General features: G+C 37.3%; 4 protein-coding genes across 9 annotated transcripts; 3 read left to right on the top strand and 1 right to left on the bottom strand.

Annotated features, from left to right (window-relative positions):
- The first annotated feature begins 25,235 nt into the window (after positions 1-25,235).
- astn1 (astrotactin 1) lies at positions 25,236-368,088 on the top strand. Of its 6 annotated transcripts, none has more exons than XM_023335800.1 (24): positions 25,236-25,637; positions 87,329-87,510; positions 107,696-107,946; positions 108,086-108,228; positions 111,409-111,558; positions 119,543-119,650; positions 121,391-121,537; positions 128,236-128,403; positions 140,214-140,298; positions 141,822-141,896; positions 145,261-145,398; positions 152,673-152,823; positions 174,855-175,021; positions 179,473-179,667; positions 193,350-193,477; positions 215,105-215,209; positions 223,907-224,095; positions 316,355-316,632; positions 317,673-317,806; positions 318,312-318,463; positions 343,330-343,465; positions 348,117-348,217; positions 354,331-354,514; positions 365,245-368,088. In XM_023335800.1, the coding sequence occupies exons 1-24, from the start codon at positions 25,328-25,330 to the stop codon at positions 365,480-365,482; spliced, it is 3,915 nt and encodes a 1,304-aa protein (XP_023191568.1). In that variant the 5' UTR covers positions 25,236-25,327; the 3' UTR covers positions 365,483-368,088. The 6 variants fall into 6 exon arrangements, with proteins under 6 accessions (XP_023191568.1, XP_005797107.1, XP_023191567.1 ...); XM_005797050.2 differs by having other exon boundaries at positions 121,388-121,537; XM_023335799.1 differs by having other exon boundaries at positions 119,543-119,692.
- Positions 368,089-368,976: 888 nt separating this feature from the next.
- pappa2 (pappalysin 2) lies at positions 368,977-435,849 on the bottom strand. Its single transcript, XM_005797124.2, has 27 exons — positions 433,790-435,849; positions 429,670-429,902; positions 428,608-428,835; positions 427,846-428,444; positions 418,396-418,544; positions 417,204-417,343; positions 415,822-415,975; positions 415,358-415,550; positions 414,380-414,513; positions 410,408-410,590; positions 409,350-409,653; positions 405,706-405,834; positions 405,519-405,604; positions 400,746-400,942; positions 398,488-398,598; positions 395,331-395,466; positions 394,993-395,167; positions 394,503-394,568; positions 394,331-394,427; positions 393,024-393,201; positions 391,462-391,675; positions 388,767-388,935; positions 388,547-388,679; positions 387,695-387,816; positions 384,708-384,779; positions 374,650-374,748; positions 368,977-369,996 (listed from the first exon to the last, which is right to left on the bottom strand). Exons 1-27 carry the CDS (start codon positions 434,745-434,747, stop codon positions 369,901-369,903), a joined length of 5,355 nt encoding a protein of 1,784 aa, XP_005797181.1. The 5' UTR covers positions 434,748-435,849; the 3' UTR covers positions 368,977-369,900.
- A 7,131-nt stretch (positions 435,850-442,980) lies between these two features.
- On the top strand, positions 442,981-456,520 carry cop1 (COP1, E3 ubiquitin ligase). The gene is made up of 20 exons (XM_005797049.3): positions 442,981-443,730; positions 443,847-443,906; positions 445,584-445,681; positions 446,000-446,064; positions 446,157-446,276; positions 449,202-449,270; positions 449,392-449,451; positions 449,568-449,647; positions 449,808-449,865; positions 449,989-450,103; positions 451,086-451,221; positions 451,378-451,521; positions 452,248-452,356; positions 452,483-452,564; positions 452,961-453,077; positions 453,664-453,781; positions 454,582-454,706; positions 454,800-454,960; positions 455,107-455,151; positions 455,545-456,520. Exons 1-20 carry the CDS (start codon positions 443,420-443,422, stop codon positions 455,560-455,562), a joined length of 2,091 nt encoding a protein of 696 aa, XP_005797106.1. The 5' UTR covers positions 442,981-443,419; the 3' UTR covers positions 455,563-456,520.
- Positions 456,521-457,977: 1,457 nt separating this feature from the next.
- xrn1 (5'-3' exoribonuclease 1) lies at positions 457,978-482,547 on the top strand. The gene is made up of 40 exons (XM_014475993.2): positions 457,978-458,221; positions 459,657-459,889; positions 460,162-460,259; positions 460,438-460,547; positions 460,627-460,737; positions 460,842-460,927; positions 461,040-461,127; positions 461,741-461,909; positions 462,140-462,207; positions 462,624-462,761; positions 462,874-463,058; positions 464,450-464,539; positions 464,687-464,843; positions 466,036-466,155; positions 466,247-466,416; positions 466,530-466,647; positions 466,863-466,958; positions 467,104-467,207; positions 467,327-467,461; positions 467,547-467,709; positions 468,037-468,150; positions 468,433-468,531; positions 468,610-468,725; positions 468,814-468,960; positions 469,172-469,261; positions 470,135-470,270; positions 470,365-470,421; positions 470,500-470,632; positions 470,718-470,787; positions 471,392-471,584; positions 471,664-471,735; positions 471,813-471,896; positions 472,099-472,179; positions 472,300-472,437; positions 472,913-473,048; positions 473,130-473,293; positions 473,385-473,498; positions 473,609-473,714; positions 478,938-479,119; positions 479,212-482,547. The coding sequence occupies exons 1-40, from the start codon at positions 458,147-458,149 to the stop codon at positions 479,551-479,553; spliced, it is 5,088 nt and encodes a 1,695-aa protein (XP_014331479.2). The 5' UTR covers positions 457,978-458,146; the 3' UTR covers positions 479,554-482,547.
- Positions 482,548-483,045: the final 498 nt, after the last annotated feature.

Genomic DNA, 483,045 nt, shown 5'->3' with positions numbered 1-483,045 from the left:
TCAAAAATATGATTGTTTTATTTATTTTTTTTCCAGTAATTCAAAAAGATTCATTACACAAAACGTGGTGCGTTTCAAGGGTTTGGTTTTTTGCTAAATTTGACCACTTAACAAATTTATTTAAAATGGCTAAATTTGTTTAATATTGTTTCTTGAACAATGTAAATATTACACAGGCCCAATAGAAAAAGGTTTAAATACAAAAATTGTTATTTGTATACTATGGTTATCACAACCGTGGGGAAAACAGCTGGCTTGACAGCATCTATCAGTCACTGCCACCCACAATTATGAAGTCAAGTCCCTGAAGGTCATGAACAACAAAGCATGCTGTTATGTGAGTGTATGTTCAAATACACAACTGTTAACTGGTTTACCTGTGAGTGAGTGTGTGTGTCGTTGTGCACAGGTACAGATGGCGGATGGATGAATATTTCCTTCCCTCTGTTTTTGTGAAAATTACGTTCACAATATAAAACTTTGCCTATATCAACAGAGCCAAGACTCTAAATGGAAAGACCTGGGGAATGTGAGCAGACAGAGAACAAGCCAGGAAAGAAGGCTAGCTGGTCGTCTAATGAAAGCAAAGATACTTCCCTCCCTTTTCTTCCTCTCTAATTCACTATCAGTACTTTAGCCAATGTTTTTCTGCTGCAAATGTGCTTTGACTTCCGGCAAATCTGAATTCGTACTGACATCGTTTCCCACTGTGCAGCACATAGTCATACTATTCCGTCTGAGTATGTCTGTCTCTTTGCCTGCGTGGGCCACTTCTCTTTGTAAAAATGTACTGTCTTTGAGCTAAGCAGCCTCCTCGGTGAGGCTGTGATGAATGAATAAGTGGTCAAAGGAAGGCTGGAGAGTGAAGAGCATGCTGAATATGATGCCCAGGGGCATCGGGAGGGAAGGAAGGAAAAAAAGAAAAATCCAGTGCCGCCTTTCTAATGGGAGCAAATGAGGTGGGCCGGATATTGTTGTGCCACAACCACACATGGTTGCAAAGGGAAGGCGCACAAAAATCACTTGACAGCTGCTGGGAGAGGCTTTGATGGATGATAGTGCTCGAGGGAGTGTTTCAGTATGAACTTGGTTAACTTAGAGCTACACGTAGCATTCATCACAGCCGAATGAGATGCTTACTGCGAGCCACGCGGCATTTAATCTAGAAAGGCACTTGAGAGACATCTTCATCTGAATAGTACCTGTTTCCAGCTATTTTAAGGCTCACATCAATGAATCTCCAAGAGTCCCTTCAAATTGGAGAATCAGCAAGAAGACTGCAGCTTTCTCATTAAGCTCAGCTGGTACTAAGGGGCTCAAAGTGTGCCATTAATATATTCCTCACAGTATCACACTGCCATCACCAGCCTGAACCGTTGATACAATAGTGGATGGGTCCATGCATTCATGTTGTATATACCAAATTATTGTCCTTGCCATTTAAATGATGGCTGAAAACAAGACTTGTCAAACCAGACAATTTTTTTTACCTACAGTCCAACTTTGATGACAACTGGAAACAGGAAAAATCAACTATGAACAGATCTGCACACAAAGAACAACAGAAAGTAGAGAATGTCAGATATTTTTAGTCCTTTTCTTGTCCATCTTTCACCTTAGTTAAAGCACAACGGGAACAGCTGGCAACGCTAGTCGGATTAGAAGCAAAAACATTACACTGTGTTACCTTATAAGCTGAGAAAGCTTACATGTGTGTTTTCATTTGGGGATTTCAGTGCGGAATCAGTCTTTCCTGTGCCTATCAATATACCTCCACCATCACCTATCCTCGAAACAAACGAGGGATTAAAACAGAGTCGTCAGGAATAGAAGGCTGTGCTTGGAAAAAGGAGCGAGGATGTGGTGACAGCTGCTCACTGCAATCCACAAAATGTGTATTTCCTTTGTTAAAGGGATTTAAAAGGTACGGCACCCACTCAGTGGGTTAGCTAAAGCTCTGTGTCTTTTCTTATTTGTTTTTACCTCTGCTGCAGCTGAATACTGCCATATGGGGGTACTTTGTGAAGCACTGAAATGGAACCCAGGTGCAACATGTTTTGGTTGCTTTTCTTCATACTCGTGTGTGCACACACATAAAGAACTTTAATTACCTGTGTCATGGAAGCTCTCCATGGCCCAGTCAGGTAGATGTAATATGGCGTCTACCTGACATGGAGCCCATACTTTATCAAAAGGTTGTTTTAGTCCGCTAAAGTTGGTACAGTCCAAAAACAATGTTATGCTATATTAAATGGGTACTGGTCAAGCACTAGGGTTAAGCAGAAGACGGCTTCCACTTATGCCTGACCTTCTGCAAGGAAAACGACATAAGTTAGCATCTATGCTGTTAGCATCTGTGCTGCAGCATTTTGTATTAGCTGCAGCTGGAGTTGTAAAAACTCCATTCACTGTCAGAAATGCCACTGTTTAGCAGCAGTTTCTGGTTTATGATTGGATAAAGTTTTGGTTATTTTTCTTGAACATCCTAGATAATTTCCTTTTTTTAATCAGAGGGTGACCGTTTGGATGAAATGGTTTAAATCTGTGACACAATGTCAAAGCAGGACAATTATCCAAACACATATCAACACTGGTTTGGGGTTGTATAAGAAACATTAATAGTAAAACTTTCTGACCTCACACATATTGACAATTTGTGGGCTATGTCACTAAAAGTGCAGTCCATGGAAGGAAACCAACCAAAACAAAAAGGCTAAACCAATTCTGCAGTCAGTTGGTCAAACTTTCAGTCAGAATTATTTCACAAGATTGTTCATGACAACAGCAAAAAAAAAAAAAAAACTACTAAAGGACGTTTGACAAAATATTGGTCATAGTATATTAACTTATGGGGATATATCTCTGAATGTGTGTGCAGCTACTCCACTAAGTGTGGATTGGAGAAAATTGTCAATTAATTCTAACTTGTATAACCAATAAAAACACCTGGACAAAATCAGTGAAGTTGTCTGCTGATTTATTATTCCATCCATCCATTCCAAATTTAATATTGTATTCATAATCACCAGCTTCTCTGATCAAGCATGGAGTCTTTTTTTTATCCTAAATGGTAGCTCATGCTGGTCTCCTAGAAACGCTCTTCTTCCTCTAACAGTGCTATAAATAGCAATGGGCTTGGCTTTATAGCACTGTGGTTAAGCGAATGAAATATGTTATGCATTAAAATTAAGTGTTGGGACCAAAGAAAGGTTACCAGACAAGCTTTTAAGATAATGTCAGGCTGAACACAAATGGTCCGTTTCCCTCTCTGCTCCAAACTGTTCTGGGTTTATTGATCAAGTGAAAGTAATCAAAACAGATTTCAATTCCTTATCAAACAATAAGAAAACACATAAGAATAAGAATCACTTCTACACTCATTTGCAATTTCTGCCCAGGAACCTGATTATTTTCTGTGAAAACTTCTGCATTTGTTGCACCTAAAAAGTCCAGTCTATTAAGACTTAAGTCATTTAGACAAAAGTGAGTAACACATGAAAGATACTGCAAAATATAAATTATGATGCGAATCCCGGTAACAAAATATGACGAAGAGAAGAATAGACAACTATTTTATTGCTGTGCTAAGAAAGTCAGAACTTCTTATAATTTGAAAAGTTCTGTGACTCTGTGAATCTCTGAGCCTCGGGCAAAGCATGGTTTCCCCCTAAGGCTGTGATTGCAAAGCCCCCTGAAGTCACCTCAGAAGTCTGAGCCTGTGGGGTGCTAATTTTTATTTATATTCTTCTTCTTCTAATCTCATTTGTAAAAACTCGTAGGCAACCAAGCAGTCTCTGGCATTTCATAAAAATATATAATTATCAAACCTCAATGCAAAATATCCCATTATTTACTGGACAAATCTTGCATTCTGTGTCTGCTCATGCTTGGACATGGATATGCTTACAAGGTCAGTGAATAATGACCTGTCTCTTGTGTGAGAACATTTTCTCCAACAGACAAGGTCCCAGTTTTCCTGCATTTAATGAAGGTAACAGGCGGTGTCCATTCCTGTCTGTCACTGTCAGCATGTACGTTAGTATCTGTGTGTGTAAGTTAGAGAGACAGAATGAATATGAAATAGGCAGAGAACATGAAGATTATCTCAACTCTTAAAAGCTGTTTCTGCTTTAAAACTATTCTGCCACAAGTATAATTCATGAATCATTTCTGTTTTCAGTTACGTATTTCTGAGATATTTTTATTCATTTATTTTGTTTTCAATTTAACAGACACTACTGCTGCTTTGCATTTTCAAGGCTTTCAACAGTGATGATCTAATCTCCATAGGTATATTTGAAAACACAGCAGAAAAAAATAAATCCACATGTATGTTGGTCCATCAAAAAAAAGAGTGTTTACATTTGTCTACTTATGAGGTCCAATTAAATTACCTTAATTTCACTGTTTTATTTTATGTTTTTTTCCCCCATATTTATAGATTAACTGGCCATAGTTACATAAATCTTAAGCAGCTTGGCTTTGCAGGTGTTCAAATTGCATAATATGCCACAGTATCGGATCAGTACGTGATAATGTAGTGTTATTTATCTAAGGCAATGTTTCTTTCTATGTCACTGAAACTCCAGCTATATATGTAATAGTGTTATAATAGTCAGTAGGTGACACAATTACAGTTTCTAGTCACTGATAAAATAAAAAATGCAATTATAATGGCTATTGACCTTTTTGCGAGTGGCTCATTTCACCCAGTTTATCCTACATTGATTGGATAAACTGTTTTTGTTTTTTCTTTATCATCACTTCCTCTTAAATTTGCTAACTTTCACATTTATCCTATCTTGCAAGTAACAAATCCCAAACCATTTAAAAAAAATTATTTACTAAAAAATTGCTGTTTGTGATATGGAAAAACTCACAATCATTTAAAAAAAAGAATTACATCTTTTGTTATATTTTTTTACCCATGGAGGTCATCGTTTTTTCCCTTGTGCAACGTATGCTGGGTTGATGTTGCAGTTGGATCCATTCTCTACTGGAATCTACAGAGTAAACACAGGAAGACTAACTTCACCTGAAATGTTGTTTATCATGTTACATCTGACCGGCGTAAATTTAGACAGTGAGTCAGCATCGCTTCCCACATGAAAAAAAAGAGTGCAGTGAGAAAGAACCAAATGCAATTTCCGAAGAACCCACATTTGTGCTTTCAACATTTCTCTCCGTAAGATTTTGAGTCATTTGTACGAGTAAAATTGATGAAGGATCTAACAGGTGGTCACTACCCTCACAAGCTGCAAACAAATGCCATGTGGACAGTTTTTATTTATGAAGTACCTAAACCCCTCTGCCAGCTAGTAACCTAAAAGATGCTTGGATAAATATCAGACAAGTAAAGCTGGATGGAAGCGTTATTGCCACTGACGCCAGTACCGAATGAGAATCTGACAATGGACGGAAGACCTAAACTGGTGTAACAGAGCATGTCAACTACTTACCAGATAACAAGGTCAAAGCAGAGGTATGTGGCATTGTTTCATTTCTGAAGCAGTACAAACACCAACTTCTTTAGCCAACTCTTTCCTCTTCCTCCATTTTGGTCCTCTTCATCTTCATTATCCCTGGTGATTTTTACATTCCCATCAATTTCAGCACACTGAAATTGATGGGAGTTCAAAAAGGAAAGGGTTAACAATGTTACTCATTGCTGTTTTGGCTGGACTGAGCTAGCACAACTGGACCTAGCATGTGTCATTTACCCAGAATGCATTGTAGCATAAACAACATGGTAATGTCCATCTGACAATATTTTTTACTTAATTTCCAATAAAGTCTATAGCTATCGTGGGTCTCTTAAAGTAAAATGGAGCTCTATGGCATAACAAAATAAAAGTCCAAAATATTACAACAAGGTGAGCTGTGAACATAAATTTATTCAATTTTGAACTGGTATCAAAATGAGAACTTTTTAAGTTTGATTTTATTAACACCAATTATCTATATGCTAAAAGTTGACAAAGTAATGGGTTACAAAAGTCAATTGTTCCCCATGAGTGTCACTATATTTCCCCTAAAGCCGGGTTTTGTTTTCCCAGATTGAGAGTATCAACTACTGCCCAGCTTCAGTCATTACAATTGGTGTTTCTGACATATTTCCCTCACTGCCTTTTCTAACATTGTTTGGACTCTCTGAAATGTAATATTGAATTAGTTTTGATTTGTGGGCAGAGTCACAAAGTCAACTTCCATTGAGTTATCTTGGCAGAGTTTGATGATCTTTCTTGGATTATAAATTCCTTTGACAGTGAGATGCTGCCAAAGAGTGAACACAGAAACAACTGCAATAGTATTTACTGGATAATGGTTGGCTAGTGTAATACAATATAATGTAATTACATATTGTTATTATGTAATCACTTACCAACTGAAATAACCTTCTTTCATTTGCCTCATAGAAGAGGACTATTAATATATCTACTTGTTTTGTGCATCAAATTAGTTTGACTTTACAGTTTCTATAGAACCTTATTTTCACCTCTGCTTCTGATTACCATTTTTTTTAATAAAGCAAACAAAAATTAAATCTAATTCAGCTTTATGCTACTGCTGTACAGAATGAAAAGACTTCAGGCTTTTCTAAAGGTATCCTATAAAAATTTAGGGGGAAAAAAGGCTTGGCTTGATGGACTGATGATGGAGATGTCCTGAAAATGCTACCTCACAGGTGTAGTGCCAGTCATCTAAACTACAAACAGCTATAAATAATTGTCAGTAAAAGTAACAATGCTGCAGATATTGATCATTATATCCCTTGCAGCCTGCATTCTCACTGTCACAAACCTGAGAGAGTTTGCTCAAGGTCTGAAATGATCTGAGTGCAGTTTGCTGATCAGAAAATGTATCTGAAATAAAAATGGAAATTAAGAGTGTATTTATGGAAGTTAATAATACTTTACATTTGTACTCCCTTGGAAGTAGCTTTTGATTCCTACTGGACTAACATGAAATATCCATCCAACTTTGTTTCTTTTCTTTTGTTTCAAACATGTTTTGCCGTCCAGTTAGTAAATCTAATTATGCCAAACTTATTCACACACCTGATAGATTGGATTTGAAGGTATTTTCATTCAGCCAAGGACATTGCTTTTAAATGTTACAAACATCTTTCAAACAAGAATAATACAACACAAACTGAGTTTCAATTAAAAAAAAAGAAATGAAAAAAGCACGTTTAAATACATTTTTAAAAACTTCATCTTAAAAATTATTTACACCCTTTAAAAAAGATCAATGGAAAACTCATCATTGGCATTACAGACTATATAAATCTAGACTGCACTTTTTCAGGTCTTTGCTGTTATTTTACTCTTACTTTGGTGAAGATCTTACTTTAAATCTATATCTGCCAGAAATATGGATTCAGCTACTCCAGTTTTGCTTGATATGCAGTATATGTACACTGATTAGCGTTTGGAGTTATGCTTACTTTAAATTAAAAAAGTTAGCAGTTTTACCTCCCTGCATCAAAGCCCTTTGAGATCACGTTGGGGAAAAAAAGATGTGCTTCTCAAACACTTTTGGGAAATAAGTAAGCTTCAAGGAGAGTTCTCATTATGTCAAAACATGCCAAACATATTTTTTCCTCTTTACTATCAGTATCTGAGTAGATTTATACTGTTAAGGAATACATTAAGCAATTCAACCTAAAGAGTTCAATGTTGTAATACAAGGAGCAAAATATGGACATTTCATATCGTAATAACAAACGACCTCTTTTTTTTTTTTTTTTTAGCTGTTTCCATTATTCCTTTGCGTTTACTTCTTTTGCCTCTTCATCGGTGACATATTACTCAAAGATCAACAGAATTTGAGCCAACTGTGTGCAGTCGCTCTGTTCTCGTCACTCTTCCCTCCTTTGTCTTTCTCTCACACCGAACTCCGGCTGCCTCAATGTCACGGCAGCGAGGCAAAGACAATTAAGGTGTATAAATATGTAAATACGGTCACGGCAGCTCAGCAGGAGGAACAGAGTAATGGCATTTTCTGCCTTCGTCTGGCTAATCCCCAAGACACCTCTGAATTAGAAACCTTAATGACAACCAATAATGCACAGATGGTCAAACTCTGGGGGCGCACCGGCCCTTCTGATGCTGCCCGGACTCCTTGAGGCATTGGACTTAACGCCAACTATGCAAACACTCACAGGCGAAAAGACACGGGGATAAATACATGGATGAGGCTTTCATGTGGGGAAGCGAGGATAAAATACAGATCGCAAACTGTGCACACGCAAACAAACACCCATACACACACACCCCCGCACACACACACACGCATTACCTAGCCAGATGTCACCTGTACCCCGTGGGGGTGATCATGGTTGTAACGAGAAGGTCAGGTCTTGGCAGGCCGTTTAAGGCCAAGCATCGCTCTGTGTCAGTGTGTTTTTCCTTGTGTGGGCGTGTGCAGGCGTGTGTGTGCGTGGAGGTTATTGTTTGGTGTCTTAGGTAATATGTCCAGCGAGGCTCTCTGGCAGATGTCGACCATTCATCTTGCAAAAGCTGACATGCAGAAACGCTCTCAGCAGGCGCGTCTCAAGAGAGGGAGCAAGACGACTAAAGTAGAGGTGGGTGTCACTGATGAGAATATGCAGGAATAGAAGTGAGAGAGAGAGAGAGCAAAAGCACACAAAGAGAGGTGTCTTGGCTGGTTTCCTAGAGTAATTAGTTCAACCTAGCTATTTGTTTTCTTCCCCTCCTCTATTAGCTGGGAAAATGTTTCTTTTGGGACTAAGCAAGTTTTTACAAAGGGCAAAACCACTTGAAAGACTTTTCTCACACTGTTTTGCCTTGCTGTGATTTCTGAGAAGTTTTCAGGCAGAGTGAAAGAAAACTAGTTCAAAGTAAAATGTAGCAATGCAGGTAGAATGTAAGGAAATTGCTGCATAGGAGACATGAAACACTTGATTCGGTGCCTTCCGAAAAGCATTCATACCCGTTTTAATCTTTCCACATTTGTTACTTTACAGCCACGATCTTCACTTGATTTTTTATTTTTATTTTGAGACCTTATATGATAGATCAAAACAAGGAAGTGTAGAATTGTGAATTGGCAAAAAAATTAATAAATAATGAATGGGTGCTGCAAATTTATATTCAGCCCACCTGAATCAGAACAAGATTCTGCTGCAAGTATGTCTACAAATGCTATGGGTTTTGTCTGTACCACCATGTACCTCTACAAACTGATATAGATAGATAGATAGATAGATAGATAGATAGATAGATAGATAGATAGATAGATAGATAGATAGATAGATAGATAGATAGATAGATAGATAGATAGATAGATAGATAGATAGATAGATAGATAGATAGATAGATAGATAGATAGATAGATAGATAGATAGATAGATAGATAGATAGATAGATAGATAGATAGATAGATAGATAGATAGATAGATAGATAGATAGATAGATAATATGCTAAACAAACTTCCTAAAACCTTTAAAAATGAACAATGTCATTCTATGATGTTATAATTTGTTCTGAACTAAACAATTGTAGCTTTGGGTGCGTAAACGGACCGTTTGATGTAATTTCTAGGCACAAAGTGCCATTTTATAACACAATCAAGTAACTATGTTATGTTCAATTGTTCTGAAAATTCTGTGTATATCAAACATGATGCAAAGGGAATTGACTTGGCTATTTAAAGCCTTGAATTTGAGCCACTATCTCTTTAAGATGTTTCTGCTCTTTCCAACACCCTGCCTTCAACACAGCAATGTTTTTCTATTAAGTTTCTAGCAACGTGTTTACCAGCGTTGGACAGAGAAGTGGCTCGTATGATGAGTTTCCACAGGTGTTTGTTAATTTGCGCCGCTTGTCTGAAGGAGCTGAGTGGGCGACTCTCAGGCGAGGGGTGTTGTATGAGGCAGGAGCTTTAAGGAGGAGCTGTGTGAAAAAGGCAGCGTTCGGAGCATTAAAGGATTTCGCAAACATGCATGAAAGAATCAAAGAATGAGGGAATGACTGGATTTACTTAAAACTCTGCAGTGCACTGAAGTTTTTTGTAAATATTAATGAAAATTATGTCAGCGTTTTCCAGAATCATTAACATGTTGCATTCTTTCTGTTTGGTGTGATCAGTGCGAGAACTTATTTTGTCAATGTGTGAGCTTTACAAAAACTAGAACAAAAAGTGAGATGCATTCCTTTTGCCTAATTTTTATGAGACCAAAGTTTTAGTTTGACCAAAGACAAGATATGGGACAGGCTGGGCATTTTACAGAAATTGTAGATGAATGGAAGAAGTGATCAGGATCAGGAGAAAAAGACTGATGTGGGATGATGGCTGAAGTCAGAAAATGTTTCCCGTTCTAAAATTCAATGAAAGAAAACCAATATTTAATTTTAAAGGATCTGCAAGTTATTTTGTTTGTAAAACCAACAGCATGTGAACTTTAAACACAACAAAGTGACACAAAAAAAGAATAATCTTCATCTCTAGCTAAAAGCCTTCCATTTAATTTCTACCTTTTAACAATGCAAAAGACAAAATACATACATGAGATGACACAAAAGTGATGCTGTGAAATGCCACAGACAAAAAGCATAAAATAAACAACAAAAAATAATGAGTCTTCAAATAATTTCACTAATATGTGACTAAGAGTAATCTACACATGCATTTTGGGGCTCAATTATGATTTTCTTTTAGAATTTAACAATGAATTCAAATTGTTTATCTGATGTAGGGTTTTATTCCCACTGCTCACAACTGTAATCTCTGCAATTATCTAATTGTTAGAAACCATTCAACAGTGGTCAACAGGTGAGAGGCGAACAGATCCCCAGTCCATCGCAGCCTAGATTTCTTTTGCTCCCTTTTCAAACATTTCCATGTTTGCAATTTCATTTTTGCAAGCTTGACTTGTACGGTGATAAATAAATTGAATCTTTGAATCTTGAAAGAGCAGATTTGTCACGAAGCTAATTATAATCACATCCCTCCAGTAATTATCGATCTCGCAGCAGTCTCCAGGTGCCTCATTTCCTCGTCCTTGTGCATCGTTTTGCATTTTCTGGAAAAGGATCTGCATGAGAGATAGATAGATAGATGGATGCATATTGAGCTCTGCAACATGTCACAGTAACTGGGGACTGAGTGAGAGATGTCTCGTTGTACATCGTGGAAGAAAACTGTTTTTAAGAATAGCGAAGGCTCACACGTGTTGATAAATTAGTAATGACTGGAAGAAAAAAAAACACTCTCCCATGACTATTTAAACATTTATCAAGTGTCATTTCATAGATCATGCAGAAAATCATGTCTGTCATATACATACGGCAAGTGCCCAGAGAATAAAGCCTTAACTTTCTACAAAATATCTGGCTGCATATAAAGCTGCATAAGCTGCATCCAGAAAACAAAGCCTCTTAAATTGGCAAGATGGATCAAAGCTTTTCTAACAACTATGAGCTAGAGAGCTGAATTAGTGCTTTTATATGCTTACACACAAGTCTGAGGTTTTAGGTCAAATTGGAGACGGAAAGACAGCATGGCGTGTACAACTTTAACAAGCTGTCCTTTTCAACTGTCATTTCACTCACTTTGAGAAGAGACTAACTCATTTAATCATCTCAATCTTCTTTAATAAGTGTGAAAAACACAAGCTCTCCCTTATTTTCAGGGAGTCATGTCAACTTCATCAAAAGATGGCAAACAGCAAACCATGTTTTTGGATCTACATTTTTGAGATGTGTAAAGGCGACGTTTTTATTACTATTAACATTATGCAGTTTCTCATTACCTTTAAGCGTTTTTTTTAAAAAAAAGTTCTAATCTGAATCCATTTTGAAGTCCTTACTGATGCAAAAGAGCATGCTCAGAATGGTAAAGAAAAAGCTAGCCTTTTTCAAATTATGGAATACGTAATTGACTCAAATAAAGCATTACAATTATGAGGTCCTTAGCGATTGCACTCATTTTTTTCTTAAGACTAGTTTGTTCACGGACCAGGGAAGAGGATGAAAAGTAATGAAACAGATCTTGGGCAGGGTGCAGCACATGTCTTTTTGTAATGCTCAAGCGGCATGTTGAAGTTGTTTTACTGATGCAGATTGTGCAAAAATCCCCATCTGTGGAAGGCTGGTCTCGGTTTTGATAGAGGAGGGAAAAGAAAAAAAAAACAATTTGCCAGGCTGCTGGCATTACAAGAAACAGGTCAAGGATGTGACCAAAGGTAAAAGTTGCTCTGTCTTAAAATCTGCATAATATTTTCTTCTATTTTTCTTTTTTTTTTCTTCATTCGAACTGTCTAAACTAAACTTTTTCATTGATTTATTTAAAATCCAGTGCTCAAATGTTGCACGGTGCACTGACACGATGATTGCCGGTGGAGATTTATCCTGCCATAATTACATAAGGTATTACATTTGTTTATAGTTTGTTAGCTACGTAATATTTGTACAATGTGATTTATTTGAATTTTAATCAATGCTTTTTATCTCATAATGGATCAGCAGAAGGTGATGAATCATTCCACTGCTGTGCAATCTGCAGCATCATTCATCGATTTGGAAACACCATTGCAATATTAGAATGCTGCAGTGTAGACATTCAATATGTATTACACACAAATGGTTATGATGTGGTTTGAAATGATAGATGGAGGAATTAGTCAATATTTTCCCATGCAACAGACAGAACCTGCTGGGCTGAATGTGGCCTTGGTCCATTTTACAGTCTTACTGTACTTTACAATAATATTCAGTACCTCATATCAGTAAATGGATCTATGGACACTACATCCTTGGTCCATCACAGGGGAATCCATTCCATTCCGTATTATAAAGAATAGGTTTTTTTTCAATGGTTGTGTTTTGTTCTGCTCCTTATTGGATCAAAAGACAAATCATAATTTTCCTTACAATTCGTTTACCGGGTGGCTTCGGACACACAATATAATAATTGCATAATAATTTTATTTGTGGATGAAATGCATCCATATCAACTTAGTCCTATGTGAGAAAGTAATTGTCTTAAATTAACTGTCTGCATAACTGTCAAACCAATGGAAATGATACATTTTTTGTATGACCTGATTGTGTAGGCTGGTATATCTTCAAATTAAAGAATTAAAGAACAGTAGATAAACAAAGTTACTGATCCCATGCAGGTACTTTGGGAAATATTCTCATGACTCAGCACTTTGGCTAGGAAGCAGGACTCTGCCCACCAGCAGGTCTTAAATCGTGATCCAAAATTCCTCTATAGCAATTTAAAAAAACTAAAACGATTCCCATTTTGCTAAAGTTAGACGACAGCTGTTGCTGCTAACCATTTATGTCTACGAGCTTTAAATTTGTTATAGATTTTTCCAATACTTATCTGCTGCTCAATTTTGTTTGATAATCCCAAAGTTGTGATCCATTGTGCTGTGCCTCTCCTCTTAAGCTCCACACCACACAAAAGACAAAACAAGTAGGAGGAATAACCAAATGTTTTACTTTTCATTGCATAATTTTCCAACAACCGTCCATAATTTAGAAGCAATTAGGTACTGCATTCTTTTAAAATTACATCCGGGTAAATTTTTAGGTATAAAAACAGACATTCCCACTCCTGCGAATGAAAGTCTGATTCCCCGTGAGAAAACATGGATATCGGGGATTGTGGCATCACTGTACCAGCAGTATATGGACATGTAAGTTAGGATGACAGGAAGCCCCTGGAGGTGATTCACACTGCTTGACAGAAGAGCCTTGGGTCTAATTTTAGCTATGAGAGGCGACCTGAACACTTGACAAGTTTACAAGCCCTGGGAGAAGAATTGGATGGTTTGTAGTCATGTTGTCATTCTTATCATTTTTGCCAAATCTGGATTCTGATCACAACACAAAACTATTTTTTGTTTTTTGTTTGACTGAACAGCTTCCCGTGAAAGCCCGCTCTGTCTTTTCAGCATCGGAAGCTTTCCGAATTTTATTTCATCTCAGCTGTGAACTCACACTGATCTTTCTGAGAGTTTGGCTATTTGTGCCTGATATGTTTGACTGAATTCTTCCTCTAATGATACAATCTTTTTATGCAAGGCATTTTCCCTCGGAACAGAAACTGGATATTTTCTGCAAAGAGCAAAACATAATTTTCAGCTGCTGGAACAACAAACGGTGTTTCTCCTTTTTCTTTTATGATGTAAATCAGATCATTGTCGGTGATATTAAACCATGGCACATACTGTACTCTGTAATGACGGTGCCTGGATGCAGGCACTGATACATTTTTTTGTTTTCTTCCAGAGAACCTTTACAAAATATAGATTACAGATAAAAACAGTTGCCATCAATCAAAAGTACAAAAATTATACAGTATAAAGGAAAACCTGAAATAGGAAAGGAATGTCTAACTATAAGTGTGCACTTAAGGGATCAATATTTATTGCTGCTGTGTAAAAGAGTATTTGGTGCAAAAAATGTTTTGTTTTTTTTTGTTTTTTTCCAGCTATAGAGTGTCATAAAACAATGAAACTGGTCAAATAGGAAAGGAAAGGTCGCCCAGCAAAAAAGAAGCCATTTCTTCAAACCCAGTATAAAAAGCCAGATTTCAGTTTTCAGCTGCACACGGGAACAAGATTATTTTAAGAGTGATTCCCTGTAATCTGATCAGTTTAATTTGTTAAGTGATAACAACTGTTGCTGCATTTTGAGAGAAACGGTTGAAACTTGCAAGCCAGAGAAATGTAAAATGCAAAGGTGAAAGCTTTTTTCCTTTTTTGTTGTAGAAAGTACTGGTGCTCTTTGCAGTATACATGGCATCATTGGGAAAGAACCTCATGTGAAAATGGTAAAGCTGGGTCCTACAGGATCAGTAAGGGAATTAAATGGATAACAGCCCTAGGCATACTGCCAAATCAGTTAAAAGTGGCTTTAGGACAACGTTTTTTTTTTTGTTTTTTTTTTTTTTGAGAGTCTGTCACAAAGTGCCTACAAATCTGATAGAGTTCCACCAGTTTTGTCAGGATAAGTGGTCCAAAATTCTAGGCAACTATAGGAAGAAGCAGGTGGAACATTATTTTATTCAGAGTAACTAAACATCTGGAGAGTTTTTTATTTAACAAATAACAAGAACGTATGTTATCATAGACGCCAGCCCCGGCAATATTAATTTGATTCATCCTTGTGTCCTTCAAATGCTGAGTGGTTTAAGTGAATAGTGTGTCCCAATTATCCACATCTGTCTTTTGCCCCGCCCCCTTTGGTACCTAGATACGCACTTCGGCTAAGCCTGCATCCAGGCAGATCTCATTGAGGTATATTAGCCAAAATTCATCGCCACCTGTGACATTGTGTATTAAAAGCCATAAATATGTCAATGTATTTTTTATTGTCTTCATTGAAAATTTAAAGGAAATAGTATGACAAGGGACACACCAGTAACAAAAAGGTTTATGATCAACAGAGCAGAAAAAAGCATAAACAACAAAAGGCTCATCGCACAAACTAACTGTGAGGAAAGTAAAAAGAAAATGTTACAAAGATGAATTTTAAATATTAAGTTAAGCTATAATCACATTTGTATAAAGCAGTGGTTCCCAGAGTGTGGGCCATTGCAGGGGGGGGGAGGGGGCACGGGAAGCGGTATGGATGAATGAAAAAAAAAAAACAGTTACACAAAAGTGTTTCACTGTAAAGACGGTTTGTAGTGTGTTTTGTTGCAACCTGAAGTGTGAAATAAACTTCAGAGGAGTTTGAAAACAAAATATGTGTATAGGTTTGTGTCTGGTTGAACGATGTGTGTGCCCAGTTGATTTTTTTTTCCTTGGGTGTGGGGGGATTTTATTTTGATTCATAGGGGGCCCAGAAAATCTTTGGGAACCACTCGTAAAAGATTGGCCGTTTTCTTGTTGCAATGTTTAAGCACTGCCTTAAATAAAGTTATTTCACTTTGAAAAATGTAAAAAAATGTAGGTGATTTTTTTGAAAGCTTCATTTGTGAATAAAAAATGTATCCAGAGGTTTAAATCATTAATATAATATTTGACTCTCCATCCCTTGTTAGAAGAACAAATGTTGCTATATCAAATCTTAAAAGTGGAATAGATTTCTTGTACAAAACACAGTTTTGGAAATCTTTCTAAAAACATCACTGAAATTGCTATTGGAAAAAAGGTGTTCTGTTATCTCAATATCTCAGTCACAAAACACACAGGAATTAGTTTTTACAATGAATTTCTTTTGGAAAAAGTAATTACAGGGAAACGTTCATACATAACTTTGAAATTAATTTCCTCAGTTTTTTGTGGTAGTGGAAAAGAAAAGTATTTGGTTCTTATTCTTTTTAGAGATATGATCTTTAAACAAATGTTTTTTTTAATCTATAGCCATTTATAATCAGAGATGGTTCATTTTGAGTAACCGCTGAATATGAAATCATACATTTAATTAGCTGAAACATAGCAGGAGGAATCACCTTTAAGACTGTTTACATTAAATGTAAGTACATTTTAATGTGTATTTTTTGGCAAAATCATCATACAATAAAAAGTTGCCATTGGAAATATAGCCGTGCTCACTGAGCAAGCTTTTTTTTTGTTCTATTAGTTTAGCCAATCCATTCTATTTTCCTTATTGAAAATTTCACCAAAAAACAAAACATTGGATTATCTAGCTTCTTAGGGTGACAGCTGTACAATCCTATTTAACAGGACTGACAGGTCAACTAGATATGTTTCCCGTCACCTCAGGCAGAAAAAAAGATTATTAAATAATCCTTTTTTTTAGTGAGTGAGTCAGAGGGCAGTCACTTTAACGTAATCTGTGTTTAATCCTATAAAACAGAGGCTAGGGCTTGTCATGGCTGGCTAAAAGGTTGTTGTGAGTACTGTTGACACACAGCAGCGGCTCACCTTTAAAGCAGATTTTCACCAAAGAATAATTCACTGCAAAGTAATGCCGGTGTCAAGAAATGAAGATGGAGGACGCGGAGTAGTGCAGAAATAGGTTCGGCAGCAGCTGCACTGCTGATGCAGCACGTATCGTTTCTGCTTAACTGTTTCAACTATGAAAATCTCCTCAAATATTTTCCTAGCAAGGGGTTTCCATATTATCTGTTTCTCATAATAACCTCTATGACCGAATGAGTCTCAGTAACCATTGCAATTATGCTCTTTACAGGCCTTGGTAGAAAAATGGTTGGGCTAGGAGAAAAAGCTTTTAGATGGAAAAATTACTGACTAGAAAGCAATCAATCAACATAAAAATGTAGAAATATATAAATAATACCAAAAAAACGCAGCAGTTTGATTGCAGTAACACAAATTCCCTCTCTGTTTAGCAGATGTAATTCTGCATCTCATGTAAAACCAGCTCTCCTGATTCTGTGGTTTTACAAAACTGCAGAGTGCAGCAATAACCAACTCATCTGCAGTGTAATCCTGAAATCAAAGTTAGAAAGATCGGCCAACTATCTTCGAAAGCCAATTGGAAAGCCAATTTCCAAACGTTCACTGTCAGTAAAGATGAAGGAATAAGCTGCAGATTTTTTTTCTCATTTGTAAGTTGGATCTGCAAAATATTTCTGGTTTTCCTGGAAGCAATCCATTTACCAGAAGCTGGAATATTCCAAGAGAAATGGCTGAAGATGACATTCTGGCCAAGGGACATTCAAAAGGTTTCAACAGTATAAAAACAGCGTCTGACTTTCTTTTTCACACTACAGCCTCAAACTTTTATAGAAATCATTCAGATTACTTAGGATTGAACAACTTAAAGTAGAAGAATAAGAACAACAGAAAAAGTAGTGGAAGGACAAGATACAGTGCCTATAAAAATGATTCACCTCCTTGGATTGAGGCCTGATTGAGACTTATCCACACCAGTTATATGCTGTGATGGCAGCCAATGGTGCATCTACTATATACTGATGTGAAAGGGATTCATATTTATGCATGTTACCTATTTTTGTGGAAATCAGTTTTCACTTTGATATTAAGTGGTTTTGTCAACAAAAAAAAAAAAGATCTTGATTGATTTGTAAAAGCAATAAAATCATAAAACATCTAAGCAGGTGAATACTTCTTATAGGCACTGCACATGATTTGAGGGATCCTCAACTGCAGACCTCAATGGCTGGTGTCCTGCAACTTCTAGATGTGACCCTCGTCCAACACACTATCTCCTCAGTGTGTGGTCAAGTTCTCCAGAGTCCTATAAAAGTCTCACTGATGTTTGTTTGGTTTTTTTGTGATGTGGTAAAATGTAAAACAAATTCTGAAAGTACGAACACTTTTGCAGGGTAGTGTAAAAAAAAAGATCGGTCATATTCCTTTAGTTGGGAATATCCTTATTAGCACAATATACTTACTTACAGCTAAGATTGGATTTGAGATGAACAGCTCACATGCAGAAAGAGCTCAAGTTCCAATACTTTTGGTTTAAATATTTTTTGGCTAGCATTCCCAAGTGAGGTTGGAAGCTGATTGCAGTTGCTCCACTTCTGTAGACAAATAAAAAATTTTATGTTACCTCCTACAAAGTTATTCTCCGTCTTGCTAACGGTAAGTGTTGCCTGGTCAGCTATCCGTCATCATCCACGAAATTCATTGACGTACATTAGATCCAGTATCCAGGAGCTTTTTCAACATTGCTACTATAATGCAACATCCCACATTCACACTGCACTAAAACAAAAATATTCCCAGTCTAAATCACAAGAGATTAACAGGTATTAATTTGATTTATCTAAATGAGACATTACACAGTTGTCGGTATGTCTAAGAGAAAAGCTACAATTGATTGTGCAATCTTTTAGAACAAAAGCAAAACAAATATGAATAAGTCTTGAGGCACATTCAATCAATGATGTTTTCCAATCGAAATGCGAAAATTCTTCAAAGTTTCCCATTTTTCTTCAGGTAGTCAAAGTTTTTCATCACAGAAAGGCTTTTTATTTGAAATAGCGCTTACTGAACTCTTTTCTTGTGAAGCGCTGTCAACCAGAAACTTAGGATATTCAACATGGTGCAACATGCTCTGAACAAAATGAGAAAACTAGAAGAGAATTTGCACTCTCATTGGCATCTGAACCATTGAAGAAAGTTACATCTTGTAGAAGTAGAAAGAAAATCCACCAAAGATGCAACATGGAACAAGAGCATTATTATGTCGTGGCTTATGACTGGCGGTGTAGCTCAGCAGAACACCTCCTTTACAAGTATTTACACCCACCTCAGTCTTCATCTTAATGCTAGGTTGTCTGTTTGCCTTGCCACAGCGTTCCAGCGGTTTTCACAGTCAACCGATTGTGTATGATCTAATTTTCCGTCTCCACAACTATGATCCATGTCTAGATGTCTGAATGGATCGTGTTTCTGCCATGTAAATGGCTGGTTCTGCATTTGCTAAAACAAGCGAAAGATGGATATAAGAAACTTAGGATTCACCTGAACTGGTGAAATCTTTACAAACTGTGGTTCATGTTCATCAAATGAATAGAGCTACATAGCTGCAGGTCTAGGGTTTGCAAAAAAAGCCCAAATATTTAGCAAGTGTTACAAGATTAAGAACTCTGCATGAAAATCTTGCTCAAATATTTCAGGAATTTTTTTTTTTTTTCCTGAGCTGACTTTTGACATTTTTAACATAAATCTGAATTATCTTCACTCCCCTTTATTTGGCTGCTGCGAGTCAAATAACAACCCCTACTACAGCTGCTATCAGATTTGCAGTGTTATGCTCAGGTCATAGTGCTCTGCACAACACATCCCCCTTTTCCCTCAGTTAAGCTGCTCTCTTCATGCTCTGCGATGATTGGCACAGCTGCTGCAGAACAATAAGACTACTGATGTGATCGGCTGAGAGTGGATTTATAAAACCGCCACACCCTTTGACTTTCGTTCAACTTTAGCCAGACCTTCTGATCTTTTAGCCCTGGAACAACAGCAGAGTTCAGGTACACCCAATTTGCTTGTGTTGAAAAAAAGACTTATGCCTTCACCCTTCTGATATATGCAGTTAAAACAAAATACCGTTTTGATGTTGAGGACAACTCTTAGCACTTCCGGTTCTGCTTTTGAATACGAAGATATTTAAGTAGATATTATTGCCGAGCATGGAGTGGAGAATGCACAGCTAACGAGGATATGAACAAAAACATGTGTGCAGAGTTATAAAAGGGCTTTACAGTCCTCTAGCAAGAAGGCTCTGCATAATCTCACCCCATTTGTCTGAAGTGCCACGTTCACATCATATGACAAGTGTTTCAAAGGGCTATAACTGTATCTTCTGCGGCGTGATTGGAACCAGCTGTTGGAGCTACAGTAGCATGACGACTTTTTTTTTTTTTTTCCCGGCTGTAATCAACTTTTCTGCCCACGCAGAGGGTGCAGGGCGAAGGAGCTGAAAAGATGAATCTGTTTGCTCCTGATCACAGGGTAAGCCATGCAGTGGGCCGAATCCTCGCTAGTTTTGGCAACGGGGAAGAGTTTGAAGATTAAACAGTGAGATCTTTCTCTTGATCAGCCCCTCGGTCTGCCCTCCCTGCACCTGCTAGTCACAGCCCCTGATGTATGTGCCGTCTCCTCTGCACTGCTCACTCTCTGCATCTCAGCTGTCACTGACTATCTTTCTTCTGCTGCCACCTCCCCCCTCCGAGTCCTCCCCTTCCCCGCAATCCTTTTCACCGCTTTTGATTATCGGCTGCGACTCAGAACTTGTGAGAGCAGACCTTTAACGGTTTTATCTTTGCCAGACTTTGCAATCGCTTTCATACATGGTTTCTTTGAGCTTGTGTTCATTGTCTTATGTCCGTCTCTCTTTCTGACTTGAAGCTCATAATTACAAAAAAATCTGCTATGCTGCTCAAAGAATAGTAAAAACCTTGCACACCATATTCCTTTAATCACGTTGTAATGAAAATGGAAACGTTATCACAATTTGCAAAAAAGTGTAGATGTTGTAGTTAAAATACATATATATTTACTAAATGAAATAATAAAACATTAGTATGTAAGCTCATAAACTGTAATTTTTTGTTGTTTTGGTTTTTTTGCAGCTCCTAGTCCAATTCTGGGATCAGATTTCCCTGAGGAGAAGAGCAGGACAAGTTCATAATCAAGGACACTGCAGACAGACAGCAGCTTCAGCCTGAAGGACAGTTTCAACACCTCAAACCATGTTTACTACCACTTATAAATAAGTAAAGAACTACAGCTAGTATAGTTCTGCCATTTCTGACAGGATACAGATACCATTGGATGAACAGGAAAACGCAAAAAACAAACAAGAACTACCTGCCACTCGGAGGGACTGGCAGGAAGTTCTCTGTTGTCTCGAAGGTTATTTCTGTAAATGAGACTTAGTCATCCAAAGCTAACATAATTAACATTACTGAACAAATGTGTTCCTATCCATACTTTTAATTTATTTTATTTTTATTTTTTCATTTTTGACCAATACAAAGTAACATCTGAATTGGATGGATCAGAATGTGTTTTCATTTTTTATTTATTGTTTTTTTTAAATAAAAAAAAAACAACAACAACAACAAGTGGAGTCTGGTAAGGAGAAACTCATGTGAAAGGACTTCAGAAGAAAATCCATTTGCATCATGGAGTACTTTTGTTTAATGCAAAACGACAACAAAAACTGTTGTGCCAGAAAGGGCTTACTGTAAAAAAAATAATAATAGTACTTTTTTATTGCTAATCTGTATTACTTGCAATGTGTTTACTTCTAACCATGTCATACAGCGGTTTGTTTTGTATATGCACCAAAATGGTATTTTTTATGCCCCCCAGCAAGACTGCTAATGATATTTTGCTGTGGCAGATGTGTTTCTTGCATCCAGTCTCTATTTCACTCCTTTCAGCAGCCAGAATGCCCTCCTGCTTTTATTATGTAATTTTCTTTTAAAATCTGAAATAAGTATAACAAAATGGATGAGGACATTATGGGTAAAAAAAAAAAAATGAAATTAGTATTACACTGTCAGGCTCCGCATGAGTTTGTCTTAAATACAGGAATCCTGCTTGACAGATTTTGTGAAGCTCCAACGCTCAATGCCTCAAACTCCTGTATACAGTTTTTATGCCTATTCAGACACTCTGATTATAACTCTGCATTCATATTCATATTGTAAAGGAAAAACACCATGCCTGAGGCAACAAATCATTATAGATTTAGGTTGTGGTGTGGAACACTGTGAGAGTAGCACCTAATATCAGATGATAGAAAGTGGAAAGAATTGCCCTTAACTTGTGTTTTTGTTGCCATACATTTGCTCATGCTATTAGAAGTAGACAAACTTCAACATCTGACCTAAAATCTAAATATATAAAATTACCCACCATAGACATAATTCCTATGAATTCTGGATTCTTGTCCAGGTGCCTGCTGTTCTCAGTTCTGAAACCCTCTGCTGTAATCGTTAGATGCCTCCATTTCTGGATGGCTCTGCCTTTTCTCTGTGGACCCCACAGAGGCTTATCTTAGCCAAGGTTCTTGGCAGAATGAGCTCCCCAGTGAAGTCGGGACAGTACGGTTGCTTTTATCGGATTAGTTTTTTATTTTTTCCCTTTCCCCCTGTTCACCTGAAAAATGTCTTCACATACAGTCAACCCAACAAAGTCAGGATTTATGGATAAAAGACACCTAAGAGATTTTTGAGCTATCCTTTTGAAACTTGAGAAACAACACGCATGCTTTAAAAAAAATCATCAGCTGCAACAAATATGAAACCCGTAATCTTTTAGTTATTGCTTTGCAAAATGGCTTATTTTTAACCAGTGTGGCTCCAATTTATCCTTGATGGAAAAGTGTAAGTATTTGCTTTTAAAAGCCACCTAGCACTTATTACAGGTTGACTGCATGTCTTGTTCCCAATTGCATTTGTAATAAATGGTAAGCAGCTAGCAAGTTTAACTCTAGAATAGAGTAAAAAGTGGTTTAGGAATAATTTTAGCTTATTTTGCACTATAGCACGCCTGGAAGAAAAATTTACTGTAGTGTAACTCTCAGGGTCAGAGGTCTGGTTTTTATATAGCTTTTGCACAAAATGTTCTAGTGCTATTTGCAGATGTTCACAAATACACTGGAATAACTATTACTGTTTAGCAAAGGTTCCCCTCATGCCTCAAACCAATATACCAGAAAAGTTTTTCTTCACCCTCGGTTGAGTGTCGAGTAGAAATTCTGGCTTTTCCAACAGAGGACAGCGCCACGGCTAAAGAAAGGGCAAAAAAACACCCAGAAGCAAACACTTACAAAAATACTGTACATTGTAAAATATTTAACAATTTTCCCCTCAACTGGCAACTTCAGGAACAATCAAAAATCCGTAAATAATAAATGCACACACAAACTAGTTCCCTTATTCTATTTACTCACACCAGCTTGGTTTTAAAATACTTACTTTAAGCAGCTAAGACTTGTCCACTTTCATTTTGTTGTACTTTTGGCTTTGACGTTGTCCTATTTTTGGACTTTTAAACAGTTTTCATGAGGACAGAGTGAAATGGAAGTTAACAGGAGACAGAGCTGCTTAAATATTAAATGGAGGGACAGTAGTGACACAGAAAATGCAATCTTCTTTTCTTACGGCTTTGTGTCCAAATCCAAATTGCAATCGTGTGGTCGACAAAGCGGTCAAGGGATTTAGAAGCAGAAAAGCTCTGAGGATGTTGGTTCCAGTGGAATTTATGTGGAGTTTGTATGTGGTTGTTGTTTCAGTCATGTATCGTGAGTTAGGAGTAGAACCAAAATGCAGACAAGAACTAGGGCTCAGCATGGAAGCAGAATACAAAATTTAGCTGAAAATTTTACAGAATGAACAGGAATTGAACAGGACAAGGATATTTAGCAGCATGACAGAAGGAACCAGCAATGCACAATGAAAAGCCAGTTAGCTTTTGTACTTACGAACTGCCGCAAGCGTGAAGAATGGTGTTGGATTCATGTGAGCTTAGTCAAGGGGACGTGGAACAGCTGTGAAGGAGAGCAAAACAGAGAGAGTGAATGAAGGCGAATAATAACACGCAGAGGTAAATGAGAAACTACATGATTTGGAAATAAAAATCGAGAGTCTAAGAGAACACACCAAAACACAGAGGAAAAACCACAAGGCATGAGAGAGAAATCACACACTCAAATTCACTAATGCAGCAAGACCCTAATAACAATAATGTACAGATAAAAATAAATTATCCATGACAAGACCTAACAATAACACAGATTTGAAATGACACGACATAGGAAGTAATGAGAAACCCAGAAGTGATTCAAAACACAAATACCAATGAAAAACCAAAACACCAATGATCATCACTCGTTCTAGTTTCACTACAGAGAATTTCCTGTTTTCAGTGCAACATGTGGTAGAAAACCTTAACCAAAAACAAATGTGATTGTTGGTGAAATCTGAAGGCAATTTTAAAAGCCTGACTTAGGAGTGTTTTCTGTATTCACATTGGAAGAATGTGCTTATACTATATATATATATATACACACATGGGTCATATATATATATATATATATATATATATATATATATATATATATATATAAGACCCATGTTAAATTGCTGAATTACTGTATATATTTTGAGCCGTTTTAAATCATGTAGACTTGACTAACATGATTTCTCTCTTAATTTTTCACACTTTTACTCTTGGACTGACTTTCATTACACGGATATCTATTTTCTTACAAAAGGGAATCATAACAGAGCAATGGTGAGCTCTAAATTGAAGTATTAACCTTTCTGGGCACAGAATGTAGCCTTCTCAACTCGCAAAAAACAGCACAACTTGTGATCTTACAGCCACTGACAGAGTACAGGGAGTTGTAGCAATCAGTTTGTGCATCTGAACCACCAATTAGGCAATTATACATGCACCAGTCTAGTATCCACCCAATAAAAGAGGTCAGGCATACTGCTAAAAATGCCAGTGGTGTTCCTTGGTTATGATATGCAAATTCATATGAGAGGGCAAATGCACAATTAGATTAAAAATGATTATGCTTTTGTTGGTGGGGCCTTAAGGGCACTTTGGGTGCATTCACAGTTAGTAATCCATGTTCAGCCATTACAGAGCTGTTTAGACGGTTTATCGATCAAATTACAATAAGGGGGTCAACAGCATTAAAACACAGTCAAACAGCCACACAGTCGATGCCCGGCTATGTATCAACAAAAACCATGTGACTGATCAGAGGCAAGAAACAGGAGGCGCTTGTTTCCTACACTGAGAGAGCCCGCTGGTGCAGCGCATCTCTCTCCAGCGTTGCGCTGAGAGACTCAAGCAGGTCGGCAAGAGAAACCGCGAGGAGGGTGAGAGAGGAGAGAGGGGGGAAAGCGACGGAGATGGCGAGTCTAAACATGGAGCCGACACCGCCGCTTCGGCTTGTGGGGCTGCTGTGGCTCCTTCTGGCCAGCCAAATCACCACGGTCCGGGGTCTGAACGGCGACGAAGACCAGAGCCAGGACACCGAGTGCAAGATGAAGAGCGTCACCGTGTCAGCGCTGCCGTTTCTGAGGGAGAACGACCTGAGCATCATGCACAGCCCGTCGGCCTCGGAGCCCAAGCTGCTATTCTCCGTGAGGAATGATTTTCCAGGGGACGTGGTGGTGGTGGACGACCTGGAAAACACCGAGCTCCCTTTCTTCGTCCTAGGTGAGTTTTGCGCGCAGCGTGGTTCATTAGCGGTTAATTGAATGGATTAAATCCCACTCAGTCTTTGTTACTACACAGAACATCTGTCTGTTAGCTCAGGCCTGGCTACATAGTGCAGTGTCCTCTTTATTTTTTTATGTGTTATAGTTGATAGAGCAGTCCACAGGAACAGAAACTATTAGCTTTTAACTCTAGCCACCTACTCGTTGTTTGCTCATTAGCGTGCAGCTGTTAATAATTAGAGCGACACTGAGCTTTTTACTGCAATAACAGGCCGAATAGCATTGTTGTGCTAGCAATATATCCACATCTTGAGTTGAATTGAATCATATTACACCACAAAGAAAAAGCAAAACTTTAGTGCTCAGTCTATTTCTTAATTTTTGTTAAAGTAATCACATGATTCTACTATAAAACGATTGTATTAAGCAGTTTAGTCAACGCGCAAGCATACTTGTAAGCAAACTTTTTTGACTTCACTGCAACTTTCTAGTGTTTGAAGTTTGACGTATTATTTGGGTAATTCCGTGTTTGTGTTTTGAGCTACCATGAGTTTTCTAAAGTTTCTTGTTAAAACGTTTGACATCCGCTGTCCATGGTTCTGAATTTCAGCTGACGGTACAGTTTGCAGCTCTGTCTCCGGATAGTACCTGCAGTAGACCCCAATCCCCAAATGAAGGATTGTGGCTTTACTGATGAACAGCCAGGTTTATTGGACGTAAACCATGAGTTTCACCGTAAAAGCTGCATGCACAAACACAAAAAGACAGTGTAAGCTACAAAAACACGCTCTTACAATCTTAACTTTCACCGCTAAAAATCTCAACTCTAATTCAAAACTATACCCTAGAGTTTGTATACAATAAAATAAATTCACAATTTCAATCGATCAGAATTAGAAACATACTTATTTACAAAATAAACATACCTTGTGCCTCTATCAATGGGGCCGCTAATAATTTCTGTCCTTAAGCTCTATAACTTATATACAGAAGTTGTCTCATCAAATCAAAAACCGGAAGTCAACCATCCACTGTACAAAACAAAACGAAGCAAAGGCAATAAGCGCTAGAGAGGTGACACAACAAACAAGGAGCCCAATCTGGGGTTATTTACTTAGGTTTGAGTTTTGTTTTATTCTGCCATTTACCTGTATACAACATATCTCACAACATAGTTTGTTTATGATGCTGATTAATAATGTGTGGGCCAAGCTTGCTGAAAGTTTTTCTTCTGCTTTATGACCGAGGGACTTTGCCTGGGGCTTTCTAAATATTAATTGCAAGTGTTCTGGAAGTGTGCTATGCAATGCTTGTGTTCAGGTTCATCAAACATATCTTTTTTTTGAGTTTAACAGGGTGTGGACTTGTTCCAGTATGCCTTGACATGTGATCTGCATCTGAGTGTTGACTTTGAGTGTTGCTGTTTTGGATGTTTCTCATTCATTTGTTTTTATGTATGATAGTACAATGTTTCAGTATGTCATCCCTATTAAAGAAGTAATAGTTTGTACTAAAAGTCTGCTGCACACTTTAATCAGTTAAATAGGTATTAAAACTATTTTTCATTAAGCCCACATTATGTATTAAACTATTTTTCTTTTTGGCTGGCATTCAGTATCTGGGGTTTTAAGTCTTTAACCTGAAGACATAAAGTGTAGAACATTCAGTTGTTTGGGGGGTTTTGGTTAATAATAATTAATACCAATTCCTAGGTAAGCTCTTTTTAGCATCTTGTCTGTTTAGCTTTACTACTTGCTAACAGCCGACTCTGTATGGAAACCTCTTGACTTTGAGCTTTACAAAAGCCCGCCAACATGTGTGAATCTAGCGAGTTCCATGAAAGACAGAGGCTGAAAGCTCAATTGAAAAAAATATGAAACATTTTGCTGCAATATTTTCAACCTTTCAGGCATCTGTTGAAAGCCTTACAGCATGTTTAAATGTAGCAACCTGAGTCCATCAGACAGGATTCGGCAAAAAAGCATTGTAATTTGAAATGGTTTCTTATACGTTTTGCTACATTGCAAAATGCACCAGTTCAATTCATGACTGGAAGTAAAAGGTGTGACCACATTGGCTCTGTATTGGTAGCCTTTCACTGGCTTCCAGTTTAGCAGTTTACAATTGTACTGGTAACTTCTAAAAGTTTGAATGGCTTGGCACCACACTGCTTTGAACACAAAAAAGCGGCACCTTCGTTGATGCCTCGCACTCTACCTCTCTGAGTTCAATATTATTTGTGTTCTGCCCTTTTGCCATTCTTGGTGTTTTGCTGTTTCTGGTGTGCAGTCATTTGTCATTATTAACATTATCATTGATCATAGATATCTACTGCATGACTTACCTTTGGAACTTGGCATCTTTGATCTCCAGCTCTTGAAGAATCATTGCTATAAGTGGCTCGTACTGGTTAGCCCTGGCAATGGCTCCGTCTCTTGCTGCCTTGTGAGGATCCAGAGATGGAGCCGTACATGACAGAATCTCCACCTTCTTAGTCGTGCTGCGGAGGCCATAGTCAGCTGTGTGCTGCAGTGATATGTGTGTTTAATACCTGATCGCTTACAAGTAGAAGCTTTCTTCTGTTGAGCGATCTCATCTCCACTCACCATTTAGATCTATTCCTATTGACTGAAACCAGGCTCAGAGACAACAGTGCTCTCTCTGAGCACCAGTCTACTCCTACCCAAGTACACCTTGAGTGTCTGGCCATGGAGGCGGTCTCTCTGCCTCCATGGCAGAGAGGCGGTCTCTGCCAATCTGAGGCGCCATGATTGGCGCCTCAGATTGGCAGCTGAGGCGCCAATCATGACCTCAGCTGCCGATCATTGTCTTTAAAATACTACAGCGGCTTTGAGCTTTGACTGTTTGTGGCGGAATATGTATATTGTTCACCAAATATAAGAAGAATTTCATCAGATCTTTCCGAATAGCTAGCTGAACTGTTGATAGGCTCTATCTATGTGGTGACTTTGTTTCATGTTTGCAGCCCCTGAAACCAGTTGGCATTAATTTTCAAAACCTTCTGGATTGCTTTGGCTTGTCTCAATCAGTGTCAGGGCCCAAACGTAGACATGATCACACACAAGACCTAATCATCTCTCATGGCCTTCTTGTATCTACTATAGAGATATGAGACGGATGTATTCCAGATCACTTTCCCATTATATTTGAATATGTGTCCACTCCTCTTGTGATGAAACCTATGCTCCCTGCACTTCTCCATCACTTCCTCCACTGCAGGATAGTTTGTTGCTGCCTGTAAATGCAGTGAATTATACTCCATTGATAGGCTGGACATTCTTCTGTGTCCAGAGGAATTTGTCATGTCTTTTCAGTACATCTGCATAACGAGTGTGAACCCCATCACTCCTCTAAAGCAGACTTCTACAAAAATCAAGCCAGATCTCTGGCTTAATAATACAGCCCGGGCCATTACACATGGAAACAGAAAAGCAGAATGCAAATGGAAGAAAGACAGACTTCATGTGTCCCTGGGGATACTGAGAGACTGTCTTTGTGAATATCAAAATGATGTTAAGCAGGCTAAATCTCAGTATTTAGTATCCACCACATGTAACCAACTGCAGGTTTTATTTAGCGCCATTCACTCTACCATTAATTTTTCTACCAAACTTTTAAAAACTGCTACAGAGTCTACCTGTGATGATTTTCTTCTTTTTGTTAGCAACATGGACTCTATCAAACAGATCATTGACTGTATATATACTGCTGTCCAATTACATGTTCCTCCAATGATCTCTGCGGTCTTTGATCAGTTCAAGCTGGTATTGCTACTACACCTCTTTGAGGTGGTTCAACAGACGAGACCTACCAACTGTCCTCTGGATGCAATTCTCTCCAAGACGCTCAAACAGACCTTTGGTGCTTGTTTCCTGATGTTTGTTAAGAGCTGTCTAAAGCTCAGGGTTTATCCCATCTGTTTTCAAGCATGCTGTGGTTAGGCCTCTTTTTTTTTCTTTTTATAAAAAAACAGCCTTTTCAAGTTAAAGTCCCATTTGACCTTTTTTTAATGTAAACTTCTGAAAAGGATTGCTTTTATTCAGCTCCAGTGTTTTCTAGAAAACTTGCCTGAGAAATTCCAATCTGGCTTCAGATATCGCCATGACACTCAAATTACAGAAAAACTTAGTTTTGTCGCTTGATGCCAAAAAAACCTGTTCTGCTGGATCTTAGAACAACTGTAGACCATCCAGTTCTCATCAGTCATTTGGTTCAGCTGTAACTACTCCCTTCAGGGAGCAGTGCTTCAGTGGTTGAAGTCCTACTTAACAGAATATTCTCCATCATGATATGGGGTCTGTCCTCCTCTGTCTCCATTCCTCTGACCTCTGGAGGGATCCCTTCTGAGGCCTGTTTCTCTTCTCACCTTACATGCTTAAAATCTGTGAAATCGCGGTTTCTTACTGTGTTTAATGTGAAAATATTTTGTTGTTTGATTTATCATAATTTAAAAAAAAAAGAAAGAAATTTTAACTTTAAATTCAGAATTTTCTGTAGATCTTTTTTTTTCCTTTTGCAGAATATCATATCACAGCTTTTAAAGTTTGTTTGCAGTTGAGCTGGAAGAGATAAGTTTGACATTTTCTAGGCTTAACTTTTGAGCACCAAAGAGCTGGGTGTTTTCTTACATATAATTGAAAATAGAAGCTGAAGAAGTTTTTTTTGTTTTTTGCATTTAACTTTGCTTGTTGGCTCACTTGAATTGCAAAAAAAAAAAAACAGAAACAAAACAAAAAGATGACAACCTTATCAAGCCTTGAAAGATGTTGCTTACTGTGTGCACACCCATCAAGAAATCATTTCAAGGTCAGGATGTTTTTCTGTCAGCAGATGTAACACCAGCTGTAGAAATTAAGCATAACTTTATTTGCTTTACAATTTGTGTTTAATAGAATGTTTCCAGTTCTGTATTTACACACAATTGAAATGGGGGAATGGTTTTAAATGATGAATATCCAGGATACTTGCCATTTTATTAAGCATTTCCACCTGAGACAACCAGATCTGAATAGTATGAAGAGTTCATTCAAAGGCCTAATTTAGACAACAGTTAAAGCGTCATGGGGTAGAGGGATCTCTTAGGGCTTGTGCAGAATATTAATGAACCTCAATTTGTGTCTGACATTTCCATGGGTTGCCTTCTGCTCCGGGACAGAAAACTTTTAATGATAATGCATTCATGGTGCAACTAGCATCCCAGCCGCCCAGCAGTGGCGCAGCTGCAGCCTTTAATTTATGTCTTTTCTTTTCCTTATTTTTGCTTGTGGCTTGATTTCCTCTGCCGCTTCACAGAACCTCCTTTGTGACTTTAGGGGTGTCTGCTTTGAATTATAAAGCACGGTGTTCATTTCAATTGTATGTGTCTTAGCGGGAAACAAAAACAGTTTAGGTCAGCATGGTGTGACTGTGTTGATAAAGGGCACTAATTAAATTCAAACCGGTACGATAAGATGCCGGCTCAATGCTGTTTGATTGGAAGCATTCAGGTCCTTGTTGTTGCTGCCGTTTGGGGATGCTGGGATTTATGTCTCACACTGGCCCTTCCTTTATTGTTGTGCCTGCCAAAGCTTCATTTTGATTAATGTTCTACATTTTTATCTAAGCATATTCTTTTGTCACCTCATGAGCCTACAAGGTGTCTAACAGAATATAACAAGTGCCAACATCTGTAAAGTCAGCCAATTTGAACAACATTGACAGAGAAAACGTAGAGGGGGTCCAGCTACACTTGTATAGCACTTTTTAATTTGATCTTGTCTTGTCATTCTTTAAATGTATTCAAGAATAACTCAGACATTAGCTTACTTTGTTGCCTGAAGTTGTTTTTTTTAAAAACCCAAAAACTGTTCACTGTAGTGCTTAAATCTGCAATCATGCCAGAAGGCCATTTACCAAGAAGCTTCAAAGTCCAGTAAATGTTTTTCCTCCCACACATGAACACAGTTTGATTCAGGGTATTTACGTAAAGGCGGGGCACACAAATGGATCCATTGATACTGTTTATGGCAGCTGCAGAGGGAAAGAGACGGAAGATCAATATGTTTTGTACTGCTTACACTGCAGTAGCAAAATATTAAACTTTTTGAAAATACAAAAAAAAAAGAGTCTTTGTATAATTTCACAGCTATACTTTAGCATAGCCGGATTTTACCCACAGCTAAAATCTGGCTGTCCATGTGAAGTTTTTTGTTAACTAGGTAGGGGTTGTAGCATTAAATTCTTGTAGCCTTTTTTGCAAATGTGCATTGGTTCATGTATTGATCTTTTAACTGTTCGATGCAGGTCTTTCGCAGAACTGGTAAAAATCAATCTGCACTGTACAGTAAGTTCAGCTTCATTTCTAGTTATGACAATGAATTTAAGAGATAAACTGCTGAAAATTAAAAAAAGAGTAATGAAATCATTGTTTTTCCCTTTTCTATCCAGAAAGGTTGACATGTACAGTTTTCATTCAAAGTCGGTCATGTATGCAGCCACACTGCAGAACGCATACTACATATATTTGGTATCAATTTAAAAACAAACCTGAGGGAAATATGCACAAATAAAATTTTTCATAGGTATTCACATTCTCATGCTAATATACCTAACAATATTTGGTATTTTGTAAAAATCTAGAAACAAGCCAAATCTTTGCCATATTTTCTCATTCTATGAAATATAAAATGCATGAAATACAAGATGCCTTGCTGTTGCCAGCTTAATGGCAGATACCTGAATGTTTCGGGTCTTAAGTAACCTTACCATTTGCTTGAAAATATAAAACTGGAATCCATCTGGAAATGCGTCCCCAAAGTATACATCTGGTATCTGGTGTTTTTGTGGCAAATAATATCTTATACCGTGGTCCAAAAGTTAGTTTGGTATCACCAGACCATAACGCAGTCTTGTGATAATTTTGAAGAATGAAATTCTGTTAATCCACATAATCTTATGTCTTTCTTTGTTTTTCAATTTCATATTAAAAATGGAAAACATTTCTTTTTTTTCTCTCTTACATTGCAAGAATGTGGCCTTGTACTGTGGATCATAAAAATCTCTAATATTTTCTTACCGAATAGTAGCTTTTAGTGTTTCAAACATAGAATTTGGTGAATGACAGAAATTAGATTTTGCCTGGAGCTGACATTAGAGGCTTCCTTTCAAGAACACTGATGCCAGGTGCTTTAGACACCGACTAAACCTGCCAATGCAATAGTCAGATCACTTCAATCAGCTCAATATAAAGTTACAGCTTATCAAGCAGTTTACTTCTCAGCAGCCTGTTCTGCTGGCAGCTGCAGTCTGGCTCATACTCGGCTAATCCTTTGCAGTTAGACTAGTCGATGACCTCAGAGACACTATTTAAGCTGGGTTTTCAGTGCTTTATGTGAAGGTGAAACTTCCAATCAGTATTTCTTGTATTGAGAGAAAGAAAATTCTTGTTTAGGAAATTTTTAATGTCTATATGTTTATATTCACCACAAACCTCTTAAAAAAATATCATTTAAAGTGTTGCTGGTTTCTCTGGTCATAGGTTGTCTAGTGCGATTTGAATTTCATGCATTTCCCTCGCTTTACGGTGGCTCGCATTTTCTTGCTAAATTGCCTCTCTGTGAAGTATCTTAGAAGCAATTTGAAAAAGGTTGATTCTGTGACTGACAGTAAATAATGGCTGCAGGATTGCAGCCACTCGTTAGTGTCAGAGAAGCCCTGCTACGTTATTAGAAATTTACCCTTTTGGTGGTGTGTCATAAATTGTGTGGGAGGTGAGGTAATAAAGTTGCCCTCTGGGAGAAACTCGTTCTGTATTTTCTGTCAGTTGTCGGTGGTTTACTCATCTTAGCCGGGAAGCTTGAGGAGAAGTGGTTCAGAACAGGTTCACATTAAAATAAGCTCTCCAGCCGCTTAAAAAAAACATTTTCTAACTACATCATTACAGACCTGACATTTACAGTATGTCTGCATTTTATTTTACTTTCTCCATTTAGAGTGCATTAAGTTATGTTTTTTCATTATTTTGAATAACAACTTGGTGTCTTACTGATATTTCGACCCTTCCCTCATAGGATGTGCATTAATGGAAGGTGTCTCTTAGACGTTGACGCATGATGATCCTAATAGAGATTACATTCCAACTGACAGCATAAAAAAGTACACGTTTTTAACCTTACAACGTCTAGTCAATCTTCTCACTAACATTTAATTTTGAACATCACCTTTACACGGCTTTATGTTGAACCCTTTGCATGCAAATATATTAATTGATTCAGAAAATTGTAATTAATCATTTGTTTGAGACTGCAGGCAAACGATCAGTTCCTGACCTATTCTGAAGCAGATTATATTTCCAAATTCAACTACAATGATGACAAGTCCTTAATGAAGGAGTAACCCAGCTTAGTCATACTGAAAGTCCTGAAGTGAACCTGAAGTTTCTATAATAAGCACCTTAAGTCTCTGTGTGTTTTTTGGATATGTTTAATATCAAAACACATGGATAATACTGTATTTTCCAGACTTTATGCCAGACTGGAGAGAAATAATTCCTGATCACTATGATCAGAGCATGAACATTGGTGCTTCAGAAACTGTCAACCAGACATCCATGCCAAACGTTTATAAAATAAACGTTTATTGAAAAGTTTATTCAACTTTTCAATAAACATTTATTGAAAAGTTTATTGCTTTTCAATAAACTCACAGAGTTTACTGGCACAGCATGTTACTTTACACATCCATGTTATCATGAACATAGACAAGGTCTTTCCAACTTAGAAATGAATGTGACTGACAGTGTGAGTTATATTTGTTTTTTTTCCTCTCCATGCATTTGCTTATAGCTGGGAAGGTATGGTGTATAGAAACAAAAAGTATTTTCAGACATAATTGTGAGCTCAACAAGCTGCTCTTTTGCTTCATTCAAAGGTCTGAAGTTTAAGACTTATTAACCCTCTTCCAATAGGATATGTCACCTTGAATTAGTAGACAATGAATCGACCTCTGACATAACTATACAACTAGCTCTACAGCTGTGATACAAACTAGGCATATTTGTCACACATGCACATGCTTGAGGCTGTTAATGCATGCATTTAAATTAAAGCAGGGTATATTGCTCTATTCCTTACTTTCCTTTTACTAACTTAGTACAAAATAATTAGGATCACTTAAGCCCACTGAAACTGATCCCTTTTTTTCACCTTTGAGTGCTTTGGGGGGATTTTTTGTGATAGAAAAACTGCATTTGACATGAAAATAATATTTTGGTTTCACAATTGTTTACCAGTAAGAATCTGAAAGAGTGGACTCTACTTGCATTTGCCCCTCCAAACGACACCACTAAATAAAATCCAGTGCAACTAATAAAAACGTTTCAATCCAGCTATTCAGTCAAAGCCTTAGAAGTTAGTTTGAGATCATTGGTGAACAAATAGCATAATGAATACCAAGAAATACACTTGACAGGCCAGGGAAAAGATTGTAGAGAAGTTTATAGCAGGATTGGGTTATAAAACCAAACCGAATGCTTTGACTCCCAAGCACTGAAAGAAGAGATGGAGAGGACCTCTCATCTCATTCTTCATCTTCAGGTGTACTGCTCTAGGCATGAAGCATTCTTGAGAGACTTCTTGTAGCATTACTGCAATAAGGAAAAAAAATGTTGGGGAGGAATCATCACCATCATCAATAATTGGTGAGGAGAGCTCTGCTGCCCTAGTCAGTAATTGTGGTTTCTATTATTGAGAAGAAATTTCAGCAGGAGATGAAGCCCTGGTGCGAAACAATGGGCTGGTGCTGGGCCCCCTGGAGCAATTAACCCAAACCCCCCATCCTCCCTCATATAGTTCTGACACAATGAATATGTTACAGAGACATCTAATCACTGTACATGTAGGGTGCCAGAGACACTTTGCTGAGTTGAGTGAGCGCACAACCCGTATATTAATTGGATTTTTGTGCTGAATAAGAGGCTTTTGCTGAACGTAGGTGAATTACATAAGCATGACACATACTTGTCTACCAGAAAATGTGAGTTTTGCTAATCTTTATTTATTTATTTTTCTTTTTTGAAAGTAGATTTGTAACCAAAACACATGGCTTTATTTGTCACAGACTTTGGAGAAACATGAAATTAAAAATAAATCAGTTTTTTAGACTAATCTATTTGTTTATTGAAATATACATATCTCAGTTAGTGTGGTTAGAACTATTACTAAGTTATGTAAATACTTATTATAACCTTTTATTCCAATATTTATATATTTAGGATTAAATAGAGCTCTGACTTTTATGTAATCTATTGGGTTAGGTATTGTGAATTAATCCTCCATGTGAAAAGAAAAACTTTGTTGCAGTTCATCAACAAATGTACCAATCGATAAATACAGCCAGATCATTTTACTAATGACTTTAGCTTAGTCTAGAGTTCCAAATTAATGGACCTTGTTATTATCACAAGTAAATTACAGCTGCAGCTTTTTTCTTGTGGAAACTGCTTTTTAAGTTGTTTGTTATATAGTCCTGCAGAGCTTCTTGGCTGCTTTTCAAAAGTTAATGTATTGGATTACTTTGATAAAGTCATATGTTCACAAGTCACTACCAGGATAACACTCTTTCATGGAGAAGAAGATAGCGGGGGGAAAAAAAGCAAAATGAATGGATGAGCTGAGATATTTGCTTAGCATGAAAACCTGTCCCAAATATCAACTTCAGCTTTACAATGGGAGAAAATCACAATTCAAACTTCATAGCATAACATTTGTTGGACATCTAGTCATGAAGGACTGAAAGCAAACTTGTGTGATAACTGTTTTATCAACATTTGTCAACTTTGCGTTGACTCAAGTTCCAGCAGGCAGAAAAAGGGCCACTTTTGAAACTCTAGGGGCTTCATGTATAAAAGAGTACGCAGGTTTCACACTAAAACATGGCGTAGGGTCAAATTTTGAAAAGTGGGTAGCAAAAAAAATTCTGAAATATTTAATCATGCGCATGCATGTGGCTGCGCAGCTTTCCTTTATACATCCCACTTTGTGGGAAATGGAGCGCAGCTGCTAGTCTGCCCTGTCGCCACCCATAAATTCATATATGAAGTAGTGTAAAAGCCTGGCAGGCTGCCACCACATGTCGCAATAACCATGACAACAGTCCTTGCTTGTATTACTACAAGTAGTTAGAATTAAAAATGATTAGATATTTAAAAGACGCCTCTCAAAGTGTCCCTTTAAGAGACCTCACTAAGGTCATCTCACAAAAAGTAATAGCACTGCATTTTACAAGAAAATAAAAACCAAATGGGGAAAAAAAGGAAATAAGAAAGACAGTGTTGATTAATCCAAGTGGAAATTGTTTGAACAGCAAAGTGTTCAGTCAGGATTTGAAGACATACGTCAGACGTCAGAGAGTCCTTTGCAGTGACTAGGGAATATAGAAGTTTATTCTAAATTGAGGAATTGTGTATTGTAACAGGCCAATGTGCCACTACATTAATTAGGCACTTTTGCTCATACAAGTCACACGTTTACAGAATGGAGATGCTTTCTATTCATAAAGGCGCATTCACAAAGCTGGCATGGCTCCACTGAGGGATGACTGTCTCGACCTGTCTGCATCTCCAGCTGCACCAGCACCGATAACGCATGGCTCCTTCTTTAACTTCTACAGAGAGCACCCAGCATGAGCACTCTGGGCAATCTGAAGGATAATAAACCATCAACATGTCCCAGCAGATCAATATAGTCTCTGAACATTTGCTCACTCCGAATCCTTCAACTGGCGATGTTCTCCAGCAGGGCCAAAGCGGTCCACGATTACGCACCACACCTTTGCACAGCTATTTATGTTCTTACACCTTCATCTATTTTTTTAAGACCTAGGTCTTCTCAGCCGAGTGTTTTAAATCACTGAGACTGAAGTTTTTGGCTAGTTTCTTGATAAGAGTGGTGCCCTGCCTTGGTCATTTGGGTTTAAATTACTAGTTTCGCAAATAATTCCCTCAAGAACTTTTTATAATTATTCATAGCCAAAATCTGACTCCAACAAAAGCGCAAGACACTTCTGCTGGGATGAAAAAAAATCTGACAAAATTAAAGTTGTATCCTACTTCTTTTCTGCTTACAAATCACTTCAGCGGTTAACGGTAAAATCTTTTGAGTGAGTGTATAGTGCAACTAAAGTAAAGCATGGCATGCTTACAAGAAATATACTTCCAGATTTTTGGGGGCTTTTTTTTGGGCTGCTTTTATTTGACACTTTTGAGGAGAAAAGTTTCATCCCAAGACACACCAGAGGTCAGTGATTGTCTCTGTGTTTGCACAGGGTAAGGAGATAGAACTATAATGTGTGAGGAGGAATTTGACCAGCGGAGAGCAAAGAGATAAACACAGATAGAGAAAGAAAACTCGAAAGAGGGAGATTGGAGAGCATGTAACTGCTTGTAAATGGTTACCATGGTGATTTGATCAGGCGCTTAGGCTAGAGCGTCAAGGGAAAGGTGGCATTTTTATTGCGACAGCAGGAAGAGACAAGAAGGACGGAAGGAAGAAGGGGGGGGCGTTTGAGGTGACACCTTTATCTTCACAATGCGCCGCTATCTCTGAGTAACGACGTTCATAAAAGAATATCAACATATCAAAAACCAAATCATCAAATGCTGTTCAGCTCAGGGACGTTTTATTTTCAGTTTAAAGATTTTTTACCCTCCCTCCTGTTCTGTCTTTCTTCTTGTGATGCAAAAAAAAGCGAGTCAACTGTTTCTTAGAAGTGATGAGGCAAAGAAGAACAAAAAGAGTGCTTATATAGAGGTTTGGCTTTTTGATTGCCAATAACGTTTCCATCAAGGGATTACTGTAGATTGCTTTAAATTAAATATGCATTATAAATGTAACCTGGAACCTTGCTCATTAAAAATAGTAAGGTATATTAAGTAGTTATTAGTAAAATGAAAGAAATTGTGTTGTTCCTATTTGGTACTTTTTCCTACAACACTAAATAGTATAAAATATTATTTCTACACTGGGCTAAAATTACTGTACATTATGCACATCAGATGATGGCACTTGGCATCTTTTAATGGGAAACCCAAGAGTTTTGGAGGGTTGATCTTGTGTATCTACTGCTTTAACCATAATGTTACCTGTGTCTGTAACATAATAGTTGGAAGCTCAGGAAAGCAGTAAGGAAATGTTCAGTTTTGTAAAGTAGTACTAGCTCTACAGTGGTTTCTTCAAATTGGCTGCATTACTTTCTTCTGTAAGAAATGAACTTGGTAAAAAGCTTAACTCTGCTGCCAACCAGTGTATAGCATTTTAAGCATCATCATCCCATCATGAGCCTGTGCAAGCTAGTTAATCTAATTTTGAAAGGCATTATTTACCACCACTAAGCTGCATTGGACATTTTACTCGGCCAGTTTTAAAAATGAGTCTTTACCTGCTTCTCCATAAGTAAAGACTGAAATAAAGTCAAACAAATCAACTTTTTTTTTTTGTCCTAATTCAGCTATTTAAACCATTTTGCCATAAGTTAGAATGCCACAAAAAACACTTGTGCTGCTGTTCGGAAAATGTGAAGCTAATGCAGGAGCAGAAGCAAACTTTAATATATATGCAGGCTCACAGAGGCCCATGGGAGAGGGTTTGGAGGTGGACAAACACTCAGAGGCTGCCTTGGAATATTTTTCATCCCTGTTTTAAGGTGAGGGTGGAGTAATTTATTGCACTCCATGAACCAATCATGGAGCCTATCTTTATTTATTTTATTTCTTTACAACTAATTGACTAAATCAGAATTTTAATGCATGCACACACAACCTCGTATATTTTATCCCTATGCAAAAGAGAATGCTAAAAAGCTTTTCTGATGTTGTCAAAGGTCAGTGTCTGTTAAAGATAATATGTACAGATGTACTGATGTGTAGTCTTGAGCACCAGACAAGCTTTCTGGTTTTCCCCCAACCATGTCCTGATTTCATCATTTTGGTAAAAGCAATACATCTTAATTTGCCACTGTCACTGCAGGCTGGCCTCGATCTGTCAGTTCCTCAACCACGGGGAAAGGTGTTGCACACAAGAAGGACATCAGTTCAAAGGCATTTCAACATTAAAGCAGGCATATCTTTTTGAGGGATGGTTACTTTTATGTGTCACTGAACTCTGCAGATGCAATTTGAATTCCTGTGATGCCATAGAATATTTTGGGTGCAACAATTTCAGTCTGAGCTTTGTTGTTATAATTGCTGTATGTCAAATCAAAAGGAAAAAAAAAGGTGGTTTGGCAAAGTAAAATAAATTGCATGTATGATAAAGACTTATGCAGAAATATATTTGATATGTTTGGGGAGTATTCTGCAATGTGAATGGGAAAAGTTTGCAGAGTTTTTCTGACTTCTTCATGCTTATAAACAGAACATATCAATAACTAAGTATCTTAGCATCCATCTATAATGGTTATGAAGTCATCAATGTGGAGCTTTAGAAACTTCTTTGTCATACTTTATTAATTATATATATATATATATATATATATATATATATATATATATATATATATATATATACACACACATACATATGAGTATTTGGTAAATATCAAGTTTTAAAAAAAAAAGTATCAGCACACTAATTTGGACTTGTTCAGTTTGTTGTGCTTTGTCATAAAAAAAGAAAAAGAATGAGATGAAAATAGGGGTTTGAAAGTTTCATTCCTCATTCACTGTGATCCACTTCAAATCCAGCAGAAAGGTTTTGAATTTTCTCCATTGCCCTTTCCTTTTGGAGAACAGAAATACCCTTTATTGTCCGTATGTGGGGAAACTCAAGTGTACCAGCAACAAAGTGACTGGCAAAATGAAAGCATACTTTTTCACAAAAAGGTAGAAATGAAAAAACAAAACAAATGATAAAAAAAAGAATAAGAGACTGTAGAGTATTGGTAAAAAAAAAAAAGGCAGTTATTTAAAACTGCACACCCAAATTCAAAGAAATTTGCAAGCAAGTAGAATAATTTTAAAAAATAAATACAAAATGCGTGTGGATGCTTGTGCATAAAAATAGAAACTATTTTCAAGAAATTTAAGTTTGTTAGCTGTAGCCAACATCAGTTATTTGTTGCCGATATTTCTAGATATAAATTAGATGGTTTTAATAGCATAGTGCCTAGGTGACATTTTTGTTCCAAACTGGCTCTATATAAATAAACTCAAACTGAAACAATTAGTTTGAGTTTATTTAGTATCAAACTAATTATTGTATCAATTATTGTTGTTGTTTGTCTTGTCTCTATGCTGCTGTAACTGCGAAATAATTTCCCTGCTGGGATGAATAAAGTAATTCTATTCTATTCTATTCTATTCTATTCTATTCTATTCTATTCTATTCTATTCTATTCTATTCTATTAATAAAATATAATTTTGAGTCCCACCAAAGCCAGCTCAAGTATCACAAATGATACAGGTACCACAGAGTACAAACTGTGACTCCACTTTCTTCATGATCCGTTTTTTTTTTACATGCATTTCTTTAGTTTCAGTTAGTTCTTGGTACTTTGCTTTCTTCTGTCTCATTTTTACAATATTCAGAGCATAGTCATAGATCACCTTCATCTACAAGTAAGAGATTTTCCGCCCTCAATTAAAAGTTTCATATATCTACACAAATCTCCCCCTGGTTGATGCTATGAGTTGTGCCAGAGATGATCTAAAGAGGAAACATGTTATCTTTTCTGGCTCCGCAGACTGGCTGACCGTGTAGTTCACTGGATTGATATTTGTAGAAACCAAATGGCATCTATCCTCTTCATTTGGCATTTCCTCACAATCTGAACTAAGAGAAACATGTTAACCTATGATCCATCAGTCAAAATCTAAAATAGGACACAGGCTTTCTCCTCTTGCCTTTTAAGTCATTAATCTGGAAGTCATAGGTGATGGACAATAATTTTAATTGGGTTACTCTGGGTCGGATGCCTTTTTCAATAAATGTTTTTTTTGTATTCTTCAAGTATGTATGATGTGTCTGATTGACCAGTTAATTCAATTTTCAATATTCCCAGGTTACAAATGTCATTATGGGTTTCTCCAAGAGATGGAGAACTAAAGTAGCTCGTTGGGTTTATTTTACTTAAAATAACATGATTAAAATTGTAACAACCTATATAGCTATAGATGTATATAAATACCATGTTACTACATTTAAGCATTTCAGCAAGATTAAACATTACTTTTCTGCTAAAATTTTTTATCATATTATGCATTATTTTGAAAGAAGAGTAAATATCATTTTAGTTTTACTCAAGGTTATCATTCATGAGTCTTTGTTTTTAAAGAGGGGGTTATGTTTTTTCATGTACATAGAGCCATTTTATACAACAAGTATGAGTAGCTGTTATGGTCAGCTGTTATGAAAATGCTATACTGTAGATGTACAAATCAACAAGAAATTCGACTTCAGGGGTGTGGAAGTGGCTCAGGGGTAAAGCTCAACCCAAGTCCCCAACGCGGCTGTCACGGGTTTGAGTCCTAGTCCGATGACTTTTGGTGCTCGTCTTCCCTCTCTTTCACAACCCACTTTCCTGTCTGGCAACTGTCAAATAAAGGCCTCTAGAGCCAAACAAAACCTTTTTAAAAAATTTAAATATTGCCTTGGCATTGCACCTGTGTCTGATGCCTTGAAATTGTCCTCTGTCATTTTATGAACGTTCTTAGCACTTTTGCCCACAACAAGAGGGTCCTGAGTTAAAGTATGTCCATGGGACCTTTATGTATAGAGTTTTCGTGGCTCCACATCGATGTGTATGTTCTCCAGGTACACTGACTTCTTCCCGCAGTCCATGAACATGCATGTTAGCACAATTGACCACAATTTAAATTGCCCGTAGGAGTCGGTGTGTAGATGTGTGGTTGTTTGTCCTGTGTGTCTGTGTTGACCTTGCATCACATTACCATAAACATTAAATTAAACTAAATTACCACATTATGAGGTGTGCATAAGTAATATTCTGCATAAGAGCTCTCTTCCATTTAAAACAGGATAATAAGATGAAAAGGTTGCTGTTTATGCAGGACTATAACTGATTGGTCAAAGGATGAGCTGTGTTTGTTCAGTATTACTTGTTGTGGGAACAGAGTCTTCATTGCCACAGTGAAGGGCTTCTGCTTTAGCTTTTGAGCCTTGCATGCAGTCTGTACCTTAATTAGGCCAGCTCAGTCATGGAGTAAAATTTATGCAGAGGTTAGCTACAAATGAGAACATTTTCGAAATATTCTGGTGAGGTTTGATTTTATTCTGGGAGGGAATAAATAAAAGTTGGCTAACAAAGCTTTAATCTCCAACTTTGATGCCCGACAAGATATTAGACATGCTGTTCTGTATTATTATTATTTATTTGGAAGCTTCTTTCTCCTGATACCGTCACAGAAGCTGCTGGAGGGAACAAACAAAATAAATTAATTTTCTTTCATATGTCTTACACTCTTCTTTTTCCTAAATTGCCTCCGCAATATTACAGTAAGGTGTGTCACCTGACCTGACAGTGTCAAAGGCAGATATAGCATCTTGAAATTTAAGCCTGGACCATTACAGGGGAATTTACTCTTTTATACAATGTCAAGACAGGCCAGAGGCTGACACTATAGCTGCTGTAGATGGCTGTGAAAGGAATAAGTACTAAGCTGGTGAAATATGTACACGGTCATGAATTTTCAGTTTGTCAGTTTGCTTTCTGCAGGGGATTCTCACCTATAAACCATGTGGATGGTAAAAATAGGAGACCCATTTGTTATAAATTGGACAATGACAGCAGTTTAGGGATAATTTTTTTCTAAATTTTACTAAGACTCTGCTGGAGCAAAGTATTCTGGCATGTAGTGGGTGAAGCTTTAAAATCTCTTACTTGTGACTTTCTGGATTTAAATATGCATCTTAGAAGTGAACTTCAGGAAATTACCTGCTTAGCAGGACATCACAAATGAATAATGCTGCTTTATCTTGTATTTTTAAAAAAAATCTAAGAACAAATACAAATCAGTTCTTTCCAAATCCATACATCCTGAGTTTGAGGTTGGAGCGTATAGATATTTTTTGTGCTTTGCAACTTGTTTGCACATTTAGACCAAAAGATGATGGATCAACATTTGAGAAGTGATAGTTTTCCATGAAAACATGTTTGAATTTATGTATTTTTTCCTCCTTTATGCAGAAATGTTGTCAAATCACAGTTTAGCTTTCAAGGCAGAACACATTAATTTAAGCGTTATTCAAAGATTTTTAAATGGAGTGTCCCTGTGTTTATTCCTGTAGATGCATGAAAGTTGGTCTTCTTGACAATCGTGTATTGTTGACGGGGGACTCAGACTGTAGCATAAAGTCTTTTTTCTTGAATGCTAAAGACTTTGCGTGTGGTTGCAGTCCATACAGTACCAATAATAGAAAAGAAGATTAAAAAGAATGAAATAGAATAGAAATACCTTGTCCCACATCGGGGAAATTCCAGTGTAATTCATAATTAATTCTGCTTGGACTTTTGAAAAAATGCTAAGCTATTACAATCACAAACTCCAGTGTTAAATATGTTCACATTTTATTCAGAATTATACACAACTTTGTATAATTTTGTTTTGGTGTGCCAAATCCAAGTTAATAAGGTGTGTTGAAGTGTGAGGTTACAATGTTGCAAAATATAGAAACATTTAAAAGGATATGTAAAAATGTCTAATGTGCCTTGAAAAACTGTGCAATGTATTTCCGTAGGCATAATCTCACTTGGTGGTTTAAAAAGAGGCTAGTCTCTAATCAGTGCCCAGTGATGTGTTTGATCATTTCAGGAGATGCAAGACATGCAGAAGTTGCTGCCACAACCTGAACTGGCCTAGTTGGATCAGCAGCTTATGGAGATTAATTTCCCCACTGCTGAAATAAAATCAATCAGCAGCCTTTAATTATTTTCTTCCTAAGCTACTCTTCTCCTTTCTTTTCACGAGCCACAGATTTCAGATTTCTGTAGTTTTGGTTCTTCTTAGAAAAAGGGAACCATTTTATTCAGCAGATTTTTACAGAAATGTGTTTTCTTTGCTACATACACTAGTTGCTTTAAACTGCAGCTTGTTGGTGATTGTTCTGGTTGTGCATTGACAAGTAAATTTCACCTAGATTCAACTGAGTTTTGATTGTTTTAAATAAAACTAGTCTCTCTAAGATTAGTTATGAGTTGGCGACTGTGTGCATGGTAGCTTGTCCTGTGTGCCTCTGTGCTAAAATGGCGATGGACCCAGGTTGTACCTGGCATCTCGCTAAGTGACTGCTGAAGATAGGCACCTGCTAAAGTATACAGTCCTTTAACTTTTTCACATTTTGTACAATTAATGAGCCAATTGATTAAAACCAATTAACTTGATTTTTAAAGATGTATCCAAACAAAGAAGTGTGTAATGATTAAAGTGAAAGGAAAATGCTTTCTTAAAAAAAAAAAAAAAACAATAATCAGAAGTCCTGGTTTGAATACCCCAATATAAAATCCAGTGAAAGCAAAGCAGTGAACAAATGTTAAGAATACCAGTAAGTAAATGTTAAGATCAGGAACATATTGTGCAGTTTAGAGACAAAGTTGAAGCAGGACTAGGGTATGAAACATAATTTAAAGCCACTCCTCTAAATTGATCACCCAGGCAAGTAGGGCAATAATCAGAGAAGTAACCAAGAGTAAATATGGTATGTGTAGTGGAAAACAAAGATCACCAACACACAACATTCTCACTGTCCTTGCTTATCCATGCAGTACCATGCTGTGGACATGCTTGACTTCAACAGGGAGAAACTGATCTGAGCTGATGGTGAATGACACTGAACACTAAGTATTCATGGAATACAAACAGTTAGAAGTTACTAAAGTCTTGAGACTAGAGTGGAGGTACACCTTCCAGCCCTAAAAACAAGAAAATAATCCAGTAAATAATCTGTGCCATTGTTCGAAACATAATGTTGAGAGATTTCCCATCCAATTTAGATAATTTTCATCTATTTTGCAAGAAGAACGGGCAAAATTTGTGCTCTTCAGACATGAGAATCGGGTGTAGTCATTTGGTTGTATAATGAAAACGAATGCAAAAAAGTTTGGGCAGTGAAAATATCATTTCAGGGCACAGTAATCACATAACAGCTTTTGCTAGCATATGCAAACATAGTTGAGCAGCCTGCATGTAGGATGGCTCCATCTCGTTGAGTTAACTTTGCAATTTGCTGTCTTCAAATAAAATAAAAATAAAAAAAGTCTCAACTTTGAGATGCCTGGCTAGTAAAGATGTGACTGGTTGTGTTTTCAGGGATTCCTTCAATAGGGTGTGACATTAAGCTCATGATTAAAGCCCTCGGGTGTGACAGATGAGGATATGGAAGAGGGAGACAATGCTGTAAGGTGGTGAATGAGAACTGACAGCAGAGACAGAAAAAAAGTGAAAGATGGTAATAAAAAGACTGCAAAATAAGTCAGGCTGGTCAGAAAAGACTGCAAGGTTTTGAAAAATGGGTCTATTTTCCAGGGGACGAGATGGGGCTGCTATACATACCTTCATCTTTGTTTATTAAATATTATCTTCTTGGAATTATGAGGAGGAGTTTTGGTGATTTTGCAGTTGAATAATTTCAGAACCTTGCAAAAACTTTAAGTTTTAAATTCTCAAATTGTCAAATGTACTTCCTTTTTCACCAAAGCGGAGACTTGAGGCCCCCCACATACTCGGGCGGACTTCATTCTGTAGAGGTCCGCTCATACAGGACTATGAAGTCTAATGCTCCTGATAAGCCTTGGCTTTGTTTTATATGTGGTAATGTAATTAGATTTGAGATGCAGCGTTTTTCAGTGCCCAAACATTAAAGCATTTCTAATTTACTACCATGGTGTCAACGGGCAGAAAACAAAGCATTAGGCAGCTGTCTTGTTTTGAAATGTGTATGTTGAGACCAATGCATTTTGTAATTAAACAATATACCAACATCCAGGCTGGTATATTGCACCACTGATGCTATTTTACTCTATGAGAATGTGCTGACATTAGGATAGAGACTACGCTTAATCAGACATTAGAAGCACCATGCTCCATAACTTTGAATTATTGTGTATCAGAAGGGCCTGAGAAAGCCAAAGAATAGGTTATTGCCAATGTACATTGGGAACTTTTTCTTCTGTGTAACTCAGAAGTAATAATATTTCTCCAGCTCCCAGCAGCTTGAGATACTTCAGAGCTTTGTGTTCAAGTTCTGTTTCTGTTCTGCCTCCCCCAATGGTTTCTGCATACCTTCAGAGCTTTTCAGAGTTTTGATTTACTCCCTCTGGACATTCTTTGGTTGACCTGGAGGATGGTATGTCTCTCCCTTTCAGATGGAAACTTGATAGGACACCTCTGGTACACTTTGACGGTGGCTGGATTTTTGGAAAACCACCAGAAACTCAATCATCTGTCTTGCGGCTTTTACCATGCCAACTTTGTTTTATTTAACAAGAGAACAAGTTGTAAGATGGCTATATGTGTTTTGTGTTTTGTGCAGTTATAACGATTGAGTTACAGGTAGAGAAAACTCAAAATGTCTCAGAAAATCACATATCATAAAAAAAAATGAATGTAATTGTAACCAAAGCTTAGATTTCTTTGATAGTTGCCTTCAGTTCATCTTCTTTGTTGGGTTTGGTGTCTCATCTTCTTCTCCACAATAGCCCACAGATTTTCTATGTTGTTCAGGTCAGGGGAGTTTGCTTTCTAATCTAATAACACCCTTGTGACTGGTACCTTTGGGAGTGTGGGCAGGTGCCAAGTCCGGCTGGAAAATGAAATCAGCATCTGCCTACAGCTTTTCAGTAGAGGGATGAAGTGCTCTAAAATGTCCTGGTAGATGGCTGAATTGACTGTGAACTTCAGAAAACACAGTGGACCAGAAAGAGCAGATGGCATGGCACCCTAAACAATCATCGACTGTTGAAACTTCACTCTGGACCTTTAGTAACATATTCTGTGCCACTTGACTCTTCCTTCAGAACCTAGGACCTTGATTTCAAAATGAAATGCAAAATTTACTTTCATCTCTGGTTCAGGAGAATCTTCAGATTTGTCATTCTCTTATGCTTGCTCTTATTTTACTTTAATTATCAATTCACAACCAGTTGTGTCTAACAGACTTTTATCCATGGTTCATGATGTTTGAAATATATATATATATTTTATATAAATACAAATCTGCAAAATGTGATGCATTTATCTATTGAAAATTCCTAAATAAAATCCAGTGCAACCAACTCCAACAGTTACTTTCTATCTGGAGTCTGTGTAATTTAATATCAGTATTAAAAACAACTTTTCTGTGAAGGCATCATAATTAGTTAAAAGAACATTAATGAATAAACAAGCTGACCAAGCGACACAACACCAAGGTCAGTTATAAAGTTGTGGAAAATATAAAAGCAGTGTTACACAACTGCAAACCTAGTAAGATACGGCCATTTACTTGTAGGGACAGGGCAGCCAAAGACATAATCAGTGAGAGCCACTGTATGAGCTACAGAGATCATCGATTTGGGTGTGAGAATTTTTCAACAGGCAAACACTTGGTGGTGTTTCAAACATCTGATGAGTACGAGGATTGTTGAACTCCTGAAAGAAAGTCAAGAGATTTTCTCATCTGTAGTTTGTAACGGACGCATCAAAAATGTCAAAGAAGGAGACTAAATTCAACTTTTTTGCTTGCACCCGTAACCTGTGTCTGGTAGGAAACTAACACCCTGAACACACAATGCTGACAGTGGAAAAACATTAGTGGCAGCAAGATGCTGTTGGAATACCTTTCCTCAGCCAGACAGAAAAGCTGGTTAGAATTGATGGGAAGATGGATGGAGCTTCATACTTTGCAGTCCTCATAGAAAACCTGTTAGAGATTGAAAAAGACTTAGAACAACCATAAACTTATAGTCAGCACTACATCGTTAAATCAGTCTTTACAGACACTATCCGTCCAAGCTCTCTGAATTTGAGGTACTTCACAAAGTAAAATTGGCAAAAATTTTAGTCAGTAGAAAACTTTAAGTTATAATTGTAATGAAAATGCATTATAGAAACTATAGTCATGGGACATGCCGAAAAGTTTGGTAAAATTCCAATAGTAGGAAAAAATTTAACACTTTACAAGTCATACATTAATGTCAAATGAATGAATGATTTATTATACTTTGGTTTACTCTATTTTTACCAATTCCTTGAAGTATCCAATAAAGTTTCTTTACTTCAGATTATAACTCAAAGCAGTTAACAGTCCTCAATTTTATGTCAGAAACTACAATTTCAAAGTTGAAGGTGCCAGTTTTTCTTACTGTTGTTAAATACCCCAACGCAGCCTTTAGTTCATGGTTGTGTTCACAATCCTGTCCAAGAAGATCATAAATGAAGCGATAATATCAGACTAGCAGAGTGTGATCAACGCAAACGAGGAATGTATTCTAGTCATGCCAAATATATGAACACAGTTCTTATGATTATGTAACAATAATCTAGCTTCCAGTGTTTGCCCTGATGTCTCAAGCTATGCATCCCACAAGACTCCTACAGGGAAATAGCCATAAGCATTGTTTAAATCCTTTAAGCCCTGCAGACTTCTCATCCTCTAGGATTTGAGGGAATAGCTCAAAGCCTTTGTTTTCTATTATGTATTAGCAAATCCGGTCTCAAAAATTAAAATATTTAGGTCCAAGAAAAATTGTTACAATGTCAAAAAATGTTCTGCCACAAGATTGAATAGAAGTACTATGTCGAGTTTGGTGTGTATGCAGATAGTCAAACGCATTGTGTAACAACATGACTAAAACATCTGATTTTCTAAGCACAAAAAGACAAGTGTACAGATAATCATGTGGAAAGGATAAAAAAAAAAGAAAAACATAAGCCTCTTTTCTCTCCTCCCATTGCAGGAAAAAAAGAAGGTTGGAAAAAACAAAAAATACTCTGTCAATTTACAGAAGATCAAAGTCTTTAATTCAAGAAGACTTGGATTAAACACATTTTATTGACTCTTAATCCAAACTATCTATGTTGCCATTTATGAATATTGATCCTAGAGTGAATGGCTACACTTGTCACAGCCTGTGTTAAGGAAGATGTGAATTCAGAACTAAACACACAGCAGATTATGGTCCAAGGACTGTAAACAACAAGAGCTAGGGCATAAACAGCAGATGTAGTCATCAAAAACTGCACATTGGTCCAAAAGTGTGAAAACTAAGAAACACACTCAGAATATTTCTGACAACTTAATATTTTTGTAAAACCTCCTTTCAAAATACTAAATCCCGTATAAAAACAATAGAACTTCCACACACACTGATTTAAGAAGACATGACATTTGATTATTCACAAACCATGCAAAAGAACACAGTAATCCCAGCTGCCCCCCAAGAGATTATCTGTCAAATTGGAGCTAAAACTACTGGCAACATGCTGCTCCAAACCCAGGTATTGGATTGGACGTTCTGAAATGTTCGGTATCTCCGAAGCTGATGAATCTCAACTACCTAAACACTATTTCTAGCTGAGCCTTTTGAAAGACTCTATTGGCTGCTGCAGCTGTAATATCTCATAATCTGAATTGAATGTTTTATTCATGTGCACCCTGACAGTTCTTGTGCAGAAGTAAGGCTAGTACAGAGAGCAGGCAAAATGTCAGTCATTAAATTTACAATAAAAAGTCAAGGCACTACTTTGAGAACAACTTTTAGATTTTTTTTCCCCCTGAGCATAATTAGTTTGAATTGCTCCAAAATAGATTAATATAAATAAATCCATCTATCCAGTCCATTAAGCCAGTTCTGTTCTTGCCACTTTTAATTTGTTAAATTGACTTCAAACCCAAGGACGTACTGAACTGTGTACCATTTCACCTCTAGTAACTGTGATATTGATTAAATGTGATGTGTTATTTTACTGTATTTTAAAACTACCAAATGTTCAGCCATGGAAAGTATATTGCATTAGTTGGAGAAACTGCAATGAAAAATCTTACTGGTGCATGGTATAAGCAAATGGCACGACCAAAAATTCAGAACAGGAATTGCTAATGAAAGCTTGTTAGTTCTTCAGAATCCCAAGGGAGATTAAATGTTTATTAATCAATATTTTGGTTTCGCATGGAGACCTATCTTTCTTTAAACATTTGAAAACAATAGTCCATGCAACAGCATCATGATCACTGTAGCAGTTTGAAGGTACTGAGATTGGTTTGAAACATAGTAAATCTAAACTGTATTGAGCTACTTGCAGTTTGGCCATAGGAGATTAATGTCTTGTCAAAAGTAAAGGCTTCAAGGTGAGAAATAGACCAGTACGGGTTAGGAGAAGTAATAGCCATCAGTGCGAACTTGATTTAAGTTCTGCGGAGTAAGTGAAAAACAAGGAGGTGTCTTAGTCTGACAGATGCTAGAAAATTTCATGTTGCAGTATAGCCTTTGAGTTAATAGTTTCTGGAAACAGTATTTTTTGAAGACTTGATCGAGCTGTTTAATATGACCTTCAAGAATTTTATCAATTGCACTTTGGTTTAAAAGCAAGGCGTAGTGTGGATATCATAAATGTACACGCAACTGACAATGAAGACACAATTCTGGATGTTGTATATAATTATTCATAGTAACTGAACATCACTTTTATATTTTATGTGAAAAATGACTGGAACTTGAATGTAATGATGGAAAAGACACAATGAAGGAAGGGATACCTGGTTTAATTGCAATTCATATTGGCATCATAATTCTAACCAAAAACATTGCCATGTTGTTTTTAGGCAAGGCCTAGTTTGAGATTTCTGTGAAGATGCCACTTGTGTAGAACTGTCAAACTATGTAAGAGGGGGTGATTTTACTCCAAACAATCGTTACGCCACAAGTTTCTTGGTATTTGACAAGGTAACTTAAGACCATGTGATAAGTCACATGGTCTTAACACTTTATTGGTATTTAAGAAGAAGAAGAATTACTTTATTCATCCCAGCAGGGAAATTATTTCACAGTTACAGCAAGAATTTTTTATACACAGATTAACACACACACGGCAGGAGCTGCGTCTGCAGGCAGCCAGCTGAGCCGGCACCATTTTTGAAGGAGGACATGCGGCAAAGGTCGTCGGGACCAGGAGTCGAGCCCATTTGGAGGTCTAAGGCCTCCAAATGTGGGGCGTGCTAACCCCCTGCGCCACCACAGCACACCCCTAAAACTTAAACTGTAACTTTTTAAAATACCCTGAGACCAGTAGCCAGTCCATGTGTCATGGTCGTCATGTCATGTTTCCCATCAATTTTCTAACCCTACTCATAAGTAAAACATCTTTTTAACTCAATTTTGATATATCAGATGAATATTTAAAGCAGAACAAAGCTGTTCCTTCCTCTTTAATAGAACAGATTAGACAGTTAGGTCTCTGATTAAGAAGTGAAAGACCAGGGCCAAATTTCAAACTTTTAGACTAAGTGAGTCTAATTGTACAAACAATTCATTGATTTGTATTCATAAACAAATATTTTGTAATTTTTTAAAATATTCTTTGAATCTTTTTGTATCTGGCTCAGTCATTTGTTCATTTTTAGAAATTTAAGCTTTGTGGAAGCACGTTATTATTATGAATGACAAAGCTTGATTTACAACGTTAAACTCTGGAATCATTTGTGAACAATAATTTAAAACGCTTAAAATCTTAATTGCCCGTCACCTTCTTTGTCATATTAATGTCTTCCCAAGGGCTCATAAAACATCCAAAATGGACCATAAATTTTCACATGGCAACTTCTTAGAAATATGAAGCACACTGCTAAAATACACCTAACACACACATTTTAATGAAAGATTTCACCTGTTGGTGGGTTGATTTCCCTCTACAGTTTAAAAAAAAAAAAAAGATGGAAAAACTGTCCTTGGGAAACAAATGCATCTACTCGTACGGGCTTTACTCAGACACCACTCTTATGTTCCTGCCAGAGTTGCACAGATAATGTTATTTGTTCAAGAGACATAGCAGAGGTAAAGTCATTTTGCAATTTTTTTTTAACCTTTGCTCATGTCTAAACACTGCAGGGGGTTTAAAGAAGTGTTACTGAAAAGGAACCATTTTGCTGTGATGGACTTTGCTGTGGATCTGTGGCTCATTGGTACAAGGTTAAGTGAGCATCTGTTGGTCTCGAAACATATGGCCATTAGGCTATGTAGGTGCCACCGTACGGTGACAGGTGGAGGCCATTACTATTTATCTTACAGGGTTGGTCCGAAGAATCCCCTGCAAAAACATCTTCTGGGAGAAAAGCTGATTGATTAACTTTCTCATCAGGATGTATCTGGAAACATCCTCCCTATTTCCAGATACTCTTTTGTGCCTGGGTTTTCTCCCTCCAATTTAAATATCAGATATATGCTCCCAACTCAGATTTTGTTCAAGTGAAACTGCCAGTACAGTTTTTTTTTTTTTTTGGCTGATTCTCTTTAAGCATTGTAATATATTTTCACAATTCATAGCATTTTATATTTTATTTTATTTTTTATTTTATCTACTACTACTCAGTGGTAGTTGTTATTGTGTCTTGTCTCTATGCTGTAACTGCGAAGTAATTTCCCTGCTGGGATGAATAAAGTACTTCTATTCTATTCTTCTAAAAATAAGAAGACAAAACAACAGCTACAATAAAAATGTTTTTCAAGGCCTTGTTTTATGAGAGGTCCACAGTTATTTTTATTGGGAGCAGAAAAGGTATTGTGCTGCTTGTGAGAAAAAAATGTCATTACAATGCAGGTTTTTACTATTTTTTAGACAAAAACTACAATTATTTAATGTTTACAATTTAATTAATATTAACATCTTATATTGGATTTGTAATGGTAATGCTAAAACAGTGTAAATCTTAACCTTATATTTGATTTCTGTTCAGTGACAGACATTTAAAGTTCACAGTGTTAAGCAGAGCAACCTTGCTGTACTCCATTTCGTCTTTCTGTTACCTGTTTAGTGTCCGCAGACACGTTCATCATTTTAAATAGCGTCTTACATATGGCCTGTTCATTGAATAAGAAAGAGATGTTTGTTTTTTTCAAAGATTTTTATTTGGCATTAGATACCTTTTATTTAATAATAATTTTATAGGAAAAAGAGTGAAGAAATAAGGGTAAAACATGCAACAAATAGCTTCAGACTGGTAGTAGAACTCAGACCAGATACGTTGAGGATTATTTTCACTGCACATGATGTGTCTGCCGTCGTAGGAGAAGATGGGATTTTATAGAGCAGTTGGCCATCGGTCAGGGATAGTCAAACTTAGAAAACATCCAATTCTGGTTAGCAGTCTATTTTTTGCTACGTGTCTTCTCTAATTCTTATCTGTCGTTAATTTTGGTACCCACGTGCAATGAGAGGTTTAGTCAGACAGGGAGGAGAGGGATTCAATTAAGTATGGCTTATCTGATACATGTTAAAAAATCAGCTTTCACAAAAGATTTCACTTGTGTGAGTTAAAAGGAGCTCTGGAAGGCAGTAAAGTAGACTTTCCAGTGTTTTCATACCTACACACATGCACAGTGTCAGCACAAATGATGTATGGCCCTGCTTCTAATCAGCATATGATTTTTGTCCTCCACTCTCCATCCTTGTTGTCATTGTTTCTGTTAGATTTACAAACCCACTCTCTTCTCATGTGCCATATGCGCTAGCAGATGCTATCGTCTCGGCCCAGAGGAAGAAGACAGATGACCTGTCTTTACAACTGAAGCTGAGAAATTGTTTGTGTTTTGTTCGTTTTCTTTTTTTTCCCTGTGTGTGGTGGAGAAGCATTCGCATTTGCATTCTGCAGAGCTGTTTTCACACAAGCTGTCTGCACTGTAACAATAGCTTTCCCTCTCTTCCTCTCATGGACCACGTGTTTTTGGGGAAGAAGAAATGTCTTTTTTTAGGTAGACTGTTAGCTGGAGCTTACTGAGGACAAATGTGCTCACAAAAAGTAAATGTTACCGTACATTGTCACCACAAACACCACTCCAGACTGCTGTGTTGGAAGCATTTTTATAGACCAGTTTATTAACAAAACATAAAAAGCATTTCTTCAAGTATCTAAGGACCTTTATCAATATTACACAATCTTCCAACATTCTTAGTGGACACTTTGCCAACATTGCAATTAGACCACACTCTGCTTTATTTACAAGACCATCACATTTAATTAATACATGTAGAATTCAGCAGCCCAAACACCCTAAAGAAAAGAAACGCCGCTTTGCTTAATTACTGCAGAAATAAAATTTTAATAAAGCTAACAGAAGAACTCGACATGCAATCAGGAAGCCATTAAGTAGATGAAGGTAATCCTACTGGACTGAAGTAAAATTAGAAATCAGCTGTGAAAAACAAGAACTGATAGAACAACAAGCCCAAGTGCTAGAAAATTGACATTTGATTAGATTTCCTTTTAATTAGTTTGATCCTCCCCCCTTTCTTTTAATTAGATTTTTCAAAGAAAAGTAAGAAACGGAAAGTAAATTCATCTGCAGGCCTTTCTGCAGATTTAACAATTTTAGATTCAGCTGTATTGTTTTCTTTAATAAAGCATAACAACACTATAATTAAATGATGCTGGCCCATCACTGAGAGCATAATAATTTATTTTCCATGGTGTGTTCATCCTTTGCTTCCCTAAAATTGGAAAACATGAATCCGAACAATTAACGAATCATGTGCAACTTGCATGGAATGCTAAAAAGAAGCTGTGGCACGGCTGTCACAGCTGTCTCTATGATGATCGCTGGCCAAGGCTGAAACAAATGTAAGTTTATATGTGCAATATGATGACAAGAAGACATGATTTAAATGGATGTGGAGCAAGCTCAGCTTTGGCTGCTCCCCCCCAAAAAACAAAAAACAGCAGAAGGCAGATGTGTTGCATGGTAAATATTATTTTGGATGAGAGTTGTGTTACTGTCCCGAAGACAACGTTTTGACAAAGGCAGTCCCAGCAAGCTCCACCTTTATGTAGTTTTCCACACTGTAAGTCTATACTTGGGGCAAGAACAACCCCTTAGAAATCAGTAAAACAAATAAAAAGGGAACTGGATGCTGATGGCACGGTGCCACTGCTTTCTCTCAGCTCTGCCAAAAACACTGAGTCATCACATGTAAATGTATGGCTCTCTGATATCTGAGGATTGCAAAATGTAGCACATGTAGTGTTTTTATATATCCTGCAGGGCATAAAAGAAATGATTAGAACTAAATGTCTCAATTAGGTGAGTAGATGTTCTTGTTTATCTAGGTTATGGATTCATTCTGTGCACCTTTATCCATAAATGTGGCTGAGAACAATACACTATAATCTTATAATTTACTGTGATGGATTTTAAAATAAAAGGCATAATTGTACTGAGAGCTCCTTATTGTGTTGAGGTTTGAACCAACGTAAACAGTGAATTATTAAGTATTCTGTGTAGAAAAATAAGTCATGCTATTATAACAGGGGTTGGCAACGTTTGATCAAATGATGAAGTTAATTCTATTTATTTATTTAAAACCAGATCATAACAAAGGTCATTTAAGGTCACCTTTCCTAAAGATTAGTACACTAAAATTTTCTCTCATACCATTTATTGAGATTTCAGTGAAAGACTTAGCTTAGTTTTTTGGGGGATCACTGTTACTAATCTATATGGTAGACCAATTCACTGTTTACAGCAAACATCAAAGTTTAAATTTAACTTTGTCCTTAATAAAGACAAATTTAAACAACTAAGATATTGCAAACAGAGAAGTAATTGTTGTTGTTCTAGTTTAAATTAAAGCATTTGGATAATATGTTTTTGTTATCAGTTCTAATTGTATTAGCAGCTTGAGGCAACTAACCAGCAGTCGTGATCTTTAAGATTAATATAAAACAGCCTTTTTGTGAAGCCCTCAAAGGTTGATAGAAAACATCAGTGAACAAACAGAAGGGACTAGGAAAACATATTGAAGAAAGAACAACAAAATGTGTTGGAATGCTCTAGTAAGAGCAAAGAGCTAAATTGACATCTGTGACAAGTCTTGGGAATTGGTGTGTGCTGGTACTGTCCATCCAGTCTGAGTTTGAACTATTGGGAAAAAAAAAAGATTTATGACTATTAGTTGAATGGGATATGATCTTCAATAGAAACTGACAAAGATCTGAGCTTGAGGATTATACATGTACAGAGTCATACTCTTCTCCAGAACATAAATTGCTCATTATGACAAGAAAGCACAAACTTAGAGCTTGCTGTTTTAAGAGCACCTAACTCCATAATGAGCAAAAAGTTCCCGTATGACATGTAAGGTCCGAGAGTAGTCGCTAGCTCACCAATAACCCAATTCCACCAGGATTCTTGTTGGAAATGTTGGCTGTCAGTTTATTTCAAGCCATCTATTTGAAGATGCTAAAGTGAAATTTTTAAGGTGTTAAAGGATTAATATTGACAGAACTGAAATTTGATCCAGGTCATTAACCGTATTAAAGAGTAAATGAGGTATTGAGCTGTTGAGCTGGCCTTGAATGAGGGAAAAAAAACAAACATTACCATGACATTACTTTTGCTGATGGGATCAGTTACAATTATTTGTAGGAAATTCTGCTGAGTCTAGTCAAACTGGAAATCACTGAAATTGCATACAGAAATAGACAAAAATCATATGGTGGACAAACAAGCGGTGATTGTGGTTAAGTTTTACCAAACCCAATGTAGAAAAATATAATATGTGGAAGCAAAACAGCAGTTAAACTTTATACAAGCATGTTTCAATAGATTGTATCATGGTGGCAGTACCTCTCTATATACTTAAACACTTCTACCATGTAAAAATGTGGTCTATAAATAGTTGCACCTCCTAAACAGAACGCTAAATTCCAAAAACGTAAATATGTGGGTCATAAGAAACAGCTGAAGTTGTAGTAACTTCCCAACATCTAAAAGCTAAAGAACAGCATGCGAGATCATTATAAAGTTTCATAAACACCACAGTGCTAAAGAGTATATAATTTTGTTCTGTGACCTTTGCTCCTTCTGTGACGTTGTCCTCAAAGCAAAGATGGTTTAAAAACCAAGAGAGTCTTCCCTTACTTTAATTAACTCTGACTGACTCTCCAGGATAAACTTGGAAGTCCCTTTTCTGGAAGTTTCAAATTTTTAAGAATTTTAGACTTTTTGCAGTAATGGCTGAAGTTTTACAGTTTGGAGTGAAATTCTAACTTTAGCTCCAAGGAGTTAAACTTGGTTTTTCATTAGTGCTGCAATACAGTAAATCCTGAATGTGAAAATACTCGAGGCTCTGGACTGATGGGTTTTTAGGAGTAAAACTTATTTCTGGCCCCAAAGAAGGTTGACAAATACATTTGCTCAGTGTCATGATTGTTGGGTCTGTGGTGTTTTATCTGGATAATTTTGTGATTTTTGTCAACTGATCCATTACATTTCTGTTGGATTTGCATTCTAACACACAATTATTATTGGATTAATGGCAATCCAAGTCATTAATTATTTGTTAATTGACAACATAGTTGTTGTAAAAAACATGTTGCAGTACCTTCCCAAATGATTACTAAATATTTTATGTGGTTTTAGAACTGTCATCTAACACTGACAATATTTGTTATGAAATTTTGAGTGAAAAGTGCACAATCCCAGACTCAATAAAATGGATGGATTTTTAAGAAATATTGCATTGTATTGTTAAATAGGTTAAAAAGTTGAGTCCATATTGCCTGTCCCAACTACCTAATACCATTATTTTCAAATATTTACTTTATTGGATCACATTAACTTTATTGGAGTTTAGTAAGGAGACTGTTTTGACATTTGCAATGGCAGTAAACAACTTTAAGAGGAAATTAACCTTACTAATATGCAATCAAATGTTGTTGAACATAAAAAAACCCATATAAATTCCAGTGGGTTCTAATCTGCATCACTTTTGGACTTAATTTAGTACGTCAGGTGCCAAGACATAATAAAAATATTTTCCATGGGAATTTATTTTACAGTGTATACCTAGAATGCCAGAAATGAAATTGTACTTCTTCATGTTAACACCAGCCCCTCTCTTATGGTTTAAACGGAGGAAACTGAATGCATATTGGGGGCTACAGAATCAAAGGCTGTCTGATTTTCATAAAGTAAACTTCTGACCCAACTTTTATGAGAGCAGCAAATAAAAAACATAACATGCCTGCCAAACACTCCTGGACAGAAATTACCAAGCAAGTGGCGATACAAAGCGGTGTACATAACACCCGCACTGTCTTTCTTTTACCCTTTCTGTTTCTTTGAGACCTTGTACAGCACAACAAAGAGGCTTGATGGTAGAAATGTTGTAATGCTGACAACAGACTAATTAAAATGTCACATATCATTTATTTTCTAGTGCACAACAACACTGCTGCAATAAATAATTCTACTTGAGACATTTAATTTATTCAAGCATTAAAAAGCTGACAGCAGACTAGGAAAACCTCCACCCTCTCACAAATTCAGTAATAAATGAACCTGTTTCAAAAGTTTTATAGTAGTTATATTTTCTTGTTATCAACTAATTTCTAATTTGCCTTTGACTTGAGGTTTTGTTGTTCTTTGTTCTCATATTTTCTACCTCCTCAGAGTTTGTAGCTTGCTGAATTTGCTGATCCCGTGTCAGCACTGTTGGCTCCCACATCTGTCTTATCACAGATGTTTGTAACCGAGATTAAAGTCTGCCACTTTTTCTTCGTGCTGCCTTTACTCTCACTGCATTAATAATTAATTGGAGCGCTGCTGCTGGTGTTGAGTTTGTGCTTCAAGTCTGTCATTGTTCCTCGCCCATCAGAGAGCCACAGCATCTACATTCAGTGTCACTTGTGAGAAGCAGATCTGCACACATGCTCCCTAAAAAGAAACTTTGGATAAATCTGAATATAATCAATATCACACTCTGCTTAATAAGATAATCTATGAAATTTGTGGCCAAAACATTTTGTTGACTATTTTTCCAGAATTACTGAATTTGTCTTTATGCTCAAGCAGTGAAATTGCTGTTAAGGCCTATTGTTTTTCAAGATGTGTTTTTTTGCAAATGAAATGCCTTTTTTGGTACCTAAACATATTCAGAAACTTACCAAACTTTGCATAAAATTCACTGCTATGGTTGTTTTTGGGATTTCTATTGATTTTAAAATGAGTCTGTCCAAATATCTCAACAGTGTCCCCTTAAGTCAATTAGGCTGACCAGTTTAATGTAAATTGGTACATAGAACGATCACTGTAAGATGAAAAAAGTATCTTGAAACCACATCCTAAAACTAAGAGGAAGTTGGAAATTTAATGAACTACTTCCTGGGAATTTTGAGTTATCAGTTTCATCTCTGAGCTTCCCAAATTCGGTCTTTAAGCACCTCTTTTCTGTTTCAGGTGTTTCTTTGCTTCAGTTTATTTTGCTTCAGCCAATACTTACTGTAAAAAGCAACATCAGCACAGATTTCCTGTCATTTTCTGAACTTTAGTAGTTGTTCTCACCTCTGGGATCAGGATTTAGATTTCAGAGCAGACCCACCTCTTTGTTATGTAGACGAAAGTATGCTAGCACCTGGATGCTGAAAGCCACATTCAATTGGGTTCAAAGAAGCTTGTCCAAAACAAGACACAGCAGTCTCTGACCTCTGAGTATACACGCTGTGTGTGTACTTGGAGCTGTAAATACTCCATTCATCGAGCAACAGCAGGAACAGGCAGTGCTGTAACAGTTTTATGTATGTCAGCTTTAAGCTGCGTACAGCGAAAGGCTCTTTGTCCACCACTGTTTTCACTCAGTCAGCTTTACCAGTTAGCCGCCGACTGAGGTTTTGGTCATTCTGTGGTTATATATTGTTCTGAATATATTATGAAAGGTTACCCTTATCTCCACTGAAAACTGCAATGCAAGAAAAAAAAATAAGCTGCATTGTAGTACCATAAACTAAACTTACATTTCCAAGGGCAAAAGAGCAATTTACTGATGTATCTGGCTCCAACAAAGGAAACAATAGACTAATAGATGCCAGATTATTATGTTTGCTCATTTTATTTCAAAGTACTGACAGGACACAACAGATTTTTTTTATCACATCATGGCCCTATTTTTCTCACTACTTAAATGAGTCCAATTAATTTATTTCATATAACCTGATATAATCTCCTGGATTTGCTTTTTCTTCCATGATTGCAGTTGTTTGCACACAGTCTAATTTTTTGCTGTCTTTGACTTAGAGCTGCACATCATTTCAGAGCAGGCAGTATGAGTCGACATATAGAGGCCAGCTCCTCCTGAGAGTTAAAGCCAGTAAATATTAGGTTAATTGCTCAAGCACATTTGCACTTGTTCCTCACGGTCGTTATTGACTTCCATTAGCATCAATTAAGATCAGCTCTCTTTTAATTAACAAGATCGTGGGAGACTGGGCTGTGATGCAGAGAGGAATCAAGTTTGGCCACCTGTCACTCAGTAGATGGAGAGAAATGTGGACTGTTGGGCAGCTGGAAAAATACTTTAGTGGTGTTAATTCACATGACTTTACCATTAGGTGCAGCTGAAAAGTGCACATTGTTTTACAACATTTGCTTTGCCAGGTGATTTTATTAGTTTTTCTATTTCTGGCGTGATGCAGATTAGATTTTCGTTTTATAGTACTTATTCAACTCAATAGTAGTTTTAACGTTCACAAGTTATGTCCTCAGTAATGTGTTTGAACATGTCAAGGATATTTCTAATATTTTGAAAAGATGTTGATTTTTAATTTCTCCAAAATAATGTGCCGAACTATTCTTACTCCTATTTTTTTGTTTGTTTGTTTTTGGGAGGACTTTTTGGCCATGGCAAAAATAAGCAGGTAGTTCGGCTGAAGCTTCAATGTAGGATTTAGCTTTGGCCTAAATAAAACTTAAACCTTCACAAAAAAATTACGATGTTTTAGACTAAAATTTATTTAGAGTTTAGGGGCCATAAAAACTTTTAATTTAGAAAGCTGTTTTTGTTTTATCCCTCATAACCTCTAAGCACCTTAGTTAAAATTTTAGGTAAGGTTTTTTATTGTCCTTTTTTATTCTTAGAAAAACCATCTGTCGGGTATCTGTTAACCACAGAGTACAAAAGTACATACCTTGTGCTTGAGGTAATTGATTCAGGAAATATCTGTTATCGTTTCACAAAGGATAGGCATTATCATAAATCATACAAATGTATTGTATTGGAGAAAGTACATTAAATACAAAATAATGGTCCAGAGACAGGGGGAAAATAATAAAAAAAAAAAAGTTAATTTTTATCAAAGTAGAACTCATAGTTCTTTGTCACATCCAGAATTAGTCTTGACATCTCATCAACCCATGGGTGGTTATTATATCTGCATCATCTGAAAAGGAAATTAGGGCTCTTGGCTTTGACATAAAGGGGAAATTTTATTATTTGAGCCTTTTTTGTCTCAGGCATCTTTTGTACTTTATAGTGAATGTGCTGAATAGTACCAATCTGCCATCAGCAACTGCAGGTGCATTAAAATTGTACCTGTCAGGCATGGCTTTAACATGCCCTCAGCTTCAAATACTAAGTTTCCCATATTGTTTGTTCAGGGAATAACTGAATTACATAACTATTTACCGACAGTCATGTTTGATCCAGCTGCCTTCTTTACAGTGATTTCAGATTACAGTTAATTTTTAGATGTGTCCATGAGGTAGCTCATAATTGAACTTGAATTCCTATTTTACTTTTAATTAAAGTGCACAGTGATATATTTAAGAAACATTTAAATGTCCATTCTTTTTTTTAAAATATATATTTTTGGTTGGCTGAGATGTTATGAAACTGAAGTGATCTAGGCTTGCATAAAATTTCCTCAAAATTTGAAAAATTATTTGTAAAATTTTTTTTTAACAACTCCTCTTATTGTAGTGAAATGTACCTTAGGGAGAGGAAGGAGACTGCATTGAAATATAAGCATTATCTTCAACAAGAGCAAAGATGCCTAATTTCTTCAAAATACTTACAAGTTGAAATAATTGTCAACATTTGATTCGTAAGAAGACATAACAAGGACTTGCAAATGATTTCAGCAATTACGATTTCCTCATTGTAAGTACACTCTAAACCAATATTATATTAAAATAAGTTCTATATTTTGTTGGCTGTAGATGGAATAAGCAGAAATTCCACCCTTGGGTGAAGGGACACAAAACTATGAGATCTATGTAGTTCTTGGGGAATCCCCGCAGAAACTGATTAAGCAAGTGGTGAATCGTAAAGAAACAGCATGGGTCTAGGACTGCTGACACAATTTTGATTCATAGCCACCTTAGCTTGCAGCTAACAAGTCCTGAAATATTGTAATGTCTTCTTGCTGCATATCTCTGGGCATTTTAATAAATCTTGCAGGATTGTGAATCCATTTGTTTTATTTTGGCTGGTTCCCAGGAGGAGTTAAGTTCAATCTGCAACATTAATGAAGCCTCAAAAGGCTTTAGTGTTTCACCTTTATTGATCTTTTCTTCTTGATTATCCTTATACAATGGGAGTGGTCTAACATGTTAGACCTTGTTTATTTTTCTTTAATAAACCATGTTCACACCAGGCTTACAACTTCAGCATTCCAGTTGAAATAAAACTTTTGTACCATTTGAGGGCAACTCATGCCACACTATGCAGTTTGTTGACAATAGAAAACACCATAGAAATTTTATTTCTCTGCTCAACACCTACAAAATGGTCATCTAATTTCACATAAAATTTACGTACCAACAAATTTCCAGACAGAATTATTATATTGGAACGACTTTTTTTTTTTATTAAACAATTTTGAACAAGTGTACAATATCACGCGGCATGTACATACATGAAGAAAGCAAGTCTTACAGGCTAAAGGCACACATATAATTATAAGACAATAAAAAATAAAAAAAATAAAAAAAGTAAAATGAAAATACAAATAAATAAAATTTATCAGACATCAAACAGAGGGATAGCAGAACAACAAAAACAAACAGAGAAGGACAAAGGGGCATTAGTTCTCAAAACATTTTAGATCATTATAGATGTTCAAAAGCTGTATTCCATGCTTGTTTTTCATCAGTTTTAAGGTTCTGAAGTGGTTGCCCATTAGAAAGTTTTTAAAGGCTGAAAAGTCAGGATTTGTATTTCCCCATTTACAGGAGTGGATGAAGAATTTGGTGAGGATCAGCAGGTTGTTAAGAATGAGGTTGGTTCTTCTGTCTCTGTGGGTATATTGGAACTACTGCTTTCGTAAGACTTCTTTTCCTTCATTACAGGAAGCCGTAGCTGCCCTATCTCTTTCACTTTTTTGTTCTCTTCGCTACACTGACCCCTTCTGGCAACCGTAGCTGCATATTTGGTTATTTCCATAGCAGCTCCTAATTTGACAATCTTTTAATCAATTTTTTGCAGTGCAAGTTTGAGTCGGAAGTAAATGTCAGAATTGTATTCTACATACAAACATACACAAACATTTAAGATGTGCACAATAGTGGGATAAGGCCCTTTAAATAACAAAAATATGTGGTATGATTAGTATTACCCTTTTTTCATTGACATTTGAACTAAATTCTATTGCTGCTGGTGCTTTATGTTGCAGTGATCGCTCATTGTCTAACTATTGTTCACCATTTTGTTAATATATTCTTGCATGCTAGTGTTTTGAAATTGGATCTAAATTCAGTGAAGCTACAGTAGATCTACATTTCATAAGTGGGAACTTTATGCAACATCATTCCAAATCCAGATGTATAATTTGCATTTAAATCTTATAGTGATATGAATTAGGAAAGAAGAAAAATTTGTGGGGTGAATCTTAAATATTTTCTGCACACATCATGACCTGTGTTCACAAGAGGCAGAAAATGCCAACAGCTAAATTGTGAGTTTGGAGCAGTTTGTGCCACCCCAACTTGTTTTTTTCTTAATTAACAAAAGCTATGTTCATGGAAGTCAATTTTCTCCTGCAATAATTAACATTCACCTTGATCCCTCTGGGAGGGTCTGGTAAAGTGCAGGTGAAGCTGACATTCAGTTCAAAGGAATATTAACATCAGGAATGCATCGAGCAGTGGGTCAGTCGAGCAAACAGATTCATTGTGCGTGTTGCTGATCAAAACCCTGACTGCTGATGAAAAGGAGGCATATTAGATCTGCCAATTAAACAATCAAAGGATTCGAGCTGAACCTGTTTTCCTCACTCTTGGATGGATTTGGAAAGATCCTTTGCATTGTGAATATGAATAAATATTTTTATAAGCAGTAAAAGTCGGTCTGTGGAAATGGCAACATTCACTGTAATAAATATATTTGGGGGAAACAGTTATTTGAGTCAAAACTTAAAATGATTTGGTTGGTTAGTAGGAATGAATATTGATGTTTTTTTTTTACATTATATTACATTAGTTATTCATGTTGTATATAACTACGAAATTGCAACTCCCTTAAAACCCGAATCTAATCTAATCGGTTTCCAAATTATATTCAAAAACTAGATTATACTGCATAAAGGTATATTTGTTGTATGACTGGTTAATCAAAAAACCATAAAGAGCAGCTCTATGGAAGCTAGCATAGCTTAGTTTGACAGGCTACCCTTTCCAATTCCGTAAATGGACTCTGGTAAATATACTTAAATTAATTATTACCACATTGATGTGTTGTATTTTCCCTTACTGACTCGGTCAACAGCTCCTGATGGTAACTCATGTTAGTGATGTTCGCACAAAATGATTTCACTACAAACCCATGTAATTATGTCTGGTTTTTAGAGTTTCTTGGTTTAAAAAGTTCATTTGTCCCTCCTCATAAAGGTAGATAACAACCGGTGCTATTTTAGCTAGCTACGACTCAATCTAATTTGAGCTAATCCCGAAGCAATGCCTGCAGACAGCAAATGACTGAGATGGGATATGCAAAGACAGAGTCCTTCCTTTTTGTCCATAAGAGTTGCTATTTTCTAGCGTATTCAATTTATTATAAGCAAGATATTTTTCACATCTCCTTGAAAAGCTGTTCTCTAGCAACCTAGACATTCAAAGCGAGTGTATTTAAATAAGCCTAGGTATCAGTGCATTTCACACGGTTTTAACTGGACCTGCTTTGTAATGTGTGGTTGTTGATGTCAGACACAAGACTCGCTGCAGATTCTTTTCTGATACAATAGCTGTAAACATGTCTCTGCAATAAAAATGTCACATGCCTGTTGACCTCTTCCTTCCCCAACTCCCTGACTGGGGCCCTGTGTGGATAGTAAAGAGGTTTCAGACTGTACAATAAAACAGTTAAGGCTGACAATACCTAGTTGACAGGAAGGTGATGGTACTTACTAAAGGTCATGGATTTCTGGTAGTAATATTTGTAACTCTAAGTTCTCACCCAGACTATCGTGAATCAGCAGATACATTGGTTTGTGGTAATCAGCCTCTTCAGCATCACATTAGTTTCCCCACTGAGTAAAGTTTGTTGTTTCGTGCTTCTTCACCAGTGAATGCCTTCAAAGAGTTGGGGTACTTCTTATATTTTTAGACTTTTTTTTTGTGTGTCTTTTTTTAAAACGGTGTACCAAAACCTTAATGATCTTTCTTCTCCTAGACATGGCTTCTATAGTTTCTAGTTCTACACTTCTCAAATGCTCTAGAGTTTTTTCATGTTTTTTTATCATCGCAAAAAAATTGTAACATTTAAGTTGCTCTGATAGGTTTAGGCTGTTGTTGGTCTTTCACTAACTTGACTCCCTTTAGAGCCTACTTTCTCTAAAGTTTTTTTTTTTTTTGTCTGGCTTTCATTTTGGCTTAAAGATGGGACTTTAGTTGCAGTGATGGAGCTAATTTGGTCAGAGATTCATTTTTGCAGCAACAGATGGAGTATTTGCATAATTTCTCAGCTCTTTGTTTTGTAGATGGATTAAAGTAATTATTGCTTTCTACCTGTTCAGAGTAGAACATTTCTCCATTTGCGGTTTGTTAAACAAAACCAAGGAGTGAACCTGCCAGGAACCTTTCCCTTGATATGTACAATTGCTCATCTTGTATAGTGCTCACATACTGGAAGCAAGTTTTTTTTCTAAATATGAGAAGTTCATACATTTATGTTGGTTGTTTTTCTTAAAGTTATAACAATGAGATCTAGAACCTCTGTGGGGAACAATTACATTACAGACCAAGTGCAGCATTCAGTGCAACAGCTGAAATTGTATTGTCCATTTCTTAGGCTTCATGAAGGTTTATTTTTATTTTTATTGTAACAATGCCACCCCAACCTCAGTTTTCTTAAAACTCAAAGCACAGTGTAATCCATGTTACTAAAATACATTAAAAAGAAACTAAAAAATGTCCCATGACCAATAAGGTTTTTTTCCCCACCTTCAAATGAACAGAACCGAACTGAACTGATGGCGAGTTGGTAGGATTTTTCTTTTCTCCTTTCTCTTCCCTTTTGATTTTTTTTTCTTTTCAAAGAGTTGGATTATAGTCCTGAAAAGACACGACAAAACGTTCAAAAAAGAAAACCATAAAGAACTCTGAAACAGTCCTGTACAAAATTTTCGAGCTGGAATCTGAGACTGCTCATAATGTACTCTGAACTGTTATTTTGAATTCTTGAACTGCACTACAAATACTTTGAACATACTGTTTATTAATATATATATGTGTTTTTTTGTTGTTGTCTATATTTGTGAAAAAGCGATTTCTGACACAGGTAGGCATGTATAGTTGTTTTAACATTTATGCTTAATGTTTGTTTTCTTAAATGACTGAAAAGCATTAAGAGTCGAGTTGTCACAGCCCTATAATGACCATCTTATGTAAAACTTATGAGGCTTCGTGGATTGACAGTGGGAGGTAACAATAGCTGACAGTCAGTGCCACCAACTGGCTAGTAGATGTAATGCATAGCACAATGTGGTCACACATAATTTTTTGCCATTAGCACACATTGGATATGTTACAGTGAAGTGTGTTCAGCAAAAATTTGCTTATTTAAGTAACAGTAGACTTCTGATTTCATTGTGTAAATTATGTAGCTCAAAGCATTACAAAGTCACATGTTCAAAGCTTAGTAAAACTATCCAATGTTATATTCTAACAAGTATAGCTCATTTGATTAATTAAAACAAGAAATAAGGATTATGTGTAAATGTAGCCCTTTTTATTTTGTTAAATCAGGGTAATAATTTGTCAGTCTCTAGAAAAATATGCTTTTCTTTGCATTCTAATTACAGTGTAGCGTTACGAGTCAATGACTTTGACGCAGTAGGGGGTATTTGTATTTAAGCGATTACTGTAGCGGTATCCCACCATGCAGCCATTGTTAATGCCATGTTTCTGGCCAGCATCATTCTAGCAGAACAGAAGGCAAACATCAAATACATGCTTGTTGGCAATTTATCCTGGGATGGAGCATTGCACATGATTTAGTTGTTTTCCTAACGTATTTAGACAAGGTGTGCCTCTACTGAAGGTGAAATACAGATTCTTACGAGACTGATTATTACGGGATTACCTCAAGTTAGTAAATGTTCAGTTTTGAGTGATCTTTGATAAGGCATTGAGATAATAAAACTCAGATTAGAATATACAGATGAAGGCAAAAGTTCAGTTAAAATGTTCCCCAAATTCAAATTTTATAGCCAATCTAGACTGATTCACAGGCCTGGTTTCAATTTTGTGAATTTGTGGATATTTCTTCCTTTTTTTCCCCCTTAAGCAATTCTCTTTTCATGTGCCTTTCTTCAAAGGAGTGTAAAACATTACATTTCAGAGATAAACATGAACACTAGAATGCCAGAGGTTTTATTCACTGAAGGCTCATGAAATGTTTATGGTGACTTTGTGGACCAAGTAAGAAAATATACTTTCTTCTCACATTTCTGTCAGACATTTTTTATTGTTGGGGCTAAAAATGTGTTTTAATCAAATGAAATTGTGGTTCAAAATACTTGTGGTGAAGTATCTTTTTTGCACACAAACATTTGTGGAAAAAACAGTTGACTGTAGCTGTAGTCTGTTATAGGTGTTTTATAGAAAACTATGTAGTTTGCTACAAATAAGGACACATGCATTCATGTCCAGATCCACCACTGTGACTTGATCTTAATGAATTTCCAGGTGACCCAGAAATTCAACACAATTTAGAGATTAAAATAACAATGTTAAGCTGAAGAAGTTTGCTTGAATAAGCTGCATCAATGGGAGGTGAACAGGGCAGCTACAGTAATGGTTACGTCACTGAGCAGCAAGCTCAGGGGAGAGGCTTGAATCCCCACCGAGGAAGTGCTTGGAGGGAAGATCACGTCTGTGATCCTCTTCAGTCTGTGCATCAATTCTCCACAGACGTCAGACACACTGAAACTCTCCAGAGTTACAGGCACAATTCAAAATCCAATATTGGGGTGAATAAACAGGCACTGGTCATTAAAGATGGTTAAGCAAGAATCACATGGTGGAGCGGGGGTTGACGTCAGGATATCAGATGTGCAGTGCGAATAGTCCGAATCCATCGTGGGTAAGCCAAAAAGAGTAATTCGAGGACATGATTAGGTCAGACACAAGAATCGTGAGTGCAGGGAAACGTGCACTGGTTTTCTGGCAAATGTGATAAATAATCTGGCTGGGAAGCAGAGACTAAAGAAGGATTCAGTAGTGCACGGCACAGGTGAAACATGGAGGGAATTAGGCATGGCGCAGATGGGCTGAATCAATCTGATTAGGAGTGAGAAACTTGGCATGAGCAGCATGGTGACTTGAATATACAGTATGTCAGAGACCTGATTCATTGCAAATTCTCTGTTACCACTATAAGTTGTTATCCAACCCCTGGAAATGTTTGTGTTTTTCTTATCTGTGCAACTCTTTTTGGATGTATTTTCAATATACAGTATTAGCCACTGTTGCAGATGAGTATCAGCACTCTGGGGTCTCTGTAGACTTTAAACTAAAATATTGAACAACTAACAATCCCTCCTTTCCATAATCATGTATTATCACTAAAGAGATGATGTAAAGTCAGCAGAAAACTGTTAGGGCCTTAATAATATTCAGAAAAGATTAAGACAATGGCTGTTGGATCTTGATTCAGTTTCTGATACTGTGCATTGAAGTTGTTTTGCTCTTGAATAAATAACCATGACTCATTCATCTCTGAATGGAGCCTGTGGGCAGCTGCAGCTCATGCCAAGGCATTATATATCTCAAACAAGATGAGAGTAAAGGTCTGGGCAGTATGATCAGCCAGTCTTGTTTGGACTGCAGTCAATGTGAGTTTCATTTTTTTTTTCCTGTTGATTTGCACATTCCTACAAGGTATACTCACCTTGAGATGTAGCCAGTGCTGTAGTTGCGCAAAAACAGCAACAGCTGAATATGATATTGTACATTTAATAAAGATGGACTTTTAAATATCTGTTCAGTTGAAAAGATGGGCTTTGATTAAAAATCAAAAGGCTGAAGTACCTGAAATCTAGGAATCTCTGTCATTAAAAAGTTGCAAGTCATTTTCAGCAACTAGTAATGAACACCCTTGACTCGCAGGGTTTCTGCTTCAAAGTCTTGATTAGTGGAAGTGCTCTCTATTAGAGACTAAGAATATGAAAAGTGGGAAACATTTTCCAATTTTCTGAGATTCTTTACCACAACATAATAGTCAGACAAATAATTTGATAGGTGACTGTAAAGAGGCACTTGCTAGCCTAATGCATTCTCATTCGTATCGGTTGTATTAATAATGAATACAAAAATGCAATTATAATGATGGTATAACATAAATGAGTTGTAGGGCTTTCCTGTTTTCTAGAGTCAGTGAACCTTGAAAACCACATAAAAAGAAATCACACTTACTGTCACAGTCATGTGTAAAAAATACTCTTCTATCAGACAAGCCAAACCAAACTGTGATCATCTTGAAGCACAAAAAACATCGGATCTTCGCTTTCATTACAGTCTGTCAGATCATGCACACTTATTAAAAATCACCTTCAATTTGCTCCAGATATTGTGATTGCAAAAAGCAAGTCTTCATGTTCTTTTTAATATGCTGATCACTCGGCTTATTCCCTTAGACAGGACAGCAAAAGGGTAGCATAGTGGGATCAGCATTAGTAAGCTGGAACGCACAAAAGAGTTGGATAATAGGGTCATTATTGACAATGAAACACGACGAGAGATGTACTCATCTAACCTGGACTACTCTCCTGTCTTAAATGATTGTAGAAACAGAGCACAAATGATAGCCATAATATTGAGCTTAAAAATGCCTTGAATGTGTGAAATGTATCTCATCTCTAGCCCACATGATTTCTCTCTTCTCTCAGCTATAGTGATGAAATGGCTAATATCAGCAGCAGTAACTGAGTTCGACCAGTGTTTCTGTCTGGGTGTAAAGGTAACCCTGCTGTTTTGTTATTCTGCAAATAAGGACATATTGCACCCTTTAGAAATAGTCTGTATGGGATTCTGATTCTTCATTTTCACTCTGACACCTCATCTTTGTTGCTGCTTCCCAAACTTCCAAGCCAGGAAATGGGATGCAACTCATTTTTGTTTGTATTAGAGTTGTCTACCAGAGATTTTTTTTCTTCTACTGACCTCTCAAAATTCCTCCTGCTGAAACCTGTATGCATTATTTGAACATGAAGAAAAAATAGAGAGTAGAAAAGCCCTGTTGTGGGCTAGTGCAGAGCTTCAATCAAAACTCTGGAAGCTCGTTGACGTAGAATGTGTGAAGTTCCTTACAAAGTTATTGAACTTCTTTCTCTGGGATTCCTTTTTTTATATTACCTGGCAGAACTACTTTTTTCTTTTTCTCCACCTCCTCCCTCTACAGCATACGAACACAGAGCCTATGGTTTGAAAGGCTCACTGTCCCCTGATTAGGTTCTGCTGGTGTGTAGGAGCAGTGAACCGGAGCCGGCTTGTGGTCGGAGGAAGCATAGTGGGGTTGCAGCGACATCCAGCCAAGTGGCTGGATGTTGATAAGTTCATTGTTGTTCCTCCTGTGTGCCCCAGATAAGCCCCAGCATGTTGCGAGTTTGCCGCAGCAAACACAACAGCGGCGGCAGCACCCCCAGAGTAAGACAGATATGGCTGGTCAGACTACAGTGTTGTGATAGATTGTCATTCCCACCTCTCAGGGTGTTTAGTGCTAATTTACTTGTCGGAGTACGCAGGCAAACAAATTGGCTGCATTCAATGCATGCTGCGTGACTCCTCAAAGAGCATGCAGTAATTATGCACAAACACAAGAGTTGAATAACTTTTTTTAAAAAGAGAGAACTCTGTACAACTGAGAAAAGCATTTAGAATCCAGCTGTGAGTGATCCAATTAGTTGTAAGAGTAAAGTCCTACTCCCTTAATATAGGGGTTTTAATAGGGTTGCAAAATCAACAAATTCTAAGGATTATTCAATCTGCAGCAGGTTTTCCTTTAAGACTGTGAAAGGTTCAGTACCATCTAATGGCATTTGCAGATTGTAATCAATTGAAAAATTTGCTTTCTTTAAACCGTTCTTTTTCTTTGAGGATCCCAAAGTAGCTGAGGTAGGAACAAACAGATAAATTATGAAAAGACTGTCCTACAAAAAAGACCATAGGTCAACTAAGATTGTTTATTTAGAGAGATATTGTTCATTTTATTTAACAAATGCACATCGATCTGAAAATATTTCCAATGGAGGCTCCAGGGAAGATCCATATTTGTAGATTATTCTAGAATTATGCAGCGGAACATTTCTTCTCAGTCTTACACTGGACACATTAATTACAGGTGACATTTTACATTAGTGTGTGGAATAAAAACGGTCAGGAACATAAAATGGTTTCTTTAAATCTTCATGACCTCAAATCAGTGGCACTGCAATGCTGTTCTAAAACACAGGTTACAATCCAAGACGAACCATGTCAAAAGCAGATCAGTGTGCTTGCATGCCATTTCTTTTATAACACAAGAACATTCTCCTTCTTTAATGAAATTTACTTATTGGGGTTTTTTAATCATCAAAAATGTGACAAAAGATAAATTTGTTATGTTATAAACAGCACACTATGAAGTCATTTTTCTTTGTTAATCTTTTAAAAAAAAATTGTTTTTTTCTCGTCACAAAATGGACACTTCATCATAACTGCATGACTAATCGTATGAAAGTCAATGCTTCTTAAAGCCTGTTTCTTTGCTTGTAGTGTTAGGAATATTGAGCCTGCATGTGTTTCTGAGTGTGTAGTGTGCAATAATCGGCAGCTTGCATTGTTATTCAATCTATACGCCATTGATGTTTTGTCTAAAGCCAGTCTTCCAGTGGATGGCCATGCCTAACTGCTTTGTGGGGGCTCCAGAGTCAGGGATTAAACAAATCACAGTATTTTTCCAAAGTCTTTGCACTTTACTGAAGTGGGATAACAAAGAGTGGAGCGTATGTAGTTCAATAGATAAAACAATACCTCAGTACAAGGCTTGCGGATTATATTCTCCTCATGGGTAGAGCATCGCGTTACCTTTTTGAAGGTCAAACATCCATCTCACGCCACATGAAAGGGTAATACGTCTGCACAGGAAATATGTTGTACGTCTCGTGAAAGCTCTGGACATTGTTGGCAATAGAAGGAAACGGTTATATCAAACTGATGGAGTAACGTAGGACTGAGTTGTAAATTACAGACACATCAATATGAGGTACTCGGCTCCAGTTCAGACACTTCATTGCAGTGATCATTTCTTTTGCTGAAGTGAAAGGAATCACTTCAGAAAATGTTCACCTTTTGTGATCCATCGTATAAGATGGTTATGAAACCACTAGGGTTAATTCGCTATTGCTCAAATGTTGTCCTGTTACAAAAGTCAAAAGTTTACTCTAGTGTTTTTGGTGGACTTGCAGTAGTCTGAGCAGCTGCAGCTGATGGGGAAAATGAATACAGCAGGTACCCTTAACTTGCATAGCTTTAACTTAGTAAATTGAATTGTTAATTTACAAAACCAGCTTAAAATTTTACCATGCTCTCCAGTGAAATCGATGGCAGTTATTACAGAGCTTTTGTCCCACAGCTTTAATTTGCTCAAAACAACTAATACTAGGTCCCATTAAATATTATTTAATTTTCAGAAGTACTCTTAATACAGATAAATCTATATTTAACAGTTTAATATGTAGTTTTATTAATACATTCTGCCACAACTGGCCCTTTGAGGTAATTCATAATCTTGATGTGGCCCAAAATAAAAATGAGTTTGACACCCGTGATCTAAATAGTGCAGTGCTAAATGTATCAATTTATAATCACTTTATTTTAAGCTTTGGAAAAAATAGGCAAGTTAAGCAACTAATGCTGCCAGTCAAGCTCTAGGTAAATGTCAAGAGTCATAGAAAAGTGTTGTAGATGAAAGAATAATGGAAATTCTTTTGAATTAAAAGCATAGACCCAAAACCTCTGCCATTTTTTTTGTTACTTTTAATCACATTTACTAATATTCAACTTACAAAAACATTTAGGATCAACTCCTTGGTTGTGACTGAAATAGACAGTTTGTTGCTCGAACAGGGTTTTTATATTGTGTAATGTTTTTCTTAGATTTAAAGAAAACTGCTCCGTCTCTTTTATAAGCATATTCTAAGAAAGACTTCAATTAATGTCATGTGTGATTTTTCCACCGATAAAAGCACCAGACACAAAAGGACAAAGAAACAGTAGCACTCTCCACACATTTGTTTCTGAAACGATTCTCAGGGTCACCGTGTAAGCCACATGCTCCATTCCGCTTGAGCAATCAAGCGCTACGATGTTTACCCACTGTAATAATCAATATGCGACATACACAGGGATGCTAACAATGATCCCTAAAGACGCATTGTGTCAAGCCAGGCTGTAGTTTTCATTTGGACAGATTTTCTTGCCATGTCTGAGATGTGTCAATTTGCAGAGGGCGTAGGATACATGTTTCCCAAGCAAGTGGTTAACTGATTTTGAGAATGACATTCTTAGATTTACTGTTTAACCCTTTATTGTTTCAGGTCAGATAATTTTCTATTGTCAATCACAGCTCTGTTCTTCTGTATAAACTCAAACAATACACACCGTAGAAGTAAAACTTCGTTAGGATAAATTTAACTTATGTGTTCCACTGTTACTGAATGTACAACACATTCCTTTCTGTCTTGAAAACCTTGATGTCAGCTCACCTTCAGAAAATTAGTACTGTTAGTGATTCTTGTTTTATTTTGGTAAAATAAGTCTTGAGACAATGTATGTAAGAGAAGTTGATGTTTTGAAGGTAATGGTTTTGATCTTTCTTGGGTTATTTTGATTACTGGCTCAGAGAGCAGAGTGGATCCACAGGTGGTTATGATTTATAGCAGACATAAGTTGAAGTGAGTGATTTCTTTCTGTTTCCATGCTGGGCAGCCAGGTGAAATATGGAGGCAAAATTGAGGAGAAGAACCAGGAATGCAATCCTTTAGATGAAAATAGATATTCTTGGCCAAGCTTGTTGTAAGGAAGATTACTTCAAAGGACACTCAAGATAAGGTTATGGGAGGTACACTGGTGGGAAAAGCAAGGAGACACTTGTTAGACAACAGATTATAACTTGAAATGTAATACACAGAGATCAATTACTGTGGTAGATTCAGGAGAAACCAGGTCCCACTGGAGAGTCTTTGAACGGCGACTTGATGAGCTAATCAGAAACAGGTGAGTTGACAGCTCAGTAGTAGAAGCTCTATTATCACAGAGAACAGCATTACAGGAACAACATGACAACACTGGGTACCTGCTGTGGATTTGTATTATAATAGTGCTGCTTTTCATAATGTCTAAACTGGAAAGTTACTCAAAAACTAACAATATATCTGCTCTGAGGGTGAAAAAAAAAACATTAAAAAAATGTACACTTGTGTATGTATAAAGGTGTTTTCTGGTAGTGAGGATTTTTGCAAACTTGCACTAGTTTGTTCATGGTACTGAATATGCGACTGGAGACAAAGACCGAACTGCTCCTAAAATAGCTATGCTGAGCAAAAAGCAGCTCTCGGTACTGATGCAAGTTGCCAACATTTAAATGATTCATTATTCAGCCATTTGTGGGGAAGTCTACACATATTTATATATATTCATGTAAATCACAGCTAGAACAAATTGTGCGACCAGAGCTCTTTGCATAATGCAGATTACAGAGGAAAATCATCACTGGTAGAAGGCTGGTGTTAATTTTGCTGGGAAAGAAAAAGTGATGACTGCAACCTATGGTGCTGCTGTCTGTACAAATAGCTACCGGTCACATTTGTTAACAGTAGATAAAATTGATCCAGTCTTCCTGTGAAGTGTGATTTTTTTTTTTTTTTTCTTTTGCAAAGAAATTATCTTAAAAAAAGAGAGACTTGTGCGAGAAACCTTACCATTGGGTAGCAATTTAAACTTAAGCATTACATGAAGAGTTTAATAAGAAAATTCCTAATAAATGAAATCTGTATTTGTGTGAGAAATACAAGATGTAGTTGCATTTTTTTTTCTTTTGTTATAATTCTGACACATGGTATTGCACTTGTAGTCCATCTGCTGTCTTTGGACTGGTTTGCTCCTAAATGTATTTAGTGCAAATCAGTGTTATATAAACAGTGCAGAAAGAAAGCAAGAAAATGGATTTTTGAGGAACAATTGAGGAGATTGCTCTGCTTTGTGAATTTTACCCTCCGCCTTTTGTATTAAACAACCTTTTGATTCAGTTGGTTATCTGCAAAACTGGCCATGTCATTGAGTCATGAGCCTCTTTCTTAAAGTGGATTTATTTAGCAACATGAATAAGAACAACTTGTTATTCATGCAATGCTGAGGTACCTGGGCTACTTGGCAAGAATGTTAAATTGCCCATGGGGAGAGCCAAGCAATCCCCTCACTGTGTTTAAGTATTCAAGGTGACTTTACTAGCAGGGTCATTTTAATCGTTTTCTCTCGGCCATTAAACTTTTTCTCTTTTCTCAAGTAGGACTACAGGGCTTTTATAATTTGTCCTTATGAAGACCGGAAAGGTAAATTGGCAGACTAGGCTTCTGGAAAATATTAAAACATCCTTTCACAAGAGGAACATTAAAAGATGAGGCAAGTATTAAAAAAAAAAAAATAAAAAATTTCAATCAATCTACAATATAAAGAAGGACTTGCTACTCTAAAGTTAAATCCCACAGTCTCTAAGCATGTGTGTGGGTGCATTTGGTATAAACAAACACATGAAAGCTGATGGTGGCTGGATGCCAATTAAACTGGGATTAAGTTATTTTCCAGCAACAACATATCTTTTACACATGGAGATTATGTTGTTTTCTTGAAACTGTTTTTCTACAAGAGAACAAATGGGTTGACCAATGAGACATTACAGAAATCGTAATTGCTGTTTGTCTCAGGATGGTAAATGACTCAAGTGTTTGTTTGGTTCATTGCACAGTGAGTGCTTTCTTTGGGAGGACTGACGTGCATGTTGAATTAAGTCAACATCGAGATGAGAGACTGCAGTGCAGGAGAGCAGCAGTCCTGTTTAATCTCTTATTACACAGAAGCAAAGATTGAATTTGCTCTGACCATAGATTGACACTAGGGATTTTTGCACGATAGTAGGACATACTTACCATTCATAACACAAATTCTTTATTTGTGTCTGAATAATTTTGCTAAACTATCAGAGATTATTTCTGATTTGAGAATGTTGCCTTGTAGTCTGAATTTTGTCCACTTAAGTGAAAAAGATTTGTAATCTATGTTGAATCTAATACATGAAAGTGGATTTTATTGGTAGTATGCAAATGATTTTTGATAATGGAAACAAAAACTAACAGGCAAAATGATGAAGCTGTTTTGAGGTATTTAATATGTGCAAAATTGTGGTTGCATGTCCTCCTTAATCTAAAACTAGAGGCAAAAACAAATCTGATCCTAAAATAGCTTTGCTGAACTGATAATGTCTCTACATTGATGTTTTTCCACATTTAGTAGAAGTGTTTCTTGAAATTAGGACGATTCCCACCCATATCAACATGTATGTTAATATAGATTTCAGCCTGAGCAAAATGATTCAGATTCTCAAAGCCCTGCGTTGTGCATACTCTGGAGGAAAAATAAATTACGTTTGCTGAAAACTGGTAGTAATTTTGAAGCTGGATAAGGTTGAGGTGCAGGACGAGTGAGCAGATGATCAGGATGCCGCAGTGCCAGATTCTTTTACTTTTCAAGTGAAACTAACTGGGTAGACCTAAAAATATCTGCTTGTTTTTGATACCAATATAGTGATAAGTCAGAAAAGTATATTTATATGGACACCATGTAGTTTTTTTGAATCTGATACATTTTAAATCTCTAAATTTTAAGTATGGCATCACTCCACTGTCTTTTATAGTCGGAGAGAGAAAGAGGTTATTTATCTAATAGTTTACAACATAGTGATAGTTTAAAAAAAAATATGTAAAATACATTTTCATAAAAGCTCCTCACTGTGGCTTTAGCGGACATTTATTTATTTATTTTATTTTGATCTTTGATCACTTCCGTATCTGTCTTGGCTGAAGAGAGGACAAATGAAACCTGATGCAAAAATGGGTGCAAATTGTTCCCATCTGTGATTTTTGAATGTGATTGTATTGCTTTAGAAACTACTCCTCCTTCTGTGATTTTTGTGGAAATATTATAAACATTTGCCAGTGGTAAGCTAACATGTTTCAAGTGAAACTGCACCCTTTAATGCAAAGGGTATAAGTTACGTTTCCTGTCAACATTGTTTTGTGTTTTATGTGTGAATCAAAGTGGGAAGATGGAGCTTGGCTGCAGTAAATCCCACCCAAAGTGGGCTTGGCATGTGAGTGGTGGAGAAATCTGGAGCCGAGGAGAAATGTTGGCCTAAAACAGTGTTAGACAGACTGGGGATGATTAACAGGCGAAAATGAACAAACTGGACCATATTCAACCACATTGTTTATTTTCAGCTACAAACATGGAGAGGGACATATTCCCACTGTCTTTTGTAATGCACTTTAGTTTTGAATAAAGTAAAATTACATGATTGAAGCAACTCTCCCAATTATTGAAACAACACCCAGAGTTCTACGTACCCAAAAGAAACTGACCCAAACCTTCTCACTGAGGTTTGGTCTTCTTCAGCTGTCTGCACTTTTTTCACCTTTAACCTCCCCCAAATTGCAAGCCTCACTCACAGCAACATGAGTGAGTGCTCTTTATTTGCTCTGCTTGCAAAGTTCTGCATATATTGAACACGTTTAAAGTTGGAATCAAACCTATTTTCACCTCATCATCAAGTTGAATCTTTTGGTGTCTTTTGTTCTGCAAAGGTGTTCATCATAAATAGATGAACTGTGTGAAATAACTTAATATTTATAACAGATTGGTCTTCTCAGAAGCAGCCCCCTTTTAGCTCTAGCTGTACACATGAGTGGACTATGTATTTGCAGAGGTAAGCAGCTACTTATTCCACTCTGTAAATTCAGCTTAAATGAACCAAACAAATCGCTAACAGAGTATGCACTCCCAGCTTTATTTTGTTTACCTCCTTGTATGGTGATGCATTACACCTCAGTGCCTTTTATTTAAACAGCTTAACAACATGTTGAAACAGTTTTGAAGGCTCCAATCTTTGGCAACAATCCATTCCATCTGCTCCTCCTCGCTCTTTTAATAGGATTCATCAGTGTGATCGCAATCGCGGAAACTCCGCAAGGTGTGTGACATTTCTCTACTGGAGCACAGCCAAGTTGGGGCAGTCTTTTTGAATCTCATCAAACAGCACCCCATGTATTTTACAGCAGCTGCTGGCAGAGCCTCCTGTGATCTCGGCTCACCTTGAAGTGGACTATTCTTCCTGTCCCCTACACTCTGTGTCCCATGCATAATCATCCGACATGAAATTTTAAAAGAACAACTTTCCAAGCTACCACAAATTACCATTTGCCGCCTGTCTTGGTTAATGTGTAGAGTCCCGCACTGGGAAGCTCGTTAGGAAATGGACCAACTTTGATTGATTGCTCTGGTTTCCATTCTCATTCATGTAGAAAATTGGCAAGGCTGAATAAAGAACACCTTAAAACAAGGACTGAAGTGTTCCTATGGGACATGAGAGAATTTGTTTGTCTGAATTACTTTGATGGCTTTTTGTTCCTGTGTTTGTCTTTTCACACCTTTCACCTAAAGCCAGAGCTTTTAAAATTCTGAAAGAAAAGATAAATGATCTGGCCATGCCTGGACTAGAACAAAAACTGCTTCCTATTAAAAAAAACCAAAAAAAAAAACCTCTATTCGGGGCTTTAAACGCATGCATCCTTACAAATTCTTCTTATTTTGTGTTCGTCTCTGTAACTGATTCTTCTCTCTATAAAGTAAGGTTTTAGTATAATTAACATTTTGGTATAATCACAATTACAAACTTAATTTGTACTTAAACTGATACAAACTGAGACATTTTCATCTTTTCAAGTTGGCACACAACTTTGCACGGCAATGCAGCTGACAAACTGTTGGCCCATTCTCTGTTTCAGTGCCTCACCTGAACATTGAATGCTGAGAATCAAAATGGTGACCTGGTAGTGAATTTTTAAAACTTTAAAACATGGTACTGAAAGGACTCTCTATGGTCCTCTTCAGTTTGAAAAGGCAAAAAGCAAAAGAATTGTTTGGAAGCTTTTTGCAGGAAACAGGAGAAGCTAATGACTGTGGATGAGCATTCTATGCTACAAAGTAGTGCCAACAAATTCAAGTAACGCTACCAGCTTTATGTACAATCTTAAAAACAAACAGTGTTTATAAAAACCTTTAAAAACATTACATCAAACATGCTGGATGTAATGCTTAATATTTCTGTTTGATACTATTTATTTTACAACTTATCAAAAGCTGTTTAATGGTAAACTAGTTAAAGTCTACGGGTAATATTAAAATATGCAACATTTATCTTTGTGTTTGTAAGAACGCTTCATATGCGCTGCACATTTTAGTGTTTAAAAACTAGCAGTAATTTATCAGGTTTAAAATTACATACAAAAACAGCTTTTTACAAACAACTGAAGATGACGAAAGTAAACTTGAACCCAGTCGGAAACCATGACAACATACACAATTGACTGGAACCATCATAAGCATAGCAACAATTGATCAGGACTGTATATGAATATATTTATTTGAACCAGGATCATTTAACTTATATGAACACTTCTATCAAGTTCTAACTTGTCTATTATTTTGCTGCATATTGATCTTATGCAGGTTTGGATTTTGGATAGAACTCCAACCAAATCTCGACTGCATTTTCCTTTACTTTGTGGGTCGGCTTTTTACTTAACCCAATCATTCTTGGTCTCCTCAGCTTTGGTTTTAACAAACTCACCTGTTTTATTATCCTCCCTTTAACATACCACAGTGAAACGAGAAGTAAGAGAGGCCAGCTTCCTCTGACACTGCATGAGGATGCGAACAGAATGACTTCGGCCATCGCTACTCTTCACCATAACACACAGAGGAAGAACACATTTCTCTGGTGCTGTTAATACCCAGTTCTAGCACACGGTTTCACGGCCATATGGTCTTTTCCTCACTTCTCTCCTGTCCCACTGGGTAAACAGGCGTCAAAAAACAGCACTGCTCTCAGATGGTTGTTTAGCTCCTGATCTCCCCTAAACAGATCTCTTTGCCTGTCTCATTAGTGTTGAACGTCTCGGTCAATATCTTCACATTAAATTCTCAGCTGCTTGTGTATGCTCATATTCAAAACTGGCATCGGCACTATAGTCTTTCTTTTCTAGTGTTTCCTGTCACCATGTGTGTCCATAGGTTTTAATAAGGCACTATTTCCATGTATAATTATAATCTATATATATATAAAATGTGGTAATGTAAAGCATTCATTAATCTAACCCATATGCTTCATTATCTAACTTGTGAGTGCCATAGAGCCAACATGCAGGCTTGTTTTGCATTCTAGTTATCCTGAGCTTTTTAAATTTTAACTGTCTGTAGACAATTTCTGTTTGTTTCTTTGAAGCAGCCGGTCTTTTTTGTAAGGAAAAAGAAGAGCAAAATATTTCAAATCAATGTCATTTTCTTATTGAACATAATACAAAATTGTTTCAAGATTTATGCAAGTAATACAGAAATATCACAGAAGTGACACCTTGATAAACTTACCTAATCACATGCAATGCGAGATGATGATCTGTCTGCACTGATGAATATTTACTCGCATTGCCCAGCAGAAAGTTTAAGCAGCTGTCACCTCAGATCTATCTGACTTGTTTTGTAGAGCAATGAACATTTAGCCAAAGATGAACAGGTGATTACAAATGAAAAATTACATATAATATCTGATTTTGTTTCTTTGTTGTTGTTGTTTTATTTATTTATTTTTATCTGTTAGCATGTAGTAGTGATGAAGACTACATGCTGATTATAAATGGGGCGATATTACAATTCACAGCACAATGCATTATGGCCCCAACCAGCATGTTGTCACACTGGGTAAAACTGGGTTTTGCCCGGGTGAGAAATAACTCAGCATGAGATTAAATATTTGCTGCATAAATCAGTATGTGCATCTGCCCTCTCAGTTAGTAGGGAAAGATGCACTTATGTTACAATGTAGAATGCAGGCGAAATCACTCCATGCAAGTTCTACAACATATGCAGGGTGAAGGGAAAAAAAAGAAGAAATTTATATTTGAAATATCATCTGGTTTAGTTACGCCTTAGATTTTAGATGGTGTTTATAATCCTTCAAACTGTAAAGGTAGCATTGTTTTCCTTGACTTATTTAAAGATGTGCTACCAATAATAATGGAAGGAGTTTTCTTTTTTCTTTTAGAGAAAGTTTGAAAAACTTCACATCATGTCACATTGCTCTGTGACTAACATCTGTACAGAAAAGAATACAAACCCATCAAATCAATTAATTTAATTTAATTAATATCTTTCTGGTTATAGTAAGTATAAAACATATTGTTCAGTTCAATGCTTCTGTAATATACAAAAAGGACTCTGGGCTTCCTGCACTAATGTCACCTCTTTGATATTCAGCACTTCAGTTTTCATTTCATGAGTTTCTACATTATCATAATTCAAATAACCATATTTCCTTTTCTGAAAAATTTCCAATATGAAGGCTGATATATGCTGACAGTATAGTATATCCTTGTATTATGAACTTGCTTCTATAGTGATGGTTTCATGATGTATTGAAACCTTGTTTCCATGGTTTCAAAAAAATAAAAAATAAAAAAATAAATCCAGGCATCCAGTGTCACACATCAGAACCAACATATGAAGTAAAGGGATAGAAAAGTTGTAGATATGGGTAAGAGCATTAAACTTTAAGCCTTGTGTTTTTCGTCACCAATGGGAAAATTGAATATTGATTTCTTCCTACCACAGTCAAAACAATTATTTATGCCCTATTTTGTTTTATGTATTTATGTGTTTATTAATACCATAACTGCTCGAAATGTCCTCCTTTAAAACGTTTTTTGTGTAATACATTATGTATTATAATTGACATTTATGAACATTCGTATAAAATATGTTTATTTCTGGGAATATATTGCTTGAACATTGAGTGATCTTCCTGTTTCACCATTTTACAGCCCAAATAAGAAACTAGAGTTATTACCTTTGGTAAATACAAACATTCTAATGGCTAGAAATCCTTTTTTCCCTAAAGAATTATTTTAAAAAATATATAAAATATTTATATTATGCTGAAAGTCTGTCCCTCATTGCTTAAAGGAGACTCTGAATTATCAGAAATATATTCTGCTATTTTTGTCAACCACCTTGTTTATTTTAAAATGTGCAGTGTTGCCACCCTCTGCACAGGTACTGTCCATTTCCGTATGCCGGGATTAAAGTTTAGGCTTTCAAAATGTCAAAGACTGTAATTTTATTGAACTTCATAGGCAATAAAACTCTTTCAGACTAAATGGCTCAGCAAATTTACATTCAGGGGAGGTTAACGAGTAATGCGGCGTAATCAGATTACTTTTGATTTACTTAAATTGCAGTAAGTGGCCACCCTGTTTTCTTTCCCTTCCCCTCCACCATTCTTCTTATTCCTTTTTGTGCTTTTCCATCTTAGCCTTCATCCCTTTTTTCTTTTCTTTTCTTTTTCCCTTCTTCTCTGCTGTGTGGCACTGAATGCAGTCCAGTACAATGGTGGTCTCATTACTCAAGCTCTCATGGCAAACTAGTCTCGAGGGAGAGCGAGCACACTTTTTAAAAAAGTGCCCTGTCACATTGAGGCACATGATTTGCATTTAGGTTAAAAACCAGCCAGGACTCCTAAATCTTATTTACAGGCAGAGGGAACTCCTTCGTCACTGCGCCGTTGGGTCATCAGTTATTGTCAGACCTAATCTTGTTAAACTCGCCATTTTAAACACACACATATCCACGCACACATGCATCGCTGTATTAGTGAAAGCAAACAAAGTGTTTTTGTTTGTAAACAGGTTATAATCTGTATGAGGGTTCTGGCCATTATCCAGCCTTTTTTTTTTTGTTGCCAATAATCAGCCTAATGGGTTGTCTGACAAAGTGGACTGATGCTCACACAGTGAGGTGAAGCACTGAATTATAGTTGTATGCATGTACTGCCCGGGCACAAAATATTAATATTAGCTTTTATCATAAATAGTTTAAGGCAGGTAAGTGCTTACATGGATGGTGACGAGAAAATAAGTTGACCATCCACAAACGAATGCATTCAGTTTGCCAGACGGTTTAAATGGGAATCACAGAAGGAAGAAGGAAAGCTTTTTTTTTTTCATTCAGGCTTGTATATTAAAAGTCCACATCAACATAACAAGCTTTATACTGCTACACTTACACACAGTAGTTTGAACATGATATTATATGCTAATATAAAAAATTTAATGAATGATTGCAGAACCATTTTATCATGCTTTTTGTGCCAGAATTTGGATGGTAATGCTCCCACTGCCAACAAAAGTAGTAACATGAAGTGATATTTGACATGCAGAACAAAATTGGGGAAAAATGCCAGCTTAATTACAACTGCTAGGATGAGGCACATGGGCAGTAGTAAAAAAACAACAAAAAACTAGGAATTGCTAAAGAGCTCGTTCTGATCTTCCCAGATTTTTTTGCAGCGTCTAAAAATTGGTTCTACAGGAGTTCAAACATAAAAAACCCCAAAATAAAATAAACGTTTGTGCAATACTATGTCCTGTCGTTCCTGAGGGATAAGCGACACTGGGACAAAGGTCTGAAATTACTGACATTTTTAGTGATGTCACTATATTATTTTTCTTTCTCTGTACTTTATGATCAAATGTAACGTGTTTACATATTTTGCATCCCACATATTACCTGAATTAATTATCATGAGATTGTTACAACATCTGAGTAGCACAGCTGTAATATCTGTAGAATATGTGCCTTTCTACATTCCAGAAATCATGTTTAAAATATTTTGTGGCTGTGTTTACTACAATACCAGATGTGTAGAAATGTGTTGCTGGAGCATTACATTCTTAAAGTAACATGATTTTAGTCCAGTGAAATGTATGTCTGAGGTATCAATATAGCTAAATTGGGATAGTCAAGTTATGCTTTTAATTCCAATCTGAAAAAAAATGGTTTTATGTCTGTTTTTAAAATTTGCTAAGGCACTCGATTACTAGTTATGTGAGTTTGGTGTGTTCATTAATCTATTCAGTATAGATCTAAAATACAAACAGGCTTGACCTGTAATGACTACAGTATGTTTACCTTTTAGGTTAAATGAAACGGATATGTTCAAGCCTTTGAGCTTTGAGCATCCATAAAGTGCAGCTGCAAATGCTGTGCTACTCGCCTCTGAAGTTTTTCACAGTGGGCTGTAAAAGCTTGTGATCAGCAGTAAAATCTTGCTTGCAGCTATAGATCCTTGGTAGTAATCAGTTTAAAAGTCTTGTGTGGCATAAGGTTAGACTGTGTTTATATATAGATCTCATTCTGAGGTTTTTCATTTTGTTGTAGATTTTGCAACATGGGAGATCTTTGGTATTTTCACACTTTGTATCAACACTCTTCTGCAGCTTTCCAGTGGCGCCTTCTATATATCTGGCAACTTTTTGGACACATATCTTTTGTTTTTCTGTTGATCAAACCCAGTCCTGATTGAAATTATGAAGAACCACAGCTGTTCTTACAACATGTAAAAGACTTTGATATCTGGCAGATGGTTCTTTAATGCACTGTGGCCCTTCAGTTCATCATTTATCTGTGCTGTCCACTGTGGTCATCAATGCTGCTTTGATATCTTTGTTATATGATGTATTATTTAGCAGCTCTATATATAAACTCAGTGATACTGTCTCTTGGAGTGGTGCTCGTTTCCACAGTAAATTGTCAGCAGTACAAATATTCACACTGTCTAAAATAAATGATGTAATAGCATTAAAGTTAACTTGAGTTAAGATCTTTGTTGTGAAAATATTAGATTTAGCCAACAATAATAAAACTAAAAGTCTGTGTTCACTAATGTTCACTGATGCCAAATATTTAATGGATAGTCACTTCAAATAAAAGTGTACAGTTTTTAGCTTTGTTCCTTATTCCACTTATTTATTCACCTTATAATGTATTTTTCTGCCTATTTCTTGTTTTTTTTTTTCAGTTTAGTAGTTTTGTAAAGATGGTGTTGCATCCTTTGATCACTCACAATTAAAATCTGATCCTAAATTTCATGGGCTCTATTGGTTTAAAAATGTCTGCAGAATAACTTTTTCTGCAAATGATGAATGTCCCATTCACACCAGATGAACAGTGTACTACCTGTTGTGGTTGATGGAGTGTAAGTGATCCCCAAATTCTCGAATATGCACAAAACTAGTTGAACATGCAGTATGCTCAGCCTCAGTGCTGGGAAGTATCAGCTGGATTTCAGTCTTTGGTCTTTTGGTGCACGCCTTCAAGTATCCTTCATGATTTTAGTTTGATGTACAAAACAAAGAAACATCCAAAAAACTCAGTCATGCATTCCTAATGTTTCTACTTCTTCAATCTGTGTGTGGTTTTTGGCATACATCACTAATATAACAAACTAGAGGTGGAGGGTATTGTCTGGGGAATCGAGGTTTGACTGAAGCACTGTGTTTCTCATGCTCCACTGCTTCCATAAACTCTCCATTTAATCATTTTTGTCTCTGAGATTTAACCTTTGTTCTTTTTTTTATACCTGAGAGAGTGGTTTTACTTCCAGACCAAATCCTGAAGCAGTCTAAACTGGGAAAGATCCATCTGGCATCAGTTTTAATTTGGTCATATTGATCATTTCTGGGCAGCGTTGTATGAGGAACTGCAATGTAGTTAGAATTATTCCTATCACAATTTCTTTGGATACTTAAAACGTTCAGATTGACTGCTACCTATCAGCTTTAATAATTTCTCTTTATCCTGTCAGTACTTTATTTTAACACTTTTATGGACTTGTTCTAATGTCTAAGCTTAGTCATTATTGTACATTTCTGAATTTTGAGCTGTAATATGATACTTAGAAAAAATCCAGATTTTGTTTTGCTTAAAAAAACTGTTATTTTTTTTGTCGTTTTGGTGCAGATCAGTTACCATTGCAACAACAGACAGATTCTCATCTGCTGCGTATTGTGTTTTGTAATTGTTAGAGATCTCTGGGAACTCAGAGGACATCCCTCTGGTGCGCTGGCGGCAGCAGTGGTTGGAAAATGGCACACTTCTTTTCCACATCCACCATCAGGACGGCAGCGTCAACCTACCCGAACCAACTGAAGACCCGGCCAACGATTCCACGAAAGAAGAGCTGCGCATACTCCACATCTCTGTGATGGTAAACATTTTTATTCAGGAAGCTCACAAGAGTATGATAATAAGAATTTTATTAGACATCTAAGTTGGAATTTTATGTTTTTACTATGCAAAATGAGACTTTAGGTTGATCTGACCAGGAACAGACATATATACTGTACAGTACTTCAAGAATATAAAACTGCAAAACTACAAAGATGTTGGGTCCTGAATAACACTTTTAGAAAGCCCAGAAATTTGTAAAACATTTCTGTATGCCATTGTTTAATTTGTCCTATTGTTCAGAAATCTCAATATGCACATTTTCTTTTAAAAATGCCTATTTGTCATCATATTTATTCTTTTTTAAAACAAATCAAATACATGTAATTAACTCAGATTATTTTTTAGCCTTTGCAATTGAACAATTTAATTTTCAGTCATAAGTATGTTGTTATTTGTCAGTCATGTTGTAAAAAAAACGTTTGAATTGGCTCACACATGAACCCTAAGGAAAAATAATTGAAACTGTTTTAAGGCCGGTCTTGTCAGGGATGACAAAACAAATATTACCAAAACAAAACAAATACCAAAACAAATATTAACTCCAAAACAAATATTAACTCCGTTTTGGGTAGGAAGAAGGGTCAGATATGTTGCTTTAATTATGCCACCACTGTTTTTGATGTGTCGTAAAATATTGTATCTGATGAAAGATATTTTACCAAATTTTATTGAACATGTATATATTTGAGCTTGTTTCAGTTATTCTGAAACTGTGTAAGTTCGACAACATTAGTAATAAATTCTAGCCTTCATATGATTTTAGGTTTTAAAAGATTGTCAAATAAAATGACTTTATTCCTCTGATGAGTGTCTGCAACATTCTGTAGGGAACTGCAGAGTATTGTGAGGCAGAAATGGAGACAAATAAGGGCAGTTTTCACAACTGAAATTGATGTAAACTTTACCTTTTTAATGTAAGGGAAACATGAGATTATTATAGAGGGACATGAATTTATGAAGTACTAAAATCCAGTAGCTGAGTGTAGATTTTTGCATGCGCCCACCGTATCAGACCTTATCAGCTCTCTTGGCAGAGTAGGAAATGAATCCTTAGAACTCTCCGTTTCCCCCCTCTTGCCCCGAGGAAATGTATATTTATTAGATCTAAGATATGCCACACCTACTCTCAGTGCCCTTTTCTTGCCCAAAGACATTACAATCATGCTGTGATGGATGATATATATTTTCAGACATTGAAAGCTTATAATATCTGCATACACAAATGATTAGTCAGCTTTGGAAGATTTTTGCCAGCGGCTACATCTGCTAACAGAAGCAGGGAGGTACGCTTCAACACCTTCAGACCTAATTTAATTCCAACTAGATTTAATTTCAGATGTAATGACAAATAACTGGCCTTGTCTTGTCCTCTAAATGCTCTACATGCACTAAGAAACGCCCATCTTCTGGACATACGAGAAAGGACAGTGAAAACATTTCTTAGTGGGAATAGGAGGCACAGTGCTTCTTATCTCATTCACTTTGCTGTAGTCACATTTGCTGTCACATTTCTTGCTCTCTGCTCTATCTGTATTTCACATCCCATCACCCTCGAGTCGGCGTCTTTGTGGTTCCTTACCTGCTAATTCGTCACCCCTAAAGCACTGTGGGGGACGGCGGCTCCAGAAAGGTGCTTCGATGAAGGTGTAATAAGGGAAAGATTAGCATGCAAAGACATACAAGCAGACTGTAAGGACAGATGGAAGCTGTGCTACCACTGGGCCGCTCAGACTGCGCTGCAGCCTGCTGCCCAGCTGGAGGCTTTGACCTATAAATCCTAAAGCCATGTCACTAGTTTGGCGTCTTGTGGATATGGAAAAAGGTCCTGGGAAGTCTGCGCAACAGACTTCCCAGGAAAGTGATTACAGTATTTTCTTTTTTATCACTATGCGACACAAGTCACTATTTGAACCAAAACCAGTGCTTTTGGACTGACATTTCCCATTTTATGCCTTTGCCACAACATAAAATTGGGCCTTTGTTCAGGAAAGCAAACTGACAGATCATCAAAATGTCAGCCATATAATTTCTCGCTATATAAAACGTCTTTGTGCTGCAGTACAGTAACTAAAGCAGGTTGATTTTCATCAAATCAATCATTCTGTCAATCTGTTAGTCTTTTCTCTATAAACCAACTTGCAATATCGAATAAATCATAAAAATGGGAAAGAAAAAAACAAATCTTATCAGTTTATAATTTTGACAGCTTATGGAAATGAAAGTAAGTTCTCTTTTGATTATATGAAACTACTGTTCTTCTGATGGCAGAAGTTCAAAAAGTTTACTAGAGGGTGTCCAGAGACTTTGAAAATATTCTGGTCTCGTTTCTTCAGCAGCGGACACAGATCCTGAAAAGAGGGTCGGGGTATTCCAATTACATTTTCACGTCCCTTCACTGTTCTCTGTCAGGTTGTCTGCTTCAAATTCTTCACAAAGTGCCCATTTATGATCACAGTAGTGTTTTTGGACCAGTTAGATTAATAAAATTTCTATACTCTAATAAATTTACTTCTATTGACTCTCTACTCTGTGATTGTTGATGCTGAGGGGTGTTTGCTTAGGTCATGATCTCTTGAACTTCATGTCATCTCTTTTTTTTTTTTCCACATTGCTGTCTGTACGAGCCCTCTAGATATTAGACTTTCTCACTGTATATGGGTGCATCATTTCCAAGAATAAGGCCCACTATTGTGGTATAATTTAACATAGGTTTAAATAAAAAAGAAATAAAATGAAAAACATGTTGCTCTCTGTTTTTACATTTTCAGACTTACTGAATTTTGGACAACCTTGCAGGATCCAGAACACAGAAATGTGGTCTCTGTGAGCATTTTTAGTAGCACTGTACCAAAAAGAAAAAGGAAAATAAAAACAGGGGGGAAAAACTCAGCTAAGCTCTTACATAGACTGGCAGAACCCAAAGTGACACATTGAAGTTACTTCTTTTGGCTGATGTATAATATTCAAAGGTGTCGAAATGAATAAAATGTCCAAACTAGAAAAATCATCATGACAATGTTTTAAACCCCTATCAAAATTGCAGTACATTATTCATCATTTCGACATTCTTGGATCAGTCAATCAGTAAATCATTGAGTAAACTTCCAAACTTACTGATGAAGTATTAAAAGCATGGAGACTATCTCTAGATCTTGAATGGGAATACAGTGGGTCTGTACAATCTGTCTGATCTGGCATCCTGGCTGTCATAACACTATTCGTAAATATCGCTTGAATCAGATGCCCAGGATTTTAAGACTCTGAGGCAAGCCAGCCTTGTCACCGGCCAAATTTGGAAGGGAGGGGGAGATTAGGTTCAATGGACTGCACAGAAGTCTAGTTCTGGGGCCAGAAAAACATTTGTAATTGACTACTTTGGACAATTTGTAATATTACTCAGTGAATTAGGTTAATAATCATTTAGTTCATTTGAATTAATGAAGCTGCAGTGCATTCCTGCGGATGAGTCCTCTTTGAGATGTTTACATGGTTCAAAACTTCTCCACTCAGAGTCGCATCAACAAGGTGACCACAGTGTCCTCCACCAGCTGCAGCCGGTCATCAATAATAGATGACTAACCTTGTGTATGTCTGTACCAACACCAGGTGAGACAGAGACAGTTCAAACACACAGTGTACTTTAACTCAAACTCTGCAGGAATCGTACATTTAAAAAAAAAAAACCTAAAACTTTTTCATACTGAGACCACAAAACCCCCCCGAAAAAACTGTATATTTTAATCTGCAATGTGTTCTTCTGCAGCATGATTGGTTTATCTACTGAGACTCATAAACTGCATTGTATCTCTGCTGTGCACATTTCTCCCTTTTTAATTTACAAATTTTAATCAGCTGCTGTTTTGCTGCAGGGTCTCAATGGATCAATCCAATCAGCACATAAAGTATGGAGGCATTCAAACCGAGTCAATTACATTATATGATTGCCTAATATTTTTAAGCTTCAGGCTAGATTTGACGTGTCCTTCCAGCCCCCCCGACTCTGTTTTAGCTCTATTGTTTTTTTTCCTTGGAGGCCATAAAATCATGTTGTTTTGTGGCAGCAACATAGTGAAAGACGAGCTGAAATGTAGTTATCTAAGTGCGAAAACTTACTAGATGAAGGAATGGAGTACCTGTTGCTGCTGTTCTTTTTAAATGTTCATTTATGGTCAAAAGCTGCATCTACACTATGAAACAAAAAATAGATACATTTAAGTGATACTTGTGGCTACAATAGCAAGTCCAATAAACATGTGGGAGATTTTCTCTTGTCATTTTTTTTTCCTGGTAGACCTGCAATGTATTAATGCACATGATTCCTGTATTCTATCTTGATATTCAGTTTGAAAGATATGATGAAAACCAAACAAGCTTAGGTTTGTAGAATCAGCTCCAACTGAAGATATACTGTAGCTCAAGTTTTCTACTTCTAGATGTCTATTAAATGACCTGGGAGCAGATGGATTACATGCATCGTGTAAAGCACTTTGATTCTTCTAATTGCTGAAATGTGCAACTTGCCTTGTGACGCCTTACGTACATCAGTTAAGTAATTACTCCGATTTTCTGTGACAGGGTTTTCAAAGATGATCAGCTTACACTTTAGTTCTGTACTCTAGTTTTCCTTGTGGATACAAAAGAAACAGGAAGAGTTTACTTTGTGGGGGGTTTTTTCCAGCAAAAACCCTGGTAATACCGGGATAGCAGATTTACAAAAGAAATCAAAGTCATACAGTCTTTTAGAGAAACAAAAACTATATTACTTGCTTTATCTGAGTTTTCGTTAGCTTGTACTAATATTATTTCTAAGAGCATGACTGAATATCATTTTTGTAAGTAATATTTTACTAAAGTCACTATATATTTCTCCTTGGTCCAAACAAATGCACTCACTATTGTGAATCGGTTTTATGTTTAAGTACATAATCCTACAACATTGTCTTTCGACCCATGTGATACATTAGTATTAATCAAAATTTGGGCCAGTATCGATATCTGATATCGATATTGCTCTTATGTCTGATAACTGATCTTTACCATATATGTTGATATGTATATTATTTTTCTCTATCCTGTAAATATGTAAAAAAAAAAAAAAACATCACTGAAGCTGACATCACTTCAAAAAAAAACTTAAGAGAACAATTTACAACTCTAAAATATGTTGGTTCTTTAAGTTGGTTCACCCACATTTTGTAAGAGAAAATAGTTATTGTGACACTACTTAGATCTTAGGATTTTGACTTTGCAACCTTTCTAAACCCTGCATTGATCGCATTGATTGTGTAAACCTTCAATCAATGTAGCCCTTCCCACTTGTAAAGCAGTAGCATCTGATGAGTGGTCTGCAGAGTGAAACAAACCAGCTTCCCATTGAGATGTAAGGAAGACTCTGTCCACTGGTTTTGTATGTAGTCCTGCTAAATCTGGTGTAGACATGTTTTTTTTTGAGGAAGATAAACAAATAATATAGAAAAAGACAGCATTCAAGTATATTGTCATTGATACTTTTATTTAATTGATAAATTACCATCTACTTTATGAGTTGTAAAAAAAAAGCTGTTTTGTTTGACTATATACTTTTAAAGTTAATTACAATAGTTAGCAGGTTAATGAGCTACTAGTTGATTTACAATAAACTGAAAAGAATGAAAATGTAGATTTTGAAATATCCATGTTTACATCATCTTTTGTAAAATAATCTGCTGCTAACTTGTTTACATTAACAACATTGCATGATGTAGTTTTAACATCACTTTAAATTTAAAAATATCCCTGAAATGTCAGCATTTGGAATATTTCTTTTCTTTGTGAGTCTCTTATATCAGCTTTGTTATCTGAGTTCATTGTTGACACAACAGAGCCATTTTTCATTTCCTTGCTATTTACAGTCGCATTGCACAAATTAAACAAGAGCAAACTATCAGCCAGAGAAACACAAAGCGCCACAACTCAGAGGAAAAGTTAGTCTGACACAAAGTGACATCAACATCAGTTCATTTCCGCTCTGAGCTGAGATTTCACCCGTGGTCTTTAAAAAAAAAACAACCAGCAAGATTATAATGAACCACACTTGCGTAGGAGCTGGATTGTTATATGCTGCTTGGGCTGTTCATGAATATTATTAAAATGTAAAAGATGCCAGACTTGTTTTCTGCTAAAAGGAAAATCAATTCTTGGTTTTTATAACCAATTTAATTTCATATATAGAACCCCCTTCAAGCCTAACTATTGAGAATTAGCAATGTTGTCCTCTTGATGTTTTCTAATATTGAAGCTGCTGTCTCACTGTGGTTACTCTCACCTCTGAGGAACAAAAGGTTCAAATCTCAAGAGCCAATTGCATTTAATCAATAAATGTTAATGGGGTTAAATAAGACATTCATGGAGTTCTTCAGTGACATAAACACATTTGTTTACCAGCACTAGAAGCACATCTGTGTTAAAATTGCAAACTTTGCACAGATTAAAATCAGGAATTGAATGCAAACTTGTTGCTCGGAGGCAAATTCATCACAAACTTCACAACTTGCTTTTTCAGGAATAGCTCAGAATTCAGGGAACCAGGGTTTGACAAAAGAATGTTTTTTATCTTGCTTGCAGAGGAAGGCTCTCTTGATTTATTCTTATTCTATTTACTTGGTCTTGGAGAACGAAACTGTCAAGTCTAAGGTAATGTCTAGATTTTGTAGTCGTATCATCGGACCCTCAACATTAAAAATCTCCCCGCCGTCATTGTCTGGTGTGGATGAAATTGACTTGCTTGACTTGCTTGATTTGATTGATTGACGTACTTTATTAAACCCACATCAGAAACATTCACGTGTTACAGCAGCAAAAATAGAAATACCAAAAACAGATAAAATTACAGTAAACGCGATATAAGGTGCTCCAGGTCTGTTGACCCTCCAATTCAGTCTTAGATAAGCCAAAGACAATGGATTGATGGAAAGAAAATTAGAAATAGTTTTTTTTTAATACTCAAATATTATTAGTGAATTGAAGAAGTTACATGTATGGTTAAAATTAGTTGTTTGTGTATATTTAACTCATTGTTTTTCAGCTAGTGAGGAGAAAAACATCCCATCTTATTATTTTGGGCACCATCTTTTTCAGGGAACGAGACTTCCTGTCTTTTCACAATTCCGCAATCACCGTGGTTGTAAATGTTAATAACAACCACATACATCAACTACTGTATATGATGTATGTAAAACCATACATCATATAGTTTTACAGAGTTCAGGTGCTATTAATGTCCTGGCATTCTAACGTACGTTTCTAACTTTTAGTAGTATTTGTGCAAACATCATGTATTGCTGAATCATCAACCAAATACATTAGTCACACGTGGACAAGTATAAAAATTAGTTTTTGATTTGTTCTGTAAGTTAGTAGTTGAAACTTTAAATGTTTGTAGCAATATCACATTCAGAACGTAAATGCACTCAGACTAGTGTGTGTTTATGTGATACTGTGACTTGTGAAGAAAGTATAATTAGGAAGTGAAATAAAAGCATACAATGAAAAATAAAGAATTGTCATATGGAAATCTAGAAATATGAAGCAAAAGTTGAATGAGAGATCGTGCTGTAAGGCATCGGTCTAATTAGCACACCACTGTGCTATTCTGTTGTTCACGATTGTATTATCATTTATAGTTTTAGCCCACGTTACAGTGGATAACAGCAAACATCAAAATGACAGCAAGAATGTTTCCTTCATTTACATGCTGCATTAGTGCAGCATGTAAATGTGGAAAAAAGGTCGTTTATTTAGTTCGACAGCTTTGTTACCAAACAGTTTTGTCTAAAGGCAACAAGAATATTCTGCAACTGTTTTATTCATTCCTGCATAATTACTCAGTTCTAATGTACCAGGAGGAAATACAGCTTAATGGCAGAGTGACTAATACTAGACCATTACTGTTACTTCACTAATCTAAATGTTTGTGATTCTGCCCATTTTTCCCTTATTTGGCGAGTGTAATTATCAGTTTTATTTCACACGAATAACTATAACTGATATTCTACTTTTCATTATATATTAATACACATTTGGTTTGTAAGCAAATTGATCCTTAGAGCAAGATAAACTACTTGCATTATATTTTCCTTGCACTGCTTGCAGAGCGTTTTTTTTCCCATTCATCTGATATATGGAGCAGCTTCACTCATTCCAGGAAAATACCCCATTTTTGGCTACAAATCGGGAATTAAATGTGACTGATTTTTGTCATCGCAATATATGCCAACAATATTGGCAATGCATGGTCTTCTAAAATTATGCACTCTCTCTCTCTGTAACTGTGTTTCTGAAGTCAACTAAATGCATTAGCAATGAATGCAGCTAAAATCTTTCCGTTGACAATGTGGAGAGTCAATTGCTAAAATCTGCATCCTGATGTGGTGATTTGATGAGTTAAAAGCCAAACCTGTGATGGATGTTTTAAAAAACGCAACCTCTCATTGGCAGGCATTACTGTCCGGGGAGTCTCTTTGATTTCCTGTCAGAATCTCTGTTACTTGTTCATTTACAGTTGCTGCTCCCCTCTTTGGTGTCGTCTCACCTCCTGTTTAAAAGTAACATGATGCGTCATTAACATGTTCCACTCTAAAAGTATTATCACATGTAATTTAGTTACATATTTCTAATATATATACTATATCAGCTTTTAAAAGACTCATGGAACTGAATTTGTTGTTTCTTTAAACATTTTGTGGGGACATCCAAGTGAGTTTTGATGAGTTTAATTTGCATATTCATTTTAAGTGTGAACAAAGTAATTTTCATGGGTGAAATTGGTATAACCAGGTATCAAAATACCACTAGTTCAGTGGACTAGGCCAAAGAATGACACTCATTTAAGTATACCAATTAGATCTACATGGACTCTTCTCTTTTGAACTTTTGTCCCTTTTATATGAGCCGGAACTACCTCCTGTGGTTTATATTCTTCAAAGTTTGCTACTCACCACCTGCTCTCTGTTCCTAATTTTCACACCACTTTCTTGATCACCCTCAAGAAAGTGAATTTAAGAAAACAGAATTTAAACCTTCTGTTTTCTGCTCCTCCAACTTACTTCGCTACTTCAGTCCCCATTCCCTCTGCTTTACTTCTCATTAGACCTGTTAAAGATCTTTAAGTATTGTGCCCTTACTCTGCAAGCTAAAGCATGCCCCTATTTGTTTATAGGAATCCTAATCTTATTAAATATATTTAAATATATTACGTGATCTGTAAATGTCTTTCAACCATTTTCAGTTTTCACAGTGACATGTGCAACCATAACACAGTTCACATTAATATCTCATCACCACAAAGAGTCTGGTTTTATGCTGTATTAGCTTCAATCAAATGCACCAAATTGAATCAAATGGTGTAAGCCAGTCCTCTCATTAATTCTTATTTTCAGTGCAGGAAACCTTGTGGAAAGTGTGTGAAATAGACTTTTGACTTTTACTTTTGTTCAATGTCAAAAATCACCAGAACATTAAAAAAAATCTAATTTATTGATGGCACACTTACAAAAAAAACGTAGACGCCACCCTTGAAATTAATCACAGTAATACCAAATCAGGAATTCAGTATTTCATATCAGCCTTCTACCAGGCTGATATGAAACTTAATCAGCCTGGTAGAAAGATCAAATTTGATGTATTCTGAGAGACAAACTTCCTCTTGCTCTCTTGTAGCTGACGTATAGTGAAGATGTTTCTGTCTTCCTGATTTTCAATGCCTAACATCCACAAACTAAGTGACAGATTGATAGCTCAGCTCTAATACAATGTCTGCTCTGTCAGATTGAGGAAGGCCATTTCTTGCCTTCTCCATTCAGGACTTACATGACAGCAGTGCAAGTCATAAGGAGCCATTACAACATCATCCCCTTCCGCTAGTAAGTGGATTATGGGGTTGGAGCGCAGGCATGCCTTGATGTGTGGTTTAGTTTTATTGGCAGTATAAAGGAACACAGTCCACTTAGTCCCCACTTTGATTTCAACTAATGTTGACATTAAACTGTTTTTTTTTCCATATTGCCTGTATTTTCCGCCTCTGCTCAAGGGTGCTAATGCGGGTTGATGGTTTTGAATTGCATTTATCACTGAGGTTTATTTGATTGAGAACCTTTTGAGGTACTTGACATTTGGCTTTCTATTCTAGTTTACTCGGGGAGGAATAACGTGGTGGACGTGCTTAATGGCAAACCTTAGCTTAATAGCTATTGATATGTTCACCTCTGAACATTGACAAATTCTAAAACTTGCGTATTAGAAATATCTGCCATCAATATGCTAATGAAAGTATTTCTCTGGCTTTAAAGTCTTCTTTTAGAAAGCATTTTACTAATGGAAGGTAATTATCAAGATTATTTTAATGATGTCATGACAATTATCATTATGTAATTTCACTAGTGCAGCAAAATTGTAAGTTACTGGTCCATTCAAGTGGATTAGAAAACTTGGGATTCAAAATTCTTACAGCCTAAAATATTAAGTCAATACATTTTGATCGAGTTGCAAAAATGTAGGAATCAAAGCTTGGCAGACTCAAAAGAAAAACTTAAATAGTTAAGTTGATGTTCTAAACTTAAAAATGCCCTGAAGTTTGTTGCCTTAGAATTTTGAGTTCTGCCAACTTTTCCTAGTTTTTTTTTTTTTTTACAGTGTTGTTAATTATATAATAATACTAGAAAATTTCTGAAGAAATTTAAACGGGGCCTTCCAAACTGGGCCCGTCGGTTAGAACACAGCATTCTGATGCTAAAAATTAGCATCAATGCTAAAGTAAGCTACAATGTACTAAATAGCATGTGGAGAGTCACAAGCATGTTGAGCAACATTGAATTATTCAATTCAGTATGTTAAAATTAGTCTATAAGCTAAAATTAGCCAAATGCTAACGTTAGCCTAAATGCTGCCATTCGACATTCAATGCAAAAGTAAAAATCTGATTTATACTTCGTGATAGTTTGTTACTAGAAAAAAAAAACGCTCATCTCTTAACACCAAATTAATAGCAAGTAGTATTATTGTTTGTAAAACATATGCTCTTTTGACATACTGCTTATTTGCTTAGACACAAGAAATTTACAGTTGGTAAATTTTGCAAAAGTAAAAATCAGATGTACCCTGCCTCTCGCCTGAAACGTTTCTGGACCAGCTGGACCAGCACCCCTTCTGACCCCAGTAGGGACAAGGGTGTACAGAAAATGGATGGATGTATGGAAAATCAGATGTTTAGTTTGTAGCAGTTGGTTACCAGAAAAACGCGCTCGTCTCTTAGCAACAGATTAACAACGAATATTGTTATTGTTCAAAAAAGATTTCTTCTGCTCTTGTGAAATACTACTTATCTTACACTACTTACTATTTAATAAGTGCAGTTAATGAATTTGGCAGAAAGGTGAAAATGTTTTTGGTTTTTTTGTCATTGGTGGTAAATATATTATAAAACAGACATTAAACACAAACGTAAAAAGCAGATTTATACTTCGTGGTAGTTTGTTACCAGAAAAAAAACACTCATCTCTTAACACGAAATTAATTATTGCTTATAAAACATAAGCTTTTTTGAAATACTGTTTATCTGCATAGACACAAGAAATGTAGTTAGTAAATTTTGCAAAAGTAAAACTCAAATGTTTACTTCGTTAAACTTGGTTAATAGAAAATGCGCTCATCTCTTAGCAACAAATTAACAACAAATATTGTTATTGTTTAAAGAAACATAAGACTTTTGCTCTTATGAAATATTATTTATTTTATGCTACTTAACAAGAACTGTGCAGTTGGTGAATTTTTCATAAAAATGAAAATGTTTTTTTTTTTTTTTTTTATTGGTAAATTTAGCAAAACTAAAAATCAGATGTTTACTCCGTGGCTCTTGGTTACCAGAAAATGCGCTCATCTCTTAGCAACAGATTAACAACAAATATTGTTATTGTTCAAAAAACATAAGATTTCCTCTGCTCTTTTGAAATACTATTAATCTTATACTACTTAACAAGAACTGTACAGTTGGTGAGTTTTTCAGAAAAGTGAAAATATTTTTTTGTTTGTGTTTGGTGTTGAGTATATTATAAAACAGACATTAAACAGAAAAGTAAAAATCTGATTTATACTTCGTGGCAGTTTACTAGAAGAAAACGGCCATCTCTTAACACCGAATTAATAAGTAATATTATTGTTTATAAAACGTGAGCTTTTGACATACTGCTTATCTGCTTAGACATAAGAAATTTACAGTTGGTAAATTTTGCAAAATTAAAAATCAGATGTTTTCATTTGTGGCACTTAGTTACCAGAAAACGCACTCATTTCTTAGCAACAGATTAACAACAAATATTGTTATTGTTAAAAAAACATAAGATTTCTTCTGCTCTTTTGAAATACTATTTACCTTACACTACTTAAGACCGGACAGATACTGTGTCCTGGACAAGCACCCAATCATACCGCTATCCATTTAAGTGAAAAGCTGACAAAAGCAGGATTTCATGAAACTTCTTATATGCTTGTTTGAAGACAAACTGATTGCTCAGTTTCTGATAAACCATTGCAGTCATGTCAGCTACAACATTATTTTAACATAATCACCTTGCCATCAACAATGACAAACAAGTGTTAAATCCAAACCTTCCAGATGTTGCCGAATAATAAAGACTCCGATCATCTTCAGGCTCTAATTTGGAATCCCTTCACACTCATGACTCTGTGAAATTGATTATTTTTCACAGATATGTATCAGTTTCAATTAGTGCAGACACTTGAATATGTCACAACACAGGTGTGGACTTCCATAATGATGTTTTTAAAGGATAGACTGTATACATTTTTAATTGTATGCTATCAAATTAAATACATTAAAATATCCCCAATGGTCATTTGGTGATCTCCTTCAAATAAACTGGAATCAATCATGCTATGTAGAGTTGGCTAGGGTTGTTCTCTTCATCTAATCCCTTTGTGACTCCTTGATGTTTAGATCAGGGCTTTGTGGGGGGCTTACCATCTGTTACTCCACTCCTTTTTTCTGTCACAGAGGGCACCTTTTAGGATTGTATCTGTACATTTGGTAGCATTTCATACTGTTGAATAAGTTGGAAACAACTAAAGTTGTTTACTGAAAGCAATGTTTAATTTGTAACATAAAAGTTGTGATTTCATGTACTTTTAAGGCAAACTACAAAATGTCTGTTTTTATTTTCATCCATAGCAAAGTTATTTTATTCTTCAGTTACTTCAAATATATTTCATTCTATAAATGAGATTAGTGTTTTTATTGTATTTTTTGCAAATGCATTGAGTACATGATCAAAATTTGGTGTGTTCTCAATAGCAGGTGTTGGTTTTGTGTTGACTGCTTACATGTTGTTGTTTAATTATACTATAAGGACAAATTTTTGCTTCAGTTTGAGCAAATCTTGTCTCACACTATTTATTTAGATAACATGCTGATGTTATCGGAAAATCAGCAATGTCCAAAATGTCGCCAAGTGCGTTGCGAACAGATCTTTGAATGGTTGCTATAAAGTTAAAAAGCTGTTTTGGGACCAAGTCTTAAGGCTTACAGGTTTCTCTTTTGGTATTGCTTTTGACACACACACAAATGTGCTTTGCTGCTTAGCCGTCCATTATGCTTTGTAACTTGTTTCAGGCATTATATTTACAAATGTGGCATTCAGATTTCTGACCTCATTTAAATAGAACAATGTTCGGATTATGATGTTTGAATGGGTTTGGTATTACAGATCAGTAATCCAGGCTTACATGTTACAGTGGGCTGTCAAGTTAATAACTAAGGTCCACATTACTTTCTCTACATCAGAAAAATGTTTGTGTTGATTCAAGGTGGTTATTAAACTCATATCCCTTGAAACTTGGAGCATATACTGTAGCTTAGAAATGTGTAGCTTTTCTACCTGTAAATATCCTGGTCGGCACCAACTTTCTCTCATCTTGTAAGCAACCTTTGAAACTAACATTGTGTTTTATGAGTTACTTATGAGTTACTTTGGTTGGATGTATAGTGCAATTGATTAATAGAAATATCCCAGAAATGCCACTGATGGAATACCTCATCAAACTATTTCACATTTGCCCTGCAGATCAATGTTCTATAAAGATATGCTACCTTTTGTAATTAGTTCTCCACTCGTCTGAAGCAGTTTGACCACTACTGACTTTTGAACCTTTGACATTTCTGCAAGTTTTGCTATATGACTCAATAATAAAAGTTGAAATAACATTTATAGAAATTAATCTCATGCAACAGTATGCTGAATGATAAATGTTTAGTGTGGCTCCAACTGCTGGCAAGTTTCAGATTCTAGCATATCATTATTTGACCTCTTGGGGACACTTAGAGGTTGGTGATAACATACCCAGCTGGTCAAATGATCCCTAAATATGGAGGGGAAATTAAATGAGATGGGATATCACAGCTAAAGTCATATACACTATTCTGAATTCTGTAAAATCTATACCCTTGATCCCAGCATACACACTCTATACAAACTACATCTACTTTTAAAAACAACCCACATTCTTTAAACATGTGACACGACTGGATGATTCTCGCTTCTTAATATGCTTTTCCATACAGCAGCCTACACGGCAAAATGAGTCATTTTGGTGATATTTCAGATTCAGTATTTTATTCAGTGAATGCAAATCAGTAGTGAAGAATTAATTGATGGAGGCTAATGTGTGTATTTCAAATGCACTTCTTTATGTGAACTATACCTCTTTTCAATAAAGCATTCTAACACAGCTTTTGATTAATGTACATATTGATTAATGCAAAGAAAAGAGTTCTATTTAATTTAATTGATCTGATCTCTGCGTGGCTTTACATATTCTCAAAATTAAGTCTTTTTAGAGAGAAAAATGCAGTTTCTTTGTGTGCTATGTTTTGGGTTTTTTTTCCACAGAGCCATTTTAGTTGGAGTGTAGTAATTGTTTTCTGTGAATGTCGATAGGGGTCATTATCGGTGACTTACAGAGAGCTGAACATTTAATTATTGCAAACCAAATGACTCGAGTCTCCTTTCTGACCAGTCTGTATGCAGATTTACTGCATAAGTGGCCCATATCATACAGTAGAGTCATTTGTTAATGTCCTTGACAGAGCAGATTAAGCAAACAACACATGCAAATAGGCCTCTCCTTTTGCAATTTTAAATGAAAATAAGTAATGGAAATTCATATTTATTCAAGCTTAGCATTTAATATGTTTGGGCAAAATGATCTCTTATGGATATTATTGATTAAAACCCAATTTTGCATGATCATATTCCATAATTTTCTTTTAAAGGGGCAGTATGTATTTTCCAGACACATAGTGCCAATCAGGTAACTGTTACCTTCAGTTGTTGCAGCACTTTTGGCCTCCTCCTCCCCCAAATATTTGCCATGGGTTTATTCAAGAAATCCCAAAAATGCATAAAAGAAGCAAAGCCACACTTCAGGTATGATTTTGATGAGGGACCAACATAATAACATGATACAAAGCTTAAAAAAAGTACATCTCACATAATACCCCCTTTAATTATCTGATTTGGTAACTTTTTAATTTAATTCCTTATAAATTAGTTTCACTTAATCCTGGTTATCATTTTCTGATCATGCTATTACTCTTTTTTTTAATCAGGCTTGTAATGGTTTGCTTAATTTTTTCTGTTGCTTTCTGAAATAATGAAAAAGTGGTATTAGATAATTTTCTTATGCATGTTAATTCATTTCTTTTTGCTAAGAAATACAGAGTCGGTGACAGCAATTCGGACACATATTTATGAAGAAATAGTCGCTGAGAGATAGTTGAACCAAGTTTTACTTTCTGTGTCTTATGTAACTTGCAATAACAATAAAAAAAAAAAGTAAATTAAACAAGCAAAAAAACACAAGTCAGAGACATGTGGCTCCTTCTAGTTTTTCTCCAGAGCCTGCACTGCGTGTATGATCAGTGGGGGGCTTTTCAGAGAATGTTATGCACAAATTAAGACATTGCAATAGCCCAGCCTAAAAGTCAGAAGTTTTAGCATTTAGCCAAAGAGAGAACTCATGTGGTTTGTTTGCTCGATAATTTCGGCATTTCTGCGGTAAGGGATTCATTCCCTTCTTTAAAAATACATCAGTCTCCAGTGGCAAATTGCTGCTGTCTGATTCTCCATACTGTCACCTTGACATTTTCATAACTCTGTTTGACATTTTCCAAATTGCACAATGTATCTCATTTTTATTCATTTAGTTGCCCTGCTGCTAGCATCAAATTAGGCATGCATAAGAGGTAAACTGCACATGCTGAACAGGTAATGTTATGCCCTTAAGACATACCTTTACTCCCATGCTTCATGTTTCTACTCCACATCATCATTTAAATAACCTTAAACATGCAAATAATGGCATTAGAAACAGAATAGGTCAATGCATTTGACGAACCGTCTTCCCTATATCCAGCAAAGACATTATCAAGCTGACAATTGTTCTTGTATTCTCCTGTGTTTCCAAAGGCGTTGCTTTTGACCTGTCTTGACTTTGATCCATATCCTGCTTCTTGACAGGATTTTTTTGACTCTAGACTCGCCGTTTCAGAGCTCTCTTTTACTCTTTCCTGCTGCTGCCTCACTCCCTCCTCAGTTTCTGTCTGATTCAGTTTCTGTCCTCTCTACTAGCCTGTCCTCGGGGCAAGCTCATCGCCCTTCATCTGTCCATCTTGTACCATCTCTCAGCCCTCTGTGGGTGTAGATGTCGCCATATCCCCTTACCCCGTGGAGTGTCTCACAAGCCATTAAGTCAGAGAGAAAAAAATCGAAATGGAAGGGCTCCTGTGACCTGACCCAATCATTTGCTATCCGTCCTCTCTACGCTACATATATGGAATGAGATAATATATACCATCGCAGATGACGTTCATATTTCCACAGTTGGCAGCACTGTTGCTTTGTAAAAATAAGGCCCAGGATTCAAATTCCAGCCTCTGGTCTTTCTGCATGGACTTTTGCAGATTCTCCCTGTGCATTTGTAAATTCTTTCTGGGTATGACAGCTTCATCCTATAGTCCAAAATTATGATGGCTAGGTTAATTGATCTTTCTAAAAAACCCTTAGGACAAAAACAAAACAAACAAAAATACATTCACACATATACTTGTCTCTGCATTGCTATATGATTGATTGCATGTACTCCCCTCTCTCGCTCAAATGACCGCTGGAATATGCATACCCATGATCCTGCAAGGATAAGCCATAGACAATAGAATAATTAAGTCAAGTCTCAAGTTTACATTATTTTCTGTTATGTCAACTAGTAACTTTGTTTTCCCTTTTGTATTTTGCTTTCTTCATAGAAACTACATTCTGTCTATCTACGATACCTTTGTAAAGGAGAGCGTCAGCTGAGATAAGGCAGCCAACAACTAAACATTCTCCCTCTCCTGTTAACTTTTAACTTCTCTTGCTTTTTAATTGGATTGTATGGATGGTATGATTCCTGGATAATTCAGCTTGTAAAACATTTTCATAAGGATTAAAGTCAATTGATTGTAGGATTGTTGAAATAATTATCTTCTGCATCCTTGAAGTGTCTGAGGAACTGTAGTGGAAATTTGTTTTAATAAGTCTTTCCTTTTATTCAAAATTACAATTAGTTTCAATCGTATTGATTTTGTTGGTGTTAGGAAAAAAGAGCTAATAAAAAAAACTTAGTTTGATATTGCACATTGTTGCTGTTGTAGTAACATCTCTTTATGAGTCATTTGTTCATGAATCTACCCCTGGTGTCAAGCTGACAAACATAAGCATGATTATGATGATCTACCCTTTCCCAACTTGTGACACTGTTGCTTTTAAGGCTGAAGGTGCTGGTTTATTATTGAGGTAATTGGTCAATGAATTTTTGGCTGCTGAAACCTTTCACTTGTTCCTGTTTTGGTAGAAATCATTTCAAAAGTTATGTTCTGTAGACTTAGACTTAGACTGACTTTATTGTCATTTTGCATGCACAGGGTGTATACAGAACGAAATTTCGTTGCATACGGCTCAGGACAGTAGTGTCTGTGTTTAAAAGTAGAATACTAAGAATCTTAACTATGATCTGGTAAAACATTTTATCCATCCATCCATCCATTTTTTGTTCACCCTTTGTCCCTAATGGGGTCGGGAGGGTTGCTGGTGCCTATCTCCAGCTACGTTCCAGGCAAGAGGCGGGGTACACCCTGGACAGGTGACCAGTCTGCCGCAGGGCGGCACAAAGACATACAGGACAAACAACCATCCAATCAATCAATCAATCAAATTTTATTTGTATAGCACATTTCAGCAGCAAGACATTTCAAAGTGCTTTACATCATTACAAACACAGAATCACAATGCAATATAGAATCAATCATTAAGTCAAGTTACATCAATAAATTTGTAATTGATTACATTTCAAATACAATTCTAAACAGGTGGGTTTTCAGTTGAGATTTAAAAGAAGTCAGTGTTTCAGGTGTTTTACAGTTTTCTGGAAGTTTGTTCCAAATCTGTGGTGCATAGATGCTGAAAGCTGCTTCTCCTCATTTGGTTCTGGTTCTGGGGATGCAGAGCAGACCAGAACCAGAAGACCTGAGAGGTCTGGAAGGTTGATACAACAACAGCAGATCTTTAATGTATTGTGGTGCTAAGCCGTTCAGTGATTTATAAACTAACAACAGTATTTTAAAGTCTATTCTTTGAGCTACAGGGAGCCAGTGGAGGGACTTTAAAACTGGTGTTATGTGCTCTATCTTCCTGGTTGTAGTGAGAACGTGAGCAGCAGCATTCTGGATCAGCTGCAGCTGTTTGATTTATTTGTTGGACAGACCTGTGAAGACGCTGTTGCAATAATCAATACGACTGAAGATGAATGCATGGATGAGTTTCTCTAGATCTGGCTGAGACATTAGTCCTTTAATCCTGGAAATGTTCTTCAGGTGATAGAAGGCCGACTTTGTGACTGTCTTTATGTGGCTCTGGAGGTTCAGGTCAGAGTCCATTACTACTCCCAGGTTTCGGGCCTGATCGCTGGTTTTCAGTTGTAATAACTGAAGCTGTGCATTGACTCTGATCGTTCCTCTTTAGGTCCAAAAATAATAACTTCAGTTTTGTTTCTGTCATCTGCATAGTTATGGTAGCTAATATTATTTCCTGTTATAACCTGAGCTATTGGGAGCATATAAATATTGAATAAAAGGGGTCCTAGGATTGAACTTTGGGGTACCCCACATGTGACCTTTGACCTCTTTGATGAAAAGTTTTCAATTGAAACAAAGAAATCCCTGTTCTTTATGTAGGATTCAAACCAGTTTAGCACTGGACCGGAGAGTCCGACCCAACTCTCCAGTCGATTCAGTAATATGTCATGGTCAACAGTGTCAAAAGCTCCACTGAGGTCCAACAGAACTAGCACTGTGGTTCTGCCACAGTCCGCATTTATATGGATGTCATTAAACACTTTTACGAGGGCGGTCTCTGTGCTGTGGTGAGCACGAAAACCAGACTGGAAGGAGTCAAAGTGGTTGGTTATAGTTAGGAAGCTAGTTAATTGTTTACACACAGCTTTTTCAATAACTTTGCTGATGAATGGGAGGTTGGAGATCGGCCTGTAATTCTGCATTAGTGATTTGTCCAGATTGTTCTTTTTTATAAGTGGTTTGATTACTGCTGTTTTCAAAGCCTGGGGGAAAACGCCTGATGAGAGCGATGAGTTTACTATTTGGATCAGATCAGCAGCAATAACAGACACACATTCACACCTAGGGAGAATTTAGAGAGACCAATTAACCTGACAGTCATGTTCCTGTGGGAGGAAGCCAGAGAACCCGGAGAAAATCCACGCATGCACAGGGAGAACATGCAAACTCCATGCAGAAAGACCCCAGCCGGGAATCGAACCCAGGACCTTCTTGCTGCAAGGCAACAGTGCTACCAACTGCGCCATTGTGCAGCCCTAAAACATTTTTTTCTTTATTCATTAAATTGTAGCTGGAATCTTTTAGTAAACCGTGGCTTCAGTTCTCTGAGTTTGACTTTGATCTATTTTTGCCTTGGCTGGATTTTCTGACTATGTTCCCACTGTTTTCTTCTCCCCTCCCCTGGTTTTCTGTCCGTGCTCCAAACTCTCCCCTTTCCTCCCATCAGGGTGGGATGATCGCCCTTCTGCTGTCCGTCCTGTGCCTCGTCCTGATCCTGTACACCCGCAGGCGCTGGTGTAAGAGACGCCGCATCCCTCAGCCCCAAAAGAGTGCCAGCGCTGAGGCGGCTAATGAGATACACTACATCCCATCAGTGCTGATGGGAGGCCAAGCACGGGAAAGTCTAAGGAACTCCAGGGGTCAGGGGCCAAACTCTGGTGGCACCCTCAGCATCCGGGAGACACCGATTTTGGACGGGTACATGCAGAGCAGGTTCAGATAGGACTATGAGGGACTTATTTTAGAATCTAGAAAAGATTCTAGAGACATGTGACTTTGGAAATCTAAAATTAGGTCAATATATTAGAGCGGTAACTGAATTCAGTCTCATCTGCAGGTACGAGTATGACATTACAGACCTGCGTCACCATTTGCAACGAGAGTGCATGAACGGCGGGGAGGAATTTGCCAGTCAAGTCACCCGTACCTTGGACTCCCTTCAGGGCTGCAATGACAAGAATAATATGGACCTCACACCGGGTTAGTAGACTGCAGAAACAACCAGAGCAGAAAAGACAGAACAGATGGGATAAGCATGGAAAAAGGTTTTAGTTCTTCTGAAACATTTTGTAACATAAATCAGATGTAAAACAAACATCTTGATGTTCTTCAAAGTGTTCTGTAATTTTCTGAAATATTCAAACCTTTTTTATATGTGACGCAAGACTTCCATTTTGATTACATAAATCAATATGGAAGTTTTTTCCAAAAATGTGACTCTTTTGTACAAGTTTATCATAAAAGATTAGCTGAAAAAAAGCACAATTTCACTCTAGCAGATGATCATACATTAAGCCAGCAAATCTGAAACTGAAGACAAAAAAACAGAGAACAATGCTGTATTTTGTTCGCTATGACATGCATGACTATTTCTAAATAACTCCCCAAAATACATTGTACTGTACTATCAGGACAATAAGCTTTTTGTTAAGCCTTTAAAAGTTGCCTTCCACAGTCTTTGTGTTGGCATTGATGGTCCTGATTGCTTTTCTTTTGCAATTTTCAGAGGTGATTCTTGCACTAACAGACACAAACACACAGTAAATTATCCCTTTACTGAGTTCCACTTATCTTTGAAGAGTGCTTTAGTTTTGTTTTATTTATCCTGGTTTTATTATTTTGTTTTTTTTAGAGTAGCAAAGTTATATGGTAAAACAAAGTAGCATTTTCTTTTGAAAAAAAAAAGTAAATATTTTAAGAGTATTTTTTACCCAACTAAGACCAAGGGCTCAGTGATATGACCTCAAAATCATGTCACTGTATATTTTCTCAGTAGTTGGTGTAAATTGTGATATCTAAAATTAGGTTCCTGATCTCTGTATTATTGTTTGACCCTATACCGAAGTGATGAACCATGACTCAGACTGTAAACCCATTTTCGGAGAAGCGGGATAAAAACAAGCCTTACAGCTATCCTCCCACATAATACAACAGTACAAGTGACTTTTAACCACTCCAACTCCAAAACAACGCTTATGCTGCAGTTTGGCTCCTCAGTGTGAAAACAGTAGATTAGCCTGGCAGCTGTGATCTGAAAGACCAACCGAAAACCAACGATGTAGGGACAATTCGCCATCCCCGTGACCAATAAACCAACCAGAGTGTGACTGCAAACAACTGATCAGAGCACAAAATATTCAACTACTAAACAGAAAAAAAAATACTAGGCAGAATCAGAATGAACATTTAGTGAAAAGTTCTTACCGCAGAGATTTTTGTACCTTAATTTTTTTCTAAAAGCTAGACAATAACTTCTCAACCATAGTCATGTTTCATTTGATGCCCTGATATCTCTTGATGTCAGCTTCACTCATGCAGCGTTCAATAGTGTCCTTGTAACTTTTATTCTCTTTTTGTGAGACTGTTAGCTCAACTGTAGCTTCTCAAAGAAAGCTTGATAGCAACAAACTGACCCAATTGTTTAAACTTTATTCCTCCTCAATTGAGAACTTTTTCCCCTTCAAAAATAAGTCCTTTGTGAAATAATATAGCTTTCCCTAACCCCTCACCACATTGTCATTCCTGCTGGGGATTTTAATTTGTTTTGTTCAGTTCAGTTTTCTTCATGAGTGAGTAAGTGAGTCCACTAACATGTCAATTTTTATCTCTGAAAATTCCAACCCCATGTGTTTTATTTTTGTTTTTTGGGTAAGAGGTACAGTACAGGCAAGGTTTTTTGTGTATGCACACAGACAAGAACAATTCAATTTATTATTTAAAGGAAATAGTGCTGCAGTGTTATATTATTACAGTATTAATGCCCAAGGATAAAAAAAAGTCTTTCACATGCAAATGTGCATTTGTTGGATCATTACTAACACAAAAATAAACAAATTTGATGCCACAAACATTCACTTTAATTAGGGAAACATGTCTTTTAATTCAGAAAAATGTCACATTTTTTGTTTAATCAGAATAACTATCTTGCACTTTTAATAACAATTAATTTGATCAGATTTCTTCTTTAACAAAAAGGTTTATTTTGTTTCACAGGTCAACAGTAATTGGTGAAATGTCAGTCGTGCAAAAGTATGCAGCTTCTGTCTTCCATGCAGCTCGTCATTTGGCTTTGAGTCGTGAAAACGCTTGTTTTGTTTTCCTCATAAACAATCCTTTTAAATTGGAAATATTCAGGAGACCTCTTTGCAAGCTGGTGAATCCATTTCAGAGCGTTTATTTTTCTCCATCAACCCAACTCCGGTAAGCCATTCCACGGCAGGTATATGCTGTGAATTGAAATAAGCTTCAAATTTACTAGCTGGACTCATTAAGTGATCAGTTACGGTGAAAGTGCTCACACACACTGCTCCTCTAAGATCCAAATAGTCCAGCCCTGCAGCTAATGGAAGCAAAGTAATCCTTTGCATTATGCATTTCAGATGGGTAACGCGTGAAACTGGAGAAAGAGACAGTACCAGCCGCTGGCTAAGTTCAGAATGTTTATACATATGAAAACTGTAGAGGTCACTGAGAAAATGACATTTGAATTCCTACTGAATAAACAAACACATGGACCTATCTGGAAAATGGCCATGACCCTTGGCATTAGAATAGTTATCATTTTATGCCTTCATGAACAAGTAAAGAAAAATGATATGAATATATTTAGTGGTGTTTGTCACCAGCAATTATTCTTCATTATTTTTGTCTAAGGCTCATTGTTACGCAGCTGGAGGCAGTATTTTTATCTGTTTCATTTTTCATCATAAGCACAAAAACATTTGCATCTCCTTTGGTAACATATACAGATCTTGTGTATCATAAATAACTTTTAATGAAGAATCATTGAGTGTGTGAGCAAAGGATTCTCTTAGTTGGAATGAAACAATCAGTTTAACATGCAATTATTGCTATATAATTCTACAAAATCACCAACTTAGTCTTTTTGCTGAAGCCTTTGTCTGAATATTTACAGAAATGTATAATTTCCTCCTCCGAGTCTTACATATGCTTCAACAGTTTTTCTAATTAGTTTTAATTTCATGCCAGCTTTTCTCACACTTCAATTTAGACTCGTTGACTTTTCACTCAGTAAACAGCTGGATGCATTTTTTTGTAGCATTACTGATTTTTTTTCTTTTTCTCTCCCTACAACTGGCATTTAAAAATGTCAAAGCCACCATTTTGAAGTGTTTATAGTTACCTTCCACTTGTTTGCAGTGAATGACAACACCAAGTTGGCCCTGATGAACAAATACAAGGACAACATTATTGCCACGAGCCCATTGGACAGCAATCACCAGCAAAACACCCTGCTACCACACAACACATCTACCAGCCAACGCAAACGTCTCTCCAGCAACACCAGAGGTGAGTCACGCCCGTGTTTTCTATAAACCAGGCCAGAAAAATGTTACAGACTGATGATGTCAAGTAAAGATCTGAATACATAGAAGTTCTGTTTATCGTTTTGAAAGAAGTACATTTTGTAATAAAGGTTACAGATTCATAAAAACAACTTTAGTAGTCAAACTAGGGTTGGAAAACGTTTTACTGAAAAGTTAATTGATTTGTTTTCTAACAAATTACGCCTCATGTTACTTTCTTTCTAAAACTTGTCTTGTTAGTGCATTTTATGCAATCTGCAATCTTTGATATATTTTAACCCTTTACTTTTTAGAGTACCAATGCATTACAAAAGCTTTTCATTTTTTGTAATGAAACATTTTGTAATGTTTTCATTACAAAACATAGTAATTTACCAATAAATAAAGAATTGCTGAAAGCCGGTGATTTTTCAAGACTGTAAATCACAAATATAAAAAAAAATGTTAAACTTGTTTGTTCTTTTGTCGAGTGACAGCACATTTTTTGTTCTTTAACTTAAAATGTAAAATGGTAAATCTTAAAGAAGTCTCCTCATTTTGCTAGACTTGTCCAGTTCACATGGGTGCTGTCATGGACTTTTTTGTAATCAGAACAATTTATTTACTATATACATATTGTTACCTTAATGTAGAATAAATTACATAAATCAAAACACGACAACGTATGTCTAGGATTTAGTACAGTGGCAAAGACATTAAATATGTACTTGAAAATACTGACTCAAAATAAATGTGTAAACATATCAAAATAAATGCTGGGTAATAATTCTGACCTTCATTGTGATGTACAAATTTAACTGTAGAAATTTAACTATATTTAATGCAATAATGTTTCTTCTTTTTTTTTTTTTGCATTCGTCAGGACAGTACTGTCCAACTCTGTCAAACATATTTTAAACTGTTACTTTTTTCAAGAAACAAACAAATGAACCAAACAAATGTTACATTCATTCAAATGGCTTTCTGTGTCCTGTAGTAGAAATTGAACATCGCTTTTCTACAAAATGTGGTACCAGTAAGTTGTCTTTCTATTGTAAAGCCCACAAAATGTGAAAGAGTTCATGCACTTAATGGGACCTCTTATAATGACTGAAGGCAAGTGATCATAGCCATTAAATATCAGTTCCTAGCCTAAAATGTTCATGTCAAATGCTGAATTCATACTTGTTTCTTGAGTTGCTCAGTAATTTCCAAATAATTTTAAGCAGTTCCAGCAGGCATGCCATATTCCAAATGTTATTCAAGGTGGGTTATCAAGGATCACAGGCACTTGTTATATACAATATTTATGCCCAAATTGATTGAAATGTTATAACTTTATAGTACTCAAAGGAGTTGATAAGTAATAACCTTGAGATCATTTTGAAAAATGTTGAAATTATAGCATATGATGATATGAGTGTCATGCCATTAAAGTGATGATTGCTCTCAAAACATTGAAGTGCTAAGGAAATGTTGCATGAATGAAGCGTGAATGTGAAACTTGCCATTTATTTTTTTTATCGTAATTTTATTGCCAATTGTGTTGTACTTGAATTGTTTTCCATCATTATTACTTTGTTGTAACATTCCATCCCTACTCATGCTCACTTCATGCTTTCCAGGCCAATAATTTGTGACCACAGCCAGGGGAACACACATTAAAGACAACACTTACATTTGAGGGATAAGTTATATAAGCCATCAATGACTTCAAGTTAGATTTTTGGGTAGCTTAACCTTTACTCGTCATTATAGTGACTTTCTCTTAACCCAAATAAATCCAAACCTTATTGATAAGCAAATGAAAAAGGTCAAAGCATCTTTAGATGGAGTTATTGAAACTGCTGTAATTGTAAGGCAGCTAGAGGTGCAGTTTGTTGCAAACTGCTCCATTCTATTTATTTCACTAGCACTTCAAATAATGTTTTATGCATCATGTCTGACAACAACATGACTATTGGGACTTTTTGGATTTAGAAACCTTTATTTTTTAAATTTTTTGTAATTTATTTATTTGGGTCCAGTTTGGCACAGAACAACGCCAGATTCAGAAGAGACAATTTGTACTAAAACACATTTCAGGTAATACTTCTTAATCAATAATAAAAGGTGAGAAAAAAAGAGTGAAAGCTTGAAAAATACAAAATAGAAAACCACAGTGGGCGCTGCTAGCCCCTCCAAATGGCCTTGTTGAAAAATTAAGCCTGCAATGCCCAGAAATCTTCCAGTGTGGTTGGAATTAACTGTAATCAACACTTGTGTTTCCTTTGCCAGTCTGTACAACTTGGTACTAAAAAGAGAAACACATTTTCAGAGACATGGTTGAAGCTGGCATTTGTGATGTATTGAATAAAGAAACATTTAGGTCCAGGCGATCTATCAACAAAATGTCAGCAAATTAGTCCTTTTCTGAACACAACCAAGAAATACAAGACCTTCACATCTTTTTTTAAGAAATAAACCACTCTTAATGTTTCATAACTTTTTGAAAATATATCTGTTTAAGTTGGTGCCTCTTGACAATATTGGATTTATAGACTTTGAAACTCCTTCTTGCTGTTGCCATGCCTTTCTTAATTACTCTCAATGTCCAGCTCTGACTAAGAAATGTGTTCCAAGCCCAAGATCAGGCCCAAGATCTAATGTGTAACAAGTAACTACACTATATTTAGAAAAGTGTTAAATTACAAATCTCATTTTCAAGTGTACAGAACTTCACATGAAAGTATGGGCTTCTAGTCAGTCTAAGCAATGCGCACATCTAATGGTAGCAAAATCTGGATATTGCTAGCATGAGAAAGCCACAAACTTAACAAGCTAACTTGCTGGGAGATCGCTTGAGTTAAGGTGCACTGCAAAAATATTCATGTCCTTACAACTGTGTCAAATTGTGTCAAATTAAAAGCAAAAATATGCACTGTAGTGTATTGTTATGAGACAGATCAACACAAAGTTGTTGATAATGTGAAGTGGAAAAGGGCCCCTTTACTCTGAAACACCTACAAAAAGGAAAAGAAAATCCTGTATAAAGGAGACAGTTGCCTTCAGAAGTTGACTTAGATCTGACTGTAAGGATGCTTTTCTTTAGCTGTGGGTGAATGCATTGCAAGAAAACCTATTAGAGGCTGCAAAGAGCTTGAAGCTACGATGGCGGTTCGCCTTTCAGCAGGACACGACCCTAAGCACACAGCCAGAGCTACAATATAGTTACAATATGGTTTAGATCAAAACTGAATTTAAAAAATTGATGTTTATAGTCTTCCAGGACTCTTAGAAGGACTGAGTTACCTTGAGCTACTGTACTTTGTAAAAAAAAAAAAAAAGCAAACATTTAGTCATTGGATATGCAACGCTTCAACAAAAGACTTGCTGTTGTATATGCAGAAAAAAGGTTGTTTACAAGGAAGCAGAGTCTATGCACACCACACTATTCCAACTTGTATTTGAAAGGTATTTTGAAAACAACGTATTCTTATCTTGACATTTCAGTTATTTGCTGTTCTGTGTTGGTCTACCACATAAAATACCAATAAAATACATTTAATTGTGTGTTTTTTGTGTCCAAGGACTTTGGATACTTTTGCAAAAGAGCGTGAATTAATGAGTGTTACTAATCCTAAGTGACCAGCTGCCTCATCTTTCTCGATACACAATTTATTGTACATTTTATCTATATAAATGTGGTGACTCATCAATATTTGTCAGTTAACTGTTGTCTAAAGAACATGCAGGGTTTTTTTTGCATGTCATCAAACCTAGCTCATTGTTACGCTTATTCTTAACATGTATTTGACCTCAACACTTTTAAAGTTCAACAGAATATGCTTATTCAGCACAAAATTAGTTACCAATAACTAACTAAGGCCATGATTATACGTGTTTTTTTGCAGCAACAAATATGTAAACGCACAGTCAAATCAAATGTGTGTAATTAAACTGATGATTACCTGAACATAATTCAGCGAAGACTAATGAGAAACTAATTGTGGGAAAAATATTTAGTATTTAGTCATGTTATAAAAAGTTAAGATACATTCTTACCACAATCCGCATAATCTTGAAAATGATGTCTTTGCAGCCAACCTCCTGCTTAAAAAAACATCCCAGAGATTCTTTGTATGTTTTTTGTAACGCATTTATTACTTTTTCTTTAGCTGTGTCTGTGAGAGCTTCAAGAAGCTCTTTATCTGTGCTGGTGGCTTTGAACCATTCAGTTGACTGACAACAAAGCTCTATCCACAAATAAAAGAAACATTTGCTTTTGATTCATTCAGTTACATTTAGCAAATTTTCACGTTGTGATAGAAGTATGCACAAATAGAATGCAATGAAGTGGGGGAAAAAACTGTTTTCATTAATTATAATTGCTGTATCAGCGATACAGTGTCGTCTTAGTGTTTGAAAGTTCAAGGTTTTGCCATCTATGGTGCTTGGCATGCACACGCCAACACACTGGCACACACACGCCCCCTTTCAGAAATTTTAGTGCTTCCAGATGCAAATTAGATGTCTCCAAAGCCAGCTGCACAGGAATGAGGTTGTCTAAGCAGGAAATTAGATCTGCTTCACGGAGTTTCGAGTTTCTGTTGCTGGGGTTTCCACTCGACAGTTTTCATCTTTCTTATAAAATATGCACACAGACGCATTGTCGTTCTCAGTGGGCATTTTCTGTTTGTGTGATAGGTGTGTTAAGCACTAAAGCTTTTTCGTTTTGTCTTAGATGCTCTGGCGCTTGTCTTTGCTCCATATGTCAACACTTTTAATGGACTCAAGAGTCACTTCTCAAAATCTCAAGGACCTAAGCTGTCAAATGGGAGAACATGAGTAGGTGATGGAGTAGGCGAGAGAAGTGTGCCCAGACTGTGAATCCCTCATTAGTATTTCATAATTATAAATAAATGCAAGGTATGTCAAATATAGGGATTTCATATGCAGTAATTTAGCCTGATCTGTGTCTTGACACAATGATGAAAATGGAATAGCTTATTCTTTTCTCCTGAGTACAATATTTTTGCAACATTATTGTAAATGTTGTCACACAAAAACATGAAAATCAAAATTATTTAACGTTTATCCATGTGTCATCCTTTTTATGTACATTTAAATAATGCAATGTGTAAAAAAAAAAGTCTTTTAAATTGAATTCTGTGAATTTTAGTATGAGCAGACATAAACAAGTGTACTTTTAGGTAAAACCGCTTTATTAAGAATAATCATAGTAACAATAAAGATAATTTGTAATAGGAAAGCAGTTTTATTAAAGCCACTTGAATAGCAGTTTAAATGTAGTGGACTGTTTTGTTTCTACACCAAACGAGAATTTTTTATGTCTGCATGTTATTCTCTTATATTCAAGAACTTTCCTCACTTCAGTTATCTCTCCATTCGCCTTTTAGTTATAGTTTTCTCTAAGTTCAGTAAATTCATCCTAATGCTTTTTTCCCTCCATTTAAAAAAAATGCAGATTTCATTTTTATTGCAGGGTTCGACAATAACTTGAAAAAATGCAGAGGACGCCGTTTCCTTCCAGCAAAAGCAGTATCTGAACTGAAAGTGTGCTATGATGAATGCTTGTTTATTAAATCGGTCGAGAGAAACACTGCTGAAACAATGGTGTCACCACAAAAGGCTTTCCTCTTGTGAAGTGAAGCTACGCTAACATCTGTGCTGGTAGATAGTCATGGCTGCCAATAATATTAATGCAGCACATTCATATCTTCAGAGCATATTGTTCTAAAAGCAACAACTTGAAAAGCTGATGAAGCTGCTGTCACGAATAAGCTGTTCAAAGTTTACCACACTGACATTGCTGCCAACTATTTCCTCCCCCAATTGTTTCGCAGACTTTCTGTTCGTCTAATCAAACGCTGTGTCTTGGTCAGGATTTTTAAGCTCGTGTCATACAGAAACAGAATTATTTTATTTGCAAATCACTTAAATCCCACCGAAGCACTAACATGTATGAAGCTTTATTGAATTTCCTTCTTAACATTGTGCAAACCAAAAGCACTTGTAAACAACTTTGGATACATGCCCTGTAAACATAACTAATGCTTCAATTAAAACACACTCAAAGTAATGTATTATTAACATTGTTAGTGCAGTGTATACTCTAAGTATAAAGCTGCCCAGTTCTATATATACATAAATATCTTCATGTTAAGTATCATGCAGTGTTAAGTGACACATAGCTTTTCACCATTCATTGCTGATGAATATATTTAGCTCAATTGCTTGAAAGCTAGTTATCCAAATCTAAACTTTTAAGTCTTAAGTGCAACATGATAAAGATTGGTGGACGAGGGATGGACAGTACTAGAGCTGTACACTACAGAAGATAAGCAACACTACATGTTGCTTATTTTCCTTTTAGCTTATTTTTTTTAAATCCAACATATTTACATAATTACAGTAGTTAACTTTGACAAATATATTAATTCATTTTCATTTTACAGCAGCATAAGTATTTCATTTTGAGTATACAGGAATTATTTTCCCTGAAATTGAGTTCTGGAAATTATGACCATCATTAATCATATGGCATACAATAAAAAAACTAATTGAAGTATAATGTTGCAAATTTTTAATCTAGTAGTTTGTTTGCTTTTACTCAACACAATCTAATTCAAAAAATACATAAGTTCCCCAGATCTCATTTTCACCTCATTCACTTTTCAGGCGAGTTTTAGATTTAAAGATGTACAGTTTTAAAATGCTGTGGCAAATGGTAGAATTGAAAACAAAATCAACAAAGTATCTTTGAGATTTAAGTTTTAGATGAGTGTAGAGCATGACATGTACTTGTCTTATTCACATACACAAGACAACATAGGACTCAGAGTTACCGTACTCATATTACTTATAATTCTGTTTTATTTAAGTTTTTCAATTAAAGCTGCAGTAGGTAACTTTTATTTTAAAAAATGTTTTATATATTTAATGAAACTGTCACTGTCGGGACAGTAGAATATGGAACAGATCATTTGTGGAAAAAAATCAAGCTCGTCTGGCTGCTCCTAGTATTCCTACTGTCATTTGCAGAAATACACTGATCTGCCAGGAGGAATGCCTTAGCATTGTCATTCATGCTTGTGTATGCGCTTCCCCCTGCACAGTGCACAGTCATTCCAGCTGAAGATGACAGGTGTGCTAATGGCAGAGAAGCAATCTAACATTACAGGAAATGCTAACAATTTATTGAGTTTTCCGCAGGCTTCACTGTGGATGGAGAGCTGTAGCGCAGCAATTGGCAAGGGGAAGGGTCCTGTAAGGTGCTCTTGTTAAAATTTTCAGTAAGTCCATGGTTTTCTCAGGACTTTAAGTATTGGTTATTAACACATCGGTTATACGAACTTGTTTTGAACATAATATAGGACCTAGTTTACACTGGCTTTGAAGCAATCTAAAAGGTGCTACCTTAAAACCTCATTTGTCTTGAAAACAATCTGATGGTTGGGCATATCATTTATGAGTGTATCAATAAAAAAAATTCCAATAGTATTCCAACATTAGGATCCTAATGATATACAGTTTTCAAGCTTTTCCTTGTATATCATTAGGATCCTAATGTCCATAAACAACACATTGTTTGGTTATATTGGATTTGTCTTTAGTAAAAATCACAGCTTTATGAAAAAATTATTGATCAGATACCAAAATTACTACTGCAGTGCGAGAACCATCTGCTTTTAATTATGATCCTTTATCTAACTTTTCATGCGATAACCGTAAATGCCATTATACTGAGACTATTGTTGGCTCGGTTTAAATGACACAATATGAAGCTCCACTCAATCACTTTTCTTTCTTTTAACAACACACAGAGCTGCACATTATTCCAACACAAAAATATTTTTTTTACTTTTGACTGCCATCCCTTACATTTCAGTCACTGAAAAGATATCTTGCGGACCGAGCTCCCACCAGTCGTCTTTTTTTTTTTTTTTCCTTTTCATTGGAGGTGTATTTTTGTTTGAATCCAACAGCGGGTTCAACTTTCTTGAACCCAGACGGGGACTCTGGGACGGAGGCAGACAGCGAGCCTCAGCTGGCCTTTTACACTGACCCAAACCGCAGTCGGCGCCGGAGTCGAGGTATGAGAAATGGTAACGCCAACAGCGCGTGGGGCTCTGGGGGTAAGGAGGACTCATACACCCACAGACAATTTATCCCACTGATGGTATTGCCACCGCCACGACGCATGACAAGTAAACTCTGTACATGTAGCCAGTGGATGGTTCTAAATTGGTGTTTACACGTAAATTCGACTCGTACCGGGATTGTGTATACATACACAGTAATGTGTAGAGTGCTTGCGAGCATGTAAAATTGATCTCACTGCATCTGCATTCAATCTTGTTGATGGAAATCAAACAAGATCATGAGATCAGAGGTTCCCATTGGGGTGGAAAATGTAATGTTTGTTGCACCTTGCAATATGAAGAGCACTCTGTGTTGAAATAATATTACGGACAAATATTATTTCTAAGGAGGACCCTGTGCAAACTCTGTCAACGTGAAGTGGTGGAGCACGCTTTATCTGTCAGCATGCCTTGTCCTTGCAACTTTGATGTACAGTAATAGGTTGTGGAAGGGAGATGGAGGAAGAAAAAACAAAACAAAACAATCCCCTCAAAATAATAGCTGCTGTCAAAAGGCGTTACAAGCCTTTACAGAGCCTCCAAGCCAATTATCCTCCCGTCATGTGCACAGGTGTCACGTACACAGTGAAGCCTCCGGAAGTGTAGCCAACATCTTTAATTAGAACAAGATGGTAGCAATGATGCCCCAACTGTGTTGTTTACATCCAGAGGAAAGACTGATTTGTGAGGCATGATGAAATTATTCCTTGTCATTTCCTGCTCACATATACAATATAAAACATTTTCCGAAAATAGCTACATTTATATGGAGACTGATTTTATTTATTTATTTTATTTTTTTAACATTTTAAAAACTGAAGAATAATCTTTGGGCAGAATGCCAGAAGATAAAAGAACAAAAAAAAGGTTCAGCAAAGTGAGATGATCCCTGCATCCCATTTCTGGATAAGTTACTTGATTACATCAACTGGTTTGGAGCAAAATACAAAAGGTCAGCGTTCCATTTGGCCTTTGTTTAAAGCCTAGCCTCAGGTAGCATCTGAAAGAACAAGCTCTGCTAAAGTAATTTAAAAGTGACAATTTAATCTTGAATTTTTGGCGTTAGTGTAAAAGTAACTGCTTTGGACAAAGTTTGAGTACCTATATTCAAGGTCATTATGTGGTTTTTGTTGTGTATATGGGCGTAGGTGGGGGTGTGTGTGTGTGGATGAATGCATACCTCCTGTGGGTATGCGGTCACGTTTACCACTTTTCTGTGTTGCACTCTGGAGTAAAGGAGATAAGGGAAGCATTTTACTCTGACAAAAAAGGGGAGCACAGGAAAGAGGGTCGGTTGCAAAGCAACCTCTAAGCTGTTTTTTTTTTTAATATTATTTTGGTGTGTGTTTCTATTTTCCTCACACATCCCAGCATGGATGTTAAAAACCCTTCAAAGGTAAACCTTAGGTCTATACCACCGAGCCCAGTCTAAAGCTCCCAAAGGCGTGATGATTTTTTTGATCCAAAGGTCCTTTTTATGGGAGCTAAGCCCATTTTTGTGCGGTGGGTAGAGGCCGGTTTGTAAAGTAACTCATGTGAGTAGCGTGTGTGTATTTGTGTGTGACTGTTTGCCTTTATGTTTATGTTACCAAAAGGTTGCCAGAAAAACACAAGTGACTGCTTCTCATATACGTTTTGTTTATTGTTCCCATCTCCTTTCTCTCTTTCCATTCCATTTGTTCCCAACAGCAGGTTCCCCGCGGAGTCCTATCAATAAGACCACCCTGACTCTGATCAGTGTCATCAGCTGCGTGATTGGCCTGGTTTACTCCTCTCACCTCGCCTGCAGCCTCTCAGTCCGAGTAATCTTACATGTGCCGGAGCACCTCATAGCTGACGGTAAGGCTTTACACCAGTCTAAGATTGTCGATGCAGCCTTTCTTAACAAACTCCCAAGGAAGCTTAAAGCCCTGGGGGGCTGAGCTGGTATTTTTCTGCCGCTCTCCAGGGAGCTCAGCTCTCTATATCTCTCAAACCAAGTGCCAGCGCTTTGTTGGGGAGCTACTGATTTGCTTTGCTCTCAAAGACAAAGGTAAATGCCAGGTCGACCACTTTTTCTTTTGGTTCCCTATGCTGTGCCACATGACTGATGTACTCGCAAAGCAAAACAGTGCATTTAGGCAAGAGGGCATTGACCATCCACAGAGATCTCCTCATCACTGTTCGGTCTTTTACTTTTTTACACAGTCCCTTGAAAGAGACACCAAAAACTTCTTCACCTTTTATACATTGTTAGATAGCTAATACTCAGTGAGATTGAAAGGAGAACACCTTTCAACATTAATTTTAAAGCCTCACAACAGATTTTCAGAGGGATTTAGGTCTATTCTTTGACTGGATCTGCACCATAAAACAAATATACTATGATCTCAACCACTGCAGCTGCATGTTTAGGTGGATGTCTTGCTGGAAGTTGAGCCTCCACCAACAAGTCTCATGTCTTGCAGGCTCCACCAGGTTTTCTGCTTGGATTTAGCTCCATCAATCTTACCACAAAATCTGACCAACTTCCTGTCTCTGTCAAAGAGAAGCATCCCCAATGCCCAATACTGCCACCAGCATGTTTCACAGTGCCGTAGGCATGTTGAGGGTGATGTGATGTACATCAGCACACATTGCCTTTTGTGACCATTATATTTTGGTCTTATATGACCAGCACACTTTCTTGCACATTCTTGCCATATACCCTAAACAGCTTGCACTTCTTGTGAACTTTATTCACCAGTGGCTTACTTTTTACCACTTAGCTTGAAATTCTGGATTTGTGGAGTGCGTGATGAATAGTTGTTCTGACCACAGATTCCTCCGCCTACGCTGTGAATCTCTAGCAGCTTCTGCAGAGATATGCCGGACACCTTGACTTTTTCTCTGATAAATAATTTCATTGTGAAGCTTGTCATGTCTTTGTGTATCTGCAGATAATAGATTGAATTGTCTTTGAGAGTTTCAAAGCTTATATGTTTTTTTCACCAATTTCTGCTTTAAACTTCTCAAAACCTTTTTCTTCTAACCTCCAGTGATTAAATTTAGACACTTTCTAATAGTAATATGTTGATTTTAAAAGGCAATAATTTTCATATAATTGTATTTAGGGATATTAACTAGTTTTAATGGAATAGACTAAAAAAAACCTAACGATATTAAAAAGAAAAGAGGTGCGAGTACTTTTGCAAAGTAATCTAGATGTAAAGTAAGACCTTCAGAAAATGAAAAAGTTTCCATATTCTGGTTCCTGTAAGCCTATTGGCATTTTTTAGCTGTCACTGGAGTGAGTTGCTGGTCAGGATATATTATAGACTGACTACGCTTGCTCATCTATCATCTGCAGGTTTGATTTGATTCGGTGTACTGCAGCTTTCCTTGTGGTATACACTTGCTTGCCAGGGGGTGTTATTAAAATTCTTGGAGGCATCCAAGGAGCGAACTTTGAAAAGGGAGATGAAAGATAGCGATTGTGCGCATTGAATTACAAAACTGGGATCGATTTAGAATGTTTCTATAAATGTCTCCACAATCTCATCAGACCTGATTTCATGTCACGGTGAATCAGACAAAAATTTGGATTCAACCACTGGGGAAAGAAGCTATTAATGCCAACAGCTGCGCAAGTTTCTGCCTTCAGATTCACTGAAGAAAACCACAGAAATGTAGAGTCACTCTTCTCTCTTCATATTTCATTTCAGAGAAATGTATCATGCCAGACTTTTTTTTTTGAGTTCACAGAACAACAACATGTACTTCTTAATACATTTTTAAAAGGTACTAGGGGATCCTTTCTTGGGTAAGGCAAGTTCAAAATGAACAACAGTGTCAGATATAGAAACCTTTATTAAGTATCTCAACCTTTTGGACTGAGGAGATACAATGGACAGGGAGAATGGTTTTGCCAACCACAAAATGAGAAAATTCAAGTTTTGAGTTGAAAAACAGACTGGACAGAAAATAAACACAAAATGGCAGGGACTCAACAAAGGGTTTTACAGATGGAAAGGAAACCTATCAACGATAGACTTAACCACCAGAATATTATAGTAGTTTTAAAAATGTAAAGCCACTTTATTTACATCAAACTTTTTAAAAAGTCATTGTTGCATAAAAAATGCTTTACCCAGATGATAATGTATTCTATAGCATGTATTCTGTATCTCTTCATGTGACAAAGCACATGAACAGATAGACTTAGACTTAGACTTGTACTTTATTGATCCTTTGGGAAGACTCCTTCAGGAAATTGAAGTTACCAGCAGCTCCCAGGCAAAAAACAAAGATAACACACAGTAAGCAAAAGTGCAAAAGAATACAAAATACAAATTAAATACTAAGGTACACACCAAATGTGAGTAACCAAAACCTTAAATTATGCAAGAAAAACCTTAAATTATGCAAGAAACAAGGAATAAGAATATAGAATATAAGAATATAAGTAAATATAAATACAACACAAAAAAAATATAAGAATTTGGCAAATAGATTGACCAGTGATATCGTATCGCACTATGTGGTTTGACCTGATAAGTATGGAGAAAAATACAAGGGGTCACTACTCCTTCCACCCTCTGTCCTGTGTCACCCCCCCCCCCCCCCCCCCACCCCCCCCCCCCCCCGCCCCCCAATGAGGAATTGTACAGTCTGAAAGCATGGGGGACAAAAGAGTTCTTAAATCTATTGGTGCGGCACTTGGGAAGCAGCAGTCTGTCACTGAACAGGCTCCTCTGGCTGCTGATGACGGCGTGTAGAGGGTGGCTGCTATCGTTCATGATGTCCAGCAGTTTGTTCAGTGTCCTCGCCTCTGCCACCGTCACCAGAGAGTCCAGCTTCATGCCGACCACAGAGCCGGCACGCCTGGTCAGTTTGTCCAGTCTGGACGTGTCCTTCTTGGATATGCTGCCTCCCCAGCACACCACGGTGTAGAAGAGGACACTGGCAATCACAGACTGGTAGAACATCCAGAGCAGTTTGCTGCAGATGTTAAAGGACTGCAGTCTCCTCATGAAGTACATCCTGCTCTGCACTTTCCCATACAGGTGGCTAGTGTGTTTTGACCAATCCAGTTTACTGTCCAGCCACAGCCCGAGGTATTTGTAGGAGTCCACGACCTCAACCTCAGTTCCCTCTAATGCGACTGGTCTCGGCTTTGGTCTGGACCTCCTAAAGTCTATAACCAGCTCCTTCGTCTTAGCGGTGTTGAGTTCCAGGTGGTTTGTGTGGCACCAGAGAGATATGAGTTTGTTCAGCAATATGGTAGCTGCCTAATTGTATTTTAAATAGCTGGACAGGCAGTAATTTAAGGTGGTGCTCCTATTAGAACAGAAATGAATAGATTCTCAGTGGATAAAAAGGTTTGATAATATATTCTACCAGCACCAGCCAGGATCTCAAGAATGAACATTGGAAATTCAGCCCCAAGAAAGGTGCTCCTGTTAGTTCTTTGGCTTTATTAAGGTAATTTGTTCAGAAAAAAACAACTAATTTACTCAGTAACATTATAATTTATTTAAGCTTTTTGCTATGAACTCTAATTAGTATTCATTATCAGAAATGATGTTACACCTTGTGTGTTCATGTTTCAGTGTTTCTGGGTTATAAATACTCCTGCCTTGTTGTGTTTTTCAACAGACCCATATGCTCCATAACAGACCAAAGCCTGACAGAAAAAAAGCAACATTTTGTTATTTATTTAGCTTTGTGCCTACTGAAGCATATTGTTACTTGTCTATTGAGCTCTTAGTATTTTATGCTTAGCAGATTTTTTAAGATTTAAATAATCTGCATGTACACAAGTTACAGCAGACTTAACATGTACACAAGTTAAGATAATTTATGAAATGCTTGAGAAACATTCTTTGACTATATTTTACATTTTTTGGGGGGGGGGATCAGTAAATCTATGACTTTATATGACTGACATAGTATCATCCTGTCTAGATTGGTGGCTCCTGACTTGTTTTCTGGTTAAATGAGTCAAAAAGTAATCAAAATAGGATTGGATCCATCTCTTCTTTTAATTACCTGTTTGGGATTTTTTTTTTGCTTTTTTTAAAAAGATATTTCTTACTAAGATGGCTTTTAAACTTATTTGAAACAAAACAAAGGTTGCATTTTAAAAATTGTAAAACAATGCACTTTCTGCTACCAATATGTTTGGCATTGTTTTACAGTACATTTGTCTTCAGGGTGTTAAAAATATGGAAGAGCAGGAGGAGAGGTGCTCACATCAGTATTGAGCCCCCTTAAGCCTCGAGCAATAGCAGCATAACTAAGTGGATCAGCCTCAGGCTGTCTCGAGAGTTATTTAAAGTACTGTGATAACAAGATATTATAATATTCCATAGAAGTGACTAGTAAATTAACATTATTATTTGTGTGTAGCAATAAGATTACAATATTTACACCATATTAAGAAGACAAAAGATTGCTTCTTGAGTTTTAGTGGTGAATGAGAAATGGTTAAAAACATACTAACTCCACATTGTCTGCTGAGGTAATACTGTAAAAGCAGTATCTATGTGTATTCCCCAGACAATCTAGGCTCTTACTTTAATGCTGACTTTTTCAAAGGATTGCCAACATTTTTAAATCCAGCATGTTCCATACATGGAACATGTTGAAAAGTAACAAAACAATGCATGTGTTTTGTACTCCATTCGTTTTAAATTTCTTTCATTTCCTATGTTATTTCAAGTATATGAGACTTGAAAACGAAATGATCATACAATATAATACAGCGTTTGACATGTAATCACAGAAAGGAACATTCTGGTTTCTTGAGAGATTTTCAGTGATTTTATTTTTGTTGCTTTTTTTCTGCTTTTTGGTTGCCAGCATCTCAGCCATTGTCCTCTGTAGATCATGTAATATGTGAGCTGCACTAATAGAATAATTTGTACTGACATAAACACAGGTTTCTTACTCATTTATTCATGCCAGTCTACTTGGTTTTAAACAGTGCATGCAACCCCACCTCTGAAAAATAAAATTTAGCAGAAAAAATTCACTTCTTCTACCTCAGACTCCATTGGAAATGAAGATGATAAATTAGCTTCCAATAATAATTTCAAATAACTCAATATCTTTCTGTCTCTTGCTATGCATATATACATTATGTCAGAATGGTTGTTTCTTTTTCCTACTGTGCTGCAAAACAATTTCCCGTTGGGGAGAATAAAGAAGATTGATTGATTGATTGATTGATTGATTGACTGACTGATTAAATGTATTTACATAAAAAATGAATGTGTTAATTAAAACATTTGTCATCTGCTTAGCAGTGTTAGTCATTTATCCATTTTATTTCTCATTCCTATTATGAAGTCTTCCAGCCAAGGCTAAAGAAAACACTGAGCCTTGCTCATTTATTAAACTTTTCATATAATTCAAGTTACAATAATTGTAGTTCAGAATTTGCAGTTATTTGCAGATTCTTTTACTGATTTTGTTTTTGCTTTTTTGATACACCTACTATGTTATTAAATTTGTAAATCTGTTTGCAGTTTGTGATGATTATTCTAATCTTATATTTATATCGTTTTTTGTTATAAGCAGAAATATCCACAGTTGTGCCCTGATTATGTGTTTTTAAGCATCTGTAAGTTTTGAACTTAACTATTAATCTGTGCTCAACAGTTGCAATAAAATTTCCTTGAAAAATGTCCAGGATAGGGTGACATCATTTCTAGTGATTTTACAGCTTTTGTTGGCCAATTATGCTGACACTAAATATACTGACACTAAATGTACGGCTACTGTAATTCATCAGCATTTATTAGCAAAAACAGAGGGCTGATTCATTGCTTTATTTCAAAGCAGATCTAATCAGACTGACGGTCAAGTCGTAAATGAGTAGTTAATGACTACTATATCAGGAGAATGAGGCTTTGTGAAGGAAAGTGCTCAAAGGTATTTGGTAATGGCACAGTTATTCAATACAACGTGTTTAAAACAAAACTGTAGGCGCATAAAAAGCATTGTGGAATTAAGGCTCCTATAAAAAATATACTTGCAATCTAATGTCTGTCTGGGTTTGGTTAATGACATTATCACAATCGCAAATAAAATGCATGTGGTTTGTGATCTCATAAAACGACAATGATGGCCATAATTTAAATGTAACCAACATCAGTCTCCCACTACAATGTGCCAGTGGACACAACCGCAGCTTGAAGAGAACCTGCAAAGCTTGGAGAGCTGGGATTTATCCTTAAATATGGTTTTAGATTTTGTTGTAGGTCTTTTCTGGTTGATACAATTGATGCAACAGCCACTCAATGTCAAAAATGTATTTGAACCTAAGACTAGATTGGGCGGCCTAATAATATAAATATATGACTTTGGAATTGTGATGATTTTATTTCTAATGGTTGCTTTTCCAAGAGGCATAAAGAAAAGATCAACAATCTCTTCTTCATCCTGTTTTGATGGGTTTATTTGTTGCATCTTTTCATTCTGTCATGAGGTCCTCACTTTTCTCTAGTCTTCCAACTTATTTTTCTACAGTGTGCCCTTGTGTTTCATACTTGTATTTGCTCCATTGTCTTCAGGTTCGAGGTTCATTCTCCTCCAGGGGAGCCAGTTGGATGCTTCAGATTGGCTCAACCCAGCCCAGATCTTGTTATACTACCAGCAGAATGCCAGTGGACCTTGGGTCAACGAGCTGTGTGGTCGACGCCTACTGGATCCTTGTGAACACCAGTGTGACCCAGAGACAGGTTAGTCCAGAGTGCGACATCAGCGTTAGCTTTGTTCTGTACCGGAAACGTTACCATAGAAACCTTGAGAATTTCTTATTGCCCTTTGTAAGTACCATCACAACCACATTTTTGTGAACATAGTGGGAATGTCGTTATATCTGAGACCAACCTGAATGTGCAGTGAGACTCACGAGAGCACGTATGTCTATGTCAGCGTTTCTCAATTCAGGTCTTCAGGCCCCCCTGCCCTGCATGTTTTAGGTGTTTCCCTTCTGCTACACACCTGGATTGAATCTATGGGTGATCAACAGGTTTCTGCAGCACTTGATGGTCATGCAATCATTTGAATCAGCTGTTCTGGAATAGAGGCACATCTAAAACATGCAGAGCAGGGGGGCCTGAGGACTGGAATTGAGAAGCACTGGTCTATGTGAACAAATAATAATTTGTTGTGCAGGAGTTTAATCACATTCTTGCTCACTCAATAGAAAGTCTGCTTCTGGAGAAAAAAAACCTTTTTGAGCAAGACAGCTTGTTTTATGTCTTCAATTTGTTGTATACAAATTTTTTTTGAATAGCATAATAATTATTGATTTGATATGTAAGGGGTGCGCTTTTTCAACACCTTTGTCTATGATACCATATATAGTGTACAATATGACAGACATTTGAATTTTGTCAGAGGCCAGTGGTTCCCATCCTTGTTTTCATTGGAGCACCCTTTTCATATCTACATAATTGAGTGTACATGGATTCACTTATATGGAGGAATGAGTAATTGCAAAACACTGAAATTAAAATTAGTTTTTCGAACAGTATCAGCTTGTTAACAGACTAGTTCATCATAACTTGACATAATTGACAAAGTGCAATAACCATGTTTTTCCTTTAGTAGCAGAGCTGTTAGTCTGTTGAAAAAAAACAACAAAAACAACTTTCTCCCCAAGCATGCAGCAAATTCAGAGAATTAAACTCACACACGGAGCTGTCAGACATTTAATCTGCCTTGTTGTCCCCCACGAGACCATTTGTGAACTCTGTGCTTTGGTTTGTAAATGTTTGTTTTGGAATACCGCATTTGTTTCTTGGTTTTATTGTAAGGAGTGAACATGTCTGCAGGGATTATCATTTAATCAAAAATGTACATGTAGTTTATGCTAAATCATGCCAGTACTTTTGTAATACTTTTATAAAACACACGGAAAAGCAGTTTTATTGGAGTAACAGTTGAATTTGATACAGTAAACATTTAAATCTAGGCCAGAGCTCTTGAGCTCCTCCTTCAGGTTCGACGTCCTGCAGCCTTTAGATGCGTCTCTACATCAACACACCTAAGTCAAATAATTAGGCCACTAGTAAGAAGTATGGATAATTTGCATACTGAGAGAATTCAATCATTTGAGTCAGGTTTGATGGACCAGGGAAACATCTAAAGGTTGCAGGACACATACTTGAACACCGGCCCTTATGTAATGAATTTGAAGAACCCTGATCTACACTTTTATTTGCTGACATAAATTTGTCAATGGTGGCAGGTCCTTTTTGAAAACCATGAAGTGATATACTTTGAATTACAATGAACTTTAAAGTAAAGTTGAAACCATACAATAATTTCCCCTTTTCAGAGTCTCTCTGCACACAAAGTTTTAAGAAGTGTTACTGTAAGTGTAATGAAGTAGCTAATGGATTCTCAAGGTAAAATCTATCCCATGTTATTTTAACCAAGGATGCTCTTATTTCACGACCGACTGCCAACAGATAAAAAGAAAATCTTAGAATACCTTTAAATGCTCATCAAGGTCAGTTTTTTCATTCAGCTGTACTACAATATGCTTTTATGCATTATAGCATTGTGCTTTTATACAGCTGTATACTGTAAAAGGTTTACAACAACTCTTAACAGTTGCAGAATATAGAAGAAAGATCCTAGAAACAGCTTTATGTGGGCTTACCATTTAGCAAGAGTGCTTCTCTTCAGCACCATTACAGTGAACAAGCTACTACTTCTAACTTCCTGTTTCTCGTTGGAATAGTTAGTGAATTACTGCCACTGTTATAAGTTCATACAGGCGAACGTGGAGTCGACTTTGCCACCAAAATAAAATGCAGTATATGCTGAAAACTGAATTCTCTTGAACAGCAAGTTACCAATATGGAAACAAACATTACTATTTTCACGGTGAATCTTTTCTGGAGACATTAGAACAAAATAAGAGTAGTTAAGTTTTTTTTTCTTTATGTTTTAACTGTATCATTTTCATCACTTTTTTGTTTTTTGGCTGTCTTTATTTACCCTTATTTTAATTGGTTGATATTTGAGCTATATTTGCTGCTAGATTCTGTTCAGTTAAAATGCAGATTTTTACAAAAGTAACAATTAAATTTCAAAAAACAACTTTTTTTTTTCCAGTGTGAAAGTTTTAAAAAACTACACTTATAAACTACAGTTAGATGACTGATAAATGAGATTGAGTGGTATAAGTAGACTTGATGGCATGCCTGAAATATGATGAATAGCATGTGAACTATGAGGAGAAGCAGCAGCATGTCAATAAGCTGTGATTGATGGGACATCAGAAGATATTTTGTGGGAAACGAAAACAACACTGAAAGTGAAAAATAAAGTGACAAGCAGTCAAGGGCAATACGCTTATAGTCTTAACAAGGGTCCAATTTATGGGCAGCAAACACAAACGTAGACACAGAAAACAATGTAATGGAAGTAAACTAGTTTCCACTCTAGTCTTTGACAAGGCCAAGCCAAATTCCTACCATTCTCCACCATGTCACAGTTCACATACAGTATTTAATAAGAGCCATGTGTAGCAAATGTACGTATATATTTATTAAAACAGAAAACTGGAACATTTGTTTCACAAACTCCTCACCTTTCTTTATGTATTTATATTCCCAGTTCAGAGGCACCAAAAAGCAAAGCCTGTAAAGCAGAATAAGAAAATATTTTATTATTAATTCAAAATATGTCTGCCTTAAAAAAATCATTCTTTGAATTCTTAAATTACCGATTGTTTATAGTAGCTACTGTGGAAGAATAGTTCACAATTTACATTCTGGTACTGTTCAGGTGCTACAGCGAGTCCTACTTTGTTAGTTATTTATGTCAGTTTAGACTTTTTTTCATCTCTATTTTTGTTAGTTCGATAAGCAACAGTTTCGAAGTGAGGTGTTGAAAATTGCACATTTTCTATTTCTGTGGAGGTGTGGAGAGTAAAATTTGGTCCTTGCAAAAAAACAAAAAACAAAACCTTTTTCTCTCGCTTATAAAAATAGTCCTGGCTTTGAGTTAAACAACAAAATCTTTACAGCAACAAAAACATTCTTTAAGCTTTTGGGTTGATGATTATTAGGACTTTTGTTATGTGCTACAAAGCCTGATTATACAGTGTTCTTTGTCATTTTTTTAGTATTGAGTGCTGTTTAACTTTAATAAATGATTTTATAGTGCAGTAAAAGTAACTACCTTTCATTAGTAATATTTAGTGTGATTGTCTCCTGGCCAGCATTGACATTCTGTTCTTTTTCTTGACAGTAACACATATTTCATCCCAAACAACCCTTTCCTTGTCCAAATATATTTCTGACTCTACATGTATAGTCTTCAATAAACTAAAGTCTTGCTCTGACTGTTGATGTTTTTTAAGAAGTAGTTTGCTGTAGTGCTTGGCTCCTGCTGGCATGTTTACTCTTTGTTTCTTTTTGAGATTCTTTGATAATTTGCTTTGTTAAATATTTTAGCATGGTTCTTGATAAGGGTAGACAAAACTCACAAATAACATTTTTGTGTTGCTTCATAAACTTGATACTTTTCTTTGGAAGCCATGCAATTTATGAACTAGTGCGCTCACTAGTTAGAAGCAGGCAAACAGTTTCTTGTTGAAGGTGAATTTTATTGTGAAAGGTCAAAAAAGTCCTATATTAGTTTGATTAGTAGGGAACCTGATGCAATACATGGAATCAGACAAGAGCATATCTAATTGTTCTTCATTGGATGGAAATTTGTTTTGGGGGAAACTGAAATTAGGATTTTTATAACAGCTTCAGGTATGTATTCACTATAAATAATAACAGACAGGCATGTTGTTTGTTCCTGACTCTGTACATTGCTTCAGTGTTTTGGCTTGAGTTGGATTTAGAAAGTCATGAAATGTGGGAAACATTACTCCAAGAAAATGTGATACGTTTCAATTTTACATGATTTCTTGGAAGGGCTTTGGTAGTGTATCACTCAGAAAATTAATATAGAAAAAGATTTTCAGCTTAGGGCGGAGGAAATGTCATTGCATTTGGAGTCTTTCCTGAATTTTTCCAGCACATAGAAACCTACACAGCCCTCACTTCTTCACATCATACATGAATCAGATACATAGTCTGTTTGGGAATACTCCAGTTTTGCAATTCTCCTGTGAGAATGGACAAAATATGAAGTTTAGTCTGAATAATTAGAAGGCTGCTGTAATTTAGCTCTAATAATCACTTAGTGATCACTTACACATAAAGTCACAATGAGCATCTGGGTGCATTTTAATGAAGAAACCTTGAGTGCTTTCATTAATAGATACTACCCGCAGCACCGACAGACCATTTGCTGCAGCCAGCTCCCAGCACACTCCTCTACATTACAAACACTTGCTAAGCAGTTTTCCAAGCACTATGCTCGGTAGCCCCATTTGTTGACATTATTTCCAGCCTAAAATGAGTTTGGCAATGCCTATTTAGATATCCACAAAACATTGTTTGTTTAGCTTATGAAACAGACACAAAACTGTTTTTTTAATGCAAATTTGAATTCAGTGAACACAGTTCTATATTTTTACCCATTTTTTGTCACATCCCCAAAACCTCAGTAGACCTATTTGTAATGTTTAAACTTAAATTGTAGATTGTCCCCTTTACATTGTTTAAAACAGTGGTTCCCAAAGTGTGGGGCACGCCGGCTAGAGGGAGCGCAGTGCCATTGCAGGGGGGCGCAGGAAGCGGTATGGATGAATAAAGAAAAAACTGTTACACTGAAGTATTTCACTATAAAGATGGTTTGTAGTTTGTTTTGTTGCAACCTGAAGTGTGAAATAAACTTGAGTGGAGTTTGAAAACTAAATATGTGTATAGGTTTATGTTTGGTTGAACGATGTGTGTGCCCAGTTGATTTTTTTTTTTCTTTCTTTTTTGGGGGGGATTTTATTGTAATCCATATGGGGGCCCAGAAAATCTTTGCGAACCACTGGGGGGCCCAGAAGAAAATCTTTGGGAACCACTGGTTTAAAACATGCATGGAAATATGTAAAAGCATGTGGAGGCTTCAAGAAGATTGTACAGATGGCTTAAATGGAGTCCTTCTTTTGCTGCTGGAGATACAGATGAAAACAGAGATGGGTTGTGACATATCAGTGCTACTCGTGCACAACATTAAAAGAGGCAGCAGATGCTTCAGTGCATGCTCTCTCCCTTCTTGCAGAACTCTAAACCTGGGTGCTTTGGGCATTGATGTTCACAGGCTCTTTACACCATATTTCTTTACTCTCTGTCTGCTCTGGAGCCCATGTGACATGTAAAAAAGTACACATGGACACTTTGTGTCTTTGGAGACAAGTGTTATCACATCATCCTATTCTGACTAAATTAATGTGACTGCATAATGGATCAATTTGCGTACATCTGCTTGATGAGCTGAATAATTTTGTGCCCAAGTGACACAACGGCTAATGAAGAAGCGCAGACTTGTGACACAATTGTTGGTTCCCACATGAGTGTGTGTGTTCAAGGATTTTTTATCTGCGCATTTTTCCAGGCTTGACTGACCTAAATATGACATGCACTTTATAAGGTGGAACATAGAATAAAAAAATAAGAGAAAAAAAGTGTTAATCCCAAAGTGTGGCTATGTTTCTTTTTTTTTTTTAGCCGCAGCACCACAATTCTCATTGTTGTATTGCTAAAATTGCCACTGGTATTAAACTTTATTCTCAAGCTTATGTCCAGCTCTATTGCATTTTTGTCCAATTTTAAAATGACTATTTGGTAGTATGATATTATAAACTTTGTGTAAAATAGATTAAGATCCTTCTTAAGCACTGTAGATTATTACAGATCAGTGACCTTTATCAGCTTGGTTTTCTAAAATAACTCCCAGTAACAGACTTTTTGAAAGTCTGAAACATTCTGTTAGTTGCATTTGACAAAAAATATATACTCTAATGGTAGTCACAGTGTCGAGGTTTTAGTTGTATTTGGCTCAGCATTAGACTGGTTTTCTCCTAGGACTTTTTCTGTATGTGCAAAAACATTTCTTTTTCTCTAACACTCTGACCTGTGGGGTTCCACAAATTTTAATTATTGTCCCATTACTGTTATTCTTTTTTGTTAGCATTTGGACTTGTAAGCAGTCTTTTCTACAACAAATAAAAATAAAAACTTCAACTTTTGCACTTAAATTATGACAATATAATCCTAGCCACACTTTCCTAATGCAAAGACTGGATGACCTTTAAAAAAGTATCTGGTTGTGTATACGCTTAGTTTTTAATAAAGTTAGGAAAGGTTTCTTCGACATATCTCTTAAAGTAAAGGCTCAGATTTTTAGTTTATGGTTAATATGTACGATTGTTTTATATACTGTAAGGGATTGCAATACTGAAAGGTTTTCTGGATGGCTTTGTGTACTGATTTCAATTCCCTGGTAACTGATATTAAGAAGACAAGTGTTAAGGTGAGACAGTTGTTGCAAATTTAAATAAAGCTCTAAAGATGGAAACATTATTGGTCATGCATCTGATCCTTTGCTGAACCTGAGCTTCTTCCCTTTTATCTGAGGCAGTAATCTGAGATGCAAGACTGATTATCAGGTGGCATTGGGGAACACACTTATTTTGTTATTGCTCAATCTCCTCTTAATGCACTTTGAAACACAAACAAATCCATTTCATGCACAGAAATGTATTTCCAAATCAATCCAATGCAATGGAGTTATATAGACAATTTCAACTTTGAATAAACAGTTTGATTGTGCTTACAAAACAGAGCTGGGCCATTCAGTTTAAAATTCTTTGTCTTGCTTACCAGCCTTTGTAAATCATCTCTTTCATAACTGTAAGCTATTCATTATGCTGCTGCCAGACTAACACAATCTAGAAAGTGTTCTGAAATTACTCTCATTTTATATTCTTCACTCTGGCTCCCAGATTTAAAGGATCCATTTAAATCCTAAAGGGATCCTAAACCCACTCAGCTACATAGTTTTGAAAGACCCGGCTCTATAACATCTATCCTGCTTTCAAAGTAAAGCCACCGCTGCCCATAGTCTTTAACTGCAGGCTTGGAATCTATTAAGTCGTTTTTACAAAATTAAAAATTAGAATGCGCCTTTTTTGCCTATGACACTTGACTATTACAATATAGCTTTGTTTAACTTACTATGTGTACACGGTTAAGACTAATTTAAAAACTGCTTTGCTTAATCAAACTTTTTTTGGATACTTTTAGAGATTCTCTTCCTGCATTAAACTGCAACAGTGTGTTGCTTCAAAGTGCTGTACAAATAAATGTTACTTGTTTTTTTACTTGCTTCTTTATGCCCATTTACCAGAGTAGCGTAAAGGTAATTTTATTTATATAGCACATTTTCAGCAACAAGGCAATACAAAGTGCTTTACAGGAATTAAAAGGAAATACAAACAAAATAACAAACCAAAGGAAAGAACAAAAGAAGAAAAATAATCTAATGTTGATCTAAAGTATGTAAACTAGGTGCTCCTGTTCAGGGTTACTAAGTATCTTCTGGTCTAATTCTATTTCTGGGTTGGGAGAACAGGAGTCTAAAAATAGTCTAACAATGTTGATCCAAAAGTCTCCTCTGGGCTTCAGGTCTCTGCATCTAAATAGTGAGTACTCTACAGTTCCTGACAAAATAAACTAAAGAGTGACTAATCTAATTCCTTTTCTGGGTTAAAAGTGAATACTCCACAGTTTCTAAAAAATGAGCTAAATTCTAAGTTTGTTCTAAATCCTTTTCTGGGTTAAAAGTAAGTAGTCACAGTTTCTAAAATATTTTCAATTTTTTTTCCAAGTATACGTTTAAAGAAATAGACTATCAATTTGCAAGAACATTAAACCTATTAAAATACCCAGATGATATTTAAAACTGATTTTTTTTCTTGTCAAGAAAGATGCAATGAAATCAACTTGTAACCATTAATCACATGTCAAGGTTCCCAAATCTTCACCTGAATTTAAAATATCTTTTCATGCTCACTTACTGTGCAAGAGACATTAATAAAAACTGTAGAAGATGCAACCACCTGATGGGGGAAGAAAGTAGTAGAATTATGAAAACAGTAAACGGAAAATAAACCATTATAAGAATAACTCAAAAGAGAAACATTCAACCCTAGAGCTTACATAATAATGTTTGTCATAAAGTCCAGAATAATTTGAAACAAATTTAATGATGTTTCAACTGGATATGAACTTCATTTGTTTTTGTTTGAAAATGAACGTATAGAACCCGTCACTTGAAATGGAGAGTCCTCTACTTACCCCCCACTGTGTATCCTGCTGTGGTAATTCCTGATGTAGCAAATACATAAAAAGGTAGAGAAAGACAGCAGGTATATGCTGTCATAGTGAGAGGAAAATAACACTGGAAGAAAAAAAAAAAGATTCCTAAAAGTGCAGAAAGTGTACTGCTCCGCTTGCTGTTTGTAGATGGAGCTCCTGTGATGCCAGGCTTCTTACATCATGCTTTAAAGTTTATTTGCAGACTCATCTTGAATGGGACTTTTTTTCCCCCTATTCACCTACCAAAAGTTCTAACAGCAAAGTACAGGAGCAAAAAAGTTATTCTTTTGAGCACAACTGTTCCCTATTAAACACCAATGTTGAATAAAAAAAGGCTGAACAATGAACTGTCTTGCTTTTTATTCACTAGCATAAGTAGCAGAAACACTAAAAGTGAATTCCTGGCATAAACTGACAGTTGACCTTTCCATTAGCATGGGTATATAAAACCCCAGGCCCTGCTTCTCACGTGCCTCCCATTGAGCAAGAAAATATCATGTTAAAACATGTTACCCTGGATAACCTTTCTAAACCAGGAATGAGACTCCATCAATCATACTACATTAAGTCAGTGTCTTTCTCCCGGGAGCTGACAGCGCAACAATAAGGTGATGCTATTCTCTGTTAACAGGTTTCACTTATCAGCACAAAACCAACACAGAGCATGAATATTTTGTTTGTCCCCTCTGGAGAGGTATTGAATGGTCAAGATTTTTTTTCTCTCTCTCTCTCTCTCTCTCTCTCTCTCTCTCTTTTAACAAGCATCATTTGATCTCTATGTCCAGTCCAGCAATTCCACATGGGGTCATGAATGAAGGGATTCAGCAGCAGTTGCCAGCGACTCGCTGGGTTTATGTTTTTGAGCATCAGTCATGTGCAGTGGTGCATGACATCCTAATACAATTCCACTGAAATGGTGTCCAAGGCCTCACAAGTAAGTAGATTCCTTAGAAAAATAACTCAAGTAGCATTTAGCTTCTATGCTAATTAGCTTAGGAACAAACACTCTTAAACCGTCATTGTACAAAAAGTAAAGTTTAAATCACACTGAAAGCTTTACTATTTACTGCAACTTTTTGGCCTCAATGATTAACTGAACACATTTTAATATTGGTTCCTTAAATGTTAGAAAAACTGTTTCTTGAAGCAGTTTTTTATTTGGACCAACAATATTATAAACCCCAATGAGACTCTGCTTGTGCTCTCTCCTTCAACCAGACATGTACACACCAAGTACATGCAAATAAAAGGTCCTTCTTTCATTTACTCAAACCATCACAGCTGACCGGTGGTGTAATTTTCTGGTGTTTTATAAGTTTAGTCATCGCAAAGATGTGTTTAGATCTTTTTGGATGCAGCAAGAGTCGTGCCAGACATCAATGTGTCGTCAACACCATTGTAATAACTTCATTGCACCACTGTCAGCAGAGACCAGTGTGGAAAGTCTTCATTTCAGTACTTCATAACTATGCCACTGCAGTATGTGCTGGTCCCAGGTGTTACATACAGTATACTGCTATTCCTTCACTTTCTACCTAGAACTACTATATCTGTGCCACTGTGATAATCAGCCATTGCCACTAAAGTGTTGTGCATTCTCCTCAATACACATAGGAGCTTCTCATACTATACTGTATATCATGCATAATGGGGAACAAACAGGATTCTTAATTCTTCCCAGAAGACCTCTGAATGTCCATGTTCTGATTTATTTACATTTTTACTCTGTTGTTGCATGAGTAAATGAATTAATGTCCAAAAAATTGTTTAATTGTTGGCTATTAGTATGTAAAGCTGCTTTTCAGTATCAGTGATATTTGGTAGATCACTGCTGTTTTTGAGATTTTCACAATACCTCTGGTAATGTGAAAAAAGGGGGAGGGAAAGAAGCAGCATCACTTAGCTGCCACTTTGTCATTTAGCAGATGGTAAATGACAAAGTGGCAAATGAAAATATATCCAGAATCGTATCCTACATTTTGGAAGCTTTTTAAAAGCATGCTCTCATGTCTTGCGCTGACACTTTTCAGTCAAACTCAAATGATGCTAATGAAAGCAACATTTCCGCTAATGTGTATTACACACAAGTAGATGATAGGAAAGGATAAAAACAAAGTGCTGTGCAAGGCATTGCTTCGAGCCAATTGCAAACATAACCTAGTGATACAACTTTGATCCATTGCCCTACATTGCAACATATAGGATTTTTTAATATGCTGCATGTGCCTCTTCAACGCAACAAGTGTGTACGATGCTATTTAAAGTCGCATAGAGTGGAGGAAACTTGTTTACTAACTGAGCAGGCAGAATAAATGTTGCTGCCAAAACTGTTTGGCTAAAAATATTATATTCCCCAGTTCATAAAAAGTCCTTAATAATCCAAGTCATTGTAATGACCTTAGAGCTTCACTTGGATCTTGGCGAAATAAAACCTTCTTTCGTGTGTGTGCACAGTACAGGGAACACACAAACAAACAGGGCCTTGCTATTTGAGTTCACTATTCTCAGAACAACTCCAATGACGGACTTTGACCCCGTAGCAGAAACGGTTGCTTGGAACCTTACAAAATGAGATGTGCAACAGTTACACAACAAATCAAGTCAGTAAAACACTTTGCATATAGCTGCAGTCCCCATCATAGAACTTGTCAGCCCTGTCCTGATAAACATGCAGCTTTAACTATACTAGTTCGACTGCACTGAGGCTTCTAGCCTGAAACCTCAGTAAAGGTGTTAGGGTGGTTCTTTTGAACATTGTCTGCTCTGTTCTGCCTTTTTTTAAATCTCAACTGTGGGTTTATTCAAGCTAACACATAGCTTGCCCGAATATCGTGCACTATTGCCAGAGACTGGGCTTCATGTGGTGTGCCGAGGGTCCAGTTGCATTGTGTACAAGCAGAGGAGGAAACCATAAGTTGCTTTTAAGTGTGGCTACCATCTGGGATTTTATTTCTGGTTGAACTGCATGCTCATGTTATTTGCTACAGGCTATTTTTCAGCACCTTGAGAGCAGCCGCATTGTACAGAAAGATTTGATTGCACATGCTCCTGCAAGAAAACTGCAAAGCATTTTGTTTTTTTTAACAATGTTGACTACCTCATTAAGAATAAGAGATGGTCATGAGTGTTCTAGTTGCCTCAAGAGGATCATATTTGGAGTAAAACAAAAGAGGAGCAGTGGGAATTTTTTTTGGTGATTTGAAAAGGGCTTGACTATAATGAACACAATGATTGAAGAACCGCCTTTGTGTTTTTAGGAGAATGCCTTTGCCTTGACGGCTACATGAAGGACCCGGTCCACAAACATCTTTGCATCCGCAGTGAGTGGGGGCCCAATCAGGGGTAAGTTATGATAATTGCCTCATGATGATTTGTGATTGCTCATTACCATGTCAGGGTGGAACATTGGGACAACAAAGGAATCATACTCCCCATCAAACCAAGAGTTATTATGTTGCTTTGATAAATCAAAACAAAGTGCGATGTGACCACATGCCGTACGATGTCAGGAGTGGGAAACAGAACTCCAGGTTCACCAAAGCATTTTGCTCCGGACGCACACCTAAACATTTGATGAACATCCCAGGCAAGGCTTGAATTTCTATTATATAAGGAAAAGTTGTCTGTTGCAGTTCAATAAGCAAAACTATTGAACAGCATTATTAATTACTGCTTATTGGAATGTCACATATTAGAAGAAAGAAAATGCATACAGTGCACTCTAATTTTTTTCTATTTGATTTTTTTTATGAGAAAGCACAGAACCTATAGAGACTTGCATTGTAACACTAACTTGTAAAGATAAAATCACTTGTGGCTTAAACTCCACAGGATACCTTTTAAGAAATGTAATAGACTAACTAAATACCCCATTAGGCTCACTTTCTTTTTTTTTAATAATGTGGATTGCCACTGAGTTCTGGAGCCACTTAAAATCTCTCTGTAGGGTAAATGTGGCAATGAAAAGAATAGCTTGTGCTAATTTCTTACACTGCGATGACTTCCAGCAGGCAGACCAGACATTTTCGTTTGTGTTCTGACTATATTCATGCCACAGTTTGTATTATTTTATACATTTTTTCTTTTTTGCTAATTTCCTTCAGCTCACCCAACTGTGCATCTCTGCTTCTTGTTCCTCTGGTCTTTTTCCTGTGTCCCTGTCACTGTGTAACAGAGTGGGCACCCATGGGTGACTTAAATGTTTAATGATCGTAGCCCATGGCATGGAAGCCGCTCCCCCTCCTTACTGATGTTCTTTTTGCTTACAGTGGTGAAGGAGTTTGCTCCAAACGACATCGGGCCCCTGTCACTTCCCTTTCTTGCGCTTTCACTTTGCAGACTGTTAAGTCCCAGAGCTGCCACTCCCCATTAATCTCTATCATTCTCCCTCTCTCACTTCTGCCTCTTGGCATCTGTCTCATTCCCACAATGTTTTTCTCACTCTCACCGCTTGTCCCTTTTTATTTTTTTTCGCCCCAGCTTCTGCTGCTTCCATCTACATCTGTATCTCCCGCTTTTACTGTGCGTCTTCCTTCCTCTGTCTCATTCTGTCATCGCCTCTTATCCACTCCCCTGGTAAATAGATATGAGCCAAAGTCACATTTTATGTCAGCTGCTGCAAAACACATTTTCAGTCTGCTGATTTACACAGAAGACACTGTGGTGCTGCGAGTGAATTGTGAAGGAATGTTGCTCTGGTAGACAGAGAAGCAGGGCTTGAGATTTTGGAAAGTTTGGACAAGAAGGATGGGTATTCTAAAAAAATAAAAAGAATTTGCACTTCTCCAACTTTGATTCTAATAATCAGTTTTGCTCTCTCCTCTCTTTGTTGTCTTTGTGTCTGATCTATTTTTTCCTCCTGCAAGTCCCTGGCCTTACACCATCTTCCAGCGTGGTTTTGATCTTGTGATGGGAGAACAACCCTCTGATCGCATTTTCAGGTAAGAAGAACTTCACAAAACTTACTTCTATCTGACTACATTATACATTCTGCTTTGCTGCCATCAAATAACATGTATCGCTATATATCTATGACTGTTTCTCTATTGATGATTGTTATGAGCCTGCAGGTTCATGCAGCCTGTGAATTTAAAAACAGCTCTAATTACCATGGAAAACCAGAAAAAATTGATTAAACTTTTTTTAACCTTTTGCAATATTATTTATTTTTATTTTTTTGCAGATCAGCAATAAAAACAGAACATTCTTTTTTTGTTGCATGACAACAAAATCTTTTCAGCTCATTTAGACCACTCTCACTGATAGCACTGTTTGTCAGGAACAGGTAGAAGAACATGGCCCAAAGATCCAAAGTTGAATTAAAAGGTTTGTCTTCCCTGTTGGCATATCATCCAGAGTTAGCCGAAGGTTTTAAAATGTCCACAACCAGCTGGTCATCCTAATTTGACCAATTTGGATCTTTAGCTCATTTTATCAAAATATCCAGAACTTTACCTTTACTTGAAGTCAAGTTTTGATGAGCTGTGCATCCACAATTTTGTTTGCTTAAGCATATATTATTATTTACCAAAATTATTGTTACAGGAAGCAAAATGAGGCAGAACAAATACTGAAGATAAATGCTGAGAGCAAGCATTCAGACACACAACACTTGCCTTCCACTCAGTAATAACCACAGGGAGTTCCTCTAAGGATTGAAAACATGTTTTCCTCCCAACATGTTTCCTCATGAGGACTCTTAGTGTTTTCCACCTCCAGTTTCTGTTGGAGCGAAGCAAATACGTCGTACGGCAGTGCACAAGTCCCAAGTTGTCCATTATAAAGCAGGGCTCGTTAGGTGGCAGCTAATTTATCCTGTGGTCACCCTTGTACGTCATCCTGCATCACAGGGAACCTCGGCTCCACCGTCAAGCACGGTCCCAAAGGAGCAAGTGAAATAAGATGTGGCAACTGTTTCCTGAGGAATAACATGAAAATAATACTACTTTTAGAAAACGTAGTTCCAACAACAAACTCCTGAAATTAAGCCTTATTTAAATAAAAATAACAGCTGCACTTTGATCCTCTTAAAATCTTAACTTTGAAACAAGATGATTAATTATGTAACTTTATGTAATTAAATGTTTCGTTTCTGCAGTGGTTTAATCACTCTGGGTTCGCACTGAGTGGTAGTTCACACAATCCTCTGATTTCCCTGCCCTTTTCAGATGCTAAGCTTGCATTTTTATTAAATGCAAATTGACCAATTGAAATTTTTGAAATGCAGGTATTCAGCATAAAAATGATTATTTTGTGGGAAAAAAACTGTCTTTTGTAACACAAGTCGGCATGCATTATTCATCAAGGCTAATACAACATTTCAGGTTAATCAGCTCACAATGTTTAACTTAAACTTTAAAATACTGTGTTATACCTGCTATGAATGGAAAGGTTGATGATACCATTGTTGCACAAAAAAAAATTATTTGATGTTTTTGTTCCAGGCATGTGTTTTTTACAGATTCATTGTTGTTTTGGTGTCTCAGGGGGAAACTCTTGAGTGGCCCCATTTTACCAGGGTTTTGTTCTCTCTGTTAAGGGACCATTTTATGCAGTAAATTATGATTTTGCTTAAAGGCAAATTAAATAACTCCGAATCTACTTCAGTTTGTAACATGAAATGATTCATGAAATTAAGACATTAATCTTTAAAAATCTGCTTTTTTTAATGCAACATGTTGTTTTTGGTTTCACAAAGAATGAATTTTGGTGGCTTTTAAAATTTACATAGAATATCCCCGTGTGTATGTCAACCATTGGTAATGTGTAGGAATGATTTTGCATTTGGCCAGGGTTTCCATATTGATGTCTATGGTAAACACAAAGCAAAAATCTTAGACCTTAAGTGGTTGGTTACTTGGATGCCTGTGACAAGGTGGCAATGATTATGTCATGAAAATGGTGCGGTGAAGGTGGTGAGGCAGACGCAGCGGACCCAGGTAAGATGAATATGATGATTTAATGGATAAAGTCCAGAACAACACAGTCCAAACAACGAGCAGCAGGCACAAGGACACACTGACAACGAATAGGCTAGACATTGACGAGGACCCGACGAGGAACAAGGAACACAGGTGGAGTTAAATACACGGGAGGGCAATCACAGAAACGAGACACACCTGGGAACAATCAAGGGGAGGACAGGACAACGAAGAGACTTAAGGACACAGAAAACTCTAAATAAACACAGAAAAACACAGATCCTGACAGATTACAGCTGAAGAGCCAAAAACCCGTGAAGGAAATCTGTCAATATTTTTCAAACTTCCTTTTCTTTCTGTGGAGAAATTCTGTTTTTTTGGACAAAAGCCACATTCTCCTATTCACACTTGGTGACTCTCCAAATCTTCCAGAATGATTCTTATTGATATTGGCTAAAAATATACAGAACGACTTACTGGTCTGATATAATAACAAATTCCGATTTTAGCAGTGTTTCAGCTCTTACACAGAATAATTTAATTGCATATCCACAAGAAAGTAATACATTTTCAGATCTATTTTTCTTGCCATTAGTTTGGAAGCTATGTGCTTGAATTTTTTCCAGAAATATCATCACCCTGTAGGTAAAAATGTATCCATTCATTTTTTTTACAAATATTTTGTTTTTCTTTGTTTTGAAACCTAACAATGGAAACACAATTTTAGCACTTTCAAAAATAACAACAAATTTTCTATAGTAGATTATCAAGTTTTCTCTGAAAAGGTCATGTAACATTTGACATGCACCATGGAAAGTCAAAGGAGTCTGTCAACTCTGCTCTCGCCAGATTGTGGTCGGTTGGTTTGGTGACAGCAATTTGCCAGTTGTGTTTCCCCACAAAGAGAAGAAAGGGTTAATTGAACTATAGGTGTGAAGTTGTGAATTGTTATGCATGGAGGATTTTGTGGAGCTCAGCATAGCTGCCCTTTCCATTTGCATTTTCTCAAGAGAAGTGTGCTGTGTTCAATGTTAAGGAGGAAAGCTTTGATTGTGCTTTGGGCGCAGGAAAGTAAAGATTATTTGTGGGCATCAAGGATTCATCACCTGATCTTTTATGACACTGTAGGTTTGTCTGTGTGAGACCAGCTGACCAGTCCTATGATAAGACTATTTGTATTATCCAAGCAAAAAGAGAGGTGAGGAGCAGGCTATAAAAATGAGTTTTATTTAGCTTGACTGAGGGCAAAAAATTGTCTCTTCAGATTGCAAAGGTTGCAGACTCACAAGGTGTACATGCTTAAGCAACATTTTATTTCACTTTGCCTTCATGTCATTCTTTTCACTTTTAAAAAGCCCACTTCTGTGACTGTGTCTTCTTCTAGATTTACATACACCCTGGGAGAAGGAATGTGGCTTCCTCTGAGCAAAAGCTTTGTCATCCCTCCTGCTGAGCTCGCCATCAACCCGTCAGCCAAATGCAAGACAGACATGACAGTAATGGAGGATGCGGTAGACGTAAGGTGAGAGACATTTAAAGATGCCACTTTTCTTAAGTATAGCTTTAGGAACAGACAAAAGAAGCTTCAATGGGAAGAACAATTGTGTCATTAAGCATCATGATCTTATTGCTAATTACACTATAACAAAAAGTTTGTCATCACCACACTCAAATGTAACAAAGACATTTGCTGACTTTAAGTGATGACATATATTATCATACTTTTATGTCACCCTGCATAAAGTAAAGTAAATGTCAACTCTGACAGCTACCCTTTTCAGGAGACTTGCGCTGCTCTGTATTCTAACTTCATCTGCACTTGTTTTTTTTTATTAACTATTGTTTCTGTGAGTTTTAATCATCGCATTGTTGTTGATGAAGAGGTCTTAGTGGTCATGATTCACAGGGTAATAAAATTCTGAGTTCAAACACAAAATCAATTATGGAGAAGCAGCAGGGGGAAAAAAAAGGAAAATAAAACTAAGAACTGGCTGGTGATTTGAAGCCAGAAGCAGTGTTTCGATTGTTAAATGGTTCATAACTCCGAAGACAATCCGCTCTGCATGCAACGACTGCGTCTGTGTCTAGACTGCAAAGAGAGCAGTAACTGAGCCAAAACAAAGCTGCAGTGTTAAATTGGACCCAGCCGACATCAGGGAAGCAGCAGAATTATTTAGCCACTTTGCTTTTCTACCAGTGGGTGGGTAAGTTGACCCAAGAAATGTTCATATCAGGACGCCAATGTAACCAGAGCTCTTAATCAGGTTCTGTAAATTTAGGCTTGAGTCGATAACATGTTCTCTGTTTTTACAAACATTTTTGCTCCTCTCCACTTCTGTGTTATCTTCCCAGTGCTGGGAGGAAATAGAAGAATGTGTAGATATTTGAAAACTAGACATTAAATAAAAACACAATATATAATGACCTTTTTATCCCGGTTTATAGTGTGAGACATAGAGTTGACATACTGTACATATCAATACAATACAATAAACCATATTAGGTTTCATTGGAAAAATTACAAGTTGTGCTACAATGTGTATGCCCTGCAGATAATTGACACAGGGTGCACTTTAAAGGAAAGTCGGACTAAATATAGAACTATGTAGCGTAGACATCATCTCTTAGCTATGGATGTGGGAAGGTTTAACCCACTCAGTGTTCATAATAACCCTCTTATCTACTGTGGGATTAACTAGGCCACATTTTTTACATTGGTCCACACAGAATTAATGGACTAGTCATAACTCCAGCAAGTATATGCAACTATAGTCTAGTAATAAATTTGGTAATGCATCATTAACTTGCATTGTTTATTACTTGAGCAGAATCCAATTCTTTTCACTAGTCTGCAGGTTTGCATTGCCACTTCATTAAAACAGATCCATTTTTTATCATATAACTACTCTGAAGTATTCTGTAAACTGGGACACACAGAATATTTTTCAAATTAAAGACGTAATAAAGAATCACCTCCATAAAGGTTGATTGTACTGTGGATTTTCACATTTCCACACCTGCATCTGGTTATAGGCGTCTTTTCACGTTGCACTCTGACTACATGGGTTTTAAAACCACCAGCAGGCATAATTTTGGCTGGATATTTGACAACACTTCTCAGTAAAATTAGCAGAAATACTTTTAAATAATCTAACTCTCCTCTCAGACCCAACTTTTATACATTGTTTACAAAATCCAACCAGCTTGAGTTTAGGTCCTTTGCAAATCCATTCCAGAAGCTTAATATTAACATTCTTTATCAATCCTCAAACCAGTTTCGATAATTTTTAAATTCAAACTCCCAATTTCCAATGTTCAACAATCTGAATGCCACCCTCAGATGAAAAAAAATGCTAAAGTTGTTTATGAACAACTCAAGAGCATAACGTAGCTGCTGCACTTTTGTCACCTGATTGTGCACCATTTGTCTCCCATTCCGCATCACATAAATGCTATATTTAATTGAAAGTTGGGAACTGGAACGATCATTGGGTTGCAGTAAACTCAACCAATTTGAGATCATTTTGGCTTTGTGCCATGATGCATTATAATTATTTAGTTTCCTGTGTAATCGTTTGGTCCTTCCATCTGTATTCATCTTGAAATTCTATTGATTAATATAATTTGATTTCATCTCATATTTTTCCTGATTTAAATTGTAAATGTTTTGTGAATGGTACATTTAAAACTATGTGATAATGCTGTATGCTTTGTAGATATTTCAACAGTGAGCTGGACTGTTGGCAGGCAAATTAAAAGAGAAAAATATGAACTGTCCTTTTTTTTTAACCGAGTAGTTACAATATGAACTGCTCTATTAAAAAAGGAAGAGCTGAACATTACTGGGGAAAAGGGCACAGCTTTATTTAAATAAATATGTCACTCACTGAGTCTGAATTATTTTCACACACAATGATTTTTCTTTATATAGTCTTGGAGTCATTGAACTTGTCTCATTAAGCTGAACCCAGTGACTTTGTGGCAATTCATAAAGTTGTGTCTTTTAAGTGCTGCACAGTGAAACATAAACAAGAAATAGCTTCATTATACAGAGAAAATACATGTATTGATGGGCATACATCACCAGCATGATACAAATGATTTCTGAGATATGTGCATAGAAATTTCATCTGCATACTCCAGCTGTGTGTTACTAATTCAAACTGGTGTCCAAACCAGAGATGGTTAGGAGTAAGCCACAACTCAAGATATGAAATGAAGGAGTTTGTATTTGTAGTTTGAAACTATCAGAAGTCAAACATAACGGTGATATGAGGGCAGGGACATCTGTGACTGCGATGTGGAATAGCTGCTTCCCCCACATACAGGTATTAAAACTGCTGAATAAAATAACGAGATGTCAAACATCTATGTTATGGTTGTTATGTTCTGAATTGTGCTTGATCGTTTATCTGGTCACCTCCGTAGCCCCACCGTTTCATTTTATAAACACAGTTTCAGATAAAATTTGAGTAGCACTCATGCACTTCATACACAATCACCAACTTCTGTTTGCAAAGGATATGTGAATCAACTGCTTTCGACTGAATTGTGTCATTTTGCTTCCAAAACAGTCTGATTTATTCAAGCCATTCAGTCGTCCATCCATCTTATCTGGCACTTATCTGAGATCACTTTCCCAAGGTAGCTGGCCCAAAAACAAGACACGCCTACGCAAACATGCATCATTGGTGATATCTGATACTGATATCAGCCAGTTCCAACTTCTATGTGGAAAATAAAATACAAGAAAATATTTTTAAAAAGTCAGTGATTCGATTTTTTCGACATGTCATGCAACATGTGTGAAAAAGCAGTTGCTGTAAAATATAATGCAATTATTAAAACAAAGAAAAATGCATGCAGAATAGACAAACCAGAAATGCATCTAAAAGTTGCAAAACAGTGACTTTTGAGGAGTAGATTTGAAAAATTCTTCTAGCAGGGGAGGGTAGACCCACATTCATTTTCATGCGGTCTTAATCTGGCTCACATAAATTATTAAATATTTAACAAATATTTGCAAAAAAAAAAAAAAACGTTTTCTAAGTAAGCAAATAGAGCAATGTGGTTAAAAAGTGATAGTGCTGAGTTAACAAATGTGTGCAAAGTTTGGCACCTGGTAATAACTTCAGCATAGATGAACTCTAGTTACAAATAATAGGGGGAAAAACAGCATGTAGTTTAATGCCCTAAATGTAAGAAGATTTATCACAAGAAAATGTCCAATATTTTAGATTTTTTTCCCCTAATTTGTAGCCCATTGTGCCTCCTGTAGGCTCTCACAGAAAGATAACATGTTCTTCTGTGAAGCCCTCATCAAGATAACATGAACAAAATGCAGATCATCATCCAACAATTTCAAACAGTGCAACCCAGCATTGGCTCACTTCTGCTGCTCTGTCGGCAGTCTGTGTCTAACCAGACTTAAGAGGTGCTACAATTGGGGAAAAAAATCTTACAGCTTTTTCATTGAAACATACGGTGCAGCTTTTCCAATCTTTCTTTTTGGTCCAGTACTTCCAGATCTGACTTTTTTTCCCCCTATTTTTACACAAGATCTAACAAATTCCTGTGATAAATATAAAAAATATGGCTCAAAATTCTGACAATCAACAAAATTTTACCTTTAACCTTTGGTAGTCTTATTCTGCCCGTTTAATATTATTATTACTGGTATTAATATATTTCTTACATATGTCTTCGCTGTGGGGAAGTCTGAATAAAGAAACTGTGGAGTGTAAAGGCATAAAGTACTGAAAGAAAAAATATAAATATATGATTTTTATAATGTACAGCCCTATTGACGTGCGTCAATAGTTGTTGATTCAAGTTTTGTTATGTACGATCTATTCTCTGTTCATGTTGCTTAAATTCATGTTGGACACTTTCTGTATGTAGCCATATTATCTGTACACAAGTTTGTACTTTATTTCTGTATGACAATGTGTTACATCAAACACATAAATGATTCACAGTTCAACTAAATTCACAGTGTGGGAAGCTTAGAAAGTATATAAATATGCATTTTTATCTTATTTTATCACACCTACAAATCATTTTTGTTGTCTAAACATTCCTTTTGTGAATATTTATGATGTCAAGATTTTTAAGCTCTCTGTTGGGAAATTGCAGTGAGGATGCGTTGTGTTTACACACTTTCATCTGTTTTTCTTTTTTTTTTTTAACATGCTATTTTGATTTGGCAGCTTTCTACAAGTCGCTGTGTAAATAGCTCATCTCCTTCTGATCTGTGATCTAATGAATGCTCTCCTCAGCGATCCCTCAGGGGCTTCACAAAAACACTGTTAACACCTTCTTGAAACATGCTGATTCACTGTTCTTCTGAGCTGCGTTCCCATGTGTTTGATTGTCATTTGTAACTTTGTTGCTTCCTGGCAGAGAGATAAGTGACAACAAACGCTGATCTTTTTCCATTGTTTAGCTGGTGTCACACAAGTTCAAGCAATTTGGGAAACGGAAAAAAAAACAAAACATTGTGAAGTATTCTTTACACTTTTTTGATGATGTATTAGCTTGAAACTAGTTTTTTTAAATACAGCATCTGTAAAATAACTTCAACATCTCCCAGTATCAAGACATCAACAATTTAAAGAAAAAAAATTACATTTGGACTTTTGAAGCAAAATTTCTCTGTGGTGTAATTCTTAAAGACATGGTTGTTTTGTGGTTTATTTCTTTCATGTTCTATTCGATATTCTGATTATTATTTTACAAGATACTGTTAAATTATTTAAACTCTGTGGCTAAATTACACAAGGGGAGATGTACCGTGAAATATTTATCAACAACATATTTTTTCTGGATTTTTTTGCATATTTCTCACCGTTAAATATTTTAGATTATTAAGTTGATTTAAATATCAGCCAAAGATAACTTGCACAAATACATAAACATTTTTCAATTGATGATTTCATTTATTCTATCCAAACAAATATAAACCTATGCGAACAAATAATCAATTCCTATCCAAGTCATTATCTAACCACATCTTCTGTTTAACTAGTCACAGCCAAGCTTGATTCAGACCTTTTGAATAAAGAAAATCACTTAAGCAGAACCTGGAATTAATAATTGACAAAAAAACAACTATAGTATGCTTTTCTATTTTTACAAAATTTACTTTTAAGGTAAGTTGAATTGAAGTGACAAAAAAAAAAGTCTGGCAAGAAGCTTTAATCAGACTTTTGGTTTTAGGTTTTTGTTATCACTGTTCATACTGATAATGCTCTGAGAATAGGAATATTATCTTCAGACGACATACCAATTCATTGTGAGGGTATTTTACCAAATAATAAATGTTGCCTTACTTCGTCATCATTTAAACTTTTAATCAATGATTTATGTCGGCAGCTGTGGTAAATTGTGTTGTACTCTCTGTGGAGGTCCCCTGGCTATTATCAGGGTTCCTCAGTAATTTAGTATTCACACTTGCTGTTGGTTTCATCATCTGCCGATGTTCCTTTCAACAGGTCCCCACAGTATAAATGACAGCAGTGCAACAGGTAATTAAAACAGAGAAATTGGTTTTGTAAGATAACATCAATTTGAGTTTGAAAGGGAAGAAATCCAATAGCCCCCCCCCCCCCCCCCCCCCCCCCTCCCCCCCCCCAATTGTCAACATATAAATAAAACCTACTTCTTTGCAAAAATATTTCAGTCTATTTTATTCTTTATTAACAATGTCAAATACTTAACTTGTCCATCTAATTGGGTCAGTCAGTTATTAATTTTATAAATAGTTTTTGATAAAAAAAATTATTCATATTAAATAAAAGCTCCCAGAAAGGTTAAGGTAACAAATTCATTTAGTGTTAGCTCTAATACTGTCTACTTTGAATACTGCAATTTTTTAAAAGATGGTTTTGCAAAGCACTTTCCATGGATGAATATTGAAACATTGCTTTGACATTGATTCATTAGTGTGGTATTATTTTTTTGGCGCATTATGAAACAATTAAAAAATATTTTATCCTCATTATTAATAAAATTACGATGCATTTTCTTGACAATAGTGTTGTGAGATTGGAGATAATTGGATGAATCAACACCGATGACACTAATGTCAGATCTTCTTACATTTATATAAATTTTATTTAATCAAATTGAGTGTTAAACCAGGTTTGATCCCATCACAGTTTACTTATCAATTGTATTATCGAACTGCACCTAATTATTGATAATCTTAAAGGTTCTTATCAGATCCGGTGGGAAACGTATTTCACTAACAGGAATGTTCTAATTTTTTTTTTCTGTTCTTTTATGTTACCTTACAAAAATAATCTCACAAAACGTGCAGTTATAACCAACAGAGTGTTTTTTTTCCGTATTTCCAAAAGACGTCTAACTCAAAGAGGTAATAATTTCCCACCTGATGACATAAAAATGGCTGAGCAAGATGAAAAACATTGCCCTTGTACCATTAGTCTCCTTCTGTTCAGATGGATAATGGGAGTTCATTTTATGTAGTCGTTGATCAGATATTGCTCTGGTGTAGTGCTTTAATTTGTACTATAAAATAAAGAGCATTGGTTTATTTGGATTAATCTATCACTTTGAATCCCAATAGACAAAATGTGGCAAAGTTTAGTTTAAGTTTTTTAATAAATTCTCAAGCAAACATATTTTGCTTTTTAAAACAACTCTATGCAGGGGTGAATACAGAAACATTTCAGTGCCCTTTCATGTGCAACAGATTGCAGGCTCAATTACTGACAATAATACCCCACATAACAAACATTACCTCTGCTTTCTCCCTCCTTGTTGTTTCTGCAGAGAGGAGCTGATGATCAGCTCGTCGTTCGACTCTTTGGAGGTCCTCCTGGACTCTTTCGGACCCGTCAGAGATTGCTCGAAAGACAACGGCGGCTGCAGCCGCAACTTTCGCTGCATATCTGACCGAAAGCTTGATTCCACCGGCTGTGTGGTGAGTCATCTTTCTTTATAAATCTCTACCTTTAGGCGGCTGTAGATTCCGCCACAGAAAAAAAATGACCTTTCCCCAGAGAAAAGAATCCAATTCAAAGTATTACAGAGTGGTATACAATCTACGCACTCCATCTTATGACTGATGCAGCACAAGAGGATAAAATTGCCTTAACCTCCAGCAGATCCAAACCTTGAGGAGTTTTGATCTTTTGCCAACGTACCTGGCCACTTTTCTAAAGGTTATAAACCAGATCCCCTTTTTTTTCATTAATATCCTGTTTTGGTCATCATTGTTTAAGTCTGTTTGCTTGCATAAATATTCATGGACATATCCACGGCGACCCACATCAAGGACACACAGTGAAGCGGCATTCTCTAGCATTTCTGAATAGACTATTTGACTCTCCCCCGTCGTCTCTCATGCCTCTTAGGCCGGCAGCACATTCATTACCTCCAGGTGGTGCTTAGCAACCAGGAAATGTAGCAGCCAGGTTTGTTTTCTTCTCCATCTGCTGGGGACCCTACTGCTTGCGTTTTTGTCATTGTAGAATCTTATTGCCTTCTGCTGGTGTTTTGCTTCCCTTAAATCCCTCACCCCTCACCCCACTTCCTATCGATGAGCTGTCAGACACCGTCCCCGCAACAATTTAATTTCTTTTCGAGTGCTTTGATGCACTTCAGTCGAGGCTTTAAGGTGGTCTGGAAAGATGGTGTTGATGTGATCCTGTATGCCTCTCTCTCTCACTCGCGATGCATCTCAAACATGGTGGAGCAGCTGGTGGGAAATTTTAATGGGGGGATATGGAATTTAAAGTCTGGAGCATAGACCCACGTTTATTCCGCACTTCTGCAGTGATATTACAATATCAATATCACCTATAACAAATATTTGAGTGCATTTGTTAATGAATATCAATCTCTTCCATCATCTTACTTTTATTTTGAAGTCATAGATTTACAGTAAGTGAACTCCAGGCAGTGAATATGAAGGTAAAAATCCCATTTCAAAGTATTTGATTAGCTCTTTAAGCTTTAAAACTTCTTTTTCTACTGCCCTTTCCAGATATCTTTCCTCTCGAAATGTGGTACCTTTTAATCTGACAGGCAAATTTTATATTCATAAATTAAAATGGAGAGAGAAAAAAAGTGATAATGCATAATAAAAGTATGTATCTTTTTACATGAGAGACTATATTCTGCAACTGCAAAGACATAGTATTTAGAGATCATAATGAGGACTAAAATATCTGTAAGTCTGCCTGAAGATCATGGTCAAAAGATTATGGTTCTTGTCATACTCTGAGGTGTGATTTTTGTGCTCACTCCTATTGGTACCTGAACAGCAGAGCAAGTAAAACAAATCCACAATTTTTTAAGACTAAGTGAGCAAACTTAAGCTTTTACACCCACAGTTTTTTATAGTGGAATAATGTATCTCATCATCTGATTATTTTTGGGGTGAAAAGCATTCACTGAAGTAAAACTGTCAGATTGCAAAATTATCTTATGTAGGTCATGCAAGTATGCTACAAATATAAACATCTCTTGAATGCATCTGAACAATATAAGCACGTTTTTAAATCTTCACAAGAAGACAGGACACATTCTACTTTCTTCCCTGATCTGCTTTGCTCTGCATCAGAGAAATTTGTTGGTATTTTCTGTTTTTCTTCTCCTGCGAAGATGATCTCGAGCTTTATGCAGATGCTAACTTTCTCACTAAATCTGCATCAATCAAATCGGTTTTGTTTTCTAAAATGACAAGCAAATGACTGGCTGTGATTCACATTAGCATGTTTTTTTTGGTGAGCTTTCCATGAAATGCATGCATAATGAATCGTTTAAATGTAAGCAAACTGCGTCAACAGAGAAACGGAGCGAGATTGTTCTCAGGGTGAATCTATTTCAGGAGCAGATCTGTCTAGGTATCTAGTTTCAGAATATGAAACCGAGTCAAATTCAGATTTTCAAATTTTAGCTCTTGCAAAAATATTGTAATGTATCTGCCCCTGATGTTTCTAACTGCTACCATACAAATAGCAATTCTAAAACTGTAGCAAAATGACATGTAGACCCTAATTGCTTTTGTTTTGAGTACTTCACTTTATTTGTTCCTAAAACTTGGGAGGATGTTCATATTTGCAAATATTAACTGAACTGGGTTTTCTGTGTTGTTGTTCATAAAAAGAGAAAGCATGCCATTAGTTAAACCAAAAAATATTCATACCCCAGAAGGCTTGAGATTTAAACACATTTTAATCAAATCAAAATGTTTGTGTCTGACAAAAAAACGTGATGTGCATATTTTAAAAGATAATAAAACCATATGATATGAGTAACAACTTTCTGTTTTCATTTACATTTTAATAAGAAACAATGCCATGTCAAAAATATTCATGATTCTTTATAGTGTATTAAAAAAGTAATTACTTTTGAAGACTTCTTATAACAGCTGATTAGATTCAAAATTCTTGGAATGAAATTAAAAACACATTTTCCATATTGCATTACAATGCTCATAACTCTATTTTGACTTTTAGCAGTTTATCTGTTTTATCTGTAAATTAACAAAGTATTTCTCATAGTATATTTTTCAAACCACAGGAATGTTTTTCTGCTTTTTGATATCTTAGCGCTGCAGTTACATTGAATGAAAATGGCTTAGTAAATCACCTTTTTTTCCCCTGATGCTTTTCAGAAGTCACAACCTGCTCCTATGGGAAAGAGTCAATCTCCTGGTTGTTTCCTGCAGAGTCAGCCAGGAGATTGACTCCTGCATAATTTCTGCTATTAGAAATTATTCAGGAAGACAGACTTTTTGTGTTTGAAAAGTTATTTTTATTTATGTGTTAAGCAATATATCCATTTATGCTTTGTATATCCTAACTGATTTTGTCCTTTTTATATATACATTTTCACTTAGGAAGAGCAAAGGGAGGAATCGACACCATAGCTGTTAATGGTTAAAAAATATGCAGCATCTTTATATGTATACATTCCAGATATAAATATAGCCTGTGACGTTAATTTAATCTAATAATAACCAGTGATAGTCTGTATTTAGTGTCAACTTTCCATCAGAGCTTTAACACTCATGAAAGGGCAATTTAACAACAATTCTGAATGGAATAAAATAGAGTAAAAAAAAAAACTGCGTTAAATTTAACTAATTTGGTTAGATTAATATTTCCTGTGTAATCTTCATAAATTAATCTAATCATTCTTATTATACATTTTTGTTGATCAAATAAATATTCTTCCTAATTCATTTTAGTGACCACTGGCCGATCGAAACCGGCCTTCATATCTTAATTGTTTGATCGAGAAGTCTATATAAAACAAAAATCCTTAAGTTAGATATATCTCTAACAGAGAGTTGGTGGTGCCATGTGCATTTTTGTAAAAACATTTTTCTTAGCATTATAATGTTCCCCAAAGGTTGGAGTTTATACCTTTTTTTTAAAGCATGAATTGTTTTACAACAATCAAAGTGCTATGCACACATTCACCAGGGGTGGCACAAATTTGTCTGCCTCTGTCTTAGTCCAGCTGCAAACACATTTGGAGGTTGACTTGGGTTTAAATGCATCAGAGAGATATGGTCAAAGAAATCCTGTATAGTACAGCGCCACTGAACTTAAATGTCGGCAGTTCAATATCCATCCAATTTCCATCTTATACAAGGAGATGACTGAGTGGATATTTTTAGCCAAGCCTTTGAAGTCTTGGAGGCACTTGAATCTGTTTTGCCTGGTTGAGACACTTTTTCATGCTTTTCCCTGGTGTGGGAAAGCATAAAACAGTCCTCACATTTTTGTTGTGACATTATTCCTTAATGCATAATTACAGGGTGACTTTTAAAAACATTTCACATTTGCCATCCATCTATCTAAGAGACAGCTTCTTTATGTTGCAGTGTGTTGCAAATCCATGCCAAAAGCATCAGGGGGGGAAAAAAAATCCATTTTCTTTCCTCTGAAATTAGTCTCACAAGGATCCAAAGAAAAGTGGTGAAAAGATTTCTTTCCAGCGCTTTGAGGTGTCAAGAAGCTTTTCTTTTGTATCTTGTTAATTATTTACTGTCCTGTAATATGTGTGCATTTGGGTCTGTAATATATCTGAAACCTTTGCAAAAAATAACACTAGGGAGTCTGTGTACTTATTCCCGATGTCTCTGTTTTCACCTCAAAATCATTTTGAATGTTCACTGAGCTCAACTAGAAGCCTGACTGATTCAAAATTTAGACTTGGACAACACTTCAACATTTACACTCAAGCCAAGACCTCTTGAGAAAGAGGCTAGCTTGTATATTCAACAAGATGTAATCAGCCATTTTTGTGGCTTTTAAATATATATATATATATATATATATATATATATATATATATTTCTGCATCAATAAAGCTCAAGGCATTGTTGCTTGGGGACAAAAAGGAAACTGTTGTTCAATTATCTATTTTCTTTAGACATCATTTATTACCTTCCATCTGAAAGATATGTTTTAATGTTTGAATGTGAATTTATATACATACAAAGTTGAATTATTTAAAATTTTTCAGGAATTTTTTTTGAAAAGCTAAAGCAAAGAAAAACAACGAGACAATCTCAAGCCGGTTGTTGTTGGTTGCTGAATTTAAGCCTCTTCCCTCAACTAAATAAACTAAACTAATTAACATATAATTAACAACATAAATGTGACGCACCTTGCCAAAAGCAGGAACAAGGCATGATTCAAGTCCTGTTGTATAAAAAGGCACTTAATGTGCAACATGTAGACATTTCTTAACATACATGACAGACATCTAATGGTACATCTTGGAACAAGAGTCTTATCTTCCACTTATCCAGGATCGGGGAGTGATACAACATTTACACACAGATTCTTTTGAAAGTCTCCTTACCCTGAAGTTTTTTATACAACTTTGCTCTCTTGTAATGCCCTGCACCCATATCAAAGGTTATTCTTGCAATCAGCAAGTAAATACAATATAAGTAAGGACTTATGTTTTATGAAGATGTATAACCAGCTTCTCTGGGGGAGTCCCAAAGCATTCCTTGGTAAGCAGAGAAACATATTCTGTCCAGCGTTTATTTAGGAATGGTATAATTCTAATAAAATTCAGAGTTCATAGGCAACTCCTGGACAACAGCTCAAAGACAGAAGCTCTCAGGCGTTTTGAAAAATTGGACACAAACTAAAACCCTGTAAAAAAAATAGATTTCTTACTAGGTAAGCCAGACAAAAGCTCAGTTTTGTCTGTATGCCCACCCAGCCATACTGTCAATAGGTGGGGTTATGGCTAAGCAATGTAAATTACCAGTCTTTGGTAACAACACCCCCAGGTAGCTTATCAAGTTTGGGGAATTTGGCAACTTTAAGGACTGTTTCCTCTTTGAACTTGTCTGCAGAGTGCCAACATTCCAATGCCCATATTTCCTACAACATTTTTTAAAATTATTTTTATGTGTTGACATCAGAAAGTTTGTGATTCCACACTTTCTGGCTCTAATTAACTCAAAATGCTCCTAGAGAAACTTGTGCCTGGTTGTATCTTTGCCAGTCACAAATCCTGGGAACTCCCAAGTCTAACTAATTCAAAATAGATTAACAAAACTGCCTCAAAGTAAAGTTTGTGGAAAGAAAAACACAGCTTAAGTTGTACCCGGTGACTTTATATAAACTGCTCAGTAATTCAAGTCTTCTAAGGGAAACACAGATTAGTGACAATCCAATGCCTAAACTTGTGTCAAACAACACAATTCATGGAATGGAGTTTAAGGTTATATTTTTTTCTGGTTAAACAGAAAAAAGTAATGTGCCTGTGAAATCTACTTTGACACCAGATTTAAATCTACGCTGTTAATACCTTTTATTTTTGGGGCAGGGTGAGGAGGGTTTAGGGAATTGGTTAATGTCATTCCTGCCTAGAAGTGGGCCACTCAGCTTTCAGGGCTGTCCAGTCAGGTGGAGTAGCATTGGCACTTCTGAGTGATGCCCACCCAGGGGATAGAGAGCTGCTTGAGTGAGTTCCTCCTCTTCAGAGTGCAGTTGTTCTGCTACTGAGGAGGTGGTTTTGGGGTTACCAATTTGTAGGCTTGGCCTGCACTAGGAGACATGGTACCAGGATTGGGTAAGGGCGTTTGGTACCCTGCTTCTCTCCTTATGCCTCTTTGGCCTCCTGATCTTTTGTTATTGACCAGCTGCTGTGTCAGGCATATGTGGGGATGGCTGGTGTCTGTTTGGAGAGGCTGCTGCTGCCTCTGGGAGCCAAGGCTACCCCCTTGCTGCTCTTGGATGCCAAAATTAGTTACAAATTAGAAGCACTTACGTCAGCACTAACATCCTCACGCTTATGCACACGTACAATATGAAGGTTAAAGACCTTTTTTTCTGTAAGTCAGCTACTTAATTAATCAAAAAATAATTTGGGGCTCTTGAGGGAGTTACTTGGGGGCTCTCATAGAATGGGCATAGAGCATTTAATTTGTGTTCCCTGGCAGTCCTGAAGTGTAGAAAAATAAAAAATAATGTCACAAAAGAAATACAATAACTTAGCTGATATTGTAGAACTTTCACAATACAAACAGATGTTTGTGGGTATACTTTAATTGTTTGTGGTTTGATAATTTTCTTGTTTTATTTATATCCTACGCCTCTTGACACATTCACTCAATTCATCTGTGCTCATTATTGTTAGAAAGGTGTTACCAAATGAGTTTATTCCTCTGTGTTTAGATTCTTAGCTTATTTGTGTATGTTGTTTCTGTACATTTAATTCTATTTCTCATTATTCTCAGACATTTTCTTTTTTAATTTGAAGATTATTTGGGACTTAGTTCAGCTCCCTCTGTGTTAATTAATCTTCTCCGTAATGGCGTTTTCACACCTGGTAGTCCAGTAGACTTGGCTTGATCGGGGACCAAAATTGCAATGTTTGTTACATTTTCAGCTGGTATTGGTGTGCATTCACACTGCACTGTGTTAAACCATCCAAAGACTTTGAAGCACTTTATTCTTCACAAATTGTAAACAAAAATGGAGTAGGGACAGATTTTAGCGGTCGTAGGACAAACAAACTAGCGTTCGATTAACGTTCGATTCCTTGCTTTCTCCCTGCCACAGATGTATATTTCCTCTGATTAGTTAATCTGGTTCTTTTGTCCTTCAGGATTTCAGCTCCTGGTTTTTCATTATGCATTGCTGAATTTTTCCGTTCACCACCTGATCTCTCTGCAGTTCTCATTCTCCAGGTCTTATTATTTCATTTAAGCCATCCATTAAACTATGGTTTTTCTCTGCATTTGGGTCCGTACTAGCCTCAAACATGACCGAAATACTGTTAATTGTACACTCCTCATTCCAATAAACACACACTACACAAAATAGGACGATACACAAGCTTCATAGGCTGGTTTTACTAACTGCATTTATACAAGTAAAACATGTTTTTATATGGTTTCGCATACTAAGCAAGATCAGACTCTGTGTGACAGCAGCATAAGCAGAACAGAGGTAGTGTAATTTTTCTTTTCTAGTAACAACCTCAAACCAAAACCATATTATTCACGACTCTTTAGAAGGTCAATCATTGCCGAGGTTGTCTGAGCTCCACTTTCCACTATACTGCAATGCACATTTACTCTACATCACCATTTCCACACAGCAGTATTTGCACTGAATTATCGTAATAGTAAAATGTTTCTCTGTTTAGTTTCTTTTGTATATTTTATGTTGCACATCCTCATTATCCCGTTTAAGGCTTATTGATTTCAGCCACATTCCTCTGAGTTTGCCTTCATTTGCTAAACTTGTCCGGAAGTCAGCTCCTGGCTTGCCGTTGCTGTAAATCAAATGCTAATTACTCAGAGATTGCAAGAACAGATTGAATAGAAGACACAGCACAAATCCCCCCTCACTCTGTTGTTTATGCAAAGCTAGCCTTGAATGTAAGCAGATGTATATCATGGATGAGATGGAGGGATCAGGTAATGTCTGAAAGATGATTTTTCAACAGTAACTTATAAGGCACCAACCAGAGTTGGAGATGTGTCTATAGCATTTGAATATCTTTTGGCATATTAAGTCCCTGTCCTTATCATAGTTTGAGGATTTATTGGTGTTGTCTTTGAGTAAAATGCATCATTATTTTCTCATTTACTTATACAACACCAAGTGAGCAAAACCGTTGCTCTTCACCCACAGACACACATCCCACTCCTGTCCAACACCGCATTGAGCACACTTTCAGCCTCCGTTGCATACATTAGCGTGGGCTTTACTAATTATCCTGTGACTGTTGAGCTTATAAATGAGCTTCTCATCTGTCTAATCAGGGCGGTAAACTGGCTGCGCCCCAGCAATGTGATTCCACCCTAATCAATTAACACCTTGTCTGATTCGGTGCCGCCGGTAGCTGTCCTGTCTGTGTTTTAATATCTTCTCTTGTGAGAGATTCGGCTGATGGCGGCAGTGAGAGTGGACCCTGATGTATTGCACTCCTGGGGAGAAGCAGCGTGTGACGCCTGTGGAAGTGAGAGTGTAATAATCATGGGATGATTGTGAGATTAATTAGTTTCGTCTTGTCACTTGTCTCCCCTGCAAAATGGTGGAAAACAAGGATGATGTTGACAGAACAGATTGCCACCAAGATGGAAGATGGAGAATATGAGTCCACCGTCCAAGATCCTTGAATAAAGTTTGTGTATAAGAGCCTGTGTTTAACATAACATGCAAACCCACATCATTGCTAGCAATAGCATGTTTTATTAGTATCTTTGTGTTTTGTGTTCATTTTATGACAATGTAGTTTCAAGATTAACACAATGAATAGTGTTTGGGTTATGAAGAAAATATGATGCTCCACAGAAGACTGAGAATAAGTTTAGCTCTAACCAGGGTTTTTCGAGGTGTAGGACCAGCTTTCAGCTGGGAATTTCTTTTTGCTTCAATAAAGGTCAGATTTACGAAGTATAAGGTTAACAATTGTCCTGTCATCAATGTTTCCCACCTGAACAGGGACTTTGCGCAGCTCCTCTTGTGTTGTCATGGACCTTCTAGCTGCTTCTCTGATTAGTGCTCTACCCACTCAGTGTGTCAGTTTAGGGGAATGGTCGTCTCTTGGTAGCTTTGCAGTTATGTTATTCTTTTCCTGTTCATGGAAGATGGATTGGACAGTGATATTTGAGCTGTTGGAAGTAATCGCGTGTGAACGCTATGGTACAGACTGATTTAGACAGCCATGAAAGCAGAATAACATGTCCAATCAAATTCATTGTTTTCTCACAGATGGTTGCTTAATCCTGAGAGCATAAAGCCTTTTTTTCTCTCTTTTACTGCAGAGCCATCTCAAGCATCAGTAACTGGCCCTCCTCACATGCAAAGTCAGTTCAAACAGTCACAGATCTATGATCCCCTTTTTCATGTGAATAGTGCCAAAATGATTTGCCCACAGAGGGAAAAGGTACAAACAAAAGCTACAGGGAGGGGTTATCTTTTTATGCTTCATTTACACAAGATAATAGGATCCCCATCCTTGTATGTAATCCCTCAGTGAGATTTGTGTGTTCCAGATTATAACAAATTAAATTGCAGAGTTAGCATTGAGATGCTCAAAGTGAACTTGTTTTGTTCATAGATGTGCCTTTCAGTTCACTTGATTCATTTTTCTAGTCTGCAGAAGAAATAAAACACAGTTTTACTTCTTTGGGGTGTTTGACCTTAACTGTGCAGCCAGATGTATAAACAGATTTTGAGACAGGGAGGTTCTGTTTAAACTCTGCTTCTAAGACAAGTCTCTCTGTGCTACTCTAGATTTAACTTGGATGCTGCTACAGTTGGGAGACCATTTGTGGCTCAGCTTACAATTTATGTGAAAATTCTGCCAACATCAGGTCTGTAGGGCCTTTTTATTCATCCTCTCTCAAGTAGTTAGTGTTTACTGGTAGTTCTGGTAGCAGAGCTGACAGAATTCAGGCAGGCTAAAAGTACATAAAACTAAAAGGAGCTAATTTATGTCAAATAAAATAGTATTTTGCAAAACTGTCTTATGCAACCAACTTGTTGCCTTTGAATGACTCTTGATGAAGTTCCCAGGCAAAACCAAAGTTACCAACCTAACTGTCAAAAAATATTGAGACAATTTAATTCCAACAGATGCTATTTGTAGGATATTGAAGACTTTTGTTTTTGCTATTTGATTTTTACAAAACAAACTATTGTGCAAATTACAATTATCTGAATATTTTAGGGTACATATTTTTAAAATGTATATTTGCAGAGATTAACTTTTTACTCCTACTTTTTACTTATTTCTATTTGTGAGGAAAGCATGTGGGTGTGTTTGTTGGGGTGTGCATGCTCATGCATTGCATATGTTAGGGGAGTTTGACTGAAGACATTGTCCAAAGTGTTGTTTCAACCCATTGATAATGATAAGAGAGAGCATTAAATGACAATAAGCAGTGCTAAAGCACATTGTTAGGTTTATTAGCATACCGCAGCAGCATAGATGCATTTTGAGCATCTGACAAGACAATACCAAGGGAATACATACGAGATGACAGAAATGACTAAGCCACTCTAAGATTTTTAATGTAATGCATTCTCTCACAAATAATGCTTCTCATCCCTCTTAGTTTCCAGCTCCCAACATCTATCTTCATTCTGTAATTGTGCAGGTGGTGGTAGACAGAAGGGCCCTGACTAAAATAACATCAGTAATGGACAATGTCTCCTACCCCATATATGAAGTTGTTACTGAACTGTAGAGCTCCTTCAGTGACAGACTGCTGCATCCTAAATGCCCAAAGGAGCGTTATTGCAGATACTTCCTCCCAGCAGCTGTCAGACTCTATAACCATCACTGCTCCCAACAAAATCAATGTTTACTTCCCTGCTGACATTTGCACGGTCATTTGCACTGTTTTTGCTAATTTTTGATAACATTTCTGCTGTTATTTTACCTATATTTAATGTTGCTGTTACACCTCATTATTCCCTCTGGAAAAATAAAGGTTATTACTTCTTCTTCTAATTGGTACACCTGATACGATTTTGGTGTGATGAATTTATGTATCTTATATTTCCAGCTTAATAATTGTAGCTTGGATTACTGGCTGTCAGCCTACCTGCATTTGGTTCTGTCCTCAACCACCTTTATGTGACACACTCAACTTCATTGGAAATCAAACAAAAAGATTAAGTCTAACATTCAGCTACATACAATCTAATTCAGTTCTACTAATCCCTAGGTTATTGCATTTGAATTTTAACCAATGTAATTGATCTAATCCTTTATTTTCTCACCTAATAAATTAAGACTGAATCCAGCATCGAAGTAGGTAGGCTACATAACTGCATAAGTAATGTGTGTTTGTATGACCTTCATCCATTTGTATTATTTATGTGCCTATATGTGTGATTTTACCCTCTGTATACAACAGCTTTAACACATGATTGAGAAAACCAGATCTCATGCATAACAAAGAGCCCGCTGCACCCCAGACAGTCTCAAAAAGACACTGCAAACACCAGCTATGTTTTGTTTCCTGTTAACATTGTACCACCGTTTCAATCCAGTCTTTAGGGACTCTTAAGGGCCAAGTATGTTCAGCCCGAACTCAAATAGTCGACTTGTGGTTACATTGTTGCAGGATGTTTGTTTTTGCACACACACACTTCAAGGGCAACAAGACACACTGTGCCGAGCTCTTGTGAAACCCCTTCCGCTGCAGTGTACGTCGGGGTGCGTGGTCATATGTGTAGTTTACAACAGTAAGAGGAGAGACAGAGAGTAATGAGAATTATGAATTCACAAGTTTGGAGGAGGAAATAATAATTGACGAGCTGTAAAATCTCATTTTAATTTTTATGTGCATCAGTGTTTTGGTCCAACAGATGTGGGAGACGACATTGCTGTCAAAGCACTTTTTCACATTAACAAACATAGCGAAAAAATTGTGACCAATCACATAATAGTTTTGCGTGCAGAACAGGGTGAAAAGTTCTCCAGGCAGTTGTGACAACAAGGGTTGGACAACATTAGTATAACAAAAAAGCGATATGATTTTTGTCACACGGCTGTGAAGATGAGAGTCGACGTTAGCCTGACCATGCTGGACACTTTGGGGTCATTCCTTGTTTGTGCTCCAGATAAAATTGTGCTTCTAATGATGAAAACTCTCATTTTACCTCTTTTGCACTATTGTTTAGTTACTTTTACTAACCCACTAACTTTGAGCCAGTAGAGCATCTGTGGTGTTCTAAAAAATAAATAAATAACAAACTGTGCCCTTTTCTAAAATTCACTTTTCATGGAACAAAACACTTTTCTTAAAATGACAACCTTATGTTTGTCACAATTGTACAAAGAACAACCATTGCAAAGGTCTTCACTTCACAAAAAGTTTTTTTTTCTTTTTATAAGTGAGGTTAATCTTCTTTCCACTTGTAGGAAACATTTTTTTCTTTTTGTATATATAACCCATAATGAGGAACACCATTGGCTGGCTGCTTTTTTTGTTGCTCTGTGATGGCCATCAGCAAGGCTCCCACAGTAACCTTACATGATTCAAGTTCAAAATGGACACAAAATTTAACATTTCATAGAACTAAATGATGACAAGATGCACATTATGCCTCTCTGAACAGCACAGTTCTTTTTAATGATTCTGAACTGCACCGGACTTGGTACTGCTGGCTAAAGCACTCTGTCGTTTCATTTTGTGTTGCTGAACCACCCCTTCGGCAGCAGAAACCAATCTTGACTGGGATCACACTTTGGGATACTAAGCATTGTTGAGGGGAGTCAATACTTGGCAAATGTACAACTAGAGCTCAGCTCTAAAGTAGACCAGAGGAGCACATTAGATTGCCACTACTGATGTTTTCTCTCCTCGGGTCACAGGATTTTCCTGGGTGTTGTGTGTTTAAACATAGATGGTTCATCAAGTACTTTTCCCCCGTTTGGCTTGAATTTGATTTTTTTTTTTATATATATTTTGTCATTAACACAACTTATTTATGTAGTGTTTTACCCATAAAAACGTGCTTGTCTTAAACCAATGTTCAATACTATGGAATCCCAATGTTGCTCCCAAGTGTTTGAGAGGGATTATTATATTGTTGCATTTTAAAATTACAAAAATTAAATGCAACAAAGAATTGAAGAGAATATGTGATTAAAAAAGGAGGATGTTCAATTAAACATGCTGTTTTTACTTAAAATTTAACAAGGGTGATGATTCATCCTCTGATAGGAACTAAGAAACATATTTGATCAATCATTTAGTGGAGCATAATTTTGTAGAATTGGCACCACACTAGACACTGTGGCAATTAAGTCAATCTCATTATCAGAATCAGTACTTCTGCGGTTGCTGCCTCAATTAGGCACAGCCAGCTGTGAGACTGCTTTTCTTGGTTTTCAGGACACAACAGCCATGCAAGATCTTTAATAGCGAGGTGCGATCTCCAGTTGTTTTCAGGTTTGTGACCCCGGATAATTCTGTCTAAAAGTCTGGTCCCACATAAACCATGAAACACTAGGGAAAAAAATAACACTGTCTCATTAGTGTAGCAGACTGTAAAAGTGGAAATTCAGAAGTTATTTTCTGAAAAATAACTTTTTGTTTAGTTCCATACCTGGCTTACTTTTAAACCTTTGCAAAAGAATGTTTAGTGCCAATTCAGCCAGTAATGACAATTCTACGTGTTTTGGCTTTAGGTTTGTGGAATCTGAGCTGTAAAATTCAGGTGCACGAAAGCATCTAGGATAAGGGACTATGAACAAAAATGGCAAAAATAAACTTAAATTTGCCGTCCATCTCTTTGATTTGCTTACCCTTCCTCAGAAGAGTGGAATTACAAACGTAGCTCTCTAAGATGACCTTTGACAACGCACATTGTCTAATCTCACAGTATATATATATTCTTGAGACACGTTTCTCTGTGAAAAAAAAAACATTAAAGAGCAGAGCACATTTCCCCACTCGGCTAGATACATCTTTAAAGGTTATGAAAAAAAATATCTAGCAGTTCTTAATTGGATATATCAGTCAGCATACCTTTAAGTTCCCTCTTTAGTTCTATAACTAGAAAATTTCACTATAACATTTCCAGGAGGATGCAGTAGCATGTTTCTAAATCTACCAAATCACACAATTACAGACATTATTAAACAAAAGATTCAAATCAACACCTTAAACCTTTAAATTATGTTTTACCCATGGAATAAACAAAGCAGGAGGGGAAAAAATAGTGCAAACTTCCAAAAGCTTCCTGACATAAAAGTAACATTTTGCAATGATGGAAAGAGCCAGGGAGGAATATACTGTATACATGGGAGGGAGCTCGTTGGGACAAGAAAAGGGTGAGAGTAATTAACCAAATTTCTGGACTGAGATAACCAAAGGTTACACAGAAACTAACGGAGAGACAACAAAGCACCAAACAAAACGTATCCCAACAAGAGAATGTCACAAAAAACAAAGCTGAAATGTGACAATCAAACAAGAATGTCAAAGACCAGGAACTGATTAGAACAATGTTCACAAAAAAAGAACCAGACTACCAAAATAAAAAAATAACTAAGGTACACAAAGAGAGAGAAACTATAGACAAAAAATCTAAACTGAACATAAATTGCAAGAACTAAAATATAGAACAAAATTTTACAAAATCACCACAGGTTTTTCTCACTAAACGTCAGTATTCCTAGCAGTGCTGCTTCAGGATTGATTATTACAAATGTAACAAATTGTTTTTTTTTCTTTTATGCCCATTATAATAATCAAACTGTAAACATGTCCTATTGAAGCTTGGGTGTGTTCTAATTTTCCTACGTTTTCTGCTGTTTGTGGGAGTTGAACCTCTGTTGTTTGAGTTGGTGCATCTTTAGGTGTGTTTATTTTTATAAGTAGTGTGTATTTTCCCCATTGGTGTCCAGTTTTCTTTGTTGTCTTCATTAGGTGAGGAAGATGAAAATGGATAGGTTCATGGCACCATTGTACAGTTTTAAAATGGTGCCATTCTATAAAATAGTTCTTACAGTTTTTGTAAAAACTTTCTGGTGCAGAAATCATACAGAAATGTATGATATTTCCAATTATAGATTCAGATTTGTTGTTAATTTTAGCACTTCATATCCATGTTAAATTAGTCAACATAATAGAGATCCATGTTTTTGTTGCAATTTAGAAAGTTTCCTGCTGTTGTTAAAATGAAATGAAGACCAGGAAAGCGAGAGCAATTTTAAAAAGTTGCAAGATTTTTGTAAAACTATTTAACCAGTTTTAAGTTTCTTCTGTGACTTGCTTGTCTTAATTAAAAACCCTTCAAGCATGCTGGACTTTAATAATCCAATATGCCTTGGTGATGATTTCCCCTTTCAGTATACGCCAACTATTCACATATTCAAGAGTGCTTTTTTAGACAAGCACAAACATGCTATTTTAACTTTAAAATCTTTTTTCTTCCTCAATTCAGGAAAACATTGTCTTTACATTATGTGAAACAATTCAGTATAATAAACCTAATATTTCTACAGCTATTTTGCTATAAATGTTACAGAGCTCGTCTGTGTTACATTGCTGATCTCTCACATTTCATGGTCATATTTTTCAGTCAAAGTCAGTGAGAGGACAGTATAATGGATACATTAATTGGTCATTTGTCCTCACAAGATACTTAAGTTACATTATAAAAATCATTTTCCACATTTATTTTAAAAAAAAGATTTGTAAAGAAAATTGTAATCCAGGCATATATTGAAGCAAGTATGTTTTATCTAAGCTACTGTAATTTCACATTTCTGCACCAACTTTTCTTACCAACATTTCCTATCCATCCATGACTAATTTGGTTAATTGATGAATGGATAACATTGCCTCTAGATCCCTATAGAACATGCCCATGTAGCTCCAAAACTAATCTCAGTTTTTTTATGATCATCACCATGTGAGTGGTGGAGTAAGAGTGCAGATAGATCTGCAATCTGAAAGCTTTGCTTCTTGGCTCGACTCTATCTTCAATGTGAAAGACTGGAGCAATGCTGCATTACTGCAGACAATGCCTTTGTTTTACCATCTCCTGCTCGACCATACCATCACTCGCGAACAAGAACCCACAGACACTTTTACTGCTCTGCCTGCCAGAGACACTGACTCCCAGCCTAGAGGGAGCAGTCTTTTTCCAATTGCAAATTGGAAAAATTGACCCAACTCTTATTCTGACTGCTTCATGCTAAGGTGCAAACTGCTCCACTACTTGTCAATGGTTGTTGTTGTTGTGAGAAGATCTCTACACAATGGCATAATCTGAAAAAGACAAAGACTAGACCTGGATTTTCCAAATCTATACCCCTGTTTTCACAACTATGCCTTGACATCCTGTCCACAAACACCACAAATGAGATCTGTGGCAAGCGGCAATCCAGCGTGCGCTAGGAACAAGCTCAACATTTGTTGTTGTCTTTGTGGACTGTTGACGTGGATCCAAATGCAAACAGGACAAACGCATGATGAAATTAGAATTTAATGAAGAAATTGAGGGACTGGCAGCACCTGAGGAAATTACAGAGGGACCAAGGCGGAAGCAATGGCAAACTCCAACAGTGAGACAAAGGGTGTTCAGCCAATTTAGAACCAGCTCAGGTTGGTGTCTCTCTTTGGTGCAGTTCATTTGCATAGATGTGAACACAGTTTTTACAGTAGAGTGCAGACCAAATCAACTGTACCGAGAACGTTTAGAGGAGGTGCTCTCAGTGCAGTTTCAAATGAATTCTGGAGTGGTTCGTTTATGGTGATCCGACTCAGCTACCAGGTGTATGGTGCAAGCTTGAGCCAAAGGCTTTCCCTTGGCCAGGTTTGCATTGCATTAGGGGATGTAGTAGATAAACACACTAAACAATGGTGGCAACTCTTTTTGTAAAGCATAAAGTCCCATGCAGCTGTGAAGACTTTAAGAGGTATTTTTGAAACATTTTGTTAACTTTAAAGAAATCTTCCTTCAATAATTTGGCACACTTCTTCAATTTTGCACAACGTAGTATATAAAAACAAATGAATTATATAAAGAAAAACACCGTATTTTCATCTTGGATTTACTTTTGGTTCTTCCTCTCCTGACGCATCTGACCAATAAGCACAATGAACATTTTCACAAGACTTAAATTAGCAGGTTATGGTTTGCTTGGAGTTTTCACTGTTTGAAATAAACTGAGCCACCCAAAAAAAAAAAATAAAGTTACAACTTAACAAACTCATCTACTGACTCAGACCAAAGTAAACACAGTAGGTGTGAAAACAGCTGAGGAAATGAAGGAGCTTAAGTACTGAGGAGGAGAAAATGACTGACACGGTAACCAAGTGAGCACAATCAGCAGCCTGTGGAAATGTTGGTGAAGAATCTAAGCAGGAAAGTGAGAGAAGAATGAATAATGGGCATGGGAAAAAACTGAATGGTGAAAGGTAAAGACTAACACTAACTCTAGAGACTAAGGCAAAATGCACAGAATAGAACACAAGAAAAAAACAACTAGAATTTAACCTAAATGAGTTTTATGGAAAATCTCTGACAATAACACTAAAATGAACAAAATGCAAATACAAGTGTGAAGCAAAATACAAGACAGCTGTGAATCATTAGTTATTTTTGTTAGACTAGATAGCCACTATGTGTAATTTGAAATGTACTATATTTCTACTTTTGTTTAATCTCCATTTGTTATGAAATGTGTTTGCAGTTCTTTGAAATGCAATCTTAATCTTAGAAACATGTCTACTTCAGAAGTGGCATCACCGGTGATTTACCACAATGCAAATATGGAGAGTGGGCGAAACAGCTTGCATATAGATAAAACACCCATACAAATGAGAACAAAACCAGATTTATTTATTTGCTTTTTAAATATTTAACCTAAACCTTTTGTGACTTACTGACTAAAGCCTCTTAGGTATTTACATCCGCTCTTTCTGGAAGAATATTGCCTTTCAGTTTTAGTCTTTGCTCGTACCTATCAGCTATCAGCTGAATTTGAAAACTGCAAAGATTATCCAACTCCTCTCAAAGGGATTTGTTGCTGTTTGGCAATAGCATAGAGCTGATTCCCTTAAGCCTAAAAAGCACTGCAGGAATTTATCTCCATTAAGCAACGGGATTAAAAGCCATGGTGGTTCAAGGGGTTTTCAAGAGAAGGCTTTGTACTGGTAGCTTGTTCCACAGAATAACAGACAGCACTTTTACTCACTGTCTGCTTATTAAATGATCCAAGAGTAATGGTGTCGGTGTTGTTTGTGTCAGTGGATGGTTAATATGCTGTCCCAAATACTTGCAAATCTACATTCTGCCAATTTCACGAAACCTTCCTCCATTTTTCTATTATTTTGTTCACTAATGTTTCATCTGTAATTCTGAAATGGATGAAAGAGCAGAGAAAACAACAAAAAAATTTTTTTAATGATTTTGTTTAGTAAAGCCTGCTTTTATATCACTATATTACTTTGATACCAAACCTTTCCATCACTGTTGGCCACCTAAAGATATAGCAAACAAATTTAATGTATATGTTTTATTCATGAGAGGCATTTCACTTTATTGAACAATGTAAGAACTACAAAGGCTTCTTGCCATGAATGAATGACTTGATGATTTGAGGCTGAAATGCAGATATTGCAGCTTGTTGTTAAAAGAGACTATACACCAGTCTGCAAGCTGTTCTTTACAGCAGACCTCAAAAGCCTTATATGATGCTACTAGTGTGGTTAGAAGTACTATGTGTTACAACACACAAAAATTAGACCAGATTTACTTGTTTTAAGTTTAGTATTTATTTTTTAAGGGTTTTTGAATGACTTGTTAATTTCCTGTTCTGTAACTTATAGCAACCAGTGGATTATTGACCCTAATTCTTAGAATAACATTGTTTTATAGTGCAAAATCTTAAAATACAAAATTACATTTTAGTCAAATTCTCATTTATCCAAACAGCCAAGCAATGATGTTTAACTGATAATATTTTCAGTGATTTTGTAAATTAAACAAGATGTGTGCAGAAGATTACCTGTGATCGAGCCAGGATTACAGATGAAATTAGTAAAAATCTCAATTAATAGCAATCCACAGGTTATCCACCTGTGATTATTAGCTATTGGATAAATGGATAATAACCCAGAGCTACTGCTGCCCCTGCATGTCAGAACCTTGTTACGAATAAATCACCTGAGATGGCAAGCAGCAGGCCAGTGTCTCGTCAATATATTCAACACATGTAAGAAACATATCCACAAATCTACCAACTACTGTACAGGAGTTCCAGTAATTTTAAAACTGTTCCACAGATATATTTGAAGATTCAACATCTCATATGCTCTTTACATCACCAACAATAAAGTATTGGCCATGACGTTCTCTTGCTTAGTGACAAAATCAATAACAGTTTATTAATAGAAGAGCACTAATTTAGCTTGCAGCCTCATTCTGCGCAGACATGTCTTCAAATATTTCACACTGAACATAAATCATCCTAATTTCCATTTGTTTTAATACAAAAAATACACGACAATGATCTAGTGACTACAACTGTCACATATCATATTGTGGAGCATTCCTGTAGTTTAATTTTAATTTACAAACTGAATTATAAAACTTATTTGCTTGTGGAGAACAGTTTCCCAATACTGATGCAAGATGATTTGCCTTTTACAATACTTTCTTAAAAGTGCATACAGAAAACCCTGAGCTTAATTATTTTCTGTGTAATTCATTCAAACAGATTTGATATTTATTCATTATGCCCTCCATCATAATATCTGACTTGCACTTTGATGCCATGTGAGGTTACAGAATATTGTTATTTGAGTTCCAGTTTAGTCAAAGTGATTGCCTTTTTTTAAAGGATGTATTCGGACCTAAGTGCTGAATTAGAGATGCTACATGCGCTGCACATGGGCTCCATTACTGCAAGATCTGTGTTCATGGTATACAAATGTTGCAGTAGTGATCTTTTTCTGTGCTGTGAATTCAGACGTCATGATATCACTAATGATTTTATACTTGTGTCCACATGACACCAGTGTATGACACTTGGCCTTTCTTTTGGGTAAATCAGCCCATATTTGTATCCATAGAGCCTTGAACTTGGCCAGATAAAAATGAGATTTGACAAAAAGTAACTTGCTCTGTCGTGCCAACGCCTCACACTGGGGTGTGTATTCACATTATACACCAGCTGCATACAATTTTAGGCACAACCTTCCTAGTACTGGATTGGACACCCTTTTGACCTCAGAACTGCCTTAATTCTGCATTACATTGATTTGTCAAGGCTTTTTAAACATTTCTCAGAGGTCTTGATCCATGTTGACATGATGATGGTATGCAGTTGCTGCATATTTGGCAGCTGCACATTCATGATTCAAATCTCCCTTTCCACCACATCATAAATGTGCTTCACTGGCCTTCACTGAACACAGTGCCATGTATAAGAAACCAGTTAGAGATGATTTAATCTTTGCTGCATGGTGCATTATCATTTTTGAAGTAGCCATCAGAATGTGGAAACATGTCTGAAAGGACAGACGTGGTTGTTAACTATACTGACAGTAACTGTGGCTTTTAAACAGTGTTAAACTGCTACTGTAGGGCCCCTGGTGCGCCAAGACAATGACAAGACATGATGTTGTTCCATGTAAAAGCTCTTTGAAGTTAACAACCATATGTGATTTTTTGGAGTTTTCTTTGTTGTTGATTTTATAAATTATGCTACAACAATGATAATCACTTAGTTGTCAAAAGAGTATTCAGTTTAGTTTCATTGTAAGAGCCTGCATCTAAATATTCTGTACCAACTTCTCATATTTCAACATCTGAAGTTGCAATTTTTGCTGTTAGTTTCTCTGACTTTTTTTCCTGTGTTTTGCATATTATGGTGAGCCACTTGCATTGCCTTAAACTTAAGGCACACTTAAGTTGCAACCTCTTCCTGCGCTTGGTGTGAAAAGAACAGATTACACTGCACCTTGACATAAATGCAAATTAGACAAGATTTTGCAGCAGACCTGTGAGCTTCATTAAGCCAAATGAGGCACCTGAACTTTGTTCTGAATTCAGTAGGACTACTGTAGATAACAAAATGAGCCAGCACAGATACGTTGTTGCTTGAAGGAATTCTATTGCCGAGTCTCCATTGTGAACGCAGTGGTACCTTGTTAAAGTGTACTTCATCAAAGTTGCCTTTGAAGTATTAGCTGACAGAAACTATTATGTGCAGTCGACTTGACAGGTCTATAAAAAAACATCATGGGAAATTCTGAACAAAGCTGTGGAAGACAGGAAAGCCGGGGTGAATTCAGGTCTTGGAGCTCTTTTATAAATTCACCCCGATGCCGATTGTTTTTTAAACAAGGAAATGTCAAATAACATTTCTAATTTCTGAGTTTAAAAAAAAGTTCGTTTTCATTAGAGAGAATAGTCTAAGTGTACGAAAGAATCCATCTCTCTCCTTTTGTCATTACAAGTACAAATACTGTGCAAATTTGTTTTTGTTTTCCTGATAAACCAGAGTAATTTTCAAATGAGATGGCTCTTGATTACAAAGTATAATTAATTACAGTGAGAAATAAAAGTCTGAATTCTGCGTTTTTGCTAAAATTGAGCCATAGTGAACAATTATTCATATTTTGTCATTAAAATAAGCTCATTTAAAAAATAACATATGATCATTATATTCCAAAACAAAATTTTGGATGTGTTGCTATCATTACTGACGTACTTTCAGCAAATATCAAATGTAAATCAGTTTGTTGTGTTATTCGTTTATTCTGCATGGAGAGGTATTAAAACAGCCTTTCAGTTTACTATACGTCTGCCAATAATCTAACACCAAGGGCCTAGTCTTTAAAGGACTGGATGTGTTTTAAAACAGGTGTGCCACTCCGTTATCGCCATTGGAGCTGGAGAGCATGTGCTCGAATGACACAGGGATTTAAAAATATTAACCTGAGCCATTTCCTAACACTTATTTCTTTTACAGTGCCCTCCAGGGCTTAGTCCAATGAAAGATGGGACCGGGTGCTATGACCACCATATTGGCATCGACTGCTCTGACGGCTTCAACGGTGGATGTGAGCAGCTGTGCCTCCAACAGCTGGCCCCTCTAGAGGATGACCCAACCCTCTACAACATCCAGATGTTCTGTGGGTAAGCAACAACACAAGTCAGCGGTTTATATATGTAATTACTCTTAATTAATTTGTTTCATAAACCTGTCATCTAAAGTCCTGTCATCACTAATGAGACAGGGTGTCATACAAATCTTTATCCTTCCTTTCATAAACTCAGGAAAACATTTCAATTCATTTCAGTTCAATTGTTACAAATTTTAACATTGTCAATACGTAACAATGAAATATTGAAATGGTTTTCTAGCCACGGGCTTATTTGTAAACCCAGTCCTTGGCTGGACCTTTGGGGTTTGAATGTTAAAACAAACTCCCTCTTCAAAAAAAACTACTTAAATATAGTTAGAAACGCTCTAAAAACACTTTGTTTTAATAAATGTGCAGATTTATTATTGTATGAAGTACAATTCACATAGTGACTTTGAAGATAATAAAAATTTTAATACAGTCAAGTAGAAAAATGTGAACACTATCTAAAGGGGTGTGTGAAAATATTATATAACCAGCTGTAAGTACTGAATTATTCTAAAAGAAAATACCAGCCCAAAAGAAAGCTTCAAATCTAGTCTAAAATTTAAAGATTGGCTCCTGGACCCACATGCCACAAGAGAAAAGATAACTGAAAGTTCTGCTTCCTTAAAAAACTTGTGTAAAATGTTTTACTTCTAGACAGAGTGGAATATAGAACTGTACATTGAGCTTAATCAAAACTTTGTTAAAGCTTTTTATGCAAAGCTGAAAAAAAACCCCATTAAGTTATTAGAAAAAAAACAAAACAAACCAATCAGCTGCAGTGACAGCTGATTGGTGTCACTGCACCAATCAGCTGGGAACATTTAAAGAATTGTTTGGACATTATGCTAGCTATAAAAATATAAATCTCATTATTTTATTTCTGAGAAAGTAAGTTCAACAGATAAAAAGTTATTTGTTACATTTTAAAGCCAAAACATGGTGATAAAGGCCTTTGTGTTATTGTAACAAAACTGTGTCAAAGTACTTGGCTGTTTTACGAATGTTTACATAAAGACACTTGTCATTACTAAGTAAATGGCATAAACCATGTTGGGACTGTGCCTTTTGTTATCATTACATGTTTAACTCTCAGTAAATACTGAGAAATAAGAAACTATGAGGATATACAGTATGTGATCCTTCAGTATGGTTGTTTCAGTGCTTTGATGTTCTGTTATCTTTTTTTTTCTTACATTTTCTTTTTCAATTGGAGGTCTTTTGTTATTTTCTTAGGATTCCTTCACAGACAGAAATTATCTCAGAAAAATACAATTTACAACCATTAAACCTAACACTAGATATCCTTGCAATAAACATTTAATGTAGATTATTTAAAAACAAGAGTTTAATTAAGGTAATTAAGTCTGGTTGAGGTGGTTGAAGAAGATAAGTTGGCACTTTATACAAAAATAATACATCTTGTGAGTACTACTGTAATTTTTGAAGTGAATGTATTTCATACATAAAGATGCAAATCAAACTGTCACTTCTGAAGGGATATATTTCTGAACAGTGTTTGAGATAAAATGTCACCTTTACTAGAGTGCTGCAACAAAACTGAGATGCTTTGTCTTCCATTTTCACCATCAATACAATTAGGTAGCTTCCATCTGTTGTATTTACTTAAGGTTCATAATTCAGAAATTGATTATGAACAGCACAGACTGAATAAGGTTCCCTCAACTTGTAACATTAGTTGTCACTTCAAAATGCAGTTTCATCTCCACTAAATGTTACTTTTGTTGTGCTTAACTAAGATAGTATTTAGTTGAGGGAAAATATATTTATGATGTGCTACAGCAGATCTTTTCTCCCCTCTACAGCCATGTGATTATCAGACAGAGGACTGTTAGGGAGGAAAGAGAGGTAGCATCTAAAAGAAATGTATGGTTGGTATAAGAAAATCATTCGTCATGATGTGTTGGTGAAAGGTTTTTGGAACAGATGAGTGGCTATGAAGGGCAAGCTCAAGCTGTAATTCCTTATACCTGACATTTTGAGATATAGAGAGTCAGTCACCTTGTAGTGACAGCAAACTAAAATCAGTCTGGCTTTACTTTTTTCTCTCATATCGACTTCGGGGAAATAATATAATATTGATGTCTATTTTATTAAACTGAGCTTAGGTATTCAGTGTCTACTGTTGTGTCATGAGCCGTGAGGGTTGATATTTTTCAGCTGATCAACAACAGTAGAACAAATGTGAGCGGCATTTTGAGTTATTTACAAATTCAGAAAGTGTAAATTCTAAGTTTTTTGATGATGTCAAACACATAAATATAAAAAAGGAAGATGATATTGCAATGAAAACATTGCAATAAATAGGATATCAACTTGCATATTTTTGCAAAAAAAAATAAATAAAATGAAAATCACTATTTTCTACAAGATGCAAGTGTTTTTTTCCCCCTCTTTTCTTCTATTTCTACTTTTCCCGTGGCCTGTCACATATGTTAAGAGATATCTACACTGTGTACATTAGTACAACCAATCAAAACATGACCACCCACATAAACCGACAAGCCAGGGAAGACATGCATTATTCAGAGAAGCAGACACAAGTCCCATGGTAACTTCTGAGGGGCTTCAAAGATCCACAGTTCTTCTGGAAGAATCTATCTAGAGAGCAACTAGTTGTGCTTTCCACAAATGTGCCACAAACCATAGAGAAGACACTTCAAATATGTAAAAAAAAAAAAAAAGAGCTCTGGTCACTTGAGACAAGAATGAACTTTTCACATCATCCTGAACACACAACATCACTTCAGCCATGGTGGAGAAGGCATCATGCTATGGGGATATGATTCCTTTTGTGTTTATCCTCAGTCAAATTGATAACTGCAAGTGTCTTAAAATGTCCAGGTCAAAACAACAGAACACAGGTGATCCAGAAAGCTACTCACATTCTCACTAAAACTAGGAAAAAATGCTTTAAGCAGGGACATGGAAGCTGGCCAGAACTGATGCTGGAGGATTATACAATTGGAGGCTACAAAAAGACATGGTGGAGGATTACTTTACAGCAGGACAATGGCTCATAACATACAACCAGAATTGATGCAATGGATTAGGTTAATTAATGTCTGTACATATTTAGAATGGCCCAGTCAAAGTTCAGATCCAAAAGATGGTCTGTGGAATGACTTGAAAATTGATGCTCACAGATGTGCTGTTTCCAATCAGCCAGAGGTTAAGCAATTTTGCTAAATTTTTGCAAAGGATTTATTCATTTAACTTTTAGATTTTTACTTGTAAAAGAAACATAAATATCTCAGTTGTTCACCACCTTCTGCTAGTCTTGTCAGTATCCTCAGTTGTTTTGGGAGTTTTTGGGTTTGTATTTGTGTTAATTTGTTGCTCTGTGTTCCTTAGTTTCTTATTTTTGTTAAATCAGTCATTTCTCTGTTCAGGCTACTGTTGCTTTCATTTTCCTAGCTCCCCTGTTTGCTCTCTCTCGCCCCCTGGTGTCATTCTTTCTCCGTCTTTCTGTCTGCTCTCCCCTCACACTTGCAGTCTGTTAACTAATCAGCCCACTTCTGTTGTTGCTGCCTTCACTCTCTCAGTATTTAAGCACTTTTCTCTTACTTGATTCTCACTGGTTCCTCTGTCATACTTCCTGGAATTTATTTTCATGCTCTGTGGATCCGCAAGCCTGCTGTGTTTTTGTTCATGTGTTGTTTGTAAGTTGATTATTTTGGTGTTTTGAGAGCTCCTATGTTTTATCTGCACTTTGGTCCAACTCCTGCACTCAACATGACAGTTCTATATAATAATATCCCAATAAAACACAATGTTGTTTTGAGTTGGACACAACAAAAAAACATGAAAATGTCATGTGGTATGAAAATCTTTGCAAGGCTCAGTAAAACAAGTTTCAGATTTTTTTTTTCATATCTACACACATAAGCCGCCAGCATTTCTCATTAACTTCCCTTTAACATTCGAAAGCCAGAAGCTATTGTCATCTCTCACTTAAATGTCATGCTGCAGAGCAGACACAGTATTTAACACTAATGTTACATCAGGGGGTGATTCAGACTGCTGTTTCATTTAATTCGTTGCAACAGCATTTGGTTCTCGTCTGTTCTCATAAAGAGGGTAATACTCAACTTCTTGTGGGTGCTTGGGAATAGCTTTTTCTTCAAATTCAATATTTAGTTGAAAACTTTTTCCATATAGTAAACATGATTATTCCCTCTTCACCCTTCCTCTCCCCTAATTTTAGATGCTTTATTCTTTCTGTGGTTCATTTTATGGCAGGTCTTGTTCGAAGATATGTGGAAACAACATCAGTTAGATATCAAATGTAGATTATTTGAGGATCCTTTGAGACTTTTAGAGACATGAGTTTCAGATTAAATAAATTTTCAATACTTTACTATAAAAATTGGTAGGAAAAATAACGATCTCTTAAAAAAATGATAACCCTTTTCTGCAATCCTGAAATCATTCCAGGTGCATCGAGGACTATAAGCGCGGTCCTGATGGGAGGTCATGCTTGCCTCTGTCTGAGTCCTGTATTGAGGGTGTGGACTGCGGCGAAGCGACAGACATTCCTGCCAACCAGACCGTCTTTGGAGACCTCTTCTATGGTTACAACAACCACACCCAGGAAAGCACCTCTGGTCAGATACTGAAGGCCACGTTCAGGTAAACACAAAAGCTGTTTGTGAAATGTGGTCTGTGGTAGACTGCCTGCCATTTGTGCCTCAGCAGGGAAACAGTCGGGGGGGGGTTAGGGTTTAGGTTCCCACAGTGCTGACATCTTTCTGATGGATTGCTTTTAAATAACAAACTCTCTACGGTGGCTGGGATAATATAGGTTGCTGTGGCAGCTGTATATGAAAGATAAAATAAGGATAAAATAAACTTTGCTGTCCTATAAGGAATGTAATTTCGGGCTATGTGCCACTGCATAAGAAAATAGCTAAGGAAATTAGACAGAGTGAAATATAGCAGCATTTCTCAAATAAAAGGAAAAGAAACATCAAATCTAACACACACATTATGAAACTGTTGAACTTCATACAGTTCAAAAGTTGCATACGAGTCACTGTATATAAAACAAAATAATGCATATTTCAATTTGTGATGTTTTTGTGCTAGCTGATTGGTTTTCATTTTAAATTGAGTCTAAGCCAGTATTTTATTGTTTTGTTGTCAGGTCTGTGTGTCTGTACCTCTCTGCCATTTTCCTCTATTTCTGTGATGGGAGGCAGAAAGCTAACAGAGGTATTTATAATAGTGGCTACCAGATTGCAACAAGAGATGCTCCAGTCTAAAATTTCTGGAGTCTAATCTGGACAGCTATGCTTTTTATTTAAAAAAATTTTGTTCTTGTCCTCTTCTCAGCTAAAACTAAATAAAACATCAAATCCTACCAGCTGTACAGCTAGGAGTTGTGCACCTACTTTCAGTTGTCTTTTTGTTTGTGAAATAATACTACACCTCAGAACAAGCCTTTTATGCATTTATTCACATTATCCTGCAGAGCTGCTGGATTTATATGCAGACTTCAGAGGTAAAGGTGGGATTGAGGGGCAGAATGGACTTCAGAACATTACAGAAGTTTGAAAAAATAGCTTTCGCGCCACTGGAGTCCAAATGGTGTGGAAATAGTCTTAAACATCACTACTTTCAGCACAAAAGTTTTTCCATAACAAGATTATGTCCTATGAAAGGTCATTCTTTATGAGCAGGCTTGTAATCATGTGTTAACCTGAACAATAGTGAAAAGTCACACAAAGCAGTTTAGTCAATAATGATTTCCTATTTTAATCAGTCAAGCACATATCACAGGACCAATTTTAATTAGCTTTTAGCAACTTTCATTACCGATTAGTATTGCTGGCTGTAAGCAGCTTCTCTGTCATTTGTTCCTTTTGTTTCAAACTGCCGTCATTTCTAAATTCTTCATCTAACATGAGTTTGTATAAATAAATAATGGAGAACAGGAAGCCAGGCTAACAGATCAGTCTCTGGCCTTAGCTGACGGTTCATTGCCAGTACAGATCTGATACTGAAATTAGAGTGGATTGCCTTCATCTCTAACCCCAGTTTGTTACTGAAAAAACTTGTCAGCTCTTAAAATCTTAAATCTCAGAGAAATGTTTGATATTCCACAGTCCAGTGGTTGTCCTGGATTCTTAATGCCTTCCTGCCTGTGGTTCACTATAAGGCGACGTAGAATTGAAACGGTTGTAGAGTGCTGACTGTCTGTTTTAAGATTCTGAACAGCAGCTGAACTCAGTGTGACTCATTCTGTCACTAACATCAGACTCAGGATGTATAAAGAATGATTTTAGATCCTGATGTTTGGGTCCTCAGGAGGGAGAGCCTTGGCCACAAGACAGATACTGGACTGACACACAGCATCACAAAAAATAAAAATCACCGACTTTATCACCAAGTTGAAATGTGCCAGTTGAAACATCCCTTAACAGCAATTTGTTTCATCTTTGGACTACATGCCAAAAATGTCGATCTCAGTAGGGTATTTAGTACAAGCTCTTTGCAAAATACGTTCAGAGAGTAATGCCTGCAGACTATATCAGTCAATAAAATCTGAGTAGTTCAGAGATACCTACGATACCCATTGCGCCTAAGCTTTGAGCCGGTGATTTTAAACTTTACTAATGATCAAATAAAAGTGTGCCTTTGTGGCAGACTCCTAAAATTCCTCCTTTTCAATACAACGCCTTTCAAAAGTATTCATATCCCTTGAACTTTTCCAGATTTTGTCATGTTGTTGTGAGGAACTTCAATGTTTTTGTATTGGGATTTTATATGTAAGGCCAACACAAAATAGTGCATAAGTATTTAGCAGAAGGTAGATAACTCATTGTTGTTGTTTTTTTTTTGTTTGTTTTATTTATAAAGAAAAATCTGAAGTGTGAAAATGGTCTTCAGATCTCATCTTATTACTAAATAAAGTCCACTTAAGTTTAATTTCAACTCATTGCTGTGAGGGCCGCTGAAACTTGCCTGAGAATATTGGCGAGCAAACAGTGTGAAGAAGACCAAAGAACACAGCAGACAGGTCTGGGAGAAAGTTGTGGAAATGTTCACAGCAAAGTTGAATTACAAAGTAAAATCACATTCCTGCTGAAATTAAATTTTCCCAAGAAGAAAGATGAGCAAATACTTTCAGTGTGACGTTGTGAAAATGACTCGTGGTTGTATTTGTAGAGGAAGATCGTTTTGAAAAGTGTTCACTGAGAGAGGATGTACACATCCCACACTTTTTTACATTTTTATTTGTAAAGGTTTTATTAACTGGTCTGAAAGAATTTTTTAAAATAGTGATATGTTTGAAAGGAGCACCAAATCACAGGGTTTTTAAAACATGTTTTTAGGATAAATTTGTGATGAATAAAGCATTTGGACATTTCTCTGGAAACAGAACATACTTTTTTATACCTGGGAAATAAAGCAGATCCAGCACAACACCTTTTAACACAGGTTTGCAATACGTATCATATGAACCATGTTGGCGAGTGATTTTTACATCGCCGACAGTGGTGTTGGTTTCCCAGGGGCTGCAGATCAGCCTTTGAGATTCTCTCGGGGTGGAATGCGTTTCAGGTTGCACATTAGCAAAATGGTTTCACAGGATGTGGAAACATATCAGATCGAATCGGTATCTGTAAAAGTAGTTTCACGTTGGGGCAAAGATTCTTTGACAGATTTTCCCTGATCTCTTCTTCAAAAATTGAGAATACTGATAAGAATTTGCCCTCGTCCAACAACTGTGCAACATAAAATTCAGGAAAGTACTCACATGAGAAAATAGTGGAAAAAAATAATCACCTCACTTTTTATCTTGAGGCTTCATGTTAAACACCCATGCAAGTTGAACTGCGCATCCTTTCTAATTTGTACAGGGTTTGATTTGACGTGGAAAGTATTTTGAGGGTGGTTAATTATCTCTGTCTGCATGCTGTAATCATCTCCACTGAACTCAGGAAGCCAGAAGGTCAGCAAAGGCATTTGTGGCCCAGGAATTTAATTTGGGCTGTGCATGGATTTTGCCGCCGGAGGCAACACACCCACTTAGGGATCCACCACCAGAGTCTCTGAGAGAGAGGGCTGGGTGAGGCAGGAAAGTTAATATCATCAATAATCTAAATCTCTAATGCTCTGATCTTATTTGAAAGAGCCTTCTGAATGGAAAGCGTGATCCGAGCCAGACTTCGACAAACACCAAATGCTTCCTGTGCGGATGAGGTGCTGGAAGAGGAATGGAGACTCTATCGGGAGACATGGTTAATGGAAGACCTAATTATAAGAGATTGCAGCAAACGAATTAAGGCTGACCAGGAGCCAGTGTGCTGAAATTAAATTTTACTGAGCTAGATATACACTTGTGTGTAAAATGGACAACAGTTACGTAACGTGAGCATTGCAGCTGCACACCAGAGATCCATTTGAGGTTTGACGTTTGTTAAAACTTCAGTTTATATTTTGAAATCAAACCCTGCACATTACATTTTCACAAAAAAAATTTCAATTTCCCTTTAAAGAAGTTAAATATTATTATTAAAGGTAACCTGGGAGAATGATTTTCTCATAAAACTGGATTAAAAATGTGACATTACAAATATATATTTTAAGCCATTTTGAACTGAATTATCTATTAAATATATGCACAGTTGCTCTCACTTATTGAATCAGATGCCATTGTAGTAAACATTAAATAGTGAATGGAACATGGAGTCAGTAATAAAAGGTGCTGTAGATGACTGAAGGAAAGTATGTTGGTTCAAATTGTAAACGTGTTCGTCGCCTCTAGAGATTTTTCCAGCATATAGAAAACATAAAAGAGTAACCTCACATGTGCTCATAAATTGAGGTTGACGGCTTTAAACAGCTGTGCCGCTTGGTTTGACAAGCAAGGTAGATGTATGACCTGAATTTTTTTATCAATAAGATTCGTTTGGTCACATCTTAACCCAGATTTATAACTACATAGTCTAGATTTCTAACATTTGCTGCTAGAAACAAAGTGATTTGTTAATTTTGCCCTGAGTGGATTGGTGGACTGTCCAGGCTGCCCCCCGCCTCTCGTACAATGATGACTGGAAAATGGCACAAGCATACCTCAGCAGCTGGTGTTGATGATGGATGGATGGATGTTAATTTTGCTTTCAAAAAGAATTGAATCCGTGGCTATTATATGTATTTCAGGGTATCAATGTACATTATATGTTTTTCAAATCACCAAAGTTAATTGCTTTACGTATAATTTCTTACTTTGGAAATACAAAGTACTTTAAAGGAAGAAATAAATGCAGGTTTTTTTTTTTTTTTTTAGAAAACCTCACTAAATATTTTTGCTGGGAAAAAAGAAGAAAGCTTTAATTTGTAGTGCTTTTGAAACCAGAATGTGTATTTCAAAATTCACTAACAGTAACTTGTTTGCAGAAAATGGAATTAGTTTCTTATTACGAGTTATTGAGGCTGCAACATTTCTTGAAAAAGGGGGAATAAAACAAAAAAGAAATCAAATTAGAATCCCACCACCTTGCTGCTTCCTGCTGAGGTTAGAGGCATGATCCCGCCATTAGACAGAAGAGCTAGACAATGTGGTTCCTGCTGAGAAGACTGAAGTGTTGCTTATGTCAATTAATCCTAATAGCAGTGCTCTCCTAAAATATGACAACCAACACACCATGTTTTTGATGTGTTCAAATTTCATTTGGATGAGCTACAAAAAATAAAAACCTCACATTCTCTTTATGCTCTTATAAAAAGACTAAAATACTAAATAAAAGATCTATTTTTGCATCTTAGAATGGCATACATCATACTTTTTAGAAGTTTTCTTTTTAAGTTATTGACCATAGTTATATTTATTTACCAAAATAATAATAAAAAAAAGCAACACAAAAATAAAAGAAAGAGGGAAAAAAAGCCAGTCGAGAAGCCAAAGTTGTAAAGAAGTTTGAAATGTCAAATTTGAGAAAAAGTCTACAGCTTGTATTTTTATTTTTATTTTGAAGATTTTATTGAAATCAGTGGAAAATGTGAGGAATACTGTTGTCTGGAAGCAGTAGCTTGAAAGCTTTAACACACTATGCATGTTTTTTGCATGTCGGATTTTTGTAGCTAAAACACTCACTCCATCCGTTTTCTGTCTTGGCATTTGGTGACCAGACATCAGTTAAATTTGTCCGCTTTAAAAAAGTTTTCTTTCTTAAATCTACAAAACTATATTCCTTTGTACACTGATGGGTCAGACGAACGTCAGCATATGCTTACTGCACGTGCTGACATATAGACTTTTATGTAAGAAACGTCTTTCCAAAATTGCTTTGAAAACGGCATAAAGATGGAAAATATAACCACATTTTTATTATTGTGTGAAACGAGAAATCTTGTAGCATTTTTTGTGCGTTTTGAAAATCATATGACAATCTCACAAAAATGGCCTGTTGAGTTTGGATTCAAGACAATAAAGTTTGTAACTTGGATGGTTTAAAAACTCAAAGTTCGACTTGGCATCAAATTAACAAACTTGAGTCTCATGAACAATCATTATGTAATTCTCTACCGAGAACAAAATCCATTTCATTTATCAACCAGATGCTTTGACTTATTAGTCTAACAATATGTCAATTTTGGCTTTAGGTTTAGAATAATGACAAAGCTGATCTCTGTGAACGAACTGCAAGAAATTATTTCAAAGTTAAATACATTTCACTAACCCATAACATCTTATTAAAAAAAGTCACAGTTCATAGTTTTTAAATGTTAAATAATATTTTCTGAAACATTTAAATATAAGTCTAAAGACAACAGTGGATTTAATTTTATAACCTACAGTAATGCGATCTTATAGACAGACTAATTTCCGCAACACTAACTAGAGTATACATTTCATTGCTTCAGTGAATTCTTCATTGACTTTTGCATTCACTGTGTTTTCACTGTATTTTCCCATTAAAAGATATGCCATCTAGATTGTACAATATTTGCCTATATTATATGTCAAGTTAAATGGCTTTTAAGAGAAGCTTATTGAAAAGTTTATTTTTCTTTTTTTGCAGCCACTATATATAATACAAATGCAAGGCTGCAGACGGGTATTAACTTTTCATTAGTTACAAGAAAGCAAGTGAAACAGCATTCACACACATTCTGATTAGAAACCCTGTTTGTCCTTGAGAACTGGAAGCAGAAACGGAGGGAGAGAAAGAAAGTCTTTATGTGATCTTCACTGGCATCTCTTCAAAAGCCCCTACCCCACTGAGCAAGAGTGGCACAAAGCATCTGCCTCCCATCATTCACAAAAGAAGTCAACATTTTATACTGTTAAACCCTGGATGGAGGTTTCCCATTTCTTATGGTTTTCTTTCACTTCTAAAATATCACAATATTTACTTTTCTGGGTTTGTTCCATAGTCTCGATTGCTTTTTTTTTTTGTTGTTGTTTACGCTCCTTTTTCGTTTTGGTTCTGTACACTCTCCTACCTTTTCTTTTCTTCACCCCAACTCCTTTTCAAACAAAATCCCATTCCCATCTGCAGAAAGCTGCAAAAAATGTAAACAGTCAAAGTCAGTGTTTTTGCTTGTAATGTTTTATTTATTTGGGACATAGCCCTCTCTCTTTGTCTGCGCGTCTGTGTGGATGGAAGTACTAGGATGTGTGTGTGTAGCAGTGGATCAGCTCTGTGCCCCTAGTGTGCTTTTCTCTTTGATTGTCCGGAGCATCAAATGTGAGATGGGTGAGGATTGACGGAGAAGCAGCAAGTGGTGTGAGCAGGTGGCTGTTGACATGACACCAACAAAGACAAAATAGCCAGAATGTTGAACTATGCACATAAATGCATAGTCACAAACACACACACGCAGTCACAGTTCTTTCAGCACCATCCCTCCAGAGCATTGGCACTCGCGCACACAGAGCTGGTTTGATTCTCCCTCCCCAGGAAGTAGGCCTTATGGTCCATCTTTGAAGCGCACCAGCCCTGGAAATGCTTCTCATGTTTGTTCTGTCTTTGCTAAGGGAAATATATCCCAACCTCCCTTTGCAGAAAGGTTGCTGTTTTCATAAAAAAAGGGTTATTTATTTGATTTTCTGACATTGGCGAGCAGAATGGTGAGGTGGGGAAGTGGGGGCACAGGATGACTTTGGTTACAAAGCAACCGGAGAGGCAACTCAGCCATTCCCCCTGAAAGAAGGTCCTACCAGGGTGACATCTCGGGAGTGGCGGACTCGATGTGATTCCGGCTTCAAATTACAGAACGCTTTGACAGGGTTTCTGTCTTCCTGTCTCAGTGGGAGCCGGTGGACTCCCCGTAATGAGATGTTAAAAAGCTAACCTCCTCTCATTACTCCTAACTGTCCTCCCCTTCCTCTCCTCTCTATTCCTCTCTCTCTCGACAAGCTCAGAGCAGGTTTTAATGAATATTTTAGTGCCCCTTGTTCTCATTCTGCTTGCTGCTTGGGATCAATGATTAAGTCAATGCTCCTACCTGACACAGCTCCCCAACCCCCAAACTATTTTGCGAGAGCATTCTTTTTATTACTCCAAAATCTTTTTTTAGCTTGCAGCACCACACCCTGCATATCACCCTCGAGGAATTCCTTCATTTACTCTCACTTAATCAAAACATAAAATGTGTTTGCTGTAGACTAATAGAGGTGGAGGGGGGTTAGCTAGTAGCTTTAATTGTCTCTTATTGAGCTTCGTTGTCGAGGGAATCACTGTAAGAAAAGCACACAATAGCGACAGGACGACTGATATGAATCTAAACCATCTAAGTGCTTTGTCAAATTTTACATTCAAATAATTTATCAAACAGGTGCCCGCTTTTCTGCCGGTCCTGTTTAGAAAGAAAAAAAAAAGCTCCACTGCCTTCTGGCAGTTTTGCAAAAAACAAAAAAAAGAAAAAGTTCTGTGAACATCCAAAAGAGAAATGAATGATGACATCTTCACAGTGCCAGATGGTTGTTAAATGTTACATGTCATCCTCTAACAAAATTAACAGTGAAAATTGTCAGACATGAATGCACTGAATGGAACCAAGCTCATGTCCCACTTAGCATGCTACTAAGAGGAAAAAAAAAATCACCATCTTCAGCAAAACAACCCAGATCCAGTCATTACAGTCCCTTTTTATGTGCTTTGTTAAAATGACAGCTGAAATCATGCAGAAATACTTTCAGCAGGAAGTGACAGGTGTTTGACTCCAGCGTGATCAAATCCCAGCCAGCCTTGTTTGTGATTGCTTTGGGCTGCAAATTTAGCAACACATAACTTATATTTCAGTGCAAGCTGATGAGTCATACAGCATAGTACAGGAAAAAAACGTACGTTTAGACAGCTAAACTAACTAGCGTCATCTTCCACCTTTCCTTGTCACATGTGGGCACAGTTTTCTAAGGTATATTCAAGAAGATTTTCTTGGAGTCGTGGTTGGTTTCAGTGCCTCTTCTTTACACCTCAGTGTTTCCACTTAAAGTGCCGAGGTAAAGGTGGAGTGCTGTGAATATCTTCCGGATGCACTGTAAGTCAGTATCTGTGAAGAACATTTGAACATTTACAGTTTCACCTTTTGAACAGAGTTTTAGAGTGAAGCCACTGTAAAAGCATCAGGTATAGTAGTGTTATTGTGAAAATTTCTTTTATATTTTTGTCAGGAGAGCATATTTTTTTCCTTTTCTTCTCATACCCTCTCTGCCACATTTGTGAGCAAAAAGCAGACTCGGAAGGAACAAGTCAAACTGTGCTTTTTGGTGTCAAACGGCACAATTTACATAAACAGTGCCAACTAGGAAGTGCTTGTTTTCTTCACTGAACCACTAAAACAATACAGATTCACTGATTGATAGGGATTCAAAAAGATGATGCCTTAAAATGGATCAAAGTATAAGAATTTCCCTACATTTTACTAATGCTAAATGGCTAAAATTACCCATAATTTTTCACAAGTATACATTGATTAAATACTAAATACTTTTTCTTGATTTAATTGCCATTCATTGTAGCCTACTTCTACTAAGTGCCAATAAACTAAATAAAAGAATGTAATAGGCAAGGTCTTTTTAATGCAACACTGAGATATTAAGTCATAAAATTACACTCATGTATTTGCACTACATTTTATGATTGAATGTGGTTCAAATATTAATTTGGAAGAGTCAACTGCATAAAATATGAGAGGCCATGACTGATGACAAAAACCAAAATAACTATTTGAGACCTTTGCTACCAGATTTTATTTATTGGAGTCAGATAACCACATTTCCATGTAGCACATAAGGAGTAATCAGTAGATTATTAAAATTACTTAAATCATCTGTTTTAAATGGGTTTTAAATGCCTCAAGGTAGTGTGATTTGATAGATCCTACTTACATCCTTAAAGTTACACACAAAATGACAACTGGAAAAGAAGGTTTCAGCAAAGGGACAAAATGGCCAGCGTTCATTTGGTAATCTTTTTCCAAATAGACATACATGTATCTCACTACATAATGTGAAATTATTCCCTTTTGATTTGCTCCAATACTGATGAATTTTTACATAATGATTTGACAAAATCTGGCTTTTGGCTTAAGCAAAGGATTTCTTTAAACTAACTTAAAATGTGAGATATCAAGGACTTGGAGTTGTTTATTAACCACTAAACCCACCTCATATGGGCGATAGCCAGTCTCCACTAGCTACAGTCTCCTCAGGCAAACACTGGGGCTTCAGTAGACGTTTATGGAATCGAGCACACCAGCAGAGTCATCTGTGACGCTGAGCTGATAAATAAAGCTTACAATAGTTTACTGCGTTTGTTTCTGGATATGCCACTTCCCTGTTTCTCTGTAATTTTACATTTATTTCAGTCAAGATGTTTGGGCTGCATGAAAAGGAGTCTGGCTGATCAACACACAGCTTTGTTTCTCTAATTACCATTTCTCCCTCAGCTACACCATGTCTATAAAATCTCAAAGGCATTTTAATGTTACATTGCACACGGCCCTTCTACCAGCGTTTCACTTCAGCCTGTGGGTTCTGTTGTTCCAAAGCTGTGACTTTCCCAAAGGCATCACTTTGTGCTTTGTAAATATTTGTGTGCGCTGTTTTTGCAGCTCAGCCCCCGTCAAACACTGCATGAATCAAGCGAAGCATTATATGGAGTACATATTAACAACAGAAGTAGGTGGAGTGTGAAGCTGAAAAATCTTTCATGCATTTTAATTGCCCACTCATGTATGTTCAAAGACATAATACTATCGTCACTTGGAGTACCTACAATTAACATACACTTAGTATAAAATGCAAAGGAAACTATTTCTCTGAAATTTTGTCTTGGATTATTATGTACTGTACATAAATCATGAACACCAACCTTAAATGAGGCAAGAGACATCTCCAGTACTCCATGTACTCGTTGGGTAATTTTGGTTGGTCAACCAGTGATGGGAAGGTTCACAACTTTTCCATGTTTTCTGCATTTGTGCAGAATGGGTTTCACATGGCTTTGTAAATGGTTCCAGACTGATAGATGTCAATGATTTTGTTTCAAAATGCAAAATCCGTGTGCACATCTGTATTTGATTGTGGTACCGACTTGCAAATTGGTTTAAACTGTTTACAGTTTCCTTACAAAATGTCCAATTAAGAAGAGGCACACAATCTTAAGGCTGTACTTTTATAAGCAGCTTGGGTCAAATTAATATGCAAGACTGATTACCTCCAATTACAAATCAGCAAAAAGTTATTACACCGCTCTTGCCCTTTAGCTTTACAAGGCAGTTTAATGTCTTATAAGCCATGGCTTCAGGTTTATGGCTGTAATGGTCTGTATTCGGTCTCACTACTCTCATTAAGCTGGTTTCCAATGGCAACAGTCACTTTTTTTTCCACTGCAGAAAAACCTCTGATGAACCTCTCCTACATCAAACGGTAGTCAGATAAAGTTATTCACTCTCTGGTCAACTTTGTGGCACACTTATCGGCTACGAATTATTATGTACAAACTTAACTGTGATCATGTAAATCATGTTACAGCAAGCATGGCACATCTTCTTTCCTAAGATGTATTGTATTTTACACAGTCTTAGCCTCCCTCACCCTATAGTGAATAGAAAGAACATCCTTATTCATGCAGCATTGAACTGAAATATTCAATAAAACATTACTTGTAAAAAATGTACAGTACGAGGTTCCAAAGGGCATTTGTAAGTTGTGAGCCTGGAGTGAAGATAATGACTGCAGTTTCCTAGAGGAGAAAAGAAGAAGATATTTCCTCATTAGCTGTGGTCTTGTGACGGCTGAAGGACTTAAGCCACTGATTTATTGAAGTTGTTATGTTTTGAAACCTTGTTGTGACCCTAAGCGGCACCGTAAGTGGGGGTGATGAAATGGGCCCCGTTAGGGAGTTCAACCAGGAGTCATTCGCTGCAAAAGAAAATAGACATAGTGAGTGAAGACACTCTTAATACTTTTTACTGTAGCAGTACAAATAAACTTTCCTATGTGGATTTCTTTTTCTTTGTTTTTCCACTATTCCAACCCTATTCCTACATCCAGGCATGGAGCCAGTAAAAATAACTAAAATAGGACACTGATGTTGTTGTTGTAGACTTTGGTTTTTGTTTGTTTTCTGGTGTCTAGTTAAAGTCTTTTTGAATTTTAATCCATTTAGGAGCTTGCATGTCAGTTACCTTAGACATAAAAAATGCTACACTTGCATCTGTCACTACTAGTGGCGTGTTAGATCTATGAACATGGGAGGAGCATACAGCAGCGCCAGCATCTCCGTCAGACATGTATGGATGTTATGGGCTTTTTTTAAAGGTCTCAAGTATTTTGCCCACATAGTATTTATCTTTTAATGCTTAGATTATTGCTAGTCCTTGTAAATAGGGTTTGACCTGTGTTAACTTTATTGCCTTCAAAATTCATCTTCCTATTAGAGCTAAATAATGCTTTGACTTGAACTCTATCTATATTGTCTTCATGAAATTGTTCTTCAGTATCTTGCAGACTTATCAATTAATCTTACATTTAAGTCCTTTTCAGTTGCTGCCTCCAAACGCTACAGAGGTTAAAGATGATACTGGACCTGTCTTTTATCTGGTTTAATCACTTGCATACAGTGTTTACTTTTTTACTGGTTGGGGTTTTATTCACTGCTTTTATACATTATCTAACCAATCCTATTTTGTTGCATTTTTTTATTATTGTACATGTATATCACTTTGATGCAAATTAGGTTGTTTTTTTTCACATGTGCTCTATTGAATGAAAATGGAATATGAAAAGTCAGTGGAGAAAGTTGCATCTGAAAGTGGGTCACTGGAGGGTCATGAATACTCATTACATGAAGCAACGGTGTTGCTAAGCTGGCCACACGACTCTAATCTCTTCACTAACCCAAGAAAATGGTTTACAATAGTTGAGACAGCGTAAACCTAACATCTTGGTAAATAACGCATCAGTCAGTTAAAGGGGCTGATCAGGATGGATTATGTAAAATCAACTTTTTTGAGCTTTATATTATGTTATAACGTTGTTCTCTCAAATACATAAAATATTCATAACACCCTTTTAAAATAAGCAAGATAAGGCTTTAGTTACATTGGTGAGTTCTAAATTATTTTAAGTTGATCTGAAACACCAACAAGTATTTGGGATTAACATATAGTAATTTAAAAAAGTACTCCAAGTTTAAAAGAGAACAGAAGTATACTCAAACATAAAGGGGAAATAAAATAGCACCAGTAAGTTTATCATCCTTTAATAGCAAACAAATTAATATTTCACACTTTTTTTTTCAGTGTTGACATTTTTGATTGTATAATCCTCTACATGCCTCAAAGTGTCTAACACCGTTGACACTCAGGCAGCACCACTGGCAGCTGACTGAACAAATAATATATACAGTCTGTCACCCAGTCTGTGGAGCAAGATTGGGCTTCACACATCTTTGCACATGTATTCATATAATGCATATCATTTGTCCGTCTGCACTGACAGAACCAGTCACTTCCATGTTTTAGACATAACTAATTAGATTTTTTTTAATCAGTGCTACCTTGGCCACCTGGTTATCATGTGTCAAAATGCCTCTAAAGCAGATTAAAGGACATAACATTTTTTCCCCAGAAATACTGTATTTAACCTTCTTTGCTACTAATGTGCACACGACAAAAGTGTTTGTATATAGTATAGATGTTCTTTCTCTGCCCCCATCTCATCTATCCCATAACCACTCTTGTATCAATGTCTTACCATGCTCCTCTTCCAGTACCCTCTTTTCTTCTTTGTCATCTTGGTCCACTGAAAAAGAAAAAAAAAAGTAACCTCCTGTTGTCGGTCTTTTCACCAGGCAGAAGAACTTTGCCCGAGGCATTGAGCAGCAGCTCCCAGATGGCATGGTGGTGGCATCGGTGCCAACGGAGGTCCAGTGCCACGAGGAGCTGTCAGACCCTGTGCCTGACCCAGAATACCTGACGGGTATGAAACCATATTCCATAGTTTCCTCTCTTGGCTCACGCCTGCACTGCAGTGTTTTATCACTGGCTGCTCCAAATCCAAATATGTCAAAAGTTATCTGCATTTGAGAGCTTAATAATCAGTGTGACTAGATGTTTAAGATCCCAAGGTGTTTGAACAACTATGGTGACATTTAGGCCGTCATTTACAATGCGATGATTGGTCACTGAGTTGAACAGCAAGTTATGAAGGAAGCTGACAACTTTCTAAAGGTCAACCACACAACTCTGTAAGTTCAGGTGGTTCCCAGACAAAAGTTTACAATTTGCTTTACAGCAGGTATATAATTTTTAACCACAATAAGGATAAAAATTATGCTGCTTTTTAATAAAAACACATTTTCTTAATTTAACATAGGCCAACTTTATGACTTTTAAGGAACCGTAATATTTTCAGCAGCTAATAACAGGTGGGTATGTTTTTGTTTTTTTTTTATTACAGGTTTAGTGTAAATTGTACAGGTTGCAAGACGAATGTGACCATAAGATTATCAGCTGTGGACAGCTACTGAAAATGACAAAACGCCAAACAAAAATGTTTGGAGGGGGAGGAACACTTTAATGAATTGGTTTATGAATGAACTATATTATTTTGTTTCCTTTTTTTTTGTAATGTTGTAACTTTACTAAACTGTACTAAATTTAATATGAAAAAAAAACCCAAAACATTTGAATGAATGATTACATTTCTAAAATTTTAATTAGTAGATTCAATAAAAACATAAAACCATTCCTTGGCTTGCCATGCATTTCCAGAATACCATAATTTTGTATGAATCATAAGGATATCTCATGTTTTCTGTTGAGCATAAACTTACAGTCTAAATTTACCATGATGGTTTTATTTAGAGAATTTAGTTTGAACAATATATTCTTTTAATTTGTTTTTCCTGCGACATTTCAGTTAAAGAGCAAATTAAGTCTTTAAAGAAGAAATCTCATAAATAAAGGGAGTATATTCTTCAGGACTCCATACATGTACAATCATTTTGTCTTCATTCACCAGGAGACTTAAACTTAATGAAAGTGATTCAGCATTTTTCGTGGGAGTGATTTATTCGGACCAGCTGCTAGATTTGCTTTCTACACCCGATTAAGTGGCTGTAAAGTGCCTCAGTTTAGAAATCCCTGAGTCCAGAGTACAATTTGTAGTTTTTCAAATAACAGCAGAGATGCAGTTCTTGTCAGAGTAGCAATTTAAAGCCACATCATTTGAGATTGTCTGAACTGTGATGGACAATCAAATAAGACGGGACAGCGTCAGCTCAAACTGCTTTTCTTGGACAAATTTGAGGATATTAAAGCCGCCTAATCTAAATGGATCTGCCTTTGTCATGCCCCTGAGCCCTCATTTTCCTCATCTTCCGCACTCGGTCCCTAGCTCTGCCTGCTCAGTTCAAACCTTTTTATCCATCCATCGCCCCTGGGTGTGAAGTGCACACAGAACAGAGCCCAGCACAGCAGCACTTCTCCTCTAGTGACTCTTTTCTGGGCTTTGGATGTAACAGCCGTGGGCCTCACTCAAAAGTAATATCATGAATTGAGATATATTTCCAGCCCATCCAGCAGTGCAGCACAGTAGCAAGCAGCATACTTTTGGGTCACTGTGATTTTTTTTTTTTTACTCTTCTATTAAATTATGGTAGAAGAAAACAGATTATTGATGTTACAGTGAGGGTGTCAAACTCCAGTCTTTGAGGGGCCGATGTCCTGCAACTTTTAGACGTGTCCATGGTCCAACACTGCTGAATAAAATGACTAAATTACCTCCACAGCTTGCATTCCAGGTCTACAATGATTTCATTATGTGATTCTGGCATGTTGAAGCCAAGATGCATCTAAACGTTGCACTTCAGTTTGACACTTGAGTATGTGGAAACTATAGTGCAGAGCTGTCCAAATCCAGTCCTCAAGAGCCTGTATCCTGCATGTTTTAGATGCTTCCCTGGTTCAGTGCACCTGAATCAAATAAAGGGCTCCTTAACAGGCCTCCATAGAAAATGGTAAGACACTGAGAATGTAATCGAATCATTAATCCAGCTTTGTTCCAGAAGGGACACATCTAAAACATGCAGGACACCAACTTTCATTGGTGTGGCATTGGTATTGGTCTAACGGAAAATTTAACAAAAAGAAAGATGACTTATTATGAACACAGATGAGGTTTTTCACTTCTTGAAACTGGTTAAACCTGGTTTCACAATTACGTACATACTTTAGCTGAATTGAAATTTTATATTGCCTTAGTCAGCAACAAATAACTGATCAGCGCGTCAAAGGGACAGGTAGGTTAGAGACAGTGCAGTCTTACCTCGTACTGCAAACAGCCTGAGAAGGCAGCAGTTACCACTTTCTCTTGCATCTCATTACAAGAATGTAGAACCATAACTTTTTGCCTTTGACCTTATTTTTGTCATTAAAACCTTTAACTGAACCAAGCATAAAACAGACTTCCATGCTTACTTTTAGCCACACCACCAAAGGAGAACCTTTGTATTTTATTTATCAAGCACAATTTTAATCTAAACCAAACGTAAAATGGTTGAAAAATGCCATTCCTTAAACATTTGTTGTATTGAAGCAACTTCCCTCTAAACCTGAAAAGTACAAAATGTTTGATGGTAGGGAGCGCTATTCTGTTCCTGGAAAAAGTTGGGTGCAAAAGGCCAAAACTGCAAAGGAACAAAGTTGTGAATCAACACAACACAAAAAGCCAGAATGCCACACAATAACCTTAGTTTGTCTTTGTTTTGTGTTGGCAACACATGCTTATAATTGAGTTAGTGCTACTGCCCATCAGTCTTATCATACCCTTAAGGGACATACGATGCATATAAAGTTCTACGCCCCACTTACCTACTGGTCTTTGGAAACAGATGGCCCTTCATAAGCTCATTGAATTCTTTCTTTAAAATACTTGCTATCTCCCAGCTCATTGACAGTGAACTGTGCAAGCAGCAGTGGAAAAACTTATTTCATCTTCACAATCTTGGCTAGGAAAGTGGTTGCACCATCCACATAAAGTCACCTGGGGCATCTTCTCACTTTACCGCACCTGTTCTCTTGGCCTTCCCATATCCACAGCGTGCACAAACACAATCCTCCCCAGTCCTATCTGGCTGGCTTCCTTCCACCACCACTCCTCTCCTGGCAAGCCATCAGCATTATCACCAAGCCTGAAGTTAATTGCAAGGCTCAGGTAATTGTCTGTGGTGTATACAGACGCGCAGAGGTGGTGCCAGCAGGATGAGCGTCTGTTGAGCCGCGATGAGCACATGGCACCTCTCTGTCCCTTGCTGATTCATCCAGGTTTTGTTGCTTTGGTCAGAGTATTTGTCACAATGTCAGCACTCCTTGTTCCTCCCCACTACAGTCCACACAGGGGTGAAATCATTCATCTTTCTTTTCATCTCTCCACTTGCAAGTCATTCATCACAAGGCCAGAGACCTCCGTCAATTATTCCAATGGGAGGGAGACTAAGAAAAGAGAGTCTTTTGAAAGGCAAATACATCTTGATTTAATTGGAAAACAGGTAATCCCAGCACAGCGGCGCAGATTTCCCCAAAGATGGAACTTGAGAGATAACTGACCAGAGGAGAGAGATAATACACTGAAAATTTAGGAGAAAAACAGACAATGGAGAGTAGGAAGGGAAATTAAAGGTTTATTGTTTGAAAGACTGGTTGAAAAGAATAAAAACCTGAAGGAGAATCTGTGGGAAGTTTTTTGGGTGAGCTTTCAGGAAAAAAAAAAACAGAACAGTCCTGACAAAGGAATCCATTGGTGGAGGTTAAAAGGGCAGCACAGGAGGCTTAATCCGTTGGCATCCCTTCCTGGTAGCCCCTTATAATGCCACGTTCATTATTTACATCTTGAGCTGATCTCTGCCTCTGATTGATTGTTTTAAAGTCCTAGTGTGAGGAGATTCAGAAAAGGAAGGCTAAAGGTAAAACTGTCGTCCCTCACTGTAACCATTCCATTTCGCTTTTTGACGTAGAATAAGACTGATACTTTTGGAGAAATGACTGCCATAAACTTTTAGGTGCTTCCAATCAAAGTTTTATGCAGCTGTTTTCGCAAGTCTTCATGTTTTTTTGTTGTTTTGCCATTCTTGCAGGATTCCCCAGTCCATTCAGTGTGGTAAAAGAATGGATTTCTTTTAACTCGTTTTTTTAAGATGTCAAATATTTTAGTATGTATTCTTTCAGTCTCATGTTATTTATTCCCCACACAGTGGCACAATGCAGGGATTTTGTTTTTTCCCAGTAGTGGGTAGATTTAAATTTTCTGAAGTCTTTTCATGAGTGCTGTGAAAAAATTTAGTTTTTTAAAACTATTTTTAACAGTTGGTCCAAACAGGAGCCAGACAGGTATACAGTGTAGTATGAAATGATGATTTCATAGGTCTTTTTCTTTATTACTTATCTTGACCACTGATCAAACTAATTATAAGACAACTATATTGAAACATGTATAGAATGTTTTTATGGGGTTTTTTCACCAAGGAAAGTATAGCACATAAGTGTGTTTGCGGCAAATAGTTGGCTGTAATTTGTTTTCAGTGCCTGGTACAACTCTTAATTTTGACCTGTAATAAATAAAATGCCACAGCTGCATAAAAATTGCAACACTCCAGAATATTACCAGCACCTTGTGGCTGATTAAAACTTGAAGACAAAAATCCAATTCTCTGAAGTAAGGCTCCCTTGTGTAAGAAATTTATCTTGCATTCTTGCTGATTATATCACACCAGCATTCTTCCAGTGGCACGTTTTGGTTTTTTCTTTCTTGAGATGTGCAACGTTCACTGATACGTTATTTGTGTGTGTGTGGATATGTGTGCAAGGAAAAAAGAAAAGGCAGACTTTCAGATTCTTCATGCTTTTCTGTCATACCGCACCATGAAATATGATTTCTCGCCATCGACGTTTATTTAAAAAAAAAATCCCTGATAGCCTTTCACAAAGCATTTTGTGGGTTGAATATAGGTGCGCCCCATCCTCCACAATAAAAAAGGCACTTGAGCTAAAATGTATGAAATCACTGTTGGGTGAACTTCAGACTTTTTTTCTATTAGAATTTGACTTGACATTTATGCTGAAAGGTTAAGACACAAAGTTAAATGCCAATTGTTCCAAACTCAGCTCCTATCCATTAATAATACATGGTTATTGGTCCAGAATGCAATTTAAGCTAATGAATATCACCGTAATCAGTGTATTTTAATATTTAGAGTCTTGATTGGATATAAATTGATCAACCAATCATTTTGGAAGCATGCTAAGCTTCTTTTTTTATTTATTCTTCTTTCTGCCAGAGCAGACTGAGTTTTTCCCATCAAGGTCATCTTTTGAATTACTGTATTCTCCTCATCTTGTCATTTTCAACTTGCTCTCCCCCTGGGTTCTGCCTGTGGCCTCTGTGCACACTCCCCGCGCTTCCAGCCTTTAGATATGTCAGCACTGAGATGGCACATAATCTATATTTTATAAGGCCTTGATATAATTGGTGGCAGTGAGGGAAGGTCATGCCTTCAGGGGCCTTCTTCTTTCCCCCATTGGTTTCCAAGACGAACTGCTCAAACAACAGCCCTCTAGTCAGGAATGTAGGTTGGAACTGAAGAGGCAGATTAGGCAGTCGGTACAGTGCCACTGTTTTAAAGCAAGTGGAGATTCAGAGAGTGCCGAAGTGTAGAAATTATTCAGCATGTATTTACTTTGAAACTTGTACGTGGGTTTTGATTTATGCAGCACTGAGACACGTTCTTGAGTTGGTTCTTAAGCACAACAGCCGTCTGGTTCATTGGACTGATCTTCGGTGTCAGATTTGTGGGAATAACTCCTGCATGGAGTTTGCTTTGGTTCGACGAAGAGATCTTATAGTGAAATGTTTCAAGTCAACTTAAATATAATCGCGTTTTGTCTCATAAGCAAGAGGAACTTCAGATGATGAAATGTTAAATTTATTAGCTTGTTTTAAGTGTGAAATTTTGCATTTTTTATATTTCTTTTTTGGATTATGCATAAGGGCTATGCTCATCAGTTTTACTCTTACTACCTCTTATTTCAGGCCATTTTCTTCTCCCAGTGCTATATGCAGGAATAAGCTGTCCCATCATCTGTCTCTTGAGTCCCTCAACTTCAACTTTATAGCAGCTTTAATGAAATTTATTGACATAGATCTAGTAAAATAGCATTACCAAAGCCTTGAAAGCTAATAAAACCATGTAATCCAAAACAGAAATAAACTGATCATTTTTGATATCTAAATGGAAGTTTTTATATGGCCACTGTTTTTTATTATTTATGTTTTATACTAAATTACTTTAAGCTCACTTTTTTGTTCCAGTATTTTTTGCAGGTACAAAAAATGCAATGTCGATATTGATTTAATGCACATTCACAGTAGTATTTCATGCAAGTCTCATAAATTTTAATGTTGAATATGAATTAAGATGAAGTAAAAACTCGCCTTAGTGTTAAAATTGCAAAATAAAGATGAGATGATGTGAATGCAGGCTCAATCACTGGCAATTTCATTTTCTGTTCCACTTTGGCTTTGGACTCTAATTAGCTGTTCAGCTAATTAAAGCAGCAGTTAAAGCTAACTAAAAATATTAAAAATGTATTTTTTAGTTAGTTCCTGCTATTAAGCTCTTGTCAGGAGATGAACCCATATGCAAACCATGACCACAATTCATTGTATAATGGCTAGATTTAAAAATAATAAATCTCAAAACAAAATGTAGTCTAATTTAAAAACAAAAGAATAGCTTATGCGGGTATCATGAACCAAGCATGACTTCAGGTTTAGGTTGTATATATGTATATATGGATATATGTAAATTATATGTGGCATCTCAACATTAAATTTTTTTTAACATAACTTATAAAATATTTGCAGTTTGGTTTAGCTTCCATACCAGATGTGTAGAAAGATGAATCTGGTGCTTTATTAGCTCAAAGCTATTTAGCTTTGTATGTTCATGTGACATATTACATTTGACTTGCACCATAAACTGTCTTCATCTCAAACATATCAACCAAAACAATGCTGGGAAAGCCAGAAATGAGGGTTGATTACTTTTAAATTTCTTTCTCGTATGTGTTGAAGCTTAGAAACTAATCCTAATTATATATGAACATGTACTAATGTTCTGTAAAATATTTGCTTTTCATTCCTAACAAAAAAGCAAACAAAGTATATTTGCATACACAATTATAAAACATATATGTACATTTTTATGTCTGGTGTCTTGTAAAGATTGATCTCTGTATCTTGATGTTACTGTTTTTTTCCCAATAAACTAAACTATTAAACACAAAGAAACACACAAAAAGCATCATGTCAGGTTTTAAATATTCAGTAACAGTTTAAGTTTGTCAAGTTTAAGTTTAACTTATAACTCTTAGGTATATATACATTTAACTAACTTTGTGTTTATTTCCTAAGATGGAGTAGCTTTCAACAAATAAACAATTTCCCCTTGTGGATCAATAAAATATATTCTATTCTATTCTATTAAGAATCCAACAAACATAATCCAACTACAAATTTAACAAGATTTCAACCATTTTAGAAATGTTTAATGACAATATTTTTCTGTAAATTATGTTTATCATTATAACTTAATCACGTAGTACTAACACTTTTAAAATATCACAGTAAACCTTTAACTTTCAACTGGTTTGGGAAAAATGCTTGTTTTCAGATATATATATTTTTTACATTCACTTACAATACTCAAGTTCCTCCTAGTATTTCCACATGATCAGGATGCTTCAGCGGCAGCAATATTAATTTATGCTGCTTGGAGAACAGATGATAAAATACATCTAAGATCCTGCGCCCCACAAGCCTATTTATCAGCGGTTCCTGGTCCAAGCTGCTCATCCTCAGAGGTTGGCGAAGGGCATCTACAGCCCATCATTTCACCAGCTTTGTCATCGCCCCCCTTCCGGGCTCTCCACTCTTCTCCCTCCTGGGAGACAAAATAAACAGCTAATGCTGACATGTTGGCTCCTATACCTTTGTCCTTTTGTTCAATGACATCAATCAGGCTCAGCCAATTGCAATCTATTGCGAGATTTTGTAGACATTCTTATTTTGCTCACATTTCACACTTGAAGACGCATGTAAATGACAACAAGCGAGCAGCCACACGTCGACTCGCCCTGAGCATTGACCCGGTGATGTCCCTGCACTTTAGCAGAGCTCCTCAAACTAAAAGGCTAAACCCTTGTAGCCCTTCCTGTCACATCACTTTCTGGTATTGAATAGTTTTCAGCTTTGTCATTGTCCATGACTCTCATTTCCTAAGTGCTTTCCTCTCTTCCTCCTTTCTCTTTTGAGTGTCAGCTTGTATTGAACTCATTGAATGTCAACCGAGTCTGACATGACTCGAGGCTCTCAAATGCATGACATATAGTAAAACTTTGATGTAATATACACAAAGAAAGCCATTTAAGGAAAGAGCGTGCAACACTGCCTTGATTTTTAAGAATTCACTGCTGTGTCAAATAATTGTCTGTTCATAAAACAAATGCTAGAAAGAAGAGTATAGATAATATTAACAGTATTTAAGAAAAAATGGGATGTATTATGTTTGTTTGACTTTTGGGTACATTATTATTATTATTATTATTATTATTATTATTGCTAGAAAGATCCTAAATCCCTGTTTTACTATTTGTGTTCATGTGTTGCCCCTTTATCATACTTGCCGTTTTCAGCTTAGATGCTATTTGCATTAAGGAGGTTTGAATCTGGCGTCTTATCGGCTTTTCCTTTCCATGAGTTGTGTCTAAAAGCCTTGCAGTGTAAATCCCCACACTGTTCACAGAGCCACTTCTGTTTTCAGCCAGAACTGAAGATAACTATTCAGGCTCAATTATTATTCAATGCTCAGTCCATACCGCCAATAGTAATCACATTTCGGAAGGGTTTTAATTTATTTCTCCACAATGATTAATTGCATGGAATCGCTATATCCACTTCCTGTGTTCAACGTCAGTTAATCGGCTGACAGCATTGGATGAGATAATTGATACAGTCGGGGGGGCATGCTATCAAAGGAGGGGGGAGGCTCAGGCTGCAGGTTCCTGGTGAGAGTCCCTGCCTGGTTTGTGGCCTCCTGAAGTCAGGGTGACCAGAAGGTTTGTTTTAGACCAAATAAAACTTGGGGGGTTGGAGTCTAACCTTGGGTGGATAAATGAGGATTCCTTTGATCAAGTGCAGCACAAGCGTCTCTGTCAGAGGCTGTGGAGTTTGGGTTGTTTGTCTTTAGAGGTAGTTTAAGGTCGACTGGACCCCATCACTTACTGGGCCTTTTTTTCTCTTTATACCTGACCTGATCAAAGCTCCTTTATAATGTGCTACACTAGATTTAATTGTTCAACTTTGTCTCGAGTGCATGCAATTGTTGCACTCGAGATCTGTTTTTACCCTGCATCCATTTGTATGGAGTTCTTTATTACCATCAGGTGCTATGTAATGCTAACTTAAACGTCTGAGTCTGACGTTTTTCAGAAAAATAATTAATTGAACATTGTGCTGAACCACGTGCTATTTTTTCTGGACATTATTCTGCATAAACATCAAATGTCTGGTGTGATTTCAGATTGTTTAGGGATTCTACAGTGAAACAATTAAAAGGATCACTATAGAAAAACACTCATATGAAAACCTACTTAACGAAATTAAGTAAGTTTGCATATTATAAGTATTTTCTCCTTGAAAAAGACTTTGCAGTAGGTAATATTCAATTACTTGATTGAATTTTAACTGAGCTAATAGCTAAAGAAAGTCTTCAGAGATGGATTGATTTTGATGATCGCCTCTTGGTTTTTATTTATTTCACTCACTTTTAGTGAAATTCTTTAAATTAGTTCCAAAAGCTCTAAATGAGAACAAACCGTCTCTGTAAGCCGTCTCTGTTTAAGTTGTGTTTATTTTTAGATGGGGGAGATCAAAGTGGACATCTCTGCCCCCTTAATTCCAGCAGAACGGGGCTTTCGAGGCTGACAGAGAGGCAATGATTCATAGTTCAGCCCAGAGTCCCTCTCTCCCCAAGTCCCTCATAATTAAAGTTGAAGCATATGGCATTGTGGCCACGTAAGCACAGAGGTACCTGCTAAACTTGTCTGGCATCCTATTCCAAATCGCCAGCAATGGTCGTCCGTTAACTCATCCCTTAGTGAAGCTAAAATTAAAGATGTGTCACCTTGAGCTGTCATAAACCACATCTGGCAAGCCATCATCATGTCATCTTGACTTATTGATAACCTATTTGTGTGGTTTTCTAGAGGTTAGGTTTGATTTGTCTAGTTTATCATGTTGGCATTTTTAAGCACGAACAGTGAAGTAGATGCAATCTTTCAGTCAAACAAAGAGTGTGTTTGAAATGAGACAACCAAATCAAAGAAATACAGTTGGAGAAAAAGGAATTTAGTTTACAATTAATTCAAACGATTGTTAAATTACTTAAACCCTTCTCAATAATCAATCTCAATCTTAATCTCAATAATAGAGAAAAGTCCCTATTTGGATTATACCACTAAACTGAACATGTCCACTGGGATTTTAAGCAATGTTAAAAAAATAAATAAAACTCAGTTTCATTTTCTTTATTTTTAGAGCCATAAGGCTTAGTCAGTGATGAATAAATGATGGCACTTTGTAATCTAAGATGTCAGGTTCAAGTTTAACTTACCTTTTTGTTACTTAATAGTGCATTACACCTTGTAATTATGTGCATTTCAAAGTTTTTGTCAGTATATTGGGTGTACAAATCAAATCAAACAGCTTTGGAAAATAAATGAAGATAAGTCATATAAATAATAAAATTTGTAAAGACATTTGAATAGCAAAGTCTTATATTTCAGGCACTACATCACTACAAGATGTTTTCTTCAATCTTCGGTAGACTTTTGTAGATTTTTCTATGTGCGTAAAAAAGTGTTAGATTAGTGGACATCTGTAAAAAATAAGTCATAAAATTGATACATTTAGAAACCTTATGAAGATAACGGGAAAGATTTCTAAGTTAGAGCAGAAATTGCCTTTTTTCAACTGAATGCACATCCAAAACTACAGAAGCAAAAAAAAAAGTTAAAGTAACAAATATTTCTAGAACATTCAATTATTTAAATCAGTTGAAACACTAACAAATTAGGACAAATCTATCTTGCAACTATGCACAGAGAAGAAGATGGCACAGGGAGGTAAAAAAAACAAAAAAACTTAAGAGAATGACATGCGCCTGCAATAAAATATAAATTTATCTTAAGGCGTGTTATACATCGGTGCCAGTAATCAAGAAAGGCTGCAGCTGGAGTGAATCACCTCCTTTGTTTTTTCTTCAGTGATGACTGGTTCCTTTATTCACTGGCAACAGTCGAAGGTCTTAAACAGGTACTTTTTTTTTTCCATCAGAGCACCTTAGTCACAGAAAACATAGCTTTTATAAGCAAGGCTCTCAGGAGAAAAGTCTTTGTGAATAAATATTGCACAACTTTAAAATATGGGGCCCCTTTTGCTGTAGGCTGACAAAAAGAAGAGCTTGCTCCGTTGCATTACATAATCATGAATATACGAGTGCTCCAGTTGTGGATCCAGCCAATTTTTTCAAATGAAAGTTGCATGAACTTCACTGCAGTCTCTTCAATCATGCAGCAAATCGACAGCTGACAGGGAGCTTTATGTAAGTAAGATCATGAAGACTCTGCCTATAATGTAACATAAAGATCATTTTAAATACACATCTGTGGTTGCAATGTGTAGTTGTTAATTGAATATAAAGGAGTATTAGGACTATAAAAATGTATCACTATGTCCTATTTTTGATCAAACTTGAACTTCATAAAATTAGGGTAAAAAAATCTCTGACAGTTTAAAGTAATTTAAAGATAGGCATTTGTGCAGTTTCTCTATTTTTTTTCTGAGCAGTTTCTGCAGGGCTTTGATGTCCTAAATTTAAAGTCTCTGCCTGGATATTTTTGCTTATTTTAATTGTACACAGATCTTTAAATGTCCTGTGAGTAAATATATTTGCCCATTTATTCATAACAACTGGAGCTTTCAATGTCTAGCCAGTTATTTTTGCAATTTACCATCTATTAATAGTGCCCCACTGGTTAATTTCACTCCCTGGTACGGCAGGGAGTGAAATTACCGTAATAACCCAATACTGGAGTCTCCCCTTACAGAAACCATTGGAAATTTTTCAGATAGCGCAAAGTGTGGCACAATTATAGCACTGCAAATTTGGCTGGATTGCAGGCGCTCCGTTTAGGATTTAAAGGTTTAATATGCTACTTTAATATATGTTAACTCTTGGGCTGCTAGTGTTGCATCAAAAACGCTCTGAAACTGATATCTGGCTTGATGAAAATAGCTACAATGTTACATCTGGAACAGTATGCTGAGGTACTGTACTAATGTTTGCATATTTTTCCTGGCTTAACAAGAATTTACCTTGCAGATGTTTCCATTTGATTCCACTTAATTTTATAAGGACAAAACTTACAGAACCATTTTTTTTCATGTTTAATAGATTTATTGTTTTACTTTGGACATCTTAAAATATCATGACCAGTGTTTCGGCTGCTCTTTGTGCAGTTCTCTCCGGCAGTGATGGCTCTCTGTGTGTAACTGAGCTCCTCTGGCTGGGAAGTACATGTGAAACATTATGGAAGTCGCTGCCGTGTCACTGGAAACGCTACTGGTGAAAGGAATGAACTCAGATTCTACGTAGAAAACCTCCCATTCAGTTGACAAAGTAAAATGTCTGAACAATTTAGTGGTTTTGCAAGCTATGGACAAGAAAATAGACCGACATTGTTAAAAATTTATCGTGCAAAATGTGGCAGCGTGTATTGCTAGAGGTGTAGCTGATGAAATGTGAAACAGTAGACCTTAACAGCTATTGCGGGCTGAGATTTTAAACATTTAAAAGACGCCTTGATCACGACCCTCAAAAACTGACTGGGATCAGATGAGGACACGCTTACTTAGAGCTGAATTATGAATAATTTGCCATAATCTGAGGTTGGAAGGTGTGATTTTTATTCTCAGTATTGGCATGTTCCACTTTGACATTAATAGGGAGCTATTTCTTTTACATTTCTGAAAATTATTAGGATTTTTTATTTTTTTATGTAAATGAGTTATGCCAGTATATAAAAGGAGTTTTATTTTATTTTTGAACATGCTGAATTATGTAATAAAGTGAAAGTGAAATTAATGTCTTTTTTATTATTATTGTTCAACTCAAATGCTAAAAAATCTAAAAATGAGTGCTCTACTCACAACCAGAAAAATAAAACAATGGCCTTTGGTTGACCCTTATTTGACCATAACCCTTTTTTTGTTTTGATTATTATGAAACCTCTACATACAGCCCTTACTTAAAATAATATGAGCAATTGAGGAAATCCTTCAATTTATTAATTTTTTTCCCAATAATCTTTTCTTTGTGGATAATCACCCAAAGATTACCTCTGGGGTTGTGACCTAACCTTTACTGTTAATTTCTGTTCATCTTTCAGAGATGCATTTTGTTTATCGTTTTAGTTTTAATTTGATTCGATTTGTCAAAAGAAGAGCAGAGCAGTGGTACATAGGTGGTTTCCTTGCTCGATTAAAGTATGGGTTTACTAGATAAGTCTCGTTGTTAACCCCTCATATTTCTGCTTTCCCTCTTCTTCTTAAGTTAATCATTCATTCCCAGACTTATCCGGGAGTGAAATGGAGCACAGACGTGGCTAGTTAATGGAGTTCTACGAGCCGTAAGATTACTTTCTTACCTGAGCTCATTCTCATGAATCTTTTTTTTTTTTTTTTTTTTCGGAGGGGATCGACTAAAATAACAAGCCACTTCCCACCAAACCTGCAGACAGAACTATTTAGACAAGCTGTGGTTTCCTTCGCCTCCGTGTTGTCACTGTCAAGATTCGGCAAGCCGTGCATTTGTCTAGTATTCTGTGCCCGGCTTCCCAATGGGACAGAGTCACAAATGTTAACAAGAAAACTCAATTTACATTCCCCAAGCAGTTTATTTTGAACAGCCGCAGTAAGACTGAGACTTAAGTTTCCTGCTCTTTTCTCCCTGTGGAAATCACAAGTAATATTGACTTTTTTTTTTTCTTTTCTTAGATTTTTTTTCCTGCACAGTCGCCTTTAATATGTAAACGCTGCTATCCTGCTTATCATCCCCACATAAATGTAGGTGTCATAATTCTATATTTGACACTGTTGAATGGATCCCCTATGATTTGTAAATGTTTCACATTGAAATGGACGCACTTATCAGCTAAAGTTTGGTAATGTAAGCAAGTAGATTTTTATAATTATAAAACGGAAAATTAATCTCCATAACTAATTATTTAAAAAATGTTTCCACGTTTTAAAAATGCAATTATTTTCTTCAAACCTGGGCCAATAAAGGGCAGACTAAATTTATCAAAGTTTATTACAATCACTGTTGACCTTTATTTAGGAATTATTGAGTCAAATTCTTCTATTAAGTCTTTATCAAGTCTGTTGACGTTGTTTTCCTTCTGGTAGCCTTGTTCACTGAGAGACTTCTTGCTTCAAATAGATGCTTTATTTTAAACTGCAGCTCCATGAATAGCGATTAAATGTCAAGGTTTCAGCCTTGGTTTATAAGTCTAGTGAAATGTTGAGAATGAGGCTTTTCCCTAATTGCACAGTAAAGTTTAAAAACTGATAAAGTGCTAAGATATGTGACAATTCAGATGTGCCGAACAACTGAAGGAATTCATCCTCTCCACATCTTGCTGGTTTTTTCTTTTGTTTTTTTTTTGTTTTTTTTCTTAATCCTATTTTGGTTCAGATGAAAACAAATAGCAGACATCTGCAAGATCAAACAGGAAAAACTCTTCTTGAGAACTGAGCTGTGATCCTCAAGGCTGGATTCACTTCCCAGCAGACTTACTTCTCAGAGAGCTAAAATATTGATTTGAATTTGTTTTGATTTATGTAACTGCTACACTGTATGCATGCAAAGACCGACTCTGTCCCATCAATATGAGGATAAAACTCAGACCAACCTTCCTCATTGTTTAGATTTACAGCGTACTCGTTTTCCATAAACTATCTCTAAGGAAATTATTTCAGTAAATAATAAAAATTACCTTTGTAACGGGAATATTTGAGGATATAGTAGTTCCTCGACCACACTCCCTTTTTTATGAAGAACTTCTTTTGTTGATGCAAAAACCAGTTGGCTGCAATTCCATTGATTGGCTCTGACCAGTGGCAGTTCCTGCTACAAACAGCTTTTCCCTCTATTTATTAAATGCATGAAAGCTGAAAACTCTTTACTTTTAAGTGCATCAGCAAAGGACACGTTCTTTAACTTGTAATGATGCACAACATTTTCATAGAAAAAACATCCGGTACGGTTTAGTACATGCACATGCCAAACAAATAGTGTTGTTTTAATCCTGAACACATGCCTAATGTGGGTGTGTGTGTTTTGGGAACTAAATGTGCAATGCAACATTCTGAAGAAGTGGAACATTAAGTGATCGCAGCACAAAATGGAGGACTCGCAGCTACCGCTAAACTTTGACATTTGGGAACTTCACTGTTTCTCACACAGCTACATTGGAGAAGGAAAGGTGGATGACTCCAAAACTGTGTACACAAAAACACATTTTCATCAGTAATTGCTTCTGCTTTCAACTGAATGAATCAACTAATCAAACAATATTGAGCTGAACGTAAATGTCACAGATACTAGCTAAAGTCCAAATGTAGCATTCGATCCAAAACGCTTCACACACAATGTTTATCTTACTTTACTAATGATTATGTTGGCCAATTATAAATGTACTATGTTCATACTTTCAATTTCCTACTCTAATAATATTAATAAACTAAGTATAATGTATGTAAAATTGGTAAATATATATATATACTGTATATATCTGAATAGAAAATTAAGGAGAATCTGAAAGAAATTTGGCTATTTGCATGATGGCAGATGTGAGGAAACTAAGAGCAGGCTTATGAGAAAATACAAAGAAAAATATCAAAAAGTAGAAGTAACACACCAGCTGTTATTCATAGAAGAAAACTAAGAGGAACAATTTCTTGATATTTCTGTAATATTAATCGATATTTGTTTTTCAGACATATATTTTGTGTCACCGGTAGCATTTGCTTTGCTTGCCTCTGCATGTCAAGTTTTCAGCTTTTGGCCACACAAAGGTGAAAATTTTATCAGAAGTGTTTTTGCTACTTCAAAATGTTGTTAAACTAGGATGCGTGACACATTTGCAGCTACAGGCTAAACACTGAAGCCCCCTCAACTCTTATGACTAAAAGGAATAAGCAACATTATAATGATTGGTGTGTCTATCCACAGTTTGTTAAACAGAATCTAGAAGCAAGAATTATACACTATTTAAACAGATTTTGAAAATCATATTACATATTTTATTTACCTTCTGTGATCCATACTGTTTTCAGTCTGTGAAAAGGTTTAAACTAACTTGTAGCAGATAAGACTGTATTACAAATACTATAAATTACATTTTACATTTATTGTTTACATTTAAGTTCTTTAAAAAAAATTAACTGTATCCTGGAAAATTAAAACATGTAATATTTAACTTAGCTTAACCTTGTTGTTTAAAGTATTTGCTGGCTTTTGATGGCATGTTTAACACATTATTGCCATATTCAGTCCCCCAGCTGTTGAAAAAACCCTAAAGCAATGACCTGTTTGACACTCGCTCATTACTTTAATTACGCAACAAGTCAAAGAACTTAACAGAATAATGTGATTGTGCAAAACTGTCTGAAACTAATAAAAATAGCGGAGACTCCCAAAACATTTCCAACTGGAATGTTGTGGTGTGAAAACAGAGAAGATGCTGAAGTGATGCTATGGTGATGTTGTATGACAACCATATTTGTTCTGTCCAGTTAAGAGGAAAATAATACTTATTCATTTGTTGCCTGTTATCATTTTCTTCACACGGTTCACACTGCTACGCCTTGCATTTCGACAAAAGGAATCAGTTGTCACACAGGACACAGCCCTAAAAACGCTGCTTCTGTCTGAGGCTCGGCCAGCAGCTGTACAGGGAGAGAAAGTGAACTTGGGATGTTTGCAAAGTGAAGTTCAGTCAAATTAATCATTCTGTCAGACAATGAGAGCAGAGTACCCCAGGGCTAAAAGGGAGACAAGGCCTTTCAGCAAGAAGAAGAATATGCTGTGCTACTGTATGTGTTTGGGGCTTGTTATTCATTTTCACTAAAGGAGGCGGGGATGGGAAGCTTATGTAGTGGTGTGCTTTCAGTTTCTGTACACTGGCGAATAGATCTACCAGGCTGGGGAGCCATTTCCCATAAGAGGGGATAAATGTATGTACCTGAAGGTGAGGACAATGCAGGAGCATCACATTTAGAGCCTTATTCATCAAGTTCATAGGTGGTGTCAGGCCTCTGCCAAATCTTGCATTTCCAGAGCGGTGTTACGGAGAAACTGTTACGCGCTTCCCATGTATGTTCACATCTGATTTGTGTCCGTTAGGAGCATGCGTGTCCTCCAGAGAGAGCCACACCAGATCTGGCTCCTCAGCAGCAGTGTTAACAGAATTTGTCCAACTTTCATTTGACTTAGAACGGTAATCTAAACCTTTACATAAGTGTCTGAGATAATTACACACTCTTTCCGAGGTTTGTGCTAATAACTGGTTCTGTAATTATAAGCTTGTCCCCAGGAGTCAATCATTTCTTGAATGGTTACATATCAGGTCTTTGTCCTAATGAGGTCCTTTCAGTCATGCAGTTCAAACTCAAGCTTATAAGAAGTTCAACATTAAAATCTCTGTCACAGTTGATGTATTAGGAATATAAAATTAGATTTTACAACTCTTTTAATTAAATACTTCTAAACAAAGTTCTCCAAAATTAACAAGGCCCACTAAAGCCTTTTACTTTATTTCTATCTTGTTAAAAAATGATTAAATATACTTTTCAAAATCCAAAAATAAAAATGTACCACTACTCAGATGTCTTTAAATAAACGCCATAAAGTAAACCATTAATTGTATTATTCTCTAAATATGTAGTTATGTTTTTAAATGTGGTTTGTTTCAAATACCATATATAATTAAATAAAATGATTAATAAAATTAAAATTTGTGAGTTATTACCAAATAGACAATATTTTTCTAAGTCTTTTGGGTACATGTATTGTCATTGTTTTTTATTATTTATTTAGCTTTAATATACTCTCTGCGATTTTGTAAGAAAAAATATGAACTTGGACACATTTGACTTTTTTATATATATGCAAATTCTTGAGTCCAACACTTTTAAGAAGCATGACCTCCCCGATGTATTCTATGAAAAGGATTCTTTCATTTTCTTAAGGGACCTGAAATCTGCAAAAACTATAACCAAAGGAGTGAATAAATATTTTAAAATATTATCATTGTACAGATAGTTGCATAAAAAAATAAGGAAATCAACAACAAAACATGTTGCTGTTTTTTTTCTCTCTTTCTCTGTACTTTCTGTGATCTTCATAACTCAAATATATAACTAAAATATATATATAAATATATAGAAACTTTTTCATCTTTCTGGTCATCTATTCAGCAAATTTAATTTCCCAAAAATAAACATTAATACTTCCTTTCTCATTCTGCCGGCGACTGATGCATCTTCATTTTTGTGACACGCGCACAAACCACCACCCATCACTGGAAATGGCAGACATCTTCCTTTCTTTATTCATCATCATTCGTTTCTCTCTCACTTTTTCACATGGCCCATGTATCTTTAAAGCTCTGCTTTTCAGTATGCCTCACACATCGATTTATCTCACTCACTCACACCCAGAAAAAAAAGAAATCTCTAAAATGCACATACACACAAAGTTCTTATCTTTTGCTTCCTTTCATCTATTTTCCCCTTCCCTTCTTCCGTTTCTGTGGTTGGAGGATTGCTGTCTCCACCACCAGCATCATTCAGATCCCTTCTGGATGTGATTGTGAACACGGTGGGGGCAGTCAGAGTGATATATGGCCGTAATCCCACTGCTGCAGCATGACACGGCTGTCAGTTGCCATGGGAGACTACATGATTTATACTCTGCTGCTGTGCTTATGGTTTGATAAAAGTGATGTTAAGGGCCTGTTCCTGCAGCTGACAGCATCATTATTCGCTAAGCCATACAATAAATGTTGCATTGAAATATATATATTTTTTAAATATATTTTCAGCATTCTCCACAAGTTTGGTATTTTATAATAACTACTCTTAATGTTTGATAAGGGTCTATGTTCTATGTATTTACTTTGAATTATTTGTCATTAAACACTTTTAGTTCCCTTCTGCTGCTGTTTCTGCTGTGTGGCATTGCGGGGTGTGTTTCATACGCCGTTGACTTTGATTTTATAAGGTCGTTGGTCAAAGTGGCACAATGCTTGTATAATATTTGAAGATTGAGCAGTGCATCCAAATGAAAAAACATTTATACATGGGTCACCTCTTTGCGCTGACGAGATAGGCATTATTGATTTCAGCAGGGAAAATATTGTCAAATAAGACCAAATCAATACAGATAATATACAGGGTTGTAAAAGAACACCGTGTAAAGGCAACATCAAATATAAGATAACACTATTTCTGAGTGTTGTGAAGTGTTTTTATTCTTTGTAAATTTAGTACCTACAATACAGTGAGCCCTTTACAATATTTTTTAATAAGCTTCTAAATCAGTTTTTTTTATACATCCTGAACTATCTACTGAAGCTAAAGGGGAACTATGATCCAAAATTCACTTTTTGGCCCATTTTTGCACTTTCATTTGAGTCTTTACTGCTTCTAGGAAAACCATGCAGCCATTTTCTGGCAATAGGTTAATGGTTTTTGGTGTCTGGACAATGAGCCGTTTCAAAAGTCGACTTATGATGACGTGACAATCAGTTGGTTTTATGACTGTATGCGCTTTACAATGGCTGCTGGAAAAGACAAGTATTTTCCAGGAAGTATTTTCTGTCAATTTCGCTTTCAGAAACTGTTGCTGCATCCTTGATTAGTGTGCAGAAGTCTTTGTCTAGCCTACAGACCATCCTAACTTATTTAAAAGGAAGCATAGTAGCTCTCTTTATAAAAGTATAGCAGTATGTTTTTGTATTATAAGTAAGTTTTGTCGACAATGACCTAAAAATGACATATTTTTGTACTGTTCCAAATCATGTAAAATTTTATTTTTCAAAAAATTTCAAAAAAGACTGCAGCTCACCCTTTAAAACGTACATAGCTTGCAGTAGAATATATCCACGCTTTTGCTCGTTTTGCTTTGTTTTTGGTCTTTACCATCTCATCAGAGAGTTATGCGCAGCAGCTCTTATGCTGCCAACTCCTCCACATGATTATGGATCATTAATTTTTGCCGTCTGCTGTTTTATTCAGACCGGGTAACGCAATGTCAGTTTTAGTCTTTTTAGACTTTTGTCTTAGTGGGGACGCTACAAAAACAATGACACAAAAGATAAAAAACAATAAATTGAAAGCCAAAACCCAAATGGGATTTAATGAAACTCCTCCAGTGCAGTGAGATGAAAATTTAAAAGCCAGATTATTTGTGGAATAACGGCAAGAGATGCCTCACACACTGCTGCACTATTTTTACACTTCTTTTTTTTTTTTTTTACACTCCAAGCATGTGGCTTTCTAGATAATCTTACAGAGCATTCAGCCAAGAGAACCATGGTAACACAGGAGCTGTAGCTCGGGTGAGAATCTGTTGACAAAAAACGATTAGGTAAGCACAGATTTTATGGAAGATTCACAAGAATAAAGTCACTGTTGAAAGAAAGTTATGAGAAGTCCATTTTACAGATTACCACAAGACATAGGGACAAACTTGGCAGAAAGTATGAGATCAGGTGAAGCCTAAATTGAAAAATTTTGAACTATGTGCAGAGCACTTCAACAAGGAATCTGGTCAGTCATTAGGGAAATGAAAAAGAGGTTTTAAATCATTTGAAAACTTGACATTAAATAAAATCCCAATAAAACTAAAGTTGATGGTTTTAACTTGACAAAATTGGAAAAAGTTCAAAGGGTACGACTGTTTATGTGAGTGTAATTTAAATGCATTTATACATTGATCTTTCATTTATATATAAATTTACAACATTACGTCTAATCAGTCGTCTGTATCGTTATTTCTCAATAGATTTTGCTATAATCTTATAAATTTTTGTTTCTTGAGTTAAATTCCTGATGGCGTTCCCCTATGATCCAACTCTTAAGTTATCGCGTGTTTATGTCTCATGTCATCTTTTAAAGTAAACATAAAATGTGGGTCCAACCTTTGATCTAACACTGAAGTCTGCAACCTCCACCACTACTACCAAACAGAAAATAAAACATTAATCCTGAGCTGAAGGTTTGAAAATTATTCCCCCCTCAACCCTACCGGCTGAATTTACTCATGGGGAAGAACACCACCTTAAAGCCTGCAACTGTATAGCTCTGAGGGAACTGTATCTATGTTAATGTTTGTTCTCTGTTGCTCTTTTTTCAATCCTACAGGTATGGTGAACTACAGTGAGGTGTCTGGCTATCCCCTTGTCCAGCATTGGAGTCTGCGCTCTGTGTTGTACCATGTCAAACTCAACCAGTGGGTCCTGTCTCAAGGTAGATCACTCAGTTTGGTTATTACTAAGCTCATGTCACACTGTTTATTTTGCCATGTAGATGAGCATTCTGAGATTGAGAAAAATAACATTTTATGTAACATTAAGTTCTGTTTCATCCATAAATTATGTATCTGCAATGCTCTATTTACAATTTACGAGTGTTTTCAGTTGGTTAAACAGTTGCGCACTATATATTGTGCATAATTATATAGCATGCGTTTGGCATGCTGATGTGAGGAACTCTCTGTTGGTATAGACACAACATTTGGATAGTGCAGCATGATATTAAACACCATTACATTTGATTGCTACTGTGCCATTTAGATAGCATTGATTTAAATTAAAATCTTGCCATTGATTTTAGCTGGAGATCAAATTGCATGTGTTACAGTATCAAATGGACCTACAGGCAGTGGTAGAGTGTTGTTTATTCATAGTATCTAAATATTGTAATACATTTAAAGGCAGAATGAGATGGAGGAAATAACATAAATGTTATTACTGTACTTAAATGCTAAAGGAAAATGTTCTTTAGTCTGCACAGACGAATACAGTTATAAATTATTGAACACATCATAACTAAAAAGGAATGTCAAGGTTAGCCTCTGAACACAAAAGCTTGGCTCTTTTATTTTTCATTTTAATGACGGAACTCATACACCACTTTCTTTTGATCACACATGGCATTTCTGGACTGTTTTTAAAATGAATTCTTCACAGCTAAATGAAAAAATGCACATAAACTCTTGAGATCTAAATGTAGGTCCAGCAAACTATTACATTACCTGTTCTGAGCAACATAATTATAATACACAACGATAAAATACGTGGTCACAGTTTACAACATTTAAACATTTCTTAGCCTTGCTTTTGTCCCTAAATATTCAATGTAGCTGTGAAATCACTTATCACAGTTATTGTGGAAACAGGCTGCGGGTAAATGTATGTTAATAAAAGAAAATACTGTATGCGTCAGTGTAAAAGAAAACCACAATATTCTCATTGCGCACAGTCAAACAGGAGGGACATGAAGCTGCAAGCACATCATCAGTTTACTCTTGCAGCTACAATTGCAGCTCCTTACCTGACTGTGTAATAAGTCTTAATACCTTTTAATATCTGACTTGTCTAGAGGCAAAAGAGTAATGTGTCTAACCAAAATGAAAATTAAACTACATAAACATGTTCTTTCTCTGAGGAAGCCTGCTCTGAATAGCAAAGATTCACATAAAAAAGGTGCTTTTTATGATGTGCTGAACCCGGGGCTTGGTAATGGGGTGCTAAAGTTTAAAAGTAAGGTTATTGCCTCACAAGAAAAGCAAATAGAAACACACAACAGGCTGTGCCTGGGGAAATGGGTGCTTCAAACAGCTTTATACACTGTATAATAGAAGGGAGCTGTGGAAGTGTCAGACTGGGATGAGTGATGATTAAAGTGGGATGGGATTTGCCATCTCCTGTGTCAAAAATAAATTCACCCTTAAAGACTTTTTTTTTTCCAGATCAGTTGTCATTACTGGCATTAAAGCGATTTCCCACAGAACACTGAAGTTTATCTTCTTTATTCAAGTTTCCCTTTGCACTTCCCTGCTGCTTTGATTATGCAGTGTGTCTCTCTATAAAGAAAAGCACAAACAATCAATGTGGTTTTGCTCTGGATTTACGTTTGTATGGGCTCAGCTGTTTCCTTAAATTAACTCTTCTTTTAAATAAATGCAGTATAGTCATTGGTATTTTCATGTTTCATGTCACAAAACAGAAGATGTGCTCTCACTGGCCATTCATCTATTAAAAACAAGTCAACCTGGTGATATCTTGCACGTATGTGAGCTTTTAAAAATCCACCTGGCATCAGAGAACCAAAGATTTGTAGTAGTCGATGCATTTCACATAAGTGTAAGAAAAGTTAAGCACATCACATATCACACCTCTTTATTTTTTTATTTTAAATCTTAAACTATACTCAGCTGATTTGTTGTTTCTTGGAGCACTTTAGCGATACTCATCCAGTGAGCTCTTAGAAGTAGAAAGCATGTACATCAAATATTCATCTCAGATGTGAGTTGACACGATGCTGAGACTAGCTGATTAGAGACGTAGCAGCATAACAGTGTAACACCAGCTACCACAACCACACTCTCAAGGCAGAAATATAGTGAGAAAAGAATGAACTTTAAGTCAATTTTTTTATTTCACAAATTTGAAATAAATTGTGAAATAAAACTTTTGAGAGGAGGGCGCTCAGTGACTTGGCAGTTAACTGTTTTTTTTGTTTTTTTATGGATCTTTCCACAAAACTACAGAAAATCATGACACAGATTCCCTGAAATGTCTCCCCAAATGGTATAAACAATTAGGGACGCAGTTAATTTCATATGACTATAAAAACATTAGTGTTCTTGTAGCAGAAAGTCTATTTAAATAAAACTAGAAAAAAACAACATAAAGTTGTTAAAAAAGGAAAAATACTGTACAGTATTTCATGTCAAAATGAAAATTGAGTGTTGACTTGAATGACGTGTACTTTGAAAGGCAATTATAAACAATTGTACATTCATTATTTTCTTGTTTTTTCACTGTATCTGATCACCTGCCATGTATTTTAAAGCTTTTTCTCTGTAAGATCGAATCATCCCGTCAGTAAAGATTGTCACTATGACTGGGATTTAGTAAAGTAGTTTAGTAAGTTCTTTTAGCAGCTGAAATGTCAGGTATGACAATTTTCTTACACGTCTCTTTCTGCTAAACTTGTTTTATGAAGAAAAAATTTACGACTTGTGATAATATGTGATCTTCTGAAATATTGCATTCAGTCATTCAGACTGACTGTAAATATCTTTCAATAATCCTAATTTTCCATGAGTTTAATGTGGAAAATTAAACTTGAAATCCCTCATAAATAGTTTCTCACCTGATGAGTGCAGCCACTCCTCTTTAAATACAGCCATGACACCTCTAATGCATTTCCAGTGGTGTTGCTCTGGTTTGAAAGTGGCTGTGATGTCTGCTGAGGATACACTTTCTATTTTCTCCTCCCTCAGAAGCGACTCAAAAGCCTCCATCCTTTCTTCCTCTTTTAAGTCCCATTTCCCACTTTAGCTCATCATATTTCAACAGGCACTGGAGGGGTGAGCCCACTGATTTTTACATCTGATAGCAAAGCCCCCATCTCTCATCCTCACTATGCTCTCTGTCTCTCACTTCAGCAGCCTCCTAATTTAATTTTGGAGGAGAAGTTAGAGCGAGTGAAGCGTGAGCTGTGAGATATTAATACTGCTTCCCCTGAAAATCACAATGATAAACTGCTATTGCAGTTTTGCTTTCCAATATTTGCTGAGCAAGAATTTCACTGAGCATATGGACGTTCTGTTATAGTCTGATCAATGTAGCGTTTGAAACATATCTCCGCATGCCTTTTATGTCCTTGTTCCACCCCCCTCGTTGAGTTCACTCATCTCTAATCAGATGATAGCACACTCTTAGCTTGTGAAAACACACATTTCTTGATTAGTTATTTTGCAATTAGTTCATATACATTCAAACTAAATCAATCAGTTCTTTTGATTGATTTTGCTGTCATTTTCAAACTCTTTAAAAAATGTTTTTACTCATTTTGATTCTATAATAAAAACTAGGTCCAATATTGGGCAATATGCCTGGGAGCTGAACTTGTTTTTTTTTTTGTTTTGTTTTGTTTTGTTTTTTCCAACCCTGGTCCTGAAGGTACATTTCCCTGCATATTTTAGATGATTTCTTGCTTCAGCTCACCTGATTTCTATTGATGGCAGATAAACAGGCTTTTCCAGAATTGTAGTAAAGTGTGTCAAAGGAGTCAAACATCCAAAACATGCAGCCCTGCAAAACATGCAGGGCACTTTTCCTAACCCTGGAGAACCAGGGAGACACTGAGCTACACCATTGTCCAGTTTGATGGAGGGAGATTAGAAAGATTAGGATACTGTAAGGTCAGGACTACATGACCTCAAACTGTCATCACGGTTTCAACCCGGCCACGATTAAGTGAGTCAAAGAAGAAGAACCTCTTAGAACATGTGATATCCTGTTTTCAGCAGGGAGGGATAAAGTGATGTAAACCAACTAGCGTTATGAAGATTGTTATGGTGTTCAATCTTGTTTGTGGAAAAAATTGTTTGGGATTTTATAGGCAGAAGTCAGAATGTAGTTTCTAGCCCTGATGGATGTGCAGGTAGATTCTTGTGGTATGATACCTTGAAAAAAAAATACTGTTTTACACTAGTATGATTTTTGAAACATATTAAGACAAAAACAAGAATAAGATTTAAATGTTTTAATTTGAAGTGGCAAAAACATGAAATATTTCTATTATTTATAAAGTTTTGTTAAAATTAGAATGTTTTGTTGACCCTTTATATTATATATTGTACTTTCCTTGCGCAGAATTAGTGCTTACTGTCTTTACTGCTCAGAATGTCATCCTTACTTTGCCATTCTGTTCTCTAGAGAGCAACACGGAGCGTATAAGAGGCTTAAGTTTGCTGTTTAATTAGTCGGGCTATCTGCTTGGGTAGAGCTTAGCATATGTGCTGCTTGTAGTTTGCCAGTTGCTGTTAGCTTTATAAGATTGATCTGTGGTGCAACTTAAATTTTTACCCCGAAAATATTCAAAATTATATGCATTTCTCTTTCCTTTAAGCCGGAATAAACTGCTTAAAGCCTTTTATTCAGTTGTCCAGCAGAGTGCAGTCACTGGTGGGGGAGTGGAAACACTGTGTAATTCACAATCAAAATAATCTTCTAACACTCTGGCTCTTTTGTATCCATATCAGTAAAAGCTCTGTGTAAACCAGAGAAATGGTATGACAGACAATTTTAGCAGTTAAAAAGATGTTACTTTTTAAAGCACTTGTACGTTTTGATGTCACTAACTACTCAATGATTATTGATAATCCATATTCATAATGGAATTCAAATATTTTGATAACTTTTAGCACCTGATACAGACTTTCAAATTGATGAGTTGGTATCTCATTCAAATATATATGTATACTTTACCCAAGAGGGCTCGTCTGCGTTAAAAAAATATCCATTTCTTTTTATGTGATATTTTTTGTTAGTTTTTTGACCCACATGCAAGGCACTCCCAGGAGACTAGAGAAATTTTTAAAAGATGTATTGATACAATAGATATGGAGCAATGAAGGCGTTTAAGGCTTGGAACTGCTGAGCGATGAGGACTGGAGCCAGTGAAGTGGAGAGAAGTGCGTTGGAGGGCGGACAGGTCCAATTGTGGAGGAAGGTGATGATGATGAAGAAGAGCCTTAAAGACTGTCAGCCGAGGAAATGAAGATCCTGAGTTTTATAAGGTTGAAGAATAAATACTTGGACTTTAAGAGGCCTTCATATCAATTTTCATACTTGCACTATAAATGGCCCTCAAAGTCCAGATAAAATAATTAGCTAATAATAATAATAATAATAATAATAATAATAATAATAATAATAATAATAATAATAATCTAAAAGTATGAATATCGTCATCTAATTTTATTATTAAAGTTTTTTTAAACTAAGTTGTAAAAAAACAACTTCTTTTTATTTTCCTTCAAAAGAGGTGTTTGGAATCAACATTCAACATCCAAATAAGTTATATTCAATTTGATAAGAACAAGTTAAGGTGTCTGCCTCTATCTCCTAACATTTTTCACAGAAAACAAAATTACTTTATCCTTTAGCTTCAAAAGTTTTGAGCTAAACTGGCTTTTAGTCCTATGGATGCCTAACTCAGACAAAGGCAAACTAAAATTGAGAAACTGAAGCTGTTGATTATGAAGTTGACAATTGCTGTTTTAACTTAAGATGTACAATTTAACTTGCATTCCTAAAGTTGTTCTTTTCAGCTGCTCAGCATTTATTATGGATATTGTGTGTTCGGTTTGTATTATTCTTTCAAAAAACATATGTTAGATTTTAAATTATGGTTTGCAAAGTGTTTATATCTGAACCCTCGGTCTTCATAAGGGTCATTAAAAGTAAACTGTGCACCTCTCCTAAAATAGACTGTGGCCTATTTTAGGGCTAATAGCTCTAGCCAGGAGAGAACTAATGTGCAAAAAAGAATCTTGCCACAAATTAAATTTCCTGTATCCTATTAAAAACTTGATGATACTACAGGTAGATAAAAACATCTGAACTGCATTGAACCAGATCCATATCATTTGATTTATGTTCTGTATGAGATTGAATGGAATATATATATTTTTTAGATTTGGATACATGTTCCAAAACCAGGTTGTGATACACATAGTGCTTCTGAAACAGCTTCAGCTTTGAACAGATTCAAACGTATGACATTTTACTTATTTTTCCATCTTCTTCTAAATGTGAACCCGAGCTTGTCCATATCCATGAGTGGACAGTGCGGATAATCCTCACTCTTTGGTTGAAAGAGTTCATGAATAGTAAGCAGATGACTCAGATGTCCACTTAAATCCATGTAAGACGCTTGGTGTCAAACACCTGACATCAGCTTCCACATCACCGCTCTGATAATAAATACCTCTTTGCAGTTGCTGAACTGAGACAAACTGGATTAAATGGGAAAATTCATCCCTCATCTAATGACATCAAAGGAATACATTAAAACGTACTTGGAGTTAAAAAAAACAAAAACTGTTGCTCATGTCTTCATCCGTTTACCTGTATTAACAGTAACTGAGTATTGAAAGATGTGATGTTGAAGTAGTTGACTATTAAAACTTTAAATAAAATCAAGTAATTATTTGACTTATATTTTTCATTTGCCAAACAGCACTAAAGAAGATGAAAGCCTATCTTCAGATCCATCTTTTTATTACCTATGGATCCGTTGAAGTGTGATTTCACGTGTGCAAGACCCCGGCCCCATCTCCTTGCTGTAGGGCAAAATAGCTACTCGCCGACAATCACTACCATTGGTTTTAGCTGTTAAGTTATCAATATGACACACTAAATCTTAAATGTACACCTGATGTATAAAAGAAAAAGGATGAGGACTGGAACACAGTGCTTTGCTACTAATTACAACAACTAGATAATGGGTTCAGGAAAAAGTTTTAGAAAAAAAAGTGGCAAGGGAGAGAGAAGTAGTTCAGTTATTCTTGTTTGATTTTGACCTGAGCATGTAGATTTGACGTGGAATTCACTGTGTTTTGGTTCAGTTAAAAAATATATTTTTTAAAAAGTGACCTAAACACCAACTCTGACAGATCATCAGTAGATCAGGTGTTTAGATTGGCTAATCAACCACCAGTGTAAGATTAGCAGTGGTAGCTAATCTACCACAGCGATCACATATTAAATAAACACCAGGCATAAAAACATAATACTGTTACGGACTGGGTGTTTTGTTTTGTTCTTTGTGTGTTAAATGAGTGTTTGTTGGTGTTGAATGTTGTCAGTTATGATGAGATAAATGTGGTTTTGAGTTGTTCTTCAATGCTTTATCTGTGTTATTTTCCCTTTGCAATGGTGCATTGCACTAAATTAATAATACCCACATCTCCAGGTTTCATTTAGTTAACAAAATTGTTCTACCGCAGCAATTTTACATACTATGGTTAGTATGTAAAAGAATAGCCTTTTTGCTCTCCAGCGCTGTGCGCATGTGCAAAATTTCCAGCTGTAAACAATAACATGCAAGATGTCATACAGACATATCCTTGCAGGGTCTTGGTGTCCATCTCCAGTGGCCATTGGGCGACAGGCAGGGTAGACCCTGGACAGGTCGCCGGTCCATCGCATTGCATTAAAAAAAAAGAAAAACATTAAAAAAATAAAACACAAATAGGTAAAAACACAGCACAGACCCATCAAATGAAATGGGTGCAGTAGAGTACAGGAGCATTAGAACAGCTTTTGGCACAAGGCTGTGGAGCAGTTTGGTTCTGCTTTTCATGCTACACTACTGTCTGACAGCATGAACAGTTAAACCAAATGTCAAAGGTTAATGTAGAGGTTGTGAGAAATATCTGAAAATGTTCAGTGCCCTGTTCCTTCTGTGGCTCTGAAACAAATCCTGGGGAGAGTGCAGGTGTGAACAGAGTGAATCTAAGTGATCTCCAAGGTTCCCTCACTGTCCACTGCAGGGCTCTGCTGTTTGTCATTTTGCAGCTGCTTTGTCACAGTCACAGCTGATAGATGGGTTTGTTGGTTTAAGTGCAGTCTTTAATAGATCTGTTTCATGGTCTTAGCGGTGTTCTTCAAGTAGGCGATATTATTACAGATTAGTTCCTCGATGATCTAGATGCCGTTCTTCTAGCTTTATCATAGTAAGTCAGAATGATGTAAGTTACTATTAATTTAGCTGCAACATATATTCTCAATCAGGACAGGTGACTTCTTTTGGCTTAATACTTGACTGTTTGGCCCCAAAGCCCAGAGGCTTTTGCATCCAACCTTGGTGGAAATGTGTCATTGTGTGAAACATTTATGTCACACAACTATCTGTGGCAAGATATTTTGCTTCTGATTTTTCTGTTTTACTGTATCCTATTGAAGTTGTTAAATAATTATTTCATTTTAGCCTGTAAGATTTACCATTATTAATAAAAAAAAAATTCTAATCAGTATTTCGAAATACAAAATCTGACCTGGTTCTATATTTTCAATAAGTACAAACCAACTATAAATGTAACTACATTAACCGCTGCTGAACATCTGCTTTCCATCTTTCCAGCTTTCAGCTCTGCCATCCATTCTCTAGACGGGGCGACGCAGAGGAGCGACTTTGTCTCGATCCTGAGGGAGTTTGGGAACCATTATGTGCAGGAGGCCGTTTATGGCTTCCAGGAGTCCTGTACCATCTGGTACCCCAACAAACAAGTCCAGAGACAGCTGTGGCTGGAGTACCAGGACATCAGCAAAGGTAGGACAATTAAGTTTGTGTTGGTATGTGATTTAAAAGGAATAGAAAAGCTAGTGCTAAGCTCTTGTTTTGTGATTAAACAGGGAGTTGGCCTTGTATGTTGCATGATATTTTCATCTGAAAATATCCGAAACTATGCTACGCCAGCTGAAATCTCTTGGCTCCTTTAGGTAATTGAGGTTTTCGCTACCATATTGCCTCTAGAACTCTTTCAGTATTCACCGTATGTGTGACTTAACAACTTTTCTAAATGACAAAACTGTTGTCATTTAGACAAAACTTTTACTACCAAACAATGTATTTAAGTTTTTTTTATGTATCAACTATTTTAGATTAAAAAGACAAACCAAACAAAAAAAAACCTGTGGTTTTGATCACACTTCGTAGCCAAGCACACAACTTATCTTTAATGATCAGAGTCCACGTTTCTTGTCTACTATGATGCTTGAAGTTCTGTTAACTGTGGCTCGTTTAACGTAACGATTTATCTATGTTCAGTAGGCGGCAGCTCCAGGCCTGTCAGCACTTCTTTTATCTGACATGATCAAAACATGTTTTTGTGGTGTGCTGTCTACTCTAGATACAGTTTGCGACACACAACAGTTATGCCACAACGTGGTCATTGATCAGTGTTGCTTTGAGGTAATTTCTGCATTATTACATCTGAAGAAGCCATACTAAAGGGCACTGGGTTTGAAGTTTTTTTCCAATCAAAGAATCAATGTCTCCGCTTTCCTTGTATTGTGAGTACATGTCAGCCATATGATGTATCCTTCTGTTGGTTGTTGTTCTTTTGAGGGTTTTTTTTTCTTTATACTAACTCACTTATGAGCAGAGACAGTTATAGCCATTTTTACCTCATTGATGTCAGCGGATTTCTTGTTGTATCAGTTTTACTCCTCTAGCTTTCTTTGTCTAAAAAGAGTCTTTATGTCACTGCCTATTTATCTTCAACTGCTCACAATAACATTTGAGTAAGTCTAACCATTCTAATAGCCTCATTTAAAAATAATAATCATACTAATTGTAAAAAAAAAGTGTACAGTTCCCTTCTCAGTTAGATATAACTTTAGTTTTCTCTCTCTCTTAAATATTCCTAAACTGTGTTTGACAGATTCTCATTAGCTTGTCATATCTAGTGATTTCAGTTGAACAATAAGGTTGAACATACAATAGTGACAACTAAACCTCATAAAATCTTACTTAAAGTTTTTTAAAAAAAAAAAAAACATTTGTCAAAAGAAGGAGTTGTAATCTCTGCCAACAAGCTGTCTGTTCTACACAAACAGAGACACTTTACCTTTGACTTCAAGAATTAATATTCTTATGAACAGATTAGCACCATTAATGATGAGATTAATGATAGAATTAATGATTGGACATTGGATAAAAATAATCGTGTTCAGTTCTCTTTTTGACCTATGATATATACAACTCTATTGCCTAAGGGAGGCTCAATACACCAGGCTAAATAATTGCTGGCATCAAAGTGTGAATTCAGAACTGGAAATAACAAACATAGCATTTCAGAAGGTCATTTGCAGCATTAACAATGTGCCTGCCTATATTGCAATCATAACATTGTGCAGCGCTTAGACAGACGTTGAAGCATTGTTAAAACATTCGTTGTAAATCCCTCTGTAGCACGAACCAAAATTGTGACACACAAAGGTGCTGAAGTCGCTACCCAAACAGTTTCCTTCAAAATAAAAGGAGTATATTCAAATTTAGGTTTTGAATAGAATGCACTTGTCTAGGATCTCTAAATTGTGATGTGTGGGTGAAGGAGAAAACACCAGCTGAAAAACATGCACTCATTGGTTTCCAGCAACTTATTTACAAGGCTGTTTTCTTTAGAGAATCAATGCCTTTCGAATTGAGGTAAGTTAAAAGTAGATGCTCTCACCCTGCTAAGTAAAACAAGTTTTAAAAAAGCAATAAACAAAGAATAATTTGTTTTTAATCTTTTGTATTTAGTAGGTCAAATGTTAAAAGAACATAAAACATCAGATTTTGTCTATGCGATACTGCGAGTCTGCTAGTCTAAGATTTTGGCAGAAATCTGTCGAAAATCCCCCTTTGTCCTGTCAAGTGGTAGCATAGCGATTACACTGAGCTGTGAAGATGCGAAGTGGCTTAATCAAAGTGGATAAGTGTTTCAGCTTGGCTCAGAACCATCTGTTTTGAGGAAAACAAAATTGATTCCATTGGCAAAATCTTGAAATCAGAGTCATCCTTCTTAATCTCTTCTCCTCATCTTGGAAATATCTTGCCCTTTTGCAGGGAGTAATGAGCTCACAGGAGAGTTTGATGATCCATGTCCCCAGCCTTTGCTCCAAATACAAGATGTGCCTGACTGCAGCTTCCTGCCTCCATATTCAGGGGGCAGCCAGGCTGATCTTCGTCTGATTCTTTTCTGATTGGGTCACCGACATGACCAGTCCCTTTTTGGAGTGGGCCTGCTTGTCAATTTTGTGTTCAACATAACAAGAAAAAGAGGATTTCCCAACTTTGAACCATGTATGTGTTTGACCTGAGGTTGTCGACCTCAAATCATTTTAAATTCATGGTTAAAAGTGACATTTGCAAGAATCATTATTAGAAATAACAATGGTTTATAATTTAGTCTATGCATTGGAGATTGGTTGGTGGGGGCAAAAAAACCCCAAATAAACTGTATTCTGTAAATTTAAATAAAGATTTAAATCTGTTGTTTCCTAATGAGCCATAAACCAGAAAACCACGCACCGGAAAACCACACACTACAATTCCTGTAGAAGTCATGTTTGTGTAGACACAACCATAGCTCATTAACCACGGTCAGGTAGTAGGCGTGTGTGTGAGTGTGTGTCCTCGTCTACTTTTGGTCATGATGCCTTGTCCTGGTGATTAATGGCACTTTGTTCTTTGCTCTGGGGTTTGATGTAAGTTTCCTATTGTCAGACACATGACCTCAATTACCACGCCAGAGATCAGACAGGAATAGCATGAAAGCCGCTGCTGCTCCCTACATGTTTTGACAATTTATTACATTGAGAAACTGCACTTAAAGTGAAAGTTGTTTCTGTTGTAGGCAGCTGCTGTTTAGATGTTCAGTTATTGTAATCTGTTCGGAAAGTTCTTTGGTACTACGTCGTTCTCATCAAAACCCTGCCTTGTCTTCAGATGACCCAGAATTACAGTTCCGGGTTGTTGTTCTGATTCCCTTATACAAATAAACTGTATTCTGTCAATTTAAATATAGATTTAAATCTGTTGTTTAAATCATGCTGCCTGACATTATTAAATGTCAGGCAGCATGATCAACAAAACAGGAAAACATAATGTATTAAAAAATAAAAAAATAAAACAATTTTCTTCATTCCTGTGCTACAGAACAAGAACCTGAAATAATGGAAATTACTGCTTCTTTTCATTAAAGTTAGTAAGTAGTTTAACTTACATCTTTATCAAAACTTTCACATACGTAAGTACAGGTTTTGGGACTTTTTAAATTATTGAATTGTGGTAGTTGTGGCTTTACATGCTGCAGTCCAAATCATTGATATTTTAGGCTTCTGCTTGAGTGACATGTTTGGATTTGAGCTCCTAATGCCAGAGGCCGATTCTTGTTTCAGCAGTTGATGCTCTGCATCTGCATCAGTATCTTCATTTTATTCACCCCTGTCCACCTCCAGCCACAGGTCCTCGTCACAGATGGAGCAGTGAGAACTCGCCTGCTAGGAATGTCAATCCGGAGCAACTTACAAAACAGTGCAGCCAACATTGTTTCCCAGGCTCCCAAAATTTTCCTGGTCTAATTATAACTTTCGATACACACGTGCCTGACAGAAAGTGCAAATTTTGTTAGCTCTATTACAGCAGAGGACACAGAAAGGATAGGAGAGACAACAGAACAGCCGCTGTAGGTGACAGTGGATCGGAGTGCGAGCCAGAGGTAGGCTGTATCTGCGGTTTGAGGGATGTTCCTCAGGTGACAGACCTGATACTGTTTGTTTATATCAACGTGATGGAGAAGCTGCCTGATCCAGAGCGGAGGGACAGATTGAGGCTGCATGTTTTCCTCTTTCTGCCTGCAGCTCACAGAGCATTTTATACTTTACTAGAGCTGCTCAATGAACTTAAAGTCAGAAGTTGTAGCAACAGCCGAACCATTTTGTGTTTGGGAAGGGAACGCTGTTCCCCACTACTGCAAGCACAATTAGGAAGAAAAGGTTTTATGTCTGTTAAATATGTAGATTTCTGTTTCTGTTTTTCTTTACAAACAGGGCTTTAAAAAAATACTCACCATAATTTTATGGATGAAGGGGCCGAGCTCTGGGCCCTTCATCCAACTGACCCACTTGTTCCCCCCGTCTGCAGGTGTGCAGTAGTGGGGGTGTGAAACGTGATGGGGAAATAAAATAATGACTAAGTGGAATTCACAGATGATATGGACAAATAATTTTGAGTTTCCCAAGCAGCAAACACATTTCCAGATCATTTGATTAAATGGAAAGTTCAAGAGAAGGGGAAAAGGACAATGTTGATGTTTTGTTGCTTTTGATGGAGTCTTGTTTGAAATAGTGAATGTTTATTGGGATCAAGAGTGTGGAATCCAACGCTTTCTGCTGCATTAGGACAAGATGTTTTAGTTTTGCCAAGAGGTCACTTTCTTGTTTCCCTTGGGTTGTCTCGTTGATGAACAAAATGAGACACATTCCAGACCGAACTACTTTGCAGTAAAATAAAAATATGGGTACTTACAGTATTCTAACCAATCTCAATTTTATTTGAACAATAGTGGTTGCACATATATAGATCTTCTATGTATTGTTTTTCTCTTTCAAAGTATAATTATTTAATTTAATGTATAACTGCATATGTGAAATAAAAGACAGATTTTTGCCTTTTTAATTGCGTCTTGATAGACTATTGAAAATAAAGGCAAATAAGCAACAGGGTGATAATAGGCATAGTACTTAAAGTTTTGAAAGGGTGATTTTCTCACTTGTAAGATAGAGACCAGTCATTAAGGGTTACGTGGGTAGATAAAAGTCTACCAAGAAATTTCTGCAGACTTCTTGAAAGTACCACTTAATAGGGCAACTCAGTTTTCCAAACTTTTTGGATGTGAATATGATTAGCCTAATTTACTTTGCCTCTTCCCATGCTTACTGAGTGACTTGTCGTTGAACATTTGCAGAGACCACGCTTGCCTCAGAACAGCTCCAAATACTTTGGAGATATGTCAGAACTCTCCAGCAGGAGTTTAAACTGGAACATTTCTCGCGAGCAGATAGTGACAATATAAAGCTTGCCTAATTGTTAAATGTCAGAGATAATAAAAGAAAAAAAAAACAATGCTGATACACATTGTTCAACAAGCAAAAAAGTTTGAAGTAAACAGAGCAGTCAGCACTGCCTCTCAGAGTTGAAGCTCCCAGTTTTGTTGTTGTACTCCCTACTTATATTAACTAAATCAGCATGGCCTCCTTCCACCCCCTCAGTGCCCTTCCCCACTGAGCCAGGTGTCAGCTCTTAACCAACCTCCTGTACAGCTTTGCATGCTGGTGTGTGGTGTAACGATCATCCTGCCAGAAGCCAGGTAAAAATAGACGCCTTATTTATTCTATTAGGGCCTGTCACTTTAATGCAAAGCACTCAACAAAGTTTTGCTTCAGGAAAAGAGAGAGTAGCACAAAAAGAAGGGCCGTGGGGAACGTGTTGAAGATGAGCTGAAAAGACGTGGCAGAAATTATATGGTGGCGGTCCTGACCTGTGAGACCCTTCACACGCAACTCGAACACCTCGGAATAACACCACCCGCCCTGCCGAGGTGCAGCGGTGAATTACGATGTTAATTCCTGACGGCATGCTCGGTTATAAATATTTCACCATGGTAGCCTTTGGTTTAGTACGTTTAGAGTATAAATTCGGTTAATTGTAAAACTGTCAGAGAAATGCGATATTAAAGAATGTTCTGATTATATAGCACTCTGCTTGTATGGAGCGTAACGTATTGCAGCACTCCTCCTCCCCACCCATAGCTGGAAGAAGACTCACGCTTTTTCTGGGTTTATAAGAAAGACAAATGTTGGTGATTGAAAATATTTCTGAGATGAAAACAGACCTCTACTGGGAAACTAAAGGATTGCCACCCGTCACTCATATTAACGTAACTTTTACAAAATCAATACAAAACTGCATAGTCCATCTCTACCTGAAACTAAGAAATTAATGTGTTTACCTTTTTTTCTGTTAACCTGGACTGTTCTTTTTAATTTAGTTGCGTTTAGTATTTTAAACAGAAATCACAGTCCATTGTGAGAGCTTAAATTAAAATTTGGGCAGCAGCCTTGAACAAGGATTTTCACCTTATGAAACTATTGATTTGTGGTCGTTCAGACTTTTGTAAACAGAAATGCTTACACATAAATATTAAAGGTTTCTAAAGGATTCTAGTTGAAGCTTTTCAGAATTTTTTAATGTGGAAGAATTGGAAAAGACAGAAAAGAATTGCACAAAGAATCCATTTTTAATTGTGTCCCATGTTTAATAGAAATCTACAAACTAAGAATTGCACCCAATATTAGATTTTTCATTCTAACATAACTGCATTTCCCAGATGGACAAAAATCTCGATTGAAGCTTTTTTTTTATCTGCAAATCTATTTTGCAAGTAGTGTCTAATACACTGAAGTGACACAATATGTTATGTATTATGTATAAATCTCCTATTTCTGTTTGCTGATTCGTGTTTCCAATGAAAAAAAGAGTTAGAAAATGTAAAACATTAGCCTTAGGCAATAAAGTTTGACATAAATATTCTACATATTCAGGCCCAGACCCAGAAACTGGCTGAAACCTCTCACTTTTATGCCAAGCCCGAATTGCTTCACTATAATAATTTTTATACATTGGAGCAAAACCCTTTTTTTTATTTATATAATTATATTCTTTATTGAACTGCTAATATGTTATCTTAATATCCCTTGACCAAAAAAAAAGGTCACTTTCTATAGTAATGTTGCTGTAATTTGTTTAAGGGAACATGGAACTTAAAATATTTTGACCCTGTTATATATTGACAGCTTGGGCTGTACTCCGTCTCTCGCCCTTAGAATGACCCTCAACACTGCTGTGAGTGTGAACAAGATTAAGTAGGTTTAAAAAATGGATGGATGAATGGATAGTATTGATTGCTTGTTGTATATGGTTCTACATTGGACTATTTTCTAATAGTGACTTCTTTTTTCTAAAGAAGACAAACTTACTACTTTTCAGAATTGTTGTAACAATGTAGCTGTGCTGACCTGAGATAGATATTGTAATGTGAGTTGGACAAAAACCCAGCTGTTTGAAACTGCGGGACACCTTAGAGTTACAGCGGAGGAGAATAGGGTGAATAACTCTCATCCCTCCTGATATTTATATATTTAGATCTTTTACTAGCAACGCTAATTCATATTCTTCACTTTCTGTGACCTAAACTCACCCCTGCATTGCACAATTAGAAAATCAGCATAACCCCTAGATATCATAAAGCAAAAAAGAAAATAAAAACATACACTGCAACATTACACCCCATATAATCCGGTTTTAGGAGTAGAGCTGATGACTACTTCAAACAGAAACATTTAAAAACATCTATAGTGATAAATGAAGCAGGGAGCCACCAAACTGTGAAATAACATCAGTACCTCAGTAATGAAGGAAAGATTGAAGAGTGGCAACCATACTTACTTTGCTTTGTTTTTTGTTTACAGATTGGAGTAAAATGTTCCTCCTTTCTACCAATAATAGTGAAATCTAAATATAATTTTATTTTAAGGGTTCCTTGCTCAAGCTACCTTTCTTAAATGATGAAAACACATTTTGTTTCTTTCTTATGTGTAATGGGGTTGTAAGACTTCCTGCTGGGCTAGTAAAATGAGTTGTGTGTCTCTAGTGTCAACTGTGGAAAGCAATCAGGGGAAACAGAACTAAGATAGTTCAAACACTAATCCATATAATTAGTGTCACAAAAGTTTTAAACACAATAATAAATTGTGTGTTTTAAAAAGTCCACATTTAATATCTTGTAAGGTATTTGTGTGCGTGTAATTTTTGGCTTTGTGAATTTATTCAAATTTGTTGTGTGGAAATGCTTTTTTACCACCTTTAATGTTGCTAATTAGTTTATTTCTGCTACCTGCCAGTAAAGTAATGAGCTATGGAAAAAATAGCACAATAAAATTTTCTAGTAAGCAGATTACTAGCTTTGATTTATAAATTCAGATAACAGTTTTTGTCGTGAGATCCCCCTTAAAAGTCAGCAAAACGCTGTTGGATAAATAGCTTGTTAGACTTGAAGCTGAAGTGGTGCACGGGAAGGGGTAAATCGAAAAGTTGTTAGGTGATTGTTGGAGAGCTGGAAAGAAAGGAGACTTCCAAAAGGGAGGGAACAAAAGACTGGAGAGACCTGCAAAAAGAGCTGAGGAGAGCAGATTATAAATAGCGGAAAATGGGTGTGACATGGAGGAGAACCAACAGCGAAGGAGCTGTGGAGAGGAGGTGAACACAAGAGAAGTTGTTATACAAAGGCAACAGAGAAGATCTGGGGAGGTGTGGGTGAAGGTGTTGGAGGAGATGTCATCTGTCTGCCTGAAGAGAAGACAGGGTGATAAATGTCCTCTGCTTGTTCAATCGCAGACAGACATGCAGCAGATGTCTGCTAACTCAGAAAATTCTGTCCTGAAATGTATCCACTTTGATGGCTGCTTAAAAAAACCCCAACAAAAAACAAAAAGCCTTCCTAGCGCATTTAGTTATCTATTTAGATTCAAAAGTTTTTATTGTTTTTTGGCCCACGTGGCCATTTGGAAAAAATGTGTGTTTCCCTCCTTGTGCAATTCTGCTGCAAAAAGATAGAGAGAAATCTCATCCAGCTCATCACGTTTAACGAAGGGGAACTGCAGCAGCAGCTTAACTTGAAGGCGAAGATGAGAAACAGATTGTTTGAATGCTGTTCCAGGAAGTGGAACCAAGAATAGTGTTGTTCATTTGCAACAGCAGTATATGAAAGTAGAAAATGCAACGTGTTCTTTTGTTTGTTTTTACTTTTAGAATTTACAAAATAGGCTTTACATTACAATTTACAATTTGATGTGTGGTGTGTATGTTAACCTTGCAAAATGATGACAAAAGAACGTTAACATGTAAATAAAAACGTGTATTGGGAAAAGCAAAATCTGACCAAAGTACAAGCTGTACAACATTGCAGCAACCAAGTGATGTCATTTTTCAAATTGTATCGTCTATCTACATTACCTAGAGAAAAAAAAAGATTTTTCCACATTTTGTAATGTTCATTTTCATTAGGTAGAACAACACAAAGTGGTGCAGAATTTTAAAGTTTAAGAGGAAAAATTGTATATTTCTTTTAAAGAAGGAAAATGTGTTGCATTTCTTTTCATGCTCCATTGATAATTAATTTGCAGAATCAGTTTCTATGGCAATAGTAGCCTCAAATCTTTTCAAGGTATGCCTCTACCAGACACATCTACAGAGAAACAGCTGTTCACTTTGTTGTTGGAAAGCTAACCCTGATCCCGTCCCCACAATGAAACATTGATTCAGCTGCAAAAAGATTTTGGACTGCGTTTTTTTTCTAGGTAATTTGGACAATCCAAAGCACTAAATTATATTCTGAGATACAGTATTTTTGAAAGGAAATAAGTTGGAAATGTAGCAAGACAGTTAAAATAACAAAAACAAAGTAGAATCAAGTATCCATAAATAAATTCTACATGATTTTATTGACAAAATTATATTAAACAACCTGTAAAACCGGTTTAAAATGCTTGTTAATTTCCCTAAAGCCCACCCAGTGTGACTGAGCTTAAGTTATTTTGAGACAAGGCAAAACTTCAGTGGAAGTGCAACAATAGGAGAGATACCCCAGATCCCATAAACTTAATACTATCGTTGAAGAAAAAAGTAGTTTTCTAAAGTATTGACTCAGGAATGTGGGCACAAATCCATCCGTCCAGTGTCTAAAGTCACTAATCCTCTCACGGATAAGTGATGGTGGTGCCTATCTGCAGTGGTTATAGGACAAGACACGGGGTGCAGCACGAACAGTTCGACAGGTCATCACAGCGACATGCAGGACAAACAACAATGTACTCACACACTCATACCTAAGGGCAATTTGGAGAGACTAATTCAGCTAGAAGTCATATTTTTAGGCTGTGGCCAGGAAGCTGGAGTACTAAGTGAGAACCCACATGTACATGGGAAAAAGATGGAGAAGTCATGCAGACCTTAGGCCAGGATTTAAAGCCAGGATCCTCTTGCTGCAAAGAATCGAAGCAAACAGCTGCAACTCCATGCAGCCCTGAATACAAATCATCCCATCCTTTTTTTTGTAGAACATTTCAAAAACAACATATTCTTTTCTATCCACTTCCAAATTGTGAAATACTTTCTGTAGGTTTGTTTCATACAACCCCGTAAAAAAGATCATGGGCTTAGTATCTCAAAATGGGGAAAAGTTCATATGTCGCAAACAGATGTTACCTTCCGGTATCAGACCAATGCTTAGGCATGGGTGCACTATTCTGGACCTGTTCACACACTAACCTACCCTGATGTTTAACCATTAAACAACCCAAACACACACATGGATAATTAGTCCTGATTAAAAATGCAGTCAGCCTAACAGAAAGCGTCAACCTGCATGCCAGCAGGATGCTCTTTCAATTAATTAATTAACAGCTGCAGAAGCTAATAACAACGCTGTAAGAGCCAGTGTGAAGTCAGAGAAACAGCAATTCATTTACATTCTTCACAGATTTTTCCTGCACCTGCAATTACAGCTCTTTGAGATAAAGATAATGCCACGCATGTAGTTTCATTTGGGAACGGATGGTGCACAGGGCTACATCCTCACAGACCTCGGTGACTTAGAGTCTTAGAGTTTTTTTTATTATTATTTGGTATTTTTATATTTGGAGACTTGATTGGAACATTGGATTAAAAATTAATTACATACATAATTTTCTAGGCATTTTTGGCCTACAAAAACAGTGTTTTTGGTAGACGAAATCAAAGGCAGGTTGTCATTTTGGCAATGTAGTCCCAAGCTCAGCCTTCTTTTTTTAATGTTGTGTTTTGTTGTTGCTCTCGCCGTTTAATTATAAAAACAACCATTTTCCATTTCATTGATATGACTTATTATTCTTAGTTTGTTATTGAAAAAGTTGTTGCATCTTGTACTTTTTAAATAAAATGTAAACAGCAATTCTGAAAACACACAACAAATTCTGATTTGGATTTACTACAGTCATATTCAACAAATTAGAATACATGCCCAGATGAGTTTTATTTTTTAGATTAATAGTACCTTTTGAAAATAATTTTCCAGCTGGTATGAAACTTACTTTTAAAAGCCCACGTTTCTGTTTAATTTTTTTTTTTTTATTGATTTGATAGTCTTATTTTAAATGTTTTCATTTAGCTCTTAGCAGAAAATCATGACAAAGAGAAATAAAAGTGTTAAAACATCAGTCTTTGTTTAATCTGTATAATGTTTTTCACTCAGTGATGGAGGTACTGAAAGAGACTTTTCAATAATATTCTCCCTCATCAAATGAGTCTGTACAATCTAGTTTTTTAGAATTTAATATAAGCACCAAACATACATCTATTCATAAAGTCCTTAATTAAGCTTCCTTAGACAATTAAAAATGTATTATTAATTATTATTATTATCGCGCTGTTTTTCGACTATGTGTTGGCTCGACGGTTCTGTAGCCTTTTTTTGGGATGTCTGTAACCTTCAAGGTTACAGACATCCCCATCCTTCAATTTCTGTCAGCCATTAGAGAATTTAATTTCCAACTTAATTAGTCTGAGGCTATAAAGCCCCATTTGCAACAAATCTCAATGCAATATGTAGTCATTTTTACATCAGAACCTGCATTAGGATCTTTAATAATGTGAGCTACAATAGGTTTTCTGTCGGATCAAATCGCACCGACCTTGCTCTGCACATGAATTGTTGAACTTATCTGATCGTAACTCTGTCGCTGGTTCATAATTGTTCCTTTTTGATCCCCTTTAATAGATACTGTGCACTGCAATCTGGGAACTCTCCACAAGAGCTCCAGTTCTAGAAATACTCTGACCAAGTCATTTAGTCATTACAATTTCTTCTTATTAATTTCACTTCAATCCTCACAATTGCCCATTTTTGTTCCTGCTTCAAAATCTTCCGCTGTGAGGACAAAAGTGTTCACCAGCTTCCTAATATTTCCCACACACTACTCTAATGATGATTGAAGGTTTTCATAAGCTGTCAAGCATGACGACATTGGGAATTAGAGGCATGAATAATCTCAGAATAACTGACTGAAAGACAAAAAGAATGAAATATAGCAAGACGTACAGAATTTAATATATAAGATATGATTGCTTCACCATTTATCTACAGTCTAAAATACTCAATACTATATATGATATCCTCAAAAGAATATTGTAGGCAGTTCTGCTCATGTGCTGACAGAGAGACTTTAAATAAATCCTCCTCACACATGCACACAAAAGAAGTACGGGCATATTATAATCTGCTATCAATGGGGCATGGGTGTTTTTTTCACTTGTTCAGCAAAACAGCAGGTTTAGAAGAGTATAATTCAATAGAAACATAATATATTAAATATAGGAAAGCTTTATCTTGTAAGAGTCGGGTTATTGATAGAGATAACTTGGGCCCAGAAACTGTCTTCTCTAAATCATCGTCTCAGTGACCTCAACATTTGCATTGCCGATAAATTGCATTTAAAAAAAAAGTCTCTCAATACTGACGTTCTATAAAAGTTGTGATATTTTATCAAGATTTAATGCCCAGTGTTTTTGATTTGGATCCTTTTAGGTTTCTTGTTGTTTTTCATGCATACGGCAAATGCAATAAAACATCCAGTAGAATTACCATGAGTGATAAGGAGTGACATTTGCTGTGGTACCGTCAGTCAAGGCGGTTGTGATCCGTTATGTATCTGCGCCCTTCGAGTGATGCTTTGAATTTTCCAATCATGCCTTACATGATCCTTTTCACTCTTGCCACTTGAATACCTCGCTCTTCTTCGCAGAAATTTAATTCAGCTCCCAGCCAGTCAAGGTCATCCCACAGATGAGATTTAAGCATTTTATTCTCCTTGGTGGGAACGCGGGGGGGAAGAGGAAGGAGAGGGAGCAGCAGAAGGTTAGCCAGACTTTGCTAGGCTCTCTTCTACCGTTTGTTTTGCCAGAAATGAACATCATGACACATTGACTCTCATTTTCATTTTTATGTGTTTTTGCGGTTTTTTTGTCCTTCTGTTTTGTTTTTCTCTGCTTGTTTACCTTCCACTTTTCAAAACAATTCCATGCGATACATTTTGTATTTCACACGCACACACTTTATTTGGTCTTTTTATAATCTGTTCTCCACTTTATTTTTTGTTTTTTATTTAATGTTTTGTTCATGCCATGCTCATCAGCAGATCCACATGAAAATAGTTTTTTATACATTTTTAAAAGTGCGAAACTAAGCTTTTTTTTGACATTTTTCACAAAAAATTTTTTTTTACTGAAATCGTCGCCAGATTTACAGTATATTGTGCTATTAATTCAAATTACACATTGTGTGCCTTTATATGTATACTATTCCATGGCTAATGTTCTTTGTTCAAAATAATTTAACATAGTGTTCATCTATTAAAATGTTGAGGGTTTTTAAAAATATATATTTGTGTGTCTTTACAGTAATTTGCGATATTTCTGAAACATTATGCAAGAAAGGCCTTTAAAATTAGTGCACAATAAGTTTTATTCATACATTCCCTACCCATGATGGTCAACCATATACCTTTGTGATTAAGATGATTTACAGGATATAAAAATGTACACATATTTTTGGTTTGTGAGTGCATTTGTTGTATTTCTCTTCAAGTATTAATTGTTTGGGATTTGAGCATTTCTAATTTGGCTATATGCCACATGTCAATATACATAAAAAAATTAAACAATATTTTGGATTAGATATATAAATGATATGGCAAATAAATTACTAAGTGCCCACCAAATATCAATTTATTAATACTTTATGTATGTTCACTCATAACTTATTCTAATTTGAACCAGTGGAGGTTCTTGAATGAAAGGTGCTTTTGACATGCAAAAATGTCAATAAAGCTAATTTAACAAAAAAAAAAAAAACAGACGAATGTTTTATTTTATTCAAAGCTATCACAAAGATTAGGAATAAAAAAATAAAAGGTTATTAAAACTGGACTTGTGTTTGGTATGATTTTGATTAGGTTTGAACAGTCTAAACATGTAACATTTTAAATCGCAGATCTCTTGTGGGTAACACTGATACATCTTAAAGTAACAACTTGTTGCTAGATTGACCTTGTAGCACTTGCATATGGTGCATTAACGTCGGAAACATATTTAAATTTTACGATTCTGACCTGCGTGCCACTAGTCAGGTACAACCATTCTACAAATTATTAAATTTTGTTACCAGCTAATATTATGTTGTATTGCTAGTTTTAATCTGACCACAGATTTAAACATCCAAAGTTTTCACCACCAACGAAGTCTTTCTGAAATGTTCCTTACATCGACACATAACACACCAATGTAACATTGATACAAGGTTCTTACCTTGTATCAAGGTACAAGCGACTGCGCTAACCCGTAATAAATACAGTGGAAAGGTTCAATCTGTTGCTTTTTAGTCTGAGAAAATTAAACTTCAACAAACCAGTGAACACTACATGGAGGAATCAGCACATATATCCAGATTTCTGAATGTGAGTTTCATACAAAGCACTTGCCCTGCCCTTCCCCCATCTGCACTAGTCAATCTGATTCTAACGACCACCATCTTGCTCTAGCACCATCAAATTTGTTAACACTGATGAGGAATTGGACCATTTGTCCTGCCAACATGGCCCATCTGTTGCTCTGACTCCGTTTCCCATGTATAAGCCTCCTCTCAGCGCCTGTCTGAGTTTTGCGGTGGTTAATCATATATAATTACTGTTGATGATCTCGAGGAAAAGACATTCGTGGTGTTTTTATTGGACTTGCGACAACTGGAAACACAGGTTATTTCATCCTCGGTTCGGCTTTATTGAGTTTGTACACAAACAAAAATCATTCGTCATAATGAGAGTGACTTTTATGGGATATTGATGAGGAAATTCAGTGTTATTGTTAAATTGGCTTTTTGTTCAAATAACATTAATTTCTCGAGGGATTTGTGTAGGCTGGACTCCGCCATGTTCTTTTTATTAACAAGAGATTGAATAAACCCTCTGTGTGTACTAAGTGGGTAGTGTATGCGTTCAGTAACAAAAGTGTGTGTGCGTGTGCCTGTCACTGTCTCTGTGTGCATAGGTTTCCTTTGAAGGCATTTTCTCAAAATAAAAAATCTAGCTGGTCTATGATTTAATGAGGACATGTGACAGAAATATCTTGTCTACAGAGAGATGGGAAGCTGGAAGGAGTTGGAGAGAAAGAGAGAGAGATATCAAGGACATTTGGAAGAATATCTATAAAGTCAGATGGGAAGTCTTAGTGGCAAATCCACAATCACACCCCAGTGTCTTCACAAATGTCTAAAAGCAGCAGCTTTGCCAGCTCTGTAATCTGCTGCCTGTCTTGAGCTATTTTAATTACCAATCAAGGCACTGTGCAGAGATATGTGTGTTTTGATGCTCCAGGATTCATCTTTCTTTTGCAGGATTAGTACTAGTCTGGCAATTGTACCTCAGTTTCATGCTCCTTTTAGGTTTTTCTTATAAAAAAACAATCCCATTTGAGAAATCAGTGCTATATTAGTGCTATATATTGTTTTGCAATGGTCAAAAAGGAATTTAAAGATTATGGTAACTAAAAAAAAAGACTGTTGTGAAATGATCTCTTAGCAATACACACAATGTTGATTACTTCAGATTACAGGTAATTATTTGTACTTTAAAACCTTCTTTCCAAAACCTAAACCTCACACTTTCTTATCTTAACATCTATATTGTTTATTCTGAAAGCACATTTTATTAGGATGGCTCCTTAGCTAAAACCAAGTAGATGATGATATTTTAATGAAAAATTATAATAAAATAAGAACTTAAAAACTTAGAAACAGCCAGTAAATACCTTGTTTGTGCATCTTTCTGTTGTTGAAACTGAGTCAGTTGAACGTTAATGATAAAAACAATATTCTACCAAGCTATCATCACCTCTCCCGATTATAGCAGTGTATGTGTTGTGTTTGCTGCTGTACTGCTATTTTTTTGACTGTACATGCATATAGGACACAATGACAAAAAACCCACACTTTTCTACTGTTGCTGGGTCATTTTACCAATATTTTCTTTCCGTAGATTTTGATCTCCTAACCACCTGCGAATGAAAACTTCCAAGTGATGAAAATGTGTTTAACTGCCATCAAATGGAGACACTCTTAACTTTTTGACATGTCAAGGCGAGAAAATCTTCATCACTGCAGTCGGAGCTTCTTCATAACATATTTATGTTTGGGTGACCTTACTTGGTATTCTGGACATCTGACATTTCGACACCACAAGAGTGTTATTTACCTGAGGCAGCATATATACCAGACATACCAGATATGTCAAATACAAGCCAGTGTATCCGAATACACAAGTGTAGTTGGGTATAAGGGCCAAAGTATAGACAATGTGTAAAAAAGATGGATTTGAAGCAAAGTATGAAATCATCTCTAAGTTGGCTTCATCATTTATTTACAGCAGAAATTATTTGGGAAGGACATTTAGATGAGTTTACGGATTAACTGGGAAATCATAACCCCCACTTTAAGTTTTTTTAAATTAAACTGAAAATCATAAAAGATATGACCAACATTGTATGGAAAAATCTCTATGTGTCACTCGATGTAGTGTAATCACATACTCAGTGGACAGCTCACATCAGTGTCGAAATGCAACTGGCAGCAGCAATTCATTAGACTGGATTCCATGTCCTGTTTGTGGATTTCAGGGATTGTTTGTAAGACGGGGTGCCAGGAGGAGCTGTCCTCCATCTGGTCCAAAATCTGTGGATGGAGTGTGTGTAAACATGACTGTCAAAAGGTTTTTGATAGAGGATCCTAACAAATAGAGCTTGTGCAAGGACTAGTTATAGAACAAATCCCTGGAAATTTCAATTTAAAACAGTGAACAGTTGCACAAATGCATCTTTAAGCTAATCCATCAACTCTCTTACTCTAAATAAATTACATACTTTTAATCTAATTTGCATACTGTAATTTGATTTTCTTCCCCTCATAATCAGCATACTTGGTGTGCTTCACAGTAGAATATATTGCCAAGTCTGGGCTCTTTTCACACATTCTTGCTATTCTGCACTTCCAGTCTGGCAGTGTGATTAAACTCCAATCTGTCAGCTTTTTTCAGCACATTTGAAAAAATCAAGTTACTGGCAGCCTTCAGCTTTCCGACTTGCACTCCGCAGCCAGTCTTCTCTTGTGCTTTTAAAAGACAACATTGTAGGTAGAGCCAGAATTAGGCTTTATTCCAGGCGAAAGTGTAGGTCAAGTGCTAGCCACTTTCAATCAATGATAAAATCAATCCAAAAAATGCTTTCCAACTTCCGATTTTATTGACCTTTATGGCTTTAAAATTTCACTTTACTTTTCACTTACACAGTGTGCATGCATGCATGGGTGTCCCACTGTTTGTGAGGCAAAAAGATGTTGTGAATACGTTGATCTAATGAAGAGTCCGTGGGATTTTACGGGGGCAGATGCATGTTTTTCAGATGCTAAAACCATGTTCAGATACACTTAAAGCAGAGATGGCCTTCTGCATGAGTTTAATAAAACAAAAATTAACCTGGACTTGAACATAACATTTGATAAATTTATGAGCAGCTGTTTGGGTGTAATTTCCAGAGATGTGCCGCTCAGGATTTATTTAGTCTCTGATGCCAGTCAAACATTAAAGTTGCGTTTGCCAATATTGATTATCTGTGCAATACTTCATTAAAATGTGCTTAAAATGCAACAAAATTTAATCAGCAATAGAGATTTTGAATGAGGTCATCTTTGTTTTTCTTGACAGGAACAGACATTTTGTCCAGACTGAAGTTTCTATCAGATAGATGTTTTTATTTCTAAACATACATCTAATTTGAAACATCCAGCTGCACTGTTTAATCAACTCGTGTCTCGCTCCCACAGATGATATTTTTTTGGAGAACAGTTTGCTTACTGATGATGTTTGCTGTTTTAAAACTACGGGTGGCAGGCTTGATACCCAAGCCAAAAGTCTGAGAAAACAGCTTACTTTCCTCCCAGTGTTAGTCTATAAAAAGCAGTGTGGCAGAAACAGGATAATACTGTGCACACTAGAAAGCTTTACTTGGATACTACAACTATATTTAGTTGGTATTAATTAAAATATGTTTGCGTTTTATCTGCTGTGTACTGACCCAAAAAGGGATCAAGAAGTCTCACTTTTTACAATATAATTTCCTGTAATCCAAGATGACGCCCAGCATAGAAGGTGACACTGAAATTCTGTTTAAACAGAGGTTTTCTATAATAGCATTGGTTATAGTTTTATTGAAGGATTTTTAGCAAAAGCTGTATAACTTGAGTTTAAAAAAAAATTTCTTGGTAGTTGCACTTTTTTCTTTCAGGTATGTTGCATCAAAACAGTGTTAAAATTTTTTTACTGATTGTTATTGCTGTTGTCAGCCTTATGAATATTGCTTGAATAAGCAACTTAATAAAAAAAAGCTGACTGTCAATAAAAAGAGATCAAACCCTGACCAGTAAAGAACCACTGATATAGAACACATAAGTGTAATTATCAATAAATTACATAATTTGTCTTTGTCAACAATAATTGTCACTTTTCTTTTTCAAAGAAAATGAGTTCATGTTATAGATTTTTTTTTCCATACCTGGAAACTTTGGTATTATCACTCAAGTTGTCATGCCGTGCATAATTTTTATTACTCTGAAATCTTTGCAGTACTAGAACTGCATATTGTCAAAATGCACAGAAAAAAACAATTCTCCTGCTACATGAATGAAGCACTTTAGTGTTTCCTCCTCTTACCTAAATGGAAATCAGTGTAAAGGAGGAGTTATGCAGCCTATATAATCTCTCTTTCACTGTCAATGCCATTGCAAGACATCAGGAAAGAGACGCAAATGTTTAATACTTGTTCTGCTACCTGGTTTCAGATAGAAAAACCCCTATTATTCACATGTGTGCTTGTATGGATGTTTTTCTTTCATTTTAAACAAATAACCAGAACAGAATGTTGCTTATTAATGACCAACCTTGATAGAGTTGAGAAGGACCATTAGGATCAAAGCCCAAAACAAATGTTTTTTTTTTTTTTTAGAAAATGCTTTGAGTTCTTGTCACGGACAGTATATTATGTGTACTCTAAGTTCTTTTTTTATTGTTGTTAACAACACCTAGGCTTTTTTCCAACACCTGAGGATTTGACTAATACCTGAAACAATCATTTCCTTCCCATATGCTGTTGTCAAGCAGTGGAAAACAAGATTACAGCTAATTTCACAAACCTTCTACACAACTCGGTAACAGGAGCTTCTCCTAATCCTCTCAGATTTGATGCCGATAGCAAACATGCTGCAGCTATCTGCTGCTCATGTGTTGTGGTGTTCAGAGAATAAGGCTGATGAAGTAAATCATTTTATATAGCTAATTACAAGTTAGCTCACTGTCCTGTTGCAGTTAATTATGAAGAGAAATTAGGCTTTTATTGCTTCTATTTACACAGGTTGTCATTGAGCAACCTAGTAGATTCTACTATTTCTACTAATCATGTTACAAATTAATATAAAATGCTTTCTTTGATGTTGACAATCTTATTTTCTTTGTCACACAAGTCAGATGTAGCTCAATGACCCTCTTACCCGTCCTGTGAGAGTTGTTGGCCACTTTCACAAAACATTTCCACTATAAACCTACAGAAATGAGCCACCACTGCGCTCCCAATGGACACTCATAAAAAGTCTCATATAGTTGTTAGTTTACAACAAATATACTGTGATGACATGAGGTGCTGTATTACAAATAAAATCTGTCTCAAGTCTCCTCCAATCATTTTGTTCAAAACAATAACGGCTGACGAATGCGGTGTAGCGATCCTATTGTTGGCAGGGAAAATGTTTCAAATTTAAATTCTGTCCCTAACCTTCTTACTCTTCTCATCGGTAATTATTTCTGAGACTTGTTTACACTTGTTAATCCTTCTGTTGACCCACAAAGCCAGATTGCCTTTGTACAAGTCAGCCGATTAGGGCCTATGTCTTCCTCGCTTGGTGAGTCAGGGGCCTTGCAGAGGCATGCTGACGTCTACTCTCCCCTCGCCGAATTGGAAATCCTTTCGCAAAGCACGAGGCGATGCGAAAAAGGCACCTTAATCCCGCCGTGAGATGTTTTGTGAAAGTGGCTTTTTGTCTTTTGAGAGTTCACCGACTTGTCCAAAATGTTATATGCTTTAGCTGTTAGGTAAAATTTGATCAACCTTCCTAAAGCTTGAATCAAGAACTGACTTGTACAGTCCTTTGTGAAAGTATGCGATAGATCAACATTAAAACAAAATAATGTTCAGGTGTATAGTGCAAGGGGAAAAAAGGCTGAGATAAAGTACTAAATATCTGAACATAGCACTGTTCAATCTAGAATTGTCCAAAAATGGATGACAAAATGTAAATGGCATTCAACAAATCTGCTAAGACAACAACATTTATCAAAACTAACACGTGAGATATTAATCAGACAAGGGGCTGAGGGGCCCAGAGTAACTTTGGAGGAGCTGCAGAGACTCTGGAGCAGTAGTCATGCAATGAAAAAATATTGCCTTTATGGACAAGAAGACAGGTATTTGAAAATGATAACTGCAGGAATTTTGTTCAAAGTTTACCACAAACCATGTAGGAGGCACGGCAAATATGTAGGAAGATGCAGCTAAATAATGGCTAATCCTTTGAAAAACCTGTTACAGGCTCCAAAAGACTGGAGGTTTTTCTTTTTTCATGATCAAACATTAACGTACACCCTCCTACTCAGCTTAGGCTATTTTGCAAAGAATTGGCAAAACATGTTGTTTCTAAATATTCAAAGCTAGAAGAGACATACCTCAAAAGGCTCACAGCTGTAATTGCAGTGGTAGCAGGTTTGTAATAAGTGACTCGGTATGGCAGAATAAAATTTCATGCCATGGTGAACCCAGTGGTCATTTTCAGTGTTTTGTTTTTAGCATTGTTCTATTTTCAGCAGACATCCATTGTTTCTGTCCAAATCGTCAACATAACAGCCCAGAGTGTGCCTTTTCTCAAAGATCTGATTGGAGAGAACAAGAGTTGACTTGTTGTATAATGGGTTTTTTTTATGTGGTTGTGTCGTCTCCCATATATGACTTCTTGAGCCTCGCTCAATCCACTGGATTGTTTACACCATCCAGCTTGGCTTGTGTACCTGTGGTTTTTCTCATCTCACACTGTTATTTTGGAAGCTCACTGAGGTTTTGTGAGGACAGACACATTCTTGTCTGTCCTTTGCTATGGATTTGAAGCTGAGTTGTTTGTTTCTGATTTTCTAGCTGACGTAGTAAAGTCAAGGACAAAGCAGTCACAGGTTTGAAGTAGTTATGTTTAGGTTTATTTTTCTTTCTACTTACTGTTCGATGATACTGATCACAGCTAGTTTGTGTTCAAGCAAGTGAGAATGAGTGTTAAAGGGTAAATATAAAGGTTTTCCTCTGTTGGACACATACTTGTACTCTATTTTATAATGTATTGGAGTTTGTTGGCTTTCTTATTAAAATACTTTGGTGTTGAGATTTTTCTGCACTGTACACAAAAAAGTCCAACCAAATCTTGTTGAAGATGCATAGAAAAGACAACACTAGCTTCCATCTACGTAAATATGATGTAGGTTTGATTGAAAAGCGAAAAATAAAACCCAACAACAAGATCTTGATTAATGTTACCCTGGTTGAATGAGCCAACCAGGCCTGAAATTCAAAAAGTCTCTTTTTGCTGAGCGATTTCCCTAAAAGGGAAAGAAAATACCATGTTTTTCTTGAGTTTTGTTGACAAGGCCAATGAATACCCCTTTGTCTGATTTACAGTGCAATGTGTTATACATTAAAGTTTGGACGTATCAGTTTGACAGATGGGATCTGTGATTGAATTGCCCTGTTTTCAGGTTTTAACATGATTTCTGTACACATCAATAAGGTACATATCCGTAATGAAGCAGATCTTGATTCATGCCAATTAGTCCCAACACTTCTCTCTCATCAAGGAACTCCATCTGCTGCGTTTACTCTGATGGTCTACTGCCAAAGGTCCTTCATTTGCTTGTTCAATTAACTTTATGCTGCTTTTTCAGGAGAAAAAGAAATATCCAGTACATACACATATCGACATGCTTATTTATAATGCCTTCAGCAAAGAGGGGAAAAAATATATACTTTGACTCTTTATTGGCTCTTATAAAATTAAACCCTTGACGTTTCTGAAATATCAAATTCTTATTTGTATTAGTTTTCTCAATATTTATTTAGAGGCGGTAAATGGCGCCCAACCGCTTATAAATAAGACTTTCCTTAGATTGTACATGTGTGGACGGCTCCTGTTCACACTCTGCTGTTACCACTCAGGCCCTTTCACTGACATTAACAAACTATGAATAGATTTAATACTTTTGCTGAATTGTCAAAGCTTTCACCCTGTTCTTGGAAACATGCTAATTAAGCTCACTGGGAAGTTTTGGGGTTGTTTTTTTTGCCTACGTTTGGAGCAAAGACTGGGACTTCACTTCAAGTTTCTAAGTATTTTTAATTACCGCTCACATGGAAACGGCTTCACGCTCCAGCTGAGTTTTTGTTGCCCGAGATGGAGATGGTCACGGGTGAGAAATTGCTGAAGGTATAGAATGCGGGATAATGGATGAGTCACATGGAAAATGGGATGAGATAGTAGATTATGATGATGTGTGTTTCTGCAGCTTTGTGTAAATGTGCCTGCCTCCGTACTCGTGTGGCAGATTCGACTGATTCTTGTGGGCCTTGGAGGAAATGAGGAGTGATGACAGTGCCGCTCGGGGAGATTTGTTTATGTTTGTATGCATGTGTGTTAGAGAACCATGTGCGTGTGGCTGATTTTAAACCGTCTTCACCTCTTTTGAGAACTCTTCACTCAAAAGGTCTTGCTTCCTTGCTCAGATGTTTTTTTGTCATGGATTTAAAAGATTTTAATCTTAGACTGAGTCAAACTTAGCCGCTGCGTTTTTTGCTGCTGCTGCAAGTCGATTGTTTCCTGTTTCCACAATAAAAACATCAAAATTCGTCTCCTCCTCTTGCATTATTAAATAAAGCAGGGGAATCAGTCTTCTGCCCTGGGGAACGAGCAGCTGAGTTTCTGCTTCTGTGATACAAGTAAGAAAACTTCCAACCTCGGAGCTGGCGCAGACTATGTAGCCGGTACATGCTTGAGCTTGTGAGCGAGTTTGCATATGTGACTGCACGCCTGTGACAGTTGGGAGATTTCACATGTTTCACAGCACACACAAATAAAGCCAGTTTCATCCCATCCCTTGACGAGTTGTAAAGTAAGCTGAGCACGACACCATCAGGTTTTGTGATTCTGTACCAGATGGAAGGGAAAAGGTAGCCCTTCGTGTCCGACACGCACATTCAGCAAAGGCATCCAAATGTATTCATAAACCGAGCGCGAGTTTCTCCTTAGTTGTGAGGGTGGAAGGATGGATCAGTCCAACAGAGATGCAGAACATTTGCTGACTTTGTTTGATCCTTTTCTTAATCTACCTTGGCATTTCCATTGGCATACCTTAGGAGGAGGGATGTAAAATTAACATACGTAAAGCTGGGAATTATGCATAAGTAGGAATGGAAGCTTTTGTTAAAGTAACAGGAGATAAACTCCTAAATCAATACTTTATTGGCACCTTTCATTGAAACTGAATTTGCTGAAGTCATTACAGATCCACAGTTGGTGATTCTCCATGTGAAAAAGGCTTAAAAGAAACTAAACTTTTATTGGCATAGAATTATCTGGATTTTAATTTAAATATTGAATTTTAAAAAATCATTGTGGCACAGCTATTAAAAATCATAAGACATTTATATGAATATTGTTAACCTTTTCTTTATCATTTAAAACTTATTGTAAGTTCAACTGAGTTTCATCCTGGACTTTCTGTTTCTCTGGGGTATTACAATGGCATAACACATTGGCCCATTTTTTTTTCATCTGGGCAGAACCAGTGAAAATTAACCTGGGGTGCAGTTTTCCGAGTTTCTTTTTATTATAAGATATAACATTGAAATTGTAGGTTATTTTGCTATATACTTGAGTGTATTGAATTCTGTTGCCATTCCAGAATCCTAGAAAGCTACTGACTCAATTCCTGCTTTTAAAAAACCGCTAGTGGTAATCCAGTATCTGCAGTTGTTCAAGGCCAGATTGTACCGGCGTTGTTCCACAGTGTAAAGTTGAAAACGACCAACTTTACCCACAAACACTAGTAACGCATGAAATCCAAGTTACAAAAAGTCTACAACTGATGACTTGTTCACAGAAAACTAACATGTGATGCAATGTGTCTATGTGAATATACAGTGACTACTTCTTTATACCATAGGGTCAGTAGTACCAGAGAATAAAACCACAGTTACAGTCACATGTCTCTGCTGAACAAGTTATGTCACATGTCAGTAAATGCTAGTGGACTATTCTGTTTTTGTTTTATACTGCATTAAAATATTCCTTTATTTGAATCAAAACTGAATCCTGAGGACTGATGATTACTAGGAATGTCTAAGCCAAAGCCATGGATTGAACAAGCACGTTAGGTATTATCCATCATGTTTTTTAAAAAAAGGAAACTATTCTACAGAAGCTCTGAATCAGAACAAAAAGCCTCTTTTATTATCTTAGTACTCATCTGAAAAAAGATGAGTTTATTGCTCTTTTTTTACATAACAGATATTTTGATTATTCAATAAAAGCTTATAATTATGAGCATTGATGCAAATATACAGAAAATACCACTTTCTGCTCTTTGCATTCGATTTCTCTAGTTTGTTTTGTCTACCCTTCTTCCTCCTTTATTCCGTCTTCTGTTTACACTGCTGGCCAATCAGACTTTAACAGAGCAGTTAGGATGTGAAAGATCTGCTGATATTTATAGTTAATCCCATCACAGCTGATATATTTCCAGTCGATCAGTAAAGATTCCACGCTGAGTTTAAACAGACTTCCTGATGCACCATCTTACAGGAAATATGAAATTCATTTATGTAAAAAAATAATTAAATAACTGATCTAAGAGAACATCTGCTCGATTGCATTTTGCTTAACACTGTAGCAGCACTTTTTCCAGCTCTTTGATTATACTGAAATGCTAAAGTGAAGCATAAAGTGCTCATTCAGATCATTTGTTGTGAAAAACTCGATTTAGTGGACGACTTTGCTTACGAATAAATGTGCGGCAACGCACACACAGTGCATTACAAAAGTATTCTCATCCCTTGACATTTTTTTTTACACTCCCATCTGTTTAAAACACAAACTATTTTGTATTTTTTCTAGATTTTATGAAAACAACACAAAGTCGTGCATAAGTGTGATTGAGAAGGACACTGACACATGGTTTAAATTTTTACAAATAACATTCTTGCGATTCATAATTTGCATCCTTTCCCTCTACTCCAATACCTCTAAAAAAAAATTGTACATCCATTTGGCCTCAGAAGTCACTACTAAATAAGGTTTATCTGTGTGTGATTTAATGTTTGTATGAATGAAACTCATTGATAATCTCAAAGGTTTTCTTGAAAAGAATATTAATGGATAAACGGCTTTATTAAACAGATTAGGAAAGATGAGAAGTTTAAAACATTCATTGGTCGTTAATGAACATCCTAAAAATCATTCTTCGATCCAACTTCCATAAACGTACAAAACAACTGCAAACACACCAATATCTGGTCGCCCAACTAAACTGTCAGACCAGGCAAAGAGAGCATTAAGCAGAGAAACAGCCACATGGTTGGAGGCAGCTGGAGAAATACCCCAGACACTTGCAGCCGTATTTGGTTGGACAAAATATTGACACAAACGACCTGAATACAAATGTACGCCCCACTTTTCCGATTATTTGAAACCCATTTTTCTTCCTCTTCACAATTATACATGGCTTACACTGAGGTTTAAGGTTGTAAGACAATAAAATGGGACAAATTTCCATATTTTGAAGTGTTTTGGAAGTCGCTTTCTGTGGATAGATATTAAAACCAACACTTTGAAAATGTGCTTATTTTTCTCTTAACCTCGTTTAAGTTTGCATAATAAATTAATGATTCTTTATTACATTTGTTAGGCCCACAAAGTAGAAACTTTTAACATAATGCTGTTTGAGCAAAGCAACCATTGTGCTTTCAATTCCTTATTTGTAGCTTTCTGCATCATATTTACCATACGAGCCAAAAGCGTGAATGTGTTGGCAGCTGATCAGTTAGATCTGTTACAGTTACAGTCTGTTTGCTTATGAGGAGTTGTGACAAATCATTCTACACCATATGAGCGGCGCAGCTTGCCACTCTTCATATCGTCATAACAAACTGGAGTTTGTGAGCTGAAGTGGGAAATCACCTGGGTGCTTTGCATAACGGCCGGGCAAAAATTGATATCTGAAGATTACGTTGAGGAGATAAGTTTGCTCAGGCCGGCACTAACGCCTTTCTCGTTCAGATTTATCAGCAGTCTGTGGAGGGTAGCGGGTTTCTCTCCCTCATATTGGGGCGGGGGGAAAAACATTTTGATTAACATAATTTGGCAAACTCGAGGTCCTGTGCTTTGGGCTTATTTTCTAGGTAACTTGTATGCATAATTCTGTTAGTTCATCTTTACCAGGGACATATATGCTGGCAGGAAAAAAGAAATCCCAAAGCTTCCCAGCAGGAAGCTCCGAGCACCATGGTAAGAATCTCTTTGACTGCTTCCATTTTCATCATCATGTCTTTGTTCCTGCAGCTGCGCCAGAGCTTCCATGGAGCTTCTGCGCTGCCTTACAGTAACTCCCACCCATATTTCTTTTTCATCAAAGGAAACGCATCCCCAACTGAGACCCAAATTCCATTACGTTTGTGTGATTAAGATAGGGGCCTTTTAGTTATTCATTGGTCTTTTGATGAAAACACTAAATAAAACCACCTAAACTAATCTTCACCGCATGCCAGCATTGAAGACAAGAACAAAAGCCTAACATGCACATGCAGACGTAGACGGAAAAACCCTCAGTATATGAAATGTCACTTCCATTTGAGGTACCAATTAATTTGTTGATGAAAATCCATTCATTTATATGATTTCTCATTTAGTAGGCCGGATCAACCAAACCACTCTTTGTTATTTTTCATCTACATGTTGCACGGACTGAATTAAATCTGGATTCAATTCGGCCGCTTCCAATATCACAGCCTTAGGTCACCATACACACACATCCACACGAGTGGTTCTTCTTACTGTGGTGCTGTGCTGCTAAATTGCCCCCTACAGGCCAAAGGCACTGAAGCACATTTAAGTACCTGCAGTTTGAGTTTGTATTTTTGCAGTGGAGCCTGGAGGGGGGCAGCCAAAATCCATTTCAATTGATTTATGAATATTAAATACTGGAGTAGCCTGAGAACTCCTCATTGTTCTGTTTTGTCCTTCTGTGTGCTTCATAAGCTGTATCAGTCATCCTGTTTCATTTTTATATATGTATATATTTTAGGGTTTTTTTTCTTTTGGGGTTCAACTTCTGCTTCACACAACATCTGCTTCTGGCATTATACTGATTGTTTCTGACAGTTTCTGGCTCATCATTTCAATGTGAAATATTGCAGCAAAAGTGTATTATGTTGAAAAATTTAAGATTTAGTTTTTGTCAAACAGGAAAAAAGAAATACAGAGCATTAAAAATGCTTAAGGTGGATTTTAAATCCTAAAAAAGTACACAGGTTGGGAATAAGTGGACATTAAAGCTGCAGTATGTAACTTTATTTATGTTTTTACATATTTGTTGGGGCTGTCACCATGTCGTGACAGCATGGTATGAGACAGATAATCTGTGAAAAAATTGAGCTCCTCTCGGTGCTAGCTAGAAACAGCCAATCAGAGCCTAGAGGCGGGTCTTAGCTCTGTCAGTCACAACCTCGTGTGGCGCTCCTCAACCCCAGGCCCTCTTGCTGTCTGATGCCACTACAGTTTTTCCCCAACAGCAGATCTTGTTGTGAACGCTCAGGTTAGTTAGCATAGCCACTTATGACAGCAGACTGTAAGTTGTTTCTTTGCCATTAGCACATTTACATAACAGCGAGTAAATGTTGTGGAGTGACAGCGCTAAGACCTTCCTCCTGGCTCTGATTGGTTCTTTTTGGTTGGAAGCGATGCTGTTCTTCAAATGGCAATGCTAGCTTAGGGGGGCAGTGGAGGAGATAGATCTTTTCATAGATTGTCTGTTTCATAACATACTCTCACGAAATGGTAATGTTTTAACAAATATGTAAAAAAAAAATTCTTTCTAAAAGTTAAACACTGCACCTTTTAATGATGATTTAATAGAACTAGGTGATAATACACAGTGCATTGAAGCTTGTCTCATAGGGTTGCAGGAAGGACAGGGGGTCAGCAATGCCTCTCACAGCAGAATAATGAACTCTGCCACAAAGCAATATATATATATATATATATATATATATATATATATATATATATATATATATATATATATATATATACAGTATATATATATGGGCTGCGCAATGGTTTGAGCAGCCCAGCAATAAGTTTACAGTGTTCACTTGGCCTACAAAACCCAGATCTTTATCCCAGCATGCATCTGTGAGATGTGCTTAACAAGCAAGTTCAATCCATGGAGGGCCTGCCTCGCAGCTTCAGCTGGTCAGGGCTGCCTTGGCAGAGAAAATGAGACCAACATGCTATGGGGCAGGTGGTTATAATCTAATCCCTAATCTATGGATAACTCTGTTAAGAAACAATTTGAAAAGTGTTTTAAAACTATATTATTATTTTGTTTTCTTATCATTTATATTATTCTTTAAAATCACTGCATTAACTAGACAGTTGCAACAACATGAGCTGAGATCATGTTATTAGCTCCCAAAGTAAGGACGCCTGTAAGTAAAACTTCTGTTTCACTTACAGGTGTCCTTACTTTAGCGTTCGGAGCTAATAACATGAAACAGAATTTACAGAGAAGATTCTGGATCTGCTTCGAACTTTAGCGGCTGGATGTTGTGCAGCTGAAAGGAACTGGAAGAATTCAGTCAACCTGGTATTATTAAACAGAGAACTTGTAAAATGTTGTTTCCGGCCAACCTAGAATCCCCACTCCCACCCAAACTTCCCACCCACTGGGTGTGACCAGCAATGAGCCTCGATACAAATTTCTCTGTGTTGTTTCCGCTGTGCTGCACAGCAGGCTGTCAAATTTCAAAATGAGCCAAAGTGAAGGGGGAAATGCAGGCTGCATTTTTGGGGGGAAAAATGATGAACGCAGCAAGAAGGCACAGTGTAAAGCCCATCGGTTTTGGCCGTCTTAAAAACAATTACCTGAACAGTTGGAATGCACTGCATGACTGAGCACCTCGCTCTAGAAAAATATAAGACCAACATGGAACAAAATTAAAGAAAACACACAATGCTTTTTCAATAAGATGAATTTTATTCTATTATTTGTTGCTGTCCCACCAGAAATCATTGCATTTTTGTTTCCAGCACCTTTCTTTATGCATATTACATAAAAAAAAATTTTTATCAACATGACATTCTGAGATGCTCTGGTTTTGGAGACGATATGAGCCGTTGTTACTATGCATCCGCTAAGTTTTATCACAATATTAGTTTAATTTGAGGATTTGATGTAGTCAAGGACATTTACTTTAACTTTATATATTGTATTGAGACATGATTATATTCAGTAGTCTGAATTCTACATGTGGCAAAAAGATAAACAGTGCTGCCAACTTTGCTCTCTCTCTAAAAAAAACAAGATGTCAATGTTAGAATGTGTAACACATTAAAATTAGTTTTCTGAATCATCACAGGGAATGCTGCCGTTCATCTCTTTTTGAATCTGCTGCTGACAAACTGGGAAAGACTCCCCCACCATATGCTGTGGAGCAAAAACCGGCTGCTTGCAAACAGGATCTGATGCAATGGTTTTCTCTCAGACAAACAGACATGCATGAAACATCCCATCAAGTTGTCATTTCACTGAAAAACCCACTTTCAACATCACAGAAAGAACTCTTATTTGACCCTTACTCTGCCATGACAGATACCAAGCTTTATTTTTATGTAACATCTTACATATTTAATGATTGTGTGTAACAGTAAAAATGAAATGGTGACATAAACAGTAATGTACCAGCTTAATTTGACAGATGAACACTTCCTTCTATAAATATTAGTTCAAAATTATCAGCTTTTTTTTAAAAATAAATGCATCTTTTAATGCAACCTAAGAATAATTCTCGATTTAATTCAAAACACGTGTATTAAGTGAAGAATAGAAAAGTCCCGTGTAGGAACATATTTTTTGGTTGATTATTTGTTATTAAATTACTGCATGAAAAGAGGGGCTTGCCTACCATAACTTCAATTTAAATCAATTCTGAACTAAATTTTTTGTAAAAACACATTTTTACCAGGGGAGCTAATATTTGTTGCAGCCAGAAAAAAATAATCTACATTTAAAAAATAACAGTTTAATATACAAATTCTAAAATACATGGTCTGGGCCCCATATAGACCTAAAAATGCTGCTGCCTTCCATGGGTTTTTCGTGACTGTATATTCTTGATGTGGTATGTCAAATCTGTTGTTCCCTTGAATGTTTTTTTTTCTGATAAACATTAAAGAGACCCTGTGGCACCTTGTGGCCACATGACTTATGACAATCTAAAATGTTTTCTGCCAAGCCCTGCTGTCTGTCCACATGTTTTCAATCTCTTTTAGATAAGACTTCGCCACACTGAATTCTAACAAGCTGTCTGGCCTTGGACTGAATGCTCAAACTCTGAGCTCTAAGATGGTGGATGAAATGTATTTTTTCTATATCTGTGTGTGTGGGAGGGCGTGCGGGCGTGTGCGTGTGAAAAAACGGCGACAGTTTTTTGAAAGTATGTTGTTTGATTTAGTTTGACATTTGTCATTGACTCAAACATGGGGCTTATACTTTTACTTCCACCCTCTGGCTGTGATCGGCTTAAAAAAAAAAAAAGTCAAAGCACCCCATTTGTAGCTGAACAGAGGAATGGATTTGTTGTACTCAGACTAACACAAAAAAATTCTTGTTTGCACATAAGAGTCAGAGGACAACTTCTTTGTCCCCCAGGGAGATTTGGTACTGAACTGAGCTCTTTCACATTTTTGTGCACAATTTTGCTTCATTGCTTTTGACTCTCACCAACCTTTAGTGTGGGAAACAACTGCTACCTACTGAATATCTAATCTAACCTAAACCATGATTTTAACCCTTTGGAGTCTTGGGTCTAAATGGCCGTTTTGGTCTAATTTTGAATTTACCCTTATATTTCCACCATAAAAACTATTTACCTTACCTTGTTTGGTATCATTATTTTCAGAACATCCTAAACTTTGTGATTTTACAGTGTTTGTTTCATTTTGACAAAATTTATTATCACATTGGAGCAAAAAACACACACAGAAACATGACGTCATGCCCGCCACAGGGCGGGCGTCGACCTTAAAAGGTTTTAATGTCTTGTTTTTTTTTGCTTGTTTGTTGTGTACAGATGTGCTACTAGGTTGCAAATTCACTCAGTAACTGCATTTTTAGTGTGAATGCAGTTACTGAGTGAAGACCAGTTAAAGTTAGCCTTGTTTAGTAGCAGTATGTTTAGACTGAGCTGTAAAGATGTCAATGGTATTTACATAGAAACGTTTATTTAGAGCATTCTATCCAGGCTGGGATAGAGGGAGAGAGAGATATCAGGAAGGCTGAAAGAAAAGTTAGGCTGTTTTTTTTTTATTTTGAACTTTTAACCTGTATCTCGCTGCATTTGGAAAACTTGACAGCCCTTCAGAAATCTCAGGGCTAAGGTAAGAGTATACTACCTCCAGAGAATACAATTGTTGTTTTTGTAAGTTCTGTAGAAGCTGCTTTCTCAAACATGCTGAATTTTTTCTATTTTCTAGAATGTCCAATCTTTAAAGATGATTCGATTTAAATAAGACAACATAAACTTCAGTCTGCATTTGTAATTTTCCATCAATTTGTTTCTCTTTTTACTTCAAGTCTTCTACCTTTTACTGAAGACCTCTGTGGAGATTAACAAAACTGGGTGTAGACACTTTGTGCAGCGCGTTGGTGCAATAGTTAGCACCTTGTGGGTTCAAATCCTGCCCTCGGCTATTTCTACTTGGAGTTTGCACATTCTCCCCATACATAGAAGAGTATCTTCAGATACCCCAGCTTCTTCCCACCGGCCGAAGTGTGACTGTTTCTTTAAGTTTTCCTTAGGAGTGAGTGTGTTCTATGACTGTTGTTCTTTCTTTCCTTTATAAAACAGTGACCGTAGACAATGGATAAATACCAAATTAAGTATTTCTGTCATAGCTAACTTACCAAATTTAATGTGCAAAAAGAAAAAAAAAATCACACACACAAAGTAACTCGAGACAAAATTAATTTTTTAAAATAAATACGATGAATATGTACTATATGTCTAATATGTGGTGCAGTAAGTGAGGAATTTAAATTTAACTGCAACAAACAAATCCCAGTATGAAGCATGCGCATGCTTGGGAAGTTCACAAAGTCCAGATCCGAAATCCATGTCAGTAAACTGACTTCTTTGACAGCCAAGGTCTGTCTGTTTGATATTTCCAAAGGTTTCTGTGCAAAATCAACAAGCAATGCATACATATTTAATGGGTTTCTTCCCCACCTCTGGAATTATGATGAGTGCTCGAGGTCCGCGGGGTTCAGTTCCGCTTTAAAGATCAAACCTTTCCATGTCTGCACAGTCTGAGAAACTTCCACACACGCAAACCTCACAGGAGCAAAGGTATTATGAAAGATGGCATGACCTGCATGTACAATTCCTTCAAAAACAGGAAATGTTGCCACTCACTATTTGCACGGTGGACTTCAACTTTATTTTTGACTTAAGCATAGAAAAAGTTGATAAATGTTAATTTGTGAAACAAACATAAATATTGATTTGATAGTTAACACTAAATTAAAATAAAGTCATGGTTTTCTGAAAGGTTCTGTTTTTGATTCTTTAGTTATGTATAGGGAGGGAAAGTCACACCTCACACATATGAATCACGCCTGTAGGTGTTGTGGAGAGCAGCAGTCTGACCAGTTGCCCATTTCCTAATTTAATTTATTTTGTTCATATGTGTGATACATACAGTACATGGGATATTTTGTTACATGTGTGGGAAGTTTTGTTCAAAGGAGTGCACAGTGTTGTTTTTCATGTGCTGGCTGAAAATAAGTTTTTAACTTTGCTCTGAGAATACCGACAGGCAATAAACATTAGCCTTGCTAAATTATAAGAAGTTCAAAAAACGTCCTGGCCTGATCCTTTTTAATTTTTTCTTTCCTTTCTCTGCGGGAAGCAACTGCAGAACATTTATGCCAGAGCGGAGTGAGTCATTGATGGTCAACTATTTTTACCTCTATTAAATTCTGTGCTCTGACATCGAATTCTTGTAAAGACACCCTATTTTTTTGTTTTGTTTTGGTTTTTCAAAGCTTTGCTTTTGTATTTGCAGGAATGCTGTTGCTACAGGCTTTAAATAACTTACCCTCCAATATCTAAAGTGTTCTCCATTTTCTTACCTGTTCTCCCACTGCGATTGAATAATCTGTTTTGGAGCAAGACATCAGTAAAGGGATATGCTAAGATTTCATCCTCCAATCCACATTCATTCTCAGAATTGTTTTTGTATGCTTAACTGTTGAGTATATGGGGAAGGTTTTTGGCTTTTCTCTTCTAATTTTCTGTCTAGTTCTTAATCTTACCTACATACAGTAAATCATGGGGCAATTGTGAGATTGGTATTTATTTAACAGCATAGATATCAAAAATGGAAGAAAAAAAACATGTATTCTCAGAGGCTCCATGTCTTAATCCATAAACTGTGAATCATTTAAATAGCCAAAAGAGAAGCTTTTGTGGATGTTACAACCTTTCTGTGATTTTTTTTTTCATGAAAATCAGCACAGCAAATGTTGGTGGAGGATCATTTGTTGACCACAGAAAAAGAAAATGTTGACTTTTCAAATCAGTTTCCAAAGCATTTTATCTGAATCTCAGCCAGAGCTGTTAAATCCAGACATTCAAGTTAAATTATTTACCAAGCTGCTAAGAATTGAAGTTTCTCCTAGAAATCAAAATAGAGCTCCTCTATGTAAATGAAATCATTCCACACATCATCTGTGTAAACGCTACTTCACTTGGCTTTGTATTTAAGAAAAGGCTGTGTTCTTTTGAGAAAAATGAGTAGCTAATATAATTACAGTGAGCGCAAAGGTGTCCAATAAAAACCCACAGCATTAATAAAGAGTTGAGAAGAAAATTTCAATGAGTTCTCATTATGAGATTACACAACACAGTTTTTACTTTAAATTCTCCTTTCAGTTTTTTGGGGACATAAACTTACGTTACTGATAACAGTTCCACGTCAAGCATTGCAACAGCATCTTAAAGATCTTTCTGTCTCACCTTGCTTCCCATTTTTCTCCCTTGTTACAGACTAGTGGAGTTTGATCTGACACTCTTCATCCGTTTGCCGCGAGGATCTAAAATTTGACACCATTTCTTTATTCCCCTGCGTGGCCCTTTTTGACATTTGCTCCTGTTTCTTGTTCTACTTTTCATGATCAATGACAGCTTAGGAGGAAATTGTGATGAACTGTACATGGTACAAATTGCACCATGTGTGCCAAAGATTTTGAACGCTGACAATTGGCCTGCTCACTTTAAATCTGTTGGCAGCATGTACATGTTCTGTGGTTCTGATGAAAAGAGGCCATGTTGTGTAGCACAAGACGCAATGTAACATTCATATTTCCATTCAAGTTGTTTTTTTGTTGTTAACCATTTGTGAGAATATATTTGCTGTTTGAGTGAAAAATGAGGACTGAATGCTGCAGAGGCCAATGTTTTCTGGTTGCTATAGCATAACAGAAACGACAGGAACTGTGAACTAGGCTAAGAAGGTTTAGGAAAAGCTAAAATTACACAAACAAGCCTGTCATAAAATAACAGTAATAAGCCTGTAATAAAAAATAATTTAAAACAGAGCTCTGCAAAGTCATAGCTGTCTGTTCTCATTGGAATTTGAAGCTGTGGTTTATGGTCAACTTGCAAATAAACTGATCTCTAAATCTAAAGTACTTTGTAGAAGTATTCATATTCCTGACCCACATATTTTGTGGGATTACAATCACAAACTTAAGTTTACTTGATTGGAATTGCATGTTATACAAGAGCACAAAGTTGCAGATAATTAAGTGAAAGGAAAATTAGGTAAAATATTAACATTTTTAGAAATAAAAATTAGAAAAATTTTGAGTGTACTTACTCTTAGCCCCCGTCATTCTGGCCCCCTTTAATAAAATCTAATGCAACAAAATACCGAAACTCTGATTGCGATTTGCCAAAAACCAGGAGACAGTACGAGAAACAGAGTGTGTTTCGGTAAGATGAGACCAATACTGCACTTTTTGCTCTACAAGCAAAATTACTTGAGTGGTGGAAAACAAAATCTGCATATTACCCTAGACACATCACAGTTACCTTAATACTTTGTGGTCACAACATCAAGCAGTGGTTATTCTTTGACATCTACAGCCGTAAATCTAGTCAGAACAAGGATGAAGCTGCATACATAGTAATGAAAGTCTGCAAAAACTTGATACTGAAGCAAAAGTTCACCTTTCACAAGGACAGTGGCCCTACATATACAACCAGACCTACATTGGAATGATTCAGATCAAAATATTTAAAGACTCAAAGCACAGACTTAAATTGATTTGTGAATCTGTGTTATGTGGATTCAAACTGGCTGAGCTTGAGATGTATCCCAAAGAAAAATGGGCCAAAATGTCTGTCCTACTTAGTACAAAGGCCAAATGCACTTTTAATATCATATGTGGCAATAAGTTTAAAATCACAAATATTTATTCTTCCATATTTCACAGATATGCAAGTAAATAAAAGGGTCACTGGAAATATTGTTTTTGTCAATATCTCAACTTGTGTTGCTTAAATATTTTATGAAGAGACCTAAACTTACAATTCTAAAATCATGACTTTTTTTTCAAAGCATACATTTATTTCTGACCAAAAATAAGCAATATTGTTTCATGTATGCAACCCTACATCCACAACAGCCAATTTAAGTTAGCGAGTCATTTGTCAGTGTAAAATGGAAACTTACACCTAGACCTCATCAGCCATGTATTGCCCATTAAGTTGTCTGATTAATTGCCTTCTCACACCAATGAGCCTGCTTCTGAACAGAACACAGCTAGAGGGCCGCAGATCGGACAAATGCTGGAGGAGGATAGATGGGAATGTTAATGAGCAGAGCACCAGCCAGACTTGGTACCTACCTGGTTATGATGGGAATGAAAATAAGATGGAAAACACAGCAAATAAAGACATTACCTAATCTACTGAGTACGCTAAATACTAATTAGTCGGCCTTGGATTTGTAAATACTGTATATGCTTCCTAGGGGAATGACTAGTAGTTTGGTGCATTTAAGTTATTCTGTAGTTAAGGCTTAGCCAAATGTATTAATCCCCCCGGAAGTAGAGAAAAATCATTCTGCAATTATTCCTCCCACACTGGACCTATAACATCGTCCTTCCAGTCTGGATGTTCTCATCAGTTGCTCTTTGAGTTTCACTTTTCTATCATTTCTTTTCATTGAAATGCACAATAACGGTCTTAAGTTTCCAAGCACTAGCTGCTAAATTAGCCTCCGCACTTACCTTTGCTCCGCAATGGTGAACTTTTAAGTTTTTAAACGATGTACATTGTAATAAGATTTGCATGAGTAACTGGGTAACCGGAGGTAGAGCTGCTGTTTATTGACCTTTGAAAAAGCAGTGGGAATGATTGTCTGCCTTGGATCTTGAATAATTAAGCTAAATGACCAGGTATCTAAATGAGACCTGATTAATATTTAATGCGTCTCTGTGTGTCGAAAGGTTAGATGAATGGAACGGATGTTCATACTTTATTTTTGTCCAAGTATTTTTTTTTTTTTTTTTTACAGTTTGTACGAGCAAAAAACTTTGATCCAATCTTTTGTTTGATCCCCTGTTGGTGTGTCTTGCATAAAAGAAAATATAATCTGCGTACAAATAAACTAATCCTTAGGAAACTGCCATGACAAAAAAGATTTAATATAATCTCTGTCTCTGACTGCTATGATTTGTTCAATGGTCTTCGTCCTTTTTTTTTGTTCTCTAAAAATAATCTATAGACTTCAAGAAAAATAAACAGTCATGCTATATTTTATGTTTGGTTATGAGAGAACAAAACCAAACATAATATATTTATATTTTTAACATGTCCTACTTTGTGTTGATCAGTTAAATAAAATCTGAATAGATTTTACGTTAAAGTTTAGTTGTAATGTGAAAAAGATTCAGAGGAAGTGAATACTTTTGCACGGTTCTGAACTCAAAATCCAAACTTCATTAGTCACTTCTAACTTTCTGAAGATCTTGATAAATTGTATGAAAACTCTGCCTCATGTTTAATTTTTGTATTTTTTTTAAAGAGGATGTGAATTTGTGTGATTAAAAATCTTTCCATTAGGGCCTCGATCCTCTGGGTGCTGTAATTAGGTTAATTGGCTCTAAATTACCAACAATTTGAGTCTTGCTGAAGGACTTTTACCGTCAAATATGCAGATCTCAATACACCTCTGCTTTTTCTGCTCTGTTCGTGCATCTAGGTACAGACGATTCCCTCTAAAGCTTTCATTTCATATTTTCCTCTAAATTACATCCTTCCTCCTCTCATCCCATCCGCCCTGCCTCCTTATCTGCATATCCCAGGTGTGTTGGCTCTTTTGATAGCTGTGCTCTCTCTTTTTTTCCCTGGTTCCATACCATATGTCAACATTTTGTTTTAATGGTATTCTGTCAGCTATTAATGTTTCAAGAAGGCATTCATCCTGGAACTGACTTTCCCTCCTACTCTCCATCGTTTGTTTTTTTTCCTTTCTTTTCTTCTTTAATCCTTTTGCATTGCGCTCTTTTTAAATCCCTTTCAGTTTTTCTCCTGTTGTTCCTCTCGGTGTGTACCTCTTCTCCATATGCTAATATTTCTCCAAGTGGCCACAACTCTGGGAATTTGGAGGACTGTCTGACTGCGTGTGATGAGAATCCACTGGCTGCTCCTATTCACAGTTGGGGGGGGGGGAATATCCCAACACCATGGATTCAAACCAAACAATCTCTTTCATTTTTTTCTCGCTCATCCTTTCTCCACTCTGACACCAAATCTGTCAGAGTTCCACTGGCCTCCACATCCACACTCAGTCCACCTTTTCTGGTCCTTTCGGTGATTGCATCTGTATGCCATAGGCGTGAGCCAGGATGTGAGGGTGTGTGGAGAAAAAAAAAAGGTAGAGGATTATGTTGTTCCTCACCCGTGCGTGTATGCAGGTTCACAGGAGAGGGGAGGTTTGACAATTCAAAAAAACAAACGCATTAAATTGAGGGGGGGTGGAGGGATGAGAGAAAATAGAAAGTGCACTTAGAGAACTTCTGGTAAACAAGAAAAGAACGGATTGAGGGAGATTGGAAAAAATGATAAAGCTGAAAAGTGGACATAAATTAGGTTTAGTCCAGAGTGTAAAAGTGGAGACAGAGAAAAATCCAGACAGTTGCAAGTTGAGTGTAGGAAGAATGGGACTGAAAATGAATTTAATTTTTTTTTTCTTGTGCAAATGGATCAATGCAGAAACATTGCAAGCAATTGTGGTTTTCAAGGTGATCAACTTTCTTCTCAGTTTCACACAAGAATGCTAAACTAAATGTATAACATAATGTAGGATCTCGTATTAAGAAACAACAATTATTACACTGATAATTGTTGTAATTTATGCCATTTATTCATTTTTATTTTAATTGTGATTAATAGACACACACACTGGCAGTCTGTTAAAAATGTGAACCAGCTGTTTCATAGATTCACCTCAGTTCCAAGTCAAGAGATAAAATGAAATGAAATTTTGACTTAATCCATGGATTATACTAGACTTTTTTGGTTTCTTTTTTTTTTTTTACAGAAAGTGATTTTGTGAATATTTGATTTAAAGATCCTCCCACAATTAAATAATAAATCAGTTTGTCATACTTAATGCCAAGTGACTGCTCTGTCATTGTAGAAACGTAAGCTCACATTTTCACTTGCATCTGCATAACAGCACTTTAAACTGTAGAAACAGTATGATGTAAAGTACTCAGGTTTTGACACAGGAGCGGCAGTCTGCTCTCAGTGACACAAAACACACATGATATGCTGCAGTGGGAATCTGATGTGTAACATAAGCCTCTTTAGTTTGTTTAATAAAAGGACAAGCTGTGTTCAGGAAGGGCAACCTCAAATGACCTTTGCTCTGATCTGGTGCTACATGGAAAATACAATTATCTTGCTCTTCTAGGGGCTTCTAGAGGTACTGTTAGAAGAGTGCAGCATCCCCTTAGTATAACTGATATTACAGATTCTGTAAAGATGTGGATTAACCCATTAGTTTGGCACCAACTTTCAGAATCCACAACAGAACAATGGTGCCTAATTCCTGTTGATAGGACATGCAGCAACAGCTGAAAATTCTTCAAATTTTTTTTTTCTTTTCTTTTTTGGTTCACACGTGTCCCATGGTGGAAGATCGCCCTGAGCAGCAGGCCTCGTTGTCCGTGTCAAAAAACAAGTAATTAAAAGAAAAAACAGGGAAGTTGGGGTTTTCAGAGTAAGGAGCAGTAGTACAAAAATCAAAAGTAGGACAGTGACAATTTCAGAGAAATTGATTAACATTTAAACAGACGTTAGCAGTGGGGGCTGGCGATGTGTAAAAGTGCGTGGGCATGGGTGGGTGGTTGATTACGAGGGTTGGGGGCTGCGCTGAATATTTCTCACAAAATGTCTTCCAACAGCTGGCACTGAGCCACACCCAAAGGCTGTTGATAGACAGAAATAGATGAGTACCCACACAGAGAGAAAAGTGACAGAGACTGAAGCAGCAGGACAGAGATCCAGCAGCACTAAGGGAGGCAGAGAGCAAAAGACAGTTGTTGGAGACAGACAGAGAAAAGAGGCGAGACAATGACTGACACTGAGTGAAAGGTAGCGCTTAAGGCTGAGCTCTGTTAACACATCCACAGGCTGTACTCTCACACTACAAGGGGAACAGATAAAGGCTCTAACTGGCTTGATTGCACGCAGTGTTTCATAGCACTGTTGATATGCGTGTGTATGTGTGTGTTTATTACTTTTCTCTTGCTCAGGGATATTTTGTTATATTTTTCCTCGGTGGTACCCCTGGGGTGTGTCCTTGCATTAATCAGGAAGATGCAGCTGCTGCTGTGCGTATATGGCAACAGCAAGGCCACAAGTTCTCCATCAGTGATTCTATGTTTTTAAATGCTGTATTAAAAAGAAAAAAGAAGAGTAGAACTTCATGGAACATGACATGGTTACAAAATATTATACATATATGGCTATTAGTTTATAATAGCTGTAGGTGTAGCTGAATCAAATCCCACATATGGAATCTAGTTATTGTCCTACAACTCAAAAACATATTACTTCCTGCCTTAACAAGGGATTGCTCTTGTTTCACTCAGGTCGTTGTGTGAAAATAACACATTCTCTGACACCCAAAGACCAGTGACCTTCTTTAATATTGCTTTTCCAGCAGCGTTTCATTTATTATTTCACAAATAAATATGTTTTAGTTTGGCTTTTAATCTAAATGTCCTGCTATTTAAAATGGTCGGGGGGTTTTTAACCGTATAAATCTAATCTAAGAGGAATGGATTTCACATAAAACTTTACATGAACAGAATGAAACAGAAATTTTGTCAATATTAATTAAAAAAATGTTGAGTCTTGAATTTTTTTAGTAGATGACAAGTTTTTTTACAGCTAAGCTGCTGTAAAAAATGCATCATAATGGTAGGATGCATTACATCCTACCATTATGAATAAATTAAGAAATACACCAGTTTCTTTCAAGGCAAAAACAAAATAGCAGTTAAAAGTTTTAAATAACAGTGTTTATTTAAAACGTGTAACCTGCAGACGCTTACAAGTTATTTTTTCTAAAATGTAATGGTGATGTAGCAACCGCAATCACTTTATCAAAGTAGTTTAAGTGATAATATTTAGTTTTTGCCAACTAACCTAGGGGGCTGGGTGTTATCCAGAGCAATACAGCATTTTATTATTCATTCCTTTGCACTTCGAAATAATGGCTTAAGCAGACAAGCATAATGTTCTATATGAGAGCTTAAAAATACTATGAAGCTGTGGTGTGTTTATTTAAAGTTATCTTACCTTGAAAATTTCAATCTGGCCCGGCGCCTAGTCAAATTTCACCACTTCTTTTAAAGGTTGTTTTTTTTTTTCTAAAATTTATTTTCCCTGGCTTATGATGCAATTGATTAATTTTTTTTAATATATATATGTTTCTAATATGTTTCTGATATGATGTGTGCATCCATATATGTAACACTAGAATCTATGTCCAAAAGCTACAGGCCATTTTGTTTCTCATGGTCTGTAAATGCATAGTTTTCTCCTGAGAATAGTTGTTATTGAAATGTTGTTTGCTTTCACACATCAGAAGAAATGACTTCCAGACCTGTTTTTTTTTTCCTTTGTGAAACAATATACCAATTAAATCCCATCTGACTGAAAGAAAGCGTCACACTAATAAGATCGGTCCAGCAGGAATGTAGACTAGACAAAATGCATGGAAACTGGACCCTGATTTGGACTAAAAAGCATCATTTTTCTAAGGCTAAATAACTAAAAGTCATATCTGTTCACTTTCTGTGTTTTCTGAAGAAGTTTTGCTGACTGCGTTGACCTCAGCTTGTCTTTTCCAGTGTGATTCGCCGGGTAACTGAGCTCAGGTTACCATCTGCAGCTCATTTCAGTAAATTTATTGCCTGTTTGGCAGTGAATGTGGGTGCTGGCCACGTGGATGATTAGATGGAAGAAAGTCATTCATCTTTCTATTTTGCTGCCTTGTATGTCATCATATTCCATTTGTCAGTCTCCTTGTGGATTCCTGTTGACCTGTGGAGAGTGTGTTTAACGCTCCCAAGCAAATTCTGCACCGAATCAGGAAAGCAACTGCACTGTCTCAGAAAATGGCTTAAAAAATTGACAAAGAAAGAAAATGTTTTATTACCTTAACACTGATGAACATGTGATTTCAAATAGTCCCAACCTACAAATACAGTGCAGTTATACAAGAAAAAATAGATAAATATTGTATGTGTGATATCCCAAAATTAACTGTTGGATGCTTTAGACCAGATGTGTCAAACTCGAGGCCTTTGGGCCAAATCCAGCCCGTCATAGATTTTATGTGGCCCTCTAGATTCTAGACTAAACACAAGTGTGCTTAAATATTACATCATCAATCAAATCAATGCAGTTTTTACCTGTTTACTGCCAAATTCAATCAATCAGTCGCTCCATTTTCTTCAGAATTATTATGGAAACTCAACCAATTTCAAAATCCCTGCACCTTTTGCACCAATACATAATTGGGAGTTTATTGCAGATGTTTCTCCAAAATTGTCAAAAACTTTCTGATTTGTACTAAACAGCTGCCTCATCCTTAACTGATGTCAGATTATACTCTATAATCAATACAGAGAGTAATAAAATGTCGCATTTATCATCATTTGTGATATTTGCGCAAATATTTGCACAAATATTTGCACAAATATCACAGATATTTCCAAATTAGTACCACAAACACAAAATCCTGGAGGGACTGGAAAGATGTTCAATAATATTATTTAATTTTAAGAATTTATTTATATTTTAAGAGTTTGTGGACAGATTCTGTCAATACATTCTGGCACAACTGACCCTTTAAGAGCATTCATGATCTTCATTTGGCCCAAAACCAAAATGAGTTTGATACCCCTGCTTTAGACAACCTGTACATTTTGGTACAGATACAATATTTTGTTGTTCCATTATATAACGACTACACACAATAGACATTGATGTAATATTTGTTTAGCATATTCAAGTCTAAATTCAGTTTAAAATACATCTTAATTATTTTTTTGGCATTGAACTGTTCTTTGTCTTGCTGAAAAAGGCCACAGCCCTTACATTAATGAGTGTAAGTTAACAATTTCACAAAGTTTAACTATTTGTTGTAGGTTCAACCCAGACAAACTGAATTAATACATGTTGATATTTTAGCAAATGAACATTTACAGTGATCAAGCTCTCACCTTTAGTGGTAATCAATAATCTAATTTCCCTGTTGTCAGTCTTGCTCAAACCTTTGCACAGTTTCTTTCATCAACTTTGAGAGTAAAAAGGTGCTGCCTAATATAACCCACAAATGGGTTCAGTAATATAGACAAAGTCAGTGTTTTTCCCTTACCCTGTAAGTGGTCATAATCTGATCAGTGTATATAGTCTCAAACACCAGGTTGTAGGAAACTTTAAAAGACTTTGCACTTTGGTTCTTCCATTTTTTAAGGTTCTCTTTTCCAATATAAATCCTTAAAGTGTTATCTTTAGAAAGCTTCTCTCTTAGCTCATCAGTCTTAAAAGCTACTCAAATCTGAAATGCAACATCATTCACAGGCTTTTAAAGGCTATTCAAAGCCTATCCCTTTTATGATCGGACAGCATCGTGTATGCCTTACACTGAAATGGCCTTCCTTCATTCAGCGCTATAGCTCTAGATGGTTTTATCCTTTCAAATCATTATCATTGGGTGGAGGAAACATTGGTTCCTTCATCGTATGGATTCGGCTCTCTGATTAAATGAGCTTTCATCATCTCTCACACACATGCCCTCATCTGAGACACCCCTCCCTCCTGCGCCTGTCTGCAGTCAGATCATCTTCCCAATGAAGTCATCCGGTAATGATGCGAATCACATTAGATGAATGGATAGGCTTCCTAATCACATAAAGCCTGTTAATTGGATGCATATTGTCATGGCTAGCTATTATGGCTTCATAAAGTATCTGAGCTGAAGTGGGTGGCCCTGCTTTGAGGCTGCATGAGCAACGCTAACATAAGAGCAAATAGGCATGACAAATAAGACAGGGAGGAACCCCACAGGCGTGTTGTTGTGCTCTGCCTCTGTTGGTGTCGCTTCGCTCCTCACTCTTCGCTCTCACACATTAGCTCCCAATAATCATTTTTAATCCCAGGCTCGAAAGCACTTCCTTCCTGCCATTTCTTCCTCCCTGCCCACCTGGGGGAATTTTCATCAGCCTTTTCTGCTTAATTACCTCAAAGATGCTGTCACTCTTACCTAATTATAACTCAATTCCCTGCATCCAGTCTCAGAAGGGTGGGCTTTGAATTGAACCATTAAGAATCTTGTGTATTTCCATGACCTCTGGAGCTCCCATGTGCAATACAAACAGATGTCAGAAATTAGCATTTGCTCCGACCCTGAATGCCTCATTTAGTCACTAATAATAAGGATAAATATGACTAGATTAAGGGCATACCCTGTGTTTTTCTTCCGTCCAGTAATATGTTAAACCACTTTTATGTAAAGAGATGCAAAGGTCAGGTCAGAAACATCCAAAGCGATTTATTCATTTGGACATTCACACACTACACTACACACACATTTTGCATTACACCACTCATACAGTTGAAAATCTTTTTAGTGAGATGACAGAAGAATGGCTGGCATTACTGGATTTTTATTTATTTTATATTTTTTTGCCTTTAAAGAGCCTGTCAGCTGGCTGCAATCAGGCTATTGTCCTTTTTCAGTACTTTCGATAGACAAATCTGACCGGAGTCACAAAAAACATTAAAAAAATAGTCACTGCATTGAAAGTAAAAAGTAAAACACCATCCATCACTCATGCTTGTAGCAATGTTTTAGAATTACAGTTGGCAAGCATGACTAAAAGATGAAGCATACTATCTGAGCAGAAAGCTTGACTAATTTACCATGTAATGTAAACTTTACATTACATGAATGTTGTGGGTTTCTAGTAAGAGCAGAATAAAGAGGGATAATATTCCACACATATAAACACATTTTGTGGAAAATAATTGCTTGTGTAAAAAGATGAGATTGAACCAGTCAACATGTTGTTGAGCTACAACAGAGCTCCTGACTAAAGAATGCAAGGATCTCTTCCAAGGACCAAAATGATTTCTCTCAATCAACAGTCAGATCATTTAGTAAATTATGAAGTTGATTAAATATGCTGTTAATATGCTATTGGCAAATTAGCAGCTTTGTAAACTTTCAAGCAGAGCTTGATATATCAGTATGATTTCATGGTAAATATAAAACAGGTTTAATGAAAAGCTTGCAAAAAGTTTTTTATGTAAGTTTTATACACACTTTCATAAGTTTATAAATCAATAGAAACATGAGGCTGACCTAATGTATCTTGACGTTTCTGGGGTTTGGACAGACTTTAAAGGCTTAGGTCAAAGGTTGGAAAATTGCTGCCAGCTTCGCATTCAGATTTTGAAGCAGGTATAGGATACAAATATCTCATGTGGCTCACTTTTAAATTTTTCATGCGTTTTTAACTCAACAATACTTTTTGTTGGAAGCTGCTAGAGTTAAAGATTTGTGTTTTTTCTGTGCAACACAGATTTCTGGTTTGCTTTGAGATCTGAACTTTCAATTCCATATTTGGATTTTTTTAGGACTATGCCACATACAGGGGAGAGAATAACATTAAAAATGTACTGCAGGTTACTTGGAAGAGATGCGTTGGAACAGATATTAATCTTCATTTCTGCTTCAGAACATTTGCTCTTAACTTTTATTTAAACTTGAAAAACTGCATCAAAGTGCATGACAGTGGTTGGTGTGTTTGACTTGAGATGTTGCATTCAGCGGCTGGGAAATTGTCATTTCAGAGCCAATCAAATAAAATTTATTCAAATCTCTGGCGGACAGATTTGTACATCTTTAACCCTCTATGGCATGACTTTTTATTTTTGTGGGGAAGAAATATTTTCCTGCATTCTTTGGGAGCTTGGTGGTCCCTAATTACATGTCAATCATAAAATCGGACTCTGACACCTCCTGGAACCAGATTTGGGTTTGTTGCCTCAGGGTAACATTGGTCTAGAACACCAAGATTGTCTACACTGATTATGAGAAATGAAATACAAATCAAACAAAAACTATATTCATAAAAGAACTATTTTTTGGACAAAAATATGTCAAAAATCATGCCCCCCAAAAAATAAAATAAAGGAGCAATGTGAGGTACAGCTATGTGGTTTGTTGCCTGAGGGCAACGCCATGCCATAGAGGGTTAACTATCATAAATTGATCTGATTTTAAAAAATGTATATAAAATCTTCAGTGAAAATGCAGTGAAAATTAAGAGTTTTGGCTTCCAAAACTCACTTAATTCCATCTATTTATAATTAAACTTTACCTTTTAGCACTGTAAATGTTAAACATAAGAGTATGCATAAACTTTTCTACACGGAACTTTTCTGTACAGAATGGAAAATGATCGACTTAACATGTTTGTTTGTTTCTACACCTGTAATGCTTTAACCTCCTCCTCCATTCCTTTATCAGCATGAAGTTTGCCTGCTAATGCTCTGACCTGCAGCATCTGCAGCTCTCAGCACTCACTCCAACACATTACACCATGTACTCATGGAATTACATCCGGCTGTGAATCAACATTAAATCAATCTGCATCTGCTACCATGCACCTGCAATGCAAGGGAATGTTCACATATTGACCATATATCAAAAATCCACCCACTTAAACATAAAAGCCGTTACTGATTTCTGCACTTGGCAGTATATTAGTTTTGTTGTTTTTTTTTAATCAGATGCGTTTAGGTAGTGTCCAACGCAGTCAACATATGTTGAACAACATTTACAGCATCTTTTTGCCATCTGTGTGTGTTTAGAGGCACAGCGGAAATAAAACTCAATAAATCCGAAAATTGACTGACATAAAATCGCAATTATTGTGAGCTTAATGTGCAATGCGTGACCTGATGAACCTTCTTTCACCTTGTAATCCCTACAGTCAGCACGGATGAAATCTTGTCATATAATCTTGGAATATGCAGAAACCTATAATGGGTCAAATGCTCCAACTTTAAAAAGTGAACGTATGGTAATGAATTTCCACAATGTCTCTATGAAACACAGTACATAAAAAAATAGCCCTAGTAGAAACTGTATCCTGCCACTTTCTCTCTGATCAATTCAGTAAAGGAGCTCAATTATCTTTTGAGTTTCACTAGTAAGTTAGCCTGGTTAAAACAACTTCTCGTCCTATTTGCTGATTGGCCTGGTTGAGATTCAAGAAATTAACCTCAATGGGAGGAATCTCAGCCGGAGCAGTGAAGGGAGATGAGAATCAAATGGAATTGCTCAGGAAGGCAGTAGCTTGGCTACTAAGTACTCTTTGTTTTCTTTGTCTGTTGCTTAAGTCTTACTTTTTTTTCTCCACGTTTTGTTTTTCTCTGCAACCTCAGACGACTCTGCCTCAGTATCTTCTTCTTTTGGGGCTTGTACTGCTCATTTTCTCCCAACCCGTTAAGGGTTGGGAGAAACCTTGAGAGACCTTTTACATAAATGTTGAGCACCTTATTTTTGTTCTATATACCTCTTCAGGAAGTCTCCTTTACCTCTGTCAATCTATTTTATATAGTTTTGTTCTATATAGAATATAGAACAAAAAACTATGGTATTGGATGATATTATGCAAGATGTCTTCCTTTCCATTTAACAATGTAGCATGTAAAATATGTTGAGTCTGAGTTAAACATTTTTCGAAGTCAACTTTTTTCCACTTTGTCAGCATCACGCAAAAAGTAGCTTCGCATCAACATTGTTTTATGTTGCACACCTGCACTTAGTTTGATGTTGTTTCTGTTAGAAAACCTCTTTACCTGTTAGGTTACAGTGATCTGTGCTCAGCATTTGTTGTGCACGTGGGAAATTCCCATCTGTATCTGAGCAATTAAAGTCAAGTCAGTTGCTTTGTTTGTTTGTTTTTTTTTCTTTCCAGCAAATGTGAAAGGGAAAACATTTGATACAAATAATAGGAGGTAATACACAGAGCTCAGTTTAGTTTTCCACAGTGCAAGTAATCAGAAATATTTGTGCATGTTTTAGGGAGTGTGGAGAAATCATGCAGCGTGTCGCATTCTGAAACAGAGATCATTTAGTTTATTTACACACTCTTGGTGGGTACTAATCTGTTAGAAACAGCATGGTTCTTAGAAGGAGACACAAATAAACAAAACGTTCTGATTAGCACATCATGATTAATCATTTAAAAATCTATTCATAAAGCCAGCAGGGAAGGCTGGAACTTAGTAAAATTGTAGATAATACTGTACATTGCAATTTATGTTAGATTGAATGATGATCCATCTGGAAAGTTAAATATGCCACTATTGCATGTGTTAAATATATAGATGAGTTGTAAATGTTTACCTATTCTCCACTTGAGTCAAGTGAAACGATCCTCTCTGTATAATCAGTGTTTAAAATGTTAAAATTATATATGAAAATAACTTATTAAAACCACTGGAGCCATTCCGAGAACTAGATTTTTTCTACATGCCTTCATTCTCTACTATTGTTAGTATAAACAAGTCATTGTTAAAAAGTCAAGAAAATAAACAATAAATTTACCTAGGCAAAATGGACAGAATACTTTACTAGATACTCAGAATATCTATAAACTTGCCAGTGTTGGAAGTATGGATATATAACCTTAGAAACCAGTCAATGGTGCAGCCCCTGACCCCTGCATTAAAAAAAGCTGCAAAACTGCAGAAGGAGGCATGGAAGCAAATCCCTTTGGAAAAGAGCAGCACCAGCAGGTCCAGGGTAGAGGAGGAAACTTTTACAAGTTTGCGAAATTGTTTGAATTCTCAGAGGAATTGCGAAAATATTGTTTTCCTGTGCAGCAAATTATGGCAGAATAGATACTCTAGTGTTCTGACCATAAAATAAAATGTCTTTTAATTAATCAGTGTTGTTATACTATTCATATGTTGCTGTTCTGCATAGTAATCGTTTTTACTGCAACACAATCAGCATTAATTAGTTTATTGATTTAAAAAGTCAAAGTATAAGATAATGAACTAAAATTACATAGGTCATAGAAAACATTTTGATTTATTTTTTGACAGTTATTGAACTTTTCTAAAATGTCAACATATCTTGGAGTGACTAACAAAAATGTCTAATAAAATGTTTAATAACTCAAATAACTTTTTAACCACAAAGTTTGACTTGGTCATCACAGGTTGTATCCAACTCATAAGAGCTAGCAGTATAGTGCAAATATAAGCATAAATGTCACTGTTATGTGACCAGTGATTAAAAGAGCTAACACATATTGTGTTTTGTTACTCTGCACTCTAGCAATTTCCATATGGGTGGGTGGTGATTGATGGCATTTGAAGAGATAAGCCAAAATGAGTCTCCACTGAGAAGCTTTGCCGTAGGTTTTGTACATTACACATGGAACAATACTGTCACATCTCGAATATATTTGATATATTTTCCAGTAATGGACAAGAGTAATCTAAGAGGATTAATAATTGTAGCAATGTATGAGCCTTTTTATTAACTCATAACAAGTGAGTTCATGTTATTCCACGCTATCAGGAATGATTTGGGCATACTAGGAAAAGTGTGTGTGAGATAGGAAAGTATGTAAATGTGAACATTTAAGTATGCCCACCAGTGCAGCAGACTGTTTAGTCTTTAGACCTCCTGTGGTCAGAATAGAAGCCACCCTTTTTTCATTAGGCTGAAAAGGCCTAAATGTCATTAAAATGACAAAGAAGGCAATATGCTTTCACAGTTACTGGTAGTTCTATGAAAAACTATATAGCGGGTCAAGTAATTAGTTTGATCTGCACAGTCCAGTGGTGACAGAGAAAATGTAATATCTGTCTAGCTGCAAAATTATTTGGCATATGAATATAACTCCTTTTTTGCACTCAATATCAAATATTTGCTTTAAAATAAACAATAAAAACATGTAAATAATAATCTTTTAAGAAAGCCACCAGAAATATGGTTCATTAAGTTAGATTATAATCTTCAGGAATACTGTGATCGGTTTGTGAAATTCATCCAATAAGGAGGATTTATTACCTTTTTAATATGTGTGTTAAAAAGAATATTTCAATACAAAATAAGACATGTCTCATTTATGTGCTGACACAGGTCAATGTAGTCCACAAAAGAAGCATTTTGTTTATTATAAAAGAGTAGATGCAGCAACCCAGCGTGTGACAGATAAACATATTGCTAAAGATTTTACACTGAAGAAAAACATATTATCTACAACCATAGCGTGGCCCGTATCAGGACTCTTATTGTGGCTTGAAAATTGTATCTGGAGCTTCTCAGAGGCCCCAGAGAATAGGCCTCATTTTGCCGTGGTGACACCACTGATATGAGCGCCGCTCGCATTCATATTGCATGCAGCACTATCTCTCATTTTTATGTCACTTGCTGGGAACAAACTAATGCAAGCTGTTCAAAACAAAATAAAAATTCTAGTCCTATTGAAATAAATAAATAACAAGTCTGCTTTGGAAATACTTGTAGTGTCTCAGGCCCTGCAGAGCCACATTAGGGTCTTCCTAACCAGCTGTGCACTGGTCTCTATAGGTATTAAATATTGATAATGCTGATGTGCCCTACGTATTTACCACCACCAGGGTGGCTTTGAGATATTGGAATATGGGCAAAGAAACAGTGTGAGCTCCTTTTTTAATTAATTCCACTACTTTCAAAAGAAATGCTCTGGATAGCCGTAATTTAGCACAATTCAAAAGTAATAGTAAAATCATCCGTAGTAAAGTTGTATTTGTTGTCCCCTTATTATTGAAGGAGAATCTAACTCTATTACCAGGAAAACAATGTTGTTGTCTTTGGACTGCTTTGTCAGTTTAACCAACAAAACACTGTAAATTTCAAAACTGTAATTTTTTCTCATTAAAAAGAAAAGTATACCTAGCAATGCATTTTCAGGCAAATCGAATGTCTCCTAATATTATTGAATGGAATAGATTATAAAACAAGGGAGGGAATAAAATCTAGTTTTTGTTGGAACCAAAAAGACATTTTGACATTTCAATGCATAAAGACTGCAACACAAATACTGTCAGCCTCCCTTTTAAATTAGCAGTAAAATAAAAATAAATACTGTACAGTTGAAACAGCATCACTATACGCCAGCTTAAGTACATCGGAGCAAACCAGAACCCGGGTAGAGGTCTAATACAAAGGTATCCAGAATCTCCAAGGCTCTGAAGGGGAAAGAAAAAAAAACTTTATGAAAACTTCATGAACCCTGATGAGACTGCTGTTTGAGCTGCTGTGTTTGCTGTCGACCCAGTTTAGTTTAGCCCAGCAGTTCATCCTGGCACTGCTGTTGCTGCAGTGTTATTCACTGTCATCCAGCAACTCACTACTGGATCCATCCTCCCTCACATATCTTTAAAGGGTACACACTCCCAAGCAGTATTTATGTGTTCCAGAAGGCCGTCGTGTCAAGCTGTTCTTCTTTTGCATGAATAACAGAGCTTACATTGTCTCGCAAAAATATCCTTGGAATACGAACATTTTCACATACTGTCACAACCCCAAACTTTGGTGAATTTATTGGGATTTTATGTAACAAAATAACGTGAAGTAAAGTATAAATGTAAAGACGAAGGGAAATGCTTCTCCTAATCAGACTAAATTTTTGAATTTTGGGTCTGTATTATTTCTATCTGCTAACACCAGAATCATAAATCACTTTTCTTTTACAAAACTGTACATGTTGTTTTTTATGCTGTAAGAATTAAAAACGATGGGAGGATTTTTCTTGATCAATCCATTTCTCTAACTCAACCTAAGATTTAATATTTACAACAACCTTCAGAAATTACCTAGATAGTTAGTAGAGTTTGCCTATGTGTAATTTATTTTCAGCATATATAATGTTCTGTGAAAAACTACAATACTTTAAATTTGAAAATAATTCACAGTATGAATATTAAACCTTAAATTCTGGCATCCAGAGGTGGCAGCAGATCTTGACAATGATTTCATGCAACCCATAAATGCTCAATTAGATTCATATCTCCAGAACACAGAGACCAAATTAACTTCTCAAGCATTTTGCTGCACTCCATGGAAAGCTTTTCAAGCACTTTTTTCTGAATGCAGTCATCATTATTCTACTCAAAGACGCCAATGCCATTGAGAGTTTTATATGGCAAATGTCAAAGTAGCATCCACGACTGGACTGATGAGCAAACCAGTTTGCTTTCCTCCCAATAGTTCATCTCGATGTCCTGCATTCACTCTGCGTGAATACAACCATCCACATGTTTTAAAATAAAAGATCACCTTCCTCCCTGGGGCATATTGCAGTTGAAACATGCTCATTTTAGAAGCTTTTGGTGGTAAACATATATCGGTACATGTACCCTGACCGATCTACAAAAAGCCTGTGATGCAGCGTGTGTTCTGACAGATTTCTATTAGGACCACCGTTCTCTAACCTATATGCATTAGTGAGTCATAGTCACTCTTGGTCCTTTAGGTGGATCACCAGTTTTGCTTCCATGGACTTCCTCTAAGAAATGCATGACATCTGCACACATCTGACAAGAGCTTGAGAAATAGAGATGTACTGACCCAGCTGTCTAGAAATCACAGTTCTGTCCTTGTGTGAGACACTCGTATTATTACACTTGCCCATTTGTCTACTTTGAATACGCCACACTTGAATGACAGAGTCCCACTTTATATCGAATACATTCCACCCACTGCCAGGTGCTATTGCAGTGAGACAATGCTTTATATCAAACTAGGGAGTTGTCAAATTCATATTGCAAATAACTGGCTGCTGCTACGCTGAGGTTCAATATATCTTAAAGTTAACATTAAAGGGATCAATAAGAGGGAAAACGGATTCTTGATCTGTGAGGGCATTCAGATTTTAGTTCTCAGCAGAAAAAATATATATTAAAGGGATTATGCAACATCGCTGTTCTTTGCTGCAATACAACGCTTATGATATGCTTGATGATTATCTGTTATCCAGATATCAAACAAGCCTGGAGATATTGGTTGGCTTCCAGGACAAAGTTCATATGTGTTGAATGTTTAAATTAACAAGTGCCACTATCATTTTATACAGATCACTGCTTGGGGCCCCCATGATCATTCAAATTCACTCTCGATGCAGACATGAAAACTGCATTGGGACAAAAGAAGATACATTTATACTTGCAAAGGATTATTAATTGCAAATTTAGACAGATTAAGATTTCTTAATATGTTTTAGGATTTCAAATTGGATCACAACTTAATGTAACTTATTTGCTATTGATCTTTGCTGTTTGTCTCTGTGCTGACGTCATATTTTATGGCCACAGTAGCTGCAAGTTAACTCACAACAGTTTTGCTTGTATGATTTTAAGTACAACCAAATAAATTGTCTCCAATGGCACTGAAAATACAGTAAAATATACCAATGATGCTAATGCTAGACAAAATAAGAGTCTGAGGGGGGAAAAATATATCACTGCTATTTATTTATTTATTTTAAATAAAATTTAACAAAGTGAGACATTGTGTTTATTACAAGAAATTTAGAGATACTGTTTGCAAAATATGTCCTTGCAGTCTTGGTGGTTTAAAGGAGTGGTGATGTAACTGGAAGTGGGGACCCAAATCAATTTGTGCTTAGGGCTCCACAAATGATTTTGACAGCTCTGAAAATGTACAGCAGGACAAAAAAAAAAAGAACAAGTAATGCGTTACATCTGTCCAGAAGTAACAGTATCAGACATGATCACCCTGGACGCACAAAAAGCATTAATTCAATTATTACTTCTGTTTGGTCAAACTCTCACCGCTGAAACTGGCAATAAATCCTGCTTTTCTTCTCCTTTTTTTGTGCCACATCCTAGCAAACATGAGCACAATAAGACGCCCACTCTGCCCTCGCACAAAGACAGCGACCTGCTGTGAACACACATAATTTATTAGCAGGAATCTAATCAGCAGCTTCAAATGAGTTCCAATGGAACTCATTAAGATGGCTAATGAAGATAGACTCAGACAATAACAAACCCTGATAGAAAGGAAGGAGGATGGATGGATGAGCAGATGGACGGACGGATGGATGGATAGACAGATAAACTGTGGTGGGGTTGTTTTAATTACAATGTGCAGTATATTTTCCTTTGATCAGTTGCTTTCTTTTCTCCAAACTTAATCAAATTTCTTTTCTTTTTATCTTAATTAATTAATTCAAACAATTAGCAGATCTTACTCTTAGGTCTCGTAGCATTAATCCAAGTGTATTTCTCATTATCACCCCACATGAGATTGCCCAGAATGCTCTTTGACATTGTGGTACAATCTTGAGTTACCGTGTCAGCCGGCTTGTGAAGAAGTAGCAATGTGTGAAGCCCTGCTGTCCGTGTCATTTTCCAAGTCATCCATGGATAAAATGATTAAAAAAAAGAAAAAATCATTGCACAGTAAGCAATGAAGTTATTTTCTCACGCTCATTTGCACCTGAAGGCAACAGAAGCTTATCACATGCCCACACCGGCCAAGCAGGGAGTCCACCCCATCTAGCAATAAGCCCTCAAACTCTCCTCCTCCTCTGACTCCACTTCTACCAGCAGCACTGTAAATTGAGGGACGCTGTAATCAGCGGGGTAACTCTGTCGGTAAGTGACAGCATCGATCGTCCGGGATTGAAGAGTCAGTCTTAATATTGGCTTGGTTCAGGAGTTGGAGTAATGTTGAGGTGGGGGATGCCTCAAAAGCGCGGGGGGTGAGGGGTTCGTAAACGAGGATGGATGGAGAAGACGAATGGAGGGAAAACTGGTCTCCGCGCTCATTTGGTAACAACCTGCTTCAATCAAACGACGCCATGGTTTACAGACTTGTGATTCAACTGTTCAATCCCAGATGCAGGGCGAGAATTAAGGTTTGAAAAGTGTTGTGCGTTTACAATGAAACTGCGCTCAAAGGTTTCCAGAGTGCTTCGCCCTTGAGGGAGCCAAGTGGTTTTCCAATTCTGAGCTTATAAATACAAAACAAATCAAAAGTAGCATGCTCTTTGAGGAGCAGAGGAAGATAGAGTGTGAGGCCATTTAGAAACTAATTTTGAAATGTGCATAAACGTAAAGACAAGTGAAGGCCTAACAGACTACGGTTACATAACACAAAAAAAAAAATAAAATAGCCCAAGCTCAAGATTCACAGATTAGCGTCTTTGTTTGAGAAGAGTAGTTGTTCAAAAAGGGACGCTTCTGTGTGCAAGCATTTAATTTGCTTAATTAAACTACTATCTATTTATGAAGCACAGAGAATTTTTGCTAAATATATCATATTAAAATAAGTGGACATCAGAGCAATGCACAATATACAATTCCTGAAAATAGTCCTACAAAGTTAAGCTGATTAATGCATTATTGTCATAGTAAGATTCAGCCATCTTTGAGCAGAGAGTGATTAACTAAAATGCTTCTGTAACATAATACCTTGTATTTATAACAAAAGCTGTGTTTGAAGGCGTTGAGCATAATGTTTTACCTTCTTTAAACTTTTTGTTTTTTCAAAGTCCCTTTAAGTCGCTCCTCCACTAGACTTTAACCACATATGTCCCAGTCCGTCCCACTCGGACTCAGGGTCTACATTAACAGACCTGGTGTGACTCATCTTTGTTTTTCGTACTGACTTCAAGGATAGTGAAGTGTGTGTTCACTACCTTTGTATTCGCTGACTGACCAGTGAGTTACGTCACTGCAAACAACGGACAGGGCATCTGCAATCAGAGAGCTGCACAGTGTGGAGAAGTGCAATTATGTGTTTAATTTTAAGCAGCACTAGCAGCATAAGCATCAACTTTGGGAGTGGAATGGTTGTGATTTCGCAGAACGCAATGCAATGAAGAAACGGCGCAGCTCCGGTCAACGGTGTTAGATCTATAGTTTTGTGGCGACCGGTGTGAGACTTCGGAACTACATGATAATAGTTTGGCATGATATGCATGTTTGAAATGTTCTGCTAAACAAAGCAACATATACGGATGTTGCTTTACATCTTTCGACTACATCACCTAAATCCAGAAGGTTTAGAAAATAGATATATTTATATGTCTAGCGCAATGTATTAATTATGTTAGAGCCAGCAGGAAATTTCTATGGGACAAAAAAAAAAAATCAATTAAAACCTCAGCCTCAAGGTTCTCCATTGCCGAGTGTCTCTGCAAACATAACGCGCAGACATTCCTGCCTTTATTTACACCCATAATAGTGAGGAACAGACTGTAATACAGATGCTCCAAACTTTTGTAGAACTAAACGAGACATTAACCCGTCAGAGTCCGACTTGACATCGGAGAGGCGGCTTTAGTAAGCTGAATATATCCATTTTGCACTTCACATGCGCACACTTAGTTTCTATGTGTACACAATGTACATATGCATTTATATGAAATACAATACGATTGAAAATGTAATGTATACATTGATGATTCAATTTAAGAAGGCGGTTTTAAACAGAAATGTTATGAGGGTTTTATGGCCTGCACAGACATGGGGAAGACTGCTGACTTGACAACTTCGCAGCGAATCGTCATCGACACCCTCCATATAGAGAGCAAGCAACAAAGGCTGTTTTCCAAAGCAGCCAACTGTTTAGAGAGCGCTGTGCAGTGCCACAAGCGGATCGCATAAAGTTCATTGATGGAGTAATTCATGCAAGACGAGGCCCAACCAAGTATTGTGTGTGGGTGTGTGTGTATGTGTGTATAGAAATGTACATAATTTTCAGAAGCCTGAAATTTGTATTTAAATATCCGTTTTTGTTGGTCCACTGTGACTTTGGTAGTTGTCGGAGACACTGAATTTTTGATTTTCTTAACCAGCAAGCCATGTTCATTTAAGTAGCAAAAAATAAAAGGTTGAAATATTTTACTCTGTGTGATAACTGTCTGACAGTTTTTGAGACGACTGACAAGAAAGATTGCACTTTTTAAGCAATATTCACATTTTTTGAGCTGTAACTTTTTATAGCCTGCTTTAGAATCTCAAAACTTTCAAAAGCAGAACAAAATCTCCTCGAAAGTGGCAAAAAAAATATATATTAAGTTTACAAACCAGCATGACTTCCTCAGGAAAATGCATCTCCAGCTTCAGATCAGAGACAAAAATCCAACCTGAAAATAGCTACCTGTCGTGCACAGCAGGCTTGCTTTAATATAAGTTGGCTAATTTGTTTGTTTCTTCCAGCACGGTGGGAAGGAGTTCAGCCACTGCTACTAAGCCTTTCATGAGCAAGTACCTAAATTAGAAAAGATCCATTTTATTTATAGAGCTTCGTTTAGTGTAAGTGTTAGATGCACTTGGTTTGATTGGGCCTAATTAGAATTCAGATATTTGTTCTCGAGGAGAGTGGTTAGAGGGCTGGGGAGGCTGAATGCTGCTTCCTCAGGTTTTACAGTAGATTGGAAGCTGGAAGGTATTTGTGTCTTTGTTTTGTTACTTTTTTTCTTTTTCATTCTCCTCTGTTGTGGTTGTGAGTTATTTTCTTTGTTAGTCACAGGACTTGTCAGTTTGGGAGATTTAATCAAATTGTGCTAAAGTTAATTTCCAGGATGTAATTGTAAGGGGAAGCGTGAGCTAACAAGGTAAAAATATAAACACAGTTTTCTTGCACCAACTGAACAATAGCAAAATTAGCAAGCAAACAAATTAACCCGCACTAGAACTAGCAGTATATTGGTTAGCCCTGTGTTTTGCTACCTATCCTAGCTGCTACTGTTATACAAACAATTATCAGGTTAACGCTACACTCTGCTAAATGACTAAGGCAAGAGGCAATTTGTTGTTGTAAATATGCTGTTTATAAAACATACTTTAAAAGAAATGTTACTTCACAATTTGACACCTTGAAATTAGGCTCTATCTCTTTAAGAGGCTCCTGCTCTTTCTGACACTGTCTTCAGTATGTCATCACAACCCTGCTTGTCGTTATCCCAATAACAACCGTTCTCAGGAGCACTGAATGGAGAAGCAGTTCGTATAACGCAGTTCCACCGGGTATTTCCTAAAAAGTAAATTTGACATAAAATCACCCCTTCAAAAACTACAAAAGCAGAACAAAATCTCCTCGATTTTGTTCGAGGAGAACAACATATTACCCCTAATATAATAACTGGGTAATATGTTCGTCAACTCTGCATATCATGGCATTTGTGTAAAGCTCTAAAATCTCTCCTTTATCTATTTTTTCTGCCATAGCCTTTGCCTTGCTGTCCATTTCATTCACACACTTTCCCTGTGTTTTCACTCCTTGCTGTCTCTCTTCTCCTTTCTTGCTGTCTCTATGCTGTAATGGAAAAAGTGATTAGCACGATTAAACAGCAAGAGAGACACCCAGAGCCTTTGGGTGAATTGTTCTACCTTAATTTCTTTGTTAATTGCTTCTCTGGGGAGGCTTGAGAGTAAAAGAAGCTCGAGGGTATCCAAGTCTTTCACATTTACACACTGGCATGCTTTAGGGAGACGCTCATTTCCCCTCTCTTCCTCATCTCTTATAGTGCTTTCCTCTTCTTATTCCCTCTTGCGCTGCTTATTAACCTCCCGCTTCCTGCTCATTTTTTGTTTTGTTGGGGAAACCTGGTTCATCTACCCCTGGCTCATCTCTCCCCTTAGTTATCACTTTTCCTTTTATGCATGCCGTTCAGCTTTTTCACACTCCATTCCATTTTACCTTATAATTTTTTTTAAACACTCCCCGGTGTCATGTCTCTACATTGGTGGTCTGTCTCCTATTAACCTGTACTTTTCTTTTGTGTTTCCGTCATAAAAATTGTAGGTTGAAGCAAAGCCATGTGTAATTTATAGCACTTTACAGATAAAGTATCTTTGGATACACGAGAGAGAGTTCAGGAAAAAAAAATAAGTCAAGTTTACATGTTTCATTTCTGTTTTAACCTTGCTACAAATTATACATCCGTTTCATTGTAGTCAGGAGAAATATAACCTTGGAACAGCTTTGCCTGATATTACTTTTGCTTAATTTACTAATCCACAATGCAACTCCTTTGAAATAATGGCATGCTAATATAATTTTCAGTCAACTACATCCATTAATATTAATTAATTAATGTAGTTGACATCCATTAATTTTTTAATAATTAAAAAATGTCTACAAACATTTTTTAATTATTGGACTAGTCTAGATTGTACAATCGTATAATTTGCTCTTTTTTTCTTATTTTTACAAGATAGACTCACCACCTCATATTATCTGTCATATTTTTTCAACTCGGTTCCTAATATTGGCATTTAGCTATGACAGTAGGATAAATATCCAAACGATAAGAAACAATTTTATTCTTAAGGTCAGCTGAGTTTAAAATAACCATTGTTACTTACTGTTTTTAAGCTTATGTAGTGGAAATATCAGAACTACTACAATGACCTTCCCTTTCTATCCACTGATGCACTTTTGAGTGAAGCAATTACCCTGCAATGGCTCAGTTCAGTAATTGTGAATAGAAGGGCTGCTGGGAAACAGTAAGCATGCTCAGTCAGTTGAGGAAAAAAAAAAGTTCGTTTTCCACAATATCCTAGCCACCAAATTTCTGTGCAGCATTTCGTACGTTGAGTGGGTGGGATGGGGATTCTTTCTGACTCCATTTGGTGCTAGTCAATTTTCACACTTCAAAAGGTCTTTAACAAAAAGCGTGAACCGCAGGCCTCCCGCCCACTGATGGAAATACCCCAGAAAAAGTTGCCAGAGCCATTAGCTCTGGCATTTAAAAGAAAGCAGCCATTTGATAAGACAGAAATGCTGTCATATTAACCTTTCATGTCGTCTTCTATGAATTCTACTACATTCAAATGATCTACCTATTATGTACATAACAAATATGTGACCTTTGTTAAGTGTAGATGCTGTTGGGTTTGATGGCATTGTCCTTTACTGGTTGCAGAATGAAATTAATTTATATGTGATTAGTAAGATGTGTTAAAATACCATGACAGGCAATTATTGAATGAGTCCTTAAATCTGACCGTACAAGACATTTGGAATTTGTCAGTATTGGTCCTTGCATGATTTCTTATGTGTATATGTAATTATTATTAGCAAGGTAAAAGCTATGGGTTAAACAGACATATCTGCTCATTCAAATATTCCTAAATGTAACAGATCAGCTTTGAAGCTTGAAAGTTAATACATATTTTGCATTTCTTGCCAGATAATGAACCAAACCATAAGCCGGCTGTACATGAGTTAGTCAATTTTACTGTGAGTTCACAAGAACAGTATGCAGACAGTACGCACTGTCTACAGTGCATAATCTATTTATTGCATAGATTTATTGCAATAAATCTATGCATTATCTTAGGCTATGTAAATGCAATGCAGATATAAAATTTTAAGTATTGTAAAGATTTGTGATGCAATTGCTTGCTTCAGTCAACATCCCTCTGTCTTCTCTTACCCAACTCTTTCGGGTGTTTTTTTTTTTAACCAGTATGATCAATAATTGAATGTTAATATGGCACAGAGTATGATTGAAAACAATAACGGCTTCAGATTTTTTTTGAGTGGCCGATTACAATGATGAGATAAAATCCTGCCTTCAATCCAGAAAAATATTTATTTAATGGATAATTGACTTTAATTGATTATGAAAATTATTACCAGCTTGTAAAAATGTGAAATTGCTGAACTTGCTCAGGTACAAACTGACTACAAAATACTACATCTAGTTTGTTTCTTATTTTTGAATAATCATATACAACTATTAGACAATTTACACTGTTCTTCCAGCGTTACATTTTTTCTTAAGCCTTCCTTAATATGCTGTTGTGCTTGTACTGTAGATAACACACACTCTTATCATTTCATACCTCAGAAAAAAATACATAATATCCATAAAATGTTGATTTAGCAGTAGATATTTTGCTACATTAATTGATCTTAGTACTTGCCCCTTTCCATCTGTCACCACACACTCTTTAAGAGTTTGTGCCATTTTTTTAATTGCTGCAACTCTCAGGCTGACAGCACTTTGGTTTTTAGGCCCTACCCCTCGATATGACCCAAATAACAAAGCTTTCATCACCCACCTAGTTAACCTTTGAGGCTGATGATCTCTCATGCACCCAGAAGCTTATCTCTGGGCCCCAGTGGAACAGTCTGTTCCAGACTGCCACTGAGATGTCATTAATCTGAGAACGACTATATTTATAACGCATACAGTACATGTAGCCTAATCAATCAAAGGCTAAAGTTTGTGGAAGACTCGAATAACTGTCGGTTCATTAGATAACCGTTGCCGTTTTTAAAATTGACACCTCAGCAGGCTTAAAAAAAGTGCTGTCTTACCTGCTCCTTTTTTTAATGAAGTAAACTTTTTTGCTTATTCTGCCTGCTGCCATTACAGAAAGGTAGTGAATCTATCCAAGGAAGAATATGGCAAAGTCAATCATTTGTTTGGAATGCTATAAGCTCAGTTTTCAGTAGCTGTAAATGGTTGCCTGCAGTGATATATCTATGATGATCTATGAATATATTGATATGAAAAAATATACTTGTAATGTATATAGATGCTCTTGCAAAATATTTATACCCCCTTTCTCATTTTGTCACGTTATTGCATCAAACTTCATTTCGTTTAGTTTATGTCATACACACAAAGCCGTAAATCCTAGATGGTTTTCAAAGTAAAGAAAAATATGAAGAGCGACACACATTGATATTCTCTTATATCCTTCAACATAATACATTTAGAAACTAAATAGAATCCATCAGTGTGTAATTTAATCTCTGTACAAATACATCTTTTCAGTGAAGGGCTTAGACATTTGTTAGAATAGATTAGTGAACAAACAGAATCAAGTCAGAGCGTTCGGGAGATGTATTGCAGAGTCCATTTTTGTCCTGTGAGATGTCTAAAGCTGTGGATATAAGGTTTAGATAATGAGTGGCTCAAAGTTCATACCTAAATCAATCTGAAAGTTACTTTCAGCTTCTATCTATTCAGTCTAAATAAGCTTTAACATTTTTTAAGTTCTGTTAGTAGTTTTTTTTAACTGGATTTTGAAAGCCATGTGTCATTTTCCATCCACAACATAAATGAAATGACCACATAATTAAATTCCATCACAAAAACTGAGGTCCGATGACGTTATGGTGTGGCACAAGAAAAGGGGGGGCATGAAAACGGTTTCAAGGCACCATGGATTGATGGTATTTACTGAAATTATATTTATTGCAATCATGGTGGTATTTTTACAGGAGTTCACAATGTTGTCAAAAAACACCAAGGACAGTAGAAGAACTTTGTCTATTGACTTGAACTTATAATTATTCAGTCTTCTATAGTGTTTTATGTTGAAAAGCAGAGCACACAGTTTTTCTCTGGTGCTGAGTTTCACATTTTAGCACCATGACAACCTGACAAGGCTTCTTGGTTAAACAAATGGAAAATAAGTGAAAGCCACATCAATAAAAACTTTCTCTCCCACAGCACTTTCACCTTCAAATCTATTCCAATTGATACAGGGCACTAAAAATTTATGTGTCAAATTTCCATTTGCCTTACATATACTTTTTTGTTTTGCTTTTTGAGAGCAGTAACTTTCCTCCAAAGGCCAAAATGTACGCTATGCTTACAGAACCATGCAGTTATTACATGGCTAATTAGATCCTCATATCTTACACAAGTAAGGGTTTGGACGGTCAATGGGAAGTATGCAAGCATAAGGAAACCAAAGCTTACTCACCGACACATTTAAAAACCCATTATTTGTGAACAGCTAATCTGATTTTGAGGGGACTTAAGAAACTCCAATAATAAACCCTATTTTCCAGCTAAGCTGCAGTCTTACTAGCCCTGAAATATTTCTACTGCAAAACAGGTATTGAATTCAGTTTTCAAGCATGAGCAAGTTTTCTTCATGCACTTACCTTTTGTGTTGTTGACACATTGTGAAGAGGAAGTAAAAAACAAAGAGGACAACTGTTAAACCACCCAGAAATCATTTGATTGTTCTGAATCCACCCAGCCTGACTGAAAGTAATGACGACATGTCAACACCTTGTCACCTGCGGTCACTGCAGCATGGGATGTTCGCCTTTTATCTGAAGTCCTTGAAAGACATGCACATTCATGCAAAAACATGTAGTAATAATAATAATTAAAAAAAGCTTGACTATATAAGAGCAGGTATTCACGTATACATCACAAGAAGTACAGTTTTCAAGTACAGGTGTGTCTTCTCTGGGTCTCTCATTCAAATTCACCGACAGGAGATGTTCATTTCTCATCTTCACATACCTCCCCCAACTCACAGGACTGTAGTGAGTGGATTTTCAGGGAGTGTTGATGACAGGATAGATAGATGAAGGAAAGAAGAAGATGAAAACTGAAAAAAATCACATCTTTAAATTTCAAGCATGTATGCTCTCTTCTTTAGGAATTTTAAAAGAGCTGCTAGGATGATGCCAAGCAGTATCCAAGAGCCCAGGTGTGTCTCAATGTTAATCCTTCATGGAAAAGTACCATAATTTCAGTAATTTAACTTACAATGCTGTACTCTTAAAATAGAGTGACAAATATTGAGTATTTAGATCTATCAATCTGTTTTGACATTTAAGATCATACATAGGGATTCTCTGAAAAAAAAAGTCATAGGTCTTAAATAATATTCTATATTTAAGACCCACGATAAGACAGCTTGTGTATCTTCCCCAAATTTTTAAGACTTTGCTTTGCAAGACTTGTGTTGTCCCCTTTTCTTGTAAAATTTTTTTCTTCCTCTCATAGTCACACAAATATTCTAGGATGCAACACTGTGAAGGCCCTCTTCTTTACCCATGGCTTTTTGTGGCTGAAGCCTGGTTCACACAGCAAGATAATGATGATTTTTGATTGGATTTTCCCCTTTCAACAACCTTAAGGACTCTCAGATGACTATGATGGCTCTAAAGATAATATTATGAGATGTTCATGCTACATATGGTGTGTTAAGAGCGATCCAGTCTAACTGGAAGCATCTTGGGACAACTCTGATCTCAAATTGAGAATATGGGGACTGTATTGGCCTGATATTGCACCCTCCGAGGACAAACGAACACAACTTTTTAAATGTGATGTGTAGCCAATCAGAAAGAAAGTTGAAAGACAACAGAGGAAAAAACAAAATATAGAAGACAAAACAACTGCAAAGTCTGGTTGAGATGTCTTTTTATTTTCGAAAATAGTCCGCAAACTATTGCCATTACTTCGTCCTTGTCGGCCATGTTTGTTTACTCTAAACTCATGTTTGATCTCCAGAAGTTTTGCTAGATTTCCTGTCTGACATCTGAATGTGTGTGGGTGAAATCTGTCCTTGTGTGGGGTGTTGTAAGTACATTTTATTTGTATAATACCTTTCACAGATAAAATGTCATACTGCTTCACAGATAAAACAAGGATACACAGATAAAACACAATGACACAGAATAAAATATTAAGTTAATCAGTTAAGCACTTTTTTAAATACAAATATCTAGATAAAAGTGCATGTTTGTGTAAATTACTGATTTCTAAGGTTGACATTTTATAATGGAATAACTTTGAAATAATGTTTGTCACCTCATATGTACTCATGCTTATATTACACATAATGTTGTCATAAAAGACACACTGAAATTAGAACAGTTGTTGTTGGCATTCATGAGAAAAGAACTTCTACAGTTTATGAAACTTTCTTTTCAATAAAAAACACACAGGCTGTAGGTGCCAGAGTTCAGTCATTTGCTTTAAAACATGTCTCCAACAAAGTTAGTTCTCTTCCGTAATGAACAGAATGACAGCTGCATCATTACTACTTGGTGATCGGTGCATGTGTAGGCTTAAGATGTTTACTTCCATTCAAGTGTCTGTGTACTTGCAAATGTGACATGTCATTACCATCCCAACGTCCTTCTGTTTCGCTTTGACAAAGTGGAAAGTTTTTGACCAATCCCTACAGATGTATTAAATATATATACCTGTCCTCGAAACTTTCATTGCTGCACAGGTGTGTGCGTGGAGGGGTGAGAGTGTGTGTGTATGTGCCTGAGGATGGCACAGACAAAGAGAGAGAGGACGAGAGAGACGGACAATTGCTGGTTGATTGTGGAGGAAAAGATGTGGAAGAAAAGAGGACAGAGGCCATGAAATGATGGTACGAAAAAGAAGGAATACAAAATGAGTGAGAAAAGGTGAGATGTGGAACAGGAGTGGAGAGAGAGAGAAGATAGGAATGAAAGCCAAAAACACTATGGATTTACAAAGTGTGGCGGAGGAAGGATGATGACTAGGGTTGTAAGTCTGTGAATGGGTACGGACATTTCAGACAAGAACTGCTGCACTAAGAGGGCAGACAGATAGAGCACTTAATAGACTTTTGAAATGATGGTTGAACCTCTTGGCTCAGTTGAAAATGGTGAAAATAGACATGGAGTGTTCCATCCACACTGACATGATCACACCACTGTGTTGAGTTACTGAGGTTTACTATTAAGTCAACTTTTTTAAGTTCAGTTCTTAACATTTAAGATGCATTTGTGACAAATTGTTAATATTTTCTTTGGATAATTTCTGTATTTTCTGATAACATTGGACATGAAATGGTAAAATGTACCAACCATCAACCTTAAGATTAAAGATTAACTGACAATAACCAACAAATTATCCCAATAAATTGGGATCATTGTGCAGTATTAGCAGGTTTATAGCAATTTTCATGTGGCCGATATGCCTCACTGCCCAGGTGGCCACAAGTTGGAATGACACCAAGAGCATTGGGGGGGAAAGTTATCAGTTGTTTGATCTTTTTTATTATTATTATTGCTTACTGGCATGCCCTGTCAGTGGGGAGGAGGTACCACACGTGTTGCATCATAGAGGATTTTATTGTTGTACCATAAACCCCCTAAATTCACGGGGGTTAGTCACCACTACCTTTCTGCAAATTACGCAAATCCACATGTACATGAGAACCCTTCTACAAATTTTTACAGCTACCCATTTCAATTGTTTAAACACCAAATATATTTTAACATGCATTAATGGGCACATTAGGAAATGTCTCAGCACACCAGAAGCTAGCATCTGCAGTCTTAAGGATAATCTGATACTTTATCCAAAGTCAAACAGTCGACGTGTGGTCACATGGTTGCGGGTTGTTAGTATTTTACATACACCACGCTTCAGTATACATCACGCCCTAAACATATAGGTAAACCACATCGTCATGGAGACAGCACCACACCTTCCTGCAGACAGTCTCCTCTGTCGACAACAACTTTGCATTTTCCATCCAGGCCATTTGACAATCTTTTTTAGGCATTTTCTAAAGCATCATACAGATGTACAAAATTTCACACCATGTCTAAAAAATGTAGAAACCCACAAACATTAGACCAATTTGACAAAATATCACACAGATTTCTGTGCGAGATAGTTTGACCTGAACCTCATGTCAAGAAGGGGAGGAAGAAGCCTCCTTACAAACGAGATAACACAATTTTTGTCACATGACTATATAAATGAGAGCCCATCTAGTTGCTTCAAATGAAGCTTCTACTTATCTACTTATCTACATCAGCACCAAGAAAAAGGAATTGTGGTCCTTTGGGTGCTTTCCAAGCCAATAGTGTGATAAGTTGCACTGTGCCAAGGTATTTCAGCTTCCCAGCAGTTTTCTTTTGAATATTTTTGGAAAATAAAACATTAAGTAGGGTAATTTTTCACAAATAATTTAGTTATTATTTGTGAAAATTGTGCTAGAAGGCAGCGTCCACTGTACAACAACTGACAAATTTTAATGAGATGGGTCATTTGAAACCTTTGCCTCCAAATGGTCAAATGGTTTAAATTAATTAGAACTGCATTTGATCATCTCTTATTCAAAATCTGTTATTGAAAAGTGTTATTGCAACATCTTCATTGTTGATAGGTCCAAACTAAATATTCTTGGCCTTCTTGTAGCATGAACAATTTCTTTTAGGAGAAATGTTTTTGAAAGCATCGCATTACAATCTTGTCCTGGTGACTGCGTTGCATGTTATGATGAACAATCTCATGTCGTCTTAGTAACATTGGGTCAGGGCCAATTTCCTGAAGTAGGGCAGGTTAACGCTGACATGTCATTATCTGTCTGGTCTTCTTTACTCACTGCATGTCTGCTCCTCCATCAACCACATCCATCTACTTTCATTAGTCCAGCCTCCATCATGGCACATCTAAATGGCTCAAGTCTCCCAGTCTTCCTGTCTTCTCACCCCAATTCTTCACAATTTCTCACCCCCAAACCTTGCTCGATCCATCTCTCTTTGGTAATGCATTGCATCTAGCTCTTCCTCTCGCTCTTTCTCTCTCTTTTTACCTACCTCTCCCCTTTTCCTATCCATCTGTCCAGAGCAGTGTGTCTAAAAGGCTTGTGGTAAGTTGCTGTGCCAAGCAGAGTGCACAGATTTGGATAACCGCTGTCTGGAGATATGTCTGCGATAACGGCTGCAGTCAGTCACTCCTGGTTTGGCTACCATCCACGAGTGTGTAAATGTTTGTGTGTGTGCTCAAGATAGCTCTGGAGTGTCTTGCTCTGGTCCAAACCAACAGTCTTGAGCTGATAGCGACAATGGGGAATTTTCACACCTCCCAAAATGGACTCCTTGAAAAACTGATATTCAGCAGAGGAAAACTAAAAATTTCACCACCGATGGAGAAATACAGAAAACATGTGATGGACCTTAAAGCAATCTACTAAAACTCTTTATGTAGCAGGTCTGCCATTTTGATTTCAAACACACAATAAACTTTTTTCCTGAAGACTGCTCCTCTAAGGATTAATCCCACCCAACATGGCTTGCAGTTGTAGGACAAATTATTTAATTTCTTATCTCGATCTTGGTTAGTTGGACATATGGAGGTTGTGAGGCTTTGTGTGTGGAAAGGCTGAAGCCAATGTTAGAACCTTGTGAGCACTAGATACGTTTTACTGTGCTCTATGTAAAACCCAGGAACTCAAGGAACATGTCTGTTTTTTTTTTTATCATGTTTGTGGTTTCTAGTACTTTTTTTGATGAATGGGATCCTAAGATGTAAACTTTTACATGAACTTGCTTAGGTAGTTTACATTCTCAAAACATGGGAGAGGGTGTTAAAAAATATGTGGTGACAAAGTGTATCTTGGCAATAATGTTTCTTTCATCCTGACTACAGTCCGTCTTACCTTTATTTCTAATAAAATTAGTTATTCTTTCACAGGTAGGTTAGTTATACTTGAAATGTTTCTTTCGTTGTGTTTTTACAGGGGGTTTTTTTGGCTTTTTTTGCCACTATTTTCACTTTACAACATGTTCCAAATCATTATGCAAATTGGATTTAAGTGTCATAAAGATTAAATATTGTACTATCCACAAACTCACAAGTTCAATGGATGCAAGAATTGTGCAGGTGATATCAAAGAAGGGGTTCTATGTTAACATGTAACTCGGTCTGTTAAGATGTTTTTGATTGAAATGGCTTTTGATTTTAGTACATGTGACCATTTAATGCTGCACATTCAAAGAATGACCGTTTGTAGTTCTTTATCATCCATAAAATGTTTAGAAAGTCTGCTGTGCATAATAATTTGGAAGAGTGCATTTTGAGTTTTTTATTTTTGAAAAAACAAATACTGTTCTCATGGGGAGCTTTGTTCAGTAAAATTTGATTTATACTGTAATAGTTCATGACTTGAAAATTATACTGACCATCATTTGCATTGACCATTTAAGAAAATCTGAGAAAATATCACTTGGATAATAATTTGAAACATGGTGTAAAGCATGTTGTGACTCTTTCACAATGCTATATATGGTATATAATTTGCTGTATAATGCTATATAATTTACTTAGTTGATGTCGAATTCCTGGTGATTTGCTGCGTGTCAGGAAATAACCAGGAAGATGTTTTCTACCTTTTAAAACTTAGACAATACTCCCAATTGGCAAAGAATTCAAGTTTGCAAAATGGAAACGGTTACAGTAGGCATGATTTCTAAAGAGAGATTTGCAAACATGGGGGTGCTGAAATCCAGTCAATGTAATTATTCAACTTAGTACAAGATTTGTGTAGCTTTAAAGAACATAACCCAGTTGTCCTATCGTCACGCTGCTTAGCCACAATGCCATTTCAACTGTTGTCCTTCCTTTGTCTAGTTTTAGTAGCTACTCACAGCTTTAAGCAGACTATATCACCAGTAATCTTGGTACCACAGTTTGCATGATCTTCTACAGGCTCAGACTTTTATAGTTGTCCATTTTTCCTTTTCCTATGACAGCAATTTCAAGACCTGACAGCTCAAGTACTACATAATAATTCCTGTACCCAGTGATTAGGACATTTTAACAACCTAATGAATGACATTCACTTCATCCCAGAAGTGGATTTAATTGAAGTTAATGGGTCTGTAGTCTTCAAGCACTTGAGAAAAAATAAATATATTATGTCTATATGACCTATCTGAGAAATCCCCTGTCTTTTTAGCTGTCTTAAATCCTTCCAATCACCTCAATCAGACACTTGTGTTGGAATATTTTTAGTTTTTCAGTTTGACCTTTTTTGATTTCTATATTAAAAAAAATTAACTGAAACATCAGCCGACAATGAAAAGCTATATATATATATATATATATTATTTCCTAGTTTGTTGTCCTATAAAAACGAGTTTATATGTAATTATTTATTAATCTTTTCACATTATGTACACATATTTTGTCTCACTCAATTATGTTAAAAAAATATAAAAATCGTATAAGTATCCATCAGTATACGTAGTTCCTCTTGTGCTAGTGTTCCTCAATTTTTATCTTGGTCAGAGATGTTATGACTTATGCAGTATAAGTTGTACTGATTCCTGTTGCAATGCCTGTTTCTCCTAATAAAAATACCAATAAAAAAAACAAGTTTGAGATTTTAATGGCAATATTTTATTCTGTAACTCTTGTTTTGTACAACAGAGAATGAAAGGCTGGGAATAAAGAGACGGGAAATAGTGTGTGACAAAGGTTGCAAGCTCTATATGTATTAAACATCTTCGTTGCTGTTGCTACGACTTCTCCTCTCCTAATGAAGCCACATATCCCCACTAACAAGCTTAACAAATCTCTCAGATATCAGATACTAATTGCAGGGAGACTGTGCTCTGTCTAATTACTGATATTTCCCTGCTCCACAGATTGTACCTGCAGTATGCAGGGCATGTAGGGGTAGCGAGGGGGAGTCTTTTCTGCAGAATTATTTCCCATTTGCTTGGACAGCTGCACTACCTAAAATGTCTTCCATAGGTTATATATATTCACAAGGAACTAGTAAAGAGTGGCTGAGTAAGAGCGGCGAAGAGAGGAAGAGAACTTGACATAAAAAGAACCAAATCAAAAATAGAACTGCATAGCTGAAAAAGTAAGGAGTCACATTTAAAATTAAAGGGACATAAATTATTCAAGAAACCAACATAGACTGTCGTAGTGGTCATTATTGAAAATCTAAACGCACTTATGCACACTGCTTATGTTAGCATTTTTGCACCTCACCAGTGCTTCTTATGGGATATTCGCTCTATTTCCTGTAGACCTAATGGATGGTTGTGTGTAAAAAATCCCAGTGGATCCTTATTGTCCAAGGTCATCCTGTCTGGCACCAACGACTATGCCAAGTTCAAAGCCACTTAAATCCCCTTTATTCTTCATTTTGATGCCCACATTGGATTTTAACAAGTTGTCTTCACTATATCCAGATGCCCAAATGCAGTTATTTTCTGCCATGTGATTGGCTGATTATTTAAATTAGTTGATAGGTAAGGTGTGCTATGTATTTCTTTAGATCATTTGATTTTGGCTGGTTGGACTGGCAGAGTGAAAATGCACAAAATGTGGTATGCTTAAAGATGAAGACTGGTCACAGGGCTGTTGACTAATTTGCATCAATTGGTTACATCACTATTTTTTCACATTGATGTTGTCCCCTAAATAAGAGTAAAGGCTATTTACACCATGTACAGCACGTAAACTTGTAAAGAAGAGGCAGTTTTATTTATTTGTGTATTTTTTTGACCTAGCTTGACCGTGAATCTAGCTAAGGCTGTTGACTAGCATCCCTCCAATTACATCACAAAGTTGTGGGTTGCACCGCAAAACCTGGATCCTGTTGCCGTGGGAATTATCTGATTTAAAACCTAATGCTGTAATAGCAAGAGAGGCGACGGACTGTTCATCTTTTTGCCCATATTAGACTTGTTAAAAACAGATAGACATACAATGAGTTCGGGTTCTCAGCATGTTCAAGTAGTGAAGAAAACCATCCCACATTGACCAGTATGACAGCTGAATACAATTAAGACAAGCTGGACAAGACTTGAAATTGCTCCCACAACCAGTGGGAGCAATTTTAAACATTCTACTTGTCAATTGTAATAGCATAGTGAGTGTGTGTGTTTTTTAAGGTTTTTATGGCACTAGTGGCCTCTAGCTGATCAGGAGGAAGGGTAGAGAGAAAAGAGGAAGACATGGAGGAAATGGTTCGGGGGTCAAAGTGAGGACAACTGCGGCGAGGACGGTGGCTTCAGTGTGTGATGCGCCATGAGGCACCTGAAGCTACTTTTTACATACCTGACATGGTGGGGGTGTGTGTGTTTTATTTTAAGTCTTTATAGTCTGGTTTTATGAACGACTTCTAAAGGGGAAGTAAATGTTTTCTATTATCTAATCATAAAGCAACTTAATTTTAATTACTTTTTTCCATCAGTGTGTTAATGTGATGGAGAAACATAGTAAGGAAAGCTAACAAACTGCTTTGGCAAAGATGGAAACCTTTGCTACAGTCTCTTTCTATCCTCAAAATGCATAATTAAATAATAATTTGGATGGCTGAATGTGAATATAACCCATGGAGGTCTGTAAGTGTATAATGAGTGCATACATTCAAATATATAAATTATATTTGGTATTAATTCAGTTTATTTAAATTAATCTGTTGTCCTTAGTTTAATTGTAAATAGTTTGCAGCAAAATCAGAGAACATCGTATAAAGTGAAATGGATAAAACATATGAAAAGTCAGAAAAAAATAAATCCAGTAATGTAAATATTAAGGTAAATTGCTAGCTTTTAACTTACACAAACTTTATTTTTTTCAATCGGAACAACAGTAAATCAATTGTTCTATTTTCTGCTTTGAAACGAGTAAATAAAGTATTTCTTAAATTGAACAGTTTTGATAAAATCCAAAAGTGCTTCTACATCTTTCATAACAATATAAAAACATACACCAGGTATGATTGGCTCTCCTCCCTAACAGCTTTGAAGTTTATTTTCACAGCTGCAGCGTTTTGGATAAAACTGAGTGCAATTTTCTCTTAAGGAGACCTGTACTTTGAAAAGGTAAACGTTGCTGCCAGTGCTGTGGGCAATTTCCTGCAAAGTAAATTTATGAAGTATTGGGATCAAAATGTTCTATTTTATTTTCTATAATTTTTCTCTCTTTAGACTGTTCAAAAAGAGAAACCTCATAAATAATTACATTTACTACGATAGATCTTTTAATGCTTTATGATAAAGATTTGCTGATTTTGTCTGGAGACTGCCACATATTTCGTGATCTGTAGATCTAATAGAATAAGTCTCCATTCATTCATTTTTGTATGCCTGCTTAATTCTTGTAGGGTTGTGAGAGAGCAGCTGGTGTTTGTTTTCAGCGGTCACTGGACAAGAGGCAGGGTCCACTCTAACGAGGTCAGCAAAGTTGCACAAGACAGAAAACACTTCAAGCACACACAAAAACCTAAGACAATTGAAAGTGACCCACCAATCAAATATGCATCTTTTTAGAATGTAGGAAAAAATTATAATAGTCATTCACTAGTTACCAATATCAAGATGTTATTATGATATCCTAGTCTTTAATACATTGTATCATTTAGCAGCAGACTGTCATAATCTGTGGAATATGAAGCTTTATATGTAAACATGTTTTACTCCATTGTTTTCAGGGTATTTATGTGTGATCTGTTTTATGTTGTTGACTCGAAGCAGTCTATTGGGCTCCCTGAAATAAAAACTTTGTTTTTGCAAAGTGCCTCGAGAAAGACATTTGTTGTAAATTGGAGCTACATGGATTAACTGCATGAATTCAGTGATTATGAATTGAATGATTGTGCTTTCACTAATCAGCTTTTGACATTTGTTAGCCTTCAGTCTTAAGTTGTTCAGTCTTTCTTTTTCCAGCTGTGTTTTACATCTATGCTTTTTCATGTCATCACTGGCTGAATTTTGTAGAGTTTTTAATGTATTTCTAAGTTTCTTCTATACTCTGTTGTTTTGTTAGATCTTCTAAAATATCAAAACATCACCAAAGATAATACACTGCTCAAAAAAATAAAGGGAACACTTAAGCAGGTGTTTAACACTTAAAGCGTTCCCTTTATTTTTTTGGCCAGTATATATATTTTTAGAAATAAATCATACTATAAATGTAGTTTTAAAATGTTTGTGAAAATACTGTGATATTGTAAAACCATGTAGCTTTATCTAAGGTACATTTCATACCAACCAGCTAACTTTTGTAAGCATGGGTTACCCAAGGAAAACATGAAAACTGTCCACAGATAGATTGTTCATTGTTCAAAGCTTCCGGCACTGGTCAGTAAGCCAGTTTCCAGGATCAAAGTACACCAAGCTATGAAAAATCTGAAAAAAGTTGTTTTTAAAATGTTAGTATGTTTTGTTATACTATATAGTGAAAGTCATTCAAGTGGGTGAATGAAGCAAAGACTAATGCAACTCTCTCTCCCCCACCTGTTTGCTGAACACTCAGCTTGCTGAAAGGAATCTACTACACTGAACAAATATTTGTTTGAAATAACTTTAAAAAAAATTACACATTAAGTTGTTTTGAAGAAACTTTTTTTGTATTATCTATTCCAGGCTTGCTTGTGAGATAGCAGCATTATTACAACTGTAATCATCGGTATGTTTTCATTTAGCAGTAGTAAACTGCTGCTAAACGAAGCAGCAGTTTATATTTTTCTGTTTTTAATAATAATCTGATCACATTATAATATTTGTTCATAAATCTTTCTGTCGATCTCATGATGTCATAAAATTGTGGTACTTTTCAAGGTTACTGTGTAAAAATACTGAGAGAATTTCATACCGTCCTATCAGTTTTTTAGCTTTATTTTGGCTGTGCATTGCAACAGCTTGACATTTTCTCTAATGAAGTAACAGCGGTGAATATTCTGACGATGACACCGAACTCCATGCGTGTCAGACGACTTTCACTTGACTTTTACTCTCCATTTTCAATCTTTTCCATAGCTTGTTTGGATGTGGTGAGACTTTAGTGATTGGAGCAGTCTGACACCCTGCTGTGAAGGTCAGCGCCATGTCTGATAAAAGCAGTGTGAAGGAAACTTTTTCTGCCTCGCTTCTTTTGTAATCTGTTAGTGGGGGGAAAAAATGCCAGCTGCCAGTCTCATTTAAAGAGATAAGGGCCCAACCAAATTGCACCTGTCTGGCCACCCACAGTAGAATAACAGCAAAAATATAAATATGTAGGAGATAAAAAGAAAAGGAAAAATGGAGGAAATGTATAAAATTAAACTCACACCTCCACAGTAAGAAATCCCTGAGCAGATAGAAACAGGTGTAAAGCTCTTATATTCCATTGCTTGTGTTAACATACGTGTGGGGGTGTGTGTATTGGTGTGTGTGCGTGTGTGTGAGTGTGTGCGTGTGTGTGCGCGTGCTCAGGCTGTCCAGTCTTCACTCCAACTCCCAGTTGGCAGGGTAAAATGGATGGCCTCTGCTATAGATTTTTGGCAGACAAGTCCCCTTACAACCATCTTATATCTTATTACCAACCGCCTCGAACGCTCAAATTGATCTTTATCGGTGTGAAAAGAGAAATCCCCATGGCATGGTCGACCTTTATGGTCCTCACCTTTCATTGGTGAATGTTTTCCACCCGTGAGGGGGGGTGTATGTGAGTGTTAGGCGCTCTCAAGCCAGTGGAAACTCTCTGAAACACACCAACAAGCTTGATTGAGAGGAATTTCTAGTGCAGTAAGCATGTCCAAGGTGATAGCCTCAAGTTGTACTTGGATAGGAATGGAATGAGTTTTTTTCTTCTCTCTCTCTCTTCTCTTTTTCTTTTGAATCGAGAAGGAACCTTGATGCTGCCGCTGCACCTGTGGCATCAAGCTAATTTGCCTGCTATGAACTGCCATAAACATAAGTTGTCAAAGCCAGAGGCATTTTGTCTTTTAGGGGAATAAATGGAACTTCTGCTGGCAGGAAATTTATTTTGGTGGAATAGTGGAGAGTGAGAAATGTTTCTTTCACCTGCTGAAGTGCACGGTTATTATTGAGAGCTGGCACATCACCTCTACAAGGACTCAGTACATTGTCATTTTATAAAAAGCAGGAGAATGTCATATGAATAAAATGAGCATGGACTACAATTACATTTTTGGGCAAAAACTATTCTCTACAAAGAAGTGTGAATACTTGAATTTAAAGAGATTTTTTTTTTCCACATGGAACTAAGTTTTAAGTTTGTTCAGGACTTATTGAGAAAAGAAATGTTAAGCAGATACTCCATTTGAAGTATTTTTAAGGTGGAACGTTTCCATAGTCCTTTCATACACTAATTTTCACAAGCTGTTGTGGAAATTTATTTTAAAGTTGAATAAATTACATTGTAAAAAAGTAATTTTTTCCCCAACTAAGCCTTAAAACACATAAGCTATCAAGAATATTTTATTCTAAAATATCAGAATCACTCTTGTCCTTAATATTAAATTGAAAAAAAAATGCTACAACTCAGAACTCCTTTTTTAGATATAACAGATTGACTGGTTAATTATGTGTCTGAAACAACAGAACTACAGCAGAACACAGAATATTTATTTCCTTTTTTTTAGAGTTGGTTTTTAGAAAGTTTGAGTGGACATGATAAAACTCCTGACTCTCCTCTTTTAGTTAGTGTTTGGTTGGCTTGGAAGATAAATACAGACAGACACAGAAGGCAATTAATATAAAACATTTTCTAATGGACTTTAACATATGTTTTAAAAAAGTGAGACAAGTTATCACAGTAAAGCTTTTTTTGTGTTTTCTCTTTTTGCTTTTGGTTCCTTTTGTTTTGGACTTTTGTGTTGGTTTTACACCACAAGTGTAGAAACTGGACCGTGTATAGTTACAGTTAATATGCCCTGGTGAGCATGTGCGCAGTAATCTACAGTTAAACTTGCAAACAAATTGAGCCCTTAAGAGGAAATCAGCTGAACTAAAAATACTTAAAAACACATGTTTCACAGATGAAATTCAGATAGTAAGGTCAGAAGTTGAAACGTGAAAACATGGATCCACCCAGCCTTGTTTCAAAGGTCCCAGCTGACGGCAGTGTTTTTATGCATTTTTAATCACATTTGTGTACGTATTGTAAATTAAATTTTGATTCCTTAGTTATTTTATCCTCGCAAGTGTTGGAACTTTAGTAAAAAAAATAAAAATGATGTCACTTTTACAGATGCCTTTCCTTTTACAAGAGGTTTTTTTTTTAAATGCCACAACAAAAGAACATGATTGAGATTATCAGCATGAAAAGTATTCCCTATAATTGTACTTCTACTCCAACTATTCTGCTTCTTCACACACCTGAGAGAGAGAGAGGATTTTCCTGTTAGTTTTTTTGTTCAAGCTCTCCATGCCAATGTAATTATCTAACAGCACCTTGTTAGGTCAGTGTGTTTGCATAATGTAAGAGCGAATCACTTTGTTTTAGTTCCATGGGAAAGTGTTCGGACCCATGGTTAATGTGAAGCATAGAAAATGGAAATTATCTTTTCTTATTATGGTATTTCTGCCTCTGTCACATACAGTATAGAGATGCTGTATGTGACAGCATACAGCATCCATGCCGTTAACTACGGCATGGACGATGAATTAATTAAGTGTATGTCAATTAAAATCAAATTGACAGGTCCTTACGGGAGATGGCAATAATGGAGGAAATAAGATTATATTTCTTGAATAAAATCACAAAGAAAGAAATTCTCTTGTGAAGAATGAGAAATAAGGCTAAGAGCTCCTTTGTGACGCCACGTCAGCCTTGTAAAGTGTCAAGCAGAGCTGCTTCACTAATACAAGCTTGTTTTTCCCCAAGTCCTTCTTTTGTGTTATTCCTCCACCACCAGGACTTTTTTTTACATCATTACACCTTATTCAGTTGTCTCTCTCCTGGATCTTGGGTTCATTAAAGCCCTCCAGGTGTTCCTACATACAGAGTGCAACAGAAACATACATGAGACCACCATCAGCTAAGAGACATTTTTGCTACACTACATTACACTAGTCTTTAGTTGCAGGCAAGCTCACAGTGCTCTGAATTATAGCCTCCAACGATTCTCAGATCTATGAGGAAAAAAGGAGCCAGTGGTGTAATATTTGATGATGGAGCATGCAGGAGGAAAAAGTAATAAATCACTCCTGGCTCTTAACATCTCTCAGCAAACCCACAGCGCTGTAGGCTGACAGCAGATGGGGGAGATGAGGAGAGATACTGAAGAAAAAGGCAAAGAGACAAGAAGTGGATGAGGCTAGATGGAGAAACAAGGTAGAAATTAAACCCCACACTTCTTTCACAGTGCAGCTTTTGCAGTTTCAAATAACTCCATTTAGCTCAAAAAGTTTTTTGGCAGTTCCCCTGAATTGGTAGACTGGGGTGGTGGTGGTCCCCCCATTCAAAAAGGGGGACTGGAGGGTGTGCTCCAATTATAGGGGGGGGCACATTCTTAAGCCTCCCTGGCAAGGTCTACTCAGGGGTCCTGGAGAGGACGGTCCATCGGATAGTCGAACCTCGGATTCAGGAAGAGCAGTGTGGTTTTCGTCCTGGTCGTGGAACACTGGACCAGCTCTACACCCTCGGCAGGGTCCTGGAGGGTGCATGGGAGTTCGCCCAACCAGTCTACATGTGTTTTGTGGACTTGAAGAAGGCGTTCGACCGTGTCCCTCGGGGAGCCTTGTGTGGGGTCCTTCAGGAGTATGGGGTATCGGGCCCTTTGATACGGGCTGTCAGGTCCCTGTATGACCGGCAGTAAGTCGGGCTCATTTCCGGTGAGAGTTGGACTCCACCAGGGCTGCCCTTTGTCACCGATTCTGTTCATCACTTTCATGGACAGAATTTCTAGGCGCAGCCAAGGTGTTGAGGGGATCCGATTTGGTGGCCTTAGGATCTCATCTCTGCTTTTTGCAGACGATGTGGTCCTTCTGGCTTCATCAGGTCGTGATCTGCAGCTCTCGCTGGAGCGGTTCGCAGCCGAGTGTGAAGCGGCCGGGATGGGGATCAGTGCCTCCAAATCCGAGGCCATGGTCTTGAGCCAGAAAAGGGTAGAGTGCCTTCTCCGGGTCAGGGGGGGTGTCCTGCCCCAAGTGGAGGAGTTCAAGTATCTCGGGATCTTGTTCACAAATGGAGGAAGAAGGGAGCGGGAGATCGACAGGCGGATTGGCGCAGCGTCTGCCGTCAAGCGGGCGCTGTACCGGTCCATCGTGGTGAAGAGAGAGCCGAGTCAAAAAGCGAGGCTCTCAATTTACCGGTCAATCTACATTCCCACCCTCATCTATGGTCATGAGCTTTGGGTCATGACCGAAAGAATGAGATCGCGGATACAAGCGGCCGAAATGGGTTTTCTCCGTAGGGTGGCTGGGCTCTCCCTTAGAGATAGGGTGAGAAGCTCAGTCATCCGGGAGGGACTCAGAGTAGAGCCGCTGCTCCTTCACATTTGATTAAACTTAAAATATAAAATAAAGTTAGTGTCTGAGAGAAAATAAAACACTGATTTTTTCAACAAGGATTTCACAATTAGGATATGCATTTAAAGAAAATGTATTGAATATAGTGTGATGCAGGCCTAAAACACACTGAATGTCGACATACTCTTGATCAAAGCATGTTTTTTCAGTTTTGCAAATGGTTCCAATTATCAGCAGTACTATTGATGTTTGATTTTAGGATGTGAAATAACAGAGTGCTCTGGTGGCGCAGGGGTTAAGCACAATCCACATATGGAGGTTTTAGTCCTAGACACGGACGTCACATGTTCGAATCCCAGCCTGATGACCTTTGCCCACATGTCTTCCTCCATCTCTCATTACTCACTTTCCTGTGAATTCACTATCAAACAAAGGCTACTAGAGCCAACAAAAGCTTTAAAAAAAGAATGAGAACAAAGGATGAAATGTAACATCTGACACAATGGCTACATTTCCATGCTCACTGTAGGCCATGAAAAACCCAGAGGAAGTATGTGTGAAAGGGGTGAAAGCAGGCAGAATAAGTGAAAGCGATGAACACGCAGATAGCCGCGCTGAAAGACAGACGGACAGACAGTGTTGCCGGGTCCCCTCCCGGCCCATGAAGGAGATGTCACTAATGGGACTGTCAGGCCGCGGTCAGCAGCCCTAATCAGCACTTAGAAAAACAGCTTCTACTAACAGCACTCCATGCGCCACATACTGCTTTAGACATAAAGCTTTCATCAAGGCTTAGTGAACCTCGTCAGATACTGTTTCAGATAACTTCTGTGCGTGTGTTTAAATGTCGGGTTATGTTGGCGGTTTGGATGAGCAGACTGAAGGGCTTTGCCCTGCTGAAAGGGCCTCTGTGGAGCTGCAGACATGTTGTCACATTAAAGAAATATTGAACTTCAGGAGAGATTTACTTTGGCTGGTTTTCTGCCTATGATGTAATCCAATATATTTTCTGTCTTCTTTTTCTGTTAATCCATGTCTGGTAGTGAGAAGGTTTTTTTTTTTACATGCCAAAATGAATCTTAAAAATCTTCCCACACTTATTGGAAGAATCTTTTCCATCCATTTCTATCTTGTTCTCATTGAAATATCAACTTTTCCAGTCAAACTGAATTTTGGGATCTTTTTATGTGTCTGAACTATCTGTAAACTTAAACAGGTAAAAGCACATCAATTCTAACAATCTTATTTTCATGAGTAATCCACAAACCACCCAGTTTTATTCTAGCATGATCTTTTAAGCCTGCAGTATCAAATTTCTAGTGACAACAGAATCGCTACACATTTCCCTGTGTGTCTCAAGCAAAGACCTGAAAGAAGTTTTGAATTCATGCCAACATAAAAAAAAATGTAAGTACTTTAATAATTAATGGTTGTTTTACCCCAGGCCAGATCAGTCTCGGACGCAGCAGATGGTCTGCTGTAATGATGCCATTACATCATTAAGTGTTCCTTCAGACGATGAAATGTTGTCAGGCATCTCTTGCACATCTCTGCATGGGTCAACTTTTATTTATGCTTTAACTGTTTTGGTTGTTGCGCCTAATTTTAATTTCTTTTTAATCATCCTTAAGCTTGGTGTTCTGCGGGATTCTGTTCTTGGCCCATTTGTCAAAAGTGTGTCGTTCTTGCTTTCATCCATTAATGGTTGTTAAACAAGATACTAAAATATCTAATACTGAGATGGATTTCAAGCTTCTGTTTCTCAGGTTATTGTAATTCTGCTGTTACTTTCTGCACTAAAACTAAAAAGTACTAAAAAATGCAGCTGCTAGGCTGGAACCCCAAATTTTCCCATGATGCACCTGCTCTGATCTCTTTACATTGACACCATTCAATACAGAATTCACCTTAAAGTTCTTGTTTTCTTTTAAAACACTGGAGAAACACTGTTTGTTTGATTTTATGTTTATGTTTCTCTTTCAATTTGATGTTTTATTTTTGTGTCCATTTTTAATTCTCAATAAGTTCATTAAACCAATAAGATGGATGTGTGTTTTGCTGGCCAAAAGGTCAGCAACATGGGTCATGATAGCTGCAAAAAGCAACGAAAAATTATAAACAATACACTGAAATAGTCAATCAAGCAGAACTCCAGACAGAGTTGAGTTGAGACCACTTAATTAAATACACAACCACTGTTGAACAGATTCACGTTGTCAAACTTTTTAGTTGGACAGCAACTCTTCCAGTGAGATGAGCAAGTGTGGCAGAAAATCCGAATGCTCATCTATGTTATTTTGCACCTTATTACTTTATATAGCAAATAGGCAATATGGTGGGGATCACAGTATAACAGTTTCCTGTTACCTGCCAACTCTCCTTAAATCATTTACAATCCACCACATATATTACAGACTCATCTAGATGCGTCCTCTATAAGATACTGGCACTTGTAGATCAAAAATAGAAACGAAGGCCTGCAAAACTGATCCAAATTCTCTCCTTCCATCTTTATGGAACAGCACAGATCATCAGCGAGCCGGAGCGTCGTTGCTCACTTGGAGTGTTTCGCCATCAGTTCAGGTGGCACTGCAGTGGGCTCAGAAGATCACTTAACTTATCTGGCCTGCAGCATACACCCCGGACCTCCTGACGCTGTGCTACACATCAGTCAGCAGCGTTCAGACACAGAACCTCTGCCAAGTGCTGTGCACCCTCGTGAGCAGTCTTGATGGAAGCGATTGAAAACACTCTACAGCTAAACTGGGGCGGTAATATTGCAATGTGCCAGGGGCTGGAGAATCCTTATACTCTGTTGCACTTTAAGCTGCATCCATTTCCATCCTTCTTTTTTCTGATCGCTTCTTTTATTCTCAGCAGAATGGACCTGGAAAGTAATTGCTTTACACCGTCATATTTAAAAATTGTGAACATAATTTAGATGCCTGACGTGTCACTAAAATTTGAAAATAAATTAGATGCACTGAATTTTTTTGAATATCCTTTCATGTCTGCTTCTCTTTGTAAAAATATGAATAAAGAAAATATTAAAGGGGCAGTATGATGTAAAATTGCCTTTTTTATTTATATATCATGCTGTAATGTTATTTCCTCATCAAAAACATACCTTGAGTTTTGCGCAAAATGCTTAGTGGCACAAAGTGCTGCCTTCGAGGATGAAGCTCTTCCCCGGAGCTGCAGTTTCCAGGCTTCTGAGATTCTGGAACTGCACCTCTGCTGTTCTCATTATACGAGCTACTTTAACGCTAGTTAATAGAGGAACGATGTTGTGATGACGTCCTGAAGGCAGAGTGTTGGAAGGAGCAAGACTGTCCAATTTCAAGGCTTTAAATTACAAAGTCAATTTTCTTTTAAGTCATATTTGATATAGCATTTCTATAACAACATAAGGTAACTGGATTTGCTATAAAATGATTCTACGTGGCTGGAAAACAGACAATGTTGCCCCGTCAACAGATCTCCTATTTTCACTCATTCTGTATACCCAAATCCTCATTGAAAGGAAAAAGATGATTTCCACTTTCATTGTTAGCACAGTAGTTTGGTGCATTGAAGGATACAACAAAGCACTTTGAGGGGGTCAGGTGTACAGCTTAGGGTTAGCTTAGGGTTAGCTAAGTAGTTCAGTCTAATGAAGCATGGATTTAGGTATTTTCCAGATCTCGATAAGATTGAAAAAATTAATTGCACTGATTTTATTTCATATCTTACTGTCCAAAAGTTCAAATTGTTCATCTATTATTTCCATCTACACACACATCCATCCATTTGCCTGTTAAATCATCCAAAAGCACTCTCATGCCCAGAAAGTTGGGACAGGGAAAGTCTGAAAATGTGTGGTGAATGGTAGCCGTGGTAACTGTCACTACTTCAGATTGGTGCCTTCAGGTTAATTACTACCTGTTGGGTCTCTAAAGCGGATCTAAATGTATAATTTAGCTTGAAGTGGGGAATCCGAACAATAAAATCCAAGTGGCTGCACTCCTTTCTTTTAGATGAATGTTTTTTGATATAATATTTCCATCCTGATTCTTGGGCTACTGCAGTTCATTGTTGCCTTTGGAGAGGTTGATTGTGTTGCTGTCGCAAATTTCGCCGAGGAGTTTAAGTGTTGTTGCACCACAAAGCATTTAGACCATGCTTACACCCACTTTACACGTACCCATTCCTTTCCATCTCAGCCGTTTTAAGCCACCGCTTTCTCACCTACACAAAAACATCCAAATTGTGTTTCCTGCACCTCTCCCTCCCTCCTGAACAAGCACATTGACAAACAAACGCTGTTCCATCGCCACCTCCTTCCCTCTCAAAGCCTCCAAGCAGAAACAATCCCGGTGAATTTAAGTCTGGCCCTTCATCCGCCCAGAAAGTTGCACAGCTTTTTTTATATATATATTCACAATTTGCTCCAGCTGGAAGCTGGCAGAGTGTCACCCCGCTGCTGTGAATTATCGGGTACAAGCTGCGTTTGGTTTCCTACGAAAAGTGTCGTTGCACGAACATGCATTTATGCACACAAACGGAGTGCAACTGCACGGCACATCTAAGAAGATATGCCTGTCACACAGATTTGCTTAGGCATGCTGCTGTATTCTATTTTGTAGTTTGGGGAGTTAAGAACGTATCACACAGACCGACAAACAGCAGAGGCACATTGTTTGTCTTGTGTCTCTTTCAGTTTGCTCTGTGCTGCCTCTAATTCTGTTTATCGTCTCTCTTCATACTTACAATTGGAACGATCTGTCCAAAGCTTTTCTCTTTTTTTTTTCGTTTTTTTTTTTATATGCAGCTTTCCATCTCACTGCTTTCCCATTTACTAAGCCAGTGCCTGCCCTAATTTCCAACATTCTCAGATCAGTGGGAGCTCATGATTATGCTCCATAACCATGTAATGTTCATCTCAGCCAGGCACGTTTAGAAGGTTAGGCATGATTTGCCCTCCTTTTTTTGTCTGCTAAATAATGGAGCGTGTACGTCGGTGTCCCCTCTCTCCCCTCTTTGTGGCTGCATGAGTGATCCACTAGCACCATCTAGTGGCTGCATGTCGACGCATTTCTCATTGACTGAGCTCATTGGGGTTACATTTATGGTACTCCCAAAAGGACGGAGGAGAGCAGAGTTCACCCGGGGAAAAAAGAAGGAGCTTCGGCGGTGTCAAGCGAGGCCTTTAGTTTAAAAAACCGGCATTAAAAAATGAGCTTGATGGTGTCAAGGGCTGAAGTCACGGCGCTTTGATCTGAAAGATGAATAGTGATTTAAGGAGTCGATGTTTCACAAAGAGGCCTGATGAAATGCAGTATAACGAGGCTCTGCGAGGCTGCAACAGGCAGGAAATGAGGGCTTTTGCTCCAAGAAGCGGTAATATATTCGCACAAACAACAAGTGAGGATTACGTGCTTAAACGTCTCTTTATCCTCTTCCTTCCATGTGTTTCTCTTCTCTCCTCTTCTCTCATACAAATTTATGGGAACTTGAAAGCATATTTTTGTAAACAGAAGGACTGACTTGAGTCACTGAGTGGCGGATGAGCAGGAGATGGATCTCATCGCCGAGTGTGGGTGGAATGGGTGGATAGAGTGGTATTATAGGAATATGAATAGCTCCGAGCTCCATCTGTTGTGTACCATAGAGCTGATGAGTCATTTGGCCTGATAGAACTTGGGTCAAAAGAGCCCCGAATTCCCAACTTTATACCCACACAGATAAACAAAAACCTGCTCACGATGTGAGTTAGTTCTGTGGGTTTGGTTTGCTGACACTTATCAAGTATGAGATGGTCTTAAAGGTCATGTTTACCACTTCTGTCGGGATAAACCTACATTTCTGTACTACCATCAACAAACTGTGATTAGGCATGAATTAGTTAAAGTTATTGCTGCTGGCAAGCCACAGCTCTCAGTTCACGTTTAAACTTGTAAGGTCAACAAAATCTCAAACTTTTTCAACATGCTGATAAAATCTAATTGGTCACAACATCTAACAGATTATCTGTAGTCAGTGTTTAACCGATTACAGATAAATGGTTAACACAGATTGCGTGAGCAATTAGTTTGGAGATTTAACTTTTTTTTCCCTTTAATTATGCTTATCAGATGGATGCACAGTGGTGCAGTTGTAAACACTGTTGCTTTGCTTCAAGAAGGTTGCCGGTTTGATTCCTGGTCTTTCTGCATGAAATTGAATGAAAGGTTGGGCTGGCTTCCTCTCAAAGTCCAAAAACCTTTCTGTTGGTTGGTTGGTCTCTCTAAATTGCCCTGAGGTATTATGTGTGTATTTACATGGTTGTTTGTCCTGTGTATCACTGTGTTACTCTACAAGGACAAGCAGGCTGAGGCAAAAGACTGATGACTGTGTATTTGTAGTAAAGCCCTTTAAAATGAAAATATAAACCATAATGCATTACTGAGATTTTCTTTTTTAATAAAAGCAACAATAGGCCAAGTGCTGTTGGGCATCCTTTATTTTACTGCCTTGAAACTGGCAAGTGAATGTTTGAGAGGCTAATAGAAATATTAAAATTGTTGTGCAGCACACAGAAAAGGAATGAGATTAGCTACTGGTTAGCAAACATTGACTGTATTACTAAAAGGTCAAACTAGGAGAACTATATTGAGGTGTTGTTTTTTCCTTTCCATTTCCTTTTGTCACGTTTTTGGTGAGACATTGACTTTGTCAGTCCTTTAAATGCATTTATTTTCCTTTTTGTGGGCTATTGTCTTATCATTTCTCTTCAAACCAATATACAGCTTGTCCAAAGCTTTAAAAAAGCACACGTCAGCTCTTGTAGTGTTGAAGCTGACAGCTGTTTAGTTGCTTTGATTCATGTGTGAATGCAGCTTCCAGTTTAAAGAGACCTGAAGCTCTTCTGAAAGACATCAAACAAAGAAGAGAGACTTTCTAGAATGCAAAAAGCAGAGAATGTTGTGAAAAAATGTCTCTATTGTATTTAAGTCGAGCCCATATTTAGACTAAACCATTTAAGCTATTCAGAGGCATACTTACCTTGTCCTGTTGCACTACCAACAGGACAATGAGTGGTTGAGTTTAACATTGCCAATTGATGGATTTCCTTCAAGATTATTTAAATCAAATTCAGTGGTACAGGTCCTGAATCAACAATGCAATCCCAGCAATGCAAGAAAAGCTATTTAAAATTTCAGAGAAAAAAAAGCAGATTTTATTTTTCTGAAATGCATTCTATTTTGTTACGTCGCCTTCTTATAATTCATCTATGAACTATACTTACCTTAACTGAGGCACCTTCAGTGCTTTTAGATGTTCTGGGTTTTTCTGTGACCTTGATTATTTCATTTATTACTGTTGAGAATAAATAAATTCTGTGTTTTCCTTCTATCTCTTTTAGCTAGTTGCTATACTAAACCTGAAAGAAATGACATGTTAGGAAATGCAAATGACACACAAGGGAACGCCCTCTTTGGGGTGTAGCTTAGATAAAGGCTAACAAAGGAGATCACAAACTCTTCTTGGGTGCCATTTTGTCTGTTACCTCCTAAAGGTAGCATGAGAAATGGACCAGCTGTGTTTTGGTATTAATAAATGGAATTCATGAATTCAACTCACTGACTCTTTTTCAACCTCATACGTCAAGAACTTAGCATGGAGAACGGATGATTCTCCACATTACACAGTTTTAACAACTGGACAGTCATATTTTCACATGCGGGCAGATTGTTATTCCATCAAGAAATGAAGTAATTTAAAATAATTATGTATTCGCTCGGGTTATCTTTAATATTTAAATTTGTATGACTGTCTGAAGCATAAAAATACAAAATCTGTAAGGAGGCAAGTAATTTTTTTTCTCAGGAATGTGATCTTCATAAAGGTGTGAAAAATAAGAATTGAATCAATTCTGCCAATTTCAAAAATGAACTTTCATTTTGATATCAGCAGGTTTCCTTCCTGAGGCTAATATCTAAGTTATACAAGCTAAGTCGCTCCTATACAAATATCGGTGTAAAGGAACTGGTAGTCCTGCCAATACTTCATGCACCTACGCCACACAATACCAGGTTTAACCTTCACTTTCAGGCACAAGTAGAGTTATGTTTTTCCCTGTTGGCGATGAGCTCATCCCTGCATTTAAAGGTCAGGCATGCATTTTCTCATAATCATTCCACTCTCTAGCTTTTGTGGTAGTAGCAGTCATTGTTGAGACGAAGACCATTGAGAGGTGCCCATATTTCAGGTAATGAATCTAGATAATGTTTCATTTTCGACAAGCTTTATCACCCAATTTATAATTCATAAAGCAGTCACAGTGTGTAAGGAGAAACTTTAATGCTCTTTTTGTGCCTATCTCTTCAAACTATTTTACTCCACTGATTCCCTAAGGGATACATGACTGAGCCTAAATATAATCTACATTTCTAGCATAGCTGGAAATGATTTTTCTCTGTGTTGGTGAGTTTTAATGTGCAAAACAACGGCTTGAAAAAGAAACTCTACTTGTTCCCTGGTTGTTTACAATCCACATTGGTGTCCTGTTGATCCCAAGTTCAATTTGACTTTATTCAAGCCTCTAGCAGAAACTCTAGAGGTCTAAATAAACTCTGTCAAAATCCAAAAACGTGAAGAGAATTAATGTTGTAACACCAATAAAGACTTCTCAGTTAATTAGTTAGAAAGTTATAAATTGCTTGTGATTTTTTAAAAATTTAAACATCTATAAACAAATACATATTTTTCCAAACTTTTTATGCCTTTTTAAAAAAAGTTTTATCCTTTGAGGGATCCCTGTTTTATTCATTTAGTGTCAGCAACAAACTTCTTGATTGAATGGATATAAATACACATTAAAAGTATGAATAATTCAGAGCTTATCTGTGCCTTATTATTTTCTCATTGCGGCCCAAAGTTGGAACACCTCATGACCAAAACCTGAAATCAAAGCTTCAGCACAAACGAAAAAACTTGAGATACTTTTTGGCTGATGTTTTCCCTTTTTAAACAGCCTATTGATTGCATCAAATAGAGCTGGCATTGGATTAATAAAACAAATTGTTTGTTATTTCTGGGAGCAACATCCTTACTAAGTTCTTCTGTGGTAAAAAAAAAAAAAAAAGAATACTAAATAGCATTTATATAGGTACTTTATATATCAGATATAAAGCTGAGCTCAATTTTCCATTTGTAGCTAAGTGAATTTGACCAAAGCGCAACTTAAAAACACAACTTTTTTATGTCTTGTCACAATGAAAGAATTCAACATTTAGTGTTTTTTTTATGTGATCAACACAAAAAACCAATGTGGTAATTCATTCTGTTGTATCTTGAGGAATTGTGATGGTAGCGTCATGGTGCTTTTCTCAGCAAGAATAGAAAAGTTAGACATTGCAATCAATGTAACATTTTTCTTCCACTTCACATCTTTACACTATTTTTGCATTACTATGTCACATAAAAACCCTTTAAACCATGGATTTTTGTCGGTGCAGTGTGAGAAGTTTAAAATAACGCAGTAGAAGCTTTTCTAAAAGGCACTAATCTTTGCTTTTCTTCTTTAGTTTCTAATTTCTCAAGTTGCTCAGAGGTGAAGCAAACTTAATGTGATTATTTGCTATGTATGTCGAGTCAACGGGTGTCGCCGAGCCAAGCCGCTCATCCATTTTAATATCCTCCAGCAGTCTGAGTTGACAGTGAGCACTGCTGAACCAAACCAAAACTAAACTGAACTAATCATTGCCAATTTTCCTTGCCCTACAAGGCTCTCGCCTGGTCTAATAAAACTGCCACATTTAATTTCCGTCTGCCAAAAAGGTGGCAAGTAAAGATGGAATGATGAGAACTGATTAGTAGGAAGTGAGCCAGCTTGACAGGGATGGATTAAAGTTTGGTCGGTCAGAGGTGCAAGGGCGCAGACATTCATGGTAATGTTCAAGTCTTTGGATGCAAAGGGTTATTAACGTTGTAGCTCTCACAAAACATTTTTTTATGTCAATGTATCAGCTGTTTACATTTTTAAACGGTTTAACTTTTTGTTAAACGTAACAAAAAGTTCAAAACAGGTTTTCTAAAATATTGCAAAGGTTTTTTTCTTTAACTTCAGTCAGATCTTTTTACCTTCCCTTTGATTGGCACAGCCCTCCATTTCTCAAAAGCAAAACTATATATATATATATATATATATATATATATATATATATATATATATATATATATATATATATATATATATATATATATACAGTATCTTCTAAATGAAATGACTCTTCTTGCAGAATATTACTGGATACAAGATGTTTTGATAATATCCCAGATGGATATTTTTCTCTCTCTATGCTATATTTGACAGAGCTAATGTGGTTTTTCTTAGGTTGGTATATATTTGTAGGATGTTATGTTTTTCTGCCAATCCCCAGAAACATTCATTTCCCCTCACGGTTCCACAGCTGGGTGTGATTGTTCGTTCATTTTTGTATCAGCAGCTTCTTTCAATGTCCCGACTGTTTACTCCTTCATTTCCATTTCCTGTGTCTTTTACTGATTTCACACAGACTGATCTGTTTCGTCAGGGTTGGCTTTGCTCTCGGTTCTTGTTCTCAAGGCTGGATATGCTTACTTGAGTTTTTCACTTAAAGTTTCTCACCTGATAACTTTGAAGGCAGCAGAAAAAACTTATGACCATGTAGTATGGCAAAGCACAGTTCTTGGTTGTTAGGTTTGCTCTGTTCCAACCCATCCATCTATCTGTTGGATATATCCAGTTATTTTCTTAGGGGGGCTGGTCCCTATCTCCAACAGTGATTGGTCGAGAGACGAGGTACACCCTGGACAGATCACCAGTCTGTCACAGAGCAACATGGAGACACACAAGACATACAACACCACACACACACACACACACACACACACACACCCATAAGGATAATTTAGAGAGATCCATTTCCCTGATCGTCAAGTTTTTGGACTGTGGCAGGAGGCCAGAATTCAGAAAGAACAATCAAACTCCATGCAGAAAAACCTCTGAGATTTTAATTCAGAATGCTTCCAACTTTAGCTTATTTTTTTGTTTGTTTATTTGTTTGTTGGATTTGAAACAAAGATGAAGCAGCTCTGCTCTTTTCTACATTAATAGTTAATAATTTGCTATATAAGTGGTCATTACTGGTTCATATTGAAATATTTTATGTGAATGATGCCAATACATCTATAGTAACAAAGAATCCCTAAAAGACTTGACCGTATTATTTTGACTCACACATTGAATATAAGTTGTATTTGGTTTGTTGTTTTTCTGAAAAGAAATTTAGTTTCAGCTGTTGAAATACTTGATATTCAACAAAGTATTTAAACAGTTCTTTTTGTGTACAAGCACGCTGTGTACACAAGCATGACTGACTGTGGTAAGACCCTCCTCCTGGCTCTGATTGGTTGTTTCTGGGAACGATGTATTTCTGCAAATGGCACTAGGACCACTGAGAGAACATGGAGAAGCTCAGTTATTTTCACAGATCATCTGGCTCCTATTCTATCAGGACATAGTGACAGTTCTGACAAATAATACAAATCATATTTTTTATTAAAGTTATTTAATGCCATTTTAAAGGGTGTCATCCAAGGAAGAAGCTGGTGCTAAGAAAAAAAGTCACACCTTCAAACATGACTGAACATTTCAGCTGCTCACATGGACAAATGAAATGGAGAAAGGCCTTTTTGGAGACTTCAGCAAACAAACATTTGTCCATAGTCAAGCATTATTCTTAAGGTCTTTGTTACTACTATTGACATTGCACAAAGTGGATGAAATAATGGTAGAAGAGAAAATACCTTGAAATTCCTCTTAAAATCAAGTTCGAAGGATCTCAGTAACAGACAACGAACCAGATATAATCAAGGATTTCTATCAGTTTAACCCTGAGTGGATTAGAGCAAATTTACCATAATTCATATTTGTGTATCGTAAGTAACAAATCCTTGAAGTTTATATTGCATAATCATTCCACAGCAAAACACAGCGGTTGCAATAATTCATAGCCAGTCCCACCTTGATATGACTCTTATTTTAATGAATTCATGTAAAACTAAAAAGACTCCATAAAATACCTCCCTTCCCTCTATATAAACGAGAAAATGTCTCTCACTTTATTTGGTTCACCTCTGTATTTTCTTGGCTTCCTGTTTTTAAATCGGGCACATTTCAAATTATTCAATCTCATTGTGGGCTTAACTGTAAAAGTGAAAATGTAAGTGAAATATAGGTCTCTGTTAATGGATTGTTAAAAACAAAAAGAGGAAGCATCAGCTGTATGTATTATCGTTGGCAGAGAAACTGTGATTAGAACGGTTCTTGACAAATTATTACAATTGCTGCATCATTTATGGAATATCCTCAGTTGTATGCATAAATTTCCTTGATGTCTTCATCTTCTTTTTTTCAATTTTGGATGTCAAATTAAGGTTTCCTGCATTAAAGTGGGCTGAAAGGAAATTGATTAAAGTTTCTAGAGAACAAAGTCCCTATTAATCTAATTTTCATCTTATCTGTTGGAGAAGAGCTAAATTTAATGTTGCTTTTTCTAATGTGTTATAAATTGGAAGGCAAAGCCAGGGTTTTTGCTTTGCTGGCTTATGTTTTATCTTTGACGTTATTGCTGGTGTATTTTTGTGTGTGTGTGTGTGTCAAACTCTAAACTCAGAGCTAGAGGAAAGGAAAAGAAATAAAATCAATAAAGCAGTCACATCTAGCGCAGTGTAAACATTTCATTGTTCAGCACAGACACAACACAAAGCTCCAATTATTTACACCCCTACTCATGTATTCTGTCTATGATGCAGAAAGAATGAAACACTCCAAAAGAAAGATATGGGAATTTAGGAATATATATAAATGCTTTGTAGTTTCGCCACAGTGCTACAAAAAAAATATTCCCTCAGTTCTGCTGTATTTTATTCCCCTAGCCCCCAACTTTTCTTCTCAACCTTCTGCATGAAAATTCTGCCCTTAATCTATATCACCTTGTTGTTTGCACATTCAGGTAACTCCCCTTCAGAGGAGTCCGAGGAGCGGGACAAGGAGCCCAGGACGTTGACTTACCCAGCATACATTGCCAGCCTTCTGGACACGGGCGCTAAGCGCATGGCAGCCGGTGTCAGGATGGACTGCAACAGCCAGGGCCAGTGCCCACGCTCTTGCCACCTCTGCCACATGAGTCCCAGGGCGGCACAGGGGCGGCAGCAGTCTGAACCCGTCCTCCTGAAGATCACCAAAGCTGCTCCCATCTACGAATTAGTGTCCAACAACGAGACCTATCAGGTTTGTGGAATGTTTTTTTTTTCTTCAGATTTTTCACAGAGACATATGTTCAAAAGACCTATTTTGCACAACTTTTATTTTTCCACTAAGTTCAAATTTATTCTCTCCAGAAATTGATTTGTGTTTCCAGAGTCTAAGAAAATTGCCCTCACGGTCTCCTACTTCTGTCAAATTGTTGTATTTTCCACTTTGATGTGCAAAGGCTTTTCCACGCCTTTGAATCTGAGCTGGAACTTTATGCCTAAAGACAGCATTTAATAATCCGGGCATGAGGACAGCTGCATGATCATTAAAACCGCACAGAGTCCGTCAGCTGGCTCCCTGCTATGCAGCCTTCTCTATGTGGATAACAGTATGTGTGACATCCAAAACCTTAAGCCCTTATTATGAAACACAAAGAACCTACCAGGGAAGTATTTCTCTTTCAGTTTCACACCTTGCTCTTTGGAAAGCATGCCATGCCGCAGGGCCGCCATGCTGTTCTGTGACTTATTTGATTCCATCAATATTGTACGTCGAAAAAGCTTCTGCTCCTGCAGGATGAAGAGGCGGTCGATATGGGGCTGTACATGTCTAAGAGCCTTTATCGCCAAGCTCAGTCGGACAGACAGAGCTGCTATTGATGGAAACATCCGAAATTATTGGTGTAGACACTCACCAAGACAAAACACAACAGCTCCAATTTGATTGAATATTTCTATATGTTTTTTTTTTCCTTTTACTGCCCACGATAGCACAATTTATAAGAAAAGGTGTCATTTGTTCTTAAATTACTCACATATTTACACATGATTTTTAGTAAGTGCAACTGTGCTTCAAATTTGCTCCTGCAAATCACCTGCTATGCTTTTTTCAACACAAGTAAACGTTTGACTCCAAACAAGTTGTTGCTTATCTCCGTTTGGATTGCCTCACAAAGGTATTCGTACATTTTCACATTGCAACCGAAAACCTAAATTCATTTTCTTGTGATCGACCAACACAAAGTAGTTAAAGCTGTGTTTGCCTCGCTACTAATCCTGGGCTTTTCGTCCTTGTAGGCTCTCCAGGACGCAATGATGAGCATGCTGTGGTGCTCAGGCAAAGGCGACGTTATTGATGACTGGTGTCGATGTGATTCCAGCGCGTTTGGCACAGATGGACTGCCCACCTGCGCCCCGCTTCCTCAACCCATGTTAGTGAAATAACATTACCTTACCTCAGTTCAACCCATTCGGAAGGGATGTGAGAAATGCCATCTGTCATTTTACCAGCAGAAATCAATCTCCTTCCAGCGTGGACTCGAGCAATGTGCCATCAGCTTCTGTGGATACTCAATATTTAATTGCAGCCAACCATTACAGCGATCAATGGTTTATTCCTCCTGTCCGCTCAGGGTGTGCTTTTCAATTAAACAAACTGGTGTATATTGATTGGCTGCCAGGGCAACCTGTGTATACAAAATTCTTGGTGCTTCGTACAGTAATGCCGAACATCAACTCTAGCGCGAATCAGACGTTGGGAGAAAAATCCCTGACTTTCTTCTTCGACAGCAGTGTTTATGATTGTGTTTTTATTTAGCTCGTAGGTGTGTGAATCAGGAAGGATGATGTTAGCTGTCGGCTATGGTTAAAGGTCGCCATGTTGACAGGATGCTTCACGGCGGCGCCCGTTTTCCGTGTTTGTCCCTCTGTCACCAGGCTGAAGCTGTCTTACACCTATGAGCCCAGCAGCTCATTGGTCATCATGGAGTGGAACCACACAGAGCCACCAATCGGGGTACGCATCGTTGATTACCTCATCAGCCAGGAGAAGGTGACAGAGAGGACGGACCACTCTAAACTTGAGACAGGTACGTCGCATTAGAATGGCCATAAATAAAACTCACCAGTGGATTGATTGTGAGGTATATTGATATTTCCATGGATGCAGTGAGTTATTTATGGGACACAAATCATGAAATCCAGTAGAAATCGCACCATTATTCGCTTTAGCACAGGGGTCCGCAAGTTTTTCAATACAATAATCCATTTTTATTCTTACTCCTACAAAATAAAATCCATCTAGAGCCGCAAAACCTACAAAGCCAACCTTTTTATCAACCCCTGCTGCCCAAGTGTTTTGACAGAAAATTGAATTCAAAATTAAAAGTTACTTTTTAACGTGGATAACTTTGTTTTCATTGAATAAATACGCTTTAATGAAAAGATGGATATGTTTATACATCTTCACTTATGTCGATAATAAATATTATATATATATATATCGTATGTATATATATATATATATATATATATATATATATATATATATATATATATATATATATATATATATATATATATATATATATATAATACAGACCAAAAGTTTGGACACACCTTTTAATTCAATGAGTTTCCTTTATTTTCATGACTATTGACATTGTAGATTCACACTGAAGGCATCAAAACTATGAATAACACATCTGGAAATGTGCACTAAACAAAAAAGTGTAAAACAACTGAAAATAGCCCTTATATTCTAGTTTCTTCAAAGTAGCAACCTTTTGCTGTGATTACTGCTTTGCACACACTCTGCATTTTCTTGATGAGCTTCAAGAGGTCGTCACCTGGAATGGTTTTCACTTCATAGGTGTGCCCTGTCAGGTTAATAAGTGGGATTTCTTGCCTTATAAATAGTCATGAAAATAAAGAAAACCCATTTTAATTAGAAGGTGTGTCCAAACTTTTGGTCTGTACTGTATATATATACACACATGCTAAAACTAACCTCCGCTCTCTTTCTGTCTTTTCAAATGTTTCTCATTTCTCAATTATTTCATTTTCGAGTGGCTAAAGAGTGACGGGTTATAGATCTCTGCTTTAGGCCTTGTTTTAGATTGTTATTTTTAAGGCTGCCACAAGATGGTGTACATCAATAATAATAAAAAAAATAACATACTGTAAGTACAGGAGTTCAACTTTGTAACATTTTTTGAAAGCTGTTTGCACGTTTATTTTTTGTATATATTTGCTGTTAGTGTCTGGAGGAATTATCTTGATTTTTTTCTTGTTTTATTCTTTTTGGACGGTTTGAGGAATGGCAACATAACAGATCTGTGACCAACAATGAAATTCCACCTAATTTGAAACAAATGTGTTCTGATTATTACTATAAAAACAATCCAAATTTCTCTTTTAATGGGGTACATGTACTTTCTTGCTCATTTATATGGATTTAACTATTGAGGGTTTTTTTCCCCCTCGTGTTTTCACTGAAAACAGGAAGCTGTATGGCTAGCCAGTGAACCAGCAGCAGGGTGTGTAACTACCCATGACAGAGAGCAGAGATACTTGGCTGGCCCTAAATGAGCAGAAACTGGCAAAACAGGGACAGTTTATTTTAGCCGTAATGATCCTATCCATAATGCACAGTGCTGCAGTTCCCCTTGAGTACCAGAGTTTGTTGTAGCGTAATGAGAGAATAAACTGTACGTGTCAGAACAGTGAGGATTATTAATCAATAATGCTGCTTCAGAATGCAGAGAAAGGAAAATCGCATGCTGTATTAGACAAAAACCTAAGAAAATAAAGGAACGGTTTAGCAGTTAAGGTTCCAAGGATCTCTACTTCCTTTGTGATGAAAACTTAAAACAATAAAAAAAAATTCTCATGTCACATTGACATATTTGTATTATTAATAATTAAGGCAATATTTGATTAATTCAACATATTTGCACTTAAAAGCCCATAGCACAATCTCTTCTAGATTTTAAAATATTCAGGATAAACAAGGTAAATACAGTTCCATCTTCTCCTTTCTACACATCTAAAACTGTAACAAAACATAATTTGATTTCCCACTAAGGCACACTGCAACATATTGTCTTTGGACTTTAAGAAATTCTGCTATCAAAAGTTGAATGACATTACAATTCCCTTGACACTCCATGCAGATGTTCTTACTTATTTTCTTATCATTTAAGCTAATAAAACTTTAACCACTTGGGAGTAAGGAACAAAATAGGCATAACAGGAAAATTAGCTCATTGTGTGCAAGTACATAACAGACAATTTAAACCCTACATCATGATGGACACACAATATACAAAACTCGTGCGAATCACAAGCAATCGGACCTGGTATTTTGCACATATGTTTTGTTTCTTGGTGTTTAGTCTCACATTTGCAGACACGTCAACAAACATGGCAAGAAAAGAAAAAGCATGACACTAGTTTTTTTAAGTACAAAGAATTTACGTCGGATATCTCGATATATAAATCTGTATTAATATAAAATTGAAATTTGGCAGCATATGTGCGAATCACAAGCACATATGCTGCATCAAATTTAATTTTCCTTTTTGTTGCATTTTTTTATTTGTGACATTATTGGAACCTCTAATGCTAAATTGGATGGGGTGATGGTCCTTAGAATCAAGTTGTACATAAATATGTAGAGGTTATCCAATCATTTTACACAATATATTGCCCTATCAATCTAATGTCATTATTGATAAGGATTAGCCTTTCAAATGGTAATCAAAAATGTAGATTGAAGCCAGTGTGGTGAACAGTGTTCCATCCATCCATCCATCTTCTTCCGCTTATCCGAGATCGGGTCGCGGGGGTAGCAGCTTCAGAAGGGAGGCCCAGACTTCCCTCTCCCCGGCCACTTCTTCCAGCTCTTCCGGGGGAATCCCGAGGCGTTCCCAGGCCAGCCGAGAGACATAGTCTCTCCAGCGTGTCCTGGGTCTTCCCCGGGGCCTCCTCCCGGTGGGACGTGCCCGGAACACCTCACCAGGGAGGCGTCCAGGAGGCATCCTGACCAGATGCCCAAGCCACCTCAACTGGCTCCTCTCGATGTGAAGGAGTGTTAATACAGCAAAACAAAAAGTGTTGTCAGGATATTTTTACTCTCCTTGTTTGGCCAGCAAAGCTTTTTTTTACAGAAATTCTTTACAGAAAATGAGTTTCAAAATATATTTCTAATGAAAGAAATGCTCTGACGTTTATTATATACCAGCAATTTATGCCCTAGTTGTGCACAACCAGACATTTAAAAATAAACAAAAACATATTGACATAGCCAGCCGAGTTGAATTGCTGCTCTCTTTGCTATCGTGTAATTAATTTTTACTTTTAGAAAATCAGCTTTCTTTTCATTCCTTTGCTTTGTAAATTCATGCATATAGAAGGAAAGCCCAGAAACACTAAAACATTTGTCATCTAAGCGATTTGTTATGAGTTCTAGAGGGCCACTGAATCCAAAAGAGCAGAGGGAGGGGTGTTTTGATGAGTAAGTATGAAATATCATTTTAAATGCAAATAAGACCTTTAGTTTGGAACTGATTTTTTTTGTGCCCTTTGAATAAATTGTCTGTCAGCTCACTATTACTCTGCGTTTGGTTCCCTGATAATAGAAATGTTTTTCTTTCCCCCCCATCCTCTAATCTCTGTTGTCTGAATGATAAACACTGAGATGAAAGCAGCAGATGGTGTAGGTTCAAGCTGTTGTTCCCTGATATAATGTTCAATTCAAGTTAAGAGCAATCCTTTCTGGGCCATAAAGAGTATTTTGTGTGCAAAATGATTTGCATTGACCAATGTTAATGTGTTCTACAGATCATGAATGTTTGACCTCTAAATGTCTAGCCTGCAGAATGTTTTACAAATGACTGCAAAGGTGAACTTGGTGGCTTTCAGATAATAAAAACAAAACAAAACAAAAACGATTCTCAAGAGTGAGTACAGAAAAAGTCAAAGAATATTTTCCATTCAGCCAATCATGGGCTGGTCTACCTAACTTCAGCTCCCTTAGCATTAAAATGTAAACCATTTTGCTGATTAACACATTGAAGTTACATCTTTAGTCCAAAATCAATGACTGTGATTACCTAATAACAGGAAAAAAACAAAAACATAAAGGGGTGCTGTGGTGGCACGGGGGTAGAGCACAACCCACATATGGAGGCTTTAGTCCTCGGCACGGCCATCACAGGTTCAATTCCCGGCCTGATGACCTTTGCCTCATGTCTCCCCTCTCTCTCATTACCCACTTTCCTGTCTGACCACTCTCAAATAAAGGCCAGTAGAGCCAACAAAACAAAGACATAAATTAATTTTTAGGATACATTCAAATTACGTAATATAATTTCTTCTCTGTTCTCTGAAAGCATCAAAGATTCATGTGAAATCCTTAGAAAAATTTAGTTAAGTGACTTGGGTAAAAACACTATTACTATCGCCCCGAAATGTTTCCATCATATACAAATATATGATGTCCCCTAAGCACCTAAGAAGATTTTGCCATCTCTGTGAAAAACAAAAAACTAAATTTCCATTCCTTTTGTCTGGATGGGATTGGTGAAGTAGTATATTCCTTTAGATGTTGGGTGATCAACCAGCACCACAGCATGTTATGCTATTCAAATGGAAGGATGTTGACTCCTGGACCACTATCCACAAAAGTCAGGGGCAGTGTTGGGGTGCTGGTTAAAGAACAAAAGTGCATCAGTGCATTATTAGTGTGTGGACAGTTTCTGCTATAAATGTCCCCAGCTGTTACTCATGGGATCTATAATTTCAACAGGACGAAAAAACAAACTGTAGTACTTTTTTATGCAAGTCAGCTCCAAGTCATGATGCTCATCTGACTGCTATGCTGTGTTCCTAAAGCACATTGCATATGTCCTCACTAAGTTAACTGGGTCTGCAATCCTCAGGATCAGAGCTTTCTCCATTGAAAACTTAAAAAGTGCATACAACCACTACCACTGCCTAAACCGAGAAGTCAATGAGATAAACTTTATCCTGAATGGCTCGTAGTTTATGCGTTCTGTACCTTCTGTAGAACATTCTCTTCTAATAATGTTTTATTTTCATACTTTACACAACATATAACATACCAAATAAATACTCATGTAAGTGCAATTGAGCTTTTCTACTTTAGACTTGTTTGTGTATTGGTTAAATATGCCAGATTCCAAATCTGCCATCCTGCTAAAAAAAATAATTCAGCTGTCCTGTTAGGAACAGGAACAATTTTAAATGACTTTCTAGCTATAACTCACCCTGAACATTGGCATTCTAGCATCTTAACTATCAGAGGAAATTTACAAGCAAACCGCTTGTTGAACCATTGCTTGGAATTTTTTTTTGTTGGTGATGCATTTTATCAAACTTGACATGTTTGGTGAGTTCTTAACGTAACTTCAAGGAAAGCATGACGGAGCTAAAACAGCTGACTCTTAAAGCCCTTTACGCTGTTTAAGCATTCTTTTTATAGAAATTTCTATGTGCATGTAGCTCATTGTCTCAAAGTACGTTCTGAACAGGAACGTACCTTTAAAGTCCTACTTTTTGGTCTGCAGCGATTTACTTCTTCCCCGTTTCTGGCTCCCTAGATCTTTATTTTGAAGATACATTCGGCAGTGTGGCTCATTTAAAATCGAAGATCCTTAAGTTGTTTCAGTTCTGTTTTCTGTCCGTCAATACGTTGTTATACCTTAATGAAAAGTGCTGTCCAAAATCGAAGAGAGGGAAACGATTTGAGTTGGTGCAAACAAGGCTTAAAGATCGGCTCGTTCATTTTGCTGCTCAGTGTCCAAACGCTTTCCTCTTCTAGAGAAGATGCATCTAATCTCATGAGAAAAGTTACACTCCCTAAACCATTTGAAACCAATCACCCCCTCCTTCACACCCAATAGACAGGCATATAATGCACAGGCTTGGAGAATTACACAGTTTAACAAAATAACATTCCATAGCTTCGGGGTGTTGAGGTTGTCAAAACTTTTAACAGCTCCCTCTCACTGCCATTTGGAGTCTGTGATGTGTGAAATTGCACAGCGCAGGTCTAATTGCGCTGAGCGAAAGCTGTCCACATCTGGTTTGCGTGGCTCAGCTCTATTTTCAAACCGGATAGCAAACAAAAATAAATGTACAGCAGAAAACTTTACGACAACTTTTTATTTATACATTGATTTATTTTTTTTATTCTTTTGCTAATGATTAATTGTAATTGTACGGCGCGCTCTGGCGAAGATGGCTGGGTGTGTATGGTGTATTAAGCAACAGTAAAGACAAGAAGGAGACCGAGAGACAGGAACAGCGTTCAAAAGAGATGGAAAGACTTGCAAAGCCCGCCGCACGCAACAGTTTTCATTTCAGCTGTTTTCTGTCATCTAACAAAATCGGTTTTGCATGAGCCAGCGCTCAGTTCTTTGCAGATAATCCTCTTTCGCCTTCCCTCGTATTTCTACCTTTCTATTCCACTGCTTTTCTCAACCTGATGTTCTTACCTCAAGCAAGTTATCTAGTTTTAAACCGACTCATTTTTATTTAACTGTGCCTCTCTTCTTTTAAGGTTCCTTGACAGAAGGAAAAACCTTCTTTCTTACCTTTTTTGTATACTTGTCTTCCTCAGCTGTCTATTTTTCTAAAAAAGATCTAGGTAAGGTGAATCAGCGGTCAAACCAGATACCAAATGGATGATGTATACACCCAGCTTGCACACATATAGTCGTGTCTACTTGAAGCTGCTGTACATAGCGCTCGTTAGGAGCTCTCATGCTATTAGAAACCTCCGTTTTCAGAGTAGAGGCTATACTTACGGTGAGTTTTGCAGCGTGAAAGAGTAAGAACTATGATTGATGCATCGTGGTATCTCTCTGTCGTCTTTAATGATGCTTTAACAGGCATTGTTGTAGCTGTGCGGTGCGCTGATACAGATTAAATGGAATCCCCAATGAAGATAGGTGACAGAGAAAATCCATCAGCGGGAATAGATGGACTTCTGTTTAACAATCACTCGCCAGCTTCCCTCTGGTGAATGTGATCAGCTTTGAATTTTAATGCTGGAATACCTAGAGGAAAAAGTTAAGCAATTTCTGAGATCAGTGTTATGTAGTCTTTTGATGTTTTAGAATTTTGTTAAAATAATTTTAAAAAGTTTGAATTATTACTGACCTTGAAATGTGTATGAGGCTTCTCCTCATATTGAAGGTGTTCAGATAAATATTAGTGATTCGGAATAGTGAAACATGCCATTTGTGATCCTCTTGTTTTTTTAAATTAAGATCATCATAATACAAATTTAAGCAATGGTGGGTTCTCGCCAGATACTCCGGCTTCCTCCCACAGTCCAAAAACATGACTGTCAGATGAATTTGATTATCTAAATTCTCCTTAGGTGTGTGTGTGGGGGAAGGGGGGTGCTGTTGACAGGTTGTTTGTCCTGTCTGTCTCTGTGTTGCCCTGTACCCCTGTACCTCTCGCCCATTGACAGCCGGAGACGGGCACCAACACCTGTCCCAACCCCAATGGGATAAGGGTGTAAGAAAAAAGATGGATAGATATGCTGGAAGGCTTTACAGCTCAGTAAAATGCAGCACTATATTAATTCATACATACATACATCTACCCATCATATGTTCTCCTTTTTGCCACAATTCACAACTCTAGGAGTTTGAGATGGCGAAAGTCTAGAAATTAGTTTTATGTGGGAATCTGGTAACTGTCACTCTCTCAGGTAATCCATTTGACTTCATTCTTACTTCTTTTAGATGAATGGTTTTTGATGTCATACTCGCATCTGGATTTTTGGTGCTGTTACAACTCATTGTTCTTGAAGTGGCTGATTGTGACGTTGCTGCAGATTTCGCTGAGGAGTTTAAGTGTTGTTGCACCACAAAGCATTTAAACCATGTGTACACCCACTTTACACATACCCATTCTGCTCTGTCTCTGTTAGTTTAAACCAACGCTTTCTCTTCTGCACAAAAACATCCAAATTGTGTTCCCCACACGTCTCCCTCCTGAACAAGAACATTGACAAACAAACGCTGTTTCTCTGCAACCTCATCATAATCTCCAAGCAGAAACAATCCTTAAGTCTGGCCCTTCATCCTCCGGAAAGTTGCAGTTTTTTTTATTTTATTCCAGATTCTGAAGAAATACCCATATAACAATGGGCAACTTACATAGTAGTCCAGATCCATTCATTTAACTTAACTTATCTGTCCTTCAATTAATACATCCCAATCACATTTGTTTCTTTTCTTAGAATTTGAGTTGTTTTTGCAGGTTCCTTATTTAAAGCCTAAGAATAGATAGTTCACTGGTGTTTGTGTCTAAAAATAAACAACAATGAGTAAATATGTATCCTACTAAAGACATATTAGGAATGAAGGGAGAAAACAGACTGTCTGTCAGACAGAAAAACTTCCAATATTCTTTTGAGTAAATAAAATAAATCTATGAATATCTAAATTAAGGGCTTATTACCATGTTACACATCAGCACTGGGAAAAACACAATTGGCTTTATGACAAAGCAAGGATATTGTTTCATTGTGCAGAATGAATTATTTGTTTCTGCTGCCATGACTCCTGGAAAATGTTTGATCTTCCTCGATTTTGAAAAATCATGTTTTTGTCCTGGTAATCCATAAACTTTTGTATAAATTTAATTTCCAGAAGGTCAGTCAAATTCAAGCCTCCACTTATGGGAATGAGACATCAGCAATCACCAATGATGGAAGCAAAAAAAAAGTAAATAAATGAATAAAAGAGCAAATATCTCTTCACTTTCTCTGAAGCCTCATCAAAAGCAGATGTTTCAGACAAAACATCCTGAGAGCTGCGGTGTTTCCATGCAGGGCTTATCCTTGTTGACAGCTGCACAGTTGCATTTTGTATATTCGCCTCTTGTCTGAGGTTAAGTAACGTTCGGTAAGCCTGCACAGATACAGCTGAACATCACAGAGTCCAGAACTCTGCTGGGTCTGGAGCCGACAACAGCTTGTTTGCGCAGTAATTCCTCCCTTAACAAGCTTCAGGCACACAAGGTGAGATCATAGCGAAAGCGCAGACATTCCCTCACGAATATGCAGGGTCCCCAGCAGATGTGTGGACCCATCGAGAGTTGGAAGTCTGCTTTAAGTCCGGGCACCACTGAGCTCGGCCAGTGAAAGCAAACATCCCCCTGAGCTGGATGCCGTCCAGCGACGGAAGTGCTTTCATTGCCAAATGAGGGCAAGGTTTGCTCAGGGGTCAGTGGTACTCTAAATCCTGTCAATAAACATGTTCCCCACCTGTTTATATCCCGCTCTCTTATCTATACACAGACAGCTCTGTTGGCCCAGCTCGAACCGCGTTCCTCGTCGTAGCAGACGGGTCTAATGAGCTGCCACTGCTTCACCTTTCACAGCCGTTCTTACTTTACTTTGGAGATCAAAAGTCCCTACGCTCATGTCCATGCGGCTCAAGAAATAAACACGGTAATGGTCACTTATAATTGAAATTTTTGGAGATCAGCGAAAGCAACAACAGTCTATGGTCTGTTTATTTTGGGTACTCAAATGTGATTCTTCTCTTACGACCCTAAATTTCTTTTGGAAGGTAAAGTTTAGAGGTTAACTGTAGGATTGCGCTTTAGTTTTTGACCAACACCAAAACATCATAATCAAATAACTTGAATAGCTGAACTTGCCACACTTACCACAAACAGGTTTTCTCAGTAACACCGAGGCAAACAGAAGCAAAGCAGTGAACCAGTTAACTCTATTTAAAATATGGATAGATTTTCGTTTTGGTGATTTGTGAAGCAGTGTAATCTTACTTGCGTTTTTGCAACAGTTTTGCCGTCACTCTTAGTTTTATTTCTGCACTGGATTTATGAAGCAGACCAGATATACAGGAGAGAGTTTTTGAATTTACTCCTATATTTACTTTTGCAAGGATGTCTAGGTCATGACCTTACAGCATATTCCTCAGAACCTTCTTGACATCTCAATAAAACAATAATGTAGTAGTTTGTTCAAATGAATACAGCGGATTGCTACATTCCTTTAACTATTTAATAAAATATGAAATGCTTGGATTGCTGTTAAACATGGCTCAGACTATTAAATCATTATTTACAGCCTGTAAAAGTATGCTGTAAATGTAATTACTTGTATAATAATATCAGGATAAAAAAAGAACTGCCTTGTCTTTGATTTTTATTACAAGTTGCTTTTTATGCTCTTATTATATTCTGTGTATGGAATTTTTTTTAAAGCAACACAGTTATTAAACACGCTTTACATGATTTGTTTAAATATGTAACAAACAAAAAGAGCAACATCCCTGATCTATTTTTTTGTAAACTCAACAACCCAACAGGCTGCTGTTTTCCTTAGTCCTCCCTTATTTTAAAATTAGCACCAGCTTTTTGGAAACTTATCATTTTAGCACACAAATACATTTTAGCTAAAGACTTGGCCTGTGTTTGCTTTGGCTTATTTAAATTTACAGAACTACAGGTTGTCAAACTGTGTTGGCACCAAAAGACACTGTTTACTTGTTAAAGCTAAGTACACTGCTTCTGCGTCTATTTTCAGAATTTGAGGCGCCAAAAACTCTTAGCAAACATGTAGCACCTATAACAGCTTTGTGCATTTGACCTTTGTATTTTTAGGGAACAACCCTAAGTTGAATGTGAAATGTGCACTGTGTGTATTATGTTTTGAAATGGAGTTGATTTCAGGATGAGACACCAATACGACAGGTTTTCCCATTGACCAGGGCAGGTTGATGATTTTCATCATTTTAACTTAATTGTTTCTCAGCAGTTTGTTTTAAACATAAATCATGTTTTAGCCAACCAAACAGCTAAAGCATACCTTTACCATTGCTTCCTGAAATTTCATTGGTCCATCCCATGCCTGCAGTCGATAACAAAATCGCCCTTCATCTTAAGACAAATATAAATGAACAAATCAGCACCTCAGTAAGCAAACCAGTTGTCTTATGTTGTGGCTAATACATGTACGTTTGCTGCCCGTCATCACAACAGTTCACTGCATGTCTGTCTCTATATAAATCCTTGTGTTTTCCTCAGTTAATTCCTCCAGTTCTCATCCCCACTAGCTTGATCCCAGGAAGCCATCATTCTACTGTTTACCGCTGGCCCTCGTCGACCATTGGCCCGCGTGTGGCTATTTCCGTGTCAGTGTGACATCTTTGGCTTAGAAAAGAAAAACGGTGCACTGACCTATAAAGTTGGTCACAGATTGTGATTTTATTTTATTTTTTTCTTGGATTCATTCATCTTATTGAGCTTCATGTAGAGATTCCAAGTAACCGGACTCCCAAACCTCACGGTAAAAACCTAAGCAGATGGCTGACAGATCCCTTCTCTACAGCGGGCATTGCTTGTTGAAAATCCTGTGTGCCGCTGCTCCCAGGCAAATATTTCTAGTTCATGTAGGGACTAGAAGTCGTGGGCAGCCAGAGAATGCAGAGATTTTACAGTATAATGTTTTTTTTATACACAAGCATGTTCTTCTTAAGATGCTTTCCTCTGATGTAAGCATCTGGTAATAAGAGGTAGCTACTTATTTATTTCATTAGCTAAAGAGACAACATTGTTTTATTACTGTGTTGTTAACAAAATTGCCAAATCAGTTTAGCTTCCAGGAGGACTTTTATTTTATATAACCCAGTTTCTGATTAGGAGAACTGTGTATAGTTTATGCAGAGAGCAAAGGATATAATCACTCTGGTGCTAAAATTGCAATTCTGTTGCAAAACAGAGATAGCATCTTAATTGTCTAAAACAACCACAATTATGTTCAGTATTGTTTCCATGACAGATGTTTATCATGGTAAAAACTTGATGCTTCATTCTTAAAGAATGCTTTTTCCATTAGAGACTCATGAATGACCTAATGCACAGATATGTGAATGTACTCCTTTCTTGTCCTTATAATACCTCTGCTGACTGACACGATGCAGCCGGCACAGATCATCTCTGTTTTAAATATCACTGTGAATTCAAGAGAGGAGAAATATTTTTGTTTTATGTTTGCTGAAAACTTTATTAAAAAACGGTGAGGCATTTTCAAGGATAAAATGTATGATTCAGAAGCAAACCCGCTTTGATAAATCAAACCCTCTTGCACTGTTTCTTTAAACTAATTAAAACCCTTTACATTAAAGCAGCTTGTGTCTGGTTCAGTTCTAATAGTCTGCATTATGAGCAAGATTTTTTTTCCAATGCGACAACCTCCTAGAGAGCATCAAAACGGTTTGTTTTATGTGACTTCTGCACCCTTCTTATACCAGAGGCTTATAAAGAAGGAAGAAAGATCACCTGTCTGAAGAGTATCCAGGATTCTGTGGTTGCTGCTGACAAACATTTATTTGTAAACTTTGCTTCTTGACAATTTTCGCTCTCACAGGTAAAAATAATCCGGTCCGATAGGCGATTGTTCATTTTCTAAAAGCTGCACACTATCATTTGACGGACAATTTTTCACACTCAATTTTTCTCCGCAGAAAACCGAAATCTCCGTTTTACTTTCTAACCTCTTCAGATTTAAAGTCCGCAATTATTTTTTAATTGACTGAGAAAACTAATTGTAGAAAAGCAAAAACGTGCCTTTTGTAAAGAGCACTTGCATTGCTAGGGCTGAAAAGATGGGGGCACCGTAAGACTTTACCATTGCTCCAACACGAAGAACACAATCAAAACTGTTACATAGACAGACGAAGGGAGTTTACAGAGGTTACAGGCTTTTTGTTCCAAAGATATTGTTCGTGTGAGGAGTCATTTTAGGTTTGCTAAAGAATGAAAAAAGATGAGGTGATTTGAATGAAGTGATTCCAAGATTTTGTTTGACACAAGGAAATAATACATCTGCAGCAGGTCGGCGTAAAGTGGACACGTTTGTAGACATGTAAGCATATCTTTTATATGAGAAAAGCAGCTGACTGACATCTCCATCTCTCCAGAAGCATTTAAGGAAGTTGTTTGGGTGAATTGTCCTTTTGGGAGCAGAGGTCAGTTGATTAATTAGAAAATAATGTATTTGTTACTATGTTATTGTTTACAGCGTATGACTGCTAAGTTAGACATTCTGCTCTCAAATATTGCATCCAGCTAGCTCCAAGGCGCTTTGATGTATCTGGCTACATGAGCGCTTAGCGTGCAATGTTTCTCATGGTAACCCTGTCCACCGATCAGACGCGCTTTGGTCAAAGTCTGAAATAATTGAGCGGCCCTCCTAAGATGCGGCTCACCCGGCGGTGACGCAAATACAGCTCAGAAACCTGCGTGTTAAATGTGACATCGAGAGAAAATACAAGACAGTTTGTTTTGTTTCCTCTTTTCTCTCTATCCAAAAATGACTTATTTGTATCCAGCGCTCCTGCCCATGTGGGCAATTATGATTGACTGCTAGTGGTTATAACCAGTACTGCCGTGCCAAGAAGTAGCATTCAAGACTTTATCCATGATTGAATGTTGTGACGCTGTGAAATAAAGATCAACAAGTCCAGATGGGTTTTGTTAAAGCTTTGCTGCCAGTTGGGCATATCGTGGTGTGTATGGGTTGAGGGGGCTTTTAATCAAGTGAGCAGTTTCCTTGGGACTAGCTGCAGCAGAAGTGGTTAAATTCTCAGGTTGTCTTTTGTGAAACCTGTTGTTGGAAGAAAAACAAAAGGAGAATCAAACGAGAGTTTAAGCGTTGGCATTTACTTTTATGGACAAAACATGTGTGTTGCTGCATAAACCATGTGTTCATTTGTGTGTGCGGTCCGTAAACTTCTCAGTTGCTCTTTTTCTCCCCGCTCCACCCGCTCATCCCACTCAGTTCATCAGGTTCACAACACTCCCCTGTTTGCTTTGAATGTTCGTTGCCAATAAAGTGTTAACTGGATATATTTCAGAGATAATAAATATATATTTTATTCCAGTTTGAATCACTTCCAGTCCTCAATAACCATCTGCCATAAAGCAAAGGACCTGTTGTGGTTTGTAGATGAAGCCTCCTCTTTCAGGAGGCATCACTCATTTTCTTTTATTTTTCAAAAATTTATATATTACAGCAGTGCATCCAGAAAATTGGGGTGGTTACTAGCCTAGCAACAAAAAGAAAACATTAAAAAGGTAGACAGAACATAAAGAGATCTTCTCGGGTGCAATGTGCTCCCACTGGATACAAATGATTTTATTGTTCTCCTATTGGTTGTTTTATTCTCTCTATAATTTAACGTTGATTTTTATTGTACGGCGCTTTGTGATTTTATGTCTGTAAAAAGCACTTTATAAATAAACTTTGCTCACTTACATTTACTCAACTATGAACAATCGAGCATGGGAGATCTCCATCTGGGTTTAATATTAATGATATCAGCATATCTGAGTCCTGGTTGCTCCAAGATGGAGCCTGGTAGCGGTGATAAAGGTACAGCTGTGTACAGGTTTGGACCTCCATGAATAATTTGAAGGAGTGGGTGAACTGACCTTATGCTAATCCTTTAGCCACTCACAAACACACAGAGCTGATAGTTTTTGAGTTACTTGATTTATTGCAACACTTTTGGAACAGTAACTGTTGTGGTCATCGGTTCCTGTCATCCCTGACTGCAACATGCAAGATTTCATTCAATGCCTAAAACCAACAACCCACATGCTCCAAAAAAAATACACTTTTCTAATGCCTCTTAATTCGCTCGTTGTGCAACAGAGCCCCACCAGGTGAAGCGCACACACCTCCAAATTGCTCACACGGACAGCTTGCTCAGAGACAAAGGATACGTATATGCATGTTTGGTCCTTTTTGTGACGTCAATGATGGCAAGAGGGGAATATCCAATTCTCCTCCTGTTGTAGAGCATGTCTGCTCTGACACAGTGAACTAATCAAATTTACCATACTGTTAGTGTAGCTCCCCCCAAGCGAATGTTCTCAAATTCGATCAACAAATTTTGAAATATAAGCGCAACATTTTTGGGGAACATTGTGTTACCATTTTTGGCATGGATGTATGTTTTTCTTCGCAGGTCAACATCAACTGGGTGTTTCTTTTTTTCTTTTTTTATAAGAAAGTGGTGTGGCCCTTTTTGTAGGATATATAACTGCTTGCGTCATAAACAAACAATCTTTAATCAAAACCATGCAAGAAAGAGACTCGGTGCACTGTGAATTTATTTCCATATAAAAGAACCTGATGTCTAATACAAGTCGAGATTTCACAATGCAAACATGATCATCTTTAAAGCACCTGTCCTTTCCATTAAGGAGTAGAGAAAAACAGCAGTGTCTAGGACACACGCACACACACGCAACTGACGAAAGCAGGGACGACTTCAAAAGTTATTCCATAACTCAAATCAGTCTCCTGGCAGTTGTTGATTCTTTCCAGCCAATCATACTTTAAGAATGCCAAGGGTAAACAACTCCAGCTGAATGACAAGTTCCTGAGAGTTATGGTTCTTGAGCATCTGTAAAACTGGATCTTCACAGGCTGTGTGTGGCTTTAAAATATTCCTTCCTGTGATCAGAAAAAAATATTTTTATAAAATGTGGTACAAATTGATTATTGTGTTAATGTTTTTGACTTGCATCATTGGCAGCCCTAAATAACAGAATTTGACAAATGTTCCACTCCAAACAGTCCTATTATAACCTAAATTATGCATTGTTTGAAATCTATGGACATGATTATAGTGGTGTACAAGGAAGCAAGAGATACAATCCTGTGAGAAACAGATTTCTTAGATGTTTTGCTTTTTATCACACTTAAACATCTCAGATCATAAAATATATTTTAATTAATAAACATAGCCTGAGTAAATACCACATTTATGTTAAAAATAGGATTTTGTTTATTGAGGGAAAGAAGCTTTTCAAACTGACTTGACCCGATAGGAAAAGTTAATAGCCCTCATGAATTTCTTTTACTACACCCAGTTGCAACAACATAAAAAAAAGCTAAAAGATATTAAAAAGCTACACGGCATAATCTGAATTTAAAAAAATTCAGGAACAGCTCAAGTTTTGGGACTTTAATGAATCACAGCAAGACTCTAACCAAACAGGAGGCGCTGGAAACAGTTTGTGGACTAACACGTACAAAGTTTAACTTTCTGGAAGATCTAAGTCTTATTCCAATGTAACACTTACACAGTGTTTCAGGAAAAGAAAATCATATCCTTATCTTTTGACTTTCATATCAAAAATCCCTCCAATTGTCCACCAGTTATTGGCAAAACCAATAGCCAATTGGCCAATTACTTTTTTACACAGGGCCCCATTACTTTTTTGGATTACTTTTTCCCCTTAGTTGAAATCCCCTCAAAACTGCATCATGAATATTCTTCAAATTATCTTTTTTTTTATGATTGTAAAGTATTATTCATGAAAACATTCTAGCGTAACAAAAAACAGAGGATGTCCATAACAGGGTAGATGCTTTTACTCAGCACTGTACATGTAAGCAGTAAAAAAAATTATGACACATTAGTAGTTTTGTAAAATACATCCAGCACATGGAATATTTCTTGCCATCACAATTCTTGTCCAAAACAAGCTGCCTGGTGCCTGTTTGTGTCCATAACATTCAACAGTCTCCATGTCTCCTACAGCGGCTACTTAAAGTATTTTCTCCTCACTCAGGAAGTATCAAGACAGAATTTCCTGCCTTAGGCAGATTTACTGATTTTGCTAAATAGACAGATTTACAACATTTCCCAGCTGAACCTTTAGCATCCTACCAGTGTCATCATAGGAAAGCTGGCTGGCTTGCAATCCAGAAATCAAATGCATTTTTTTCTTTTTGCTTCAGAACCTGGGAAATGCATGCTTTTACACAAAAATGTTTCGCTACATTTTCTTATCGAATGGGCATTTTCTGCCAGCTGCTCAGCTGTCTGATAGTGTACATTAGTAAAATTTCATAACCAAGTATTTTTGTTTTGTTTTTTTAATTTAAATTATGCCTCAGAAACTGTTTTGGGAATATAAGCCATCTGTTCACTAAGTTAGTCTCCTGCTGTCATTTCATATCTATCTTCATAAAATCTAAACCCTGCAGAAAGAGAATTTCATTTTACATATTGAAACTGATATTTTTTTTCTACACTTCGGCTGACAATAAATCTAGAATTTTCTTTCCGTCTTACATTTTTGGTAGAAGATGCACAATATCTGAAGGGATAAATCCATAACTCTTGTGGAATAGTTCGCAACAAGCTTATTTATTAAGTATTCAGGAGATGTGTAATGGCATTAAAAAACTATCTAAATTTTGATTGTTCTTACACTTTATTTGCTAAAGTTAGGTTAAGCTAATGCTTGTTAAGATAAATATGTGTCAGAGTGCACAGAGCATCACAGTTTGTTGCATATGGGGCTGCAGACCAGTCAGGGTTCGAAAGGTGACCCCCATCTACTACTGGAAGTAGCAGCTTTGGGAACATTAGCATCAGAAGTGGGCCATGGAGGAATGAAGGAAGGTAGCCTAATCTGAGGAATCTTGGTGTTTTCATCATGTTGAGGGTTGGGGGAACACATGGAAATTGGATATAAAACAACTGTAAAGGAAAACTGGCAGAGGCATGGGTGCGGATTTATGTTTCTGCTGGTAACTCTAATAGGTCTGACTTTGTTTGGTTAGATAAGAGGTCATAATCTGTTATTATCCATGAGAATTAACTGGTCCATTAAGGGAATAAGAATGATGCAAGTAGGACTTAATATGACGTCTTTTGAAAATCATTTTAAATTGAATTAAATTATACAAGTAATTTGAAAATGTAATGACTATCTCCCTATTTCATTAAGAATACTTAATTATTAAAGGAAATAAACAAATTCAGTGGTACGTGGGTACAAAATGGTATATTTACAATAACAAAATGGCAGTAGAAAAGAGACACAAGATGGCAACACATGGGGACAAAATGGGAGGATGGATTGTAGAATTGATCAAGAGCCATTCTATATGCCTGAAACACAATTCCTCCCTGCCTTCCCAGACTAAGGTTGCTGTGACCACTGTCTACTGCAAGTAAAACTCTGACTGATTGTGAGAACCTCACCACCCTAGGGAGGAAAATACAATAAAAGGAGCGCTCCCTTTTGAGATTCGTAGTAACCATCTCAAGCTGGTCTAGTCGACAAGAATTTGGGAGAGAAAGGTTTGCTCTGATTTACCTCCAGGATCGATTTCATCTTCGTCTGTCAACAATCAATGCAGTCCGTGTCCATTTTTTCTCCCGCTTGGGGTGAGTCATGTCCATAAATGCCATGGCAGCACACAGTGTTCACAGTGTTATTAGTCTCGTTTGACTCTCATTTATAATAAAATCTGGTCATTACAGGTCTATCTGGTTCTTTAAACAAACTTCTATGAGTTTTATTTCTTCCAAATGTTCTGCCATGAAGTCCTCTAATATATGACTCAAATGTTTTGCTGCAGATGTACAGAATACAAGTAAACCCCTTTCAAGGAGGAAAAGAAATGTAAAAAAAACCAAGAAAATTCAAACAAACATACACCAAAGACACGATCAGTTGTTTCCTTTATTGCCCCTTTTCCACTTGTACTGTCCCAGCACTGTTCAACTTAGTTTTACTCGACTCTACATGGTTCCAGTCATTTTCCCTCACAGCTAAGTACCACCTCTATGTGTTTGGTTCGTCCTACCAGGGCAGCTTCAGAGTCTGAAAAGTAAAGTCATATAATCTGGACGTTGTGTCGTTTTCAATGTTGTCATTTTCAATAAAACGCCAAATGCACTCTGTCGTCTTAGGGAATTTTTACAAATGCCAGGACTGATTCTTGTAAGGGAGTCGTTTCTGTGACACAATCATTGACTCCCCCCAGTCAATCAGTGGCCGGCAGTCTTCTGACATCGTATTTTCAGCCTGATTGGTACACTTGGAATCCCAGTTGAGTTGGGACAGAAAAAGGGGCTGGTACTATGTCAACGTCACTAAAGGAGGAAGCCCATAACCAAGTCCATCCACACCGAGTTTGTACCAGTGAAAAACGGCCATTTGTGGTTTCCCCAGAAGCATGTGAATGTAGACACTTTTGTTTTGGGGGTGTCCATTTTATTGTTATTAAATAATGATTTACAACAAAATACATAATTCTATGGACAACAAAAATATGTCTAAAGTTACTTTGGGTTTTTACAGAAAAGTCTGGTGAAATATTTTTAATAAATCCCATAAATTGGACAAAAACAATGTATTCACTAGATTGCCTAGATGTTATCATGAGTTATCATTTAGTGGACACATGGCAACAATGAGCGGTAACTGTTTGGTGCTCTTTTAAGAGAAAGGGCATTGATTAAAGTTATTGATAGCCAGCCAATATTAGTTTTCCTTTCTGTCAACACAGTGATCATACAGTAGGAAACAACTAAGTGCATAAAAAATCAAATCACTAACCCCGCCCTATGCTGCATCTTTATTGCTCTTTGCAGCTGCTGGGAGTAAATCTAACCCCCAATGAAGGGATTCTACCATTTTGGTCAAAGTTTATACAACTGAGCATTTAAAATATATACATTTACAGGGAGGCATGAACCTTTCCTAGCTATCACTGGTTAACAGCCAGTGTCGTAAAATCACACAAGTCAAACATGCTTGCTTAGGGAAAGCTTTTGCACAATGAAAACTGTAGTAAAGCCCATGTCTTGAGACATATCCAAATGAATGAAACTCATTTATATAAAAATTTGACTTTTATTGCGTATATCCCAAACACCACGTACGGAAGAAAATACACTTTATCTTTGCTGGGGTTGCTAGGTAACAGTGCACTGCCTGTGACAATCAGGAGGTTTTTGAAGCTACTTGTTTTCCAGACACACAAAAAAATAACTTGTTGCCTCAAAATGACTGTTTTTTTAAGTTCTTGGGCTGCTTTTACAAGCAGTTGAGTCCCAAATAGAAATATAAAAATGTACTAAATCTCAATTTTACATAATATGTCCAATTTAAGACCTGAAAGGCAGTTTACTTTTCAGAAGGGCAACCACCAACAAAATATAACCAGAAGAATTAAGATCAACTCCTGTTCATGTTAGAGTTAAAAGTGTACTAATTTCTGCCCCATAAATGCCAATATGTGACACAGTAATAAATCACAGCTCACCTGCTGATGTTGCATTTTCTCTACCATAACAGCATTCTGTTGGCCATGTTTGTCCATCGCAAGCTGCTCTCACTCAGACACTGAAATAAATTCTTAGCATGTTTCCACATTGGTATATTCCAATGAGGGTTAAAATACACCTTCATACCCACAGAGAGGATATTCCATCAGGCTTTCCAATTAATATACTAAGTGGTTCAAAGCTTCACAATGCCACTTTTCATTTAAATAAATCTCCAGCCATGTTTATGGCTTTCACTCCTCTGACAGTCCTCCGTACTGAGTAAACACCCTCCTCTGGCAGCTTGGACACACTTTTTTTATTAACCGACTCTCCCACTCTTTATGTTTCCATGGCTCTTGTTAACCAGATGGTGACACGAGAGGATGACCACCGCGAAGCGCCCATCACTCACCGCATATACTACATGACTGCTTGAACCCTCGGATGCTTGTATGCATATCCTGTTTAAGAAAAACCGACCACCTCAGTCCATACACACACACACACACATACACCGCAGAGATGTATAAATACACAGAGACAAGCATTGCTTGTGCAGAGCATACTCAGGGATGGCCACCTCAGAACCACCTTCACTTTGCACACCTTTCATACTCGTAGGTTTGGTTTTTCCTCTATGCAGTGAAATCCACTCCGTGGGGGCCAGTTGGCCTTCTGATGTATGTACGGGTGTCAGCAAGGGATACAAAGCTAGCTGTGTGTGTCAAAAGCAGCATCTATAAACCCCTGAAAAGAAGGTAATAGAGATGCTGGCAAATGTAGATTTTTAGCACAAGTGGTTTCACAAATGGCTTTTAAAGAATTCTTTAAGACCGTTATTAATTAAATTTAAGTCTTGTATAACAACAGAAATGTACAAAATAACATTGTATATTTCATGTAGCAGTAGAAAGAAGCTTTTTAGCACGGATTGGGGGTTGGCAACAGAGGTTAGCCCATGGCAAAGACAAATGTCACTTGTCACATTTATTTGCTATGTCAATGTATATAATAAAATAATAATAGCTACTGTAGCAGGGGCACAACTACATACATCCTTTCTGAGGTGTATGCGAACATGTCCCCGACCCCACCCAATGACGTAAACTTGTACAACTCATCTATAATTAAAGTATCAATAATAATAAATGTACATATATGTGAATAAATTGCTGCCTACAGGACAATTAAAAAGAATGAAACAAAAAACTGCAATATTTCATAATTTAATATATTTGAGCCAGAGAGCCACTTCTGTTAGCCTGTGTCTAGAACCGCCTGTAGGCTGCAGGTCTGAGGCATTTTGTTAGCATATTTTCTATCATTCTTATAGCTTGATAGGAAGCCTTATGAAAACTGATAACCTACGTTAATAAAATGGTGAAATAATATTGACCACAAAACACTGTATTTATAAAAGATATCAACATTTTTTCTACACAATCCTAACAAACGTTTTTAATGTTGAAAAAGTAAACGGTTTTTCTTCACAATATTTATTTATTTACTATTAATCTATTTTTATGACCGAGACCAAATGCGGTCAAGACCGAGAAAATATATGGTCTACAACACTGCATAGAAGCATTTACCTGATTTTTATTGATAGAACTAGATTTGAGCAATTTCCTTTGGGTCGTTGACAAAATTGTACTAAAACAATTTTAGTACAATTGTTTTAGTACAAACTTCACTGTTTCTAAGAGTATTTCCCCTGAATCCGTGCAACTTTATGAGTCTCTGTTGAGATTGATATGTAGTGATGCAAAATCTTTTTTTTAAATGCAGCAGTTATTCAAAAAATTGTTTCTTTTATCTTCAATTTTTAAGATAATAGTGTGCGATAAAAATTATCTTACACCTTGAACTTCTAACTTCTTTTTTTTACATTTTGTTACATTTCAACCACAAACTTCAAGTCTAGTCTCTATAGAATTAGGGCAAGAAAGAAATTATAAAAAAAGGTCACAAGAAATCTTGTGTACCCCAAGCCATGTAGAAAGCACAGAAAATACATGAAAATCTTTTGCCTACATGCAAAACACAGTATCTCGGGAAAAACACTACACATAGACCTAAACACTTTATCCACATGGTGAAGCTTGGTGGTGATCATTACTGTCCATACAGTATGAGTGAAACTGAGTATTTGGCAAAGAAAAAAGTGACACATATTTCAGTCTCTAGCTGTCCAAACCCAGCAGACACACTTCTGTTTTGGTGGATCTCTAAAGTATTGTAATTTTTTTTGTTTTTCTTCCACTTAAAAATGATGCGCTTTTTAATCTTTATCTCAGAAAATACCAACATAAACCATCCATCCATCCATTTTGTAATACCCTTGTCCCTAGTGGGGTCGGGAGGTACTGGTGCCTACCTCCAGCTAACGTTCCGGGCGAGAGGCGGGGTCACCCTGGACAGGTCGCCAGTCAGGGCAACACAGAGACAGACAGGACACACAACCACACACACACACACTCACCCATAGGGAGAATTTAGAAAGACCAATTTACCTAACAGTCATGTTTTTGAACTGTGGGAGGAAGCCGGAGTACCCGGAGAGAACCCACGCATGCACAGGGAGAACATGCAAACTCCGTGCAGAAAGACCCCGGGCCGGGAATCGAACCCAGGACCTTCTCACTGCTGCGCCCACTGTGCAGCCCCAACATGAACCTTGTAGTTGTAATATGAGTTCAAAATTAGTTAAAGGAGTATAAATATTTCCACTGTGTATTAGTGTTTAATATTATTTAGTGTTTAAAACACCAAAATAAATACATAAATGTCAATTAATTAATGACAAATTGAGGATTAGAACGATTTATGCATTTATTCATAGGGGGAATATAAACAGGTATGCAGAGTGAAGTAGTATTTTAATTTGTAAATAACAGCTATTCAAGTCCAAGTAAATGAGAGCACAGGAAGAGCTGAGCTCTGCAGCAATCCCCCTTCCTAGCTTTCCAACACTGGTTAAACAGTGTTGGAAAGCTGCTGTTAAGCGTGGAGGGAAACAACATTTTGCAGTACAGTGCTATAACAGATCAGCAGGAAAGGTATTTGGTTACAGCAGTGGCTGTAATACGATTACACAGTGCTGGACAGAGTGTAAGTAAAGCTCAGCTGTGCTTTTGAGGTTAAACGTCGCAGATGTTTAACCTCAAAACTCCCCGACTTTCAAATCTGAAGTCGGGGAGTGTCTGCGGAGCATGAAACTGCCTTTTTGTTAATTGCATAGCATTCAGAGTGGCGGGTGAGGTTTTAGGAAAAATAGAGCATTTAAAAACACATTAGCACTAAAATGCAGTGACTGCATTTTGTGGACAGAGATAGGTTGAACATGTCTGGATATAGAAATAAATGGCAGAAACTTTCAGTAAAATATTGAAATATTTTATATTTTTCCCCACACATAGTTACATGACTACAGGAGTAGTAGCCATAGCAGAAGCAGAGATTTTATTTTTAACTCCTGAATGGGTCAGTGGAAGTGGGATCCACCATCTGCTTGGACACCAGTGTGCAACAATAAACTGAAAGTGTGTGAATGGGAGGTACGAGTTAAACCCAATAAAGAGAGATCCTCAACGCCATGTTCCTTTTGGGGGTTTTTTTCTGGGACACAGATCATTGCAGATCTCAGATTTACAATGACCGTGTCTGGATCGGGTTATTTGGTGCATAAAGTCTTCATGTAAAGCGGGCCTGAGTTCCTTTGAAGAAAGAAGCTGCAGTAACAGTGGACTTCTTCTCCCCTCATAAAATAAATCAAAGTCAGTCACCTTGGTCATCTACACCTTTACACAATGAAACAGTGTTATGCTTTCCAGGAATATGCCTTACTGGTACACACTGCACATGAAGGGCTTATATAATGCTAATTTTTGTGTGTATTTTTCATAATATCCATATTTCCATTTTGAGATTATTGAGGTTGCAAAATCCACAGAGTATTTATATTCTTTATTTGTTCACTTGGTATGTGACATGTCCAGTTATGACATAATTGAACGGTAAGAGATTAGAGGAGTGTAAGAAAATGTTGTCGTTTTGACAAAAAATGAAAGGATTTAGATTGGGATGAATGCCTTTCCTGTTTAATTGTCAATATCAAAGCATGGTTCCCCTGTCTTTACAATGTCTTTAACTATGACTATAACTATGATTCTGCCTGAACATGAACACGTTTTTTAGTCTTTAAATCTGGACCACGAAAATCCAACATAGCTGCACTATAAGATGTTAAGAGAAAGTATTTTCCTCACTACATATTTCTTCCTACTTTTTAAAATATTTTTGTCACCCTCAAATATTTTAGCTCATCAAACAAAATGAATAAAGATAGCCTGTGTAGATGCACAGCAGTTTTCAAATGATTATTCCTCTATTTCCAGCCACACTGAGCCATTATTCAAAATCTAAAAAGAAAAGTAGGACATACGTAATTCCTCCATAGGAAATGGAAAATAAAAACTAATTGCGGGTAATTGCAAATGTCTGGTGTCAGTAGTTGCTGTCTAAGGTGGTGGGGCTATAACTTCGTCTCATAGACAGGTTGATTTGAAAAGCTATGTTTTCCGTAGTAAATTAAACTGTCTTTTGTATTTACTTCAATTATCTTTGTCTAATGATCTGAAACACTGACTCGCCACAAAAAGTAGAATCAGAGCAGGTAAAAAAGCTTTTCACAACATTGTTTATTAATATTGTAGCAAAAGGTGCTAAACCACAGTCTAAGCAGCAGTCTTTCCAAAAAGGCATTAACCCATTCATTCTCTGTTCTACAGAAACCCTCTTGAGCTTTGTGGATGACATCCTGTCTGGGGCCAGGTCTCCGTGTGTGATGCTGGGGGACATCCCAAACCTGCTGTCTTCCTCCATCAGTCTGATCATTCGCTGCCTGGAACCTGATGCAACATACATGTGAGTTGACACTCCATGCTCAACGCCTGAAGAAAAGTACACACTTGCTTTTCAAAGTGTCATAAATTGCCATTGATGGAAGCTTAAAGTGCAATTCACAAATGAAGTGCTGCAGTGTCTCAGAAATGCTCTGGTTAAGTTGATCAGGCCTTACTGATGTCTTTATTGCCATTATTTGCTGTGGATATAAACCCACAGGACTACAAAAATCATTTCATTTGGTAATAAAAACAATTTTGACTACAAAATTGCTTTAGCAGACAGAAGTTAGCTTTAGCCAGTACAATAAATGAACTTGTTTCTCTGTGTTTGCCACTAATCTTAGCTTTAAGTAAGAAAGGAAGTACAGATATTTAAATACTTTCACTTTGCCTTATTTACCAGCTTGGTTTCTTTAATATGTGAAAAATGTAAAATGGGGAGTTTTGAAAAGTCTTCGCTTTTTAAAAAGTATCATTTACTAAAAAAAGAAAAGTTCCCATCTTAATTAACAGTATAAAATTTAAATAATTAATTTTTGAATTGGTCCACATGAGAAAAAGTGAAGATTGCTTTTTGTTAGAGGCTGGCTATATTGAAGCAAATCCAGGTGACACAGTATCCCCAGTATTGTATTGTAAAGCCTCTTTAACTGCATTATGATAATCTAATTCTGAAAAATGGAAATAGAAGCAGATTGTAGCCTCAACCATTTACTTAGTGCCCAGTAGAGTCCTCAGTTAGTCCTCAAGGGATGCCATCTCGCATGTTTTAGATCATTCCCTGTTTCAGCACACTTGAAGTAAATGGACTTTGGAAAACTTGATGACATGCTGAGAAGGTAATTCAGCCATTTGAGTCAGCTATGTTGGCACAGGAACCCATGAAACACAGGGAAGCAGTCTAACATTTAAAACATTTTCCTCTAAAAATCACTGGTTCCACAATTATTAGCATCCTCTTTAAGCCAATAAGACATCGTTTGGTCTTCCATAACTTTTTACTAGATTTGAGAGAGGCAATTTATTGACCATTCTTGCTTCCACAATCTCTCTAGCTCACCATGAGTCCTGCATCTGCTTTTATACTTTCATCTCTATAGTTTATCCTACAGAGTTTCTTTATGAAATTTAGGTCTGGGGACTGAGATAACCAGGGAAGAAAGATTTATTTTATATCTGGTAAACTATCTTTGCCTTGACTTGATCACTATGTTTTCATCATTACCTTGTTAAGTTTTCCCAGGGTTTGGTTAGCTCAGTAGATATTAATGTAACATTTCAAAGAATTATTGCTGCTAAAGCTGTCCAATAAGGTTTGTTTCAGAGGAGAAACAGAAGCACATCATCACATTTTCTTCCTCATGCTCAAAAATAAGCATAAGGTGCACTTCAATATTTGTTCCATGTTTACGTTTGTAATGGTAGGACAGAAATGGTTCTGACATGACACGTAGATGCAGATGCAATTTAAAAGGTTGTGGTGCAGACTTGGTGACCTAATGTTGCCCCTCCTGACTGCAGTGACCTTTGAACCTTTTTATTCCCTTCCATCCCATTGTGGTTATTGTGTGGGTGACAAAATAAACTGAATTGTTTATTTATAAAAAATAAAAACATTTGATTAGATAGGAGGTGAAATTTGAGTGAGATGATGAATCTGCTTTAAAAGACAAATTTGTCTAATTTTTAACACACCTTTATCAGTGGTGTCAACAGTTGCAGAGGAGACTCTATGTCAATACAGCACCACTGAATATCTAGAGGTTTCTTAATAAAAAGTTCCACATTATGACACATCATTTCTAGGAAACTTCAGCATCTTTCATGTAACTTGCCAGAAAAGCATGTGTGTCACCACTCTAGCTTCTTTAATGCCCTCCATAGATCAGCCTATACATTGACTGTAGAGATGATGACTCACTAAAGGTTGCAGAAAAAGTACCATTTGTATGTGAAGAAGTCAAAAATGCTGGCTCATTAATTGCAGCAGTTTGACTGCTTTGTTATGTTTCTCTTCGCAATTTGACGCCTTGAAATTGGACCTCCTGTCTTTTTAAGAAGCTCTTGCTCTTTCTGACACAGCAATGCTTCTCCAATATGTTGTTTACAACGTTTCTTAGGAGCATTGCACTGAGAAGCAGATTTTTTTTATCTATTTATTTTTATTTATTTATTTATTTTGGAAATAGGTGGCCCTTTGTGAGTGCACGTGTTTAAGCACCCCTGAATGGCTGCTAGGGAAAATCAAAGGATTCCTCAAACATGCACTACAGATGGTGAACCCAGACCATTTCTCTGTCCTCATCATTTCTGGCTGACATCTTGGTCACTGTTGCATGTTATCAGTACTCTCTGACCTAGAAATGGCATGAGACGAAGTCTACAACCCACAAAAGTTGCTCAGGCAGTGGAGCTCAGCCAGCATTACACATCATTGCAAGTTGTAACAAGGTTTGCTGTCAGTCAGCACAGGGTCCGGAGCACAGAGACACCAGCAGACAGGCCAGTATACCAGGAGATGTAGAGGCCGCAGTAGGAGGGGAACAACCCAGCAGGACCACCTCTTCTTTCTTTGTCCAAGGAGGAACAGGGGGAGCACTGCCAGAGCCCTGCAATATGACCTCCAACAGGCCACTAATGTGTGCGTTTCTGCTCAAATAGTCAGAAACAGACTCCATGAGGGTGGCACGACGGCCCTACGTCAATGAGCGGGGCCTGTGCTTACAAGCCAACGCTGTGCGGAACGACTGGCATTTGTCAGAGAACCCCAAGATTGGCCAATTCACCACTGGTGGCTCTTTCTCTTCACAGAAGAGAGTAGGTTCACACTGAGCTCATGTGACAGACGTGACAGTCTGGAGACGTTGTGGAGAACGTTATGCTGCCTGCAACATCCTTCAGCATGACTGGTTTGGCGGTGGTCCAGTAATGGTGTGGGGAGGCTTTTCTTTGGAAGGCCCCATGGCCCTCCACGTGCTACCCAGAGATGCCCTGACTGACATTAGGTACCGGGCTGAGATCCTCAGACCTTTTTGTGAGACCCATAATGTAGTGGAGTGAGCCGTGGATTCCTTCTGCTGCAGGACAATGCTGGGTTTCATTTGGCTGAAGTGTCAGCAGGTCCTACATGATGAAGGCATTGATGCTGTAGACTGGCCTGCTCATTCCCAGAGACATTAACCCAATAGAGTGCTTCTGGGACGTAATGTTTTCTTCCATCCAACAACTCCACTTTGTCCGTTGCCTCATCAGGACCATGTCCAGTTGTTGTAGGGAAGTCATAAAGGCCACACACGCTACTGAGCCCCATTCTGACTTGTCTTGAGGAATTTCCATTGACGCTGAATCAGTCAGTGATGTGATTTTTCCACTTTTGAGTACGATTCTAAATCCAGATCATTATTGGAATAACAATTCAGATTTATATTGGTCATTTTTATGTTGTTTTGTTCTCAGCGCAATCCACTATGTAATAAATGAAGATTTGCATCTGAAATATTACGTTAATTGCGATGTAAGATACGTTAGCATTGACTTTATTTTTGGTTTTTAACTATTTAACAAGATAATAAAAGTACAAGAAAGGGGAACTTGAGGAAAAAGTTCTGAAAACTACTATTTTTTTTCCCAAATGGCTCTTTATTCTTCCTACATATGTTTGTCAGCAGAGTAAAAAAAAGCTTTAACATGTGATGCCGTGATCAAGACCGGATACTTAGATTCTCTCTCAAGTATGTTCACACTTATCTCACACAATCCTTGCCAGAAAGGAAGCCACACACACTGCAGCAAAGGGGAGCAATACACACTGGGGAATAGCAAAAGGGGATAAGAGGTTTAGCCAAAAGATCTTAAATCAAACTTTGAGGTTACGAAAGAAAACAGGGGAGAAAAAAAAAAGCACAAAGGTGAAACACGGAGAGAAACATTTTGAACATGAAAAGTAATTCGAAGAGAAGGGGCAAGAGGCCAACAGGGAGAGCACACAGTTTGGATGTATATGGGCTGAATTAGCCGCTACACATGCTCTTATTTTCAACATCCGCAAGTATCCTGCTCTTTTATCCTGGCTGACAGCTCATTCATCTCTCCAAGACTATTACTCTTATCCCTCTCAGGCTGCTGCAGACTCTTTATATTTCTTATACAAACGGAACCTGAAAAAAGCTTGAACCAAGCTGGTGCCTGGTTCAACAAAATTATAACGTGAAGAGAAATACGTGCAATGCTTTTATGAAAGCTGAAAGCTTCAAGAGAAGATCCTCTGTCTTTGTTGAACGGATGTTTAATCAGTCAAATTATAAAAGAAATGTGTAGTTTTTGTTTTCAGTCTTCTACTGTGCAAGTTACGTTTTTACCACAAGGTGGCGATATTCAATCAGGAAACACTCCAGTGAAAGAGCAAGCTGCGACGGAACCATACAGGCTGCTATCCTCAAAATGTGGCTCTTATTAGATTACCAGCTGGCACTGTCTGTCAGTGAACCCCAAGAAACCATGTTGTTGTTGTTGTTAACAGAATAAAATGAAAAGAACAAGAGAAGTCTACACTGTAAATCCCGTAAGACAGGATTTGTTCTGTAGAAAACGTCCAAACCCATAAAGCAAAACAGATGATTGCACGCGTACTTCCGTATCTCCGTGCACCTATTTTGTTTGTATGTCTTCAGGTTCCGTCTGTGGGCTGTAGACAACACAGGACGGCGTTCCAGTCCAAGTGAGGTCACCATCAAGACTCCGTGTCCGACTGTGGATGATGTCAAAGCGCAGGGTGAGAAATGAGGCCGAATGGGTTCACCACCAGCTCGCCGAGACTAATTTGTTTTTCATGTGAATTATTGTGCAATTAAGCTTTTTTTTATTTTCTTTTTTACAGTGTGTCAAAGTTAGGATCTGTGTAACATATTGTTTATCCAGAATATCCAGTGCTTTGTAAAAAAAAAAAAATATTCTCACCTCTGGGGCTTTTTCACATTTTGACTCGAATCGTCAAAATTTTATTTACCTTATCTTAATTTTACATGATGAAGCAAAAAGAAGCCTGTGGTTGTAAAACGGAAGGAAAGGACTTTTCTGGTTTTCACAGCTTTTACAATATAAATCTCAGGCAGTGTGATATATATTTGTCTTCAATCCCACTTGAGTCAATACTTCACAGAACACAGAAGAGCTTACTAAAGGTAATGCAGTAAAATATCAAGATCTACTGCAGGTAAAGATGCAAAATATATTTGGGGCATAAATTTACCAGCATTGCACACCTAACTATGAAAAATAAATCTAGCTCAGACAATTTAGATTCATCAGTTTTCAAATCTTGCCAATGTTCTCAATTCCATAGAGGTCTGGCCTTTAATTGAGTCATTGTAACATCGGAATATAATTTGATATAAACCAGAGAGGCTCCAATGGATATCTTAAAGAATTTTTTGGATGAGTCGAAAGTCTGTATGTGTAACAAAAATAATCAATCTCGCCACAGAATTATTTGGTAAACAAAAATATCAAGAGCTCAGCCATGGACATTTTTTTTTACATTTCATGTGGCTCTGAGTGAGCACTCTGTTGCTTTTTGTTGTGTCATAGACATATCAAGAATCCCGCTCGCAGCTTGGTAAGACGATCTTAGTGCAATTATTTTTGTTGTTCAAAATGCTTATGCTTGCTTTCATAATGCAGTTTCTAATTGGAAACCATCAGAGCTGCAGTCCCCTGGCAAATTAAACACTTTGTTCTTGTACAGGGCGAAGGGCGAATGAAGACAAATTATGTCCATTTATCTTTGAATTACCGATTTTCACTGCCCGCTTTCCCTTTTGTAGCACAGTTTGAGAGAGACAGCAGGCTCGAGTCGTGGCACTAGCAGCTATCACAGCACTACCGGTGACAGCTGCCATAAGGTGCCACGGGCTGCCGCGACCTGACTCAGGCTGCAGAGATCTGCTACTGGCACCTGGGACGGGTGCCACGGCCCAGCAGCACAGGGTGCCAGACGATCAGTCACACACATCTAGAGACGCCCACGCATCTGCACAGACGTTTCCTTCTGTGCAGTCCCATCCTGTTTAGGATGGGGATGCTCAGAATGCGCAGACTATTACGTTCTGTTGTAGCTCAATCATTTTTATCTCTGTGCATGACCCACGTCTTTTTACAAGTTTCTGGGACGCGACCAAAACCTGAGTTTGGGACGAGTGTACACTTGGCTTTACACTTAACCTAATCGATTAGATTTGGTTAAGTGTACAAACACTTTTTTTAATGTCGAAAATCATGAAATGTTACAAGCCATACATGTCACACAAATGGAACAGACACGGAGTTACATTCACCGTCTAGCGCTGGGCTACACTTAGCAAACCTTAGGAACCAAGTGAAGGAGATTGTAGCGCGAATTTAGCTTTTCTCCGCAACCCCAAAGAGTAGTCTAATCAGTTTCAGTCTGTTTACGAATAACTGGCGACAGACACACACAAGCATGGTTGTAAGCTGCAGCGTGTGTGTTTAACCAAATAATAGAGATAAAGTTGCGGGTCCATAAAGTCCATAAAAGTTCATACAATATGAGTATTATGTTTATGCAGTCATGTTTGTACAATACACTTCCATAGTAAATAAAATGATTTTCAATTAGTTTCTTTTGCACCACAGAGTTAATATACGTATAAACATGTTTTCACTGAGGCTCTTTAAATGTGTATATTAGAAATTTTAAACTGACATTTGTGACTGTATCCAAAATAGACCAAGGGCATATTTGTTTACTGCGAGGGGATGCAAAAATTAAAAGGAAATGCGATACTTTTGTGAGGAAAAATCGATGTTTTCTTTCTTTTCTTTTTCTTTTTTTTTTTTTTTTATTAATTCATTCATATTCAATGTGACACAGAAGCTGCGGTACATGTCACCGAATCCGTGATGGATGCATGCATTTGGCTTTTTTTGGTTCAAAACAAAATAATTAATTTTCAGTCTAACACAAAAGTCGTGGCATACGTCAAGGAAGCAAGAAGTTGCCTTTATTAAGCTGTAGCTGGTCGTGGCACCCCGTGCCGGGTTGCGGCAGACCACTGGCTGGTCTGGCACCGTGTGCTGCTGGGGCGTGGCACCCGTCCCAGGTGCCAGTAGCAGATCGCTGCAGCCTGTGTCACCTAAGGCAGCGGTCACCGGAAGTGCTGCGGCAACCCTTGGCAGGTGCCAGTATTAGCGACTGTCAAACAAGGTCGCTGAGCAGCCCCCCAATGCTCACCCATGCCGCCGGGCCTGAGCAACAGGTGATCTACAATCATTACCAACACCATGTGATCCAGCCCTACGGCTATCCACAACATCCAGTATGAGGTCGCGGCACCTAAGGCAGCGGTCACCGGAAGTGGCGTGGCAGCCCGTGGCAGGTGCCAGTATGAGGTCTCGGCAGCCAGTGGCACCCATGGCAGCTGTCACCGAAAGTGCTACGGTAGCTACCGGTACCATGATTTGAGCTCTGCCCTGCTGCAGTATGGAGGGGTTATTTTCTTTTCACCTAAGCTTTGAATGTAGAGGAAGTAACAATTAGCAAGCTGTTCCGAAAGTGAAAGCAGAAAGTTTCCAGAAGTGGTGATTTTTGTTTTTTTTTAAACAGACATCTGGTGGTATTCTTGTGATTATGAGAAAGCGGTATGGATAATGAAAGAATCAGTGCTTAGGGGCCACCGATTGAGAGCTCAATGTTAATTTTTCTTCTGGAAAACGAACCTCTTCAGCACAGCCGACACTAAGGCTGACTTTTTTACCTTCTTCAACCAATGGTTGCTGTTCTCCTACACCACTTGTTGCAGACTTTAAAGGGATCCACTTAAGACTGCCTTACAGCTATGACTTTCTTTTCGCAACTCTTCTATAAAGTCTTGGCTGCTTCTCTAATTGAGGTGGTATTTGACTCAGCTGGTTAGTTTAAGTGGGAAGTCATGCTTTGGTAGATTTGTAGTTGTGCTATGCTCTTTGTGTGTGTGGATAGATGATTGAACAACGCTCTGTGGCTTTATGCATTACAGAATAAAGCCGCTTCAGACTGCCTCCCTCCCTAGTGTGTCTTTTCAATACTGGTTGTTCTCTTATATTCATATCTCATAGCAGCTTTGTTTCTAGATTAAATTGCACACATATAAACCCCGATCTCACAAATATGTTCTACATTCAGTTGACATATCACATAAATGTCCAGTAAGACATATTTAAGTTTAAAGCTGCAATGGGACATAATTTTGTCCATCTTTAAGGTGCATGAACCCTTATCCAGGGCTCTTCAACCTTTATTGTAATGAGCATGAAAATAGTGTGACCAAATGGATCACTAAATAGTTCTAAAAAGTTATGTTATTAGATGAATTAATTCCTGCCTGTTTGGAGCTATTTCTCAGTGTCTCACAAAGTAGATGTCATGTGAGTTCATAGAGTGAGTCATAAAGTCACAGGCAGATAGTTTTTCCTCTCTGGATCAAGACTGTTTATGGTCACCGTATCCTACAATTCCGTGAGGATATTGACTGTAAAAAAATATATATATATCATCCCATCTTAGAAATTAAAGAGCTGGAATCCTTGCCTGCCCTCTGCAGCAATAACGGCTTCATAGCGAAGATGTTTTTGTGGATCCGGCTGCTGATTTTAATCAGCTATTACAAAAATGCGCTACTCATTGAAGTGTGATCCTACTGGGCTTACGCTGTTAATTTTAATGCCTGGAGAAGTATAAATGGTGTGAAACGTAATACTTCCAGTGTACTGGGTGACTTTATTGCCATCCAGAAGAGGGGATAAGTTGCTAGCCTGACAGGCCATGAAAAGCTCAAAAATCTGTTCGAGTTGCAAAAAGCCTTTCCAACTTCAACTTGAACAATGATTTATGCTTTTTCAAATGGTGTTCTTAGTGGAAGTTGCACGTTAAAATAGTCTGCTGCATATCTGAAGATCTAAAAGTTGGCTTGAAGTATGAAAAGGAAAGAGCTTCACAGCAACACTAATGAAACACAGAAACAAAATCCAGACAGGCTTTTGAAAACTAAACATAATTGTGGGTGTTCGCAATGATCTCTGCTACTCCAGGGATCACAAACTGGAATAAACACTATTTGAGAACTTAAACTTTATTGTTTTTTCTTTTTGCCATTGAGTTGCTAACAATGCTTAACATTAACTGTTTAAAACAGAACAAAACATTACTAAATCTTTAAAGTTTACATCAAAGTCATGTAATCAGAAACCAAGTTTCCTTCCACATATGGTGTTTTCAAAGTCTGGAAAATGGGGGATGAATATTACTCATCTTAGTCCATTTTCAGTGTTTAAGTGTCTAAAAGTACCTTCATTACTGCTTTAAGGAAAATAAACTAATTAGAAGCATAGTAGTTTCTGTTATGAAAAAACAGATTGCTGAGAATAGGCTACAAGGCCAATGGCAATGGTCTTGCAGTTGTCTGCAATGGTTCAGAAAATGTGTTGACATATGACAAGAAAGATAAAGATTAGGATGTGACAATAGGACAAGTATGTGAATATTTCAGCATTTCGAAGGGCTGTTACTCAAAACACCAAAACAGAGTAAAGATTTTACCTGTCTTTGGGTTTTCTTGAAGACTCTGATTGCTGTCTAAAATATTGCATGACTTGTAATGCAACATATTGAGTGACCCAGAGCTACAAAACTACTCAAAACTTCCAAAGACTACATTCCTTTAAGGCTAAATGGAAACAAGTCTAAAGTTGTTTTATAATCAGCCCCTATGCCGGGTTTCCCCCAGAAATCTTGCTAACCCCAGTGGTGGGGGCGCTAGGGCAGTCATCCAGTGGTCCACCATGTTTTTGAGATAACTGTTTAAAGTTGACAGGAAATTTTAAAATATCACTAGTTTATTATGTGTAATTAGAAGACATTAGTAATATCTAAACACTAACTAAACATTCTTAAACATTTAAAAATCCTCAAATAAATAAACAAGCAATGCTAAGCCTGGTGGGGACGCAAGTACATCCTGGTGGCCCACCAGGCTTATAATACACAGAGGGAAACTCTGTCGATGTTATTACTGTCATCATTAATTTAATAAAAGAAAACGTACAAACTCTATAACTCTTTTTTACATTGTTCAGTATAGACATTTGCCTATACTGAGACTCACCCCTGATACAAACACATTATTATCAAAGATGATGTGTTTTATACAGTTGAAACCAAATGGTTCAATACACTGTTGGTTGCTTTGCACAGTTTTTCAACTCTGCCTGCAATTTGCTTATGAGTCTGAGGTTAGGGCTTTGGGATAATCTGACAAGCATGACTCTCTTCTTGACATGTTGGGTGATTTGTTTTTTGCTTTTCTCGTCACTTGTTGCAGACTTTAAAGGGATCCGCTTAAGACTTTCTTACAGCTATGACTTTCTTTTTGCAACTCTTCTATAAAGTCTTGGCTGCTTCTCTAATTAAGGTGGTATTTGACTCAGCTGGTTAGTTTAAGTGGGAAGCCATATTTTGGTAGATTTGCAGTTGTGCTATGCTCTTTGTGTTTGGATACATGATCAGATAGACAAAAAACGACTAGTTTTGAGGGGTTGCCTTAAAGCAGATCCACAGGTGTGCCTCCGTTTGATTGAAATATTGTGTTTTAACATTACCATGACATCTTCGTCTTGCCTATCCATAATTGTTTATAAGTATAGTAATCTTAGCTTAGGTAAACTATTTAGAATGTTCTCTCATCATTTTAATGTTTAGGGGAAAATAAATCATTTGATTTCATTCATTTGAATCTAATACTGACAGTTTAAAGTCTTGATTAGACATCCCACATGTTGATGACAAAGTAAGTTAGAGTTCGTTTTGACTTCAGATTGTATGTGTTCCTTTAGAAATTGCGGACAAGATCTACAATCTGTTCAACGGCTACACAAGCGGGAAAGAGCAGCAGACCGCCTACAACACTCTCATGGACCTGGGCGCTCCCACACTCCACCGCGTGCTTTACCACTACAACCAGCGCTACGAGAGCTTTGGAGAATTCACCTGGAGGTGTGAGGATGAGCTGGGACCGAGGTACTGCTGCTCTCTTCTTACCTTTTTTCCTGAGTCATGATTCTCTTTATTTGCCTGCTGTACAAAAACTTAAGAAGTTTTTTATAAAGAAGTAACCCATTCATTTGTTTTGTTTCTTTTCATGCTGGATAGCTATTGTACATGTATAGGAAAAGTAACTGAAAAACAAAGCCCATTGTTCCATCCATCCATCCACCCACCCACCTGACAACTTAGCTTCTAGGATCATCAAGACACTCAAACCTTTCCACTACAATAAGGTGGCAGCCCATTGTGGGGCCCCCATGTTACGTTTCTTAAATGCCCTCTTCTCTGACACAAAACAGATCAGACATACTGCATTCCCACCAGTAAATTGGTCATCAACTTCAACTTGATCGCTGATATGCGAGTAGAACAGAAACCATACAAAGTGGTGTGGATCTGTCTTGAGCCAGACTTTTGAAGAATACCTAAAGACTGAGCCATTGTATTAATGAGTAGATTATAGTTGAAAAATCTGTTTTGTTGTTTTTTTCAGCCATGAGTTTCCCTCCCACAAACAAAACTGTCACACTGAGTGGTGCAGTTGACACTAACGATGCCTTGAACAGTAACAGCATAACTCGCCAAGGAGATTGGCCAAGAAATGTGGCAACTTGACAAGCGTCTGTGCTGGATCACAGTTTGGTGAAAGCACTGCTCTGAAGTGAGGTTTCAGTGCCGCTAATCCTTAAACAATGTAATGAGCCATTGAATCCTAGAACTGTGTAAACCTTAAACCCTGAATCACCTGATTCCAGAAGTTAAACAACCGATTGATTTTGATTAACTTTTCTCAGATTTGACATCTGCCATTGGCAGATCTGATCTAAGTCTAACTACTCTGCCCACCACAAATATTTATTTAATTTTTTTTATCCTGACAGTAGTTAACTGAGCTAACTCACAATTCAGGTAGAACATCTTCTGGATATCTGGGGGAAGGTCAGGACAACACCAGGCCTCTTGGTCACACAATAAAGTTATTTTAAGTGTAACGTTCAGATGCTGAAGGGCGCTTTCCAATGTAATCTGGATGACAAGTCCTGCTAATACATGAAGTAGGTTCTCCTAAATAATGAATTGTCACAATGTGGTGTCACATTAGAATCACTGACTTCAAAATATTATATTGAGATTTTATGAGATATGACCAATCTAAATAGCAGAAGAAAAACTACTTGTGGTATTTAAGAGTTTTCATTTCCACAAAAATACAGTAAGTCTTGCATGGATTTGTACTCAAACCTCAATTCCCTGATGCCCATAAATAAAAACAAATCCTTCCCGAACTCACCCAAGTCATAAATGGACAAAAGGCATCATATAAACCAAGCAACACACAAGACAAACCAGGGATGTTGTGGAGAGGCTAATGTAGGGTTTACGTTCTAAAACAATATCCCAAATGTTTAATATCTCACATTCACCCCGTTGTTAAGAAATGTAAGTACAACCGCAAATTAATCAAGACATCCTCATCCTGGCAAGAATAAATTCCTGTTTGTAGTTTGACACAAGCCATGTGTACAAGAAGAAGGTAATTTGACAGATGAGACCAAAAATGAACTTTCTGTCTTACATGTGAAATTAATATCTGAACACACCATCGCCAAGGAAGCTGAGTTTATGAGACAATGATTGGAGGGAAAACCTGATAATGCCAGAAAACGATTTGACATTTGACCATAAGGGGCTGGATACCAATCCTTGCCACATTTTTCAGATTTCTCATTTGTAAAAAAAAGAAAATTATCCTTTTTCTTCTGCCACACAACTGTGTGCTACTCTCTGTTGGTCTACCACATAAATTCCCAATAAAATGCCGAGAAAAGACTGATCCTAACAGCAGGAATGAGTTTAAGGGTTACTGGAACCCGGTTGTACACAACTTTGTTTTTGTTCATTACGTCTGAACACTCATCAGGGACTTTAAGAAGTGTCATAATGCTAAATATCAGCTTGCACGAGCTCCAGTGTGTGTATCAAACAAAAATCTGATTTCTTTGCTTTTTTTTTTTTTTTTGCCTTTTTTTTTCAAAATCAAGAACAAGATCCAAACAGAGCAAAAACAGAGGTAATCCTATCTGAACCGAAGCATTTCCCTTTCATTTTTCAAAGCAAGCTGTAATTCGTTCCAGCGTTATTACAAACATACCCCACCGACGGTCAGATCTCCATTACGTCAGCTCATTCTAAGCCGTGCTGTGTCCGACTTTGTTTTGATCCTCGACACTGTGCAGATATCTCTGCGTCTTCATGACCGCTGTCTGTGTAAATTGACGTTTAAGGAGGAAACTCTGTCAAACGGGCTGGAAAACAGATTCTGTGACATCACCGTTTTTACCGAAGCAGCATCCAGCCAGGACAAGCCTCAGAGCGCCTCGGTCATAAAGCACAAACAAACACTGCGAACGTGAAAGCGCCGCGTTATGCTTCCTAAACAGAGTCATGTGTTGGACATAAAATCCACTAATAAACAGACTTTGGCAGGTGAATCTGATTAGCGAAAGCTCCCCTAATTCTTTGTTTCTCTCTGCTTCTGTGGGTTCCCTCACTCTAAAATGAAAGCTTGTTTTTTTAATAGGAACCATGTTGGAAAAGGTTAATGTAGCAGAGGGAGTTTCCTCTGATGTGTTCCATTAAAATGCACTTAGATTAACAACCCCACAATTTGGTTAAAGGGAGCAGTGATTAATGTTAATACAAGCACCCCGGAGGAGTGCATTCAAGGTAAGGCCTGACAACAAACTAAGGAAGCATAAACATGTTTCAGCTCAGCCAAGTCATCAAATGTGCATTAGACTTTCCCTATTCGCTGGGAGAAACGACTTAATGCTACACATGGTTATTTTTTAACAAGCAGGCAGGCCAGATGAGAGGTTAATGGCCTCACAGTTTCACTGCGTACAAGCACCCCACGGTGTCAGTCTCTTAATGACTCTGACATTATTTCACTGCTGTGAAAAACAAATGCAGCAGATAAATGTTTGGACTCGAGTCAGGACCAAAATACTGCCAAGAGCATTTTTAGCAAATTTATTAGTCATGCAATGTTTCTGGCTTCTAAAGCATCCGCAACTGATGCGTGCCCCATTCTGAAAAAAAAAAGAAATCCTGAGATCAGCTTGAACTCTGGAAGTGAAGCTATGCAACTTCAATTCAGACATTAAAATAAAAAATATAAAAACTTTATTAATCCCATATTAAACTCGTGTTGTCCAAACCACTTCAAAGAGTTATTGCAGATGGTGATGGCTGTGGAAGGGTCTCCTGTAGTGGTCTGTATTACAGCGGTTCTGAAAAAGCCTCTGATCAGATGCAGGGTTGTCCATAATTTTCTTGATTTTTATGAAGGTTCCTTCTTTGCACACTAATCTCCTGCGGCTCCACATCAGAATCAACCTTATTTAATAGCTTGTTTAGCCATTTTGTGCCCTTGGTTCTGATGCCGCTACCCGAACAGATGATGGCAGAAGAGATTACGTTCGCCACGACAAGGTTATAAAACATGCACAACATCTTACTGCAAACATCGAAGGACCTAGATTCCTAAATTAGCAACATTTCGCCTCATGCAATACGAAACAAATCAATTTCCCAACCTTTGATGAAGCTGTGTCAAGATTTTTTTTTAGATGGATATGGTCCAAATCTACGCCACCACATCCTACAGATCTGACCTGTCTAGAAACAGAAATTTATCTGATTTCCAAATGTTGTTGTTTTTTTTTTTTTGTCGTAAGATCTAATAATCTGTTTATTTCCTTTAGTATTTTGTGTTTTTTTTAGAAATAAATGTGTGTGGAAAATAAAATATAAAGTGGAAGAGAAAGGTGCAGATATTTAAAAATTTCCGAGGCAGTTACCATCTTACTTTATCTTATCTTGTTTACAGCAATTGTTAAGAAAGGCAAACTGATGTAAATCCTCAGAAATTCTTTCGACACCCCATCATCATTTTCCCCAGCAAAGCGCCTTAGTGATAGCGTGGCAACCATTTTTACCTGGAAAGGATGAGAAGGCTAAGACAAAATAGCTTCTTTTTCCTCAGTAGACTAAGATGTTTCCTCTGTAGACTCATTGCTTATTCATTTTTAGGTCATGTCTGCTTACAGGGGAAAGAGGAGAAGATTACTAATAAACTGAATGCTCAAACACCAAGTATGATTGCCAAGAAGACGAAGGAAAACAACTCACGGTTTGACGGCAGACACGTAAGGGAGGAGATTGATGACACGCTGGGGTTCCAGCGCTCTGTTATCAGTCATCATAAAAAAAAAACACGCCTTTCAGCATCATAGGTTCGCAAATGCAAACCTCACCACGTATGATAAATTTCAAACAAGTCAAGTGGATTCAGTGAAAAGTGAATAAACAACGTAGCAGCAGGTATTAAAAAGTGATATAAAAAACTGAAGATTTCATGAAGGCGTAGAGAAGGAGGAAGTTACACAGGTACTAAAGGAGCCACCAGACAGCCAAATTATAAGATCTGAGGAGCTTTAATGATCCTTAGATCTTATAATAAGTCCAGAAACTTAAATATAACGTGAATTACTACTTGAAAAATCTGTTTCAACTCCAACTGACCTCAAAATCTAATTTGATTGCTGTCCATATAAAGGGAGATGAGGCCTGCACTAATAACAGGCTTAACTTGTCGTAACTTTGTACGTACAGTAGTTTGTATTTTTTGAAACCGCCTCGCAGTCCCAGTACGCCGCACATAACACCCACTGACCAAAGCAGAGTTACATACTTGGAGGGAAGGGGGATAAATAGTCAGCTTAGTTGATAAAACTGCCTTCTCTTTTGTTGTCCGGAGTCAGTGGAATAGTTTACCAAATGAGATTATAACGTGCTAGTTTCAAAATGTTTGCATATCTGGCAAAAAAAAGAAAATATTGGCTGTTATCTTAAACACATTTGCACTCAATAATGATTAAGACATGTGAGTAAAGCAACGGTTTTCCTAAGTGCATTAGGAAACTTATCGTTTGAGTTCAGTAGGATGTGAATCATGATGTACTGGACATATGTATAGAATGCAAATATTTGTAATTTGTTTTCATCCTGGTTTGTCATCATTTTTATGTTGAATCTGACTTTTAAAAATGTCAAATTTTGTTAATTATTAGTGGATGTTTTCCTGAAGATCTTCTTCAGCTACTTCTTTTTGCTTAGTTCTTAAATTGCCACTTTTTTTCAACCAGCAAATATTTGACGTATTACAGAGAGTAAACAGGAATACGACCTCATGCACAAAGGTATTTGAATAATACCGCTGTGTTATTCAAAGAAATCCTAAGTTTTCTGTCAGGAACAATGATAAGGAAAACAGATTTTGCATCAGCAAGTCCAAATATAGATAGCAGAGATTTAGCACAGACTGACTCAATGTACATTGCTATAAACAAACTGAGAATTATTTACAAAGGAATAAAAAATGTGGGCTGTTTCATTGTTGTTTCAGATATTTAAATATGCCAAAAGAAAAATCTAATCAAATTTCACTGACAAGACTGTTTGGCATTTTGCACAGGACAATTTTGCTGCTTCTTTTTTTTTTCTTTCCAGACGTGTTTTTAACCCAAACCATAGCATCTCTGAAGCTCCTCTGAGGGCCAGAGCTTGTCATCGCCAAGGGAGCATGTATCATTTTATAGTTGGCTGTTGACTTAGAAATACGAGATGTTTTTGGGAGGGCTGAAAGAAAATCCTCAACCCTGGTTGTTTCAGCTCGGACCAGGTCCTTGGTTGGACTCTTTGGCCTTGATAAATTGAAACATACTTGATATTTTATTGCTTATTTTCTTTCTGTTGTTGGTTTACAATCTCTCTAATCAGCTAAACTTGTGTTAATAAATGTTGTTATGGTTGGAAACGATTTAAAAAAAAATCCCAATCATAATCACAGCGGACTGTTTGCTTTGCCTTTAGACTTTTTAAAGCCAAATGAAGGACAGAAACGCCCACATAGTCAATGTGCAAGTGCCTCCTAGCTGTTAGTTCAGCTGTGATTGATTGTTTTCTACGATACAAGAGAGTCGATGAGAATGTAGAATTATTTATATACTCGACTGCCTAATAAAAATATCCCATCGTTCATATCGAGGAATACTGTTGAGGTTACTCCACCAGTACTGCATCCAGACGGGAGGTCCAGCATCCATGAAACGCGCTCGGCGTCAACGTTGCATTTGTCCAATTGGTTGTTAACAGAAATGATAAATGAACCGATCTCATGGCAGCAGCTCATAAGTCTGACAGCTACTTCCAGAAGATTAATGCAGCATGTCGCAAAGCTGACATGATCTCCAGCGGGTTTCTTGAACGCGACAATGAGTTGCTTGTACTCCGACGACCTCCACCGTTATGCAATCAAGCACCTTTAGGATGTGGTGGAACGGGAGATTCGTGCTGTTTGTACAGAGAGGACTGCACAGAGGACAGATCCCTACTCTATTATTTTCTGGAGTCAAAATTGCATGAAATTTTAGGCCTGGTTACATTTTTTTCTTTTTAGGTCCGTGCTTTATCAGCCACACAAATATTTTCCGCTTCTATACATGCACCAGGATTTATGATGACAACCGTTGCTATTTTTGAATGTTTCTGTGATTTCCTGACAAATGAAAGCATAACAAACCACAATTTTTTTTTTTGTTCATTTAAAGCAAATAATTATCTCAGTTTCCTCAGACCGCTGAAATCTGTGGTATAGTATTGGGATTATAAGAAGGGAAAATGATACGAACGACAGTTTCAACGTGGGCTCTTTTCTGCTGGCAAGCCGTCTAACCGGACGGCATCGTCAACTTCTTTATCTGCCGGGACATAAAGCTCATCTAAACCTAAAGATGTATTTGAACATTATTAAACTTCAACACTTAAAGTTGTTTATTCTGCAAAATCAGCTACGAAAGCATAATATAATCTGCTGTTGTTACTTCAAGTGACTCACTGGATCAAATATGAATTGCAGTTTTCTAACAGATACAATGAAACTTGGTAGGTTTGATTGAAGCTACCTGTGTGACTGAAACAGTGATGGAAAGGTTGCACTTTTTTTGCAGCGATAACACATTGTGAGGTTTTAATAGCAGAAGTGAAGACTCCACCCGGCAGTCAAGAGAGACAGTTGACCACGTGGATAGAGCACCACGTCAACGCAGGCATACCGAGGCAAATAGCTGTTCACACAAATCCAGCTTAGATTCAGTCACTAATCATGGTTTTGTGCTGCAAGAGGAAGCTGGAGTACCTGTAGAAACTTAAAGAAAGTCTCCAGCTGAGATCTAAACTGTTTTTTTTTTAACACTGTTACCCAACACGCCACCATGCAGTCCTCAGCAAAATGCAAAAGTGGAGGGAGAAAATAAAAAAATTTGCGGGTTATCATGCGAGTGTGAGTTTGACAAGCGGATATTAGCTTGCCACAGTGACTGGCAGACACCGGTTACAAATAAAAGCCATCTTTTCTCGCTCACTTCTGATGTCTGCTTTTATTCCACAACAGAGTTCAGATCCAGATCAAGCGTTCATCCAAACCAGAACATATCTCACGTATTATTGTACGGAGTGATGCAGTTTGAGGTTGTCGGGGGTTTTTTTTTTTTTTGTGCTTAGGCTGCCCACTTTGAACATTAGCAGCAAGCGGATACAGCAGTACCAAATGCTCGTTTTGAACTGATGCGACCGCACATTCGTCTGGATGTTTGTGTTCATCGTCCTCCAGTCGTGTCTCGGTGGATAGCATTAGAGATTATAATGCCCAGGAGTTTTCGTCTCCTTTCAGTTTGCTGTGGGCTAGTATTTGGGACTCCGTTACACCTTTCAGATCCAGGCACGTAAAAACCCACTCAGAACCATGGTTGAATGACTCCATCCGTGCCCTGCGTCTCGACCGTCTGCTGGTTGAGTAAAGGTGGGAAAAAAAGATGAGCTTCATACCTTAAAGAAGTCCAGCATTGATACCTTTCTACATATCAGAGTTGTTAAGGCTGCTAAAATGGAGTTCATGTCTTCTCTAGTCTCTGATAACATTCACCAGCCTCAGGTTCTGTTTAGCTTTTAAAGCTCTAAAGGAAACCCCGCAAATAACCGTCACTCTTTCACTGTAAAGTTTTTTCTTTCTCATTGATGCAATTTTCCTCTCTCGGACCAAACTCACTTGTTCCTGTTTCCACCAATACAGGTCTTGCTCTTTGCAAAAGCATCACTGGTTTTGACCAGCTTTAGCCAGTGTCCTTTTCTTCCCTCACAGAGGTAGTTAAAAAGCTACAGCCAACAAATCGCCCTTCAGATTTCGCTCCTGCTCATTTTCTGAAAGATGTCTTCAATAAATCAGCTGTGTTTGCTCTAAAAAAGAAATAAGCGGCTTGCTTCAGAATATGTTCCATCTTCCCTTTAGGTTGCAGGTCAACCTCTTGGCAAAAAAAAAGAGAGAATTGTAGATGAATGTCTAAACTTCCATTTCAGTCAAAGGTTTTGGAGAAGATTTTTTTGGCAATATGGTGGTGTGGAGATTTTTTTTTCAGCAAGAAGAGAAGTTTAGGGTTACCCTAACCCTTCAACTTGGGTCAAAGAATATTTATATCATTGAACTGTCTAGTCAAAGGCCAGAAGAAAGTACATTTCAGAATCTGTGCCATGACTTAAAACGTTCATGGACACGTGATCTGATCTAACTGATGATGTGATGAGTAGCAAGGAAGAATGAACAAAAGAGCTTTCACACAGCATGTCATCCTTCTTTTATTTTCAGTTAAAATATCTGAATAAACCATGTTTCGCTTTCCTTTTTATAAGTAATCACAAAATACTAAGTTTTGGTGGTAATGTGAGAAAAAGTGAAAACACTTAAGTGGAGAGAATGTGTTTTATTTTCCAAAGCGTTGTAGGTGACTGCAGTGCATATCTTCACATTGCGAGCTGCATGCGTTGCTCAGTAACTTGATGTGTTGCACGTCTGGTGGCTCTGGCGCGCCCCGCAGACTTGTGGCATGACAGAGTGGAAATGTTGCAATGTGGAATTAGTAATTTGGCTGTACAAAAAGAAGAAACTGTGCATGGAATGATTGAAATCTTCTCTCGCTGCCATTTCCTGACCTTAGACAAACACCTGACAAGAGTTCGCCATGCGGGCCAAAAAAGACTGCATCAGGTTTAATGGTTATTTATTGCGCCCAGAGTCTTGTGAGATGTCTTTATGTGAACTCTGTGTATCATGTTTCCACAGGAGATGATTTTACAGCTGGCCTGGTTTGGCCAAACGACAATTTCAAGCATTTCATAGAGTCCCCTCGGCATTAGAGCCGTTTGGTTTCACACGGCCAGCTCTTCGCTTACCATTAGAAATGTAGCTTTTCATTCATTTTCCACTATTTAGCTGCAGTTACTCCCACCCAGAGCTTGAGCCCGCCGCTGTGAGCTTAGGGTGGAAGTTGGAAAGTGTCCCCGACTGTACAGCTTGCCCAGTGAGCGGCGTCAGGGAGGAAGCAGCGGTGGTTGGAAGCTAGTCTCAGGTTGTACAAAGACAGCCATGTCTTTATAAACCAGCATCAGGGACGCAGTATGATGGATGAACCAACTTGAGTTTCAGCCTGTCGGCAGCTTAGCAGCACATGAAACCAGAAGGCTTTTGTTTTTTTTTTTTTGTATGTCCCAGTCGCTTATTAATGTCTTTACCACTAGCAAAAATTCAGCAATTTGTCTTTTTTTGAAACCGCTATTATTTTTTTAATTTACAATTTGACGATGGTGGTATCTGTTTGTCATATTCAAATTATGGCACCATATCCTGCCGGGACAGTTTGACTTGTTTTTGCGTTTGTCATTGCCGTTTGGCTAGAAATGGAAAATAAAATCCAATCTGGTGTTTCCAATGGGTTAGTAATGTGTGTACCAGGTTACGCCCAGTCATAGGTCTAATTAAACTCTACTGCTTTATCACAATGCAGTAGATCATAAAGTTTATTTCAGTAATTTAGCTTAAAAAGTCAAACTTGCATATACAGATAAAATCAGGTACTTACATTGTATAAAAAGGCAAATGCCCTCAAATTTGCATTTATTCCATTAGCTGAAGGCCAGAATAAATAAAAATAAGATTGTTTTTAAATTTTCCTTTTCAATCTCAGACATTTACATTTCCTTTTATAAACCAGAACTTGTTTGAATCAGTTTTTGTCTTTCCACAGGTTTGTAAGTCAACTTGGTTGTTGCCTGCAAACCTGCTCAAAGTCTGATCAGTAATTTTCTATGACACTTAGACTTAGGCCTTTCAAAAAACATTGACTTTGTTGTCATTAAGCCACTTTGTAACTAACCTGGTGCTGTGATTCAGGTCAGTGTCCGTTTGGAAGATTCATTTACGCTCGAGGAAAAATTTCCTGGCTGCTTTCTGGAGATTTTGCTCGGATGTTTCTACACAACCTGCGTTAGTCACGATGCCATGTGGAGAACACCCACACAGCAGGACGCTGCCGTCCCCGTTTTCCCAGTTGGGATTGTGTGCTTAGATTTGCAAGCTTTCCCATAATTCCTGTAAATACATCAATGGTTAGTGAAACCAAAAACTTTTGGTTTGTGTTGAACGAAATGATTAAATCATTTACTTTTAAGTATTTTTAGACTATCATGCATCATCTTCATGTATTTAATCATACGTGCTTTTAAAGCCTCCATGTTGTTTGGCCCAACAGGAAGGCGGGCCTCATCCTCTCCCAGCTGGACGAGCTCTCTCTGTGGTGTAAGGGCCTCCTGCAGGAGCCAAAGATCGGCCTTCGCCGGATGTCCCTCAAGTTCCTGTCCTGCCGTTACACCGACACCAAAGCCTTTGGGCTCAACTGGTCCGAGATGGGCCAGGACGTACACAAGGCCTGTGACGAACAGACACTCACTGTCATGTACAACGACTACGGAGAGCCCAAAGAGCTCTAGAGGTTTGGTTTCAAAAGGATCAGCACAGTTTCCACACAGTTTCTCAAGAAAACACAGATTTTACATACAAAAGCTGCTGAGATTCATGTCTTATTTCTAAGTGCTGCACATTATTTTAAATGAAATCTGGTCCATTTACCTTTAATGATACTCAGAAACAAAGTACTAATAACATTAGCTGTCATTAGCACTGCTCTGTAGCACCTGCCAGTCCCTGAGCTTTTGGTCAGTCTGTAAACTTTACTTCTTTATTCTAATGAAGAGTTAAAATTAAAGAAATCTATTATGATTAAATTAAAGGAATAGCAACAGATTCCTCTACAAGTTTGAACTTGGATAGATCCACACTGTGATATGTGGTTTATATTAAATCCTCCTAAGACAACAGTTTTGATCCAAATTAAAGTGTTGCTGTTGGCTAGCACCTACCAAACAATGAGATAACTTTTATTTATATTATGGCATTCCTTTTAGCTGCAAAACAGACAAGTTCATTTTTCTTAGAGCTATCACACTTGAGAAGTTAATATAGAGTAGAGTATTATACATGTGCATCTTAATACATTAGGACATCATCAAAAAGTTTCTTTATTTCAGTAATTCAATTTGAAAATTGAAACAAATGAATTCGATGTTCATTTTTATGATTATAGCTTACAGCTGATGAAATTCCCAAATTTGTTTGCTTAGCAGATTCGAAAATGACATAAGAGCAGTAAAATCAGAGTGTTAAAAGCGAAATGTAAAAATGTATGTCCATGTACCATACAGTGAATGCATTCAATAGTTGGTCAGGTGTGACATGGAGGCAGTCGGCCTTTGGCTCTGTTAAGGAAGTCCAGGTTGCTCTAATGGGCGTCTTTAAATTGTCCCATCATCTTTCTGCTTCTGCTTGGCATTGCTTCATCATCCGCTTGTTGTTATCCCCGTTGTTTTCTACACTTTTAATCACCATATTTTTTTCATCCACTCATTACTCCAATAATATGGCCTCTTGTATGCATCAGTATGTCTGATGCTGTCCTGATTTGTCGCTGTATCCAGCAGCTTCTTGCTGGGTTATTTTCAAGTCAGCAGTTTTCCCTGTTATTATGTAAGACACAATATAACTTTTTTTAAATGAAATAATAGTTCGATTTTCCCGTCTTCAGATTTCATTTGCTTTAAAGCCGCAGTATGTAACTTTTATGAAAAATGTGCTTTGTATATGTTTGTTAAAACTGTCACTATGTTGTGACAGTATAAGACAGGTAATCTGTGGTTGTACTGCTATCTGCAGATATACACCGCTCGGTCAGAAACAACCAATCAGAGCCAGGAGGAGGAGGGTCTTAGTGCTGTCAATCACTCTGATGTACATGCAGCTTTTGTAAAAGTTAGATATTGCCGCTTCAAGCTATGAAACTAATCAAAATTATTGGAAATAAATACTTAAAATATCTTTGCATTTGTGTAATAGGTGCATAATTAGGCATTCTAATGACGACTTAATCCACTGAGGTGCATCAGTATTTCTGATACTGTCCTGATTTGTCGCTGGGCAGAATTTTCTTTCTTTGGTGGGCCTCTGTATTGAACTATGCTGGTAGAAAGGTAAACAAAGTAAATGGAAAAAGTGTGAAGCTATTTTAGAGATTAAAAAAAAAATGTTTACACTGTACATAACATTATCATGAAGTTTTAGCAACAACATATATATAACTTGAATGTAGTGTTGATACTTATTTACCGTTGTAAACCATTTGTTTGAAATAACTCAAACCCAAGCCGCGTTGACTTACTTCAGTAATAACTTTAAAAAAAAATTCACACTGTATTTTCTTAATCCTTTTAATGTTCAAACAACATCAATTTTAACCAGCAGTAAAACTACACTGAAGCTTTTCTTTGACTTTGTTTCTCATTTTAATAATACGTCTGAGGGCCATGTCGATGATTGATGTCAGAAAAAGATTTTTTTTTCTTTTTAACAAATCTAATGTGTGAATACTAAAATAAATGCCTGTAGATTTTTGTATAGATAGCAATACATAATTACATCACGATTTAATCTTTTACTCCTGTATATACAATATTCTCATTGTGATATTTTACGGCATTGATGTGTGCTTTAGTCGATATCTTAACGAACCTACATATAAGCTGTGTATTGTAGTTTTTGCAAGATTAATGCACTGATTTTGTCCCTGTGAGTGATATGATTGTAGTTTGGGAACACTGACTTTTGGAGCAGTGTGGGGTGAAATTAAGGACTATTAAAAGAAAATAAAAAACATCAGAAATCTGTTTTTATCTTTGAAAATGTTTCTGATCTGCATGAAATCCTGTTTATAATATGTGTCCCATAGTGAGTTTTCATGTTGACCTTTGCTACTTTAAGCAAAAGAGGCTTCGCAACACTTACCAATGAAGTTTTTCACAGCACTAATGGTTTGTCTATCAAATCTTTAATTTGTGCTCTGCAGATATTCCTGCTCCTGTTTAACTGTCAGCTTTCTGTGACAGAATTGAGACTGGTGTTGCTAATTGTTGTTGCAGTTCTGATCTCAGTGCTCAGACTGCTGCTCAAATGTTTCATTGAAATAAAATAACCCCTGAAAAATGCGTATGATTTGTGTGCGTCATGTATAGCTATCCAGGTTCTGAGAGTTCGTTGTTGCCAGATTTTTGTACATTTAATGTCAAATTTGATTGGGTTCTACAAAGCATTTTATGATTCATTACTCCCTCCCCAATTTGCAATGCAGAGATTTTAGACAGTGGACCCCTCGTGTTTTTGGGGTTCATAGTTAAAATCCCAAAAACTATGATGACATCCTATTTTAATAGTTTACATACCAGATATAAAATGCATTAATATAACCAGTGGAAACTGGGTAACAGCCAATCAGCACTCTTGGTCTGGCTGTTTATCAAATGCCAGCCAATAGCATGTCAGCTTTCCAAATGGCATTTCAAATATGATGATGATGATGATCGCTATTCTCGACCGGCCTTTTTTCGTTGGTTTGCAGTTGTTACATTTCCAGATGCTGGATTAAGTGGTGCAGAGTGAGATGTTCAAAGAGTGAACACTGGTTTAAAAGGCAATCCTGCTTCAATTTCTGCAATTGCATCCCTCACCTGTTTGTTGTGTTCCTGTGTCTTCATGATGCCGTTTGTTCGTTCAATGTGTTGTAACAAACTTCAGAGGCCTTCACATGTCAACTTTTTTTTTTTTACTATTTAAGTGGCTTCTGTGAGCAATTAGTAAATTTTATCAAATATATATATATATATACACCTGAGACAATTATGCATGTTTTAAAGTACAAGCAAAACAAATGTAAAAGAATGTAAAGACTGTCATTCTATGCAGATTACATTTCTCAGCAGCTCACATGCATACTGTTTGGGTCAGAAGAAACCCAAAGTATTCTAATAAGTAGTGTAAAGTATTCTAATATGATTGCATGAATCACCTAAACCCCTTTATGAACAGAGATATCAGTCAAACAGGACATGATTCAGGTCTGTATAAAGTTGGAATTTATTATATTGAGTACAAAGTACAGTAAAATATCACAATATACTTTAATTGATCCTGTGTACTGATGTGTTCCCTCGTATTGGTTGGTGACTGACCAGAATGTGTCTGGATATGGATGAAGTCTGTGCTGAGTGAATGGACGGCCTTACACTTCAGTTCATCTCACCTTCACCGTATGTGCAGATTTGTTTCAGTGGTACTGATAAGAGCATAGAGAGGATAATAAATGTGTTTACAGTCAATATCTGAAATTACACAATGTTCAGTTAGACCTAATAACTGTCATAATTGAGCAACTAGACACGTCCATGCACTGCTGCTTTGGGAAACCCAGCTGCATAATACAGTAGCACAATAACATAACGTGAACAGTGATATAAATATAGCAATGACCTGTTTGGCTTATAGGTGGCCTTGTGGGATATACTGGATGATGCAGATATACGATCTATACACGTTAGTCTTTACATGCGTTTCTCCAGTAGCCTTCAGCCGTGAGGAGCGGCCCGACTCTAATCAGATCCAGAAATGTACTTGAGCTCATTCATAAGTGATTTGATCCAATTATGATGACTTTATTTCTGGAGGAGGGCTGCAGTGTGTTAGGTTCTGATCTCCAAAACAACCTTTTCTAATCTCTTACGTCTTAGCTAGGAGCAAGGAAACGTATCATGTCTGGATGTCATTCGATGTAATGACTCATTGGATGCAGCTTAGCAAGAAAATGAAATACAAATGGCATTTAGTCACAATCTTTGTATTGAGAAATGTTACACATCTGATTTATTTTTTTAACTCGTGGTGAATGTGATGCAGTTCGACTTTTAAGACAACTTCAGCTTCCTTTCACCTCTGCATCTTATTGCATGCCTCCCCCGGTTCCACCTCTTCAGTCCAAGGTTTTTACTTTGCTCTTGTTTTCTTCGGCATCTGGATCACGGCAAGTGCACTCGTCCTCGCTGCAGTCCGCTCCAAACTGGATGACCTGTCGGTAAACAAACAGAATGAACTGCTAATCGAATTCCCAGTCCTGGTTCAGAGATTCAGATCTGTAACTCTTGTTCTCTGGAAAGGTGCGTGCCTCCTTACAGATGTCTCCTGTTTTTTTGTCTTTTTGTCACACTCGAGCGTTTCAGATCAGCAAACGGATTTAAATATCAGACTAAGGTAGCCCAACTAAATCCAAATAGATGTTTTTGAATGTTTACACAAAGGGAAAAATTTTATCCAAACCAATCTTTAGTTCAGCTCAAATTGGGTTATGCAGCAAAACAGATAATCTGAGAAGTAGAGGGCAAGTCCAAATTTCAATACTTATAAAAATTGAAAGCTTTAAAATAGGCCAGTCACTGAAGCATAGGCCATTCATGCTTCAGTGGAGCAGAATTAAAACAATTCTGCCAAGAAAATGTCATAGTGGCACTATAAATTATTAACTAAATTATTATAACTAGTAAATTATTAGGCGTGCCATCATGAGTTTTGAATAGATTTTTTTTCTGTAATAAATAAATTATTTAAAAATTGCTTGTTGTATTTTCCCAGGTTGTCTGTATATTCCTGTCTGATGATATGGAGCATTAAATGTGATTTTAAAAAGAACTGAAATCGCTAAGAAATGGGGGGCAAAAACCTTTACACAGCACCATGCTTGTTTTTTTAACTACGTACAAGGTCTATGTAGTTTTCACCTATGGAATTTAAGACTTTTTAAGACTATTATGAATAAAATTCCAGACCACAACAGTGATGTACAAAAGAAATGCAGGGGACCAAATCTGTGAAATTGCTGGGGTCTTTTTATGGCTCTTGGCAAAAGCTTTGTGCTTCTCTCAGAATGAAATTGGCACATGGGTCTCTAGCTAACCACTTAGCTAGCTAGACACCCATGTGCTAGCTGCTAATGAGCCATATACTAGCAAGCAAATATTAGCAGCTTGTTACAGGTAGCCTTAATCACCTTCAGTCATGGCACAGTGAGTGAAGATGTCTGATCAGACGTCTGAACAACAAAACCCAACATAGAATATGAGATTAAATAGTCCCACCACAACAAAATTTAAGACTTGTGATTAACATATTTAATGCCAACCAACATTTTCTTAAATGAAATTAAAAAATTTTAAGGCAGTAATTTTAAATAAATGAATTTAAGGCTTTTTAAGAATGCATGGACGCCCTGTAAATAGGGGGAAAGAAAACAAAACAAGTGAAAGTGTTGTGAAATACGGAGAATAAGATTAGCCTTTAAGAGGGCCTCCCAGTTGAGTTGTTACATTTCAAGGAGCAAGGAGCAAAACTCTGAATGGCAAAACCAGACAATAAAAACCGCGTTTGCTTGGACCAACTGCGCAGCATTGTGCTGGTGCTGAAAGGTGAGCGACCTCAGCACTCGTCACCTCTCCTCATGGCTTCAAAGAGAGCTCAAACGGCCCTCAGAAGGCAGATAAAGAGCACATCAAATGATCAGACGTTGGCCGTTGAGCGGCGAGAGAGCCTTGTCGGTCGTTCAGGAGGGAGAGGAGGAGGGAGGAGTGCGCCGGCGTGGAGATGAACGGATGAACACATGTTAGGAATCAACAACAAGAGGCTGCCCACTCTCGTCTAGGAAGCGAGCCATCACCACAGGTTGCAAAATAAACTCTGGTGCCCCGTGAAGCAGTCTGTTGCAAGAAATATAAACATTTGCTCCTGGAGAAAAGGAGTGGAAGGAAGACTGGGAAAAAGGAAAGGGGAGTGGGAGGCAGAGGAAGGAAAAAAACGATGACGACGGCGCGCAGTACGAGGTGGAGGGTAATGAACGTCGCTGCTAATTGCGCCCGCTTTGCAGAGTGCGAGAGAGTTGATGGTCGGGTGGGGAGCGGTTTCACAGAGGGCTCTTAACAAGCTGCAGGAAGGCACCAGCAGTGCCATCTAAGATGAGTTGGCACTCCTGTTAAATATTTCTCTAACGGTTTCATTCTGATTCAGGGATGCCAACTTGCAGTGAGCCTAAGAGCACTCCATTTTTGAAGCTTCCTAACAACCGTTGGATGGGGTTCTGTTGCTTCATGCACACAAACAAAAGCCAAGTCCTTTGAGTGTTTCTGAGCATGTAAAAGTTACCTCCCACTGTTTACTGCAACACACTGAAAAATAGAGCACACATGACGAGAGCGCTTCAATAAGAAGAAGTCGGCCTTGCATGCAATGAGAACCAAACAAGCCTTGCTGCTTTGTCTCTTTTGGTAGACACACACACACACACACACACAGATTCCTATTAACAAGTCAAAGAACATGGAACTTGGAGCACACACAATGCCTTTTGAAAAATAAAAAAAACTGTACTTCTTGAACTTTTACACATCATTTCAGATTTCAACATCAAACTTTAGTGTGTTTTATGGAGGTTTTTACAGATAAAAATTTCTGTTCAGTTCCACTGATTTGATATTTCGTAGAACCACCTATTGCAGATTGAAACGTGTTTTGAGGCCTGGCCATTATACCGTTTTAGTACTTTAATCTAACCCTGTAACTCCGCCCATATTTTTACCGTCTTTGTCTAGGGAGACGTGTTTTCCATCTTCAAACTATTTTTCAGGACTGTCCTGTATTAAGCTTCATTGTTCCCTGCTGAAGAGAAATCTTCCCACCACACGTTACCATCATCACTGAGTTTCACAGTGTAGATTTTGTGCAATGCTAGGTTTTTTTCCACATATACTGTTATCTGTAGGCCTGATTTGTGGATTTCACAACTCATAACCGTACTGTCAGCAGATTTTCCCCTTCAAATTATGGATTTATGCAGCTCCAAAGCCTCCATGGGCAACTTCAGTGTTCCTCTAACTATTCCTCTCCTTGTCCGCCCATTTAGTTTAGGGTTATGGCCATGTTTAACTAGGTCTTTTTTGCCATACTTTTTCCATTCATAGATGATCAAACTGAACAGAGCTCAATGGGATGCTTAGAGTTCAGGACATTTTTGATAAGCTAACCCTGCTTTCAAATTCTCCACATTTTTTACTTAAATCCTTCGTTTGTTGGTCTCGTGATCTTGTTTGATCACCAAAAAGCTGGATTTTATTTCTTAATTCGCATATAATTAAACTTGTGTTTATTCAGGGGTATCAGAGTAAATGGATTTGAACGAATTTAAAATATGTACACAAAACCACCCTGTTATTTCATTCCACTGAAGCATCCATTCACCACTTTGTTGGTTTACTGCATCATTTAGGTACATTTAATTTTCTTTTGGGTTTGATGGACAGAATCATTTTCCAAGACACAGTAGTAGAAATTCTAATTCCTCATCTGTGTGTTTGAGATTTATATGAAACAAAAATGAAACAACCTGGAGTGAAACCCAGTGCATAATTTTCTTGAGTACCAGCGGAGGAAAAAAGATCATCCTGTGTTGAAACCAGTAATTTATCACACCTGCATGACTTCATAGAAACGGTGAATTTTTGCAAAGACACCCACCAACCCCCCCTCCGGTCCCAACCCCTGCTCTGTAGCGCTGCTGCAGTCATGGTCAGGATGCTGACTCTCCCGCCGACTGAGCTTACTTCCTCAAAATACGACCCCCGCTTGCTGAGCTGCTGTTTAACAGTGGCCGAGAAAACCGCAGAGCGTCAGACACCTCTAGCTGCTCCCACACTTAGAACCCTCCTCCCCTCATACTACCACCTCCCGCTCTGTACTCCAGTAAAATAAAAGCAGTTAGTGGCAGTCTGGCAACTCATTTATTATGACGGCAGCTACAGACTCGGTGAACTCCTGCTCGGCTGAGGAAGGAGCTGCCAGTGAGTCATGGCGTGCTGCGGACATGAAGGAGACAGCGGAGGTTCGGCCAACTGTAGGCCGTACGAATTAACGGTCAGGGCCCCCCGAATAAGGGAATATGTGGTTGTACAGTAGCCAAAGAGGGGGTATATTTAAAAAGAAGTATTGGGGGAGGAGGGTGGACTTCCCTAATGTCCACATGGGAGAGACGTTGTCATGAAAGCATGGAAAAATAGGAAGAAAAATGTGTTTATCCAGGGGCAGCTGAGGGAACAAATGGCTTGTGGTTTCCTGCGCTGCTTCACCTGGACTCACTCATTATTATTCATACCATTTCTCTTAGCCACCCAATAGGTGCAGTAGCCATTTAGCACAATTACTGCAATGAGATACTTTCTTTAGTGAGTAAACATCCAGTGATTTCCTAAAACGTATTATGCCAGAACCATAAAGGAAACCTTCTACAGTCAGTTCATATCTCTTAGATTCCTTATGCAGCTTTTAATGAGAGAAAAATCAGAAGCAGGGAGTTGTATATAGGTGCAAACTTGTGTTTTTACAATGTGAGCAAGTCTGCTCTGTTGTTTCTGAGCACATTAAACAGACCAAACAGCCACAGCTACTAAAAGGAGAAAGGAAACTAACATGAATCTGTGTTTATTTGCTTAGCAGAGGTCTCCTGCACCGCAGCACAGCACTCCTGCCAAAACCAACTCTTTTCTACAACTGTAAACAGGAAGAATCTGAGTCTGAATGCAGCTTAAGCATCTAAGCTTCAGAATGATTCCAGAATACTAAACTGCGTCCAAAGAATCTGATGGAAAACACATCTGACAGCGTTAAAAGGGAGGGAAATTGATACCTTTCGGGTGGAGAGCGTGGACGAGCAGCAGTCTCCTCCGTCGTACTGGCAGTAGGCCCGGTTGTTGATGGTGTCGCACCAGCCGTCCCCTCCGAAAGGCTAAACAGGAGAAAAACAAGAATCAGGAGACAATCTTCCTGCAAACTGTCATTCCCCCCTCACACAGCACAAAAAGCTGGGAGGGCAGAAGATGAAACCATGACTCAAGACTTTACAAGGAAACAGATTTTCTCAAAGTTGCTCACATCGTCATACAATTAAGTTGTTTGGGACAAAATGTCAGCAAGACAGATCAAAATAAACGCAGAGTATTTCAAGTCTGATCCAAGCTGCATAATTAGAAATATCTGAAAATCTGTTGTGAGTTTAACGGTGGCTTTAACAGGGTGGCCAATGAAAAACAAACAGTGACCTCTGTCCAGACCTGGATGTTTGTTCAACAAAAAATCTGATTTCCTAAGCAAAGTAAACCAAGTTGCAGCGATTGACGTAAATCCAATAAAAGTAGCTTTAAGTCTGGCAGTAAAACAAAAAAATCATTTTTTTCACTGCAACAGTAGATGTAGTCACAAACAATAAAGAAGTGCTGCATGTTGAAGTTGCATTACTCTACAAAATTATTTTTCTTTGATCGGTAATATTGGGTTTGATCCTACTGCATACAGATTACACAGAGTCACATAAGTGTTTATGTTTGGTACTTTACATCCTTTTCTTGCCTTTCATAAACCAAACGTTCAGGTCAACTTGGAAATCAAGGTCCCAAAGTCTAGAGGAAGAGTGAAAAAGCACAGATTCCAAGTTGCTTGAGGGCTAGTGAGAGGTTTTGAAAAGTCAGTGATATTTTGGGTTATGTCATCTACTGCTTTATCATGTCCAGACCCAGCATAGCCACTTACCTTTGGTACGGCCTCTGCCGGGATGCCAATAACCGTGGAGGATGTTGTAAAAGGAAATATAGTCACCCCTTAAATCCCAAGTATATCTCCAACATTTATCCGTCCTCTGAAGATCTTAAGGAAAGTGGTAGCATGGATGAATTATAGCTTTCAGGCCACAAAGGTCTGTATAAAATTCTTCCAGCAGAACTGCCGGGATCTCGAGTTGATATTTTTGGCTTGGCCTCCTCATATATTCTGCAGCCATCCTTCAATATCTCCTGGCCTTATTTGCCGTTCAGTAAAACAGTCAAGGCTGCTTGTTAGCAGAATTGTAGTGTAGTACCTTGGTGGATCGCTGTGTACCCTGTAAAGTCAATATCCAGGCCAGATGGTTTATATTTTGAGCTGTAAAAACACCAATGCCATATTTATTTTGTATATCTGCATTGTAAATTGTTGACTATTTGAAAATCTTATCATTTTTCATTTTTAATGTTTGAGCAGGACACATTTGGGTCGAGCTGAGATCATCAATATAATAGAGACAGAGGGGAAAGCGGATTTAATCCATTAAGGAGAAGCTCTTCGCTAAATTTTTTAGCTAATAATCGTCTTTGAGGGTTTTATTGAAGAGGAAAAAGGGCTCAGGGATAGTTGAAGATTAATGTGTGATTCGTAAAAGCCAAGCCTTAAATGGAAGGTGGTAAGAAACGGACTATTGTGAATTGCTTGGGTATTTGGTTGATATAATATACATTCAACACCAAAACTCATGCACATCTTTGGCACAGAACTTGTCTCCTCCCTGAGCGGCATGATCGGTGGACATTTCAGTGGTGTTTGTTCTTGCATATTTTACATTTGAACAGATGAATGTGGCACCTTCTGGCATCTGGGAATTGTTCCTACGGATGACTCAGACTTCTAATGATTCCTTGGCATATTTATTTAGATTTTCCTATGATGTCACTCAAGGCGGCAGCGTGTTTGAAGTGTTAGACTAACACGTTTGCCTCCATCTAACTCAAAAAGTTGGAAGTTAACCTATTAGAACCACACAAAGGTATTTACTGTATCATCTGGGTTTTTCCACATTGTTTAAATGCAGTAGTCTTAGTGTAAGTAAACACTAAGACTACTAAGAGGCACTGTGTCTTTTCCACCTTTTAGGGCAAATTATTTCATTAAATGTATATTATAAACTCCCTCAGAGGAGTTGAGTTTATCTTGGAATAAAGTATCTGTAAAGCTCTCAAACAGAACTGTTAGAACTTGATGTTTTGTCTTTATAGTCCAAGGGCCCATTTTTCAGAAGGAAATTCCAGAAACAAATAATCAGGTAGACTGTTAACTTTGTCCGGTCTCTTAAAGCTGCTGCAGGGAAGAATAAACTAAAGCTGCGGTCCCAGAGTATTTAAGAGGAGACAGTTGCCAACTGCGATGCTTAAGATTGATTAGTATGTAGCTCGATGCTTCCTGTGGTGGTCCTTTAGACAGTGAGATGTTATGTATGAAAAATCTAAAGTGCATGAAAACATTACATTGAGTATACTGATTAATGACGTGAGACCTTGAGTGCCTTCAAACTGCAGTCTGTGTGTTTGGGAAGATGCAGAATATTTTCTGATTTTAGCCAGCCTGCGTGAGCAATATCATAAATCAATTTACTCAGAGTATATTAAGTACAGGAGCCTTTTCACATCTTATTTAGCTGACCTGATACTAGCACTTTATAAATAAGCAGAGATACATTCAATATCTGTTACATTTTGTCAATGATTTCTGGTGACTGGCAGTTCGTAGATGTGCTGTGCTTGGCTTTGTCGTCAGTTGCACACATATTTAAAGTGCATGTATTTTTTTTAAGGTTTTGTTGGCTTTAGTGGCCTTTATTTGAAAGTAGTTTGACAGGAAAGAGGGTTATGAGAGAGGGGGAAGACATGCGGCAAATATTGCCAGGCCGGGAATCGAATCTGCAACTACAGGCACGAGGACTAAGGCCTATATACACGAGTTGCCCTCTGCCCCCTGCGCCACCACAGAACCCCCAAAGTGCATGTATTTTGATGATGAAAGGCTTTTAAAAACTTTTCTTTCTACAATAATTTTAAAATAAATGCAGAAGATAAAGGAAAAATATACTTTTGGTTGTGTTTAGTGAGCAGATGGGGACATTTTAAAGAGGCAACTGGTGAAGATGGAAAGAAGCTGCTGCTGAAAAGATTTCTGCAGATTTCCTGATTTGATGTAAATCCCCTACATTTCCTAAGTAAATATCTACTGCATAAATAAATCTACTTAATCGCCCTGTTTCTGACTAAATGCTAGCATTAGCAGCTAAGCACTATCCAAGTTACTACCTCAAATAATCTCTCACTAAATAGATTAGATTCTAGAAACTAGATTTTTTTTTTCGACATAAAGTTATTTGTTTGAAAGGAAGTTTTACTCTTTTTTTTTCTGGGTAAAATTTGTTCCACCTTCCTTAAACTGGATGGCAGTAATGCATCTAGTTGTTTTTTAAACTCCAGCAAACAAGAAGAATATGCGCCTTCTGAATCTCAAAGTCAAAGACGGAAGAACTTCAAAAAGTTGTCCAGAGTTGCTATGAGAGGCAGGGCATTTTATTGACGAAGCTTTGAGGCGAACTCCACAAAGTCAGACCTCTTTAATACTTACATGCAAATAAATGCATGCAATCGCTCTCTGCGGTCACAGAAGAGGATTGGTCACAGAATTTGATGCAATACCTGGAAAGTGTTTCAAGTAGTGTGGTGGAGAACAGCTGAAGTACTTCTTGTAAATTTGCAATCACTCTGGGCTCAAGGTGGTTTCAGAGAGCAGAAATAATTCCAATGACTTTGATAAACTGTTCTAATTCATCTACTACAAACTCCAACTTTTAAATCCATGGCTTGGTCTAGAACGCATCATCAGTTCAGGACAAAGAGCATTCAAGTCCTGCAGTGTCAGAGAAGCCACGTTTGAACGCAACATGAAACAGACACCAAACCAAAGCAATCGATTTCACAGGATCAACTTAAGTCCACTGACTCTGATGACTAGGTTTGATCATTTAAATTACTTTATAACTGCGCTCACACAGGAGCTATGAAATAAATGAAAACACGACAAAATAATTAAATATATTTTAAAATAAAAGTTTTCTTTAAAAGGACATTTTATTGTTTAAGTTCATTATTTAAAAAGATGGATTTAATTATTTCATTTAATTGTTTTATTGCATTTTTCTTAATGTAATGTATTGATGTATTTGATCATTTAATGTACCGTAGTAAAGAATTTAGTAGTGAATCAATGATGTTTCTAATCGTTTTATTATACATGTAGTTAATTGATTAGCTAATTAATTAAGGTGTGTGTGTGTTTTATGATATTTTTACTTCTGTAATTTTGCCACCGCCAGCCCTCCATATCACACAGGCAAGCACAGAACTGTGAAGAGTGATGCCGCTACAGGGAACTGCACGCAGCAGGCCAGCTGGTTTCTGTGCGATCTTTTCACAATAACTCCCCTCCAACCAGAGACAAAAGCAGCAGCCAACCTCACATCTAGTTTTCATAAGCAGTCCTCTTCTCAGTGCCGTTTCTTTCAAGAAGAATATGCTCTATCATCATCACCTGTCAAAAGATTGCAAAACATTAATCGGAATTCTATTGAACACTCCACCGGTGATATATTCTATATGTTTCTTCCTACCAAGAATTGCTATCATTCTTTATGCAGCAGACATTGTGTCAAGTTGCTTCCAGCAATGGAATCAAGCCATCACGTGTCATTGTCATAATAATAATAATAATAATAATAATAATAATAATAATAATAATAATAATAATAATAAATAGTTTTCCCTTTTGCTATTCCCTACATGATAAAGAGCCTATTTTTTATTATTATTTTGTCAAACTGTGTGCAGAGGTGTGTGCGCTTATGACGGAGAGAATTTTCCATCTTGAAAAAGTATTCACTTCTCTTAAACACATTTCAAAGACAATGAGTCCAGGTTTCTATATATTTGTAGAAATTAGAGATGCAGGTTACCGGTTAATAAGTTAATCTAAAGTTGACAGATTTTATCGATCGCCTAACAATTAATTGATAATAAAAAACACCCTGAGTTTTCTCAGCGAGCCATTCTACAACACAAAGGGCTTTAAAAAAAAAAGCACATCATAATATTTTAACAGTTTTTGTGTAATTTTTATTAAATATTAAACAAACTACCTTACACATTATTAAACTTAGATATTTATAACAAAACAGGATCCCATTGGGTTGCTGGATAGAAAGAAAGCTAAAAAGATTAAAATATATGAAACACTTAATGAACAGAGACATGTAGAAATATCATTTAAGTTAAAGATTAAGCTTTGCTCGCCTTTGCAACGCATCAGTAATTTTCAATGGGGGAGTTGAGACTTGAACCATGCAGCTCAGCTTGATAAGCGCAATTAAGGCGAAACTTGAGGAGCTTGTTGAGTGTTAGCACAACTACAGAACTAAACATCAAATTAAATGCTAGACTTCATGGAAACCACTTAAGAAAAATGCTGAGTGGGATTTATGTTTAGGTTATTCACTGTGTGCATGGTTGATTGTCTCTATGACGATGATCACTCTTAAACCTATTTTCTTTGTTGGTTGTAATCCCACACCTGCATTGTTTTTTTTATTACAAACTTTATTATAAAATGCACACTAACTCTTTTCTGTGCACAGGAACATTCCAGATTAACCTTAGTTAACACAATAAATCAGGGCTTATAAACCTAATTCACTCACTTGTGATCTGTGGCTTTAATTAGAAATCTTTATGATCTATAGACATGCTTTGACTGGAGGAATCTTTTCTGGGAGCCAGGATAACTTTCTTGAATCCCTCTTTGCCTCCCTTCTTTTCCGCTGCATCTACCAAGGTATAATCAGATTATTCAGGTAGGAATTTACCCAGAAAAAGGCTCTGGCAGGGAGGAAGAGCTTTTTTTCCTTTTTATTCAGGCTGTGATATCGGGTTGGAATTTTATAGTGTTTTCCCTCTATAAGCATTTCAGAATGGCTTAATTTTCCTCCGTGTCCTGTTTCAGTCATCACTTTAAACTTCCATACACTTTTTGTTCATTTAACTTTAGTAGATTTTAAGCAGCCAACTTTTTTTTGGACATCTGTGGTGTGGAACAAATCCTTAAAAGGAATTAATTTAGGGTTTTAAATTCTTTAAGTTGGAGCTTGGAAATAAAATCCACCATTATCTCCATGGATCATTAATGGATATTAGGTTGGAAAAAAGCAACGTAATTTCCGATTACTGTTGCGCTCTGGAAAGAAACACGGAAGTTTGTGTCAGTCAAATTCTTTTGGAGTTACTCTAGAGATGTTAAAAAGTGTAATCACTCTGACAGAGTAACAGTTTATACATTTTGCAATGGGAAAAAAAAAATCATTATGACACGTGGTGGTCAGGACTAGTGGAGTTCAATAAAAATCAATGCTAGCTGCACATTTTACAAAGCTTGGACTGATTTTATTTTGCTTTCAAACCATAACTCAAATAATCGGACCGAAATAATCACAGAATAATGTTGTTTTAGTCTGATTTCACAGTTTTGATCCTGGTCTCTGCTGTTGCTGTGATTAGTCACCTTCCTATCCAGATGACAGAAGCTGAATGCAAGACCAATTTAGAAAGTTGTATTGTAAATAATTGGACTTCTAGGTTGGACTTTGTTTTATTACTGAAGCAGCAACACTCCTACAGTAGGACAGCCCCTTTCAGCATCAGCAGATGTGATTTATATAAACAACCCAGCGTTGTTGCCCACAGTTGAAATGCACACTACAGACTAACATAGACGATTTTGGGATATTAGGCTCTGGGCGGGAAAAGAAAACAGTCTAGATCACACTGCCAAAATGTGCCACATATTGGAACAAAAATCTGGTTAAACAGATGACGCAAATATGTGGTTACAATTTAAAAAGGTATGTAACTGCCCTCTACTACTCCTTTGGCAGTTGCTACCTTTGTATTAAAACATGCTGTGCCATCCGTAAACAGCCTATTCAAGAAACACAACTTAAAAAAACAACAGCAGCATTTTGGTGTTATACTTATGGTGGTTACTGCAGTTAAATCTCTTTTCGCAGGGAGGAACAGGACAAAACACACATTGGCAGTCTTTTGGTGAGGTATTTACATAATCATAGTAGTCCAAAGAAAAAATGTGGCCAGAAGTAGCCAGCAAAGTACTGGGCTTCTTCTATTGTAATAAATGCTCTGAACACAGCACTACTATTTATTAAATGTATTATTCTGACTGCTTTGAGATAAGCCTTTTTTAAAAACCTTTTATAGCAACTTATTTGAATCTGAGTAAATTAGTAGAATTAAAACAAACACTTAAATACAGAGCCAAGGTTTGCCAGGTGAATCGGACAGAGTAATTCTGCTTCACTCTGTGCTTCAATATTTCCTTAGCTGTAATTGAATTCAGATGTCAGTGTCACTTTAAAGGGCTCCACGATGTGATGAAGGTGTCAGCACAGCGACTATCAACCGAGCGGCAACCAACCATCTATCCACCTCCTCTGCCAAAATGCCTCTTGTCAAATGATGCCGAAGCTGATGCATTTAATTGGCTCACCGTTACTCTCGTGTTGCACTGTTTTGCTCCAATTGTCGAGACACATTTTCAAAGACACTTCTTGGATCAAAACAAATGTTGTTGTGTTTTTTTTTTTTGTTGTTTTTCTCTCTGATACGCCCGTTTCTAAGAGGTCGAGCTTTTTCAAATTCTGGCTGCCGCACAAAGACCGATAAGAAGTCTGAGCTGACTCACACTATCAACGTGGATCCAGACACACAGCAAGAGAAGGAGAGGGAGCAATGGCATCTGGATGAGATCTGGCACAGATCGCATGCAACACATGTGGTCCGGTATAATTTACGGAGCTATAAAGGAGGAGTGGGTTTTAAGCAATTGTTTTGCCTAGCAACATTCATGGGAAGGTTGAAGGGAAAATGTAGAGCTGGCAGGTATGACGAATATTTTAATGCCGTGAGACATCAACAGTTTATGTGTTCCATTCGTAGCTTCAGCCTTCTCTGAACCCAGACGATGAATGTCAAATCAAAACTACCTGGATTTATGATTTCAGATGATTTACACTTACTGCTAAAATGTCACTGTTAAAAGGCGTGATAAGCAAATGTTACAGATTCTGTCAAAAAGAAGTCAGAGGCTTCACGTGAAACTTATGGGCAACAGAACATTCAAAATTAAAATATTTTTGTTCTTTAATACCGTTCTGATTTTAGGCTTTGATTCAGATTTCAGGGTCAAATGTCCTTATTTAATTTCAGCGCTTAACTCAGAATACTACTTATACACCTGCTGTTTCTACAGAAGGATCTGCTAACAGTGATATACGTCTGTATGTTGCATAAGCGTGATTTCTATCCTGCTCATGAAAATATTGAGAGGAAAAAAATAATGTGTCATTAAATTCATTTCACTTCTAACCCAAAAAAAAACTTTTATATTTAATAAAGTACCTATAAAAAAATGTTTTCCAACTCAAGAAGCTGAGTAGTTTGATTTATTGATAAGTTTATTTTAACAATATAGTACAAATAAAATAACAGCATAAAATTACTGATCTATATTTAAAATGACCTGTAATACATAGATTGGTGCTTCATTCCAGGAAGTGAGCAGCCTGGTGAGCTCCTTGTTCAGCAGTAGAGTGGATGGAGGTGCTTTCCTCGCTTAGTAACTTGGGCAAATGTTCACTGATGTCACTTGATATACTGAATTCAAATTGGCTTTATGTACCTTTATTCTTACAAAAATATTCCTGTAACACTATTTTTCCCCAGCAAATAGTTAATTTATTCTCAAACCCAGTTTCAACTTTACTGTGCAAGTTTTAGGAGAAAATCCCAAAATAGTGAGGACTGATAGACGGAAGGACAGCTGGGCAGATTAACAGATTAATAGACAGATGGACTAATGAATAAAGGGATTGATTGATGGAGGGGAGGTAAACTGGATGGATGGACAGGCTGGGTGAACTGAAATAGAGACGGATAGGTGGACGTGTAGAAGGACGAATGAACATGTAAAAAAGGGTGGATGGACGAACGGACAGATTGGCAAACAAAAGAAAGAGTTGGATTACTCGAAGTACTCAAGTTTTGTCACCCATTTCCCAGACTTTTGAAAAATGATTTTCCTAGAAATATCCAAACATTTCTTAGAAACCAGAGTCACACAACAGGAGGTTATCCTTTTCCCTATAGAGGAGCTCCAGCATACACAACACTGACACTACCTAAACCAAAACATAGAGATTTAAAAACATTGCGTCATGATGAATGATTAATTTAAATCTAACCTAATCCAGTAATCGATTCATTTTCTTTTATCAGATAACTCATTAGGCTTGGCAGGCAAAGGCAACATTTGGAAAGGCTAGACTCTCTGGAAGAAAGGCTCTTTGGATATATTTTAAAAGGATTTTTGCGAAGTGCAGTGCGAGGGTATCGGTTTCAGCATGAGATTTCTCTTTGTGAAATATGAACCAAGTTGCACACTGGCTCCGGTATTTTAAGTAGTGATGACAACAAGAATGGAGCGTGTTTTGCCTCATGTTTGGTATTACTGGAAGAGCCTGGCTGAGCCACAACATCTAATGAGGTTATTCCTAAAAGTGGCTTATTTGTACAAAGGAGAAAAAACTCTACATAACAGTATGAAGAGAGCAGGAAAAGGTAAACAAAGAAACTGACAATCTAACTTATTAAATAATAAATTCCACATTACTGTGGATAGATGCAAGAAAAATGAAAAGTAGTCTCTTTTTTTATTGCATTTTCGTTTTCCACTTTTCGGGTCTCTATAAATATCCCATCTCTGACAAGGAGAAGATAAAAATGCTAATTCAGGCACACTTCACTCCCGTGAATCATTGTGTTTGGCAAAACAATATCAGCCTATTCTAAAACAGATACTGTTGTGAGCTTAAAACCTCGGTGAGACTGAAATTTGGATGGAACATTGTTTTCTGTCAGTGTTGGCCTTTGTGGGCAAATGAATAGTTTAAAAGAAAAAAAAAGGATTTTGTTCGTCCAAAACCTCCTCTATTGTTGCTCTTACCTCACATGACTGGATACAGTGGATGTTTTCAGGGTCAGGATACCACTTCATCATCCCGGTGCAGATTATGCTCTAAAAAAAAAAATCCACATGCGTATAAATGTATTTGTTAAAAGGGTTCGCTATGGAGAACAACACAACATTTAATCACCAGCACATGTCCACATAATTTTCTGTCATGTTGATGCTCACAGTTACAACCAGAGGCATTAATAGGGAATGACATACAGCTAAAAACAAGGATTTACTACAGTACAAGCAGTACTATAATATCTGTATTGGAATAGCTATTGGTAGATATGGTGCCTCGCAAGCTCCTTTACACTTTTGACATTTTGTCATGTTCCTACCACAAAATGCAATATTTTTCATAATATGTTGCATTTTGATTGACTGACACAAAGTACTGTATAAATAAGATATAGAACAAACCTTTTTTAGAAATCTGAAAAGTGCAGAGTGCATACGTTTACCACCCCTTATTCAATTTTGAAGTTTTGCTGCAAAATTATAAATTGGGTTAAATTCCTGACTTGGACTGGACTGTTCTAACACATGAATGTGGTTTGATCTAAACAATCCCTCTGGCAAAAGGCTTAGGGTTATTCTGTTGGAATGTGAACCTCCACTCCCAGTATCCATTTTTCATATATTCAGTATTTTACATAAAGCATTGCTGGTTTATCGAAACAACTTGTGATCATTTTAATAACATAGAAACATTTTTAGAATTATTTATTCAAACCTATGAAGTTATGTATTCAGATAAATGTCTTGATGGCAGCACAAAGTGTTTGAATAGTTTTGCAAGGTGCTGTAAGCAAACACAGCCTTGGTTATATGACTTTAACACAGAGGAATTAACAAAGCTTGGGTACAATCTTGATTAAGATCAATGTTTTTATTATTATTGTTGTTATTATTCAACTGAATAAAGACCCCACATTTTTGCTGTGAACTTTTGTAAGGCAGAGATTTTACCTCACATGACTGGATACAGTCATGTGAGTTATTTATTTGACCCCAGTAAATTACAAGGTGGTTAGTAGACAATTGATTGACTAGTAAATATGGATAAGGAAACTGGATCCTCCCCGGAGACTTTCCTGTGCAGCCTGACATCGCAATAAAGACCAGGTTCTGAAGTTTTCAAGATAACACAATGCCTTGAAATCGCTAAGCAGCGCCAAAGATATGGCGTAAGTAATCAGACCTCAAGTGCAAGTGCAAGTATTTAACCTTGGCACAGAAGGACAAACAGGTTGGCTGGCTGACTGACCACCCAAAAGTGAGGCAAAAGCAAAGCAGTGTATGCAACAACATCAACGCAGAAGTGATTTCTCAGATATGATATTGGGTAACACGATCCTCCTTTCGAGCAAAACAAGCGCAGCAACTCAGACCCGGGACCTGACATTCCATTCTCTCGCACACTTGTATACACTGTATGTTTTGGAGATGTGTGCAGTTCCTAAAAGACTTGACGTCAACTGAAACGTTTACCCACGCTATCTCCCTATGATTTCCAGTAATACAAAAACACTTGAACTAAATCAAACAAGCATTTACACACACGAGATGGATTTTATGATGTGATTAGCCGGCACACCGGGGAATTAAAGTATTTTCAAGAAAACTCTTTAGGATTAAATCTAATATCTGATATAAAACATATTTGCATGTATCCATTTGTTCCCGTCCAATTTTTTAGCCCTGGGAGTAGTGGGGGTTGTGGAAGGAGGGTAGACCTCAAGCAGCATCTAGAGCTCTGTATGGTCAGGTACAAGGACAGATAAGGAAGTCAGGGCTAAATAATTAATTCTGGGAGAGAACTAGTTAGACATCTGCTAGTGGCTTTATAGATTTCTCTTGCAACATTAAAATAATCATCTTAAACGTAAATGCACAGTGGTTGTTGATATCAAATGCATTTTCTGTGTTGGACAAAAAGTTTATAATTTTATGTTGTGTTTGTTGTCTCTCACCTCCATTATCTATGTTGTGAACAAACTTGGTAATTGTCAGTAAAGTTAAGTTAGGGTTGAGCACAGTTTCCTCGCTGCTGCTGTTGTTCAGAGCACCAGATGTTTGCATGAATTATTCATTCTGATGAGTGTTTTGAAAGTCAGACCTGTTTGTCAGTGGATCAACTTTCATGGCATCCAGGATAAGTTGCTTGGCAGCAAGCAGGCAAAAACAACCACAGTTTAGTAATAATTATCACAAGTTTCCAAATGGTAGCAAAACCACAATCCCATAATTGCTGTTTAAACCAGTAAAAAGCTACTAGCTCTGCTGTTTTACCATCTCCAGCTTCATTAGGAAATAAAGAAAAATATACTTGGACACAAATTAGGTCAGATTTGTTTACTGATTTTTACAGCATTTTGTTCCCTCTCCTCCTCTGCTTTAAAACAAAATCATTAACCTCAAGATAAATAGAATGAAGTAAACATTGGGACAAATCTATTTCCAAATGCACTGGATGTAAATTCTGCATAGCCTAAGTCAGAAATATCACAATATGGAGATGGACCAATTCTAGCTTGAGCTACTGAGGCCATGGGAGATTAACCGAGTAAGAACAACACAGTTTGTGTTTTTAGGCTTAAAATAAAAATGTAAAAGTTTAACATATCAAAAAAAGAAAATCAAGAGCAACAATTCCTAGCTCGTATTGATTGTTACAGTGATATTGTTAGCATTTGTTTTGTGTTGGTCACGCTTCCAACATATTGAATTACCATTACCAGACATTTGTTCAGCTCAGCACTTTGCTCTTCACAATGGAGGATTGTTTACAGTGCAGGCGATTTCCAGTTAGCTTCAATAGCATCAAAATTGCACTTTATGTACACCACGCCTCCACCAAGCTGTAATTACTCAATAGCAAAGCGCACAGACCCTCTGTACGAAGAAAAGCGTAGAACAAGAGGCCAGTTTTTAACAGGCTAACAAAATTAGATTCAGTAGTAAAACTGACTCACCTGTACTGTGGTAGGCTGCATCCAGTGCTTCAAGGTGCCAGGTGTAGTACCATTGGACAGAACCACCGGGTCATTCAGAACCATGTCCAGAGCAACAACACATGTAGGGTAGCACATATTGCCTGGAAAGCATTTTTCAGGTCATGTTCTCCTCAGGTACAAAAACATATAATGCTGCCGAAAAAATTAGTAATTCTCCAAGTATGTTACCTTGACAAATTATCAGAATTCATAGAGTAAAAAATAAATTAAATAAAAATATCAATGAATCTATGCTTCAGAGAAAATTAAGTATCTCACTTAACTCAACAAGACCTACCACCCGGAGGGGGCATCGTCCCCATCGCCCTTCCTTTTGTTTTACTCTGTGGTCACTTGAAAGAGCAAACTTCAACTCAACTATTATTGCTGGCCCACTAAGAGGAGTGACTTCTTGATGCCCATGAGACTCTAAATCCAGCCTGATTTTAAATATCAGATTTTGTCAGGTCTGATTTATGATTCTGCACAAAATTTCTTGTCTCCCAGTCTATCAAAACAGTTATCTTTCCAGATGTTTCATGGATTTTCTTTTTCTTTCTCCTGATATTTATAATGGAATCTGGACGAAGTTTTTATAGCATGTACTGGATAATTACTTAAAATCTGAAACAGGAATTGTTCAGGAAACTGGAAGTACTTCAAGTGTCAGAACAAAGGTACTTGAGTATTGACAAAATGCTGTTCTAAAACAAAAAATATAGTCCGGAAACAGTGATTTTTAAGAAACCATTTGTTTGAAGGGAATTAATTTGTTTAGGCGCATTTATGTAATAATTAACACATGCAGCTTTAAGATCTGGTTTGACTCACCAATATTCATCCCCTGGTCACAGCTGTACTCAACATAGTTGAGATTGTGGGGAGCAGAGCATGAACCCTGGAGCATGGAGCACATAGTAAACTCTGCCGTCCACTTACCATCCTTAGTGCAGCGAATTTCACTCTAGAACAATCAAAGACACAAAAATACACAATTAATGCTCTACAAAGAGCAACACTTGCTTTTCATCTGACTAGACAAGTAGTTTACAATTTCTGTGGCATCCGGGCACTGCAGGGTGCAGCGGGTGTTGTAGCGCAGGCCATTGGTGCAGGTGTACATGCCCTGGAAGACATCCGGAAGAGCTGGGCAGGATATTGGCTCACAGGCATTTTCCTCCCACTGTCCGTCCTCCAAGCACTCCAATTTGAAGTACTTTCTACAGAGAGCAAGAGTAAATGTTCTTGAAATTAAATATTTACATGCACTTTATAAAAAGTCACATATATATTTTTGTTGCTGTCTGACTCGAAGTCAAACCAAAATTGTCCTGTTTTAGGTCAGTTCAGGTTTATTTGGGTTCCAAAGGGTAATTAATGTTATAGCAAGTATAGAAGAAAAAAAGAGTAGACAAAATAACTTGGAAACATACACTGAAAATCTAAAAATTAGTCTATACCAGATTGGGAGATCTGCCATGCCATGTATATCATCATCAACCAACAAACTTAACTACCACTTAGGTAGTTAGGATTACCTAAGCTATTTTAGGAGTTAAATGCCAGACCAATGAATCAGTCATTAGCTATTTTTTTCCTTTTTCCAATTCAGAAGTTTACAAACATATCCTTTGTATTTGCCAGAATTCACTTTTAAACTTTATCATTAGAGTCAAATAAACCCAGGATATTCTTGCACAAGCTTAAGACACCAGTCTGCTGACATTTTGGGCTATTCCATGTAACCAAACTTCTGTAACTGTGTCAGGTTTGTAGGTCGACTTGCTCACATAAACCTCTTCAGCTTTGACCACACAATTTCTAACTATAATCCAGCACAACTAATTACCTTCAAATTATCAGTGCTGGATTATATTCACTCTTCCAAATTAGTGAATATTAATAAGGTCCACCCACCCATCCTTGTCGTCAAAGGACTGGTTCCTAACTTCAGCGGTAATTGGGTAGTAGGTGATTAACACTTTATCAAGTACAGAGTAGGGATGTAACTAACGATTAATTTGGTAATCAATTATTCTGTCGATTATTTTGATGATCAATCAAATAAAAAGTTGGCACATACTGTGATTTACATTTTAGCCTTTTTTTATACAATATGAAAAATACATAAAAATGCAAATAGATAATTTGATTTTTTTTTTAAGTTAAGAAAATAGACGATGTTATTGCCTAAAATGCAATAGCAGCATTCCTTTACTGTCACTCAGGTTTTTCTGCTCGATTTATCAATACAATGTAGATAATTTTTTTTGGATTAACTGATGAATAATTGGATACCAAAAGGTGCTTAATAGAAGATTTTCTTTACAGAATTTGAACTAGGTGACCCAAGAGAAGTTCAGGGTAGAACATATTAACAAACAATGAGGGCTTTTTTTTTTACCTTAAATGCAAAATGTATATAATTTAAGTACAGTTTTGGCTCAATTACTGCTTTGACTGCGTTTGCCTGAGACAGACAAAGTGGGGGCTCGAACTGGCAACCCACCAGTTAAAGGATGAACCTCATGAACCATTGTCACCCAGGTCTGCCCTGAACAGGTTGCCAGTTCATCACAGGGCAACACATGACTGCCAAATATGCACAAACACTCTCTTACATAAGGGCAATTTATAGAGACCAGTTAAAGAAACAGTCATGGTTTTGGACTTAGAGAGGAAGCCAAAGAACTCAGAGAAAACCCACACATGAATGGGGTGAAAGAACCCCGGCCAGGATTTGAACACAGGCTGCAAGGCAACAGTGATACCCACTAAGCCCCATGCTGTATTGGTCTGTCACATGAAATTCCAATAAATTACACAAGAATTCAAGGCTGAAAGGGTTAAATATTTTTGCAAGGCTCTAAATTTTCAATATAAATTGAAGTTGTGTGTGAAATTCTGAGAAAAAGTTGACTGAATGAACACCACGCTGCATCGCATGTTCAAAATAGAATATGAAACGCACCATTAAATGCAGCAATAAAAGCCTGCTGAGATTCCTTGAGGTTTATTTTAACAAAGTCAAGACTGTTGGATTAAAGTTTTGGTGATTTAACAACAAAAACATGGCTGTTCCCATTTAGCAGCAAAATAGATCTCCTGTCTGCACTGTGTCAAAGCAAAAATATGTGTTATAATATCCGTTAATAATGGTTTACCTTTTAAAGTAAAAATGTAAAATGCCATTTAGGGCTGTTTAATGATTGCTCATGTTCAGTGTTACATGTTGGATTAATAAAGCATCATGGGTTGTAAAATTGTTTACGCAAGGAGTAACTCATAAAAGCACCAACCAATTAAATGATACATAAAAGAAATGGCTTTTGACATTGCTAAATAGAACTGTGATGAAAAGAAATCTATAAAATGTATAGTTTTATGGCAATTTCATGCAAGCACATCTGGTTGGATGTTTCTTATTAGGCAAGTACAGAATACTAAATTGTACCGTACCTTCAAAAAGATACCATACCTTGAACTGTTTGTTTTAAGTTTGCTCCTAGTAAATCAAAAACAATAACTGTAATATGCAGTGTGCAATGAATATTGCAAAAATAATGTTAGTGTCATTAAGCCTTAACTCTATTTAATTTTACCAAAATTCTGAAACAAAATATACAGCTTTTGAAACTGATAAATATATCTCAGACAAATTATGAAGTGTATAGAAAAAAAAAAACACGTAAGTGAAAGTGCATTCTCCCCAAACCCTGAACCGACTTCCATCTCAAGCTACCTACTTTGGTTTCTTCTTTTTGAGACTCCCAACCACGTAGAAGCCCGGGCTGCATCGGTATCGGCAGAAGGACCCGACATCGTGTCCTGAAGCCAGACAGTCCTCTGTGAGAAGTCTGGCACTGGGAATGTTAGGCGCTTCCGGACACTCAATCTTGCAGTAGGCCTCTGGGAAAGACCACAGCCCATCTTCTAAACACACCAACCTATCACTGTCACCTGGGGATGGGAGAAGAAAAGATGGAGAGAAGGAGGAGCAGGAAGAGGATAATTTCAACAAAATGGGATGTCCAAAGGAGGAAGATCTCAGAAGAAGAAGACGTGATCGTATTATTATTTCTACGTTTCCCTCTAAACCTTTGTCACAGGTTGGTAAAGTTTTTTGTGGTTTTTATATGTGTAGTCATATTATATTCATTTTCCCACTTATTTTATGACCGTATCTGTTTGTAAAGTAGACAAAAATAATTTCCTGCCTGATGCTTTCTGTCACAGGCTGAACTTCACTGATTTTAGTTTAGAAAATTACACGCAGAACTACCTTAATACTTGAAAAATAAATGTAAATACAGTACAAGTACAAGGAATTTTCTTAACCGTTACAGTCGTTGCATGTTTTCTGGGATGTTTTGCGACTATCAGAGCAGCTATTTTAACTAAGATTACAGAAAATAAGAGACTTTCATTACATTATTTGAAAAAAAAGCATAATGTTGTTGCTTAGAAAAACTGAAAAACATCATAACCATCCAAGGTGTGCTGAAAATATTGGCACTTTGTAGCACATTAATCCCCATACGTACCCTGCGCTATACATTAACAACTCAATAAAGTTCAGAAAATAAAATCAGTCATTGACTTCTGACCCAACAAAGTGTGCTAACTTCGTGTAGAATTATAATTGCTCAGGTCTGTTTCCTCGCCCTTATTAATCATGAGTGTTTTAACACATCTAAAGTTGAAATTTTTTTATGGGCTCTATAAAATGTACTCGATCTTTAACATGGCAACATATACTTCACAAACTACGTAAAAGTCATGCGGTTGTTTTGTTGATAAGAAGCTGATCTGGAAAACATTCCTGCTAAATGATGCACGATGACCTTTAAATGTGTTTACTTGAACCAAAAGCCAAAATTGTAAGTATTTTTACATATTTATGGATTGCAATATAAAGTTCTTCTGTTGACGTAAGAAATGGCTCTGAAGAGCAACATGTTCTAGTGACTTTCCAGCCATAAATTAAAAGTGTTTGTAAATGACACCTTTTTCCCTGCAGCAGACAGGTTTGGGTTTGCATATTTATTATGCTCAAGCTTTTTGGAAGCTGCAGTACAAAGTAGACAAACAAACAGTTGTCTTCAACCTAAAAATATGACATACTTGCATGATGATGAACTGCAACATCAACTCTTTTGTGTACATATTTCTGTCAGGGGTTACCCTGAATTTTAGTAATACAAGACATAATTTTAACTACAATATATCACAATAAATGTCTTGTAATATCATAAAAATAACTATTTCAGAGCTATTTATGAATTCATGCAATAAACCCTGCTGTCACCTTGTAATATGGCTGGGGGTCCACAGGTGAAGGAACATTGTTTGGCAAAGGTTGTTCCCCAAGGACAGCTGAATATAGCATGATAAACATGAGACTGATCAGGAAGGCCACAGTCCACAGGCTCACAGCTGACAACACGATCCCAGGAACCCTGAAAACACTCTAGCTCTGTGGTTCTCTGGAAGTGGAGAAAGAAAACGATGAAGAAAGAAGAAAATTGCTCTTCAGAAACAAAAAAAAAAACAACTAACGAGTAACCAAGTACAGAAAAAGCAACACAGTCTCAGGCAGAAGTTTATTCACTCATCATTCAAATGATTGTTTATCTTGGGCTTTTAAAAACCCATTTCCTTTTTAAAGGTTGGAATAATTATATAATAAATAGCTTCGATGAATTATAAAAAAGATGAATTAGGCACACTAGGGATTATACATTCAGGCTCAATTACATAAATAAACCCCCATCAATATGTTGATAAATGTTTCTTATGAAGTTGCAGAAAAATTTCAAATACATTTGAAGAGATCAAAATATTGACCACTCGTCTTTACATAAAGTGTGTTGGTTTCCCGGCACAGACTACTTTTAAGTCTGTGTAGTTGAGGTATAGTAGTAGTCTGCTTTATCTATTCCAGGTCTGATATGTGTTTGGTATCATTGCGGTTTGGAACATAAATCTGTACTAAAGTTTAATTCATCTGACTCAAGCTGTCAACTCAAAAAAAAGGAAACTGGGTAAGACGTTCCAGAAGATTCTAGGACCCTCAAAGGCTGAGGACCAGAAGATGTTTGAACACCAGTGTGACCATCCACAGTGAAGTGAGTTTAACATCAACATTGACTGATGATGAAAGAAACCCCTATTCCAAAATACACACCGTCTGTCATGAGTGATTTCTGTTGACAAGTTTTCTGCTCAGAGCAGACAAAGATTGAGTTTGAGACTAAGTAACAAGAAATATGTTTGGAGGAATCAATGTGAAGTAGCAAGAAATAATATTTTTCTTCTTATAAATTGTTTCCTTGAGAATTCCCGCTTTAATGTCAAGTAAAAAAAAAATGGTGTAAAGAATGATACAGAACAGATTTCCAGTGACAAAATTGCTTTGTAACAAATGATCCACCATAAATTGTTGAAAAGAAATAAAATATTGCAAACTAATCATTAAAAACCTTCGTCATCTGCTTCAGGCTTAGGTCAGTTCAGCATTTAGATGCAAAATAAAGTCTAGCTAATACTCGCTGATATCAAAATGGATGACTGAATATATAAGTTGGAAGTCTGGAGACATTTAAAGGATTTTACCTGATGTGGTGGAGTGCCCCTGCCACTGAGGACAGTGATGCTGTAACCACGGTGACACTTCACCGAGCAACTGGAGGCTTCCCCTCCACCTGTACACCTACAGAGACGAACACCGGTATGTTGGTAGTCCTTGTGTTTGTTGTTTTAGCTCGCTAAAGGTTCAATGTTTTACCTGATGGAGGCATGCTTCATCTGTGGAGGACTGCAGCTGTCAATCTGACAAGGCTGCCGCAGACAACTGTTGCAGAGGTGAAGGGAAGACATAGAGAGAAGTGGAGAAATGAGAAGCAGAAAAAGCACAAAACATTCTAGCCCTGCTTCTGTCTCTTTAAATTAGATCAGTCAGAAACTCCATGGTTCTGGACAACAGGTCTATAAAAAGGATATATGTATATCTACAGGGTGATATACATGCATTGTATTACATAAACCTTTCTGCTTTGGATTTTTTTTGTAGCCAGGATTCATATTCACATATCTAATGCTTGCTTTCTTTCACATATAAGAAAGCAAAATTATCTGTATTTATTGGATTTGTACATTTGAAATATTTTAGAACAGTTTTGATTTTTTTTTCCAAATAGGTGTACGAAACAACTCTTTGTGTGTGTGTTTGTGTGTTAAGTAGGTAGTAGTGGGAGAGCCCACCCTCTGATGCGCACCCGGTGAGGGCGAAGGTGCTGAAGTGGCAGGAGGTCCTCAGAGCCACCGCTCTCACTGCCACAGAGGGCGACGAGAAGAGGAGGATAACAGTGGATGTGAGGAAGAATGGCTGAGAGAGATCGTGAGTCACATTCACCACCAGTGGGTTTCGGTAGCATGAGGGGACGTGCGTGCCTGGGTAGACGGAGGGATTTCAGATGAATGTGCCGGTTTATGCTTCGGTTTGATTTTAATCCCAGGAAGACAATATAATTAAGGTTTCTCTTTGGAGACTTACACAACAGCTCAACTGTAACATGCAGCATGCAAAAAAAAAAATTAAAATAAAGATCTGCACCTAATGAGTGATTTTTGCCGTTTGCATCAGATAGGAGAATGGTGACTGTCCTCCTCCATGACTCCCCAGACCACGAACCATCCGAGGCCAAGTAAACCATAACAGAAGCAGCCACACCAGGATGGAGGAACCCCACCTGGTCCAATGGTACAACCACAACAGGATGAGAAAACCATGTAGAGATAAGTCATTAGCAATTGATTGGTTGGTTAAAATATCAGATGTGGGTCTAATGTTCATTATTTATGCAGAAATTAACGTATTTATTGGCACTGCTGGTAAAGATGAGTAAAGCCTTATTGGCAAGGCGATGAGGGATTCACAATATTAGAAAATCCTGATGGTGATAATATTGGTAAATATGTCAATGACGATATCAGGTGATGTATGCTTGTCTTTTTATTTCCTCTCCTTCTAATCTGTGCTTCCTACTCTATGTGTCCTCTAGACTTTTTGGCAATGTCATTTATGTCCCGTGTGAGCTCTTGCTGCCGTGAGATTATGTCCAACTGGCTAAATATCACTTTAGAAAGAAAAATACAACTTCAAAACTCTTAACATATATTAAGCTGGAATGTCCAGATATATTGTGCAGCCCTACTAGCAATACCTTTAAATTAAATGTAAATATGGGATGTTTGTCATTGATACTTGACTTATGTAAGTTGATAAAATTTGACACTAAGAATAAGTATGTTTTAAGTATCTGTTTTCCTGAAGTAGAAATATGACACAAGCATATACAGTATGTATAGTGTTTATGAATGGTGAATGCATCTGTATATGCATTCGCTTTAAAGCTACAGTATGTAACTTTTACAAAAAAAATACATATTTTCTTTACATATATGTTGAAACTGTCACTATGCCGTGACAGTTTGGTGTGAGCAGGTTATCACTGGATCTTTCAACACAATGAGGTTTGCCAAACAAAATCAAGTTTCCTAGCTGTGTAGATTACTTTGAGTTACAAGATAATATGGCAGAAATACTTTAAAACTGACTTTAATCCTCCTCTTTCTGAAAACACCATGGAGTTTCATCCTTTTGAAGTCAACAGACTTCGTGTGCCATCCTCAAAGGAATTCAGTAAGCGTATTACTTTCAGAAAATGTTAAGAGCCTCATAGAAAAGCAAAGGTTCTTCCAAACAAACGCAGCTAATTGAGACAGCTTCTTTTTATAGAGCTGGTGGAGAAAGATGAGAGTGAAAGGCTGAGGGATGCTCTTCAGACAGCCAGACCCGAAATTTTAGACGAGGGAGCTCCTTCAGACAGAAGGTACTTAAAGGAAAAGGAGATATTTCATGGAGAGCTGCTGGCAGACACAGGTGCTCTAATAAAGGATTTTCAAGATGGCCTTGAGCCTCCAGGGAAGTGTCTGATAAAGAGGGCCTCCATAAAAAAAGAGCAGTGGTGGAAAGAGGAGGCATTCAACAAAGTAGTGGAAATGATGAGACAATGGATAAACAGTCTCTTCTCTGGACCCTGCAGTCCAGAGAAGAGCAGACAAAGTCGTGAGAGTTCACAGTGATCCAAAACTGTGAAATGAAAGAAAAGTGATAACATGATACATGGTTTTCAGTTTGTTTGTTTTATTTTACTGTTACCTTACAAATAAGATCTCAAAGGTTTTTGCATTCATTTGCATTCAGTCTCCCAGCATCAAAGATTTGTGGAACTTTTACTGCAATAACATCTTAAACTCTTTGTATCTCTGTCAGATTTGGACAACTACAAATTCATATTTTTGCTAATTCCTTGCAAAATAGACCATATTAAATGGAGAGGATAAAAGAACATAAAATTTCAAGTTTTGTAATAGATTCTTAATTGCATTTAGATATTGACTGTGACTTTTCATTCTCACAGTTGACTAAGATTTAGGCCTTGTATACTCATAGTCAGATCTTTATAAAAATAAATATGTCCACCCCATCATTTAGAAAATAGTTTCATAAACGATTTCATCTACATGAACCAACTCAATTATGCCACATTATATCCAGCGACTGCATCTCTGTCCAACTGTTTGCTTTGTCCCCTCATGGCTTGTGGCAAACTACAAACAGGACTTCTTATGACTTCCTTCACAAATTGCAGTCTTTCCTCCTGCCTGTGATGTACTTAGAATCACAGCAAGTCATGTAGCTTCTTGTTTTCCTCATTTCCTCAGTCAGTCTGATATATGGCTGTTGATTAAGAAGGTGCTGGACTTTCAGAAAGCTTTGAGTTAGCTCTGAGGACTACTATTTAAACCGAACATCTGAGCCACTGCAAACCCCTTTAGCCAATTTCACAAGCTTGAATTTCCATCTTTTCTGTTGCTGCTTCGTCATAAAGCTAACTGATAGCTCAGCAGCTACACTAACGCCAGAGGCTCATCTAGAAAATAAGCTTTGGACTCATTAGCACAGTGAAAAACAAGGTTTGTTGAATTTAATTTCAAGGAGTTGGAATACGTCTGCAAGGGTCTGGACTGTCTGAATAAAACCTTGAGCATGATGTTCAATCAGTTTCTGTCTATATAACAAGTACCTTTTATTCATTAATGCCTTTTTAATGAGAAAAAAATCTGTATTATATTTGAAGTATTCATATTCATTAGTAATGTATTTATTATCCCCCAGCATTTAATAAAGGGATTCTAATTATAAAGACGAACTATATTATGATTAAAGATCCAGTTCTGATCCTTTTTGTAACAATTATTCTTTCATCTGTCCATATTGGAAAAACAGAGGAAACTTTTTGTTCTCTAATTAAGAAGAATGAGTTAATTATATAACACTTGGTTTTTTTTTACTATTAATACAAAGCCAGTGATTGCTACTAAAGGGATTCAGATGATTAATGTCCTCTGAGCAAAGAAATACAAGGACACAATGTAAATAGAGAATAAGTAGGGAGTTAGTCATGACTGCTAATTATCTACACATCATTAGAACCCGCGATTTACCATTGACCTGAAAAATATGCAATTATTGTTACTAAGGCATGGTATGAATCATGTAATTGTTAGAACTGTAAAAATATGTGCGTGCACAGAAGTTTGAGCCAACAATTCCTTCAGTCTATTGTAACAGTGGAAAGCTGTTAGAGGTAGATTAGCCACCCACAGTTATTCAGTGGATGGGTAATCATGTAACATGCTCATACCTTTATCCAGTAAGAGTGCTCCAGGCCGTTATTTGTGTCAGACTGGGCGGTGCATGGGAACCAGGCATCACCGTGTTTGTCGTTCACCTCCAGGTGCTGAAAACTACAAAGCTTCACACAAAAGACAGAATAAGACACAAGAGAAAATAAGCAAATTATTCACTCGCCTTAAAATGCCCTTATTCTCAATGAGTATGTTTGCAAACCTCTGCAACTGGAAGCCCGGATCTTTGTACATATATATTCATTACCCGCAGAATGTTTTCACATTTTGCCACTTTACAACCAAAAACATCAATGTTAAGCAAAGTATTCTTGAATTGTGACATTGAGAGAAAATAGACACACATTTTAACAAATATAAATTTGTACTAAAGTATTTCACTCAGAAGTGAAGTATTAAAACTATCTTAAATGAATGTTTAGACTTTGATTGATCTTAACAGAAAAAGGCCCTTTAGTATTGTTTGTTTGTTTGTTGTCCTACTGACACATTCTCTCATTTGAGCTTTGGATATCTAGTTTCTCCAGTTCTATAAGTTGTTCAAAGCTTGAGTTATTTATTCTTACCCAGATTTAAACTTCTCCCCAACTTTATCCATAGCCTGTCCGCTATATTCCTTGATCTTCATGATACAGTTTGTTCCCTCATTTCCTCTATCAAATCTATGAAACCACTGTAGAGTCCAACTGTATACAGTGGCTCTACATGATTGTGTGACGTCTGAAGCGAAATGACTCTCCTGGGTTATACTAAGGGTTGATTAAGGTTACATTTCAGGTTTATTTTTAAGAAATTTAGAAAATAATTCATCATTTTCCTTCTACCTCACCATTTTGTGCTAATTTTTAGTCACTTTATCCCATAAAGTCCCAATAAAATACATTGATTAAGTGATTAAACGTGTAAAGGTTCAATGGCATAAAGGATTTTGCAAGGCTCTGTAAATAAGCAAATACTTTTTATCAAACACAGCTAAACCAGGTTTCATTCACAATGTTACCGTCTTAATTACTGCGGGCCTACTTTTGTTTCACATTCTTGGCCAGATATTTAGCTGCAGAGCTCATATTACTAGATTTGATCCGCCATCCAAACCGGGCCCAAAATGACGTTTGTTTATATTTCATATTCAGCTGTTAATGGAATAATGTTCGTCATGTCAGTAGTCTCAGTTACAGAAATCACAGTTCAGTAGGGTTTGGCATTTTATTATAAGGTAGGATTTGATAGGTCATGCTGACTTTATTCGTAACTCTTGGATTCCTGTTCTTTATTGCATTTCTTTTCTTTTACAAACGCTGTGGTACAAAAACGTTGCCTCTTTGCCAACTCTGAGGTCAATAATCCTTTTGTGATAAAACTACCTTGGAGGTTGTTTTTGTGTGCTACTTCAACAGAACCTCTGTTAAACTTACCTAACCTCAATAATATTTTGGAGGTGCATTGTTTTATGTGTGACATTTTGGCAAAAAAACTGCAAGTTAAAAAAAAAAAGAAACTGGCCTTAAAGCCAGTATGTAACTCTTATAAAAACTATGTTTTTTCAATATTTACATAACTGTCGATACATTAAACATGGTAGTGGCAATATCATCCTTTTGGGAGGCTTTACATCAGCAGCACTAAGGAAATTATTCAGAGCTGACAGAAATATGAATTTAGCTAAATATAGGGCTAGCCAGAAGGAAAACCTGTTACTATTTCAACAAACGTCTAAATGTGGACAGGGGTTCAACTTCCATCAGGATAATAACAGTACACCCAGAGTTCGAATGGAATAGAGGACAGCAAAACACATTTCCTGTGTTGCAATGGCTCCATCATAAGTTCAACTAGGAATCTGTAGTAAGACTTGAACATTGCTATGCACTGACGCTCTGCATGTAAAGATGGATTTGTGAAAATTGACTCATTGCAGCAGATTGTAAATGCAAATTGCCTTCACAAATTGACAAACACATTTTCCTTTCAAATCACAATAACACAGTTGCTCCATAGCAACAATGAAAAACATGTCAAGCTGTTCTATATAGATTTTATTTCTACATGAGGACAACTCCTTTACAGTAAAATATCTTTTATTTTACAAATCCACTGTGTTTTCTCTTGAAAACTGATATCTAAACAAAAAGTTTGTTTTGTTTTTTATAAAAAAGGATACTCTCAGGATTATTTATTTCTGATTGCAGCTCCTCCATTGCATAAGGATTTGCACAAATCAGAAATTGAACAATTTCTGCCTTCTATTTTATACCTTGGGAAGGGATGGCTCCCCTGTGGCAGTGACTGCAGGGCAGCGTTTGGGGTCCTGGTGGGAAGCAGAGGCACTGGAAGCCCACTGATCTGTGTAGCCCAAAGGTGTGAAGTAACCACAGTCTTGCACACTTGATCCCCGCTCAAATTCTTCACACACGCCGTCGCCGTCAAAGACATAACACTGACTAGGTTCACCTTAGGGAACAGAGAAAAGAAAGCGAAGACAATTTATGGAAGAATACACAGCCTGTTCTTTTCATCTGGCAAGGTGTATGCTTCTCTCCCACTGTCGGACTATCATCCAAATCTGTTTGTCAGTGAACCAAATCTGAGCAAATCTATTTGGTATTTTCTTTGGCAACTCCACATGATAGCCACACCAACTAAACTGTGCCTCTGGTATCAACAGACTGCAAATTACGGCAAGACATGAACTTTGACTTCAGTTCTTTATCAGAGATTACAGTAACCAGTGATATTAATAAAAGGAAACTTAATCGGTGACCTAGCCTGTTATTTTAATCTTGAAGGCGCCTCAGTTGACCTTGGGTGTCTGTGGGAAAAGAAATGAAACTACTCATTAATGCTAAAAGAAACGCATTGTACTCTGAAAGGACTCACAACCAAAATGAGTCACAAGAAACTACATTCCTCTGTGTCTAAAACAGAAATCTACCTGATTTCTTTACAGAGTTTTTGAGAATTCCCTAGAGTAAACTGGACCAAGGACAGAAAAGAGGCACTAATTGAGACAGTAAAATACCAGAACCTTAGGGCAAGAGCAAAAGAGTCTGGAGGGTACCACATCTGGGCAAGGTGTCAGTGGCTAGAATATTGAGCAACATATATACTAACCACAGTAGACCAAGAATGGTGGAGAATTATGGAGATACAATTTTCAGGTCCTCCAAATTCAGACACATAAACACGTGATGGAAAACCAGTAAAATACTGTGTGTTGTTAGACACCGAAAATAGGAGACACACCTATCTAGAAATCTTAAGCAACAGAGATATTAGGGAAAACGCACACAAAAACAAAAGTCTCATTGCTACCAATGGTCACTGGAACTGTTGTTTCCTAGACAATCGATTCTAGGAAGTCCCAGAAATGGGATCAGAGATCTGTCTTAAAGAAAATTGTAGCAGCTAAGATACTGCTCAACCCTTGGAAACTTAGGCACCTTCAAGGTGCTATGAAATGAAGAGCTTAAAGGTAGCCCAAATGGACAAATGGTATGAGAGAAGCTGTAAGCTAAAACATTTTACTTCAGTGTGTCACTAAACATGTTTTTTCTTAATGTCTCACATTAAATCAGATTAAACTTTTCCTGTTACAAGTCAGCTAAGATTAATTAAATAATTTTTATTTAAAGCTTTTCTTCATTTGTGGGCAAGCAAGGCGGCCAACAAGCTTGACTCAGTTACACCAACTATGTCAGAGGGAGTAGGCCAAACTACAGTCAGAAGGGGAATACTCAAAATATCAGGGGATGAATTTGTGCATGACTAAATGTGGTGAAAAGTACTAGATAAAGTTTTACACAAGTACAGGCAATTTACCATTTTACATCTTGCCCAAGTCAAACAGGTTAGCATTTATAGCTGAGCATTTATAGTTTAGCAACTGTAGATAGTGCTGCTAAACATTAAAGAAATGTTTGCAAAGTTCAGAATAAAAAAGAAAAAACAAAGGATTCTCTAAACCCTATTGACAGAAATTAAAACCACAAAAGGATTAGTCCAATTTAATGTCAGACAGTGAGACAAAAACACTAATGTGTCTCTTAATACCCCGGGATATGTAGGCATGCAGTACAGAGAAGATACTTTGACACAAGTCAAAGAAAGCTCTCTAATCTACGAACGGATAATAGCATAGTGAGAGTTAACGCCATCAAACAAATGTGGTAAAGGAAAACCCAAACAAATATTCTTTCTATGACTAAGATGTTAAACAGAATAATTGGTTTTAAGAGTTGCAATTTGCAAAAATCTGTTGTTGCCAATTTTTTTCCCTTCCTAGTCATGTCTTTTATTGTATAACAGGAGATGTAATAGTTTCAGTCACGGCATGGCAGGGCTTGTTGTGAGACGGTGGTCGACGGGAGGGGAGGTTTGGTGGGTCTGCCTCAGCTTTTTTTTTTCTCCCCCTGACAAATAAATTCACTGGATGATGGAAATTTCAGTCCTGTAACAAGCTCTCGTAACATAAGCCCTTACAAAATACATGAATAACTACCATCCAGCTGCCAGTGGAAACAATACATGGCTTGAAATAAAAGCAATGTGCTCTTTGATCTCAGCTGATCTGTACATAGTCTTTGAAATATTTTGAAGTATTTATGAGAAAGAGCTTCTGGCAAAAGGAGAGCGTCTAGGCAAACATACCTTGATATGGAGGATACATGTTAAATCTGTTGAGAAGGGAAATGATACAAGGAAGGGGTTGATGACTTGTTTCATTCAGCCTAATGTCTGATCTTATCTGGAATGTAATCTTTCATATCTGCTTCTTTGCCAGAAACAATGACTCCAGACAAACTCAAAATATGACCTAATGTAAAAAATAAACACAACGTTTTCGGCCTTGGGGTTTCGAAGCATTCTGGCTAAATTCCCTTTTGTGTTTTGTCGTGAGGCTTCTGTTGTGGTCTGTTTGCATGCATGAGGGTGGAGACAAAGCATTTTTGTCTTGTGGTGGATTCACAGATGACAGGACCACTCTTTGTGGCATATTTGTTTGTCTTTTGACTTGTTTTGCTGCATGCTTTTGGTACTTTTTACAGCTTTTCAACCACCTGACCTGGGGTTTACACAGCCCTTAAAATTAGACTGTTATTCTGCGTATATAACAACAAAATAAGTGGTCGTTAACAAACTTTATAAGATGCAATCTTGAACACGCACCAAGTTGGTTTTTGGACAATAATATAGTCAAATCCAGAACAAACTACTTATAAGGGGTTCCAGATTTTGATATTGAATTATTGCTTAAAAACCTGTTTAAAGATAGGCATACTAAACCTTTACTGTTCATGTTTTCAATAACTAAAAACTGCTTAAAGAAATATATACATAGAAAGATTATTGATTAATATCCCTGCAATCAGCAACTTCCTAACTATGAGGTCATTACAAAAATATCAATGTCAGTCTAAATCATAGGTTTTTATAAATATTTATGTATTAAAGACATCACCTTCTGTCATACAGCTAAAACATGTAGAAGAATATTGCCTTCGGTGCGAATGATAATTGCAGAATCTGCCAAAAATCTCAAATTTTTCTCTCCAGTCACAAAGACGATACATTTGGAGTATGTCACAAACCATGTAGGTTACAAAGCTGTGACCAGATTAGTTCAATATTGAACTTTTTGACCTACAAGCAAAATACGGGTGGCAAGACAGTAATACGGCAAACTTCCCTCAATGCAGTAGGAGGAGGTTAAACTTCCGACATGACAACAGCTCTGAACATTCAGCTAGAGCTGCAATAAAATAGCTCGGATCAGTGTTGTTCACTCCTTTTTTCAGTCCTGTAACAAGCTCTCATAAAATAATGCCTTACAAAATGTATGAATAACTACCGCCCAGTTGCCAGTGGAACAAACACAAAGCTTGAAATAAAAGCAATATGCTGTTTGATCTCAGCTGATCTGTGCATAGACTGTAACATTTTGAAGTATTTATGAGATGGAGCGTCTGGCAAAAGGAGAGCATTTGGGCAGACATACCTTGATATGGAAGATAAATTTTAAATCTGTTGAGAAGGAAAATGGTACGACGGAGGGGCTGATGACTTGTTTCACTCAGCCTAATGTCTGATCTTATCAAGAATGGAGTCTTTTGTTTGTCTTAGTTTGCCAGAGAGAATTATTGTTAACAAATTCATAATACAAGATAGTGTAAAAAAAATCTTGTGACAGAACCTCCTCGAAACTTGGTTTAAACTTTTCATTTTTATATCCTGTAAATGATTCTGCCTCAGAATTTGCAGCTATTTTTCAAAGAATGACCTGAAAGCTCCGTCTGCAGATGTGAAAAGCTGATAGAGACATGCCCTGACTTTAATGTCAGACAAAAGCCTCGGTTTTTATTTCAGTTGCAACCTGGTGAGGGTAAAAAAGTTGCATAAGTTACAAAAATGTAAAAAATATTCTTTATAGATAAGACATGAAAGTTGAAAACAAAGTTATTATTTTTAGCTGTTTTATGCAACAAACTGATAAAACTCACTAGTTGATCTTTGAAAACATAAGTTTCATTTATCTGAAGTAAAGAGACACCAACACCAACATTAATAAAGAAACATGACGTTTGACTGTAGACAGAGCTGTGTGTTTTCAAGCTAACCAGTGTTTTTCTCTGATGTATCTTAGCCAACCTAATGTCAGATTGCTTTTCAAAGAAAACCATGGAAAGTTAAACCAAAATCTTGCTTATTTTACCCCTTGCCTCATCTGTTTTCCCTTATGTTGCTGTGATGTTGCATTAATGGTTTGTGGAATCCACTCAAGCCAGAAGCTTTTATGTCTTGTAAATGCAATTTGATTGGCAGGATAGCTTTTACTAAAGGCTGCTGCGTGCACAAATGAGAGATTTTTGGCAGATTAGTGACTACTCTTTCACACTGAAAGTTTATATGCTGCTTAAGTTTAATATGTACGACCGAGGTTGGCAATTTTAATGTGGGACATTGTAAAAGGGCTACACTTTCTTTGAAAGACGCAATACAACATAATGTGTTTTCTGAATTGTGTACACACCGACACAATTGAAGCCCATCTCTTTGATGCATTTCTTAGTGCAGCCATCACCATCTAACAGATTGCTGTCGTCACACTCCTCTGTCCTGCAGAGGGAGAAGCAACACCATCAACAACATTTCCAACTGTTTCTCTATTGGAAATACTCAACCGGTCACCAAAGTTCGTGCAAGTGAACAGCACAGACCCCTGTATGGCTCCGTCCCCACAGTAGGTCTGTCCAGGTGTATAGACAAGAGGTGCAGAGGGGAAGCTGAGGAGACGGCCGGTTTCCACCTGGATTGTGTACTGGTACTTCACTCCCTGCATAACAGAGCTGAAAAACATAGGAATGAGCAAATAAACTATCTATTGAAATATTGCACATTCCTGTTGAAAAATTTAGTCCTCCTTGAACTTTTTCCTCATTTTGTGATGTGACAACCACAAATTTCAATGATATTTAATGCTAAATGGTGAAGTAAGAGTTAGGATGCACCCAAAGGTTGCAGGACACCAGCCTTTTCAAATAGGAAATACTTTGAAATACTCATAAATTCCCAGCAAAACGCATTACAGTTTGTGATTGTAATATTTAAGTTCTAGGGGTGTGAATACTTTTGCATGGCGCTGGATTAATCTTCAAAACTTGTACACCTGCTATTTTCTTTAAACAAGTAAGACTTGTAACTGCACCGAGGCATGAACTGATCATATCTACAGAGCAATATATAAAATGAATGTCAATGTGTGGGTTTCAGTGCCAGATTTTGTTTTTGTATGAGAAGGCAGTAAACTTTCTTCTATTCCCAAAGAATGCTGTCTGTCCGAGTCATTTGGATTATAAAAGGTTTTGGTATCGCAGCAGTAAAAGTGAAAGTTACTGTAACCTTGCAGTGTACAGTGTCCTTAAAGCCAAACAGTACTGAGACACCAGTTCATGGTTATTGATCTGTTTTGGTGGGCAGTGCCTATAAAGAGAGTTTTGTCTGACACAAATACACTGCATCTAAAACCAACTTGAAGTCACAAACCCCAATATCTGAGGATGAGTTCTGTTTGTCATCTTTTAAAAAGTTTCCTTTATTAATAATGGATGAGAACAAAACGACTAATACTGAAACATTTACTTCACACTATTTTACACTGAATTTTATCTTTCTTCTTCTCTTTAACGCCACTTTCCCTCAGTCACTGTGATTATTTAGTTTATTCAACAAATAAAGACGGATTGTTTAAATTTGCTTTTGATTTGGGACAAACTACCAGGCTGAGGTTGTAGGAAAAATACACATAAACTAAAAAACATTTTCTCTGAGGGTGTTTGTAGCAAACAAACACTCTGAAATATAATCAGACATCATATTTGAATCATGTGAAATGATCTGCAAACTGTGCTCAGATCTTCCCAGAATGCTGTCTAAGCAGGTGATCACAAATAAGTAGTTCAAAGCAAGGTTTTTGAAGCAGGAAATCAACTTTTTTACCAAGTTTTGCAATTAACTCTAACTGCACTGAATTATGTTACACACAGAAATTCAACAACTTAGCAAATAAGTCACAAGAGTCACTTTTATCCATCTATCCAAGTCAGAAATGTGATGCAATAACCCTTAAGAAAACATGTCATTCTGGTCAATTTTAATGTGTTATTTTACTGCACTCTAATGGGGTGTTTACCAGAGATTTTTTTCCACCTTGATGTATTATTGGATTAAGACTAGATATAGACAGCATAGATTTAAATAACTTGGATTCGAATATGCAATAAAATATGTTTTGAATGTGTCGTCGAGCTAACTGCCTGCATTAATAAAGGATAAAACTCCTTCATAAATTTTAGCTGGACTCGGGACATGACTCTTTCAGTGACCTCTGATGCTTTAATTTGCAATACATGTAAAAAAAAAAAAAAAAAAAAAAAGTGATCTCAGAGCAGGAATTAAAAAAGGAAAAATACCCAGCACTCTGTCGACAGGTCTCTTTAACAACTTCCTTTCTCCCTGTATCGTTTCTAATTGCCATTGTTTTCCTCCCCTCTCTTTCCACTATCCCACACTCTCATTATTTTTCAAGCTTGTTGCTCTCCCTTCTCCTCACATCAACCTCTCTCTGCCCTCTTCAGTCCCACATAACTCAATTCCCACCGGTCCTTGCATCTTTTTGCACTTAGATGCAGCTTGTGTAACATAGGAGACGTGTTCTGTGAAAAATAAGCTGTTTTTGAAGCCATGTGCATCTAACATCTCGCCTGCCCTTTAAAACGGTGACAGCTTCTCAGAAATTCAGAACACACATTTGAAATCGACAGATCTGCAATCATGTGACACAGATGCCATATCCACACACTTATACCAGCTTTGAATGCATGGAAAAGTATTGCAGCCGAGACGTCAGATATTTTTGGGTGAAGGGTATTTCCTGAAAAAACAAAAAATAGCAAAGCTTGCGGTGGTTGTAGTTGGATTCCAGTAATCGTTTGGACACCCCGCAATATGAGACAGGATACAAACTGATTCAAGTCAGCCTGAAACTCCAGCAAGCTTTTGATTAAGTATATGGCTGTTGAAACAGATTTGGATCAGCTACACACGGCATCCCCGTGTTGGAAACATTTGTGTTCTGAGCTTTTTAAACAGAACCAGACCCAAACACTTTTAAAAGACATGTCTACAGATTAGTAGATCTGAGGACACATACACTCAGATACGTACTGGAATTTGCTTACGGCCATATCTTTTTCCTTTCTCTTCATATTTTCCCGTGAGCTACTTACATGTCAGACTATAATGTGTGCGTGAGATTATCTGCTGGCACTTCTTCCACATTTTTGCCAATATTTCATAGCTAATCATATAACCTTAGTCATTACTGGCAACAGGAGACAGAGTATTTTGGTATTTCCCGTTAAGCACCATGGCTATCTTTTGCAAAACAAGTCATTCATCCACGAGACTCTATAAATATGCTGTCTTGCAAAAGTATTCAAACCTCCCTGACCCCTTTCACATTTTGACACATTGTATCCACAAACTTCGATTTATTTCAATTGGGATTTTAATGGGACAGAAATTAAAAGTAGTGAACTGTCCTAAAGACCTAAAAAGATCTAATTTTAAATTTTTAATCAAATAAAAAATCAGATCCCTTTACTTTGATACTCCTAAATAAAATCCAAAGCAAGAAATTGCCCTTCCACATACACTCAATCAATAGTCCCTAAATAGAGTAAGCTGGGTGTAATTTAATCTCAGTATCAAACCAGCTGTTCTGAAAAGACCCAAGAAGTTTGTTGGAGAACATTAGCAAATTAATAGTGTCATGAAAAGAACAGGGACACAGCAGACAGGTCAGAGAGAAGGTCATAGAAAGGGCAATTTTCACCCTTTTTTTTCCTGTCGGTCACACAAGATCTGCTGTAATTCCAAAACTACAACACCTAGACACTTCAAACCTGGACTGGATTATTTTCAACTAATAGAAGAATATTTATAACCATGTTTGTGATTTGTGAAACCTTTTTCTGATTTGTGAAACTTCAATAAAGGTTGATTTCACCACTTTTTTGCATCTGGATCATACTAGAACTGCTCCAGCTCCAAAATTACACTATTTTGGACTGGTCTCACCCATAACAGACGAATAAATTATGCTGAAGTCTTTGGTTAGAATGAGAGGTGAGAAACGGGGAATACATACTCATGCATTTAATTTCTGATTTCAGCAGGTCGTCGTTTTTTATTCCACATATCTTTGGATACACCCAATATAGAACTTATTATAAAATAACAAACATTTCTAGTGAATCAGGTTGGGTAAACCCTGCTGGATGAGCCAACATTGAGCCGTTACCTGTCTGTGAATGTTTGCCCCATCTGAGGCGGAGGGGATTTGCTGGTAAACGGCGGCTGGCGCTGAATTCGGTACTGCACAGGCTGGCAGCCAGAGCAAAGAGAGCTGCTGGGGCCTGAAGACAACATGGCTGCATCGATTTCCATTTTCTCATCAAACGTGGAGAGTTTGACGGCCGATATTGCAGCGTTGTTGGTGTCGAGGCGCAATGTTAGGGGCATGTCACAGAAGACATGCTGTGGTCCGAGGTGAATGCTATTCCCCGCATTTGAAATCAGCTCAATGTTGGATATGGAAGGGTTGTCTGGGGTGAATGAAGAGAAGAGGGGACAAACACATCTATTTAGGTGCCATTGATTTGTCTTAAGCAACAAACTATTATTGCAGGTATGTGTAAAACTAGAAAACCCATGTGCTTGTGTGAGAATTTTTTAAAAGACTGACCACTTCCAGTAGTATAAAATATTGAAGAATAAAATAAAATTTTCTGTAAAGAAATAAAAAAGCAAGGTTTGCCCTGTTCAAATCTTAGACAATTTGGTGAGCTCCTGATTGTTAAAGTACAAGTGAACAAAAACGTTAAGAATAAAACTGCTATCTCCTACGAAAAGAAAATTACAATAAATTAAATCTGGTAATGGATTACACTTAAAATGTCAATATTCAAACCAACTACCAGCATACTTAGGTCTCATTATACAAGCAAGTTCACCCTGAAAGGAAACTACAAGATCCTAAAAGAAATTTCTAAAAACACTAAAAGATAAGTGAAATTACACACATTATGTTCATGTTTTTGAAAAACATTCAGATTTGCAAGTAAAGTCAAGATTGTTGACTTCACAGAAAAAAACGTCAAGCATGTTTGTGTAAAATCACTCTTAAATGTCATGTATTCATGTAAAATCTTTACTGCAGAAAATTTAACCTACTTGTCTTTGAGCGTATATTTTTCAACTCTGATTCATTGGTATTAATAATTCATTGACCATTAGTCACTAGACGTGGAGCCAACATACCACAGAAATTGAACATGCTAGTTATCCGCTAACACTTACTCGTGGATGTATAGGTTACCCATAGTGTGAGTCTGTGTGGAATGACAGGGTGCAGGAATCGTAGAGTTAGGGTGCAGCCCTCTGTTTCAGGGCATGGCGACGTTACGTTGGCATCGTAGAGGCTGAGCTCAGGACTCCAGGCCTGGAGACTGGGTTCACAAGCTTGTTCCACATCTGGCGGCCCTGAGGTCAGAAACATTGTAATGTAGAAACAAGCAGATGCAGCTCACAATAACTCCCAAAAAGTCTTCAAATCAATTGATGTTTTTCTAGGTTTTGTTTTGTTGCAAGCAAAACCCTTGGTTTTATTTGGATTTCAGATGATTCATGTTTTATTTGTTGGTCTATTAATCTGAAAGTTTTCACATCATTTCCAAAACACAAAAATGTTAAAGGTCAAAACTTTGACAAGCAAGTTGAAGTAGATGTGACAAGTATAAGAAGTGCTTAAGGTACATGAATATAGTGTATGCAACCTCAAAGAAGATTTCCAATAACTGTGTCCATTCTGCATCATTAAAATGCAAAAATGCTTAGAGAGAGTTTCTTTGTCAGACTTTAACCTGAACTCGTTTATGGGTTTTGTAACTGGAATTTCTCTTTGCCCCATAAAAACTGACTAGCGTGTGATTGGAATTTAAATACTAAGACATTAGAAATAGGTACTAGTATAAAACTATTTCACAAAATTAAGATCTACAGTAAATTATACAGGAAATAGACCAATATTCTTTCTATATTGACATAAAATGAGGCTACTGGCAATATGTCTTTCAGTTATATCCTGTCTGAACGTATTTACATATTTGTAGCATCAGAACTGCAAACACAGTAAACCCAAGACAACAACAGATATTTTGACTTCAAGGAAAAACAATGAAGCTTTCTTCAAAAAACACAGATGTTCATGCACATAAAATCATAAAGGTTGTACTTGTAAGTGTTTTCTGGTTTACATGAAAGCAGTCAGATGAAGTTATACAGCTTAACAGTGTTTTAATAAATATTGCGGACTGGTTAATCACGGTGTTCTTAGTTAAGATTATCCAGTTGAGAATCTCATTTCCTTTCCCAGCCTGAATGCCAGATAACATGGAGCATAAATTGTAAAATCAAAATAAATTAAAAAGAAAATCAAGTTTCTATGTAAATTTTGTAAAAAAAAAAAATAGTACAAATTGAAGTGAGAAGACATGAATTTGCAGTAGTTGGATCTGTAAACACACTTTTTGGATGTTTATGGTTTTGTGCATTTATTATCTTGTATTCTAACAGTGATAAAGCTGGTCTGACTGATTGATCAAATTAACACCTCCTATTTTTCAAAACTCCTATATCAGCATGTAAGTCAAGTCAAGTTCATTTGAGGTTTTTATCCATTTTCTTGATTTGGAAGCAGCCAAGTTCAACCAAAGCGGGTTAAATAAAATTCCTAAAGTAATTAGCTAATAATAAAACCCACTATTCCATAACCACACTAAAAGGGGCTGGTTTGAAGTAAATGAGCTTTCTGCTACCTTCGTGGTCTGCAGAATTTCCAAATTCAGAATAGGTAAACATGCGGTTTGAGAGGAATCTAACCTAAACTGGAAATAGGATCAAGTTCTTGTGAAAATGAACAACCTGAAAACTTTATTCAAAAGAAAAGTTTGGATCTAAGCAAAGATTACAATATCAAGCCAAAGAATGACTAAAAACAGTATTTCCATTTCCAAAAAAAGCTACAATGAATCTCAAAAGTATCCATACCATTACTAAAATGGCAAGAAACTGGAAGACATGAATTTCCCAGCTTTTTTCCACATTTATATTACACATATATAAGCAATCTTGGGTTTGAATGAGCTTTTATGTAACTACAGTTTTCCTGAGCTCAGCCTGCTATGTGTCCTTTTAGGGCTTTTCGTTTTTTCTTTTTTTTTTTTATTGAGAGCCCTGAGGAACTCGACTTACTTCATAAACCACAATGCTCCATCACAACAGGACACCAGGCATTAAAATAAAAGGCATAAAATGGACTCAAATGAGCCAAGAACACAGACAACACTTTGTAGGGGTTATATTTATACTATTCTCTTTTCTTACAGTTGAAACTGCAGATCATGTTAGCCATCCCAGTGGGTACTTTAAGCGACATTGTCTTTATGGGACACAGTAGAAAGGAAGTGAGGAAACCTGACAGACTGGCTGTCTCCAGTTACCTGCATGCCTCTGTTTAGTGTAAGACTTTAATTGACTCTTTATCATCATTATGATCCTGCAGCAAAAGAGGTAGCTGTAATCCCCCGCTTCTCTTTGCCGATTGTTTTCAAGGCATAAATTCCAGAAGAGGATTTCCATACATTTGGGTAGAGTTTCCATGGAAGAGAAGAAAAGTGTTATTGTGTTTGTACTTTCAGTTTTTTGGGTTTTATATTTCTTTTCTTTTTTGCTCTGCTTATTTTATTTTTCCAATCTCCCTATTGTGTCTTTTTAATTTGATTGTGTTTCCTTTTCCTTCCTTTCTCTCACCCTATTTGTCATGTTAAAAGAAACCATACCCCCTCAAAAGAAAAGATCATAATTGGGACAATAAAATCCAAGATGTGTGATAGTTAGAAGTACAGACACATTGTATTAGCTCCTTTTGTTTGAAAAGCAAACATTATCCCAGTTAGATGCTTACAGTGGCTTGCAAAAGTATTCATACTCCGTGAGGTCTCTCGTCCTGCAAGCCTTTTGAGGTATGTCGCTACCAGCTTTGCAACTCTAGCAATTTGAGCTTTGTCTATTCATCTTTTTTAATGGATTCAGTCCAACTGGAATGGAATAGTCTCTTTAAACGTTGCATTTGAAGTCTTGCTACAAATTCTTAATATGTTTTAGGTCTGGACTTTGACTGGGACGCTTTATACCAGGGGTGTCAAACTCATTTTCATTTCGGGCCACATCCAGGTCATGAATGTATGTCTGCAGCTCCTACTGAATTATCATTGCCTCTCTGCTGCTTCTTTGATTATCCCTCTTCTTGCCCCGTGTGTTAGTTTTTTTTGTGGGCAGTCATGTTTTGGTAGATTTTCAGTTGTCTCTGACCTGTAGGCTGTATTTCTCAGTCTTCAGGGAGCTGCTTATACACTAATGTTCTCTGTCAGACCTCTGTGGCCTTCTCAGAAAAGCTGTTCAAGTTCTAAGATTAAATTACACACAAATAGACTGTCTTTAATAAGTAGATGACTTCTAAACATTATTGATTGTACTATGATCTATTTAGAGGAATCGGAGTCAATTTTATCACATAAAACTGAAATACAATACTTTTTAAGTTTCTGTTTTTAACGTGGTAAAATGTGAAAAAGTTCAAGACATTTGAATCTTTTTGCAAGGTAATGCCCTTTTAGAGTCCTTGTTCTCGTTTTGGCCAAATCAAGACAGACATAGAGCAAGAGGTCTGCAGCAGAGGGTTATTATCATTTAATGATTTTATGTTTTTTCCTCTTCCAGGAGCTATTAGCCTTGCACGCACCTAGAATTTACAAGGACAAGGCTGCGTGTGATTGTGTAAGAGTGTGTGAATGTGAGGAAAAACTGACCTGCTCTACAGAAATACGAGACTGAAGCAGAAATTTAACTGGTGTTATCACATTCCTGGCTTTTTAATACCTACCTACAGTGAAAAAAACAACAGAGGAAGTGTTTACCTTGGTCAACTGTAGTTTTGAAGTGGAAAGATTAATAGAAACAACCATCAGCCTCATTAGCAACATAAACTTTCTTTTCAGCCCTGCATTGTTTTGGACGAGGAAAAATGGAAATACAATCTGTTTTGAAGAAGCTCTGGTGATTTTTCATTTACAGCATTGTTTATAATCCTACTGTGAAGTGAAGACTATTAACCTTTAATGACAACTACCAGCCCGTGAATTTGAAACACGTTCAAAAGACACGGCTCCGCTGCTCAGACACTCATGACCCAAACACATCATTTTGACTGACCCACTGCCTCTTCAGGTGTCCAGTAGCCTGACGTGTCACAGATGCGCGGTGACGAGGCCTGGAAGGCGTACTGGTGGAAGACGCCGTCTTTCTCGCAGTCTCCACAGTCGATGCCAGGCACACGAAACGAGGAGCTAAGAGGACATACACTTTTTGATTACGTGTTACATGAATATTGGGCCAACAATACAGTTGGAGTGACCTGAGCCATACAATAGTCATTTGAGTAGAAGATGAAAAAATGAATTAATTTAGTTACTAGTTGACAAGGCAAATTGAGAGTATTGTATACAGATTTTCTCCTTTATAATTAAAATATTTTTAAAAATTATCCATTTATAGTTTGTGGTGGGTAATACTTTGCTGAAAACTGACATGGGTTAAAATGGCTCTCTTGGCCCCAGATTAGTAAAAATGTAATATTTACATACACTACATTAAAAAATACAAGTTTTATTAAACTGATATTAAATCAAACTAAGCCTCTTATGTGACTAAGAATTAGCAAAGTTGCTTCTATTTGCTAAATGAAAATATAATGAGAGACATTCTTAAAATTCAAATATTAAAGTATACTGTATGTTCTTTGTTTATGATAGAATCGCCTTTCAAACTGTTATGGATATCATCTTACGGATCATGAACTTGCTTTATCATAAACATAATATAACTCAGACTTGTGTAGGTCTATAATTTCCTTTATAATATCTTGACTATCAAATATTTAGATGTAGTCTTTTAGCTTTTTCAACAATATCATATATGGAAAAAAGTGTGCTTGAGGTGTTGCCTTTAAATACATCTACAGGTGGGCCTCTATTTAACTCAAATATTCACTCATAATATTACATATCCATACAATCTAAGCTTTCCCAAATTGTTTAAATGCATAGTTATCATATCCATAAAAATTCTTTCTGAACGTGAGCAACAAGCTTGATTCAGAAATGATGATTCTATGACATAAAGTCTCCATACCTTTGAAAAAGTGACCCTCTCAATGGTGGGAGCCAGTATATGGACACAGAGTTGGTGCTTTGGCCCGTCACCATGGGGGGAAGCGGGACAGGAGCAGGGCGATTGTCCATCAGCCACTTTTGGTAGATCAAATCAAGGTAACAATGCATTCTGGCCACTTGATTGGGAGTAAAGTGGTTGGTGCAGTTGTCATCTGATGGGGGGAGATTGAAAGAGACTTAGTACATTTTTAAGAATAAAATTCAACATAGGATTCAAACACACATTTCAAATAACTAAATGTTATCATTTTTTTAAATCTTTGTTAAAAAGACAACAGGTCTAAATGACAACAGGTTCTATTTAGATGTAATAGGCTCAAAAATTACTTTGGACTGCAGGAAATGTTGCGCAAAAATGCATAACCCACATGTTATTTACGTATAAGGCGCTTTTTGTTATACGCATTTGTTCCTTCCATCTACCTGTGTAACTCATGTAATTGCTGTAAGGCGTGTTATGGTAGATGGTGAATCCACATGTATCGTTGACAGCTTCAGGGTCATGGCAGGTTTTGGATTTGGTGGTTGGTGCAGTGTCGGCACACAGATCTCCTGTCTCCATAGACGGGGCTGTCTCCTGCCAGAACACATAAAAGATTAATATGAACATGTGGTGGCAATAAATGAAAAACATAGACTTAAGCAACAAAGAATTTATAGAATGATACTATCAACAGAGTGGGTGTAACAAGTTGTGGTAAATAAGAATTACAGTTTTAATTAGGGAAGTACCGATCCATTTTTTTCACTTCCAATACCGATACAGATATTTGAGGCTTAGTATCAGTCCATACCAATCTGATACAGAGAAACAGTGCTGAATTGACTTAAAATCTTTCTTTTTTTAAACAGACAATTTATTGAATTACAACTTCATTTGTTAATGCTGCACTAGTACAGCTCATTTAAATACACCAATAGCTTCACAAGCTTAGTCAGACATGTAAAAACAACTTCAATTTGTTTAGTCTGTGCTGTTATAAGAGTAATACTCTTTTTTTTATTTGCATAAAATAAATAATAAAGGAACTGAAACTGATGTCATGCTTTATTATTCATCACACATGTCTGATCACGGTAGTCAACCTTTTGTTTTTGTCAATCAGAGCACAATGTATAGAATTACACTGACTAGATCTGCCTTTATGGATCAGGCACATTGTCACCAATACCTGATCCAGAATCTCTTTCAATGTCAAGACCGTTACAGATATTATCAGATCGGTGCATCTCTAGTTTTAAGGATTTTTTTAAAAACTGTAGTGTTCATACTAAATATATTAGTAGAAACATCTGTATAAGTGTTAAGCAATCTTTTACATATCAGTATCGGTTCGATAAGTCTGACATATATATAACCAATATTTACTTCCATCTTGTTCCCTCATAGTGGGATGTTTAGCTGAAGCAGAGAAGCAGTTTCAGTGGTTTTGTATTTTTTTCAGTGCTGCCATAACAGCAATAACAGCAATATTAATATCAGATATTGATCCCAATCAATTGTTCATATCGGTGCATGCCTACTTCTTAAATATTTTTTATGTCAAATTCCCAATGTTTTCCAGGATACACAAATTAAGGGAGGAAAGAGGAAAATTCCTTCGTTAGTTCATTTTTTCAAACAAAGAAAGTACAAAATTAAGGAATGAAGGAACACAGGAACGAGTGAAGAAAGTAAAAAAGTAATGGAGGAACAAATTAAGCAGGCTGATTATCGACTTATACAGTACATGAAATGAAAACAAATTACAGCATAGCATAGCCTATCTAGGGTCATCAGAGACAGTAGGATTGATCTGTCTTACCTGACATGGGTCATCACAGGAGTCCCGCTCACTCACCCCCTTGAAAACGTGGTACAACCCAAATATGTGCCCCATCTCATGGATCATTGTGTTCTGGTGGCCCTTTGTACCAAAGTAGGACGGGTTGAGAAACATCCCACCTATGCAAGGGATAGGAAATGTAGAACTGAAAAAGTTCTTGGAAAGCCAGTCCTTCTAACTACTCCATATTTCAAATACAACAAAATTACAAGAAAAAAGACTAATTAAAGCTTCAAGTGTGCAACATCTTATTATATACATCAACTATTTGTGGAGATGGAATAAATTTAATTTTGTGGTAATCCACAAATATATTAAACCATTTCATGAATTTAGAAATTGTTGAGGATGGGAAAATACTCATAAATTGCCATAACCGGAGAGCCAAACAAGCAAAATGATCACAGAAATGCTGATTTATGATGAGTACAGATTCCAATTGTGAACTATGTTTTGTAACTTTCATTCAACTGAGTGTCACATCATAAAACACTTAACACAATGAGTTTTTAGATCAATCGGGGATAATGCAAAACCTGAGTACTAAAATCAATAAATCAAAAAAGGTTTTAGTAAGATTCGAATTAGACCTGAAACTAAATATATTCCATCAATAAATCAACAAATCCTCTTATACCTATATTAACACAGAAATCACAGATTTTCCCAACATGCCAACAAAACCTTCTCAGATGGCCTGTTTTGTATTTCACCAACAAGTTTTGAATAGAGATTGCAGCCGTGCCAGAAATAATTTATTATATAAACTGTTTGATTAATTTGAACTTGAATGGCCAACTATTTTTATAAGGTCCCCCGATTGAGTGTCGTGTACTGCATAGTTACGGCAGGCAATGACGACAAAGAAGTATTTCTGCATAAATATGTTGTGCATATTTATGCAGAAGTGAGTGAATTAACACTTCAGTGAAAATGATGCCACTCAAGCTCATTGTGCTCATCTTTTTTCAAAGATGGTCAGAACAACATTAAGGGTTAGGGGTAATGAACATGTTTAATGAACGATTACAAAAAAGAAACAAACAAAATAAAAAACAACATTTCTAAAGCATAATTATGAAGGAGAAAAACAAATACAGACACCTGCAAAGCTGAAGAACTGCAAATGAATGCCACATTCAAGATATTTTGTTTTACTTATGTAACTGACCTTGGTGTGTAAGAGCCTCCTTCGCCCATGGCCACGTTGCTGCTCCTGCCAGCTCTTCTCGCATTGAGTTGCTGGCAAAAAACACATTGAGTGTGTCGCTACCGCTCAGGTTTAGCTCATCCTTCAGTTCTTTCACACTCATATAAGCCCTGCAGAAAGGGAAAGATCAGAAAACCCGTATAATCAGAACACAACTAAAGGATTTTGGTGAGTGACAGAAAGATATTTTGTAGCTACAATAAGACAATTATATGTACATTTTCTGTAGACATAAATAATAAAGACATGTTGGGCTACAAAATATATGGGAGGCAAAGTTTTGGAAAAGTACTTAGACTAGAATCACTGCTTATGTTGATGTTGAGGACAGTAGTGGTGGATTTAGACTCTGTACCCTTTCCTGTGTTTTTGTTATTTTTGCTATCTTGTTAAGTCGAGTTGTCATTTTCAGAAAACAAAATCAGTAGTTTTTGTAAATCAAAAATCTGAATTGAGTTTGGAGCACATCTACATTTAGATATTACTTGTTATTGTAAAATAAAAAATAAAAAATGGTGTCACCCTTGTGACCCAGGTCTTCATCTTAAAGGGCCTTTTACCTGATTAAACCCAGGTTTAATCAAAAACATAAAAAAAAAAAACATTTTGATTATTGTGCTAACTAAAAATAAGAAAAATTTTAGTTCCACTGTATAAAGACTGACTAAAACCCACAGGCAAACATGAATATAAAACAAAATACAAGTGTTTGAAATACATTTTTGCTCAAGGGGATGTTATTTGGCCTTTTGAGTTTGGATGTAGAAACTTTTGTTGTACTCTTAATGTAGGGGCGATTTATGGCAGATGATAGTTTTCATCAATCCATCAGCATATATCTCTCTTCACAGCATAACTTCAAATTATAGATGTTTTGAGTTGGGCAGCTTATTTCACACCATTGCAATCTCCTCCCTACCGCCCACTGTTCCCACATCCTTCTCTTCATGTCAGTGATAAATTACTCCAGTGGCACTTTGATGTGTGAGGCTGAATTTGTTTATCCTCAGCTGAGTGATGTCACATGTCATTTTTCTTCTTTGCTTTCATAGCTGGAAAGCTTTTGCACCTTTCACCAGAAGGCTCTAAAATTGGTCTGAGAGTCATGCAGAAAGTCTCACCAATGACCCAGTTCCTGCATACCTGAGAGATAAGGCTTTTAGCTGAGTCTCCCATGGATGTCTAGAGAGAGTACCACATGCTAAAACACAACTATTTGACTTAATGGAGGGGTGTTAATGCACATGGCTGATGTGTTGGTGCGGCACAAGGTCACATTGCTTAAAAATATGAGAAAAAAAAACATGACTGAATGTTTGTATGAGTTCTTTTTTTAATATGTAGGTGTAGATGGACCTACCATCTGCATGAAAACTGTCTGTATTGATAATGGGTGACTTTTAATAACTCATGAGATAATTCATGAGAACACTTTACTGCAGAGAAAATAAACTAGTGTGAAATAGGCATGATTAAGTTACTGCTATCAAGGATTTCAAAGGTATAATGACATTTCACAGAAAATATAAGACTGTTTTTGACTGGTATTTAAAGCCTAGAGTGATGCAGCAATGCTAGCCTGGCAAAAACCAGCTTCCTGTTCTACGCTTCGTTTTTAAGAGGGTCTGAACTCCTGGCCATAAAAAATTGATTGCTTGCTGGAGGCGTAGGCTCTGTTACAGTTTTAAATATTACCCAGCGACTAACGTTTGGCCGTGATCCATGCAGTTCTCTAGCTTGACGCTATGAAGTTTACCAGAAATTGCCATCCCCCACTGGGAATGGCCCGATTATTTAACAAGCTAATATCAACTTGTTAGACTTCTGCAGCCGTATAAAGAAAAGAATGACAAAAATTCAGATATTCTACACCTTCTTAAAATATTTATTATGTGTGTATTTTTGCTGCATCAAAATATAGATATATATTTTAAACAATTACATTCACATTTTTGTTGTAAATCAAAGCACTGGGTGGCTCAGTTGGTAGAACATGTGCACCATCTGGCTGAGGTAAAAGTGCTCAACGGGATTGTCCTGGGTTCAATGAGTTCGTCTTGGGCCTTTTTTTTATTCAAGGTTGTTATACTGCAAGAATCACGCTGAAATTGAAATAGTATCTCTGTACATAATGGTTTGTTTATGGGTATCAATCTGGAAGGAACAAAACAGTAACCAAAATATTTCAAAACTCTTCTGAAGTCTTTTTTATTGTTTTTCTGTTAATCTTTCAGCAGGAAATGTTAGTTTATATATAAAAGAGGTAAATGAATGAAATAAGGAACAATCCTCTTCTTCCCAAACACTGACAATTTAATGCTATATGAGGTGCATCGCCTCCAAACTGGACCAAAAGTGTTTCTCAGCAGCCAAGACCTTTGCACATGTAGCCCTTCTTTTAAAGCTATCTTTCCTCCAGCGTATACGGTGCACAGTAAATAAGAATGTGCTTTCTCTGGCACCTAGCCTATATAAATAAGGTTTAAGATTTAGGATGCTTCAGGGAACCTCTGCTCTCACAGTACTACTGAAGCAGATCTTAGCTGAGGCTGTGTGCAGAATCCATCACTGCATGCCACACAATTACAAAGGACAGAAAGTTGACCACTAAAGACTCAACTCCTCAGCTTCTGAGACTGAAAGGCGGTCTCAAAGGAAGAATACTGTCAAAGTCACAAAAATAAATAGGTTTTCATGAGTGAAGTGAAACCCCTAGCTATAAATATAAAAAACAAGTCAGCAAAGCACAGCCACTAAGTTAAGCATCAAAATCCATTCATTGCAGAAAAACAAGAAAAAATGTAGCGTGTTGTACCTTCTACTGTACTATATATTATATACCTAAATGTTTAACTATATCTGCATTTAAACAATGCTGTAATAAGGCAAAAACATAATATTAATAAGAAATAGACATTGTTTAAATAAACTTGTATAAAAGCTTCAACAAAAATTTCAACGCTATATTTCTACAAACTAAAAAGCTGTTCTGTCTGTCATGACATGTCCAAGATTGATTTGCATCCAGATGATTTTTTATTCCTCTTCTCCTGTGCAAAGTCCAACATCAAAAACAAATCTTCATTTTAAGTTCTACAAGATTAACTTTTTTATCTGTAAGAGCTTGGAGAAAGGTCTGGCCAGGATTCGAACCCAGTCTCCTTCCTGAAAGGCAACAGTGCAGCCGTTCACCACACATCTACCAATATTTGGTTAAATATCCTTTGGAGATTTGAATAACAATGTGGTGGTTGTAGCAATCAACAAGCTTCCAGATAAATATTGGCAGGATATCTGACCACTCTGAAATTCTTGGTGCACACTAACCTAAGCTGTCTGTCAGATGAAAGGAAATCTGTCAGGATGTTTAAGAATAATTCAGAGACCCAACAGGGTAAAGTCTACCCTGAACTGGAAGCTACTGGAACACCAGTGAAGCAGCTTTTGCTCTGACACCGACACATTCAAGGTCTACTCAAATCTGTCTACATTTACATGCCAAGAGTCATTTAAATAAAGTGCTAAGTTTAGTTGTGACACCAATTAAGTGAATGGCATCATAAACAAGGCTACGTCCAAATCGGATGAGACTTGATGCAATTGGTTGTTGGAACAGCACAACAATACCAAAATCACTTCAAACTCTACATATAATGAATAAAGCCTTGATCTGAGCTGTGCTGAAATGTGACTGGCCATTCCTAGGAGGAGCCATAATACAGTTCAGATGATCTCCATTTTTGGATAATAGCTGTGGGACTCCAACTCCCTGTGATTTGAGGGAGTCTGAAACAATTACAAATGGTAGATAGATGTCAATGACTTTATTTCTCGTCTATTCTCTGAATTTCTTTAGACTGGGTCATGTGATGTTTTGGCTTACTTCATTCAACTATTCAACTGATTTAGTACTAATTCATCTGGGGGCGTGCCGTGGTGGCGGAGGGGTTAGCGCGACCCACATTCAGAGGCAACGTGGCCTCGACGCGGCTGTCAGGGGTTCGACTCCCGGACCCGACGACGTTTACCGCATGTCTTCGCCCCTCTCCTTCCCCTTTTCCTGTCAGCCTACTTTGAAAAAGGGACACTAGAGCCCACAAAAAGACCCCTTGTGGGGTGATTAAAAAGAAAAAAAGTACAAATTCATCACAGTCAATCATTTTAATTTAAAAGGAGTGCTGTGTTTTCCTGCAATGGACTGGCGACCTGTCCAGGGTGAATCCCGCCTCTCGCCCGAAACGTTCATGGGAGGTAGGCACCAGCACCCCTCCTGACCCCACGAGGGACAAGGGCATTAGAAAATGGATGCATGGATGGATGCTGTGTTTTCACAAAAGGGCATATTCTGGATTGGATGGCTTTTTTCTCTTTACTAAACAAGATTTTCATTTGAAAATTGCCAAAGTACCACAAAAGCCAATCACTACCATGTTTTTTGGAGTTGTCAAGTTATTCAAGATCACTGGATCAAACTACATTAAACATATTATGAATATATTTGGCCAAAACATGTGCTTTAAGTAGGAAATCAAATAGGAGACTGGACTCTGGACCACTGGGATGCACATGATAAAAAATTACTTTATATTTTGTTAATGAACAGTAAAAAAAAAAAAGTGTTTAATAACTGAGCTACTCAGCATTGATGGCTGGATTCACACAGTGAATTATATATTTATAAAGGAAAACCTGTCCTATTCACTCAAGGTGAAAGTAGATAAATGTATTCAATTTGGACTAAAGGGACTGAAAATGTCAGATCTGATCTGATCTGATTGCATCTGTGATGAGGATGTTGGTCTTTGTTTTTAGTCATTGATTCAGTTTGTGCTCTGCTTATGTTGCCCCCTCCTGGGTTTAAAATCCACAGAACCATGCATGATCCCCGTCACCACACTTAATTTAGTTCGTTTTCTTTTTTAAAAAATTGGAAAAACAAATGAGGTAATGAAGATGTATGTTTTTTATTGTTTGTGCATTTTTCAAATAGAAAAAATATTTAAAAGTGCGGACGTTGATGAAGTTGTATTTGTCTGAAGAATTGTTTTATGACTTGAAATATGTAAATGTGACTGCAAGCAGAAACAGAATTAATATATAAATCAATAGAATAGAAATCTTGTTGCAAGTGAGTTGCCTTCAATGACGCTTCAATTGCTGATTGAACAATATTAGTAAATCCTGGGCATGTTTTTAACAAACATGACCACAATGACCCCTTTATCCTCAGCCCTGCCTTTTCATTCTTGCCTTATTCTCTTCTCTTCCCTTCCCATTCCCCAACCACCACCTTTCCTTTACAGTGCTGCCAGAAGCTGCAGCGTACCTGGCCATTACCGTAGAACTGGCTCACAACAACAAATCTGTGTTGTGACAGGAGCTGGCTTTTGAAACCTCTGGCACCTCCAGAAGCAACAGCAAGTTGGGTCTCACAATCAGAACAGCCGGCTAGGAGCTCAGGGGGGACGCAGGGAGGGGAGTTATCAAAAACGCAGATCCCAAACATGAAAAATGCTTTGCAGTGCTCTTCAAATGCCAGCAAAATGTCATCCTCACATTAAATCTCCCTCTGCCTGAGAAAGTTCGATTTGTGATCCAGGAGCACAAATGCACACATGCGCACCGGCATGTCGAGGGACTCGCACATACAAGCATTTCCAACCGGCTGGGTTCAGAACCTTTCAAGGAGACCTACACTACCGCTAACCTGCAGCGTTTACGACACTTTGGTCTCCTGAGTATTTGTCATTTATGTTGTTTTTAATGGAGGTTTGGGAACTTATAGACAGGAACTCAGCTGGAGCTTCACCGCTTCATTGAAGTGCACACATACTGGAACTTCTGACATTTGCGTTTCTTATCTGAACAGCAGAAGCAGTAATCCGGTAATCCAGATCTTGTGTTTTTCCTATTATTGTTTTAACATCAGGGTTTTTTGCTAAAACCTTCAAATTAAAATAAGAATGAATCAACATTTCAGAATTTTGCAGCCAAGGAACATTTGAAAGTCTGTGCATAACACCAGAGCACAGTATTGTCTGCTGTCCAACTTACTTTATTAGCGTCCATGTCCTCTTAACAGGGTAGAAACCGTAGGCTGCGATAGAGAACATCTGACCATTACAACTACCAACTGTGCTTTCCCTGTCCTTTTGCTTATATCCACCAAACGCATGACAGAGAAACATAAATTAACATTTACTTAGGACAAGCCTAAAGAACTTCCTGCATATGGCCAAGCAATGAGCCCACACACATCCAAGTTCCACCAAACCCTTAACCTGGGTCTTCCAGAACAAGTAAGCACAGTGTTCTTTTCCAGGATTTTTTTTTTACATTCACAAAGCTACAGAAATTCAAACCTGGGAAACTGCACAGTACAGCCACAGTCTCCATCTGTTGGCCAGAGGTAGCTCTCCTCACTTAAGACTTAGATTTATCTATTGGTGAAATTAAAAAAGTTGAATGCTAGGTAAACTACTAAGAAGCATGCTGTGTTTCTTTTGAGGAAAAGGACAAGATATTCCCTGATACTTCCTGCTGCTGTCAAGAGAAACAAAGAAAGGGGAAGAAGAAGCCAGAACATCTTATATCGATGTTAATCATCGAGAAAATAGATATGAATGGACCACAGAGTGCCATGCAGCTAAAGCTTTTATTGTGTGTGTTTTGTTTTTTATTTTATGTGACCCACTAATACAAAGTAGTGCATAAATGCAAAGTGCAAGGAAAATGATAAATGGTTTAATTTCTTTTTACAAATAAGAATCTAAAAAATATGGTTCGCTGAAATTTATTCTGCGTCCTTTTTTCTGATACCTACAAATAAAATCCAACACAGAAAGCCATCTTATGAGGTAATTAGTATATAGAGTCCTCGTCTGTGTGATTTAATCTGAGTAATAATCCAGATTGTTCTGGGAAGGCCTTCAAGATTTTCTAGAGAACATTAGTGAACAAATTGCATCCCAAAGAAACTAAGAACCCAGCAGACAGGTGGAGATGTAAATTCAAGTGTTAAAATGGCCTAGTCAATGTCTAGACATATCCAAGTAGGAATCAATTGACCATATATCCCATCTCACTAACCCTAAGCGATTTAACATGGTAGTATTGACAAGGACTGAAACAATGCACAACACACTCTTGTGTTTATTTCTTAAGAATTTTAAAAGTCATGTTTTTTTTTTCATTCCATTTTACACCTATGTGCTACTCTGTGTTGGTTACTCAAATAAAATCACAATAAAATACATTGAATCTTGTTGTTTGACAGAATGTGAAAATGTTAAAAGGGACCTATTTTTTCTAAGCCTTATATCAGATTATAATGTTATTCTCTCATCAAAAACATAACTGGATACTAGAGTTTTTGTTGCTTTGATATTTCATGCATGTTTGAGGAACCCTTGAATGTCCTCAAACATGGCAGCCGTTCAGGAGCTTCTTAAAAAGCCTGGCCAATTTCAAGGTGTCAAATTGCAAAGACAAATTTCTTTTAAGTTATGTTTGATATGTAGAGCATTTTTAGACAACTTTAGGTAACACAGTTATGTGATTGAATCCTTTTGAAAGCCACTGTGTTCATCCTAAACCATTTGGACAGCGAGTCTGTAAATCATATTTGCATAATATTAACTTATTAGCCTGAAGTAGTAAATCAACACCAGCTCAGTGTTTAAAAGAATTTATGAGTGTATATAATGACTGTTTGTAGATACTGGGACGTTAATTCAGCCAGAGTTTACTGAGGAAAATAACTCATTTTTTCCTCATTCAAAACACATTAGCCAACAGTACATAAGGATGTCACTTTCTGTTAACTTCAAACACTGAAGAGTAAATATGTCGCTTTTTAAAGTCTGTCGCTGGTTCCCAGAGCCACGTAGTAAACCTGTGGTTACAATTTGGATTAAGAACCTGAATCAAGGTCTTTAAAGCGCCAGGCTGGAGACCTCATGTTGAGACTCCATGCAAGCTGTTTGGATCTCTCCATGAGTCTGTCTGTCAGAGCAAATGGAAGGCAGCAGGGCTGCTGCTGGAGTTGTTTAGCAAAAATAACTGTGTACTTTGGCCTACCTTAATCCACCATTCACACTCCACAGGGTTTTCTCTACAACCACTTGAGAAGGTGAAAGTTCCAGTTTGTAAATGTATCGTGTCGAGCTGTTTACGACACAGGCAGTAAGTAAGCTAACGAAGAAGAGGAGAAACAGCGTCACAAGAAAACCTCTGCGAAAAATGTTTTTTTCTGAGTTGGATTTTTTTTTTTATCTCTAGGTAATTCCACCATAAAGTGCATATTTATTTTAATGTTCTTGTTGTCAGAATGAATTGATAAGGCGAGGGGGAGATTGTCATGGTCTATAGACTTGGTGTTCTGGTTTGAATTTTGTGTTTTGGATTCTGATGTCGTCATGTTCAATCAATATGTTCCGGTTTCAAATCTGGCTTTTTGGGTGTTTTTTATTTTTATTTTACTCCTGTTCTGTGTTCTGTCAGTTTTTGTAGTTTGTTCATGTCCTGAATTGTATTTAACTTTATTTCCTGTTTTTATATGTTGTGGAGCTCTAGTGTTTGCACATTCTGTTTAATCTAGTACTCTGCAAGGTTTCATTTTACTGATTGTTTACAGCTGGATTTCATTTAGCTGATTACATCTCCAAGTGTACAGGCTTTTTGTTTCCTCTCCTCTCCTTTCTGCCAGATTGTCTGTCTGTTTAGTTCTAACACTCGTTCATACTATCTACTGGCAAAAGTATTAATACCCTTGGAATATCAAATTCAGTATTTCCATCTCAACAGTGCTTTTTTTAAGTTGCATCTTTTTGCTGTCAATCATATTAGTTGTAGTTTGTGATTACCTTAAACATAACATTTTAATGCTCTCTTTTCTGTATCACTAAACAAAAACCATCACCTAATATACTACTGGCTATAATACAATAATGATACACTTGTAAAATATTGTGCAGCAGTTATTTGTACTGAGATTTAATTATACATAGGAGGATTTTATTTGTCGATATAGTGACTTTTACTAGATTACTAGAAACAGTAGAATAGCATTAGATTTTTTAGGAGCATTAGAGAAAAGGGGGCTGAATGCAAATGCACACAATACTTGTGATTTTTTTATTTATTTCTAAAAACCTTTGTAAACCATTTTACAAAATAAATTCCAAGGTAAGTATATTGATGTGTCTTGACAAAATGTGTAAAGTTTAAGGAGTATAACTATATCACCAAAATAGTTTACATTCTGTTGGATTTTATGATCCTTGTGTTGCTTTTAGTGATTTAGGTTTCTTCTTTGGTTTGCTTTAACTTGTCTGTTGCCTATTTGTGACAAACAGGGAATGATCACTTTCCTACAATACTTATGTTCCATCAAGCGCTCATTAACCTCACCTGTCAGGAGATTCAGGGTCAAAGCAGGTCTTAGAAACGTCCGTGACATCTGGATCACAGCAGTCTCCATCATCATATTCAAATTTTATGGTGTTGCACTCCATGTCACAAACCCCATCCTGCCTTTTCCAGTTGTAACAGTACCCTAGTCTGAGACAGTCGCCTCCATCGTGGCCGGTCCTTGGGTGGTCACACTCTGGATCGCACTGCCGGTTCCCAATCTTGCCAATTCGACAGTTGCTGAGGATGAATCTCTGTCGAAGGCTGGAGTTTTTCACGGTGTGGACGCTCAGCTCCAGGGTGATGTTGTAAGGCTGAAACGCCTCACGTAGAGCCTGATGCTGAACTTGGATCTGTTCTGGTGTCACTGTTGGATTCCCACCGTCATCTTCCGAGAGATTGACAATCCGGTAGCGAATGCGTTTGGGTGTCCGGAGCTGCCAGTTGTTGTTGTAGCCAGAGATGATGTCTGTGTTGTCGCATTGTGTCTGGCCACATGCTGGCGGGAGAAAGGATGAGACAAGTTCTTGTTCTGGTGCTGGAGTAGTGATGACAGTTGGATGCAGGGCAGTTTTGTAAGGGCTCCAAAGCCGTTCCACCTTGAAAACAAATGCAATTGTAAACATTTTGCCAAAACTTTAGTGCTTGTATGAGACAATTCTCAAATCAATTCAACACAAATTCAAATTTAGCTTTAGCTTCTTAGATCGCTGAAAAGACTTGACCGTTTGCAACTGAAATACAACAAAACAAGCTATTTACATTGGTAAAATCCGCCCACATTGCCAAAACTGGCTCATTCAAGTCAATTTGAAGTGGTGGCTTTAGTAGATCCTGATGAGAGCGAGCATAGCCCCACAGGATCACTCCTCCAATGTGGCCTCTAAAGCTTTGACCAAGATCAGATTGTTTACTCCCAAGAAACAGAGTTCTGCAGGTCTGCATGAACGGACTGTAGAGATCCCCAGACTGGAGGCTGCTTTCTCCCATCTAAGACAAATAAAGAAAAAGGAAACATTCCAAAAGTGGAGGATTATTATCTTTTAATTCCACATCACATAAATACTGAAACATTGGGTTACATATTTTTAGAGAAACACATTAGCACTACACTCTATAATCTTACTTATTAAATGTTGTTGTCTTTGCTACATACAGTTCTGGCCAGAAGATTAAGCACACTCATCATACATAAGGAAGTGCTAATTTTTGGCTTTTAGTTACTGCACAGCATTCTGGGGATGTGGACAGAGGAAATACTTTAGCTGTTCAACCTCTCTTGAGTGGCATCAACTAACTCACTTGCTGTTTGGCTACCTAACAACAACGTGTTGTGTAACTTGCATAGTTTCTCCACTTTGCCTCATAACTGCTTAAAAATAAACAACAGTGTGGAATGAAAACTGTGACTAAAACAGGAAAGTCACAGTTTCCTGTGGCTTTCCGCAGTTTGGTTGGATTTCAAATATTTAAAACAAAACACCAATCAATAATTGTTGATATCAACTGATATTAAATGATTTTGCTGTGTTTTTCAGTCATATCGCTCAACCCTACTTAACATTGTACACTGCAATAGTTTATGCAAAGAACTACTCACTGTTACATCAAAGACTAAAAACAAATAATTGGTCAAATAGAGAAAAGAACATTTCTAAGGGATCAGAAGCTTAAAGAACTTTAAAAATGTTTTTCCTTGTCCCTGATAAAGAACTAGAGAAATATTTAGTAAAGCGTAAAACTCACAATTGAAAACACAAATTTGGACTTATTATCAAATTTATATAATTCTTTCAAAATGCTCAAAACCCATATGTGACACACCTTAGCCCCATCGACATACAGGGTCATGTTGTGACCATTGTATGTGGCCATCAGGTGCGTCCAAGCATTAGCTCGGTAACGGTGGTGGCTGGAGATGGTGGTGGATTTCACAGCTCTGTCTGTGCGAAGCGTGAAGTAGAACCGCGCGTCTTTGGTGCCAGCTGGCTCCATGGTGCGAATGCCAACGGACCAGCCCTTCTCACTCAGTGAATGTGAGCAGTTGTCAAATACACCTGAGATGCAGAGAAAAGTCATCGGACTTAATAAGAATCTTCAGAAAGTAAATGGCACCATTCCCACAGGAAAAATCTGTAAACACAAACAAACCATCTTCCAGTGGATTACACTTAGGGACTGAGGGAATGAAAGTGCGCTTGCACAGTGGCAGTGATATAGTCACAGGGAAAGATAGAAAACACAGAGTCAAAGGCAGCAGGGAAGGGAGAGAAAGACAGGGATTTCTAACTAAGCCAAACCAAGGCCTTGATGTTTCCATCTGCTGTTGCAACAGTCTCAGGCACACATCTGCTCCCCAGATGTCAAACAACTGGGACAGGGAAGGGTCAGGGAACCCCTTCACCCTCCACAGTGCAGTACGTGTGCACGCATGGGTATAAACTTAAACATGTATGCATGTGTGATTGTATGAAGTGGGGAAACTGCAGTAAAATATTCCAATGAATCTGAGCTAGTTTAGAAAGCTGCCATAAATTTAATTAATTAGATGTATAAAATCCATTAAATTACAGTGTACTCAACCAAAGAGTGCTGCTATGTGGTGGTCAGTGCCACAAATGGCACTTTTAAGCAAATAGCCCTTTTAGCCTTGCATGACCAGACATCTAGGTCATCTCCTGGGAAAAATGCGTTAAACTGTTTTACAGTGTTGTGGATGTAATATCGAATAGCACACAACAGGAAGTGGGTGTTGTTTTTAAGTGGTTCATGCAACACCAGATGAGAACATTTTATTTGCAAAAACAACAGAGTTTATGGTAAATGTGTTCTTAATTTTGAGAGACATTTGCACTACCAGGCATTATCATGATTATTACACTGAGCTAAATCAGATGCTGATGTTTTAAAGCTGTATTTATTTTGGATGTGGGCCACAAATCGCTGGCGAACGTGTTAGAAAACAGTTGGCTATTTACACATTTTGCAGCTGGGGCTAATTTTTTTTGTAGCAACTCCAATATTAGCTTTGCTCCAACTCTCAAAGGAAGTCCAGGTTCTTTTGCTGCTAAATGTTCTGCTGTGTTCACCAGCTTGATCCTAACCGAGTCTGACAGCTGTTTACTTGCAAGGTCTGTAGTGTTCAGTTTGAGATGTTTGCTAAGAAGGATTGTTTCGTAATATTTATATTCAGTTCCAGTATTGGGTATATTAATCTAGTTTGTACTATCTCAATGATATGCCGTTGTTAGCAGTTTAACAATACTCTGAAATTCACCCTTGGCATCCAATAAGATGTGCAGAGAAGGCCAGCTCTGGCCGGTTTTTGGCTCGTTTCAAAATAGTTACTCACATAGAATTGTTTAAGCTTCTTAATAGTAAAGTGAAGTCTAAAGTTTTGATTTGAAATATATTTATTTTTTACGTAATTGTGCTTCAAATAAAAATAAACTAGTCTTTTTATACCTGTCACAGGTGACCTTTATCCATTTAAATATGACAACCAGCAGTATTTAGGTTTAACAGCTGAAAAAGACTGACATATCAATACTAAAATATTGTAATGGGTAAAATTAATTGGAAATGTTGGTATATTATACATTTAATGAATAAAATATAGTCAAATATATAGAAAGGTATTTCAAAGGAAATTGAATGGCAAGACATGTTCAAGTTTTATGGTTTAATTAGAACTTGAGCAAGCAAGAGAGAGCAAGACTTTCAGCAAATAACAGGAAGGCTGAAGAGAGCACAGCAAAGTTACTGCATTTTGTCTTCTGGAGCTTTGTATCTCTGTCATTCAAAATGCTGAACGTGATTTTGGAAGTCACTGAAATAAACCCCTACAGTTGCTTGTAAATATGAACCACTGTTGTACTTATGCTAGCTGCACTCACCTCGTATTGCTAACATAGCAGGCTGATTGTCTGGTCTGTAGTGTCAACACTATAACTTTTTAATCCTTGTTTTAAAATATTAGTAAAATCCTATTTTAAAACTACTGCTTTCTCACATATGCAATATCTATCATGGCATTTGTATTATTTCATGTAAGTAATGACTTCTTATGAAAGAAAAATAGATGCTGTTCTTTAAATATTGTTTTTTTTTGTTATTAAATAGAAATTAGACTGCTAAAACCATTATCTGACAAAACTTTAGAAAAAGCAGAGATCAGACATCATCCAACAAGTTCTGATTAGAGCACCTCTATTAATTATTCAGTGTTTACCCAGGTTTCTGCTGTGAATTGCTCTGTGTACAACTTATGAAGAGATCAATAAAGAAACTAGGGAGTCGAGTAAAATAACGAAACAAGCTCATCATTAAAGGCTCACCAGAAGTCAAACTGGTGTCAGTGCCATGTCTGCCAGAAACAATAGGACTTTGTTTTTCACTGTATTTGTTATATTCCTTTAGGACACTACAAAGAGAAAAGCCCGTGCCACAGTAAAATGTTGCTCTAACATAAGGAAGCAATGAGGGGAAAATAGTTGAGTAATGCAACAGCATCTTTGATCAGAGTAAATGTGAGCGGACGTAACAGTTTGTGGTCTCCCTCCCTATCAAGACAGCTGTGGTGTTGCACCCTAGCGCTTTTATCCTTTTTAATTTGGTTGATGTATGTGTTTGTCAAGCTGGGCAGCTTTTCAAATACAGCACATTCTTTATGCTGGGAAAAAAACAGATATTTTGTCGTCATGCGATCATTGGATCAGTGTATTTCTAGCTGCTGGTCAAATTCTTTTAATGTGCTCAGTAAAAGAAGGTATGGAAAGGATGTGTAGGTGAGACACAAACTGATTTTTTGAGCTTATGGGACCAAGTCATTTAACATTTCATTTGGAAATAGAACAATATGATTTCCCTTGATTAAAGTGTAAGAAAAACATACCAATCATGACTTAAGAGCCAAGGCACCTATTGAACCTATTTTTGTATACTGTTACATGCCAAATTTTCAATGCGACTTAATCAACAGTAGAATAGCATAAAAGTTAAACATTTTACTAAATTAGTATGTTTATTTTAATTTGAATGTTAAATTTAGCAGGGTGTTAATGGAAAAATTTGCTTAACATGAATAGGAGACAGTAAAATCATGACTTTATATTATTTGTCATGAGGAGAATTAGCTATTGTTTGGATCATGTTACACATTTATGTTTTAATGTTGTATAAATACAGAGATACTGTGAAACTGGGATATTTTCACATGTGGTATTCGTACAGTGAGAATGACATACCAGAAGGGGCTGAGCAACCAAAGTAGAGTTACTCAGCACCTTCAGCAGTGATCATTGAGTGCAGGGATGACCAAATTTTATGTGTTTTCATAGTTTACGAGCATAGGCACCACACAGTGCTTATGCTGTCTTCTTAGCTGAGTCTTTAGAGTTGTGATAAACTTTAACATACAAATTGCTTCTAAAATATTCCAAAACTCATTAAGAATTTCTAAACTGTTTTGTCACAGCATCTATGTGACAAAACAAAAAGCAGTGTTTCCAATCCAATGTGAACCACAGCATCAGTGCGGCTCTAATTTGCCTCCTTGTAAATTCATATTTCTTGCAATTCAACTCTGTGTCATCACTTCTAGTTGATGAGCCCATATAAAACTGGGCAGGCTCCCACAGCAGATTCAAGAGTCTGAAAATGTTTGGCAACTTATCACTATATTAAAAAGATTAACAAAGTAAAAAAAACAGTCTAATTATTTCATCAATATTTTGCACACCAAACACATGATTGTTTTCCTGGAGCAATCTGAATGGATCAGTCCACATATTTATTGTTTCTATAAACTGTTGGTAACATGCGTCTGTCACTGAACATCCAGACGCTGGATGAGGGGAGATTAATAATCATAGCGTTTTCAAAACGTTGCAGTGTTACACAGCTGATGAGCAGTGATGCAGTGATGGCTATCATTTACACCCACCTGCTATGACCGCCGGGTTGCTCTGCCCGCCTTCTGGCTTCACCCACAGCTCCAAGCCGAACTTGTCCCGCGGCAGCTCGACTCCCTCGGCCAGTTTCACCTTCAGCTGCTCCCGGTGCCCGTTAAAGTACAGAGCTGTCATCCAGGAAGGGGGCACTCTTGGCAATGTGGTTCCCCAGCTGTTATTGGGGGAGTCCGCGGCTGCATCCGCCTCCTCCACCTCCCCAGAGTAGTCCTCCGTAGCGACAGCATCCGCCACGGTCATTGTGGACGACTGATTGTCTCCATCTCGGTCATCTTGCCTCAGTCTGTGGGGGACCTGGAGCCCCCTGTGAACTGTGGAGCTCTCGGGAGGAACTTTCTCCCACCTGACGTTGTCCTCTTTCTCGTAGCGAAGCTTCTTCACGTCGACGCTGCGGGAAACCCTAAAGCGAGAAGAAACTCTCTCCTCGGTGTCTTTAACACCGGACCTCCCGGGAGGGTGTGGGGCATCTTCCCTGACATAATTTGACTCCCTTTCGTCGTTTCGAATATTATTTTCATAAAACCGGTCGAATAATGTCGGATATCCGCCCACTCTCTCTGCCAGGTCACCGGTATCACCCCTGCCTTCGTGCGCTCTCCGCGCCGGAGCGACCTCTCGCAGCTCGGTGTCAAGCCCGCACCCACCGGGACAAACCTCTCGAGCGCCTTTAACGGTGAAGGGCGCTCTTCGACTCGTGGACGTCCTCGGTAGGGCCGCTGGAGGGCGGTGTTGCGTCGGGAAGAGGACGCGCGGTTTCAGTCGGGACGGTGAGACGAAACAGGGTTCACCTGCTGCTATCCTGGACAGCTCGCTGTCTGCCCGGCGGGCCAAGGAGCGCTTGTGCCGGCTGAGAGTATCGGAGCGAACCGGGCTGAGCAGCCACGTGTTTGTGATGACGACGAGGAAAATAGGCAGTAGTCTGATCAACAACATTTTGCCTCGAGGTTATAGAGGGATTTGTTTGAAATAGTGTTTAAAACCTCTTTCCAAGAGGTCTCACAGTGGATCGTTTGTCCACATTTCCTCAGGAATTAAACAGTTGCGGGGGTTTTTTCTTTCTTTTTTGTAAGTAAAATTAATCTGCTTTAAAAAGATTTACGATAAAAAAAAAATATAGAAATAAAGTATATTGAATCAGTGCATTCCAATGCTGCCAATTAATTTAAAACGATTTAAAAATCAAAGGTCCTCTAAATACTTACAAATAGCAGCAAACTAGAAATTTGAAAGTTTAAGGTTTACAAGTTTACAATAAATCGTTCAGTAAGGTGAGCCAAGTAAAATGCTGAAACTCAATTCTGCACTTTGCATTACATAAAAAAGACCGCACTTTGCCTCCTTCCTATTCGTGTAAAGCCCGCTCTGCAAAATATGTGAAGCCTCTAATTCTCTATTTGTTTACAAGTAGTCAGGGGAAATAAACGTCTTAACAGTTCAGTGAGCCCCACAAGCAAAACCACACCATAAAGACGTCACCGGGCTGATTTAGAGTCCCAAAAAATCAACAGGATAATTTTATTGCGGAGGAAAATGTAGCTGCAGATGCTGTTTTTTTTTTTTTTTTAATCCTAGTTACACTGACAAATGATTGATTTCTATTTCATTCAAAGTTGGATCTCTCTCTCTCTTTTATTTTCTTTTTTCTTTTTAAATATGCTACTCCCTTTCTCGTTTACCTGACCATTATGCCAACGTTTTGTGCGTCCCGCTCCAACAATATGCCTGCAAGGTGAGTCCGAGTAACAAACTCCGAAAGGGGGGAGGGGGATGCAATGCCAGCCCCTATCATAGACACCCTACTTTTTGAGAAAGCGCTATTTAATTTCTAAAAGAGTGGATACCAACAAAAAAAAAAAAATTATTAGTCCAATAAATCACAGTTCGGTTTCTGCGCGTCAGCTCCTCTTTTGGTTTTGCTGTGCGTCTGTGTGCGACCCAAAGAGCGTCTAAGTGCTGCTGCACCGGTCCATGCAGTAGTAGTAATATCCTCCTTCATTCACTCCATCTCTCTCTCTCCCTCTCTCTCTTTTTCACTTACCCTTCCTCATTCGAGTCCAAAGGTTTTTATCAGGGAGCCCCTACCCGTCCTGACATCACCAGTAGGGGAAGTGTGGTGGTGGAGAAGGAGGAGGTGGTGGAGGTGGGATCGGGGGGGCGGGGGGGGGGGGGGGTTCTGCCCTCGCCTTCTCACGTAAGTTTTACAAGGGAAATCCTCTTCTCTCCTTTTCTCCTCTGCCCATGCGGCGCTAAACCGCCTCTGCATCCCTCTGATCCAGAGCGGAGACAGGAAAGAGGTTGTAAAGTTTATTTATGTAGTTATCATTCTTGTCTTTGACCTTATCCATCCACCCATCCGTCCATCATCATCCGGTGGTAGAAGTATCCAGACCTCTCAGTTGAAGCGCAGATTTCACCACCGTGCAGTCCTTCACAGTACACCGGGTGTTTTTTTGTTTTTTTTGGTTTTGTTTTGTTTTTGTGATGTAATGAGATTCTGACACTTGCTGAACATCTTGGATTTGTTTAGGACACAGAATTAAATTGATGAGGCAAGGGATGAAGGCAACAAGCCATAAGACCAGGGAAGTTTATTTATTTAGCACCATTCATAAACAAGTCACACCAACGTGCTTCACAGGGAATCAGAATAAAGACATGAAAATAAAGCATGATCATAAAAGGATCTTATAAAAGAAAGAGACCTGCTCTGAAGCTGATCTTGAATGTATATTCACCCATAAACCTACTGTTTTCTTCCTTTAGAGATAGCAAGCAGACCTGGACTCAAAGGTAGGAAAGTTTAAAATGGGGTTTATTTCAACAACAACAAAAGATTCAAAATAGGGTTAAAAAAATAAAATTGAACAAGCACCAAAAGAGACAGGATGCTCGGGAGGCAGTTTCTCTGAGTTTCGATCCCAAATCAGAATAAGTAGGAATAAACAAATCCAGTTTCACCTCCTGATGTATAAACTCTACCAGTATAATCTGCTTATTACGCTACAGTTCATCAAAAGGCACACACAGCAAATCCCATTGGTTTCCCAGTTTTCAACAAGCAATGATGACCTTGGAACTGCAAGTCTTGTCACTCTAGTCTAGTAGAGTGTTCTAGTTGAAATATGCAAAATTAGTACAATTTGCTTATGGTTTTGGTCCTAACTACCATTTGCAATATCAAGAGGCAACAATGTACTTTTCTCAATTTCATGCTTTCAAACTAAGAGGGGCATGTTTGTATGTTATAGCCACAGTTCTAATAACTGGTTAATAATTGCTTGTTCCAAGACCAATTTAATGTAGCATAGGACTAGACATGGGCCAGTATATGATGTTTAAGTTTAATGTAATAATATCCCATAATTAGGGTGAATACATAATTATATTGAACTAAAATATACAACATTCTTTAAATTGCATAACATATTAAGTATTATGTCATATGAAACATGTATTGTTATTTTGATGCATAGGTTATATTGACGCTATAGGGATAAAAGCGCAATTGTAATAATTTTTAAAGAAAATACCTTTTGTTTTTATACAGTGTAATAGTTGATTTTAGCTGGTTTATGAGTCAGTCTGTCGGCTTGATGAGTGATGTGTGGGTTCCGAATTCGTCTGTCTTGTAGCCGAAGGGAAAGTGAAACACACAGCAACAAGTGGGGCAGGGGCAAGGGTATGTTACTCCATTCTTTATAAAAACTGAAAATCTTGGGTCACTTCTTCTGACTGCTCATTCAGAGGATTTTAAACCAGTGGAACAACACAGTGAAAAGAAGTATGTGGCTTTTAAACTTGACAATTTAACATGATACATCTTGATAATGGTAATGCTCACGGGTTGATAGGATGACTTTGTTTAAAGGGTGATTTTGAAATACCGGCAAGTTAAGTGAAAGTGGTCTGTAGCTAGTAGTAGAAATTCATTCAGTGAGCAAAATAAGATCTGAATGATAAACGTATACCAGGATTTAGTGTCTTTCAATTCAATATTAGTGCTTTAATTTTGAAAAATGATAACTGATTTCCTTCACTGTCTTCATGCTATTTCACCGGCGTCTGAGTTACATAATAAACAAAAACATACGTCTTTTGTAATTCTTTTCCGTAGGTTCCTGTCTCCTTCTGAGTTAAAGCCGTTTAACACTGCCCTCACTTACGCTCGAAGTCAATAGGAAGGATTTGAATCCAAAAACCTGACTCTTAGATCTGTGACATTTAGTTATGTAGAACTTCATCCTGTTTGCATCACTCTATTTCTGTGCGCATTGTTTTCCTGTTGTTAGTCGAAGTGCAGATGGTTGAAATACTTGGCATTCTGTTTCGCTGTTTGATCAAAACCTTCTAGGGGTCCCAAAAGGTTTCCCATGATTGATCCTAGTTTTATAAAGTCACACACCTTTGAAAGGAATGAAAAATACCTTCTCAAAATGCATTTAAGCACAGAGTGGAGTAATCCGAGGCTCCCCTGTCAGCATGTAATGGATGAATGTTGTTGGAGGTGGCTCTAGTAGAGATGGAAGGGGGCTTGCAATTTTCTTTCACCCAAAACCCTCTTCTACCTTTTGTCTTTTCTTCCTGTTTGTCTGTTCTCTTAATCTAACTCTATCCCTCTCTCCTGGTTTGCCTCTCTGTGGCGGTACAACTCAGGCAGATACAACATCTGTCCTGCACATGAAAAGCTTTCTTCCAAAATATGCTACCCCAGTTAAGCAGACCTTTTTTTTTTTTTTCTTGGACGATCCAGGATGAAAATAAACCCAGCTGAGCGGAGAGTGGTAGCACAGGGTGAGATGGAGGAATAAACGGCTTTAACAGTAAAATAAAATTCACTGAAACTATCAAATAAAAGGATCTAAAGGGAACATGACATGGAGTCTGTCCATGTTAGATGTTTAATGGGGTTTCACAAAAGAATGAAATGACAGCCTTTGATCATTGGCTTTTTTTCTGCAGTTTTCATACTTGAAGAAAACCGTGAACTAAGGAGGAAAACATCTGACAGACAGTTTGCAATTTATCAGTATTTTGAGTAATGCAAACAGATAAGCTTGCTAGTTCCAACATGCTAACGCAAAAGACAGGTGTACTTACCCAGTAATGACTGCTGGATGTATTTCTGAGTTTATGTTGTTGGGACAGAAGTTAGGCAGTTTTAACCAAACACTGAGGGGGGACACTGTGGCCTAAAAGAAGAAACTGGAAGGTTTCTCATTTTTCACATAGCTCCATTTGAACACAATTAACAGACCGTGACATAACAAATATAAAATTGTCATGAACACTGATGCTATTATAGCAGTGTTCATGACATCAGTTGTGTAAGTGAGTTTAGTTAAAACTATAAGAAAAATTTCCTTAGGCCTACCTTAGATGATTGTTTACTGTTGTTTCACGCTAACTATTGCTAGCTAACATTCGTACTATGACCAAAGAATTAATCATGTATTAGATATAAACAAGCAAATATTAAGTTTAATTGTTTGTAATTAAAACTTTCAACTCTTAACTCTTTTAACTCAGTACACAGTTATTAGCTGTTAAGTCATCAACAAGGTCTGGGGTTCTGAGTTTGAATCCTGACTGGGGCTGACGTTTTTGTTTTTGAACAGAAATGCACCAATTTTGAACATACTTAAATTATGGCGCATTTGACCTTTCATTATAAATGTCTAAATGAATCATGAAGATAGACAATAAGACATATCCTCAAGTCTCAATAATTCAATTTTAGATGATCTAGAAGGCTGTTGTTTACACCTTTGACATTTATTTTGGGAATTTATTTTGACCCTTACAAATGGATTATGATCCTTGATGAAACCTAAATAACCTCTGCCTTGTGTGCGAATGTCAAATAGCCACATTCCCTTTCCAGATTCCCACATTTACTTAAACTTAAATATAGAAAAATACTTTGGTTGTACAAGTGGGTACAAAACATCCCCCTGAGGGGTGTGAATTAATAAAAGGTTGACACGAGCATGAAGTTACAAACAGCACCACTTTGCACCAAAAACAAAGTGCAGGAAATCAACCATAAAACAAAGGTACAAAATGACAAAGCAGTTATTACTTTCTTACTCAACCAGATGACGGGTTATTCTTTCTAACACACTCTTTGGTAGCCCATTTAACCCATTCTTCTGGATTGACAGCATGCTAAGTCAAACACAAACTAATGATTTTGACTATTTTTGAATAGATGAATTACTTTTTATCAGCTGGCTCCTGTATGATAAATCACAAAAGACTTTTGTGCTCTGGATTTTATTTTAAAACTTCTGCCCATGAGCCCTATTTGTTTGCAAATTCCTTCTCTGGTCATGTGAATAAGTTCATCTGGTGATCCAATACTCACTTTCTGTTCTATCCTTCTTCTATCTAGTGATAGCTAAATGACAAAAACACAGCTCCTAGAGTGTAGGTGGTTGTTGTTGTACACCCTCTGTAATGTTGCCACTTCTTTCTCCCCCCGCAGACCCTGCTTCTCTTTTTTTTTTTTTTGTCAGGCTCAATTTGCAAACAGGCCCCTGGTTGGAGATGGAGATGGAGGAGGAGGCCGCTGGCAGTTATGGCAGGGGCCCCTGAAGGGGCAAAACAGTTCCTAAAGACTGGGAGGCAGGAATTCCTCAATTCCAGCCTGCCTGACGGAGGGATCTGTCTGCTAAACGTAGCTTTGAAATCCAGCTGCAACTGTGCCGGGTGGCGGATAAATAAGAGATGGTGACAAAAAAAAAAAAATAGGGGGCTGAAGGTGAAAGTTTAGAAGAGAAAAAAAAGGAGAGAGATAGAAGGGGGTGCAGAGTCTGAATAGGTGAACTCCAATGGGGCCCCACCACCCACTGTAAGGGACCTCCGCAGATTATCCTTCATCTCAGCTTGTCCGTATGACCTCAACAACCCCGAGGCCTGTTCTCTGTCTTCCCCCTTTTCTCTCACTTTCCTTTTCACGTACACACACAGACACACACACATTTCTCTCTTACCTCTGTAATATCCAGCTCACCGAGACCGCTGACCCTCCAGCTCCACAATGTTCACATTGCCACACAAATTTATCAAACACACACGCACACACACAAGCGCAACCTGGTTTCCCACACAAAAGAGAGGGGGGACCCGGTGGCAGAAAATCCAGGCTGATGTGCAGGAAAAATGAGGAGGGGGAGAAAATAGAAGAAAAAAATTGTGCAAGAGGGTAGTCTTTTCAGTTACCATAACTATTAAATAAAAGGGAGGGAGTGGACAAATGCAATGCGGCGTACATATAGAGCTGCAGGTGTTATACTGAAGGGAATCAGAGGCAGTTTCCTGAATGTGTGGGGCATTCAAGGGATACAAATAACAAGGATAACTTGCTGTACAAGCTTGAATTTATATGGAACTTAGACTTCACTTTTTTATGTTTTTTCCTGCTTCCTAAGACTTGCCTTTGAAATTTTTTAAAAAGAAGCATCAGGAAAAATGTCTTGCACGGTGGTCCTTTTCAACAAAATCACTTTGCTTTTTCCCTGTTAATGAAAAAAAAAAAATTGTATTTTATGTCCCAACTGAGCTCCATATTGATACATATAAACTTCTTCCACAAACAAAAACATGGGAAAATCCAGGCTGCGCAGGCCGTCGTGGAGTACCCCCTTGTTTGTCCAAGTGGAGGTAATGATGGAAAAACAAGTAAGCGGGCGGGATAAACTGCACGCTTCTAAGGTTTTATTTGCAGAGCTGCAGGTGGATGCCTGAAAGACACAACCCTGTGTTTCTTGGCGCACGACTCACTGGACTTTGAGAGGGAGACCTACCACCTTGTGCTTTATCTCACAGCAGTAAAAAAAAAAGATGCCATTCTGGATTAGAAAACAAACATTTAACCTGGATGATTAGAAATACAGTATAAATATTGTTTTTTCAGAGCATTTTGGGAGTAGTTAGAGATTAGCTGATTCCATGCATATTCTGCTGGAATCATATTCTTTAGATGACTGGTTGACTTTATGACCAAATTTAACAAATGCCATCAATCTGTAAAGAATCATTAGGCCTATTCAAATTTTGTCATTAGTTAGGCTTCGCTTTATTACATTGTTGTTAAGATTTCTTTTACTTTTTTTATAATAAACTATAAAAATGCAGACAATTAAAGAAGTATGAAATTTAAAAATACATTTGATACTGATCCCAACAAGTCCAATGCTGTTTTTGATATGGTCTGTATGGCATCGTGCTCTGGGCAGCAATAGCTGAGGGCTGCCTCAAGGCAAAAAAAAAAAAAAGTTATGAAAGTTTATTGTTTCCTATTAGCATCCAAATGTTGCTGATGATGATGAAGTTGGTATCTGATTTGAAGCATATTCTTAATGTAAAGGCCTAATTTGTTGGGATTATATTTCAGTATCCCTGTTTAGGAATCCAGTTGAGATATTTTTATCATATTGCTCAGAGCTTACCTGCATAATTCTACACTGAGTGGACATTGTTTAAAACTCAAAGTTAACTTTGAAGATAAAAGTTGCTGAACTTGAAAATGCACACAAAAACAACAGCGAAGGACAACACAAAAAGTATGAAACTTACAGACAGGACTGAATCTTTAGAGACAAAGCAGTTGTAGCAGCAGCAGCAGTAGTAGCAATGCCCAGGCTAAAATAAATCCAGCATATACTCAATTTATTTTAGCCTGGGATTAATAGAGTTGAGTAACAGTGATAATAGTAATCATAAAGATTTTTTTCAAAAGCATTACTAGCAAAACAGCAGCAACGATAATGAAGATCAGCAAGAACAAATAGCTTTTTCATTCATTTCTTGGCATTAGAAAATCTGAGAATCAAACCCAACTTAACCCTGTTAACTGGTAGAAAATCTGCTGGAAAAACTGGCTTTATATGAGTTTGTCCTTATTCGCCCCATATAATTTATCTACATAGGTTTAATGCATGAGAACCAATATGTGCCACTTCACCCCGTCAAGCCTGAGCAAAATCCATGTCACCTTGGAATATATAGGTTAATAAGATCCTCAGGCAAACATAAAGAGGCAATTATTTTATTTTTATCTTTCTGGGGAAAAAGGTTCGCACCAAATTGAAAAAGTTTTGTTTGATTATTATTTTACAACGTAAGTCCGTGTAGCAATACACGCAGAACCACTGTACAAAGAGAAAACTTATTGCAGTCTTCCTGGCCACCAGGGGGCGGTAATGAAAAACTCAGACTCACAACGGCCATCTAGGTAAGTCGAAAATACTCAAGAGATCACTTTCTGCAGCTAACAGTAGCTAGCCGGGTAATCTCCTGGACAACGCAGTTGAGCTTATTTTAATGTCCGTCCCAGTACTGGTGTGTGTTTTTTTTTATAAACCACTGACTGTGTGAGACGTCGTCAATGAAAAGCGGGAGCCAGACAAAGGCGGAGAAGAATTAAACGCGCTTCATGTTTGGCCACTGTTTGCTTTTTCCCAGGATGCTAGCAAAGAAGCAAGCCAGCTAGCTTGCAGACCTACCAAAGCAACCGAAAAGGAGCGCTGTCCGAATGCTTTGAACGGCAGCGCAGAGCATTTTGGTGGAGTGTTTGTTTTCTCTCCTTTAAACGGCCTCGCAGTATGTCTGGCAGCCGGCCGCAGCAGAGCGGTGGTGGGGCAAGTTCAGTGCCTGGCACCAGCAGTAGTAGTAGTAGTAGCAGCAGCAGCAGCACTGGAGGCAGTGGAAGCAATGCCGTTACGAGCAACGGGCCCGCTACTGGGAATGTTGTGCCGTCCCGGACTCTGGGTGCAACAAACGAGGCAGGCAGCTTCGCTTCCCTAACAAGCAGACCTTCAGCGTCCTCAGGCAGCAGAAAGAAGTCCCTCCATCAGGCACCTCTATACAACGGCCTCTTGAACTCATACGAAGATAAAAGCAACGACTTTGTGTGGTTAGTTTTTATCTCAAAAGTTAGCATGAAGCTTCTGTTTGGGACTGCCATCCAAAGTAAGTCTAACATCTGAGTTTTGATAAAACTTTTCTCCGTTTTTTTTTTCTTCTTTTCAGTCCAATTTGCTTCGAAATGATAGAGGAGGCTCACATGACAAAGTGTGGACACAGTTTTTGGTAAGTGTTAAAGTTTGATTTGAGGTCGGAGGGTTTTCAGCTACTCTCCAAACATTTTAAAAATCATTTCAAATTCACTCAGACTAAATGAAGAAATGCAAGATTATCCCAATCTGTGTATCAGAGTACGTATCTATCGTTTATTAAATTTTTTTTATTAAACTCAGTGCGTCCAAAGCACAGTGCCTAATACTTAGGCAGATAAATTGATGGATCCCATTTGGTGGCAGTTTTTGATACTTTTTTTGAAATTTTTTTTGCATGTTTTTTATCAAGTAATCGCTTTAAAGATGTTTACTAGTATTCTTTCCAGCTAGCACAGAAGCATTGACAATATTACATTGTGCTCAATGCAGTATTTCAGTAGGCATATCTGGAATATTGCATTGGCAAAATGTTGGCAAATGATTATCATTTGCCAACATTTTCACTAAAATCCATTCGAGGTGTGAAAGTCCGTCCAAGTGGCCGGATGTATTCTTAGCATGCACAATGAAAATTTGTGGTGCTTGAAATGCATAAATCTACCAAATGTTGTATCCAAAAAGTTTTGACTGTCCACGATTTTATTGTAACAACTGCAGTTTTACACTGTAACGTGTATGTGAGAGCACGGTGCGGGTTTTAGGAAGATTTGGCTGCAGTCAAACTCATAGAAGCTGTTTGTGAAAAAACTCCAGGCTGGAATATCAAGTTTTTATTACCAAAGATCTTCAGCCATCACTTTTGAGCCAAGCTATTAGAAAAACCATATGGTCTGCGCAAAGCATCTCAACAATGCTTGCTGCTGGACTGCTGCATCATCTTGTATTTCTATCAAAAAAATGACCATCAGTAAGGCAGACGTATAATGAGCTCAGTGCTACCTGTTAGCCCCATCAAGCAGGCGTCTGCAGAATAGCCTGTACCGTCACTGTTAATCCAGTCAACACCAGAAGGAAAACGTTTTAAGTCACATTGGTGAGCAGTTAGGACTTGTTCAGGGATAGCTAAAGGAGGATTAGTTCACATTTCTGAGTGATAAATGTAGACTGAAAACAGCCAGATTGAAAAAAAGTCAATCTGGAGTAAGTTTATATTCCTCTTGGGAGTATAAACTTATGACTATAAACTTATTCCCAAGAGGTATGCATTCAAAAATGGCCACTGTTATGCCACAGTATGTTCCAGCCATCTACAGCAGCATGCATTATGGTTTTGGGATCACATGAGTCAAACTTATGATTCACTCATTTAAGGTTGAAGCCCTTGCAACACAAATGAAACTCAGTCATTTCAGAATCTATTTTTAAATCTGTCAAAAGTCACTTGTTTATCATAATGTTTGCCAACCTTCCCAGCTGATCCTCTTGATTCTTTGTGCCTTTTATGATGTCATCAACCCAGATGTACATAAAACAGAATGGGCAATTTATTTTACTTGGTGCAGTTTTTTGAAATGTTATGCTTTTAAAGCACGTTTTGAGGGAGTTTTACTGTATTACTGTGTTTTTCATTGCCTGTTTCCTTTTGTTAGTAGAAAAAAAATATATCCCCTGATATTATCTTTAAATTTGTTGACATTTTCTGTACTCAACAGAAACAAAATTTATAATGTGCTACATCCCTACCTGACAGATCACTGTTTTCTTGTTTGGTTTTGTTTTAATTCCCTTTTTTTCTCTCTCTTGTCTGCAGTTTCAAATGTATTCGTCAGAGCTTGGAAGACAGCAACAGATGTCCCAAGTGTAATTATATTGTTGATAATGTGGATCAGCTGTACCCTAACTTTCTTGGTAGGTATTTTGAGTTGCCATTTTTAGGAAAAGCTGTAAGTTACAATGTGTATTTGTATTGTAGTTTTAAAATTTAAGCATAACGGGGTGAGTCTGTGCAATTGTTCAATTATCATTTTGTGTATAAGGTCACCTTCATACTAAAACTTTAAAAAAAATGATAACCAAATTAGATGAAGTATGTTACATCTACTAACCAGCCCTACTTTGCATTATTGATAATTCACATCATGACTTTTTCTTTTTTAATGCTCTTACAATTGATTTCTTCTCTTTTTACCCCCCTTTCTTCTTATCATTTTATCCCACGTTTTTCAGTAAATGAACTGATCCTTAAACAGAAACAAAGGTCTGAGGAAAAAAGACTAAAGTTAGATCATCCTGTGAGTATACCGTCTTTATTTTTGTTAGTTTAATTCTCACTGCCTCTGAAATATCACTTTTCTCTTTTCCGATCGTCGCCTCTGGTCCTCAGAACTGGCCGCGGTGGCAGGTCTTCCAGGATATTCTGAGTCCTGATCAAGAAAACTTGGACCTCGCAAATGTCAATCTGATGTTGGAGCTTTTGGTTCAGAAGAAAAAGCAGCTGGAGGCAGTAAGTAAAATCTTTGAAGAGGAGGACTTTCTGAATTCATAAACAGATCAATGGGTTATAGGTGTAGCTATAAGGCCATAGCAGGAGAATATTTGTTGACTACTCGTAGAAATATTAAGTATAAGGTATATGTGAGTCTTAAAAATCTCTAAATTAATCCAGGAGTGGTTCTTTATGGGTACAGCTCCATCTGATGTATAATGGTGTCATAATGGATGTTCAGTTTTATTGAGAGACATAAAACCTGCAGAGAAGTGTTGTTTTTTTATTGTCTAAACCGGGGTGTCTCCTGTCCTAGGTCCCATCCAGCTGATTCAAATCACTACTCAGTGTGTCATAAAGTTCTACAGAAGCCTGTTAAAAAAGCATTAATTTAATTCAGGTGTGTTAACCCAGGAAAATGCCTAAAGCACACAGGATCCCGGTACTGCAGCTTACTTTGTAGACTTCTGCTTCAAACTATTAAATTGACTCTAAAGGATCTTAACACACAGAGAGAGAGACTTATGTTTGCTCAATAAAATTCAGGCATAAACATCATTGTTACACAGAATATTTTAAATTGCAACTTATGTAACTAACATGATTCAGCATTGCTACTGGAGTTGCTAAAATTACCAAGCACTGCTCACCATCTAAAACAGTGGTGTCCAAACTTTTCACAGGCCAAAATTAATAAATTGAAAGTTTTCATGGGCCATAGTATTTTTTCCCTCCTTCATTTAGAATTATTCTATTGATTAAAATTATTTAATTTTTTTGCCTGCTCAATAATAAAGAATGAAAGAAAGATGTACAGATCTAGTTCGATCTACACAATGTTTTTAGTCTTTTCCTGGCAACAAAAACAAGAAATTTACTTGGAAACTTTTGCTGCATTTAGCCAAATCTCTTTTTGTGTAAACAGTTGCTGGATGTGTGTGGCAATAAATGTTGTAATATTACTATAAAAGCCAAAGCCATGGCTAAAAAACTAAAAATACTTGGTGTTCCTAATGTTATTCATTCAAGAACACATAAATTTGTCATATAAAATCTCATCTTGAAGTGGGGCGGTGGGCCACACAAAGTGGACCACGGGTTGCACTTTGGACACCCCTGATCCAGAGAATAACCATCGAAATAATTTTTTTTTATAAAATCAGAGATAAGAAATCGGTTTAAGTAATATGGATCATGATCCATATTACTTGGTCCCGACGACTGCTGCACTGGTATTAGTTTTTTTTTATGTAGTTTGCTATAATATCTAATAAAGTGGCATGTAAAGGTGCCACTTTATTCATTGAGTAAAAATGAATAAAGCTTTTAGGTGCTCTGTGTTGAAAAGGTTGTTAAAAATTACAGTTAAAACAGTTATGTACATTTCCTTTCAAAACGGCACTGAGCCAAATTTAACTTTCAGAGCCTTTTCCAATTAGTTCTTCAGTGGCAAAATGTTTTTTCTTATGTATTTTTGGAAGAACCCCTTATGTCTTCAACATAGATTATGTTTAAAGTAGAATTTGATGGAATCAATCAAAATGTTCTCATTTGATCAAAGACCAACTTTCTTGCAGCTAACCATGATGCCCCTGTAACTAATAAGAAGAGATGGAAGAAGATTCATGAACAGGAGTCAGTTTTTGTGTAATTTGTCCAGATCTTGCCTTTTAAAGTTGTTTAGGGGTTTCTGTCGAAAAGCGGAGATGCAGCCATGTTTTTATTCACTTTTATCCAGATGGTGAATCGAGGCGAGTAACAATTCCAGCCAAAGATGAAAAGCTCTTAGTTGCTTCAAAGTTATAATATTGTTAGGCTGTGTTGTCAAAAGTCAGGAGTTTTTCAATCATGTGAGTTCTTTACTGTGTAATGTTCAACATGGTGGTTTTATCAAAAGGTCAGAGGTTGATTCTTAGTGGTGCCACTAAACCTTGGTCCAAAGCTCTTTTACATCCCCTTCTATTTTTTTTTTTCTCAATCTGTGTGAGGGGGAAAAAAGGAAAGTAGGAGTTGCAGTGCATCCTGTTGATTTATATTTGGTCACATCATCACTGTCTCACAATCAGTAAGTTTGATTTACACAAACTATGTTGTGTAAGCAGGTTTTCTAGCATTACTGGGATTTTGTTTAGATGATCATAAGAATTATAATTTAACCTTGTGATGATAACCTCTAATTGATGATGTTTTCAAACCCCAAACACTGACATCATTGTTGGGATTGTTACTGTTGTTGTTTTGAAGTGGGCTTTTCTTCTTCCATCAGACCGTAAATAATTATGAACATTCGGTGTTTAAAATTAGAGTCTGAAAAACATTGCTTGTTTGGGAGGATCTTCTTACAAAAGACTCATTTCCGTGAAAACATTGTAGTTGATTTTTTATTGTTGCAAGCCTGAATCTGAACTAGTCACAATGGGGCTGGATAGATGTCCCTCACATGAAATCAACATGGAGATGTTTGGTTTCAAAGAGACACTTTGAGAGCAAACAAGTCACCACAATCACTTCAGACAAATAGCTGTGCAACATAATGAAGCTCTGATGGCTGCATGGGATAGTTTGAAATTACAAGGCGCTTAAAAACCCCAAGAAATGTTAAATAGCATTAATGTCTAATATGTCACATAATATATGGTGTGTTTGTTTTTTGTTGTCCTATTTTGCTCATTAGTTAAAATTTAAACAAAAACAATTATATTACAAATATGATTCGTTTCACACTTAAAAACCGTCCACAAATGTAAAAATAACTTGTCAGGCAATGACAAACCATGTAATGTCTAGTTTGAACTTTTCCAAAATATTTGCTTTGCTATAAATATTAATCTAACTTTCTACGCCATTTGCCACTCTGACAAGAAAAGGTCAAAATTTGTTTATGCATCAACTGATGTGTTTCTGCTTTTACTTGATTGTGCTTTATGTCTTTACCTGCTTTAGGAATCCCAAGCAGCTCAGAGGCAGATCCTCATGGAGTTTCTTAAGGAAGCAAGAAGAAACAAGAGAGAGGTATGACTGCTCTGTAAAATATATACATATATTAAAGCTTACATGTCTACCAATAAAAAAAAAAAGATGTCACGAAATATAAAAAGTCTGAATAGTTTAGTGTTTTCGGTTTCATCAACAGCAACTAGATCAGCTACAGAAAGAGCTAAACTTCCTTGAAGAAGACATTAAGCGTGTTGAGGTAAATAAACAGAGCTTCTCTACAATCAATAATCATCCTTATTGTTTTTCAGAAACAGCCCTCTTGTCAAAATCACTAAAAAACTTGAGATAAATAATTATTTTTTGTTAATTTAGGATGTAAGTGGGATTTCCTCCCCGACGATGGAGGCAGAGTGCACAGTGCCTAATGTTGAGGCTCCTTCTCCAGCCCCCAGGTACTGCGGATATATGGATTCTGACAATATACGTACAGAAAATGAAATTATTTTACTATAAAATGTTGGTTTTATCATAACTAAAACTCTCTTGGTATAATCATGAAATTGAGTTTTTTGTATCTGTGTTATAGCCTTGATTTTCCTTTTTCTTATGTAGCAGTATCATTGAACCTCCAGATTACAACCAAACGCCAGGATTTGGTGCAACAACTCCAGTATGTAGCACATGCTCATTCTGTTAATTAGCACTGAGTTGTGAGTGGAAGCTGTGCCAGAGTCTTTTTATAACCCCAAGTTTCCTCCTGCGTAACCTCTAACTGCTGGACTGATGTGTTTAGGTGAAGCGACAGACTTGGTATAACAGCACCCTGGCATCTAGAAGAAAGAGGCTGACTGCTCATTTTGAGGATCTGGAGCAGTGCTACTTCTCCAACAAAATGTCACGCATCACAGGTATGGGAAAAATCAGCAGGTTGCAGCTAAAGAGGTTAAATACTTACAGTTAGCTATAAAATGCTTAAGGGTTGTGCCTCATTCCTGACACTGAAGAGCAAACTACATCCATGGGGTCATTTTAATGCCACATCTGTTGCTAAGTTAATATTTTATACATTTTCAAATAACAAATATAACTTTTCAGCATTGATTGTGGTGCTATAGTGTTCCACAGACACCACAAAGGCTAGATTGCCTTTAATGTTTTAGTTTAGATCCTATAGCATTTCATGGAGCCTAGTTGGTTAAAGATTTGTAGGTAAAATAAATATGGTGAAGTGAGACCATATAAAACTACAAAAAGCTTAAAGCTGATTCTAAAAACAGAATGGAGAGAAGCCTGGACTGGGGCATTCTGGGTAGTTTGTAGACAGTGGAGGGAAGACTGGTCCAGACTACCATTCAGGGCGTTGCACTTAACAATCGAAAAGTTGTTTTTAGCATGACAGTAATCAAGCTCTTCTGACAGTTGGTGCCAACCTTTTTTTCATGTTTCCATTCTGGTTCTTGACAATTCATCTTTTGGGATGAGCTTCAAGCCTTCCAGGTTGAAAAACCTCTTTACCATCACCCTAATCTTAAGATTCTGCCACAGATTCTTTAGCTTGCATTCAGAAGAAACATGTCTGGTCAAATATTTACTTTAAATCCGCCAGAAATATAACTAATATCCAGTCTGTGTGTATTATATAAAGGCCATAAACAAAATGAGACGTCAATGGAATTTATATCTATGAAGAAATCATTCACATTTTTAATTAAAAACAAAACATCCATTTTTTTTCCATATCTTGGAAATGTCATTTTAAAAATTTACCACATTTAGTGATTAGGCGGCCACAGTGTAATTGCTTAATACTTAATACACGAGTGGATTATGTATAAATACATGCAATGTATAAGTGCAATATAATATGAAGTTGGGTGTCGGTTTCTTCAGATGAGGGCAGAAACCTGAATCAGCTGGAGGATTTTATGGAGTGTTTGTCCAAATTCACTCGCTACAACACTGTGCGGCCGCTGGCCACCCTCTCCTACGCCAGTGACCTCTATAACGGCTCCAGTATTGTCTCTAGGTACAGAAAACAAAACCTTTACTACACTTTTTCATGATTTTTGTAGTGAATCTCTCAATATTTCAATTTTTACTCTGCACCAAAATGATCTGATTTCATAAAGAAATTTGACCAAATCGAACTTGGCTGTCACTGACTGCATGCTGTGTGTTTCAGTATTGAGTTTGACCGTGACTGTGACTATTTCGCCATCGCTGGTGTGACCAAAAAGATCAAGGTTTTTGAGTATGGAACTGTGATCCAGGATGCAGTGGACATCCACTATCCCGTCAATGAAATGACCTGCAATTCCAAAATCAGGTGAGTGGCACACAGGTTTTATCTTAAATTGATGTAAATATATTTTAATTTATGCGACTCTAATACTCTGTCGTGGAGTTGACCTGAATTCAAAGTCCAGATGGATAGAAGCTGTAAAACATGCTTGTCAAACAAGATGGCCGCCTTGACATCCCTCTGTACTATGGAAACACAAGGAATGTATTAATGGTGGAAAAAATCCAAAACGTTCCAAAGATTTAATTTTCAAACCCTAAAATTTGATTAACTGATAAAATTGATTAATCAATTACTATCAATTACAAGTCCCAATAAAATGCACAAGTTAAAGTGAGAAATGTGATTAGGATATAAATGCATGCTGTAGGTATTGTTTCTGTAATAAAAATAACTGGCTATCACATGATGCCCCTTTTTTTTTCTTTTTTTTTTTTTTTAGACGTAATTACTAATCAAACAGTATTGTAACCTAATTTTAAGCCCAATTGTGAGCTGTCATGTTTACTAGTAAGAGCCAAAACTAAAAGCAGATTTAATTTGTTCTAAAAACAACAAAACAAAAGGCCCCAGTACCAAATAGCATATCAGCAATTAACTGAATATCAATGTGAAAGGTGCTCTCAATCATGTTTGTGTTGTTCTGTGTTTGTGTTTTTCTTGTAAATCGTTTGAGGGTCCTAAAAAGCGCTATTTAAATTTGATGCGTTATTATTATTATTTTTATTAATATTATTCTTATTTTTGCAGCTGTATCAGCTGGAGCAGTTATCACAAGAACCTTCTGGCCAGCAGCGACTATGAGGGCACCGTCATTTTGTGGGACGGATTCACCGGCCAGCGGTCCAAAGTCTACCAGGTGTGAAACCTCCACTGCTTGCTTATGCCAAGCTGTGGGCGTCATACTTTTATTTCTACACGTCATTAGAATGGTAAATATGCACTTTTTGCCAATCTTATAAAGTTTAATGTTTTATTTTCTCAGGAACATGAAAAAAGATGCTGGAGTGTCGACTTCAATCTGATGGACCCCAAGCTTTTAGCCTCCGGTTCTGATGACGCTAAAGGTAAAAAAAAAACATTAATAATAATAGTAAGGTGGCCATCTGTTTGATTTACATCTTCTCCTGCATAAGTTTCAAACCTGGAGTCTTAATTGAGCACAATCGAGTGGCCAAAATTGTGAATTTTTAATATGGCGACCTTGAAAACGCCCCAGAAATGATCTGCTCAATCAGTGCCTGGAGGGGTTCCAGGCACGCAGACCATCTCAGGTGGTCATTGGGCGAGAGGCGGGGTACACCCGCAGGTTGCCAGTCCATCCATATTTTAGATGACAAATGGGTGAATTGAATTAAAATGGCACACCTTTCAAACTCATTTTTGTGTTGGAACAAATATTTGGACTTCCAGGAAAAAGGAATTCCTCAAGAGTTTTGTAATGTTTTGATTTTCCTCTGCAGTAAAGTTGTGGTCAACCAATCTTGACAACTCTGTGGCTAGCATCGAGGCTAAAGCTAACGTGTGCTGTGTTAAATTCAGTCCAACCTCCCGATATCACCTGGCCTTCGGCTGTGCAGGTAAGTGAATCCTGCGCCGGCTGTGGACCAGAATGAATTTTTATTCAGTTAATTTTCTGCTTTCACATGTTTGTTCTGTGCTGTCAAGTTTAAACTTGTTTCTCTTTCGATTTGATGTATTATTTTTTGTGGTTCTCACCTCCCACTACATTAATTCCTCTGTAAGAATGATACATTTCTTCTGTGGTCACACACTCCTTGGTGGTCCAGACAAACATTTATACCAGCCTCAAATGAGAGTAGAAATCATAATAAATATCCAGTTTTTTATTGAGTGTCTTTGCTTTCACTAGCATTAAAGAACAAAAACAACCGGCATGGAAAATGTGCCTCTGAGGTCCACTAAGAAAAAAGAAGAAAATCTTGACCTTGCCCAAGCAGGAGTTGAACTCCAATCAATTAAAAGAAACATATTTCAATGATGAAAAACATTTCTTGTTACAATTCAGGTCCACCGGGACATTGCACCACGTCTTTACTATGACTACAAACCTCTGAGGTTTTTGAATAGAACTTAACAACACACCACTCGCTGCCTCATGGATGTTTCTTTTTTTTACCCTCCTCATGTTATTCTCCCCAACAGATCACTGTGTGCATTACTATGATCTACGCAACACTAAGCAGCCAATCATGGTGTTTAAAGGCCACAGGAAAGCAGTGTCCTATGCCAAGTTTGTAAATGGAGAGGAGATAGTTTCTGCGTAAGTTGGAATTATCTTCAGATACATATATATGTATATATATATATATATATATATTATGTTTATTTTATTTTTACAGTAATGTCTAAGATAAATGTTTTACTCAATGTTTGGTACCTTGGTGTTTTTGGTGCTGCTAATTCCTCCAACACTATTCACAAATTAGAGACTGTGGTCATGCTTCTAGTATGTTTTTAAGTAGACATAATTAAGATTCTTTTGCTGGCATATATATTTATGGCTCACATTTTGGTTTCTTCACTGATGACATCAACCCAAAACACTGGAAAGGCTGCTAATTTCTTTAATGATGTATTTTCAGTTAATTATTAGCCTACAAATGTCGTACATTTGAACATTTACAGCCCAAGTTAATTTGAGTTCCATCTGTTGGCGTCATTAGTTTAGATCAAGCCTATAAAAACCAGCACACATTGTGTCTGAGCCCGATCGGACCCGACTAATCAGCTTTAATTATAGGGCCGAGCCCAAAGTAAACCCGACATATTTTAATTAAGATATTACCGCTTTTGTTTTTGGACCACAGTTTGAGCAAGCAGTGTAACTTCTGCCGATTTTGGCTTTAGTTTACTAACTTTAAGCTCCATTTTGTCGCTCGTTGTACCCGGTGAGTCAATTACAAATCACCTGGGAACAGTGAAATCTATTGAGTTACCAGTTGTAGAATGAGAATCAAGCCAGTAGTAAAATATTTTAGAAAACACAAATTGACGTGTTTTAACTACCAAAAATTTTCCAGTTTAGACTCGTTTCACATATTATTTTGTTGTGATCTGCAGGTCGACAGACAGTCAGCTGAAGTTATGGAATGTCAACAAACCTCACTGCCTGCGCTCCTTCAAGGGTCACATCAACGAGAAGAACTTTGTTGGCTTGGCATCCAATGGAGACTATGTTGCCTGTGGTAATGATTCAGCGATTGACTATTTCTCTACGGAGCAAAATATGTAAATTTAAGTATCACATTTTCTTTTTGTGGTTTTGTTTCCGTTACTAGGCAGCGAAAACAACTCTTTGTATCTGTACTACAAAGGACTTTCCAAGACGCTGTTAACATTCAAGTTTGACACAGTTAAGAGCGTCCTGGACAAGGACAAGAAGGAAGACGACACCAATGAGTTTGTCAGTGCCGTCTGCTGGAGGGCGCTGCCAGATGGAGTGAGTGACTGACAACATGGAAGAATCTTTTAGTTGCAGGGATTTTTGTGAAACTTGTTGTACTATTTAATCTCTTAGTGAAAATGTTTTCGAAACGTACCGAACTTGTCTCTAATAGTTTTTCTTTTGTTTGTTTGTTTTTACAGGAGTCAAATGTTCTAATTGCTGCAAACAGCCAAGGAACAATCAAGGTTTGTGTTCAGAGCGTTTTCATGCCCTGCTTTTTTACAACCTTGGGGAAATTTGAGAAGTTCAGTGGAGCTGGGTACAAGGATTTAGCATTTAATTGTGTTTGTAGACAAAGTTTCATATATTTGCCTATAATTCCCAAATAAAAGTGCAAAGCAAACCAGACGTTGACCAAAATTGAATGTATCCTCATTCTCACATTGCATTTGTTTTAGTTTTGTGTAATTGGAGATCTATTTGCCCCATCTGAAGTGTTTTGTTGTATTTTTAATATAAAATAATTAATAAAAACTTGACTTATTTCCTGTCTTTACTCTGTATTAGCATTGTACAACTTTCACAAATGTTATGTAACAAATAAAATAAGTAACTCTGCACTGCTTTTCTTCCCATAGGTGCTTGAGCTCGTCTGAAAATCTGACCATCTCTATGGACTTCAGAACTGCTTCCCTGTGTGGCGGAAGGACCAGATGGATGTAGGAAGATCTCAGGCTGCCTGCCAAGCTAAAGCAGTGAACTGATCTGCTCTTATTTTAATTTTAAATTTTAGTTTGGTTTATTTTTCTCGGGCAGCAGGACAAACTCGGGACCAGTTCGTCAGTAAAGCGGGTGATTCCTTTTTTTTGCAATAAAACAGGGACCGAATATGAGGCACAAAGCCAAAGGAGACTTTGAAGAAAGGTTTTTTTTTTTTCCCGTTTATCAGCATTATATTTACTTAAGTAAAACGCCTCTATTGTTTTAGGTCAAATCCAACTTTCTATTTTGCTTTTTAATTGAGCTTCTTTGTTCAGCAGCACATCCAGCTAAATGTTACCCGTTTGGTGCATTTTCTTTTAAGGCCAAAGCACAAAACAGAACGGCATGCAGAAATGTCTTCAGAGAAAACTTTTACCCTATTACCCATCATTGTTTAACTTTTTGTGTCTCTTGTTTTATGTAGTTTTTCTGTTTGCCAAATTGGTGAAAAAGCAGTTTTAATAAATATAACTTGAATTTCATTCACATGTTTGTCAAGAATCACAGCAAGCCTCCCCTTTATCTAAGGCGGCTTGGCTACGTGGAACTGGAATATTTGTTGTGTTCGGGCTGTTTGTTGCTTTTTTAAAAAAAAAAAAAAAATCATAACCTCGCAGAATCGGTTTTAGTTCTTTTAAAGTAGCAACAGAAACTTTCTTCACGTACTGTAGGCTTACAACCTATCACCTGAACTGAGCGGCACTGTAACTTGAGAACTGCTGTCGGTTTTTGTGGTGTGATAATCCATTAAGTCACATGGAGGGGATTGAAGAAGCACCACCAAGACCTATTTTATGACTGAATGAGAGGTGTTTTTGTATTTGTATAACTGAATAAATTATTTCAGAACAACCTCTTCTTTAATTCCTTTGCTTATTTTTATTTTAATGGTGAGTGATCACCCTGGAGCTGGTCCTTCACCCAGTTTGTGACTTAACCATAGTCCTGGCGCAACTCTCTGTCAAGAAGAGCGCGGCAGATGTCTTGCAAAGGGAGAGCATTGGCTAAACATCTGAAGTACACACTGGGTTTGTAGAAAGATTTCTTAAGATTCCTGTGATAATAGTGAGTAAACACTGAGAGTTAATGTGTGGCTTCTGAATGGACTAATCTAGTTCTCTAATCCAAACATTAGCTTTTGTAATTACGAGGAGGGTCTGCTGAGATATTGGATCTATAACTACCCAAATGAAGATTTCTATGCAATACCCCCAAAATAGTTTCACCTCTATCTGTACTCCTTGGCATTTCACACAGAGATCAGGGCTTTCGTTACCTGCTGGGAAGAAATTTATTTTGTGCCAGCTGTTGGATGTTTCTCTAAGCCAATTTCACACATAACTTGGAAAGTAGCTTGAAAATGAGCAGAGAATTAGATTTTGACTTTCTCTTCAGTTGCCCTTTAAAAGCTTTCTAATCTAAAATCTATATAGGTAAGTAAGTTTAATCAGATAGATTGCTCTTTGTTTTGGGAAATGATTTTTTTTTCCACATGCACCAGAATTGGTTTTTTTCCCATTAATATGTGCTTATAAGCAAATTCATGTTCCTTTAATTAAATTAACATTATGGATGCTCAGTGTGTAGGAAATCTTTTGTGGCCATCTCCATATAATGTTCTTTCCACCAAGAGTTATATTGTAATTGCAGCAGACCTTCCATACAGATGTGGGTTTATACAACAATCATAACAGCTGATCTCAGGCAATGACAATCTCCTTAACTGTTACACTACTGATATCAATTAGCTGGATTTCTGTTAAATTAAGTTACTCACTTTGAAAGGAGTGAGTATTTATGCAATGATTAACTTCATCTTTTATTTGACCTCATTTTAAATAAGTGACAGTGGGTCTAAACATAACCTTTCACTTTGACATTAGATAGGATTTATTTTTAGATTATTTTGAGAATGTTTTTTTTTTTTTTTTTACTAGATTTAAAAAAAACACTGGAAGCGGGTAAATAATTTTTCTGGTTATTGTTAATAAAAAATTGTAAATTAATGAAATGATTAACTTAACATCTTCAGGAAATGTTTGCATTATTAAACTCCAAGAAGTTAAAAACGGATTTAAACAACCTAGAATATAATGATAAAAGAGGTGACTTCAAGACAAAGTATATAAGTTGGATCCAACGAAAAACATAGAAGACGACATCAACATGTGATTGTAATTGCAAGGTTTTTTTGCAAGACTATTTTTTTAAAGCTGTATTTTAAGTTTCATTTCTCTGTAATCGAGGTAAGGACGAATGATCCCGGAACTTTCGTTTCCCGAGCACAGTCGGAATAGTTTAGCTGTCGGACTACGGACAACAAGCTAGTTAGCGGCCGTTGGAAACAAAACAGAGCGAGTTTTACCGATTCTTTATCAAACCTTCACTCTGTTTGGTCGGGTTCGTGCCTAAACGGCTCGTTTTCCAGTTTCGACTGTTTGCCGTGCTCATACAAAAGCTCAAAGTTTGCTAGTAAAGATGGGGGTGCCGAAATTTTACCGCTGGATTTCTGAACGCTATCCTTGTCTCAGTGAAGTTGTCAAAGAACACAAGGTAGGCAAGCTTTTAGCTGTTTGCGGCGGCCCGAAACTTTTTAACCCACGTAGCTCCTCTGTGTTTTCTTTATCACTAAACGGCTCTTATTTCTCCAAACAATCCATAGTTTATGTATTATCTGAACACATTACAGACACAAGGTCATTAGCCATATTCCTTCACTAATTGTGAGCTGGTTTGGTTTATTTCCTCGCACGGTTTGACTTAATGTTAAAATTAATATTTTAAAACTTGTAATTCGGATGATTGTTGAGCAAGACAATTCCAAACAACAACTCAGTCATTTGACGTGTCTGACCGTAGTATCGCGATAGCAGCGGGCAACATAAAGTTGTGGCAAGGGGCAGAGCATAATAATAACTTTAGTTTTTAGTGAAACACTGCGCTGTGTTGCATTTGTGTAAACAGCACTGATTGTTTTAGCTCGCATTTCGTGGTGAAGTGGGGCTACTTAAATCGCTCCACATCAGTGACTCAGCGTAGTATTTCAGTTTTTCTACTGTCGTTTCATCAGTGTTGTTCTTATTGCATCAGATAGTCTTCTGCAAGTAAAAAAGAAAAACCTTGACAGCTTTATTTTATACTTTAAAGCATTTCCCGCTAATTTTGCTGATTGTTATGGATGATGATTTGTCTGGTGAGCCTTGAAGAAAAACATCTACTCTAAAATGAAAATGAAATAGTTAGAAAGTGGACACAGTGTGGAAAAATAACACACACCGACAGGGTATTGCACGTATAAACGCTCCATTAAATGATGTGCAAAAAGCACTTAAATTGTTTTATTATTCCATTGAATTTTCCCCCACGAAAAATGTCAACATTAAATCCAGTCTAGGTTAAAATTCCAGTAGTGTTCAATAGACTGAAAATATAAAACCATACAGAAAGCTCCAAAAGGTTGACTTGTCTTCCTCAACATTCCAGTCTTTGTGGATTTCTATAAGAATAAATGTTGGAGATTTTGTCTTTTTTATTTTTTTTATTTATTGGCATTCCCCAAATTCACATTCCTTTAATTAAATGGAATAACTTTGGGTCCTCGATTATCTTTCTTTGAATTGCTCCTGTAGATATGAGCAAGTTTAGGTCAGTTTTACTTAAATTGCATGTTCTCTTGTTTTTGCAGTATTGAAGAGCGACTGTTTGGGTTAGGATTATATTCACATCCAATGGAAATACGATGTTATAAATTACTGCATGAAAACTCTTAGGCATTTTTGATCAACTTGGAAAAAAATAAAACTAAATGACCAATTCCAAACATATATAATTTCTCATTTTAAAGACATGTACTGAAAAAGCTGGATTTTTCAAAAAAATGTCAGTGTGATATTATGTCACCAGTAAAATACATATTCATACAACTTACTTTGACAGTGTTTTTAAAAATCCATGAGCTACTGACTTCATATTTTCTTTCTACCTGCAGATTCCAGAATTCGACAACCTTTATCTGGACATGAATGGCATCATCCACCAGTGCTCTCACCCAAATGACGAAGATGTCCATTTTCGCATCTCCGAGGAGAAGATCTTTGCGGACATTTTCCATTACCTGGAGGTACTGTTTCGGATCATCAAGCCACGCAAGGTCTTCTTCATGGCTGTGGATGGTGTGGCACCAAGGGCAAAGATGAACCAGCAGAGAGGACGCAGATTCAGGTAGAAATGGACGAGGTCAATGCATGTAATCTGTATATTTTTGTAGTTTTTCTCTTTTTTTTTTTGTTTTGTTTGCATTTTTTTTATTTTGATACAAATATAGATTATTTTCAGTTCATCTCACCTGAATAAGATTAAAAATGAACTACAGTAGCCTAAATAGAACAATTACCGCTTGTACTTTAAAGATGAAATCCATCTAAATACAAGCAGAGACTCAGCCTGTTATTGTTAGTCTGACCACTCCCTCTTTTTTTTTTGTTTGCGTCCAGGTCCGCCAAAGAAGCAGAGGAGAAGATTAAAAAGGCTCTGGACAAAGGAGAGGTTCTTCCAACAGAAGCTCGCTTCGACTCCAACTGTATCACTCCTGGTAGGGTTGGCCTAAAGCTCTCCTCACTGTAAACATTACTTATTTAAAAAACAAAAGTCATTTTCTGACTCGTTGTCTTAATTTTGACTTTTTTTAAACACTTTTGTCTTGTGTGATTCTTACCAATCTCCCGTAGCGGAACAATTTTCACACAGTTTTTCTTCTGAACTTTTTCCAGGCACCGATTTTATGGCGAGACTACAGGAACAGCTCAAGTACTTTGTCCACAACAAGGTGTCTACAGACAAGCTGTGGCAAAACGTCAAAGTCTTCTTGTCGGGTCATGAGGTACGTTTTGGCTGCTGCTTAAATGTAAGGCTTCGCAATGGCTTGAGTTGACGTCAAAGTTTCTGGGGGTTTTTTCTAGACACCGGGTGAAGGAGAACATAAGATCATGGAGTTTATCCGTTCTGAGAACGCCAAACCGAATCATGATCCCAACACCCGACACTGCCTGTATGGGCTGGATGCTGACCTGGTACGCTTTCAATTGGTGTAAAAGCAAGGATGTAGCTTCTCAAACTCTTTTGCTTCTCAAACCCTTTTGAAGCTCATCTTGTCCTTTTTTTTCTTTCTTTGTAGATCATGTTGGGTTTAACCAGTCATGAGCATAATTTCTCCCTGCTCAGAGAGGAAGTCCGCTTTGGAGGAAAAAAATCCCAGAAAAGGTTCCTTTTTTTCCTCTCTTTCTCTCTCTCCTTTCTGTATTCATTTTCTGTTCTTTTGGGCTGTTTTGATCGAGTGTTTTAAGCCCAGCTTGTTTCTTCTCTTCTCTTCCAGAATAACGGCTCCAGAGGAGACGACTTTTCACCTGCTGCATCTGTCTCTGATGAGGGAGTACATCGACTACGAGTTCTCAGAGCTAAAGGTGTTATGCACTTAAACACAAAGCTGTTCAAATGGTACATTTACATGAAAAGTGACATTCTGAGGTTAACCCCAAATGCAATGCAAACAGCTTATGTACCCTCAGTGACAGAAGAAACATTTTATTTAGAGTTAAAATAAATGACTCTAAATAAAGTTATTTATTTAGAGGACAACCTTTTTTCTGTTGTTCTGTTACAACCACAAATAATATTTTCTTTAAATTTCATGTGATAGATTGACACAAAGTAGAAAGGAGATGGATAATTAGTTTTCAAATATATTTATTTCTTCATGTAGACATTTATTTTTTGCACATTTTCCATTGGGAAAATAGCTCATGTTCAGTCAGGTTGGATGGACAGTGACTTTCTAATCTTGACTTTGACTGGGCCATTTTGTCACATGATTATGCTTTGACACATTTCAATTTTTGATTTTTATTTGAAGGGGAAAAAAAACTTTTAGAAAACCATTGAGAGATGATTTAAGTGTAAAAAATGTTCCAGAGCTACAAACCGTGCTTCATAGAGAGGAAGATGGCCAAGTCATCTATTGAAGTACACTTTATACTCGTTGTAATCTATACTCTTGTGTCTGTGACTGTTTTTCAGCATCATATGGGTTCTGATTATGATCTGGAGCGAATAATAGACGACTGGATTTTAATGGGGTTCCTTGTAGGAAATGATTTCATTCCTCACCTCCCTCATCTTCACATTAATCATGATGCTTTGCCGTTGCTGTACAAAACTTACGTCAGTGTACTACCCAGCCTGGGGGGTGAGGCACTAACACACAAACACACACACTCAGATAATTATATTACATAGTATATGTTTGATTGCATGTGCCAGAGTCTGTCCGGTTGTTGATATTGCCCTTCACGTGTGTGTAGCTTTAATTTCTGAATGTTCCATTCACACTGACATCAGAATGTAGCAATATGCTTTCTTTATCTCGTACGTCATGACTGTTCATTGATTAAAACAGAAATCTGTTCGTAATTGCAGGTTACCTGAATGAGAATGGCTACTTAAACCTCAGAAATTTTGAGAAATACCTGGAGAAACTTTCTGAGGTAAGCAATCATCAAAAAGTTGCCTTTAATTCCTTTTTTCCTTTTTTTTTCTTCCTCGTATCTTGATTTTTTTTTTCTCCTTCCTTCCTTAAGTCCTACCCTTATGTCCTTCTTTCCTCCCTCATACCTTTAAATTTTTTGTGCCCTTATTTTGTTGCGCATTTGTGTCTTTCTTAATGTCCTTCCATCGTGTTTTCATTCCATCCTTGCTTTGTCCTAACTTCCTCCCATTTTCTCTATTCCTTCCCCCTCAATTATTTCTCCATTTTTGCTTCCGTCCTTCCTTCGTTCTATTCTTCCTCCCTTTCTTTCCTTTCTTTCCATGTCCTTTTTTCCCTTTTTATTCATGAAAAATGTGAAGGAATCTTGAGTAAAAAGTTAGTTTTTTTTCCCGTCACTCCTCTGTATCTTTCTAGTTTGACCGGGAACACTTTAGCGAGGTGTTTGTAGACTTGAAGTGGTTCGAGAGTAAAGTCGGCAACAAATACCTGAACGAGTCGGCCGGTCTGGCAGCCGAGCAGGAAGCGGCGATCCGAGCTGGGAGAAAGACGAAGGTAGGAAAGCAGCAATTTAAAGAAACTGCCATGTTTGATTCTTAGCTTGGGTAATTAAAAAAAAAATGTCTTGTAATATTCACTCCAAATTGTTGTTTCTAATAAATTAAAGGACTCTTCTATTCATCTCACCACCTTGACCTCATCGGAAAAAGTGACTGAACAAGAAAAAGAAGACATGGCAGATGATGATGAGGAAGAGGAGGAGGAAGAAAAAGATGAGATGTTTGAAACAGAGTTCAGACAATACAAACGGACATACTATATGACCAAGATGGGCGTGGATGTGGTGTCTGAGTGAGTGTCATTCAAATAATTCACAATTTAATAGTTGGCAAGCACAATTTTTCTTTTTGGAAACATACTTCTGATACTGATAGTTATCATGTATCAGAACTGTGTTTGTTCTGATACATGATAGTTATGTTTCCTACTTCTAAAAGTAGTGTGAGAATGGATTCGAATGGCCTCTGCCTGGTTTTAGCTTTCAGTTTATTTACCTTTAGGAGCTTGTTGGTTGTAGCTAAATTACAGAGTGGTTTGTCTTGGGTAGGTGTCTCCAAACACACCTGCTATTGTTTTGTTTTTTTATGCTGGCGCAGCAGTACAAAGTGCCAGAGGGTTGAGCAGAGTGAAAATATGTATCAGAGGTGGCAGCGTTTGATAACTGTATCCAGTCACATGACCGACACTCTAATGTTTTGGAGGAAAGGTTGTGCGACCAGTTAAAACAGATTATTCTTAATTATGGATATAAAAACAAGAATTTGGGCAAATTATTGAGTTTCAAATTATTGAGTTCTTACGAGTTTTGTCATGAGAAACTATTTTTTTTTAGTTTCTCATGACAAAAACATACAAATTGAACTTTGTTCTATTTCACTACTTGTTTGTGAATGAGACTTTCTTACTCCAGGGTTTTAGTTGAGTGTGGTTTAAATGCTAAATGGCATTAAAGAATTGTTCATTGTTGAATACATCAGGCTTTTTCAGACTATTTTAAAGCTTTGTGGCACATCAATCAGATCTAAAATCAGGGTGCCCATACATCCTTAATAAGTCTTAAATTTATGTATCCAAAATTAAGGCTTTGAAATGTTTTAAAAATAAATTAGACATTTTAATATGCCCTGAATTTAGACCTGTGATTAATATGTTGATCGCAGGTCTTAAATTCTGTCGATAATGGTCTTAAAGAGGTCTTACAAAGTCTTACATTTGAGTTGTACTAAAAAAAATATCTTAAACTAATTCTGAATTGAAAGCCACCTTCATCATTGTGCTTTTTCACGATTTGCGGAATAGACGGGTAATAAAACCCAAATACAACAGCTTCCTGTGTGGCAGCTTCCTTTAAATGGAGCAAACAGCTTTGTGTTTCCTCTTATTGACAAAAAAAATTACGAGGTGCTATTTAACCAAAGACAGTTCAGTGACACCATGAGCATAGGTGATTGTCAGCAGTTCTTCTTTGTTCAGATTATATTTGCCCACCTGAGCGTGGCAAAATGCGTGCCCACCTGCGTGCTACCTTAAACTAGCACAGCATGCCATCTCTGACTGGCACAGAACTGAATGAACCAAGCTCAGAGAACAATAGTTACCAGACAAACCCAACGTCAATCACTGATCACCAGTTCTCACCTTTTGGTAACGTAGAGCTACGTTTTGATTCCAATTATTTGCAGTGAATTTCTCGCCAAGCAAGCCAAATGCTATGTGGAAGGCATCCAGTGGATTCTTCACTACTACTACCATGGTGTTCAGTCGTGGAGCTGGTGAGTGCATCTCCCATCCAGTGAGGGTTGCTACAGCAACTATTTCTAATCTGAGTTTGAGTTTCACTGACATTCTTTCACCTTTTGGAAACAGATCTCACATTCATTTTGAAATCAAGGTTTAAATGTATGTGCACACCTCTGCAGGTACTATCCTTTCCACTACGCCCCGTTTCTTTCTGACATCCGAAACATATCAGAGTTGAAGCTGACCTTTGACCTTGGGAAACCCTTCATGCCTTTCCAACAGCTGTTGGCTGTCCTGCCTGCTGCCAGCAAGGAGCTGCTCCCAGAGGGCTACAGGGTAACTACTCAAACACCATCACAAAGTCTATCAACATGCTCAGAGGCGTGCCGTGTGGACGTATAAAGGAACTACACTTATTTGCCTTTTCCACCCACTGATTGGCTATGGGGCAAGGAGAAGTACAAAGGTTTTCACAGAGTTGACACAGGGAAACATTAATAAAACTGAAGCGAGACTATAATAATATTTAGAATATAATTCTAACATTTACAACTCGGCTTTCTGAATTAGACACAGATGGGCATGCTATAATTAATAAGTGTCAGCTGTTCAGACACAAACATTTCCCCCAAAACTTACAGAACATCACACCCATGAAGTGCCTCATGCAATAGTCCTTATAGAAAAAAAAGAGCTCCCTGACATAAGTTTTCCTTTTGAGGTTTTTCACTTTAAAGTTCCTTCACAAGTGCTTTGAAATAACATTGGACCCAAAATAATGCAGCCTTGGTATATACTGAAACAAGAGAACAGGATATTACATCATATTCTCCCCCAGGTCTGGTGCATATTCCACTAGAAATGCTCCTGTCAGCGTGTGGCGATGAATCACAGAGAAATCCTTGTCCTCATTCTCGTTACGGCTGAAACACAAAACTTTCTCATGCAGCCTATAAATGAAACGTCTTGCGGGAAACTTTGAAGTTTCGCTTAGAGACGGCTCAGCCTTTTTTTTTTTTTAGTCCAGGATCGTTTGTGTTCCAAATAATTAGCTGAGTGGATCATATATCAAAAAATATGTGAACAAAACATTTTATTTGCTATGTTTGTTTATTTACTTGTTCATTTATTACAGTTTCACACCGATTATTTTAACATATGTCACTCAGTAACGGAGAGAACTGAACTGAAATTATTGTGGATTTACAGAGGTTTTTATGTCCTTTGAAGATGTCTCCCATTTGATGGATTTACAGGTTCAGCAATTAATAACGTTTAAAACGTATTTTTAATTTTTGAAATTTTGTCTTACTGAAAGCCTTTTACAGATGTTGTTCTTTGTTGCTTGAAGTCTGAACCCTGTAGGAAATGCCTAATATTTTGCTGGGAAGGGCTTAGAATCTGTTGATAACTGCTTGCAGTTCAAGTGTTGTTTTGTAATTACAGTATAAAAATGGGCAAAAGAAAGTATGGAACAGTAAAATAGTAAATTCAGATGTTAATCTGTTCTTATTATTTATTTTTTTAGGACTTGATGACCAGTCCAAACTCTCCCATTATCGAATACTATCCTCTTGACTTCAAAACTGACCTCAATGGAAAGCAGCAGGAGTGGGAAGCTGTGGTGCTCATTCCATTCATAGACGAGGTATGCACACACACATACACACACACGCACACACAGGGAACTTGAGGCCATAAGTCAAACTTATTAACTTGTCTGTCCGTTTGTGAAAAAGACGTGCCTTTTAGCAGCTATGGAGCCTTTCAGTTCCGAACTGACGAGGGAAGAGAAGGCCAGGAACCGACACTCAGAGTGTGCCATGTACTCCTACGACCCAGACATGGACTTCACATACGCCTCCTCCCTGCCGCAGCTCTTCCCAAACATCGTCCATTGTCATGCCAGGTACATTTACACATTTTATCCTTGCAGTTTCTGAAAAGGCCAGAGCTGAATACCTTTTGAGGGTGTTCAGAAAATGTCTACCCTGTGACTTGGAGTTTCTTCGACTGTTCCAGGGAAGTCCTGATCCCCCTGGATGCCTGGCATGTGCCATCAGACCACGTCAGCAAGCGCGTCGACCGATCGACTTTATACTTCTGCGGTTTCCCCACTCTGCACCACATCAAGCACAAGGTGGGGGAGCCTGTTGACGTTTAGCACAATCTAGAGTTACTTCAGCTCAAATTTGGCATTTATCTGAGGTCCATAAAGAAGGGTTTGTTTCAGTTTCTCTCAGCTCTGAAAGAAATATTTAAACTCTGCAAGTATGACATGTTTGATCCAGGTTTCGAATCCTTTTTCTTTCGCTTTCCTGTTATTTCTGATATTTTCTCATTCACTGCCTGTAGTTTTATAAGAAGAAGAGCGGAGTGGTCGTGTTCCAGCAGAGCAGCAGAGGAGAAAACATGATTCTGGACATCCTTCCCAGTCAGGATGGGGAAACGGTGAGCATTTGTTTTTGTGTCTGAAAAATCCCAAACTGGTCACTACTAAGAACAGAAATCCTCTGTGTTAGAGAATTGTGCAACGATCTTTGTTTTCATATCCAACCACTGTTTTATTTTATTTTTTCCTTCTCTATATCTGCAGATATGTGATCATGTTGCTGCAGACCTTTTGGGGAAGCCTGTGTTTGTCAACTGGCCCCATCTAGAGGAAGCTCGTGTTATTGCAGTATCGGATGGAGAAACCAAGTGAGAATATTGACATTCTGAAAATGCATTTTTAGATGCCTCCCCTCCTCATTTATCTTTTGTTAAATCTAAAATTAAAATTAGTAAAAGCAACCAAAACTTTGCAACCCATCTTTCAGATTTGCTCTAGAGGAGCCTCCTGGAGTCCAACAAGTGTATGACAGGCCGTCCAGTCCTCCACCCACTAAAGTATCTTATCTGTCTGACAAAGAGCAGAAGGACTGGGTGAAGGATGTCCAGGGAATCACTGAACAGTAATTCGTGCTTACCAATAAAGCAGAACAATTCATTTTGATTCATTTTGTCTGTCTTAGATTAAAGTTGCTTTTTTTTCCTCAGTTTCTTCAAAAGGAAAGGCATCGCAGTGAACGAGACAACCGTGCTTTTGTACGGTCAGATGCTGACAGGAAGGAAGTATGTCCCTAAAGCCAGTGGAGTGGTGGAGCTGGAGAAACAGTGGGCCAAACAGGTTCTCCCATTCGCCTACCAGACTGTGGTTAAGGTACCTGCATACAAACACAGTGAAATAACGCGCCAGTCAGAACTGAGGCAGCAGTTCTAGTCAAAAGCACGACTTACATTTTTTTATCCTACTTGTGCAAGAATTTAGTTCAGACCAAAGTTGTTCAGCAGACGATGCTGCAAGGCGTCGTATGTTAAACTCCCCACAAATATCTTTTCTACGTATAAGAAGTTGAGATATCCTTTTCAGGACTTCTTGCTCTTGATAGCAATCATTTAGGGTTACTCTTTGTTCAGTTTTCGAATAGAACATGGACGTCAAATTCATGTAGCCTGTAAATAACGTTAATTCTCCCCTCATTCTCAGGATATCGAGGCCTTTTATTCGTATCTGACCTGCTTTAAGAGTTTGGATGAACTTTTTCCTCCATCAACGACAGTCTTCATGGTGGGAAGCCCTTACTATGGTGCCATGGGAGAGGTGAGTCATCAACTTCTAAGGGATTGGATCATTGATCTGCCCTAAGTTCTGCTTCTGTACTTGGCCCACAAAAAAGGAAGAAAAAAAAGCTAATAGCCTTTAAAAAACAAACCATAAAATCCAATTACTATTTTTTTTTCCATTACTTTAGATTTTTGTTGTAAACTGAAGTTCAGCTTGTTTAAATCACAATCTCTCTAATCTCTAAGACTCCCTTTAATGATGCTAGTTGGGTTGTATTAGTCGAATTAACACCAGCCGCTCTTTAAACTTTTCTTTCAGGTTCAAGACTCTCAAGATGTAATCAAAGACGGTCGGATACGGGTGGTTTTCAGCGTGCCTCATGAGCCGCAGCTGGAACACTTAATCCAGAATCAGCATGTAAGACCCTGTGAAGACGTGTCGCTTTAAATCACGGAACGGGCGTCTGTCCTTATTTGTTTATGTGAATTTTTCCAGAAATACTCGGTCAAGTACTGCCCAGGCTACGTCCTGGCTTCCCGCCTCAGCGTCAGCAGCTACCTCGTCTCCCGCTTCTCGGGAAGCATCTTCATCGGCCGGGGCTCCAAGAAGAAGTTTGTGTCTGAATGTTTGTTGGTTTGCTTCAAACACAGATCTTTGTTCTTGTGCTGAGCGTACTTTATACGTCTTCACTGTGTACAGTCCATGCGGGGAGCAAAGAGCTAACGTTGGGCTTAACCTGAAGTTCAACAAGAAGAACGAGGAGGTTCCTGGGTACACCAAGAGAACTGAGAAAGAGTGGCTGTACTCTGCTGCTGTGGAGGAGCTGCTTGCTGAATACCTGGACAGGTACAATCTTTCTTTGCTACGCTAAATCTGCTGCTAAGTTTTCTTTTGTCAAACTTCTGGCTGCAGATTTTGACTCTATGGCGCATTTAGATTGGCTCCACTTATCGGCCAGCTCCATTCTGTGCCGTCATGCTGGATAAAGCATCTGTTTTCATTGTGTCAAAAAGCGAACAGATACCCATTCTTGACTTTTTTTTTTGTATTTTCATAGATTTTCTGAAGTTTTTGATGCAGTGTCCAGAAACAGTCACGACGACGTGTTCTACGAAGACGACATCTGGCCGGCAGCGGATCAGAACGGGTGAGGACAAAGAAAACATTCAGACCTAACAAACCAGATGTTTAGAGAGTCGAACTTCCCCCTTCTCTTTCCAACGAAGCCAGGAGCTAAATTAAGCTCCAGGCTACATGTTTGGATCAATGCATTGTAATGAATGTTAGATCAGATATCTCAAAATGTGAGCAAAATCAGTAACGCAAAGAATTTCTTGGACAGTAGAAAATATAAGCCGTGAATAAAAATACATCACATTCATTCTCCACTTGCCATTAATATATTTTATATATTTTTTGTTTAAAGTTGTGGAACAGAAACAGTTGCGTGCAGACAGGTTTTTCATCCAGATTCAAGTTTTTACAATAAAACAACGTCGGAATGGAAAGGATTCAACTTGTTTCAATTTTTCCCCAAAGCTCAACAACATTGTAGACTCAAGTCTTTGTTTACTTACTTGTACTAATTCACCTGAGTTATTGCATGTGGTTTGTTTTTCTTATATCCTGCTGCCAAAAACAAAACCCAACAACCACACAGTAACCAAACAGTTTCTGAAGTCCAAATAGCTGATGCCTCCACAGAGAGACAATGGAATTCTGTTGAGGAAATTTACCAGCATTCCCACTGGTTGCTGAAAACATACATTTGAACAAGTCTTAAATGGATTCAGATTTTTCATTCTAGGGCTTAGATGTCACTTTGTTGGGAACGTTTCTACATTGGTTCTTGGTCTCTTGTCTTCATTTTGCAGCAGGATGTGTAGAGATTTCACTGTAGAAATATCTGTTTTCCCCAAGGTGTTTTCCTTTTCAACGCTTGATGCACGCCATAAATAACATTTCTTGCTTAACTCCTTCACGTGTGTAAGGGTATTCATTATTTGCTTTCCTTTTACAGGGCGGAGAAGGTGGCTGAAATCACCTCCTGGTTGAAAAGTCATCCAGTCAGCTCCACCAGCAGGGCATCATGTGACCTCCAGGTTCTGGACTCCGCCATTGTGGAGAAGATCGAGGAAGCCGTGGAAAAGACCAAGGTGAGAGTCTCATCCTGTGACTTGCTCCTTCTAATCACAAAGCGTTGTCTTTGTCCTGGCTGGATCTGTCTCGCGGTAACTTCTCCTCCCTCAGATGAAGAAGAGCACCAAGAAAGTCCGTGTGACGGTCAAGCCTCATCTCCTGTTTCGGGTCAGTGATGCCTCTTGCTAGTTTGTTGCGTCGCTGGTTGTTATGCGGTGAATAAAATGCGATGCTGCTTGTGTGTAGCCCCTGGAGCAGCAGCAGGGCGTGGTCCCGGACCCCGACGCCGAGTACCGACTGTTTGACAGAGTCGTCAACATCAGGGAGAGCTTCACCGTCCCACTGGGACACAGAGGGACGATCATCGGCATTAAAGGAGGTAGAAGCACTCAACTTTACATATAATCTAGATATAGACAAAAAAAAGGATATTACTTCAAGAACATCAATCATTGTGTTTTCAGCGGACCGTGAGGCTGAGGTTCTCTATGAGGTTCTGTTTGATGAGGAATTTGCTGGAGGTCTTAACATCAGGTGAGTTGGTGTGCTTTTAGGTTGTTTGGGGGGTTTTTTGTTTCAAGAGATGTTGGTAAAGCTAAGAAAAAACAAGTTGGTTCAGGTCTCTAAAATTTTTCTCAGCAGAGATGAAAGGCAGGAGAAAACCAGAGATCACAAATTCATGAAGTCTATTAATAATGCGTCTATCATAATGAGTAAATTAAGTCCAACTGTACGAGTATTAGTCATACTAGGAAAAAATTGTACAAAATAAAATTATGAGAAAAAAGTTTAAATATTACAAGAATAAAAACAAAAGTTGTAATATTATGACCTTATTGTCATAAATTATTTTTGTATTTTCTTAGTGTGGCCCTAATACTCTTTTGCACACCTGTGCCTAGTTTAGTTTAATTTTCCAGTGAAATTAGTGAGGAAACATCATGAAGACCAAGAATCGAAGCACCGTGTTCAGGAATAAAGACGTGGAGGCATTTCAAACAGAATGTGAAGTTTTGAGCGTCTCAATGAACGCCATTTAAACTCGCAGCCAGACGTGATAAAGTTTCCCAGCAGGCTTGTGCAGGCAGGCGTTGCTCTGGTCAGATGAGACCAAAACGCGTCCCGTCTCTCTGCTCAGGTGTGTCTCCCCCCGCGGTTACCGCCTCCCTCCCTGCGCTCTCATCAACCTGTCCCACGGCACCCGGCTGGACCACGGCTCTCACAAACTCACCGCCATCGTCAAACCGCAACCGGCCACCAGCGCCAACTTCAGCATGCAGCGCCTGGCGGGCCTGAATCACTCGCCTCGCTCGCCCTTTGTACCCACACAGGTGAGAGAGGGAACGACTGGAGACATTATGCGAGATGAAGTAATTCTCAATTTTAACCGCTGCACATCCTCGTCTGCAGCACAAGAACCCCGTGGCGTCTCAGGGTAACAAAACCCCATCTAAAGGTCCCAACCAGAGCCAACAAGCTAAGGTAAGTACCACATGTTGCTTCGTGTACGTCAGCTTGATTAAAACAGTATAAAGCCTTGTGTTTGTGTCTCCATCCAGTCTAAAGAGGAGTACAGCAACGTGTGGCAATCGCTCCAGAAGACCGGCCGTCCCAGCCAACCTCCAGCTCACTGGCACAATGATGTTAGTGCCTTTGTTTTGCCAGAATACAGATAAAACTGCTTTGATTTGATGGATAAAATTATACTTAAGCACACAACTGTTCTGTTTAGGAGCTTTAGTACCACATACAAAGTTATGGTGGGTTGGATTTGGGCCCTCAGGCCTTGAGTTTGACACACATGCTCTATAAGAAGGAAACACACTCTGTTGTTTATTTATGCAGATTCCAGCCGGTGGCATCAGACTATTAAAGAAAAATGAAGACCTCAACTCCTTCTTCCCTCCAAAGAACACAGCTAATAAGGTTCAAACGAACACAAACTACTATTGACATCTTTATTTTCCATTATGTTTAAAAAAAAAACAACTAAAAAACCCAAAACGATCCGTTCTGCTTAACCGTTCTCCTGTTTGGCTCCGACAGGGTACCACTGAGTTTGAGGATCTCATTGCAAACCTAAAGATCTCCCAGGGCAACCAGCAAACGCCACCGCCTCCTGCCCCTCCGGAGGAACCCAGCAACCAGTCAGATGGTCCGTTGTCCCCCCAGTCCTTCGCCATGGTATGTGCAGAAGGTTGTGATTGCATGACCTTATGATAAAAATAGTCATATACTGCAAAAACACAAAATCATACCTAGTAATTTTAGTCTAGTTTCCAGTGCAAATATCTTATTATACTTCAAGTAAGACAAACTAATTTAAAGTAACTTTTCAGCAAGGTATAGAGGCTTGCTTTAATTAAATAATTCCTTTAATTCCTTAAAATTGAAGAAAAAGTGCATCTTCTATTGGTAGACAAATTAACTTAGACCGTGGGGAAAATGTTTTGTTATAAATTAATCAATATAATCAATATTAAGGAATTAGTTACTTAAATCAAGCTTCTGTATCTTGCTTCAGTTTTGTCTTATGTCACGTTTGCTAAGACATTGGCATGAGAAAGTAGACAAAAAATACTTAAGATTTTGTTTTTGCAGTTTACTAAAAAGCCTGAGTTTGAATAAGTTTTTTTTTTTTTGGGGTGGGGTTTTGTAGAAAGGAACCCTGGTTCTGAAGGAGATGCTGAAGATTGATGGCGCTGGAAAAGGAAGTCCAACATCCCAGGAGTCTGTAGACACAGCTCCCTCTGCTGGCCAGCAGCAGAACAGAAGGCGATCAAGCAAGAAGCTGGGTATGTAGCTGCACGTCTCCACGGCAGCGCAGTGGGGAATCCACGTTGACACGTTTCTCGTCGTACGCTTCTCCCCTCCAGCTGCAACAATAAACAACCCTCCTGGGGAATCAGTCACGCTGGCCTCTCCAGCGCCGGCTGCCTCTGCTCACGCTGCCCTGGGCGGGAAGGTGTCGGAGCTGGCTTGTTTCTGCGTGGGCGTGGGCATGGCCCCGCCCGACTTCAGTTTTATCCGCAACCGACAGGTAACACCGTTTCACAGCTCCCCACCTTAGATCCGGCACTCGTTTCACTTTGGGATCTAACTTGTTGTGCTTCACTGTTTGTCCCCCAAAGGGTCCGGTAGTGTGTCAGGTGAAGCTGTCCAATGGGTTAATGATTCACGGACCTCAGTGTCAGTCAGAAAATGAAGCCAAGGAGAAAGCTGCCTTCTTTGCCCTCCAAAGACTGGTAAATGCTTCACAATTTACTGAAGAAGATCTCAGACTTCAGTGTTTTACGCGCCGGGATGTTTTAATACTCTTAACATACAATATGTCTGACTTCATGTTTACATGTAGAACTCTCTGGGCTCTGGGTTCCCACTCCCTCCTCACCTATATCCGGGGATAGCTCAGATGCAGCCGCCGCCAATGGGAGCCATGCCGCCAGTCTTCAGCCAGCAAGGTCAGTGTGTTGCTCTTATCATCTGCATCTTAGAGTGCGAGGCAGGGAGCCTCGGTACAGACAGCTGCTTATGTGTTTAAATGTTAGAGATTCTGATATACTAGGAAAATCCTCACAGCCACACTTGGGCAAACTTGGCTAAATTTAGCAATTTTTTGAAGAAAGAATTACCCATATCCAGTTGTTGCTTTGCCACAAATTTTTTTTTTTTTTTTAATCTGGACAAAAGTTAAAAATAAATAAATAAATCAGCCCAACAAAGGAATTGAGGGAACTCCTATGCTTTTTTTCAGGTCAGTATGATTTAGAAATCAAATTTTATCCACAGTCAGAGAACTTAATTGAAGTTCTGCATGTTTTTGTTTTTGTTTTTCTTAGGGCTTAACCAGTTAATCGGATTAACCGATTATTGAAATAATCGTCAACTATTGTAGTAATCGAATAATTGTCATCTCATAAAGAGGCCGTTCTCTGGAAGAACAGCACCTCAAAGCATCAAAAAGCCAAACAGTACAAAAAAATATCCATTTTGCATTCAAGATAAAAAATTAAAAAAAACTTTGTCTGTAAAATGTTTTACCCAGAACTCCTCAAATGGCATTGTTTTAACTTTTCCTGATTCCTTTATTTTTTATTTATTTAATCAGGTAAACCCCGTTGAGATCTAGATCTCATTTTCAAGAGGGACCTGAAACAAACTTCACTCCCGGTCGGGGAATCGAACCCCGGTCTCCCGCGTGACAGGCGGGGATACTCACCACTGTACTAACGAAGAGAACTGATTCTAATTCTGTAAACACAAATCTCCTTTTAAGCACCTTTTTCTATCCGATTATTAATTGGTTAATCCACAAAAGTAATCAGCCATACACTGTATAGAAGCTAAGTCGAGCAGAAAGCATTGAGCTTGTCACATAATAAAGCTGAAGTATTTTGTTGCGCATATTCATTCTTTGCACACTAAAGGGATGCTGGTAGTGCATTTTAGCAATAAAATGTTTATTTTATCATTTGTAAAGAGAATTAATTCGTTTATTTGCAATTTATTTTCTCCCCTCCAGGGGGTCTTTTGTGGGCTCTAGTGTCCCTTATATGAAAGTAGGCTGACAGGAAAGGGGGACAGAGAGGGGGGAAGACATGTGGCAAATATTTCCGGGTCCGGGAATCAAACCCGCGATGGCCACGTCGAGGACTCAAGGCCTCCAAACGTGGGTTGCGCTATCCCCTGCGCCACCATGGCACGCCCCAATTTGCATTTTTAATGTTGCACAAAATAGCCTTTAACTGTTAAGTGAAAAATGTGCAGAATGTGGCATTTAAAAAAAAATCTAATGATTAAATAATCAGAATACTCGATAAAACACTTATAATTGTTAGTTGTAAGTAAAACAAACAAAAAAAAACATTTATATTTTTAGTTTTAATTGTGTTCCTTGGAGTATTTTCAATTTGACAATTTTGACCCACCTGGAAAAATTTTCAGACAGCTCTGACTTCCAAATAATGTCTTGAAAAATGCTGAAATTGTGGTGTCACTAGCTAAATATCATATTCATTGTTCCAGGTAGAGAAAGCCATGCCTTGCTGCATTTTACAATGAAGTTAAGTTTTATATCCCGACTATCAAAGACTCTGACAAAAAATATACACTAAAACAATTGAAATCTGTATTGCTTTCAATGTACAGTTGGGAACCGAAGCCCCTTAGCTTTTTCTTGAATACTGTTTATCTATATTTGTTTTTCTTGAGGCATAACAAATGTTTCTGCAAATAAAGTTTAAAAAAAAAAAAAAAAAACAGCCGTCAGCCCCCCCCCCACATCCAACAGACTTCTTGTAGCTTTGATGTGAAGCAGTGATGTCACTCATCCTCTCTGTGACATCACTGGTCACTGTCTCTGTATTCCCAGATTCCACAGAGAAATTCATTTGCAGTTTTAGAGTTTTAGGTTCGACACAGAGAGATGAATACAAGTACAATGGAGGAAAAGCGTTTCTTGATGGAAAAAATTGATATTTTAGAGAATAGCTGTGGGAAGTTCCAGAAAGAGAACGAGCAGCTTAAACAGATGGTGGAAACATTAAGGGTAAAAATCCAGAGGATAAAAGCTAGCAAGGACAACAATGCCACAAGCTGGCAGGCGGTGAACGAGATGCTTTTGAACAGCAACGAGCATTATAAAAAACAATTCAGGTGTCTCGATCTGGACTTGGATGCAGCCACAGAAAAAGTAGAGCAATGGAAAACCAAACATGAGGCCATGGAGAGAAATAATGTGCTCCTTCTTCGGACGTACGACCTTTCAAAACAAAAGGCAATGAATTTGTTGAGAGAGAAGGCAGAAAAAAAATTTTTAATTTCTGAAAGGGGCTCATTGGGGGCCGGAACCAGGGCTGGAAGAATTGCAAGGACCAGGACTGGAAGACGGCCGGAACCAGGGCTGGAAGAATTGCAAGGACCAGGACTGGAAGACGGCCGGGACCAGGACTTGAACCGGGGCTGGGTCCATGTCTGGAACCAGGCCTGGGTCCATGTCCGAGAATAGTGCTGGGTCCATCTCTGGATCCAGGGCTGGGTACATCTCCGGGCACCAGGGCTGGGTCCATCTCTTTGACCAGGGCTGGAACTAGGGCTGGGTCCATATCTGGAACCGGGACTTCTTCCATGTCTGGGACCAGGCCTTGAACCAGGGCTTGGTCCATCTCCGGGACCAGAGCCGGGACCAACTTGCGAAACTTGTTGCATTTTTTCAGTTTTTTAATTTCTGAAGGGGCTCTTTGGGGGCCGGGATCAGGGCTGGAAGAATTGCGAGGACCAGGACTGGAAGACGGCCGGGACCAGGGCTGGAAGAGAGCCGGGACCAGGACTTGAACCAGGGCTGGGTCCATGTCTGGGACCCAGAGCTGGGTCCATGTCTGGAACCAGAGCTGGATCCATGTCCGAGAACAGGGCTGGGTCCATCTCCGAGAACAGGGCTGGGTCCATCTCCGGATCCAGGGCTGGGTCCATCTCCGGATCCAGGGCTGGGTGCATCTCCGGAACCAGGGCTGGGTACATCTCCGGAACCAGGGCTGGGTCCATGTCTGGAACCAGGGCTGGGTCCATCTCCGGGACCAGGGCTGGGTCCATCTCCGGGACCAGGGCTGGGTCCATCTCCGGAACCAGGGCTGGAACCAGGACTGGAACCAGGGCTGGGTCCATGTCCGGGACCAGGACTGGAACCAGGGCGGGGTCCATGTCTGGGACCAGGCTTGGAACCTGGGCTGGGTCCATGTCTGGAACCAGGGCCGGATCCAGGGCTGGGTTCATCTCCGGAAACCAGGGCTGGGGAACCAGGACTGGGTCCATGTCCGGGACCAGGGCTGGGACCAAGACTGGAACCAGGGTTGGGTCCATGTCTGTAATAAGGGCTGCGACCAGGCCTTGAACCAGGGCTGAATCCATGTTTGGAACCAGGGCCGGGACCAAGTTGCGAAACTTGTTGCATTTTGTCAATTTTTTAAGTTCTGAAGGGGCTCTTTGGGGGCCGGGACCAGGGCTGGAAGAATTGCGGGGACCAGGACTGGAAGAGGGCCGGGACCATTGCTGGAAGAATGGCCGGGACCAGAGCTGGAAGAGGGCCGGGACCAGGGCTGAAAGAGGGCCAGGACCAGGACTTGAACCAGGGCTGGGTCCATGTCTGGAACCAGAGCTGGGTCCATGTCTGGAACCAGGGCTGGGTCCATGTCTGGAACCAGAGCTGGGTCCATGTTTGGAACCAGGGCTGGGTCCATCTCCGGAACCAGGACTGGAACCAGGGCTGGGTCCATGTCCGGGACCAGGGCTGGAACCAGGACTGGAACCAGGGCGGGGTCCATGTCCGGGACCAGGTTTGGAACCAGGGCTGGAACCAGGGTGGGGTCCATGTCTGGGACCAGGCTTGGAACCAGGGCTGGGTCCATGCCTGGAACCAGGGCTGGGTCCATCTCCGGAACCAGGGCTGGGTCCATCTCCGGAAACCAGGGCTGGGTCCATGTTTGGAACCAGGGCTGGGTCCATCTCTGGAACCAGGGCTGGAACCAGGACTGGAACCAGGGCTGGGTCCATGTCCGGGACCAGGGCTGGAACCAGGACTGGAACCAGGGCTGGGTCCATGTCCGAGACCAGGGCTGGAACCAGGACTGGAACCAGGGTGGGGTCCATGTCTGGGACCAGGCTTGAAACCTGGGCTGGGTCCATGTCTGGAACCAGGGCCGGATGCAGGGCTGGGTCCATCTCCGGAAACCAGGGCTGGGTCCATCTCCAGGGACCAGGGCTGGGTCCATGTCTGGGACCAGGGCTGGGGAACCAGGGCTGGGTCCATCTCCGGAACCAGGGCTGGGTCCATCTCCGGAACCAGGGATGAGTCCATGGCCGGGACCAGGGCTGGAAGCAGGACTATAACCAGGGCTGAGAACAGGCCTGTAACCAGGGCTGTGTCCGTGACTGGAACCAGGCCTGGGTAAATGTCTGGAACCAGGGTTGGGCCCAGGCCCGGGACCAGGGCGGGGTCCATGTCTGGAACCAGGTCTGGGACCAGGCCTAGAACCAGGGCTGGGTCCATGTCTGGGAAGAGGGCTGGAAGCAGGACTAGAAACAGGGCTGGGTCCATGTCTGGAACCAGGGCTGGGTCCACGCCAAGAACCGGGGCCGGGACCAAGTTGCAAAACTGGTTGCCATCTTGGATTTTTTAATTTCTGATGTGGCTATTTGGGGATCAGGATCAAGGCTGGAAGCAGGTCTGGGTCCATGTCTGGAACCAGGCCTGGGTCCATGCCTAGAACCAGGCATAGAACCAGAACAAGGTTGTGAAACTGGTTGCCAAGTTGGATTTTTTAATTTCTGAAGGGGCTCTTTGGGGGCCGGGACCAGGGCTCAAAGCAGGGCCTGGTCCATGTCTGGAACCAGGGCTTGGTCCAGGCCTGGGACCAAGCCTAGAACCGGGACCGGGACCATGGCTCGGTCCATGTCTGCATCCTGGGCTGAAAGAATGCTCAGACAGCTCTGACTTCCAAATAACCTATTGAAAAATGCTGTCAAATAACGAATCCATAACTTTCTCCCTGAACTGTCTGCTGTGCTACTTGGTCTTTGTGAGAGTCTTGTGCTTTCTAGCATTGTGTGGGTCTGCCATTTAAAATCTCAGTTTATAAAAAAAACAAAAAACTCTTAAGACGTAAGTGAGAAATGTAGTTTCTGTCCAGGTGGTTTGCTGCTGTCCTCTCAGGGCTTCGGCCCCTCCCCTCTGTGGGGGATGACCCTGCCTCCTCACCGCCACCCCACCCAGCCGTTCTACGCAGCACCCGGAACCTTCCCCGGCGCCGTCCACACACCGTCTCCCAACCCTCTACACGTTGGGTCACACAACCAGTTCATCCCCTTACAGGTGAGCTGGAAGAAAAGCTTCAGTATTTCTGTGTCGTTTAAGTATAACCCTCATCCTCGGTTCATTCCCTCCATTACTCCAAACTGATACAGGTGACTAAAAAACGAGCATCGGCCAACAAGAAGAACCAGGAAACCAGAGAGTTTTACAGCGCCGCCCAAACCGTTGCCAAGAACCAATCCCAGAAGGCCCAGAGCTTTGCTCAGTCGCAATCACAGAGCAGCAAACCACACCAGCCACACACACACCAGGCCAACAGCGACCCTGCCTCGTCCAGCCCCGGCCCGGCAGACGCCGTCTCCACGAAGACGGCGGTCCAACACGCGCCTCCCAGACAGAGCGGGCCCGCTGCAGGCCATGCCCCTAGCTCCGCCTCCAAGAGGAAGCACAGGAAGTTAGCTGTTAACTTTGAGGCGACTAAAGTATCAGAGTGAGCTGGGTCTGTGTTTCTGTATGCTGGAGGGGGGAGGAAAAAAATGTATCTTTTTTTTTTCTTAAGTTTCTTTGAATCAAAAACTCATCATCATCTCTCTGCCATTTTAGAACAGAAAGCGGGTGATGGAATTACATTTTTTTTTCCCTTTTAAAATTCGATCCAGATGAAATCAGCAAATCTCCCTGAGATGCCTTTTTAAGCTTAGATATGCCCAGCGTGTCTTAAGCTAACAGGCAGCTGAGCAGATCTTTTATTGCAATTGTATGATTTCTTTTTATATGTATATCTTTGCTAAAGTAACATAGCATTGAGGATCAGTTTTACCTCACCTATTGGACTGAGCAGGCAGAATTTGTTTTCATTAACATATTAGGAATGTACGGCACAACTATAGAGGAAAGAATCATTAGACAGGATTTTTTTAAGTAAATTACAAATATTTCAAACAGATTTGGGTTTATCAAAATACACATGCAAACATCTGACGGGACATTTAAACTTGAGGTTCGTCTAAAAAAGCATCCTGGAGATCTAGTTGTAGGTTTTTAAAAGGGCATTAAAATCTTTTGTTTTGCTCTTTCAAGGAGAGGTGCACTTTATTGTTTTTTCTTTTTTTTAAAGCATTTTTAAAGTGACAAAACCCATTTAATTTTGTCACTGTAACTGCAATTAATTAATTAATTAATTTCCCTCAGGGGGAAAATTTACAGAAAGATCTCTAAGGTAAAACACTGCCTTGAAAACGTAAAACAAAAAAAATATGCATTTTAGTCAACACAAGTCATTTTTCCTAGTTTTTTCTTCCTGTTGAGATTTGGGCATTTTGTAATTTCGTATTTCTTTAGCAGGACACTGAATTTTATTCGACCTGCTTTGATCAGCCAGCACCACAATTTAATACACTAAATAAATAAATCTTTAAATAATTTTTTATTTTGTTTTATAATTGGAGGTCTGGGGAAATAAGTTGCATTTCATCAACAAATAAATATGCTCCTAATTATTTAAATGTGTAAAGAAAAATGCATATTTAAATGTGAAATTCATTTTAAAGTTATAATATTTCTTTAGTTAATTGTTCCAATCTGATATAATGCTAATGTAACATTTGATTGGTTCATCTTCACAGCATGTCAGATTATATTGTGAAAAGCAGTGGTTGCTCCACATCTGCCCTTAAAGTCATAATGTTGAAGTTTGCAACCAGAAATAATTATTCAATATTACGTCCTTTTTGTAAATATTCTTACTAACGGCATGTTGGATTTACATTCATTAAGTTATTTCTATAGATGATTTCAATTTTAAAGGACATGCTATTATTTAAGGATTTATCTAGATTGGAAATTGTGACACATTTGGGCTTCCATAGGGAGAGCCTGACTTAAATGTGCTGCAGTGAAGCGAGGGTTTTTCCATTCGGTCCTCCTCACCATACTGCATTGTTGGGGGTCAGGGGTCATTCGCATTAGCCCTGCCGCAGGTCACAGCGCGCTTTTAATCCCGTCGGTTCAGGGAAATCTCCAGCAAACAAACCCGGATCGTTTTTCTCAGGGACCTCAAATCTTGGCTCAGATTTTCTCCGCTGCGGCCTCCGTCGCTTGCTTTTTCCGGCAATTTTCCCCGTCACTGTCTGCTCGTCTGTCGTTTAGGTTTCCTGATTTTTGCAGAGATCTTCGCTTTCTTTTTTTCTTTCTTTCTTTCCTTTCTGGCTGTAGAGGAGCTTAAGGTTCGGATAAGCATTCTAGATCTTTCATACGGAGATGTTTCAAAATTTGTCTTAAGGTTGGTTTTTTTTTTTAAGCTTTGCTGTCCCACACTCTTCTGTTTCTTAAACTATGAGGTTTAAAAATGATTTTAACACTGCCAAATAATAAAACTAAATATGAAAAAAAAAGAAAATCTAAGAAAAACCTGAATCCTCCGAGTACAGGCTCCCATCAGGAGTCGCACTGAAAATAATTTTCGGCATTTCATTTTTGCCTTTGTTGGAATTGTTTACTAAACCTTTGGAATTGTTTACTAAACCTAAAACCAAAAATATTGTTTCACTATTAATCTGGCTTTACTCAGCTGCAAACTAAAACCTGTTGAAATGGATCAGTTCATGCATTGTCGCCTAGTGACGATTTATTTTTATCAAGGTGTGCACTTTAGGATGGTTTTATCCCTGCATTGGGTTAACATAAAAAAAAAACATATGGATAAAGAATCAAACTTTGTTAGAATTTTTTTCTTTACATTTCAACATTTGTTAAGGAATCGCTCCATAAGGATTTTATTCTTCTTACAGGAAACATTTCTGAACACAGTATCTGTTTCCCTAGAGGTTTTAATTTCACTTTAATTGCTATTTTGTTTTTTTTGTTTGTTTTTGGGGGGGGGTTGACATTTGAGTGGATCAGGGGAAAAGAACCCGCTCTGCTGATCAGGTATTGGAATTGACCCGGACGTAAAGTTGAATGGGTTTCAATGGAGCCTCACCGCTTACCGCGTCAGTAACCGAACCCCCCGCCCCCAAGGGTCTTGTGCTTCTGTAACGCCGTGTTGAAGTTCCTGCTTTATCCCTCTGGTGCACATCAAACGTCACGCAGTCGTAATAAAATCTTTAGTCTGTTTTTAAAGATTTTTCCTTTCTAAATCATGGATTTTATTAGGATTTTTAAGAGTCCGCCTTTGGGTTGTTTGTGACGAAAGCGTTTGTGGAGCAACTTCGTTTTGGGTTGCCTTTGTTCAGAGATGTTGGTCCAGGTTTTCCCTTCGTTTTTCTCTGCCCGTTTTTTCTCGTAACGTTTGAACGTCAAACGTGGGACTGAAGTCTTTAGGTTCTGGTGCAATAAGTGGACGTTGGAAACTTTTTGGGAACTGAAAGCACACCCTGTGTTTATGTGTTTGTGGGGGGGGGCTTTCAGATTTGGAACAAAGTAGAGAATTCTCATGATTAAGATGTGCTGTACATATCCATTTAATAAAAACAAAACTTTTGTTAGAATATGGCTTGTTTGTATGTTCTTTTTGTAAATAATTAAATTTTCTGTGGATATCATGAAGTCAATTGAGTCAACATCTACTTATAAAGCACTTTATAAACAGCTATTAACTGCACCAAAATGCACATACGAATGAAACACAATAAATTAAAGACAGCACGACTAGATTGCAACGTCAGGCCTTGTCGTGTCATATAAAGGCCAAAAAATAAAAATTATTTTTAAGGAGTGATTTCATTTGCTAATGGTTTTCAAATCTGAAGAAAATGGAGGAAGAAAAAAATTAAGTGTAGAAAATTCTCAGTTTGATTAAAAAAAAGTTAACTCCTAATGTGACTTCCCTGTTAGGTGTTGTTTTTAAAGTTGTCTAATCACTGAGGCTCTCGTCTGATTCCATAAGTTCAAAGGTCAGTTGTTGATTTAGACTGAAGGATCTTCAGTCTGCTGAAGGTGAGGAACTGAGGACAGAGGATAACAGAATGGGTATCTTCATGTGGGAC

The sequence above is a fragment of the Xiphophorus maculatus genome, chromosome 6, assembly GCF_002775205.1.
Source record: "Xiphophorus maculatus strain JP 163 A chromosome 6, X_maculatus-5.0-male, whole genome shotgun sequence".
In the NCBI taxonomy this organism is placed as follows: Eukaryota; Metazoa; Chordata; class Actinopteri; order Cyprinodontiformes; family Poeciliidae; genus Xiphophorus; species Xiphophorus maculatus.
Note: the sequence above shows the minus strand (reverse complement) of the source record. Positions and strands in the feature narration are given on the sequence as shown.

What these genes read in the sequence shown, in the direction of transcription:
- pappa2 (XM_005797124.2), bottom strand. Translation starts at nt 434,747, where the DNA reads ATGTTGTTGATCAGACTACTGCCTATTTTCCTCGTCGTCATCACAAAC. An exon ending in AGAGGGTCACTTTTTCAAAG is followed by an intron (nt 414,514 to 415,357) that starts GTATGGAGACTT and finishes ATGTCCTCTTAG; the next exon opens with CTCCTCGTTTCGTGTGCCTG. An exon ending in GATGGGCTTCAATTGTGTCG is followed by an intron (nt 400,943 to 405,518) that starts GTGTGTACACAA and finishes CTGTTCCCTAAG; the next exon opens with GTGAACCTAGTCAGTGTTAT.
- xrn1 (XM_014475993.2), top strand. Translation starts at nt 458,147, where the DNA reads ATGGGGGTGCCGAAATTTTACCGCTGGATTTCTGAACGCTATCCTTGT. An exon ending in GTATCGGATGGAGAAACCAA is followed by an intron (nt 467,208 to 467,326) that starts GTGAGAATATTG and finishes CCCATCTTTCAG; the next exon opens with ATTTGCTCTAGAGGAGCCTC. An exon ending in CTTGCTGAATACCTGGACAG is followed by an intron (nt 468,961 to 469,171) that starts GTACAATCTTTC and finishes GTATTTTCATAG; the next exon opens with ATTTTCTGAAGTTTTTGATG.
- cop1 (XM_005797049.3), top strand. Translation starts at nt 443,420, where the DNA reads ATGTCTGGCAGCCGGCCGCAGCAGAGCGGTGGTGGGGCAAGTTCAGTG. An exon ending in AAGTGTGGACACAGTTTTTG is followed by an intron (nt 443,907 to 445,583) that starts GTAAGTGTTAAA and finishes TCTTGTCTGCAG; the next exon opens with TTTCAAATGTATTCGTCAGA. An exon ending in GACTAAAGTTAGATCATCCT is followed by an intron (nt 446,065 to 446,156) that starts GTGAGTATACCG and finishes TCTGGTCCTCAG; the next exon opens with AACTGGCCGCGGTGGCAGGT.
- astn1 (XM_014476011.2), top strand. Translation starts at nt 25,328, where the DNA reads ATGGCGAGTCTAAACATGGAGCCGACACCGCCGCTTCGGCTTGTGGGG. An exon ending in TAATATGGACCTCACACCGG is followed by an intron (nt 108,229 to 111,408) that starts GTTAGTAGACTG and finishes ACTTGTTTGCAG; the next exon opens with TGAATGACAACACCAAGTTG. An exon ending in GAACCTGATGCAACATACAT is followed by an intron (nt 343,466 to 348,116) that starts GTGAGTTGACAC and finishes GTATGTCTTCAG; the next exon opens with GTTCCGTCTGTGGGCTGTAG.